This window comes from Mesoplodon densirostris, chromosome 5 (genome assembly GCF_025265405.1).
Source record: "Mesoplodon densirostris isolate mMesDen1 chromosome 5, mMesDen1 primary haplotype, whole genome shotgun sequence".
Classification (NCBI taxonomy): Eukaryota; Metazoa; Chordata; class Mammalia; order Artiodactyla; family Ziphiidae; genus Mesoplodon; species Mesoplodon densirostris.
Window position 1 is genome coordinate 150,354,721 of NC_082665.1, and position 576,716 is coordinate 150,931,436.

General features: G+C 41.0%; 2 protein-coding genes across 5 annotated transcripts; one reads left to right on the top strand and one right to left on the bottom strand.

Moving 5' to 3' along the window:
- Positions 1–5,841: 5,841 nt before the first annotated feature.
- On the top strand, positions 5,842–44,263 carry MSL2 (MSL complex subunit 2). 2 transcript variants are annotated; one of them, XM_060099642.1, is made up of 2 exons: positions 5,842–6,967; positions 41,066–44,263. In XM_060099642.1, exons 1-2 carry the CDS (start codon positions 6,826–6,828, stop codon positions 42,655–42,657), a joined length of 1,734 nt encoding a protein of 577 aa, XP_059955625.1. In that variant the 5' UTR covers positions 5,842–6,825; the 3' UTR covers positions 42,658–44,263. The 2 variants fall into 2 exon arrangements, with proteins under 2 accessions (XP_059955625.1, XP_059955627.1); XM_060099644.1 differs by lacking the exon at positions 5,842–6,967 and adding an exon at positions 19,602–19,665.
- A 1,622-nt stretch (positions 44,264–45,885) lies between these two features.
- PPP2R3A (protein phosphatase 2 regulatory subunit B''alpha) lies at positions 45,886–265,904 on the bottom strand. 3 transcript variants are annotated; one of them, XM_060099645.1, is made up of 15 exons: positions 234,347–234,414; positions 213,894–213,987; positions 206,639–209,095; positions 179,178–179,444; positions 171,153–171,256; positions 164,706–164,808; positions 132,215–132,289; positions 123,867–123,953; positions 120,082–120,238; positions 114,419–114,467; positions 113,870–113,959; positions 75,095–75,270; positions 73,674–73,792; positions 71,898–72,004; positions 45,886–48,503 (listed from the first exon to the last, which is right to left on the bottom strand). In XM_060099645.1, the coding sequence occupies exons 3-15, from the start codon at positions 208,658–208,660 to the stop codon at positions 48,377–48,379; spliced, it is 3,483 nt and encodes a 1,160-aa protein (XP_059955628.1). In that variant the 5' UTR covers positions 208,661–209,095; positions 213,894–213,987; positions 234,347–234,414; the 3' UTR covers positions 45,886–48,376. The 3 variants fall into 3 exon arrangements, with proteins under 3 accessions (XP_059955628.1, XP_059955630.1, XP_059955629.1); XM_060099647.1 differs by lacking the exons at positions 213,894–213,987; positions 234,347–234,414 and adding an exon at positions 265,820–265,904; XM_060099646.1 differs by lacking the exon at positions 213,894–213,987 and having other exon boundaries at positions 234,347–234,434.
- Positions 265,905–576,716: the final 310,812 nt, after the last annotated feature.

Consider the following 576,716-nt stretch of genomic DNA (forward strand, 5'->3'; position numbering starts at 1 on the left):
TCAAGAGTTCTTTGGCTCATTGGGGTCTTTTGTGGTTCAAAGACCATTTTTTAAGCCTTTATTGTCCAGGAGTGTCTACTAAGGTATCTTTACAGATCCTATTTTATCCAAGAGGTATACCCTTTTGGAAACCATTTTTGCAATCCCTTTTTCTGTCCCTAAGCAGTTCCTGCTCTCATTTCACATAGCAGTGATTCCAAACTCTCATCACTCTCTTGATGAACTTTTCTCACTACCTTCCCTAATAGTAAAATTTTGAACAGTCAAATTTAGGACTGAGACTCCTTTAGTCCTACCTTCTTTTTTTTTTTTTTTTTTTTTTTTTGCGGTACACGGGCTCCTCACTGTTGTGGCCTCCTCCGTTGCGGAGCACAGGCTCCGGACATGCAGGCTAAGTGGCCATGGCTCACGGGCCCAGCCGGTCCGCGGCACGTGGGATCTTCCCGGACTGGGGTACGAACCTGTGTCCCCTGCATCAGCAGGCGGACTCTCAACCACTGCGCCACCAGGGAAGCCCTAGTCCTACCTTCTTGACTCAACTTGCTTGACCAGAGAACTGTCTCACTCATGTAGTGCTGAACCCTGTAGAGTAAGTCGGTGGCCCTGAGACTAGCAAACTTCAGGTAGTACCATAGGCCATATGGAACAGGTGGGAATTGTAAAGAGATACAAATTGTCCTAAGACAAATAGGGATCTTAGATAACGGCCACATAGACAGCCCCCAGGGACAAACAGGCTGTGTTCCAAAAATTCAATTTTAAATTGACTGTTTGGAATGCAGAACACATTTCTCTTAGAAACAATGCTGTGAATAATTGCAGTTATTTTTCAGGAAAGTCTACACAAGCTTGTTTAACCCATAGTGTAACAGAAATATCTACTAAGATACTTTAGATTTGCATCAAGTGCATCCCTAAATCCTTACCACTCTGAATTATAAATTAGCTATTTACATAGCTGCCACTGCAACTAGACTGTGAACTCTTTGAGGGCTGGAAACTGTTGAATTATTCATTTTTGTATTCTGAATGCCTGGCATATAACTGGCAATAAATGTTGGTTGCATAAATGAATGGACAAATTTAATAGGCATTTGAATAGTGTTGAAAGTGTCTTAAGGAATGAAAACAGTAACATTTAGTAGGTACCTTAGTATGTGTCTGGCACTCTGCTAGGCGGATGACCAACAAAGCAGCTGCTTTATCTAGGCTGGAGTTAGGGATGAAAAAGCTGAAGGCAATTTTAATATTTGAGATATAAAATAAATAGGCACTAGACTTGCTAAATAAATGTTTTGGATGAAATGAATGGATATATGTATGGATTTAGAAAAGAATTCATTGAAAAAATATCAACAGGAATTGATAGGCAAAGGGATATGGCTCTTTTGAGGGGCACCTTTTGAGGAGGAGGTCGGAAAGAACAGGATTGGTTTGGATTAGACCCTCGTTTAAGTTCATCTGGTTTGCTGTTCCCCATAAAGAGGTATTTGCACTGGCCAGTCTTCAAAGATTTGTTGTAAGTTAGATTAAGCTATTATCACTCTCCATAGATTGAGGTTAATTGGGTTGATTTCTTTCCAGATGACAGTAGATTAAGCACTTGTTAAAATTTGGTAGGGATGATGTCTTAGTGAGCCTGGGCAACTATAACACAATACCATAAACTGAAACTGAGCCGCTTAGACAATAAATATTTATTTCTGCAATTCTGGATGCTGAAAGTGTGAGTCAAGGTGCCAGCATGATCACCTGGTGAGGGCCCTCTTTTGGGTTGAAGATGGCTGACTTCTTGTTGTATCCTCAGATAGCAGAGAGAGTGAGAGCTCTCTGGGGTCCTTTTTATAAGGGCACTAATCCCATTCTTAAGGGTTCCACCCGCATGACCTAATTATCTCCCAAAGCCCCACCTTGTAATACTATCATATTGGAGGTTAAGATTTCTATATACATATAGGGACTTCCCTGGAGGTCCAGTGGTTAAGACTGTACTTCCACTACAGGGGGCACAGGTTCAATCCCTGGTCGGGGAACTAAGATCCCATATGCCAAGGGGTGCGGACAAAAAAAAAAAGATTTCTACATATAAATTTGGGTTGGCAGGGACACAGACAACAGATGGTTATAATGGCAAAGGCACTGGAGTGGAGACCCTAGGCAGTGAGGGAGAATGCAACCTGGGAAGAGGGAACATTATTTCTAGGTAGATTTTGGTGTAGAAAGAAGAAGGAGGAGGCAGAGGAAGGAGGGTGAAAGAGGAAGAGAAAAGACGGCCAACAACTATTTCACAATTTTGTAAAGGGCTTAAACCCTCAGAAAATCCCTTTGAGTTGCTGCCAGCCTGACCTTTGTTCTTTGAAAGTATAACTACAACTACTTCTGCATTTATTTTATTATCCCCAAAGTGCTAGAGTACAATCAATAAATACTTGTTGATGGATTCTTCTGAGTGTTTCAAATCAATCCACACTTCTTGTTTTATTAAGGATCTTAGAATTGACGCTGATCTAGCTGAGGTAAGAACTGTCTTTAAATTTGTAAGACATTTTATGTCTTTCCCCAAGGAGAAGCCAACATGTGTCCATGCCTATTATTCATCACGCATTGTACTGGGGTGTTTACTTACATTATCGTGTTTCTAGTAATTCACCATTATTTTATTTTTTTAAATTTTTACTATTTTTTTAATCTTTTGGCCACGCCGTGGCATGTGGGATCTTAGGTCCCTGACCAGGGATCAAACCCGTGCCCCCTGCATTGGAAGCGCAGAGTCTTAACCACTGGACTGCCAGGGAAGCCCCTGTCATTATTTTAACAATTACCGAGTACCTGTTATATGTGAAACCCTGTGCTAGGCAATGACGATAAAAGGCAAAGAGGGAGAAGAGCAGAAAACTGCTCTTCAACAGTTATAGTGTAATAGGGAGAAGACAGGGCTAAACCAACAACTGCCACTTAGTGTGATAAGTGCAATGATAGAGGCAAGCACATGGAAATCTTGGAAGACAGAAAGGAAAGCTTTAATTCAAAATGGGTAGGAAAGACGATAATAAGAAGGAAACAAGTATTTGTTGTTTGTCTGAAATGAAAATTTAACTGAATGCCAAGAGGAGCCTAAGGAGCCATGACTAAATGTGATGTGCTATCCTGGATGGGATCCTGGATCAGGAAAAGGACATTAGGGAACAACTGAACAAATATGAATAAAATATGGATTTTAGTTAATAATAATGTATTACTATTGGTTCATTAATTGTGACAAATGTACCATACTAAGGTAAGATGTTACTAATAGGGGAAATTGGGTGTAGAATATACGAGAACTGTCTGCACTATCTGTGCAATAATTCTGTAATTTCAAACTGTTCTAAAATAAAAAGTTAAAAAAATTTTTTTAAACTGGCATTTCATATTTTTGTTAGATCTGGCAACTTTAACACTTTTACTTCTGAATAATAATTAAACACAAAATATGAAAAAAATTACCCTAGGTTGATAGTTTAAGGAATTTGAGTTATGTATGATTTCTCCTATTTGATCCAAGCACTTTTTAAATATAAACTGTTCTTTTGTTTTCTTTCTAGGCAAACCTCAAGCGAGCAAATAGTTACTAGACAGGGAGTATACTTCAGTGTGGAGAGGCTTTGCCTCTAAGTGCCATAGTCTATCACCAGTTGCAACCAATTTCAGAAGCTATAAAAGAACTGTCTCCTCTCTCTCTTTCACACACGAACCATCAATAGAATTAATCTTAATTTGATGTGCACATCTCAAGAGATTTTAAAAAATTAGTTTATGAGAAAATCAGCAAGGTTAAGGCCCTGCAAGTAATCACTTACCTAGGGTGACTGCTAATTTATACTGTCTGAATGGAAACAGTGCTGATTATTTTACTCTCCGTGTTGGTCCTCTGGGGAAGAACAACCTGTGTGTTGTAGAATTTAAGAGTCTGGAATAGAAATAGAACTGTATATTATAACAGTTTTATTTGAAAGTGAACTTAGAAAAGATCTCTTATTTAAAAAAAATGATGAGGCTTTTAAAAAAGAGTGAATTCTATAGACTGTCATTTTCTAGATAAAAGACGACCAAATATATTTTGCACAGCTTTGTTCGTTTTACAAAATTAGGAAAATAGATTATTTTTGCTTAATACTTACATACTGATAATATGCTAGGACTTGTAAAGAAAATAAACCTGTTCTCAAATGGTAACAGAAATTATATATCAGAGGTTACATGGGTTCCCTTATCTTAACTCTTCATTTCTACTCTAAGTGGCAAGCCTTTAAAACTAACAGGTATTTGTGCCGCTAAAGATTTACATACGTCATAAATCTTACTTTGCAAACATGTGTAGAGCATTTACAATGGGCAAAAAATTATGCTGAAGAGCTCTGGTGTATCCAGAGATAATGATTCCTACGCTGTTTCTATTTTTAAAGGAGGTTTTGTCCTTTTGGAGGGGAGGGGAATCAGACGTTAATTTAGGCTTTGTTTATTTGTATCTCAGTGTCCTTGGTCTCTTGCAAAAACACAAGGCCAAAACTTGTTTTAAAAAAAGATAATACTTTCAAGGATTTGGGTTCTAAAGCAGGACCATGGGTTCTTTAAGAGATCTGTTCACACAGAGGGGCTAGGTCTGTTAAAGGAGCTAAAAGAGAGGTTCGTTTTGTTTTTAAATTGTACTCTGTTCTCGTGGACAGCTCTGTGCGGTCCCGGCCGGTGACCCCGGAAGGCCGGGCTGCCCGCGTCAGTCGTACTCCAGGGACCAGAGGCCGCAGGAAGAGCCCGCTCGCAAGGGCAGGAGGGGCAGGGGGGTCCGGGCACCGCCGCTTCAGACGGCCTGCCCGGGCCTCAGAGGCCTCAGGCTGCCGTCGACGCGGGCCGCGGCCCCAATCAAGACCCTGAAGCTCGAACGCCCTCTGGGCGCACAGCCACGTCGCTCGTCGCCTCCCTTCCGGGCTGGGCGAGTGTCGGCGAGGAGCGGCAGCGCCCTTTCGGCGGCCGGGAAGCGCGGTTTCAGGAGAAAGGCCGCCAGGGCGGGGCTTGGGGCGGTGCGGGGCTTCCTCCTCACTTCGCAGTCAGCCAGGGCGAGGAGAGGCCGCGTTGCGCCAGCGCAGAGAGCCACATGGCGCGACCCAGCAGGGCCTCCGCGTTGGCGGACACCGAGGAAGCAGTGTAGTGCGAGAAGCCTACAGCCCACACTGGGGAAAGATGGGTCAACTAACGAATGTTTCACCACAACCCACACGCCAAAGAGGGAATTTGAGAGCGCATGGGGGAGGGGCGGAAAGAGCAGGCGGCTCGCCGGGAGCATGCTCTGTACAGAGAGCCGTAAGTGGAGAGCCAGGCATGCGCAATGAGCTCAGGGTGGGTTGGCAGCGGGGAGGGGCTGGCGTGAGCGGGCTGATGTGTTTATCCGGTTTTCTGGGTGGGCGGTCAAAGCGCACGCGTAAGGGCGAAAGGCGGTGGAGCTGGGTAGTGGAATGCGCATGCGCAGAGCGAGCCGGTAGCTCTGGGAGGGCGTGGAGGGGGCTCTTAGAGGAGAAGCAGGGGAAAAGGGAAGCGAAGGGAAAGCAAAGGGTGGGGGGGAGGGGTGAGAGTGTGGTCTGCGCATGCGTGCTAGCGCTAGCGACGACGGCGGCGGGGGAGTCTCGGGGATGACAGTGGCTTTGCCCGTTGGGGTAACGGTCGTCGCCGCCGGCAGGGTGTGAGGCGCCGCACAGCCCGCGGGATACATTAAGGCCGCAGCAGCCCGGGCGCTACCGAGCTAGAGTGGCGCGTGGAGTCGGGGTGAGGGCGGCGAGGCACGGGGGGAGGGGCCTGCGGCGGGGCCTTGCTGTGTGCGCTGGGCGGCGGCGGGGCCTGGCGGTGTGAGCGCTCGCCTCAGCCTCTGCCGCGGCCGGGTGGGCGCCGTGGGCGGCGGCGACCGTGGTGCTTGGCGGAGGAGGCGTCCGTGTGTGCCGCGCGGAGAAGATGGCCGGGCAGTGAGGGGGCGGCGCTTGCGCCTGGTGACCTCGGAGTAAGCGACTGAGGAGCGAGGGCCGCCGCCGCGGCCCGGCCGGGCCTGCTCCCCGCCCTCTCCCGCCGCCGCCGGCCCGCGCACTTCCTCTCCGGCCCTCCCCTCTTTGGCGGGGGCCTCTCCTGTCCGCTTCGCCACCTCAGGGAACTGCCGGGCTGTAATCGCCGGGGCGGAGAGCCAGGCGTGTCCGATATGGAGAGAGCGGCGGCGGCCTCCGCCAGCCGCAGCAGCCACGTTCGCCGCCGCCGCGGCTCGGTGCACTAGATCGAGGAATCCGACGACCGCACCGCCGTCCTTGCCGTCGCCGCTGCCTCCGCGCCGGGCGCTGTGATGGAGTAAGGGCCCTGCAGCCCGTGAGAAGCGTGCCCGCCCCTGGACCGGGCCGGGGCCTGCTCCCGCGACCGCCCAGCTCGACCACAGGAGGTGCCTTCGCGTCCCGAGATGCAGCTCGAACGCAGGCCGCCCGCCGAGCCGCGGGGCTAGACTGAGCGCCGAAGCCGCCGCGTTCTGCGCCCCGCGGCCGCTCGGGACAAACTCGAACGCTGGTTTCTCTCTCTCTCTCTTTTTTTTCCCCCTTGGTCTGCAATTCTCAGGGACGGAGGAGGGGCGCCAAGGCCCCATGTGTGGGAGGACTGCTGCAGCTCTACAAACTTGTACGGATTTTGGTGACAACTTGGGCCAGTGGTTCTCCCCCGATTTCCTCCGAATTGTTGCAAATTCGCCATTGTTCCCTGGCTGCTTACAAAGTTGGATCCGGAATTTCTCTTCAACCGAGAGCCAACGGTGTCGAAGTGTCTGCAATGAACCCCGTGAATGCTACTGCTCTCTACGTTTCCGCGAGCCGCCTAGTGCTCAACTACGACGCCGGAGACCCCAAGGCGTTTACCGAGATTAACAGGCTCTTGCCTTACTTCCGACAGTCCCTCTCGTGCTGCGTTTGCGGTGAGACGCTTTTCATTGTTCCCCTTTCAGTGCTGGTGTTAAAAAAACTCCGGGCGATGGTAGCAGGAACGGTTTGACGGCGGGGTAGTTTGTATTAAACTTTTATTATTTGTGCGGTCGTTGGCGGTCTTTAGTTTTGAAACTCGACAGGGAACTTTTTTCCGGCATTTCAGAAAGAACCCTTCCAAACCGCTCTGTACAGCGGCCTCAATGTTCAAAACTGTTAAATTCGCCTGGGTCATTTCTGGTGTTTTTTTTTTTTTTAAAGAGGTGAAAGATGCATCTATGTTGCTGTCCCCCTCTTTTTTTTTTTTTTTTTAAGCTTTTGATACCAGAGCTGACTTAATACCTACCTTGTTTAAACGTGGTTAAACCTGGTTACAACACCTACATGTGGCGTGTTTGCATTTCCCCAAACGTGTTGTGTGTGGGTGGTGGTATAGCCGGTGAAGTCGGTGCGGAACTTTTTCCCCCCCGGGTTCTTCTAATGCTTTGACAGTTTGACGATAAACAGTGAGCCAGGGCAGACTGATGGTTCAGTGCTTTTTAGCTGGTGGGATTTTTTACAGGATTACGTTTTTTTGTGGTTTTACTATATTGTGGCCTGGTAGAGGGTTATTTTGGGTGTTTTTGTTCAAGAGGTATTACTTTGTGCTGGGCAGGATATTTTCAAGTTATTTTTGAGAGATGAAGATATGCTAAATTGTCTAATAAATCCGTGTCTCAAAAGTGATAATAATTTGTGATTATTATCTCAGTGATTGTGTGCATATAATAATTTATTTTTGAAAAAACTTAGACTGAAAACGTTAACATAAAGGAAAGGGTAACTGGCAAAACCAAAACAGTAATACTCCACTTCATATTCTTACCTCGCCAAAACTTTTGAGGTTTTGTTGATACACTTGTTTAGTCAGAATTTGAGAAATTCAGGCATTTCAGCTTTATCTTAAGAGAAATTTTGCGACTGTAGTGGCTGAAGGGAGAAATGGTATTCATTTGAGATTCATTCAGCATTTTCCGTATAGCTCTGGGGCAAAGCCCTGAGGGGTACAGAAGAGGTGAAGAGTGTTCTTTTGCACATTGGGTTCTTAATCTAATAAACATTTAAGTAACGCTTACAAGCGATTAAGTGCTACTCTGACTGGTAACCGACACTTAACACCTTTATAGAGAAGCAGTTGCCCTGGTAAATCACTTAATTGCCCTGGGCCTCAGTTTCCTAACATGTAAAATGAGAGTTTGGGGCTAGATTCAAAGTTTCTTTTCCGCTTATATTTTACAAATATAAGAATTTGCTTAGTTTCAGCGTACTCCGCCCCCCCACTCTCACTTTTTTTTTTAATGGAGTGCTTTTTTTTTTTTTATGTCTTCATAGCTTTTGATAGTTTGTGGAATGAGGATATGGGGCTACTATAACTTCTTTCAACGCAAACCTTTCTTTTGGTGGGGGAATTGCTACTGTGGTGATGTAGAGGGCATAGACCAGCCCATCCTGGCCTGCTAGAACTGCAGTAGAGAGTGATGTCATTATCCAGGTAACACTTGAAGATCTGGTAGGTCTGCTTTTTACATGGTGGATGGGACTTAGCTCTCAAAGAGGGAAATGGTAGTTTTGCAGATGCTTGGAATTTTAAGTTCTTATCAGTAGCTTCAGGACAGTTGTGGTCTAACTGAACATTTTCCCAGAATCTAACCTGGATTTTAAAAACTGGTATTAAAGATAAAGCTACATTAGAAAGTCCAACTGTCGCTTTTTTTTGTTGTTTTTGCATAAAATTTCAGCAATGTGGATGTAGGTTCAGTTTTTTTCCCCTCATCTCTTTGGACATAAGTCTGTGGTTATGAAGAGATGGGGGAAAAAACCCAGTTATTTGAGTTCAGATCCAACAGTTTTCATCTTTGTGTCAGATTCTGTCCTGGACTCTTTTTCCTAGCTGGAAAGCATAAACTCCTTCCAGTTAATAGGGCATGTGAAGTCTTATTTCATTAGGATAATAGATATGTAAAAGTTAAGTTTTAATTCTATCTTGGCGCTGTAAATAGGGAGTTTGTTTCAGCAGGTCCTCCAGTGTCTGACCCAAACCTCCCCTTTCAGCTTTGTATTTAACTGCCCTCTTAATTTCTAATAACTTCTCAGCTTCAGCCAGTTGGATATTTTTGTCTTTTTGAACATACATGCCTTATGTCTTCTTTCTCTTTTCCCCACCTTTGCTCTGTGAAGTTCCTTCTGCCTAAAATATATTCTTTCTGTGTATGGTCTAACTCATCAGCTCCCCCCCCCCCCAGTGAAGTCTCTGTTCTGTCACAGGTGCTTTTAACTCTTTCAAGTTATTCTATCTTAGGGAAAATACTATTTTTTTGTACATTTCTGTGTTCCTTCTGCCTCATTCTCTCCTGTTCAATGAATAGCATGTAGGTGTTTATGACAGACTCAGAGAAAGAAAGTGAGAGGAGGTGAGGGAGGGAAAAAAGGTCTATGAACTTTGCAGTTAGGTACAAGTCTAAACTTTTCTACTTTCGGTCTAGGCAAGTTACTTTAACTTTTTGCCTGAATTTCTTGTATCTACAAAAGAGGATGATATCTTCTTTAAGTTTGTTTTTCCAAATTTGTGTTATATGTGAGTTTATTTTTAAGTGGGAAAAACCTTTTGAACCCATGAGAACAAGTCTGTGGACTTTGTGCCACCCTTGCTCAGAGGTGGAGAAAGGTAGGGGGAAGTGAGAGAAGAGATTGAACTGTCCGGTCAAATATAGTCAAACCTAGATTATTCACTGGAACTACAGGTTTTGTTACCATTGTTCTTTGAAATGTTAATTAGCTGATTATCACTGCTTGTTTTTCAGTTGCTTTGTATGTTTAAACTTTCTGAAGTTTCTGGTGAATGGGATAGCAATGCTCCAGAGAGTTATTGTACTTTCTAGGCCACAGAAACAGTGACCAAGACAGTATTACTGTGGGTACTATTTCTGTGTCAGTTCTTTCCCCTTGTTCTTAACGTTGGACTTGCCTTATCATTTATCACGAAGTATGTAGAATGAATTTTCTTTTGATGGCATGAAACTCAATAAATTCTGCCCTAGGGATTTTAAGTTTTTTATTAAGCTTTTATATTCTCAAAAGACATAACAAGTTTGATATGTAGAATCAAATACTGTTAGAACTGGAAGGACATGTTAAGTGGAAAAATAGTATTCTCTGAGATATTTGGAGTCCTGTAAATTAATCATGGTCAAATCTCAGGGACATGAATATTTCCCTGATTTTTTTTTTTTTTTGTGGTGCGCGGGCCTCTCACTGTTGTGGCCTCTCCTGTTGCGGAGCACAGGCTCCGGACACGCAGGCTCAGGGGCCATGGCTCATGGGCCCAGCCGCTCCGCGGCATGTGGGATCTTCCCGGACCGGGGCAGGAACTCGTGTCCCCTGCATTAGCAGGCGGACTCTCAACCACTGTGCCACCAGGGAAACCCCTCCCTGATGTTTTAAATTCTAGAAACAAAGTGGTTTTGGCTTTTACTGAAGAGTTGTGGAACTTTTGGATATCCAGTTTCTTATTTATAAAATAGGAAGGAGCTGGAGAATAGTGTTTCCCACTGACCTAAGCTGACTAAGTTTTTGTTTTGAATGTTAAGGACTTAAAAAAGCAAATCCTGTCATCTTTTCTTACTACTGCTACTCTCACATTCCACTACAAGGTACGTGGTTCCCTGAGGGTGAGAGTCTTGCTGGTCTTGTTCACTATTGTAGCCCTGCACGTGACAGTTCCTGGCTGAACAAGCATTGTTGAATGGATGAAACTGCCAATAAAAAGAACAAGGTTAAAAGTAGGAAGGATGTGCTCTCAGAATAAAGTATATACTTTAAAATTAAATAGATTTAGCTTTATGAAAGACTACTTTCATTTTCCTTATTTTTCTCATTTTGGCATTGTTTGTGGGCCCACTTTGGAATTAGTGCAGTAGATTATCTCAAGAATCTCTTCCAGTTCTGGAGTTCTGATTCTTTTAGCAGAAATACTTTGTTTTTGACTGAGCAAACAATTTATAAATAGCAAGAATCTTCTAAAATGAAGTTTGAACATTTAGCGTGATTTATTTTAAACCACATACCTTTTAGAGGCTAAATTAAAAGGCCATTTGTTAAATCGTACGTTAAGCATTATACTGTTTTATAATTTATTTTTCTCAAGTGTGAGTTCATTTGATACTTAAGATTTTATTTTTCTTGTACTTAAAATCACTAAATTTTTTATTGTAGTAAGGATATAATGTAAAATTTACCATCTTAATCATTTTTAAGTGTACAGTTCAATAGCGTTGAGTATATTTACATTATTGTGAAACAGGTTTCCAGAACTTTTTTTTTTTTTTTTTTTTGCGGTACGCGGGCTTCTCACTGTTGTGGTCTCTCCCGTTGCGGAGCACCGGCTCCAGACGCGCAGGCTCAGTGGCCATGGCTCACGGGCCCAGCTACTCCACGGCATGAGGGATCCTCCCGGACCGGGGCACGAACCCGTGTCCCCTGCATCGGCAGGTGGACTCTCAACCACTGCGCCACCAGGGAAGCCCCTCCAGAACTTTTTGATCTTGTAAATCTGAAACTGTGTACCCAACAAGCAACCACCATTTTGTTCCTTCCCCCCAACCCCTTGTAACCACCATTCTCTTTTCTGTCTCTCTGAATTTGACTACTATAGATTTCTCATATAAGTAGAATCATGCAATACTTGTCTTTGTTGACTGGCTTATTTCACTTAGCATAATGTCTTAAAGGTTCATCCCTGTTGTAGCATGAGACAGGATTTCTTTCCTATTTAAGGCTGAATAATATTCTATTGTATGTATACACTATGCTTAGTTTATTCATTCATCCAAGTTGGACATTTGAGTTGCTTCCACCTCTTGGCTGTTGTGAATAGTGTTAAGAACATGGGTGTGTAAACACTCTTTGAGACCCTGCTTTCAGTTCTTTTGAATATATACCCAAAAGTAGGGTTGCAACATTGTGTGGTATTTCTATTTTTATTGTTTGAGGAACTCCATACTATTTTCCATAGTGGTTGCACCGTTTTACAATCCTACCAGCAGAACAAGGTTTCCAGTTAGTTTTTCCATATCTTTGCCAACACTTGTGTTTCCTGTTTTGGTTTGTTATTGGTGTGTGAGTGTGTTCATTTGTTTTTTGGATAGTAGCCATCCTAATGGGTGTGAGATGATATCTCATTGTGGTTTTGATTTTCATTTCTCTAATGATTAGTGATGTTGGTGATCTTTGCATATGCTTCTTTTATTTTTTTCTTTTTACATCTTTATTGGAGTATAATTGCTTTACAATGTTGTGTTAGTTTCTGCTGTATAACAAAGTGAATTAGTTATACATATACATATGTTCCCATATGTCTTCCCTCTTGCGTCTCCCTCCCTCCCACCCTCCCTATCCCACCCATCTAGGTGGTCACAAAGCACCCAGCTGATCTCCCTGTGCTATGTGGATGCTTCCCACTAGCTATCTATTTTACGTTTGGTAGTGTATATATGTCCATGCCACTCTCACTTTGTCACAGCTTACCCTTCCCCCTCCCCATATCCTCAAGTCCATTCTCTAGTAGGTCTCTGTCTTTATTCCTACTTACCCCTAGGTTCTTAGTGACTTTTTTTTCCCTTAAATTCCATATATATGTGTTAGCATATGGTATTTGTCTTTCTCTCTCTGACTTCACTCTGTATGACAGACTCTAGGTCCATCCACCTCATTACAAATAGCTCAATTTCGTTTCTTTTTATGGCTGAGTAATATTCCATTGTATATATGTGCCACATCTTCTTTATCCATTCATCCGATGATGGACGCTTAGGTTGTTTCCATCTCCTGGCTATTGTAAATAGAGCTGCAGTGGACATTTTGGTACATGCCTCTTTTTGAATTATGGTTTTATCAGGGTATATGCCCAGTAGTGGGATTGCTGGGTCATATGGTAGTTCTATTTGTAGTTTTTTAAGGAACCTCCATACTGTTCTCCATAGTGGCTGTACCAATTTACATTCCCACCAACAGTGCAAGAGTGTTCCCTTTTCTCCACACCCTCTCCAGCATTTATTGTTTCTAGACTTTTTGATGATGGCCATTCCGACTGGTGTGAGATGATATCTCATTGTAGTTTTGATTTGCATTTCTCTAATGATTAATGATGTTGAGCATTCTTTCATGTATTTGTTGGCACTCTGTGTATCTTCTTAGGAGAAATGTCTAGGTCTTCTGCCCATTTTTGCGTTGGGATGTTTGTTTTTTTGTTATTGAGCTGCATGAGCTGGTTGTAAATTTTGGAGATTAATCCTTTGTCAGTTGCTTCATTTGCAAATATTTTCTCTCATTCTGAGGGTTGTCTTTTGGTCTTGTTTATGGTTTCCTTTGCTGGGCAAAAGCTTTGAAGTTTCATTAGGTCCCATTTGTTTATTTTTGTTTTTATTTCCATTTCTCTAGGAGGTGGGCCAAAAAGGATCTTGTTGTGATTTATGTCATAGAGTATTCTGCCTATTTTTTCCTCTAAGAGTTTGATAGTTTCAGGCGTTACGTTTAGGTCTTTAATCCATTTTGAGTTTATTTTTGTGTATGGTGTTAGGGAGTGATCTAATCTCATACTTTTACATGTAGCTGTCCAGTTTTCCCAGCACCACTTATTGAAGAGGCTGTCCTTTCTCCACTGTACCTTCCTGCCTCCTTTATCAAAGATAAGGTGACTATATGTGCGTGGGTTTATCTCTGGGCTTTCTATCCTGTTCCATTGATCTATCTTTCTGTTTTTGTGCCAGTACCATACTGTCTTGATTACTGTAGCTTTGTAGTATAGTCTGAAGTCAGGGAGCCTGATTGCTCCAGCTCTGTTTTTCGTTCTCAAGATTGCTTTGGCTATTTGGGGTCTTTTGTGTTTCCATACAAATTGTGAAAATTTTTGTTCTAGTTCTGTGAAAAATGCCACTGGTAGTTTGATAGGGATTGCATTGAATGTGTAGATTGCTTTGGGTAGTAGAGTCATTTTCACAACGTTGATTCTTCCAACCCAAGAACATGGTATATCTCTTCGTCTATTTGTATCATCCTTAATTTCTTTCATCAGTGTCTTATAATTTTTTGCATACAGGTCTTTTGTTTTCTTAGGTAGGTTTATTCCTAGATATTTTATTCTTTTTGTTCCAGTGGTAAATGTGAGTGTTTTCTTGATTTCACTTTCAGATTTTTCATCATTAGTGTATAGGAATGCCAGAGATTTCTGTGCATTAATTTTGTATCCTGCTACTTTACCAAATTCATTGATTAGCTCTAGTAGTTTTCTGGTAGCATCTTTAAGATTCTCTATGTATAGTATCATGTCATCTGCAAACAGTGACAGCTTTACTTCTTCTTTTCCGATTTGGATTCCTTTTGTTTCTTTTTCTTCTCTGATTGCTGTGGCTAAAACTTCCAAAACTATGTTGAATAAGAGTGGTGAGAGTGGGCAACTTTGTCTTGTTCCTGATCTTAGTGGAAATGCTTTCAGTTTTTCACCATTGAGGGCGATGTTGGCTGTGGGTTTGTCATATATGGCCTTTATTATGTTGAGAAAAGTTCCCTCTATGCCTAATTTCTGTGGGCTTTATATCATAAATGGGTGTTGAATTTTGTCGAAAGCTTTCTCTGCATCTATTGAGATGACCATATGGTTTTTCTCCTTCAATTTGTTAATATGGTGTATCACATTGTTTGATTTGCATATATTGAAGAATCCTTGCATTCCTGGAATAAACCCCACTTGATCATGGTGTATGATCCCTTTCATGTGCTGTTGGATTCTGTTTGTTAGTATTTTCTTGAGGATTTTTGCATCTATGTTCATCAGTGATATTGGCCTGTAGTTTTCTTTCTTTGTGATGTCTTTGTCTGGTTTTGGTATCAGGGTGATGGTGGCCTCATAGAATGAGTTTGGGAGTGTTCCTCTCTCTGCTATATTTTGGAAGAGTTTGAGAAGGATAGGTGTTAGCTCTTCTCTAAATGTTTGATAGAATTCGCCTGTGAAGCCATCTGGTCCTGGGCTTTTGTTTGTTGGAAGATTTTAAATCACAGTTTCAATTTCAGTGCTTGTGATTGGTCTGTTCCTATTTTCTATTTCTTCCTGATTCAGTCTTGGCAGGTTGTGCATTTCTAAGAATTTGTCCATTTCTTCCAGGTTGTCCATTTTATTGGCATAGAGTTGCTTGTAGTAATCTGTCATGATCTTTTGTATTTCTGCAGTGTCAGTTGTTACTTCTCCTTTTTCATTTCGAATTCTGTTGATTGAGTCTTCTCGAACCCTTTTTTCTTGATGAGTCTGGCTAATGGTTTATCAATTTTCTTTATCTTCTCAAAGAACCAGCTTCTAGTTTTATTGATCTTTGCTATCGTTTCCTTCATTTCTTTTTCATTTATTTCTGATCTGATCTTTATGATTTCTCTCCTTCTGCTAACTTTGGGGTTTTTTTGTTCTTCTTTCTCTAATTGCTTTAGGTGCAAGGTTAGGTTGTTTATTCGAGATGTTTCCTGTTTCTTAAGGTAGGATTGTATTGTTATAAACTTCCCTCCTACAACTGCTTTTGATGCATCCCATAGGTTTTGGGTCGTTGTGTCTCCATTGTCATTTGTTTCTAGGTATTTTTTGATTTCCTCTTTGATTTCTTCAGTGATCACTTCGTTATTAAGTAGTGTATTGTTTAGCCTCCATGTGTTTGTATTTTTTACAGATCTTTTCCTGTAATATCTAGTCTCATAGCGTTGTGGTCGGAAAAGATACTTGATACAATTTCAATTTTCTTAAATTTACCAAGGCTTGATTTGTGACCCAAGATATGATCTATCCTGGAGAATGTTCCATGAGCACTTGAGAAAAATGTGTATTCTATTGTTTTTGGATGGAATATCCTATAAATATCAATTAAGTCCATCTTGTTTAATGTATCATTTAAAGCTTGTGTTTCCTTTTTTATTTTCATTTTGGATGATATGTCCATTGGTGAAAGTGGGCTGTTAAAGTCCCCTACTATGAATGTGTTACTGTCGATTTCCCCTTTTATGGCTGTTAGTATTTGCCTTATGTATTGACGTGCTCCTATGTTGGGTGCATAAATATTTACCATTATATATATTTACCATTATATCCTCTTCCTGGATTGATCCCTTGATCATTATGTAGTGTCCTTCTTTGTCTCTTGTAATAGTCTTTAACTATTTTGTTTGATACGAGAATTGCTACTCAAGCTTTCTTTTGGTTTTCCTTTGTATGGAATATCTTTTTCCATCCCCTCACTTTCAGTCTGTATGTGTCTCTAGGTCTGAAGTGGGTCTCTTGTAGACAGCATATGTATGGGTCTTGTTTTTGTATCTATTCAGCCAGTCTGTGTCTTTTGGTGGAGCATTTAATAGATTTACATTTAAGGTAATTATAGATATGTATGTTCCTATTCCCATTTTCTTAATTGTTTTGGGTTTGTTATTGTAGGTCTTTCCCTTCTCTTGTGTTTCTTGCCTAGAGAAGATTCTTTAGCATTTGTTGTAAAGCTGGTTTGGTGCTGCTGAACTCTCTCAGCTTTTGCTTGTCTGTAAAGGTTTTAATTTCTCCATCAAATCTGAATGAGATCCTTGCTTGGTAGAGTAATCTTGGTTGTAGGTTTTTCTCCTTCATCACTTTAAATATGTCCTGCCACTCCCTTCTGGCTTGCAGAGTTTCTGCTGAAAGATCAGCTGTTAACCTTCTGGGGATTCCCTTGTGTGTTATTTGTTGTTTTTCCTTTGCTGCTTTTAATATGTTTTCTTTGTGTTTAATTTTTGACAGTTGAATTAATATGTGTCTTGGCGTGTTTCTCCTTGGGTTTATCTTGTATGGGACTGTCTGTGATTCCTGGACTTGATTAACTATTTCCTTTCCCATATTAGGGAAGTTTTCAACTATAATCTCTTCAAATATTTTCTCAGTCCCTTTCATTTTCTCTTCGTCTTCTGGAACCCCAATAATTCGAATGTTGGTGTGTTTAATGTTGTCCCAGAGGTCTCTGAGACTGTCTGGTGTGTTTAATGTTGTCCCAGAGGTCTCTGAGACTGTCCTCAGTTCTTTTCTTTCTTTTTTCTTTTTTCTGCTCTGCAGTAGTTACTTCCACTATTTTATCTTCCAGGACACTTATCTGTTCTTCTGCCTCAGTTATTCTGCTATTGATCCCTTGTAGAGTTTTTTTTTTTTTTTTTTTTTTTTTTTTTTTTTTTTTTTGCGGTACGCAGGCCTCTCACTGTTGTGGCCTCTCCCGTTGCGGAGCACAGGCTCTGGACGTGCAGGCTCAGTGGACATGGCTCATGGGCCCAGCCACTCTGTGGCATGTGGGATCTTCCCGGACCGGGGCACGAACCCGTGTCCCCTGCATCAGCAGGCGGACTCTCAACCACTGCACCACCAGGGAAGCCCCCTTCTAGAGTATTTTTAATTTCTTTTAATGTGTTATTTTTTTTTTTTTTTTTTTTTTTTTTGGTATGCGGGCCTCTCACTGTTGTGGCCTCCCCCGTTGCGGAGCACAGGCTCCGGACGCGCAGGCTCCGGACGCGCAGGCTCAGCGGCCATGGCTCACGGGCCCAGCCGCTCCGCGGCATATGGGATCCTCCCAGACCGGGGCACGAACCCGTATCCCCTGCATCGGCAGGCGGACTCTCAACCACTTGCGCCACCAGGGAGGCCCTAATGTGTTATTCATCGTTGCTTGTTTCATCTTTAGTTCTTCTAGGTCCTTGTTAAATGTTTCTTCCATTTTCTCTATTCTATTTCCAAGATTTTGGATCATCTTTACTATTTCTTTTTCAGGTAGACTGCCTATTTCCTCTTCATTTGTTAGGTCTGGTGGGTTTTTATTTTGCTCCTTCATCTGCTGTGTCTTTTTCTGTCTTCTCATTTTGCTTATCTTACTGTGTTTGGGGGTCTCCTGTTTCTTTTTTTGCGGTACGCGGGCCTCTCACTGTTGTGGCGTCTCTCGTTGCAGAGCACAGGCTCTGGACGCGCAGGCTCAGCGGCCATGGCTCACGGGCTCAGCCGGTCTGCGGCATGTGGGATGTTTCCGGACCAGGGCACGAACCCGTGTCTACTGCATCAGCAGGCGGACTCTCAACCACTGCGCCACCAGGGAAGCCCTTGGGTCTCCTTTTTGCAGGCTGCCGGTTCGTAGTTCCCGTTGTTTTTGGTGTCTGTCCCTAGTGGCTAAAGTTGGTTCAGTGGGTTTTTTAGGCTTCCTGGTGGAGGGGACTAGTGCCTGTGTTCTGCTGGATGAGGCTGGATCTTGTCTTTCTGGTGGGCAGGTCCACGTCTGGTGGTGTGTTTTGGGGTGTCTGTGGACTTACTATGATTTTAGCCAGCCTCTCTGCTAATGGGTGGGGCTGTGTTCCTGTCTTGCTAGTTGTTTGGCATAGGGAGTCCAGCACTGTAGCTTGCTGGTCGTTGAGTGAAGCCGGGTGTTGGTGTTGAGATGGAGATCTCTGGGAGATTTTCGTCGTTTGATATTACGTGGAGCTGGGAGGTCTCTTGTTGACCAGTGTCCTGACGTTGGCTCTCCCTCCTCAGAGACACAACACTGACTCCTGACTGCAGCACCAAGAGCCTTTCATCCACACGGCTCAGAATAAAGGGGAGAAAAAGTAGAAAGAAAGAAAGAAAGGATAAAACAAAATAAAATAATGTAAGGTAAAATACAATAATTAAAATAAAAAAATAATTTTTAAGAAAAAACAAAAAAACCCGGACGGATAGAATCCTAGGAATAATGGTGAAAGCAAAGCTATACAGACAAAATCTCACACAGAAGCATACACGTACACACTCACAAAAAGAGGAAAAGCGGAAAAAATCATAAATCTTGCTCTCAAAGTCCACCTCCTCAATTTGGGATGATTCGTTGTCTATTCAGGTATTCCACAGATGCAGGGTACATCAAGTTGATTGTGGAGATTTAATCTGCTGCTCCTGAGGCTGCTGGGAGAGATTTCCCTTTCTGTTCTTTGTTGGCACAGCTCCTGGGGTTCAGCTTTGGATTTGTCCCTGCCTCTGCGTGTAGGTCACCGGAGGGTGAGGGCGTCTGTTCTTCCTTCAGGCAGGACGGGGTTAAAGGAGCCACTGATTCCGGGGCTCTGGCTCACTCAGGCCGGGGGGAGGGAGGGGTATGGAGTGCGGACCGAGCCTGCACCGGCAGAGGCCAGCGTGATGTTGCACCAGCCTGAGGTGCGCCGTGCGTTCTCCCGGGGAAGTTGTCCCTGGATCCCGGGACCTTGGCAGTGGCGGGCTGCACAGGCTCCCCGGACGGGAGGTGTGGAGAGTGACCTGCACTCGCACACGGGCTTCTTGGTGGCGGCAGCAGCAGCCCCAGCGTCCCACGCCCGTCTCTGGGGTCCGCGCTGTCAGACGCGCCTCGCGCCCGTCTCTGGAGCTCCTTTAAGCAGCGCTCTTAATTCCCTCTCCTTGCGCACCAGGAAACAAAGAGGGAAGAAAAAGTCTCTTGCAGGTCCAGACTTTTCCGTGGACTCCCTCCCGGCTAGCCGTGGTGCACTAACCCCTTCAGGCTGTGTTCACGCATCCAGTCTTCTCCCTGCGCTCCAACCCGAAGCCGGAGCCTCAGCTCCCAGCCCTGCCCACCCCGGCGGCCGAGCAGAGAAGCCTCTCGGGCTGGTGAGTGCCGGTCGGCACCGATCTTCTGTGCGGGAATCTCTCCGCTTTGCCCTCTGCACCCCTGTTGCTGCGCTCTCCTCTGCGGTGCTAAGGCTCCCCGCCTCCGCCACCCGCAGTCTCCGCCCGCGAAGGGGCTCCTAGTGTGTGGAAACTTTTCCTCTTTCACGGCTCCCTCCCACTGGTGCAGGTCCCGTCCCTATTCTTTTGTCTCTGTTTTTTCTGTTTTCTTTTGCCCTACCCAGGTACGTGGGGAGTTTCTTGCCTTTTGGGAGGTCTGAGGTCTTCTGCCAGCGTTCAGTAGGTGTTCTGTAGGGGTGGTTCCACGTGTAGATGTATTTCTGATATATCTGTGGGGAGGAAGGTGATGTCCGCGTCTTACTCTTCCGCCATCTTCCCCCTCGCTCCTGCATATGCTTCTTGGCTGTTTGTATATCATCTTTGGAGAATCACTATCATTTTTTTATCTTGAAAAAAAAATTTTTTTTTTGCTCACAAAATCTTTATTAATCACCGTGATGTTCTCAGTGCTGGAATAAAAAGATGAATTAAGACACATGGCCCCTACCCATATGTTGCTCAGTGTTATGGGGAAGACATAAATAAACCAGCAATTATTGTGTGTTAGAGGCACTTAATGTTATTACCAATATTGATGTAGTATTAACTTACTCGTAAGTTAACTTTGTCACATGTGTAAAAATTTCAGAAATTAACAGTAAGTGAGATTTTCCCCCCACATAACTCTTTTTTGAATAACTGGGTCAAAGTTTGGGCAACCCTCACTGGGGTTAAAGCAGAGTTTGGTTTACCAGTTTTTTCTTGGTACTTAAGTTTACCTGTTCTCTCTGATCTGGGAAGAATTCTTTAGGGAACATGTATCTAGTAGGCTGGTTAAGGAAGAACAATATTTAGTACTGTGTTCTGGCAGATACTCTTTTTTTATGTCACATATATTAATTTAACTGCTGTTTTTTTTCCCTAAGAAAAATCTCCTTTTCACAATTTACCCTTTTAGTATTCCAAAATTAGTTCTAAAATATTAGTTCCTACTTGTCTATGTTTATGTACAGTGAAATCGCCTTAGGGAAAGGACTCTAAATGCATTGTTCTGGATACTGAGAGAGAAGAAAAGAGCTTTGATCCATCAGCCTTTGTTATATGATAAAACCAACTGAAAAGTTAATAATACCAGTTTAAATAATGATTTAGGGCAGACAGTATGGTACTGTAGAATAAGGCAGCAGAAATTGTTGCAGTCTAGTGAGAACTAGGAAGTATGGTGCTTGAGCTAGGCCAGGAGGAATGGTGAAAAGTGAACATTTTCAGCAAGGCTTGAGGGAGAGAACATTGGCTCGTTTATGCTGCAGAAAAAAAAGTTTATCTCTAAAACGAAGAGTCCTTGTAGGAGATTCCATCCATGCCCTATAGTGGTAACTCAGGGGCCTTTTTGCAGGGAACCTTGATGCCAGGCTAAGGAATTTGACATCTACCTCGTAGACCTGTTCTTTTTCAAAGTGTGCTCTATAGCCCACCTAAATCAAACCTAAAGGGATTGTTAAAATTCAGATTCCCAATTATCATATCAGGCTGATTGAATTGGAATCTCTGTGGGCAGGGCCTTGTAATGTGCATTTTATGCCCCCCCCCCCCGCTTCCCCCCCGTCTTGATATGGGTCGGGAAATTTGCAAATCCCTGTTGTGTTTGAGAAATATTTTAAGTAGGAGAGGGATGTTATATATAGATTTTGTTTTAAAAAAGGTTAGTTTCGGGATAGAATATAGGATTGATGATTGGAGTGTGGTGAAACCCAGTTAGGAAGGATATCAGATGTATCCATATTATAGAGGCCGGAATAGTGGTGGTAGTGAAAAGGAAACAACATAAGATAACGCAAAGGGACAATTTTGTTCTCTTTATGGTTATCATAACAGCTTAATTTTTTTGGTATACTGTGTTACAATTTGTCTATGGTTAGGCATAGTTCACTGTGAATAGATTAAGTATTTTCTATCCTTAAATTTATAAACATGTCTAGTACAGTGCTTTCACAGGGTATATACTTGACAGAAAGTACTGAATTGTATGGAAGATCCGATAAAACCTGGCTTATCAGGTGCTTGGGAGAGGATTCAGTTAAGATAGGAAATAGATGGGATCTAGTGTGGGCCTGAGGAGAATGAAGAGAAGGATGAGACAGTATTTAGTAATTTGATGGTGCCTGGAGTTGGGATTAGTGAGGAAATGTTATTGGAAATATGTTTAGGAAAGGCTAAAATCTTAAAACTTTAATTTTGTGCCCCTTCCTGGAAACCTTGATTTTAAAATCATAAGATATACTGTTTGATATAGTAAAACAAACAACATATTTTTTGAGTCTTGGGTTGTGGTTTTCATTCTTTCAAATTAATTTGAACATTTAGTCCTTTTCCTGTGTTTGCACTCCTTGTTTTCATTGCATTGATAGCATACTATCACTAATTGGTTAATGCCTTATTGTATTAGCTTCTCAGTTGACACCTTCCCTCAGAGTCCACCTGGCTACATTTTACTGTATGATTTAGTCTGTTTTTGTGAGGTCTGATTAAATTTTATCTTTTAATTTAAAAGGTGGTATTTCAGAATCTTTATTTTAATTTATATTTTTCTCTTTGTCCTTCACCTTTGACTTTTTTTCTTATCTGTTTAGTTTCTGTTATTGGCTTTCCTCTTTTAAAGATTTCTTTTTGTTGTTCCCATGTCAGGAAATTAATTCAGATTTTTTTTTCACCTTAATTAGTGTATGTCTGGCCATTTTCCTTATCTTTTCCTTGTTTTGACTCTGTAGTATTTTAACAGAATTATTCTAGTTCATTGCCTTTCTGTTCAGAAATCTTGAATCTTTGCAGATTTGGAATATCTGCCTATCTCAACCTGTTTTTAATCTAGTTTTATAGCCAGCATTTTTTTGTGTGTTTTGAATTTAGTTTGTCTTATCAATTAGCATTTGTCCATTTTTATTGTTACAATCCACAAAAAATGCACACTTAAAATGTTGTCTGGCGTCAAATTTGGAAATAACTTAGGTTTTCTGGCAAAGTCAAGTAGTTTTAAAATTCTTTTTGCAACAATTAAAGGCATACCTAGGGACTTCCCTGGTGGTCCAGTGGTTAAGACTCTCCATTGGTCCAGTGGTTAATGGACTCTCACTTCCGTTGCAGGGCATGTGGGTTTGATCCCTGGTTGGGGAACTAAGATCCTGCATGCCCCGCAGCCAAAAAAAAAAAGGCATACCTAAAGTGGAGGTGGGCGGTCCGGGGTATAGCTTTTGACCTCCTCTCAATCCTGCTAAATGCCATTCCCTTGAAGTTTAAAACTCTGTCTGCTGTTCTGAAATTTGGGACTCTGGCCACATATATTATGGGATTCTAGGGTTAGAAGGGAGCATTCCAATTCAGGTATCTTTGTGTTGGATTTCTGAATCCCCTCTACAGTTAATCAGTTGGTTGTCCAGCTTGTGAGTGAATTTATTCAGGATGTGACATAGGATGTGACTGGCATATTCTATCTACCAGAAGCTGTGAGCTGTTTCAGGGATCCTTTTATAGTGTCATTGAGCTTGCCAGCTCAATTTTTAACATATGTTTTACAAGGAAGGTATTACTAGGTTATTCTTCATGATGAGAATTTATAAAGCTTTAGACAGAAAGCACCATAAATCATACAGTCATTTCTTCACATCAAATAACTCTTTCTGTAATATTGAAAGTTCACCTAAGCCTTTTCCTGAATACTTCTGGGGTAGGGAGCTAAATTTTTCTCTGCAAAATAGCCCTATCTATTTTTAACTATAGAATTCTAATGTCGTTGGGATCTTGAATTATTTTGTGAAGCCTTACCTGGATAAGAATCAGCGTTGCTTTATCTTGTTTGCAGTCAGAATAGTTATTGGTTCACAGTGTTTATGGTTAAAACATTTTCATAAGTTGGTTGATGGTGTTGTTTAGATCTTCTGTGTCATTACTGATTTTCCATTGTCAATTTTTGAGAGATGTTGAAATCTCTAACTGTAATTATGGATTTATCAGTTTCTCTTTGGAATTTCTATCACTTTTTGCTTCATGTATTTTGAAGTTCTGTTTTTAGGTGCATAAAATAATTCTGAACATATGGAATATAGTGAGAATGTATATAATGTAATAGTCACATAGTTAATTTTTACTGTTCTGCTGTAATCCTCTAGAAGTTTTATTGCTCTTTGGTTTTTCTTCTCTGCATGGGTCGTATTTTCCTACTTTTTTGCATACCTAGTTAATTTTGATTGGATGCTAGATATTGTGAATTGTACCTTGTTGATAAAATTTTACCTTGGGGGTGGGTATTTTTGTACTATAAATATTCTTGAGCGTTGTTCTTGGAATTTGGTTAAGTTACTTGCAGATAGTTTGATCCTTGATCCTTTCAAGGCTTGTTTTTAAGCTTTTTTTTAGGTGGAACCAGAGCAGCCTTTAGGGGTTAATTTTTCTGCATTACTGGAGGCAAGAACCTTTTGACGACTCTATCTGATGCCTCGTGAATTACGAGGTTTCTCACACTAGGTGGTGGGAATAGGAATTGTTCTGCTGCCTCTGAGTTATAGGGATTGTTTTTTTTGTTCCTTTCTGGGGATTCTTTCTCCATCCTGGGGTAATTTCCTCATAAACGTGTGCTGATCATTCAGTACTCAGCTGAAGATTTGAAAAAGACCATCTATAAATACGGCGTTCTTTCTCTGTGCGGCTCTGTCATCTCTAGTACTCTGCCCTGAGAAGTCCAGCTGCCTTATCTTCGCGACTCTGTCTTCTCAACTCAGGGAGACGACTGGGCTTTGTCTTGGTTCTCCCTCCTTGTGCTGTGGCCTGAAGATTATCTCCAGACAGCAAGCTGGGGCAATTGTAGGGCTTAGCTCATTTGTTCCTCCATGCACGGATCACTCTTCTGTGGTGTCTGTTGCCCAGTATATCTGAAAACCATTGTTTTGTCCAGTTTTTGTTTCAGTTGGGAGAGTAAGTCTCCCAACTGAAACAAAAATGAAACAAAATGTAATTATTCCATTTTGTCTGGAAGCAGAATCAGATTATATTCTAAACCTACACTGTCCTATATAGCAGCCACTTAGCTGTTGTGACAGTTTAAAAAACAGTTCTTTAGTTATACTAAGCTACTTCTTAAGTGCTCAGTAGCCACATGTGGATAATAGCTACCTTACTGTAGATATAAAAGATTTCCATCATTGCATTAAAAAGTTCTACTGGACAGTGCTATAACAACTAAAGAACTTAGATTTGTTCCTGAAAGCTGTGGGAGCATAGAAAGATGACTTCAGTGTTTTCATCTGAGGTTTTGATTTTAAAACATTGAGCTGGATAGGGTTATGAACAGATCACTGGAGCTCACCACTGTAGACTTAAAAAACAACTCCCCCAAATCAGTGTTAGTGAATTGGGTTCAAGAAGGTGTTCCATAGTGTTCATGTAGTAAAAGGTTTCCGTTATTTAAAAAAGAGAAGATAATTTAACTATTTTTCTTCCTCTAAAGTGAGGCAATTTGAGATGTCAAATGACTACTGGACCAAATCACGTGCCATACCAGTTAATAATTCTGCCAAATCCTTTCTGCCATGAGGGTTTTAAATTGTTTTAATACTCAGTCACGTATTTTATTAATTCTTAGTCGTATTGTTTTAGTTCTCTCAATTCCTCATATATCCATTCAATGGATCATTGGTTGGGGACAAGGAACATTAAGAAAATTAGGTTGCTATTGAAATACTAGGTAATGAGGAACATAAAAATACTAATGATTCCAAATATCTGGTTCATGATTATTATTATCCTTCTCTGTAAATTGTCTTTGTTCTCTTAATATCCTCCATATCAACAGGATGTAGGTAATTATCCAAAAAGCAATGTTAGCAGGAGAATACATAGTGATATACAGTATGGCCTTTTATTTTTAGAGAATAAAGACTAACTACACTTGCTGTGTGTTATTTGAAGTGTTTGCAAATACCAGTCTAAAGCCACCCTTAGTTTATCATTTAGTAACAGAACGCTAAAAATTTTTTTTTGTAAAAGATACAAGAATTGCAAATAACCAAGTCACGTTTACACCTTTGTCCTTGCATAATATATTCAATTTTAGCCTATGTTTTTAACATTCATGAGTTTATAAACAAGAGAGGTCATTTAAAAGATATATTGCCAAACTGTGTTTATTACATTATTTAAATAGAGCAAGATGTAGCCTTTGTTAGTGGGAAGTCAAAATTTCTCTTTGTATGTTTTATTAAAATGAACTTTATAGTATAATCTTTGAGAATATGTTTATTTTTAAAATTTCTTGAAATCTTTTAATCACATTTCTTAACTGATTAGAAAAAAGTCCCAGTTTGGGCTTCCCTGGTGGCGCAGTGGTTGAGAGTCCGCCTGCCGATGCAGGGGACACGGGTTTGTGCCCTGGTCCGGGAAGATCCCACATGCCGTGGAGCGGCTGAGCCCGTGAGCCATGGGCGCTGAGCCTGCGCATCCGGAACCTGTGCTCCGCAACGGGAGAGGCCACAACAGTGAGAGGCCCGCGTACCGCAAAAAAAAAAGAGTCCCAGTTCATCAAGGCAAAAAAGGTTAAAGTATCTTTAATCCCGGTTGTGGATCAGAATTTGTCGGGAGGCTTTTTAAAAATACACATTCCTGGGCAGTGTCTGCAGTTATTGAGTCAGTCTGAATGAAGCAGGCCATCTAGGTGATTCTAATACTAATCCATGGATAAGAGTAGTGCTGTCTTTGAATACTACTTATGTGAGGTTTATAGTTGTCCAATGAAAATACATGTGCCAGTAAACTTAAGTAATGCTGTGTTAAGCAAGTTTCTTGACATTGGTAGTTTTCAGTCTTAAGACACTAATGTAAATTTGGGGATGACTGTCCAGGAGGGTATTAAAGCAAACCTGTTAATGCATTCTGGTACAGTGGAACACCAGTTTGGGAAATTTGGATCTAGCTTCATATCGATTTATTCAATTAACCTTTGTTCAGCCGTGAATCAATTTAATTGTGCCTAATAGACAGCCTGTTTTATCGTATTGGTAATAATTTAATGAGAGACCGTCATGGCTTTGCTAAAATATGAAAATAACAGAATATTACAGAAGTGCTGTGTAACCACAAAACACTCTACAAAATCTCCCCTGCATAATTATTAAGATAAATGGTGTTTGGCATTCTCTTTTAATTCTTACTAGAATGTGAAATGAGGCATGACTTGAGTTTATGAATGTGTTGTGGTTTATATATCATCCATTTAATAATGTACGGTCAGTGTTTGGTTTTTTAGTTATAATAGTACTTGACTGGTGGAGCTTACTTACTTTGTATAAACTGTTGATACATCCAAGCGTATCAGGAAGTATTTTTCATAGTTGTAGGTTGACCAAAGACATAAAAGTTAAAGAAACTCTGAAACTTAACCATTCAGATGTTCAGTTAACAGCTTAGCTTGAGTAATGTTCATACTTTTAAAATTGCGATATTTAACAGTCGATTTCCATTTTTCATTTTTCTGCAGACTGGTTGTAATCCTTTTCCCAAACTGGAAACACAGATTTTGTCTTTTTTTTCACCGCCCACTCCCCTGGTATACATGTTTAGCTATCACTGGTCTCTCAGTATAGTCGTGCTTAGTTATTTAAAGTGATGCAATGAACTTTAAAATAATTACTGGGTCACGTGGTCAAAATACCTCTCTCTGTGTCACCATTTTTAGTGACCAATGCATATATATTATAATATTCCCTTATTTTAAATTAAAATGCACATTTTCCTGTCATACTGTGAAATTATTTGTGCTAGATATTTTAAAGAAAAGTTTACAGGTTTGTGGAATCCAGATGATCAGGGGCTAATGGTGGTTTAGGACATAGCTGCTTGAATATTTAATTAGAGAACTAATAATTTCCTTGAAACTTTAGTTTGTTGTCTGGACCTGTTGATTTTTTGAGGCATGTATTTGCTTTTTGGTTTACTACTAAAATAAATTGTGTTAAAGTTTAAAGGAACATATTCTAAGTGCTGCTTATTCAGTAATTTAAAAAGAACGGACCTGGGTTAGGAAGCTCTGCCAAGAGAAAAAATGGTGCTGTCTTCTTAAGAGGGTTCTCTAATTTCAAATTCATTTCTCTTTGATTTGAGCTTATTCTTTTTTTTTGAATTTTTTATACAGCAATTTTTTATTAGTTATATATTTTATGCATATTAGTGTATATATGTCAAACCCAATGAGTAGCATTCATACTCATGAATTTCGCCTAATGAAAAGATTTTTAAGAAGTTTAGACTTCAACATATGTCTGCAAAAAAGTATATTGGGCACAGGTTTTGTAAAACTAAAAACAAGCTTTAAAAAGGACAGTTTAAATTGTCTAAAACAGTTAATTCATCTATGCTCATTTGCTAAGTGATACATAAGATCTTTTTATGGTATTGTCATTTCTGTTCTTAGCTGAATCCAGATTATTATTCCCATGTGTTTATGTATCTAGGAGATTTCTTACTATCGTTTCAAGACATACTTTACATCTTTAATTTTGGGGTGTAATTTTGGTGCTGTAATTCAGTGATGTAAAAAAGGTCCAAGTATCCTTTGTTAAATGCACAGTGCTTGGCATATAGCAGGGCCTCAGAAGTTACTCGCTGAAGTGATTGAGGAAAGAGGAATATTTTCTTAAATGAAGATAGCCTAAACAATTCTTCATTTGGAAAAGTTGGAGAATGGGGATATTTAGATCAGTGGATTGGATTATGGAAGGATTATTGTTCAGGCCCTACGTCAGACTTTTGACATCAGTAGAAGTATATTCTCCCAGTCTTTATATGTGCCTTGATAATGCTGTTGGAGATTGAATCTAAGCTGGATGGATATGACTTAGAGTCAGCATAGTTACCCTCACCACAGGAAGAATAAGGTGTATGTATATATTGGGGTTGATCAGCATCAGTTTAATGCTGCTACTATTAATAATGCTTTCTAAAGTGATATCACTTACGAAAACCAACTGTACATATTTTACTTATTTTATACTTAATATTATATATATAATACCCATTTAATATATACATATATATACACACACATATATATACATACAGTCTTTAGCTAAGATTTCTCATGCTGTAAATTCATAGACTGATATGCGGGCTGAGGTTTTTTTTTGTTAGGCTGTCTTTACAGAGGAGGTAGTACAATGCTTTATAGCATATATGTTCACTTAAAACATTTAAGATTAACTTTAAAATTGAGCTTGGTGTGTAGAGAATCCAGGCAGGACTCTTGTAGCTCCAGTTTCTATGCAGTAAAGATTTCCTGACCCTCACAAAACTCTTACTGGTCATCCATTCTCCCCTTCGTTTCACTCTTCCTGACCCACTCACTGTTTGTTACTGCCAGTACCTGTTCTTCTGTCTCCTTCCCCCAAAAGGTTTTACATCTTGTGGTTAATATGTTGATTTCTGTTATGGCCCAATTTCAGTGATCATTCTTTTTGGTAAGTAAAAAGAAGCTAAAATTGTCTCTGGATGCCATGGACTTAGTAGCGGAAGTAGGGATGCTGCTGGTTAAGTAGAAAGAATACTAGATTGGGAATCAATAGACTAAGCTTCTATTTCTCATTGCTAGTAACTAGCTATGTAATCTTATGAAAGGCCATCTTGGTTAAAATGAGGCCATGGGACAAGTTTATTTCCAAGGTCACTCCCAACTCTAGTGTGCTTTTTATGATTCATTCATTGTACATTTATTAGGCGCTGGCTTATGTGCCAACACTGGTTTAAAGATACGGAGATAAATAAGTTTTTGGCCTTGAATGAGACCCAGTGAATGGTGACAATTTAATGTGATAAGTGCTATAATAGGAGAATGTGCAAAGTGCTTTTTGAACAAACTGAGGGCTGGGAATTAAGGAAGGCTTCCTCTCCGAGGTCATATTTGAGTCAATTCTTAAAGAGTAAATAGTTTAGTGAATTCCCTGGTGGCACAGTGGTTAAGAATCTGCCTGCCAATGCAGGGGACATGGGTTCAAGCCCTGGTCCGGGAAGATCCCGCATACAGCGGAGCCACTAAGCCTGTGCACCACAACTACTGAGCCTGCGCTCTAGAGCCCAGGAGCCACAACTACTGAGCCTGTGTGCCACAACTACTGAAGCCTGCGAGCCTAGAGCCCGTGCTCCGCAACAAGAGAAGCCACTGCAGTGGGAAGCCCGCACACCACAATGAAGAGTAGCCCCCGTGCACTGCAACTAAAGCCCACATGCAGCAATGAAGACCCAACGCAGCAAAAAAAAAAAAAAAAAAAAAGAGTAAATAGTTTACCATGCAAGGAAGGAAGAAGGACATTCTAGGAAGAGCAAGTCACAGAGGAGTGAGTAAGCAAGCGTTGGTTGTTTTGGAATGGCCAGGTGAGAATGGAGTGTGGAGTTTGTGGAGAAAGCTCAATGTTACAAAATTTTGGGGGGAGGCTGGGTGTGGGCTAGATTCTGAAAGGCCACATATGTCATTCCAAAGACTTTGTGTTTTAGGGACTTCCTTGGTGGTCCAGCGGTTAATACTCTGTGCTCCCAGTGCAGGGGGCCTGGGTTCCATCCCTGGTCAGGGAACTAGATCCCGCATGCCACAACTTCAAAAAAAAAAAAAGATCCCACATGCTGCAGTGAAGATCCTGCACGCAGCAACTAAGACCTGGCGCAGCCAAATGAATAACTAAATAACTAAATAAATATTTAAAACAAAAAAACAAACGAAAGAATTTGAGTTCTAAAGGCTGCTTGAAGGTTGAAGGTATTTTTTGTTTTTTGGTTTGTTTGGACAGTTTTTAGTTGTACCTTTAGGAAGGGTTTTGAAAAGAAGAAAGATCATCAGACTTGAGAATATTTAAATATGTTAAGTCGGTAAGTTTGAAATTATGAAAATATACGGGGAAGTGGAAATATGCAAGCTTTCATTGGATTTTATTTTGAAACTTTTATAGAAAATTTCAATATACAAGATAGAACTCTAATATATTGATAATACCTACCACCTAAACAGTTAATGGTATTCAAATGCAAGACTTCTGATACACTGTAGATCTTGCCATAAAATCTTAGCATCATCAAATTTTAGAGCTAGAAAGAACTTAGATATTTAGTCACTTTATAGCTTTAAGGAATGGAGGGCTAGTCTTTTTTTTTTTTTTTGCGGTATGCGGGCCTCTCACTGTTGTGGCCTATCTCGTTGGGGAGCACAGGCTCCGGACGTGCAGGCTCAGCGGCCATGGCTCATGGGCCCAGCCGCTCCGCGGCACGTGGGATCTTCCTGGACCAGGGCACGAACCCATGTCCCCTGCATCGGCAGGTGGACTCTCAACCACTGCGCCACAAGGGAAGCCCAAGGGCTAGTCATTTAAAAAGGTACATCATCATTATTACATTTTTTTTTTTACTCATATTCATCAGATTTGGACAGTTAAAATTACTAATTGTAGTGGATGCTATGTATACACTACCCAAATCCCCATTTCAGAACTGAAGGACTTCATCTTCTTAGTTGGTGGGAGTGTTGCTGGGGTTGTCAGACTTCCCTGGGAATTGCTGTTGGCTGAAGAGAGCCACTCACCCAAGCTCACATCCCCTTCCTTGGAGTAGCCTGCATTCAAAGACTAGTCCGTTAAAGACCTGGCTCCCGTGTCCCACCATAGGACAACCTTGAAGAGCCGTCCCAGCTTCAGAGCTCCCTGTGGGGTCATCTGAGGCCTTCGTTGTGATACATCCCAGCCTAATTGGTTCGTCTGCCCCTTTCTTCCTCACCTGATAAACTTTCAGCACGCTGACCTCTCTCCCAAGAGTTTCACTGCCTAGGAACCTGACTTCCAACAATGATGAACTTTAAAACGTCTTTGATTTTTAACAGATTTGTAAAGTTTAAAGCAGCGGTCTCCAACCCTTTTGGCACCAGGGACTGGCTTCATGGAGGACAATTTTTCCACGGTTGGGGGCAGGGGGGAATGGTTCAGATGGTGATGTGAGTGATGGGGAGTGATGGGGAGCGGCAGATGAAGCTTCGCTCGCTCGCTGATCACCTCTTGCTGTGTGGCCAGGTTCCTAGCAGGCTGCGAACCCCTGCTTTAAAGGATTTAACATCTACCAGTTTTTCATGTTTATGAGAAATATTCAGGTAAATGTTGAAAGAATCACGTAATAATATAATGAAAGAAAATGATCAATTTGTATAGTGCCAAACATACAGAAAAAAATTCTTATTAGAACATGTTTTGGAATGGAACAAAAAGGAACCTTCTCAAACATGTTGAACAAAGATCTTGGCATTTAATTGACCTCTCCCCCCCAATCATTCATTACTAGTGTTTCTGCAGTCTCATTTTATCATTTTATTTTGTAAGTTAAAGGCCACCCCCTGCCCGCCCCCCTTTGAGATCAGGTTCACACGTTTTTATTGATTTTTTTGTTTGTTTTTTGGCCTTGCCATGTGGCATCTTAGTTTCCTGACCAGGAATTGAACCCATGCCCCCTGCAGTGGAAGCATGGAGTCTTAACCACTGGACCACCAGGGAAGTCCCTTTATTGACTTTTCTTGAGAAAATTTAAAATCTGGACAAAGATTTTTTTTCTTTTTTGGTCATACTGTAGAAAATGGAACCATATGAAGTATATTTGAAACAAATTGAGTCAGATTGAGTCAATAAAAAAAAAAGTCTTGCCCTTATGGTGCAGGAGAGATTTGCACAGCAGAAGAATCCAAGACTGCGTTTCTGAACAAAATATTTAAAGTTTTTATGTCTGCAACATTTGAGAGTGCCTTTCCAAGACCAAGTGTGCCACTTGTCATCATTCAGTGAAATGTTTTGTCATTGCTTAAGTTACTGTCCTCTCTTGGATTCATGAGTTTCACAGCAATGTGATTTGGCTGGCAACAAAATTCTTTTTGCTGCTAATAAAGCTTTTTTTTCCCCCCTCCCTCTTCTTTTTCTGTATTTCTTTCTGTCTGTGTGACTGTCTGTATTTAGGTGGTCAATACACTTATTTAGGCCATTTGGAAAGGAATGGCTGATGAAAAGTACGTTATCTTATTCAGTAGTGATTGCTGAGGAAATCGGCTTTAGAATCAGTAACATAAGTGAACCTAGAAACTTCTTATTTAAGAATTCTACTTTTTGAGTATTTTAAGATAAACAGTTAGTACTATTTTTTTTAAAGTTCCTTTAGTAATGATTTTAAGAAAATCTCATTGAGGGCTTCCCTGGTGGTGCAGTGGTTGAGAGTCCGCCTGCCGATGCAGGGGACACGGGTTCGTGCCCAGGTCCGGGAAGATCCCATATGCCGCGGAGCGGCTGGGCCCGTGAGCCATGGCTGCTGAGCCTGCGAGTCTAGAGCCTGTGCTCCGCAACGGGAGAGGCCACAACAGTGAGAGGCCCACGTACCGAAAAAAAAAAAAGAAAAAAAAGAAAATCTCATTGAATATAATTATTCTATTTTAGCAAGTGAAATTTTTCATTTTTATTCTTTTCCTCCTTTTGCCTTAGAGCTTTAATATAAGTATCTGGTAACCTTTAATTTTGCTAATCAGTTTTGATGTGGGTCCATTTGTTGGGAAGCAATTTTTTTTTTTTTTTTTTGCAGTACGCGGGCCTCTGACTGCTGCGGCCTCTCCCGTTGCGGAGCACAGGCTCCGGACGCGCAGGCTCAGCGGCCATGGCTCACGGGCCCAGCCGCTCCGCGGCATGTGGGATCCTCCCGGACCGGGGCACGAACCCGTGTCCCCTGCATCGGCAGGCGGACTCTCAACCACTGCGCCACCAGGGAAGCCCTGGGAAGCAAATTTAAGCTGTGATGGAAAGCATATTTTATTGAGTTAGTATGTAGAAATGTATCTTTTATGATATCCCTTCTGTTTCATGTTGCTTACATTATCAGTAAAAGCAGAAAACCGCTTTCTATCTTTTGTAGGATACCACGTATTTCACAGTTGTGGAGTTCTATACTGATTTTTTCCCCTCTTTCCAGATACTTTCCCACATATACCATATATCTAAGTATCATAAGATTTATTTCTTTTTGTGAATTCCTTGACTGTTTAATACTCTTGGTTTCCAAGAATGCTTCTTGGAGAAATGGTATGATGGTTTTAATTATTAACCGTGACCTGCCTGTGTGCATTTTTTGCTTTCTGATAGTGGCGTCAGGATTTGTTTATCTGAGACTTGGATAATTTTCCCTGATACTGAAGTGTCATCTCATCAACAACAAATAAGGCTTATATAAAATTACTCGCATTATCTGAGGTTTTTGATTAGGCATTCCTTGTTGCTGTAATAGAAGCATTACCAGGAGAAGGAATTCTGGACAAGGAGTGGTGGTAAATACAGAATGTTTTGATTCTGATAAGTGCTCTTTTTGTGCCTGTTAGAATTATATAATGCTTTTTTTGGTCAAATGACAAAATTAAGCCATTGAGATAGTTTAATTCCTTAAACCATTTTCCACCTTTTTCAGTTTCCATTTTACTGAAATTATATTTTCATTGGGATCATTTCTTTTCCATGTAAGCTTTAGAATGAGGAATTGATTTTGTAGTCTCTCTATTGTTGTTCACATCTAATTTTTCCCTGTCAGATTTTAACCTATTGTAGCTTTTGTAGGTTTTATTTTATGATCATTATTATTGCCAGGTCCAGTGTTCACAAGATCGTTTTTTAGTCATTCACTAAGTTTTGCTGAGCATTTTAGCCATTATTGGTTTTATTTTTTCTTGTGTCCTCTCTCCGCACTTCTTAAACTTAATTTCCCCCAGTCATCTGGTCAGGATATTAGTGGAGTTAAACACCATCACTGTAAAAAGGAGAATAAAAGATCTTGTTTCAGAAGCAGTTAAGGCATAATTTACTTGGTAGTCTGCATGTCAGCATAACATTTATAGTATGGTCCACTTTTACCAGTGGTATTCTGAAGTGAATGAATTACCAGTGGCTTTGTTCGAAGTTGGAATCAGTTATGTATTTATAAGAGTTTGCCAAGACTAATCATATCTTTGTTTGCTTATACTAAGGAGTTGTGCCTATCCCTTGTATGGCGAAAGGGGCAAGCTGATTTGAGACCTACTTATAGTTTGCTTATTTATTTTGGTGCTGCGGGTTTCTCTTTCAAACTTAGGCTGCTTTGTAATTCTTGATGCTGTCAGTGATTCTTCTCAGGGGTAAGGATAAAGTGCGTGGCAACCAGTCCAAATGCTACCTTTGGTCTATTAATACTGTAAAGTAGTGATTTGAATGTCTATGTTAAATCTGTTTAATAGAAGGAACGTTTTATGGCTAAAAAGTATGTTTACTGAGAAGAATATAACTTTTGAAATGTTTTTTTTGATGCCAGAATTAAAGCCCTTTTCTAGGGCTTTAAGATTTTTTCCCCTTAAGTTAAACCTAAATTTGGTTTAAAATTTATTTAAATAATTGATTTTGTTAGGTGTGATAATGGCATTGCGATTACATAAGAAAATGTACTTTGTAGTGATATATACTGTTGTACTTAGAGGTTTGCTGGGATTTGCTTTGAAATAGTTAAGAACAAAAGATGGATGGATGAAGCAGATGTGGCGTAATCTAGATAATTATTGAATCTGGTATACGTAGGTATATGAAGATTAATTATACTACTTTCTGACTTGGTGAAACTACTATAATAAAAAGTTTCACCAAGTTAAGAGCATTAAAAAAATCTGATATTAAATATTTTAGCAAATTTCTTGCCAATAGTTATGTATTCCCAGAAATTCCCAGAATGACTGTTGTGGTAATCTAAAACGAAATTTTAGTCTCAAATTATAATTGGGTGATTTGGGGATGGGAAAAGTGAAGGAGAGGGAGAATAAAAAAGGAATTAGTAACTTCTGTTAAAGTGAAGAGTAAAAATGAAATTTAGTCTTTAGTATTTTTAGGGTCAGTATAGCATCATTTAGTATTATTTAAACAGGGCACATAAGATCAAATTCATTTAGTTACAAGACAACTTGTATTAATATTATGTAAAGGAAGATAATTCCTGTGATATATTGCAGATTAAAGATTCAAGGCAGTAGAGTGGGAAAACTTTTTGTCATGAACTATAAAGTTTTAAGATCTGGAGATGTGTTTTGAGCAAGTCTTTTTGTACTTGAGTGTGAAACTATAGAGAACATGATGTAAGCTAAAGCAAATTAAACCTTTCCCCAAATACTACCCAGTTTTTGTAGTACAGTCTGCCAGTAAGTGATGCACTTCCACTTGACTAAGATTGCCCGTCCATTTTACTTTATAGTATAAGATGTATATTTACAATTTTAAAAGTGTTATCTGACATTTCTTAATTTTGCAGGGAGGAGTTTCCTTAGGGACATGTAGTAACTATATGGCTAACACGTTTACCCCAGCTCAAAGAAGCCTCTGAACTTTTTCTTTGTTCTGTATCACTGGAGCTGCCTTTGTCGTGAGGTGTAAAGAGAACCCTCTGGGAAGCTTTTGAGGGTTAGGATACTTAGCTGAGTGCATAAAACAAGTTTGCCTATAGGCATTTTTAATGATAGATTAAAATTTCAAATATTTGTGTTGAGGAATGGTTGGGCAATCCAGTAGGTAATATGAGGCCACATAGTGGAAGTTCTTAGGAACTCAGTGGTGGTGGAATTATGAATCAATAAGTGATAGTTTTTGTGTTTTCTAGCCTATTTTCAGTTCTTAGTATTAGGCATAATCTAAAATCTCATAGAAGAGTACAAATATGTGGAGGGTGTAAGTCCTTTAAAGGTGTTTGGTACCTCCCGGGAGGTTTTGATTGACATGACTGGTGAAAAGAACATCAGTGATGGAATGAAGGCCAGAAGAGGTAATCCTTACTTATCGCTTAGCTTGTACAGTTTGCAAATCATTAGGGCTTATAAAATGATGACATTCACATTATGTCATTCTTCATTTATTAGTTACATTATTCCCATAAAGAGAAACTTCTCATCTGTGATTTGGTTATTTGGGGGTTTACCTTATATATAGGTAAGGTAAATCAGAATAAACACTTGCTTCTTGCTCTTTATTTACCAGTTTTCAAACCAATGAGCTGGTTCACTAGCATCTGATTTTCTTTCCTTTTTTAAAATGAACTTTAGAGATTTGAACATTTTAGATGTGCTTTATATTACATTGCATTTATGCATGCTCAGATTTTCTCATCTTTGGTCACTGGAAACCTCTTAGGTTTGCTCCTGAGTCCCTTTAATGTTATCCGGATCTTTGATAGTTTCCTTGCTTTCCGGCATAAGAAGGTAATCAAAACTCATCTCGTCTAACTTATGCCACAGATCTAGAATCAGCCATTTGTCCAAGAACCTCTGATTCCTTTGAACAAGAAATTGTTTTTCAACATGGTCATCTGAGTTCATTGCCACTGGGGTTGGTCCCTGTTTCCACGCCTTTTCAGTGTATAGTGAGTGCTCGGAAATATGTACTTTTAAGATGAAAACATGAGTTCATACTGATAAATCCAATTGAAATTCAGGACTACAGGATTTTTTACTTTTCACATCTTATGACTTCCTTTCTCCTACTAAAAAAAAAAATCTAGATTCTCAAGGACATCAGCATTTACTTTATCCTACAATTAGACACTAACACTTTATAATAACTATCAACACTACCACCAAAAAATGTAATTTTTGAAAACAAAACAAGGATGTAAGGTTAGAGTTGATTTTCTGTTTTAAAGTCATTTGAAGTAGTTAACTGAATAGTTATACCATCAATTTGATAAGAAATTACAGTTTTGGTACATTTTACTTTTGATTTGTAGGAATTTCCTTTAAATTTTTTAGTTTTGTTGTATAATTATGTAAAATATTTACATGGTTTAAAAGTTAAATGCTACCAAACAGATTAAACCCAGAATAGTGTAGTGTTGTCCCTTTTCACTTTGTTCAGTCTCTCCTTCCCAGTAGATAACTTATTTCTTTTTAACCTTACGGTTTATCCTTTTAAGCATGTACGCATCTCTCTGTATGTATTAATATCCCCTACAGCCTTCCTTAGATTAAGTCAAGGGTACTTTAAGGGATTCCTGTATTGGGTAGAGAGAAGGTTGGGCTCTGTAACTACTGGGGCCTTGTCTGAAGGCGTTTTTATTTATTTATTTTTAGAGTTGTACAAGCATCACCACGATATGATGTTAGAACATTTTAATCACCCCCAAAAGTTCCATTGTGCCCATATACAATTAACCCCTGCTCCTGCCCCCAGACCTAGGCAATCACTATTTCTGCTTTTCTGTCATTTTTAGACATTTTATATAAATGGGATAATACAATAAGGTACTCTTGCATCTGGCTTTTAACTTAACACAGTGTTTCTGCACTTCATCATGATTTGGCATGTACCAATAGTTCTTTTAATTGCTGAGCAGTATTCTTTTGTATGAATATACTACGTTTTGTTTATTCACTAGTTGATGAACATTTGGATTGTTTTTGTCTGTTATGAATAATGCTGCTATGCATATTCATAAATATCTCTTTATATGGGTGTATATTTTCATTTGTCTTCGAGTAGGCTCCTAGGAGTACAGTTGCTGGTTTGCATGGTAAATATATGTTTAACTTTTTTTAAAGATACATTTATTTATTTTTGGCTGCACTGGGTCTTCGTTGCTGCGCACGGACTTTCTCTGGTTGTGGCGAGCGGGGGCTACTCTTCGTTGCGATGCATGGGCTTCTCATTGCGGTGGCTTCTCTTGTTGTGGAGCACGGGCTCTAGGCATGCAGGCTTCAGTAGTTGTGGCACCCAGGCTCAGTTGTGGCTTCAGTAGTTGTGGCTCACGGGCTTAGTTGCTCTGCGGCATGTGGTATCTTCCCGGACCAGGTCTCAAACCAGTGTCTCCTGCATTGGTAGGTGGATTCTGAACCACTGCGCCACCAGGGAAGCCCTGTTTAACTTTTAAAGAAACTACCAAACTGTTTCCCAGTGTGATTTTCCATTTTCTATTCTCACCAGTAATATAGAAGGGTTCTGATTTCTCCACATTTTTGCCAACTCTTGGTATTATCCCTCATTTTGAGTTTACCCGTACTAGTAGGTGTGTAGCAGTATGCCATAGTTTCACTTTCCTTAATAACTAATTATACTGGCATATTTTCATGTGCTTATTATATATTTTCTTCTGTGGAATGTTTATTCAAATCTTGTTCAATTTTTAAATTGAGGTGTCTTTTTATTGATTTGCATAAAGTGTTTTTAATGTATCATGTTGTAAGCCCTTTATCAGATATACAGTTTGCAAATATTTTTTCTCAGTCTATGGATTATCTTCTCATTTTCTTAATGGTGACTTTTGAAGCAGAAGTTTTTTATTTTGTGAATATCCATTTTACAATTTTCTTCCCCTTTTGTGCATTTGATGACGCATCTAATACTGCCCAGCCCAAAGTCATGGTTTTTTCCTGCATTTTGCTTTGCTTCTGAATTTTAGCTCTTAGATCTATGTGTGTATGATCTACTTTGAGTTAATATTTGTGTATATTGTATATGTTTATTTTTTGGCATTGGGATATCAAAGTGTCTCACACAGTGTGTTGAAAATACTCTCTTTTCCCCTATTGAATTATTTGGACATTCTTGTCAAATAGATCAGTTGACCATAAATGTAAATTTCTTTCTGGACTCTCTATTCTGTTCCATTGATTTATGTACCTGTTCTTTTGCCATTACCATACTGTCTTGATTACTATGGTTATGGAAGATTGTAAAGTTAGTAGTAAGTCCTCCAACTTCTTTGTTCTTTTTCAACATTGTTTTGGCTGTCCCCGGTCCTCTGTGATTCCATATGAATTTTGGAATCATTCTGTTAATTTCTTAAAAAAGAAAAAGCCACCTGGGATTCTCAAAGGGATTATATTGAATTTATAGATCAACTTAGGGGAAAATCGCCATCTTGTGTGAGGCCTCTCTGTCTAACCTGAGCTTGTGTAACCTTAGGGTAGTAAGAGCTGAGGTGTTTGTCCTCCCCAACTGGCCAGCTTCTGACAAGTCACTTGCAGTGATAATGCCTCCATGTTTATGCATTGTCTTCTGTACTAAATGGAATGAGTCCCCTTCCATCACAGCAGCTTCCGGTTCTCACAGGGTAACACTGACAGAGCTGGGTGGTAGGGGAGAACCTGGGGAGCCCCGGAGCAGAACGCCACAGATTCCCATTGTTCTTACCTGAAATCCAGCAGGTTTTCAAACATAAGTGCTTCTCAGATGGTTTTATGGCTTTGGTTGTGAAAATGACTCTCTTTGTCAAAAATTTTCAGGTTTATAGTTGCTTTTAAGGGAGAGGGTTTGCTGATTTCACTAGCTATACCAGAAGTACTTTCTGTCCCAGTCTTAAATTATGTAATGTATATGAGAAAACAGGTGCTGCTTTGAGTTAATTACTATTTGTCCTGAATTGGGAACTAATGAGCAGTTGCTTCTTTGGGGAGCTAGTTGTTTTCCCCTTTTTGATTCATATGTATAGATCATTTATAGTTCAGGAGTTATATCAAGTTGGGGGATCACTTTCACTTTTATATTATATTGCTATACTTTGGATACTCGTGGGTCATGACCACGGATATTGTGTATTCTGTCAGAAGAATTTGAGCCCACTATTATACTGTTTTTTTTTTAACTACATTTAAACATTTTTTTCATTGTCATTGTATTTTGATTTTCTATAAAAGAATTTAGTAATATTTCCTTTTTTAAATAAATGAATATAGTTCTTTTCCATCATAACTATATTTTGGGCTTCTCTTAGTTTATGATTGGTATATACAATGAAATGGTTTGAAATTGTACTTTTTTCTGTGAAGATGCCATTGTACTGAATGATTAATGCCCTCAAAGGATGTTTAATGGGGGCAGGGACTAACACTCTTTTGTTCTTTTTCCCATGTCTAACACAAAATAAACAGTATGATTGTGCTCAGTATGTTGTGGCATTACCAACAGTTGGGTTAGGTTGAGGTCCCAAGGGTTTTAAGCCTAGTTTGTACTTTTAGTGACTGATCACCACCTCTTTTTAGCCTTTGGAGAAGAGAATAAGAAAGTGGACCAGAACATACTGATTTGGGGGAGAAACGCAGACTGAGGAAGATTCTGTTTGAGATAAAGGAATGGGGAATATGGCATGGAAGTGAAGTGAGCTATTGAGTGTTTTTCTGTTTCCTGTAAGATACATGTTTTGTTATCTGGTCTGGTGAGTTTAATCCATCTTAACTTTAATAGATTAATCTCAACTTCAGTATATGAAATTATAAATTTATCTTACTAAAATCTTTGCTTTCCTCCTTTTTCCCTCTTAGGACATTTGCTACAAGATCCTATTGCACCCACCAACTCCACCTGCCAACACTATGTCTGCAAAAGTTGTAAAGGCAAGAAAATGATGATGAAGCCTTCATGTAGCTGGTGCAAAGACTATGAGCAGTTTGAGGAAAACAAGCAGTTAAGCATCCTAGTGAACTGCTACAAAAAACTCTGTGAATATATAACACAGACTACATTGGCACGGGATATAATAGAAGCAGTCGACTGTTCTTCTGATATTTTGGCTTTGCTTAATGATGGATCATTGTTTTGTGAGGAGACGGAAAAACCCTCAGATTCATCCTTTACTTTGTGTTTGACACATTCCCCTTTACCTTCGACCTCAGAATCCACAACTGATCCTCAAGCTAGTTTATCTCCAGTATCTGAAAGCACCCTCAGCATTGCTATTGGCAGTTCTGTTATCAATGGTTTGCCTACTTATAATGGGCTTTCAATAGATAGATTTGGTATAAATATTCCTTCACCTGAACATTCAAATACAATTGATGTATGTAACACTGTTGACATAAAAACTGAGGATCTGTCTGACAGTTTGCCACCTGTGTGTGACACGGTAGCCACTGACTTATGCTCCACAGGCATTGATATTTGCAGTTTCAGTGAAGATATAAAACCTGGTGACTCTCTGTTACTGAGTGTTGAGGAAGTACTCCGCAGCTTAGAAACTGTTTCAAACACAGAAGTCTGTTGCCCTAATTTGCAGCCCAACTTGGAAGCCACTGTATCCAATGGACCTTTCCTGCAGCTTTCTTCCCAGTCTCTTAGCCATAATGTTTTTATGTCCACCAGTCCTGCACTTCATGGGTTATCATGTACAGCAGCAACTCCGAAGGTAGCAAAATTGAATAGAAAACGATCCAGATCAGAAAGCGACAGTGAGAAAGTTCAGCCACTTCCAATTTCTACCATTATCCGAGGCCCAACACTGGGGGCATCTGCTCCTGTGACAGTGAAACGGGAGAGCAAAATTTCTCTTCAACCTATAGCAACTGTTCCCAATGGAGGCACAACACCCAAAATCAGCAAAACTGTACTTTTATCTGCTAAAAGCATGAAAAAGAGTCATGAACATGGATCCAAGAAATCTCACTCTAAAACCAAGCCAGGTATTCTTAAAAAAGACAAAACAGTAAAGGAAAAGATTCCTAGTCATCATTTTATGCCAGGAAGTCCTACCAAGACTGTGTATAAAAAACCCCAGGAAAAGAAAGGGTGTAAATGTGGGCGTGCTACTCAAAATCCAAGTGTTCTTACATGCCGCGGCCAACGCTGCCCTTGCTACTCTAACCGCAAAGCCTGCTTAGATTGTATATGTCGTGGCTGCCAAAACTCCTATATGGCCAATGGGGAGAAGAAGCTGGAGGCATTTGCTGTGCCAGAAAAGGCCTTGGAGCAGACCAGGCTCACTTTGGGCATTAACGTGACTAGCATTGCTGTGCGCAATGCTAGTACCAGCACCAGTGTAATTAATGTCACAGGGTCCCCAGTAACAACGTTTTTAGCTGCCAGTACACACGATGATAAAAGTTTGGATGAAGCTATAGACATGAGATTCGACTGTTAAATCAGTGGGTCTTTAAACCTACCTCTGGTAGGGAAATAGCTACAGTTTTACGGCAGCTATGGTTTTGTTGGTTTAACTTGCCGGAGCTCCTGCATATAGATCACTTGTATCAAGTGTTTTCATTGCTAAGTTATATGTGTTAGTGTCGGGGAAATAGTTTGCAGATAATGGAGGAGTAACCCTACAACTATATGTCCTTAGTTCTTACAGAACCTCATAGTTTAAGAACAAATGCTGATGCAACTGATTTATACAAAATGAACTTTGGCAAGGAAAATAACATTAACCTCACTGTTCATGGTCATGCTTTGTGCATAATCAAAGTTTATGATTAAATGTAAGGAAGTGGTATCTAGTCAGTCCATAAAGATTGTGCTCATATTTTGTGAAAAAGTAGCCATTAGTTTGTTCAGGAGACTCAGTGCTACCTTCAGATGCCATTGATGTTTCTCCTGTTGAAAAGCTGATGTGTCCAGCTCAACCTTTGTGCTGACATAATACCATTTCTGATCATGAAAATTGGCTACTGGTGTATGTAGCAGTTCTTAAATCAGCAGTATTATGAAAGAAAATTTGCCCCTCATTAGAATGTTGAAGAAATCTGTCTTTTAAAAGTGAAAAAACTGAAATTCTGTCAGGCTGCAGATGTTTAGCTGTTTATGCCACAAAACTCTTCTGAGTTGATCCCCATTTTTAGTTAAGTCTGACTCATTTCTAGGGAAAAAACCAAATCCTTCCTTCACTTTGAGCAGTGTTCTTCTAATCAGATAAATGAAGTGGAGAAGAACAGTTCTCTTCTGAAGGTAATTGAATTTAGACTATGATATGTGACAGAATTTTTAAAAAAATTATTTAAATGTTTTATTTAGAAATTGGGATTTATTTAAAATAATTTTGGAATAATGCTCCAAAAGTTACTCAGATTTATGCATTATACCTATTGCCATTGGCCACTTCAAAGTGATTTTCGTTTCCTCTGTTTGCCACAGACTTTATTTTGAATATGCTTTTTTTCTTTCTTTCCTTTTTTTTTTTTTTAGGGTGCTATTCGTTGTGGAGACTTCTTTATAGAGGCCTAATAAAAATGCCTTTTTATGAAGCCTGTGCATTTAGGTGGGTTTGAAGCTAGGAGGATATTCTTTAGAATACTCTTTTGCATGTAAAGCACAAACTATGTTTCAGTTTAAATGCACTTCTTCCCTGTAATTTTTATGGGGGAGGTAAGTGAGTCACAACATTCTGTTGAAGGGAAATCTAGTCAGTTGCTTGAAAGAGCACAGCCCAAATAAAACAAGGACTGACTAGGTTGTAAAGAAATGACCTTATGATTTAAAAGAAGAGTTGCTGCTTTGACAGTGCTTATTTAAGGAAAAATACTGCTGGAAAATTTTCAGTTTCTACTACGTTCACCATCTCTCCTGAGATCTGACATATGTTGAAGTTATGTTTTGATTTGGCACACAGCATGTTCAATGATGGTTACTCACCTAGTACAAGACATGGAGAAGAAACCTTTGGACACAGAGCAGATGACACCTTCTGTTTTGTAGTGTATCTTGGTGTCATTTTCTGTGAATGTGGTCAGGTAGAGTTGTTTTTGTTGTTGTTGGGTTTTTTTTTTTTTTTTTTTTTTTTTGTCTCTTTTGGTGGGTGGGGGTGGGCTAAAGCCATAGGAAGAAAAATGTGATGTATGTGTCCAGTATGTACTATTTTGTTTTTGTTTTGCGAGAAGAGTTGAACTATTTTTGATAACAAGAGTAAATGGTGGAAAATGCTTCTTAGTTGTCTTGTCTTTATTTGCTTTCCAAGTTTCGGAATTTTATTTAATTCCTCTAAGTGTTAGCAGTGTCTTATGAAACATGTATTTGCCTAAAGTTTGTAACAATTTTGTGTTGGACGCAGATGCCCTGCTATATAAACTTGTAAATCTGTTCTTTATTCACTAATGATCACTGCAAAAATGACTAGAAATGAGATTGTACACATGGATGATTAGGATAAATTTTGCAAATCTCCCAAATTTTCCTAATAATATGATTTTAAAGTTCCTTGAGTACTTTATTGCTTCCCAAGTTTGATAATCTTAGTTTTGTGTTTTTTGATGCATGGGAGGTTCTCAATATAGACAAAGCGAAAATCATTAATTAGTATGTGAGGGCCTTGATTGTTATGTAATATTGCCAATGATAAATTCAGGTTTTTTTTTAGCACAAGTTTCTCTTTTTTATGCTGGTATTATCACTGCCACACTTTTGGAAACCTGTATTACACCTTAAATCTATCAATAAATGTTAGTTTTCTAATTCTATGTTGTAGAATACTGAGGAGTTTGGGATAGCACGCTCTGAATGGCCTGTATTATATGCATTTGGGGAAGAGTATTAATTACAGTGCCTTGATTTTTGCGTTTTCTTTATACCGTGAGTAATTTTAGGAATGCTGACCAATGGCTAACAAGGGATGATTGAGAAATTATTACTGAAGTAACTGGATTTACTTCAACAGGATTTGAAACCACCAAAACAATAACAGCATTTAATATGACTCATCTTCACTTGTTCTTTTGAGTCCTTGTAATTACCATAAATGATCCAATGATCTTTCACCTTAGGTGACAGAAGTTTTAGAGCTGACAGTTTTAGAGCTAATCTTTTTGATTAGTTTCCATAGGTCTACATCTCTAAGCAAAGGTGTAATACAGTTCTAGGATAAAGAATTCCTTCACTGTGTTCTTAGTTTTTTTAAAATAACTCGGTGACCTTGCTGAAGAAAAGTAAAAGTTTAACAACCGATGAAAAGTAAAATTTCTTTTCCCATATCATAGGCAACAAATATAAAATGCTTTAGAAAATACTAAGTTCAGAGTATAGAATGGGAACCTAATGTGTGGATGGTATTTTAATTTTTCTCCCTCATTTAAAAAAAATTAAGTTTTAGGTATCCAAATAACAATTACACATTCTTTTAAAAGAATATACTATATATAAGGCTAAAGTCTCCTTTGATCCCTGTGAACTTCTCACTTCCAAACCCAAATTCCTATCCCCAGAGGAAATCACTTTTCATTATGAGGTGTTATCCTTCCAGATCTTTATAAAGTTTTCCCAGAGGTTCAAAGAGTTATTCTCTTTGAAACTCAAGTTTGTTTATAATGCTACTCTGTCAAACATAAAAATGAATTGCAAGTGTGATTAAAACCAAAAGTGTGTAGTGATTATCTTAGTTCATATTTGACAACTTTATTTAGTTTTGCAAAAAGGGAAAAACAAAAACAAAAGTTACATCATGCAGGCTTCTCCACCCAAACACACCGTAACATTTCCAAAAGTTGAGCAAATGACTTCTCTCATTTGATCAATCTAGAGTTTTATAAACACTTTGAACAGTACACAATGACATAGATAAGATGCAGGGAAAATATACAGAATTTCATTAGTTTGATTACCTTGGCAATTAATGCTATGCTATGAAACTCATTTTTCATTGACTAGCATTAAGATCACACCCTCAATTTAACTTTTATCAAGAGTCTTGGATATTGTAATAACTTGAAATTTCCAGTTGGGCAGTAGTGATTATATTCTGCATGATCTTTACCAGAAAGTCAAATATATACTATCTTAGTTCCTCAGAATTCACATTTCTTACATTCAATACTAAGAAAGGAGTACAGTGAAACACATTCTTACGTCTGAAAATGTGATACTTTGGGTAACCTAAATTAAAAGCACTATCTTGAGTGATATTGTTAGCTGTACTTTTATAATAACTGTAGACTTTTGAAACCAATTATTGACCAAAGTGAAAGCAAGAGGACTTCAGTAAGTAGAAACAAGGTCAAGTACAGCCATGTAGTAAAAAAAACCAAAATCAAATGTATATTGGAAAACTGAATTTTTGCTGAGTCTTAGAAATAGTTTAGATCATATGGCTAATAAAACCTTTAAACCATATCTGGCTTCTAAAAAAAATTACCTTTTTAGCATTTTTATCTGAAAATTTAAAGTAGCTTTTCTTCCCTGGTAAAGGTTGGATGGGATAGACGGTAAATTTCATGTACCACATAAACACTTTTAATCCTAATAATTTACCAGTGTGTTTAGATTATTTTATGTAGTGTTTCTGAAAAATTTAGTCACTTTTAAGATTTTATTCTTTGTGAACTGTTAGAAACTAAGTTTTAATACTTTCTGTAATAGTTAAGTGGAAGGTCAGTTCTGATCATGAAGGTAAAATAACAGGAAACTGGGAGGATACTGACAGGAAGGATTGCTAACTCTATTAATAACTATACTAGTTGATGGTGCATTTCCTAAATTCTCCTTTTCTCCACTTTTTGCCTACCACAGCCCAAGGTTTGATTATTTCAAAGTCTGGCTGTCACACCAGCAAGGGAACCAATGTGGGGTGGAAAGGAAGCTATTCTGACATTTAGGACTTGAGCTTAAAACAAAAATTCCAGGGGAAAACTTGATGACTTTGACAAAAGTGGATATTAAAAAGTTTCTTGGGGCTTTCTTTTATAGTGTCAGAAATTTCCATCCTTTTTAATAATTTTCAGTTTTATCTTCAACAGTATTGTGGGGCTTGGCTGCATTGTGGCTTGCTGAAAAATGTATTCTGTGATGACCACATCTACTACTATAGTAAACATGAAGTTGCTTTCCTTTATGGGTGGCATCACTGTTTTCTTCCATTTTTGTGATAAATACTGAAGTGGATGCAATATTTGAAATAGTTTCTTTTCAACATGAAGTTAAGGAATAATGTTTAGATTGAGGCCTTTACTGTTGGCCTCGTCTAATATTTAGTGATGAATATGTCTAGTAAGAATTTTCGTATATAATTATTTAAGTCTTCAAGTAGGTCTTCTGATATGAAGTATAGATGGGACATCAACTAATTTTTAGATTAATCACTCAATAATTCTCTACAAATGTTAGATGAGTTAAAAGGAAACTTCCCCCCCGCCAAGTATGAGTCATATTCTGTACTTGGCTTCAGTTAACAAGTTTTTCTTCAGATTTTATATAAGATCCACAGTCAGGATGGGGAGGGATTATTTAGAGCTTGCCAGCAAGGTTGGAAGGCCCAGTGGTTACAATACCTGAGGATGTAAAGTGACTAGCAGTTTGGCAGGTCATTGTGAAATTAGATTAAGTTCAAGATCTTTGAACTCCAGTACACATACAATTAAAAGAAGTCTCTGAGATGTTTTGGCAGTGCTTTTATTACCAGGGCTAATTCAGTTCTGGAGGCCCTGACTGCTTTTTCAAGTTCCAGAATTTTTTGACTCAAGTTTTCTGCAAGTGAAGGTTTCTTCTGGGCTCCATAGGAGCCCTGATGGGCCTCAGGGATGCTGGACAACAGAGGCAACTCCTGCTTTTGTGCAGAGAACTGTGCTTGGCACTGTCCCCAAGAGATCCTTGGTACATTCAGGGGTGAAGAGTGCTGATTCACAGACGTTGGAAGGTGACGTATATCTTACTTGCTTCTGAGGAAAAGCTCTGTAAGAGGTTTGAGGCACATTGGAGGAGTCTCCCAAACTGAGTATGTGTATCCAGAGCTATTGCTCAAAAACGTTAAAAAATTCCTAGTGCTGCAGATAATGCACTTGCAGAAATCAAAGCCTTTAAAAAGCAATATGCAAACTACAGCATCTCTTCACAAGAAAAAAACATTTAAAATCCATATCTCCCTTTCATGTAGACATTGGCAGCTATTCTTCATCCACTGACTGAAGCTTTCCACATTTCTCTGAAAGGCTCGAGGTCACTATTTTATTGCCTTTGTTTCCAATTTCAGAGGGAGAGGCAGGTTCCTCTGTTTCATAATCTTCAAAGGAGCTGAAAGAACAGCAAAAGTGAGTTACTGATTTTTTTAAAAGAAAGTTTTAATGTTTGGGTAGAAGTCAGTATAGCAAACTAGAGACAAGACCAGCTAGCAGAAATACCCCGAGTTGCTAAATGGTAGCTGTGAACAACTGAGCCACCCTGGAGGGGACAGTGCTGTGGAACAGAAAACACATTCTTGAAAACGGGCTGAATCAAGCTTTCCCTAGAGGCTTTGATGGGACTGAGAGCATTATGGATGAAGCTAGGTTAGGGAGGGTATGAGGTCTGGGAAGTATGAGTTTTACATGAATGCTTTCATTGAAGTGGCTTCCATGGAGAGTGGGGAGCTTTCTCTCAGATAGTTTTGTAGCTTCCATGGCTTCCAAGAAGTACGTTGAAGATGTATATCTATGTGTACATAGAGCAAACTAAAGTCCACTCGTGTTTCCCTCCATTTGCAGAACTCCACAGCATATTCCCTCTTTAGAGGTTACTTGTATTTCCTGAGTTCCATATCCTCCAGGCCACCCCTCCTGGTTATTCCAGGCAGGGATGACAAAATATTTTATCTCAGAATGATGGCTGCTTCATCTGTGCAGAAATTTCTGGATATATAGTCCTTTTATGAAAAAAGGTACCAAGACTGCCTAGTGATGAAAAATATGCTGAGGCAGGAATACCTAGTAGGTGGCACCTATTCAAAGAGAGTAGAGAATATTACATTTTTATTAAAAAGCTTATCTGATGTTTGGAAAACGTTGCCCTGAGTACCATTTATGATCCTGTCAGAAATTACTTAACAACTGTCATTTTGCAAAAATATTCCATACTTAATTTCTGTTTCCACTCCTCCCCCATCTCCTTGAGGCATCAATAGTTATACGCCAGTTATGGCGTATGTTGAATAAGGAGGCAAAAAGGAGAGTAAGTTTGCTTTAATGGAACTGAAGCAGGGTTGACGGTAGAGGCTCCATTTCTGGGCGGAAAAACTCTCAAAGAAAAGTTAATTCTAGAAATGCAGTGTCAGACACTGGCTGCTTATTTCCTGTCAGAATGGAAGGCATTTTCTTCCTCTTGGTAACCTAACTTGCTGTCTGTGAGCTCTCAATGCAGATCTGGGAATGAGTTACAGAGTTAAGTCTGAACTGAGACTCATTCACAGTAACTATTTGAGCTCCTGTTGTAAGCATGAGCCAAATGCTAGGGATACAATGGTGAAAAAGACCGACCAGCCCCTTCCTCACAAAGCCTGTAGCCTAATGGAGGCCATCTGGAATAGTGGCTAAGTGGTTTAGCCTTAGAGCATGGAGAGCACGGACTTTGGAAGTTGAGTTCTAATCTCAGGTCACTTAATATGACTTTGGACATGTAACTTAACCCCCCTGCATCAGCCTCCTCGACTAATAGCAGTTCCTACCCCTTATAAGGGTTGAAAAGAGATTAGGTGAGAGGGCCTACGCATCATAAACTCTTGGAAAATATCACATGTTATTCTCGTGATGGAGAAGTGCTGGGGCTTACTGAAGCAGGATGGTGACACCTCATCCTATACTGGGGGGCAGGGTCATAATTTTTTGTGTAATTTGTGAATAAAAAATCTTTTACAAAAGAGTATGTATTTTTCCCCACTGTAGCCTCATACAGAAATGGGATTTCCAGCAATGGATTTGATCCAATCTAGTACCTAAAAGTATTCCAATGCTTTGTGGGTTGGATGTAGTAGAATGTCATCTGCATTTCTTTTGTACTTTCAAGGCACCAAGAGCAGCAATATACACAGAGACTTCGGAGGAATCTTAAGTTTGAGGGAGCTCATTCAGAACCTCTTGTCAGTGTCCTTTTGTCAGTGTCCTGGTGAGTCCTTTTACCCTAACTCAGTAGTTCTCAGCTGGCGGTGCTTCCCCCCACTCCGGGGGACTTCTGGCCGTGTCTGGAGCCATATTTGATTGTCCCAACTGGGTAGGTCCTATTGGCATCTAGTGGATAGAGTCCAGGGGTGTTGCTAAACATCTTACAATGTGCCAGAAAGTGCCTCACAACAATTACCCAGCTTAAAATATCAGTGCTGTTGTTGAGAAACCCTGCTCTAACTCTGGCCCCATTAGGGTTAGTGCATCCCAGCGTTCTGGACTAAGCTCCTCTCATTTTGTACTTCCCTGAGCAATCAGTCTTTCTCATGGCTTTATCCACCACTTGTTCACCTGTGGTTTCTAAATGTACATGTCTAGCCTCAGCCTCTTTCTAAGTTGGAGACTGCCACGTATCCAACTGTCTATTATGTGGCTCTTCTCATATGGCAGCGTGTACAAACCTGGATTGGTCCTTCCCATACCCCTGGTTCTCCCTATTTTAGCAAATAGCACCATAATCTACCTACTCAAAGCCATAAACTTTGTTATTCCAAGCTCCTCTTCCCTCCTTTCCCCTTCCCTCTTCAAATCCAGCCACTTTCTCCTACCACTTTCAATACCACATGGATGCAGTCCTGCTGCTTCCTCTCCATTGCCGCTGATTTAGTTCAGGATGCTATACTTCCTTGCTTGGATTATTGCAATAGTTTTCTAACAGTTGGTCTTCCTGCCTTCACTCCTATCACATACCCTTTGCTTTTGCCATACCAGACTGTTGACAGTGTCAGAATAGGTCTTGGGACCTAATGCCACGGTGCAATACCTGTTTTTCAGTGGCCTGCAGTGCCCTTCCCCCTTTGGTTAACTTGTGCTCGTCTTTTAATCTGAGATGTCATTTAAAAGGTTCTTGATTCCCAGTGCCTGAGCTTCCACCGTCTCTTATTTAGATGTCTGTAATGGCTTATTTGTCTTCCTGCCTCTATTCTTGCCCCTCTACCAGTCTAGCAGAGTAATCTTCAAAAAACGCAAGTGGGGTTACATTACTACCTCGTTTAACTTTTTTCAGTATCTCCCCTAGGCCCTGCATGATCTGGCCCCTGCTCATCTTTCCAGCCACATTTCCCTCTGTTGCTCACCATACTCCAGCTACACTGGCCTTTTAAAATGTCCTCAACACAGTTTCCTGCCTCAGAGCCATTGCTTATGTTTCCCTCTGCCTAGAACATTTTTGCTCCCTGCTTTTTGCATAACTTTCCTTCTCAAATTTTAGGTTCTCATCACCTCCCTAGGAGATTCTTCTTCCCTCAGCATCCTAAGTTGCAAGCTTCTCTCCATTATCGGTTTACCCTGTTTCTTTCTTTCATAACTGTATAATTAAATAAATGTCATCCCTACTCAACTGTAAAGTGTCCATTTTATAACTCACTAATTTTCTTGGGCTATATAGTCTAGTGCCTGGTGCTAGGTGCTTAAAATGTACTGTTGAATGAAAAATGATGTCCTAGTGCTTTTGTGAAACTGTGTTGAGTTTTTGGGGAAGGCTGGAGTCAGTAAAATGGTGAGGGTGCAGAAGTCACCTTGAAGTCACTAAAGTCAGAACTGCAAGAGCCTTAATCTTTATCCTGCTTTCCAGGAATTCCTGAGGGAGAGAGAATGGTTACTGATTCCTTCTAAATGACCTCTTGCAGGTTTACTCGTAGGTCACTGGGATTCCTCTGGGCTCAAATGAAATTATTTTATGAGGTATTCTCTGTTAATTGGCCATTTTAAATGAGTAGAGTGGTCAGAGCATTAAAGCAGAACTCAGAGTTCACAAACAGTTCACTAAGAAGCCCTAGATATCAAATTGAGAACAAAGTCTTTAGCTTCGTAGTAACATAGTAGTAACTACTAGTAACTTCATAGTTAGCATAAGGGAAAATGATGGTTCATATACATTTGCAATTTGCAAAATATCAAATATATTTTTGCTAGCAGTATGATAGCCTTTAGAAACCTGTTTCCCTAAGTAAGTTTCCCCTTTCAGATGAGCAATTTCTGGGCAAAAGTATTAAGGCTAGTTCTGCAGATTCCTGGGATGGAAGTGTAATAGCTGGAATGAGCAGAAATAATGACTGGCACATATGTGGTCTGACAAAGAATTTGTATGCAGTTTCAGGGTGTTGTCTGGGAGTTGTGGTTTTATTCCACTTCTGGGATTCTGACTACAGGGGCAAAGGGATAGAATAGTTGATTCAGGGCTTGCCTGAGGAAATCTAAGATATATGCTGGCTATAGGTATAAAATAAACTGTTAAATAGTTCTCTAATTTGGAGTCCATAACACTTTAGAAATAGGAGTGGATGAATTTTACCTTTATACTTTTTTTTTTTTTTTTTTTTTTTTTGCGGTATGCGGGCCTCTCACTGTTGTGGCCTCCCCCGTTGCGGAGCACAGGCTCCGGACGCGCAGGCTCAGCGGCCATGGCTCACGGGCCCAGCCGCTCCGCGGCATATGGGATCCTCCCAGACCGGGGCACGAACCCGTATCCCCTGCATCGGCAGGCGGACTCTCAACCACCTGCGCCACCAGGGAGGCCCTACCTTTATACTTTTAAGAACAGATAACCTAAGCCATTTATATAAAATGGATTACCTGAAATATCAATACTTTAGAAGTTGGATATTTGGTTCAGAGAATTTCCTTATTGACCCATTCAGTAACTATTATAGAAAATATTTTGCTTCAACTTTTGTTAAAGTTTCCTAATATGTACCACCTCCTTTCCTGCCTCAGAAAGTTGATCCTACTTCATTTTTTCTTTCTTTATTTTTTTGGCTGCGTCAGGTCTTAGTTGCGGCACGTGGGGTCTTCGTGCGGGATCTTTCATTGAGGTGTGGGCTCTTCGTTGTGGCACCCGGGTTTTCTCTCTCTAGTTGTGGCATGTGGGCTCCAGGGCGCGTGGGCTCTGCAGTTTGTAGCACACGGGCTCTCTCGTTGAGGCGCATGAGCTCAGTAGTTGTGGCGCGTGGGATTAGTTGCCCCGCAGCATGTGGGATCTTAGTTCCCTGACCAGGGATCAAACCCGCGTCCCCTGCATTAGAAAGCGGATTCTTTACCACTGGACCACCAGGGAAGTCCTGATACTACTTCATTTTTGATGGCTGAGGATCTCTTGCAGTTCTAGGGTCATGAGTCATCAGTTATTAATTCTTATTTATTTTGGATGTAGATAGTATAAAAATTTTAGATTAAATTTTAGATTAAAATTTAAACTTAGATTAAAATTTTTTTTTGCTTTATAAATTTATTTATCTTTGGCTGCTTTGGTCTTTGTTGCTGTGCGTGGGCTTTCTCTAGTTGCAGCGAGTGGGGGCTACTCTTCGTTGCGATGCGCGGGCTTCTCATTGCCGTGGCTTCTCTTGTGCGGAGCATGGGCTCTGGGCACTCGGGCTTCAGTAGTTGTGGCTCGCGGGCTCTAGAGCGCAGGCTCAGTAGTTGTGGCACATGGGCTTAGTTGCTCTGCAGCATGTGGGATCTTCCTGGACCAGGGCTCGAACCCGTGTCCCCTGCATTGGCAGGAGGATTCTTAACCACTGCACCACCAGGGAAGTCCCTAGATTTAAAATTTAATATAAAATTTAGATTTAAAATTAAATTATAGTCTAATCATGAAGGGAGGGACAGGGTTTAATTCATTTTTTATTACCAGCTACAGTGCCTAGCATAAATTAGGTAGGTACCGCTGAATATCTATTCAAATAAATTAAAATTGGGCTTTGTTTTGCTGAATGCAGAAAAAAATGAACACATTAGCTTCAGGCTCATATAAAGGCTCTGTTTATTGAGCACTATTAAAATAATGACTCAGAACTATTGGACTTGTAAGATTATAACTCATGCCCCTATGTATACACACACGTACCCCACCTGCCACGTTCCCTGCTCTTCTGCTAAATTCTCCCACCTCACTCAGGACAGCCAGGCTCCATACAGCCCCTTACCCCAGACTTGACTCTCACTAGCTTACATTCCTGGAAGACTGCTCCAGTGGGTTTCTGACTGGCCTTCTTTGCCTACAGTGTCTTATTTTCCAGTGCTGAATGAAGTAAATGTAGATCTCATACAAGATGTAAGTCAGTACATGTTTATATTTAGTATAAAGGAGAAATCCACCTTTAAAAACATTCAGTAGAAAACAGTTCTTCTGAATTATCTAAATGTCCGATGATAGGGAAAATGGATGTGTTATTGCTTGAGAGAATACTCTGAAGCATTAAAAGTCATGTTTTTGAAAACACTAGTAACATTAAGCATCAAGAAAAAATATACCAAAGTATCAGTAATGGTTATCTCTGGATGACTGAACAGAGGATGATCTTAATCTCTTTATATTTTGCAATTTTTCTGCAGTAAGCCTATCTTTTTCTCCTAATCAGATAATGACTCTCAGAATGAAAAAGAAAATTGTGTTTAATCTAAGTTAATCAAATGTAAAGCTGTTGGTGAAACACCAGAATATCCTGTAAGAAAGTATTTTTGAGATAATGTAAAAGACTCTTAACTAAAAATCTGAAGTAATCAAGTATTTGTCAGATTGGCAGAGAATCTTGTTTCTAATTATTACAGGCTGCGGTTTCTTAAAATAGCAACATAGAGGACCCTTTAGCCTACTTTTCACAGTTTTTGTGGAGTTTTAAACTTTATTGCAGAAACCATAAGAATGTTAACTATAAATAAGTTTGGTGTCATAACCTGTTATCTTCATATAGGTGACACATAGTCATGGTCATTTAGTTGACTAGGTATATGTAACTGGTACCCTGTCTTTCTGGCTTCCCCTATGACCGTTCATTACTTTGATGCTAGATGGGATAATTCATAATGTTTGCAAACTCATACTTATGGAGACCCTTTACCCTCTTTCACCTCACTAAAATATGGAGTCATTACCAGATTACTTATTTTTTAATTACTAGGTTGCTTATTGAAGGCATTACCTAAGTACGAGCCTTGGATCAGGAGGGACAGGCACTTGGCCCAGAGGTGACCTATGATGTTAGATGGTAAAGTAGATGGAGAATTTCCAGTTGATTTTGGAGGGTCAAGTTGTCCGGGCTCCTGCGTTATCCTTGTAGTGAGGGTGGCTGCCCGATTACTGCTGCCTTCTGTGCCACTCAGGAAACATTTGCTGAGGACCTCCTACACCCCTAACAGTTTGCCAGGTGCTGGTGTTACAAGACAAATAAAACAAGATGCTCTGCCCTGAAGGAGCCCATGTTCCAGTGGAGACACAAAGAGGTCCATTTTTCCCAGGATTTATATGCCAGACACTGTTAGATATGTTATATACATTATCTTTAATTCTCAGTACAGTCCTGTTGTTCATGCAACAGATATTTAGTTGCCAACCGTGTGCCATGTTCTGTGCCCTGGGAATGAAGGGAATAAGGTAGGCAGTGGAATGCTAATGTAATACCTGACTAGATTATAATTCAGAGAGGTTATGTAATGTGGCCAAGATCACAGAAGTGGTAGCAATAATAGCCATTGTTTATTGATTACATAGGCACTATGCCTAAGGGATAATACATCATGTACATTGTCTTATTTAATCCGGAAACAGCTTGGTGTGGCAGGTGGTATCCTCATTGTACAGGGGATGCTGAGGCTTGTTCTAGTGATGGATAGAGCAAGGCTTTGAACTTAACTAAGTTTGTCTAAATCCAAATTCTGTGCAACTAAATTTGTCTATACCCAAATTTTGTGCTTTTAACCATGATGTTATATTGTATCTCTTCTCCTTCAGGGAGTAGTAATAGCTATTATGTGTCAGGTATCTACGATGTGCCAGGTGTTTCTATGTATTATCTTTGATTCTCATAACCACCTTGGAAGGTGGTTGCTGGTATCTTCTGAAACTTAGCCTCAGGAGTCAGATAACCTGCCCAGCTGGTGAGTGGGAGGTAGAACCAGATCTGTCTGGCTCCTAAGCTTATGCTCTTTCCATGGCACTACCATGCTTCCTCCCTTTCTAATATTTGATTCTGGTAATTTCTGTTTGGCAAACTCACCCTAATTTATTTGTAATTCCTCTTGAGATGAAGCCCTAGGTGATGTAGCCTTGGAATTCTGGGTCTGGCCTTGCTTTTGAACCATGTCAGTCAGTTACTAACAACTGTAATAAAGAGGCCTTTCTTTTCCTTTGTTGACATTCTAGTGCTCACCCTACAGGCCATGGCTGTTGTAAGGCTTCTCCTCTCCCCTTGAGATCTCATCACCCACATTGTGCTCTGTGTAGGCCTTATCTTATCTCCCACAACATGAGAAGATGGGTGTCCAGCAGAAGCCTCTCATATGCACTGGTCAAATTTCACTACAGCTGGTCTCCGCATCTCCTCTCGTGACCCCTCACCTGTATTTCTGTCCGTATCCCTTTGCTTCCCCTCTCTGCCCTCCACACACACTGGCACCTTCTTTGAGCACTACCACAATTTGGGAAAAACTTTTACTTGGGCCAGTTACCTATTCTCTTTAGTTGCCATCTATTTTCTCTCCTTTTCAGACTAATAAACTTCTAAGTGTTTAGACCTGCTATCTCTATTTTCTCCTTCCTCTAAAGCAGGTTACAAAACAATATGTAGTATAAAGTTCCATTTCTGTAAAACAAATTACTTATCTATTTGCAAAGAAATGTCTAGAAGGATATACTCCTAAATGATAAGTCAGGCTATCTCTGGGTGGTAGATTTTAGGTGAAGATTTTTATCTTCATTTCTAACTGTTCTGCAGTGAATATATATCACCTATATAAACAGATAAAGGAGAAAAATAACTTCTTCCTGTTTATGAAAGTAGTACATGTTCATTATACAAACATTATAAATTATAGAACAGTATAAAAAACCAAAGTACTTGCAATCCCACAGCCCAGAGTTAACCACTGTTAATATTTTGGAGCCTTATCATTTAGCTTGTTTATACAGATACACATTTTTAATATTGAGATTATATCACAATTTTGTAACCCTGATTTCTCCATGTTACATTTTTGTGCAACACATAATTTAAATGTCTGCAAAATATGACACATAGATACCATGACTTACTTAACTATTCTATTATCGTGCATTTGTGTTGCTTTGAATTTTTTAATTTTATAATTACCTGTGTCCAATGCCAACTGTTTGGATAAACAGTTCTATCTAAATTTCTGATTATTTACAATAGATACCCAGAATTAGAATCGGGAGTCAAAGGGTATGAATTCAGGCTTTTGCAGCATATTATCAAATTAATTTCCAGGGAGGTTGGGCCAATTTGCTTCTACCAGCAATATCTGTTACTACAATGTGCTGCTTCTATGAGAGAGCAGTTAAGAGGCTTTATTTTAACTGTACCTGCCTGTTTTTCCCTGCTAAGGCAGGGATCCTGTCTGTGTTCACCAATATCCAGTAATGCTTAGTACACAGCAGGAATGCAAACATGTACTGAATTCATACCATCTCTTAAAAAATTCCTGCCAATTTAATAAGCTAAACTTTTTTGGGCACTTGCTTTTTACAAATGTTTTATTTAAGTTTAATTTACATATCATAGAATTCACTGATCTTAACTGTTTAATGTGTTTTAGTAATTGTGCAATCATCACCACAATTCAATTGTAGAATACTTTCATCTCTCCATCTGCCTTTCCTCTCTCCCTGTGCTTGTCTGCATTCACTTTGTACTCTCAATCCTGGAACGAGGCAACCACTGATCTGTTTTCTGGCTCTATAATTTTGCCTTTTCTAGAAATTTCATATGAATGGAATCATATAATATGTAGTCTTTAGTGTCTGGCTTCTTTCATGTAGAATGGTAGTTTTTAGATTCATCTGTGTTGTTGCATGTATTAGTAGTTCTTTCCTTTTATTTATTGAGGTATATTTGACATAGAATAAATTGCTCATATCTAAAGTGTATAATTAATAAGTTTTGACTTTTGTATACACCTGTAAAAGCAACGCCTCAAGGTCATGTAAATATCCACCCCCCTGTCCCCCCAACGAAAGTTTCCTCATGCCCCTTTAGAATCACTTTTGCCCTCCCCAGCTAACCACTGATTTGGTTTCTGTCATTCTAGAATTTTTTAGAAAATTTTTAAAAACGGATATTTTCTTTTTTATTGAAATATAGTTGATTTGCAATACTGTGTACTTCAGGTGTACAGCAAAGCGATTCAGTTATACATATATATTCTTTTTCAGATTCTTGTCCACTATAGGTCACCAGAAGATAACTGAATGGAGTTCCCTATGCCACACAGTAAATCCTTGTTGGTCATCTACCCTACATACCGTAGTGTGTATCTGCTTATCCCAAACCCCCCAGTCCATCCTCCCTGCCCCTTTCCCCTTTGGCAAGCCTGCCTTTTTTTTTTTTTTTTTTTTTTTAAATTTTTGGCTGTGCTGTGTGGCATGCGGGATCTTAGTTCCCCAACCAGGGACTGAACCCGTGTCCCCTGCATTGGGAGCATGGAGTCTTAACCACTGGACTGCCAGGGAAGTCCCTAGGATGCATTTTCTAGAATTTTACATAAATGGAATCATACAAGATTGGAATATACTCTTTTTGTCTAGCTTCTTTCACTTGGCTTGAGATTCATCAATGTTGTGTTTGTCAATGGTTCATTCCTCTTTTTTTTATTGCTGAAGAGCATTCCATTACATGGATATACTATATTTTGTTTATCAATTCACCAGTTTAGTGGATATTTGGATTATTTTTAGTTTTGGGCTACTAAGAATAATGCTGCTGTAAACATTCATGTACAAGTCTTGGGTAAACATTTCTCTTGGGTAGATTCCTAGGAGTGGAACTGCTGATTCATACGATAAATGTATGTTTAACTTTTTAAGAAATTGCCAGACATTTCTAAAGAGGCTACATAATTTTACATCCACATCAGTCCAGTATATGAGGGTTCCAGCTTCTTCACATCATTGCTGACTGGTGATTTTAGATGTTCCAGTGGCTGTGTAGTGTATCTCATTGTGGTTTCAATTTACATTTTCCTAATGTCTAATGATGTAAAGCATCTTTTCATATATCTATCTGCTGTTTGTACCTCTTAATTTAGTTGAATATTTATTCAAATTTTTGTTCACTTAAAAAATTAGGTTGTCTTTTTATTATTGAGCTGTAAGTTCTTTATATATTCTGGAAAGAATCTTTTATCAGGATGTTTTAGAAATGTTTTCCCCCAGTGTGTCTTTTTCATTTTCTTAATGGTGTCTTTGAAGAGCAATAGTTTTTAATTTTGAAGGAAGTCCAATTTATCAATATTTTTATTGCTCTTGCCTAACCCAAGGTCACAAAGATTTTTCTCCTATGTTTTACTCTAGAAGCTTTAGGGTTTCAGCTCTTACATTTATTGAGATAATAATTAATTAATATTAATTAATAATTATAATAATAATTATAATAATAATTATAATAATAATTTTGGCACTCCATGAGGCTTGTGGGATCTCAGTTCCCTCACCAGGGATTGAACCCAGGCCATGGCAGTGAAAGCGCCAAATCCTAACCACTAGACCACCAGGGAACTCGAGATAATTACCTTTGTATATGGTGTGAGATGCGGATTGAGGTTCTTGTTTTTGCATATGGACATCCAATTATTTCAGCGTCATTTCTGAAAAGACTACCCTTTCTCCTTTGGTTGAAAATTAATTGGCTGTATATATGAGGGTCTATTTCTAGAGTGTTTCATTGATTGTGTATACTTACCAATTCTACAATGCCGTGATGGTTGTTTGCTTTGTAGTAAGTTTTGAAATCAGGTAGCCTAAGTCCTTCAACTTTGTTCTTTTAAAAAAGTGTTCAGGGCCTCCCTGGTGGCGCAGTGGTTGAGAGTCCGCCTGCCGATGCAGGGGATACGGGTTCGTGCCCCGGTCTGGGAGGATCCCATATGCCGCGGAGCGGCTGGGCCCGTGAGCCATGGCCGCTGGGCCTGCGCATCCGGAGCCTGTGCTCCGCAACGGGAGAGGCCACAGCAGTGAGAGGCCCGCATACCGCAAAAAAAAAAAAAGTGTTCAGCTATTCTAGGTATTTTGCATTTCTATATAAATTTTAGGATCAGTTTGCCAATTTCTATAAGAAAAGCCTGCAGGGATTTTGATAGGGAGTGGGTTAAATCTGTAGATCAATTTGGGGAGAACTGACATTTTAACAATACTGAGCTTTCTAATTCTATTTATTTGGGTCTTTAATTTCTCTCAGCACTGTTTTGCAGTTTTCAGCGTGCAAGTATTGTAGTTCTTTTGTTATATTTATTGTATTTTTTCTTTTTGATGCTGTTGTGAATAGAACTCTTTATTTGAATTTCACTATTTGATTGTTCATTGCTAGTACATGGAAATACAACTGATTTTTGTATACTGAGCTTGTATTCTGAGACCTTGCTAATTCATTTATTAGTTCTGGTAGCTTTTACACAGATTTCTTTGTATTTTCTACTTAAAGGATATATAATCTAGGAATAGATTTACTTTTTTCTTTCCAATCTGAACACTTCTAATGTTTTTTTTTTCTTGTCCTACTGCACAGGATAGGACCCTCAGTTACAGTGTTGAGTAGACATGGGGAGGGACAGAAACATCCTTGCCTTGTTCCTGATCTTACTGGAAAGGCATTCAGTTTTTCACTATACATATGATGTTAATTATAGATGCCTTTTATCAGGTTAAAGAAGTTCCTTTTTATCCTTACTGGGGTAAGAGTTACTGTGAATGGATGTTGGATTTTGTCAAATACTTTTTTTGTGTCTATGGAAATGATTATGTGGTTTTTGTCCTTTATTATATGAATATGGTGTATTACATTAATAGATTTTCAGATGTTAAGACAGCCTTCCATTCCTTGGGTAAACCCCACTTAGAGTGTATAATCTTTTTTATATGTTGCTGGATTTGATAAATATTTTGTGAGAAGTTTCATATTGATGTTCATGAGGGATATTGGTTTGTAGTTTTCATTTCTCATGATCTCTTTGTCTGGCTTTGGTATAAGGGTAATATTGGCTTTCTAAAATAAATTTAGAAGTGTTCCCTCCTACTATTATTTTCTGAAAGTACTAATGAAAGATTGGTATTATTTTTTCCCTTAAATATTTGACAGAACTTGCCATTGGAACCATCTGGACCTGGACTTTTCTTTTGGGGAAAACTTAATGACTTATTTAGTATCTTGATATAGTCTATCCTGATTTTCCATTTCTACTTGAGCCAGTTTTGAGTTTTTTGAGGATTTTGTCCCATGTCATCTAAGATGTCAAATTTATTGGGATAAAGTTGTTCATAATATTCCTTTATTTAAGTTCTATAGTGTCCATAGTGGTGCAACCTCTTTCATCCTGATTTTAATTTATTCCTTTCTCTCTCTCTCTTTTGTTTTTTCTAAAGCTTTATCTCTTTTAAAATCTTTCCAAAGAACCAACTTTTGGTTTCATCAGTTCTTTCATATTATTTTCCTATTTTCTATTTCATGGATTTCTACTCTGATCTTTGTTATTTCCTTCTTTCTACTTATTTTGGGTCTATTTGGCTCTTCCTTTTTCTAGCTTCTTAAGATGGAAGCTTATATTATTGATGTTCCACCTTTCTGGGCCATAAATATTCCTCTAAGCACTGCTTTAATTGCACCTCATACATTTTCATATGTTCTTTTATTTTCATTCATTTTAAGATAATATTAAATTTCCCTGCAGTGTCTTCTTTGATCCATGCATCTTTAGAAGTGTGTTATTTAATTTCCAAACATTTTGGGGTTCCCAGATTTCCTTCTGTTATTGATTTGTAATTTTATTCTATAATGGTCAGAAAACATACTTGATTTGAATTTACTGAATCTTGTTTTATTCACCTAACAGATGGTCTTTCCTGAAGAAGTTCCATGTGCATTTGAGAAAAATGTGTATTTTGCTACTGTTTTGTGGAGTGTATATATTGATTAGATCAAATACATTGACTGTGTTGTTCAAGTCTTCTGTATCCTTAGTGATTGTCTCTAGTTCTATCAGTTACTGTAAGAGGAGTGTTGAAATCTCCAGCTATAATTGTTGAATTGTCTGGCAATTTTTGTTTCATGTACTTTGGGGCTTTGTTGTTAGGTACAGATAACACTTAAAATTGTTATATCTGGCTACTACGTTTTAACTGTTGGTGACCAAGTGGGAATTTTCATTGTTATTTCCTGGGTGAAATTTCTATCTTTTGATGTTGTAGAATTGGTTAATATTCATGTTCTTAACTATTGATTTTGAAGAATCCAATTTATGAAAGAGTATTCAACCCTATGTGTTTGCCTTTTGATTGTGATATAGAATTTGTCACTTTTAAAATATACTCAAATCTATAAATAATTTCCCTATAAATTTCTCCCATCACTTTTTTGCTTTTAAGCTCTTTATTTGCATGCAGATATTAGCTTAATATGTACTTTTTTCACCCCACCACAGAGAGCCAACATTTTACTGACTAGACTTTTCTTGACACACTATCTTTATCATATACTGTATTGCTTTGCATAAATCTTCTGTTTTGGCATGGATTCTAAAATGAGTTTAATTACTATGGCTTTATAGTACACGTCCCCTGTGCCCCACCATACCTTTGTTTCTTTTCAGAACTCACTGTAATTCTTTTGTATTTATTGTTCAGTATGAGTTTTAGAATTAGCTGATCAAGTTCTACAACATATTTGGGGGGATTATATCAAATTAATAAATTAATTTTAACATGGGGAATGATCTTTATAACTTTTAGTGAAATTTTATATTTTCTTCACATATATTTTCGAGTCACTTTTTTTGTTGATATCACAAATAGGATTTTTTTCTATTATATTTTTAGCTGGTTGTTTCTGGGGCATGGGATTAATACCCTTTACCCATTAAGGAGGTGCTCTTAAGTTTGCTTAGTTTTATGATTTTTTTCCAAACCAGAAAATATATTTTATCACATGCCTTCAAAGAATCAGTTTATATTTTGTTTCCTTTTTACTCCTTTCATCTGTTAATGACAGATTTTGTAAAGTTGAACCCCTGTTGCAATCTTGGGATAAAACCCCCTTACTTATGATATATTCTTTTATATATGTTGGTAGATTTGACAAATTAATCTTCTGTAGTTCAGTTTTAATATCTGTAAACTAGGGATAACAGCACCTACAAAATAGAGGTTTTATGCATTAAAATATTTAGAATAGTGCTTGGCACAGAATATAGGCATGTAGGGATAAGTTAACAGATTTATTTTTGTTTGAAATACAGTTGTTGAACTTCTCCCTTTCATGTACTTTATTTGGGTCTATTTTGTCATCCTTTTTCATGCATCGCCTAATTCATTTATTTCTGTCTACAGGTTACAAATTTTCCCCTGTCCATATCCCACAGATTTTAATAAATATAATGCTTTCATTGCCTGATTCTAAAAGAAACTGTAATTGGTATTTTGATCTTCTCTTTAGCTTAACAATTATTTTAAGATATATTTAATTTTTAAAAATTTTATTTTTAACTCTCCAGATATGTGCATTTTTGTTGTTAATTTCAGGTTACATTTTAAGTAACAAATGTGGCCTATATGCTAGTAATTTAAAAAAATGTTGCATTTTCCTTCATGCCTTAATAAATAGGTACTTTATTGTGATGGTTCCATGTGTATTTGTTGGGTACCAAGTATACTTTTGAGTACCTCTATGAAAGTTTACTAATTCTATATTCTTTATGAATTTTTTAGCCTGTTTGATTTGTTGGTTTTTATATGACTATGGGATTGTCAATTTTTCCTTGTATTTCTATCACATTTGTTTTATGTATTGCATAAAGTTCGTAACTTATTTTCATGGCCAGCTGCTGAAATACTGGTAAGTTTCTTTTAAAGGTTTCAATTCTCTTTGTCTCATTAACATTGCTATATCTGATTTCCTCTTGTTTACTATTTATTTGACTGTTACCCCTGTGTTAGGTATGAATCTAAAAGAATAGTGTACAGTTGGATTTTTAATCCATTCTGAGTTTTGTGATTCATACTATATCTGGACTTACTTTGTCCATTTATTTTGTCTGTCTTTGTCTTTTTGTCACCTTTCTTACTGTAGTGGACATCTGTTGTTCCTTTACCAGTATAGCATTTCCTTTTTTGGGTCCATATTTTCAAAATTCCCAAATTTTCCTTGGGAATACACATGGTTTGGATGAAATTGACTCCTGTCCAAGCTAAGTTCTAGGCCTAACTCCTTCAGGAGCTGGTTCAGGGACTAGATCCAAACCAGGCCAATCAGAGCCAACACAAGTCCTGGGCTTTTGTTGGACTTTGTGGGAAAGGGATTTTCTCTTTTATTTGAAGTTGAAGGTATCATCTTGCCACCACATATAAAAAACTTGCTGAAGAGTGAAAGAATGAAAGGAAAGCATTATCTAAGAGATAAAAGAGATAAAGTCAAAGTCTCTAAAGTCAGTGCTATCCCTAGACTTCTCAGTTCTATAAGCCAATAATTTCCTTTTTGCTAATGCTTTCCCCCCCCTTATGCCAATTTGAGTTAAAGTCACTTCTCACCAAAAGAATACTGATAAACACATTGTCTTTTAGTAGATTGAGTTTTCTTCATACAACTATTTTTCCAGTTAATACTCTACTGTCTTTTTCTAAAAATGATTAGAAAGTTTTCCATTTAATATTTATTCTTTTTTTTTTTTTTTTTGTGGTACGCGGGCTTCTCACTGCTGTGGCCTCTCCCGTTGTGGAGCACAGGCTCCGGATGCGCAGGCTCAGCGGCCATGGCGCACGGACCCAGCCGCTCCGCGGCATATGGGATCCTCCCAAACCGGGGCACGAACCCGTGTCCCCTGCATCGGCAGGCGGACTCTCAACCACTGCGCCACCAGGGAAGCCCCAATATTTATTCTTTTAGTGATTTTCCTTAAACTTAAAAAAAAAAAAATTTTTGGCTGCATTGGGTCTTAGTTGCTGTGCGCTCTTTCTCTAGATGTGGTGAGTGGGGGCTACTCTTCATTGAAGTGCGTGGGCTTCTCGTTGCGGTGGCTTCTCTTGTTGTGGAGCATGGGCTCTAGGCACTCGGGCTTCAGTAGCTGTGGCTCGCGGGCTCTAAAACGCAGGCTCAGTAGTTGTGGTGCATGGGCTTAATTGCTCCGTGGCATGTGGGTTCTTCCTGGACCAGGGCTCGAACCCGTGTCCCCTGCATTGGCAGGCGGATTCTTAACCACTGCATCACCAGGGAAGCCGAACAGACATACTTTAACTCTGGTCATTGTTAAATATAAATTTATCAGTGTCTATATTCTTCACTCTAATAAAGATTCATAGCATATTACCCTGACCTTTTACTCTCTGTTAACAGTATCTATAATCAATACTTCCCTAATTCTAAGGATAACTTTTACTAATTTTGTTGTTTCTTGTATCCCACTATTCCTCTAGGATATATTTACCTTCTTGCTGAAGAATACCCTTTAATATTTCTTTCAGAGATCATCTGTGGGTGGCAACCATTTTGCATCTTTGAATGTCTAAAAATGTCTTTATCTGGCCCTCACATTTAAATAGGAACAGAATTCAAGGTTCAAAGTTTTTTTCTTTTCAGTATTTCAGTGAAATGCTCTCTCTTTTTCTTTATTTTTAAATTGGGGTATAGTTGTTTTACAATGTTGTGTTAGTTTCTACTGTATAGTGAAGCGAAGTGGAGTTCCCTGTGCTATATAGCAGGTTCTTGTTAGTTATCTATTTTATACATATTAGTTAGTGTATCTATTTCTTTTTGAGTTTAATTTGTGGGTAATCTTTTCTTTTCCCTCTCCGGTAGCTTTTCAGTTCTTTATCTTTTATGTTCTGAAATTTCACTCTACTACAGGGATTGGGAAACTACCATCAGTGGGCCAGATCTGTCTTACCACCTGTTTTGGTACAGCCCATGAGCTAAGAATGGTTTTACCTTTTTAAATTTGAAAACAGAATCAAAAGAAGAATATTTCGTGATGTGAAAATGATCTGAAGTTAATATCTCAGTGTCTATTATTAAACTTTTATTGGAACACAGCCACATTCACTTGCTTACATATTATGGCTACTTTCACACCACCGTGGCAGAGCTCAGTAATTGTGAGAGACCTGCAAAGCCTAAAATACTTACTACCTGGCCAGAAAAAATTTGCTGATTCCTGTTTCTGTGTATATTTTTATTTGTTTAAACAGCTAAAATTCTGGGAATTACTTGGCTGTTATTTCTACTGGTTTCTACAAGGATTTCTTACTCCTGTATCACAATCAATATTCCAAATCAAAAGCTTTTCAGATGTGTCCATTCTATTATTTAGCCCAATGATTGTGTTTTTTCATTAAGATTTTTTTTCTTTTCATTTCCAGATACTGGAAAGATACTGGCTGGTCTTGCTTGAAGAGTGTAATATTCTCTCTTATCTCTCTAAAGATAGTCAGACTTCCCTGGCGGTCCAGTGATTAAGACTCTGCGCTTCCACTGCAGGGGGCATGGGTTCGATCCCTGGTTGAGGAACTAAGATCCCACATGCTGTGCGGTGCAGGAAAAAAAAAAAGTAAATATACCCATTTTGATGTCTTGTTCTCATTGTTGTACTGAGTCTCCTTCCAGGGTTGAAAGTTCTTCCATTTGTTGAGTATTTTATTGGTTGATATTTGTCCACTTTACTATGTAGTAGAGAACAGACTGTTGCCTCTGCACTGGCTGCTTAGGAGAGAGCAATGTGGGCTTGCTAGTGTTTTAAATGGGAATAGGGGGATGGATGGGCCATGCTGCCCCAAGATCCCATACTCACTGCTTTTGTCTTTCCTTTATGGGTAGGATGGGATGTACAGGGTTCAACCTCCCTGGATGCTTCTTCTTCTGGTCTCCCTCTTGCTCTTGGTTTCAGTCACATTAAGGTATGAACCATCTGTACGTGCTGCTCCCTTTATCTGTGGCAATTCTCTTCCTCGTCTTCCTGCACAGAACCTAAGCTCTGGCTCCCTCTTCACTCTGATTCCACCTGCTTTCCTTCTTCTAGTCCACTGACAGTTTCTCCTGTTACTTCAGGGGGTGCTCTGTATGTCTTATTTGTACATGGTATGAGAGACTGAGAACTACAGGATGCTTTGTTTACCGCCTTGAAATGAGAAGCTAGTTTGTATTACTGTTACTTTTTAGAAGTCCACTGAAGTTTTGTTTGTGGCCTAATATGTAGTTTGTAAATGGTCTCTGGACAATAAACCACAAAGGTATCCATTTTCAGGGAATATTTTATGGCTGCAAATAACAGGTTTCAATTTCTCCTTTTTTTTCCTTTTGGTGTTTCTGCTTCAAGAATCTGATGTTATCAGGACAGCTTTTTGGGGGTGTTTAGTCTTTTTTTTTTTTTTTTTTTTTTGAGGTACTCAGGCCTCTCACTGTTGTGGCCTCTCCCGTTGCGGAGCACAGGCTCCGGACGTGCAGGCTCAGCGGCCATGGCTCACGGGCCCAGCCGCTCCGCGGCATGAGGGATCTTCCCGGAATGGGGCACGAACCCGTGTCCCCTGCATCAGCAGGCGGACTCTCAACCACTGCGCCACCAGGGAAGCCCTGTTTAGTCTTTTTTAATTCAACTTTTGTTGTCATTCTATAATTGAATACTTTTCTTTTAATAAGTGAGTTGTTCCATTTCTATTCACTGACTTAAAAGTATTTGTTTTAGTTCTGTAATCTTTATGCTGCGTGGTCTGTGTTTTTCTTTTGTGTGTGTACATGTTTTCTGATTGATTTAGAATGTTTAGAGTCTGGCTTTGGTTTTTCAAGTGTTTAATTAATAGCCTTAAACCCTCAACTTGACTTATCAGCTTTAGAGGGTAGCTGTTGAGGCCCTGCTAATGAAACTTACACATATATTTCTTCCTCCTCTCTACATCCCACTTTTAGTTATATTATTTTTTCTGGAATATTATGTTCTGCCTCTATCCTTTTATATTTAAATGGATTGAACACTCACTACTATTTCTTTTCCACCATGGCCACTCCATTTCTGGGCTATTTTGGTTCATCTCTTGGTTTTATGATTATGTCCTTTTTAAAGAAGAGCTCGGGCTTCCATGGTGGCGCAGTGGTAGAGAGTCTGCCTGCCAATGCAGGGGACACAGGTTCGTGCCCCGGTCCGGGAAGAACCCGCATGCCGCAGAGCGGCTGGGCCTGTGAGCCATAAAAAAAAAAAAAAGGATAAAGAAGAGCTCATGGGTGCTTTATTCCTTTCAGTTCTTGTATGTTTCAAAATATCCATTTGTGTTTTCATGTTTGAATGCCATCTTGGGTTAGTATAAAATTTTAGGATATAGAATTTCTTTCTCCGAGAAAGTTATAAATATTATTTTATGATCTTCTAGTATTCATTTTTACTGTGGAGGTACCTGAGGAAAGGCTGATTTTTTTTCCCCCTCTTGTCTGGTGACTTGCATTTTTTAAAAATGGAAAAAGCCCCCAAAGTAAACTTTTATTTATCTTTGAATTCTGTTAAATTCACCACACATCTATGGGGCCAGTCATCATCAGTATTTCCTGGATATGGTGTGACTTCTGACCTTTCAGATTCAGGTCTTCTTTTATTTCAAAAAAGCTTTTCTGTTATCTTTGAATATTTTTTTCTATTTCATTTGCTCCACTGTCTGATATGTTTATGTTAGATCGCTTTTGTTTTCCTTATATATACCTAATTTTCTGATAACTTTATTTTGTTCCTTTCTGTTCAGTTTTACTTGATCTTTCAAAGCCTTCTTTCACATCTCTATTTTTTCTTTGCTAGTTAAGAATTATACATCCACAAAATGATTTTTAATGGTTACATGGGATTGCACTGTGTATATGTAGGATAATTTTATTAATCTTCTTCTTATTAAATACTTAGATTGTCTCCAGTTTTCACTATGATAAACATCTACACATCTTCTTAACAGTAGTGATATTGCTTCATAAGATCAGTACACTTACCCCAGTTCCTACTAATGAAGCTCCCTGCCAAAAAACTAAATCATGCCTGTGAATCAACTTGCCTGTCTTTTCTGATGCCCTCAGACTTAAGATATAATCAATGAATGATGAATGATTTTAAGGGTTTCCTCTGGGTCTTTGACATAAAAATGAGGTCCCAGTTTTGTGGCTAAGCATATTAAGGAAATCTCTAGATTAAAGAAGGTGGTTTGGAAATGGCTTCTTCAGTACTCTCAAAAAAGATATTCGAGACAATGGTACAATCTCTATGGAGGACTGTTTGACATTATCTACTGAGCTGGGTATTTTCTGTTTATCCCTCTAGATCTACTCTTCCCCTAGCTCTGTGCCCGAGGAGGATGACCCAAATGGACCACACCATTAGGCTCTCTTGTCTTCTGGTTTCTGGTTGGAAGCTAAAGGGAAGTGCGTGCAGGATACTGAAGGATATGAGAATGAAACGGGATATTCTAGCAGCTATCCCTCAGCTGGGTTGCCACAGGTTGGCTAAATCCCATTACTGAAGGTCACAAGTTCTGTCAGGTGACCCTCTCCATATAGTTTTTCTCTTTGGGTTCTGATGATGGTTTCACCTCCTTGTCCTTTTAGGCCTAGGGATGAAATGCTCTCACCATAGCTAGTTCTGGGTGTGTGCATCATTTCTTGTTGGTTTCTCTAAAATCCTCCTATGTCTTTGCAAGTTTGCTATCTGTTTGCTACACACTAGAAATTTACCCCACATATGTATAAAATGACACATAAGATTATTCACTGCAACATTATATCTCTAATATTTCACTATTTTCACTATAATGTTTGTGAACGGAGGAATGTAAAATAATGGTATAACTATACAGTGGAATATTATGCAGTTAAAAAAAACTTAGCACATTCATTAAATATATTTATGGAATAATCTCTAATTTATTGATTAGTTTTTTCTCCAGCCTTCAGTTATTCTTTTATTAATATTTTCATACACCTCAGGGCCCCCCAAATATTTGTGATGCCTCATTTATACCTCAATGATCATAAAATACAAGTATCTGGTTCACCATGCTGCTCTCCCAGTCTCTGTTGTTATCATTTTTAGCTTTATTGAAGTTTGATACAAAAAACTGTACACATTTAGTGAATACATCTTTTTTTTTTTTTTTTTTACGCGTTATGCGGGCCCCTCACTGTTGTGGCCTCTCCCGTTGCGGAGCACAGGCTCCGGATGAGCAGGCTCAGCGGCCATGGCTCATGGGCCTAGCTGCTCCGTGGCATGTGGGATCTTCCCAGACCAGGGCACGAACCCATGTCCCCTGCTTCGGCAGGCAGACTCTCAACCACTGCCACCAGGGAAGCCCAGTGAATACATCTTGATGATTTTGGATATATGCTTATATCTGTGATACCATCACCACAACCAAGGCACTAAACATATCCATTACCTCCAAACATTTCCTTGTGTTTTTTTTTCTTTTATAGGAACACTTAACATGAGATCTATCTTCTTAACATATTTTGAAGTGCACAATACCATACTTTAACTATAGATACTATGTTGTACAGCAGATCTCCAGAACTTATTCATCTTGTATAACAGAAACTTTATAAAATTGTGGAAAAAGCAGGGAACTAAATAATGAGTACGGTACCATATGTGTAAGAGGAGGAAAGAAAGAAAAGAATGTATATGTGTATTTGCTTTTATACATATACACATATGTATGTATATATGTGTGTGTATGAGAGAGAGAGAGTGTGAGAACGTGTGGGAGGGAGTGGGGATGGAGTGTCTTTGGAAGGGTACACAGAAAATGATAACAGTGGTTGCTTCTGGGGACAGCTGGGCAGCAGGAAACTTACTATTTATTCTTTTATTTGAATATTAAATCAAATTAATATACTGCCTATTCAAAATGCATTACAATGCATTACATTAATAATAAGGATTAATTGAGAGGCTTAGAGAAACAATGACTAAGGAAGAATCATAGGAACTGCTAAAGGAATCGCTAGAAGATGAAAAGAGCCAGCAAATTATAGTTACTGAAATGTTCTAAGCAGTAAAAGTCTTGGATAATTTAATTTCTTACCACAGTCTGTTTATGGAATTATACCCTATTATAAATCCTTGTAGAAGTTACTTCCTGTTCAGGGTTGAAAGCACAAAACCATGTCTGATAAAGATTTGTTTTAAACACGATGATCTTTACTACTTAAAAGAGCATCAGTTCTTCTAGCCTCCTCTTGTATTTACAGGGTGTACTAACATCCCTAGCAAAGAAGTACGACTGCACAATGATCTCAGTTTTCAGTGAAAGGTACAACTCCATTAAAGGAAATGGCACATGAGAAGACTTCAGGAAATTAGTGAAGAAGGAAAGAGAAGACTGCTGGGAAAATATTCATTTAACTGAAGTTGGTTAAAATCACTCATTTTTATGATATTCAAAAATGGCAGAAACAGGAAAGGATTACTAGCTTGATTTTTTAAGGTGGTCCTAATGTGGTTATTACCCCTGTTAAACAAAGTTCTTCAAGACCAAGGGAGACTCACTCACCCTTCCTGGAACTGTGCTTGGGCAGACTCCTCTGCTACAAGGGTCTCATATTCCTCAGCAGCAAACCTGTCCCAGTCAGAGGGCTCAGGACTGTCATTCTCAACATCCTGATTGGGAAGAGGACAGCCACAGGAAACAAAATCAAAGACAAAGAATTGGAGATAGGTCATTACAAATGTTTTACATCACTGAAGAAAACCTATCTGAAAAATGTTTCATTTAAACATGTTAAAAGTGGTGCTAAAGTAACATTCCTAAAGTGATTTTCTACACCTTGAATTACAAAATTATAAGGCTGTTCAGCAGCTAGACTGTTTAGGTCTAGATTCTTCAGCCTTGTTATCAGAGGCTCTTCTCTAGCCCCTTCTCCTCTGGCACTTTGCATAGCAGCTATCTGGAGTGACTTGTGGTTTGCTTATGCCCACCTGAAATGTACCGTCCCTTCCTCTGACAAATTTTTATTGCTTCTTTCAAAGCCAGCTCAGATACCGTGTTATCTGTGTTATCTTTTAGAAACTGCCCTTTTCTCCCCAGTCACTTCCTTCGCTATCCTATGCTTGGTTGCCACCTTTTGCTCTTCTTTTTTCATCTCTGAATAACCATTCTTTATATACTGAGTCATCTCTATATAACCAGTGTCTTTTCAACACAGCGCTTGGAATTTACTGAGCACTTTCTGCACTTTCAGAATGTTGATAATTACCAACTCTCAGAAAAAAAAGGAAAATTTAAAGGTAAAAAATTTAAAGTAAAATTTATAACACAAATAAAAGAAATGAAGGGGGAAAAAGGGCATATATTTTCTTTTCCGTCTACAGTACAGGCAGCATCTTGGATTATACGTTCTAGGTAAAATGATGTTTTTCCATGATGAGATTGAGTTAGTATTGCCCTAGGGTGTAAGGTTAGTTATGCCTAAAAGAATGCAAGTACCTAAATACTGACTACACAATGTCTTTCTTACTATATTTAATCCACTTTAAGAACTTCACCCCACCCTTTTAACATCTCTGAAATTGGCATGCATCTCAGACTTACAATTGGCAATGATTTTTATTGCTTAAAGATATATAAAATAATGGGGCATCTTAAACTCAATGAGATATAATACTGACTTCAGGCTAGTGATAATGCATCTTGATATGCCCCAAGTTCCAGTGCAGAGTATTTGTTTTTAGAAGCTGATCTTTGTATTCTTACAAGTACAGTTATGCAACATATGGAAGACAAAGAAAAGACAGAAAGTTTCCTGTACTTGTACTCCTATAGGACTCAACTGAAACAGTTCTTTTCCATCAATATAATTTTTAATCTTTAAACAGGGGATTAGAAGAAGTGGTGATATTCTGCTTTTTGTTTGTTTCGTGTTTTTCTGGACATGGGTTTTCTTAGAGTCCACAGGTTTTTGTGTATGGGGAAGGCAGCTCACCCCTCTTAAGCTGTAGAATGTCTTCAAACTGATAGTCATGTACAGTAATCATTACCACTTGAAAAAGTGTTACATTATCTGAAGGTTGTCTTATTTTGGAGAGCATCTAGTTTTCATTACCTTGTCATCCCGAAATTGAATGGTACAGTTAAGCCCAATATACTTTCTAATACTATGGGAAGAGATGTGCTCTAGGTCCTTTATTCTCTCATTTCAGTATGTGATGAAATGTTTTAAATGTTACCTCTTTAAATACCAGACTTCCTGCAGACAGAGACCATTTTTATCTGTAGCACACAGCCCCTGATACTGCAGCCCTCAAATAGAAGTTAAAACTATACTGGTACCTTCTGGACCGCAAAGGGATCTCTCTGTTCATGGTCTAAGTATTTCTCCAGATTAAAGAAAGTGTCATAAAAAATGTGAGCCATTCTGCATCTCTTCAGATCTCGTAGAGTTATTTTGCCTGTGTAAGAACAAATCTGGTAAATTTCAAGAGCTGTTTTGGCAAGTGAAAAAAACTTTTACTGAAGTTTAAAAGTATATGCATATGCTTATTTGATTATAAAAATTGATTTCTTTTTTTTGAGGTGAAGTTCACATAAAATTCACCATTTTAACCATTTTAAAGGGTACAACTTAGTGGCTTTTCATACATTCACAATGTTGCAGAACCATCACCACTATCACATTCCATAGCATTTCCTTCACCCCCAAAGGAAACTGTACCCATCAAGCAGTCCAACTCCATCTCCCCTCCCAAATCCTCAGCCCCTGGCAATCACTAAATCTGCTTTGTTTCTATGGAAAAAGCCTATTTCTCTTTTTTTTCTTTAAACAATTTTTTAAATTTATATTTTTTAATATTTTAATTTTATTGAAGTATAGTTGATTTACAATGTTGTGTTAGTTTCAGGTGTACAGCAAAGTGATTCAGTTATACATACACACATATTCATTCTTTTTTAGATTCTCTTCTCATATAGCCTATCACAGAATATTAGGTAGAGTTCCCCGTGCTATACAGTAGGTCCCCGTTGGTCATCTAGCTTAAGTATATAGCGTGCATGTGTTCATCCCAAGCTCCTGATTCATCCCTCCCCACCTTCCCCTTTGGTAACCGTAAGTTTGTTTTTGATATCTATAAGTCTGCTTCTGTTTTATAAATAAGTTCATTTGTATCTTTTTTTAAAAATTAGATTCCACATATAAGTGATATCATATATTTGTCTTTCTCTGTCTGACTTACTTCACTTAGTATGATAATCTCTAGGTTCATCCATGTTGCTGCAAATGGCATTATTTCATTCTTTTTTATGGCTGAGTAATATTCCATTGTATACATGTACCACAACTTCTTTATTTATTCCTCTGTTGATGGGCATTTAGGATGCTTCCATGTCCTGGCTATTATAAATAGTGCTGCAATTAGTACTGGGGTGCCTGTATCCTTTCAACTTATGGTTTTCTCTGGATATATGCCCAGGAGTGGGATTGCTGGATCATATGGTAGTTCTATTTTAAGTTGAAAAAGCCTATTTCTTAAACAGAATTTGCCATCAATTGTTGGTTCTGTACTAACAATAAAGGAGAAACTTAAATACTTCTGTATTTGTAAAGCCTGTATGGAAGACTCTGGAAAGTTAAATAATTTAGGACCATCCAGGATTATATCCCACACTCTGTTACAGTGCACGGAGTGTGGGATATAGTACAGTATACAGTACACCTAGGTGTACAATGCAAATGGCTCTTTATTCAATCTTACCATCGTTGGCTGGCTTCACCAGGTCAAGCATCTGGCACAGCAAATCATGGAATGGCAAGGGCTCAATGCCCATGGCTTCCATCCGTTCACACTGCTCCTCGTAGAAGTATTCCAGCTCATACATGGAGAGCACACCATCCCCATCCACATCCATGCAGCGGAACCAGTACTCAATGCTAGGAGGTAAGGATACTCATTAGCAATGGCCCGTTAAAGGTCCTTTATTCACTCAGATTTATTATTGTCCATGTTTCTTTTAAAAGTTACATATGTGTATACTTTAGACTTAGACATAATTTTACAAAATTTATTAGAATAAATGGCAGACCTTTGTTTTCTCTTCCCCAGATCCAACCATTTTCAACACCTGATTATTTTGGTATTTATCTTTACATTTCAGTTAAGATGCCTATATTGCTCCTTTCTCATATTTGTTTTAAGGAGTGGATTAATTTTGCACTATGAAAGATGAGGTTTCAGCTCTTTTGCCACTCATTCCACCTTACCCACATGCCCTCCCCAGCCTCTTAATATATAGATAAATTACTCAACATTCAGAGTTTATAACTACATTTTCATTTTCTCTTTTATTTGCTTAGTTTTTGGGGTACAGTACATGTTACTAATTCAACCCCAAAACCTCTACCAGTTTTCTACATCCATAATCAGTCCCATTAGGTATTCTATCAATTGCATTTCCTTGAAGTCTTTCTTGGTTCCTTCTGACTTACTCTCATCTAGACTGGTTGATCTCTAGGCCTGGTTCACAGTTTCACCCTAGGGATTCCCTTCACCTTTCTCCTGTTTCTTATATATCACATTTTCCTCATTCTTGGTTTACTTCCTTGTTTGGTGTAACACATCCTTCAGTAGCTTCCTAAAAGCTACATTTTTAGATCTTGGATCACTGAAAATACCTTTTATCTACTCCCAATGTAGTTGGTATTTATAAAATTACAGCTTGGTGGTTCTTTTCCTTCAGAATTTTAAAGACACTTTAAAGGCACTGATCCATTGTCTTCCATTTATCCATTGTTGTTGAGAAGTCTAAAGCCACTGATCCTTTGACTGTAACCTGTTTTTTTTTTTTTTTTCCTTTGAAGCCTATAGAGGTTTCTGAGTCCCTGGTGTTTTGAAATAATATGATGAGGTGCCTTGGTCTGTATCTAATTCACTTATTTTGCTGGGCTCAGAGCCTGCTCAATTTGGAAACTAGTATTCTTTAGTTCTTGGACATTTTCTCAAATTATTTTATTTCCTCTCTGCCTCTGTTTCCCCTTATCCATTCTCTTTTTCTGGCATTCTTGTAATTCAAATCTGCATGGTCCAATATGGTAGCCACTAGCTATATGTGGCTAGTCCAATTTGAGATGTCTTTAAGTGCAAATACGCAACAGATTTTGAAGACTTAGGAAGAAAAAAAACAGTAAAACATCAATACTTTTATATTGATTACATATTGAAATAACATTTTAGATATATTGGGTTAAATAAGAGACATAATTAATTTAAATCTTATGCTTTTTACTTTTTTACTGTGCCTAATTTCATTAAAAATTTAAAAACATTTAAACTAAAAATTGTATGTATTTAAGATATATAACAAAATAATGTGATATACACAGTGAAACGATTACTACAGTAAAGCCACTTAACATATCATCTCCTCACAACGTTACCATTTTTTTGGTGGGGGTTAGGGATGAGAGGACCTGAACTCTACCCTCTTTAAGTAAATTTCCAGTATTTAACACAGTATTATATTAAATGTATAGTCATTACATTGTACATTAGATCTCTAGATTTACTCATTCTATAGAATTGCAACTTTGTACCCTTTGACCAGCATCACCCCATTTCCCTCACACCCCCAGCCCCTGGTAACCACCATTCTACTCTCTGCTTCCACAAGTTTGACTTGTTTTTGATTCCCATATAAGTGAGATCATGCACTATTTGTCTTTCTGTGCCTGGCTTATTCCAATTAGCATAATATCCTCCAGGTTCATCCATGTTGCAAATGATAGGATTTCCTTCTTTTTAAAGGCTGAGTAATATTCCACTGTGTGTGTATACATATACCACATTTTCTTTATCCATTTATTCTTTGAGGAACATTTAGGTTGATTCCATATTTTGGCTGTTGTGATAATGCTGTAATGAACAAGGGAGTACAGATATCTCTTCAAGAGACTGACTTCAGAGTTCTGGTTCAAGATGGTCAAGTAGAAAGATCCTGAACTCACCTCCTTCCAAGACACGCCAAATCTATAGCTACATATGGACCAGTTTCCTCTGAAAAAAACTAAAAACTAGCTGAGTGACTCCTACATATTGGGCAAATGAGAAAAAACGCACACCTAAGTGGGTAGGAGATGCTGAGACACAATCTTGCTGTAAACCCCAACCTGGCACAGTGACCCACAATCAGGCAGAAACTCAACATCCAGAGCTTCTCCCTGAGGAGCAGAGTTTGCACCCCATATCGGGCACCCAAACTTTTAAGACCTGCAACCGAGACAGCTCCCCCCAAGTCTAGCTTTTTTCCCCTCCTTTTTAAAAACTGAAGTATAGTTGACATGTATTATTATAGTAGTTTCAGGTGTACAACATAGTGATTTGACATTTATACATATTACGAATTGATCACCACAACAAATCTAGTAACCATCTGTCACCAAAGTTATTACCATATTATTGACTATATTCCCTATGCAATACAGTACATCCACATGCCTTATTTATTTTGTATCTGGAAGTTTGCACCTCTCAATTTCCCTTCATCTATTTCACCCAACCACCCCCTTACCCTCTGGTGACCACCACTGTGTTCTCCGTATTGGTGAGTATGTTTCTGTCTTATTTTGTTTGTTTGGTTTTTAAATTCCACATATAAATGAAATAATATGGTATTTGTCTTTCTCTGTCAGACATATTTTACTTAGCATAATACCCTTAAAGCCCATCCATGTTGTTTCAGATGGCAAGATTTCATTCCTTTTTTATGGCTGAGTAAAATTCCATTGTGTGTGTGTGTGTGTGTGTGTGTGTATCACAGCATCTTTAGCCACTTATCTATGGATGGACACTTAGGTTACTTCCATATGTTGCTTATTGTGAATAATGCTTCAGTGAACGTTGGAGTGCACATATCTTTTCAAATTAGTGTTTTTGTTTTCTTTGGGTAAATACCTGGAAGTAAAATTGCTGGATCATATAGCAGTTCTATTTTTAATTTTTTGACGGACTTCTACACTGTTTTCTGTAGTGGCTGCACCAATTTACATTCTCACTAACAGTGCATAAGGGCTCCCTTTTCTCCACATCCTCACCAACACTTGTTATTTGTTGTCTCTTTGATAACAGCCATTCTGAAAGATGTGAGGATCTCATTGTGGTTTAGGTTTGCATTCCCCTGATGATTAGTGATACTGAAGATCATTTCATGTGTCTGTTGGCCATCTGTATGCCTTTCTTGGAAAAATGTTTATTCATGCCCTCTGCTCATTTTTTAATCAGACTGTTTGGTTTTTTTGATATTGTGTGAGTTTTAAAATATATTTTAGATATTAACCCCTTATCAGATATATCATCTACAAGTATTTCTATTCAGTAAGTTCGCTTTATGTTTTGTTGATGGTTTCCTTTGCTGCACAAAACCGTTTTAGATTGATGTCTCATTTGTTTCTTTTTGTTTGTTGCACTTGCCTGAAGAGACAGATCAAAAACATATCTATTGCTAAGACCAATGTAAACGAGTGTACAGCCTATGTCTTCTTCTAGGAGTGTCATGGTTTCAGGTCTCACGTTTAAGTCTTCAATCCATTTTGAGTTTATATTTTGTCTATGGCATAGAAAGTGATCCAGTTTCATTCTTTGGCATGTAGCTGTCAAGTTTCCCAACATCATTTATTGAAGAGACTGTCCTTTCCCAATTGTATATTCTTGGCTCCACTGCTGTACATTAATTGACCATGTAATAGTGGGCTTCTTTCTGGGCTCTCTATTCTCTTCCATTGATCTATGTGTCTGTTTTTGTGCCAAGACCATACAGTTTTGATGGCTGTAGCTTTGTAGCACAGTTTGAAATCAGGGTGTATGATACCTCCAGCTTTGTTCTTTCTTAAAATTGCTTTGGTTTTCACAGTCTTTCGTGGTTCCAGTATACATTTTAGGATTATTTGTCCCAATTCCGTGAAAAATGCCATTGATACTCTGATAGGGATTGCACCGAATCTGTAGATTGCTTTGGATAGTATGGACATTTTAACAATATTAATTCTTATATCTTTCCATTCATTTATATTGTCTTCAATTTCTTTCATCAGTGTTTGATAGTTTTCAGAGTATAGGTCTTTCACCTTCTTGGCAAAATTTGTTCCTGGGCATTTTGTCCTTTTGGTTGCAATTGTAAATATAAGTGTTATGTTAATTTCTTTCGATAATTCATTATTCGTGTATAGAAATGCAGTAGATTTCTGTATATTGATTTTGTATCCTGAAGTTTTACTGAATTCATTTATTAGTTCCAATAGTGTTTCGGTGGAGTCTTTAAGGTTTTCTATATATATTATCATGTCATCTGCAAATAGTGACAGTCTTACTACTTCCTTTCCAATGTGGATACTTTTTATCTCTTTTTTTGTGTGATTGCTGTGGCTAGCACTTCCAACACTATGTTGAATAAAAGTGTCAATGGTGGACATCTTTTTCATGTTCCTGATGTTAGAGGAAAAGCGTTCAGCTTTTCACCGTTGAGTACTTTCTTAGCTGCTGGTTTGTCATATATGGCCTTTATTATGTTGATACATGTTCCCTCTGTATCCATTTTGTTGAGAGTTTTTATCGAAAATGGATACTGAATTTTGTCAAATGCTTTTTCTGCATCCAGTCACATGATCATGTGATTTTTATCCTTCACTTTGTTAATGTAGTATATCATGTTGATTGATTTGTGCATACAGAACCATCATTGCATCTGTGGAATACACTTGATAATAGTGTATGGTTCTTTTACTATATGATTGAAATCAATTTGCTAATATTTTGTTGAGGATTTTTGCATTTTATGTTCATCATATTGGCCTGTAATTTTTTTTGTAGTGTCTTTATCTGGTTTTGATATCAGTATAATGAATTTAGAATTGTTCCTTTTCAATTTTTTGAATAGTTTGAGAAGGATAGGTATTAACTCTTCCTTAAGTTTGTTTGAATTTACTGTTGTCTGGTCCTGGGCTTGTTTGTTGGGATTTTTTTTAAATTACTAATTCAGTTTCATTATTGGTAATGTGTCTGTTCAGATTTTCTGTTTCTTCTTGATTCACTCTTGGAAGGTTGCATGTTTCTGGGAATTTATCTGTTTCTTCTAGGCTGTTCAATTTGTTGGCGAATAACTGTAGTAATCTTTTTTGATCATTTGTATTTCTGTTGTGTCAGTTGTAACTTCTCTTTCATTTAGTTTTTTTCCACTGATCTTTCTTTTTTTCCCAAGTCTTTATTTCCATTCTGATCTCTATTATTTCCTTCTACTAACTTTGGGTGTTGTTTGTTCTTTTTCTAGTTTCTTTAGGTATAAGGTTAAATTGTTTATTTGAGGTTTTCCTTGTTTACTAAGGTAGGCCTGTAGTGCTATAAACTTCCCTCTTAGAACTGCTTTGCTGTGCTCCAGTTTTTGGAACATTGTGTTTCCATTTTCATTTGTCTCAAGGTATTTTTAAATTTCCTCTTTGATTTCTATATTGACTCACTGGTTGTTTAGAAGCATGTTGTTTAGCTTCTATGTGTCTGTGTTTTTCCCAGTTTTCTTCTTGTAATTGATTTCTACTTTCAGAAAAGGTGCTTGATATGATTTCAATCTTTCTAAATTTACTGAGACTTGTTTTGTGGCCTAACATGTGATCTACCCAAAGTATATTACATGTGCACTTGAAAAGAACGTGTATTATGCTATTTTTGGATGGAATGTTCTGTTAAGTGCACCTGTGTTATTTAAGGGCAATATTTCCGTATTGATTTTTCTGTCTGAATGATCTATCCATTGATGTAAGTGGGGTATTAAAGCCTCCTATTATTATTGTATTACTATCAGTTTCTCTCTTTATGTATGTTAATATTTGCTTTATTTATTTAGATGCTCCTATGTTGAGTGCAGAGATATTTGTAAGTGTCATATCCTCTTGTTTGATTGACCCCAAGGATCATTATGTAATGACCTTCTTTGTCTCTTGTTACAGTCTTTGCTTTCAAGTCTGTTTTGCCTGATATTAGTATTCTAATACTAATATCATTAATATTAGGTTTCCATTTCCATCTAATACTAATATCATTAGTATTCATTTCCATTTGCATGAAATATTTTTCTATCCCTTCACTTCCATTTAAAAAATTTATTTATTTATTTATTTATTTATTTATTTATTTATGGCTGTGTTGGGTCTTCATTGCTGCACGTGGGCTTTCTCTAGTTGCATCAAGCGGGGGTTACTCTTCATTACGGTGTGTGGGCTTCTCATTGCAGTGGCTTCTCTTGTTGCGGAGCATGGGCTCTAGGTGTGCGGGCTTCAGTAGTTGTGGCACGTGGGCCCGGTAGTTGTGGCTCATGGGCTTAGCTGCTCCGCAGCATGTGGGATCTTCCCAGGCCAGGGCTCGAACCTGTGTCCCCTACATTGGCAGGTGGATTCTTAACCACTGCGCCACCAGGGAAGTCCCTAGCCCTTTACTTTCATTCTGCGTGTGTGTCTTTAGATCTGAAGTGGTCTTGTGTGAACCATATAAATGGGTCTTGTTTTTTTAATCCATTCAGCCACGCTTTGTCTTTTGATTGGAGCATTTAGTCCATTTACATTTAATGTAATTATTTAAAAAATATTTATTCTATTATTAATTTTTGGCTGTGTTGGGTCTTCATTGCCACATGCAGGCTTTCTCTAGTTGTGGCAAGCGGGGGCTACTCTTTGTTGTGGTGTGCAGGCTTCTCATTGCAGTGGCTTCTCTTGTGGAGCATGGGCTGTAGGTGCGCGGGCTTCAGTAGTTGTGGCATGTGGGCTCAGTAGTTGTGGCTCGTAGGCTCAGTAGTTGTGGCTCGCGGGCTCTAGAGCGCAGTCTCAGTAGTTGTGGTGCACGGGCTTAATTGCTCCACAGAATGTGGGATCTTCCTGGACCAGGGCTCGAACCTGTGTCCCCTGTGGCAGCAGATTAACCACTGCACCACGAGGGAAGCCCCTAATGTAATTATTGACAGGTATGTACTTATGCCATTTCGTCGTTTTGTTGTTTTTGTAGTTCTTCTCTGTTCCTTTCTTCTTTCTTTTCTTGTTCTCTTTCTGATTTGATGACTTTCTTCCATGTTATGTGTGTATTCCTTTCTCTTTATTTTTTGTGTATCTGTTGTATGTTTTTGGTTTGTGGTTACCATGAGGTTCATATACAACAGTCTATGTATACAGCAGTCTATTTAAATTGATGGTCATTTAAGTTTTAGTGCATTCTAAAAGCACTACATTTGCTGCCCCCGATATTTTATGTTTCTGACGTATTTTGCATCTTTTTGTGTATTGCCTAACTAATTGTTTTATATATAGGTGCTTTTACTACTTTTGTCTTTTAACCTTCATACTAGCTTTGTAGGTGACTGCCCTTTACTATACATTTCCCTTTACCAATGAGATTTTTTTCTTACATGATCTTCTTGTTTCTAGTTATGGCCTTCACTTTTCTGTTTAAAGAAGTCACTTTAACATTTCTTAATAAGACTTATTTAGCGGTGATGAACTCCTTTAGCTTTTACTTGTCTGGGAAACCCTTTATCTCTACTTCAATTCTGAACAATAACCTTGCCAGGTAGAGTATTCTTGTTTGTAAGCTTTCTTTCTTTTAGTACTTTAATATCATGTCAGTCCCTTCTGGCCTGTAAAGTTTCTGCTGACAAATCAGCTGATAGTCTTATGTGGGAGTCCCTTGTTGCTTTTTTCTTATTGCCTTAAAGATTCTCTCTTTGTCTTTAACTTTTGAGATTTTAATTATAATGTATCTTGGTATGGGTGTCTTGGGTTCATCTTATATAGGACTCTCTATGCTTTCTGCACCTGTATTTTTGGGAGTTTTGTTAGCCCAGTTAGGAAAGTTTTCAGTCATTTTTCTTCAAAAAAGTTTTGAAAAAAACTTTTGCTCTCTCTTCTTCTGAGACCCTTGTGATGTGAATGTTAGTACACTTGATGTTGTCTCACAGGTCCCTTAAACTATCCTTATTTTTTTAAAATTAAATTAAATTAAATTAATTATTATTTTTTGGCCACACCACGTGGCATGGGGAACTTCCCCGACCAGTGATCAAACCCAGGCCCCCTGCAGTGAAAGTGTGGAGTCTTAACCACTGGACTACCAGGGAAATCCCAAACTATCCTCATTTTACAAATTATTATTATTATTTTTTGCTGTTTCGATTGGGTGACTTCCACTACCCTGTCTCAGATTGCTATCTATTCTTCTGCATCCTCTAGTCTGCTGATTCCCTCTGGTGTATTTTTCATTTCTGTTATTGTATTCTTCAGTTCTGATTGGTTCTTTTCTGTGTTTTCTATCTTGTTACTGTTTTCACTGAGTTCATCTATTCTTCTCCAGAGTCCAGTGAACAACTTTAAGACTACTGATTTGAACCCTTTTTCTGGTTAATTGCTTATCTCCATTTTGTTTAATTTTTTTCTTTTGGTTTTGTCTTATTTTCTCATTTGTCTCCTCATTTTGCCTGTCTGTGTTTGTTTCTACATAATATGTGTATCAGCTACATCTCCCAGTCTTGAAAGACTGGTCTTATGTAGGTGTCCCGTGGGGCCCAGTGGCAACATCACCCCTGGTCACCAGAACGAGGTGCTCCTGATTATCCCCTGTATGCACTGTGTATGTTCTCTTGTTGTGGTTGGGCTGCAAGCGCTGTGGGTGCACTGGTAGATGGAGCTGGTCCCTGGCCTGGCTAGCTGAGTGGCTTGGCCACAACTGCTGTTGACACCCTGGTGGGCAGGGCTAGTCCCCAGCCTGGCCATTCATGAGGCCTGGCTGCAACTGCTGTGGGCACATTAGTGTGCAAGGATGGTCCCCTCTAGCAGGAGCCACTTTTGAGGGGCACTGGTGCTGGTTGGGGCCACCTGCCAGGTGGGGCAGGGTGGGACTTGCTTTGGAGGGGATGGCTGAGTTTGGTGGGTTGGGTGGGGTGAGTTCTCAGAGGGATGCTGGGGATGGATGCCAGCTGTTAGGTAGGTTGATGGAGAATGACAGAAATGGTGCCTGCCAGAGCCAGGCCAGCTAGGTGGAAGGAGAGCAAAAACAAAAAGGGAGCCCACCAGCACTTCTATCCCTGGAGAAAGTTTCACCAGAAACCTGCCCCTCTGGCACATGCCCTAAAATTAGTCAATGAATCTCTCTCTTGTATGATTCAGATTCTTTCCAAGCTGCTATCTCTGTGCTGGGACTCAGAGTGAGTTTGTGCAAACTCTTCAAGAGTGGAGCCTTACTGGACAGCTGCATGTAAAAGAACGGAATTAGAACACTCCCTAACCCCCCCCCCCTCCCACACACACACGCCTTAATTACCCCCCAGCCTTTAGGCTCTCCTGGACATAAGCCCAGCTGATTTTCAAAGCCAGACATTGCAGGGGCCCATCTTCCCTCAGCAGGCCTGTGGGCTGTGAAGCCCGACGTGAGGCTGGGGCCCCTTGCTCCTCAGGGGAAACTTCCTTGGTTATGATATCCCTCCTGCTTGTGGGATTGCCACACCAGGGGTATGGGTTCTGCTGGACTGCATCTCTGCCTCTCCCACCTGCCTTGAGGTGGCCTTTTATTTATATCTATGGTTGTAGAAAATCTGTCCTGCTAGTCTTCAGGCTGTTCTCAGAGACAGTTGTTCCACATGAAGTAGTTTTAGTGGCTCTGTGGGAGGAGATAGGCTTAGATTTTCTTTCTCTGCCATCTTGGTCTGGACTCTCTCCGAAACACTTAGCTTTGAAAACCAATGAAGCTTGAGTCCATGAGATCTACAATGCTCTAGTGAAGTGAGAAAAGGCTCTTAAAGGGCTTGCATGCTTGGACTCACCTGCCCCAGGGCCCAGTACAGAAGCAGCCGCTATAGAGGTGCCCAGATTTTCTGTTAAGGAGGCTAATTTCCTTATCTTAAAGCCTCGGCCTAAGGGGAAAGCGTCTGATTTAACACACATCTGGGGGCCTGCTGGGCTACTGTCAAAGGACAGAGACTAGCAGGCACCGTCTTTACAGTCTCCCTCTGCGCCTCACTCCAGCCAGAGGGCACCAGTTTCCCCCTCCCTCTGCCTTACAGGGCACCGGTATTCCTCAGAGGGGAGCTTTCACACAAGTCGGGTGCTCCAGTGTTTGCTGCTGCCACCCACGGGATGCCATTTGATTGCCTGGCTCTGGAGGCCAGCAGGGCCTGTGTTTCTGGGTTTCACGGGACCATAGCAATTGGAGACAGTTCTTAGCAGGCCACCACATCAGGGCACAGCACACATAGCAGACTGAAACACACTCCTAGTCTCAGTGAGAGGCCTATTTGCTTATCCAGGAACTTGGGCCTGAGGGGCAGGCTGCTGGTGTGGCACACGTCTAGAGGCCTATGGAGGAGCTTTCCGGGAATGAAGGCTGATGCATGCAGTCTTTGAGCTTCCCCTCTGCCATACTCTAGCTGGCCAGTATCGCCCAGGAAGGAGCTTATAAACTTGTCTGACTCCTTGGTTATTGTGGCTGCCTCCAGGGACATCTCTAGATTGTCTGGCTCTGGTGGCCACCAGGGCTTATACTCACGGGTTCCACAGGACTGTAACCAATGGAGAAAGAATTCTTAAAGAGCTGCCAATCCCGGGGCACAGCAAGAGGCAACACACCCAGGAGCCCAGTCTCTCTGTTAAAGAAGCCTATTAGCTTACCATCAAAGCTGTAGTCAGAGAGGTAGAATTCTTAATTAAACACAGATCTAAGGGTAATCCCTTCCAGAGACTTCAAAGTCCCTTCATACTCTCCCTCTGCTGCACTCCAGCATGCCAGTATCTCCCAGAGGGGAGTTTTTATATATGTCTGGTGCCCTGGTTTTTTACATCTGGAGCCCTGGTTTTTGTGGCTGCCACCCAGGGGACACCTTCTGATCACTTGGCTCTGGTGGCCAGGGAGGCTTGCATTCCCAGGTACCACGAGACTGTAATGACTGGAGAGACAGTTCATAGTAAACTACCATGCTCAGAGCACTACACAAACAGCAGAGTGAAATATAACCCCACCCAGTCTTTCTGTGAAAGAGGCCTAGTTGTGTGTGCTGGGTCACCGGCCTTAGTCACAGGCCTCAGGTTTGGCTCACATCTAGGGTCCCATGGAGGTGCTTTCAGGGAACACAGGCTGATGGATGCCATCTTTGCACTCTTACTTTGCCTTGCTTCAGCCTGCTGGTATCTCCCGGAAAGGAGATGATATAGTCGTCTGGCACCCCTGATTTTTTTCGATTGCTGCCCAGGAATACCTTGCAATTACTTAGTTCTGATGGCCAGTGGGGCTTATACTTGTGGTTCCACAGGACTGTATATATTTGCATAATTTAAGAGCTGCTGATGAGAGTCTGGCTTGTAATCAGCCTGAATCTAGGTACTGACTGAGATTCTTCCTTTTGGGACACTGACCAGTCTTTGCATATCCTCAACTACAGGGAACCATCAAACTTAAAATAGGATGCTTGGATAAGTACAGAGGTTTGACAGACAACCACGAGCTAGGGCGGGGTTGAACCATGAGGTTCATTTCCTATGTGAGGCCACTACTTCAAGACTGGGAGAGGTGTTTGTTTTATCTAATGCAGAGAAACCAACACAGAGAGCCAAGCAAAATGAAGAAAGAGAGGAATATGTTCCAAACTAAAGAACAAGAAAAAAAAAATCTCAGAAAAAATCCTTAATGAAATGGAGATAATTGACTTGCCTGATAAAGAGTTCAAAATAAGGGTCATAAAAATGCTTACCAAACTCAGAAGAAAAAAGAATGAATATAGTGAGAACTTCAACGAAGACAGAAAATATAAGAAAGTACTAAATAGAAGTCACAGAACTGAAGAATACAATAACTGAACTGAAATACACTAGAGGGGTTCAACAGCAGACTAGATGAAGCAAAGAAAAGATCAGTGAACTCAGGGTAGTGGAACTCACAATCAGAGGAGCAAAAACAAAACAAAAATATTGAAAGAAAGTGGAGACTGCTTAAAAGACTTATGGGACAGCAAACAGACCAACATTCGCATCACAGGGGTCTGAAAAGGAGAAGAGAAAGGAGCAGAAAACTTAATTGAAGAAATAATGGCTGAAAATATCCCTAACATGAGGAGAGAAACAGACATCTGGATCCAGGGAGCCCAGAGAGTTCCAAAAGAGAGTAGCCCAAAGAGATCCACAGGAACACATATTATAGTTAAAGTGTCAAAAGTTAAAGACAAGGAGAGAATCTTAAAAGCAGCAAGAGGAAAACAACTAGTTACATACAAGGAAACCCTATAAGGCTATGAGTTGGTTTTTCGCAGCAAGAAGAAAACAACTAGTTACATACAAGGAAACCCCTGTAAGTTGATTTTTCAGCAGAAAAATTGTAGACTGGAAGGGAGCAGCATGGTATATTCAAAGTACTGAAAGAAAAAAACTTCTAGCCAGGAGTACTGTACCAGGCATCATTTTCATCAAGAATTATAGAAGAGATAAAGAGTTTTCCAGACAAGCAAAGCTAAGGGAGTTTATCACCACTAAACTTGCCTTACAAGAAATAAAAGAAAGGTACTTTTTTTTGAAGTGAAAAAAAGAAAACGGTGCTGGACTTCCCTGGTGGCACAGTGGATAAGAATCTGCCTGTCAATGCAGGTAACATGGGTTCTATCCCTGGTCCAGGAAGATCCCACATGCTGTGGAGCAACTAAGCCGTGCACCATAACTAATGAGCCTGCGCTCTAGAGCCCATGAGCCACAACTACTGAGCCCACATGCCACAACTACTGAAGCCCATGTGCCTAGAGCCCGTGCTCTGCAATGAGAGAAGCCACCGCAAGGAGAAGCCCGTGCACCAGAACGAAGAGTAGCCCCTGCTCACCACAACTAGAGAAAGCCCGTGCACAGCAACGAAGATCCAACACAGCCAAAAATTAAAAAAAATAAAATAACTTAAAAAATGGTGCTAATTAGTAACAAGAAAACATTTGAAAGTATAAATCTCACTGGTATTGGCAAATATATAGTAAAGATGGTGAATTAATCACTTATAAAGCTAGTATGAAAGCTAAAAGACAAAAGTGATAAAACTAACTATAATAATTAGTTAAGATATATACAAGATAAAAGATGTAAAATGTGACATCAAAAGCAAAACATGGCAGGAAACAGCAAAAATGTAGAGCTTTAGAATGCATTCAAGCTTAAGTTCTTATCAAGTTAAAATTGACTCAGTATAATTTGTTATATGTAAGCCTCATGGTACTCACAAAGCAATAACCCATAAAAGATAGACCAAAGACAAACAGAAAGGAATCTAAGCATATCATGAAAGAAAGTCATCACACCATAAAGAGAACATGAGAAGAAGAAACAGAGAACTACGGCAACAATCAGAAAACAGTTAACAAAATGGCAATAAGTACATACCTATCAACAATTTAAATGTAAATGGACTAAATTCTCCAATCAAAAGACACAAAGTGGCTAAGTGGATAAGAAGACAAGACATACCTATATGTTGCATATAAAAAACTCACTTACTATAAAGACACGCCCAGACTAAAAGTCAAAGGATGGAAAAAGATTTCATGCAAATGGAAACAAAAGGAAAGCTGGGTTAGTTATACTTGTGTCAGACAAAAGACTTTATAATAAAGACTGTAATAAGAGAGAAAGAAGGGCATTACAGAATGACATAGAGATCAATCCAACAGGAGGACATATCATTTGTAAATACTTATGCACATAAATATATAAAGCAAATATTACCAGACTTAAATGTACAAATAGGCAGCAATACAATAATAGTAAGATACTTAGGTAACACACTTTCATCAATGAATAGATCATCCAGACAGAAAATCATCAATAAGGAAACATCAGCCTTAAATGACATGTTAGATCAGATGAACTTAACAGATACATACAAAACATTCTATCCAAAAGCAACAAAATACACATTCTTCACAAGTGCATGCGAAACTTTCCCCAAGATAGATCATACATTAGGCTATAAAACAAGTCAATATACTTAAGAAAGTTGAAATCATATCAACCATCTCTTCTGAGCACAACTGTATGAAACTATAAATTGATTACAAGAAGAAAACTGGAAAATTCTCAAATATGTAGTGATTAAACAACATGCTACTGAACAACTAATGTGTCAAAGAAGAAATAAAGGGAAGTAAAAAAATACCTTGAGACAAACCAAAATGGAAATACAACATACCAAAACTTAGAGGATACAGTGAAAACTGTTATAAGGGGAAAATTCATAGCAATAAATGTCTATATCAAAATCCAAGAAAAACCTCAAATAGACAACCTAACTTTACTCCACCAGCAATGAGAGAAAGCAGAACAAATGAAACCCAAAAGTAGTAGAAGGAAGGAAATAACAAAGATCAGAGTGGAAATAAATGAAAAAGAGACTAAAAAGACAACGAAAAGTCAATGAAACTAAGAACTGGTTCTTTGAAAAGATGAACAAAATTGACAAACCTGTAGCTATACTCCCAAACAGGAGAGAGAGAGAGAGGGAGACAGAACTCAAATAAAATCAGAAGAGAAAGAAAAAACAGTAATAGTGATACTACAGAAACACAAGGGATTATAGGAGACTACTATGAACAATTATACACCAACAAACTTGACAACCTAGAAAAAAATGGATAAATTCCTAGAAACATACAACCTACCAAGACTTGAATTATGAAAAAAAGAAAATCTGAACAGTTTAATTACTAGTAAGGAGATTGAATCAGTAATGAAAAACCTCCCAACAAACAAAAGCTTAGGACCAGACAGGTTTACTGGTGAATTCTATCAAGCATCTGAAAAGAATTAATACTAATCCTTCTCAAACTCTTCTAAAAAATAGGAGAGGAAGACGCATCCAAACTAATTTTGAGGTCAGCATTACTCCCAAATAACAAAACCAGACAAGGATGCCACAAGAAAAGAAAATTACAGGCCAATATTCCTGATGACTATAGATGAAAAAATCCTCAACAAAATATTAGCAAACTGAATTCAACAATAAAGTGAAAGGATCACAAACCAAGATCAGGTGGGATTTATTCCAGGGATGCAAGAATGGTTCAACATCTGCAAATCAATCTACATGATACACCAAATTAACAAAAGGAAGGGTAAAAAACATATGATCATTTGAATAGATATGGAAAAATCATTTGACAAAATCCAACATCCATTTATTATAAAAACTCTCAACAAAGTGGGTATAGAGGAAACATACCTCAACATAATAAGGGCCATATATAACAAGTCTACAGCTAACATCATACTCAATAGTGAAAAGCTGAAAGCTTTTCCTCTAAGACCAAGAACAAGAAAAGGGTACCCACTCTTGCTACTTTTATTCAATGTAGCACTGGAAGTCCTAGCCAGAGCAATTAGGCAAGAGAAAGAAATAAAAGCCATGCAAATTTGAAATGAAGAAGTAAAACTGTCACTATGTGCAGATGATATAATATTATATATAGAAAACCCTAAAGAATCCACCAAAGAACTGTAAGAAAACTAATAAACTCAGTAAAAATGCAAGATACAAAATCAATATACAAAAATCTGTTGCATTTCTGTACAGTAACAATGAACTAACAGAGAGAGAAATTAACAACCCCATTTACAACTGCATCAAGAATGAAATAAAATACTTGAGAATAAATTTAAACAAAGAGGTGAAAGATCTGTGCACCGAAAACCACAGGACACTGATGAATGGAATTGAAGATACATATAAATGGAGGTATTTCGTTCTCATGGACTGGAATAATTAATGTTGTTAAAATGTCCATACTACCCAAAGCAATCTACAGATTAAATGAAATCCCTATCAAAATTCCAATGGCATTTTCCACATAAATAAAACAAATAATCCTAAAATTTGTATGGAATTATAAAAGATCCCAAATAGTCAAAGCAAACTTGGGCAAGAAGAACAAAACTGGAGCATCACACTACCTCATTTCAAAGTATACTACAAAACTATAGTAATCAAAACAGTATGATTGTCATAAAAACAGACACACAGATCAGTGGAACAGAATAGGGCCCAGAAATAAACCCACACATATATGGTCAATTGATTTATAACAAAGGAACCAAGAATATACAATGGGGAAAGGACAGTCTCTTCGATAAAGGGTGTTGTGAAGAATGGACAGCTTCATGCGAAAAAATGAAACTGGACCACTGTCTTACATCACACACAAAAACCAACTCAAAATGGGTTAAAGACTTGAATGTAAGACCTGCAACTGTAAAACTTCTAGCTTCTAGGCTGTGAGCTCCTTGACATTGGTCTTGGCAATGAATTTTTTTGGCTCTGACACCAAAAGCAAACCAACAAAATAAAATAAACAAGTAAGCTACATCAAACTAAAAAGTTTCTGCACAGCAAAGGAAACCATCAACAAAATAAAAAGGCAACCTATCGAATAAGAGAAAATATTTGCAAATTATATAGCTGATAAGGGGTTAATATTAAAAATATATAAAGAACTCATAAAACTCAACAGCAAGAAAACAAACAAAAAATGGCAGAGGATCTTAATAGACATTTTTCCAAGAAGACATATAAATGGCCAACAGGTACATGAAGAGATGCTAAACATCACTAATTATCAGGGAAATGAAAATCAAAACCACAGTGAGACACCTCACACCTGTCAGAGTGACTGTTATCAAAAAGACAAGAAATAACAAATGTTGGCAAGGATGTGAAGAAAAGGGAACCCTTGTGTGCTGTGAAATGTAAATTAGTGCAGCACTATGGAACACAGCAGGGAGTTCCTTAAAAATTTTCAAATAGAACTACCATATGATCTAGCAGTTCCACTTCTGGGTATTTATCAAAAGAAAAAGCAACATCTCAAAAAGATGTATGCACCCCCATGTTCACTGTGCATTAATTATAATAGCCAAGATATGGAAACAACCTAAATTTCCATCAATGGATGAACAGGTAAAGAAAATGTTGTATATATACACAATGGAATATTATACAGCTAAAAAAAGAATGAAACCTTGCCATTTGCGACAACATGGATGGACCCTGAGGGCATTATGTAGATGAGTAAGTCAGAGAAAGGCAAATCCTGTATGATCTCACTTACACATGGAATTTAAAAACTACCACCACCACCACCAAACCCCAAAACTGAGAGATCATGGATACAGAGAACGTATGGGTATTTGCCAGAGGAGGGTAGGGGGTGGGTGAAATGGGTTAAGGGGGTCAAATACTACAAACTTCCAATTATAAAATAAATAAGTCCTGGGGTGTAATGCATGGCATGGTAATTATAGTTTATAATACTGTACTGCATATTTGAAAGTTGCTAAGAGAGTAGATCTTAGTTCTCATCACAAGAAAAAAAGTGTAACCATATATGGTGACAGATGTTAAGCAGACTTCTTGTGGTGATCATTTTGCAACACATATGAACAGCAAATCACGAAGTACACCTGAAACTAATATAACGTTAGTGTAATGTTATATATCAGTTATATCTAAAAAAAAGGGGGGGGGGAGGGAAAAAAGAGGTAGAAAAGGAAAAAGAAAGAAAAGACACAAGTTGCAACTGTAGTAATTTGAGAAAAGGCCAGTCTTTTTTCTTCGGGGGAGATGGGCAAAGCGAGTATTTTATTTATTTATCTATCTATTTATTTAAATGGAAGTATAGTTGATTTACAATATTGCGTTAAAGTGATTCAGATATATACATTTTTTCAGATTATTTTCCTTTACACGTTATTACAAATAACCTGTGAGTCTGTTTCTATGTCTGTGAGTCTGTTTCTCTTTTGTATACAGATTCATTTGTATTATTTTTTAGGTTTCACATATACAATATTTGTGTTTTTCTGTCTGACTTATTTCACTTTTAGTATGATAATCTCGAGGTCCATCCATGTTGCTGCAAATGGCAATATTTCATTCTTTCTTTATGGCTAAATCATATACATATATATGTATGTCACATCTCCTTAAACTAATTGTTGATGGGCACTTGGGTTGTTTCCATGTCTTGGCTAGTATAAACAGTGCTGCTATGAATACTGAGGTGCATGTATCTTTTTGAATTAGAGTTTTCATCGTTTCTGGATATATGCCCAGGAGTGGGATTGCAGGATCATATCATACAGTAGCTCTATTTTCAGTTTTTTAAGGAACCTCCAGACTGTTCTCTGTAGTGGCTGTACCAATTTACATTCCCACCAACAGTGGGAGTGTAGGAGGGTTCCCTTTTCTCCACACCCTTTCCAGCATTTATTGTTTGCAGACTTTTTGATGATAGCCATTCTGACCAGAGTGATGTGATACCTCACTGGAATTTTGATTTGCATTTCTCTAATAATTATGATGTTTAGCATCTTTTCATGTGCTTGCTAGCCATCTGTATGTCTTCTTTGGAGAAATGTCTATTTAGGTCTGCCCATTTTTGATTGGGTTTATTTATTTTTTTAATATTGAGCTGTATGAGCTGTTTGTATATTTTGGAAATTAATCCCTTGTTGGTTGCATCATTTGCAAATATTTTATCCCATTCTGTAGGTTGTCTTTTTGTTTTGTTTATGGTTTCCTTTGCTGTGCAAAAGCTTGTAAGTTTAATTAGGTCCCATTTGTTTATTGTTGTTTTTATTTCCATGACTCTAGCAGATGGATCCAAAAAGATATTGCTGCTATTTCTGTCAAACAGAGTTCTGCCCATGTTTTCCTCTGAGTTTTATGGTATATGGTCTTACATTTAGGTCTTTAACCCATTTTGAGTTTATTTTTGTTTATGGTGTTAGAGAATGTTCTAATTTCATTCTTTTACATGTAGCTGTCTAGTTTTCCCAGCACCACTTATTGAAGAGACTGTCTTTTCTCCATTGTATATTTTTGCCTCCTTTATCATAGATTGATCATAGATGTGTGGGTTTATTTCTGGATCTACTCTTTTTTTCACTGGGTTGTTTGTTTTTTTGATTTTGAGTTGTATGAGCTGTTTGTAAAATATATTTTGGAAATTAACCCCATGTTAGTCCCATCTTTTCAAATATTTTCTCCCATTCCATAAGTTTTTTCCTTTTGCTAATGGTTTCTTTTGCTGTGCAAAAGCTTTTAAGTTTGATTAAGTCCCATTTGATTATTTTTGCTTTTCTTTCTTTTGCCTTGGGAGACTAAGAAAATATTGCTACGATTTATGTCAGAATATTTTGCTTAAGTTAAGGGGCAAGTCTTTGAAGCCTGTACTTTTAAGGGCTTGGAGTTAGAAACAAAAATTATCTTAATAATTTACTGTGGTTAAAAAGACCATTACATTTGCTTCTAAATCAGTCATCATTTGAGAAAGGGGAGTTTCTTTAGAGCCCAGAAAATGTCACATGCCACTAGCATATTTCCATTTTTGCCCAGAAATAAAACAGTATTCAGTAAATGAAAGAAAAAAGAAAGACACTGATTTCATTTTCTTTGGATACATACCTAGAAGTAGATTTGCTGGATCATAAGTTAGTTTTATTTTCAATTTTTTGAGGAACGCTCCATACTCTTTACTACAATGGCTGTACCAATTTACATTCCCATCAGCAGTGTACCAAGGATCCCTTTTCTCTACATCCTCATTTGTTACCTTTTGTCTTCTTGATAAAAGCCATTCTAACAGGTCTGAGGTGAAATCTTGTTGTGGTTCCGATTTGTATTTCCCTGATGATTAGCAATATTCAGCATCTTTTCATTTATCTGTTGGCCATTTGTATGTCTCCTTTTGAGAAATGTCTTCTCAGGTCTTGTGTCTGTTTTTATTATTTTGGCTGTGCTGGGTCTTAGTTGTGGCATGCAGGATCTTTAGTTGCAGCATGCAGACTTCTTAGTTGTGGCATGTGGACTTCTTAGTTGCATGTGTGGGCTTCTTAGTTGTGGCAGGCATGTGGGATCTAGTTCCCCAACCAGGGATTGAACCTGGACCCCCTTGGAATCTTACCCACTGGACCACCAGGGAAGTCCCCTCTTTGTCTTTTTTTTTTTTTTTTTGTGGTTCACGGGCCTCTCACTGTTGTGGCCTCTTCCATTGCAGAGCACAGGCTCTGGACGCACAGGCTCAGCGGCCATGGCTCATGGGCCTAGCCGCTCCGTGGTATGTGGGATCCTCCCGGACCGGGGCACGAACCCGTGTCCCCTGCATGGGCAGGCAGACTCTCAAAACTGCGCCACCAGGGAAGCCCCCTCTCTATTTTTAAAATTAGTTGTTTTCTTGGTATTGTGTTGTTAGAGTTCCTTATAATATTTTCAATATCAGATGTATGGTTTGCAAATACTTTCTCTCATTCTGTAGGTTCTCTCTTCACTCTGTTGATTGTTTCCTACTAGGAGCTTTTTAGTTTGATTCAATTCTATTTGTCTATTTTTGTTTTTGTTGCATGTGCTTTTGGGATATATTCCCCCACCCCCACAAATCAATGTCAAGAAGCTTGTTCCCTATGTTTCTTCTAGTAGTTTTATAGTTTCAGGTCTTACATTTAAGTCTTCAATCCATTTTGAGTTGATTTTTTATATGGAGTGAGATAATGGTCCCATTTCATTCTTCTGCATATGGATAACCAGTTTTTCCAACACCTTTTATTATTTTTTTCCAACACCCTTTATTGAAGAGACTGTCCTTTCCTCATGTGTGTTCTTGGCACCTTTGAAAAAGATCAATTGACCAGGGACTTCACTGGTGGCGCAGTGGTTAAGAATCTGCCTGCCAATGCAGCAGACATGGGTTAGAGCCCTGGTCTGGGAATATCCCACATGCTGCAGAGCAATGAAGCCCACGCGCCATAACTACTGAGCCTGTGCTCTAGAGCCTGCGTGCCACAACTACTGAAGCCCGCATGCCTAGAGCCTGTGTTCCACAACAAAAGAAGCCACCACAATGAGAAGCCTGCACACCACAATGAAGAGTAGCCCCTGCACGCAACAACAAAGACCCACACAGCCAAAAAAAAAAAAAAAAGATCAATTGACCATAAATGTATGGATTTATTTCTGGGTTTTCTACTCTGTTCCCTTAGTATATATGTCTGTTTTTATGCCAGTACTATGCTGTTTTATTATAGCTTTGTAGTATGTTTTGAAATCAGGTAGTGTGATGCCTCCAGCTTTGTTTTTGTTCATTAACATTGCTTCACATTCTTTTCTAGTACCATATGAATTTTAGAATTGTTCTTCTATTTTTGTAAAAATGTCATTGGAATTTTGATAGTTATTGCACTGACTCTGTAGATCACTTTGAGTAGCATGGATATTTTAACAGTATTCTTCCAACTCATGAAGATGGGATATCTTTCCATTTTCTTCTGTCCTCTTCATATTCTTTCATTAAGATTTTATGTATTTCAGTGTTGTTGTTTGTGTATAGGAATGCAACTAATTTTTGTAGGTTCATTTTGTATCCTGCAACTTTCTGAAATTCATTTATTTTTTTCTAACAGTTTTTTGTGGTCTTTAAGGGTTTTCTATATGTAATATTATGCCATTTGCAAAGAAAAAAATTTACTTCTTCCTTTCTGGTTTGGATACTTCTTCTTTACTTTTCTTGCCTAATTATTCTGGCTAAGACTTCCACTTGAATAAAAGTGGCAAGAGTCGGGCATCCTTGTCTTGTTCCTGATCTTAGAGGAAAAGCTTTCACCTTTTTACCATTGAGTATTATGTTAGCTGTGGACTTGTCATACATAGCCCTTATTATGTTGAGGTACATTCCTTCTACACCTAACTTGATAAGAGCTTTTTTTTTGAATCATGAAAGGCTGTTCAGTTTTGTCAAATGCTTTTCTGTATCTATTGAGTTGATCATATAACTTTTATCCTTTATTCTTTTAATGTGGTATATGACATTTATAGATTTGCATGTCAAACCATCCTTGCATCCTAGGCATAAACCCAACTTGATCATGGTGTATGATCATTTTAATGTGTTGTTGAATTCAGTTTGCCAGTATTTTGTTGAGGATTTCTGTATCTATGTTTATCAGAGATCTTGGCTTATAATTTTCTTCTCTTATAGTGTCCTTATCTGACTTTGGAACAAGAGTAATGCTGGTCTCATAAAATGAATTCGGGAGTATTCCCTCCTCTTCACTTTTTGGGAAGAGTTTGAGAATAATTTGAATTCATTCTTTTTTTTTTTTTTTTTTTTTTTTTCTTTTTGCGGTATGCGGGCCTCTCACCGCTGTGGCCTCTCCCGTTGTGGAGCACAGGCTCCGGACGCGCAGGCCCAGCGGCCATGGCCCACGGGCCCAGCCGCTCCGCGGCATATGGGATCCTCCCAGACCGGGGCACGAACCCATATCCCCTGCATCGGCAGGCGGACTCTCAACCACTGCGCCACCAGGGAGGCCCTGAATTCATTCTTTCACTGGTAGAATTCAACTGTGAAATCATTAGGTCTTGGACTTTTCTTTTTTGGGAGGTTTCTGATTACTGATTCTACCTCCTTACTTGTTATTGGTCTATTCAGGTTTCCTGTTCAGTCTTGGTAGGTTGTATGTTTCTAGGAATTTATCCATTCTTCTCGGTTATCCAGTTTGTTGGCATATAAATATTTACAGTAGTCTTACATGATCTTTTGTGCTTCTGTATCAGTTGTAATGCTTCCTCTTCAATTATAATTTTATTTGAGTCTTCTCTTTTTCTTAGTCCAGCTAAATGTTTGTCAATTTTGTTTATCTTTTCAAAAAAAAATCTTTTAGTTTCACTGATCTTTTCTAGTCTTATTTCATTTATTTCTGCTCTGATCTTTATCACTTCCTTCCTTCTGCTAACTTCAGGTTTAGTCTGCTTTTTTACTTTTTTGAGGTGTAAATTTAGGTTATTTGAGATCTTTCTTTTTTTCTTAATGTAGCCATTTATTGCTATAAACTTCCTTCTTAGAACTGATTTTCCTTCATTGTATAAGTTTTGGCATGTTTCCATTCTTATTTGTCTCAAGATACTTTCTGGTTTCCCTTTTGATTTCTTCTTTGACTAATTGGTTATTCAGGAGTATTTTTTACTTCCCACACATTTGTGAATTTTCCTTCTGTTATTGATTTCTAGTTTCACACCACTGTGGTCAGAAAAGATACTTGATATAACTCAATCTTTTAAAATTTAGTAAGACTTTTTTGTAGCCTAAAATATGATCTTAGGGAAAGTTCCATGTGCACTTGAAAATAATGTGTATCCTGTTGCTATTGGATGGAATGATCTGAATGATCTGTATAGGTCTGTTAGTTCCACTTGGTCTACATGTTTTGTAAGGCTGGTATTTCCTTTATTGACTTTCTGTCTGTATGATGTATGCATTGATGAAAGTGGGGTAGTAAAGAAACCTACTGTTATTGTAGTACTGTTTATTTCTCCATTTAAGTCTGATAATATTTGCTTTATATATTTAGGTGCTCTTACATGTTGGGGTGTATAAATACTTACAACTGTTATATCCTCTGTTGGATTGATCTCTGTATCATTCTGCAATGTCCTTCTTTCTCTTTTATTAGTTTTTATTTTAAAGTCTTTTGTCTGACATAAGGATAGCTAACCCAGCTTTCTTTTTGTTTCCATTTGCATGGAATATCTTTTTCCATCCCTTCACTTTTAGGCTATGTGTGTCCTTAAAGCTAAAACAAGTCTCCTGTAGGCAGCATACTGTACAATCTTGTTTGTAGTCATTTAGCCACTCTGTGTCTTTTGGTTGGTGATTTTGATCCATTTACATTTAAAGTAATTATTTATAGGTAAGGACATACTATTGCCATTTTGTTAATTTGTTTCTGACTGTTTTGTAGTTCTGTTGTCTCTTTCTTCCTTTCTTGCTGTCTTCCTTTTTCAGTGGATGATTTTTTTGTAGTGATGTACTTTGATTCCTTTCTCTTTCTCTTTTGTGTATCTACTACAGGTTTCTTATTTTTGGTTATCATGAGGCTTATATGAAACATCTTATAGTTATAAAAGTCTATTTGATGTTGACAACAGCTTAAATTTGACTGCATACAAAATCTGTTATGTTTTAACTTTTCCTCCTGTCACATTTTATGTTGTCACAATTTATAACTCATGGATTGTGTATTCACTATAAAATTATTGTAGTTAGTTAAATTCTTTTAACTTTTATAGCAGAGTTAAAAGTGATTTATGCATCATTCTTATAGTATTAAAATATTCTGAACTTGACTATATTCTTACTTTTACAGTGAGTTTTATAATTCCTATGTTTTTATGTTAGTTGGCATCCTTTAAGGAAAGGTTGAAGAACTCTCTTTAGCATTTCTTGTAAGGCAGGTCTAGTGATGATGAACTCCCACAGATTTTGTCTGGGAAAGTTTTTATCTCTCCTTTATTTCTGAACTATAGCCTTGCCAAGCATAGCATTTTTGGTTGACAGTTTTTTCTTTCAGCAGTTTGAATATATCATGCCACTTTTTCCTGGTCTGCAAAGTGTATGCTAAGAAATACAGTGCTGGTCTTGTAAGAGTTCCCTTGTATGTGATGAGTTGGTTTTCTCCTGCTGATTTCAAAATTGCCTTTGACTTGAGAATTTGATTGTAATGTGCTATGGTGAAGATCTCTTAATATTTTTATCTATTTGAGGTTCCTCGGGCTACATGGATCTGGATGTTCATTTCCTTCTCCAGATTAGGGAAGTTTTCTGTCATTATTTCTTTCAATAAGTTTTCTGCCCTTTTCTCTTTCTTTGTTCCCTCTGGGACTCCCATAATGCATATATTGTTTATTTTCATGGTCTTCTGTAAGTCCTGGAGGCTTTTCATTCTTTTTTTCTCTGATTGGGTAATTTCAATTGACCTGTTTTCATGGTCACTGATTCTTTCTTTTGTTTAATTGCTCTGTTGTTGAAGCTTTCTATAGAATTTTTCAGTGCAGTAATTTTGTTCTTTTGTTTTAGAATTTCTGTTTGGTTCATTTTTATGATTTCTCTTTGTTGAACTTCTCATTTTCTTCATGTATTGTTTCCCTGATTTTGCTTAGTTGTCTGTGCTCTTTTGTAGCTCACTGAGATCCTTTAAGATGATTATTTTGAATTCTTTGGCAGGCAATTTCACAGATCTCAATTTCTTTAGGGTAAGTTATTGGTGTTTTATTTTGTTCCTTTGACTGTGTCATGCTTCCCTGATTATTTGTGATTCTTGTCACATTGCATTGGTGTTTCTGCCTCTGAAGAAGTAAGCATTTATTTGTCTTTACAGATTGGCTTTGGAAGGGAAATCCTTTCAACAGTCTCCTTATTCAGAGATTTTGGACAGGTTGTATAGTGGGGGTCTGTGAGCAGGTTTACTGCTGGAGTACTTGGGTAGGCTGCTCAGGTACCTGGGTCAGCAGGTGAGTGAGGCCTGTGCCTGGGTCCATGGGCACTGATGGTAATACGTGGGTCTTGAGCCTGATTCTGTAGGGACTGGGCTAGTGCTGCGATGGGCCTGTGGTACCTAAAACCTGAATCTGCAAGGGTGAGTCTGGATCCTGGGTCTCTGGGGGTTGGCCAGTGTTGAGGTCTACTGGGGTTTGTTGGAACCTGGGTTTCCAGGGTTAGTTTGGCACTGGGATGAGTCTGAGGCCACAGGGGCTGGCTTGGTGCTGGGTGAGTCTGGAGGATGGGTCGGCAATATCCTACCTGGAGTCTGGGGTTGCAGGGGCTGGCCTGGTGCTGGGGTGAGCCTGGAACTCGAATACAGGGGTGAGTCTGGAGCCTGGGGACATGGGGGCTGAACTGGTGCTGAGGTGGGCCCAAAGGTTGGGTCTTCTGGTGCTGCCCTGGAATCCTTAGCTCTTGTGAAGGTATTTTTGTTCATGGATAGTTGTTCAATTGGTATTTCTGTTAGGGGATGAGCAATGGAAACTTATATCTCACCATCTTGCTGCCATCACTCTCTTATGGCTGAATTTTAAAATTACCATGTAAATCTTATATTTCTAGTTATGTTGGACTTTTTGGATGGGCTTTCTAATTTTCATATCTTGTCTCTATATTATATTACTTCAATTTTGGGGTTCTTTTTGGGAGGTCTACCTAGCTTTATCTTGTGAACATTATTTTTCCTGCTATCATAATTTTGATTTTCCAGAGCATGTTTCTTTTATAAAAAGTACCATTCTGTTCATGTTCTATGAATTTCATTTTTTCTCTTATCTCTGAGGCTACTAGTAACAGTTATTTGTTGTTTTTGCTGAAGGTTTCTTCTCCCTGAATTCTGTTTCATCCAAGTTACTTTCCCCCCACTTCTATCTGTTTGGTCTCTATCTTTTATGTAAGAAGTTTACTTAGGTATTTACTGATCCTTTGTTCTCTGTTCATATTTAAGAGTAGATGCTAAAAAGCTGACTGGAAGTTCCGGCTTATGGGCTTGCTGACTCTGAGCTTTCGTATAAAATGATCTGCCTGGGTTCTTTCCTTGGGGCTGAGCCAATGTCAGATTTTCAGGTCTTTATTCTTGGGCTGGCCAGATTCTCCAGAAAAGCATCTTTTTGTCTCCTGCCTAGAGGTTCAGGACAGGTTGCCAAGATTCTGAAAGTGGATTAAGGAATGAAGACTGGGCATCTTAGCTTCCAGTTAAGCATACACTCATTTCATCTGTTTTCAATATGGCAGCCCTACCTTCAATTGTACCCAGTGCTCCCCAGTCCAGAGGCCCTCTATTTTATACTCTTGAGGGAATAAAGCACCAGTCTCCTGCCTGGGTAGAGGAGATGATCTGGAGATCAGCTGTTTCCTTAAAGAAACTTTCTATAAACTCTCCTCATTTTTGGTTCTATCTTTATCCCACCCCTACTTCCAGTGTTCCTGGTACCCCAAAGTCCTGAATGTTTGGAGGTTTTTGCGATATATCCAGTTGCTTCTTTGTCTTTTCCTATGGTGGCTTAGGTTTCAGGTAGTGTGCTAAATTTATTTACTTTCTGGTTTCCAAATCCTTATTTTTTTCTCCTTTTTTCCTTCATTATTGTGGGTTTATTCCTTAAAAAAATCTCTGGGGCTTCTCTGGTGGCGCAGTGGTTGGGAGTCTGCCTGCTGAGGCAAGGGACACGGGTTCGTGCCCCGGACCAGGAAGATCCCACATGCCGTGGAGCGGCTAGACCCGTGAGCCATGGCTGCTGAGCCTGTGCGTCCGGAGCCTGTGCCCCGCAACAGGAGAGGCCACAACAGTGAGAGGCCTGCGTACCACACACACACACACACAAAACAACTCTGTACTGTCATTTTAGTGGAATTTCAAGAGGGACTAAAAGTACTATATGTGGGTAAGTTGCTATCTTCATTCAGAAGCTTACCCACAGTCTACTATGGCCACTGTCATTTAGCAATGTCACTTATAGTAGCAAGTATAGCCATGTTACTAATTCATCATAGAATATGAAGCTAATAGCATTAATTGGTAACAGGGAACAACATTTTTCTGTAAAGAGCCACTGATTCACAGTAATTTAAAACTTCTCAAGAGAAGGTTCTAAGAGACTCTTGGTTAAATTATCATTTGTAGGCCTTAAGCTATACTGAGAAACTCTATATACTTAATGGTTTTTAAAAAATCTCTTTTGAGGAGAAAAAGGTGAAAATAATTAAGTTATGATGATTAATTGTTTTCAAGTAAGTCACACTAAGATCTGTAATGCACCTGTATTCCAAAAGATAAAGTTTACATTACTGCAACAAATTAAACTGTAATACTTGCAAAATTCTTTTGAGACATCTATTTTTAACATTGTACCAGCTTGATGTTTAACATTACCATCAAAGAGCAGAGGAGACAGGCACTGGAGCCAGTGAACATGAGGTAATAGAGTTGGGCTGTCATGTCACGTCTACTCTCAGGGCTTTAGTACTGCTCCACTTTGAAACATGATTTCATGATCTGTGATTGTGAGAAGAACCTTGAGGAGACAGACCTGATTTCTTGATTGTGAGGAAAACCTTGAGGACACAGACTTCATGAGCAGAGGGCTACAATAAATGTGGTAATATGTGGCTCTTTTACCACTGTATCATTACTTTTTAAGTAATAATGTTTTGAATAGTACAAAAAGAAGCAGTAGACTGTCCTCTGGTCTTTAAGGCCTCTTGGTGTCTTGAAACTCTTTCTTACTTATCTTAGGATAATAGAAATTAGGACAATAGGAAGGAAGTACCTCTTGATTTTGGCAATTATCTAATAGGACTTTAGTGAAAGGCAACTTATTTTACTGAGAAATATAAACTAAAGTCAGTTGCATTTTCAGTTAAGAACTAAGATAAAGGAGTCTATAAAATAAATAAAGCTAAAGCATATACTTCAGTTCTTTGTAATAGCTCATAAAAGAGAATCAAAGCTAGAACACAGAGACAAATAAACTGCCTCAATATTTGCTGAAGTCACATAAGAGCTGCCTTTAAATATAATGTTTGAAAGAATATCGTGTGGTAGGTGAATCTGATGTAATTCTGTGAGTATAGCATAAAAAGGATCAATGCACAAAGCAGAGAAAATGTTTTAAGGCTCAGAGCTGGCAAAATAAAATAATATACCTCAGTAGATAGCTATTTGTCCCCGGAAGTTTAGAAGCAGGGGCTACTGGATGGTTAAATACTTATAGGACATGTTCAGATGAAACTTTCTTATTGAAAATAATAGATACTCTCTAAAGTTTTTCCAATGCAGATTTAATTTTTTTTCTTTCCTCTGTTCTCTTTAACAAAGGTAATATTTTCTTAGGTCTAGAAGTAATGACTATTCATTTCAAGAAAACTGGAAAACAGAAAAGCACACAAAAGGAGTAACTACCCAGAGAGAACCAGTGTTAAATTTTTGCTTATATTTGCCACCAATTTTTGGTTTTAAAGCATAATTATATTCATTAAAGATTGTATTTGTACAATTACAGACATAAACAAGATTACCTTTTGGGCTTGTTCTCAGGCTGAATGAAATTAACTTCTGGACCAGAAATGTCTTATCTCTGATATAAACTCCTATAAGCTATTGCAGAAACAAGTTATGGGGAACTTCGTTATTACTTAGGGATTAATTAAATGTACATTCCTTTGTATATTCAGTATACATGTTTTAGCACCTACTACCTTCAAGGGCACTGGCCTAGTGTCCTCAGACATAAAGGTGAATGAGATAGTTGCTGGAGAGGACACCTAGTCAGAAGACCAAGGCAGAAGCAGAAAGTGATAAACAGCCAGACCAGAGGGGTGGTTAAAGGACATACCAAAAGAGGGTTGGTTGCAAGAGCCTGTCCACAAAAAATAATCTATCCAGAGACACTTTCCATATCTAACCCTGACAGGACCAGGCATAGGAAAGACTCAAGATCACAATTTTTTATGTAGTATGTTACACAGCACTTATCACACTTCAGTGAGTATATTACTTCTTTCATGAAATACATTTTTTTCTACCCATGTCATTCATAAGCCACACATCTGATTTCTATTATGTTTTAAATAAGTGTTTGATTTTGATGTATAGATATTCATTACTTTACAACAGTGAGGTTTAACTCTCTTCTGATCACATTCTGCATTTGTAAGATAATGTGAAGCACTGAGAACAAATACTCTGGGTGCCTAGTAAGTGCCAGTAGAAGCCAAGGAGACAAATTAGGCCAATGCCTAATTTTGAGTCTCTTAAGCAATAAGGAATTTCAGGACACCAAGAGAATGCTCTTTTAGGGATTCCATAGCCTAGCTGGTAAGAAGACAGACATGCAAACATGCCGTCTCACATGATAGGCCATACCTTATAGTGATAAGCAGTCCAGAATTTGGAGTGATACAGACCTGGACTTGAATCCAAGCTAGGTCACTTTGTAGGTGTGCAATCTCTCAGAGCGTCTGTTTCCTCAACTGTAAAATGGGAACACTGACACCTAAACTCATAGTGATATGAAGATTAAACAAGCCATCACATATGAAACAGTTGTCACCTGGCAAAGAATAAGGCCTCAGCAACATGTTAGCTGTTAGGTAGGAGAAAGGCAACATGCAAGGCAGAAAAGGGGCACAAAAGAAAGCTTTTGACTTAAAAACCTCTTTTGGCAATATTTCTATAAGTAAAGATCCAGTTATGTATCTCGATATGAAAAGTTGATCTGAAGGGTTCTGCTTCTGGTAATGATGAACTAAGTGTTTTGGGTTAACCCTCCCACTGAGAAAATCTGCAGTAAAAATCCTTTTTGAAGGCACTGGACTATTAACAGGGCAGTGAAGAACTATGGTGTCCAGATGTAGAAGGAAATCCAGAAAGGAGGAGCCTAGCACTTGTGACCATCTTTCCCTTGGGGCATCTGCTGATTTTGGAAGAGGGGCCTGAGAGGTTGAGAAGTTGAGCTTTCACTTGCTAGTATTCTGTTAATGATTTTTGGGTCTATCTTCATGAGGGATGTTGATCTGTAGTTTTATTTTCTTGTATGTGTCTGTCTGGTTTTGGTATCAAGGTAATGCTGGTTTCATAAAATAAGCTGGAAATTGTTCCCTCCTTTTCTATTTTCTGGAAGAAGTAGTACAGAATTTGATATTTCTTCTTCAGATGTTTGGAAGAATACAGTAGTGAAATTATCTGGGCTGAGAGATTTCTTTTTCAGAAAGTTTTAAACTATGAATTCAATTTTCTTTAATAGATACAAGACTATTAAGGTTATGTATTTCTCCTTGGACAACTTTTGTTAACTTGTGACTTTAATGGAATTGGTCCATTTCATTTAAGTCACCACACTTACATGTGTGTGTATGTCATTCGTAGTATTCCTTTATCTTTTGAATATCTAATTTCTCTTGATAAATTCTTTTGGACCCAAGGATTATTTAGAATTGTGTTGTTTAATTTCCAGTCATCCTTCTCATTGATTTTTACATTAATTCCATTATGGTCAGAGAATATACTTTGTATTATCTCAACTCTTCTTTTTTTTTTTTTTTTTTTTTGCGGTACGTGGGCCTCTCACCGCCGTGGCCTCTCCCACCGTGGAGCACAGGCTCCGGACGTGCAGGCCCAGCGGCCATGGCTCACGGGCCCAGCCGCTCTGCGGCACGCAGGATCCTCCCGGACTGGGGCACGAACCCGCATCCCCTGCATCGGCAGGTGGACTCCCAACCACTGTGCCACCAGAGAAGCCCCTCAACTCTTCTTTTTAAACAGCTTTATTGAGATATATTTTGCATATCATACAATTCATCCATCTAAAATGTATAGTCAAATGCTTTTTAGTATATCCACAGAGTTGTATAACCATCACCACAATTAACTTTTATCGCATCCAAAAAAGAAACTCCATACCTAGTAGCACTTATACATCATTCCCTGCCCCACCCCTGCCTCTCCAGGTCCCTCATGGCCTAGGCAACTACTAACGTACCTTTGGTATCTATAGATTTACCTATTTTGGACAACTCATATAAATGTATTCATGCAATATGTAGTCTTTTGTGATTGATGTCTTTTAATCTGCATAATGTTTTCAAGATTCAACTATGTTATAGTATGTAGTACTTCATATTTTTTATTGCTGAATATTAGATTATATGGATATATCACATTTGTTTTTCCATTCATTAATTGGTAGACATTTGGGTGTTCCCATATTTTGGCTACTGAAAATAGTGCAGGTCCCGTCCCTATTTTGTCTCTATTTATTCTTTTCTCTTTTGCCCTACCCAGGTACGTGGGGAGTTTCTTGCCTTTTGGGAGGTCTGAGGTCTTCTGCCAGTGTTCAGTGGGTGTTCTGTAGGAGTTGTTCCACGTGTAGATGTATTCCTGTGTCTGTGGAGAGGAAGGTGATCTCCGCATCGTACTCTTCCGCCATCTTCCCGCTCTCTCTGAAAATAGTGATGCTATGAAACTTGTATGGGTGTACAAGTTTTTGTGTGGATATGTTTTCATTTCTCTTGGGTATATTCCTAGCAGTGGAATTTCTGGGTCATATGGTAACACTATAACCATTTGAGGAACTGTCAGTGTTTTCCATAGTGGCTGCTGCATTTTACATTCCCAATAGTAGTGTATGAGGGTTCCCATTTCTCCACATCTTTGCCAACAGTTGTTTATTATCTGACTTTTTATTCATAGCTATCCCAGTGGGTGTAAAGTGGTATCTCACTGTGGTTTTGATTTGCATTTCTTTGATGATAGTGATATCAAGAATCTTGTTAGGAGCTTATTGGCTGTATAGATATCTTCTTTGGAGAAATGTCTATTCAGATTCTTTGCTCATTTTAAAATTGAGTAATCTGTCTTTTTATTATTGAGTTGTGTTATTTATATATTCTAGATACAAGTTATGTATCAGATATATCATCTAAAAATATTTTCTCCCATGCTGTGTGTTATCCTTCATGTTCTTGATGTTGTTTTTTGAAGCATAAATTTTTAAAATTTTGATGAAGTCCAATTCATTCATTTTTTTCTTTTGTTGTTTGTGGTTTTGGTGTCATCTAAGAAACTGCATCTAACCAAGGTCGTGAAAATTTACTCCTATACTTTCTTCTGAAAGTTTTTATAGTTTTAGCTCTTACATTTAGGTCTGTGATCCATTTGAGCTAATTTTTTTATATAACATGAGGTAGGGGTCCAAATTCATTCTTTTGCATGTGGATATCCAGTGTCCAGCACCACTTGTTACAAGACATTTTTTCCCCCATTGAATTGTGTCTTAAGATCCTTGTTGAAAATCAATTACCATAAGTGTGAGGATTTACTTCTGGACTCCTAATTCAATTCCATTTATCTGTATGTCTGTCTTTATGCTAGTATTATATGGTCTTTACCCAAGCTTTGTATATTTTGAAATCAGAAAGTATGAGTCCTATAATCTTATTCTTTTTCAAGATTGTTTTGGTTACCCTGATCCTTTTGTTTTTTCATATGAATTCAAGATTAAGTTTTTCCATTATTGCAAAAACAACAACAAAAATGTGGCTGAGATTTTGTTAGGAATCGCTTTGAATCTGCAGATCAGTTTGGGGAGTATTGCCATGCTGACAATATTAAGCCTTCTGATCCATGAACATGGGATATCTTTGTTTCATTTAGATCTTCCTTAGTTTCTTTCAACAATATTTTATAGTTCTCATGGTATAAGTTTTATGCTTCTTTTGTTAAATTTATTCCTAGGTATTTTATTCATTTTGCTGCTATTATAAATGGAATTATTTTCTTAATTTCATTTTTGGATTTTTCATTGTTCATGCACAGAAACAATTGATTTTTGTAAACTGATATTATGTATTATATCAATATTGTAAACTGATTTTGTAAATTGAAATTAACCTTTATTAAGTTCTAACAGTTTCTTGGTTGATTTCTTAGGATTTCCTGTATATAATATCATATTTAAATTGATAGTTTTTGGGACTTCCCTGGTGGCACAGTGGTTAAGAATCCACCTGCCAACAGAGGGGACACAGGTTCAAGCCCTGGTCCAGGAAGATCCTACATACTGCGGAGCAACTAAGCCCATATGTCACAACTACTGCGTCTGCACTCTAGAGCCTGCAAACCACAACTACTAAGCCTGTGTGCCACAACTACTGAAGTTCACAAGCCTACAGCCCCTGCTCTGCAACGAGAAGTCCACGCACCACAACAAAGAGTAGCCCCTGCTCACCGCAACTAGAGAAAGCCTACACACAGCAATGAAGACCCAACACAGCCAAAAATAAATAAATTACTAAATTTAAAAAGTTGCATTAAAAAATAATTTTCCTTCTTCCTTTCCAGTTTGTATGTTTTTTATTTCATTTTCTTGCCTGATAATCCTGTCTAGGATCCAGTGTTGAATAGAGCAGACGTCCTTGTCTTTTTCCTGATCTTTGGAAAATAGCATTCAAACTTTCACCATTAACTAGTTGTTAGCTGTAGGTTTTTCATAGATATGCTTTATTTGGTCAAAGAAATTCCTGTCCATGTTTAATCTGTGTTTTTTTGTTTGTTTGTTTTTAAATAATGAAGCAATGTTGAACTTCTTCAAATGCTTTTGCTGAGAATACTGGGCTGATCATGTGGTTTTTATCCTTTGTTCCATTAATACGATGTGTTACATTTTTTGGTTTTTAGATGGTAAACTAACCTTGCATTTTTGGGATAAGTCTCACTTAGTCATGGTATATAATCTTTTTCATATTTTGCTAGATTAAGTTTCCTAATTTTGTTGAGTATTTTTGTATCTATATTCATAAAGGATAGTGGTTTACAGTTTTCTTGTAATGTTTTGTCTGGTTTTGGTATGTGGGTAATACTGGCCTTATAAAATGAATTTGGAAGTGTTCCTTCCTCTTTTATTTTTTCAAAGAGTTTGTAAAAAACTGTTATTTTTTAAAAGTGTTTGGCAGCATCCTTTAGTGAAGCCACCTCAGCCTGGGACTGTTTTTCTTATTCAGATTTTTTATTTCTTCTTGAACCAGTTCAGTAGTTTGGCTCTCTCTAGGAATTTGTTCATTTTGTCTGTTACCTAATTTGTTAGCATAAAGTTGTTATATATATAATATATATATACTATAATCCTTTTCATTCCTTTATGGTCAGTAGTCATGTTCCCTCTTAATTCTGACCTTAATAATTTGTATGTTCTCTTTTTTTTCTTCATCAGTATAGCTAAAGCCTTATCAACATTACTGATATTTTCAAAAGAACTGACTTTTGGCTCCATTGACTTTCTCTACTGTTTTCCTATTCTCTCACTTATCAATTTTAATCTTTATTTTTTTTTCTGTTTGCTATACTTCATTTGCTCTTGTTTCCCAGTGTCTAAAAGTGGAAGGTTAGGTTACTGATTTAAGACATTGCTTCTTTTTCAGTAGATGGATGTACAGCTTCATCCCGTAAGTCTATGTTTTCCTTTTTGTTCATCTTAAAGTTTTGGTATGTTGTTCCTTCATTTTCATTCATTTCAAATTATTTCCTTATTTCCTTTAGGTATGCTTCTTTGATCCATTGGTTGGTTAATTAAGCAGTGCATTGTTTCTGCATATTTGTGAATCCTCAAATTTCTTTCTGTTAATTTTATTCCATTGTGGTCAGAGAACATAATTTGTGTAATTTCAGTTTTTATATTTTTTGAGGCTATTATATGGCCTACCGCATACTCTATCCTGGAGAATGTTCCATGTGCACTTGAGAAGAATATATTGATATATTCGGCTGTTCTTAGATGGGGAGCTCTATAGATATGTGTTAGGTCCAGTTGATTTATAGTTTTGTTTATAGTGTTGTTCATGACTTTTATTTCCTTGTTATCTTCTTCCTGACTGTCCATCACTGAAAGTGGTGTACTGAAGTCTCCAAATATTGTTGAATTATTTACTTCTCCTTGCAATTCTGTCAGTTTTTGTTTCATGTATTTTTAGGGTTCTGTGTTGTTACATGCATATATGTTTATAATTGTAATGTCTTTCTGTTGGATTGACCCTTTTATGAAATAGAATGTCCTTGTCTCTAGTAACAATTTTTGTTTTGAAGTCTATGTCCTCTGATATTTATATAGCCACTCCAGGTTTCTTATGATTGTTGTTTGTATGGCATATCTTGATCCTTCCTTTTCCTTTTTTCCCCCCTTGTATCTTTAAATCTAATCTGTGTCTCATATAGATAGCACAGAATTGTATCCAGAAAACGTTTTTTTTTTGATCCAGTCTGAAAATCTCTGCGTTTTGATGAAACGGTTAATCCATTCACATTTATTGTTATTATTGTTATAGTCGGACTTATGTCTGCCATTTTACTTTTTGTTTTTTATGTGTCTTGGAGTTTTTCCTCTATTTTTCCTTTACTGCTTTCTTTTACATTTAAGTGAATATTTTCTAAGTGGGACACTTTAACTCTTTTAATGATTTTTTTTACTATGTATTTTTGAATTAATTTCCTGCTGGTTGCTCTAGGGCTTACATTTTAACTTCTTAGAATTACTTCAGATTTTATACTTAATGCCTGTGAGATACTGAAACGTTACTCCTATATAACTATTCCCTCATCCCTTTTTTATGCTATTGTTATTATATATATCACATCTCTATATACTACAAACCCAACAATACATTGTCCTAATTATTATAGTATATAATTTATGTTTTTTAAAGAAGCTGATAGAAGAAAGGTGAGCAAGTATATATTCATGTTTCTTATATAAAGCTTCTTTATTAGAATTCATATCATTTGTTCCTATGGGATAATAGGAGGAAAAGATGGGAAGTATTTGAGGAAAGCTTTTTCACAATTAACATGAAAGATAAAAGATTGAAATTGAGAGGGTTAACAGAACACCAAAAAGGCAAGAAACGGAAAAATGCACAGCCTTCAGACCTTCGGAAATTTAGGTAATTAAAACCATCTAAACATTCAAAATAATGGATTAATGGTAAATTATAAACAAGCATACTTACTGGCATAGAAATATACTCTTATGTAAAGAAGTGTATCACAAAACTGTACACTAAATGATACAATGATTTCTCACTTGGTGCAGAGAGAAAGAGAGAGGAGGAGGAGGAGTGAAAGGAGGGGATGGAGGGGAATGAGGAGGGAGGAGGAGGAGGAGGTAGGAGGACATATACCAAAATGTTAACTATGGGTCAAAGAATTATGAATGAATTTTATATTAAGGTTTCTGAATGTATATATTTAAAAATTTTAATACTTAATGTATATTTGTGATAAAATGATAAACTTAAAAAATTAATCCAGCAGAAATGAGCAAAAAACATGAAAAGGCAAGTCACTTAAGATGAAATAAAAATGGCCAAAAATGTATGAAAAAAATTCAGCTTCGGGACTTCCCTGGTGGCACAGTGGTTAAGAATCCTGCTGCTAATGCAGGGGACACGGGTTCAATCTCTGGTCTGGGAAAATCCCATGTTGCTTAGAGCAACTAAGCCTCTGTGTCACAACTACTGAGACTGTGCACCACAACTACTGAAGCCTGCATGCCCTAGAGCCTGCGTGCTGCAACTACTGAAGCCCACGTGCTCTAGGGCCCATGTGCCACAACTACTGAGCCAGTGTACTGCAACTACTGAAGCCCGCACACTCTAGGGCCCATGCGCCGCAACTACTGAAGCCTGCATGCTGCAACTACTGAGCCTGCATGCAGCAACTACTGAAGCCCACGCGCCTAGAGCCCATGCTCCACAACAAGAGAAGCTATCACAATGAGAAACCCACGCAGTGCAACAAAGAGTAGCCCCCACTCACCACAACTAGAGAAAGCCTGCATGCAGCAACGAAGACCCAAAGCAGCCAAAAAAAAATTCAGTATGTCTTAAAAAAAAATTTCAGCCTCACTAGCAATCAAAGAAATGCAAAAAACATAATACTGAATTCTTTACTTATCAAATTTGAAAATATTTTTAAGAGGAAGATACCTAGTGTGAATAAGGGTTATAGGAAATATGCTCAATACTTTGTTGATAAAGATATAAAATGATAGTTTTTCTGAAAATCAATTTAATAGTTTTTATAAATGCTCTTAAAAATGTCTACACCCTTTATCCTAGCAGTTCCTTTCCTGGGGAATTTATTTTAAGGAAAAATATAGTGGATGTTACAACTATTTAGCTAAAACTACTAGAGGATACTAGGAGATAACATTCCAAAGGATTAAATCTAATCCTATGGAATTAATTAACCTACATGTCCAAAGAGAATGTAAAAGTTTATATGAAAAAGACTGTACAACACATACCAATTTTTAAGTGTCTTTTTCTGAGTGTTAGAATTATCAGTATTAAAATTTATTTTCTTCTGCTTTAGCCATGTTTTCTAAGTTGTCTACATGAACAACAAATTACTATTTGAAATGGACAACATGCTGCCCATGAAATAAATTAGTTTTATTTCCATTTCAGTGATTTCCAAACCATATATCCAACATTTAGATAACTTTTTGAACTAACATGCAGACAGCTGAGTCAGTAATACCAGCAAGCAGCATCAGGGACTGCAGACTCTCCCTCCCTTGGTACTGAGCAGAAGCTATGTGCAGGACACTGTGTTACACAAGCTAGGAATAAAAAGAAGAGAGGGACACAAAAATCTATGTCCCTCTCTTCTTTTTATTCCTAGCTTGTGTAACACAGTGTTACAGAGGTGTAAGAAACAGATGGATAAACTCACAGCGACAAATCAAGGTATGCCAAGGAAAGGGAGAGATGATTCTAACCGGGAGAATGAGGGCGTGTTCTCATGTACTAGTCATCCACAGTTTGCTCTTCTTTCCTCTCCAATTTACTACTGAACAAGGAAGATCATGAAACAACTAAAATCCACAGTATCTATCCCCATATTCCATATAAATGCTTAATATCCTTCAGGGCCAGCTCACATGTCACTTCACCTTTGTTTCCAGGGGTAAGAGCACTTCTCTTGATACACTGTGGCTGTACATTCAGTCTGAGGGCAGAGACTAAGTCAAACCCATCTTGGCACCCCTAGCTGAGCTGGCACTCACTAGGTATACATCATGAAATTTTCAAGCTTTGCTCATGTGTTTAACATCTTGGCAAAGGAAACTCAGAAGTCATACCTGGTGGGGTTCCTTTTGTCTTCCTCAGAAATCAAAAACCAAACAAAATCTGCATAGCTCATTCTTCCCTCTTTCTGTACTGTTTTTCCCCTGAAGAAAACACATGGTTATAAAGTTTCCTGAGCAATTACTCAGATAAATTTAGTACTATGAGAGACTAAGAACTAAAGTAACATTTCTTTGGAAATTAAGTTAAAAAAAAATAGAATGCTGGAAACCTCACGAAGGGCAACCCTTTCCATGGCCTATCTTATTTTCAAATGCCTAGAGGATGAAATCAGAAAGCATTTGTAGATATGAAGAAAGAAATTTGGTTTCTAATTTGAATACAAATAATCAGCAGGTTAAATAATGTTACCTGTATTTAGATAGAGGACTAATGCCCATATATTAAAGAATTACCGCCGTCTTGTATGAAGCCACAACTGCATGTTTTATAGGGTATTATCTGACCTACAGCACTGACAAATTATGCAGGAAGCCTTGCTAAAATGACATTGTTAAAGTATTACTTGTAGTTCATTTTAAAACTCAGATGCTTTTTCTTACCTTGTTACTGCCCCAGAGAATATCCTTTCAATAATCCTGTTTGATGAAGCTAAATGTAAATAAAAAGTACAAAGCTAGTTAAAAACATGCTCCAAAAGGCAATATTTTTGGCAAATTTATTTTCAAGTAGCCACAAGCTAAAACTTAATAATCTTCCATGATGAGAATATGAGTAATTAAATTTTTACTTATGTATAACTGATACTTTTTGAAAGCAGGAATTTGAGATGGCTTGCTCTATCAATCAATCAATCATTTAAAAAAGAACAGGCAAATGGATGTGCCTAACAGCTGGGATGTATTAATATAGTTGAGCATCAAATTGGTTCTGAATATCCTGCCAACTAAGACAAAAATGTACAAAATTTGTATTGATCTTGTTATGTAATGAGACAAGACAACTTTTCCCCTAAAACAAGACAGATTTTATCCTAGCATTAAATTCAAGGGGGGGAACTGATTGTTGGGAAATTTGAGTAACACAATGGAGAACTGTTTTTCAGGTAGAATTTTACAAAAGCTACTAAAACATACCACAAATACTTTTCTTATATTCTCATCCTATAAAAATCCAGGATATAACATGATATAACATACATTTTGTGTGTGTGTGTGTGTGTGTCTGTGTGTGTGTGTGTGTGTGGTACGCAGGCCTCTCACCGCCGCGGCCTCTCCCGTTGCAGAGCATGGGCGCACAGGCTCAGCGGCCATGGCTCACGGGCCCAGCCGCTCTGCGGCATGCGGGATCCCCCCCGGACCGGGGCACGAACCCATGTCCCCTGCATCGTCAGGTGGACCCTCAACCACTGCGCCACCAGGGAAGCCCCAAACATACAATTTTTAAATAAATTCCATCAGTAAGTTTTATTCAGAAGGACGATTAATATCTTAAGATAGTATGTTGCTTTTGATGATAGATCCTAGGTAATCTATATCAGTGTACCTCACTGTGAGTTCAAAGTAACCAAAAGCATTAGTTAAAATCAAGGAGGTAACAGTGGATCTCAGACCTAGGGATGTAGTGAGGACAGGAACCTGTTCTTTTAACAAGTGCCCCAGGCAATGGCACGCACACTACAACTTCAGAACCAGTGATGCTGTCGTTAGAGTTAGCAGCTACCAGCTCTAACTCTTCTGCACAGTGTTGGGTACAGTCCGCGTAAAGGTTCATTAATGTGGTTGGAGAACGTTGAGAATATGACTGTCAGCACCGCCATTACTGGCCACGTACCAGATGTTGAATCAGGGCCCCCAGAGTTTGTTGAGCACTGGTTTATGGGGTTAATCATTTGGAAATAAGAGGACATACAACAGAAGAGGGCTATATAGGAAAGGCAATGGTATTTAATTCTGAAGCTAAACTTTTTTTGCAAGTCTTTCTTTAGAGTTAGAAGGTTTAAGCTCCTAAAACTTACGATCATGTGGTCCCATTAAGGACAGATGAGCGGGTGGGCAATGACACAGAGTTTCAGTGGCCCCTGCATTACGCAGGCCTAGATGCCTGCTTTTCTGGACTTCATTCCTTTAACATGCCTCTAATGAGTTACTCTATATGTATATACAATATTTTAGGGCTTAATGAGAACTATGGTTACGCCAGCCAGAGAAGGCGCTTTAGAGCCCACAGGGTTTTGTATGACCTCTGGAGAGTAGCTCACGTTATACAGATGATCTTGCCACTGGTAATTAGAAGGTGCATAGCTAACAAGGTTGGCCTGATAACCCTATAAATATCTCCATCTTTATGCTATTCTTGTAACAGGAAAGTGTGACTATAGGCATACCTCAGAGAGATTGTGGGTTCAGTTCCAGGCCACCTCAATAAAGTGAATATCACAATAAAGTGAGTCAAATGAATTTTTTGGTTTCCCACTGCATATGAGCTATGTTTATTCTATACTATAGTCTATTAAGTGTGCAACGGCATTATGTTTTAAAAAATCAATACATATAACTTAATTAAAAATACTTTATTGTTAAAAAATGCTAACCATCATCTGAGCCTTCAGCAAACTGTAATCTCTTTGCTGGCGGAGGGTCTTGCCTCAATGTCGATGGCTGCTGACTGATCAGGGTGCTGGCTGCCGAAGGCTGGGGTGACTGTGTCAATTTCTTTTTTTTTGCGTTAAGCGGGCCTCTCACTGTTGTGGCCTCTCCCGTTGCGGAGCACAGGCTCCAGACGCGCAGGCTCAGCGGCCATGGCTCACGGACCCAGCCGCTCCGCGGCATGTGGGATCTTCCTGGACCGGGGCACGAACCCGCGTCCCCTGCAACGGCAGGCGGACTCTCAACCACTGCGCCACCAGGGAAGCCCTGCAATTTCTTAAAATAAGACGATAGTGAAATCTGTCACACAGATCGACTCTTCTTTTCGCAAATGATTTCTCTGTTACATGCAGTGCTGTTTGATAGCATTTTACCCACAGCAGAAGTTCTTTCAAAATTGGAGACAATCCTCTCAAACCTTGCTGCTGCTTTATCAACTAAGTTTATATAACATTCTAAATCCTTTGTTGTCATTTCAACAACCTTTACAGCATCTTTACCAGGAGTAGATTTCATCCCAAGAAACCACTCTCTTTGCTCATCTATGAGAAGCAACTCCTTATTCATTAAAGTTTTATCATGAGATTGCAGCAAGTCAGTCACATCTTCAGGCTCCTCTTCTAATTCTAGGCCTCTTGCTATTTCCACCACATCTGCAGTTACTTCCTCCACTGAAGTCTTGAACCCCTCAAAGACATCCATGAGGATTGGAATCAGCTTCTTCCAAACTCCTGTTCATGTTGATATTTTGACCTCTTCCCATGAATCATGAATGTTCTTAACGGCATCTAGAATGGTGATCCTTTACAGTAGGTTTTCAATGGACTTTGCCCAGATCCATCAAAGGAATCATTACCTATGGTAGCTATAGTCTTATGAAACGTATTTCTTGAGTAAGACTTGAAAGTTGAAACTACTCTTTGATCCATGGGCTGCAGAATGGATGTTGTGTCAGCAGGCATGTAAACAACATTAATCTCATTGTACATCTCCATCAGAGCTCTTGGGTGACCAGATGCATTGTCAATCAGGGTCATATTTTGAAAGGAATCTTTTTTTCCTGAGCAGTAGGTCTCAACAGTGGGCTTAAAATATTTAGAAAACCATGTTGTAATCAGATGTGCTGTCATTCAGGGTTTGTTGTTCCATTTGTAAAGCGCAGGCAGAAGAGATTTAGCATCATTCTTAAGGGCTCTAGGATTTTTGGAATGGTAAATGAGCACTGGCTTCAACTTAAAGTCACCATCTGCACTGCATTAGCCCCTAACAAGAGAGTCAGCCTGTCCTTTGATGCTTTGAAGCCAGGCACTGACTTCTCCTCTCTAGCTATGAAAGGCCTAGATGGCTTTTTCTTCCAATAGAAGGCTGTTTCATCTACATTGAAAATCTGATGTTTAGCGTAGCCACCTTCATTATCTTAGCTAGATCTTCTGGATAACTTGCTGCTTCACTTTGTACTTTCATATTATAGAGACGGCTTCTTTCCTTAAACCTCATGACCAACCTTTGCTAGTTTCAAACTTTTCTCCTGAAGCTCCCTTATCTCTCTCAGCCTTCACAGAATTGAAGAGAGTTAGGGCCTTGCTCTGGATTAGGCTCTGGCTTAAGGGAATGTTGTAGCTGGTGTGGTCTTCTATCCAGACTACTAAAACTTTCTACATATCAGCAAACAAGGCTGTTTCACTTTTTTTTTTTCTTTCTTAACCACATCATGCAGCTTGTGGGATCTTAGTTCCCCAACCAGGGATTGAACCTGGGCAGTGAAAGCACCAAGTCCTAACCACTAGACAGCCAGGGAATTCCCCGTTTCACTTTCTTATTCATGTGTTCACTGGAATAGCACTTTTAATTTCCTTTGAGAACTTTTCCTTCACATTGATTCACTACTTGGCTAACTGTTGGCACAAGAGGCCTAGCTTTCAGCCTGTCCTGGCTTTCAACATGCCTTCCCCTCTAATCTTTCTAGCTTTTTTTTTTTTTGCGGTACGCGGGCCTCTCACTGTTGTGGCCTCTCCCGTTGCGGAGCACAGGCTCCGGACGCGCAGGCTCAGCGGCCATGGCTCACGGGCCTAGCCGCTCCGCGGCATGTGGGATCTTCCCAGACCGGGGCACGAACCCATGTCCCCTGCATCGGCAGGCGGATTCTCAACCACTGCGCCACCAGGGAAGCCCCAACTTTCTAGCTTTTGATTTAAAGTGAGAGATGTGCCACTCTCCCTTTCACTTGGACACTTAGAGGCCATTGTAGAGCTATTAATTTGCCTAATTTCAATATTGTTGTGTCTCAAGGAATATGGAGGCCCAAGGAGAGGGAGGGAGATGGGGAAACACTTGGTCGGTAGAGTACTTAGAACACAAACAACAGTTATCAATTAAGCTTGCTGTCATACAGGTGTGGTTCATGGTCCCCCCAAAACTATTACAATAGTAACATCAAAGATCACTGACCACAGATCACCATAAAAAATATAACAATAATGAAAACATTTTGAAATATTGTGAGAATTACCAAAATGTGACACAGAGACATGAAGTGAACAAATACTGCTGGAAAAACGGCACCGATAGACTTGCTCAATGCAAGCCTGCCCCAAACATTCAATTTGTAAAAAATGCTCTATCTGCAAAGTGCAATAAAGCAAAGTGTAATAAAACGAGGTACATCTGTACTTGAAGAAGGAAGGATGCAATACTAAAATGCTTGTTTATCAAATAAGTACAATTTAGTATTTCCTCTTGATGCCTGGCTGGCACCTGAGTTTTGTGAGCTAGAACTCTGTTTCTTAAAATGGAAAGTTCTATGAAAACTGACATATAGAATGAAACTTTTCTTAAGATGTATACTACTAGTCACAGATATACCAAATATCAGAGGCAAAATTCAAAGTATTTATTTAAGATTTGTACTTTGCTACATCTAAAAGGCTAAGGGCTTATTAAAAAAATCCACAGTATTTGAGAAGACATTTAAGAACAGAACAGGGACAATCTTATGAGAGAAGAATGAATCAATGTATCCTGGTGCTTGGTTAAGAATATTAAATCAGCAGGAAACAGGTTCTAAGTTTATTACTGATCAAAATGAAGTAAGAAGGGTAATATCATGTAATATGTAATTTTTTGTTTTCTGACAAAAGAAAGCACACAAAATTCACCTGCAGAGAAAATACCTTTCTAGAACTAAATTCCAGAAAAGGTTTTATGAATCCTTGAAAACACTGGCAAGTTAGAAACATCATTTTCATCCTTGGTTGTTTATAAATACTGTAAAATAAGAATTTATAAAGGTGTATATACATTCTCTTTCAAATAAACTTTACATAGATGTGGTTCTTATTCAGTTCATCATCAGAAGATAAGCATCACTATAAAGACACACCCATTCATCAAAACTAAGGTTCTAATTTCTTACTTACCTCCAAACCCCTTCTCCTAAACCTGGTTTCTAAATAAAAAATTAGTACCTTCACTCATTTCTACTTAAAAATTCTTGGCCCTTTCAAGAGGACTTGATTAGATACAGAATTTAAGAAATGGGAATTCCCCATAATGAGTGAGCACAATTTAACTCTTGCCTTCTTCAAAACAGTAAAGTCAACATCCATAGAAACACTCACCCTGGTCATTGTATCGAGACAGATCGGCCTGGCTGACGTAGAGGTCATGATCACTATCTAGTTCCCAGAATTTACAATAAATAACATAGAAGTGTTCATAGGAGAAATAATCTGTGATTTGGTTTATATCTTCTTCTTCTTCCAAAAGCGCTAGAGTCTGAAATGGTATGAATAGAAGGATTAATTTATTTTAAAAATATGAAGACCCAGCTTTGGCCATTATATAGATTCTAGTTAATTTTTACTCTAAACTGAATTAAAAATTTTGGTTTTGGTACCAAACCAGGAAATTTAGTAGGCAACCTCATCCTACCTTTTAATCAACTGATCAACCTATAAGCATTTACGTGCTCTGTAATCTTAGCAAAGACTTAGATGCTACGGAGGATTTAAAAGCAGGGAAAGGGAAGAGCTATCACCAAGGGGACTGCAGCCTATCAGAGGTCCCCAGACTAGCAAGCACAGAACGATCAGACAACAGACTTTTATTTACATGGCCATAAACTCACACTGCTTTTAACTTTTCCAAGTTATGAGGACTGATCTTCTATCTCTTCTATTATGAAGAGTGGGCATCCACATGCAGGGTTTGGTTTTGTAATGGCATCAAGTTTACCATAAAGGTGACTTACTTATACCATTGTGATAGTGTGGGGTAGCCTGGCAGACAAGGCATGGAGGGTAGAGCTGCAGGGCCCTAAGCTGGAAATAAGCCTGGGTCTCCCCTGAATCACTGTGTGCCCCTAGGGAAAACACCAGAAACTGATTTTTGAGCCCAGAATTCTTGTAATAAGCCAAATTATCATATAAGTAGGCAGATAAATGAAGATGTTTTTAGAAAGAGTCAGAAAAAAGATAAACCATAAGGAAACTTAGGAAATAGAAAAAACAAATTGAGACGACAGAAATAAGACCAGATATATCAACAGTCACAACAAAGGTAAATGAGTTAAATCTCCCTATTAAAAGATTTTCAGATTGAGAATAAAACCCAAACCCAAAAAGCAGATCTAGGTATATGCTGTCCATAAGAGAGAAGTCTGAAGTAAAATTTAAAAGGAAGGTCAAAACATGTACTAGCTAAATCTTAAAAAGAAAATAAAATGGAATTTTGGATTTCCAGTATTTACATTTTAGAAAATAATTTTTATCAAAGTAATACACTTGTATTATGAAATAGTCATCTTTCTTATAATGTTTTTCACCTTGAATTCCAAATTATGGTAAAAGCCACTCAATGAAAGATTTTGCAGCCAGTAAAAATTATAAAGTCTATATAGAAACAAAGGAAAATCATGACATGGTAAGTGCAAAATACAGGATATAAGACTGTGCACATTAAGAACTATATTAAATTCTAAAATCCAAATATGCATATGAATGAGACTAGATGAACACATACAAGAATATTAGTTTTATTAGGGTGGTAAAATATGCTTTTTCTTCTGTTTTCCAAACTTGTTTGTAATTTTTTTTTATAAAATGCTCTTTAATGTGTATAAAGCAGAACATGTACAATAAAACAAATATCTTGAGAAGCAGGGAGCTCTCATTTCCATCTACTGGACTGTCATAAAATGAAAAAAATGAATAACTTCTGCTGTTGGTTGAGTATGTAAATTTAAGTATGAACTAGTGCAGGCGTTTAGTAGGGTAACTTGGCAGGATCTATCAAATTAAAAATGCACATGCCATCTGATCCAGGATTTTCCCTCCAGTACTCTATTTTAGAGAAATTCTTACTCATATACACACAAGAGGAAAGTATAAGGATGTTCACTGCATTACTGTAATAGGGAGATAATGAAAGCGACTTGAACATCTTCAGTAGAGAAGTATGTAATTACAGTACAGCCGTGCCACAGATTATGCATTAAAAGAATGAGATAGATTTATATGAATGGAAATGAAAAAACATCAAGACATACTGTTAAAAAAAGTTAACAGAATAATAAGTATGGTCTCACATATTAAAAATAATTCAAAAAAGCAGCCACACAGAACAAAACTATATACTCCACACATACAATATATACTCCACACACACACACCACACACACACACACACACACACAGAGGAATAAAACCACAGATACTATGGGTTCCCTCTGGTAAAGGGAGTGAAATGGCAGGGTGAAGAGATAGTGACTTCTGCTTATTATTCTATATATGTTTATGTTATTTGAATATTTTATGAGCATACCTTCATGTACTAAGAGGAAGACTAAGGAGAGGGGTAGAGAAGAAAATAGAGGGAAGCGGAACACTTGAGTTCTATTTCCAGGACAGCCACTTATTTTGCTGTGTGATCTTATCCAAGTCATTCAACCATATGAATTTTATCATCAGTAAAAAAAATATGGATTATAATAATGATCTAGAAATACAAACTCTAATGTGCTTCAGGAATGTGAAGGATTATTATCATTTTTAAAAAATTAATTTATTTTTGGCTGCATTGGGTCTTTGTTGCTGCACGTGGGCTTTCTCTAGTTGTGGGTAGTGGGGGCTACTCTTTGTTGCAGTGTGTGGGCTTCTCTTGCTGTGGAGCACAGGCTCTAGGCGTGCGGGCTTCAGTAGTTGTGGCTCACGGGGCTCTAGAGAGCAGGCTCAGTAGTTGTGGCGCACGTGCTTAGTTGCTCTGCGGCATGTGGGATTCTCCCAGACCAGGGCTCGAACCCGTGTCCCCTGCAGTGACAGGCAGATTCTTAACCACTGCACCACCAGGGAAGCCCCTATCATTCTTAAGGTGTAAGGCCTTTTTAATGGAATTCTTGCCATCTCAACCCATACCACATTACCTCTTGAGAGCCCAGGCAGATACCAGGTGTTCAGTAAATATTAATAATGACCGTGATGATGACTTTTCATTTATTAGAATAAAAAGTGTTTGCATATTTATTATGGATTGCTAATTTTGCCAAGTCTTCATTACTTTGTCTGTCCCAGATGAGGATGGGAAAAACAGAGTGTAAATAAGGTTGTATTATTTGCTTAAGCTTCATTTAGTATGATTTACTTAAAATATTTCATTTCCTTTCAAGTGTGACCAATTGTACTTTCTTTAGGTTAACAGAAGAGCTTGAACAATCAGGCATGAAGATTGCCTTGGTTAAAGGCTCCCACTAGTGGTCAGTACTTTCTCATTTGGTAAAATAAATAAAATAATTGAATGAAATGCATTCTTTCTTAAAAGGAATTTTTAGTATTTTTCTCTAGCAGGAGATGGATAAAGAGTCACTGCTAAAAGGAACAAGTTGAAATTCCTCCATTTCTTTTGCAAGGCCCTTCCCATCTCATCCCTCAGGCCTCATCACTGGTCACTCTCCTTGGAGCCTGTGGCCACTTAAGACTGTTCTGCAGTTCCTGAACGGAACACTTGCATGCTTCTGGGCCTTTGTTTATGCTGCTTCCTCTATCTGGAATCCCCTTTTCTTTTGATTTCTTTATCTTGGTAAACTCCTGATATCTCTAAGGTCAAGATCACATGCCAGTCCTACTGTGAAGCCTTCACTGCATGTTTATGATACATTTCTGTGGAATTTTTCAAGTCAGGTGTGGCTCTCTGTGCCCTTTTCTCTTTTGTTCCACAGTGCATGCCCTGATGTGAAAATTTCTTGTTATTCATCTTTGTTCCCCCAACACATTCCAGGTATCTGATAACTGCTTAATGACTGAAAGTAGTGACAGGGCTTTACACATAATAAGCACTCAAATATTTGTTAAATGAAGTAAGATTATTATTTAAATTGCTCCTTATATATGAATTTCAATGAGAGGCATACTTGCAAAAAGTTGCTTTTTCTTATCTCTGTTGCAGTAATTTTTCCACTCCAAGATCTGTTGACTGTGTAGAATATTCTCTGAATAACCTGGTACGAAAAGGAAAACAAAACCAAATAAAAACATTAAAGATATCTATTACTTTATCAAAGGCCATCTTATGAACATTCTTTGAACCAAGCTAAGTTTTGGCCTTTTGATTATATCAAGTGTAATTTCTAGTAAAAATTAATACTATATTAAAAAAAGTCTACATCTATATAGTTTGCATCTGCCCTTATAATTCTAAGAATAAAAAAATTCTTTGCTCACAAGTCTGCATTTCCCAGGTGCCTACATGTCGCTTTCATTTTTACCTCTCATATAGGGATTCAAGTAGTGCTTATTAGGCTAGATGTTTCTGGAAGGCTTATGAGGTGGGAAATCTGCACTGGGGTGGCTTAACAATTACTGGGTCAGAAGAATGGCTGCCAACATGGTATGATTCAAGAGGGCATATTCTGGTTATTATAGCCTTATCCATTGGAGTTTTGAAGACTTCTGAACTCTCTCTGGAAACTCAGATACATCTGGGATAGTTTATATCCCGAGTCCTTATTTAGGCATGAACAGTTTTGTTACTAACTAGTGATTTAATAAGTTTAACAAAGGTGAAACTCTGGAGAAGACCCTGGACAAGATGGGAGAGAAGGAGGACGGGTAGCAAAGGTGTCTGAAATTGAGGATGTATGCGCTGTTGTGTAGGGGAGGACTGGAGAAGGAAGACAGGCTGCAAGCCTGGAGGTAGGAGGCCACAGTGCATTCTTAACAATTTTACCTCTGGTTGTTCCCACCCATTTAATTTGCACTTGACCTATTAGGGTTTTTTTCTTTTTTTCTTTTCTTCTTCGAAAGGAAGCAAGGGTGAGAAGAGCAATTAAGCAGCTTTTTTGGTACTTTGGCTTTAGTTTTGATTATCTAGTGATATGGAAATCCTGTACCCTTGGTGGTTTTTATCATAGAAGAGGTTAGATCCCCTTTTTAGGCTATTTTAGTGCAAGAAGAACAAAAAAGAGAAGACATTTGGACATCTATCCTAAGAGTAGGCCTAGTGAGGAACCAAACCACTATTGTTTCTGGATTCCTTATCAAAGAGAGTGATTCCCAAAAATAACAGGAAAAAAGTAGCCTCAGGATGAAGGTCCAGACTTGTGCTGCCCGGCACGCCTCACCCCATCTCGCTACCAGTGCTAAACTCATCCTGACCCTTCAGCATCTAGCTCAGTTACCAACTCCATAGGAAGCCCCAGCACAGGCACTTGCGTTGAGCTGTCTTCTGTGCTCCTGATGTCACCTGAGTCTCCTTCGGTCATCCTGTGGCTATATTCTAAACACAGGTACACCTGATTGTCATCAACTCCAAATTCTAAGGAACCTGATCTCTTTTCACTTGCATCCCAGTGCCTGATATGTTGCTCTGCCTATATCATCAGGTGGTCAATAACTGCATGATAATTTTAAAAACTGAGATATAATTAACATACATTATATTAGTTTTAGGTGTACAATATAATGATTTGATATTTGTATATATTGTGAAATAATCGCCACAAAAAATCTAGTGAACATCCACTTCCATGGTTACAGAATTTTTCCTTCTTGTGATGAGAACTTTTAAGATTTACTTTATTAGTAACTTTCAAATATTCAGTACAGTATTATGAACTACAGTCGCCATGCTGTGAATTACATCCCTGTGACTAATTTATTTATTTATTGTTTCTTTCTTTTTTTTTTTTTTTTGTGGTACGCAGGCCTCTCACCACTGTGGCCTCTCCCGTTGCGGAGCACAGGCTCCGGATGCGCAGGCTCAGCGGCCATGGCTCACAGGCCCAGCCACTCCGCGGCATGTGGGATCTTCCCAGACTGGGGCACGAACCCGTGTCCCCTGCATCGGCAGGCAGACTCTCAACCACTGCGCCACCAGGGAAGCCCGACTAATTTATTTTACAACTGGAAGTTTATACCTTTTGATTCCCGTCACCCATTTTGCCTTCTCCCCACCCCCTGCCTCTGGCAGCTCCCAATCTGTTCTCTGTGTTTGTGAGCATTCTTTTTTTTTTTTTTTTTTAAGATTTATATCATACAGTATTTGTCTTTCTCTGACTTATTTCACTTAGCATAATGCCCTCAAGGTCCATCCATGGTGTTGCGAATGGCAGGATTTCACTCTTTTTTATGGCTGAGCAATATTCCATTGTATTCCACATCTTCTTTATCTATTCATCTGTGGATGAACACTTAGGTTGTTTCCATTTATTGGCTATTGTAAATAATGACACAGTAACACAGGGGTGCATGTATCTTTTCAAGTTACTTTTTTTTTTTTTTTTTTTTTTTGCGGTACGTGGGCCTCTCACTGTTGTGGCCTCTCCCATTACGGAGCACAGGCTCCGGACGCGCAGGTTCAGCAGCCATGGCTCACGGGCCCAGCCGCTCGGCGGCATGTGGGATCCTCCCGGACGGGGGCACGAACCCGTGTCCCCTGCATCGGCAGGCGGACTCTCAACCACCGCGCCACCAGGGAAGCCCTTCAAGTTACTTTTCAAGTTACTTTGGATAAATACTCAGAAGCGGAATTGCTGGATCATACAGTAATTCTATTTTAATTTTTTGGGGGAACCTCCATTGGCTGCACCAATTTACATTCCCACCAAGAATGCACATCAGTTCCCTTTTTTCCACATCCTTGTTATTTCTTGTCTTTTTGATGATAGCCATTCTAAGAAGTGTGAGGTGATATCTCACTTTAGTTTTGATTTGAATTTCCCTGATTAGTAATGTTGAACATCTTTTCATGTACCTGTTGGCCATCTGTATATCTTCTTTGGAAAATTGCTTGATAAATTAATGAGATTGGAAAGCTGTGTAACAAAGACTTTCATGTTATATTTGTGATAGAGACATATGGGTTGGATTCATAGCTAATTGAATAACTCTATCCAGAGTTTTGAACAGCAGATGGATACTAACCTAGGAAAGTTCTCTAATAAATATTTTACATAAAATCAGTATTGTTGTCTATGATTTATAGATAGATGGCATATAAGATGTACAGAAAATATAAAACAGGGAACTGTATACAAAATTATTGTGAAAGATACTACTAATGTAGTTGTGTTTACTCTTGAGGAAAAAGTAAGACTACAGTATAGATGTGACCATGATCTGAATGGTTATAAGGTGGAAGAAGAAGTTGATTTGTTTTGTACTGCATCAGAGGGTAGAAATAAAACTGGAACTACTAGAGTTACTGGATAGAAATGCCCTTACTGGTTAGAAATGCTTCAATGTAAACAAGAGTTTCCTAACATTAGCCTTATGAAGCAATGGGTTGTATGAAGTAGTGAGGTTTCTTCTCACCACAATTATTTAGGCAGAAGCTCACAGGATTCCCGTGTTAGGTGGGAGCTGGGACTACCTGGTGTCTACAACTTCTCTACTGGCCCCAGTCACTCAGACTCTGAGTGAGGTGCTTCAGGGCAGAGAATGTGTTTTACTCAACACTGTATTTTTAGCACTAGCTTCACAAAAGTTCCTATAAAAAGATGGAGGATTTTAGGCCAGAAATTATATATATGAAAATAAAAATTAAGAATATCTTTTATCATAGTTCCATGTCTTCTCTCTCAAGTTAAAGTCAATTTCAGTACATATTATTACACCAAACTTCTGTTTGTTGCACATTATTAGATTTTTTCCTTATTTCTTGATTTTGAATGTAAATTTATCTTAAAGTCTAAGTTTCCTGTCTATCTAAATTTTGTATTTATATACCCCTCAAGTATTTTATATTACTTATGGAGGTACTATATAACACTTAAAATTATAAAACTTTAATCTGTATTTGTTTTTTTATTCTTCATCTTTTGTTCTTTTGAAAGAATTTTTAAAATTCATAAGCATTTTGAATGTTAAGTAATTTCCTATTTTTAGCCTCTGCTAACCTACTTGTCTCATACTGTAATAAAATGTACCTGTATTCCATTTTTCCATAGCCTAAATCTCCTTATTCAGTGGCCCCTTACATCAGCACATTTATTGGTTTCCACGCAACTGATTCAGCATTTTAGCTTATCGAGGTAGGGCCACCATCTAGTGGTGAGAGCATGTAACTGCTGGTTCTACATTAATTACAGTTGTTTTTTTTCCCCTAACTTTTTTGGTCTACCAGTTTTAGGTTTTTAAAAAGAAATTAATCAAAAAATTAAAAATATCAAACAAAATGTAAAAATTAATAATAGTAAGAATAACTGTTTACTATCAGTGAGAGAAATGAAATTTGATAATTTTTCACCAAGGGATCTCTAGTCAACTTGACAATTTGAATCGTTAAGTCAGTTTCCTTTCTTTTTCTTTATATCTATTGAAGTGGAAACCTCTAATTCACAATTAGAGGTCACCAGGAATAGAAGTATGTGTTTGGTGGTTCTGTCAGAGTTTTTGATAAGCAGATCAAATGCAGACACAGAAATTACAGAGAGATTGCTCTTTGTAGATGACTTTAATGCAGATGAACAACTCAATGCTGGAAGCCTGGCTCTTCTATTAGGCGGTGTGTGTGTGTGTGTGTGTCTGTGTGTGTTTGTGTGAATGGGTTCCTGATCCACTCTAGTTACTATAGCTCTGAAAAGTATTTCTTCATGGTCTCCTGCAGAACTTGGACTTAAACAAAACTATCTAATAAAAATGATTTCTTTCTCTGTCAAGAGGAAACGTTCTCAAGGGGAAAGAGTTAAGCTATTAGTGATGAGCAGTTTCCACCAGTTTAGCCATTTTAGGAAATATCACTACCTTGTCCTCAACAATGAAAATCCTGACATTTCAGCCTGGAGTGATAGATTCAGGACAATCAAGACACTGAATACACCACTAAGACACCATCTGAGCAAGCCACAGAAATATCTTTACTGCCAGCACCAATATCACAAAAACATATTTTCAATATTATCACTTATTTTAAAACCTCACATGAGTACCTCTTTCCTCAAAAGTCAGCATATGCCAGTAAGGATAAGCAGAGCCTTATTCACTGGCAATTTCTTTGCATGGTATGCAAACCGGCAAACTCAAGGGCTACAATTTGCTGGTATTTCCAATTCTCATTTTCATTTGATAGCAAGAGGCTTATTTCTCACTTGCCAACTCTTCTCTGGAAATAAAGGAGAATGTGGAGTGACTCTGGGTATAATCTCTTATTTAGGTAGTGATGTCCTTTTTTGCTATATGTAAAGTTGGTGTTCTGCCTTTCCATTCTAAAACAGCTGACAAAATAATTAACTAAACAAACAAATAAAAAGTCTTTTCCTGTAGCATAGGTTTTCAGTGATAAATAGAAAAGAAAAGTTGCCCAACTTTTCTTCATTGTATATGTGCCACACATAAGCTAATACTTGAGTCATACACTGTGTGAGCAGTTTCTTCCAACTGTAAAGTGAAATAACTGAATAACTCTACCATGCAAACAAAATATGTTAATTGTCCTATACTGTAAGCCACTGAGATTATATATTCAATAGGGTCATATGATAAATTAATTTTGCTTTTTTTGAGATATCTGTCATTAATTCTGAGGCTGATCTTTGTAAGTTTCTTGGAAATACTGTTATCTTTGCCATGAGCAGGGTAGAGAATGACACTTCGCTAATTTGGTTACTTCTATGCCATTAGCAACAAAACTAATTAATTTCATACTAGAAAGCTTATTTTGTAATTTTTTATAGAAAAATTCATTGTACTCTGAAATAACCTAAAACTTTCAATGACTTCATGTCATTATCTGACCAAATTTCATAATAGAAAAGGCACTGGGTAGAACAGATAATCAGTCCAATAAAATTGTTTCTAGGTATTCAGTGTGATGCTTTTTATTTGCATCTTTCTGTTTTGGAGGGTAGTATGAGATTATCACAACAGTAGGTACGCTTATCTCAGTACATACAGATTCACATTCTGTATTCTCAATTAGATCTTATTTACTACTTACGTTATGATGTTTTGAGTTGCCCCATTATCAATATTTCACAAGTATTTTACACTTTAATGACTACTACTGAGTAATGGATTCATTTTTAAAAAAAGTTTTATTGGAGTCTAGTTGATTTACAAAGTTGTATTAGTTTCTGCTGTACAACAAAGTGAATCAGTTATACTGGATTCATTTTTGTGAAGTGGGGATAAAGCAGCATAATACTAACAATAAAGCATAAATTTAAGAAATGTAAACAATAATATGCAAATGCCACGCAAATATGTCAGCAGCAATAATTAATTGGATCCTGTTAATTGACCTGTGTAGTTCTTTTTGTTTAACGATTAACATACTAGCATTTCTCAGAAAATGTGAATTATATGCGAACAAAATGGTTTCATGGCTTTTCATTCTTCCTAAAACTTCCTGGGGATCACTTGCTAGATGACTACAGACCATCATAGGTCCAGCGATCATACTTCAATAAATACCAAACTAGAAAGTGTATAGAAGGAAAATTTATCTCTTTTATAATTCTGTTCTTCAATATCTTTTCTAAGAACAAATTCCAATAAAAGGTTCCTCTGTAGACAGCATTTTCTGAATTGGCAGAAGGTTGGACTAGATTATCTTTAAGATCTTTTCTAATTCTTGAGATTATAATATACTATTAATACGTCCTGAGTTTATAGAACAGTCAGCAATCAGAACCCAATAATTCCTATTGGAATTGAAACCAGGGTTATGTATAGAATTCTTAAGCATGAATAACTTCACTTATTCACTCAATAAATACTTACTGTGTATCTATTATGTGCCAGGCACTATTCTAGGTATTGGAGATACAGCAACATCTAAATATAGACAAAGTCCCTCCTCTCATGGAGTTTATGTTATAGAGAAGGAGATGGACAATAAACAAAAAATTTACGTATCAGTGATATAGGCGCTAAGAAGGAAAATAAAGCAGAACAAGGAATAGAAGTGTAGAGGGAGGGGAGAGGGAGAAGAAGGGTGAAGAAGGCAGAGGGTGATCAGGGAAGGTCTCACTAAGAAGGGAATATCTGAGCACACATCTGGATGAAGTGAGGGAGGGAGTCATGTGGAAATCTGTAGGAAGAGCATTCCAGGCAGAGGAAAGAGTAAGAACAAAGCACCTGAGGCAGAACCAGGTTTGGTCTGTTCCAGGAGCAGAGAGGAGGCAGGCCGTTGTTGCTGAAGCAGAGTGATGAGATGGGGAAACACTGGAGGATCTGGGCAGAGGAGTGACATGGTCTGACATATTTTCAAAGGATAACTCTGCTTTGTGGAGACTAGACCGTAGGGCAATGAGGGTGTAAGTAGGGAGACCAATTAGAAGGAATCCATGTGAAACACAAGGATGAGTGGCTGGGCCAGGGTGACTGTCGTGGAGGTAGTTTAGTAGAGTGTTGTGGTTAACAGGCAAAAATAACTTCTGAGATAGTCTTGGATGACAGTGACACCTTATGGTTCAAATAAAGTCTTACAAAGTTTTATGACGGAAGAGAATCAATGTAAAAGCAAATAATGAAGTTCCTACAGTAGAAAAAGAATGGTAGCAATCTGTAACTCAACAGAAGCCAACAAAAAGTGCCCTAAGAATGAGAGGGCCTTCCTCAGAGGAGACTGTCCTATTTACCAGAGGCAGGGGTTGTCTCCCCTGGGTATGGCTGTGAATGTGAGGTGTGCCCTGAGGTTGGTTCAGCTGTGGAGTTCCTCCAAAGATAATCTGGAAGCTAGGGCAGAGAATGCCTGGTGTGGCTGCAGTGTGAGCTGTAGGCCTGTGTGCTCTCACTCATACTGCATGCCCTGCCTGTGACTGACCAAATGAGGCTGTGCATGAGAAATATGGAATGAGAACACCCCACAAAATAGGAGATTGTGATCATGTTATTTTAAATTCTTACATGACTTGTTTTCTGATTACACACAATCTATTTTTCATTATAATTTCAGTTCTAACTTTGAGGTACTATAGATACATCTTTTTTGGAAAAGGCTGTTGAAAATTCTTTTCAGTATTATTTACAAATGCTAAAGATCAACTGGGCGTCAATATTAATGATACAGCAAAAGGTATACCTCATAATACCAGACAGAATGAGCATATCACTTAAATTTTATATACAAGAGACCTCTTAAGCACTGGACACATATAAGAAGGCAAATAGATAGTAATAATTAATTTAATTTTACTTCCTTCCACTTAAAATAATCATTATAGCCCATTTTGCATACAGATCTGAAAGCCTGGATACTAGATCATGACAAAAATGAGACTTAGAGAGTTATATTAAGACAAAAAGGGACTCGGCCTACCGTGGTGATGTAGCGGGAGTGGAATTCTGGAGCATCTTTCAGGAACGTGAGGCCAGGATGTGTATCTACCACATCCTGAAAAAGAACAAAACCAAACTAAATTAACAAACATACCAAAAAAACACCCCCAAGACACCTACAGAATTTTTTTCCCTCTTGTAGAATACTTGCCAGTTGAGCAAACTCGCTGTTTCAGAATATTGAACAATGTACTTAAAATTTAACTAGTACTTTATTAAATTCAAATATTTCACAAGCATACTTACGTGTGTTTTTGCACAATATATGTCAATAAAAAGTTAAAATTTTAATTTAGCTATATTTGGAGATTTATGAATCAAATGTCTTACAGGTATGTACTGTAATTCTAACATGCATGTCCGGGAAATTCATCCCACAGATCTTGGTAGGGATTGCTATGTGAAACTTACACAGAAAGGATGATAGACACAAGCCCACTACAACGATTCTTTTTCAAACTACAGACATGGGAAACTTTGGGGAAAAAATATAGCCTTGTAGCCAAAGAGCTTTAAATCTATGTTAAGTTGTATGAACCAGCTAATGTTCATCAAAATAACTGTGTTGACAAATTTGTTTTCCAATTTAGGATTTTATTTATTTTAAAATCTGATATTTTGTTCTCAGGGAAGCTATTAGAATATTAAATCCTTGAAATACAGTTTTTATTTTCTAATTAGGTTTTAAAAGCACTTTGAATGAGCCTAGAGAACCTAATGGAGATAATTACTGTTAATTTAATAACCAGAGGCAACAGCAATGCTAACATAATCTATTAATTGGCTAGTCATGGATGGACAGACATCAGTTATATCTCTTTCCTTTGTTTCTTCAGAGCAGTCAGCTATTCATACGTACGAACACAGTCTAAAACCAGTGGACCTTACTATTTCTTTTTTTTTTTTTTTAATTTTTTTAAAAAATTTTTTATTTATTTATTTTTGCTGTGTTGGGTCTTCGTTTCTTGTACGAGGGCTTTCTCTAGTTGTGGCAAGTGGGGGCCACTCCTCATCGCGGTGCGTGGGCCTCTCACTATCGCAGCCTCCCTTATTGCGGAGCACAGGCTCCAGACGCACAGGCTCAGTAATTGTGGCTCACAGGGCCAGCTGCTCCCCGGCATGTGGGATCTTCCCAGACCAGGGCTCGAACCCGTGTGTCCTGCATTGGCAGGCGGATTCTCAACCACTGCGCCACCAGGGAAGCCCCGACCTTACTATTTCTTTAAATTTTATTTGGAAATAATTTTAGACTTACAGAAAATTGCAAAAATTTTATAGAGAGATTTCCTACGTCTTTCTCCCAGCTTCCCATAATGGTAACAACTTACAAACCATAGTACAATGATCAAAACTAGGAAATGAACATTGATGTAATACTAAACTACAGACCTTATTCAAAAATTTCCAGCTTTTCCCCTAATACGTTTTTTCTGTTCCAGGATCCTAACTGCATTAGTTCTTGTGTCTCATTGGTCTCTCCCAATCTGTGGCAGTTCTTCAGTCTTTCCTTTTATTTCATGATTCTGACACTTTATGAGTTCTGGTTAGTTATTCTGTAGAATGTCTCTCAATGTGGCACTGTCTGGTATTTCCTCATCATTAAAGTTACACACTTTTAATGGGTATACCACAAAAGTGATGTTGTGTCCTTTTCAGTCTTACAAGGAGTATGTGATGCTGATATGTCTTACAACTTGTGTTACTTTTTGAACACACTTGGTTAAAGTGGTATCTGCTGGGTTGCCACCATACATTTATTATTACCCCTTAATAACTGATAAATATCATGGGGGAGATACTTTAAGACACTGATAATATCCTGTTTCTCTGAAAACTTGTGCCCACAGATTTCAGCAGCCATTGATGGAAACTGACTGTGGCATTTATATAGTGGTGTTTACCTTATTTATTTATTTATTAAACATCTTTATTGGAGTATAATTGCTTTACAATGGTGTATTAGTTTCTGCTCTCTAACAAAGTGAATCAGCTATACATAAACATATATCCCCATACCACTTCCCTCTTGCATCTTCCTTCCACCCTCCCTATCCCACCCCTCTAGGTGGTCACCAAGCACTGAGATGATCTCCCTGTGCTATGTGGCTGCTTCCCACTAGCTATTTACTTTACATTTGGTAGTGTATATAAGTCCATGCCACTCTCTCACTTCGTCCTAGCTTACCCTTCCCCCTCCCCGTGTCCTCAAGTCCATTGTCTACATCTGCATCTTTATTCCTGTTCTGCCCCTAGGTTCTTCATAACCATTTTTTTAAAAAGATTCCATATATATGTGTTAGCATACGGTATTTGTTTTTCTCTTTCTGACTTACTTCAGCCTGTATGACAGACACTAGGTCCATCCACCTCACTACAAATAACTCAATTTTGTTACTTTTTATGGCTGAGTAATATTCCATTGTATATATGTTGCACATCACCTTTATCCATTCAGCTGTTGATGGACACATGGTTGCTTCCATGTCCTGGATATTGTAAATAGTGCTGCAATGAACACTGTGGTACATGACTCTTTTTGAATTATGGTATTCTCAGGGTACATGCCCAGTAGTGGGATTGCTGGGGTCGTATGGTAGTTAAATTTTTAGCTTTTTAAGGAACCTCCATACTGTTCTCCATAGTGGCTGTATCAATTTACATTCCCAACAACAGTGCAAGAGGGTTCCCTTTTTTCCACATCCTCTCCAGCATTTATTCTTTGTAGATTTTTTGATGATGGCCATTCTGACTGATGTGAGGTGATACCTCAGTGTAGTTTTGATTTGCATTTCTCTAATGATTAGTGATGTTGAGCATTCTTTCATGTGTTTGTTGGCAAGCTGTATATCTTCTTTGGAGAAATGTCTATTTAGGCCTTCTGCCCATTTTTTGGATTGGGTTGTTTGTTTTTTGATATTAAGCTGCATGAGCTGCTTGTAAATTTTGGAGATTAATCCTTTGTCAGTTGTCAGTTGCAAATATTTTCTCCCACTCTGAGGGTTGTCTTTTGGTCTCATCTATGGTATCCTTTGCTGTGTAAAATCTTTTAAGTTTCACTAGGTCCCATTTGTTTATTTTTGTTTTTATTTCCATTTCTCTAGGAGGTGGGTCAAAAAGGATCTTGCTGTGATTTATGTCATAGTGTTCTGCCTATGTTTTCCCCTAAGAGTTTTATAGTGTCTGGCCTTACATTTAGGTCTTTAATCCATTTTGAGTTTATTTTTGTGTATGGTGTTAGGGAGTGTTCTAATTTCATTCTTTTATATGTAGCTGTCCAGTTTTCCCAGGACCACTTACTGAAGAAGCTATCTTTTCTCCATTGTATATTCTTGCCTCCTTTATCAAAAATAAGGTGACAATACGTGCGTGGGTTTGCCTCTGGGTTTTCTATCCTGTTCCATTGACCTGTATTTCTGTTTTTGTGCCAGTATCATACTGTCTTGATTACTCTAGCTTTGTAGTATAGTCTGAAGTCAGGGAGCCTGATACCTCCAGCTCCGTTTTTCTTTCTAAGGATTGCTTTGGCTATTCGGGGTCTTTTGTGTTTCCATACAAATTGTAAAATTTTTTGTCTTAGTTCTGTGAAAAATGCCATTGGTAATTTGAAAGGGATTGCACTGAATCTGTAGATTGCTTTGGGTAGTACAGTCATTTTCACAATGTTGATTCTTCCAACCTAAGAACATGGTATACATCTCCATCTGTTTCTATCATCTTTAATTTCTTTCATCAGTGTCTTATAGTTTTCTACATATAGGTCTTTTGTCTCCTTAGGTAGGTTTATTCCTGGGTATTTTATTCTTTTTGTTGCAATGGTAAATGGGAGTGTTTCCTTAATTTCTCTTTCAAAATTTTCATCATTAGTATATAGGAATGCAAGAGATTTCTGTGCATTAATTTTGTATCCTGCTACTTTACCAAATTCATTGATTAGCTCTAGTAGTTTTCTGGTAGCATTCTCTATGTATAGTATCATGTCATCTGCAAACAGGGACAGCTTTACTTCTTATTTTCCTATTTGGATTCCTTTTATTTCTTTTTCTTCTCTGATTGCTGTGGCTAATACTTCCAAAACTATGTTGAATAGTGGTGAGAGTGGGCACCCTTGTCTTGTCCCTGATCTTAGATGAAATGCTTTCAGCCTTTCACCATTGAGGACGATGCTGGCTGTGGGTTTGTCATATATGGCCTTCATTATGTTGAGATAAGTTCCCTCTATGCCTACTTTCTGGAGGGTTTTTATCATAAATGGGTGTTGAAATCTGTCGAAAGCTTTTTCTGCCTCTATTGAGATGATCATATGGTTTTTATTCTTTAATTTGTTAATATGGTGTGTCACATTGATTGATGTAGGTATACTGAAGAATTCTTGCATTCCTGGGATAAACCCCACTTGACCATGGTGTATGATCCTTTTAATGTGCTGTTGGATTCTGTTTGGTAGTATTTTGTTGAGGATTTTTGCATCTGTGTTCGTCAGTGATATTGGCCTGTAGTTTTTTTTCTTTGTGACATCTCTGTCTGGTTTTGGTATCAGGGCGATGGTGGCCTCACAGAATGAGTTGGGGAGTGTTCCTCCCTCTGCTATATTTTGGAAGAGTTTGAGAATGGTAGGTGTTAGTTCATCTCTAAATGTCTGAAAGAATTCGCCTGTGAAGCCAATTGGTCCTTGGCTTTTGTTTGTTGGAAGATTTTTAATCACAGTTTCAATTTCAGTGCTTGTGATTGATCTGTTTATATTTTCTATTTCTTCCTGGTTCAGTCTTGGAAGGTTGTGCTTTTCTAAGAATTTGTCCATTTCTTCCAGGTTGTCCATTTTATTGGCATAGAGTTGCTTGTAGTAGCCTCTTATGAGGCTTTTTATTTCTGCAGTGTCCACTGTAACTTCTCCTGTTTCATTTCTAATTTTATTGATTTGAGTCCTCTCCCTCTTTCTTGATGAGTCTGGCTAATGGTTTATCAATTTTTTTTAATCTTCTCAAAGAACCAGCTTTTAGTTTTATTGATCTTTGCTATTGGTTTCTTTGTTTCTATTTCATATATTTCTCCTCTGAACTTTATGTTTTCTTTCCTTCTACTAATTTTGGGTTTTGTCTGTTCTTCTTTCTCTTGTTCCTTTAGGTGTAAGGTTAGTTTATTTTAGATTTTTATTGTTTCTTGAGGTAGGCTTGCATTGCTATAAACTTCCCTCTTAGAACTGCTTTTGCTGCATCCCATAGGTTTTGAATCATCATGTTTTTGTTGTCATTTGTCTCTAGGTTTTTTATTTCCTCTTTGATTTCTACAGTGATCTTTTGGTTATTTAGTAACATATTGTTTAGCCTCCATGTGTTTGTGATTTTTGCATTTGTTTTCCCTTTAACTGGTTTCTAATCTCATGGCATTGTGGTCGGAAAAGATGCTTGATATGATTTCAATTTTCTTAAATTTACTGAGGCTTGATTTGTGACCCAAGATATGATCTATCCTGGAGAATGTTCCGTGTGCACTTGAGAAGAAAGTGTAATCTGCTGTTTTCTGATGGAATGTACTATAAATATAAATTAAGTCAATCTTGCTTAATGTGTCATTTAAAGCTTGTGTTTCCTTATTAATTTTCTGTTTGGATTATCTCTCCATTGGTGTAAGTGAGGTGGTAATGTCCCCCACTATTATTGTGCTACTGTTGATTTTCTCTTTTATAGCTGTTAGCAGTTGCCTTATGTATCGAGGTGCTCCTTTGTTGGGTGCATATACATTTATAATAGTTATATCTTCTTCTTGGATTGATCCCTTGATCATTATGTAGTGTCCTTCCTTGTCTTTTGTAACATTCTTTATTTTAAAGTCTATTTTATCTGATATGAGTATTGCTAATCCAGCTTTCTTCTGATTTCCATTTGCATGGAATATCTTTTTCCATCCCCTCACTCTCAGTCTGTATGTGTCCCTAGGTCTGAAGTGAGTCTCTTGTAGACAGCATGTATACGGGTCTGGTTTTTGTATCCATTCAGCCAGTCTATGTGTTTTGGTGGGAGCATTTAATCCATTTACATTTAAGGTAACTATCAATATGTATGTTTCTATTACCATTTTCTTAACTGTTTTGGGTTTGTTATTGTAGGTCTTTTCCTTCTCGTGTTTCCTGCCTAGAGAAGTTCCTTTAGCATTTGTTGTAAAGCTGTTTGGTGCTGCTGAATTCTCTTAGCTTTTGCTTGTCTGTAAAGGTTTTAATTTCTCCATTGAATCTGAATGAGATCCTTGCTGGGTAGAGTAATCTTGCTTGTAGGTTTTTCTTCTTCATCACTTTAACTATGTCCTGCCACTCCTTTCTGGCTTGCAGCATTTCTGCTGAAAGATCAGCTGTTAACCTTATGGGGATTCCCTTATATGTTATTTGTTGTTTTTCCGTTGCTGCTTTTAATATTTTTTCTTTGTATTTAATTTTTGATAGTTTGATTAATATGTGTCTTGGCATGTTTCTCCTTGGATTTATCCTGTATGGGACTCTCTGCTTCCTGGACTTGATTAACTATTTCCTTTCCCATATTAGGGAAGTTTTCAACTATAATCTCTCCTAATATTTTCTCAGTCCCTTTCTCTTTTTCTTCTTCTTCTGGGACCCCTATAATTCGAATGTTGGTGCGTTTAATGTTGTCCCAGAGGTCTCTGAGACTGTCCTCAATTCTTTTCATTATTTTTTCTTTATTCTGCTCTGCAGTAGTTATTTCCACTATTTTATCTTCCAGGTCACGTATCCATTCTTCTGCCTCAGTTATTCTGCTATTGATCCCTTCTAGAGAATTTTTAATTTCAGTTATTGTGTTGTTCATTCCTGTTTGTTTGCTCTTTAGTTCTTCTATGTCCTTGTTAAATGTTTCTTGTACTTTTCCATTCTAGTTCCAAGATTTTGGATCTTGTTTACTATCATTACTCTGAATTCTTTTTCAGGTAGACAGCCTATTTCTTCTTCATTTGTTTCATCTGGTGGGTTTTTACCTTGCTCCTTCATCTGCTGTGTGTTTTTCTGTCTTCTCATTTTGCTTAACTCACTGTGTTCGGGGTCTCCTTTTTGCAGGCTGCAGGTTCGTAGTTCCTGTTGTTTTTGGTGTCTGCCCCCAGTGGCTAAGGGTGGTTCAGTGGGCTGTGTATGCTTCCTGGTGGAGGGTACTAGTGCCTGTGTTCTGCTGGATGAGGCTGGATCTTGTCTTTCTGGTGGGCAGGTCCGCATCCGGTGGTATGTTTTGGCGTGTCTGTAACCTTATTATGATTTTAGGCAGCCTCTCTGCTAATGGGTGGGGTTGTGTTCCTGTCTTGCTAGTTGTTTGGCATAGGGTGTCCAGCACTGTAGCTTGCTGGTCGTTGAGTGGAGCTGGGTCTTAGCGTTGAGATGGAGATCTGTGGGCGAGCTTTCGCCATTTGATATTATGTGGAGCTGGGAGGTCTCGGGTGGACCATGTCCTGAACTTGGCTCTCCCACCTCAGAGGCACAGGCCTGACACCTGGCCAGAGCACCAAGACCCCGTCAGACACACGGCTCAGATGAAAAGGGAGCAAAAAAGGAAAGTAAGAAAGAAAGAAAGAGAAAAAAAGAAATACAATAAAGTTATTAAAATAAAAAATTATTAAAAAAATAAAAAAAGAAAAAGGAATAGAAGAAGGAAGAGAGCAACCAAACCAAAACACAAATCCACCAATGATAACAAGTGCTAAAAACTATACTGAAAAAAAAAAAAAGAAACCGGACAGACAGAACCCTAGGACAAATGGTAAAAGCAAAGCTATACAGACAAAATCACACACAGACGAATACACATACACGCTCACAATAAGAGAAAACGGAAAAAAAAAATATATCATTGCTCCCAAAGTCCACCACCTCAAGTTTGGGATGATTCGTTGTCTATTCACGTATTCCACAGATGCAGGGTACATCAAGTTGATTGTCGAGATTTAATCCGCTCCTCCTGAGGCTGCTGGGAGAAACTTCCCTTTCTCTTCTTTGCTCACACAGCTCCTGGGGTTCAGCTTTGGATTTGCCCCACCTCTGTGTGTAGGTCGCCTGAGGGCATCTGTTCCTGCCCAGACAGGACAGGGTTAAAAGTAGCAGCTGACTAGGGGGCTCTGGCTCACTCAGGCCGGGGGGAGGGAGGGGTACGGAATGCAGGGTGAGTCTGCGGCAACAGAGGCCAGAATGACGTTGCAACAGCCTGAGGTGCGCTGTGTGTTCTCCCGGCGTAGTTGTCCCTCCATCATGGGACTGTAGCAGTGGCGGGCTGCACAGGCTCCCAGAAGGGGAGGGGTGGATAATGACCTGTGCTTGCACACAGGCTTCTTAGTGGCTGCAGCAGCAGCCCTAGCATCTCATGCCCGTCTCTGGTGTCCATGCTGATGGCTGCAGCTTGCGCCTGTCTCTGGCACTCGTCTGGGAGGTGCTCTGAATCCCATCTCCTCGTGCACCCCGAAACAATGGTCTCTTGCCTCTTAGGCAGTTCCAGACTTTTCCCCGGACCTCCTCCTGGCTAGCTGTGGTACACTAGCCCTCTCAGGCTGTGTTCATGCAGGCAACCCCAGTCCTCTCCCTGGGATCTGACCTCCAAAGCCGGAGCCTCAGTTCCCAGCCCCAACTCGTCCCAGCGGGTGAGCAGACAAGCCTCTCAAGCTGGTGAGTGCTGGTAGGCAGCAATCTTCTGTGCAGGAATCTCTCTGCTTTGCCCTCCACACCCCTGTTGCTGTGCTCTCCTCTGTGGCTCTGAAGCTTCCCCCCTACCCACCCCCCATCTCCATGAGTGAAGGGGCTTCCTAGTGTGTGGAAACTTTTCCTCCTTCACAGCTCCCTCCCACTGGTGCAGGTCCCGTTGCTATTCTTTCGTCTCTGTTTTTTCTTTTGCCCTACCCAGGTATGTGGGGAGTTTCTTGCCTTTTGGGAGGTGTGAGGTCTTCTGCCAGCATTCAGTAGGTGTTCCGTAGGAGTTGTTCCACATATAGATGTATTTCTGATGTATTTGTGGGGAGGAAAGTGATCTACACGTCTTACTCTTCTGCCATCTTGAAGGTCTCCCCCTACCTAAGTCTCCCCCTTCCTTCTATAAAGAAAAGCTGTCCTTTCTCTCCGGTGTACTTATTTGTTCAATTTATGAGCTAGCTTTGGTCACTGGGAACTCTTTTAAATTGGCTCCTGTGTCCTCTTGACATGCTCCATCCTTCTGTGAGCACTTCTGTATTTTTTGATATCACAAGATGGCCCAGTATCATCTTATATTTTCCATGCTCCAGACCTAGAATCAACCTTTTCTCCAAGCAGCCCTGATTCCTTTTACTGCAGAATGGTATTGAGAAACCAAATCTGGGGGCTGCTTGTTACTACTAGGGTGTCATTGCTAGTGGACCCTCTTGGCAGACAGAACTAGGAATATATATATGTATGTATATCAGTCCACACATACACATATATTTCTTTCTCTTTCTATCTGTGTATATTAAAAACTATGTAATCATACAGATAATTGATTTCAATTCAATACCGCAAGGTTCATTCTTGACTTCCCCCTTTCCTTTGTAACTTTAACAGACTTGCCAACACCTATCCCATTGAGAAAGTAATTTACTAACTAGACTACAGTATTTGTGTACAGTACCTTTTGTCTTTAGTCTTAAGAATATCTAGTTAAAATATTGTTTCCAAGGTTACTTAGGTTAGCTCTTTCCTTATCTTCCTTTATCCTCTTTAATGTAGTTGTGTTATCCATTTGTAATACAGTTCAGTTCATTTGTTACTGTTTATATTCTATTTTGGGTTTCTTGCCTACAGGTCTTGGTTGATTATAATTCATTATTTATTGCAGGGAGAGTATGCAAAACATTACTATGGTTCTAAGAGTCAAATCTAACGTAAAACTGATATCCTAATAAAATCAAGTCTTCCCATCCATAAAGAAGACAATCTCTCCATTTATATAACTCTTAATTTCTCTCAGCAATGTTCTACTGTTTTCAGTACACATGTCTTGCACATCTATTGTCAGACCCGCCTCTAAGTATTTGATATTTTTGGGTAGTATTATAAATGGCATTTAAAATATTTCGATTTCTAATTATTTGTTGCTAGTATATAGAAAGAAAATTGAGTTTTGTACATTGATAATGTAACTGTAACCTTGCTAAACTCACTTATTAAATACAGCTTTAAACTGACTGGCTCAACATGGAGGAGTAGAAGGATGTACACTCACTCCCTCTTGCAAGAGCGCCAGAATCACAACTAACTGCTGAACAATCATCAACAGGAAGACACTGGAACTCACCAAAAAAGATACCCCGCATGCAAAGACAAAGGAGAAGCCACAATGAGACAGTAGGAGGGGCACAATCACAAGAAAATCAAATCCCATAACTGCTGGGTGGGTGACTCACAAACTGGGGAACACTGATACCACAGAAGTCCACCCACTGGAGTGAAGGTTCTGAGCCCCTCGTCAGGCTTCCCAACTTGGGGTCCGGCAACGGGAGGAGGAATTCCCAGAGAATCAGACTTCTCAGCCTAGAGGGATTTGATTCCAGGACTTTGACAGGACTGGGGGAAACAGACTCCACTCTTGGAGGGCACACACAAAGTAGTGTGCACATCAGGACCCAGGGGGAAGGAGCAGTGACCCCATTGGAGACTGAATCAGACCTACCTGCTAGTGTTGGAGGGTCTCTTGCAGAGGCGGGGGGGTGGCTGTGGCTCACCACGGGGACAAGGACACTGGCAGCAGACGTTCTGGGGAGTACTCCTTGGCATGAGCCCTCCCGGAGTCCACCATTAGCCCCACCAAAGAGGCTGTAGCCTCCAGTGCTGGGTTTCCTCAGGCCAAACAACCAACAGGGAGGGAACTCAGCCCTACCCGTCAGCAGACAAGCAGATTAAAGTTTTACTGAGCTCTGCTCACCAGAGCAACACCCAGCTCTACCCACCACCAGTCCCTCTCATCAGGAAGCTTGCATAAGCCTCTTAGATAGCCTCATCCAACAGAAGGCACATGGCAGAAGCAAGAAGAACCACAATCCTGCAGCCTGTGGAACGAAAACCACATTCACAGAAAGATAGACAAAATGAAAAGGCAGAGGACTATGTACCAGAAGAAGGAACAAGATAAAACCCCAGAAAAACAACTAAAGGTAGTGGAGATAGGCAACCTTCCAGAAAAAGAATTCAGAATAATGATAGTGAAGATGATCCAGGACCTCAGAAAAAGAATGGAGGCAAAGATTGAGAAGATGCAAGAAATGTTTAACAAAGATCTAGAAGAATTAAAGAACAAACAGAGATGAACAATACAATAACTGAAATGAAAAATACACTAGAAGGAATCAATAGCAGAATAACTGAGGCAGAAGAACAGATAAGTGACCTGGAAGACAGAATGGTGGAATAACTGCTGCAGAACAGAATAAAGAAAAAAGAATGAAAAGAAATGAAGACAGCCTAAGAGACCTCTGGGACAACAATAAACGCAACAACATTTGCATTATAGGGGTCCCAGAAGGAGAAGAGAGAGAGAAAGGACCAGGGAATATATTTGAAGAGATTATAGTTGAAAACTTCCATAACATGGGAAAGGAAATAGCCACCCAAGTCCAGGGAGCACAGAGAGTCCCAGGAAGGATAAACCCAAGGAGAAACATGCCGAGACACACAGTAATCAAACTGACAAAAATTAAAGACAAACAAAAATTATTAAAAACAACAAGGGAAAAATAACATACAAGGGAACTCCCATAAGGTTAACAGCTGATTTCTCAGCAGAAACTCTACAAGCCAGAAGGGAGTGGCACCATATATTTAAAGCGAAAAAAGGGAAGAACCTACAACCAAGATTACTCTAGCTGGCAAGGATCTCATTCAGATTTGACAGAGGTATCAAAAGCTTTACAGACAAGCAAAAGTTAAGAGAATTCAGCACCACCAAACCAGCTCTACAACAAATGCTAAAGGAACTTCTCTAAGTGGGAAACACAAGAGAAGAAAAGGACCTACAAAAACAAACCAAAACAATTAAGAAAATGGTAACAGGAACATACATATTGATAATTACCTTAAACGTGAATGGATTAAATGCTCCAACTAAAAGACACAGGCTTGCTGAATGGATACAAAAACAAGATCCATATATATGCTGTCTACAAGAGACCCACTTCAGACCTAGGGACACATACAGACAGAAAGTGAAGGGATGGAAAAAGATATTCCATGCAAATGGAAATCAAAAGAAAGCTGGAGTAGCAATACTCATATCAGATAAAGTAGATTTTAAAATAAAGAATGTTACAAAAGACAAGGAAGGACACTACATAATGATCAAGGGATCAATCCAAGAAGAAGATATAACAATTACAAATATTTATGTACACAACAAAGGAGCACCTCAATACATACGGCAAATGCTAATAGCTATAAAAGAAGAAATCGACAGTAACACAATAATACTGGGAAACTTTAACACCTCACTTACACCAATGGACATATCATCCTGACAGAAAATTAATAAGGAAACACAAGTTTAAATGACAAAATAGACCAGATAGATTTAATTTATATTTATAGGACATTCCATCAGAAAACAGCAGATTACACTTTCTTCTCAAGTGCACATGGAACATTCTCCAGGATAGATCACATCTTGGGTCACAAATCAAGCCTCAATTAATTTAAGGAAACTGAAATCATATCAAGCATCTTTTCTGACCACAATGCTATGAGATAAGAAATAAATTACAGGTGAAAAAAAATGTAAAAAACACAAACACATGGAGGCCAAACGATACATCACTAAATAACCAAGAGATCACTGAAGAAATCAAAGAGGAAATCAAAAAACAACGTAGACAAATGATAACAAAAACACGATGATCCAAAACCTATGGGATGCAGCAAAAGCAGTTCTAAGAGGGAAGTTTATAGCAATACAAGCCTACCTCAAGAAACAAGGAAAATCTCAAACTAACCTTACACCTAAAGGAACTAGAGAAATAAGAACAAACAAAACCCAAAATTAGCAGAAGGAGAGAAATCATAAAGTTCAGAGCAGAAATAAATGAAATAAAAACAAAGAAAACAATAGCAAAGATCAATAAAACTAAAAGCTGGTTCTTTGAGAAGATAAAAAAAATGGATAAACCATTAGCCAGACTCATCAAGAAAAAGAGGGAGAGGACTCAAATCCATAAAATTAGAAATGAAATAGAAGTTACAATGGACACTGCAGAAATACAAAGCCTCATAAGAGACTACTACAAGCAACTCTATGCCAATAAAATGGACAACCTGGAAGAAATGGAAAAATTGTTAGAAAGGTATAACCTTCCCAGACTGAACCATGAAGAAATAGAAAATACGAACAGACTATTCACAAGCACTGAAATTGAAACTGTGGTTAAAAATCTTCCAACAAACAAAAATCCAGGACCAGATGGCTTCACAGGTGAATTCTACCAAACATTTAGAGAAGAGCTAACACCCATCCTACTCAAACTCTTCCAAAAAACTGCAGAGGAAACAACACTCCCAAACTCATTCTACGAGGCCACCATCACCCTGATACCAAAACCAGACAAAGATACTACAAAAAAAGAAAATTACAGACCAATATCACTGATGAATATAGATGCAAAAATCCTCAACAAAATACTAGCAAACAGAATCCAACAACACATTAAAGGTATCATACACCATGATCAAGTGGGATTTATCCCAGGGATGCAAGGATTCTTCAATATATGCCGGTCAATCAATGTGATACATCATATTAACAAATTGAAGAATAAAAACCACATGATCATCTCAACAGAGGCAGAAAAAGCTTTCAACAGAATTCAACACCCATTTATGATAAAATCTCTCCAGAAAGTGGGCATGAGAGGGAACCTACCTCAACATAATAAAGGCCATATATGACAAACTCACAGCAAACATCATTCTCAATGGTGAAAAACTGAAAGCATTTCCTCTAAGATCAGGAACAAGACAAGGATGTCCACTCTCACCACTATTATTCAACATAGTTTTGGAAGTCCTAGCCACGGCAATCAGAGAAGAAAAAGAAATAAAAGGAATACAAATTGGAAAAGAAAAAGTAAAACTGTCACTATTTTACATGATAGTAAAACTATCATGCCAATGATGTGATACTATACATAGATAATCTAAAGATGCCACCAGAAAACTACTAGAGCTAATCAATGAATTTGGTAAAGTTGCAGGATACAAAATGAATGCACAGAAACCTCTTGCATTCCTATACACTAACAATTAAAGATCAGAAAGAGAAATTAAGGAAACAATCCCATTCACTATTGCAACAAAAAGAATAAAATACCTAGGAATGAACCTCCCTAAGGAGGTAAAAAACCTGTACTCAGAAAACTATAAGACACTGATGAAAGAAATCAAAGATGACACAGATGGAGAGATATACCATGTTCCTGGATTGGAAGAATCAAAACTGTGAAAATGATTATACTACCCAAAGCGATCTACAGATTCAGTGCAATCCCTATCAAATTACCAATGACATTTTTACAGAACTAGAACAAAAAATCTTAAAATTTGAAAGGAGACACAAAAAACCTGAATAGCCAAAGCAATCTTGAGGGCAAAAAGCGGAGCTGGAGGAATCAGACTCCCTGGCTTCAGACTACACTACAAAGCTACAATAATCAAGACAATATGGTATACTGGCACAAGAACAGAAAAACAGATCAATGTAACAGCATAGAAAGCCCAGAGATAAACCCATGCACCTATGGTCAACTAATGTATGACAAAGGAGGCAAGGATACCTTGCCTTGGAGAAAAGACAGTCTCTTCAATAAGTGGTGCTGGGAAAACTGGACAGCTACATGTAAAAGAATGAAATTAGAACACTCCCTAACACCATACACAAAAAGAAACTCAAAATGGGTTAAAGACCTAAATGTAAGACTGGACACCATAAACCGCTTAGAGGATAACATAGGAAGAACACTCTGACATAAATCACAGCCAGATCTTTTTTGACCCACCTCATAGAGTAATAGAAATAAAAACAAAAATAAATAAATGGGACCTAATGAAACCTAAAAGCTTTTGAACAGCAAAGGAAACTGTAAACAAGATGAAAAGACAACCCTGAGAATGGAAGAAAATATTTGCAAATGAATCAAGAGATAAAGGATCAATCTCCAAAATATATAAACAGCTCATGCAGCTCAATATTAAAAAAACAAACAACCCAATTCAAAAATGGGCAGAAGACCTAAATAGACATGTCTCCAAAGAAGACATACAGATGGCCAAGAGGCACATGAAAAGCTGCTCAACATCACTAATTATTAGAGAAATGCAAATCAAAACTACACTGAGGTATCACCTCAGACCAGTTAGAATGGGCATCATCAGAAAATCTACAAACAACAAATGCTGGAGAGGGAGTGGAGAAAAGGGAACCCTCTTGCACTGCTGGTGGAATGTAAATTGATACAGCCACTGTGGAACACAGTATAGAGGTGCCTTAAAAAACTAAAAATAGAGCTACCATATGACCCAGCAATCCCACTACTGGGCATATACCCAGAGAAAACCATAATTCAAAAAGACACATGCACCCCAGTGTTCACTACAGCACTATTTACAATAGCCAGGTCATGGAAGCAACCCAAATGCCCATCGACAGACAAAAGGATAAAGAAGATGTGGTACATATATACAATGGAATATTATTCTGCCATAAAAAGGAATGAAATTGGGTCATTTGTAGAGATGTGGATGGACCTAGAGACTGTCATACAGAGTGAAATAAGAAAGAGAAAAACAAATATCGTATATTAACGCATATATGTGAAATCTAGAAAAATGGTACAGTTGAACTGGTGTGCAAGGCAGAAATAGAGACACAGATGTAGAGAACAGACATATGGACACCAAGGGGGGAAAGCATCGGGGTGGGTGAGTGGGATGAATTGGGAGATTGGGATTGACAATATACACAGTAATATGTATAAAATAGATAATAAGAACCTGCTGTATAAAAAAATTTTTAAATTAAAAAAATACAATAGGAAGTAAAAAAATAAATACAGCTTTAGCAGAATCCCATAAATTTTGATATGTTGCATTTTCATTTTCATTCATTTCGAAATACTTTCTAATTTTCCTTTTGATTTCTTCTTCTCTAAATAACCCATAGGTTTATTTATAAATTTTTCTTCTCTAAATAACCCGTAGGTTATTTAGTTATTAAATATTTAGGAATTTTTCACAGATCTTTTATTATTTCTAATTTAATTCCATTATGGTCAGAGAACATATTTTGTGAGCTGAATATTTAAAATTTGTTGAGATTTGTTCTATGGCCCAGAATATGGTCTATTTTGGTAAATATTCTGTGTACGTGTTAAAGGAATGTGTATACTGTATGACAGAGGTATGTGTGAACCCATACCTTCTTACTCAGATTCCTAATACCCTTTCTGGTTTTCAATATAAAGTAGAAAAGATAACATGTGGGGAAAAATATAATCAAATATATCAAGATTTCAGAGAAAAAAATAAAGGAATGTGTATTCTGCTGTTGTTGGGTGGAGTGTAATACAAATGTCAATTAGGTCAGGTTGGTTGATAGTCTTGTTTAAGTGTTCTATATCCTTATTGATTTTTCTCTCTACTTGTCCTATTCATTATTCAGAGCAGCATGTGGAAATCTATCACTATAATTGTGGATTTATCCTTGCAGTTCTATCGGATATTCATTCATGCATTTTGAAGGTCTGTTATTAGGTGTGTAAACATGTAGAATTGTTATATCCTCTTGATAAATTGATCCCTTTATCATTCCCTAGCAACATTATTTTCTCTAAAAACTACTTTGTCTGACATTAATATAGCCACCCTGCCTTTTCTTTTCTTTTTGTGGCAAAAAAATACATAAGATTCACCCTCCCAACAATTTCCAAGCATACAGTACAATATTGTCAACCACTTGCACATTGTTGGGCAACAGATCTCCAGATTCCCCCCACTCCCCACCCACTCAATCCCAGATGACTAAAACTCTACACTCATCACACAATGAATCCTTACCTCACCCTCCATCGGCCACTGGCACCCACCATTCTTCTTTCTATCTGTATGAATTTGACCACTTTAGATACCTCATATAAGTGGAGTCATGCAGTATACGTCTTTTTGTGACTGGCTTATTTCCCTTAGCATAATGTTCTCAATGTTTATCTATGTTGCTGCATGTGACAGAATTTCCCTTTTTAAAAAAGGTGAACAATATTCCATTCCACGTATATACCACATTTTCTTTATCCATTCATCCACTGATGGACATTTATGTTACTTCCACCTCTTGGCTATTGTGAATAATGCTGCTATCAATGTGGGTGTACAAATATCTCTTTGAGATTCTGTTTTCAATTCTTTTGGATGTACACCCAGGAGTAGTATTGCTGATCATATGGAACTTCCATATTACTTTCCATAGTGGCTGTACCATTTTACATTCCTACCAGTATTCCAATTTCTCCACATCCTTACCAACACTTAAAAAAAGAAAAAGTAACCATCCTAATGAGTGTGAGGTGGTATCTCATTGTGGTTTTGCTTTGCATTCCCCTGCTTATTTAATGATGTTGAACATCTTTTCATATGCTTATAGACGTTTTATTTTTTTATTTTTTTTGTGGTACACGGGCCTCTCACTGTTGTGGCCTCTCCCGTTGCGGAGCACAGGCTCTGGACACACAGGCTCAGCGGCCATGGCTCACGGGCCCAGCCGCTCCGCGGCATGTGGGATCTTCCCAGACCGGGGCACGAACCCGTGTCCCCTGCATCGGCAGGCGGACTCTCAACCACTGCGCCACCAGGAAAGCCCACGTTTTATCTTCTTTAGAGAAATATCTACTCAAGTCCTTTGCCCATTTTAAATTCAGGGTGTTTGCTGTTGTTGTTATTGAGTCACAGGAGTTCTTTATATAGTCTGGATAGTAACCTCATCAGATATGTTTGCAAATATTTTTCCATTCTGTAGGTTGCCTTTCACTGTGCTGTTTCTTTGCTGTGAAGGCTTAAAGTTTGATATAATCCCATTTGTCTATTTTTGCTTTTGTTGCCTGTGCTTTTGGTGTCATATCCATAAAATCATGGTCAAATCTAATATCGTGAAGTTTCCTCTATGTCTTCTTTGAGGAGTTTTATAGTTTCAGGACTTATGTTTAGGTCTTTAACCCATTTTGAGTTAATTTTTCTATATGGTGTAAGATACACTCTAACTTCTTTCCTTTGCATGTGGATATCCAGTTTTCCCAGCTCCATTTGTTGGGGACTATTGTTTCCCCATTATTATTCTTGGCAACCATGTTGAAGATCATTTGACCATATAAGAATTTATTTCTGGGTTCTCTATTCTGTTCCATTGGTCTGTATATCTGTGTTTATGCCAGTACCATCCTGTTTTGATTGTTGTGTCTTTGTAATATGTTTTGAGTCATAAAGTGTGAGGCTTCCAGCTTTGTTCTCCTTTCTCAGGATTGTTTTGGCTATTCCAAGTTCTAAAAATTCCATATGAATTTTAGAATTGTGTTTTCTATTTCTTCAAAAAATACCATTGGTATTTTTAGACGACTTTATTGAGGTATAACTGATATACAGAAACTGCACCTATTTAATATACACAATTTGATGAGTTTGGACACATGCATACACCTAGGAAACCATCAGTGCAATCAAGGTAATAGACATATACTTCATCTCCAACACTTTCCCTGTGCTGCTTTTTTTGTTTCTTTTGTTTGTTTTTTAGTAAGAATACTTAACATGAGACCTACCTTCTAACAAAATTTTAAGTGCACAATACAGTATTGTTAATGATAGGTGCTATGTTGTACAGCAGATCTCTAGGACTTATTTGTCTTGGCTAACTGAAACTTTATAACCAATGAACAACGTCTCCATGATTCCACTTATATGAGGTATCTAAAATAGTCAAACTCAAAGAAGCAGAGAACAGAAATAGTAGTTGCCAGGGAATGGGGGAATGGGACCATTGGGATTTTGATAGAGACTGCATCAATCTATAGATGGCTTTGGATAGTATGGGTATTTAAAAATAGTAAGTCTTTCAATCCATGAACATGGAATGTCTTTCCATTTATTTGTAAGAGTTTTTTTTTTTTAAACAGGAAAAATTAAACAAAAGTTAAATGTGTATACATGGGAGAGACCCAGGAAAACTGAGTAACTAGCCAAAATGGCCAAAGCCCTTACCTTAAATACCATCTTCAGCTAAAGACACAAGTGGATGTTGGGGGTAGTGGTTTGGGACTTCAAAGAGGAGGAAGGCAATTCACATGAAGGTGGAAAAGCAAATGTTTGATAAACAAATGTTCGCTGGGCTACACAGAGACAATAGGACACAGAGTGGACTCTGATTTCTAGGCCCTGCCCAGTTTCCCCCACCATACTTAGCCCATATTCTTTTCAGAGATCTCTGCTGACAGCTCTGTTCCAGGAACAGGTCCTCTATCTAAATTCTTTTAGGCAATTAGGGAGAAGGTCAAAGTTTTTTCCTGAGTCATTTGGGCTTTGTTTTCAGCCTGAAATAATCTAAATGCCAAAGAGACATTTTGGGGTGGCAAATTTTGCTCTCCTACGTGGGCTTCAGTGAGGAAGTCAAAATATGAATGGGCTGGGCTTCCCTTGTGGCGCAGTGGTTGAGGGTCCGCCTGCCGGTGCGGGGGACGTGGGTTCGTGCCCCGGTCCGGGAGGATCCCACGTGCCGCGGAGCGGCTGGGCCCCTGAGCCATGGCCTCTGGGCCTGCGCGTCCGGAGCCTGTGCTCTGCGATGGGAGAGGCTGCGGCGGTGGGAGGCCCGAGTACCACAAAAAAAAAAAAAAAAAAAAAAAAATGAATGGGCTATCTCACAAAAATAATTCTCACAGACTTGGAGGCAGGGGTCAAGGGCAGCTGAGATCTGGTGGCCTGCAGGAGAGCTAAGGGCTACCGCAATGAGGGAATTCCTGGGGACCTCATCCTTACTCCCCATCAGATAAAGCCTGGGACATTTGGTTATTAACAACATAAGGGAGTAATATTATGAAGAAGCTTGCTTTAGGGGTCTCTCTGGCCCCTCCTGTTTTCACGGCCCCTTCTGACTGAGTTCAGAGCCCTTGAAGTGCCTAAAAAATCCCCCAAACCCCACCCCCAGGAAAATCTCTGCTGGGGTCTGCTTTCTTCCTGGAGATCCACGAGGAGAGAGGTCTGGGTATATAGGTGAGATCCTCCAAACAGTGCATGTGGATGGAAAAGAGAAGGTGTTAAAGGGCTCAGCTGTGGGAGTTCCAACATTTAGAAGTCAGGAGGATGAGGAGGGACCTTTCTGCTTTTGCCAAATTGTTGCTTTCTTAAGTTCTTAGTGGTAACATTTCTGGCTAAAGGGTGGGAACAATATGGCTGTAAGAATGTATGAGTCAATTTCTGGGCAACTTCACCATCACTGGATATAAACATTCAACTTTTTTGGGGGGTTCTTTTAGAATGTGTAAATTGTCATCTTCAGACTGCTTTTGTTTACATTTCTTCGATATATAGTGAGAATTAACATTTTCCCACTGTCTACTAACTGTATGTCCATTATGGGATTAGTCCTGTATTTTACTTATTTATCATTTGGAATATAGATATTTATTTTACAAATTTGAATCAGTTATTTTTTTCATTTAATTTTTTATTGAAGTATAGTTGATTTACAATATTATGTTAGTTTCAAGTCTACAGCACAGTGATTCAGTATTTTTGCAGATTATACTACACTATAGGTTATTACAAGATAATGGCTATAATTCTCTGTGCTGTACAGTATATCCTTGCTACTTATTTTATACATATATACTTTTTCAGATTGTTTTCCATTATAGGTTATTAGAAGATACTGAATATAGTTCCCTGTGCTATACAGTAGGTCCTTGTTGTGTATCTATTTTATATAGAGTAGTGTACACCTGTTAACCCCAAGGTCCTAATTTATCCTCCCCCCCACCCCCACCTCCTTTCCCCCTTTGGTAACCATAAGTTTGTTTTCTATGTCCATGAGTCTGTTTCTGTTTTTTAAATAAGTTCAGTTGTATCATTTTTTTAGACTCCACATATAAGTGATAGCATATGATATTTGTCTTTGTCTGACCTACTACTTCATTTAGTGTGATAGTCTCTAGGTCCATCTATGTTGCTGCAAATGGCATTATTTCGTTCTTTTTTTATGGCTGAGTAATATTCCATTACATACATCTTTATCCATTCATCTATTGATGGACATTTAGGTTGCTTCCATGTCTTGGTCATTGTAAATAGTGCTGCTACGAACACTGGGGTGCATGTATCTTTTCAAGTTACAGTTTTCATCTTGTCTGGATATGTGCCCAAGAGTGGGATTGCTGGATCATATGGTAGCTCTATTTTTAGTTTTTTAAGGAACCTCTATACTGTGTTCCACAGTGGCTGCACCAATCTACATTCCCACCAACAGTGTAGGAGGGTTCCCTTTTCTCCACACCCTCTCCAGTGTTTGTTATTTGTAGACTTTTTGATAATAGCCATTCTGACTGGTGTGAGGTGATACCTCACTGTAGTTTTTTTTTTTTTTTTTTTGCGGTACGCGGGCCTCTCACTGTTGCGGCCTCTCCCGTTGCGGAGCACAGGCTCCGGACGCGCAGGCTCAGCGGCCATGGCTCACGGGCCCAGCCGTTCCGCGGCACGTGGGATCCCCCCAGACCGGGGCACGAACCCACGTCCCCTGCATTGGCAGGCGGACTCTCAACCACTGCGCCACCAGGGGAGCCCCTCACTGTAGTTTTGATTTGCATTTCTTTTTTTTTTTTTTTCCCCCGTACGCGGGCCTCTCACTGTTGTGGCCTCTCCCGTTGCGGAGCACAGGCTCCGGATGTGCAGGCTCAGCGGCCATGGCTCACGGGCCCAGCCGCTCCGCGGCATATGGGATCCTCCCAGACCGGGGCACGAACCTGTATCCCCTGCATCGGCAGGCGGACTCTCAACCACTGCGCCACCAGGGAGGCCCTGATTTGCATTTCTGTAAGAGCTTTCTTTTGATTAATATTAGCATGGTATATATATTTCCCTCCTTTTACTTTTAACCTATTTGTGTCTTTATATTTCTTTCAGGCAACGTACTATATTTGAGTCTTGGTTTTTGGTCTAATCTTCGCTTTTGGCGGTATTCACACCACTTATACATAATGTGACTACTGATATGGTTAGGTTTAAATCTATCATCTTGCTATTTGTCCCATCCATTCTTTGTTCCTTTTTTCTTCTTCCTTTTCTGCCTCCTTTTGTGTTAACTGAGTGTTCTTTATGATTTTTTCATTTTATTTCCTTTTTTGGCTTATTCGCTGTAACTCTTATTTTAGAGGTGCATCAGAGGTTACAGCATACGTCTTTAATTTACTACAATCTACTTTCAAGAGATGTTATACAACTTCATGGATTATACGCAAACCATAACGATATACTTCCATTTCTCTTCTCCCAGTCTTTATGTTATTGTTGTCAAATTGTACTTAAACATATGTTAGAAACACCATAATGCACTGTTGATAGTTTCATTTAAAGAGTTACTTTTCTTCTAAGGAGATGTGAATAATAAAAAATCACATACATGTAGTTACCACTTCTGGAGTTCATTCCTTTGTGTAGATTTGCATTTCCATCTGGTATTACTTTCTTCCTTGCCTAAACAACTTTTAAAACAAACAAACAAATAAAAAACAAACAAACAAAACATCTCTTGTAGTGCATTTCTGCTGGTGATGAATTCTTTGAGCTTTTCTATGTCCAAAAAAATCTTTAATTCACCTTCATTTTTGAACGGTATTTTCACTGTGTATAGTATTCAAGGTTGACAGTTCTTTTATTTCAGTACTTTAAAGATGTTGCTCCTCTGTCTTCTGGCTTGGACTTTTCCAACAGGAAATCCGCTGTCACCTTTATCTTTGTTCCACTCTAGGAAATGTGACTATCTTCTCTGGCTACTTTTCAAAGTTTCTTTTTATTACTGGTTTTGAGCCACTTTATTATGATGTGCCCTAGTATAGATTTGTGTTTCGTGTGCTTTGGGCTTATTGAGCATCTTAGTTTCATGGGTTTATAGTTTTTACCAAGTACAGAAAATTCTGGGCCATTATCTCTTCAAATAATTTTCTGTCGCCCTGGAATGCAATTTCAGCACTAACTATGCAGAGTTAGTGCAGATTTCACAGGTTAAGGGCACAGTCCCCCACAAGACTCCTCTCACTTCAGACACCAGCCATAACTCTGGGGTTCCCAGGCTACCCATACTTCCGACTAACTGGCCATGAATTTGGGGGTTTCCATTATTCCTTGAGGTTCAACAACTTGCCCAAATGACCCACAGAACTGGGGAGAGTAATATATTATGATTACTATTCTATTATAAAGGATACAAATGAGGACCAGACAAATAAGAGATGCACAGGGCAAGGTCTGGGAAGGTCTAAAATGTGGAGCTTCTGTGTCCTCAAGACATGTCACCCTCCTAGCACATTACTGTGTATCATTAACCAGGGGGAGCTCAATTGTGCTTCAGTGTCCAGACTTTTTAATTGGGTTTCATTATGTAGACATGATTGACTGAATCATTGGCCACACGACTGAATTCAATCTCCAGGCTCCCTGCCTCTTTGGAGGTCAGGCTGATATCACCTGGCTGAAAGTCTCAACCTCTAATCACATGGTCGGCCTTTCTGGCAAGGGAAGCCCTCATCCTGGAACTATATAGGGGCCCACGATGAGTCACCTCATTAGTATAAACTCAGGCATGGTCCCAGGAGCCCACCATGAAAAACAAAGACACTCATCATTCGGGAAATTCCGAGGCTTTAGAAGTTCTGTCCTAGGAACCTGCGACTAATACCTGACAAATTCTTTATTTAACAACATCCTCTCTTCCATTTATAAGTATGTTAAGTTGCTTGAAGTTAGGCCCCACAGCTCACTGATGCTCTTTTCATTTTTCTTTCCTTTTTTATGTCTCCATGTCTCATTTTGGATAGTTTCTATTCTATGTCTTCAAGTTCACTAGTCATTTCATTTGCAATGTTTAATCTGCTGTTAATCTAATCTGGTACATTTTTCACCCCAGACACCTTAGTTTTCATCTCTACGAGTTCAATTTGGGTCTTTAAAAAAGTATTCAGTTTTTGATATCTGTTTTAATATACTTGTCTGCTAATTTTAACATCTGTGTCAGTTCTGAGTCAGTTTCAATTGACCGATTTTTCTCCTAATCATCAATTGTAGTCTCGTTTCTTTGCATGCCTGATGTTGCCAGCCATTCTGAATTTTACCTTTTTGAGTGCTGCATATTTTTATATTCTTTTATTCTCAAGTTTGGAATAGAATAAATATTTTATGTTCTGGGATGTTGTTAAGTTACTTTGAAAAACCCTTTCATCCTTCTAGATGTTGCTTTTCAGATCTGTTAGACAGGACTGAGTGCTATCTAATTGAGGGCTAATTATTCCCCACTACTGAGGCAAGACTCCTATGACTACTCTACCTAAAGTGCCATGTATTATGACGTTGTCCAGTCTGGCTGGTAGAGACAGATATTCTTCTTGGCTGGCCCCATGTGACTTATGGGTACTGTTCCCTCTAATTTGGGGTAGCTCTTTCTTCAGCTTTGGTTGCTTTCCTCACATGTATCTGCTGACCAGTACCTCTGATGAACACTCAGGGAGGAGTTCTGAAGCTCTCCGGAGTTTTCTCTCTGTGCTGATCAGTACCTCTGATGAACACTCAGGGAGGAGTTCTGAAGCTCTCCGGAGTTTTCTCTCTGTGCTGACCAGTACCTCTGATGAACACTCAGGGAGGAGTTCTGAAGCTCTCCAGAGTTTTCTCTCTGTGCTGATCAGTACCTCTGATGAACACTCACGGAGGAGTTCTGAAGCTCTCCAGAGTTTTCTCTCTGTGCTGATCAGTACCTCTGATGGACACTCAGGGAGGAGTTCTGAAGCTCTCCGGAGTTTTCTCTCTGTGCTGATCAGTACCTCTGATGAACACTCAGGGAGGAGTTCTGAAGCTCTCTGGAGTTTTCTCTCTGTGCTGATCAGTACCTTTGATGAACACTCAGGGAGGAGTCCTGAAGCTCTCTGGAGTTTTCTCTCTGGCATTTCTTTCCTCTTTGGTGCTCCGTCCCAAGAATCCTAGCTACTTTGGTCCTTCTAGATTCTCACCTGTGTCTCCTAAACTCAGGGAGTTCGCTGAACTCTGCCTAGGGTCCCCATCAACACACCGTGGCTTGGAAACTCTCTCAAGGCAATCATAAGGATCACTTTGCTTGTTTACTGTTTCTCAGGAATCACTATCTTTTGTTGCCAGATGTCTGGCACTTTGAAAACCATTATTTTGTATTTCTTGCCTGACGTTTTTTGTTGTTTCGGGTGGGAAGGCAAATCCAGTCCCAGTTACTCCATTTTGGTCAGAAATGGAAGATCTGGTGATTGTATATGTTAATTTTATTTCCTACTATTTTACTGAATTATTTTATTGTTTTGAGTTTTATCACTGATTCTCTTGGGTTTCCAGGTTTACTGTCACGTCATCTACGAATACTTTACTTCTTCAACCATTCTTATGCCTCTAATTGTTTCCTCTTGTACAGTATAATTACTCTAGTACAATGCTGAACAATAATGGATATTGTGACATTCTTGCCCTGTCTCTGATCTTAATGGAAATGCCTCTAATGTTTTTTTCTATACTGGCTTTAGCACTAGGTATATATATTATAATCATGTTAAGAAAGTATCTCAAATACCTACTTTCTTGAGCATTTTTTAATGAATGGGTGTTAAATTCTGTCCAAAGTTATTTCAGCATCTATTGAGACGATCATAATTTTTTTCTTAGATACAACATGTGATATTAAAAAAGATCCTAATACTGAAGCAATCTTGACTTCCTGGAATAAATCCCACCAGGTTGTATGCATCTGGTTAATATTTTATTTATTACTTTTTATTATTAATCATGAATTATATTCATTCGCAATTTTCTTTTTTGTACTGTCTGTACCTGGTTTATGTATCAGTTGCTTCACAGAAGGAGCTATAGAGTTTTCCTTCCTTTTCAGTTCTCTGGAATAATTTATTAAGCATTAGGACTATTTGGTCTTTGAGGGTTTTGTAGAATTCCCTTGTGAAACTACCTGGGCCTGGTGCTTTTTGTGGGGTAGTTCCTTAATAAAGATCTCTACTTCTTCTAAGGAAATTACTTTGTTAAGCTTTCTAAATAAAATGGGGTCAGGCCTCCCTGGTGGTGCAGTGCTTGAGAGTCTGCCTGCTAATACAGGGGACATGGGTTCAAGCCCTGGTCCGGGAGGATCCTACATGCCGTGGAGCAGTTGGGCCTGTGCACCACGACTACTGAGCCTGCGCTCCACAGCCCATGAGCCACAACTGCTGAGCCAATGCACCACAACTACTGAAGCCCGTGCGCCTAGAGCCCGTGCTCCATGACAGGAGAGGCCACCGCAATGAGGAGCCCTAACGCTGCAGCAAGGAGTGGCCCCCACTCGCCGCCACTGGAGAAGGCCCGTGCACAGCAACGAGGACCCAACACAGCCAAAAATAAATAAATAAATAAATAAATAAATAAATAAATAAAATGGGGTCAATTTTGGTCAGATGTATTTTCCTAGGAAATTTTCCATTTCAGCTAGGTTTTCAAATTTATTTCCAAATAAATTTGAGGCCTGCAAAATAGTCTTTTATGATTTTTTAAAAAATTTTCTTCTGTTCCTCCTTGTCATTTCTTATTTTGTCTATTAGTTCTTTCTCCTTTTTCTTGATGAAATTAGTTAATTGGTGGTCTATTTTGTTAATGTTTTTCCCATACCAAGATTTCAACTTACTGAAGTGCTACTGTTTTTTTTTTTTTTTTTTTTTTTTGTGGTACGCAGGCCTCTCACTGTTGTGGCCTCTCCCATTGCGGAGAACAGGCTCCAGGCACGCAGGCTCAGCGGCCATGGCTCACAGGCCCAGCCGCTCCGCGGCATGTGGAATATTCCCAGACTGGGGCACGAACCCGTGTCCCCTGCATCAGCAGGTGGACTCTCAACCACTGCGCCACCAGGGAAGTCCAGTGCTACTGTTTTTTAAATTCTCTATCTCTTTGGTTTCTGATCATTATTGGGGGTGGGTATGGGTACATAGGGGTTCAGTAGATCACTCTGCCTGCATTTGTATTTGCTCAGAATTCTCCATAATAAAAATAAGAGAAATTACATATACACATGGTATAAAATCAAGGAGTATATAGGAACTTATGATGGAAGAACCATTCTATCAACCTACCCCATCCATGCACCTTTAGCCCCATTTCTTTTGAATCGTTTATATTTTTATTTCTTTTGCTGCTTACCTCTATAATTAAACATAAAATTTAATTATTTAAGTATAATTAAATACTATGTTACAATTACTTTTTTTTAATAGGCATCACTTTTTAAAATTAATTTATTTTTAAATATTTGTTTATTTTTGGCTGTGCTGGGTCTTCATTGCTGCACTCAGGCTTTCTCTAGTTGCGGAGAGCGGGGGTTACTCTTCACTGCAGTGTGCGGGCTTCTCATTGTGGTAGCTTCTCTTGTTGTGGAGCACAGGCTATAGGCGTGTGGGCTTCAGTGGTTGTGGCACGTGGGCTCAGTAGTTGTGGCTCATGGGCTCTAGAGCACAGGCTCAGTAGTTGTGGCACATGGGCTTAGGTGCTCCGCAGCATGTGGGATCTTCCCGGACCAGGGCTCAAGCCTGTGTCCCCTGTGTTGGCAGGTGGGTTCTCAACCACTGCACCACCAGTGAAGTCCCTACAATTACTTTTTTTTATAGCTCTATCAACTTTAGACAGTATCTATTATTCTTTGCTAGGGAAGATGAGGATTTAGCTCATTTATAAACTGTCCCACTTTACTCACCTTACCCAATATTTGAGGTTATGATTTTTAGTTCTTGTATTGGTTATCTTTGTAAACTGCAAATTATCTATTTATACATTTAATTTTCACCCCATTCATCTTAGTGCCTTAATTTCCTTTTACATAGAATGATGATTATAGCACCTCTACCCTTATTTTCTCTTCTTCCTCTTTTTCTCCTTCACATTTTGTTGGCAATATTTTGACTTTTACATTGTTCAGGTTGTTTAAATACTGTTCTGCAACCATAATAAAATTTTCTACAGTTAATCCATAAGGTGACTTTAGGTGTTATACATTAAAATATTTTACGACATTTTGACTATATAAATACTGTTGAATGCTAAGTTAAGCAGCATAAAAGGAATGCATTTCATTTCTTATTGGTCCAACATCATGTCCCTTGGGGGCAATCAAAGGAGAATATTCCAGGCATTGAGGTTAGATGAACTTCCTTTTCTTACCCTCCATCAGTTGTTTATAATCATGTCACATTTCAGTTTGCTTCATGTTTATACATGAGTGTCTTACACAGTTTTTTTATTTTTCAAGGAGTTTCTAATTGCTTTTCTTTAGCTTGTTGATACACAATGCTGCATCTTCATCATACTCTCCAGTTTCCCTTTCTCACATGTAACAACTATCCCCTTCTACCTCCCTTTCCAGAGAAATCCCCCACCTTCTCTATTCTGGACTGGCTGTTCTTCAGTTGCCAACCTGGGGCTTTATTTCACTGCTTCTCTGGATCGAATCTACTCTTTCCTGGATCTCATGCATTTCTCCTTTTTGGTTTACTTAATTTGCTGTAGAATATATTCCTGTAACTCTCTAAGAAAACAGGAGATTGGGCTTCCCTGGTGGCACAGTGCTTGGGAGTCCGCCTGCCGATGGAGGGGACGCGGGTTCTTGCCCCGGTCTGGGAGGATCCCACATGCCGTGGAGCGGCTGGGCCCGTGAGCCATGGCCGCTGAGCCTGCACGTCCGGAGCCTGTGCTCCGCAACGGGAGAGGCCACAGAGTGAGAGGCCAGTGTACAGCAAAAAAAACAAAACAAAACAAAACAAAACAGGAGATAAACTTTCTGAATTTTTAAATGACTTTATTCTAACCTCATATCCAATTGATATCTTGGCAGGATGTAGAAATCTGAATTCAAATCCATTTCCCCAGAGTTGCCAATGAGAATCTAATACCATCCTGATTCTTATTCTTATTAAGGTGACCTGGTTTTTCTCTCTGGGGGATTCCAGTGGTTTTCTAAAATTTCAAGAGGACTTGTTTATGTATATCTTTTTTTTATTCATTGTGTTTGGCACTCAGAGGCTCCTTTCAACCAGAAGATTTATATTCTGTATATTCTGTATATTCTGGTTCTGTGGGCAGTGACTGGAGGGAACATGAGAGGCTGGGATGGGAGGGTCACATTCTGTTTTTGATCAGATGATGGTTACACAGGCATGTTGTATTTCCCCAAGAAAGGAAACAGGAATCCCAAGGAATCCCACTGGGTTCCTGCTCTCTGAAGCCATCCTATAACTCCAGTCTTTCCAACTCTCTCCATCCTGTATTATTTCCTTGATGACTCTTATATTATTTCTTTGATGATTTCCCTCTCTCCGTTTTTTCCCTTCTTTCTTCCTCAGATTTCAGTTAGTTAGATGCTGAAATTCTTGAATTGGTCCTTTATGTCTTCTCTTCTGTCTCTCTCTTTCTCCCCCATCTGTGAGTTTGTGTGTGCCAGAGATATCCTTAACTTTAGTTTCCAGGCCTTATGTTGAAATTTAAAATTTTGGCACTTACATTTTAAAATTCAAACAGCTCTTTCTTGTGTCAGCATCTATTCTTGTTTTATATAATCTCCCTGAATACAGTAATTATTTTTTAAAAATGCCTTTTTAGAACAGTTTTAGCCTTACAGAAGAATTGAGAAGACAGTATAAAGTTCCCATATATCTGCACCCAGGTCCCTAATTATTAACATCTTACATTAGCATTTGCTATAATTAATAAGCCAATATTGATACATTATTATTACTATTATTCAAGGCCATACTTAATTCACATTTCCTTAGTTGTTACCTAAGGTATTTTTTTCTGTTCTAGGATCTCATATTACATTTAGCTGTCGTGCCTCCTTACGCTCCTTCCGGCTAAGACAGTTTTTCAGACCTCCCTTCTTTCTGACGATGTTGACAGTTTTGACGAGTACTGGCCAGACACTATCTAGGATGTTCCTCTACTGGAATATGTCTTAACATGCCCTATTGTTTGTTAATTTGTCAGGCTGCACTTTACATTTGGGAACCAGGTAAGGAGTCAACTGGTCGACTGCTCTGTGTAACAGCCTTCAATGATTCCCCATTTCTAATACTTCTCATCAGCTCTGCCAACTCCAAGTTTACAGCCTCTCTGGGATCCTAACGAGCAGAGTGGAACAGAGTAGCTCACTTCTCCACTGCAGCCCATACACAGCCCCTCGTTCCAGGCTGTGGTCTCCTTAGCCTGCTTCTGCTTTCTATCTTCAAGGAATACTACATATCTTGTGTACTGATTTTTTTCCTCCTCTGTTCCTCTATGCCATTCCATTAACTTTCATGGGTTTATTCCTTTTAAATATCTATATTTTAACTGGAGGAGTTTGGAAAAGAATGGGAGGAGAATGTATCAGAGACTCCATACATCCACTTCTTATATGAAAATAAAACTTCTCCTTACATTTAAGGGAAGGAAGGAAAAATGTCCACTAACTCATAATTTTGTTGTTTGTTCATAATTCTCTTGGTACAGCTTAATTTATATTCCTGTCAAAGCTTTTATTAAAGCTTCTGATAAAACTCAGTCAAGGTAGGTCCCCATAGGAAAAAGAATTCACCCATATGAACCTCTCAAGAAGCAATTATGTGTGGAGTCGTGGGGAGGTTAAGGGAACAAACAAGGGAGTGGAAGGCACCAGGGATGAGCAACAGAAAGATATTGTTACAATCCCTAGGGCCAAAGGGACAAGGGGAGGAACAGAGCTACAGGAGCCCAGTAGGCACTACAACTGTGGAGAAGCGGCCATCCAGCAGAAGCTGTATTATAGAGAAATACATTACTGTGCTGAAGCAAAGAGTTGGGAAGAAATGCTAACTTCTTTCTTTTCTGCCTTCCCACCTCCGGGCGGTGCTATCCATCTGCCAGACCCAACCAGAAGCTATTAGGGGAAGGGGGCCAAAAAGATGCAGTTTGTAGGAGACACAGCACGGCTGCGAATGGGTTGAGCTGGTGAGGGTGAGGGGTGGCTGGAGAACCTTCACAAAACATAAATAGGAACACATAATACTGGATATTATGTATGACGATCTTGAGTAAATGTAAGAAACTATTAACAATCCTCATTCCCATGAACACTTTTTAAAGGGGAACAGAAACATGTAGCAGATGAGTCTAAGGATAATCAAGGCTACCATGCAAATTAAGACAAGCTCAAAACCCTGCACACAAAATAAATTACAACCAAACTTCATTTTCTGAACATGTAAACTGTTCCAACAACTAGAAATCTATGTCGTACAGTGTTAGAAGTCAGGATAGTGGTTTCCCTAGGGCAGCAGTGACTGGGAGGGAGCATGAAGAACTTTGGGGGTACTGGTAATTTTTGGCTATTCATCTGGGTTCTAGTTACACAGATGTACTCACATTGTGAAAATTAATTGATGCACTGTGATTAGTGTATCTTTTTGTGTATGTATGTTGCAATTCAACAAAAAACTATTAAAAAATTGATGGCAGCCAGAATACAACTTAAAAAAACTTGCACTACATTAATGCATCTTTATGCCCTTCTTTAGGTATCCTAACTAACAGTAAACAAGGATTTACTAGAACAACTAAAAAAATGATGTGCATTCAACAGAAATGAAAGGCAGGTCTCAGCTTCAAGTAATCTGTGAACTACTTAGAAAAATGTAATATTTAAATATGAAATTAAGAATATTAACAAGCAATGTATCAGGCTATGAAGAATGCTATAATAAAAACAGATCCAGTATTGGCATGCAATTGATTCTCATCAGAAGGCCTGGGTATAAATATTCCCCAAGTGGGCTCTTTCTGTTGGAGATCTGTTTCTCTTTAACCTTAACAAAGGTCCACTCGACTAGGCCAATTGCCTGGTTTCAGAAGGTGCTCCTGTGACTGCTGTGGGTGGGCAAGAGGAGAGGCTGAGTAAGGCCTCTCTCTTCTGCTTCAGTGAGAGTAGCCCTGTTTTATCTGTTTCATACTATTATCTGTTTATACTATTATCAGTGTTAATTTTCTCTAAACAAAAGGATTTTGCTGCTAAAACAAGCTTGGAAACAACTCGTCTAGAAATCTGACCTCTAAATTTGTATATCTCAGTTGACATATCTCACAGTTGAAAAAATTTTAAAAGCCTCTGAAACTCTAAAAATAAAACCCATTTTTAAAAGGAAATGAAAATTACCTGAAGTAAAGGAATAAAATCATCCTGTTCTAGATAGCTGCAGCTGGGCTTTGCAAGAAGACAGATAAACTTAGAGGCATCATCATGATGGTTACTCAGCAACCTAGAAAAGAAACAATTGCTTAGGAAGACTGTCTACTATGAACAATGACTACAACATCAATAGTTGGTAATTTCAGTCTGATCTGAAGGCCGTTTAGATCAAGAATCAAGTGCTCTCTTTTCAGTGATTAAAAAAAGGAAAATTTTCCATGCTCTTGATTTTGTCAAAGGGCCATCTTAATAAAAGCTCAACAACAAGATGGTACATTATTTTTGTAGAATGCTTCTGAGACCACAGAGTCAACTGAACTAACGCATGTAAAAATACACCTGAAGGAGAATGTCTGTTCAGGTTAGCTCAGGGCATCTGGAACCAGAACTCCAGAGCTGCCCACTAGGAGGGAACACATCTGATGGACTACTACATACCACGTAAGACATGAACTTCTGCTTGTCCAGGTTGGCAGACATATTCAGGACTAACATGATAGGGGGCTTTTGAAATTAGACTTTGAAGCACCAGGCTTAAGAAGAAAATGAAGGCCCTATTAAATCTTCAAGTTCTAAGAATTCCTCACATCCAACCAATTGCTGGACATTTCCTTCTGGATGCTATACTCTGATAGTAAAGTCAAAATAGCGAAAACCAGATTTAAAATCTTCCTCTCAAAGTCATGGATGTCTATTTTTATTAATGGTGGTACCACTCCAAGTTATCTGGGCTTGAAAATTTGAAGTCATTTTAAACTTATTTCTCTTCCTTATTCTCCACATCCAATTAGTTTCCAACCTTTCTTGCTTTTCTTCCTTAATCATTTATTGAATGCTAATTGTGTGCCAGATACTGTGCCTGGCCTTGTGAATACTTGAAATACAAAGAAAATAAGACATAGTTTTGTGCCCTGTAAGGAACTTACAGTCTAGTGAGAGAGCTACACCAATGATTATCTGCCTGTATAATCTTACTACAGAAGTAATAAACTCAGGGTGTCATGGAAAGACACAGGAGGACCAGTGAAATTCCCTGAAGAGTTGTGAAGTAGGAAAGTGGACTGTTGCAGATCAAGGGGTTGCATGTACAAAGGTCTGGTGTGAGACTGCACAGATGATGTGAGCAGCTGCAAGCACTGGGGTGGTAAGGGAAGGGGACGTGAGCATGTAGGATTGGACCCTGGAGGCCCTTTTATGTTAGGTCAAGAAGCCTGGACTTTCGCCTACTCGCAGAAGAATTTTAACTTGGACTGTGACATGATCAGATGTGTTTTTCATAAATATCAAGCAGAAATCTTTCCAAGGGCCTGAGCATGGATATTGGCAGTGGGAGACAAACAGAAAGGGGCAAATATGGTTCAAGTGAAAGGAAATGGTAGTTGATAGGTGTGGAGGGGTAAAAGGGGGGAAGTCCATGATGACTCCCAGGTTTCTATCTTAGACCACTAGGTGCTTGGAATTTGGGATGGGAATACTAGAGTCCTGAGGAATATGTCCTCAAAACATTTTAGACAACCATTCCTTCCCTCCCATTTTTGTTTTATCATCAAGTCCAGGGTCTTATTACTTCATGCTGAGACTTTTTTTTTTTTTTATGTTATGCTCAATACACAGAAGCCCTGTTTCCAAGCACTTTCCCATTTTCTTTTTTTTTTTATTTTACAAATTTAATCAGTTATACATATACATATGTTCCCATATCCCCTCCCTTTTGCGTCTCCCTCCTTTTAGAAGGGAAGAGGGTCCTAAAAGGCTCCAGTGTCCATGCAACCTCACATCATGGACAATGCATCAGTCTAAAACATTCTTTGGTTATGTAATTCCCTTTTCCAAAAATGTTCAACAGTTTTCTACCACTTATATGAGTAAGTCTAGATGTCTAAGTTGGGCATTTAAGGCCCACTTTAATTAGGCGAGAGTCTGCCTATCTCACCACTTTGCTAAATGAAACATCCACTCTGGGCAGCTGGCCTGAACCACTCTTCTCTGAGCGTGCTGTGTGCATTCTTGCCTCGGTGCCATTTCTCATGCCGTTTTACTCTCCTAGAATACCACCTCTCCCAACTTTGCTATCTGAACGCTGGCTTTTTTTTTTTTTTTTTTTTTGCGGTACGCGGGCCTCTCACTGTTGTGGCCTCTCCCGTTGCGGAGCACAGGCTCCGGACGCGCAGGCTCAGCAGCCATGGCTCACGGGCCCAGCCACTCCGCGGCATGTGGGATCTTCCCGGACCGGGGCATGAACCTGCATCCCCTGCATCAGCAGGCGGACTCTCAACCACTGCGCCACCAGGGAAGCCCAACGCTGGCTATTCTTTAAGGTCCAGCTAATGTATTACCTCTTTCAAAAAACCTTCTCTGACAACTAAATTCCTTACTGATCTTTGTACTATTTAAGTTGTATGTATTACATACACCATTGTACCACGAACTTTCTTTTATTTCTCTGGCACCTAAAGGGCAGGCAAAGTTATAGCTCTTTTTTTCCCTTAACACTAGACATAGTGACTTTCACATTGCAGATTCTCAAAAAATGTTTGTGATCTAACAGATATACCCTTAACTGACTTCATTTGTGATGATTAAAGCCATAGAATGATCTTTATATTTGTTTTCCTTATCATTCTTCAGCATGCTCAGGACACCCAAAGTTAAATAAATATAGAGTTCAGAAAAAGATTACTGAAATAGGTGTTGATGGGAATCACCTCTTAGGATAAGAAAATGGGTGGGATGATCACAAGAAAAAGGCACTGAGGTATAGCACCACTAAGTACAAACTGTACAGACAGTGACAGATGAGAGATTCTCTAAGAGGGAAAAGTCAAATCAGGTATGGCCTTTTGCTATCAGAAGCATGAATCAGAGAGAAAAGGTGAATTCTGATTCTCAGCCAATGCTAGTGGATGGTGAACTCTATAAAGCAGGAGAGAAAGAGATTTTAAAAAGTCGTGAAAGCTGGAGAAAGAAGGTAAACATAGCTATTCTAAACTATCTTCCAGAGCTCTTAGGACGAAATATTGTTTTGTTAGTGGAAAAATGACACTTCGACATGAAAAGGTAAGAGGAAGTAAAGCATAAAAAAGCTGGGACAATATTACTGACTCTGTGTAAGAGGAGCTCTGTCACAAAGCTGGTAACCTGGGAACTCAAAAAGCAAAGCTGTGGAGCAATGCCTTTCCCCTGAAAATGTCTTGACCACAAGAGAAACAGATGTCAAAGTACAGATATGAAATGGGCAACAGAGCAGGGAAGGGGAGCAGTGGCAGGGGAACAAGAGCCTGTTAAGGTGCTCAAACCACTCAGAGGAGGGCTCAGAAGCCTCCACCCCATAAACACTGGGACAGGAGGCAAACTACTTCCCGTTTGGCTGTTAACTTTTGTATTTGACTTTCCCCCCAAGATTATATACAGCCTATTATTGGAGCAAGTCAGCATGTGTATGCATATGCCAGTGTTTTAATTCTGTGTCATTATCTGCCAGTTATTTTTTTTTTTAATTTTTAAAAATTTATTTTTTGGATGCACGTGGGCTTTCTCTAGTTGTGGTGAGCGGGGGCTACTCTTCGTTGTGGTGCGCAGGCTTCTCCTTGCGGTGGCTTTTCTTGTTGTGGAGTATGGGCTCTAGGCACGTGGGCCTCAGTAATTGTGTCACGCGGGCCCTAGAGCGCACGGGCTTCAGTAGTTGTGGCGTGCAGGCTGTAGGGCACACAGGCTTTCAGGAGTTGTGGTGCGTTGGCTCAGTAGTTGTGGCTCGTGGGCTCTAGAGCGCAGGCTCAGTAGTTGTGACGCACGAGCTTAGTTGCTCCGCGGCATGTGGGATTTTCTCGGGCCAGGGATCGAACCCGTGTCCCCTGCGCTGGAAGGTGGATTCTTAACCACTGCGCCACCAGGGAAGTCCTGCCAGTTATTTCTTTGTACTTGAAAGTTTTATATACTATACTTGGACCCAAGGCACTTTATGCAAAGGGTACAATTTGTAAAAAATTATAAAAATAAATACATGTCTTCTTTAAGGTCAGTGCGGTAATTCAAACCATCCTGCTTAGTTGCTTTGTCTCCCCAAATAGCCATACTCGAGTCTCCTTTAAAGCCTGCATTTTAAGTGCTGAGAAAGGAGCTCCCGCTAGAGGGCGCTCCAGTCCTTATAGTATCTGGCCAGAAAATAAAGCTTTGATACAGAGACATCACAGTTATCTGTTCACAGAATTTTTTTTTTAATTTTTTAATGAAAAAAGACAGGGACAGTTGCTCATGCTGTATAACTTCATAAGCAGTGTCCTGTAGTAACTGAAAATGAAGACTTGTGCTTCAAGTCTTTTTGCCTTTTGCCTTTGCAGAAACAATCTCTTTTCCTTGGAGATAAAATGAAAATGATTCATCTCAATAAAGGAATATAGCTGTTGCGGGTGCTACTGCTCCGTCCACCAACAGAAATGTCCACCCTATCCCGGTGACATGAAGTCTAAGACAAAAAACCTGGCTGTTACTTTCCTTAATATTATGCAGTTAACTGCCGATAAATAAGTTGATTACTAGTTTTTCTTTGGTAGTCAGCCTCAGGCTCACAAACATAGGGTCCTAGCATATTCAAAATAACTTAGAATGTAAGTAGTTATAGTTCTTCTCTCTGGCTCTAATTTTTTATAGAATGAACTACTCCCCCCCCCTTTTAATCTCCTAGCTTCTTCAACATTTTCTCTGAAATAACCATAACTCACTTCTTGCTCCTTTCCCAGATTGTCAGATGGCTTTTGCCAACAGTGCTGAACTCAATGGCTGAAGATACCCAGGACAAGAGCTGTGTAACATCCCTATTCTTTCTATCCCTTGTTCACACTCCACCTGAGGCATTTTTCAGGGCCTGGCACCTACCAGGGGGAGAGAAGCTAGCTGAATGAAAGCTAGAACGTCTACACATTTCAAGATCTTCAATTCTGCTACTGTTATACACTGATTTCTAATAACAACAATAATAATTAATAACAGACAAGCAGACCACCCCGCTGAAGTCCTGGCTTTACTGGTAGGGAATCCAAACTGACCCCCCTATTGTTCAGGCCCTTGGCTCTAGTTTCTTCCCTCAGGTTCTATGGTGCCAGAGACAGCCAGAATGACAAATGCCAATTCTTTTACTGGTTTACTCCTAATTAGTGCTTTTTTGCTAATTCTAGATTCCAAGGAATTCTTCTTTTACAACTGCACACAAAAAATTTTTTTTAAGATTTTTATCTAGCTGTTTCCTATTTGCTATAGGAGAGGTGGAATGGTGACCATGGTCCTGACTTTGGAGGGTCATCCTGCTGGTATATGAGGAGTAGTTCTAGTCCTTGGTATTTGAACAACTTAGAGCTATTCCCTGTAACAAAATGACTAAAATTCACCTGGAAAACATGAAGCATTTATAACTTTTAGCTTTGATGTCGTTCTTTAAAAGAAGTCCATCAACTGGTAGTCTTATATCCCCTGATCACTTTAGTTCTATTGTAATGCAAGAACAACTTGGTGAACTCAACTTGCTGCTAGATTTTTCAAAATAAGAATACAGTTATTAATCACCTATTATGTTCTCAAGCATTATACTACTAAGGGCTTTGAGGTGGCATGAAAGAATCAGAAGAATCTGTAAGCTGAATTTTGCTGCTATTATATGTTGATTTTAAATAATGATGATGATGATAGTGACATCAGGTGAACAGCATTTCCTGATAGTTCATCAGGAAGGGTATCTAGCCCAGAAAAGATGAGAAGAGCATATTTAAAGAAGGCTGATCAGTTAAAAGAGGTAGAAGGGGCATGCTATAACAGTCTCTTAAATTGATGAATATATCAAGAAATAACTTCTAAAGAAGAAAGAGGGAGAAAAAAATAAAAGAGAGAAGAAAGTTGGATTTGAATTCAAGAAAACTTGTCAGGATGTTAAAATCCAGGAGTATCTTGATAGATGTACTATTCCTTTGTTCCTTAACTGGAGCTTTCAAAAAGTAATAACTAAAACCTACTAGAATTCAGCTATTTTTAAGAAATCAACTACATACAATTCTAAATTTGATCACATGAGAATGGAAGCATGTGACATGTGTGGTTTGCTCCCCTTAAAGGAGCATTTATGTCACTGCTGCGAGAGTCAAATCCTAAGACTCAAACTGTTAACAAGTGAAACTAAGAAACTACCAAATAGTTATTAAAGAAGTATTTCTGAAGATCTGTTTTACCGATTAGAGACATGTAAGATAAAGGCTTAGGGAAAGAATTTGTGTGTGGGCATAAAAAGTTGTGAATCATTGAATTTTACTTGTTGAAACAAAGGATAAGGGGAAAATTAATAAATGAGTAAAATAAGTGACTTTTATAAAGCATGTCATGAGGGCCGGACAATTCCTTGCCCAGCCCCAGAGTAACTGCTCTCATACTTACTTTCTCCACATGACAATGAATGACTGGGCTGACACAAATCCTGTCCTCTCTCCCCCTGCAGCCCTGAACATGGGGGTTTTCCAATAAAGAGGACAGCCACAGACCTGCAAATAAAGCACAAATACAGCGTAAGCCAAGGGGCAGTGAAGAGATGACACGGCCAAAGAAAGGGCCTTTGTGGCTTTTACCCTTCGTGCCCCAGTGGACAGAAGGGCTCTTGGAGGAGCAAAACTGGGGCAGAGGCAGATGCATCAGCTGGGGTAGATTCAGCAAGACAGAGGGGAAACAAAAGAAGAAGATGACATATTTAATGAAGAAAATGAAAATCCATTTGCCTTTTCTTCAAGTGCATTTATAGTGATGTTTCTTTCCCCTAACCTGAAAAAGCAACCGGATCTCCCTCCCTTCCTACCACTCTTACATCATATATGTTCTACCTTCAGGAAAAAAAAGAAGTGACTGAACGCCATGGTTGTGTATGCCATTCCCTCCTATGGCAGGAAAATACAGCCACCTTTTTTGCTCACTCACTTGGTGTCAATACACTCTATCACCTCTCTCCCTCTCTCTCCTTTGCTTAGTGTGTTATTAAGCCCCAGGTGCAAAAAGAACCAGAAAAGCCTGGACTGTTCAAGAAAACAGCTATAAATCTATTTAAATTGATACAATTCAGGTGAAAGCTGAAAGGCAAAAATTAAAATGCTATTATTTATTTAGAAGATACCACAAACGACTACATATTAGAAAAGCCTTAGAAAGAACTAAAATACAATACCCTAAAAGATAATGATTTTTTTCTCCTCAATAAAAAAGCTCTTTGTTTCAATTAAGAAAAATTATTCTTATACTCTTATAAGAGACAGTCTGTCCCAAATTAACCTGCTTTTTTTCTAGAGGGAAACTTCTTCCAAGTAATAATAATATCTAAATATTAGTGGAGAAATAGTCTCTACATGATCCCAATTTTGTATATACACATAAAATGCATTCCCAACTCTGAAGCTCTTCAAAGAGTCACATCTTGTCATTGGATGAAGATATTCTTATTATTCATATTAGATATAGGATCTGTTGAGCCTTATTCTACAAAGGGAAGCTTCCCCTCTGACAGATGACTGGATGTGAACCCACATTAGGTTGAAGTGAAGCTGCTCCTGATGTGAGGCCACAGTGCATGGGGGATCCCCACAGAAGCCTGCCTGCATAGTACCTCATCTGAGATCAGTTATGCTGACAGAATGCCCAGGGCTGCTGGGTTCATGTCAGAGATGAGGATATGGATGGTGAGATTCAGGTCAAGGGAGGTAAGTACAGGGCAGAAATAAGAGATTGCTTCTGCCAGGGCCACTAAAGCATGTTCTGCAAGCAGGATGGAATTTAAGATATCTTAAGTCCAGAGGTCAAATACCTCCACTGAGGTCAAGAATGAGGGAAAGGTGTTGCTTAGCAAACAAATGGATTTTGTTTACTGTATAAATTATGACTGCCAAGGTACAAAGCTTACAATTAACATACTTTGGGTGGTAACTGTCAAATCCACTTTCCCCAATCCCAGTCCTTCCTTTCATGCAGAATGGTGGTTTGCCAAGAAAACGCTCTTAAATATGACAGGCTGTTGGTAGCTGCTGGGAAAGTTGAAAGAATAGCCTGTATTATGGAGGTGGGGGGTGCAGAGTGACAAAAAGGGAGAAAATACGTGGAGGGACTGGAACTGGCTTGCCAAGGTGCTTGAAGCTCCCACCACTAGAGCCACTACGGAGTTTTCAGAATTGGAAGGGATCAGGAATCTTCTAGTTCATCCTTGGGGAGTGATCACCAACTCAACGAAACACTTCCAGGGACTGTGCACTTACTATCTCCCGTGGGGCTACTTCCACTATTAAAAACTTTCATTTCCTTGGATTACGGTCTTTTATTCAGAAGACTCCGGTTCAAATGTGTACACATCAGCTCATAAAGAGTAGTAAATCACTGGGATTAACATTTACAAATTTTTTATGACCCAAAGGCAGAATCCTAAGAGAAGAGGTACAGAATAGATATGTTTTGAAGTAGATGGGAAAGGGCTGACTTGTTTTTCTTGTAGTGGGTCACCCTGAGCAGCCAAAGGTTGGGCAACATGAGGGTACTGGGCTCTTGGAGAAAATGCCAAAAGATAAAACTGGAAGGGCAGTGGATGGCAAGGGCTGCAGACATTACACTTTGAGCATTTAAAAAAAATGTATGGCTGGCCTGCATCGGCTTAAAAACAAAGGATTAAGATAAAGGGAGTGAGCGAATAGCCAAAGCAATCTTGAGAAAGACAAATGGAGCTTGAGGAATCAGACTCCCTGACTTCAGACTATACTATAAAGCTACAGTAATCAAGACAATATGGTACTGGCACAAAAACAGGAACATAGATCAGTGGAACAGGATAGAAAGCCCAGAGATAAACCCACACACATATGGTCACCTTATTTTTGATAAAGGAGGCAAGAATCTATAATGGAGAAAAGACAGCCTCTTCAATAAGTGGTGCTGGGAAAACTGGACAGCTACACGTAAAAGAATGAAATTAGAACACTCCCTAACACCATACACAAAAATAAACTCAAAATGGATTAAAGACCTAAATGTAAGGCCAGACACTATCAAACTCTTAGAGGAAAACATAGGCAGAACACTCTATGACATAAATCACAGCAAGATCCTTTTGGACCCACCTCCTAGAGAAATGGAAAGAAAAACAAAAATAAACAAATGGGACGTAATGAAACCTCAAAGCTTTTGCACAGCAAAGGAAACCATAAACAAGACCAAAAGACAACCCTCAGAATGGGAGAAAATAATTGCAAATGAAGCAACTGACAAAGAACTAATCTCCAAAATTTACAAGCAACTCATGCAGCTCAATATCAAAAAACAAACAACCCAATCCAAAAATGGGCAGAAGACCTAAACAGACATTTCTCCAAAGATATACAGATTGCCAAAAAACACATGAAAGGATGCTCAACATCACTAATCATTAGAGAAATGCAAATCAAAACTACAATGAGGTATCACCTCACACTAGTCAGAATGGCCATCATCAAAAAATCTACAAACTGTAAATGCTGGATAGGGTGTGGAGAAAAGGGAACCCTGTTGCACTGTTGGTGGGAATGTATACTGATACAGCCACTAGGGAGAACAGTATGGAGGTTCCTTAAAAAGCTAAAAATAGAACTACCATATGACCCAGCAATCCCACTACTGGGCATATACCCTGTGGAAACCATAATTCAAAAACAGTCATGTACCACGATGTTCACTGCAGCTCTACTTACAATAACCCGGACATGGAAGCCACCTAAGTGTCCATCAACGGATGAATGGATAAAGAAGATGTGGCACATATATACAATGGAATACTACTCAACTATAAAAAAAAATGAAATTGAGTTATTTGTAGTGAGGTGGATGGACCTAGAGTCTCTCATACAGAGTGAAGTAAGTCAGAAAGAGAAAAACAAATACCGTATGCTAACACATATATATGGAGTCTAAAAAAAAAGTGGTTCTGAAGAACCTAGGGACAGGACAGGAATAAAGATGCAGACATAGAGAATGGACTTGAGGACACGGGGAGGGGAAAGGGTAAGGTGGGACGAAGTGAGAGAGTGGCATTGACATATATACACCACCAAATGTAAAATAGATAGCTAGTGGGAAGCAGCCGTATAGCACAGGGAGATCAGCTCAGTGCTCTGTGACCACCTAGAGGGGTGCGACAGGGAGGGTGGGAGGGAGATGCAAGAGGGAGGGGATATGGGGATATATGTATACATATAGCTGATTCACTTCGTTATACAGCAGAAACTAACACACCATTGTAAAGCAATTATACTCCAATAAAGATGTTAAAAAAATTTTTTTTAATTAAGTGGGTTTCTTGCAGACAAAAACAAAAGATAAAGGGAGTCAGGAGATCAATAAGAACCGAAAAAAAAGGTAAATGATATCAATCTGAGAGCAACAGAATAGAAACTTTTATAACAAAGGAGAGAACAAGCTCATGTTAAGGCTTTTTACAAAGGAAAAGACTGGATGACAAGTGAGGAGGTACAGGGTGTGCTGAAAATGGGTTTAGGAAACTGAGGTTTAGAGGAGGAGGCAAGAGTCAGCGTTGCTGGAGCAAAGAAAGCTTGACTGACACCTATAATTAGATCTAAAAATGGCCCAACAACATAAAGAACTGAAAGCAAGGTTGTCTAATGATACATAGGAAGAGATGATCGCCCAATATTTGTAATGTTCTTTAACATTTTAAAATGTCTCACGCCCGTTATTTCATTTGGCCCTGACATGATCCCATACAGAAGAGGGCAGGTATTTTTATCCAGTTCTGCAGATGAAGAAAAAAAGAGGCTAGCTTACAGGCCACAGGCACGATGGGTCAAGATGGTACTGTATCAGCCAATGAGAGGAGCTGGAGGGCTTTGTACGGTTCAGAAGACTTTCATTGTTTTCCCTCAACTCTCTGTTAGAGGCTAAAACTCAGTGGTGACAAATACTTCCCTTGCTGTTCCTCAGTTTCTGTTCCTATGCTGCTTTTGTTCCTCTTAGATTCATTCTCTAGTCATTTCTTCTCCATCACTACTTAAAGCTGTGGAAAAAAGTACAAACTACACACTGAGAATTTAATCAGAAATGGACATTAATTTCTCCATGCTGTTTGAGGCTGAAGATGAATGAGCTAAACTTCAACAGATGCAGATTTCATAAACACAGGGTTTTCTTTGCACTTAAAAAACAAACCCCAGTCTCTACAGCTACACTTAAGCATCACGGAGAGTAGACTGTAAACTCAAGCTGGGCTTCCAAGTAGCTTTATAAGAGAGAGGTTTTTCTCTTTTCTTTTGATGTGGACCTTTTTTTTTTTGCGGTATGCAGGCCTCTCACTGCTGTGGCCTCTCCCGTTGTGGAGCACAGGCTCCGGACGCACAGGCTCAGCGGCCATGGCTCACGGGCCCAGCCGCTCTGTGGCATGTGGGATCTTCCCAGATCGGGGCACGAACCCATGTCCCCTGCATCGGCAGGCGGACTCTTAACCACTGGACCACCAGGGAAGGTCCTCCAAGTAGCTTTATAAACTATAAGAATCCATAAAAACGTTCATTTATTGCTCTGACCATCTCCTCCTTCGTTGTCCCCCAGGGGTTGTCTTCTCCTTTCCTATAGCCAACCTGTCGTGAGAACACAAGCACACGAGGGTGAGTGATGCAGGCACTGCCAAAGGATGAGGACGGTCTACGGAGCAAAGAATGGCGGAAAGTAAGCCTGATTTAGTGAGTGCCAACAGACTGGCCGTAGCCAAGGAAAAGCTGGATTCCATGAGCCTAGCTAACTGGAAGACATGAGTAAATGAATTTTTTAAAAATAAATGATTTTAAGAATAAAGAGGCAAACTCCAATAAAACGAGCTGATACAGTACTTCTGAGGTCATTATACACACATCCTCATCTTTACATGCAATGCTAGTTTTAACTTTTTAACAGTACGAGCAGCTCACTTTGCTATCTGAGCTGACAGTTAAGGTCTAAGAGCAGTGAACACGAACGTCTGGCACCCCTGAATGGAACTTAGGGCTATAAGCAAGCTCAGTTCAGACAAGTTAATCAGACATGTATGTGTATACTGGCTATTGTGCCACATGATAATTTGGTATAAACAGTAAATTGTCACATAAATGCCTGTTACTATGGCTACTAAACAAAAGAGTTTCCTATCTTTTTAAACTTCTTATGTTGTCAGCTTCAACACTGGCAGTTTTTCCTGATGCCACCTACAGACTGATCCTCACTGCCTGTAAATAGGAAAGTCCTCCCTCTGACTCCCCACATGTAAACCCCTTCCCTGACTTGACTGCGCTCTTTCCTACACTTCTCGTGACCATGTGGAGTCCTCAGGCTCTCCGTTCTCCTCTCACTGTGCGTTCACTGTGGAGTGCTGGCGGCCCCTGAGCCACAGGCAGGGCAAGGCTACCACCAGCCAGAGCAGGAGGGTGGAGGCAGCACAGCAGGAAGGCTCCTCAGTCAGGCGCTGGGAATACTTAGAGGAGGAAGGTCGACCCAGAGACCTTCAAGACAGAGCAGGCTACAGGTCTCCGGCAGTGAGCACTAGTCACTGATTGGCTCTCCAGATGTGGGGAGCCCAGCAGGCCACCGGGGAACTACCACATCCTGCAATCTGCAGTCTCTCCTGTTTGCCTGCCCAAAGTGGTCCGTGAAACCTCATGCCTCTCTCACACAAATTGTTACCATGTTAGACATACCCCGTTTGGCATTTATGCGATTAACGTGTGATCTCCAAATTAGACTTCATTCATCCTTGCTAAATTCTATCTTTTGGATTTAGAGTCATCATTCTAGCCCACTCAGATAATTTGCCACTTGATTCATAAAATAGCCATCTCTCAAAGCTTGGGTAAGAAAATGCCAATGTCCTGAAAGAACTTATAACTTATTTGGGTGGATATAGCTTGGAAGTCAGCTGATGGTATGTTAGCATACGTCCAGGGGAGATAGGGTAGAAACAGCACGATGCAGGAGTCAGAGGACATGTCTCCTGACATGGACAAGCTCTGTGACTACACGTACATACTTGTAGGACTTCAGTTTCCTCATATGTACAATAGAGGAGAAGCAGGTGAGCTTTTACTTCTGGAATGAAAGAGGTTGTTTTTCACTAGAAACATTCTAAGGGGTCAAAAAGCAAGTTCTAAGATTGGGGGGGTGACAAAAAAAGGAATAATAAAAGGATTCTTTTTCACTTCCCTTAAAATCACTCTACTTACAAATTATTTAACAGTGGTAACAAATGTTCTGAGGTTAGAGGTAGGAGAGAGGATGGGACATGACAGGGCAGGGGTTCAGGGATGTCTCTCAGGACACAATGGAACCTAGGTCTTAGAGGATGAGTGACGTGGGAGTGGCAGAATGGAAGCCCATTTTGGAGGGGAGAACTATGAGAGCCCAAAAGCAGAGGCAAGGCTGTGGGAGGGCAGGTGGGTCAGGCCCATGCAGGGAACAGTAGTTTGGGTTTTATCCTCAAAAGAAGTAGTTTTCAAACTTTTAAATATTATTCCTGAAAGCAGAGGAAGCATTCCCAGTGGAAGGGTGCATGGGGTCTTGGGAACTCCCACTTGGCGTCTAGTTGTCCACACGCAGCCCTTAGCCTACTAAAACCCCTCTGTCTCTTGAAGCACAGCTTGAGACCACTGCTAAATCCTGAGGTATGATCTGACTCTTCAGTATACATGCGTCATAAAAACAGAACCCAAACAAAACAAAGCACTCCTATAGATGGTAGGAATCCCTGAATATTGCTGAGCTGGGGAATGACATGATCAAATATAAACTGATGATTATACTCAGTATTAACTGTTCTAGGAGGAGGCTGGAGGTGTAGAATCCGTTACTAAAGATGTTACAGTAGTCTTAGCATTAGGGACTAAGACCTTAAATTAGAAGCAGTTGGATATATTGAAAAGTATCACAGACTTGCTTCCTAGTGGCAAATCCACTTATTTCTGAGAAGACTTACAGTGTTGAGCTGGCCTAATTGTTCCTTGTCTGGCTTCAGGGCAAGGAGTTATGACCAATGAATGAGAACAAAAAAGAGAGATTTGTATTCAACACAAGGGAAATTTTTCTAACAAGGAAGCCTATTTAATGATGGAACAGGCTGCTTGACAAGGTAGTGAGTTTCCTGTCACTAAAGGCATTCAAGCAGGTAATGAATTTATGTGTTGGTGATGCCATGGATGGAATTCCTATATTAAATGGGAGGATGGACTAGGAAACCACTAAGGCTTTTTTCAAACTTAAGAGTTCCAAAAAGTAGAACCATAGCTAATACATCAGTATCAAATATATTTTTTCAATATGGAAAAAAAGATCTATGTATGCTTACAAACAGAGAGCAAGGAGGCAATAAAGAGAGGGAGATTGGGATTGCTAGAGAAAGGGAGATTATACGTCATTTAGTAGTTATATTACCTTTGCAATTTTTCCCATTTCATAAATGTCTGCTTTCTGATCTTCAATATCCAGGAAAGCAGTTTCAATTCTGCTTAGAGTCTGTTCATGATTACTGCAGGCATCGGGGAGTCCTTCAGGGAAGTAGAACCGTGGAATGTTGATGGATAATGTTGCATTCACAACATTATTCACATGAGGAGCAGGGGAGAGAGGTCGGGGACTACTTGCAAAGGTGGCTGGAGGTGGAAGTGGTGTTCCAGGTTTCTTTTCTGGTTTATTTTGAATCTGGAAAGAAAATATGATTAGGAGACACAAATATTCTAAACAGTATATATTACTGGAAAGTCCTCACCAGTAATAGGAAGTTGGGTATAAACACAAGAAACCACAATTAGAAGCAGTACAGATGAAGAGCTCACTCAACTATAGACAGGGGTAAGCATGCTCTGAGGGAATGCTTATCTACACTGAATCAATCAGTACATTATTATCTGTCAATACTAGAGTCTACATAGATTTGTGCTTAAAAAATCCTACAGTACATTTTCCCACCAGTGATGAGCAAGACATTTAAGAGCAAGGTCAGTTGACATATTAAGGACCTTAAGGTGAATTCTCAGTCTGTTGGACCTGGATTAGTAAATTCTTCTTGAAGACTGTTCTTGGTGTTTCTATGCATTTCTACCTGTCCTTCAGTAGGCAAACAGAATGAGTTCTTTTTAAATATGTAGATTTAAAATGTACTGTGGGGGCTGTCCTTCTACCTTCTTCCCTAGTTTGACTTTATCTAGGTATAATCACGGTTAGTCCCTGATGCAAAGAAAGTCTTTGTTAAGAAAATTAAAGCATTTTAGTTTTAGAATGTCTTCTACCAGGATGACTGACTTGCCACCAGGGGCATGCTATTTTTTCCGAGATACACAGTTCTCTCGTTTTTAGTATACTCTAATAGACAAGAATCATGGTCATTAATTTCACCACAACCAAACTCTCTTTACAGTTTATTAATTCTTTAATAGTTTATATCATTCCTTTTTCCAAAAAGGATTTGATGTGGTGTACCATAAAGAGACATAGAAAGGACAGTATTAAAAGGTTGGGGGGCAACAGGGAGACTAAGTAACCATGATTTAGGGAAAGGGGAGGGGAGGTACACTAATATTCAGGTAGAAGTTTATTTTAGCAATGAAGACTACATTTAGTTCTGAGATTCCTAACAGAAAAAGCAAAAAAGATTCCATGAAGATTTTCAGAGTTTAATTTCTATTCTTAATTTTGACCAAATTATCTATCAAGGCTCATGAGCATGGCATTATTAAATGCTACGTAAGGTATGAAAGATGGACATGACTGTTGACTAGCTAAATTTATTTTAAATTCACTGTGAACACAGAATATTACTCGAGTGTTCTCCTTCCTTAAATTATATCCTAATGTCATTCCTAAAGTCTGAACAATGATTTATCAGTATGAAGTAGATCTGAATATCATATTCCCTTTTGACATGTGGACTTATAACATGATTTTTAAATTCAGGGTAAAAGTTTTAGCTACCTTTGAAAAGCATAAGTATTATAGGAAGACAGGCTTCATTCATATAAATATGAGATAAATATGATTTAATCTCCTACTTTTATTAAACATGGCCCATTTCTCATGTTAATATCTGACATTAATACAGAGTGGAATCTGCTCATATATTAATACTATTGGGGATACGAAGGCCAGTTGGTCACACCAAGCCTTTGCTGCAGTATCAGGATATCACTCATATAAAGCAATAGTCAAGGAAGACATGGCAGAGGGAAGTGATGCCAATGAAATATGAAAAACTTAACAAAAATCAGTGATGGCTTACTAGCTCTGTGACCTCAGGAAAGTTACTTAACCTTTTAGAATTTCAGTAATAAAACAGATTATAACCCCTTCTTCTTGGAAGGTTGTTGTGAGGATTAAAGGAAATTACAGGATGTAACATAGGGAAGAGGCTCAAAACTGTGCTGGGCAGAGAAATGTCTTATTTAAGAAAATGAGTCACAAGGCCAAAGGATGGGGTTCTCAAAAGATTAAACATAACTTGGGGGCTTCCCTGGTGGCGCAGTGGTTGAGAGTCCAGCTGCCGATGCAGGGGACATGGGTTCGTGCCCCGGTGTGGGAAGATCCCACATGCCGCGGAGCGGCTAGGCCTGTGAGTCATGGCCGCTGAGGCTGCGCGTCTGGAGCCTGTGCTCCGCAACGGGAGAGGCCACAACAGTGAGAGGCCCAAGTACCGCAAAAAAACCCCCATAACTTGGCATGGTCCTTCAGATTCAATAATAAATAAAATAATCATTTACACTTGTAAGGCAATTTAAAGTTTACAAACTACTTTTTTTTTTTTTTTTTTTTTTTTTTGCGGTACGCAGGTCTTTCACTGTTGTGGCTTCTCCCATTGTGGAGCACAGGCTCCGGACGCGCAGGCTCAGCGTCCATGGCTCACGGGCCCAGCCGCTCCGTGGCATGTGGGATCTTCCCAGACCGGGGCTTGAACGCGTGTCCCCTGCATCAACAGGCGGACTCTCAACCACTGCGCCACCAGGGAAGCCCTACAAACTACTTTTGATTTAACTACTTTTGATAATCTCTTTTAAGTAAACAATTGTCTCTGCCTTAGTGCTAAACCTGCAATTATTATTACATAGTCCTATGAGTCAATAACAGTAGAAACTGTTCTTAAATTTCTAAAATAAGGCATATAATTCTTCAGGGGCTTTACTTAGGTCACTTGTATTAGTGTCATTTCCTTTCTATTATTCTATGCTGAAAGAGATTTGTGAGACTACAAATATACAGTTACCAAAATTCTTTTTTGTTTCTCAAAAATGTTTCCCATGGTGTGACATCCAGGGTAGTTAAGGATAACTTCAGGGCAATTATAACCATAGGATTGAGACCACTGGTACCACTGGGAATGAAACTCAATATTCTAGTGAACACACAATACTGGAGAAGGTTTAGAGCAAGCCCTTCAGTGTTAACTCTATACTTTTGCTTTGACAGAAGTAAGTGACATTCAGAACAAACCCTGGCTATTTGTCAAAGTTTTAATTTGAATGGGAAAATATTCAATTATATAATAGTCTACTTTGCTTTCCTCAGTGTACTTAACACAGAGCAGTTCTACTAACAGGGAAGTATTTACTAATTCACTATTTAAGTCCATATTTAATAAAACTGATGTTAATACTTAAAGATAAAAAGAATGCATTTACTTTGAACTTTGAACTTTTCAGGTGTATTGATTTACTTTCCACTGGGTTCAATAGGAGACATATAATTTAAGTCTTAAAGCAGTTTAATAAAACTGACGCTTTATAACATTACAGAATAAAACAGTAATATAAAGTTCGTCAGATTTACCAAGTTTAGCATCTGCCCACTTTAAATAAAACTATTTCATTCAAATCTAGGAACAGCATTAAAACAGAATTAGCTGGGTAAAGGATCTCAATTCTCCATTACAGTCTTCCCCTACACAGTATCATTTAGATATTCACTCTGAACAGTACCCTTATGTTACTGTAGCATTTCCAATATTTGGCCATTTTGGACCTATTTTTAAAAACGCAATTTCATATCATTCACTCAAATAATTTGAAATTACTTTAGGTCAGAATAACTACAAAACTATGGTTTCTTGCTGGATTCTGGATGTCCACCATTGATATGGCCCTTGATCTGTATTGTGTTCAGTGCTAGGGAACTTGTTTGATGAGACACTGGTTCTACAGTTGTAAGTAAATAAGCACGATCTCTGCAAGCAGCCACTGCAGGCAGAAATGACTCAACCTCACAGCTGAGGGAAGACATTCTTTCACAACCCAGGAGTAACTGCCATCCTTTGCTCCCTACACACAGTATATCACAGACACACAACTGCCTATATGTATAAAAATAGTTCTTTCAAAAAAAAAAAGACTATCAGGATCAATATTCTTTTTTTAAAAAGATTCATTACAGATATATGTATGTTAATACAAATTTAGTCTACTGAATCAAAGTGCAAACAAGGATTTTAACATGGAAATTCTAACTTCTCAAAGATATGTCTATGAAAAATTCTAAATTGTAAAATATTTGTTAAGTTGTATTTAATTGTCTCTAAAACTGGATTCCCTCTCTACAAGAGAAAAATGTGAGTACTGTACTTCAGGTCCAGAAGGTCTATTTTTAAACCTGTTGGAATCTCTCTACAAATAGCTCTCTGGAAATAGCTGAATAGAGGACACAGATTAATTCCTTGATCTAATATCAAGTGAGCTGTAAAATTATTCGTAAGTTAGTTCACTGGGTGGTTTTATTAGTAATAAAAATATTTTAAAAGAAACACCCAAGTTTCAAACCTGTGTCTGCTGAAATGACTTCAGCCGCTTCTTAAACCGTGACGGGAGAACAAAATCACAGCCCCTTGCCAGGAAAGCTAACTCTCCCCTTAAATCCGGGTCCCTTCGTAGAGATGTTTCCTTGATCATCATCTTTGAAAAGTGGATGTTTACTTATCAAACTGTCCAGCACACTTCTGAAGATAGTCAGACTTAATAAGTTGTCAATCTCGTCAGGTAGAAAGGTATTTTTCTCTTCTTATCTCCCAAAGAAATTAAGTTCAATCATTGTGCTCTCCCAGCCTCCAGGGACCACAATCCATGCTTGTACTGACATGCAGCTGGTTCCCAAATACAGCCTGTGGCTCCCAAGACCTGCTCATAATTTTCAAGTAAGAAACACGGGCTGCAATGGGCCTGTTGCTCCTTGTAGGTAGCTTTATGTCAAACTGACCTGCCCATGTGGAGAATACAGAGCCTTCTGGGAAAGGAAGCACCCACTACTCTGAGCACCAAAGTTAGAAACATTACAGCTGGACCTAAAAATAGTGACTTCTCAGATAATGCTAACTTCTTAAACTCAGAGTACATGAGGTGTCAATCCACATAAAACAGTTTCTCTTCAAGCTAGGAGAGAACATGTAGAGCATTTTTGATTTTGCTATTTAATATTTTATGAAAAAAAGAACATGCTGCACTTCAAATTTGAAACTATCATTTAAAAAATAATTTTAAAAAATTTCTTATTTGAAGGGAAGCAAATGTCTAAAACCTTCTAGATATAACCAGTCAAAATATGGAGAAAAACACTATCATCCTCAAACAGGAATATACAAAGAGATTTGTTAGTCTCAGATTTTAAAATCAAATCTTTTTTTTTTGGTTAGTTTGCAGAAGACTATCGAGTGATCAAGCATACTTTTTTGAAGTGATTCTGAATCTGGATACATTTGAAAATTTATTGTCAAAGCACTGGTTAAGAAAGTGGAATGATGGAATGCCAAAAGAAAGCAGATTTAGATACACAGAAGTGAATGAAATTTGGTTATAATAAAGGTACAAAAAATGATCAAATAGCAATGACATAATACATCTTGAATTTGTGACTCGTTTTTCTTAAGCTTTCAAGAAATCTCAGATTTAAAAAAAATTCTATTATCATAAATTGAATAGCTGCCTCATAGTTATTTACAAGCGATTCTTCAAGTATTATCTCATGTTTAATATTTAGAATTAAATATTTATTTTCAGTCATCCATATTTTTCAATCCATACTGATTTTCTACTTCTAGAAAATATAAACCAAATATTACCAAATAAACCCCCAAACCAAAAACAGCTTACGATTCTCTTCTGCTGAAACTTTGTCTAATTTACTGGGAATTAAATTCTTTGGTTTTCCATTGTTTCCTACAACTTAAGTTTTTTTCTTGATTTTAAGACAGTCTGGTAACACTTTATAACATGTATATTGGGCTTATATGCCTAAACCTGTAGTTTTCAAATTTCTTTTTAAGCTGTAGAATTCTCCACTCATACAAAATCTTACCTGAAAGCTCTCAATATATACTATGATTGAAAGAGGATTACATTGAAACCACTGGTCTACTGCTTCAACCTGGGCCTCTCCTTTGTCTCCCCAATTTTCTCTCATTCAGGTTAACTCTTTGAGCTAGGTGGCTTTCCCTACACTCTTGCCTATAACGCTCTAATTCCTCCTTCATTATTTACCTCCAAATTAAAACATTAAAAAAGTCTGTGATGGATGCAACTGGGTTTTTAGACTTGTGACTTAATGCTTTTTCAATTTAGCCACACCTTAGTTGTATTCCTCCCCTTCCTACAACAACCCGTGGCTTCAGGGGTGTGACTTTTCATCCCCTTCCTGAGAATACTCCTTCTCCTCAAATTATACACACTTTAACCATCCTTTGAAATTCAACTCAAATTTTACCTATTTCATGAAGGATTATCTATTTAAGCCCCCTTATTGCAATTCTCTTAATAAAATATTGTAGAATCTTTCTTGAATGACTTCCACTTAACTTATTCTCTGGACGAACCAATGCTCTCCATTTTACCTATAAGAGAACCACCAATGCCCAGGACACACTGGTTCATGGCTAATAGTTTAGTTTCTGTTATGCTCTCGTGTTTCTTATCTCAGTAGTTGAGTTCTATGCTTACTAAGAGTTGGTTGTATTTGTCCCCATCTGTTTGTACTGGTTGTACTTTTTACAGTAATAATTCAATTCAATTACATAAACTAATGAAATATGAATGTGGGAAAAAAAGAGTTGATATTTCTAAAACTGGGGAGAAAAACCCTAAGTTGAATATTTTATAAAGACTCAGTAATGGCAAAAAACTACTAAAATTTTTCTGCTGTAAAATTAGTTATTGGTGAGAGAAAGGAGAAAAATCATTAAAATCTAGAAGGTAACTACATTCAAATTGCTTCACTACTGACTTAAGTTCCTGGGAATCAGTTAACAAATATACTGAGTGTGATTTACTAAAAAAAGATGTCATGAAACTTCAATTTCCAATTATGACACTCATTTCCAAAGAAAAGGCTTGGCTCTACATTAAAAGATCTGAATAATTAATGTTCCAAGTTAAAATAAAATGTCTAAGATACACATTTTACAGAATACATGGATAGAGTTTACAATTCCCTACTGAGTAACTATCCATCCCAATCATGTTCAGGTAAAAGGGCTTCTACTGCAATATTTTATAATCTGGCAATATTTTCCAATAGTGTCTAAACTTTTCAGGGTAAGGTCAATTGTAAAGTCATTCAATCACTCAACAAATATATTTCTGACACTTATTATGTGCAGTTACTTCGCTGGGTGCTGAAGGTATGAAGAAGATAAGAAGTCATCCCTTTTTTTCTTCATTGCACCTAGCACAACGTTGGTTTGGAGCAAAGGACAGCAAATACTTTCATTTCATTTACTTCTTATAAATCTCTGGAGTTTCAAAGTCAGAATAGTGGTTAAGAGGCTATCCTGCTACCCCTCTTAAGCAGGAAGAAAACATTTCTCTATGTCTTTTGATGGTGAAATAAGCTCTAAGTTTTTATTTATCCAACGGCTTTCCAAAAAATTCACAGGGAGAAAGGCCAGGTCCCCTAAAGGGGGTTAGGAAAGAACTGGTCTTTGGCAATGAGTTATTGATGGAGAAAGACTATTATGAAGTTTGTTTATTTGCTCTTTACATATTTACTTGTGTCTGCATGGAAGTATACCTGCTTGGCTCAAGAAGGAGTCTGAGAATGTGAGTTAGTTTCAAGAAGTATATGATAACTGAAACATAGCAGCAAAGAACATGGTTTTTAGAGTGACCTCTTCTTTACTGGAAAAAGATCAAACAAGGAATTTCACTATTGACGCAAACACGGCCTATGATATACTCTCTTCTCTCTTTACTTTAGTCACAGAGAAAGTGGTACAACCCTTGGGGCTGGGGGCTGGAAGGGAAAAGCTGTTTCTAGGTGAGAGGTTTTCCAGGGAGGAACTAAACAGAATGAGGAAGAATAGAAAACTATAAACATATAGTTTATAAATTCAATTTGCAAAGATGGAAAGTTTGTCAGTTATAATGGAAAGAGTCGATTGTAAGTGTCTTCCCAATGTCCTTCTGGAATAAACCATGCGATACTCTCTCCTGTCCTCTGCAGCATACATGAAGTCCATCCTAACAAGACAGCTAGCCAATAGTAAGTGTTTCCTGCACAGCAACCTGCATCTCTTTTTGGCCTGCAGATCATTCATGCATATACACTGCCTGCAGACAGAGGATGTCCTGTCTGGACCATGGGCCCAACCTGGTCTTCAGGGCAACTGTGTTAAGACAGCTTGAATAGAGGATGGAAAAGACTGGTGCTCTCTTGCTGTGGGAATGACTGGGATATATCAGTTGCTACCTTAAGATCCAGCTGCCTTGACTGGGGTTCCTTTCCTGTGTTACCATTCCGTATATGTTCCCCCAGAGCAAACATGCTTGAGCAAGGAGGATAACCTTTCTCAAAGAGAACCAGCTCAGCAGTGGATTCCTGGGTTACAAGGTTTTACAGGTTCCCTGGCAGGGGTACATACAAGAGAGACTGGCTTCTCTGAAATGACTAAAAACTATAGAACTGTTTTAAGGATAGCCTCCAATATATCAAGCAAGGAAAGATATTCCCTTATCATGTCCTGAAATGACCTACAGAACTGAGGCGTGAGTCCAGAAAGAGCCTGTACCCTAAAGGAAGGTGACAGTGGGAAGGAGATAGAAGGATAAAATTGTGTGTGACATCCAACATATTGTTTTTGTAGAATTCAGTCTCTGAAGTTTAGTTTGGGACTCAGAATGGATTTTCTAGAGCCTTCCAAATCCTCTCATAGCTCCCTGCCCTTCCCCCTCTGATAATGAAGACAGTGGTGATATACAATATTAATTCACTCTCTTCAGAAAGCATCAGCTCTATGGGATGTTTTACGGAAAAAATGGGTTGATTACACAGGATAGAGAAAATTTTGAACATTTGCTGAAGACATGAATCACTTATTTTGACTTGTATAAAACTGCTAAACAGTTAATGTTGTATCGATATATGCAATGTGTTGTCCTAAAATAAGTCTAGCCTTTATTTTATAAACAAACATGTAAAGTCATACCAGCCTCAGGTGACAATGACTTTGGAGACTGAGATAATAGCGCTGATCAAGACCACAGAGTTAAGAAGACCTGTTGGGATAAACAAAGCAGCAAAACTGCGAACATCTGAGTGAGTGACAGAAACACGTAGCATAGCAAGCCGGGGAAATCAGCTCAGCTGTGAGGACCTGTGTTGAGGTGAGAAGAATCAGGTCCAGAAAGACGTGAGAGTCACTCTGAAGCGACATCAAAAGATTTTGCTCATAAGATGCTACAGGGGAAAAAAAAGTTATGTATGAAAGAGGAAGTTCTGCTACATTAAGAGGGTACTTCTGATTTTAAAAAGGAAGCTGGCTGTTTTGAAAAAAAAAAAAAGCTAAATCAAAAGCCTTTTTCTGTCTACACAAAAATTTGTACATGAAGGTTCACAGCAGTGTTATTCACAGTAGCCAAAAAGTGGAAACAACTGAAATGTCCATCAGTTGATTAATGGATAAACAAAATGTGGTATATTCATACAGTGGGATATTATTTAACCATTAAAAGGAATGAAGTACTGATACATGCTACATGATAAATCTTTAAAGCATTATGCTAAGTGAAGGAATCCAGACACAAAAGACCACACATATCGTATGATTCTGTTTACATGAAATGTCCAGAACAGGCAAATCTATGGAGACAGAAAGACTAGTGATTGCCAGGGGTTGGAGGGAGGGGGGAATGGGGAGTGACTGTTAATGAATACAGATTTTTTTGTGGGATGATGAAAACGTCCTGGAATTGGTGCTGATGGTTACAAAATCTTGTTGAATATACTAAAACCTACTGAATTATGCACTTTTTGTGTGTGTGATAGTATTTTATTGATGTAGAAACATAAAGTGATACAATGAACACTATAGGGCATATAGTTTTTTTTAACTGAGGTACAGTTGATGTACAATATTATATAAGTAATGGGTATACAATATAGTGATTCTGAATTAGGCACTTTTAAAAGGGTGAATTTTATTCTATTATATCTCAACTTAAAAAAGCCTTTCTCATCTTGGCTCTAACTGGCAGACTTTGTTTAAAATATCATTGTAAATAAGCTTTAATAGAGGAAATTGATTATAAGCTAATTACTCTTAATACTAAATTTTTATATCCTCCTTTATGCTCCAACTTGGTGTTTTCTCATTGTCTTATTAATAGTTTGCTTTGTGTTACGAATGTTATTTTACTTTTAGTAATGCAACACTGGAGTGGGGGAAGGAGGCTGGTGGTTGTTGTTGGTGGTGATCCATGGTTTCTTTGCTCCTCTAGCCTTAACTTCACTGGTTGTAGCAAAATAGGAGGACATCTAATTAAGCATTTTTGTGTCTTGCTTCAACTCCTCCAAGTGACAGGAACACATTCCATAGGAAAAAGAACCCATAAATCTAATATTTTTACCTCTCAGTGTTCCGAATACTCAGGGGTAGATGCTCTTCTAGGATCTGGGGCAGGCAGAGATAATTAAGAACCTAAAATTATTACATATTATAATTCTTGGATCACTGGAATTTCTGGTTCATAGAGTTCTGTACTTCTTAGTCTGCCTTTCTTCTTCCTTCAGTAATTACTTCAAGTAGAGACTGCTCATTATAGACCATAAGAATTCAATTTTGGCCTATAAACATGTTAGACAACTCAAGTTAGAAGGAATACAGGGTTTCCAATCCACCGACACTGCCATGTTGAATATCAATGAATACATGGTGACACTACTATAAAATCAATTGCCCCAATGTCTTTGTTGGTGGTTTACATGTGTGTGATGTCTCAGGAATTTTGGGTGAGGGCTGCATTAAGAGATGTCAAAAAAGAAGGCTGGGCTTCCCTGGTGGCGCAGTGGTTGAGAGTTCGCCTGCCGATGCAGGGGACGCGGGTTCGTGCCCCGGTCTGGGAAGATCCCACATGCCGCGGAGCGGCTGGGCCCGTGAGCCATGGCTGCTGACCCTGTGCGTCCGGAGCCTGTGCTCCACAACGGGAGAGGCCACAACAGTGAGAGGCCTGTGTACCGCAAAAAAAAAAAAAAAAAAAAAAAAAAAAAAAGAAGGCTAACATATGACAAACCCACAGCCAACATCGCTGTCAATGGTGAAAAACGGAAACCATTTCCACTAAGATCAGGGACAAGACAAGGTTGCCCACTCTCACCACTATTATTCAATACAGTTTTGGAAGTATTAGCCACAGCAATCAGAGAAGAAAAAGAAATAAAAGGAATCCAAATTGGAAAAGAAGAGCAAACCTGTCACTGTTTGCAGATGACATGATATACATAGAGAATCCTAGAGATGATACCAGAAAACTACTAGAGCTAATCAATGAATTTTGTAAGTAGCAGGATACAAAATTAATGCACAGAAATCTCTTGCATTCTTATACACTAATGATGAAAAATCTGAAAGAGAAATTAAGGAAACACTCCCATTTACCACTGCAACAAAAAGAATAAAATACCTAGAAATAAACCTCCCTAAAGAGGTAAAAAACCTGTACTCAGAAAACTATAAGACACTGATGATAGAAATCAAAGATGACACAGACAGGTGAAGAGATATACCATGTTCCTGGATTGGAAGAATCAATACTGTGAAAATGACTATACTATCCAAAGCAATCTACAGATTCAGTGCAATCCCTATCAAACTACCAATGGCATTTTCCACAGAACTAGAACAAAACATTTCACAATTGGTATGGAAACACAAAAGACCCCGAATAGCCAAAGCAATCTTGAGAAAGAAAAATGGAGCTTGAGGAATCAGGCTCCCTGACTTCAGACTATACTACAAAGCTACAGTAATCAAGACAGTATGGTACTGGCACAAAAAAAGAAATATAGACCAATGGAACAGGATAGAAAGCTCAGAGGTAAACTGACGCACAAAAGGTCACCTTAATTTTGATAAAGGAGGCAAGAATATACAATGGAGAAAAGACAGCCTCTTCAGTAAGTGGTGTTGGGAAAACTGGACAGCTACACGTGAAAGAATGAAATTAGAACACTCCCTAACACCATACACAAAAATAAATTCAAAATGGATTAAAGACCTAAATGTAAGGTCAGACACTATAAAACTCTTAGAGGAAAACATAGGCAGAACATTCTATGACATAAATCACAGCAAGATCCTTCCTAACCCACCTTCTAGAGAAATGGAAATTAAAAAAATAAACAAATGGGACCTAATGAAACGTAAAAGCTTTTGCACAGCAAAGGAGATGGAAAGACAACCCTCAGAATGGGAGAAAGTATTTGCAAATGAAGCAACTGACAAAGGATTAATCTCCAAAATTTACAGGCAGCTCAGGCAGCTAAATATGAAAAAAACAAACAACCCAATCCAAAAATGGGCAGAAGACCTAAATAGACATTTTGCCAAAGAAGACATACAGATTGCCAACAGACACATGAAAGAATGCTCAACATCACTTATCGTTACAGAAATGCAAATGAAAACTACAATGAGGTATCACCTCACACCAGTCAGAGTAGCCATCATCAAAAAATCTACAAAAAATAAATGCTGGAGAGGGTGTAGAGAAAAGGGAACCCTCTTGCACTGTTGGTGGGAATGTAAATTGATACAGCCACTATCAAGAACAGTATGGAGGTTCCTTAAAAAACTAACAGTAGAACTACCATACAACCCAGCAATCCCACTACTGGGCATATACCCTGAGAAAACCATAATTCAAAAACAGTCATGTGAGAAGAAAGAAGAACTACAATCCTGCAGCCTGTGGAACAAAACCCACATTCACAGAAAGACAGACAAGATGAGAAGGCAGAGGGCTATGTACCAGATGAAGGAACAAGATAAAACCACAGAAAAACAACTGAATAAAGTTGAGATAGGCAACCTTCCAGAAAAAGAATTCAGAATAATGATAGTGAAGATGATACAGGACCTCAGAAAAAGAATGGAGGTAAAGATCGAGAGGATGCAAGAAATGTTTAACAAAGACCTAGAAGACTTAAAGAACAAACACCTAGAAGAATTAAAGAACAAACAAACAGAGATGAACAATACAATAACTGAAATGAAAACTACACTAGAAGGAATCAGTAGCAGAATGACTGAGGCAGAAGAACGGATAAGTGACCTGGAAGATAGAATGGTGGAATTCACTGCTGTGGAACAGAATAAAGAAAAAAGAATGAAAAGAAATGAAGACAGCCTAAGAGACCTTTGGGACAACATTAAACAAAACAACGTTCGTGTTATAGGGGTCCAGAAGGAGAAGAGAGAGAGAAAGGACCAGAGAAAATATTTGAAGAGATTATAGTCGAAAACTTCCCTAACATGGGAAAGGAAACAGCCACCCAAGTCCAGGGAGTGCAGAGAGTCCCAGGCAGGATAAACCCAAGGGGAAACATGCCAAGACACACAGTAATCAACCTGACAAAAATTAAAGACAAAGAAAAATTATTAAAAGCAACAAGGGAAAAATAACATACAAGGGAACTCCCATAAGGTTAACAGCTGATTTCTCAGCAGAAACTCTACAAGCCAGAAGGGAGTGGCATGATGTATTTAAAGTGATGAAAGGGAAGAACCTACAACGAAGATACTGTACCTGGCAAGGATCTCATTCAGATTTAATGGAGAAATCAAAAGCTTTAGACAAGGAAAAGCTAAGAGATTTCAGCACCACCAAACCAGCTCTACAACTAATGCTAAAGGAATTTCTCTAAGTGGGAAACACAAGAGAAGAAAAGGACCTACAAAAACAAACCCATAACAATTAAGAAAATGGTAATAGGAACATACATATCGATAATTATCTTAAACGGGAATGGATTAAATGCTCCGACCAAAAGACACAGGCTCGCTGAATGGATACAAAAACAAGATCCATATATATGCTGTCTACAAGAGAACCACTTCAGACTTAGGGACACATACAGACTGAAAGTGAGGGAATGGAAAAGATATCCCATGCAAATGGAAATCAAAAGAAAGCTGGAGTAGCAATACTCATATCAGATAAAATAGACTTTAAAACAAAGAATGTTACAAAAGACAAGGAAGGACACTACATAATGATCAAGGGATCAATCCAAGAAGAAGATATAACAATTATAAATATATATGCACCCAACAAAGGAGCACCTCGATACATAAGGCAACTGCTAACAGCTATAAAAGAGAAAATTGACAGTAACACAATAATAGTGGGGGACTTTAATACCTCACTTACACCAATGGACAGATCATCCAAACAGAAAATTAATAAGGAAACATAAGCTTTATATGACAAAATAGACCAGATAGATTTAATTGATATTTATAGGACATTCGATCCAAAAAATAGCATATAACCCATCCTTCTCAAACTCTTCCAAAAAATTGCAGAGGAAGGAACACTCTCAAACTCATTCTACAAGGCCACCATCACCCTGATACCAAAACCAGATGATACTACAAAAAAAGAAAATTACAGTCCAATATCACTGATGAATACAGATGCAAAAATCCTCATCAAAATACTTGCAAACAGAATCCAACAATGCATTAAAAGGATCATACACCATGATCAAGTGGGATTTACCCCAAGGATGCAAGGATTCTTCAATATATGCAAAATCAATGTGATACACCACATTAGCAAATTGAAGAAGAAAAACCGTAAGACCATCTCAATAGATGCAGAAAAAGCTTTTGACAAAATTCAACACCCACTTATGATAAAAACTCTCCAGAAAGTGGGCATAGAGAGAACCTACCTCAACATAATAAAGGCCATATATGACAAACCCACAGGAAACATCATTCTCAATGGTGAAAAACTGAAAGCATTTCTTCTAAAATCAGGAACAAGACAAGGATGTCCACTCTCGCCACTATTCTTCAACATAGTTTTGCAAGTCCTAGCCACGGCAATCAGAGAAGAAAAAGAAAAAAAAAGGAATACAAATTGGAAAAGAAGAAGTAAAACTGTCACTGTTTGCAGATGACATGATACTATACATAGAGAAGCCTAAAGATGCTACCAGAAAACTACTAGAGCTAATCAATGAATTTGGTAAAGTTGCAGGATACAAAATTAATGCATAGAAATCTCTTGCTTTCCTATACACTAATCATGAAAAATCTGAAAGAGAAATTACGGAAATACTCCCATTTACCATTGCAACAAAAAGAATAAAATACCTAGGAATAAACCTACCTAGGGAGACAAAAGACCTGTATGCAGAAAACTATAAGACACTGATGAAAGAAATTAAAGATGATACAAACAGATGGAGAGATATACCATGTTCTTGGATTGGAAGAATCAATATTGTGAAATGACTTTACTACCCAAAGCAATCTACAGATTCAATGCAATCCCTATCAAATTACCAATGTCATTTTTTACAGAACTAGAACAAAATCGTAAAATTTGTATGGAGACACAAAAGACCCCGAATAGCCAAAGCAGTCTTGAGGCAAAAAAAATGCAGCTGGAGGAATCAGACTCCCTGACTTCAGACTATACTACAAAGCTATAGTAATCAAGACAGTATGGTACTGGCACAAAAACAGAAATATAGATCAATGGAACAGGATAGAAAGCCCAGAGATAAACCCATGCACCTGTGGTCTACTTATCTATGACAAAGAAGGCAAGGATATACAATGGAGAAAAGACAGTCTCTTCTATAAGTGGTGCTGGGAAAACTGGAAAGCTACGTGTAAGAGAATGAAATTAGAACACTCCCTAACACCATACACAAAAATAAACTCAAAATGGATTAGAGACCTAAATGTAAGACTGGACAGTATAAAATTCTTAGAGGAAAACATAGGAAAAGAAAAAAAACAACAACAACAGAGTCATGTACCACAATGTTCACTGCAGCTCTATATACAATAACCCGGACATGGAAGCCACCTAAGTGTCCATCAACAGATGAATGGATAAAGATGATGTGCCACATATATACAATGGAATACTACTCAGCCATAAAAAGAAACAAAATTGAGTTATTTGTAGTGAGGTGGATGGACCTAGAGTGTGTCATATAGAGTGAAGTAAGTCAGAAAGAGAAAAACAAATACTGTATGCTGAGACATACATATGGAATCTAAAAAAAAAAAAAGGTTATGAAGAACCTAGGGGCAGGACAGGAATAAAGACACAGACATAGAGAATGGACTTGAGGACACGAGGAGGGGGAAGGGTAAGCTGGGACGAAGTGAGAGAGTGGCATGGACATATATACACTACCAAATGTAAAACAGCTAGCTAGTGGGAAGCAGCTGCATAGCAAAGGGAGATCAGCTCAGTGCTTTGTGACCACCTAGATGGGTGAGATAGAGAGGGTGGGAGGGAGACGCAAGAGGGAGGTGTTATGAGGATGTATGTATAGCTGATTCACTTTGTTATAAAGCAGAAACTAACACACCATTGTAAAGCAATTATACTCCAATAAAGATGTATAAAAAAGAGAGAAAAAAAAGAGAAGGCTAGAATTGATGGTCAAGGACCCTAGGGACGAGCATTACGTTGCAAATATAACAGCTGATGGAACTGTGTCTCTTGGATGTCAAAGTGCCTTTTGGATGCCTGGTTTTAAAGAGGGCAGAATTGTTGCATGTTTATCTGCTGACAGAATGATCAAAGGGAAAAAACTGATGACTGCAGGGGAGAAAAGGGTCAATCACTGGAGGAGTGTCCCTGGGTTGATGGGAGAGGAGGGGATCTAGAGCACAAGTATAGAGGATGGCCTTAAAAAGGTGCCCGGACTGTACATGCACAGCAACAGAAGGGAAGGGAAAGTATATAGGTACTGATATGGCTAGGTGGGTGGCTACAGGTCTCCTCACATTGCTTCAGTTTTCTCAGTAAAACAGGAACCAAGGTAATTCACTGAGGGCAAGGATGGAAGAGGAGATGTTAGAGGACAGAGAAGAAACTACGAGTCATTTGCAGAGCGGGAAAGTGAGGGAGTAGGGAAACGTAGTAGGACTGCCAGAGTGCTAAAGGCGCACTGTATGTTGGCAGTCATAAATTTAACGCGAGACCACTCAGTATGGTTGTGTGATATTCTCCAGCCAAGGTCAGCTGCACAAATAAAAGCCCAGAGTAGACAGAGAACACATTTAACATGAGTTGGAGTTTTCCCAGATGAGTACCACAAAATGAAGGCAAGGCATGGAAACAGAGTATATTCAGAGAGTGATTTTAATGATGAACTATGACAGTGGTTCTCAAACAAGATCATGTATGAGAATCACCTAAAGGGCTTGTTAAAGCACAGGTTGCTGGGCCTCACCCTCAGAGTTTTAATTTAGTAGGCCTGGGCTGGGGCCTGAGAATATGCATTTCTATCCAGCTCCCAGGTGATGCTAATGCTGTTAGTTGGGAACCATACTTTTAAAGCCACTGACATAAACACAGGACCAGAGAATGAGTAGCTAAAGAAGGGCAGAGGACAAGCCCACTGGAGGAGAGATCAAAGAGCTGAGAAGCCCATGTACTGAATGCCTCATCTACTGAAAACTCACAAGAATGTTAGCAAGTAGTATTGGAAAGTGTCATACAGCCAGGAGTTAAAATCTTCAAGAAATAAGGGAAGGGACCTGAGGGTGGTAGATGACTAAAATCAAGGAGGGGTAGTGGGTGGCAAGTCTGATGACATTAGCTCAAAGTTGGGGGAGGGTAGTTTCAGAGACGTGGGAAAAAGAATAGTATGGAAGCTGCAATGAAACGTAAGAACATTTACTGCTCCCTCTAGATCCAGTAAGACAGGGGGTGGAGTGGGAAAGAAAAGTGCCATCATTTCACATGGCTATAGTACTCTTAGGGAGAAATGGGTTTCAGTTAGAACAAGAAGGTAAAGGGAATGTTTAGAAAAGAGTTTGATGACCTAGGACATTTTGCTAGTGGATGATCAAGAGGGCATGGTGAAAGGAGTTCAGGGCTGGACTCAGAAAAGGGGATGTACGAGTGTAGGGTGAGGAGGAAAGTGATGATCTGGATTCCTAGATTTCTGTGGTGACTAATGTGAACAGGGATGAAGGGCATATCAGATTAGTCCTGATGGTCTTAAGGCAGAAATGGTGAGGGGAACCGAGGACTGCTTACCAGGAGCAATCTGAGCTCTGGGAGGTCCTTTTCGCTCCTGTTCTGGAGGCTGTAGGGGGGGCTATACTTAGCAGAAGTACCTGGATATCTGGGTCTCGCATTTTACTTCTAGAGGAATATGCATAATTGGGAGCATATTTACCCCCCCATTTTTTTGTGTACACACATATTAAAAACAAAAAGGGATCGCATTGGTACATCTGTTTTGCAATTTATATTTTTATCTATTTATCTTGACCATTTTTCTACATTAGTACATACATATCTACCATATTCTTTTGAATACAGGTGGGGACATATCTGAGATAAGTGATGTTGATTAATTAGAATGGATGGAGATGCAAAAGGACCTGATCTTAGAAGACATTAAAGGTGGAGGGGGAACACTGAACTCATTCTGCAAATTTATATTTGCCCCTGGCCAGATCCCTTTTTACTTTTATTAATCTACATGGTGGTTAATGAAGTAGAAGGGAGAATGGTTTCCTATTTGAGTGTTTTGATTTCTAGTCAAACATTCCCAGCACTGAACTCAAGAAACCATCAGCACCTATAAAGCTGGGGGAGAAGAAACATTTTCCCTCAATGACATGGCTGGTTCATCTTAATGAAGGCATGGATACAAACCTAGAAAGTAAAAAGAGAAATGCTCCAGAAGAAACTTTTAATAAGGTTCCAAGAGTGTGCTTTGATACTATTTTATTTATTTAAATAATTATTCTGCATTTAAATATATATATGAAATAATATAATATTTAAACTTTGAAAAAAAACGTTATGTTAGATCATTAACCTAGGAAGGCCCATTATTGCCCCTGGAATGGCATCTCAGACACATATTCCTGATCAGGGTCAGAAAAAACAAACTGAGTGCTAGTAATAAGTGTAAATCCTTCCCACCTTAAAAGATTTCTCTGACTCTCTTGGGCATCCAAAAACAAACAAACAGAAACAAACAATTGTACTGAAATTAAGTGTCCAGAAAAGTTCTTTTCCAACCTAAATCCATGGGGATGAAGATGGCACTTCTGAGAATGGGGAAAAGGAATTTTCAGGACTTAAACAAACAGCTTGTATATGGAGGTACTACAATAGGGCTTGAGGGTGCAATGGTTAATAAGGGAGAACCCTCTCCTCAAAATGCCTACGGTCTATAATCAAGAAATTTCCATCCTGCGATAAGGTAAAATGATCTACACTTTTAATGGGGTTCTCCCCTCTTGCCAGGGAAGGTGATGGGATTTTGCCCAGAACACCATAGGTTTTTAGGTGTCAAAAGCTAGAGGAATTAAGAGTCCGGAGGTCTGGGTGAGATATTTGAGTCTTGCTGAGGCATGACCCTCAAGTCCTAGAAGGGAACCTTATGTCAGGTCCTTTTGCAGGCACCCTTGAGAAGCCAAGGGCCGGGAAAGAGATGGCCTTCAGGCAAGAGGGCAGAGTTTCCATTTGAGAAGGGGGCAAAGCAGACAAGCAAAAATCCCTTCATTTGATTATTCATTCACTTTTTTGTTTATTCATTCAATAAATACTTATTTAATGCTACCATTTGCTAAATAAAGGCCAATAGAGGATAGTGGCCCAGGCAAAGCAACTTGAGAGGAATTCATAAATCTCTCTGCATGTTCTTATTTTAATATTTCATTTTTGATAGGGGTATGTTTGGGAGCTGGAGATTACAATTTTGGAGTCTGAAGTGTTGTAAAAGAGAAGATAAGGTACGAATTAGGTTGTGAGATAGAATGTCTGCTTAAAGTCTGACTTAAAAACTGCAGAAAAATGATGGGAGATGGGTCCCACCCATTTAACCCTTTACTTTATTAGTGTGAATTCTACTAACTTGGAATTTGAAATAATATAAGCATGGCAGCCTGATATTTCCCTTTATACTCTCTTGGAAGGGGAGTTCTGTTAAGCCCATTTCGTTTGCTCTTGATCATCAAGATTAGACTACCAGAGAGCCTGGGTTTGAGAGAAACAATGGATTTATGATCTATCCATCTAGCCTCCCTTACTGGATTCCCCTAGGACCAAAGGCTTATATTTGTAAGATAGATGGAGAAGATTAAGGTACATTTTGATGTCTTGGAACAGTATGGAAATGGTCTAAGCCAATGTGAGAAATAAACCTCTACCCTTAGTATCATTAGCACTGTAATAACATCAACATTTAGGACCTAAAGTAAATTAATTGGATAAGAGTAGGGTATCCATATCCAAATGCTATTTCCTCCAGAGAAACTTCCTTGAATTCCACAAGCTGGGATCTCTCTCTCCATCCTCTGAACTCTGCAGCACTTCACTTATCTCTCTCATGGAATCCATTCTTTCTACTTTGCATCACAGTAAATAGCTCATCTCTCCTACTAGACTGTGAGCTCCACAAAGCTTATGATGTCTGATTTATCTTTATCCCCAACTGTGTGCTGTACACAGTACATGCTTAAGCTATTTAGAAACAATCTTTTTAAAAGCACTTTAAAGCATTTTAGCAACCTCCGTTTTGCATACCAATAATGTATTAACTATGTTGAAATAAACTTCTAGGCTCAAGATGGAGCTCCTCCTGCCATGTCACCAAACCAAAACTTGGATAACTTATGTGTCCCTGTAAATGGTCCACTTGACCAAAAATGTTGTATATTCAGTCAGCTAATCCCCAAATGCCAAGCCAACTGTGGGCCTTCTCACCCCAAACAAGGTTGACTATGGGGCCCCGGCCAATCAGATATTTACCTCTTCCTTTTTCTTTATTCTTTATCCTATAAAAGCTTCTTGCCTTCCACTCCATTTTGCCGTTCTCCAAAAGGAGATTCTACTTCATGAAGTGTTAAATAAAGTCTGTTTGATCACCTAAATTGTCTTCTTTAATAATTTTTTAACAACTATGAATGATCTTTACCACATTATTAAGAGAGATCCAGCTAAAGTTCACACCGGGCAATACTCTGACAATAGTTTTACTCTTTAATTTTGAAATTAATAGTTTTTTTAAAAAAATTAAACATTAAAATTTTAATTTGTACTTTCTAGTAATTCAGACAAGTTTCCCCCTCAATTAGTGAAATTTGTAAGGTTTCACTAGACTTAAATATTACAGTATAGCTTTAAAAAAAATCTTCTTCTTTCATTGAAGAATTCTTCCCCCTGCCCTCCACTCTTTCGATTGAGACAAGCAGTAATGGAAATTTTCCCCTGGCTTTGTTTTTACTAAAATTAAGTAAAAGTAAATAATTTTCAGGGGAGGTTAGGGTGTATTATTTTAATATTTAATGCTTAATTAATAACAGCCAACAGGTTATTGCCCCATAAGGCTAAAAACAGATCAAAAATGACTGTAATACTATCTGCTGGAGGTAATAAAACATGGAATTAAAATATCATTTATTATGTGAACTTCCAAAGCAGTACAATTTTTCTCAGTGTTTAAAAATTTTTTTAATGTCCCATGTCAAAACATGTCCTAAGTAATTCACCCATTTGTTATTATGAAACCCTTTGAAACCTCAGCCACACCTCCTTTCTCTCCTCTACAAGCTGTTTTTTATTTTTAAATTGAAGTATAGTTGATTTACAATATTATATTAGTTTCAGTTGTACAACATAGTGATTTGGTATTTTTATAGATTATACTCCATTTAGTTATTATAAAATATTGGCTACATTCCCATAGCCAATATACAATATATCCTTGTAGCTTCTTTATTTTTTCCTTAGTAGTTTGTACCTCTTAACCCCCTTCCCCTATCTTGCTCTATCTCCCACCCCTCAACCCACTGGTAACCACTAGTTTGTTCTCTATATCTGTGAGTCTGTTTCTGTTTTGTTATATTCATTCGTTTTAATTTTTTAGATTCTACATATATGTGAAATATACTGTTCTCTTTTTTTTTTCTTTTTTTTTTGCGCGGGCGGGGTTTGTTTGTTTTTTTGAGATACGCGGGCCTCTCACTGTTGTGGCCTCTCCCATTGTAGAGCACAGGCTCCGGACACGCAGGCTCAGCAGCCATGGCTCACGGGCCCAGCCGCTCTGCAGCATGTGGGATCCTCCCGGACTGGGGCACGAACCTGTGTCCCCTGCATCGGCAGGTGGACTCTCAACCACTGCGCCACCAGGGAAGCCCGTGTTCTCTTTTGTTTAACTCATTTCAGACCCATCTGCATAACATTTCAGCTATTCTAGGACATACAGGATTGTTTCCTGTCACTTGAAGTCTTTGTGAAAAAAGTATGTACACAGGCAAACACTCATTTGTTGACCAATGATATAGATAACTTGACACAGTGAGAGAGTTCATGAGCAAAGAAAGGAAAAAAGAACAGGCAGTAAGACAGGGGATGAAAAGGAATCTGTTTTGCCACATAGCACAGGGAGTTCAACTCGGTGCTTTGTGACCACCTAGAGGGGTGTGATAGGGAGGGTGGGAGGCAGACTCAAGAGGGAGGGAATATGTGGATATATGTGTATGTATAGCTGATTCACTTTGTTATACAGCAGAAACTAACACACCATTGTAAAGCAACTATACTCCAATAAAGATGTTAAAAAAAAAAGGAATATATCTTAAGTGGAAAAGTCAGAGATAAGTAGTGACTGGAGAGGAAAGGGGAGAAAGCTGTGTAGATCAGAACCCATGATAAACGATTCTGAAACTCTGGGCTTACTTACTTTTCTGTTTCTACTGGTACATTGTTTTACTGCCATCCATCACTGGTAGTTTTTGCTCTTGATATTGAATGATGTTTCCAAGATTTCCAATGTCTTTAACAAAATATCACACTGAACCTTATCAAAAGTCTGTTTTGCTGATCTACTATGAAATAATATCTAGACTAAGAATTAGCAAACTTTTTCTGTAAATGGCCAGACTGTAAATATATTAGGCTTTAAGGTCTCTGTTGTAACTACTCAACTTAGTAGGCAGAGCACAAGCACAGTCATAGACCATATGTAAGTGAAGGACTGTAGCTGTGTTCCAATAAAACTATTTACAAACACAGGTGGCAGGTCCCATTTGGCCCATGGGCCACAGGTTGCTGACCCCTGATTTAGACCAATTATCCTCTTTATCAATCTCCCAACATCTTCCTAGTATTTTCTATTTGACTCCCTCTCCCAATATAGGTTTGAATTGTATTTCTGGACAACAAATACTGTTCCTTGTGAGAAATTATTTTGAAATACATATGTATTAAAATATTAATTATATATAATATTGTCAAGTCAATCTTTCTTCTCAGGGATAATCATCAATGTCATATAAAAGCAGTTCCTACATGCCCCTTATGTAAGTCTTTTACTTGAAATGTTTTGAACAACTGGAAAATTTTTGACTGTCCAAAATGTTGAAAAAATAAAATCCTTAATTTAAAATTTATTATTCTTTAAAAAATTATTATTCTTAAAAAACTGTACTTGTGGGACTCCTCTTCTTTAAAGTCTTCTTTAGCTCCCCACTCCCCTAGAACACTCTTTTTTAAAAACTTGAAGTATAGTTGCTGTACAATATTATGTAAGTTACAGGTGTATGATATAGTAATTCACAATTTTTAAAGGTTATGCTCCATTTAGTGTCAATATAAAATATAGTAATTCACAATTTTAAAGGTTATGCTCCATTTAGTATCAATATAAAATATTGGCTATATTCCCCGTGTTGCACAGTATATCCTTGTAGCTTATTTTATACCTAGTAGTTTATACCTCTTACTCCCCCAACCCTTATACTGCCCCTCCCTGCTTCCCTCTCCCCACTGGCAACCACTAGTTTGTTCTCTATATCTGTGAGTCTGCTTCTTTTTTGTAGAACAAACTTTTTAGCATAGCATACAAGGAAGGTCATTCATAAGCTGGCCCCAACCTACCTCTCTGATTTTATTTTCTGCTACTTTCTGTTCATTTTTTTTATACAAGAATAAAAACATGACCAACAATACTGTATAAAAACTTGCAGGATGGGACTTCCCTGGTGGCGCAGTGGTTAAGAATCCACCTGCCAATGCAGGGGACACAGGTTCGAGCCCCGGTCCAGGAAGATCCCACATGCCATGGAGCAACTAATCCTGTGTGCCACAACTACTGAGCCCATGCTCCACAATAAGAGAAGCTACCGCAATGAGAAGCCCGCGCACTGCAATGAAGAGTAGTCCCCGTTCACTGCAACTAGAGAAAGCCCGCGCGCAACAACGAAGACCCGATGCAGCCAAAAATAAATAAAAATAAATAAATAAAATTTAAAAAACATTAAAAAAAACTTGCAGGAGATAAATATTGACACTTCAGGAAGTGGTTACTTCTGGAAAGGGGAGAGAATACTGGGGAGGGGAGCCCTAGGGATTTCAACTATATCTGAGATGACCTTTTTTTAAATGATGATGATAATATTAATGAAAATATTAAGTAAAACAAAGATCTGAAACAAAGCTATGGCAAAACATTAAGATTTGACAAAGCTAAGTGGTGAGTAATAAGAATGCTTTTTCTACCATTCACAATACTTTTCTATTTGTTTAAAATAGGGGTTGAAAAACTACAGTCTGTGGGCCAAATCTGGCCCACTGCCCATTTTTTAAGACTTGGAGCTAAGAATGGTTTTACATTATTAAAAGGTTGTTTAAACAAACAAACAAAGAAAACTATGTGACAGAGAACTTGTGACCTGCAAAGCCTAAGATATTTACTATTTGGCCCTTTATAGAAAACGTTTGCCATCTCCTGATTTAAAATATTTCATAAGAAGAAAAGAAAGATAAAAAAAAATGAAAAGGTAGGAGGCAAGGGAGAATGGTTTTGTTTTCTTGCATTAAGTACTTTCCTGAATTAAACATTTTATATTACCTGTTTCTTTAAATTAGCTTTTCATGAATTACTTTTTCAACTTTCATTAAGAAGAAATCTCAATATCTCAATAAAGAAATAAAAATTGTAATGGTGATGGATGGTAATGAGACTTATTGTGGTGATTATTTCATAGTGTATACAAATATCAAGTCATTATGTTGTACACCTGAAACTAATATAATGTTATATGTCAATTATACCTCAATTAAAAAAAATTATGTACCTCGGGGTGGGGGGAAAGAAGAAATCTCATCAAATTTTATTCTATGATATTGGAACTTATTTAAAAGACCTACGGGAGAGTCTTTTAATATGATTTTGACTTCAGTCCATACTTGTCAAAAAACTGGGGAGCTCCTTAGAGGCCAGTGTGTCATTTTCAGGTAGCTGTACGTAGATTGAAGACCCACTTATGGGCTGTCAGCCAGGGACACAGGAGAGGTGCTGCACAGGACCTATTCTTGGCTTCAAGTTCACATTTTCTGCTTTCTGTAGCCCACCTCTCCTAGAAGAATTTTGTTTCCTTTTTTCACAGAAGATAATGGGGCAAGAGGGTTAAATAAAATTCAAAACACTATATTATAGTTTCTGGCTAGAGTGGTTGTGAGACATTGGAATCTGTCATCAGAGAAAGTAGACTTTTTTTTTTTTTTAATGGGGAAATAGATAATACATCTAAATATCTTGGCATGGCTCAGATCACAAAAACTGTTAGATCTTCTGTTATTACCATTTTGAGGTTGCTATATAGGCATTTTCTTTTCTTTATAAAATATTAAGCACATCAGTATTGCCTGTGTACATGAAAGGATTTTTTTCTTATTTTTATAATTAATTTCCATAGTTCCTCCCCCCAGCACTGACCCACGTTAACTGAAGATATTACCATCTGTGAATCAATGAATGAGGAGGCTCACACAGAGATTTCACAGAAATGCCCAGTGAACACTTGAGGATCTTTAGACCTAAATTATCTAATAACCTTAAGTAGGTATTGTTTTAAACTTTAGTGTCACTAGTAACTAAAAATGTGCACAGGAGAACAACAGCCACAAAACAAATACGAGGTAAAATTTATTCATCTGATCCCAATATGCATTTTTTCCTGTTCCAATGAAAACATTAATGCTAAAATAATAAGTAACTTGTTTTTTAACTTGGCCATATTTATGCCATCTCTAATATCCATTTGTTTTTAAATTTACTAAAGATATACAACATGGCATAAAATAATGACAAAATACTTATGATCCATCACCAGATTATGAAACAGAACATTACTAATTTTACTGAGGCCCTGGGCACCCTTCCTCAGTTCCATCTCTCTTCCTTCCTCTAGGGATTAATCATTGTTCTGAATACTGTATTTGATGTATCCATGTACTTATTCATACTTTTTGGACAAATGTAACTATCTCTAAATAATTCGTATCATTATTTTACAACTTGCTTTGTTGATTGGCTTCATGTCTGAATTCATATACGTTGGCATGTATGGTATATTCATATGGTAGAGACAGTGCTCACCAACTATTCTATGTGCTCCCCTATGATTCTTAGACTTCAGGCTGGAATCACTGGATTGTGCGCAGATGGCAAGTGTGTCATGTGTGGGACAAGGCAGTTAAAAGCTCCATCCCTTTCTTTGCCTTCCTCAGTGAACTCACAGGCCACATATTCCAGCTGGGGCAATGGGGCAGCTGTAGGAACATGGAGCACCCATCAGCCTGGGTCCCTGAGGGAGGTGGAGCAAAGCCTCTTACCAACTGCGCTGGACATGTCAAGTGAATAAAAATAATCCTGTTGTGCTAAGACACACACACATACCTACAAATGGGCAGATAACTCCCTTTCTGGGATTATTCAAAAACAACGCTATCAGTAGCAGGGTAGATTCAAAGCCTTCTGAAAACACTTCTACCCTATGACTGTAGATGGATATTTATTCTCACTTGCATGATGAAGGAAATCTCACATCCTCTCCTCTTTACCTTCTTTGAAGACCTACTGCGCTAACAGAACTTTCAGAGACATGCTTACACGTTCACATACTGTTTCTGGTATGTTAGCTTTGTTTCCCCAACTAGATTTTAAGTTCTACACTGGCTTGCACTCTACACAGCATTTAGTAATAAGTGGCCTACTGGTTGACTGAGGGTAAGAATATAAAATGCCTACTTTGTGTAAGGCACCTTGCTTGTGCTTCACGTAAGTTATCTTGATCATTATTATTTCCATTATATAGATGAGAATATTAAGGTTAAGTAACTTTCCTTTGGTCACAGAGCTAGGAAGATGATAAAGGATGTGGGGAAGGCAACTAAAACTAGTCTGATTGACTCTAAAGACTTTGCTTTTTGGCTTTCTCCACTGAACTTAGTGAGACCATGCCTAGTGCAGGGCAGGAGCTTTAGTAGAACATAAAATGAGTAATAAAAAGTTTTTGTTTATAAATTTTGCAAACATTAGAACATTTCTTTGGAGACATCTGAGAACTGAAGATTGTCGGGTCTTACCTTGATCACCTCTGGGGTCTGCTGAATCAAAACCACTGAGGTAGTGTCATTGGCTTTATCACCAACAGGACTTCTACAGACTGATAAACTGGCCTGCGAGGAAGTTGTCAAGGTTTCTTGTAGAATTTGCATCATCTCTTTTTCTTGTGATAGGTTCCCTCTGCCTGATTTGCATTCAACCAGTTCTTGAGCAAAGTCTTCAATGCTTTCTAGAATTCGCAGTAAGAGGGCTCGATCCTCTTCCTCTATTTTGTGTCCGTTGGTTTCAATAATCCTTGTTAGGCAGGAAGGTGAGACTTTTTCCGTGGGTGAAGAGACTTTAGATTTAGGCTCAAGATCTACAGGGAGGTGACCAGTCAACTGACTATGACTATTTAGAGAGACAGAGTTTTTACCTTTGGCAAGTGGCTCTCTTAGAGAGGTCTCCATTTTCTGTGAGAAAGATTCCAAATCCATTAACAATTTATCTATCTCTTCCTGACTGTTAGGATTCATAAAGTCTCTGTGGTTTCCCTCTTCAACTTTAGGAACTTTCGATTTAAGATCTTCCTCAGGTAGATTAAGAATTGGCTTCTCAAATATCTTACCAATTTCATTCTGCATTAAGTCAGGGCATTTTTTAAGATGAGGACCACGACCTGATAATTCTGCTCTATCTTCCTTTACCTTTAACAACTCCTGACTGGCTCCATTTTCTGTCCTCTGTCCTTTATCTAATGCTTTCTTTCCATCTGACTCTTCCTCAATATAAAGGGTTTCCACTAGATTACCAGAAGAAACATTTTCTAAAGCATTCATGGTTAATGACTGTGATTGAAGCTGGACATTTTTTAGAGGTCTGGGATCACTTATCTCTAAATTACACAAGGAATTTGTAGAGCTGTTTGGAATGGATTTTACAGTCTCTGTTTTCCTAGAACTGTGCTTGTCATCTTGCAGTTCTATAGTTTGAAAGTGTCCAGAGTCCGGGGCTGAGAGCTGGACAACATCCTCATACTTAGGGGGCTGTTCAGTGCCAAATACTGGGGAGAAGGGAGTCAGTTGTAAACTAGGCATATTACTGACCAGTTCTGTTAAATCTATAGCCTCATTATTCCCAGACTGCATGAATTCAAATGGTAGCTTTTTCAAATAGGATGCTAACCTGGTCATTACATTCATATAGACAGTTTCAGAGCTAGAAATTGCATCATTACCATTTCCTTCATTGATGCTACTCCCTGACTTTTTCTTTATACATTGTTTTATGATGTCTGTGCATTTTTTCAAATCCTCAGAGCATTTTAGCAAGATGTCTAAGCATATCTTTATGTCTGTTCCAGAAGAAAAATTATCTATTTTATGTTTTTCCAAAATCTGAGTAACCAGGTCTTCTTCAGAGAAGTTGTGAAGAAGCAATGAAGTCAGGTTCGTATCAAGTGAGTTTCTATGGAATAAAGATTTTTCCTCGACTGAGGAACTCCGGAGTAAACCAAAGGATGGGGAGTTCCCATCATGGTTATAATGGCCACAGAGCAAGTCAAAATCAACTGACCTCCTGTTAAATGAGTCAGACTTAACTTTCCTTCCCTTTCTGTAAGCTGTATGGTTAGAGTTTTTGAGTTTTTCAAGGGAAAATTCTTTTATTTTCCCACTAGCAAAACTGATTGCTTCTCCTGCAATGTCCTTTAAGTTACAGGTGTTCTGAAATGTAGATCCTTTCCTGACCCTGGGTATGCCTGTGAGGGCCTGATGGGGATAGTCACCTTCAGCTGAGGAAAACCCATTTTCATGGGGTAGAAACAGAGAGTCCAGATCTGCATCTCTGAACTGAGACACAGGGATGTGTAAGAGGTCTGCACAAACACTATGATGGACCACAATGCAGTCAACTCCATGTGTGAAGGTGTGGCAGGTTCCAGTGCAATAATGTACAGCTTGCTCAAAACGCCGGTCTATCACCACACTGCTGTAGTGGTTCACAGTACTAACCACAAGTCTGTAAGTTGCTGCCATAATATCAAATCCACTTTGGTGGGGCATGGAATTTTCTAGAACTTGTTTCAAGTAAATTCTCCTAAATGACACTCAGCTGAAAATATATTTGATGACAATGTTCAGTGGTTTCTCGCAAATATAATGACCTTTCCCACAAAGGGAAATCATCAAAATTTGAGGTTTGGTAACTGTCAGGATACAGTAGCCGTTGCACATGTGTGCTCTTATTAACAAGTCTAATAATTTAATAATTGTGCCTTCTAGTTTAATTTAGTAATATCATGATACTATAGGATTATTTTTAGGAATAAATTTTAAGAAGATTAAAGAATATTCTTAGTTCTTCAGCAGTTCTATGATGCAGACATTTATGGTCATAAATTTACTGTCATGAATCTCAGTTGGGAGTATAGAAGTATTGTGATAACTGAGTCCTCCAAAGGTTTAAATGATCCATTTTTCTATGAATGACAGGAAAACCTATAATGAAAAAAGAAAATAATTAAAAGGGAATATGATCTCTTAATACTGAGAGAACCTTTTATTTCCTCTCCCTTTGCATCCCATATGCAGTTAATCACCTCGTTCTTTGCCACATCACTGACAGCTTACCTTTGATTCATGACTTTGTTTCGTACACTCCTTACTAACCTAGAGTAGTCATACCCCAACTCTGCCTTGTTACAACTACCTCTCAATTGGTATTTCTTATCCTACCCTCCTTGCTATCTTACATGACACTAACTAGCTTGGATTTAGAGAGCTTCCACACCTCTCATAGTTCAAGAATTCACATTACTGATCTCTATCATGCATCATGGCAGGCCTAGCTCCTTTGACTCATTTTCAACACTTTTAACATCTATTCATCACCTATAGCCTTATTTTCTGCTACTGACCTGCATCAACATTTTGCTTCCATCAACCTAGTTTTCTTTTCTTTTTTTTCCTTTTAATTTTTATTGGAGTATAGTTGCTTTACAATGTTGTGTTAGTTTCTACTGTACAGCAAGGTGAATCAACTAGATGTATAATATATCCCCTCTTTTTTGGATTTCCTTCCCGTTTCAGTCACCACAGAGCACTGAGTAGAGTTCCCTGAGCTATATAGTAGGTTCTCATTAGTTATCTATTTTATACATAGTATCAATAGTGTATATATGTCAATCCCAATCTCCCAGTTCATCCCACTCCCCTCCTTTCCCCCTTGGTATCCATACATTGGTTCTCTATGTGTCTCTATTTCTGCTTTGCAAATAAGATCATTTATACCATTTTTCTAGATTCCACATATATGCGTTAATATACGATATTTGTTTTCCTCTGACTTACTTCACTCTGTATGACAGTCTCTAGGTCCATCCACGTCTCTACAAATAACCAAATTTTGTTCCTTTTTATGGCTGACTAATATTCTATTATATATACATTTACCACATCTTCTTTATCCATTCCTCTGCTGATGGACATTTAGGTTGCTTCCGTGTCTTGGCTATTGTAAATAGTGCTGCAATAAACACTGGGATGCATGTATCTTTTCGATTATAGTTTTCTCTGGATATATGCCCAGGAGTGGGATTGTAGGATCATATGGTAGCTCTATTTTTAGTTTTTTAAGGAACCTCCATACTGTTCTCCATAGTGGCTGTACCAATTTACATTCCCACCAACCGTGCAAGTGGGTTCCCTTTTCTCCACACCCTCTCCAGCCTTTATTGTTTGTAGATTTTTTGATGATGGCCATTCTGACTGGTGTGAGGTGACACCTCATTGCAGTTTTGATTTGCATTTCTCTAATAATTAGTGATGTTGAGCATTTCATCTGTTTGTTGGCTATCTGTATGTCTTCTTTGGTGAAATGTCTATTTACGTCTTGCACCCATTTTGTGATTGGGTTGTGTTTTTTTGATACTGAGCTGCATGAGCTGTTTGTATATTTTGGAGATTAATCCTTTGTCAGTTGCTTCGTTTCCAAATATTTTCTCCCATTCTGAGTGTTGCTTTTCGTCTTGTTTATGGTTTCCTTTGCTGTGCAAAAGCTTTGAAGTTTCATTCGGTCCCATTTGTTTATTTTTGGTTTTATTTTTATTACTCTAGGAGGTGGCTCAAAAAAGCTCTTGCTGCGATTTATGTCCTAGAGTGTTCTGCCTATGTTTTCCTCTAAGAGTTTTATAGTGTCTGGCCTTATGTTCAGGTCTTTGACCATTTTGAGTTTATTAAAGATGGCCAACACATAGTGCTTGTTCTTGATTGTACAACTTCCTCTATACTTGGAAATTATTACACTACCATCATCTCTTTTCTTACTCTCTAAGAGAGAGAGAGAAAAACAACCTTTATTACTGCTCTTGATCTCATCCTCTCAGACCCTGCTACATGCAGACCTCTCTCTCTCGTCATCAATGGATAGAATTTAACATTCTCTTACTTTAAAAAAATAAAGGCTTTTAAACCATGCTGTAAGTTGCTGTCCAAAAAGGTTCAATCAACTTCTGCCTAGTAGTTCTATCCATTATTGAAAGTGGGACTATTGAAGTCTCCAAATACTATTGTTGAGTTTTCTATTGCTCCCTTAATTTGTTTTGCTTTCTGTATTTTGATACTCTGTTGTTAGATGCGTATATGTTTCTAATTGTTATATCTGCCAGATGGAGGGACACAAACTATCATAAAATATGTGTAACTTACTCACTTTACTGTACAGCAGAGACTAACACAACATTGTAAATCAACTATACTCCAATAAAAAAATTAATTAAAAAAGAAAAAAAGAATAAAAGAAAAAAATTTAAAAAACAAAACAGAAAGGTTCAATCAATGTTCCTACTTAATCAATAAATACTGAGTGCCTACTATGTGCCAGGCACTTGCTAAGTGCTAGGGATACAGCAGTGAATAAAGTCCCTGTCCCTATTAAACTGATAATCTAGCTGGAAAAAGAAAAACAACACATAAGTAAACATATAACTTAGATGGTGATATGTGCAATAGAGAAAAATGAAGTGGAGCAAGGGTTTAGAAAGGATGAGAGGGTACTGTGTTACAAAGAGCAGTCAGGGAAGACCTCACTGACATCCGAACAGAGATCTGAAAGAAGAGAGGGAGCAGGTTGAGGAGGTATTTTGGGCTAAAACATCTCAGGCAGAATAACCATAAGTAAAAAGGCTCTGAGGTGTGAGTATGCTTGACTTACTACAAGAATGACAAGGAGGCTAACATGACCAGAGTAGAGAAAGCAAGGGGGGCAGTGTGGGAGACGAGGTCAGAAAGGAAAGGTAGGACACTAAACCATGCAGGGTCTGTAGACTATTATGATGAATTTGGCTTTACTCTGAGTGAGCTGGGATACAACTGATGTCTACTGAGCAGAGAAATGACATGATCAGATTTACATTTTTTTTTAGTTAGTTATGTAACATCTTTATTGGAGTATAATTGCTTTACAATGTTGTGTTAGTTTCTGCTGTATAACAAAGGGAATCAGCTATATGTATACGTATATCCCCATATCCCCTCCCTCTTGCATCTCCCTCCCACCCTCCCTATTCCACCCCTCTAGGTGGTCACAAAGCACCGAGCTGATCTCCCTGTGCTATGCAGCTGCTTCCCACTAGCTATTTTACATTCGGTAGTGTATATATGTTGATGCCATTCTCTCACTTCGTCCCAGCTTATCCTTCCCCATCCCCGTGTCCTCAAGTCCATTCTCTACATCTGTGTCTTTATTCCTGTCCTGCCCCTAGGTTCATCAGAACCATTTTTTTTTTTAGATTCCATATGTATATGTTAGCATACGGTATTTGTTTTTCTCTTTCTGACTTACTTCACTCTGTATGACAGACTCTAGGTCCATCCACCTCACTACAAATAACTCAATTTCAATTCTTTTTATGGCTGAGTAATATTCCATTGTATATATGTGCCACATCATCTTTACCCATTCATCTGTCGATGGACACTTAGGTTGCCTCCGTGTCCCGGCTATCGTAAATAGTGCTGCAATGAACACCGTGGTACGTGTCTCTTTTTGAATTATGGTTTTCTCAGGGTATATGCCCAGTAGTGGGACTGCTGGCAGACTTACATTTTAAATTGGTAATTTTGGCTTCTGTGTTCAGAGGAGATTGTAGAGGAGCAAGATAAGAAGAGACAAGTCAGGGGCTATAGCAATAAACCAGGCAAGAAGGCTGGGGGCTTGAACCAGGAGAGGAACACTGGAGACATTTAAACGCTGTATATATTTCAAAGGTAGAGCTGATACGATTTGTTGAACGACAGAATGTGCAATACTATTGCATCAAGAAAGGTGCAGTAAGGCCACGATAGGAAGGAGATGATGACAGCAGAGAAGGAGAGCATGAGTTTAACTGTACCATCAATCGCATCTGCATTTTAATGATAAAAACCTTTACCCATTTAATAATGAGAAACAGAACTTCATTGTTTTCATTTTTACTTCTTCAATCCTAGAAAATTCTGTTTATTTTCCTTATTTGTTATATTTCTTCTTTGGTAAATTTTCTATTCATATTCTTTATTTATGTATTAGAGACAGTGAAATCAGATACAATTTATACAATTAATTCAAGAAGAACCCTTTCTTTTGTTGAATTCTTATACTGTTTAGGGTATATTTCCTGGCTCTTTAGATTCAATGATTATTACTCTGTTTTTATGCCAAGCCTACACTATCATAATTACTGTTGTCTTATTAAGTTTTACTACCTGTTTTTTTTTCCCTCATATTTCTAATTATGATTCTTTTTTACGCTTCAAATATTCTTTGATGGTCTTCCAGATGAGTTTCTGCCTTGTCAAGTTTTAAGAAAAATCCTATAGGAATTTGATTATAATTGCAGTAAACTTATGAATTATTTTGAAGGAACACTGACATCATTTTAATATTCAGATCTTCCTTCCACAAATATATAAATCTTAATTCCAATATTCCTTTCCTTTTCTTTTTTTGTGGCTTTCTTCAGGTGAATTACCCCTATTCTTTTTTTTCCTTCAGTGTCTCAACTTTGTTGTTATGTGAATGGATCTTGAGTTGTTGTTTCATCCTCTACTGCCTTGCCTTCAAATCCCAGATGGTGGCTCATATAAAACTATAAAGCTAAGTATCCTGCAGGGTGGATGAAGCTCAAGTATAAAGTTCCATAGTAAAGTTCCACAATAAAGTGAGTACCCATTAATTTTTAAGTGAAAATACAAAGGTGCCAAAGAGGAATAAGTGTTATGGGACAAAAGACTAGAACATGGCAATTGAAGGAATTACCTTTTCAAAAGATGTACATCCAGAAGACAGGGAAGAAACAGCACCAAACACGAAAAACTATGCACCTTTTCAGAAATCCAAGATTTTGAAAAAGCTTTTGGGTAAGGATAAAAGAGAAGGAAAATACAATGGATACTGTCAAGAAAGTATATTAGAATAACTGTATGAGAGCTTTTTTTTTTTTAACCTTTTTTTTTTTGGCTGCGCCGTGCAGCATTCGGGATCTTAGTTCCCTGACCAGGGACCAAACCCATGCCCCCCGCAGTGGAAGCATGGAGTCCTAACCATTGGACTGCCAGGGAAGTCCCAGGACTATATCTTAATACAGGTGATAAAACTGGTCCAGAAGCAAAATGCAGAACTGTTAGAAAATTTAAATATCCAGATACCTATTAAAACCCATGTCAAATAAATTCCTAAATTGACATGAAATTTGAGAAAGTAAAGAGAAGTATTTCTCTAGGTTTGAAAATAAGCAAAACAACAATTTGATAAAGTAACATGACAGAAAATACAAGAAAGTATTCATGTGATATTAGAATCTGAAATAGTCAAGGAGGAGAGAACCCTGGCCAGAGTCAGACGTATGCTTTTAGACCAGTGCTGTCTAATAAGACTTTCTGCATTGATGGAAACATTCCATATCTGCACTGATATGGCTGCCATTAGCCACATGGGACTGCTGAGTACTTAAAACGTGGCTGGTGTAACTGAAGCACTGAATTGTAACTTTATTTAAAAAAATTTTAATTTGAAATTGTTGTAGACTCACATAGAAGTTACAAAAATAATATAGAGAGTTCCTGTGTACCCTTCCCCCAGTTTCCTTGAATGGTAACATCCTATATCACCACAGCACCGTGACCAAAACCAGGAAATTGACTATTAACAGAGCTTATTTGGATACCACCAGTTTTACATGAATCACTTCTTCCTTTTCTTTCCTTCTTCCCTTCCTTTTATAGTAAGTACCACCACAATTAGCATACAGAACTACCCCATCGTCCCTCAAAACCCCACATACTACCCTTTTGTAGTCATACAGTCAACAGACCACTGATCTGTTCTCCATCATTATGATTTTGTCATTTCAAGAATGTTTTACATGTGGCATCACACAGTGTGTAAGCTTTTGAGATTGGCTTCTCTCACTGAACACAATGATTTTGAGAGTCATTCACTTTACTGCATGTATCAACAGTTTATTCCTTTTTATTGCTGAGTTTATTGTATGGATATACCACAGCTTGTCTGCCCATTCACCTATTAAAGGATATTTATGTTGTTTGCAGTTTTGGTTATTACAAATAAAGCTGCTGTGAGTATTAGTGTGCAGGTTTTTGTGTGAACATGTTTTTCATTTCTCTATGGTAATTAACCACAGGTTATTTACAAGTCTGATTGTTGGGTTGAACATTAAGTGTATTTTTATAAGAAACTGCCAAACTGTTTACCAGAGTGGCTATACCATTTTACATTCCCACCAGTAATGTATGAGAGATATGGTTGATTCCACATCCTCTTCATCCTCTTCAACATCTGTGATTGTCAGTATTTTCTATTTTAGCCTTTCTAATAGTGTGTAGTGTTATCTCATCGGGGCTTTAACCTACATCTACATGGCTAATGATGTTGAACATCTTTTCCTGTGCTTACTGACCAGCCCCGTATCTCCCTGGAGAAGTGCTGTTTAAATCTTTTGCCTATTCAAATTAATTTTGATTAATTTTAACTTAGAAAGCCACATATGGCTAGTGGCCATCATATTATTCAGTACAGTTCCAGATAATAGGAATGCAGCTTTCAGAAATTCTGAGACTTTAAAAGAAAATATGAAGAAAAAAAGAGAAGATATGGTAAAAATGAAGATTGATAGGTTTTAAAAATAAAATTTGATGAACTTGTCATAAGTAATCTTACTGAGAAAGAGAAGTGGTGGGAAGAAGAGTTAAAGAGCCCTCACACAGAAATGAAGACCCAACACAGCCATAAAAAAAAAAAAAATTTAGGTCTTTAAGTTTTGAAGGGACATGAATAGCAGAGAGAGGGAACATATAAAAAAGTTAAATCCCAAGGGGTGATACCAATTTCAATGAGAAGTTTACAGTCTAAAATGATTTGAGTTTTTTTTTTTTAAAGGCCAAAGAAATGAAGATTACTTCCCTGGTATTTGGTTCACATCTGTGGGTGTCAAATTCTGCCTTTTTATTTAGACCACGATTCAACTGATGCCCAATTGTCTGGCTGGAATCCTAGACATGGAATCTAATCCAACTATTCTCAATCAGAGATACAATCTAACTCAGAACCACGATGCTATCTTGTGTCACTAGTAAAAACCAGTCTGCATGGGTTTGAATCCCAACCCTGCTGCTTACAGCAGTGTGGTCTTACAGAAGTTGGTTAACTTTTGTCAGCCTGTCACCTGCAAAACAGAGATAATAATAGTACCCATCTCATGAGCATGAGGTTAATATGTCAAATGCTTAGAACAATGCCCAAGACACAGGAAATGCTTAATAACTGTTAGCTGTTACTGGTATAACTGACTCATCCAGCATTTTCTACTCTGAGCCAGGTGCTGGTGGGATGATACTGAATAATTCATGGTGATAGCCCTCAGCACACTCACTGTTTAATGAGGGCAACAAGGGAGGCAAGCAAAGCAGGGTATCAGGAACACTAGGGTGGGGCTTCTGTTTTCCCCTGTTTTGCTCTCACAATTAAGACATGTTCTTCTCAGAAAAGTTAGAAAAACACTTTAATTACTCAAATTACCATTCAGAAATAACCACTTAATATTTTTATGAATGAACATCCTGAAATTTTTCTTGTGAAAATATGTTTTACCAAAAAAAGTTATTTTTAGGATATATTGCAAGGAGGAGAATGCTGAGTCAAAAGGGGTGTATGTGTATACATATACTTTTTAATGGTTCTTAGATAAATAGATATATACATCCATTTTCTGCCCTCCAGAAAAATGGCAAATTTATACTTCCAATGTCAGTGTAGGAGTGGGCCCATCTCCCCACGTTCTCCTTGAGTGATACCACTCTTTAAATCTTTGCCAATTTGATAGGTGAATAAATGAAGTACATTGTTTTAATCTGAGCCTGAACATCTTTTTATTTACCTAGTAGGCATTTTGTGTTGTTCATTCACAAAGCCTTTCTTCATGCCCTTTGTCCATTTTGAAAGAGAGTATTTAAATCAGATCTAAGAGTCAGGAAAGGCTTCCCCAAATAAGGGATGTATATACCTCATTTTGAGGGATTGATGAGAATTAGTTAGACAAAAAGGAAAGAAAGAATACTCTAGGCAGGGAGAGACAGACATGTGAAGGCTCAGAGGCCTAACATGGCACAGTGAGTTCAGAACTATGATAGTTCCAGCTGATTTCACTGGAGGGAGTGTACAGACATGCAAGAGGGGAGGAAACCAGAGAGCAGCAGCAGGAACTGGACCACAGATTGTCTCGTGTGCTAACCTAAGCAGTCTGAACTTTATTTGGAGAACTATGCAAAAAGAAACAAAGACATTTAGGCTGGGAAGTAACATGATGAGGTTTATGTTTGAGAAAGACCACTCTAGTAGCTGAGTGGAGGCATGGAAATCAATTTAATTCAATGTAATAATCCATGCAAGAAGTGGTGAGACCCGAAACGAGGAAGGTGGCAGTAATTAACAAAGAGAAGGGCACTGATAGTGAGAAAGAATTCACAGAAAAGGAGGAGAGAGTAAGAGGGAGGAATCTTGGGTTTCTCGCTTGGGTATTGGGGGACTAATGTTGTCACTTCCAACACAGATTTTTTGTTTTTGTTTTATGGGAGGTGGCCATAGAAAAGATGAAGAGTTTTATTCTGAATGTGTTGTTTGAAGAGGTACCTGTGGAACATCCAAGTGGTAATGACTGCATGAAATGTGAATATAAAAACCTGCAGGTCAGCAGCAAGATCTAGGTTGGAGAGGCAGCCCTGAGAGGTCACTCAGGGTGAGTGCATAAAGTGAGAAGGGCTCTGGGCTGAGGATCACTGACATTTCTGGGTTAAAGAGAAGAACAGAATTCTTAGAGGGATCCCAAGAAGCAATTTCAAGGATGCTGAAGGAGAAACTTTCAAAACGGAGGTCACTAGTATTGGATGCTGCTGAGAGGTCAAGGAAAAACAAAAATTACCCACTGGCTTTGCCAATGTGAAGGTCACTGGTAACCCTGGCAAGTGAGCTTTCAAAAAAAAAAATCCCAAAGACTATGTATGCACAAGAGTTATGTATAATTAAAAATATCTGTCTAAAAGATATCTGTGAAAAGAACTCTTCTAATAAGTAAAAAAGTTCTAAATGATAAGAAAGCATTGTATCAAAGTTTGAGTTTTTTCTTTCTTAATGGCACATGCAATGAGTGTTTTACAATCTTCAATTTGATGAAATATCGGTCTAAACATGTGTATCAGGGGTAGAAAGCAGAAAGGGAAACTAGAGTTTATATTGTGAATGTTTATGGGACTTCCCTGGTGGTCCAGTGGTAAGGAATCGCCTTCCAATGCAGGGGATGCGGGTTTGATCCCTGGTCAGGAACTAAGATCCCACGTGCCATTGGGCAACTAAGCCCACGCGCCACAACTACTGAGCCCACGTGCCCCAACTAGAGAGCCCACGTGCTGCAAACTACAGAGCCCACGTGATCCGGAGCCCACGTGCCACAACTAGAGAGAGAAAACCCACACGCCGCAACTAGAGAAAAGCCCATGCCACAATGAAAGATCCTGCATGCCTCAACGAAGATCCCACGTGCTGCAACTAAGACCTGATGCAGCCAATAAAATAAAATAAAATAAATATTGAATGTTTACATTTATTCCTCCTCCGGTCTTGTTGCACACTGCCTGCCCACCTCCCCCAAGGCTTTCATCTTCCCTGCTTCTTTCATCCCTGCAATGGGCCAGGGTCTGTTTTCCCAATTTCTATCTAAGTGGTTCATATGCAATTTCAGAGTTCATTCAACACTTCCTATCATTTTCACTTTAATCAGTGTATGATTACTCTAACAAGTACTTTCCAGTGGCTCCTGGTATTCCTCCAGAGTAAACTTCCTGATGAAGTGGATTTCTTGTGAAATAAAGGTACAGAGGCAGCCGACAAGAAAAGTTAGGAGGGAGAACTGGATTTTGAAAGATAAAAGCCTTAGCAGGTGGAGAAGAAATTCAACGGGACCTTATAAGCAAAAAGGAATTCTACAAAGGTACAGAGAGATGAAAAAACCTTGTGTGTTTGGAGACTTAGCAGGAGTTTCGTATTGCTGAAGTTGAAAATGTACAGTATGGATTTTACAGTTCTAAGGTCCTCCTCCAAACAGTAAGAACAAAAATAGGAATGTAAACTCTGTCTTCAAAGAACCTAAGTGACACCTGTAACCCCAAATCACTGTATAAGAAGATAGAAAACAGCCGCAGAATCGTCAATGACTTAGCAGAGTAGAGGGGGAAGGGATACTAATGGCAAACAAACCAATTCTCCCTGCACAATCCCCAAAGGCCCAGGTTAGGAGGTACCAAGTACCACAGAAAATGGGCTAGGGTAGAGGTCTGAACACAGGGGACTGCTTGAAAGTCTGCAAAGGAATAGTTAGACTTCTCCCCACCACTACTCCATAAACCCAGAAAATCATCCCTCCTTCATCCTGCTAAGACAGGAATCTTATTTGCTGGTGAAAAAAACTGAACCAGAAAAGCATCAACCCCAGGGCTGTATAGAAGGAGAGGGTGGTAAAGGACTTAAAGTTGAGTAAAAGTCTACTTTCTGATTAAGTCCACCAGCCCCCTTTCCCCTGCCCAAGTCCAGGTCAACAGAAACCAGGCTTATTACCTCCAGCTCCCAGCCCCCATTATGGATTAAAGAATCCTTTTCTGGAGATTGGATATCCACATGATCACCTTACATGAAGCCCACTAATTAACAAATCCTACTCTAAAACAGAGAGCTTCCTCTTAGCTCTTCAGCGCCTCACTTTTATTTTAAATCAGCTTTACTGATGTATAATTTACATACAGTAAAAATGTTCATATTGTGTAGTAGCCACTGTCCTAAAAAAGAAAGAACATTTACATCACCCTAAAACTATTCCTGTGCCCTTTCCCAATCAGTTCTCCTATGCTGCAATATCTGACAACTGCTGATCTGAGTCCTATCATGATACATTCATTCTGCCAGTTCTAGATCTTCACATGAATGTGATCACATGAGATGTATACTTTTTTGTCTGGCTTCTCTCACTTCGAACAATGGTTCTGAGATTCATCCATGTTATTGAATGCATAATTTGTTTATACCTTTTTACTGCTTAGTAGATATTCTATTGGTATATAATTAAATATACCCAAATTTGTCTTATCTATTCAGTTAATGGACATCTGGGTTGTTTCTAGTTTGGACTATTATGAATTAAAACTGCTGTGAACCTTCAAGTAAAAGTCTTTTTGTGAATACGCGTTCATTTCTTTTGGGTAATTAACAATGGAAATACTGAGTCATGAGAAGTGTACTTTAATTTTATAAAAACCTGTAAAATAGTTTTCCAAAGTGGTTCTACCATTTTACGCTCTCATCAGCAACACCTGAGAGCTCTAGTGGCTCTACAACCTTTTGGATACTTGTCAGTTTCCTTAATTTTACCCATTTTAGCAGGTGTGAAGTGGTATCCCACTGTGGTTTTAATTTGCATTTCCCTGACGACTAATGATATTGAGCATTTTTCGTATGCTTATTATTAGCAATTCATATGTATCATTTTTTGTGAAGTTTCTATTCAAATCTTTTGGGTTGTCTTTGACTACTGAGTTCTAAAAGTTCATTTACATATTTTAGATGTAGATATTATCTCTTGGTCTGTGGCTTCCCTTTCCATTTTCTTAGCAGTAGCTTTTGGTTTTAATTCTAATTTTATTAATCCAATTAATCCAATTCTCTTTTATAGTTAATACACTTGTATCCTGTCTTAAGATCTCTGCCTATCTTAAGGACATAGATGTTTTCTCTTAAGGTTTTTCTGGGGGTCTCAAGTTTTATGTTTAGGTCTACAATCTATTTTGAATTAATTTTTATGTATGGTATGAGCTGAATTTGAACATCACCCAGCACCACTTGTTCAAAAGACTATCCTGTCCCCACTGAATCATGTTGGAGCCTTTGCTGAAAAGCAAATTACCATATATATGGATTTATTTCTGGATTCTCTATTCTTTTGTCTTTATGAACACCAATGCCATTCTGTCATAATTATTGTAGCTTTATAGTAAGCCTTAAAATAATAATGTAAATCCTCCATTTTTTTCTTTTTGTTTTAGCTATTCTAGGTCCTCTGCATTTCCATATCAATACTGGAATCAGTGTGCCAATTTTCACAAAGAAAACCTACTGGGGTTTTGATTGGAATTTCATTGAATCTAAATCTCCATTTGGTAACAATGGAGACCTTAACAATATCAAGTCTCCAGTCATCACAATCCATGAACGTAGTGTACCTCTCCATTTATTTAGATGCTCTTTTATTTCTCTAAGCAATGTCTGTAGGCCTTTCATTAAATTTATTCCCAAGTATTTCATGTTTTTTAATGCTAATACAAATGGTACTGTTAGTTTAATTTCATTTTCCATTGTGTTTGTTGTTGGTATAGAGAAATACATTTGACTTATGTGTATTTATTTTGTCACTTGCCACCTGGCTAAATTCACTTACAGTATTTGAGGGATAAATTCCTTGGGATTTTCTATATAGAGAATCATATTGTCTGAGACTACAGAGTTATTAGTTTTTCCTTTCCAATATTTACTGCCTTACTGACTACTGCACTGGCTAGGACCTTCAGAACAATATTGAATAGAAGTGGTGAGTTCAGACAACCTTGCCTTGTACCTGATCTTAGGGAAAAGTCTTTCACCATTAAATATGATGATAGCTGCAGGGTTTTTGGTAGATACCCTTTATCAGATTGAGAAAGTTCTCTTCTATTTCTAGTTTGTTAAGTTTTAAAAAATCTCATAAGCTTTTTTTTTCTTTTAATATGTATCTTTACTGGAGTATAATTGCTTTACAATGTTGGGTTAGTTTCTGTTGTACAACAAAGTGAATCAACTATAAGTACACATATATCTCCATATCCCCTCCATCTTGAGCCTCCCTCCCATCCTCCCTATCCCACCCCTCTAGGTCACAAAGCATTGAGCTGATCTCCCTGTGCTATGCAGCAGCTGCCCACTAGCCATCCATTTTACATTTGGTAGTGTATATATGTCAACGCTACTCCCTCACTTCAGCCCAGCTTCCCCTCTCCACCGTGTCCTCAAGACCATTCTCTACGTCTGCATCTTTATTCCTGCCCTACCTGCCATTAGGTTCATCAGTACCATCCTTTTAGATTCCATATATGTGCATTAGCATATGGTATTTGTCTTTCTCTTTCTGACTTACTTCACTCTGTATGACAGAGTCTAGGTCCCTCCATGTCTCTACACATGACCCAATTTCATTCCTTTTTATGGCTGAGTAATATTCCATTGTACATATGTACATCTTCTTTACCCATTCCTCTGTTGATGGACATTTAGCTTCCTTCCACATCCTGGCTATTGTAAATAGTGCTGCAGTGAACATTGGGGTGCATGTATCTTTTTGAATTATGATTTTCTCAGGGTATATGCCCAGTAGTGGGACTGCTGGGTCATATGATAGTTCTATTTTTAGTTTTTTAAGGAAACTCCATACTCTTCTCCATAGTGGCTTATCAATTTACATTCCCACCAACAGTGCAAGTGGGTTCCCTTTTCTCCACAGCCTCTCCAGCATTTACTGTTCGTAGATTTTTTGATGATGGCCATTCTGACCAGTGTGAGGTGATACCTCATTGTGGTTTTGAGTTGCATTTCTCTAATGATTAGTGATGTTGAGCATCCTTTCATGTGTTTGTTGGCAATCTGTATGTCTTCTTTGGAGAAATGTCTATTTAGGTCTTCTGCCCATTTTTGGGTTGGGTTGTTTGTTTTTTTGATATTGAGCTGCATGAGCTGCTTGTGTATTTTGGAGATTAATCCTTTGTCAGTTGCTTCATTTGCAAATATTCTTTCCCATTCTGAGGTTGTCCTTTCATCTTGTTTATGGTTTCCTTTGCTGTGCAAGAGCTTTTAAGTTTCATTACATCCCATTTGTTTATTTTTGATTTTCTTTCCATTACTCTAGGAGGTGGGTCAAAAAAGATCTTGCTGTGATTTAAGTCAAAGGGTGTTCTGCCTATGTTTCCTCTAAGAGTTTTATGGTGTCTGGTCTTACATTTAGGTCTTTAATCCATTCATAAGGTGGTTTAATTCTGTTAAATATTTATTCTGCATCTGTTGAGATGCTCACATAATTTTTACCTTTTATTTTGTTAATGTGGTGGAACAGGGGTGAGAGAACTGAAATTCATATCAGGAAAGCAAGACATAAGGTTTAAAATTAATTAATGATGAAGTTGCAATATATATGCATTTATAAATATGAAGGTAAATAATGGAAGAAATAGCTAAGAAAAAATTGGCAGTCATTGTCTCTGAGGAGCAGGCCTAGTTGGGAGGAGAAACCGATACTTTCAAAAGGTCTTTTAAGGATTGACACCTTAAATATGAGAATACGTAATATTTGATAACAAATTTTTAAAAATGGGTTCTAGGGAGATGTAAAAATGAGGCTGAGGCTGATTATTGTGTGCTAAGGCTTGAGGGGCAAGGGTGTAGGGGAGACAGACTCAGCTGTAGGCATGTGTTATTTTGGTGGCATCCAGGAGACATATTTCCCATTCAGATGAATATACTGAATTCCCATTCAGTAGAGATAGGAGTTGAAAATAAAGACTTGGGAGTAAGCACCAGATAAAGGTTTTAAAGCCACCAGAGTGGACAAGACTGAACCTGCATAGGTGAGAAAAGAGTCAAGGACAAAACTCTGAGGAAAAATTAAAAAAAAAAAAGGGATCTAATTAAACTTAAAAGCTTTTACAAGCACAGCAAAGGAAATCAGAAACAAAACAAAAAGACAACCCTTAGAATGGGAGAAAGTACTTGCAAATGAAGCAACCGACAAGGGATTAATCTCCAAAATACAAAAACAGCTCATGCAGTTCAATATCAAAAAAAACAAATAACCCAATCAAAAAATGGGCAGAAGAGCTAGGAGAAGATGGCGGAAGAGTAGGATGCGGAGATCACCTTCCTCCCCACAGATACATCAGAAATACATCTACACGTGGAACTGCTCCTATAGAACACCCACTGAACGCTGGTAGAAGACCTCAGACCTCCCCAAAGGCAAGAAACTCCCCACATACCTGGGTAGGGCAAAAGAAAAAAGAAAAAACAGAGACAAAAGAATAGGGACGGGACCTGCACCAGTGGGAGGGAGCCGTGAAGGAGGAAAGGTTTCCACACACTAGGAGCCCCTTCGTGGGCGGAGACTGCGGGTGGCGGAGGGGGAAAGCTTCGGAGCCGCGGAGGAGACCGCAGCCACAGGGGTACGGAGGGCAAAGCAGAGAGATTCCCGCACAGAGGACCGGTGCCGACCGCCACCCACCAGCCCGAGAGGCTTGTCTCCTCACCCGCCGGGGCGGGCGGGGCTGGGAGCTGAGGCTCAGGCTTCGGAGCTTAGATCCCAGGGAGAGGACTGGGGCTGGCGGCGTGAATACAGCCTGAAGGGGTTAGTGCACCATGCCTAGCCGGGACAGAGTCCGGGAAAAGTTTGGAGCTGCCGAAGAGACAAGAGACTTTTTCTTGCCTCTGTTTCCTGGTGCATGAGGAGAGGGGATTAAGAGAACTGCTTAAAGGAGCTCCAGAGATTGCGCGAGGCGTGGCTAAAAGCACGGACCCCAGAGACAGGCATGAGACGCTAAGGCTGCTCCTGCAGCCACGAAGAAGCCTGTGTGCGAGCACAGGTCACTATCCCCACCTCCCTTCCTGGAAGCCTGTGCAGCTCACCACTGCCAGGGTCCCGTGATCTAGGGACAACTTCCCCGGGAGAACGCACGGCGCACCTCAGGCTGGTGCAACGTCACGCTGGCCTCTGCCTCCGCAGGCTCGCCCCGCATCCGCACCCCTCCCTCCCCCGTGGCCTGAGTGAGCCAGAGCCACCGAATCAGTGGCTCCTTTAACCCCATCCTGTCTGAGCGAAGAACAGGCGCCCTCAGGCGACCTACACGCAGAGGCGGAGCCAAATCCAAAGCTGAACCCCGGGAGCTGTGCGAACAAAGAAGAGAAAGGGGAATCTCTTCCAGCAGCCTCAGGAGCAGCGGATTAAAGCTCCACAATCAACTTGATGTACCCTGCACCTGTGTAATACCTCAAAAGACAACGAATCATCCCAAACTGAGGAGGTGGACTTGGGGAGCAAGATAGACTATTTCTTCCCCTTTTCCTCTTTTTGTGAGTATGTATGTGTATGCTTCTGTGTGAGATTTTGTCTGTATAGCTTTGCTTTCAACATTTGTCCTAGGGTTCTGTCCGACTGTTTTTTATTTTTTTTCACTTAAAATTTTTTTTCTCTTAATAATAGTTTTTTATTTTAAGAACTTTATTTTATCTTTATTTTATTTTATCCACTTTCTTTCTTTCTTTCTATTTTTTCTCCCTTTTATTCTGAGCCGTGTGGAGGACAGTCTCTTGGTGCTCCAGCCAGGCATCAGGGCTGTGCAACTGAGGTGGGAGACCCAACTTCAGGACACTGGTCCACAAGAGACCTCCCAGCTCCACGGAATATCAAACGGCGAAAATCTCCCAGAGATCTCCATCTCAACACCAACACCCAGCTTCACTCAATGGCCAGCAAGCTACACTGCTGGATACCCTATGCCAAACAACTAGCAAGACAGGAACACAACCCCATCCATTAGCAGAGAGGCTGCCTAAAATCATAATATGGCCACAGACACCCCAAAACACACCACCAGACGTGGACCTGCCCACCAGAAACACAAGATCCAGCCTCATCCACCAGAACACAGGCAGTAGTCCCCTCCACCAGGAAACCTACACAACCCACTGAACCAATCTTAGCCACTGGGGACAGATACCAAAAACAATGGGAACTACGAACCTGCAGCCCGCGAAAAGGGGACCCCAAACACAGTAACATAAGCAAAATGAAAAGACAGGAAAACACACAGCAGATGAAGGAGCAAGATAAAAACCCACCACACCTAACAAATGAAGAGGAAATAGGCAGTCTACCTGAAAAAGAATTCAGAATAATGATAGTAAAGATGATCCAAAATCTTGGAAATATAATAGAGAAAATTCAAGAAACATTTAACAAGGACCTAGAAGAACTAAAGAGGAAACAAGTAATGATGAACAACACAATAAATGAAATTAAAAACACTCTAGAAGGGATCAGTAGCAGAATAACTGAGGCAGAAGAACGGATAAGTGACCTGGAAGATAAAATAGTGGAAATAACTACTGCAGAGCAGAAGAAAGAGAAAAGAATGAAAAGAACTGAGGACAGTCTCAGAGACATCTGAGACAAATTAAACACAACAACATTCAAATTATAGGGGTCCCAGAAGAAGAAGAGAAAAAGAAAGGGACTGAGAAAATATTTGAAGAGATTATAGTTGAAAACTTCCCTAATATGGTAAAGGAAATAGTTTATCAAGTCCAGGAAGCAGAGAGTTCCATACAGGATAAATCCAAGGAGAAACACGCCAAGACACACATTAATCAAACTATCAAAAAATTAAATACAAAGAAAACATATTAAAAGCAGCAAGGGAAAAACAACAAATAACACACATGGTAATCCCCATAAAGTTAACAGCTGATCTTTCAGCAGAAACTCTGCAAGCCAGAAGGGAGTGGCAGGACATATTTAAAGTGATGAAGGAGAAAAACCTACAACCAAGATTACTCTACCAAGCAAGGATCTCATTCAGATTTGATGGAGAAATTAAAACCTTTACAGACAAGCAAAAGCTGAGAGAGTTCAGCACCACCAAACCAGCTTTACAACAAATGCTAAAGAATCTTCTCTAGGCAAGAAACACAAGAGAAGGGAAAGACCTACATTAACAAACGCAAAACAATTAAGAAAATGGGAATAGGAACATACATATCGATAATTACCTTAAATGTAAATGAATTAAATGCTCCCACCAAAAGACACAGACTGGCTGAATGGATACAAAAACAAGACCCATATATATGCTGTCTACAAGAGACCCACTTCAGACCTAGGGACACATCCAGACTGAAAGTGAGGGGATGGAAAAAGATATTCCATGCAAATGGAAATCAGAAGAAAGCTGGAGTAGCAATTCTCATATCAGACAAAATAGACTTTAAAATAAAGACTATTACAATAGACAAAGAAGGACACTACATAATGATCAAGGGATCGATCCAAGAAGAAGATATAGCAATTGTAAATATTTATGCACCCAACATAGGAGCACCTCAATACATAAGGCAAATACTAACAGCCATAAAAGGGGAAATTGACAGTAACACAATCATAGTAGGGGACTTTAACACCCCACGTTCACCAATGGACAGATCATACAAAATGAAAATAAATAAGGAAACGCAAGCTTTAAATGATACATTAAACAAGATGGACTTAATTGATATTTATAGGAAATTCCATCCAAAAACAACAGAATACACATTTTTCTCAAGTGCTCATGGAGCATTCTCCAGGATAGATCATATCTTGGGTCACAAATCTAGCCTTGGTAAACTTAAGAAAACTGAAATTGAATCAAGTATCTTTTCCGACCACAATGCTATGAGACTAGATATCAATTACAGGAAAAGATCTGTAAAAAATACAAACACATGGAGGTTAAACAATACACTACTTAATAACGAAGTGATCACTGAAGAAATCAAAGAGGAAATCAAAAAATACATAGAAACAAATGACAATGGAGACAGGACAACCCCAAATCTATGGGATGCAGCAAAAGCAGTTCTCAGAGGGAAGTTTATAGCAATACAATCCTACCTTAAGAAACAGGAAACACCTCAAATAAACAACCTAACCTTGCACCTAAAGTAATTAGAGAAAGAAGAACAAAAAAACCCCATAGTTAGCAGAAGGAAAGAAATCATAAAGATAAGATCAGAAAGAAATGAAAAAGAAATGAAGGAAATGATAGCAAAGATCAATAAAACTAAAAGCTGGTTCTTTGAGAAGATAAACAAAATTGATAAACCATTAGCCAGACTCATCAAGAAAAAAAGGGAGAAGACTCAAATCAACAGAATTAGAAATGAAAAAGGAAAAGTTAACAACTGACACTGCAGAAATACAAAGGATCATGAGAGATACCTACAAGCAACTCTATGCCAATAAAATGGACAACCTGGAAGAAACGGACAAATTGTTAGAAATGCACAACCTGCCGAGACTGAACAAGGAAGAAATAGAAAATATGAACAGACCAATCACAAGCACTGAAATTGAAACTGTGATTAAAAACCTTCTAACAGGGCTTCCCTGGTGGCGCAGTGGTTGGGAGTCCGCCTGCCGATGCAGGGGACGCGGGTTCGTGCCCCGATCCCGGAGGATCCCACATGCCGCGGAGCGGCTGGGCCCGCGAGCCATGGCCGCGGAGCCTGTGTGTCCGGAGCCTGTGCTCCGCAACGGGAGAGGCCGCGGCAGTGAGAGGCCCGCGTACAGAAAAAAAAAAAAACAAAAAAAAACCTTCTAACAAACAAAAGCCCAGGACCAGACGGCTTCACAGGCGAATTCTATCAAACATTTAGAGAAGAGCTAACACCCATCCTACTCAAACTCTTCCAAAATTTAGCAGAGAGAGGAATACTCCCAAACTCATTCTACGAGGCCACCATCACCCTGATACCAAAACCAGACAAAGATGTCACAAAGAAAGAAATCTACAGGTCAATATCACTGATGAACATAGATGCAAAAATCCTTAACAAAATACTAGGAAACAGAATCCAACATCACATTAAAAGGATCATACTCCATGATCATGTGGGGTTTATTCCAGGAATGCAAGGATTCTTCAATATATGCAAATTAATCAACGTGATACACCATATTAACAAATTGAAGGAGAAAAACCATATGATCATCTCAGTAGATGCAGAGAAAGATTTCGACAAAATTCAACACCCATTTATGATAAAAACCCTGCAGAAAGTAGGCATAGAGGGAACTTTCCTCAACATAATAAAGGCCATATATGACAAACCCACAGCCAACATCGTCCTAAATGGTGTAAAACTGAAACCATTCCCACTAAGATCAGGAACAAGACAAGGCTGCCCACTCTCACCACTCTTACTCAACACAGTTTTGGAAGTTTTAGCCAAAGCAATCAGAGAAGAAAAAGAAATAAAAGGAACCCAAATCGGAAAAGAAGAAGTAAAGCTGTCACTGCTTGCAGATGACATGATACTATACATAGAGAATCCTAAAGAGGCTACCAGAAAACTACTAGAGCTAATCAGTGAATTTGGTAAAGCAGCATGATACAAAATTAATGCACAGAAATCTCTGGCATTCTTATAAACTAGTGATGAAAAATCTGAAAGTGAAATTAAGAAAACACTCCCATTTACCATTGCAACAAAAAGAATAAAATATCTAGGAATAAACCTACCTAAGGAGACAAAAGACCTGTATGCAGAAAACTATAAGACACTGATGAAAGAAATTAAAGATGATACAAATAGATGGGAGAGATATACCATGATCTTTCACTGGAAGAATCAACATTGTGAAAATGACTCTACTACCCAAAGCAATCTACACATTCAATGCAATCCCTATCAAACTACCACTGGCATTTTTCACAGAACTAGAACAAAAAATTTCACAATTTGTATGGAAACACAGAAGACCCTGAATAGCCAAAGCAATCTTGAGAACAAAAAGGCAGCTGGAGGAATCAGACTCCCTGACTTCAGACTATACTACAAAGCTACAGTAATCAAGACAGTATGGTAGTGGTACAAAAACAGAAATATAGATCAATGGAACAGAATAGAAAGCCCAGAGATAAACACACACACATATGGTCACCTTATCTTTCATAAAGGAGGCAAGAACATACAGTGGAGAAAAGACAGTCTCTTCAATAAGTGGTGCTGGGAAAACTGGACAGGTACATTTAAAAGTATGAAATTAGAACACTCCCTAACGCCATACACAATAATGAACTCAAAATGGATTAAAGACCTAAATGTAAGGCCAGACACTATAAAACTCTTAGAGGAAAACATAGGGAGAACACTCTATGACATAAATCACAGCAAGATCCTTTTTGACCCACCTCCTAGAGAAATGGAAAGAAAAACAAAAATAAAATGGGACGTAAAGAAACTTCAAAGCTTTTGCACAGCAAAGGAAACCATAAACAAGACCAAAAGACCACCCTCAGAATGGGAGAAAATATTTGCAAATGAAGCAACTGACAAAGGATTCATCTCCAAAATTTATAAGCAGCTCATGCAGCTCAATAGCAAACAAACAAACAACCCAATCCAAAAATGGGCAGAAGGGCTAAATAGACATTTCTCCAAAGAAGATATACAGACTGCCAACAAACACATGGAAGAATGCTCAACATCATTAATCATTAGAGAAATGCAAATCAAAACTACAATGAGATATCATCTCACACCAGTCAGAATGGCCATCATCAAAAAATCTAGAAACAATAAATGCTGGAGAGGGTGTGGAGAAAAGGGAACACTCTTGCACTGTTGGTGGGAATGTAAATTGATACAGCCACTATGGAGAACAGTATGGAGGTTACTTAAAAAACTACAAATAGAACTACCATATGACCCAGCAATTCCACTACTGGGCATATACCCTGAGAAAACCATAATTCAAAAAGAGTCATGTACCAAAATGTTCATTGCAGCTCTATTTACAATAGCCAGGACATGGAAGCAACCTAAGTGTCCATCAACAGATGAATGGATAAAGAAGATGTGGCACATATATATAATGGAATATTACTCAGCCATAAAAAGAAACGAAATTGAGTTATTTGTAGTGAGGTGGATGGACCTAGAGTCTGTCATACAGAGTGAAGTAAGTCAAAAAGAGAAAAATAAATACCGTATTCGAACACATATATATGGAATCTAAGGAAAAAAAAAAAAGGTCATGAAGAACCTAGAGGTAGGACGGAAATAAAGACACAGACCTACTAGAGCATGTACCTGAGGATATGGGGAGGGGGAAGGGTTAAGTGTGACAAAGTGAGAGAGTGGCATGGACATATATACACTACCAAACATAAAGTAGATAGCTAGTGGGAAGTAGCCACATAGCACAGGGAGATCAGCTAGGTGGTTTGTGACCACCTAGAGGGGTGGGATAGGGAGGGTGGGAGGGAGGGAGACGCAAGAGGGAAGAGATATGGGAACATATGTATGTGTATAACTGATTCACTTTGTTATAAAGCAGAAACTAACACACCATTGTAAAGCAGTTATAGTCCAATAAAGTTGTTTAAAAAAAAAATGGGCAGAGGATCTAAAGACACTTCTCCAAAGAAGACATACAGATGGCCAAAAAAGCACAACATCACTAATTATTAGAGAAATGCAAATCAAAACTACAGTGAGGTATCACCTCACACTGGTCAGAATGGCCATCATCAAAAAAATCTACAAACAATAAATGCTGGAGAGGGTGTGGAGAAAAAGGAACCCTCATGCATTGTTGGTGCGAATGTAAATTGATACAGCCACTATGGAGAATAGTATGTAGATTCCTTAAAAAACTAAAAATAGAACTACCATCTGACCCAGCAATCCCACTACTGGGCATATACCCTGAGAAAACCATAATTCAAAAAAATACATGAACCCCAATGTTCACTGCAGCACTATTTACAATAGCCAGGACATGGAAGGAAGCTAAATGTCCATCAACAGAGGAATGGGCAATGAAGATGTCGTACATATATACAATGGAATATTACTCAGCCATAAAAAGGAATGAAATTGGGTCATGTGTAGAGACATGGAGGGACCTAGACTTTGTCATACAGAGTGAAGTAAGTCAGAAAGAGAAAAACAAATATCATATATTAACGTATATATGTGGAATCTGAAGAAATTGGCACAGATGATCTTATTTACAAAGCAGAAATAGAGACAGACATAGAGAACAAATGTACGGATACCAAGGTGGAGTGGCAGGGTGGGATGAATTGGGAGATTGGGATTGACATATATACACTACTGATGCTATGTATAAAATAGATAACTAATGAGAACCTACTGTATAGCACAGGGGACTCTACTCAGTGCTCTGTGGTGACCTAAATGAGAAGGAAATCCAAAAAAAGAGGGGATATATGTATATGTATAGCTGATTCACTTTGCTGTACAGTGTAAACTAACACAATATTGTAAAGCAGCTACACTCCAATAAAAAAAAATGTACAAACAATAAATGCTGGAGATGGTGTGGAGAAAAGGGAACCCTCCTATGCTGTTGGTGGGAATGTAAATTGGTACAGCCACTATGGAGAACAGTATGGAGGTTCCTTAAAAAACTAAAAGTAAAACTACCATATGACCCAGCATCCCACTCCTGGGCATATACCTTGAGAAAACCGTAATTCAAAAAGATACATGTGCCCCAGTGTTCACTGCAGCACTATTTACAATAGCCAGGGCATGGAAGCAACCTAAATGTCTATCAACAGAAGAACAGATAAAGAAGATGTGGTACATATATACAATGGAATATTACTCAGCCATAAAAAAGAACAAAATAATGCCATTTGCAGAACATGGATGGACCTAGAGATTGTCACACTGAGTGAAGTAAGTCAGACACAGAAAGACAAATATTATATGATATCGTTTATATGTAGAATCTAAAAAAAAAGGGTACAAGTGAACTTATTTACAAAACAGAAGTAGAGTCACAGATGTAGAAAGCAAACTTATAGTTACCAGGGGATGGGGGGTGGGAGGGATAAACTGGGAGATTGGGACTGACATATGCACACTACTATATATAAAACAGATAACTAATAAGAACCTGCTATATAGCACAGGGAACTCTACTCAGTAATGGCCTATACGGGAGAAAAATCTAAAAAAAAAAAAGAGCGGATATATGTATATGTATTATTGATTCACTGTGCTGTACACCTGAAACTAATACAATGCTGTAAATCGACTATACTCCAATAAAATTTTAAAAAGAAAAGAATATGAGAATAATGAGACAAAAACAAAAAACAAAAAACACTCTGAGGAAGGCTGGTATGTATAGGGTGAGGAGAAGGATTCAAGGAAGAAGACAGAGAATGAATTTCCAAAGGGAAGGAAGGAAGAGAACCAGCCAAATATGACATGGAAGTCAAGGGAGAAAAGTGCTACATTCTTCCAACACGCTGAATTCCAAAGATTTTGTGTACCAGCAAACATTAAAGCTATACTTTTCTTTTACAGGTGTTTCTCCCTAAATTCACGTAGAAATTTGGGAAGTTAATAAAACCTTAAACAACATAAATATAATGATGGAAAACAGAGAATGATGTTACACATATTTTTATGTTGCTATTTATGTGTTCTATTTCAGGAAACATCTGGAGCAGAGGGTATGAGGTAAAGAACTTCCTCTGCTTATCTCAAATGATGAAAGGGTTCAAGAAGAAAATGATCCACATAAATTGTAGATGCAAGGGAAACCTGGGTGAATAGCCATGTCATTTAAGTGGGACATTTTGAAGTCTGGAAGAAGAAAAATTGTAGAAAAGTGCCTAAAACTTTTTTTTTTTTTTTTCCGGTATGCGGGCCTCTCACTGTTGTGGCCTCCCCCGTCGCGGAGCACAGGCTCCGGACGCGCAGGCTCCGGATGCGCAGGCTCAGCGGCCATGGCTCACGGGCCCAGCCGCTCCGCGGCATATGGGATCCTCCCAGACCGGGGCACGAACCCGTATCCCCTGCATCGGCAGGCGGACCCTCAACCACTTGCGCCACCAGGGACCTAAAACTTTTTATTTAACAGAATACATAAGGTGTGATGATTCAGAAGGAATGAGTCATTTAGAAATAATAAAACAGTTTGCCTGGAAAACCCGGGTGCTCGGTGGTGGATGACTCAGTATGGAAACTGATCCCAAGAGTACAGTTTAGAGGAATGCAAAAACGTATACTATATGTATTTGCAGGATAAAAAAGGACACCTGGAATATTTTATTTGTTGTGTTCTCTTCAAAAATAGTTGAGAAAATAAATTAAGAAATCTCTTAGAAGGCAATATTTTTCTTGTGCTCAAAGAAATTATATATATGAACATGAAAGAACAATTAATGCTCTAGGTTTAGGGCTCATGTCTTAATGAGACTAAAAGTAAAATAAGAACATCTCAGCAGCAGGTCTAATTTGAGCATACAGGAATTAGGAAGTGCTTAAAAACTTACTTTTATCTTTACTCCAGTGGAGAAAGAGGAAATGTGCCTGAGGGGAAAAGCACCAGGTGGGCAGTCAGGGGCTTCTCCTCCCAGCTTCTGCTTCTGCACTGACCAGCTCAGTAAGATGGTCAAGTCACTTCCCTCACTGGGATTCGCCTTCTCTTCTGGAAAAATAGGACAAAAGATGGCTCTGGGGTCTAGGGAACAAGAGAAAAGCAAAAAATTCTTTCTTGTTTTGAATTACAAAAAAGCTATATATTTACCAGAAAACTATTTTGTATTCTTTGAAGTGGGAAGCACAATGAACTGGCTATTAATTTTTAATGCATGTAATTTGCAAAGCTACTGATTTCTTGGAGTACTGGCTCCAAAGGAAAATCAGGAGGTTAAACTTTGACCATTTTATAATTTAAAAAAAATTCTCCATAATATATTCCAAAAAATAGTCATCTCTGACTGCTGGTAGTATTTTAAGTTACTTTAATTCATATATTTTCCTTTTCTAAGCCTTTTTCCTATTTTGGAGGAGATTATACAAAAATGAAATCACATTCTGTAAATAAAAATCATTTGGATGGTTTAGAAGAACATATATACAGTACAGTTTAATAAACATTTGAATGCTGCCAGGTACTCTTCAAGACAAGGGAACTACAGATCCTATAATTTTGCCTCAAACAGCTTGCAGTGAGTGGGCAGAGAAACAGAATATCTTTTACATCAAGGAAGGCACCCCAGAGAGGAGGGCTGCCAAGCTCAGCCTGGAGTTAAGCAGAAGCAGTGGCTGCAGAAAGAAAGGGAAGATGCCTTGTGGACAAATGGAGCAAGGCAGGAGGTGGCCCCAGGAGGCCTGGGAGGTGTGAGGAGCTACTGGGAGTTTGGTGTTATTCCAGTGGCAAGTTTGAAGAGAGGCTTCTAGGTGCTACCGCTAAATGGTGGGGGTTGGGTGGGAGGCAATGTAGCATCAGAGAGTCCCTGAGAGATTTCAGTCGGGGGTGGTGGGGACCAGGTCAGATTTACACTGTGGGTGTATCACCGTGTAGCACTGCAGAGGACAGAGTTGGGGAAGCAAGACCAAAGCCAGGCAGACCAGGCAGAAGGCCTCTGCAGAGAGAGTCCAGAAGAGAATCAGTGAGGCTATAAATGAAGGAAGCTCAGAGGCCTATGTGACTACCCACGATCACAAGTCTATGAGTATGAGCTGAATGTAAGTTATCTTTAAATCCTGTCCTTTTCTGTATCCCTGTGCAAGCACAAATTCTGGTCAAAGTTGACAATAGATCCTACATTCACTTTTATTAGGTAAATTACGGATCTTTAAAAATAAAGGACTATTTATTCATGTATATTAAGTACCCAAAATGTTTAGGGCATTATAGAAAACAAGCAAAGCTCCTGATTATAGGAACTTATAAAATAAATGAGACAAAAAAGAACAGATCAATTCATTCAACAGGTATATACTGGGGCACTTCTGGGCCTTGATCACTTCCAGTGACAGTTCCTTTTAGAACACAATTTTTGCTTCCTCCTTTCCTTTCCTGACAAGTTTATTTGGGTACAAGTGAACAGAGAATCTCTCCAGAGCCAAGTGTGCAATTCTAGTAGAGGACCAGGAACCTGGAGTAAATAAATACGAGCCTGGGTCAGGGGAAAACTTGCTTGAATGGGACAATAAGAGAACAGGGAGAAATCCCAGCAGATGGCATGGATAGAGTAAGCAGAGGAGGAGCCTGGAATCGCCTTCAACGTAGCTTGGATTTGACAGATCAAAGTTATTATTGCTTATTTTTTTAAAAAACAGTTTTAATCTTTATAAAAGTAATGACTGTAGAAATAAGACATGACTGCTGGGAAAAAAAAAGAAATACAAAGAGGAAAATAAAGGTCACACCCAGAGATAATATCAATATGAACAGTTTTGCCTTTTTTGACTTTCAACACACATAAACATTCACAGAAATAGACATGGGGATTTTTGTGAATATTAATTTTTTTAACAAAAGTGAGACAATTATAGTTTATTATCTGCTTTTTCCACTTAATATAGGGAGACCTCTTTTCATGAAAATAAAAATCTATACCATACATCTTAGATACATTCTGTGGATATACCAAATTTACTCGTTCAATTCTTTACAAAGGCACATTAAGGCTGTACAATAAATAAGGTGCAGAAAGGAAGCAAGCAGCAAGGAAATGATAAAACTGGCTTCAGTTGTGGCAGCATTTTCAATATTCTAAAGGTGGAAAGAGGTAAGACATATGGAAGCTCATGAGATTTTAGTGTTCCAGACATAAGATGAATAATGTCTGATTCCGGAATTCTTTGTGGATGAAGAATTTCCAAAAGGGAAACAAAAAAAGTCTGCAGCCCAACACACACTAAAAATGAAGTAATTTCAAATCTTCACATCTGCAGAACAGATAGAATGTCAAAGACAGCACTCAGACAACTAAAAACAGTGGGTGGACTGCCAGGGAAAAACCAAGTGCCATTCTAGTGATCATCCATAACCACGGCTTTCCCAGAAAGTGACAGCTTCCCACACTGTGCTCTAACACAAAGTGCACTGAGCCTTTCTCATGAGATGCTAGGCCGCCTTAAGACTTCATGGATCCTCTTTGGGCCTCTGTTTCCTCCAGCACTTGGCTGGGCTCTGTGAATTACAAACTGCGCTCGTCACAGTTCCCTTGGAAGCTGCCAATACTAGCCATTTCCCACTGCAACTAGAATAGTTCTGCTGTTATCTGTTTTATATATTGGATGGATTTCTAAAAAATATTTTATTTGAAAAAACAAACATATAGCTAAAAAACATTCTTAAAAATCACATGATTAAAAAAATAACATTCACCTTTCAGATTGTTAATCACAAAGGTAAAAATATAAATTTATAATGGACAAATCTGAAAATTACCACCTTAACACCTTGGTTAAACTTATAATCACTAATGGTGGGATAATCAGATATGTACCTTCCAATCTGATGTAATATGAAGACTGAATATCATGTGTGGACTTTTCTTGCCAAGAATATTTAGCTTTAATCAAACTTTCAGATTTAATGTCCAATTATAGGAAATACAGGCAAGAGAGAAATAAGCTACACACCACCATGAGTAAACAGAGAAATTCATTATATGGCTCACTATAAGACAATTGGCCTGGTCTCTTCAATAAGTCAGTATCATGAGGGAAAAAGCACAGGTGTGGAGCTGCGTTGGGGGGGAAGTGGTGGAAAGAACACCAACTATAAAGGCTCTGAGGTGGGAGCATGTCTTGAATATTTTAGCAAGAGTGAGAATGCCAGTGTGACTAGACTTCAACTTTTTTTTGTGTGTGTGGTATGTGGGCCTCTCACTGGTGTGGCCTCTCCCGTTGCGGAGCACAGGCTCTGGACGCGCAGGCTCAATGGCCATGGCTCACGGGCCCAGCCGCTCCGCGGCACGTGGGATCTTCCTGGATCGGGGCACGAACCCATGTCCCCTGCATCGGCAGGCGGACTCTCAACCACTGCGCCACCAGGGAAGCCCTAGATTTTGACTTTTATTGAGTGAGATAGGAAGCTACTAAAGAATTCTGAGCAGAGAAATTCATGATCTGACTTACTTTTTAAACAAGACCATTCTAGTTGCTCTTATGAGAACGGACCACAGGGGACAAGAGTAGAAGCAGGGAGACCAAAAAGGGGGCCAAATTTGCCTGGAACAATCCAGGTAAAAGATGATGTTGGCTTGGACCAGGTGGTAGCAGGGGAAGGGTGAAAAGTCAGATTCTGGACATATTTTGAAACAAGAGCCAATGGGACAGATGTGTCGGTTTTGTGGAAAAGAGGGAGGTCAAGGATGAATCTAAGGGTTGATTTTTTTAAAACTGTTGTTTGTTTGCTTGAACAACTGGAAGAAGAGAACTGACTTAATTCATACTGGGAAGACTGCAGGAGGAACAGATTTGTTGGTGGGAGAGGGAGCAGCTGTGGCAAGAAGGTCAGGAGTTCAGTTTTGGCCATTATTTTTGAGGTGCCTACTAGGCATTCAGGTAATGGTGTGCAGAATGCTACTAAAGAATTAAATCTGGACTTCTGGGGGAGAGATTTAGGATTACACAAATTTGAGAGTCATATTTAAAGCCTTGAGACTAGATGAGATCACCAAGGGAGGGAATATAGAAAGAAAAGAGAAAGAAATATATATAAATATTTATTCCATAATAAATCTTATTCTACAAGATTCTATAGAAATCTCTATTTCTATATAGGAATAGAATACAGAAAGAAACATCCAAAGGCTGAGCTTAGGAGCACTCAAACATGCAGAGTAGTGCTGTCTAACAGAACTTTCTGAGATGATGAAATATTTATATATCTGTGCCATTCATGTGGCTATTGAGCACCTGTAATATGGCTAATGCAACTGAATAACTGAAAACTTAATTTAAATAGCTACATGAGCTAGTGGCTATAGTACTAGACAGCCCAGACCTAGAGTATGGGGAAGTGAAGGAGAGGAGAGAGAAAAGAAGTGGTCAGAGAGGGAGGAATTGTGAGACAGTTCTCCATGGGTCTCTCGTGTTTCTGTACACACTGCAAGCAAGGCACTGCCTGTCTTGATAGTGATATGATATTTTATATGATATGATAGTTCCGTATGATCTTTTTCAAGAATGTCTGTATAGCAAACAGCCTTGGAAAACTTGGTACTATCTCCCTCTGGAGCAAAGAGAAGGCACGCTTATTGACCATTATAAAATATTTGGGTTCTCTAAGATCAGGTTTCCTTTCTAATAACTCAACTCACCACGTGGGCAGGTGTAGTCTGGCCCCCTTCACATTGTCTCAGAGTAACTAGGGCTAAGGGAACCAATACAAAAAGACTCCTACTCTGGCTACTGCTATTGCTGTAAGTAATAAACTGTCTTTCGTCTCTGTTGTAGAAGTCTTGTGTCTTCTACCACCATTCATGAAACTGGCAAGCTAACTTGTTAGCTTACAAATAGGGTAAAATCTTAGTTCTGCATAGTTCTTGACAAGTCTTTTAAAATAAAGTGAAGAAGGTATTACAAGGAGGAGACAGTGGTTAACTCTGCTCCTGAATGTTAAGTCAGATAACTATAGAGAAATGTTTTGATGGAATTTGGGGAGCAGAAATACGACTGGCTTGAGTACAAAAAAAGAATGGGAGGACAAAAACTAGCAACAGACTACAGACAACTCTTCCAAGAAGCTTTGCTGTGAAGTTGAACTGAAACAAGGCAATAGTAAGAGGGGAAAGTGGAGTCAAGGAGGATTATTTTTAAGATGGGGGAAATACAAGCATATTTTCATGTATAAGACAATGATTCAGAGAGGGTGAAACTGATATAAGAGAAAGAATTACGAAGCACTTATTAGGTTAGTTCTTTCACAGTAACAGGAAAGAAAGCAGAGTATACGGATACTACTACAAGTAGTAGGTAGGTATGGTTGTGAAAGCCTGTGAAAGCTCTTTTTCTTCTATTTCTTTTCTGTAACTAGGAAGCAAGGTCATCAGTTGAAAGTGAAGACTACGGAGGAGATGGTGAACATGTAAGGAGATTGAAAACATGAGATAATCATCTAGGAGGAAATGAAACAGAAAATGACTGGAGAAATCTAGTATGATTGCCAGGCAGCATTATGGGCCCACTTAAGGTTATGATCATTAATTTAATGCAAGCTCAGCAGCATGATTTTACAGGCATGGAATAGGCAAAGAATTGGATTTAATCAGTGCTGTGGTTCAGCCAGGCAAGGCTGCTGAAGTGAGAGAGAGGCAAAGGAACTGAGGATGTATGCAAGGGAGAGATGATGATGATGATGATGATGATGATGAAGAGGAGGACGGGGGGGAACTCCAAGCCTCTATACCATCTCCAGAAATCCTAACCCTTCCACTGAGCCCTGTGGACTCATGGGTAGACAACAGCAAAATCCCCAGATCCTGGATCTCTTCTCTGAAGCTTTCTTCAACTTCCTTTACCTTCTTATTTAAACTGAAACTGTACTTTCCCCTGAGGATGCTGATTTCCCTGTAGCCCTCTTAGATGACAACTCTTTTTCTCTTCCACACCCTTCAAACATGAGGCCTGGTTGGTGCCATTCTGGTTCCTCATTGCTACTTTCACACCATTCTCCACCTGCCCTCTCCCCAAATCCCCTGCTCTGAGTCACATAACATTAGACTTTACCACCCACCACCCTTCCTTATTGCAGGATTGAAGCCTCCCCAAGGTCACTCCCTTTCATTCCTTGATTTTACCTTTTGGTTCACTGTCACTCCAACACTATTTCTAGTGTAATTCTTATTGATTTTGACATTCAAATAGATAGTCCGCCTGATATCCTGGCCTCTTGGGTTCTTGACCTGTTTTCCACAGTGTTAAATATGTTGATCTTCTTTTCTACCCTGTCTCAACCACTTTCTCCCATGATCCTACCCTACACCTTTAGAACATTTAAAAGTATATTTTAACAACCACACATCTCAAGGCTTATCACTTACCAAAAATTTATTGGTGAGTCAGAGTAAGAATACCCTCCCTAGGCCTCCACTGGCAGAGTCAAGAAAATGGTCATACATCCGGCATAAGACCATCCTCTGCAGGAATTCATGCCAGCATCATCAGCAGATAATGAGAGCGCAAGAAGGAAAACTAGACACGTTTCCTCTTTGAGGACTCTTATCTTGGGCTTGTATTCCTTAGATGCAGGGGAGAGGTGTGTGTGAAGGACTACGGGAGAGGCAGAGGCATGCTGCTATGCTGACTGATCCTTCTTATACTGGGCTTGCAGAGGGAAGATTAGCATTACTACACCGTCATTTTAAAAGTACTGATATGCTAGGTATTGTGCTGAGCACTTAAACACATTATCTACTTTAATTTTTATGCCAGCATTGAGCACAGTGTTATCTCCATTTCAAAGATGAGGAAACTGAGGCTAAAGGAAGTTAAAAAAAAAAACTTGCTCATATCACAGACTTAGAAAGTGGACAAACTGATTTGAGCACAATTTTCTCTAACATGGAAGCCCCTCTGTCCATATTAAAGCCAAAGGAGCTGGGATAGTCAGTACCTGAGTCCCTGCCATAATTCCATATTTCTCAACATATAGAGAAGGAATTGTCTCAAATCTCAGTAGGCACAAGAAACAGAAAGGAAGGATGGAAGGACAGAGGAAGGAAGGACGGATGGATATAAATCTACAGAACAGTGAAGTTCTTTGTAGTAACCTGGACAGAAAGAACAAAAAAGGTTTTTTTAACCCCAATTTTGTGTTTCAGAAACCTTGAAAACTTAATAAATTTATTAGTGAATGATTAAATTGCGACACATAAAATAGCCATATAAAATAAAATCATAACAGATAAGTTGAGTAAAATTTAGACCCTTAAAAACCAATGAATAATGTTAATGCTACTTATTTGAATGTCAGACTATAAGTATATTACCAAACTTTGTAAGCATAATGATGGCAATGAGCTTGTTCGATAATAAAACTGAGAAATAATTAAAAGCATATTCACAAATGGCATCATATCCAGAAACAGAACTATATACAAGACATGCCATAAAACCAAGCACAAAGCTTAACTTTTTTTTTTTTTAGAATAAGTGACCTATGAGATTAAATCAACAGGAGGGAAATAAAAAATGCAGAAGACTCTAAACATGGAAGAGCTGCAAACATCAGGGCAAGAAAAAAATTAATGTAAGTGTAAAATATGAGATTTGATTTGGAGGAAACAAATACAAAGATTTAGTGCAAAGAGTCTCTGAACAAAAGGAACTTAGAAATAATTTCCATTTATTCATGAGGTATTTATTAAGCATTTATAGCACTGCTACAGTTTCTCAGGAAGGGAAATGATGGGATTCAGGTGGCAGTGGGATGGATCAGGGAAGCAGAAGCAGAGGTGAGTCAGAATGCCACTGCAATTTACTCATCCTTATATCCCCAATGTGGAGCCAGTGCACAGCATAAGATAGGAATTCAGTGTTATTTTCTTAATGTATGAACTGTCAGATGTTGTAAAGCACCCCAAAATTCAATTGGGGTAGGGGAACAGGGCAAAAGCCCAATGGAAATATCTATAGGCAAGAAGGAAATGCAGACTACTTTGAGCTGACAATCTTCACAGTTTTCACATGTCCCTCAACAGAACGCACTGCTTCCCCATTTCTTTGTTTCTGCCCTGGATACAACTTTGGTATCTTACTTATTGAGCGAACTGATCTCTTCTATTTAATCAACCTTGACCTATCTTAGCTGAAGTTGTATCACAAATAAGATCATTGGTTCATTCACTTTTGCTCCAATTCAGTGAATCTCTGAGCTTGCCCAATGGAAGAGCATAGGAAGCACTTGTCTGTCTGTAAGACAATTTAAGGCAAAAGGTTGTGGTCCTGTGGGCTCAAGAGTAGTACCTAACTAAATAAAACAACCCTTGGGGCACAGGTCTGAGTCACCACCTCTAGTGGGGCTCTGTGGCCACAATTTCAGCAGAAAATTTTTCATTCAGTATCATAATAGGTGTGTTTGGGAGAGCAGGGAGCTGGAAAAAAGGATGCTGAGATCAGACAGGAAAGCAGAACTGAGAACAAGGTTCACAGGGTGACATGATGGGCATCCGAACCAAAAGGCTAGCAGCAGCCTTTTGTAAGGTTGTATGTGTATGGTTGAGCACAGAGTCAGAAATTTGAGAGCAGGATAGCTGAGAATAAACAGAGAGTTATCTGCTATAATAGAACAAGTGAGGTTGTTCATGACTTGCTTTGTATTTGCTGGTCATACATGTGGAATGTCAGACTGAGCTGACAGGTCCAAGTCTAGGGTCAGGGCAGCCACCAAGCCTGCCTCACCAACCTGTCATTCAGCCTCAAGTACCCTGAGGGATATGATGAGAACCCTGAGACACTCCCAAAGTTCTTCATTCAGTTGATATTCTGCATGTGGGACTAAGGGACCTCTGTGTTCCTGCAGATGAGGTCTAGCAAGGGTTTACTTGTTATTAATTACTTACTGTACAGACAGACAACCCAGTATAGCCTGGTAATACACACAACCAGAGCACCTTATGGGGGCAATAGATCTTTTTACAGATACCTTGGTAGGTGTTTGTAAGGCCCCCAAAGTGGAATGGCCATCTGACATATCTGTAGGTCATACCCAGGATATAAACTTACTAAGGGCTATCAACCCTATCTCCAAAATCTCTCTCAATTTTGACCACTTCTCATTAGAATACTGCTACAGTCTTGGCCCAAATTATCCAGCTCTCTCACCTGCACTACCATCATAGCCTTTTAACTGGTCTCTCTGCTTCCACTCTAGCCTCTCCATACTCCAGTCATTTTCCAAACAGCACAACTAGAGGAAAACAAACCAGAGTGAATCACTCTCCTATTTAAAATGCTCCAGTGCTTACCTACTCCATTTTGAACAAAATCTAAACTCCTCTACCATGGCCTAATATAGCTCCAGAATCTGCCTACCACTTTCCTCACCTCATCTTGTACTGCTCTTCCTTGGCCTTTGTTTTGGTTCCTCCAATAGACTCTTCTCCCTTGACCAAGGCCCTGTTTCATTACTCTCTACCCCATTACCCAGTTTACTGTCTGTATCAGCACTTATCAGTACCTGTAATTGTTTTATTTGTTTACACATTTACTGTATTTTCCCTGCAATAGAATGTAGGCTCCACAAAGGTAAGGATCTTGTTTGCTTGTTCATCACTGCATCCCAACACCAGTACAGTGCCTGGTATAAAGGAAGAACTTAATGAGGAAGGAAAGGGAAAAGGGAAGGAAGCAATTTGCTAATATACTACCATTTCTGATTCTTTAGACGAGACTAGACTAGGAAAAAAGTCACCTTTTAAAACTAGTTTCAGGACGGACTGACTGACACCATCTAGGATGAAGAGGCCCTCTTGGACATTTCTGATAACTGCTTAGCCTAACTTTCATTTTACTTAATGAGAAGGTTTAGCACATGTCTTGTACCTAAGACCAGCATCCCTGGCCCCTATCACAAATGCCCTAGCACTGAGAGCCAACATACAGAAGACGATCCACTACAACTGCAGGACTCCCTTCCAATACACACTGAGAAAGACTGCCTACCAAAGGAGGATTGATTGTTTGTGTACTATGGCTAGGAAAGTTCTTTTATAAAAGTCTACTCATCAGTATATCTCTGGTTCACCAGTAAGGGGGCTCTGTACTACCCTGATCTCCAAACTTAGCTGACACATGTCCAAATCCCTAGAGAATGTATTCCTGTATAGGCATTTGGTTACCAAAGCATCTGAGAACATTCTGTCAACCAGGTCTTAGTCCTTTAAGAAAAGTGACACATCCACACTGATAAATGGGGACCATTAAGAGCTTCTGCTGGTAGTACTGTCACTCAGTACATCTACCCCTAGTGGTGCTCCTCCTTATGAATGCCCTTGCTACTACTCACCTGTGCTACACATGAATGGCTCAAGACAAACCCAACCCCACAACTTTGGAGTGGGAGGACTAGGCCATTTGAATGTTGGTGGTTACCAAGCTAGGTGAGCTGGGTGGAACTTAATGGAGCTCCCCAGTCTGATTTGTCATCTGCCTAAACAGACTTTTATCATGACTGTAGCTGGGAAACAGACTGCAGACCAAGGTATCTATCTATACCTTGATAGACATTACAGTACAGGTCTTAGGAAAAATTTTGGTTAAATTCCTAAAGTTTTAATCATTTACTTTATCTCATCTTCTAGGGCCCTCATTCCTGTTGGTTGGGAATCAGCTGTTAAGATTATTGGGGCAACAAAGTTGCCTAAGGTTATAGAATGGACAGTGGGTGGTTCACTTTGTAAACTGACCTGATTTTCTTAATTGAAGTGTAGGTGATTTACAGTGTTGTATTAGTTTCAAGTGATTCAGTTATACATACATATATATATATATGTATATTCTTTTTCAGATTCTTTTCCCTTATAGGTTATTACAAAATGCTGAGTACAGTTCTCTGTGCTATACAGTAGGTGCTTCTTGGTTATCTATTTTATATATAGTAGTGTGTATATGTTAATTCCAAACTCCTAATTTATCCCTCCCCCCACCTTTCCCCTTTGGTAACAGTAAGTTTTTCTATGTCTGTGGGTCTATTTCTGTTTTGTATATAAGTTCATTTGTATCATTTGTTTTTATTTATTTTCTTTCTTTTAAAAAATTTTTAAAATTTAAGTATAGTTGATTTACAATGTTGCGTTAGTTTTAGGTGTACAGCAAAGTGATTCAGTTATATATATATATTCGTTTGTATCATTTTTCTTAGATTCCAGGTATAAGTGCTATCATAGGATACTTGTCTTTCTCTGTCTGGCTTACTTCACTTAGGATAATCTCTAGATCCATCCATGTTGCTGCAAATAGCATTATTTCATTCTTTTTTATGGCTGAGTAATATTCCATTGTATACATGTACATCTTCTTTACCCATTCCTCTGCTGAAGGACATTTAGGTTGCTTCCATGTCTTGGCTATTGTAAATAGTGCTGCAATGAACACTGGGGCACGTGTATCTTTTCGAATTATAGTTTTCTCTGGACACATGCCCAGGAGTGTGATTGTCGGATCATACGCTAGCTCTATTTTTAGTTTTTTAAACACCCTCCATACTATTCTCCATAGTGGCTGCACCAATTTACATTCCCACCAACAGTGCAGGAGGGTTCCTTTCTCTCCACACCCTCTCCAGCATTTATTATTTGTAGACTTTTTGATGATGGCCATTCTGACTGGTGTGAGGTGATACCTCGCAGTTTTGATTTGCATTTCTCTAATAATTAGCGATGTTGAGCATCTTTTCATGTGCCTTTTGGCCATCTGGATGTCTTCTTTGGAGAAACGTCTATTTAGATCTTCTGTCCATTTTTTGACTGGGTTGTTTGTTTTTTTGATATTGAGCTGTACAAGCTGTTTGTATATTTTGGAGATTAATCCCTTGTCAGTTGCATAGTTTGCAAATATTTCCTCCCATTCTGTAGGTTGTCTTTTTGTTTTGTTTATGGTTTCCTTTGTTATGCAAAAGCTTTTAAGTTTAATTAGGTCCCATTTGTTTTTTTGTTTGTTCATTTCGTTTTTATTCCCATTAATCCAGGAGATGGATCCAAAAAGATATTGTTGCGATTTATGTAAACTGACCTAATCTTCCTAGGAAGATCACATTTAGGAGACTATTACACTCTGTCTTTTTCTTTGTGGGGGTGTACATATTTTATAATTTCCTCTTTTTTTTCAGAGCTCAGGGCACCAATCCATTCCTTCTTAAACAAGTCTTCTCTCCTATGTACTGAACAAGAGATATCCCTACTTCTTAGGGACCTGCCTTGTTCACAGGCCAGGCAGGACAACTTTATTGAGTCACAACTGCCTTCCAATCCCTGGTCAAGTTTAGTTGAGACATTGACTCAAGGTAGGCCAATCATGTCTTCTCTCCTGAGAACTTGGAATTGAAGCACTGGAATACTGTCAATTAGCTGAGAGCTATGGGTCTTAAAGTCCTACAGAATTGATGGCTGAGACCACTGTTTTGGGGCATCCCACAATGAGCAACGTGGCAGGAGAAGCTGGTGTTAAGAAAACAGAACACATATAACACATAGAGAAAGAGAGAGAGGAGCATGTTCAGTTTCTAAAATTGCAGTGAACTGATGTGCTCCCTGTGTATTTTTCCTATAAATAAACTTTTTACAAATATATCTTTAAGTGGATATTTATCCTTACAACCAATCATTTTCTATGACATGAAAACATACACCTTCATTGATATTCTCTCTCCATTTTTCTTTCAGCTCTTGCTTTCATAATACTCTACTGCCTTCCCTCTCCTGGTCTTTCTTCATTTAATCTGTAACCAAAAAAACTTCACCATATGTAATGGATACGTAATGTGTTTTTTTTTTTTTTTTAGCAGCCTAGAGTCTTTTGGACATTCTAATCTTTGATTATAATGGGGCAGTTGAGCAATACATGTGTCCATCTGCCTACTTTTAAGACCAAAGCAACAACATATATTGAAAGGGGGAAATCATTACCCTTCTGAAAGTGAGTGGCAATGTTGTACTCTTCAGTTAAAGGGCCTCATCCCATGACACATCCTGTCCCTACATTCTGAGGATGGTACATCTTTTCCAGGCTGGCCATTCTGGATCCAGGCCCAATCTGACATCGATCAGTACAATTTCAGTGATCAGGCCTACAATGCAGATCAGTGTTTCCTAACCTTTCTTGAATAATGGATGTTTTTTTAAAAATAATACTGTGAACCTCCTTAGGAATTTAAAAAATTATTTTAAAAAATTTCTTATGACACAAGATAAAGGAGTTTTAAGTAAAAATATTTCATCTTAGTTCAGCATATTATTAAAGCTTTATTATAAAGCTCATGTGGCAAAGTCTTTAATTATACTGATAATATTTAAGGACAAATTTTGACTTCTATTCACAGTAGATGAACTGTTTTATCATGTAAAGAAAATCACATTGTCAAATAAAATTGTCAAAAAATTAAAAGATGGATTTACAACCAATATCCTGAGAAAACCACAGTTCGAAAAGGTACACGCACCCCAGTGTTCACTGCAGCACTATTTATAATAGTCAAGACATGGATGCAACCTAAATGTCCATCAACAGAGGAATGGATAAAGAAGATGTGGTACATATATACAATGGAATATTACTCCGCCATAAAAAAGAATGAAATGCCATTTGCAGCAACATGGATGGACCTAGATATTATCATACTAAGTAAAGTAAGTCAGACAGAGAAAGACAAATATCCTATGATATCACTTATATGTGGAATCTAAAAAAACATACAAATGAATTTATTTACAAAACAGAAACAGACTCACAGACTTCGAAAACAAACTTATGGTTACCAAAGGGGAAAGGTGCAGGGAGGGATAAACTAGGAGTTTGGGATTAACATATACACACTACTATATATAAAATAGATAATCACCAAGGACCTACTGTATAGCACAGAGAGCTCTACTCAATATTTTGTAATAACCTATATGGGAAAAGAATCTAAAAAAGAATGGATATATGTATATGTATAACAGAATCACTTTGCTGTACACCTGAAACTAAAAGAACATTGTAAATCAACTGTATTCTAATATAAAATAAAAATTAAATTTAAAAAATGGACTTGGCACCAAATGTATATTGAAATGTAGGCTGAAATTTAATCCACATTATAGCATCCAAAACAAACAAACGTTAAAAATCTGATACTTGGAATTCTTCCATTTTGAGCTTATAAAAATCAACTCTTATTTTGATAATTTGAAGGTTTAGTTTCTTTTTTGTTTGTTTGTTTGTTAAATATATTTATTTATTTTTGGCTGAGTTGGGTCTTTGTTGCTGAGTGCGGGCTTTCTCTAGTTGTGGCGAGCGGGGGCTACTCTATGTTGCGGTGCGCGGGCTTCTCATTGTGGTGGCTCCTCTTGTTGCGGAGCACGGGCTCTAGGCGTGCGGGCTTCAGTAGTTGTGGTTCATGGGCTCTAGAGCGCAGGCTCAGTAGTTGTGGTGCCCGGGCTTAGTTGCTCCATGGCATGTGGGATCTTCCCGGACCAGGGCTCAAACCCATGTCCCCTGCATTGGCAGGCAGATTCTTAACCACTGCACCATCAGGGAAGCCCTGGAGGTTTAGTTTAATCAAGGTAGAAGAAATGGTTTCATGCTGCTCTTTGAGAGACATTCTCAGCAAACATACACTTCAGATATTTATCACCAATAAACAAAAAAACAGTTGGACAGAATAACCCTGTATATTTTTTCTTTTTCATATTTTCAAGTATTTAAATCTTTCCTTTTGAGAATCTGAAGTACCTAAACAGAGTATGATCAATGATAATAAAATAAACATCCAGCTATCTATAACACTAGTTGTATAGTAAGTTGAAAATGAATTCTTTTTAGAGCAAACCTCTTCCTTATTTCATACCACATGGAGTCTCTCAATTGACAATTCATTTTAGAAATGAAATCATCTGAATTTGATTAGACCCCTCCTATGTTTCATGATATTCAATACAGTATCTTTACCTTGCTATTTGTATTTGGTTAACCAACCTGAAATTATTTTCTCTAGAGTAGCTTTAAGAATAGGAAATAGCAAATGCCAATTATATGCATGTATGAATACACATGACTTTAAACTAAGGCATGCCTGGCTAATGTTTTTATATTTAAAATGATTAAAAAACCTTTTTATTTTGAGTTAATTATAGATTTCCAGAAGAACTGCAAAGAGAATACAGAGAATTCCCTTATACCCTTCACCCAGCTTCCTTTAATCATGTAGTTTTTTAAGTATTAGAAACATCTTGATATTTCATAAAAATTTTGATCAGATGAATGCAAATTACGTATTTCATAAAGAGCATCTTGAAATAGTTTTGCAGAACTATCATTTTTCATGCTCCTCATTAGTCTATGATATCTTGACATGTGTTTCACACATGTTCCATCTTTAACCAACAGTCCATTATGAGTACAAATTAAACTATACTTAAAACTAAGAACACTTAAAAACAATATAATGGTCCTTCTTAAACTCTTCCAAACAGTAGAAGAGGAGGGAATACTTCCAAACTCATTTTATTTTATTATTAAAAACAATTTTTACTGGAATATAGTTGATTTACAATATAGTTGATTTACAATTTACTGAAACTAAGTTGTCTTAGTTTCAGGTGTACAGCAAAGTGAATTATTATAAATATACATATATCCACTCTTTTTTAGATTCTTTTCCCATATAGACCATTACAGATTACTGAGTAGAGTTCCCTGTGCTATAGAGTAGGTCGTTATTACTTATCTATTTTATATATGGTAGTGTGTATATGTCAATTCCAATCTCCCAATTTATCCCTCCCCACCTCCACTCCCTGGTAACCATAAGTTTGTTTTCTACATCTGTGACACTACTTCTGTTTTGTAAATAAGTTCATTTGTACCTTTTTTTTAGAGTCCACATACAAGTGGTATCATATGATATTTGTCTTTCTCTGTCTGACTTGCTTCACTCATTATGACAACTCTAGGTCCATCCATGTTGCTGCAAATGGCATTATTTTGTTCTTTTTTATGGCTGAGTAATATTCCATTGTATATATGTACCACATCTTCTTTACCCATTCCTCTGTTGATGGGAATTTAGGTTGCTTCCATGACCTGGCTATTGTAAACAGTGCTGCAATGAACACTGGGGTGGGGTGCATGTATCTTTTCGAATTATGGTTTTCTCCGGGTATACGCCCAGTAGTTGGATTGCTAGGTCATATGGTAGTTCTAATTTTAGTTTTATAAACAACCTCCATACTGTTCTCCAGAGTGGCTGTACCAATTTACATTCCCACCAACAGTGTAGGAGGGTTCTTTTCTCCACACCCTCTCCAGCATTTATTGTTTGTAGATTTTTTTGATGATGGCCATTCTGACTGGTGTGAGGTGATACCTCATTGTAGTTTTGATTTGCATTTCTCTAATAATTAGTGATGCTGAGTATCATTTCATGTGCTTTTAGGCCATCTGTATGTCTTTGGAGAAATGTCTATTTAGATCTTCCACCCATTTTTTGATTGGGTTATTTCCTTTTTTTGATATTGAGCTGCATGAGCTGTTTGTATGTTTTGGAGATTAATCCCTTGTCAGTTGCATTGTTTGCAAATATTTTCTCCCATTCTGAGGGTTGTCTTTTTGTTTTGTTTATGGTTTCCTTTGCTGTACAAAAGCTTTTAAGTTTATTTAGATCTCACTTGTTTAATTTTATTTTTATTTTCATTACTCTAGGAGGTGGATCAAAAAAGATCTTGCTGTGATTTATGTCAAAGAGTGTTCTGCCTATGTTTTCCTCTAAGAGTTTTATAGTGTCTGGCCTTATATTTAGGTCTTTAATCCATTTTGAGTTTATTTTTGTGTATAGTGATAGGGAGTGTTCTAATTTCATTATTTTATATGTAGCTGTCCAGTTTTCCCAGCACCAACTGTTAAAGAGACTGTCTTTTCTCCATTGTATATTCTTGCCTCCTTTGTCATAGATTAGGGGACAATAGGTACGTGGGTCAAACTCATTTTATGAGGCCAGCATTACCCTTAATTCAACCAGACAACACTATAAGAAAAGAAAATTACATGTCAATATCTTTGATGAACAAAGATGAGATGAAAATCCTTAACAAAATATTAGCAAATTGAGGGCCTCCCTGGTGGCGCAGTGGTTAAGAGTCTGCCTGCCGATGCAGGGGATACGGGTTCGTGCCCCGGTCTGGGAGGATCCCATATGCCGCGGAGCGGCTGGGCCCGTGAGCCATGGCCGCTGGGCCTGCGCATCCGGAGCCTGTGCTCCGCAACGGGAGAGGCCACAACAGTGAGAGGCCCACATACCGCAAAAAGAAAAAAAAAAAAAAAATTAGCAAATTGAAATCAACAATACAGTAAAAGAATCATATACCATGGTCAAGTGGAATCTATTCCAGGGATGCAAGGATGGTTCAACACCCACAAATCAATCAACATGACACACCGCATTAACAAAATGAAGGATAAAAATCATATGATCATCTCAATAAATGCAGAAAAAGCATTTGCCAAAAATCACAATCCATTCATGATAAAAACTCTGAAGAAACTGGGAATAGAGGAAATATACCTCAACATGAGAGGCCATATATGGCAAGCTCACAGTTAGCATGAGATTCAACAGTGAAAAGCTGAAAGCGTTTCCTCTAATATCAGGAACAAGACAAGGAGACCCACTCTTACCACATTTATTCAACATAGTATTTCAAGTCCTAGCCAGAGTAATTAGGAAGAAAAAGAAGTAAAGGAATCCAAATCAGAAAGGAAGAAATAGGGCTTCCCTGGTGGCGCAGTGGTTGAGAGTCCACCTGCCGATGCAGGGGACACGGGTTCGTGCCCCGGTCCGGGAAGATCCTACATGCCGTGGAGCGGCTAGGCCCATGAGCCATGGCCCCTGAGCCTGCGTGTCCAGAGCCTGTGCTCCGCAATGGGAGAGGCTACAACAGTGAGAGGCCCGTGTACCGAAAAAAAAAAAAAAAAAAGAAAGGAAGAAATAAAACTATATTTACAAACGACACGGTATCACATATAGAAAACTCTAAAAACTCTACTAAAAAACTGTCAGGACTAATAAACAAATTCAGTAAACTTGCAGCATACAAAATCAATATACAAAAATCAGCTGCACTTCTATATGCTAATAATGAGCCATCAGAGTGAGAAATTAAGAAAACAATAGCATTTACACTTGCATTAAAAAGAATAAAATACCTAGGAATAAAAGGTGCTCAACATGTCTCATCATCAGAGGAATATAAATCAAAACCACAATGAGTTATCACTTCACACCTGTTAGAATGGCTATTATCAGGAAGACGACAAGTAATAAGCATTGGCCAGGATGTGGAGAAAGGGGAACCCTTGTGCAAGGTAAAGTAAATTGGTGCAGCCCCTATGGAAAACAATATGGAGGTTCCTCAAAAGATTAAAAATAGAACTACCATATGATCCAGCAATTCCACTTCTGGGTATGTATCTGAAAGAAATGAAAACACTAACTTGAAAAGGTACCTGCACTCCCATGTTCACTGAAACTTTATAATGGCTAAGACATGGAAACAACCCAAGTTGCTTTTTTTTTCTTTTTTTGCGGTACGCGGGCCTCTCACTGTTGTGGCCTCTCCCGTTGCAGAGCACAGGCTCCGGATGCACAGGTTCAGCGGCCATGGCTCACGGGCCTAGCCGCTCTGTGGCATGTGAGGTCTTCCCAGACCGGGACAAGAACCTGTGTCCCCTGCATCGGCAGGCGGGCTCTCAACCACTGCGCCACTAGGGGAGCCCCCAAGTTGCTTTTTAAATGGGAAAAACACTTAAATAATTGGTTTATTAATTTCCAAAAAGCAATTACTGATACAGAAACTATTATTGCCTTCAATTATATGAATTGATTCTAAGATCAATTTATAAGCTAATTCTAAAATTTCACATGGAAGTGGAAATGTGAAAGAAGAGCCAAGAGAACCTTGGTGGGGGGGGAACAAAGACAAAGTAGTAGCAATATTTTTTCCTTAAACTGAGCTGTGGGTAACAAGTGTTCATTGTACTGCTATGCTTTATATCTTACATAAGTTTTATAAATATTGTGCTGTAGATGTTTAATATTTTTAAAAAGAACAAAGAAAGAAGACCTTGCCTACCAAAAATCACTATTTATTATCAAGCTATAGTAATTAAAAGTGTGTTAATGGCACAGAAGCATAGATCAATGGAACTAGAGTCCTAAAACCAACCTATACATATATGAGAATCTATTAACTGATAATTTGACATGCCACTTATTAGAAAAATTATTATTCAAATGGATAGCCAACTGAACAAGAGTCCTCCCTTACACTATTCACAAAAATAAATTCCAGATGAATTAAAGATTTAAATTTTATATAAAAGTATAAGAAAATGTAAGATACTATGTTTATATCTTAAGGCAGGAAAGACATCCATTAAAAAGTTAGTTAAAAAAAAAGTTAGTTAAAAAAAAAAAAAGTAAAGTCAAAAACCATGAAAGCAAAGACAGGTATATCTGACATCAAAATTAAAAACCATTACTAACAAAGGGAGAGGACTACAACAGATTGGAGGAAAATGCACCATTTTCATAAATAATGAGTATCTAAAAGCCAAAGAACTCCTATAAATAAATAAAAAGTATTTGCTATGCTGCATATAACAGGAAAAAACAAAAATAAGAGTGCTTAAACAAAACAGAAGTTAAATTTCTCTTATGCAAAAGAAGTTGAGGGCTGGTGCAGCAGTTTGACCAAATGCTCAGAGACCCAGACTTTCCGGCTCACTGAGCTACCACCATGGTCCTCATAGTCTAGGATGGCTGTTAGAGCTCCAGTCATTACATCTGTGTTCCAATATACAGAATGTGTGAAGGGATGAAGGAGTGCCTCCTCTCTTGAAGGAGCCTTCAGAAAGTCATATCAAACCCTTCTGCTTATGTATTGTTAGCTAAAAGTTACCTAGTTACGCTTAGCTCCAAGGAAGCCAAAGAATATAGTCTTCTGGACGGGCAGCAATGGACCTGGCTAAAAACTGGGGTTCCTATTACTAAAGATGAAGGAAGAATGGATCACAGGAGGTAACCAGCAGTCTTTGCTATGCAATCTAAATAGAAAAGAAAAAAAGAAATACAAATGGTCAAAAACTAGTAAAGATGCTCAACCACATGGAAATAAAAATTAAAACGAGAGAGGAGTTTAAAAAACTTTTGAGAGAGGCAAAAATTTGCAAGTTGGTGAAGTCATGAGGATTTTTGTCCTCCGTTAATTTTTTACTTTTAACAAAGAGAATGTATTCTATATTCCTAGTGTAACTAAAAGTAATAAAAATATTTTATTTATTAAAAAACATAAACACATTACTGCTTTTAATTATATTACATATTATATAGTTACATAATATTAGTATAGATACCTTGGGGACCAATTTGGCATTATCTATTAAAATTTTGATTATATGACTATATGACCCAGTAATTCCATCTTTCAGTTGTTTATACAATATAAACATTCACACATTTGCGTAAGTACAAGGATGTTCATTGCAGTAATGTTTAAAAGCGGAAAAACTGCAAACAACCCAAGTGTTCATCACCAGGGGAATAGCCCTACTTAATTTTCTTCATAGCACTATTACCACTATCTGAAATTACATTATTTATTTATCTACTTATTTGTCATCTAGGAAATTAGCTCATCTAGGAAAAGAGTAGAGGCAAGGAGAACATATTTATATAATACTTGTTTGGTTAAAAATTCATTAGAAATAATGCATTGTCTTTTAAAATAATGAATCAAAACAGACACCATTCCAGCCTTTAATAACATGATCCCGCCAGAAGGCCCTCATGAACGCTTGCAGTTTTACAGACAAGCTGAGAAACAATGACCCAGATGAAGCCTCTTAACCTGCTATCCAGAGAGACCGTCATTGGACATGATCTGTTGCCCTTTTCTTTAGAGTCTGAGGCATTTCACAGTAGAATCAACACATTCTCTTCATTATGTGGAACCCTTAACTGCCTTTAATACATGGATTCCAATACTGCTGCCAACACTGAGTGATCCTCCACTCACTGAGCAGGGCCTGCCATGGGAAAGAGGTACCAACTAGAGTACCAGGAGAATGCCAAGATTGCTAAGACATACCATGCTGAGGGAAGACAAAATGCTGACACCTGAGCCACAGTGCTTGGGGCTTGGCACTGGTAGGAGTGCTGTATTCATCAGTACTCATAGCAGGAGCATTCCAGGGCTCCCTCCTCAAGGCTGGGAAACAGGGACTATGCCTGTGATCACGAAATGGAAGGGCTCAGGGTGCCTTTGCTATGATTTCTAAGTCCTTAATGACATACCCATTCACAGGCACTAATCTCTGCTTTTTATTTCTAACCTCACAGACAAGCAGTTTTCAAACTGCTTATAACAAAACAGAACAAAACTGGAGGGACTCAGTTCAAAAGAAAGCTTAAAGATGAATAAACATATGGGGGCACGGGAGAGAAAGAGCCTCAGTGCTCAGTCTTGGGGGGATGGGAGGAACACCCAGATTATTGAGAGATCTGGGAAGAAGAGTTTGAAAGGGAAGGGAGTGCTGGGGAAAATGAACTTTAACAAAGACCTGAGAGAAGGAGCTTTGTAGATATTAGGGGAAAGCAAAGGTCCTGAGGCAGGGATGTAGCTGCTCTGTTGAAAGAAGAACAAGAACCATTTGTGAGTGGGACAAAGTAAGCACAGGGGAGAGTAGCTGGAGATGAGGTCAGGGAAGTAAAAGGGGGTTTAGATTATGTAGGGCCTTGTAGGTAAGTGTAAAGCCTCTGATCAGAGAACTTACTTTGAACAGGGTCCCTCTAGCTGCTAGGAGAGCAAGGACAGAAGCAGGGAAAAAGAGGCTATGACAGTAATCCAGGTGAGATACAATGGGTTTGGACAAGGTAGAAGCAGTAGAGACACTGGGATGTGACCAATTCTAGGTACATTCTGAATGTAGAGCCAAGAGGGTTTGCTGAGAGACTGAATGTGGCGTGAAAGAGAAAGAAGAGAGTCAAAGATGTTGCCGAGGTTTTTGGCCTGGGTTCCTGGAAGAATGGAGCGGCCATTTACCGAGATGGGACAGGCTGTGGGAAGAGTGGGTTTTAGAGGGGAAGAGGAGGAGTTCAGTTTTGAGATGTCTGTTAGATATCCAATTGGAGAGGTCAAGTAGGCACTTTGATATCAGAGTATGAGATTCAGAGAAGAGGTCTAACTTGGAGAAAAAACTGGTAGTCCTTGGTGGTAGGACTGGTGTATATTTAAGGTCATGAGACTGGGTGAAATGACAAGGAAATAGGGTTGATAAGGAAGAATAGAGGTTTGAGGAATAAACAGCTCTCCGATTTTCAGAGGTCAGGAAGATGATGAAAACAAAAAGACTGAGAAAGAATCACCAGTAAGGTAGGAGGAAATCCAGAGAATGTAGTACTCTGGAAGCTAAGTGAAGAAAGCATTTCAGAGAAAGGAATAATCAACTGTGCAAAATGCTGTTGAAAGGTCAAGTAAGAAAAAGACTGAAAACTTACTCACTGGAGTTAGCAATGTGGAGGGTAAAGGCCTGACTCAAGAGAGACTGGTGGAAAGGAACTGGACTGAGTGAGTTAGACAACAGAGAGGAACAGATTTGGAGGAGGATGCAGGGTCAAGAGAGAGTTTGGGCTTGTATCATAAGGCACTGTATCTCTAGTATATAGCAAAGTGCCAAGCACATAGTGGTAACTCAGTAAATATTTGTTGATTGAGGTGAATGAGATCACTAACCACTGAATCAGGAAATAGTCTTAGTTCTAGAAGTTTAAAGGCTGATACATTGAAATGTGAGAATTCTTGGTTCAATAAAAAGAACTGCCTTTATTCTCCTTCAAAGCCTGAAAACTCTTTAATTTTGAAAACTATGGCTCACACACCTAGAACAGCTATCCCTAAATTTGAGAAGAGGGACTTCCCTGGTGGTGTGGTGGTTAAGAATCCAAGCAATGGTCCGGGAAGATCCCACGTGCCGCAGAGACACTAAGCCCGTGTGCCACAACTACTGAGCCTGCGCTCTAGAGCCCGAGAGCCACAACTACTGAGTCCATGTGCCACAACTACTGAAGCCTGCGTGCCTAGAGCCCATGCTCCGCAACAAGAGAAGCCACCAAAATGAGAAGCCCGTGCGCCTAGAGCCCGTGTTCCGCAACAAGAGAAGCCACCACAATGAGAAGCCCGTGCACCACAACGAAGAGTAGCTCCCTCTAGCCGCAACTAGAGAAAGCCCGCATGCAGCAACAAAGACCCAACACAGCCAAATAATAATAATAATAAATAAATAAATTTATTTAAAAAATAAATAAGTTTGAGAGGAATAGCAACAGAATTTGACAAATGCATGCTCTACAAGAAAATATACCTTTAATTCTGAATGGGTACAACGTATCCAAATACCTTTTGTACCTGGGACTCTGTGACTGGCTGGATCCCAGCCCTCTAGTTATGTCATGACTCACTATGCACTAGAATGGAAGACTCTTGGTGGTTGCTGAACGATCAGACTCTTGGTGGTATCTGACAAGGGTCTAGTAATCAGAATATATAAAGAACTCTTAACTACTCAACAACAAAAAAGACAAACAGCCCAATTAAAAAACAGGCAAAGAACTTGAATAGACATCTCTCCAAAGAAGATATACAAATGGCCAACAAACACATTAAAAGATGCACAACATCATTAGTCATTAGAGAAATGCAAATCAAAATCATAGTGAGATATCACTTCACATCCATGAGATTGGCCATAACCAAAACCAAAACCAAAACAAACCCAGAAAAAAACAAGGACGTGGAGAAACTATAACTTTCAAATACTGATAGTGGAAATGTAAAATGGTGCAGTTGCTGTGGAAAACAGTTTGGTGGTTCCTCAGAAAGTTAAACATAGAATCACCATATGATCCAGCAATTCCACTCCTAGGTATATATACAAAAGAATTGAAACAGGTATTCAAGTAAAAACTTGCACACGAAAGCTCTTGGCAACACTATCTATAGTAGCCAGAAGGTGTAAACAACTGAAATGTCCATCAACTGATAAACGGATAAACAAAAGGTGGTATATCCTTTCAGTGGAATTATTGTTCAGTCAAAGACAGGAATGAATATTATTCAAAGAAAGGAACACATGCTACAACATGAATGAACCTTGTAAACATCATGCTAAATGAAAGAAGCCAGATACAGGAAGTCACATTTTGTGTGATTCCATTTATATGAAACGTCCAAAATAAACAACTCCATAGAGAAAGAAAGCAAACTGGTGGTTTCCAGGAAATAGGGGGCGAAAGGGATGGGGAGTAACTGCTTAATGGGTACACGGCCTCCTTCTGGGGTGATAAAGAATGTTCTGGAATTAGATAATGGTTATGGTTGCACAACACTGTGAATGTATTGAGATTCACTGATTGTACACTTTAAAATGATTAAAATGGTTAATTTTATGTTATGTGAATTTTAACTCAATAAAAACAAGTCACACAGCTCACACTTGACAGATCAAGGTCATGCAACCACGAACTGACTCTAAATCCTATTACCATGCAACCACTGTGGTCTCCTTTACAAACCAAAGGCGCTCTGGACAACCTTGGCAGTGAACTTTTCCCTCCATCTATCACCATCAGGCATAGTACCTACCTATATTTGTGATAAAAGAATTCCTACAATTGCCTAAGCACATACAAGTTTCTAAACAAAATATTTTCTTATCATAAACTCCCAGTATAAACCTTAAACCAAAGTCTGCGATTCATGTCACAAAGTCATCCTTCATTCAGAAGTTAACCATCATGCACCTGATGAACCAATGACAGCTGTGAAAGACAATCCCTTACAAGATGATACTCCTGTTTGCAAAAATAGTACAGCAATGGGGTTTATTCCTTCAACTAATAAATACCATTCTTCACTAATAATCCTTGGCATTTTCCAGCCCCTGTGGTTTCTGTTCTGCTGGTAGATCACAACTCTTAGAAACAGGAAGTGTAAAACTGACCTTTAAACTCTCCTGTGCCAGATTAAGGTTGCCAGTGAGGCAGAAATGGATAAATGACAGATTGGTAGTGAACATCTGCATTACAACCCACTCCAGAGAGTCATTCTAATCCAAAGTCTTCAAGGTAACAGCATTCATACAACCTTTTGGAAACCAAAGTTTGTTTGGTGTTCTCTTCTTCTCCTTCTCTCTGAGCTCAATGAGGGCCTACTTCTCCAACTTATATCCATACCCTTTAATCACCATCAATGGTAAAGATTTCAAAGTATGAGAAATGTTACATACACGCAACTGGAAAACCAAACTGCAATATCAAGTTAATTAGAAAAAAACACAGCCGCATAAACTATCCCTAGGAATGACAGCTAGATACATATTCCCTGACATAGCCAAGTATTCCATTTTCAACATGCCAACAATCTGGTCTTTGTTCATCAGTTCACTGGAAGGATGATGTCAGGGTCACTGGAGCCCTGCTGGTCCTTAGGAGTTCTATGGCTTTCCAGATAAGAAAGAGACTAAGGGCCTAATCACCAACATCTGAGTCTCAAGGGTCCTGGTAAAATATCTCCTCAGTGAAAAGCACAAAGTCTCCAAAACAAATATAAGCAAGACCCCTCTGAAAGGGGGTAGACGGGTAATCAGGCACGACTGAGATACCTCCCTGAAAAGTCAGGAGAAGCGTCTGGGTAACCAACACAGACTAAGCACCTACCATAGAGACATGTAAGACACCTCCCCCTGCCTCATCACTCCCCTTTTGGTTAAACATCTCAAAAGATTTTTCCAACATTCACCGTTTCCATTTCCTTACTTTCTATCCACTTCAATCTGGCTTCTGCCTTTTTCAATCTAAAACGGTTGTTGCTAAGGTCAAAGACTCCATTTGCTAAATTCAGTACATCATTTTAGGTCTACATCTTTACTTGATGACTCCTCTTTTTAAAATACTCTCTTCCCTTCCCTTTCATGGCACTTCTTAAACTGGATTAAATTTGAAAGTGAGCTTCTAAGACAAAAATCGAATATAGTTTAAATTACTCTCGAAAATTCTTTAAATGGCCTATTAAGTAAAGCCTAACTGATTTTTGTATGCATAACTCTACACAGTAATGAACAGCATATATGTATGCATGCAAAAAAAAAAAAAACAACAGTAAGTATACCTGCAAAATAGAACGCTTTCTTTCATCTAATTAGAAACACCTTCAAATATATTCGGTTAAGTTTGCATACCTTAAGGGCAAGCAAGGTGTCATTCCACTGTACCTCTGGCCACTTCTCATCCCTCTCCTGAGGTTACCCTCCTTGACCCAACTTTGGAATGCTGGGCCTGAGCCCTCTTCTCTTCTTAATCCCTATCGATGGTTCTCAATTTCCACTGCTCAGTGGAATCACCTGAGGACCTTTTAAAAATCCCAGGCTGCAATTCAGAGCAAGCCAACAGAAAGAGAAATTGAGGCGGGCCCCAGCATCAGTATTTTTTAACCATTCAATGTTTCCAATGTGTAGCCAAGATGAGAATCACTATTCTCTACTCTCCCTACAGCAGGCATCACACACTCATATGTCCATACAGTCAGAGGAGAAAATAAACAAAGCAGGCCAGGACTAAGTTTTAGGGAGTGGTAGGCTCTTTGGTGGACTAGAAAGCAGCTGGGATCAGCTGTGACAGAGCTCCAATCAACTGCTCTCATATGGGAAAGCCAGCTCCGTAGTGCTACATCTTCTCACTTTTAAAGAAAAGCTCCAAAATCTGGATTTTCACGGGAAATGTTCACATTTTAAATTACTGGCAACTAACTCAAAATTAAACAACAACAACAAAAACCACTGTATGTGAAAAACAACACACATCTGTAAACCAGATTCAGCTCTGGGCTGTGGGTGTACAACCTCTGCGTGGGGCAATTCCATCTACATCCTTCAATTGACACCTAAGTATTTATATCCCCAGTCCATCACACCCTTCTGGGCTCTGGATTTGAATGATCAAATGCTTATGTGACATCTCCACTTCTCACCAGTCCCAAAGTGAACTGTAATTCAAACCACCTCAACCATTTATCCTTCCAACGTTCTCTAGCTCAGGTAACGCCGTTCACCTGGCTGGGTAAGTGAGAACCCTGGGCTTTATCCTCTACACGTATTTCTCCCTCTCACTGCTTGTACCGTATCAATCAACAAATCCTATCAATTATGCCTCCTAAATATATCCCCTGCATCCATTTACTTCTCTCCATCTCCTCTGCTACCAACTTGGTCCCAGCTATCAGTTTTTCTCTACCTTTCCACAGTGTAGTTTTCCCTTTGTATCCATGGATGTAAACCTGCAGATATGGACGGCTGACTGTACCACGCCATCTTATATAAGGGACTTGAGCATCCGTGGATTTTGGTATCCAGGGGGGTCCTGGAACCAATCCCAAGCAGATAGTAAAGGCTGACTGTATTAGCCAGCTCAGGTAGCCATAATGAAATACCATAGACTGGGTGGCTTAAACAACAGAAATTAACATTCTTACAGTTCTGGAGGAAAGAAGTCCCAGATCAAGGTCCAACAAGGTTGGTTTCTGGTAAGGACTCTCTTCCTGGCTTGTAAATGGCTACATTCTCACTGTGTGCACATGGCCTTCCCTTCCTCCTCTTCTTATAAGGCCACCAATTTTATTGGATTAGGGCCCCAACCCTTACGACCTCATTTAACTTTAATTACCTCCTAAAGACTATTTTCAAATATAGTCACATTAGGGATTAGGGCTTCAAAAAGCAATTTTAGGGGGACACAATTCACTTTATAACACACTGTAATCTTAGTTAGAATCAGTTTTCTCCAACATCCACTCATTTCCTTCCAAGCCATTTGCTCCAATATGACCAGGGTAATCTTTTACAACCACAAATATTTACAAATGTGTGTGTGTATATATCTGACCCAACAATTCCACTTCTAGGAGTTTATCCTACAAATATATTCACACACATGTGAACTAGCATATGCATAGTATGATTTGCTATAGTAAATTACTGGAAACAATTTAAATGTCCCTCAACAGAGGAACACAGTTTAAATGTCCCTCAGTAGAGGATCCATTAAATAATCTGTGGTGTATCTATACAATGGAATACTATACAGTCATTCAAAAGGATAAGAAAACTATATATTGGAATGGAAAGATTTCCAGGACATTGTTAAGAGAAAAAAACAAGGAACAGAACAGTGTGTACCGTATGCTACCATTTGTGTAAACAACAGGAGGAAAGAATATGCATTTGCTTGAATGCCACAGAAAATGTCTAGAATGATACATAAAACTACTAACAGTGGTTATCCTGCTGGAGGGTATGAGGAAAGTGGCAGCTGGGGGAGGAAATAAGACCCACTGCAGACATTCTTATCTAATGGGCCTGGAGCATGGCCCAGGCACTAGTATTGTTTTAAGTTCCTCTAGTGATTCTGATAAACAGGCTGGACTGAGAACTGCTGCTCACCGTGCCTTCACCTACTTTCCCAGCTTCATTTTGCATCATCCGGCCCCTATCACTCTCCATCCTCCAGCCATACTGGCCTCTGAATTCCCAGAAAAGGTCCTGCTCCTTCTGCCTGGAATATAGTCCCCCTAAGCTTTACCTTGTAACTTCTATTTATTCTTCAGTCTACCTCCCCTTATAGGTTACTTCCCAAAGAAACCTTCCCTAGTTTCCAAACTAGGTCAGTACCCCTTTTTTATGTACTCAGAGCACCCTGTACTTCTTCCAGAATCTATCACAATTGTACCGAGGAACTGTATAATTATACATGTATGTGTCTGTCACTCTCTTTAGACTCTAAGGTCCAGGAGTGCAGAGACCACATCCGTGGCTTTTACCACTGTATTCCCAGACCTAAATTAAGGTCTGGCTGGCAAGGTAGGCTCTCTCTCAGATGTTTGTTAAATGAATGACTGCTCTTACCTTCAAACCCAGCAGGGTAGAAAAAATGACACAGAAGCAAATGAGGACAATGCAGTGTCATTAGTGTTAAGACAGCAGTCCCTTTAGAACAGTGGTTCTCAACTGGGGGTGATTTTGGCCCTCCCAGGGGACATCTGGCAATGTCTAGAGGCATTTTTGAGTGTGGGTGGTGTGGGTTGTGTGACTGTTTGACTGTCACAACTGTATGTGTATGCAGGCGGACTACTGGTAACTATTAACCAGAGGTCAGGAATGCTGCTCAACATCCTACAGTGCACAGGACAGCCTCCACGAGAAGAATGATCTGGTCCAAAATGTCAATGGTACCTCTAATTTAGAGGACGGTCATACTCAAAAGGGTGATCAATTCTATTCCAGGCAGTGGGGTTTTTTTGGGGGGGAGGTGGGGTGAGGAGGATGTCAAGAAAAACTTCAGAGAGGAAGTAAAGCTTTAAGCTGTATGTTGAAGGGTGGCATGGACCATATCAGTGTAGACTGTTTGCCAGAAGTAATACGAAGCCTCTGAAGCATTTAAAAGCAAAGTTATGGTTTGAACAGGTACCCCCCCTCAAGTAGCCCATACCCCAATATTACTCATCTCCTTTATTCCCTTCTTGCTGAAACAAACCTTTCATTCTCTTAGGGCAGTGGTTTCAGCTAAACATCAAGGCCAAATTAAGTCAGACTAAGAAAAAGTCGTATATCCCTTTCAATCTCCAAAATGTTAGCTGCATTTTAAAATATGCAAATATTTATGAATACAAATAAATCTTTAACTGCTTAAAGTTCAGATTATTCGTAGATAAAGCTATTTTTTGAACTCAACAGCCAGGTTGCTCCTGGTAAAGACTTCTCCAAAGCTTTCCATTTTTTAAAAAAAACTTCTTTCCTCTGTTCTCAATTTCTGAGCTCCCAGAGTTAGAAAAGATTCAAGTTTTCCCACAAGTATCTCATGCTGTAAGTTCTTCTGCCAGAGAGGACAGGGTGCAATAAGTGTGAATAAACTGTATGTATAAATTAGTCTATAGATTTTTTAAAAGGCTCTCACTAAAAGTCATGGATACTCCTGGAAGAAAGGAAATTGAGGTAATTTAAAATAGTATGACCAAGAAAGAAAACGGTGTTCTACTATAACACAAGCCTGCTGCCTACTGAGCTGGAAACACACGCTCTGCTCTAGTATGGCTATTCTTAGGGTCTCAGACTGGGTGCTCTCTCTATGAGAAACTGAGGCCCGAGACTAACGAAGAACAAAGAAAAATGCTCGGCACGGAAGGTTTGGGCGATGTTTTGTACATAAAAGATTTGAGGAGGAAGACTTCCTCAGATTTTGGAAGGCATACTAATCACTCTTTTTTTGCTTACGTGTTAAAATTTTTTATTTCGTGTTTCCAGACCACTTCCTAATAAGAAAATACCTTATAATTTACAAAGAGCAATTGATCCTCCCTTACATTTGCTGACCACTAAAACTGGATACAGTTTCCTTAAGCTTTACCAGAGTCAGAGGATTGGGAATAATGTGAGCATAGCAGAGTTCAGATGCAACATCAACTCCAAGGCCGGCCAGCTGGTTTCCATCGAGAGGTCCCCCAGGAGAAAGCCCCTCCGAGGCGGCGGCCGGGGTCGGCGCGGGAGCGAGACTCACTGGGGCGGCCCAGCGGCGGGCGCGGGGCAAGGCCGGGGTCAGCCCGACCCCTGTTTACCTTTGTTTCAGGTACTCCCTTTCCCAGCCGGCCCCGGGATCCCGCCCGAGGCCGCGAGCTGGTGACACATCCTTCTTTGGCCAAGTCGGGCCGAGGTTGGTCAGGGGGCGGGGAAGGAAAATAAAGGCTCAGCGCCTAACGACGTGACTCTCAGTTCTTCCAAAACGTTGGCATTTGTTTCTCTGCCAAGCTTTCCTATTAACAAGTTCCCGAGGGTTGTACGGGCGAACTGGCCCCCCAACCCCCCGAAAGTGGGAGGGACCAGGCCGTCCCCCGCCTTCCCTCCTCCGTGGGCGCCCCCGGGGCAGGCAGTTTCCACACCTCCCGGGCTGACAAGGCCCGGGACCGAGCCGGGCGTGCGGCGGCGCCCGCACCGCCTCGAACCCCGACTTGCGCGGCTCAGCCAGCAGGGGCAGCGCCGCGCTGCCCTGCCGACCCCGCTGGCCCCTGGGGCCAGGCCGGTCCCCGCCCTCAGGCCCCGGCCCCGCCCGCCCGGGCCTCCGCGCACCGCCCCCCGCCCTCGCCACAACCCGCGGGCCGAACGCGGGACGCGAGGGCCCCGGGCCGCGCGGCTGGCGGCCCCACGCTTACCTCAGCGCCCGCGGCTCCTCCTCTGGCTGCTGCCTCCGCTCGCGCACAGCGTTGGCCGCCAGGGCTCCCGGCGGCGCGGGATGTGGGCTGGGAAAGCCGCGCGTGAGGAGCTGAGGCCCAAGCGCGCCCCGCCCAGCCGCCCGTCCACCCCCTCCCATCCCTCAGCCCCACCCTCTGCTGCGGGCTCGGCGCCCCGCCCTCCCGCCAGGCTCCGCCCCTCCCAGAGGGCCCCGCCCACTCTGCCGGCCAGAGAGTGAAAGGGGGCACTTAGGGGCGCCGCAAGAGCCGCCAGGGCCGCTGTCCGTGCAGTCCCCTGTATGGCGGGCCTGCGGAGATGCGATTCGTAGTGCTTACTACGATTTGGCTGATGAGAGTTGCACTCTGATTTATTATCACTGTTATCGCTGTTGTTATCTTCATTAGTTGTTTTGCCCTCCTGTAGCCGACTGGATGGTTCCATTGAGGCCAGAGGCGGTGGACAGGTAGCCCTCACCGCTGACCAGACACTCCCTGTCACTCCGATCCAACCTGTGGCCAGCACCTGCGCCACATGTCATTATGATATAGTGAACAAGTTGTGTGAATTTTGAAAGAAGAGATATTTATTTTTAACAGTTATTGTTAAATATAACACAAATATAGAAAGCCGTATAAAACCAATGTACAACTTATAGATTATCCTGAGACATAACACCCTTATAACCACTCCTGAGATTTAACACCATGTGAAATGGTCTGGTTTAAAACATAAATCTCATCGCAAGCTGGGGGGACTCAGCTTGGGAAGGTCCTCCCAAAATTGCCTTCCTTGTAACTGACACAGGAACTCATAGGCCACCTGCCCACAATCATGTGCTAAGAGCACATATGAAAAATGTGAAAAAGTGAAATTCTTAATTAAAAAGATAAATCAAAAAATACATAAACATGTAAACAACTTAAAAAATAAGTCAATCAGGAGATTGAACAGCATGAGTAAGGAGCACCTAGGGGTGGGAGGTAGGTGGGTATGTGAAGACTTAAAAATAGCCAGGGATTAGGTGGCCTGTAAGGATAGGTCCTGGACACCTAGCTGTCCTCACTGTGTCACTAGCACCTAGCACAGCACCAGCCATATAGTAGGTGCTGTGTGTGTATTATAGTTCAAGGAAAGAAAAATATTATATATATATATATATACACACATATACATATATATATGTATATGTATGTGTATATATATATATATATATATATATATATATATATATATATATATATATATATACATATATATACAGTTGACCCTTGAACAAGGTTGGGCAGGTTAGGGCCGTCTATCACCCACCCACCTCCCTTGCAGTGGAAAGTCCTCTGTACTGCTATCTCTACCTCAAAAACAAAGGAATTGATAAATGACTCACCTAAGGGCAGGAAGCTGAAAAAGTGGATAGAATCAGGACTCAAAACCCTAGTTGTTTTCACTCCACATACTGCAATCTCTAATCAAACAAAACTTTTCCCCACATTTAAAGATTTGTAACATGAAAATCCAAGTACCATATTTATTGAAAATATCTGCATATAAATGGACCTGCAAAGTCCAAACCCTTGTTGTTCAAGGGTCAACTGTATAATCACCCCAAACATGCTTTGCCTACTGAACAATTTCATCCAGGGTCAGATCTTCCAATAGCTAAAAAGATGTGCTCTGAAAGATGCCTTCATGCCTTAGAAAAAGGTCATTATACTTTAAACCTTATACTGCTTTCCAGTTTAAAAAAAGCCCTTTCGTGTGCATTAGGTTATCTTACTTGAGACTTAGAGCAGTCATGTGAGAAAGGCAGGGCAGGACGGAAGGACTTTGCAAAGGTCACAGTGTAATGCATACCTGTAAGGAAGGGAAGTACACAATGAATTATACAACAATTTTAGTACTGCTGACCCTGCCAATCTCTGCTGGATTCCTGGTTTGCCTTGACAGTTTTATTACCTGAATTTTTAACATTAGAGCTTTTTGGGCTCCTTTGCCATACATTTATATGCAGTATGACTTGAATTTATAAAGGACACAACATCTAACTTGAAATTTGATTCAGTACGACAGAGTCGGCATCTCTGTCGTAAACACCTTGGCGAATTAGGGTGGAGAGCTGCCAATTCGCCATGGTTTATTGAGCATCCCAGCTCTGTGGTTTGGTGATGGAAATACAAAGAATAGAAAATGAGTAAGACATCATTTTTGCTCTCATAGGGTTTATGGCCGAATTAGGGAGAACGATTTGAAAATAAATGAGAGTTTAATTTATTTGGATGGTAGGGGAACATTCCTGAGCACAATTAATTCTATTAGGTGTAGGGAGACAGTATGGCAAACCTTTTCAGAGAAGAGAACATCTGATTTTTTTAATTATGGAAAAAGATCAAATATTGCAAAAGCAGAGAGAATAATATGTGAACTACTAATCTCTCATTACTCAGCTTTAACAGTTACCATCCCATGGCCAATTTCTTCCAGCTGTACCCTCACCTTCTCTTTCCCTCCCTGGATTATTTTCAAGCAAGTCACAGCAGCGTATTATTTCACCCATAAATATTTTACTATGTAGCTCTAAAAACTGAGGTCTATGTTTAAAAACAACAAAATCATTTATCTTTAAAAATTAATGATTTCTTAACATCTAGCCAGTATTCAAATTTCCCCAATTTTCTCATAACTGTTTTAAATAGTTTATTTCTTCAAATCAGGATTCAGACAAGGTCCTAATATCATATTTTTTAAAAAAATAATGCTTCTTTTTAATTTTTATTTGTTTATTTTAAAATTTTAATTTAATTTAATTTAATTTTTTGGCTGCACCAAGCAGCTTGTGGGATCTTAGTTCCCCAACCAGGGATCAAACCTGGGCCCTTGGCAGTAAAAGCAAGGAGTCCTAACCACTGCACCGCCAGGGAATTTCCATCACATTGTATTTAGTGAAAACTCTTAAACCTTTTTCTTTCTGTGCACTTTATATACTGAAGAAATCAACAGGTCCTGTGGATTTTTCCACATTCTGCACTTTACTGATTACACCCCTGAGGTGTTGTTTAACATGTTCTTCTACCCCTGTATTTCTCATAAACAGATAATAGAACTAGCGACTTGATTAGATTTAGGAAAATACAATCCATAATAAAGAGAAAAGTCAATCCATCAAAAACAAACCCAGGACTGTCATGGATGTTAGTATTAGCAGATAAAGACAATAAAACAGTTACCCTAATTGTGTTTTAAATGTTCAAAAAGTTAAGCAGAGACATGAGATGCATAGGAAGACTGAAATTCTACTTCTAGAGAGGAAGATGACAATGTCTGAATAAAAATACACTGGATAGATTAGTGACAAATTAGGTATTGCCAAAGAAAAGATTAGTGAACTTGAAGTCACACCAATAGAAATTTCCAAAATGAAGCATACATAGGAAAAAATTTGTTTGAAAACATAAAGAGAATCAGTGAATTGTGGGACAATTTTAAGTAGCCTAACATATGTAAGTGAAGTCTCCAAAGGAGAGAGATGGTGACAAAAAATATTTGGATAAATGATGGCCTAAAATTTTCAAAATTGATGAAAACTATATACTCACAGATCTAAGAATTTCAACACAACCAAACACAAAAAACCATAAAGAAACCCACGTGAAGGCATATCAAAATCAAATTACTCAAAATGAGTAATAAGGAGAAAAATCTTAAAAGTAGCAGGAGAAAAGAGACATGTTATATATAGAGGAACAGCAGATCTCCTGTTAGGAACAATGCAAGCAAGAAGAGAGTGAAATAACATCTTTAAAGTACTGAAAAGAACTATCAATCTAGAATTATATTCTCATCTCAAAAATGAAGACAAAATAAAGACTTTTGCAGATGTACAAAGTCTAAAAAAATTAATCATAGCAGACCTGTACTATAATAAATGCTAAAGGAACTCCTCCATGCATAAGGAAAAATGACACCAAATTGAATTATGGATCTACAAAAAGGAAGGAAGAGCAAAAAAATAGTAACTGCATTATAAATACATAAAATCTTAAAGTTATTATTAAATCTCTTTAAAAGATGCTTTATTATTTAAACAAAAAAAAATGTATTATGGGTATGATCGCCAGATAAAATATGGGGTGCCCAGTTAACTCTGAATTTCAAATAATTGTTACCTTTTTAGTATTTCAAAATATTGCATGGAACATACTTATTTAATGAAGTTATTTGTTATTTATCTGAAATTTAGATTTTACTTGGTGTCATTCATTTTTATTTGCTATATATGGCAACCCAATTTTGAGATGTATAATGTATGACAAAAACAGCAAAAAGGCTAAGAGAGGAAATAAAAGTACGCTGCTCTAAGTTTCTTATACAGTATGGATACATGAAGTGGTACGATTTCACTCGAATTTAAATTTTGATAAGCGAAGGATACATACTATAAACCCTAAAGCAACTACTAAAATAACCAGACAATAAGAGCTAACAAAGCAAAAAAGGAGTTAAAATGTAAACATAGAATTTTTAAATTAATCCAAAAGAACATACAAAAAGAGGAGAAAGCAACAAATAATCAATTGGAAATGTAGAAAGCAATTAACAAGATGATAGACTTTAACCAAACCATATCAATAATCACATTAATTTTTCACAGAACTAGAGCACAAAATTTCACAATTTGTATGGAAACACAAAAGACCCCGAATAGCCAAAGCAATCTTGAGAACGAAAAATGGAGCTGGAGGAATCAGCTGACTATACTACAAAGCTACAGTAATCAAGACAGTATGGTACTGGCACAAAACAGAAATATAGATCAATGGAACAGGATAGAAAGCCCAGAGATAAACCCACAGACATATGGTCACCTTATCTTTGATAAAGGAGGCAGGAATGTACAGTGGAGAAAGGACAGTCTCTTCAATAAGTGGTGCTGGGAAAACTGGATAGGAACATGTAAAAGTATGAGATTAGATCACTCCCTAACACCATACACAAAAATAAGCTCAAAATGGATTAAAGACCTAAATGTAAGGCCAGACACTATCAAACTCTTAGAGGAAAACATAGGCAGAACACTCTATGACATAAATCACAGCAAGATCCTTTTTGACCCACCTCCTAGAGAAATGGAAATAAAGACAAAAATAAACACATGGGACCTAATGAAACTTCAAAGCTTTTGCACAGCAAAGGAAACCATAAACAAGACCAAAAGACAACCCTCAGAATGGGAGAAAATATTTGTAAATGAAGCAACTGACAAAGGATTAATCTCCAAATTTTATAAGCAGCTCAGGCAGCTCAATAACAAAAAAACAAACAACCCAATCCAAAAATGGGCAGAAGACCTAAATAGACATTTCTCCACAGAAGATATACAGACTGCCAACAAACACATGAAAGGATGCTCAACATCTTTGCTCATTAGAGAAATGCAAATCAAAACTACAATGAGATATCATCTCACACCAGTCAGAATGGCCATCATCAAAAAATCTAGAAACAATAAATGCTGGAGAGGGTGTGGAAAAAAAGGAACACTCTTGCACTGTTGGTGGGAATGTGAATTGGTACAGCCACTATGGAGAACAGTATGGAGGTTCCTTAAAAAACTACAAATAGAACTACCATATGACCCAGCAATCCCACTACTGGGCATATACCCTGAGAAAACCATAATTCAAAAAGAGACATGTACCAAAATGTTCACAGCAGCCCTATTTACAATAGCCCGGAGATGGAAACAACCTAAGTGTCCATCATCGGATGAATGGATAAAGAAGATGTGGCACATATATACAATGGAATATTACTCAGCCATAAAAAGAAACGAAATTGAGCTATTTGTAATGAGGTGGATGGACCTAGAGTCTGTCATACAGAGTGAAGTAAGTCAGAAAGAGAAAGACAAATACTGTATGCTGACACATATATATGGAATTTAAGAAAAAAAATGTCATGAAGAACATAGGGGTAAGACAGGAATAAAGACACAGACCTACTAGAGAATGGACTTGAGGATATGGGGAGGGGGAAGGGTAAGCTGTGACAAAGTGAAAGAGCAGCATGGACATATATACACTACCAAACGTAAGGTAGATAGCTAGTGGGAAGCAGCCGCATAGCACAGGGAGATCAGCTCGGTTCTTTGTGACCGCCTGGAGGGGTGGGATAGGGAGGGTGGGAGGGAGACGCAAAAGGGAGGGGATATGGGAACATATGCATATGTATAACTGATTAAATTTGTTATAAAGCAAAAAATAAAAAAATAAAATTAAAAAAAAATAATAATCACATTAAATGTAAATGGATTGAACACCCCCAGTTAAAAGGAAGAGACTGGATTAAAAAGAAGACACAGCAGTATGCTGCTTACAATGAATGCACTTTAAATACATAGACACAAATAGGTTAAAAGTAAAAGTATGGAAAAAGATTTACTATGCAAACAAAAGAAAAATTAATCAGAAGAAAAGATTTCAGAGCAAAGAATATTACCAGAAGTAAAGAAGGTCATTTCATAATGATAAAGGGGTCAATTCATCAAGAGGACATAACAATTCTACTGTTTATATACTTAATATAATAGAGCTTTGAAATACATGAAGCAAACATAGAAATAGACAAATTCACAATCATAGTTGTAGATTTCAAACCCTTCTCCTAGTAATTGGTAGAACAAGTAGGCAGAAAATTGGCAAAGATATACAAGACTTGGATAACACTATGGAGCAGCTTCACCTAAGTGACATTTGTAGGACACTCCATCCAATAAAATAATTCACATACTTTCTAGATACACATGGAATACTTACCAAGATAGACCAGATTTTATACTGTAAAACAAAGCTCAATACATTTAAAAGTATTCCAGTCATACAAAGTATGTTCTCTCACCACAGTGGAATTATACCAGAAACCAGTAACATATCTAGAATTTAGGGTACTCCCTCCTCCTTCCCCTAACTCCCAGACCTGCTCTTGCCCCCATGTTTCTTGCTCATCTCCATCAAGATCCCATGATCCACTCAGTTACATAAGCCAGAATTTTTTTTTTTATCATAAGCCAGACATTCTTAATTCCTCCTGCTTCCTCATCGCCCTTGTGGAACAAATCTCCAAATTCTGCTGACTTTTCTTTCAAACTGTTTCTCAAATCTGTCTGCTCCTCTCTGCCTCTATTACTGCTGCTTCAGCCATCAGTGGTTCAGATCACATCCATCTCTCTTTGTGGGCCTGAACCAGCCCCCTAACTGGTCCCTCTACCTCCCACCTTGCCCTGCTTTAACTCACTTTCCACATGTGGCTGAGCATAGTGAACATTCTATCATATTCTTACAGTTTTTTAGCATCTGTGAATAGCTTTCCTTTGTTTGGGGAATCTCCACCTTTAGGAGTTCTGACTCCCAGGTTGAAACCAGAACTCACTTTCCCCACTTTCTTTGCAGCTATGGGAGGGTATGACCTAGGCTCAGTCAGATGTACCACACAAGATTTTAATTAGAAGAGCACAATATGGAGAAGAAGGACATCTACAACAGAATAAAGTCATTAGATATATGTGCAGAAGTTTCTTGAGACATTGTTTCCTTGAAGGGGGAATGTGATTACTTTGGGAAATCTAAAAAGTTTGAAGTTTGTGTTTGATTTTCTTTTTTGTTTTTCTTTTTGTTTTCTCCCTCCTTCCCACACTCCTTCCCTCTCTTCCTGTGACAATTTTATTGAGACATAATTCACAGACCATATAATTCACCTATTTAAAATGTGAAATTCAGCATTTTTTGTATACTCACAGAGCTGTGTAATCATCATTGAAATTAATTTTATTTTTTATTTATTTTAATATTATTTATTTATTTTGGCCACACCGGGTCTTAGTTGCAGCATGCGGGATCTTTTAGTTGCAGCATGTGGATTTCTTAGTTGCAGCATGCATGTGGGATCTAGTTCCCTGACCAGGGATCGAACCTGGGCCCTGCATTGGGAGCACAGAGTCTTACCCACTGGACCACCAGGGAAGTCCCCTGAGTTAATATTGTTACATACAATAAAATCTACCCCTTTGAGTGTATAATCCTATGAGTTTTGACAAATGTTTACAGTTGTGTAACCACCACTACAATGATCAAGGAATAGAATATTTCTATCAACCCTCCAAATGCCCTTGTGCCACTCCTTTATAGTCAATCCCTCTCCCACTGCCCACCCCGTCACTCAGCTCCAGCTCCTGGCAACCACTGACATCTGTGTAATTCTCTGGAGGGTCACACAAATTGCTGTGTATGTCATTACTTTGTTCCTTTTTCTTGCTGAGTAGTATACTCCAGTTTATTTGACCCTTTATTTGACCATTCACCTGTTGAATGACATCTGAGTTGTTTTCAGTTTGAGGTTATTATGCATAAAGCTACTAGGAACATCCCTGTATAGGTTTTTGTGTGAGCATGTGCTTTCATTTCTCTGTGTAGTGATATGTCTTTGTGATTTAAATTTGCATTTCCCTAATGGCTGATGACATTGAGCATCTTTTCATATGCTTACTTACCGTCTGTATATCCTTTTTGGTGAAATGTCTGTTCATGTCTTTTGCCCATTTTCTAATTAGATTGTTTATTTTTTCACTGTTGAGTTTGGAATTTTTTTGTATATTCTAAATAGTAGTCTTTTATTGGACATGAGGTTTGCAAATATTTTCTCCCAGTCTGTAGTGGTTTGTTTTTTCTTTCTCTTAATAGAATTTTGGCTTTTTTTAGAGCAAAAGTTTCTAATTTTGATGAGGTCTAATTTATCAGTTTTTCTTTTTTGGATCATACTTTTGGTTTTAAGTCTAAGAACTATTCACTTAGTCCTAGATCCTGAAGATTTTGTATTGTCTTTCAAAAGTTTTATGGTTTTATGTTTTACATTACATCTATGATTCATTTTTAGTTAATTTTTACACAGAATGTGAATTTTAGGTTAAGGTTATTCCTCCCTGCCCCCCCCCCCCCACCCCCATGTATGTCCAATTGCTACAGCACCATTTGTTGAAATGGTTATCCTTCCTACACTGACTACCTTTTACATGTTTGTAAAAAATCAGTTGGGCATTCCAGTAACAAGGAGTACACCTAGTGTCCAGAATGTGGTTTCTAATGTCACTCTCCAATAAAAGGAAAAGGGCTCCTTAGAGAAATTGTTGATTCTAAGGTTGTGGCAGGAAATATATAAGATGATACTGGAGAATCTTATAGTATCATAAAGTAAGGAAGTGATTAAAAAACAAAACAAAACATACTGATGGGGGTACGTCAAAAGTGCACAGGAACCAACTGGAAGAGTTCCCAGTGGCCAAAGTTGGAACAATTTGAGCAAGAAAATAAATAAAGTAGTATTGGATTAAAGCTCAAAGTACAAAATAAATACCCATGATTCCATACTGAGGTAAATGATTGAATAATAAATAAATAGGAGAGAATAGACAAATCTCCCATACAGAAGAATTCCAAATAATTGATGCAGATATTTTGACCTCAAGGAGGGGAACATAACTCCTCACTCTCTGGGTGTGATCTGTGCATGGTGACTTCCTTTCAAAGAGTACAGTCTGGAAATAGGAGGAAAGCAACTTTACAGTGGAGAAGTCTGACAAACACTAGCTCAGCCAGGTGATCAAACACAACATCAACCGTCATAAATCATGCTGATAATATGCACTTTTGATATGAAGTGATAAAAATAACACTTTACTTCTGTTATCTTCCTCCTAATAAACATTACCACAGTCTTATCAGGAGAAAAACATCAGACAAATTCCAATTTGGGGGCATCCTACAAAATATATGACCTGTACTCCTCAAAGCTGCCAGGGTTGTGAAAACAAGGAAAGTCTGCGAAACTGCCACAGCTAAGAACAGCCTAGGAAACATGACAACCAAAAACTAAGAAAATCTGAATACACTATGACCATTAATTAATAATAATGTGTCAATATTGGTTTCCTCATTGTAACAAATGAACCATCCTAACATAAGACATTAATTATAAGGGAAACTGGGTGCAGATTATATGGGAACTCTTTGGACTATCTGCTTAATTTTTTTGTAAATCGATGGAGAAGTGAAACTTGGCTGTAAAAGCTCCTATTCTATTTATTTCTACATTCGTTCCCAGAGTTGTAAGGACACCCAACTGAATTAACATCAGTTTCTTGGAGAAGATGTGGGTCTACCATATATTCCAGATTGGGGTTATCAGGACACAGGACACTAGATCTAGGGTCACCTAGGTTATTCCTCCTGAACCATATGTTTGTTTGTTTTTAACCAAGAGACTCTCTAAGTCCATGCCTTTAACCTGTTTCATACCCTAGTGAATTGCATAGTCCCTAGGCATAGCTAAAGTTATATCTTTACCCCCTCTTCCTTTTTTTCACCAGTCTTTTTCAAACGTTTTTGAATTTGGGTTGATGGGAAGGCACTGTACCCTCCAACTACTCTGCAACTGCCTTATGAAAGGATTCTGCACCTTTTTCCCCTTTGGCAGTTTATGAAGCCTATGGCTCTCTTCTGAGAATAGTGTTCTAAAATCTATTTCATAAAATACATAGGATCACAAAGGAAACCAAGTATTAAAATATAGTTATCCAAATATGAAAACAGATGTGCAGTATATTTCTATGCACTTCTTTATTAGCAGGTTAAATGTTAAGATCTAGTGACAAATTTACTCGCCATCACAATTTCAAAGTAACGTTGAACAAAAATGATATTTCAAGATACTGGCAACAGCCATAAAGCTAATTGAAGATATCTGTGAATTCTATTGGTGACAAAGTCATTGGTGGCGTGAAACTGCTCTGGTATATTGCCTCCATTCATTATTGAAGGAAATGCTAGATTTTCAGTTAGAGGTTGGTGAAAATAAAGATGCAATTTTTTTTCTTCCTCTGAGTTCATGGCTTAATGGAATCCCATTTCTGTTCTGTGAGATTCTTCACCCTTTTCACATTTTACTTTATTTGTCTCATCTACCAGCATTTTCTGTTCATTTTTATTAACCCCTCTGGGATGAGTTTCAGAGGGAGACTGAAGGGAGCAAGGGATATCAGTGAGTACAGATTTGCCTCCTGGAATGGATGCCTCCCCCACAGCCCCCCACCCCCAAGCCTAGCTGGCTGCTGCAAGCAACTCCTCAATCATAAATACCAGCCCTAGTCACAGAGGGCTTGGACTCTGCGTTGGCTTCCCTCTGTGCTTTGTTGACTTATCCACAAGACCTACCCACAGCAAGTTGTTCTCTCCTTACCCTCCCGAAACTTGTCCTGTTGGAAAAGTGTTTTGAATCAGACATCCTGAATCTGGGCAGGGCCTTTGAAATATGTGAGAATATGTTTTCCAGTTCCAGCCTCTATAGATCCTAGAAGGCAAAATAGAACCACACATTTAAATACCACCAATAAAGCAGAACACTGAAGAATGTGCTATGGAAAATGAGCCCTCAAGGATATAAGTAATATATTGCCAGTACTATGAAGTTAAACAATGAAGGCAATTATTCTGTTAAAGTGGGGACAACTGTTTAGCCTCTGCAACATTCTTCTCTCTTCAGTTCCAGTGCCTGGAGACCAGCAGTACAGTGGGACTCTCAATGGTGAGAATGAGATGTGTTTTCTGCCTTCGGTGACACTGCTGTTTTTACAGTGCTTTTCATGTTCTGGGACACTTGTTGATTTCTGCCCTAGAGGTCGAGGGCAGACATGTTCCAGCTCTTCTGACGAGTTCCCAGGGGACTGGTAGTGGACTGGATTCTGGCCATGGCCATTTATTCTTGAAGAAATTAGAAACCAGTGGGATATGGCTCTGCTTATTCAAAAGGAGTAAGAAATAAACTAGCGAGACTTCCGGGTAAGATGGCGGAAGAGTAAGACGCGGAGATCACCTTCCTCCCTACAGATACACCAGAAATACAGCTACACGTGGAACAACTCCTACAGAACACCTACTGAACGCTGGCAGAAGACCCCAGACCTCCCAAAAGGCAAGAAACTCCCCACATACCTGGGTAGGGCAAAGCGGAGAGATTCCGGCACAGAGGAGCGGTACCGAGCGGCACTCACCAGCCCGAGAGGCTCGTCTGCTCCCCCGCCGTGGAGGGCGGTGCTGGAGCTGAGGCTCGGGCTTCGGTCAGAGCGCAACGAGAGGACTGGGGCTGGCGGCGAGAACTCAGCCTGAAGGGGGCTAATGTGCCACAGCTAGCCGGGAGGGAGTCCGGGAAAACTCTGGAGCTGCCGAAGAGGCAGGAGACTTTTTCTTCCCTCTTGGTTTCCTGGTGCGCGAGGAGAGGGGATTAAGAGCGCCGCGTAAAGGAGCTCCAGAGACGGGCGCGGGTCGCGGCTGAAAGCGCCGAGCCCAGAGACGGGCGTGGGACGCTGGGGCTGCTGCTGCCGCCGCCAAGAAGCCTGTGTGCGAGCGCAGGTCACTGTCCACACCGCCCTTCCGGGAGCCTGTGCAGCCTGCCACTGCCGGGGTCCCGGGATCCAGGGGCAGCTTCCCTGAGAGAACGCACGGCGCGCCTCGGGCTGGTGCAACGTCACGCCGACCTCTGCCGCTGCAGGCTCGCCCCGCACTCCATGCCCCTCCCTCCCGCCCGGCCTGAGTGAGCCAGAGCCCCCGAAGAGGCTGCTCCTTTAACCCTGTCCTGTCTGAGCGAAGAACAGACGCCCTCCGGCGACCTACACGCAGAGGCGGGGCCAAATCCAAAGCTGAGACCCAGGAGCTGTGAGAACAAAGAAGAGAAAGGGAAACCTCTCCCAGCAGCCTCAGAAGCAGCGGATTAAAGCTCCACAATCAACTTGATGCACCCTGCATCTGTGGAATACATGAATAGACAACAAATCATCCCAAATTGAGGAGCCAGGAGTCAGTGCTGTGCCTCTGAGGTGGGAGAGCCAACTTCAGGACACGGGTCCACAAGAGACCTCCCAGCTCCACATAATATCAAACGGCGAAAATCTCCCACAGATCTCCATCTCAACACCAGCACCCAGCTTCACTCAACGACCAGCAAGCTACAGTGCTGGACACCCTATGCCAAACAACTAGCAAGACAGGAACACAACGCCACCCATTAGCAGAGAGGTGGCCTAAAATCATAAAAAGTCTGCAGACACCCCAAAACACACCACCAGACGTGGACCTGCCCACCAGAAAGACAAGATCCAGCCTCATCCACCAGAACACAGGCAGTAGTCCCCTCCACCAAGAAGCCTACACAACCCACTAAACCAACCTTAGCCACTGGGGACAGACACCAAAAACAACGGGAACTACAAACCTGCAGCCTGCAAAAAAGAGACCCCAAACACAGTAACATAAGCAAAATGAGAAGACAGAAAAACACACAGCAGGAGAAGGAGCAAGATAAAAACACACCAGACCTAACAAATGAAGAGGTAATAGGCAGTCTACCTGAAAAAGAATTCAGAATAATGATGGTAAAGATGATCCAAAATCTTGGAAATAGAATAGACAAAATGCAAGAAACAGTTAACAAGGACCTAGAAGAACTAAAGATGAATCAAGCATCGATTAAAAACACAATAAATGAAATAAAAAATACTCTAGATGGGATCAATAGCAGAATAACTGAGGCAGAAGAACGGATAAGTGAGGTGGAAGATAAAATAGTGGAAATAACTGCTGCAGAGCAAAATAAAGAAAAAAGAATGAAAAGAACAGAGGACAGTCTCAGAGACCTCTGGGACAACATTAAACGCACCAACATTCGAATTATAGGGGTTCCAGAAGAAGAAGAAAAAAAGAAAGGGACTGAGAAAATATTTGAAGAGATTATAGTTGAAAACTTCCCTAATATGGGAAAGGAAATAGCTAATCAAGTCCAGGAGGCACAGAGAGTCCCATACAGAATAAATCCAAGGAGAAATACACCAAGACACATATTAATCAAACTGTCAAAAATTAAACACAAAGAAATCATATTAAAAGCAGCAAGGCAAAAACAACAAATAACACACAAGGGAATCCCCATCAGGATAACAGCTGATCTCTCAGCAGAAACTCTACAAGCCAGAAGGGAGTGGCAGGACATAATTAAAGTGATGAAGGAGAAAAACCTGCAACCAAGATTACTCTACCCAGCAAGGATCTCATTCAGATTTGATGGAGAAATTAAAACGTTTACAGACAAGCAAAAGCTGAGAGAGTTCAGCACCACCAAACCAGCTTTACAACAAATGCTAAAGGAACTTCTCTAGGCAAGAAACACAACAGAAGGAATATACCTACAATAACGAACCCAAAGCAATTAAGGAAATGGGAATAGGAACATACATATCAATAATTACCTTAAATGTAAATGGACTAAATGCTCCCACCAAAAGACACAGACTGGCTGAATGGATACAAAAACAAGACCCATATATATGCTGTCTACAAGAGACCCACTTCAGACCTAGAGACACATACAGACTGAAAGTAAGGGGATGGAAAAAGATATTCCATGCAAATGGAAACCAAAAGAAAGCTGGAGTAGCAATTCTCATATCAGACAAAATAGACTTTAAAATAAAGACTACTAGAAGAGACAAAGAAGGACACTACATAATGATCAAGGGATCAATCCAAGAAGAAGATATAACAATTGTAAATATTTATGCACCAAACATAGGAGCACCCAAATACATAAGGGAAATATTAACAGCCATAAAAGGAGAAATCGACAGTAACACAATCATAGTAGGGGACTTTAACACCCCACTTTCACCAATGGACAGGTCATCCAAAATGAAAATAAATAAGGAAACACAAGCTTTAAATGATACATTAAACAAGATGGACTTAATTGATATTTATAGGACATTCCATCCAAAAACAACAGAATACACATTTTTCTCAAGTGCTCATGGAACATTCTCCAGGATAGATCATATCTTGGGTCACAAATCAAGCGTTGGTAAATTTAAGAAAATTGAAATTGTATCAAGTATCTTTTCCGACCACAATGCTATGAGACTAGATATCAATTACAGGAAAAGAGCTGTAAAACATAGAAAGACATGGAGGCTAAACAATACACTACTTAATAACGAAGTGATCACTGAAGAAATCAAAGAGGAAATTAAAAAATACCTAGAAACAAATGACAATGGAGACACGATGACCCAAAACCTATGGGATGCAGCAAAAGCAGTTCTAAGAGGGAAGTTTATGGCAATACAATCCCACCTTAAGAAACAGGAAACATCTCGAATAAACAACCTAACCTTGCACCTAAAGCAATTAGAGAAAGAAGAACAAAAACATCCCAAAGTTAGCAGAAGGAAAGAAATCATAAAAATCAGATCAGAAATAAATGAAAAAGAAATGAAGGAAATGATAGCAAAGATCAATAAAACTAAAAGCTGGTTCTTTGAGAAGATAAACAAAATTGATAAACCATTAGCCAGACTCATCAAGAAAAAAAGGGAGAAGACTCAAATCAATAGAATTAGAAATGAAAAAGGAGAAGTAACAACTGACACTGCAGAAATACAAAAGATCATGAGAGATTACTATAAGCAACTCTATGCCAATAAAATGGACAACCTGGAAGAAATGGACAAATTCTTAGAAATGCACAACCTGCCAAGACTGAATCAGGAAGAAATAGAAAATATGAACACACCAATCACAAGCACTGAAATTGAAACTGTGATAAAAAATCTTCCAACAAACAAAAGCCCAGGACCAGATGGCTTCACAGGCGAATTCTATCAAACATTTAGAGAAGAGATAACACCTATCCTTCTGAAACTCTTCCAAAATATAGCAGAGGGAGGAACACTCCCAAACTCATTCTATGAGGCTACCATCACCTTGATACCAAAACCAGACAAGGATGTCACAAAGAAAGAAAACTACAGGCCAATATCACTGATGAACATAGATGCAAAAATCCTCAACAAAATACTAGCAAACAGAATCCAACAGCACATTAAAAGGATCATACAGCATGATCAAGTGGGGTTTATTCCAGGAATGCAAGGATTCTTCAATATACGCAAATCAATCAACTTGATACACCATATTAACAAACTGAAGGAGAAAAACCATATGATCATCTCAATAGATGCAGAGAAAGCTTTTGACAAAATTCAACACCCATTTATGATAAAAACCCTGCAGAAAGTAGGCATAGAGGGAACTTTCCTCAACATAATAAAGGCCATATATGACAAACCCACAGCCAGCATCGTCCTCAATGGTGAAAAACTGAAACCATTTCCACTAAGATCAGGAATAAGACAAGGCTGCCCACTCTCACCACTCTTATTCAACCTAGTTTTGGAAGTTTTAGCCACAGCAATCAGAGAAGAAAAGGAAATAAAAGGAATCCAAATGGGAAAAGAAGAAGTAAAGCTGTCACTATTTGCAGATGACATGATACTATACATAGAGAATCCTAAAGATGCTACCAGAAAACTACTAGAGCTAATCAATGAATTTGGTAAAGTTGCAGGATACAAAATTAATGCACAGAAATCTCTGGCATTCCTATATACTAATGATGAAAAATCTGAAAGTGAAATCAAGGAAACACTCCCATTTACCATTGCAACAAAAAGAATAAAATATCTAGGAATAAACCTACCTAAGGAGACAAAAGACCTGTATGCAGAAAATTATAAGACACTGATGAAAGAAATTAAAGATGATACAAATAGATGGAGAGATGTACCATGTTCTTGGATTGGAAGAATCCACATTGTGAAAATGACTCTACTACCCAAAGCAATCTACAGTTTCAATGCAATCCCTATCAAACTACCAATGGCATTTTTCACAGAACTAGAACAAAAAATTTCACAATTTGTATGGAAACACAAAAGACCCCGAATAGCCAAAGCAATCTTGAGAACGAAAAATGGAGCTGGAGGAATCAGGCTCCCTGACTTCAGACTATACTACAAAGCTACAGTAATCAAGACAGTATGGTACTGGCACAAAAACAGAAATATAGATTAATGGAACAGGATAGAAAGCCCAGAGATAAACCCACGGACATATGGTCACCTTATCTTTGATAAAGGAGGCAGGAATGTACAGTGGAGAAAGGACAGTCTCTTCAATAAGTGGTGCTGGGAAAACTGGACAGGGACATGTAGAAGTATGAGATTAGATCACTCCCTAACACCATACACAAAAATTAGCTCAAAATGGATTAAAGACCTAAATGTAAGGCCAGACACTATCAAACTCCTAGAGGAAAACATAGGCAGAACACTCTATGACATAAATCACAGCAAGATCTTTTTTGACCCACCTCCTAGAGAAATGGAAATAAAGACAAAAATAAACACATGGGACCTAATGAAACTTCAAAGCTTTTGCACAGCAAAGGAAACCATAAACAAGACGAAAAGACAACCCTCAGAATGGGAGAAAATATTTGCAAATGAAGCAACTGACAAAGGATTAATCTCCAAAATTTATAAGCAGCTCATGCAGCTCAATAGCAAAAAAACAAACAACCCAATCCAAAAATGGGCAGAAGACCTAAATAGACATTTCTCCACAGAAGATATACAGACTGCCAACAAACACATGAAAGGATGCTCAACATCTTTGCTCATTAGAGAAATGCAAATCAAAACTACAATGAGATATCATCTCACACCAGTCAGAATGGCCATCATCAAAAAATCTAGAAACAATAAATGCTGGAGAGGGTGTGGAAAAAAGGGAACACTCTTGCACTGCTGGTGGGAATGTGAATTTGTACAGCCACTATGGAGAATGGTATGGAGGTTCCTTAAAAAACTACAAATAGAACTACCATATGACCCAGCAATCCCACTACTGGGCATATACCCTGAGAAAACCATAATTCAAAAAGAGACATGTACCAAAATGTTCATAGCAGCCCTATTTACAATAGCCCGGAGATGGAAACAACCTAAGTGTCCATCATCGGATGAATGGGTAAAGAAGATGTGGCACATATATACAATGGAATATTACTCAGCCATAAAAAGAAATGAAATTGAGCTATTTGTAATGAGGTGGATGGACCTAGAGTCTGTCATACAGAGTGAAGTAAGTCAGAAAGAGAAAGACAAATACTGTATGCTGACACATATATATGGAATTTAAGAAAAAAAATGTCATGAAGAACATAGGGGTAAGACAGGAATAAAGACACAGACCTACTAGAGAATGGACTTGAGGATATGGGGAGGGGGAAGGGTAAGCTGTGACAAAGTGAAAGAGCAGCATGGACATATATACACTACCAAACGTAAGGTAGATAGCTAGTGGGAAGCAGCCACATAGCACAGGGAGATCAGCTCGGTTCTTTGTGACCGCCTGGATGGGTGGGATAGGGAGGGTGGGAGGGAGACGCAAAAGGGAGGGGATATGGGAACATATGTATATGTATAACTGATTAAATTTGTAAAATAAAATTTTAAAAAAAAAGAAATAAACTAGCATGTGACAAGGGCAAGGAAGTTTACCTTCATCTAGACAAACTTTTATTTTTATAGGTCTATAGAGGTGATAAAAATGAAGACCAGGAGAGAAGATATGGCTGGTAGTAAAACAAGAGAGGAGGGGGAGAGAGAGAAAGGTAAGGCAAGTTTCTATCCAGTAAAGGTTGTTTTCATGTAGATTTAGTTTTCTTCCCCCTTATTCTCTCTCACAGTTCTTTTTTCTTAAATTAAGAAATTTTAGAATATATAAAGCATACAGAAGGGCAGAGTTCATTACATAATAAACATCCATGGAGTCACCACCCAGATGGGACAAGTGTTACAGATACCTGAAAGGAGAGGGAAACTCTGATGAACCAAGAAAGATGCCCAAAGAGAAAGAGTCACCCTTAACCATCTTCCTGTCTCAGAGAGTGTGAAGCCGCCCGGCCAGGTAAGAACTGTTCTATCCCCTTCCTCTCCTTGCTGCTAACCCCCTACCATATGGGAGGAGAACAAAACAGCAGGTGTTTAGTGGGTGAAGAAGAAATCCAGGGAGAGCAGAGAGCAGAAGACCCTATTCCCCTTTCCTACTGCAGGCTGCCAGCCCCCGGGTCTGGTGGAGGGGAGGAGGTTTACCACTAAGTGAAGTTGTGAGTTTTGATTATTTCAGGGGATTATGTATTCTGATTGCTGAACTGAGACGGTGTTTGTGACTTAAAATGATTGTGGGATTGCTCATTATTTAAGAGGGAACAGAAAAGCCATGGGACTCACAGAGTTTTTATTCAGGAACAGGGAAGGTGACTTCCACTGGATAAATGTATAAAGGAAACAGAGGGAAACAAAGCCAAGTTGAATTTCATTGCCAGGTGTCATGCTTATTCCACATACCACATGGAAAGCATTTTGCCAAATCTAAGATGCCATCGATACTAAGGCAAACTATAATTTTATATGCCACTGAGAATGAAAAAAAAATTGCTACACGTGATACATCAAAATTAAGGCAAAAATCAATGATGAACAAAATACCAAGCTTTAAATAGACAGGATCAGGAGTACTGATTTTTCCTTTTGCCTCAGGCTTCAATATGTCTTGGTATGGCATTGTCACTGACGTTTATCTAAAACTGTGCTATTTTGTTCATCCTTTTTTGGCATTAATTTTATTTTTGAAAATATTCATCAAAATATATTTATCTTGATTTGTTTTTTTTTTTTTTTTTTTTGGCCATGCCTCGCAGCTTGTGGGATCTTAGTTCCCCGACTAGGGATCAAACCTGCAACCCCTGCAGTAGAAGTGTGGAGTCTTAACCACTGGACTGCCAGGGAAGTCCCTATGTTGATTTTTGAGGGTTTTGGCACTCAGTTAAAATTTTCATCTGATGAATGGATAAAGAAGATGTGGCACATATATACAATGGAATATTACTCAGCCATAAAAAGGAATGAAATTGGGTCATTTGTAGAGATGTGGATGGATCTAGAGACTGTCATACAGAGTGAAGTAAGTCAGAAAGAGAAAAACAAATATCGTATATTAACGCATATATGTGGAACCTAGAAAAATGGTATAGATGAACCAGTTTGCAGGGCAGATATAGAGACACAGATGTAGAGAACATACGTATGGACACCAAGGGGGGAAAGTGGTGGTGGTGGTGTAATGAATTGGGAGATTGGGATTGACATATATACACTAATATGTATAAATTACTATATGTATATGTAATTAGTGTATTATGTATACACTAATATGATAACTAATAACCTGATGTATAAAAAATAAATAAAATAAAATTCAAAAAAAATTTTTCATCTGAGACAAGTGCCTCACTCATCTTACCTGCTTTGCTTGGTTCCTCTGGGGTAGAAAACAAAGAAGAAGGGAAGAAAGAAAGAAAAAAAAGAATGAAAGATGCTTTTGCTTATTTTCTTGCCCATGTAATTATAAATGGGAGACATAGTTTCACAAATTTCTCAAACAGACATCTCATTAAAATTCTGGCTGGAAAATATCAGAGATGGTCTAACTGATAGCCCCAGATAACACTGAGGAGAGAAGCTCTAATCTCTTTGAGAAGACTCCAATTTACTGCCTGGATGACAAAAGTCCACAATAACCCACTAAACTGGTGCTTTCACTGCTGCTGATATTAAAGTAGGAAGCAAAGTTCTTGTTGTGTTTATTTCCTCATTCCTGCTATTTAAGGAAATTCCCTCTAGTTCCAATGAAAGTGTAAAAAGAGATTTATGATACCTGTGTGTAATGATAATACCTGGTTTACAGGTCTCTACCATTTCCAACATCTCGCTTAATTCTCGTAATATTTCTTATTCAATTCTCAAAAACTACCACGGGGGTAGGCAGGGAAGGTATTGACTTATTTTATGGACAAGGTATCAGTCTCATTTTTCAGGTGAGGTTGACCTAAATCACATGATGAACTGCTACCGAATGGGAACCAGTACCCTGATCTTTCTACTTCAAGGACAGTCCCTTTCTTTCAGTGTCGTATGCCCCTGAAGACACACGGTGAGACACTCTTAAGTGGCCGTGTTTGAGGGATTGCAGTTATAATCTGAGCTGGTTAGCAGCTGATCTCCCTGAGGCTATCTCCAGTCTCCTAATGCTGTTTCATATTAAACAGGTTTGGGAGTGAGTCATTTGGCTGGCACAAAGCAGCAAAGTGATTGCTTCAGCCCTGCTTGGAAACTCCCTTTGCCTGGGGGAAGCAAACTCAATGCAAACCACAGCTATAATATTGCAGCTGCTCTGGGGCTGACTTTTGTGTTTCACTTACATAATTTCAGGCTTCGTTGAGCATTCACCCATTTTCTCCTTCCATGTTTATGTGATTTGGTACAGTGTTCTCTTATGCTAACACCCCGGTTTACACACGTTTTCCTTCGTTTAGGTGATATTGGAGTAGAAAGGAAGACACGCCCTATCCACACAGCTCATAGTCAGAAAAGGAAAGGAAGCCCTCAATTAGCCCAAGTGGGCTGCTGGCTGCCCAACACCCAGGTAAGCCTTAGAGGTGACAGAATTTTGATCAGTCCGAGGAGGGAATTTGGATATTCTGCTTCTTCTTGTCCAGGACTGAGGCATAGGTTGCTCTTGGTAATCAATTTGGGAGCTAGAAAATATCCCCTCCTAAGCTCCATTGACCTTACTGATGAGAGAGCACATGCCTTTCTTGAGCTAGAGGTAAACTAGGTGACCTCTTCCTCAGTTGCCACCCCCATGCCCTACAGAGAGGCGTGACACAGCACTCAGCAATTTTTTGTTGTGTTATTTTATGTTAAATGACTGTTTTCCCTATTGGACTATAAGCATCTGGAGAGGAGGGACCATGTCTTATACTGTAATCCCCTGAGAGCTGGGCCACCTTGCAGCCAGTTTTATCATTGTGTAGCATCCAAGAGTAAAACACGATTCCAACGGCAAAGAACTTCATAAAATCTCCAAGAGACCATGGGCAGAAATTACAATCTCACACACACACACACACCCTGTGCTATACTGGCCTTTGCAGGTCTGTCTCCCCAGGCCCATTCATTGACCCACCTGCTCCCAGTTTTCTCACCACCTCAACTCCAGCCTCATTCAGTTCCTTCTCTCTCTCTCTCTCTCCATCTCTCCTCTTACCCTTCCCTCTCCCTCCCCCGCTTCCTCAGCTCCTTTGGATCTCTGCTCTCCTCTCCTCTGATCATCTCTGGCTCAATTCTTTATTATATCATCTCCCCTCAATTCTTTCAATCTTCTTTCTCACCCATTCTCCTGATCAACCCAGCACAGCTCCAGAAGTGGAGTATGTGAACAGAAGCCGCCATAAAGGAGCTGGGAGTGCAGGGGAGGAGGAGGCTGTGAATACACATATGTTAATCTTTTTGTCCCTTTTTGTCATAGTTATCTTTGTTTCCTCAGCACTTGGCTCTGCATTTAGCACATACTAGGTTTTCAGTAAATGATCCATGAATGAATGAAGGATTATTAGCCTTTACCCCAATGTGCCACCCCTTTCAAGGAGAGACTGGGAGACCAGTAGTTTTTGTCCCATAAATCGGTGAGATTTGGTTATAACTTTTTGGCTGTTTTTAATCTTGCCGGCAGAGGTGCAGGCTCCCTGTAGCCATCCTCCATCAGGAGGGGGCTAATTCCTCCCAAGCCCTCTTGTGCTTGGGTGCCCAGGTCACTGGCTTCCCAGGTGGTGTGTGGTGGTAGAAAGCCTTGTCCTGGTGAGGGGATGAATTGGGAGATTGGGACTGACATGTATACACTAATATATATAAAATGGATGACTAATAAGAACCTGCTGTATAAAAAAGTAAATAAAATTCTAAAATTCAAAAAAAAAAGTTAAAAAAAAGAAGAGAAAAGAAAAAGAAATCCTTGTCCTGACATGTCTGCCAGGTATATGGGGCCTGCTTCACACTTTGATCCTGCCAGCCCTGTTTCCTAAGACTGGGCCCATGCTCCTATCTCCCCTGTGTCTCAGTGAACAGAATGCTTCAATGCACCTCTTCTACCCGGTGCCCCTCACTCTTTTAACTTTTTTTTTTGGCGGTACGCTGGCCTCTCACTGTTGTGGCCTCTCCCGTTGCGGAGCGCAGGCTCAGCGGCCATGGCTCACGGGTCCAGCCGCTCCGGGGCATGTGGGACCTTCCTGGACCGGGGCACGAACCTGTGTCCCCTGCATCGGCAGGTGGACTCTCAACCACTGTGCCACCAGGGAAGCCCCCCCTCAGTCTTTTGACCCCAGTTCTTTGAGTGGGTTCTTCCTGTGGCCCCTCAACCCCTGCCTGTACTTGGGCTGAGTCTGTTGCATTAAGCTCAGATTTCTGTCTTTTATTGTTGATCTCTGCCTGACCTACCTCTACATCCATCTCTGTTTTTTTTTGCCCTGCAATTTCTTTTCCTTTTTACAATCTCCTGGCAACCATTTTCCTAACCCTTTGCTAGATGCAAACGTTGACAGTCTTCTTATAAGATTGTGGGTCTCAACTCTAGAGAGCCATGGCTTGAAGTGGAGAAGGAAGAAGAAAACAGTGCCTGCTATCTGAACAGCAAGGCCCACCTGTTATGGCCAAGGCTTCCTGCAGAGACTTGATTTGAAGGTTAGTATTAATACATTTTGGCAAGAATATTGGATATAAGTGACTTTTCATAGTTTGACGTTAAGCAGTGTTTCTACATTATGATAGAGGAGAAACATGATATAAGATGGATGGAGAGTTAGGTTGAAATGGCAATAATTCCCTGAAGACATTATGACAATTCTTTAAAAGGACAAGGCACCAGGATAGTGCTGAGAGGGGAAACATTTGTTGGATAATAAAATTTTAATTTGTTCCTGGATAGACTCCTCTGAGTTCTACTGCTCCCACACTGCTCAAAATCCAACTGGGAGGTGAATTGGCTCTATTTAAATCCAAATAGAGCTTACCTATAGGCCTCTGACTTTTGTTCAGACTTACTAGTCATTAAATATTAGCCAGAGCCCTGTGGAAAAGTTTAAGATTACCTGGATAATGTCAATACTAGTAGAAGTGTTATTTTATTAATATTTATTTTACATAGAACACTGTTCATTGTTTTTAGTGTTTCATTTACAAATAAGCTTGCCGATTCTCAGGGGTTTCTATCTCTGAATGGACCGATAAAAGATATTGGTAAAATACTGGTTTAATGAACAGCACATAGGGCCCAAGTAGGTGAGACAGTGAACGCAGATGGGAGAGAGATTAGAATAAAGTAGAGGAACCCATGGGTTAGCATGCTAAAGGAGGTCAAAGAGAAGTTGTCTTAAAAGAGGGAACTGGAAAATGGACTGGTAATGGTTTTTGGTGGGATATTGGACTTTAAGTTGGCAGAATTGAAATAGCTCTGGCTAATGATTATGTTCAGGGTGAAGCCACAGGAGTGGCTGGTGAAGAGAGAGGAGGTGAAAGTCACCTGTAACCTTGGCAAGACTTGAGGAAGCGAGTTACACTGAAGTCTAGTGAATGTGGAGGGAGTGACCAAGAGAAGGATAGATGACAATGGTGGCCACAACAAAAGGTAAAGAGTTTTTCTAACTGAATGAAGAATAAGTGTTTGGATATGGTCATAGGGAGCCAGAAGATATAAATACGTTCCTTTTCCCAAATAGCCATGGGGTGTGTGAAGAATGGAAGAATAAAACATCCTCACTCCCAGGGGCCTGCGGGAAAGGCAGTATCCTTCAACAAGTGTTGTGTTTCAGTTCAGGAAGGAGGGAAAAGGAGCCCAAGGAAAGCCTTACATTGTAGAGAAGGGAGTTTGTCAATGAATGAGGGTTCCAGAGGGCCCGTGGAAAGGGTGGGGCTGTGGGGAGGGAAAAGTAAGAGGATGAGCCAAGGGAGGTTGGAGGTACTAGTAACAGAAAAAGACAGGCCATCAGAGGGGCTAGTGCTCAGGGTGGCAGCAAAGCCTGCCAGTAGTGGAGAGATAGGTAAAGCAGAATTAACTAGCCTGGAGCATCTGTTTGGGCCTCTGGCATAAGGGGTTTCTAAGCCCATGCAGAGAGGGTGCCAGGTGATGTCTGAGGCTAGGTGCTGCCCACCCTCTCGGTCTTGTCAGCAACAAGAGGCCTCTGCTCAGGGCACCAAAGGGTTGTAACATGGCTATACGGTTGTTTGTGTTTCTGCATGAACCAGCCTCAAATAAAGAGGGTAGAATTGTTAGACCTGAATCAGAGGAATAGAACTATACATGCTCCCAGGCCTTTGAAGCGCATCTAATCATGGGTCTTGACAAATTAGCTAAGCCTCTCCCCATGTTGGTGACACACCCTCAAGCCTGGTGTCCCCTCAGAAGCGTTGGGCCTCAGCCACAGAGTCTTCAGGTTTAGGAGAGAGAAGAAATCAGCACCTAAACTCCTTGGTCAACCCAACTTGACCAGGTGACCAGAAAATAAAGCTACTCCCAAGAGTTTTCATCATGATAACAGTGGGTCTCCCCAACACTGCTTCCCTTTGCTAGGGTGGCCACACCTCACCCAACCCTGTACTGGGTAGGGGGCCAGTTGCTGGGGATTTAGGTATGAAGCTGGGAATTTTGTCCAAGAGGGAAAAACTGTAAATTCAGGCTTTGGGAAAATTGATATTAAATTAAGACAGGAAAAGCAGCAAGATAAATGCAGTGCTGAATTGGTGAGTGGCTGATCTAACCTTTATGTAACTCAGACATCAGCTGTAGTCACCCTGCCCCTTAGTATCTGTTAGGATTGTCTCAAGCCCATCCTGGGGAAGTTCAGCGCCCTCCTCGGGTTTCTACACAGCCCCTCCTGCTGTGATTCTCAACTTTGGCTGAGTTCTCCACCTCCAAGTGGACCTAGTCACGGGATCTAGCTCCTTTTCCTTGGTTCCCTCCTAAAGCACTACTCATAGAAATTAGCAGCACGTTGGAGAGCTTCTGGTGGCCCTCCAGATCAGCACTAGACAGTGGGTGACATGGAGTTAACATCAGATAGGCCTGTCTGAAAAATCCCCTCCGCCTTTTCTCCCAACTCCCAGATTCCAGACTTCCTACCGCATTGCCTAAGCCTCTTTTTCCTCCCCTCTCTCTCCCATCTCCTTCCTCTTTCACTCTCTCCCACTCCAAGTCCCTTTTTTTTTTTTTAAGCAGAGATGTTTATCTGTTTCCTTGTTAACTCCTGCCAGCCCCTGTCCCAGGGCTCACCCTTTACCACCACCTGGCTTTTCAAGGTATTTTCCTAAACAAGGTAGTTGTTTCTCTAAGAGGAATTCTGCATAAAGCTGGCTAAAAGATTTTCCTTACTTCTCTATTTTTATTGCCCCTATTGAAAGACACCTGGCTCCCAGAGTCTGCAATGGGGCTTAACATACAGGTACATTTTAAGTGGTCCCTGATGTGATGGGCAGAGGAGGGGTTATTAGCGCTGGGCTGTTCCCATGACCTTCTCAACCAGGGCTTGGCTCTTACACGTCCTCAACTTTGTGGCCCCCTGAGCGACTTCTCTCATGGGAACTTCCAGACCACCTGTGTGCTTACTCTTGGAAAATGCATCAGCTTGTCTTTTATTCACTCTCTTTCAGGTGGCAGGCTGGTCCTCCCTCAGTTTTCTCTCTCTCTCTTTCTCTGAACTTCTAGCTCAATGATATCTTCCTCCTTTCTCTCCAGGAGGACAGACACAAAGCAGCTCTTTGTTTAAGGCTTGAAAACTCAGTGTCTCTTTTCATCTAATTGGACAGAAGTATTTTTCCGTTCACTTCATTTTCTCATTGGAAATTTTGCTAACTGGAGCTGAGGATCTTAGTTTGCACACTGAGTTGTTCATTAATTAACAGCCTCCAGGCCAGGTTGTCCTTATCAGTACTTAATATCTAACTCAGCACAGGCTAAACCAGAAAGAGTGCTGGAAATTGCTGGTAGCTCCTGCTATGCTGGGAAGGACCTCTAAGGTGGTAGCAACTCTCTTTTCTGGGCTGGAAGCTATTCTGAAGACTAAGACTCTCCAAGGACTGTAACCTGAAATGTTTGGGGATCCTTAACAGAGATCAGGGATGGCCACCACTTTGCCAGTTTCTTGTAATGATGAAGTAAGACAAATACCTCAAGATTCTAAGAGACAGAAAATAGTCAAAAGAGGTTTTTAAAAATTATTTTTTCCAACAAGTCCTTTCTATTTTCTACTCGAGAAAGCACTAAGTAATTGCCAGCTATTGCCTCACTGGTTTCTCCATCCTCTGCTGTCTGGTTGTGATAGGCAGAATTTTGGCCCCCAGATTTTTGCTCCCTGATATTACTCCTGTGGTTATGCTATATTAATTGGCCAAAGAGACTTTGCAGATGTAATTAAGGTTACTAATCAATTGACCTTAAAATAGGGATACTATCTGAGTAGTTTCAGTGTAATTATGGGAGCCCTTAAAAGCTGAAGGCAGAAGGGCAAGGCAGAGAGATTCCAAGCATGAGAAGGATTTAGTGTGCTGTCGCTGGCTCTGAGATAGAGGGGCCATGTGCAAGGACCAGGGAGAGGCCTTTCAGAGCTAAGGGTAGCTGACAGTCAGCAGAGAAGCCTTAGTCCTACAACAGGAAGAGACTGAATTTTGCCAACAACCTGAATGAGCTTGGAAGTAGATTCTTCCCCAGAGCCTCCAGAAAGAAATGCAGCCTGGCTGACACCTTAACTTAAGCCTTGTGAGACCCTAAGCAGAGAACTCAGTTGACTTATGCCATACACAGACTTCTGACCTACAGAAACTGTGAGACAAATATGTGTTGGCTTAACCTTCAAAGTTTGTGGAAATTTGTTGCAGAAATAGAAAATGATTACATGGGGTTTCTGTTTTTTTGTTCAAAAGTTGTGAGCAGTGGGGACTCTAATTTCTTAGGAGGAGCTGACTAAGCAAGGGTCTTCATGGCAAGGTTCTGTGGGCAGACTTGGTTACCATGCTCAAAGGGGTGTGGCGGCTTGGCCTCTTGTTTTATCATCTAGATCTGTGCAGTCCAATATGGCAGTCACTAGCCATAGATGGCTTAAACTGAAATTTAAATGAATTGAAACTAAATAAATTTAAAATTCAGTTCCTCAGTTGTATTAGCTGTGTTTTAAGTGTTTGATATCCCTATGTGGCTAATGGCTACTGAATTGGAAGGCACAAATACAGAACATTTCCTTTATTGTAGAAAGTTCTGTTGGACGGTTCTGGTCTAGATGACTAGCAGTGATGACATTCAACTGCAACTGTTCTTTTTCTCATTTGGGGCACTGAGAAGTAGGATTCCTCTCCTCTTTCGTAGAATTATCACAAAGTAGATGCATGCAAATTTCTCCCAACTGCAGCAAGAAGTGGATGAGGTTTGTGAAAACTTTCATGTCTCTACTTTCCTTATCACTTGCATAAATTATCTCCTGGAGATAAAAAGCCCTGGACTTTCAGTAGAACACTTTAAGTATACCAACGACAGGGTATTAGGCCTCACTTTCTTCTGGATGAAGGAGGGGTTACGGTGAGACAGACGGCCAGAAGGCCCCTGGCTCTGACTGCAGGATTTTCTAAGGGTCTCCTGTATAGTAAGACAAGGTAGTTGCTGGGGCAGGCCAATAAGGTACCCCCTGAAACAAATAAACCCCAAAAGGCTATAACTGTTAGACTGTCCTCCTTCTGTTGGTTTCCAATGCCCCCAAATGACACTAACCTAAAGGGGAAAAAGAGCCTTATTCTCTCAGGAGACTGGAGCATCTTCTGCCTCGGGCTCAAACAACAAAAGCTGAGCCATAAGACTTCATGGCCCAACTCCCTTGTAAATGGTGGTTGTGGACTAAAGCTTGCAGGTGATGCAGTTGTAGAGGTATGGTACAGGCCAAGGGAAAGGACCTAGCTTTGGGGTTAGAAGACCTGAGTCTGAATCCTGTATCCATATTGCTTGTTACCCTGAGCTAGTTAATGAACCTTTGTGAACCTCACTTTTTTCATCTGGGACGCAGATGAAACAATTGGAGGATAACAACTTCTGATTCTTGGGGTTGTTGTAGGGTTATTGTGAGGATTAAAGGAGAGAACTGCATAGATTGTATGGGACATGGGAGTTGCTCAGGGAATAGTAGCCAATGTGGTTACTCACACGTGTGTCAGCCCTAGGTTACATCAGGAAAGACTTTCATCCAATACCCTGGCCAGTTACATTGTGGTCTTGTCTCTGTTCCCACCTCAATCACTGCTCCTATGACCAGAGCCTCACATGAGGCAATTTGACAATTGTACTCCTCACCAAAAACCCTACAATTTCAAACACCCCACTCGCTTACCTCTACTCAATGCATTCCTCTGAACATCTGATTCCCTATGGTCCTCGCATATCACTAATACCTCCAGTCCATTATTTCACTGGAAAAATAGAAGCAGCCAGAAAAGAACTTCCACAAGCTCCTACCACAACATCTTCCCACCTTCTGGCATCTGTGCACATAGACCCTGCCTTTCCTCCTGTTGTGATGGGTGAACTGTGTGTGCTTCTATCTAAGTCAGCCTCACCACCTCTGCACTGGATCCAGCCCCTCTTCCCTACTCTAGAATTTCACTCTGCAATTATCGTTCTCTCCTATATCTTTATTTTTTTTTCTTTTTCACTGGATCATTTCCATTGCATCAAATATACCTTAATATTTCTTATATTAAAAAAATCCCTCCTAAGCAACCTAAATGTCCATCAACAGATGAATGGATAAAGAAGATGTGGTATATATACACAATGGAATATTACTGAGACATGAAAAAGAAGGAAATAATGTCATTTGCAGTGACATGGATGGACCTAGAGATTATCAGACTAAGTGAAGTCAGACAGAGAAAGACAAATATCATATGATATTGCTAACATGTGGAATCTGAAAAAAAAAGATATAAATGAGGTTATTTACGAAACAGAAATAGATCCACAGACATAGAAAACAAACTTATGGTTACCAAAAGGGAAAGGATGGGAGGGATAAGTTAGAAGGTTGGGATAACACATACACACCACTATACATAAAATACATAACCAACAAGGACCTACTATATAGCACAGGGATCTCTACTCAAAATTTTGTAATAAGCTATAAGGGAAAAGAATCTGAAGAATCTATCTATCTATCCATCCATCCATACTGAATCACTGTGCTGTATGCCTGAAACTAACACAACATTGTAAACCAACTATACTTCAAAAAAAAAAATCCTTCCGATCCCTATCCTTCTTCAGCTGTTACCTCTTTTCTCTGCTTGCTTTATAGTGTCCTTCACTGGTGTTTTCTCAACCCCCTGAATTCTAAATGTCAGTGTCGCAGTGTTTGGTCCTCGGAACTCCACTATTCTCTGCCTACACTCGTTCCCGGGGGATGGACACGGTTCCACGACTTTAAACACCTTCCATGTGCTGCCGGATTTGTATGTCCTGCCTGGACCTCTCCCCTGAACTGCAGACTCTTATATCTAACTGCCTTCTTAACATCTCTACTGGATACCCATTAGGCATCTTAAATTTAATATGTTCAAAAATGAACTGTGGATTTTCATCCCTCAACTCCCAAATCTACTCCTTCCATAGTTGTCCGTGACTCAATAAATGGAACTCCGTTCTTCCATTTGTGCATACTAAAAATCTCAGTTTCTCCTTGGTCCCTCTTTTTCTCTCTCATACCTCATCTAGTCCATTAGAAATCAAAGGGAGATTAAGAATCTGGAAAGGCTATTTCAACCAGGCCAGAGAAAAGTCCTGAGTCACCATAGAATACTCCCCTCCAGTGATTACAATTATTACATACATAACTTAGGTATATTCAGCCTTAATTCAGCAAATATATTTGGAACATTTACCACATTCCAGACAATGTTCTAGGTGATAGAGATTTAACAATGAACAAAAAATTTCATGGAGCTTAGCTTCTACTGCAGGAAGACAGAAAACTTGTCAGATGGTTAAAGAAAAATACTTCAGGGTAAGGGGACATGAAGAGAAGTCAGGGTGCTGTTTCAGGTAGGGTGGTCATCTATGACTTCTGCAATAAGATTCCAGTTCGGCATAGATATTTAGGCATTCAGCGTAGTGAGCCTGGCAGATATCTGGGAATAGATTATTCAAGCAGGAGGGGAACGTGCAGAGGTCCTTAGGCAAAAGCACTCTTCGGGTGTCCCAGGAGCAGGATGAAGGAATCTGTGGGGTGAGCGAGGAGAGCAGTGGTGGGACACGACAAGATCAGAGAGAGAGTGGGGGTGAGAGCACACAGGCGTAGCAGCCCAAGAAAGACACCTGGGCTTTTATTCTAACAGGTAGGAAGCCCATGGAGTGCTTTGAGTGGAAATACGTGATGATCCTTTACATTGAAAAGGATCAGCCTGACAGCCTGATCTGTGGCAGGGAGACAGTGGAAACCAGGAGGCCAATTAGGGGGCCTAGTCCATTAATCCAGGCGCAGGAAGATGGTACTTGCATGAAATGGTTATTGTGGAGGTAGAAGGAAGTACTGGATTTAAACTTCATGTGACGGTAGAGCTGACAGGGTTTGCTGAACACATGGTAGGTGCACCATTTATATCTGTTGAGTGACGGATACACACAGTGTATTCTGGGGTGAGGCAGGACTTTCCCCTGACCTGGATGAAATATCCTGGCCATTGACACCCACACCCTTTGCTCTCTCTCCATGATCATTGGCAGCCCTCTGATGACTACTTTGTTCCACATCCCCTGACTCTAGGGAGGGATGTCCTAAACATTGAACCCTGGGATATTGTCACTGGAAAATATCTACAGCTCTAACTTAGTAAACTGGGATTCTGCATATTTGTGATTCTCTTGCCAGTTTTCCTCAATTGGACCATCTCTCTTTATGCTGATAAAGCTGAGCTCCAAGTCTGAAAACGTGAAACCCAAACTCTGGAGCATGGTGGTCCCACATGGTCCTTTTACACTGTTGGCCCATTCTGACCCATTAATTGGAATCCTTGTTGAGAGGCTTCTCTCATTTTAGCAGTACATGCTTCTCATGACTCTTCGAACTCATATTGTTAAATTTCTAATATGTGGAATAATATTATTGGGTAGAAGCCCAGTTATCATGATCAGAGATTTATAGAGTTCTTCTTTACTTCCAAGCCCTTTTCTTCCGTTCCAAGGGCAGCAACAATGCCTACCGGGGCCAGGACAAGGGTGAGGTAAGTGCAGCATTTAAGGAAGTGCTCACGCTCAAGGCCACGTAAGTGCAGGTGGGCACATGGGAACAAGGGCCACCTGAGACGTTGTGATCTGGGCACCTCGATTGCCTCACTCCAGTCCTGGCCCTTCTGCCTACAGAGAAGCATTTTGGTTTATTAACCAGGCAGCTGTAGCATCAAGAGCAAAACCAGTTCCCCACTGTTTGGCCACGACTGTGCAACAGAAATCTGCTCTCAGAGAAAGCAAATGGCGTGGAGAGGAGCCATGTTCTGGGAAGCTCTGCCAATTTAGACATTAAAACCAGTGGGAAAATGGTGACAAACGTTATGGAGTTTTGCTTTGTAAACCACTCAACAAGCCACTGGCATTCCATTTGTTGAGGGCTACCTGGATCTAGTCATTCTATCTATGGCATTTCTATCTTGTTTGCACTTCCTCAGATACAGCATTTAAAAAACGTTTATTCTCCACTACCTCTGTGCCTTCTGTTTACTTGTTACAGAAATTAGCAGAACAAATAATGGCTGCAGTGTAAATGCTTTGGACAGTCAGGTAAGGGCTTTTTTTTAAGGTTGAGTTAACAACTTCCATTTTCAAAACAAGCCCAAACTGACTGAGTGATTCTAAATTAGCTCCATAGTTTTTACCCTTAGCCACTGATAATGCCACTATTAATTTCAGTTATTTAGAGGCAACATTAATATGTGTGAAACAAGAACAGCAATAAAGACAGAAAGGAATAAATTACTCACCGCAAGACAGAATGACATTTTGACTGGCACAGAGATTTTTTTCCTTCACACACTTTGTGCTTTGACATTTCACTTGGCACAAACATTTCACAAATTCTTGACCTAATCTGATGTACTGTTGTTTAGCAATTGCTGACATGACATGTTCTAACCTCAAGCTCACTGGATTCCAGATGTTACCTTTTCCTGTCAATCAGGGTGGGATGACCTCCAAAAAACAGTCCAGGCAAAAGTCTGTGTACCTAGGAGGTTAAGTGTATTTGCTCAGAATGGAGAAAGAGTAGCTTGAAGTAGGATTTGGGGGAAGGGCAGGAAAGGAGGTGTCATTCAGGCAATTGTGGGGTGAAAAGAGGCAAAAGACTGATCCTTAGGGAACCTTAACTGCTTGAGAGAGATGACAGCCCCAAACATAAAACACCTAGGAATAAACCTGACAAGAAATAAGTGGGGCACATACGACAAAAATATAAAACTTAAGGATAGAAGAGATTTAAATAATCGAGAGAAATACATTTTCTTCCAACAAAGGAAAACCGTATTGTAAAAAAATGTCACTTCTTCTCAGATTACATTTTAAGCATTACTTGACTGCCTCTAAGCCTCACTGCCTGTAGGTACTGGAAAGAGGTCACATTCTTATTATTACTGAGATTTGCTAGCCTTCTGTTGACATATTCTGCCTCCCAGGTCTTTACTGAAGAGTAAACCAACTTACAATGCTCTGCTTGATCTCCTTTTTCAAGGGCTCTATCATTTAGAAATGCTTTCAGTAGCAAGTAATAAAAAAACCCCACCAACGGTGGCTTAAATAATAAAAATTTTCATCATCTCCATCATTAGACCAGAGACAGGCAGTTCCAGGTGTGATGCATTGGCTTACTGAACAAAATCATCAAGGACCTAGGCTTTTTCTATGTTTCCACACTTGCCAACCTGCGAAAATTGCTTTTGTTGGAAGAACCACAGCTCCAAGCAAAATGCCCACACGTAACCATGTTCAAGGCAGGAAGAGGGTCAGGGGCCAAGGAATCGCCTTTCACAAGCCTGTGTCTTTTTATCAGACGTACAAAATTTTCTAAAACCACTCCCAGCAGACTTCCCCTTACATCTCATTGCCTAAAGCTGGGTCATGCTACCTGTCAGACTAGACCAATCACTGGCCAAGGTGGGCTGCAATTGCTGTGACGGGCTTTGACCAAACATGATTCATTCATGGCTGCCGGGAGCATGGCTGCCAGAACAAAACTGTGGTTCTGTGAGCTATGACGGGATGTGGCTGTTGGGTAGGCAGCCAACAGCATTTGCCCAAATAAGCAATACCCACAGGCATTTAGAGGGGCCCCTCACAAGAGCACTGCTCTGCTGGCTTCTCCAGACTCTTCTTGGATCTGCAAGGCATACTCTCCCAAGTGGTTGCTCCTGGTCGGAGTGTCCAGGCTGCATGGCTGCCTGAAGCAAGGAGGGGCAGGGTGGCCTTCTCAGCAGTGTGCAGTATGTTGTTTTGATCCCATGGCAACACTCCTGGGATCAGTCTTGCACATGTGCTCCCAGAACAGCTCCTGCCTCTAACTCCTCTTCTATGGTGACTTGGTGGGAGTCCCTGCAGGTGGGCTCCCTCCTTTCTCATCTTCCTTCTCCCACCTCCATTTTAGAGGCTGGAACCTAAACATCATTTTGTAGCCTTCTTTTCAGGGGAGCGTAGTCATGGGTGTGAGAGTTTTGGGTAATGCTATGGAAGCAGACATTTGCTGGGGGTTTCTGGAAAAATCTTTGCTTTCCTGATAAAGGCCCCAGCTTCACCTTGGATCGTAGGACTACTTAAGTGTAACATGACCTCAGTCAGCGTATTAATGGGATTTTTAATGTGTGGGGGGATGACAGCAAAATTATTCTAAAGTTTACCTGGAAGAAGGTACAAGTGAGAATAGCTGGAATATGAGCTTTATGAGGGCAGGGATTATACAAAAGTAATTTCCTTATTGTTTCTTCCAATGCTTTTATGATTTGAAGACTTCCTAATTCTGACAGCCATGAAATATTATTCTCATTTTTTTCTGGTTTCTTTCTTTTTTTTTTTTTTTTTTTTTTTTTGCGGTACGCGGGCCTCTCACGGTTGTGGCCTCTCCCATAGTGGAGCACAGGCTCCGGATGCGCAGGCTCAGCGGCCATGGCTCACGGGCCCAGCCACTCCGCAGCATGTGGGATCTTCCCGGACCGGGGCACGAACCCATGTCCCCTGCATTGGCAGGCGGACTCTCAACCACTGCACCACCAGGGAAGCCCTGCTTTCATTTTTTATATTAAAAAAATTATGCATCAAAAATCACTATAAGCAAATTTGTGAGACAATCGACAAACTGGGAAAGGTCTCCCTGACTCAGCATGGTGACACAGGAGCATGATATCAGGGGGTGGGGTGCAGGCTAGTGTTGCTGGGGTCTGGGGTCTCCTTTCTACCACAGGCTGGTGGTAGTATCATCCCCCAATACTATTGTTGTCATTTATCTCTATTTTGTCAACGAGGAAATTAAGAAGTTAGGTAATTTGCCCAAGATCAAGTGGGAGGGACTGAAATCCAAATCCAGGTGTTGTTAATGACAAAAAGCCAAAGTCTGTGCTGTCTCTGCTACACCTCACTGCCAAGGAATACTTAACTGAGAAAAGTTAACTCTCCACTGAATTAGAAATAATCAGAGGAGTGGGGCAGAAGAGGGCGATTTGAGAGATGTGGAGAACAGGAGGGATATATATTAACAGGGAAAGATGAAAATGAAAGTTATCTGCACACATAGTCCAAATTGGGTCTAGGATCATTGGGAACAGGCAAAGTAGGAAGGATGGACCCCAGATCCGTGTTGCTTGTGACCTGGGTTGAATTCTTGGTCAAACATAGCCAAGGTAGTGTATGATGGAAAGTCCAGAACTTTTATATCTAACAGATCTTTGTTGATCCCCTTTCATCACTTACTAACCACAGGTCAAAGTGAGGATAAAACTGAATCCTTAAGTAATCCAACTACAGCCTCCACCAGATTGCAATTTTCTCTACTCCAAGGATCCTGAGGTTGGGGCTCTTGCTCCCAGTGTTCTGATTCCTGCTAGCTTGTACTCCTAGACACCAGTGGTATATCTCAGAGCTACATTTAAAGCTGTAGGTATGGAAACTTTTGTTGCCAACAAGAACCCAATAAGCACAATTTAATTCTGGTTGCAAGTATCCATCAAAACGCCATGCATTTAATACTCCACACTGTTTTCCCTGGCTTGATATTGCATAAAGATTGCACAATTGCATCCACAGCCCTCCAGAGAATAGTATTTTTTATAAGTATATTATATTTAAACAGGAGTGGCCATTGTGTATTGACAAAGGTAACATGTAATTAAATAAAAACAATTACGCTCACCATGGATGATTTTTATCGGCCCTATTCATATAGGTGAGTAGTAAAATCCACGATGGGATAGTTCCATTTAAAACTAATGTTGCTCAATTGACGGCCAGCTTTTCAAAATTTCAACTTCAATCACTTTCTTACTCAACACAATTATAACCATACATAATTCAAATTGATTAAATTTGAAAATGAAAAATTCAATTTATGAAAGGTTAATAAAGCACAGTAAAATGAGGCAAATTTATAAGTACAGATCAGATAACACATGGAAATTAGCTTATATAGTTTGCAAAGAAATTCTTAATACAAATAGTATGATATAATACCAGCTTATCAAACTGATCAATAGACAGAACTGAAGATTATCACAATAATTTTTCATAAATAAAAGTGACTGATATGAGAATTTATATTATTTATCCTCTTCTTCTTCTTTTTTTAAAAATATTTATTTATTTATTTGGCTGCACCGGGTCTTTGTTGCCACACACGGGATCTTTGTTGCGGCATGCGGGATCTTTTTTTTTTTTTCAGTTGTGGCATGCGGGCTCTTAGTTGCTGCATGTGGGATCTAGTTCCCTGACCAGGGATTGAACCCGGGGCCACTGCATTGGGAGCGCAGATCCTTAGCCACTGAACCACCAGGGAAGTCCCTAACCTCTTCAACATGCAATTAAACATGGCCATACTCTTTTCCTAGTTTAGTGTATTTGCTTATTATTTTACAATCGCTGTGTTATTGCTTTGATGTCTATAAAAGCTTTAATTTTGCTACAAACCTTGAAATTAATTTAGAAACAATTTGATGTTCAATTTTTCAATAAACAAAGAAACAAGCTGGTAAAACTAATCACAGTGCATCAGTGTGAACATATTTAATGAGTGTGTATGGGTGGAAAAACATATTCTTGCTTCAGATGGTTCTTAAATATTTATAGTACCATATTTAAGTATGAGCACACATATTCTGGAACATAATAGGTACTTAGGAAATGTTTGCTGATAAGGGATTAATACACTTTATCAAGCAAATAAGTGCACATTATCATGTCATATCTATACTCTCTAAAAATCATGGAATTTTAAACATTAAAAAAGTATTCTAATGATGTATCACATATTTACTCAAGGGAGTAGGGCACAAAGTCCTCAGATAAATGTGATCTCACATCTGTTTTTTGCACAGCGTGTCAATTCTAACTACCTTTTCCAGACCCCCTCCCATTTCTGCACCTGTGAACTTAAACTCCAATATTATTAGAAAGGTTCCATCCTTCCCCTAGGGAAGCCACAGTTTTCACTTCTTATTTTAGAAAGAATCTCTGTTGGATTAGATGCACCTGTACAATTTTCTCTGGCTTTTCAAAACTTCTTATAAAACTTCTTCCATCATGGGTTCCCAGACCTGAAAAAACCCTCTAAACTCAATTATACTTTCATCTTCCAGTTTGTCCTACTGCTTCTTAGTGGGTCATAACTTTTTCGTTTCCTACTTTCATTTTAAGTCTCTCAAATCCATACAATTTTGACTCAGACTTCATTCCAAATGTTTAGTGACCATCCATCAATCCAACTGCATGTTGGTATTTTTAGAGTTAAAAAGGACTTCCTTTATTTAACGAGCACATTGGCCTAACATATGTTCGAGCTTGAGGACACAGAAAGCATCACTCCTGCAGGGCGTGTCACCAGGGCCCACTACGGACCCCGAGCCAAAAGGGCTCCTGGTGACTGGGGTAGGGATGGGGTACAACGAGCAGGGCTAGAGCATCTGAGGAGTCAGCCAGGAAGAGCTTACATCAATTTCTGAAATGTCAATAGAATTTACTCAAGATTCTTACTTTGTTGGGGGGAAGGAGGGTGGTCCTGGGACATGCCACATTATGGAGCACTTGGCTTCTGCCTCTCAGCTTCTCTCCTGAGGACCTTGGGGACACCCACGTAAGTGCCAGACAGTGTAGTTCTGTCCTACTCACAGCCTATGTACTAGATGCTGAATTGTCCATCTATTTCTCCCTTCCCCCTTCCCCACAGGCCCACTTTCATTTAGGCAACCATCTCTCCTTCCCCACTCGCCCCACAGCTCACTGCCTCAAGGAAGCTGACTGTCCTTCGGTTCCAGGGCTGCGCCTGATTGGCCCAGTGGGACTCTCATCCCCTTTGTCAGGAAGTGGGTAGTGAGCCAATGAGGTTTATTGTGACTTCTGGGGAAGGACTTCTTCGATTTCAGGAAGAGCTCCTAGCAACAGTTGGCTTTCTCTTCCTACAGCTGTTGTGACTCACAGTTGGGAGACCTCCAGCTTGAGGAGGAAGCCAAAGCGCAGAGGGGCACACTGATGGAGGGCAGAGGAGGTGAAGGCATCCCTGCTTTTTCATCCATAATTTGGGAAGGCAGTCTTTGTCCTTTTCCTACCTCCTTTCCTCCATGAAGAGTCACTTAAAAAATTACCGTAAAATATACACAATGTAATATTTTACCACGGTAACTATTTTTTTTTTTTAATTTTTATTTTATTTATTTATTTATTTATTTTCTAACTTTTTTTTTTTTTTTGCAATACACGGGCCTCTCACTGTTGTGGCCTCTCCCGTTGCAGAGCACAGGCTCCCGATGCGCAGGCTCAGTGGCCATGGCTCATGGGTCCAGCTGCTCCGTGGCATGTGGGATCCTCCCGGACCAGGGCACGAACCCATGTCCCCTGCATCGGCAGGCGGACTCCCAACCACTGCGCCACCAGGGAAGCCCTAACATCTTTATTAGAGTATAATTGCTTTACAATGGTGTGTCAGTTTCTGCTCTATAACAAAGTGAATCAGCTATACGTATACATATATCCCCATATCCCCTCCCTCTTACGTCTCCTTCCCACCCTCCCTATCCCACCCCTCTAGGTCGTCACAAAGCACTGAGCTGATCTCCCTGTGCTATGCTTCCCACTAGCTATCTATTTTACGTTTGGTAGTGTATATATGTCCATGGCGCTCTCTCACTTCGTCCCAGCTTACCCTACCTTTCCCCATCCCCGTATCCTCAAGTGCATTCGCTAGTAGGTCTGCATCTTTATTCCCGTCTTGCCCCTAGGTTCTTCTGACCATTTTCTTTCTTTTTTAGATTCCATATATATGTATTAGCATACGGTGTTTGTTTTTCTCTTTCTGACTTACTTCACTCTGTATGACAGTCTCTAGGTCCATCCACCTCACTACAAATAACTCAATTTTGTTCCTTTTTATGGCTGAGTAATATTCCATTGTATATGTGTGCTACATCTTCATTATCCCTTCATCTGTTGACGGACACTTAGGTTGCTTCCATGTCCTAGCTATTGTAAATAGAACTGCAATGAACATTGTGGTGCATGACTCTTTTTGAATTATGGTTTTCTCAGGGTATATGCCCAGTAGTGGGATTGCTGGGTCGTATGGTAGTTCTATTTTTAGTTTTTTAAGGAACCTCCATACTGTTCTCCATAGTGGCTGTATCAATTTACATTCCCACCAACAGTGCAAGAGGGTTCCCTTTTCTCCCATGGTAACTATTTTAAGTGTACAATTCAATGCCATAAAGATCATTTGCATGGTGGTGAAGCCATCACCACTACTCATCTCCAGAAATTTTTCATCATTCCAAACTGAAACTCTATTCCTATTAAACATGAAAAGGGACTTTTATATTGTATGTATTTATTTATTTTTATTGAAGTTTAGTTGATTTACAATATTGTGTTAGTTTCTGGTGTACAGCAAAATGATTCAGTTTTATATCTATCTATCTACCTCTATAGATAAATATATAGATATATATAGTCTTTCTCTTTTCCATTATGGTTTATTACAAGATATTGATATCTTGTTCCCTGTGCTATACAGTAGGACCTTGTTGTTTATCTATTTTATATATAGTAATGTGTATCTGCCAATCCCAAACTCCTAATTTACACCCCCTCCCCTTTTTCCCCTTTGGCAACTATAAGTTTGTTTTCTATGTCTGTGTCTGTTTTTGGATTGTAAATAAATTCATTTGTATAATATTTTAGATTCTACGTATACGTGATATCATATATTTCTCTTTCTTTGTCTGACTTCACTTAGTATGATAATCTCTAGGTCCATTCATGTTGCTGCAAATGGCATTATTTCATTTTGTTATGCCTGAGTAATATTCCATTGTATATATGTAACATATCATCTTTATCTATTCATCTGTCGATGGACATTTAGGTTGCTTCTGTGTCTTGGCTATTGTAAATAGTGCTGCTATGAATATTGGGGTGCATGTATCTTTTTGAATTAGAGTTTTCTCTGGATATATGCCCAGGAGTGGGATTGCTGGCTCATATAGTAATTCTATTTTTAGTTTTTTAAAGAATTTCCATACTGTTTTCCATAGTGGCTGCACCAATTTACATTCCCACCAACAGTGTAGGAGGGTTCCTGAAAAGGGACTTTTAATCCCACTGGATTCCAGGGTATAGACTGGGCTCTTGCTTCCTGGAGGAGGAGGTCACAGTGTGTTTGAATGTCATACACAAAGGGGTGTCTCTCTCTCTGGCTTTTCCTTCCACCCACGTAGCAAGAGGATGAGCTGAGTCAAGGCCCCGTCACTGGAGGAGGCCTGGGCATCTTGGTCCCTCCACTTCTACTTCTATGAGAAAGTACTGAGAGTCCGCCTGCCAGTGCAGGGGACACGTGTTTGTGCCCCGGTCTGGGAGGATCCCACATGCTGTGGAGCAGCTGGGCCCGTGAGCCATGGCCGCTGAGCCTGCGCGTCTAGAGCCTGTGCTCCGCAACGGGAGAGGCCACGACAGTGAGAGGCCCGCATACCGCAAAAAAAAAAAAAAAAAGAAAAAAAATCATTCATTGTTTACATGAAATTCCACTTTAACTGGGCATCCTATATTTTTATTAGCTAAATCTGGCATCCCTAGGTAAGGAGAATGCAACCAATTGATTGTGGTGAGTGGAGGCCTTGAAGGACCCCTGGCGGCAGGAGTGGACCCCAGTGCATGGCAATAAGGATTGAGCAAGAAGTTGGCTGTCTCGGCAGAGACCAGCACGGAGAGAGGATTGTGGGCCCAGCTGACCCTCTATATCCTCACTCTTGTTGTCAGGATGGGACATAAACTACACCTCACATCCCACCTGAACTTAGATTGTGGGGGGCGGGGATGGGGGAGGAGAACAGAGAGAGAATCCTTAACTGGTGGGTATTAACCCAAAAAGACCTGAGGGGGGAAAAACATGAAAGTGACTGAGTTATTCTGCATTGGCAAGATTGAATAGACATGAGAACTTAAGAAATAAGTTCATTTATAATGTAATCAAGTCACATTTTCACATCTAAGTCTGGGAGTGAAAATTTGTTCCTGCTACAGATTAAACAATGGGACTGATAAGAATGTCTCCAAGATCCCTTCTGCATTGACCATTCTATAGCTATAGAGATGAGACTTGAGGCCCTGAAAGGAAAAGTAAGACACGAGTTAGACAAGGGTGAGAATATTTCAAAACCCCTATTGAGTGCCTGGTTATAGGAGAGCCAGCAAATGAGCCTGGGTGGGAAGAGTCTTGAGGAAAATCATAACCATTGTGTGTTTAAGCTGTTCCTGTGTTTTGAGTTTGTTACTTCTTAAACATTTAAAGTTGAGAACTTGCTGGAGTTAATTATTATTAACAGTGAGAGGCAGCTGATTTATGCTGATTAAGCTGATTTAAGAGCTGTTTTCTTAAGAGAACTATGAACGGGCTTTCTAGGGAACCAACTGATGAACAAGAATGTTTTTACAGGGAGAGCCACATAGGACTCTTGACCCAGGAAGTCTGAAAGTCGAGGGAATTGCTGCAGAGTACACCATGTTCAGCTTCCTGCTTAAGCAAGCAGTATGTGTTGCAAGCACAGGGTGTTCCCTCTGCTTCCAGAGAAGGTGAAAGGCTTCATCTGGGGCTTCCTGATCCCTGCAGAGGAGAAAGTTTACCTAGACAGCGGGGAAGACACTTACCAGGCAGGAAGTCAGAAGGAAAACCTTCCTAAGAGAGGCAGGAGTTTAGCCAGTTTCAGGAGGCTTGATAGAAAAACAGTAATCAGGGACTTCCCTGGTGGTGCAGTGGTTGAGAATCTGCCTGTCAGTGCAGGGGACAGGGGTTCGATCCCTGGTCCAGGAAGATCCTACATGTTGCCGAGCAACTAAGCCTGTGCGCCACAACTACTGAACCTGTGCTCTAGAGCTCATGAGCCACAACTACTGAGCCCACACACCACAACTGCTGAAGCCTGCACACCCTAGAGCCTGCCTGCTGCAACTACTGAGCCCACATGTTGCAACTACTGAAGTCTGCATGTTCTAGAGCCTGCGTGCTGCAACTACTGAGCCCATGTGCTGCAACTACTGAAGTCCATGCACCTAGAGTCCGTGATCTGCAACAAGAGAAGCCACCACAATGAGAAGCCCGTGTGCTGAAACGAAGAGTAGGCCCCACTCGCCACAACTAGAGAAAGCCCACACACAGCAAAGAAGACCTAAAGCAGCCAAAAAAAAAAAAAAAAGAAAAACAGTAATCCAGTGGAGGGGCTGGTGGAGGAGAAACATCCCTACCTGGGGCCAAGGAGGCAGTTTTGTGCTCCTGCCCAGCAGTGCTCCACACTTATCTGCAGTCAGACGGCAGGCCATGCCCTGGCAGGAGCAGGAGTGAGCAAGGCTGTTCCTACCCAGTAAGGAAGAGCTGAGTCACAGATGTTGGTGAACAACTCCCTTTGGGGCAACCCTGTGGCCTGACACAGACAGCAGGGGTGAATTGTCATGCTGGAGCATGCAGGCAAGCAGGACGTGGCTGACATCCACCAGTATATATCAGTCCTACTGATCAATACTCATACCTACAGAGTTATATATAAAGGAGTGAGTGAGGCAGAAGAACCCTGCCATGCATATCTTTATTGGCTTTGAAGGCCCTTATAAAATCCATGGAAGGCTAAAGTAGAGGCAGGCAGAGATCATAATCATGTCACACTGCATTTTAAAGGTTGCCACTTGTGAGGAATAATAAGGAGTGAAAACTGAAGTATTGGCTACTCCTGGTATTAAGTAGCAGGCTTTAGTTTTCTAGATTGTGGTTTTTGATACCAGAACTTCTGGCAAAGATTTTGAGTGTTTGGCACTAAATCTGGGAAGACCTGTTTGACAGGAAACTCCTACTTAATTGAGAGATTCCACCCAAAATTGGAAAGAGTGGGGAGAAATTGGTCTAATAACACCATGGAACCAAGTATCATGGAAGATAACCACTATAGCACAAAGGGAATATGAAATCAGAGAAATTTTCAGGTGGAAGTATCCAGTAAATGCGTTAGAAGCAGTGTCCATAGGCCTTGAGGTCTAGTCCATCAGGTGAAGAATCAGGGAAACAAACAGAATGTAGTTAACATTTGTACACAGTGAGGTAAACATAATCCCATAGATATGAGGTGCAGTGGGAACCAATGGCTAGTCCAGGCCTGTTATACCCATGAGAAGAGTGTCAGGAAGGCTAAAGCCAAGAAGGAGCCAAAACTTGTTGGAAAAAAAGACTAAAGACAAGCAAAATATTTTCTTTAAAACGATGTTTGGAACAAGAAGTACATAGAGGGTATAGGCTTGCTGTTTGGGAAATTTAGTGCAATATTTGCAGATAAGAAAGACCAAGGGAAATATATAATAAAGGTAGTGGATCAATCACTTATAAAGCAAGCACGAAGGTTAAAAGATGAAAGTAGCAAAATTAACTAAAATTACAATAATTAGTTAAGGGATGCATGAAATAAAAAGATGTATAATATGTCATCTAAAGTATAAAATGTGGAGGGGGTAAAATGATGCAATGTGTTCCATCATATTTTGGAATGTGTTCAAATTTAAGTTGCTACCAGCTTAAAACAGATTTTTAAAACAGATTTACATAGAATGATATATGTGAACCACGCAGTAACCACAAGGAAAGAACTTATAGTAGGTACACACAAAAAATGAGAAAGGAATCTAAACATAATATTAAAGAAAATCACAAAAACACAAGGGAAGGGAAAAAGAGAAGAAGAAAGGAACAAAGAAGAACTACAAAGCAGCCAGAAAACAATTAACAAAATGGCAATAAGCACATATCTATCAATAATTACTTTAAATGTAAATGGACTAAATTCACCAATCAAAATACATAGAGTGGCTAAATGGGTAAGGAACAAGACCAATCTATATGCTGCCTCCAAGAGACTCACTTCAGAAGAAAAGACACACACAGTCTGAAAGTGAAGGTGTGGAAAAAGATATTCCATGCAAATGGAAAGGTGGAGTAGCTATACTCATATCAGACAAAATAGACATTAAAAAAAAGACTTAATGGGCTTCCCTGGTGGCGCAGTGGTTGAGAGTCTGCCTGCCAATGCAGGGGGCACGGGTTCGTGTCCTGGTCCGGGAAGAACCAACATGCCACGCAGCGGCTAGGCCCGTGAGCCATAGCTGCTGAGCCTGCACGTCCGGAGCCTGTGCTCCATAGCGGGAGAGGCCACAATAGTGAGAGGCCCTTGTACTGCCAAAAAAAAAAAAAAAGACTTAATGATAAAAGGTTTAATCCAGAAAGAAGATATAATATTTACAAATGTATATGCACCTAACAGAGGAGCACCAAGATATATAAAGCAAATATTAATGGATTTAAAGGGAGAAATTGAAAGCAATAAATAACAGTTGAGGACTTTAACATCCTACTTACACCAAATGGATAGATCATCCAGACAGAAAATCAATAATGAAACATGGAATTTAAATGACACATTAAATCAGATTGACTTTATACACATGCATGCACACACACATGCACACATACACACACACATGACATTCTATCCAAAAGCAGCAGAATGCACATTCTTCTCAACTGTACATGCAACATTCTCCAGGGTAAACCACGTGTTAGGTCACAAAATGAGTCTCAATAAATTCAAGAAGATTTAAATCATATCAAGTATTTTCTCTGACTACAGTGGTATTAAACTAGAAATCAGTCACAAGAAAAACCACAAAAATGTGGAGATCAAACAACATTTTACTGAATAACTAATGGGTCATTGAAGAAATCAAAGGAGAAATTAATCTCCTAAAAAACTTAGAGATAAATGAAAAAAATAGAGATATATGAAAAAAACGTAGAGATAAATGAAAATAGAAATATAGCATACCAAAATCTAAGCGATGCAGCAAAAGTGGTTCTAGGAGGGAAGTTCATAGCAATACAGGCCTACCTCAAGAAACAAGAAAAATCCCAAATAAACAATCTAACTTTATACCTAAGGGAACTAGAAAATGAAGAACAGATGAAGCCCCAAATTAGTAGAATTGACATATATACACCACCAAATGTAAACTAGATAGCTAGTGGGAAACAGCCACATAGAACAGGGAGATCAGCTCGATGCTTTGTGACCACCTAGAGGGGTGGGATAGGGAGGGTGGGAGGGAGACGTAAGAGGGAGGGGATATGGGGATATATGTATACATATAGCTGATTCACTTTGTTATACAGCAGCAACTAACACAACAATGTAAAGCAATTATACCTCAATAAAGATGTTAAAAAAATAAAAGATCAGAGTGGAAATAAGTGAAATAGAAACTAAGAAAACAAGAGAAGATAATCAGTGAAAGTAAGAGCTGGTCCTTTGAAAAGATAAACAAAATTTACAAACCTTTAGCTATATCAAGAGGGAGAGAGAGAAAAAAGAGAGAGAGAGAGAGACAGAGAGAGAGAGAGAGAGAGAGAGAGAGAGGGAAGGTAAGGGAAGAGAAAAGGCGAGAGAAGACTCAAATAAATAAAATCAGAAATTAAAAAGAAGATACAACCAATACCACAGAAATGCAAAGGATCATAAGAGAGTACTATGAATTATATGTCAACAAATTGTACAACCCAGAAGTAGATAAATTCCTAGAAACATACAATCTTCCAAGACTGAATCATGAAGAAATAAAAAATCTGAATATACTGATTACTAGTAAGGATGTTGAAACAGTAATCAAAAATCTCCCAACAAACAAAAGCCCAGGACCAGATGGATTTTTTGGGTTTTTTTTGTTTTGTAGAATTCTGGAGAATTCTACAGAACATTCAAATAACACTTAATCCTTTTCAAACACTTCAAAAAAATGTAAAAGGAGAGAAAGCTTGTGCACTGAAAACTACGACACTGATGAGAGAAACTGAAGAAGACACAAATAAATGGAAGGATAATCTGTGTTCATGGATTGGAAGAATTAATGTTGTTAAAATGTCCATACTACCCAAAGCAATCTACAGACTCAATGCAATCCCTATCAAAATTCCAATGGCATATTTAACAGAAATAGAACAAATAATTCTAAAATTTGTATGGAACCTCAAAAGATCCTGAATAGTCAAAACAATCTTGAGAAAGGAGAACAAAGCTGGAGGCATCACCCTCCTGATTTCAAACTATACAACAAAGCTGTAGTAATCAAAACAGTATGCTATTGGCACAAAACCAGACACACAGACCAACTGAGAGCCCAGAAATAAGCCTATGCACATATGGTCAATTAATTTACAAAAAAGGAGCAAAAGAAATACAATGGAGAGAGGATATTCTCTTCAATAAATGGAGTTGGGAACACTGTACAGCCACATGCAAAAGAATGAAAATAGACCATTATCTTTCATCACACACAAAAATTAACTCAAAATGGATTAAATACTTGAACGCAAACCCTGAAACCATTAAACTCCTAGAAGAAAACATAGGTGGTAACCTCATTTACAATGGTCATAGTGATGTTTTTGTGGATATGACTCCAAAGGCAAGGGAAACAAAAGCAAAAATAAACAAGTGGGACTACATCAAACTAAAAAGCTTCTGCACAGCAAAGGAAACCATCATCAAAGCAAAAGGGCAACCTACAGAATGGGAGAAAACAGTTGCAAACCATATAACCTATAAGGGATTAATATCCAAAATATAATGAACTCATACAACTCAGAACAACAAAAAGCCAATTAAAAAATGGGCAGAGGATTTGAATAGACATTTTTCCAAAGAAGACACACAGATGGCCAACAGACACATGAAGATGTTCAACATCACTAATTATTAGTGAAATGCTAGTCAAAACCCAGTGAGTTATCACCTCACACATATTAGAATGGTTATTATCAAAAAGACAAGAAATAACAAATGTTGGAGAGGATGTGAAGAAAAGAGAACCTTTGTACACTGTTGTGAGACTGTAAATTGTGCAGCCACGATGGGGAACAGTACAGAGATTCCTCAAAAACTTAAGAAAAAAAACTATCATATGACCCAGCTATTCTACTTTTGGGTATTCAAAGGACATGAAAACACTAATTTGAAAAGATATATGCACCCCTATGTTTATTGCAGCATTATTTACAATTGCCAAGATAGAGATACAACCTAAGTGTCTGTTAATAAATGAATGGGTAAAGAAGATGTGGTATATATATAATGGAATACTACTTAGCCATAAAAAGAATTAAATTCTGCCATTTGTGACAACGTGGATGGACTTAGAAGGTATTAGTGGTTACCAGAGTGGAAGGGGGTTGGGTGGGTGAAACAGGTGAAAGGGTCAACTGTAAGGTGACTGATGGTAAATAAATAAATAAATAAATAAATAAATAAATAAATAAATACACTTTAAAAATTGATCAGGCAAAGCAGAATGAGTTTAATGGTTCGATTTTAAAATACTGAAATAAACTCATTCTTAGTTTAAAAAAACGACCAAGGAAGAATACATTGTCTGAGTGTTGCTTCTGTGTCCTCCAACAAGAGAACACTTTTCAAGCTCCATAGAGCCGAACAATACACAGAGGAGAAGGAAAGATAAGAGAAATGATACAGGCTCCAAATACTTACCTGTCAGGGTTGTGCTTGCTGAAAAATTGTTGTTAATTAACTTGGTGCAAAAGATGAAGCATGGTGAGATGAAAGAGACCTTTACACAAAGGGATTTGAGTACTTATTTTAGAAGTTTCTCTTTATGTGGACTATCCTCTCCTAACACTCTGGGGAGTATCTGCCAAGCTTAATGGGTGTTCTTGCCCTCCCAACTGCAAACCCTCTTAATGCCAGATTACAGAGAAAGGGCATAACAGAGCTAAAACTGCACATTACGATCAAGGTCAAAAGTCCTGCCAACTTCCCATTCTCAAAGGTAGGAGCAGAAACAGTGGGAGAGCGATAGGAGGTCCTCTGGTTCTGGGGGCAGGGGAGGAGGCTACCATGGCATTCTCTGCTAAGCTGACACCTGTTCTCAGCAGGTGACTTAATCACTAATCCCTTAAAATAGCAGCGTGTTCCCTAAGCATTCTGGGTTCCCAGTAAAAAAAAAAAAGGCTCTTCAATGATTTGTTTTAAAGAGCCATACATAGTCATAGTATGAAATTTGGGAAAACATTTTGGAAAACACACAGAATTAAAAAACCAAATTTGACCTCATTTTCTAGAAATAGATTCTGTTAATACTTTCTTTTATAATGTTTATTATTTTTCTCTGATAATAGTGGGGCATACATAGGATTCAAATTTAGAATATAGAGAAAAGCTTACAGAATAAAATAAAATTGATTGTAATTCCACTACTACTGATATTTTGATCTTTTTCCTTCCAGTCTTTTTTCTTTACACACACACACGTAAATTTTAAATAAAATGTAAATCATATAGTATATGTAGTTTTGTATCCTATTTTTTGTACTTAATGTTATATCATGAACATTTTCTTTATCATTAAGTGCTATTCAAGAACATGATTATAATTGGTCATCTGCTATTTTACTGGATGAATTAGCCACAGTTCATCTAACCATTAGACTGCAGTGTTGGAATTTGGCTTCTTTCTACTTCTTTACCATTTGAAAATAATGCCATTATAAACATTCTTACGTGGAAATCTTCACTTAGGATCAGTTTCTAAAAGTTGAATTTCTAGCTCAAAGACCATGGACGCTTTTAAGGCTTTCAATACATATTGCAGCCTTGCCCTTCAGGAAGGCTGTGTCCTTTCACACTCCCCCAATGGGCAAGCCAGTGCCCATTTCTTGTCAACTGCTATTAGATTTGTAGTTCCTGTCTGAGAGGCCTCCCTGCTTTGTACAATCCCATCGCACCACTGCCATCTTGTGTTCTCCCTCTGTGGCTTTTCTAGGAGAGAGGAAACGTGTGGTCCCTGGACTATTTGAAACGTTCTCCCTATATTCCTCTGAAGATCTTCACTGCTCTGTAGTTATTTCTAAGTTTGCTTTGAGGTGATATGGGTCCCCCTTGTTTGACCAGCTGAATAACCCTGTCCTGCACTCAGCTCACACCTTGTCTCCTCAGCAAAGCTTTCTCTGACATTCCAGGCTGGTTTAAGAACCTCTCCTTGTTACTCCCCTCAGTCCTTTCCCTGTCAAAGTTCTTGTCACATTGTACTGTGTGCTCTGCTGTCTCTCCTCCAGATGTAAGCTCCCTGAGGGTATGGACGTGTGCCTTTTCCCACTGTAGCTTCAGTGCCTGATGCTGTACCTTGCAGATGTGGACATTCCATAGATGGTGAATACATGCTTACTTTATTTTAAAAATTCTTGAACGTTCACCTCTATTTCCATACTGTGTATTCTATCCTATTCCCCCTAAACATGTACTGAGAGTTTTTCTGATTACGTAAGCATCCTGTAGTTCTATTTATTTATTTAATCTTATTTTTCTAGCTTTATTGAGGCATAATTGACATGACATTGTGTAAGTTTAAGGTGTACAGCATGATGATTTGATACATTTATATATAGTAAAATGATTATCACAATAAGCTTAGTTAACACATCTAACACCTCACATAGATATTATGGTGGGTTTTTTTTTTTTTTGTGGTGAGAACTTTTAAGGTTTATTGGGTTGGCCAAAAAGTTCATTTGGTTTCCATAAGCTCTTACACAAAAACCCGAACGAACTTTTCGGCCAACCCAATAAAAAGTGAGATCATACAGTATTTGTCTTTCTCTGTCTGACTTATTTCACTTAGCACTATGCTCTAAGTTTTCATCCATGTTGTTGCAAATGGCAGCATTTGTTTCTTCCTTATGACAATAATATTCCATTATATACATACCTGTATATACATTTTTTTTATCCATCCATTCATCACTGGGCCTTTAGGTTGCTTCTTTGTCTTGGCTATTGTAAATAATGCTGCAATGAACATGGGAAAGTAGTTATCTCTTTGAAATAGTGATTTCATTTCCTTCTGATATACACCCAGAAGTGGAATTGCTGGATCATATGGTAGTTCTATTTGTAATTTTTTTGAGGAAACACCATACTCTTTTCCATAGTGGCTGCACCAATTTACATTCCCACCAACAGTGCACAAGAGTTTCCTTTTTGCCACATCTTTACCAAAACTTGTTATTGTCTCCTGGATAATAGCCATTCTGACAGGTGTAAGGTGTTATCTTATTGTGGTTTTGATTTGCATTTCCCTGATTATTAGTGATGGTGAGTACATTATAATGTGTCTGTTGACTATATATGTTCTTAGGAAAAATGTCTACTCAGGTCCTTTGCACATTTGAAAATTGGATTATGTGAGGGTTTTTTTTTGCTATCAAGTTGTATGTATTCCTTATATATTTTAGATATTAACCCCTTATCATACATATGATTTGCAAATGTTTGTTCCCATTCTGTAGATTACTTTTCATTTTGTCAATTGACCATTTCTTTTGCTGCCTGGAAGCTTTTAGTTTGATGTGGTCCCACTTGTTCATTTTTGCTTTTATTGCTTGTGCTTTAGATGTCATATCCAAAAAATCCTTGCCAAAACCAATGTCAAGGAGTTTTTTCCCTATGTTTTCTTCTAGGAGTTTTATGGTTTCAGGTCTTACATTCAAGTCTTTAATTCATTTTGAGTTAATTTTTGTGTATGGTGCAAGATAATGGTATAGTCTCATTCTTTTGCATGTGGCTGTCTAGTTTTCCCAACTCTATTTATTGAAGAGACTGTCCTTTCTCCACTCTATGTTCTTTGCTCATTTTTTGTAAATTAATTAATCATATATGCATGGGTTTATTTCTGGGCTCTCAATTCTGTTCCATTGTTCTGTGTGTCTTTTTTTGTACTAGTACTATACTGCTTTGATTGCTGTAGCTTTGTAGTATAGTTTGAAATCAGGAGATGTGATACCTCCAGCTTTGTTCTTCTTTCTCAAAGTTGCTTTGGCTATTTAGGGTCTTTTGTTGTTCTATAGTATTTTTAGGATTTTAGGATTGTTTTTTCTATTTCTGTAAAAGATGTCATTGGAATTTTGATAGAGATTGCATTGAATCTATAGGTGGGCTTGGGTATCTAGCAGTTCTTAATCATCTTTTGATAACCTAGAGTTGACCTTAGGACACCAAAAAAGGAAGAAGGGAAGGAAAAAGAATGAGGAAAAGAAAGAGGGAGAGGAGATATATAATAGAATATAAAGTTTTTTGTGAGTGAATTGACAGTGGAGTCTTTTTATTTATTATTTATTTTAATATTTATTTATTTATTTGGTTGCACCGGGTCTTAGTTGTGGCAGGTGGCCTCCTTAGTTGCAGCAGGCTGGCTGGCTCCTTAGTTGTGGCTCACTGGCTCCTTAGTTGCAGCACATGGGCTCCTTAGTTGTGGCATGTGAACTCTTAGTTGCAGCTTGCGTGTGGGATCTATTTTCCTGACCAAGGATTGAACCCGGGCCCCCTCCATTTGAGAGCATGGAGTCTTAACCCCTGCACCACCAGGAAAGTCCCAGAATATAAATTATTATACTTTACATTTCTGTATGATTTTACAGTTTACAGTGTTCTTTCATACGCTTGTGGAAATTCTAAGTCCCCTCCCAGAGTCCCCTCCTAGGACCTTCATGCTGGATGCTGTGATAGTACACTGTATCTTCCATAGCACCTCTTGCAATTGTTGGCATATCATTATTAGTGTTCACTGATGTATCCCCAATACCTACCAGAGTGTTTAATGCATTGTAGCTATTTACTAAATATGAACTCTGAGAAGAAGCATTATTATCTCCATTCAAAGACATATCATTAGAGAACTGACATTTCAGTCTAGGGAGTTGGATTCCAAGTTTGGTGTTCTTTCCATGTCAGCTAATGTAGTGGACATTTTTCACCCATGGGAAAAAATGGAAAGGGAGAATAATTGAGAGAAAGAAGAGAGGGAAGAGAGGAGGAGAAAATCATAGAGATGGAGAGAAGTGGTTTGAAGATGACACCTGATGATGAAGGGAGGATAAATGCAGAGCTTTGATGCACATAGGATGTAGCATTTGTGGCTCCATCAAGCTTAGTAAACCAAGATTCCACTCAGAACTGAAGTATTTTTAAAACAAGTCAAACATGAAAATTCAATAGTACTTTCCCCCATTACAGCTTTTTATACTCTCAGGCTAATCAGTGATTGAATTTCCACAGCTTTGAGACTGCACCAAGTGGTAGTGGGAGAAAGCGTTCTCCCAGTGATGTCCTCCAGATAATACATGGACAGGATCAAGCTGCTTCCTCCTGGCTTCATACACCTGAGTGTACAGGTTAGATGAAACTTTTCTGTAGACAAGGAGATGTGCCCTCTGGAGTGGTACAGATGAAGACCAACAAATGCTATGACATAGATGTCACTACTTTTCATCTGTTAACATTTTTGGAAGGCAGCAGAGCATAGCGGTTAAGAGCATGGGCTGTGGAGCCAGAGCTTGAGCTGGAATCTTGGTTCAACCACTTCCTTGTTGTGTAATCTCGGGCAAATCCCTCAACCTGTTTATGATCTATTGATAGTTTCCTCATTTGTAAAGTGGGAATAATAAAAGTACCTAATCCATTGGGATGCTGTGAAGATATAATGTGATAATGCATGTAAAGGATGTAGAACACAGCCTGGCCCATGGCCAGCAGTTAATAAATGTTGACTATCTTTTTAAAGATTGCCTTCCAATTGCAGACATGGAGGAAAATGTCTGCAGTTCTTTTCAGTAAGCAATGAACATTGGGCCATTTTCCATTGCCTGGGATCCTCTAAGAATTCCTAGGCACCTGAAAGCACACACAAGAACATACCTTATGGTATGTTCTAGGACTAGGGTAAGCTAGTCCTAGAAAATTCAGCAATTGGAGTTCAGTACTTTCTTAGACACACTAATTACAAATGATCTAAGCCAGAGCCAGTAAGTAGATTCTTTGGCCAGCATGTTATCCATTTGGTGGTATCTATCTATCTATCTATCTATCTATCTATCTATCTATCTATCTATCTAAATTTCAATACTTTTAGTCAGGGCATGTACTAAGCAATCTATTGACACATTTGTTACTTGCTGGAGCAGACAGATGCCCCTATTCTATATTCAACTCACCAACAATTTCACCTAATACTGGCATTTATTTGTCATTAGTAAATTTTTTTTGTTATGGTGGGCTACATGTTCCTCTGCAACTCTTCTCTTACCCTAGGTCCCCATTGAATACATAATACTGTCTGAGCTTCTCACCAGTGTTTACCAGGTCCTCCATGACCTGGCCCATGATCACACTTCCATATTCCTCTCTTGCCCCTGCCCACTCTTCCATCTATTCTAGCCTCAAAACTTTAAGTTCCAGCCATAGGAGCTAGGGTGGTTCATGGCACTCTTTATGCATATATTCACCTTCTTTGCTAATATTGTCTCTTCTCACATCACCTGCCTAATACCTCCTAGTATTTTGGGACTTAGTTCAGGCCTTACATCTTTTTGGAATCTTTTCTGATCCCCTTGTGCTCGATCAGATTCTCCCTTCAAATTATCAAATATCTATCCTTGTCCTTACATATTGTTTCATAATTTATGAATAATAATTTACATAATTAATTTATGTACTGTGTTTTCACCCTTATACCTCCTTGACAATAGAAATTATGTCTTATCCACTTTCCAATGCCCGCAGTAACTGATATATACTAGGCCTTCAATAAGTGTTGAATGAATTCCTGGATGATTATGACTAAAGATAAAAAACAAGCAACAAAAAACATGAGAAATTTATGAGACACTATTAAAAATGCATACAAAACCAAAAGGCAGAATTAAATATGCTTTCTAGAAATGACATTATAGTTATTAAAATAAAAAACCAAACAGATGGAATAAACAGCAAATCAGACAGAATCAAAGGGAAATTGATGAACTGAATTGCAGCACAGAGAAGCTAAGACATAGAAAACATGAAAGAGAGCTTAAGACACACACAGACATATATACACACACGTGTACACACAACAAGAAAGACTAAAATAAAATGAATTGTAGAAAAAGAGTATTTGAAGAGAATGGCTGACAATTTTCTAGTGTTGCTAAAAGACAGGAATTCTCTCATTCAGGAATCATGAGTCTTGACAAGATAAAGAAAAATAAAAATCCACACCTAGACATATGAAAATGAAAACCATTAGAGAGGCAAATGTCATAAATGCAGAAAGTAGACTTCACCTACAGAAAAATGATAATTAGAATGACAGCAGACTTCTCAACCATTACAATGGAAACTAGAACACAATGGTAGACTAACAGTTAACATGGAACAGGATTAAGTAAACAAGTACAGATCTGAGAGCCTGAGGCTATATTTAGAAGCAGAAAGTGATATGGTTATGGCTTCATACATAACTTAGAGGAAGTCCTTAACTGGGCTCACATTTGGGGGAAAGAAGCAGATTATCATATCCACATCCAAGGACTCCCTCTCTCACCTCAGAGGCAGCTTAGGGTATGAACTAGAAATTGCATCCATCTAATGTGCTGCTTATAAGGCAGAATGGGCCACCAGCAGGATGGTGGCAGTAATTTTGCCTCTCTCTCCTGGTGTTTCAGGGCCCCAGTATGGGTGAGATGGAACCGAATGTTTGGCTGTTAGGAGATGGCCTCACACTTGCTTCCTTTAAGGAAAACAGGGAAATCTTATGATTGCTTATCTCCAGGCATACTGTCCTCTCCATAGTCCAGAGCCAAGCCCCTCTGCTGGAGATCACCTTATGTTAATTCTGGTGTGACTCCAAATCCTCTCATTTTCCTCATGAACTATGATGTGCAAGAAGTTATGGAACATTACCCAAGCCAAGACTCTTAGGGAAGGAGGATTATATGAATATGAATATATCTCTGCCTGGAAAATTTCCCATTACCTAGTCCTAAGATTTATTAGAAGGGGCTGATAAATCCAGGCAAGTTCAGTTGGCGGCACCCCACAGGTACAAGAGAGTAATGGCTCTCAACTCTGTTAGACTGGTGACTCCTAACATCTAATGTGAAGTCTCTCCTGGCAGGCACATTAAGACAGTTTCCTGGAACCTTTCCCCAGAGATTGTAATTCAGTAGATTGGAGTGGGGCTCCCGGCTGATGCAGTGCTGCTGGTCTGAGGATCTGACTTGGAAATTACCATTAAAAAAGATGGGAAAAAAAGTGGGGTCCTGGGGGTGGTGGTGGAGGGAGGGAGATACTGAACTGCGAGAGTCCCTCCAACATGTATTTGTATATGAGAGAGCCTTTTCTTTTTTTGGGGGGGGGGAGTGTGTGAATCTGTGAAAATTCCCAACTTTTCCTCTCCCTTGCCACATAAAGATTGTTCTGGCTTTGCATCCTGCTTCTTGCTATCCCCTTCACAATGAGGGGACTAGTTCCTTAGAGTTTAGAGGGGCAGAAATTGGAGACCAGGGGATGAAGAGAGAGCTGGAGAGGGAAAGGGTGGAGAGACAGGAGGCTTAGGGCTCAGTGATGGAGGACGAGTTTTCTAGGCAGTTTTGAGGAGAGCTGTGGGGAATGAGGGAAGTGGATGAGAGAAGAAAGGAATTTCTTTGAGTTCCATAGTCCTCAGGGTGCCAGAGTGTGATCTGAGGCAGCCCACAGGTATTTGAGAAATGCAGGAAATAACTCAAGTTATTTTGAAGTTATTTTTTGACTGTTGGATGGCATGTCTTAGGGTGTGACACTGCTCTGAGTCTTTGGCTTCACTAGGGTTACGATAGCATGATAGTTCTGATGCATAACATTTGCGACACTGGGGGCCCCAGGTGGGACCACCCAGTCCCCCATCCTCATTAAGACCCTCCATGTTTCTCACTGGGCCAGCTGTTGCAATGCTTTCCTCTTGTTACCCCACCTTGAGGTCCTCTTCCCTCTTCCTCCACACACAGCCATTAGGCTAATCAGCCTAAACTGGAATTCTGATAACAATAGCTAGCATTCAGTGGCTTCCGCCATAGAGCCCTTGGTCCCCTGGAACCTCAGATTCCCTAGTGATATAGGCTCTCATGTTCCCTCCAAGCCTCTTTTAGTGGAAGGATTGTTAAATGTTCCATCAACTATAGATTTTAACCAAAATGTCTTGCAAGGCATTCAAGGCTTCATAGTCCTTGTTTCAACCTATGTTTCTAGTGTTCTTTGCAGCCACATCTAACTCACACTCCGTACCTCTGTTCCTTGGACATTTACTTACAGTTTCCCATCTCCATGCCTTTGTACATGCAGTTCCTGCCACCTGGAATGATCTCCTTACCGCTTCTGTCTAATAAGATCAACCCGTGTTTCAAGGCCAGCTCAAATGCTTCTCCTTTAGGAAACTTCTGTGGTCATCTCTACTCATCCCTCCCACTATGGAACTTTATTGTACTTCCCTGTGCTACAAACTCTACTGATACTGTAGTTGTCTTAGTCTTATCTGTCTTTCAAGACCTGTGCTGTCCAATATGGTAGCCACTAGCCACTTGTGGCTATTTAAATTAATTTAAATGAAATAAAATTTAAAATTTAGTTCCCCACATTTCAAGTGCCCGATAGCCCATGTAGCTAGTAACCACTGTATTGGGCAATATGGATAGAGGACATTTCCACTATTGCAGAAAGTTCTAGTGGGCAACACTGGGACCATATATCATTCACTCCCTCTTATATTTGTTTGTTTATTTATTTATTTATTATTAGATTTTTTTTGGATGTGGACCACCTTTAAAGTCTTTATTAAATTTGTTACAGTATTGCTCCTGTTTTATGTTTTTGGTTTTTTGGCCACGAGGCATATGGCACCTTAGTTTCTGGACCAGGGATCAAACCCGTACCCCCTGCATTGGAAGGTGAAGTCTTAACCGCAGGACCACCAGGGACGTCCCTCTCTTATACTTATTGAATAAAAGTCATTGAATCAACTGGAATTTTACTGGTTATTTTGTCTTGATTTCTCACCCAGAACTGGAGCTTTATATTTTCAGCTTCTAAAAAAGGCATGTGGTACTACCTGTTCCTTGCTGTCTTTTTTAAGGATGGTCTATATTCTCGCTTTTTTAAAAAAAATTATTTATTTATTTAATTTGGCTGCATTGGGTCTTCGTTGCTGTGCGCGGCCTTTCTCTAGTTGTGGTAAGCAGGGGCTACACTTCGTTGCGGTGCGCAGGCTTCTCATTGCGGTGACTTCTCATTGTGGTGGCTTCTCTTGTTGCAGAGCACAAGCTCTAGGCACACGGGCTTCAGTAGTTGTGGCATGCAGGCTCAGTAGCTGTGGCTCATGGGCTCTAGAGCGCAGGCTCAGTAGTTGTGACACACGGGCTTAGCTGCTCTGCGGCATGTGGGATCTTCCCAGACCAAGGCTCAAACCCATATCTCCTGAATTGGCAGGCTGATTCTCAACCACTGTGCCGCCAAGGAAGTCCCTATGTTCTCTTGAGATGAAGCCCTGTCTCCTCTTTCTGTGGGTTGACTTCATTACAAGGCCTTTCCGAGAGTTGTTTGGTGCGCCATCTTCCTCGAGGTGTGTCCCAGTTCACTTCCTGTGGCTTACCCGTTGAACCAGTATTCTTTAGTAATGAGGCCTCTGCCTTGGAAGAAAGAGCAGAGGCCTGTAACCCTCATTCTTACACTGCTACTCGAGAGAGTCTGCCTGTCCTTCTAGATAGACCCTCATGCCTGCAGGGGGCAAACGACACAGACACCAGGACACCTATGACAATTAGCAATGGCACTTGGCTTTCTCATTACCTTCTTGGCAAAATCAGTTGTCTGTAGAATAGGCTTCTGGGAAGAAGCCACAAGGCCAGAATGACCACAAGAGGGCACCAGTGCACCTTCAACAGCCTTTACCTCCAAAAACCCTGGGAAGGTTTCCCGGTGCAAGGGTAGGATAGAATGAATACACATTGGATTTGAAAGGAATAGAAAAAGAAAAAGGGAAAAAATTTCATCATATTGTTATGTCTAACTGGAAGGCCTGCTTACCAGGCTTTTACTTATGCATCCAGAACCTCCTTAAATGTAGGAATAACAGGAACATTATACAATAATAGACAGACAAGGGATTAGATTGAAAAATATTCTAAATAGGGATGTGAATAGGTCAGTAGACTTTAAAACAGAATAAACCTCACTTCGAAGCAAGGTAGCTATGGAAACATTACCAAAATCATTCTGTTACTTCATGGCTGCAGTGGTTCTGCAGCCAGGAAATGCTGTCAAGGGAGGGCAGAGAATTATTTTCTTATAAATAATACAACATAGGATCCTATATGGAAAGTTGCAGGAAATTAGATTTCAGACGTAGAGATGTTTCAACAAAAATACCCAACAGCTTTAATTTGGTTTCTGATAAATTGGCTCTGGGTTTGCAGTTGTTAAGTTCTTCTCTATTTCTGTTTTCTGTTGCAGAAAGAAAGGGAGCCTGTGAGAGGATATATTTCTAGGTCTCTGGATATATTATATACACACATATGCGTGCACATTTAGCATGGCTGATAGGGTCCCCTGTTCATCCCTGGTGTGACCCACGTGAGGGCAGGTGACCTATATTTAGCCCTTAGACAAGGGGCTTACTTTCTTGTAGGGCGTGGAGCCATGCTGTCTGAGGCCACAGGGTCCTGCTACTGATTCTCTGAGACCTTAGACCAACCGCCCATGCCCTTGAGCTTCCCAGCAAACCCCAATGAGCACATAAAGGCCATTATACACAGCTGTGCCCTGACCATGCTGATCATGTAGGTGGAGGTGTGGGTAAACAAAGTAGGTTGGTGTAAGAGGGGTAGATGTTTGGTAAGTTAAGTAAATGTGGTACTTGCCCTGGAGATATGGTAAATGTCATGCTGGTAGGTGCTCAGGACTAAGAGTGAAATTTTGATGCTATTATGAGGTCATGCCCCCATCCTGGCCTGACATGCACCCCTTATCTCCACAGAGTTTCAAGGGAGCTGTATTCGCAAAGAACAATAACAAATTGGGACTCAAATACCCAATGACGACAATGCAGCATGCTTTAGTAAGAGACCAAGTTGTTCATGTGCTTGAGGTCTCAAGACTAAGAAGTGGGCTCTCCTAGCTCCCCCTGAACCTAAATATTGGTTTGTTACTTATGGACACATAGAGAAAGGAATTCAGAGAGGTGGGGGTGGGTAACATCACACAGAGGAAGCCATGGCTTAACTGTATGTGTGGGGAGAGAAGAGAGCAAAAGAGCAGAGTAGCCCTGACTATTATTTAAAAAGAAAGTGTCCCATTCAATATCATGAGGGTGGAGGTGGGTAGGAATTCTGTACAGTCAAACTTTTCCCGGGACAAGAGATCTTAGGTTCCTCCTTTTCCAGAGAAGTTAGTTTAACACTTTAGTGAGCATCAAAATCACCTAGGGGGCAAACACATGTTGCTGGGCTCCACCTCAGTTTCTGATTCAGTATGGCTATAGTGAGGCCAAGGAATCTGCTGACAAATTACTGAGGATGCTGATGTCACTGGTTCAGGGACCAGGCTTTTTGAACCACTGCTCTAGAACACTGTAAGTGGTTTAGGTCAAGTATCAACAATGTAGGTGTGACACAGATTTAATTCTGTCCCTGAAACAGATAACTAGTTGAGGGCTCGTTACTTAAAGAAAAACTTATAATTCACACAACATACAATTCCTCCAATTGAACGTGTGTAACTTAATAGGTTTTGGTATATTCATAGAGTTATGTAACTTTCATCACCCCAAAAGGAACCCCATACCTATTAGCAATCATTACCCATTCCTCCCAACTCCTTGAGCCATAGGTCACCACTAAATACTTTCTTCTGGACACTTCATGTAAATGGAATCATACAATATGTTGTTTTTTGTGACTGGCATCTTTCACTTAGCGTAATGTTTTCAAAGTTCATCCATGTTGTAGTATGTACCAGTACTCCATTTCTTTATATTGCCTAATAATATTTAATTGTATGTGTGTATACCACATTTGATTTATCCATTCATTAGCTGATGGACATCTGGGTTGTTTCTACTTTTTGGCTATTATGATTAATGTTGCTATGAACATTCATGTACAAATTTTTGTGTGGATAAATAATTTTATCTTTCTTGGGTATATACTTAGGAATGGATTTGCTCGGTTATATGATAACCCTATATGTAGCATTTTGAGGAGTTGCCAAATTGTTTTCCAAAGTGGCTGAAATTTTACATTTTACATTCCCATCAGCTGTGAGGGTTCAGTTTCTCCACTTCCTCACCAACTCTTGTCTTTTGATTAAAGCCATTCTAGTGGGCCTTAAGTGGTAGCTTATGTTATTTTCATTTGTATTTCCATGATGGCTAATGATGTTGAGCATCTTTTCATGTGCTTATCAGCTATTTGTGTATCTTCTTTGGAGATATATCTATTCTGATCCTTTGACCATTTTAAATTAAGTTATTAGTCTTTTTATTGTTGAGTTGTAAGAGTTCTTTATATTCTATAATATATAAAATCCTTTATCAGAGACACGACTCAAAAACATTTCTCACCCTATGTGTGTGTTGCCTTTTCATTGTCCTAATGATGTCTTTTGAAGAAGAAGGGTTTTTAAAATTTTTACTGATGTCCAGTGTATCCGTTTTTTCTTTTATCACTCATGCTTTTGCTGTCATATCTAAGAAAGCATTCACAGCCTAATCCAATGTCATGAAAATTTATTTCTATGTTTTCTTCTAAGAGTTTTATAGTTTTAGCTCTTATATTTATGTCTATGATCAATTTGGAGTTAATTTTTGTGTATGGTGTAAGGAAGGAGTCCAACTTCATTCTTTTGCATGTGGGTATCCAGTTGTCACCCATTTAAAATATGGTAAATAAAAAAAAAACTAGAGCAACAAAAGAGCTCCTTTTTTTGCGGGAACTTTTGAATATTGATGTGGTTTGAACAGTATTTATTTTTGTGGCTTTGCTCATACCTGATCAAGTACATTTATTCCTCCAATAAATACTTTCAGAGCATCTACTTTTTGCCAAACATGTCTAAGTTCCTGGTGATACAGCAACAAATAAAGCAAAGATCTTGCCTACATGTAGCTTACATGCTAGTGAGGAAGATGAGCATAAGCAAAATAAATGAATTAATATATAGTATACTGCAGTAGTGATAAGCATTATGAAGAAAAAGCAGAGTGAAAGGATAGAAGTGATGTGAGGGTTGGGGAAAGAATGCTATTTTATATTGAGTAGGAAAGTCAGGGAATGCCTCTCCAAAGTGGCCACATTTTTTCAGTGACCTGAATTACATAAGGAGGCAAGACATGTAAATATCTGGAAGACATGTTCCAGGCAGGGGAAGAGAAAATGTAAATGTCATGGAGCGAGAGTGTGCTTGGATTCTTCTAGGAAGAGTAAGTAAGGCAGTGAGGCTAGAGTGTGAGGGGAAGACGCGTGGAAAATGATGTTGGAGAGGTAGTCATGGGAAAACCAGACTTCCCCAAATTTCTGATCTTTTGCCTGAGAATGCATTTTTCCCTACAATATTTGCATTGGCCTTGAACAAAAATCAATACCATTCTTCCTCCCCCAGTGAATCTAGTACCTGCCTCAAAACTTTTAGCAAAAAAATTAAGAATAGGGACTTCCCTGGTGGTGCAGCAGATTAGACTCTGCACTCCCAATGCAGGGGACCTGGGTTTGATCTCTGGTCAGGGAACTAAATCCCACATGCATGCCACAACTAAGAGTTTGCATGCTACAACTAAGGAGCCTGTGTGCTGCAACTAAGGAGTCTGCCTGCCGCACTAAGGAGCTGACAAGCTGAAACTAAGGAGCCCTGGAGCCGCAACTGAGGAGACTGTGACCTGCAACTAAGACCTGGTGCAAACAAACAAACAAACAAACAAACAATTTAAAAATTAAGAATAAAGAATACAAATAATTGTATGAACATAATTCTAAGGCATAGATTTCCTTGGAAATAAACACACAAACATCAAAATAATTCAAAAGAAAAAAGTAATTGAAATAAAGAAACTTTCAGAGTCCTTCTTTGTTTTCCAATGTGATTTCCATTAATCAAACCTTCCCCTTTTCTTTGCTTAGGGTCCGTGGCCAGGTCTGCAGGCTGCCCAAAAAATCTCTCCTCTACAACTGGGTAATAGGAAGCTGCCCAGACAGGGACTGCAATTCTCATACCCTCTTGCAGTAGTTTGGGCCGTGTGATCAGTTCTCAACAGTGGAATATGAGTGGAAGTGATGTGAACCAATTCTAAGCTGTGGCCTTTAAGAGGCAGGTGAAACTTCTCTAGGTTCTTTCCCTTTACACCAGCTGGATGCAGAGGTTGCAGAGAATGATGGGGCTCTAGAGGATGGTGTAGCCACAAACTGGAAGGAGCCTGGATTCCCTGAGTCATTATGTGATGAAGAGCTTCCTGCTGACTCAGAAATGCTTGCCTTGGATTGTTATGTGATTTGAGCTATTACATTTGTGAATACATTTGCTAAAGCAATTTAGCCTACCATAACTACAGTAAATACCCTACATACGAACCTTCAAGTTGCAGACTTTCAAAGACACAAATGTGCCTTTGCATGTCCAATCACAAGTTAGTTCACGTGTCTGGTGTACATTGTTACGTGCATGCATCCTCTACAAGTGGTTGTGCTTTTGTGTACTTTACTGTGCAGTACTGTATAGAGGTACAGTAGTATGGCATCTTTATTTCAAGCCCAGGGTGTCCGGAAGCAAGAGTAAAAGCAGCAGTGATGTAGCTGCTACTGCTAAGGAGCGCCAAGCGATAACGATGGAACTTGCTGTGCAACATGAGCTGCTTACTAATGAAGACCTGATGGAATTGGAGATGCAGAGAAAGATGAAGAGAGACAAGAGGAAGGAGTAACTGAAGAACTGATGAGATTCACGACGCAGGAAATGGCAAGGAGATTTTCTTTATTTGAGGAGGCACTGTTAGTTTTTGAGGCACAGGACCCAAACATAGAACGGTAAACAAAGGTTGCAGCAGCCGTGCAGAATGCAATCCAGTGCTACCGTGTCATCTACGATGAGAAAAAAAAGAGCTACTACCCAGACATCACTGGATCGTTTTTTCAAGAAGGTAGATAGAATTGAATCCAGCAAGGAATGAGAACATGTGCCATCAACGTCAGACGTGAGTGACATTGCAGCTTGCCCTCCGTCTCCTATGGCTGACGATCCTTCAGCTCTACCATCTCCCACCTCCTCTCCCTCCTCCAGTCAGAAACTCTTCCTGCCTGTTCACTCGATGCCAGCCCCTGGATGCCAGCTGTTGTACTGGACTACTGTACTTTTCAAGGTACTGTAATGTAAGATGAAAAATGTTTTATTTTTTGTGTTTGTTTTTTATGTATTATTTGTGTGAAAAGTGTTATAAACCTATTACAGTACAGTACTATATAGCTGATGGTGTTAGTTGGGCACCTAAGCTAACTTAGTTGGACTTGCGAACAAATTGGACTTACAAAAGCACTCTTGGAATGGAACTCGTTCATATGCAGGGGACTTACTCTAATATAAGTTCAACTTAGAAAGACAAAAAATAGACTACTTGGAAAGCCAGACTTAAGGGGACTAGGGTTGAGAACAATGTTAAATTGGGATCTGAGAAAGAGGCATCTGGACTGAGGAGGTCTGGGATTGAATGGTTCCCCTCTCTGGTCATATGCATTGGTATTGCATGGCTAAAGATCTTTCCATTTTTTCTGTGCCCTTGGCAGTAGAGGTGAAGCGGTAGGTGTGGGTGGTAGTGGGAGTGTGGCAGTGGTAACGGAGCAGGGGACGAGCCCTTGAATGTGTCTTTAGGAGCACCTGGACAAGTGGCTTGAGATGGGATCTGACCCAGCGAGGGTCACTAGGTCCTGAGTTTGTCCATCATCTCTGTTCTTCCAATGTGCTTAGGATTGCAGACCCCTCAGTAGACTGTAAATAGGAACTTATTGGTTCAATAGCACACTGACTTTTTTTTAAACTAAAAGAATAAAGATTTTTATTAGGCACGGTAAGCAGCATTAAATAATTTTCAAGTTCACCTCATCAAAATCAAACCACCATCAATTGAAAAGAACAGTAGTTCATTCTCACACAATTCACAAGTTAGGGCAAAACTCCCATCACCTTACATCAGGACGTTAAGATAATTATTTAGCTCTTGAGGGCAGGGAGAGAGGTGCTATACCTCACTTTTTTTTTTTTTTGCTGTACGCGGGCCTCTCACTGTTGTGGCCCAGGCTCCAGATGTGCAGGCTCAGAGGCCATGGCTTACGGGCCTAGCCACTCCGCGGCAGGTGGTATCTTCCCGGACCGGGGCATGAACCTGTGTCCCCTGCATCGGCAGGCGGACTCCCAACCACTGCGCCACCAGGGAAGTCCTATACCTCATTTTTTATCACATAAACCAACTGTTATGGAAAGAGTGGTCATTTGTATGAGGCAGAGAATTCTGGGCTGATGACACTGGCCACAAAGGTCAAATGGTCACTAGTGAATCTGGGCTCAGACTTAGCTGAGAAAAATAGATGAAGGCACGTTAACTTTGGGAAAGTCACATATGTTAGAGCTGAGGTGAATTTTGGTGAGTGTAGTAAATGATGACATCAAAATTTTGACAAGTGTTTCGTAATTTAAATATGAGAAATCTGCCTGTAACCTCACTTGTGTTTGTACTTGTGTTTTCTACTCTTTTTCTTTTTCCCTAGAATATTTTTAAAGACAAAAATTCAAAAAACATTTTCACTTTTGTCTCAGTTAGACCAAGATAAAAAAGATACTTATTCAACTCTAAGCTAAGATTGGTAGGAAGAGTAAACTGCCACCAGAACAGTTATGGTGACAGTGGTCATGTCTCCTAGAGGAGGGAGGGGGATGGGGTAAGTGAAGACAGTGGTCCTCCCTGGGAGAATGTTAAGGATGGAGATGGTTTGTCCTCTTTCTCTCCTTGAGTATTCCCTCACAAGATTTTCGTGTGTGTGTGTGGGGGGTTGTTAACTTTTTATTTGAAATAATTTAAAACTTACAGTAAAGTTGCAAGAATAAGGGGAGAACACAGAACACCCATATACTCTTTCCCCATATTCACGTATCTTAACATTTTGCTGGATTTGCTTTATCGCTTGTGAGCGCACATGTGCTCTCTAACACGTAAATACACATACATAATTTCTTTTCTGAACAATTTGAATGAAGGTGGTATACCTCAGTGTGTATTTCCTAAGACTAAGAATAGCCTCTTAACCACAATACAGTTATCAATTTCATGACATTTAACATTGATACAATACTTTGATCTAATCTACCTACTATATTTCAGTTTTTTCAGTTGACCCAGTAATGTCCCTTGTGGCATTTTCTCCCCACGGCTCTAGCATTCCAATTAGTTATTATGTTTTTAGTCTCTTTATCTGGAACATTTCTATAGCCTTTCTTTGTCTTTGAAGACATTGGCCTTTCTGAAGAATTTAGTCCTTTTTAATATATGTATACAGAATGTTCTTCATTTGTACTTTGTCTGATGGTCAGCTTCAGGTTTTAATACAGGCATAATCTTCAGATAGCATCACATCTGGAGGCACACAAAGTCCAGCTGCCTCTCATTGGTGATGCTAATTTTGTTCCCTATCCACCTCTCAGGAGACCCTTTAAGACCATGAAGACATTCTGTTCCTCATCAACAATTCCCTCCAGATTTAGCAACAATTGATGATTCTTGCTTGGACCAATCTTTGCTCTGGTGGTTGCAAGATGATGATTTCCCACCTCCAGCCCTTCATTTGCCAGTCAGCATTTGGCACACCCTGTGATTCTGATTCTGTTATAAGAGCGCCTTTCTTTATAGAACTCAGAAGGAATTGATTCTCATGATGTACAAATTTGAATTCTATTTTTGTATATAGGAATAGGATGTTTTACCTTTATACCTGACAACCTACTAAAATAAGATATTAAAGAAAAACATCTCCATCTTGGCTTTAAAATATTATATTCTGCTTAAATATGGTTTAGGTAGAACAAGGATCGTGAGGGAATTGGAGGTCTTTAGCCCTTATTAAACAAGCAAGTGAGAAAACGAACATTTGACTCTCACGGACAGAAGGGCTGGTTGAGGAAGGACTTCCTCTTTGTGTGAAATCATACCCTTCTCACGAGATTAAAAGAAAAACTACTCGTGTGTGTGTGTGTGTGTGTGTGTGTGTGTGTGTATGCTCCACACCATGGATGGTAGTATGTGGCATGAATCTAACCACTTTCTCTTTTTGGCTGTTGGCAAATGGTGTGGAATAGAAGATCAGTCTCTCACACAGAAGAGCAGAATGATTAGACAGCAAGACTGTTAATTAGGATGTTAGAACATAGCAGGGCACCACCTCATTGAGAAGCTGTATGAAGGCAGCAAAGATTGTGGAAAGCTGGAGAGAAACCATGTGAAATATTTATTGGTGCCCAAATCTCTAACGCCCTGAAGAAAAAAAAAAAAGCCAAGTACCGACTCTAAACAGGATTTAAACTCTCAGGAAAGACACAGGTGAATTCTGGATGAAGTTTTGGGCAAGTGCCAAGATTAGATTAAGCAGTGAATGATTGCTGTTAAAGGTAGCAATGAGGTCTATGTATTTCTTTAATCTTGCTCTAAATGCTATAATCAACTTTTATCTATAATAATTTGAGATGAATTGTCATGCTTTGTTAACATAATAAAGTATTCTATTTCTATAGAAAAAGCACAGAGGCATGGGAAAGCATGTTAACGTCTTTCTCCTGTGGGAAGCCTTTTGTTCCAACTTAGGGTCACAGTCCAAGGCTGGGTCGGCCCAGGAGCAGCCAGATCAGATTCTAGTCATGGTTATAAGAGGGAAGGGTCCATATGTGCAAACTCCAAAACCCAAACCTGCAAAAGAAGGTAGCAAACAAGTTCCTTGGAGGAATGAGAGATGATGACAGGGGCCATGAAGGGGCCAGGAGCCCATGGAGCCAGGAATCCTGCCCTGCACCGGATGGGTGTGTGGGGCTCTGAAGTCAGGGAGATGACTTTTGGCATAGAGATCAATTGAAAAGTTGGTGAGGCCTTGAATACACCAGCCTCTTCTTCTAGATATCTCTTATCTTCATATTGGGGCCAATCTGTGCCATTTTCCAAATCCCTTCCACCATGTTCCTGTCCTTGCACATGCCACGCAGTCTAAAACTACTAAGGACTGGGGCCCCATTAAGAAAGTATTTTCCCCTAAGTGTTAGAAAAAGGTAAAGGGACTTCCAGAAGAGATGCCTTAGAAACCGTTGATATACAGTGCAAAGGGTGGAGGCAAAAGCCCTTCTTTTTTTATATATATATATATATATATTTTATTTATTTAGTTTTGGCTGTGTTGGGTCTTTGTTGCTGTGCGTGGGCTTTCTCTAGTTGCGGTGAGCGGGACCACTCTTCGATGCGGTGCATGGGCTTCTCATTGTGGTGGCTTCTCTAGTTGCAGAGCATGGGCTCTAGGCATGCGGGCTCAGTAGTTGTAGCACTCGGGCTCAGTAGTTGTGGCTGGCGGGCTCTAGAGCACAGGCTCAGTAGTTGTGGCGCATGGGCTTTGTTGTTCCGTGGCATGTGGGAGCTTCCCGGACCAGGATCGAACCTGTGTCCCCTGCATTGGCAGGCAGATTCTTAACCACTGCGCCACCAGGGAAGTCCCAAAGGCCCTTTTTAATTAAAAAGAAAGCTGTTTAGAAGCCAGGCAGGGGGCAGGAAAGTATAAGGTGGAGGTACTGGCCACAACAGCCATATTGTTTGAATTGTAGCCCACCATGTCCAAGCTGCATGATCTTGGGTATTAGTTTCCTAAACTCTCCAGTCATTGCTTTTGCCATTCTCATCATAGAGTTAATAGCACTTACCTCTTGGTGCTGTGAGGAGTAAATTTAATAATTTATGTAAATCTCATAGTACAAAGCTTGAAACACAATAAGCATTAAATAAGTGGTGGCCAGTGTTAGGAGCTATTATTGTCATGCCTAAATTACAGTGCCTGGTATTGAAATGCCTGTGCAATCTGTCTCCAGCCTGCCTACTTATCTTGTTTCCTGCCATTCATCCATTTATTCCTGCTGTATTTGTTCATCATGAACTTGCACCTGGCTCTAGCTAGGCCTGTGCCCATTTCTTCTCCTTCGCACCTTCGTTCTTACTATGGCTTCCAGATGAAAAGCCCTTTCTCATGCTTTCATCTCACCCTCTGAGGCTCAGTGTAAGTCCCATTTCCTCCCTGAAGCCCTTTACAGTGAGCCCATTTCTGCTCACTGTAGGCTCTACTGTTCTCTAAATCACTGTTGTAATTACTTTATGTGTCACAGAGTTTGGTGCTGGATTATATAGAGAAAAACTTTCTGTGATGGTGGAAATATTCTATAGTTGAATTGTCCAAAAAGTAGCCACTAACCTTACGTGTCTACTGAGCATTTTAAATGCAGCTAGTGGTATTAAAGGAGTTAATTTTAAATTCTTTTTCATTTTAATTAATTCAAATTTACATTAAAAAAATTTTATTTATTAGAGTATAGTTGACTTACAATGCTGTGTTAGTTTCAGGTGTACAGCAAAATGAATCAGTTATACATACACATAGATTCACTCTTTTTTAGATTCTTTTCCCATATAGGTCATTACAGAGTACTGAGTTGAGTTCCCTGTGCTATACAGTAGGTTCTTATTAGTTATCTCTGTTATATATAGTGGTGTGTGTATGTCAATCCCAATCTCCCAGTTTATCCCTCCCTCTCTTCCCCCCTGGTAACCATAAGTTTGTTTTTTACATCTGTGACTCTATTTCTGTTTTGTAAATACATTCATTTGTGCCATTTTTTTATAGATTCCACATATAAGCGATATCATATGATATAATGCCATTTGCAGCAACATGGATGGACCTAGAGATTGTCATACTGAGTGAAGTAAGTCAACTTTACATTTGACTGGCACCTTGGCCCAATGTGTCCACCATCTACCCTGATAAAAACTCTTGTAAGAGGTACTACTCATGTGTTCCCACTGGCCTCCTGGGGCCAAACCTATTTTCTCTTCCCATGGTGTCCCTTTTGCCCATAGAGAAATCAGGGGTGGGTTTTGGAGAAAAAGGAAAACATGGGATAGAGGGGCAGTGTTCAATCAGAGGAGGTGGGTGTGAGCTAGACTGAAGCTGGGGTGAATGGGACGCAGTCTGATGCCTTCCATCTGTTTGTGAGTAATCCTGTAGAATTGTCTTCATTGTTCAGCGGGATTTACAGGAGCCCTGGTGACCTACTTGCCTTAGAGCCTCACATGTGAGTGAAGTCTCTTGTGGTGGCCACTGAGTCATTGTGTCCGACCCGTGGACCTGACCGTTTCAGGGATCCCTGGAGATGGTGCTACAGCATCCCATTTGGCCTGGACCAAGCCTCTGCTTGGCTCTTCCTTCCAAACTTGACCTTTCTTAGAGAATCCTCTGATCTGGCTCCGATTTCAGACTCTTCAGAGCTGCCTCAGTCTCCTCCCTGTCTATCTTGAGTCTATTCTTCTGTATATCCCAATAGCTCATGAACCTTTAGAGATCACAGACCTCTTTGAGAAGCTGATGAATGCTATGGACACTCTTCTTAGGAAAATGCACATGACCATATTCATTATGCAGTTTTGCTGACTGCTTTGGGAAGGTCACAGATCCCTTGAAGCCCAGGCCCAGGTCTGAGAACCTTGGTTAAGAACACGTTCTTTAATCTGACCTTAGAGGTTTTTATATGCTATTCCTTCCTCTCTCAGCACCAGCTCAGCTCTAACTAATTCTGTACTTGTTGGGCAATGTTTGTATGACTGGTTGAGGGCTCTAGTTACCTCATGACAGGAACAGTCACTCTGAATAGCTAGGGGGAGTATTTCAGTTTCTATAAATATCTATCCTCATTTGTAGGTTAATAGATGAGCATTATGGCTTCTAAATCCTTTCCCCACCTTACAAAAGAGTTTTTACAGCCTGGTGATATCTAGGTGAAATAACGAAATTCATAAAACAGCAGTGCTGAGCTGCAGTCTCGGAGCTGAGCGTGCCCTCTCCTCACCCACCCTCATCACCTCCAGTTAATCAGAGGTTTCCAGCCCTGTATCTCTCAAGTAGGATCATTCATATCCTCAGCTGAACTTTGAATGTGCACTTCTCTAACTTGGCTGGGCTTTCTTCTGATCTCGCCTGATCCTCTGTCTCACAGACCACAAAACTTTAGAGTTAGAGAACATGTTGAGACCAGTTCTTGCAGAGGCCCAGGGAGGGAAGGGGCTGGTCCAAGCTTCCACAGTTGGTGGTGACAAGGCAGGGCTAGAACCCAGCTGCCTTTTTTTTTTTTCTTTTAATTTTTTGGCCACGCAGCATGGCATGTGGGATCTTAATTCCCCGACCAGGGTTTGAACCTGCGCCACCTGCATTGGGAACATGGAGTCTTAACCACTGGTCTGCCAGGGAAGTCCCCAGCTTCCTTCTATAACAGCTCAGTCTCTCAATTTCTCTATGCTTTATGAATGATTTGTCCTTGAGTTTTGGCTAAAATGACTTAGGAAGTAGAGTCTATATCATATGTGTAGAGACACCTCATTGCATGCCTTGGATATATTCTTGCAAATTTGATAATAAAGTGAATTTCAGTAAATTATATATTCTATCATGTCTTTCAAAGATTAGAGATGTATTCCTTCTGTAAAAGCTTTCAGCCTTGGGTATACACATGGATATAATGGAAAAAACCCATGTGCTTAGAGGGAAAATAATTTTCTGATGAAATATTCAAATAATGTTCAGAATAAACCAACACATATTAACGCGTGAGATAACAATCTTTTTGTCTAGAGGAAGATGTAGCCTATTTCTTTAAATTGAATACACATTTTTCTCTATCCACAGGTAAATATTCCTTTTGAAAATCTTTCTGCTCTCTGAGGGGTTTATCTTGCATGATTACTTTTAATTGTTTATTTAACAGCCTGGATTAGCTTGCTGCAATGTTTGCTTAGTATCTTGTGTAAATTCTTTGTCATTAAAAGTCAATTTTCCTGATAGCATTATTAAGATTTATTATTTCTGTAAGTATGACTTTCTCTGCAGTGGGGTTTCTGTAAGTGGAATAGACAAAGAGGGAAGCAGTTATTTTGGTTTTTACTAGCCATGGGATAGTTATTTTACAATTTAATTAAAAAGAACTCTAAAAGTTTATATGAGATAACATAAAGTTTTGGATGCTTTAGAAAGTCTGATGTTGGTTCTCCCTCAGTTGCTTGCCATGATTATCTTTCCCGGGGCCAAAATGATCATAGTAACTTTCTAAGCCTGGTCCTGCAGCCAGTACATTTTGTACTATAGATGATTCCAGAGGAAGGAAGAGCTTTAACAAATGAGCTGCAGATACAATCTCAAACTTTATATTAATTAATCTTTTCAGCCTGCTCCTGCACTAAACTTTTAACTAGAGCAGCTAATAGGAAGCAAATGGATGGGTTTGAATTTCATCTCTTTTTGTTTTCCCTGCTCACTCTCTGGAAAAGGGGCTAATGAGCAGTGAAATGGCCAGGCATGAGCTGCAGAGGAGAGGACGCTCTGCCTGGGGAGGCTGTTGCTTTGTAATCAGCTCCTGAATTATCGCAAGGTGCCCCATGGTTTTATGAAGGTGTCTGAAATGGCCAGGATCCAGCTTTGAGGGGAGTCAGGAGAAGAAAAGATGGTGTTCCAAAGGGAATGGTGTCCACTCAGTCCATTGGATTGAAGCTGTACTCCCAAAGAAGGCTCCTTAGAGAAAAAACAGTGAAAGGGAAATATGGGTGTGCAAAGTTTGTGTTTACACTACAGATGCTGACACTGTTTAACCTAATAGCAAGCTGTTGCCTAAGCATCTTTCAGAGGGTAATTAAAAGGCTCCTACATGCACCTAAACCAATTATATTAAAATTTTATTTGTAGGGCGTGCTCAAGACTTAAGGTAAAAAAATCAGAATTCATAACCCAGTGGAAGATGTCTTCCTGCCACGGGCAACAGGGATGCTGCTGAGGAGATCCCAGTTAAAGACCAGGGCTTGGGGGCTTCCCTGGTGGTGCAGTGGTTGAGAGTCCGCCTGCCGATGCAGGGGACACGGGTTCGTGCCCCGGTCCGGAAGGATCCCACATGCCGCAGAGCGGCTAAGCCCGTGAGCCATGGCTGCTGAGGCTGCGCGTCCGGAGCCCGTGCTCCGCAACGGGAGAGACCACAACAGTGAGAGGCCCGCGTACCGCAAAAAAAACAAAACAAAACAAAACAAAAAAAAAAACCAGGGCTTGGTTACAAAGGCGGAGACCTCAAATCAGCTTTCCTCTGACCCAATCCAGGGCTACTTTAATGAGGGAAGGAAAAAGTTCACTACTGCAGCGTTATTAAGTAGAAACTGGAAGAAAGAACTTGTTATTCCTTTGGGAAAAAGACCAAAGAAATGATGTGGGCCTGCCTGAAGTTTCAGTGGCAGAAGGGTTTGGAAAATCTATGTTGAAAGGCTTCTAAGAAGATGCTTTTTTTCTGGAGAGCTGCATTCTTTGCACATAATAAATGGTTCATATTTGTTGTTTGTTCATTGTCAAAAAATCCAGCAGGTCCATCTGCATGCCCCAGCTGAATCCAGGAGAGATGCATCCTTATTTGGATGCTGAATAAGGAGATTCAGCTCCTTATTCTCAGACTGTCACTGACGGACTGTGTGATCTCAGAAAAGTCACTTTCCTGCTCTGAGCCTCAGTTTCCTAGGATCTGTAAAATGGAAGGAACACTTCCAGCTCTAAAAAGCCTCAATCCTGCTGTAATAATGCTCTGGATTCAGAAAATGTCTCCTCTTCTAACCCCTAAATAATTTGGAAAATGCTGTCAGCCTTTAAAACCCCTCTATAATTCACAGGTATTAGTTTTTTCTTATTGCAGTTGGAGTTATGGAGAGTCAGTGAAGTTAAGTGGCAGGCACAAGGTGACCTTGCCATCTTTCAGAGGAGGATAAAGAATTGTCCTCCTGACTTCAGCCCAGAGCTTAAGACATTCAGGCCCAAATTGCATGGAAAGTGATAAAGATTCTGATGGAATTTGATGTACGGTGTCTTCCTTAATTAACCACGTCACATCAGCTCAGTCATGTGGGTCTTTCCATTTCCTCATCAGGCCTCTCTGCCCTTTGTTCTTTGACCAGAGTCCATCAACAGTAGCTGTAGCTAAAGATACCAGGATGCGAGTGATGTCATCTTTTTATGTCATCTTCCGCTATATCTGTGGGGTGAGGAATGTGACGTGAGTGCCTGCGTATGTGGAGACAACTCATATATCACAAACTTCCTTCCCTGGAGGATGTTCTGACACCCTTTCTCCACATTCCCAACCCGGCTGTCTCCAAAGTCTGAGTGAAGAGACGTATTGGGCTGAAGACTTGGGGCCCTTTGCAAGGATGTATCTTTGGCTGGCAGCTCCCACCCACGTTTCTTTTTTTTCTCTCTCTTTTATTTTTTTTTTTTGCAGTACGCGGGCCTCTCACTGTTGTGGCCTCTCCCGTTGCGGAGCACAGGCTCCGGACGCACAGGCTCAGCGGCCATGGCTCACGGGTCCAGCCGCTCTGCGGCATGTGGGATCTTCCCGGACCGGGGCACGAACCTGTGTCCCCTGCATCGGCAGGCAGACTCTCAACCACTGCGCCACCAGGGGAGCCCCCACCCACGTTTCTTGTCCCCACCAGTCAGCATTCTCTGCTCCAGGTCCCTGCCACAAGTCCTGCCAATGGCTCTGGGAGCTCCTGGGGGAATCTCAGGTATGACTGGTACATGGGCATTTGATACTTTCACCACTTTCTCTCTCCAGCTCTGACTCATAGGATGCTGACTCTTGTCACTGCTGCTCTAGGTCTTGGTGTACGTCGCTGGGCCTGGAGCTGAGGATGACTGAGAGTGTCATCTCTGGTTGTAACCCATTACGTTTGAACCAAACTTCTGTACCTCCTTTCTCTCTTTTCTCAGGTAGGACTTACTTTATTTTATTTTTTATCATCCTTAATTATAGTTTACATTAATGTTTATATTGATCTTTAAAAAAATTTTATTGGAGTATAGTTGATTTACAGTGTTGCGTTAGTTTCAGGTATACAGAAAAGTGAATCAGTTATACACATACATATATCCACTCTTCTTTTTAGATTCTTTTCCCATATAGGCCATTACAGAGTACTGAGTAGAGTTCCCTGTGCTATACAGTAGGTTCTTATAGTTATCTATTTTATATATAGTAGGGTGTATATGTCAATCTCAATCTCCCAATTTATCCTTACCCCCTCTTACCCCCTGTTTGTTTTCTACATCTGTGACTCTACTTCTGTTTTGTAAATAAATTCATCTGTACCCCTTTTTTAGATTCCACATATAAGCAATAGCATCTGATATGTCTTTCTCTGTCTGACTTACTTCACTCAGTATGACAGTCGCTAGGATAGGACTTACTTTAGAGGGTCCTTAGTTCTCCACATGAAGAGACCCCTCATATCTGAGTCTTCAGGCTCAAGCCGAAGTCCTCACCTCCATGGATTCTAGATGTGGAGTCAAAGCTGCCCTCGAGCTCTTGATATCAGGGTCCATGACGCCCCAAAACAGTCAGGAGAACCCTCAGTTAGCTCCCTCTTCCCCCTGGTGGGACAGCCTGTCTCCCTGATGAGACAGGAGAGGAAGGTATTTGGTCCCCACTTCTGTGGCTTGCTGCCCTCCCAGAACACACCCCAGGCTCCCTTTGAAAGTGGAGAACTTGCCTCTGTAATGACCCTCTCATCTTTCTCTGCTTCTTCAATTCTTCAATGCCTGTTACTGGAAGTATGGTGTGTCCTTAAGCTCCACTTGCCTGCTAGGACTCTCCATCATGCTGCCTATCTTGGCCTGGCCGCCATAGACAGGGCCTTGTGCTGGGAGCCTCTCCTCTTCCTTTCCTCCCCATCTGTCCAGGGTGCCACTCCATCAAGAGCTGATCTTTCCTGGAAAATGATAAGCTGAGATGTTGGATAATGACCATGACTATACCCTACCTCTTTAGCTGGCTAGTCCTGATGGAATGTGATCAGACCCGAGAGGTGATACCTACCTTTTGGGTTTCTGGAGTGAAGACCAAGAGCCTTGCCATAAACATGAAGATGATAGCTCACCTGGGAATAGGTGGGGACCCTGCCTGTTGAGACAATCCACACAGGTGGCCCTTCACTTATCTCATTGCCATCCTCCAGGGATCGTTATAACTAAAACTTATGGTTGGATGATTATTTAATTAATTTGGCGGCACCAGGTCTTTGTTATGGCATGTGGGATCTTCACTGAAGCATTTGGGATCTAGTTCCCTGACCAGGGATTGAACCCTGGCCCCCTGCATTGGGATGGCAGAGTCTTACCCACTGGGCCACCAGGGAAGGCTCTGGATGACTGTTTAGACCCAGAGCATGCTGCCTCTCTGGGAAGGCACGTGTGCCTGATGATATTTAAGATAATTCATGTAATCTGTCTGCTATAGAGTAAGGAAAGCTGACAGAAGAGATCAAGTCTGGGGCTTCATTCAGTAGGCAACAGAGGAGTTGAAGGTGGATATAATAGAATTAAAATGGTGACTAGTGGAAGCCATGGAGGCAAGAGAAGTGGGTGAGGATACAAACAGACAGAAGAGGGTGTTGGAAACATTTGAGCCCAGTTATTTTAGGGAGATCTGGGTTATGGACACAGAGAGGTTTAAGGAGAAATAAGGCAAGTAGGTGGAGGGAAAGGTACTGAGTAGAGAAAGGTACTGAGTAGATTGGAATGAACGTTCTCCATGGAGTAATCAAGGTGAAGGTCATTGTTAGATTTAAGGACAAGGGCAAAGGGACTGCTCTGGAAGTTCCAGATACTCATGCTCCCAGCAGTCCTTGTTGAGCAGATGGGAGGAAGGATGACTGAAAGAATGAATGAACACTGCCAGGAGACTCTCTGAGCTTACGAAGACTTGTTGGGTGAGTCAGAGTTATTAATATAAATAGTTATGGTGGCAACAATATGTCCCAGTGACAGTCCTATTTTAAAAATTAAATTAAAAATCTATTTAAAAATGTTGTTCTAAATCCTATGTGCATTTTCTTTTGCATTCTTTTGAAGACTCGAGTCTGTTATTTACAGTGTTTATTACTTTTAAGCATATGGGAGTACATATGATGTCTGTCCACTTTTTTTTAGAGCTGGTAAACAGACTGGGATCAGGACCAATATAATCATATTCATTCTGCCACTGACCTTGCGCAGTGCTCTCCAAGGTCAGTAATGGTGGTTGGCTTTTTGTCAGAATTGACTTGTTTTCAGCAGGAGCTGGGTCTCCCGCTTACTAACATTTAATCTCTCCTTACTATCTAGACGGCTGTAAAATTACTAGTACAGTTCCCCAAGACAATGACTTTGTGATTTTCTACTTTTTTAGTGATCAATAAACAGCTTTAAACCAAAAAAACTCCACAGTGAGAATAGAAACTTATTTGGTACTTGTAACTACCTGCTTGGAGAAGAGAGAGGGATTGGAAAGATAAGAGCCTTAGGCTCCTGTTGCCTTTATTTTTAATAAATTTATTTATTTATTTATTTATTATTTACTTTTGGCTCTGTTGGGTCTTTGTTGCTGCGCGGGCTTTCTCTAGTTGCGGCGAGCGGGGGCTCCTCTTTGTTGCGGTGTGTGGGCTTCTCATTGCGGTGGCTTCTCTTGTTGTAAAACACAGGCTCTAGGTGCGTGGACTCAGTACTTGTGGCTCATGGGCTCCAGAGCACAGGCTCAGTAGCTGTGGCTCACGGGCTTAGTTGCTCCGCGGCATGTGGGACCTTCCTGGACCAGGACTTGAACCTGTGTTCCCTGCACTTGCAGGCAGATTCTTAACCACTGCGCCACCAGGGAAGTCCCTCCTGCTGCCTTCGTGATGGCAACACCAATAGATGAAAATAGAAAAATGCAGTCATAGGTTAACAAAACTACTGACTACACTATGCTAAATAACCGATTGCTTTGCATGAAATTAACCCATTGTTTCCTTGTCCCCTGGATATATGTATCACCCTCTGTAAACTTCAAGAAGGCAGGCTTTGGCTGTTTGCCTTGTGCCAAAAACAGTGCCTAGCCTAGAGTTAGTGTTAAGGAAAAAATAATAGAGCTATCAGGATTGACGATAAGAGGGTGAATTTATGTCTCTGTTATATTGAGACTTGTTTCTAGGAATTTCCTTGCATAACTTTGATCTCGCCAGCTACAGTTAAGGAGAGACCCCCGGTCCTGTGTGTTTTGTCTTTCCTACGGCAGCAAATTTATTTTACGACCATGGAAGTACCTCTAGGTAGTGATGACTGTGTTTCCAATGGTTATGGCTTCCCATCAACCTATTCATTTTCTTTTGGTTTTGTTTTTGAGTAAATAGAATTTTCTAAATAAGTTTAGAAAATAAGGCAATATTTTTTAGTAAAACCAAATCAATAACCAGCTAAGGATAACAGAAAATTTGTGATTTGAATAGAAAACTGTTCACATGGGTGCATTTTGAAGGATGGCAGAGGTTTCTTCTCACATTTGTTGATATTATTTGTTTTAACCAAGGAGCATTTGGAGGTAGGGTGAAGTGAAAGTGTGTGTGTGTGTGTGTGTGTGTGTGTGTGTGTGTTTTGAGCAATGCTGAGTCATTTGTTTTTCTGATAAGAAATGTTGAGAAACAGTGGACTTTTGGTTTTCCCCTTTTCCATGGGGACATCACTGACAAACACCTGTTGTCTGTGTAATGCTTAGAATTCAGAAATGGCAAATTCAGTGATGACACAGCAGGGTATCAAGGAAAAGGGAAGGATAGAAGAGCTAGTTTATAGTTCATCAAAGTAAGAATATTCTTATCTTCCTTGAATAAAACATGTGCTTTAACTCACCAAATATGGAATCACAGACATGGGGACCTGGAAGGGCCTTGGCAGCCTCTCTTTCAATCTGCTCATTTACACACAAGGAAACAGATCCACAGCAGCTCAGGACCGTTTGAAGTCACACAGTGAGCCAGTGACAGAGCCCTCCCACTCTGGACTCCAGCCACACGTTGTGAAGAGGGATAGCCACCCCCGATTGTCCTCTACCCGAACATCCGCAGGAAACAAATCTGTGTTCCAGTTACAGATGGGACTCAAGTGGCCTTTCCCTCCATGCCTTTGCTGGTCTGTTTTCTCCAAGTGGCTTCCTCAGGTTGCTGGGTACCTTGGGGGACCCCTTTCCAGGATATTGACAAGAAGCCTGGGGATAGAGCCTGGAGGGAGGTTAATTGCCAGGAGACACTCAACCCACTTCTCCACATTGAGAAGGTTGTCCAGTGCCCATGGGCTCTGTGTGTCACGGCTGCAGCCCAGAAGACCTAGTAGCAGTGAGGCATGAGGCCTTTCACTTAGCCAACTGATGAAAACTGTGTCCTTTTCAAAATGTCCCAGAAAGCTAAAATAGCTCATATTTCCCACGCGACGTTAGAGCAGATTTATGCCCCTTTAAGAACACATGTGGTGCAAAAAGATGAAGGGAGAGAGAGCCTAAAGTTTTACATATGGCACCAAGGTAATCCTAGCCGAGTTGGCTCCTCTCCGGAGAGCGCCTGCAGGGTATAATTAGAACAGAGATAGCCATCCCCACAGATCTACACTTGAGCAAATCGTGGCTATGACAAAATTGGAACCAAGGCTAAATTTCTCAATAATGGAGCTTAAAAAAAGAAGACAGGGCTTCCCTGGTGGCACAGTGGTTGAGAGTTCGCCTGCCGATGCAGGGGACACGGGTTCGTGCCCCGGTCTGGGAAGATCCCACATGCCGCGGAGCAGCTGGGCCCGTGAGCCATGGCCGCTGAGCCTGCGCGTCCGGAACCTGTGCTCCGGAGCGGGAGAGGCCACAACAGTGAGAGGCCCGCGTACCACAAAAAAAAAAAAAAAAAAGAAGACAAATGAAGTTGAAATTTCTCCTTGTTTATTTTAATGTGCAGAACATTTTCTAGCTGATTTATGCCCTGGCTTCAGTGTATTTTTCATTTTTTATTTATTTTGCAGTTAATTGGATTTCCAGCTTTTGCAGCCAGCCACTGCAATTGATCCCTGAAAAGATGGATTTATTGCTTAGGCAGGCAGAATTCTGACAATCTTCAGAGGCTGGAAACTAAAAGAAAACAGCACATACAGAGAGCACTGTGGGTCACCATTGGGTCAGGTCAGCAAGATAGGTTACAGCTGGCAGGTTTATGTTAGAGCTTCAGCACAAGTAACCTTCCTAAACGAGCAGCACCAGGATCCAGTGGAGTATTTTGTAGGATATTGTCCGTGATCCATGCTTAGGAGGAAATGTAGCTTAAGATGGAGACACCAAGGTAGATGTCAGATCCCAGATAGGTTGGACCCATGGTTGGAAAAGTATTGATAGCTAAACTTGAATGTCACACCTTTGGTGGCTCAATAAGGAATGGGACCTTATTTTCGCTGTTAGATGGCTTTGTTTGAATGGTGTAAAGGCTCAGGGGGCAGAACCAATATGGAACTCATGTCTTCAGCTACTCTTTGCAGAAGGTTCTGGAAATTTGTCAGCTGATAAGCAGCAGAACATTGCCCTCAGCTCTGCAAAGGTCAGACATCCATTCAACCATCCCCCTAGCCATGCATCCATGAATCCATGCATCCATCCATCCATGTAATAATTTTTTTTTATTGAGCCCCTACTATATGCTAAGCCCTTTGTTTGGTGCTGAGCATAGAAAATGAATAATAAAAAAATATAGTCCCTACCCTCATGGAGATTATAACCTATTGGGCAAGTACTAATTATACGTTTGCTGAGAATTAGGAAAGAGAAATTCAGGAAGCTGCAGTTACATATTACAGGTGGCCCTACCCTGATCTGGGGGTTGGGGAAGTGTTCCAGGAGGAAATGTTGTGAACTGAGACCCGAGAGACTGAATATCCAAATAGACAATTGTCAGATCCTATGTAAAATAGAACTCTGACCCATCATCTGCAGAAATCAGCCCAGGAAACCAGCCTATTATCTACAGTAACCAGCCTAGGTGGCCAGCCTGCTGTCTATGTCATACTTATAGGAAGTCAGACCACTCTCTCTAACAACAGTCCAGGAAGCCAAACAATAACTCATATAACAATTGGCCCCAAATGTCCAGGACTTGATTAACAACTGACAGCTTCCCTAATCTTTGTCCTTACTTCCAGCTTAGGATCAACCAGAGAAAGCCAGATCTGTGCTCCTAACCTGTCACATAGGATGCCCTACTTCGAGTTTTCTCACCTACAGCTTTCCCTTGCCAACAGCCTCCAATAAGGGCACACCTGAAACCTTCCCTTTTTCTGTTATAAAGCGTTCCTACTCCTCTGCCTGCCTTTGAGACTGTCAAAACTCAAGAGGTAGTGGCTGACTCTCTTGCTGTAGCAAGCTCTGGATACATAGTGTTTGCTTGTTCTCATTTGGTTGGGCTTTGTTTTTTTCCACAGACCTGAAGAATGAGCACGTGTGGGCCAGACGGTGGTGGGGAAAAGAGTATTCCAGGAGATGGAACAGCACATGCAAAGACTCTAAGATAAGAAGGACTAAGGCGGGCTTCCCTGATGGCACAGTGGTTAAGAATCTACCTGCCAATGCAAGGGTCACAGGTTCGATCCCTGGTCCAGGAAGATCCCACATGCCACAGAGCAACTAAGCCCGTGTGTCACAACTACTGAGCCTGTGCTCTAGAGCCCGCGAGCCACAGGTACTGAAGCCCGCGCACCTACATCCCGTGCTCCACAACAGGAGAAGCCACCTCAGTGTGAAGCCCATGCACCGCAACAAAGAGTAGTCCCTGCTCACTGCAACTGGAGGAAATACCACAGGCAGCAACAAAGACCCAACACAGCCAAAAATAAATAAAATAAGTAAATAAATTTATACATTAAAAAATGACTGAGGCACACTTTTCAAATTGACGAATAGAACATGACTGAAATGTGGAGGGTGTGGGAGAGACAGGCTTGAGATGTGGCTGGACATAGGGTTTTATGGGGGAGGGTTGGGATCCTGCAAGGCCTTGTGAGCTGTATTGATGATTTTGGTTTTTTTCCTAACCAGAGCATCATTTATGGCCGACCCTTGGGAGTTTTCTTCTTAACCAGTGCATTTTCATTGTGACTGGTCTCCAGCTCCTGTCTGCCCCTCTTTATGTGAGCTGCTTACATCCTATCTGTGGGCCTACCTGCTTTGAGAACTCCTCGTTTTCTGTCGCCATTGTTTTTGTGAGGCAAATGTGTCTTGCTGTGTGAGTCCTGCTCTATGCCAGGACCAGCTTCCCTGTCCTTCCAGAAAGTGATAAGGTGAGCCTTGGCTTGTCCAAGCTGCTCTCTGGGTCTGGGCCCAGCTGAGCCTAGGGGGAAAGGTCAGCGGAGCAGAGACTGGGACTTATCCCCATATCTGTTCTCACCTTCTTCTATGGTCATAGAACACACCATCAACTAGATTAGAGGTATTTCCCAGTCTCCTTTGCAGTTCAGTAATAGGCTTTTGTCCAAGGTCTGGCCAATGGAATTCGAAGGGAAGTGATACATACAACATCTGTTTCTTTTTTTTTTTTTTTGACGGTGCCATGTGGCATGCAGGATCTTAGTTCTCCGACCAGGGATCGAACCCGTGCCCCCTGCCTTGGTGGAGTGGAGTCTTAACCACTGGACCGCCAGGGAAGTCCCTACAGTATCTGGACATGCAGGTGAAAGAACAGGGAGTGCCCTCTCCTTCCTGCTGGCTGAAGTGTAGAGGTGGTACTGGGGAGTTGTTTTGGACCATGTGTACCAGGGATGGCAAAACAACCAGAAAGAGCATCATGACTGATGGGGACTGCTTACATCTGGAAAGTTAGGCAAGAGAGAAATATATTTTTATCTTATTCAAGTCACTGTTATTTTAGTCTCTGCAACAACAGATGACCTATATTGTATCTTAATTCAGTAGTTTTCAAAGTGTGGTTCCAGAACCCCTGGGGCAGGGGGTTGTGTCTCTGAGACTCTTTCATTAGACTCATCACAGTACTGACACTTTATTTTGCCTTTTTAATTCTCATTTTCTCATGAGTATATAGCTGAGTTTTCCAGAGGCTACATGATGAGTGATATCACAACAGACTGAATGCAGAAGCCGATACGTGAATACAGCTGTCTTCTATTAAGCCAGATATTAGAGCTTTGCAAAAGTAAAAAAAAAAAAAAAAGTCACTCTTCTCAATAAAATTTTTCTGAAAATATAAAAATATTTATGTTTACATCTTTATTATTGCTATTTTAAAACAAATGCATGAAGAAACAATTTTTCTCCATTTTAATTTCTAATGGTAAATATGGAGAGAAAAAAACCACATATATAAAAGCACTTTGGGATTCTTGATAACAAAAAGTCCAAAATGTTTGAGAACCACTGTCCTAACTAATCCAGACAGCTAGACCTTTGCTGTTCATCAACAGTTACCAGCCCCAGGTCCTGTGCACCTGTTGTTTTGGGATCAGCTGGGGTGGCCGCCGCTCCTTCGTCTTTCTGCACACTGCTTCTGCTCTCTTCTCTCCTGGTGTCCTTTGATTTTCCAGGAATTGACTTCAGTTGACACAGAATCCACTGAGTGTTTCTTCCCTCCTCCTTCATCCTTCATTGCTTCATCCATTCACTCAATAATGAAGCCCCTAATACAGGCTAGGGCTGTGCTAGGTGTGGAGGTCGAGGATGACCAGAACACGGTGGCTACTTTGGTTTGGCTCACAGTGGAGAGAGGCTGTGAATAAGCAGCGGCAGCCCAGACACTCAGCACAATAGTGCATTGTAGAGGGCATGGAAGTGATGCAGAGAAGGGGATGATCGGCTCTGCCCGGGGGGGTGGGACGTGGGTGGTGTGTCAGGAAAGCTTTAAGGCAGAGGTGACTGTGCAGGAACCTGAAAAATAAATATTAATTAGCAAATTTCTGGGCAAGGAGTGCAAGGAGGGGGAAGGGCACACAGGCAGAGGAAAGCACAGGGGGAAGGGCATGGTGACTTCATAGGGCAAGGTGGTTTTTGAAAAGTCTAAGTGGTTCATTATGGGCTGAGACGCTGGAAAGGTGCCAGGACCCATTGCGTAAGGATAAACAATTTGGCTTTTATTCGTAAGGCAGTTGGAAATCACAGAATAATTTTAAGTGAAGAGCGATGTGATCATATTTGATTTTAACAACGGTAGCGAAGGTTTTTTCACCTTGTTTAGGGGCTGTGTGCATTTGCTTCCAAGAGATGCTGCTGTATTTCAGCATGACTAGTGGGTGGGGCCTCTCTGGAGAGAACCCTTTATTCAACTCATAGCAGGCAATTAAGGTCCCTCCATTTTTGAGGGGAGGAGAAGGACAAATGATGCTGAGTATTGATGGCAAAGTATGTGTCCTTTTGATTCCCCCGTTTGCATAGACACCCAGGCGTTAGTGTCTAAACTCTAGGGAGGGAGGGGCTATACAATAATTAGAAAGAACTGTCTTTGTCTGTAATTATGACTACTTAGCAGTTAAAGCTAATTACGCCTTTATAAGTTTGTGATTAATTATAAACCTTTTCGAGCATTTTAATATGTCTAGGCACCTTTTATGCTACATGTATTAGTGCATGTAATCCTCACAGCAACCCTTTCAAGTAGGTCCTGTATTATCTACCTTTTTATGAATAGGCTATTGAGGCATAGAGAATTTATGGGATTAAACAAACATTGCAGCCTGGACCCTGAGGCTGCACTCTTGACTGCCACCCTGCACTGCCTTCTGGTCCAGAGCAGGGGACTCTATGCAGTAGGCTGGGGGATCTGCAGAGGCTGGAGGTCCTGCAGGGTAAGTTCATTACTGTCGTAATTTTTCTTTACTCACCAAGACCAGAGTGACTGGAGAACACATGGGTTAGAAGTCTGACCAGCAACTTCAACATCACCTGGGAACTTGTTAGAAAGGAAGATTCTGGGGCCCTGCCTTAGACCTATTGAATCAGACACGCTGGAGTTGGGGTCCAGAAAACTGTTTTTCACAATCTCCCTGGGTGATTCGGATGCATAGTAAAGTTTAGAATTATTGGATTTGAGATGCATCCCGGGGTGCAGGTGTGTGTGGAGGACGGGGTGGAGCACAGATCCGAGGGAAAGGCTGGAAGCCAGCAGCCCATTTCTGAGGTTGTTGCCATTACCAGCATGAGAACTCAGAGCCTGAAATCAGATTCGCAACATGAGCTGCACTTTAGAATTATCTGCAGAGCTTTTAAAACATACCGGCACACTGGTTTCACCCCAGACCTATTAGATCAGAATCTCTGTTAGGGGGATAGAACCCTGGCATCACTTTTTTTTTTTTTTTTTGTGGTACGCGGGCCTCGCACTCACTGCCGTGGCCTCTCCCGTTGCAGAGCACAGGCTCCGGATGCACAGGCCCAGCGGTGATGGCCCACGGGCCCAGCCGCTCTGTGGCACGTGGGATCCTCCCGGACCGGGGCACAAACCCGCGTCCCCTGCATCGGCAGGCGGACCCTCAACCACTGCACCACGAGGGAATCCCCCTGGCATCAGTTTTTTAAGAAAAATTTCCCCCGGTGATACTTATGTGCCACTAGGGTTAAGAATCAGTGGTTCTCAAACTTGAAGATGCATCAAAATCTCCTGGGGAGCTTGTTAAACGGACGCTATTGAGCCCCACTTCCAGAGTTTTTGATTCAGCAGGTCCGGGCTGGAGGCTGAAAATCTGTATCTCCAAGTTACCAGATGATGCTGAGGCTGCTGGTCCAGAGACCACACTTTGGGAATCACTGCCTTATATGTTCACCAATAGCCCTAGTAGGTTAAGCAGAGTGAAGGCTGTGGAGCCAAAGCTGGAGGGGAGCTGGAGGGCTCCTCCCTCTGCAGTTAACTGGGTCGAGCTGATATATCAATGTGCCTATGACATGATTTATCTTGCTGAAGATGTGAAAAATTGTAGTTAATTATCTAGATATTTTTACCTGCCAGACATGTTTATTACTTAAATTTTTAGACCTAAAATTTGCCTTTCCCTAGTACAGTGGCTGCTTGAGATTTGATAAAGAAAGCCTAATTTTCAGATATTTCTGTTTTGTCCCTTCAAGGATTTCTCCTACATATGAACGTGCAGCATGCAAGTATTCTGAGGGAAGTGCTAAGGTTTGCGTTATCATTTTAGATGTACAGTCAGAAATCAGGCGTTTAGAATGATCACAGTTATGGGGCTTTCAGTATAATACTCATTGCTCAAACAACTTATGAAAACAGTCCAAGGCAATTTAACTTTTATTTCCTCTATAGAGCTTGTCACCATTTATTAATCTTAATTCCCTTCAACATCACATATCAGATGAAAGAGCGATTCTTCTTCTTTGTTTCCATAGCATTAATATTTAACTGGCAGAGTATGATACTCATAAACAGCTACAGAGGAGAGGAATATTCCTAGGAAGGAAAACCTGGACTGAATGCCACCTCAAGTCTTCTTCCTTAAAAAATGCCCCAAACGAAGCCAAGAAAACATGCCCAGTACACCTCCCAGTACAGGATAGAAAGATGGAGAAGCATCATTTGTGAAAAGAATAACATTACGTGAAATGAATAACATTACGTAAAATGAATAACATTGTTTCAGAGTTTTTCCTTATAAGACTGAAGAAACATTTGGGGAGGTGGAGGTGGAAGGTGGTGCAGGTGGATATGCTGGCAGAAGTCCTTCTGTTTTGAACGAGAGTGCAGATCCCAGAAGAATCGAAAGCACGTTCCCTACTTGTTTTGTGGCTCCAGGAGGGAATTCAGTTTTATTACTTTAGATATCTATCTCGCATCACTCATATGCTAGGCTCTGGGCTACAGGTGGCAGGAACACCAAGATAGATGAGGCACAACCTCAGCTTTCAAGCAGCTGGTAGAGAGGATCAGATAAAAACCGAAGTCGGGAGGGACACACGCCAGGGAAAGATGTAGACAAAGTGGTGGGGCACATCATGGGGGCAGGGGGGAGACTGGGAAGGCATTGGAAGATAGGATACTTGCAAATTGAGATCAGAAATTTGGGTAAAGGGAGCAGAACGGATTCACTATATGTTTTCAAATCATTCATTGAGCCCTTACCTTATGAAAGGCACTACGCTGGGTTCTGGGGATATAAACATGAGTAAGACTTTTTCCTGCTTTCAAGGAGTGGGGAAAACAGGCAAGGTAAATTACAGTGCAGCAAAGGCTTCCTGGAGGAAGTCCTAAGCTGGGTCCTAAAGAATGAGTGGGGCTGGGCTTCCCTGGTGGCGCAGTGGTTGAGAGTCCACCTGCCGATGCAGGGGACACGGGTTCGTGCCCTGGTCTGGGAAGATCCCACATGCCATGGAGCAGCTGGGCCTGTGAGCCATGGCCACTGAGCCTGTGCGTCCGGAGCCTGTGCTCCGCAATGGGAGAGGCCACAACGGTGACAGGCCCGCATACCGCAAAAAAAAAAAAAAAAAAAAAACCCCAAAAACAAAAAGACAAAAAAAAAAAAAAGAATGAGTGGGGCTTATTCAGAAAAAGATAGAAGGAAGTGGGGAAGGGAAAGCACACTATTGAGAGAGGAAACAGCAGGTACAAAAACCTTGAAGAGAGAGAGAACCAGGTGATTGTGGAACTGCAAAAGGCCCAGGATGGCAGAGGGTAGAGTGTTAGGACAGGTAAAACAGGAGATGAGGCTGAGGTGTCGTGGCGGCCAGGTCAGAAGAGGCCTAGCTTTTAGACATTTGCCCATGCAAAGGGTTTAGGCTTTTTCTACAAATTATGGGGAACCACTAAGGGATTTTAACATGGGTATTGTGTGAGAATATTTAAAGTTTAGACAGACTATTCTGGTTACGGCCTGGAAGAGGGTTTGGTAGAAGGCAAGACTGGAATCAGGTAATGATTTAGGAACCTATGGCAGTAAGAGAGGTAAGAGAAGACGGGCCTTGGTAGAGTGGGTGGAAAGAAGGATTGGGGTAAAGTTATATCAATGAGTTAGAATCAGTAGGATTGATTGGCTGAGAGGGTGTGTGATCGGAGAGAGAGGCTCAAAAAGGACTCCACATTTTTTGGCTTGGGCCACATGATGGTGGTGTCATTTATAAAGTCAGAAAATAAAGGAGGAATGGGCATGAGTTGAGAGAGGAGACTAGATGATGAGTTTTGGATGTGCTGAGTATGTGGAGCATTCAGATCAAAAGGTCCAACAACCACAGGTGGATACATGAGTCAGGATAGAGATCTAGACAGTGATTGAAGCCGTGGAACTAGAAGAGATCACCGAGGATGAGTGTAGAATGAAAAGAAATAAGAAAAGCCTGCTTTCTACTACCACTTCTCTTTAACACTATATTGATGGTTCTAGGTGGTTCAGTAAGGTAAGAAAAAGTTATTAGAGGCATAGGGTTTGGAAAGGAGAAAACAAAAGTCTTTATTTGCAGATCATATAATAATTTACAAAGAAAACCCAAATTACCCTAGAGACAAGTTATTAGAAATAATAGGAGAGTTTAGTAACGTGGCTAGGTATAAGATTAATATAAAAATCAGTTACATTTCTCTATACCAGTAAAAAGTATAAAACAAAATTAAAGAGAAAACAAAATCTACAAAAATTATCATAGAATATCGAGTATCTAGGAATAATCTAACATAAGACATGAAAGACCTCTGCAGGGAAAATTATAAAAGCTTATTAAGAACAACTAAAAAATACCTAAATAAGAGAGGAAGATATTATATTATGAATAAGACAATATTATAAATATTTCAATTATTATCTACAGATTCAGTGTATTTCCAAACAAAATCCCAGGTTTTTTCATGGTACTTGATCAAATTATTTCAAAATTCACATGAAGGGATAGAAAGCCAAAATCAGTCAGGATATTTCTGAAAAAGCAAGAGTGGAGAGGAAGGATTGTGTGAACTGGTACAGGAATAGGCAAATAGACCAGAAGAATAGACTAGAGAAACCCAGATGAAACTTTGCTTTCATGTGAGAGAGGTGACATATCAGATCAGTAAGAAAGAAAGAGCAATCAATAAATGGAGTTGGGAAAAATTAGTCATCCATTATCCATGTGGAAAAACATAAAATTGGATCTTTGCCTCATGTTATATGAATTCCAAATGGATTAAAGATTTAAATATCCTTAAAGAAGCCAAAAGACAAGTTATAATCTTAGGTAAATATTCATATATACCGAACTACAAAGGATTAACATCAAAATATGTAAAAAAAACTCCTACATATCAGTAAGAAAAGCACAGACACACACACATCCCCTAGTAGAAAAAATGGGAAAAATACGCAAACAGAAAAATTACCACATGACCAATAAACTTGTGAAGAGTTGCTCAGCATCATTAGTGATCAAGGAAATGCAAATCACAACCACTATGAGGCATCATTTTACATTCATTTAATTAGGTAAAAATTAAAATGTTTGATAATGCCAAGTTGGAGTACAATAACTTTGGAAAAGAGTTTGACATTATCTTCTAAAGTGGAACATGTGATCAGTTCAGAAAAGAGTGTAGAATTCTCTTCTAAAGTTGAATATTCACAGTTCCTGTAGCCTCAGCAATTCAACTCATAAGTGTATACCCCAGAAAAACTCTTGTACATGTACAACAGGATACATGTAGAAGAATGATCATGGTGGCATTGTTTACAATAGGAAAAACCTGGAAACAACCTAAATGTCTAACATTAGGAGAGTGGGAGAACAAATGGTAATATATTCACACAACAGATTATTGTCTGTTATTATCCAAAAATAAATGAACCATAGTAACTTGCAACAATATGGATGAATCTAAATAACATCACCTTAAGGAGAAAAAGTAATTCTCCAAAGGTTATTTACAGTATGATTCCTCCTTAAAAAAGTAAAGTAAAAATACTGATATATATGTATATCTCTCTCTATATTATATGTGTATATATATGCACAATGTGTATGTATAGTATACATTTTACATATAATATCCGTTATATATGTACATATATAATAAATATAAATGCAGTAAAACTATATACAAAGGAAGGGAAGGGAACGAACCTGGGATTCAAAAGGTTGCTTATCTCAGGTGGGGAAAGGAAGCAGGAGGATGGAATGAGGGGGAGAGCTCATGGTTAGAAGTAGATCTTTGTCAAGGTTCTAGTTTTATTTTTTTGGATGGTGCATTCATGAATGTTTAATACATTATTAAAAATAACTAAATAAAAGTAGCTCAGGCCTGGACCAATGATGAGAGAATCATCAATCAAGGATTATGATGAATCCAATACTGTGCATCTGAGGTCCAATTAGAGAAAAATGATTTTCTTGAATGAATGAGTGAATAGAAAATCATCAGTGACAGTGATCAGAGAGAAACCTGATACAGGCAGATCTTTACCACACTACTGAATTCTATAATAGAATGTCCTTGTTACAGCATCTCTTTAGGGAATTATAAGTAAACTCAAGGAAATTTTGGAAAAACAAGTTATTAGGTAAGCTATGACTTGTCTGAAAATGTTCCTGGGTCATTCTTAAAAATGATGCCATTTGTCATCCCTGTATAGCTTTAGGGATACAGTCCTTTTACACTTCCTCCTGTGTTTTTTCCCTGAAATTAAAGTGAACCGCTAGTGGATGATTTGCAATTGAGTTATATGATCTAAGTCATGTGGACCAAAGGAGATATATTTAAAACATGATCTTTCTATTTCTGATTGTTTAAAATAGTGAAAGCATCCAGAGAATTAACAAAACCCCAAATTTCTAATATGGTGTTTTCAGAGTATTTTAAATTTTATACAAAACACTTTCCTTTACACCATAATTACCAACTAAAGTTTAAACCAACTTAGATTCTACCCCTAGTGTTTTATTAGACTGTTTCTTTCTCTCTCCTCCTGAATCTAGTCATGTTGCAGTTAGGCTGCTTCATTTGAAACCCCCGCTCTGGCCTGCCCACTTCATGTGACCAGCAGAGACCCCAGTGATGGGATTGTCTCAGCTCATGGAAGTACAGGCTAGCTATGGCTGACTGTTGACCCAACTTTATGAGAACGATTCAGAAATAGTTTTCTCATTACACAGTGATATCGGCCCTTTACTTGCCCTAATGAGTTGTTCAAAAGAATGAAGGACTAGAAAGGAAAACTCTTTAGAAGGAAACAGCCTTAAACATCCCTCCTGTCATTTGTCCCCACAGCTTCCTTTCAAGTAGGAACTTTTCTCCTTATAACTGAGATGCACTCTAATGAGTTTATTCACACACGTTTGCTCTCACCCTCCCATTTTGAGGCAGAAGTGTGCTGGGGGGTGGGGACCATGCTGTGTGTGTTGGGGGTCAGAACACCTTCCTGGGTCTGGACATTCTCATAGCCACACATTCATTGATTCTGAGTTTTCTTCCCATTGAAAAAAAAAAAAAAAGCCAGTCAATCACCAGCTGGTAGTTTCCATTTCTCCAGAACCGTGCCTGGGCATTTTGGGCTTGAGGTAGAATTATATCCTTTAGTTGCCTATTTAATTTCTACCTGTTCACTAGTTAGTAAAGTTTCTGGGTCAGCACCAAAAAGCAAAAGAATCCTAACTGTGTATGACCCAGGTGCCTGACCTCACTGTGGCAAATCTCCAAATGTCTTCAGTGAAATCCCTTTTAAATCTTAGATTTCATTTTAAATGTTCTCTTGTAAAGGATAAATGTTTTTTCAGATAATGACAAGGGAAATGCCATTTCCAAGGCAGATAAAATGCTCCACTAGACTGTAAGCCCCTGGAGGACAGGGTTATGCTTTGTATGACTGTCTCATTGGCACCTAGCCCCAGGCATGATATGTAGTAAATTTTAGAGACTGGAGGTGAGATGGTTGAGTAATGTGATGATTTCATAGTTTGGATACTCAAGTCATGCTCTGCCAGTCTTCCCTATCTTCCAAAGGTCTTCCTGGGGATGTTAATTGAAAGTACTATTCAGATAAGCAACCTAAGTCCCAATTTAGGACTCTGTGATAAAACTGGGAAGGAGAAAATGGGGCCTCTCATGTCCCCAGCGCCCCCTAACCTGAATTTTAGGACTGTAATGCTCAGGCATGCCCATGAAGAGATATAGACAAAGAGCAGAGAAAGGTGGCTTGTCCCAGTAGAGTCTCTGGGAATATTTCCCAGCCAGTTCTCAGAGTAGAAGAGAAAGACTAATAAGGATGGCTGGCCCACCTCTAGCACCAGGACCTACCTGGGTCTGAGGTGGAAAGGTAAGTAGTATGCCTGGAGGCTGACTTTTAGAGCAAAGTAAATCTGCCTGCTAGAAAAAAGTGGCCTCACGGAAATGTCCCCATCAATCAAGATTAGCAATTCCTCCTCTTTAAGGGGAGAGCTAATAAGAGTAGTTGAATGGGAACAAAGATAGTAGAGTCCCCACCGCCAGGGTGAGAACTCAGTAGTGTTTGTTAAAAGAACAAAGGAAGGGCTTCCCTGGTGGTGCAGTGCTTGAGAGTCCGCCTGCCAATGCAGGGGACATGGGCTCGTGCCCTGGTCCGGGAAGATCCCACATGCCACGGAGCGGCTGGGCCCGTGAGCCATGGTCGCTGAGCTTGCGCATCCGGAGCCTGCGCGTCCGGAGCCTGTGCTCCGCAACGGTTGAGGCCACAACAGTGAGAGGCCCACATACCACAAAAAAAAAAAAAAAAAAAAAAAGAGAACGAATGAAGTTAGGCAGTGTTGCTAGGGAGTTGTTACTATGAGAAATACAATTTGCATGCAAATTTTTCATTATTAGCAAATAAGAGCCTCTAGCAAGGAGCCTGATGGAAGGGCCGATATGTTGCTTTTCTGAATAAGACATGGATGGAGAGAAACACCACTGGTATTCTGCAGAGCCTGAAGGAGAAGCTTGGCTTTAGTTATGTTACATTTAAGACTATGATGTCACGTAGATAAGTTCTGGAGGCACTATAGAAACAGGAATGGATTTCATGTGAAAGTTCAGAATATTGGATTTCCAATTCTCTTCTCCAGTCTGGTCTCCTTTTCCCCACAAATGGAAGAAGGAAAAGCTAGGCCCTAGTTCCTATGAGATGACAAACTGAGCCAGAACTAGCTGTGATGTTTGGCTTATGCATTTTAAAAGCTAATGGAAACTGGAGACAAATTAGGATAAAATATGCAAATGATTAAAAGGTTCAGAAGTACTTGGAGTGGAAGTTATGCCATCCAAAGGAGATGGTGGGGACAGCTCTATTTATTTGGGGAAGTCTTTTTTTTTTTTGCGGTACACGGGCCTCTCACTGTTGTGGCCTCTCTCGTTGCGGAGCACAGGCTCCGGATGCGCAGGCTCAGCGGCCATGGCCCACGGGCCTAGCCACTCCGCGGCATGTGGGATCCTCCCGGACTGGGGCACGAACCCGTGTCCCCTGCATCAGCAGGCGGACTCTCAACCACTGCGCCACCAGGGAAGCCCTTGGGGAAGTCTTTATTTCAGCTAAAACACAGCAGAGGAAAAGGTCTGAAATTGCATCAAGATAAATTTAGGATTGGGGGTAAGGATTATTAAAAAATCAGGAAATCCACTTGCATATCCTCACCCCAGAGTGTGGTGCCTATGTGGTGATAAAAAATGTTTTTTGAGATCAGGTCATGGAATCATTCTTGAAAACTTTTACAACCAACACACATTGCTTTGCATTTTTGATGTTTAGCAATCATGAAAATTGACCAGATGATTTCTCGCATCCCTTCCAGCTCTTTTATTCTAAAAATGGCCCAGATTGGTTGATTATTTACTCTACACCCTATAGAGTATCTAGAGGCCACAAGTAATTTCATCTTTGCAGCACATATCCACACTCACACCCTGGTTTTCCACCAGAAACATTGAGACTTTTTCTCCATTGGTAAATTGCTGTCGCTGTTTCCTTTCTATAGTGCCATTATTTATTCTAATCACTGAGGCTGCGTTACTCAGGTCCCTCTGATACACATCAACGTGAGTTATACATGTGCTGTGAGGAGGGGAAAATGAACCTCTAAGCCGCAGTCATATTGGTTTCCTAAATGATGCTGCATGTTTTAACTGGAATTTCTGTAGTATTCTAGTGGAAAAAAGAAGGTGGGGGTGGAGGGAAGGGTTCCTTTGGTTTTCAGGCTGTTAACTGTAATTAGCCTGGTTTCTGAGATGTAATTATCTTGCAATCTCAAAGCAAACACCCTGGAGGAAACTGCACTGTTAAAGACAGCATGGCATTAGAAATAAATTATTACCCTAGTGCCTGCTATTGCTGCTTGTGCTTTGTGATTTGTGGGGGTTTCTGTTAGCACGTGCTTGTTTAGGGCTGGAGTTGTGCAGCCATGTTGCCACTGTTTGTACTAGAGAGGCGGCAGGCGTGGTTTGCTTCACTGTAATAATGGTGTGAAAACTTACGAAATTGAGTGATTTGTAGTGAGGTGGATGGACTAGAGTCTGTCATACAGAGTGAAGTAAGTCAGAAAGAGGAAAACAAATACCGTATGCTAACACATATATATGGAATCTAAGGGAAAAAAAAAAGGTCATGAAGAACCTAGGGGTAGGATGGGAATAAAGACACAGACCTACTAGAGGATGGACTTGAGGATATGGGGGGAGGGGGAAGGGTAAGCTGTGACAAAGTGAGAGAGTGGCATGGACATATATACACTACCAAACATAAAATAGATAGCTAGTGGGAAGCAGCCGCATAGCACAGGGAGATCAGCTCAGTGTTTTGTGACCACCTAGAGGGGTGGGATGGGGAGGGTAGGAGGGAGGGAGATGCAAGAGGGAAGAGATATGGGAACAGATGTATATGTATAACTGATTCACTTTGTTATAAAGCAGAAACGAACACACCATTATAAAGCAATTATACTCCAATAAAGATGTTAAAAAATAAAAAGCAAATAAACAAAACAAAAAAAACTTAGCATTATGGTGGCGAAGGCTGGCGTGGTACCATCTGTGCTTTCTTTACCAATTCCCAATCACCAAAAGACCCAGGGGTCAAGGACAGAGCGCACTGGGAGTCCTTTTTAGCAGCTGACATGAATGAATGAGTAGAGAGGAGCATCATAATCCAAAGCTCAGGCAATTCAAACTATCCACAAGGAAAAATTCAAGTTGTTTGGAAATGACTGAGTGGAAGCAAGAATCATCCACCTACTTTAGGGACCGACACTGAGGGATCATGAATCATCATCCCTGACCGATCACAGAGGCTGGAAAGACCAAACTGTGGGGGTTAGAATCAGAGACTTGTGGGTTTGAACATATGATTGTGCAGCTTGTACACTGCACAAATGGTCCCCACTGAGGGGCAAGTGGAGGATGACATACCACCAGTGCCCCAGACCAAGCTGTGTGTTCACGGGGCTGCATCCACTCAGGGGAAGGGTATTTTTTTTCCAACTTGTCTACCCCATGGGAATGATTTATAAAATTTATCTGCCCAGAATATTGTACAGAGATGCCATATATGTCACTATTTATGCTCTGTGTGACTTTGATCAAATTACTTACTCTCTCCGAAACACAGCTTTCCCATGTTAAACAAGATACTCCTCCTCCTCCTTCTCAGGACTATTTTGTGGACTCAACACTGAATCTGAAAAGCTTGTGCTCAATAGGTGGTAGCAGTTTTTAATTTTTTAATTTATTATTTATTTTTTTTTTGCGGTACACAGGTCTCTCACTGCTGTGGCCTCTCCCGTTGCGGAGCACAGGCTCCGGACGCGCAGGCTCAGCGGCCATGGCTCACGGGCCCAGCCGCTCCGCGGCATGTGGGATCTTCCCGGACCGGGGCACGAACCCGTGTCCCCTGCATCGGCAGGCGGACTCTCAACCACTGTGCCACCAGGGAAGCCCGGTGGCAGGAGTTTTGATGATAATAATGATTATGACCAAGATGAACATTAGCATCAATTATTCATCTAGCCTGGAGCTTGTACCAAGTCCTGGGTCAGGCACAGGGACCTACAAGAGGCATGAGAACTTGGCTTCCTTTCTCACAGAGCTGAGGGTCTGGTTGGAGGAACAGTACACAGACAGCAATAGGAAATTAATTGTGCCACACTTTTGCGTGGGTTCTGTAGGGTAAAATTCCACAGCCCCATGGCAATTTATCTTTGCTCTTAATTCAGTGCTGAGGCTAGCTTTTTTTTAACATATCAGAGGGGAAAAAAAGGGGGGGAACCCTATAGAATTTGGAGTTGAAGATATGATAGTGCAAAAAGGGAAGATATGGCTATAGTGAGGAATAGGAAGATGACAGGGGAATGTGGGAGCTATCGATAACTCAGAGAATGCTTTGACCAACTAGAATAGTTTTCTTTTCTTCCAGTGGGCCAGGTTGATATGTATTACAAATAATTTGAACAACTGAAATCCACATATTTTTATTATAAGAACTTCATTTGTGCTCACATCACTACTTTTCCCTTAAATTTTATTGGCACTTTTGATGTTTCACTAAATGAATTATGAAATAGAAGACAAATTAAGTCCACCCAGGTTTATATCTCACCATCAACAATATAAAGTTAAATTTGATCAGAGCTATTAATCATGCGTTATTAACAAAATATACAAAAAATCCTATCCTGGTTTTATGAGCTTTAATACTAGAATAGAATGTATGCTCAAAGATCATTTCCTATGTTGCTTTAACTCTGAGAGTGACTTCACTGCACTGGCCCAATAGACACCTTGTTTGATTATTAAAGAATAAAGGACAGGAGGAAAGTTCACAATTTCCCTTTCAAAGAAATCTGTCAGTATTAAATGTAGTTTGAAAAGAGCTTTTGGTGTCAAGACTAAAACACTTTTTGGTAGATTTTTAAAAAAGAGATATACTTTATGAATTAATAATGTCCTTACTCACTTATTTAACTAACACTAATTAATAAATAATGTTGATGCCCAATAATATGAGCAACAGTATAAATTACAATCCATTCCTCCCAGAAGTTAGAAGGAATATGCATGGGGATTTCCTTTTATGGCAGGATGGTGAACTAATTACCCTGAAAAGCCTCTTCTGACAATGACAACAACAAAACTAGAACAGTGAATAAAATGAAATGAAAATTCTTTTAAATGCATAGCAGAGCTTTCAGGAGGTTAGGAAAGAAAAGACTCAAGGACCAAAACATGAAAATAAAACTGAAAATCAGAGTGGCATGTAGGCACTCACTTCAGCTGCCCTAGGTTGTGTTGCTAGTCTAAATAAGCAGGTGGCTTCAGTTTAAAGACTACAAGGGGTTGAGGCCTTGGACATTCCTGTGACAGGATGTTTGAACTGAGACTCCTCTCCCCCATATAAAGACCTCAAAGGGCTATACTCTCAGTGAAATAGTGGTTGAAAATATCCCCCTACTGGCAAAAAAACAAAGCAAAGCAAAACAAAACAAAACCTTATAGGGATACTTGGTTCGCTTTGTCTAGGGAAAAAAATGTCCCATGAGAATTCATAAGGCCATCCTATTATCCTTACTTGCATGATCCAGGAAATTCAATCAAAAGCATTAACATGAGGTTGATCCCAGATTAGTAAAACCTATGGGGCACCACTCTGGAAGGACATCATTTAAATCCAAATTGCACAAGATTCCTACAGCTAAAGCCCTGCCAAACCTCAAGATCACGATTCAAAATTACAACATACACAAGGAACCAATGCACCACAAGTGGACAACACTCTACAAGGGACAAAAGAATTAAGTCCCTAAAGCTTCAGATAACAGAATTATTGGATACATTCTCTAAAAAATGAAGTTCTTTAAATTTGTTAAACACACAAAAGAAGAAATAAAAATATGATACATAAATAGTACCTATATAATTATCAGACAGTTTTGTAAAGAATAGAATAGGACTTCTAGAGGTTAAAACATAAAGCAATTGAAAATGAAAACTCAGAATACAGGGTAAGTGCAGTTTAGGCAGAGATGAAGAGTGAACAAGTGAATTGGAAGATCTTTGAAGAGAAGTAAAAATAAGGAAAACATGAAAGAAAGATTAAGAGACATGGAGAATAGAATGAGAAAGACTGAGATGCATAATATAGAATTTTTTGAGAATGTAATAGGAAGAATGAGGGAAAGGTAATACCAGAAGGGATAATGCCTTGAGAATTTTCCAAAATGTTGAAAGACATGAATTTTCAGACTCAGGAAATACAGTAAATTCCAAACATTTTTATTTTATAGTAACTAATTCCCTATTTAGATACATATTAAGAAATTTGAAAACCTCAAAGACAAAGAGAAAATTGTAAAAGCAACCATAAAGTAAATAAAGATTACCTACTAAGGAAGGAAATTAGACTGACTGAGACCTTACTATAGGGACTATAGAAACCAGAAGACAGTGGAATAATATATTCTATGCGTTAAAAGAAAGAAACTGCTTATCTAGAATTTTATGTTCAGCTTCATTACAATTTCATAATGAAGGCAAATATTTTTATAAACATTTTCAGACAAAAACATAGATGATTTACTGTTAAGAGAACTTTGCTGAAGAATTTTCTAAGATAAGTTGCCCAATCTGGTTGCATGTTAGCATCATCAGGAGAGACTTGCCTGTCTTATACCCACAGAGATTTATATGTAATTGTTCTGTGGTACAGACTGGGAATTGGGATTTTAAAACTACCCCTAGATGATTCTAGTGTGTATCGAGTTTGAGAACCACTGGTATAAAAAGGATGCACTTCATGAAAAGTGAAATTGAACCCAAGAAGTAATGATGAACAAGTATTTGTTAAGTATGTGGATAAATCCAAATGTTTATTAACTGAATAAAGAAATAATAATATTGGCTAGGAGAATATGAAATCATTGTCAAACTAGATTTCTGGACAGGAATAATATGTAAGAAGAGAGGGAGGTAATTGGAAGTTCAGGGCATGTAAGGTCTTTTTATTACTCAGGAGGAGGGTAGGTATATTGATTAACTTTAAGTAACCATGTTAAAAATGTAAGGGTAATACTAAATGAATAGGACTGTAATATGTAATTTGTAAATTGGAAGAGGCATTAATTTGACAGGATTATGAAAAGGGGATGCAGAATGTAGGGAGGTCTATAACAAATTTAATGACATGTATCAGGCCCTTGGTGGTAAGGGCAGTGGAAGTAGGAGGGGGCAGGGCAGTTGCAGGAGATGCTACAAGTTAGGAACTAATGTGATCTGGTGACTAATTTGCTGAGGGTATGTATTTGGAATAACAGAGGGAGGACAACTCCACTCCAAACATAGCACTACGAGGTACTTAGTCAGGCCAACAAGGAAAATGAGGGTGAGAAAGTTCACAGTCAAAGGGCTGGACAGACTTTATGAGTAGTTGATAAACTGGTTTCACACATTTGGAGATAGTGTTTAAGTAGTAATGTTTGGCAACCGACTGCTGAAAGTGGAAAGGAATCAGACCATCTACTAAGAAGAGGATAGAGAGAGCAGAAGAAAGAGCAGAGGACTGAATGTGGGTGTCCACGTTTGGGGAGCATGGGGAGGAAAGAGAGACTAACTTTGGGTCATATAGAGGGGATTGTTTGCATGGAGGCCATATTTAAAGTGAACCTTTAAGATGGAGAAGACAGAGAACTTCCTTTCAAAGACCTAGTTTACATCAATCACTGCTTGTCTTTTTATTGATGGATATAAATGCTTAATGTGTCATCACTTAGACTACTCTAACTTTATTTTCTAAATAAAAAAGGAGTTTTGAACTGTTATTAAAAAGAAAAAAAGGCTACCATTAACAAATACAGTATTTGTTTTTCTCTTTCTGACTTACTTCGCTCTGTATGACAGACCCTAGGTCCATCCACCTCACTACAAATAACTGAATTTTGTTTCTTTTTATGGCTGAGTCATATTCCATTGTATATATGTGCCACATCTTCTTTATCCATTCATCTGTCGATGGACACTTAGGTTGCTTCTATGTCCCGGCTATTGTAAATAGAGCTGCAATGAATATTGTGGTACATGACTCTTTTTGAGTTATTGTTTTCTCAGTGTATATGCCCAGTAGTAGGATTGCTGGGTTGTATGGTAGTTCTATCTTTAGGTTTTGCTCAATATCAAAAAAACAAACAACCCAACCAAAAATGGGCAGAAGACCTAAATAGACATTTCTCCAGAGAAAATATACAGACTGTCAACAAACACATGAAAGAACGCTCAACATCACTAATCATTAGAGAAATGCAAATCAAGGCTGCCAATTTTTTGATATTCGTCTCATTAAGAGATGAGGTCCATTTCCTTCCCCTTGAAGCTGGGCTTGTTTGTGACGACCTTGACCAATAGAGATGGGCATAAGAGACACTATGCCAGTTCTAGGTCTGGAGCTTAAGGAGACTGGCAGTTTCTGCCTTGTTCTCTTGGAGCCCTGATACACCATGCAAGATGTCCAACTATCTGGAGGTCACTACGCTGTGAGAAGTTAAAACCAGGTCCATGGAGAGGACATGAAGGATGAAACTCCATATAGAGAGAGATGCCAAGGAGCACAGAGGTGCCACTCATGTGAGTGAAGAAACTATCTTGTGATTCATTCTGTTCCAGGTGCCCCAGCTGAAAATAAGTGGACCAGAGGGGAATGGCCCAGCTTACTCTTCCTGTATTCCTCATCCACAATACTGAAAAAGAGGAGAATAAGATGATTGTTTTAGGCCCCTCAATTTTGGGGTAATTTTTTACCTAGCAATAGAGAATCAGAACACAACTGCTTCTTTCAAAGACTAATCACTACAGGGACCCCAGAGTCACTGTTAGGACCTCCCATCACCACTTAGCTTCCTTTGTCCTTTTTAGTATTTTAAAAATTCTCTCTCTCTTTATTCTTTACACTTTTACCCTTAGATTACAAACACAGATCAAAACATTTTCCCCATGGTTTTGCTTTTGCCTCAGTCTACTGAAATGTCTTTTATTCTTCTCATTGGAAGATTTACCTTTCTTATCACATCTTATTTACTAAGATCTTATTACATGACCATAGTGGAATGAATCAGAATTTGTGAAAAATAAATTATAGTTTCTTACTTATAATATAGACATTTTTAAAAGGATGCAGTTTTTACTTGCAGATAACAAAGCAATCCACACTAACGGCTAAGTGCTTTTAAGCTGACATTCGTTCAAGCCTGCTTTAATGAACAGATAACTCATTTATAATTAGCAGTGCCAATTAATTGGCATGCAAACAATTAAAATGATTAGAGTGCTAAAGTTCTTAAGAACAGTTTTCCTAAGTAGGTTGTAGACAAACCCTCCCTGACCCTGCATCTTGTTTACATAATTATATTGCTGAGGAAGGCTTTCTTTATAGATATCACATGAGGAAATTTAACTCAGCCTTGGTCAGATAGCCCTGATTTGGAATAAGTGAGCCCCATTTATGAAGAATTTATTATAATCTGATTTTCCAAATCAACACTTTAAAAAATTGTTTAAATTACATACGTTTGTCGTCCTCTTGCCGTTATCCCCCATCCCTGACTTCAGCCACCACCCAGGACCTGAGTAGATTTGAAAATGTCAAAATCCCATCCAGATCACTTTTCTTTTCTAGTTATCTATCTCACAGCCTATAAAACGGATAGAATGCTGTGGCTTTATTTTAAATGGCTGTGACTTGCTTCTAACCAATGAAATGTACCAGGAATGATGCTGTGTGGTTTCTGAGACTAAAACAAAAGAGACGTTGCAATTCCTGCCTTGTCCACTGGGACACCTGCTTTTGAGGCCCAGGGCTGCCTTATAAAACTGTCAGCCTGCTTGAGGCCGCCACGCTGTGCGGAAGCCCAGGTCGCATGGAGAGGCGAGTAGAGGTGCTCTGGTTGACAGCTCCAGCTGCGATCTCAGGTTGCAGCCAGCAACCACACCAGACATGAGTGAAAGTGCCCGAGGATGGTTCTAGACCCCAGGCACTGAGTCACATCCAGCCTTCAAGTCTTCCTGGAGGAGGGCCCAGACATGCTGTAGTGGAGACAAGCCATCTCTGCTGTGCCCTTTCCAGATTTCTGACCTGCAAGAGCTGTGAGCGTAATAGAATGGTGGCTGCTTTATTCCACTAAATTTGGTTTGGTTTATGATGTTTCCTCCTTGCCTTAAGGATCTATACAATATCCACCTCCTATTTTTTTCCCTTTTGTATGCTTTTTCAGTTTCTATTTTATACTTAAATGTCTTACCTTACACTCTTTGTGTTTACTGGTTTTTAATAAAATTTCGCTCAATCTCAGTTGAAAGTGGCTGGGATTCAAATCCTCTCTGGCAAGTTATTAACCCTGAGTCTCAGCTGCCTTGATAATGAGAGTTAAATCTACCTTACAGGGTTGTTAAGAGGATTAGAGGTACTGTAGGGAAAGTACCTGGCACACAGGAAGACTCTCCTAGATGAATGGTAATTAGTGTTAGAAGTCTTCAGATTCAAGTTATTTAACCCCAAACCTCAGTTTCCCATTTGTCCAAAGCCCATTGCTCTGAGAGTAGTGTAGTGTTCTTAGAGGGAGTTTGGTGTGTATGTGGGTGCACACATACTGTCTGTTCTCTGCTGGATAAATGACTACATGTCCTTATGGCCCATCCATCACTGCATGAGGTTGGAAAACAACAGCAACAACCAAATCAAAGAAAACCAACCAAAACCAAATCCAAATTAGGGGTTGAAATTAGAAGAGAAATGGGAGTGGATATAAAAGGGTACCGTGAGGGATCCTTTTGGTGATGGAATGTTAAGTACCTTAACTGTATCAATGTCAGTGTTCTACTTGTGTTATTTTTACTCTCATTTTGCAAGATGTGACCTTTGGGAAAACTGGGTAAGGGTAAAAGGGATTGCTCTGTATTATGTCTTGCTACTGTATTTAAAGAAATAATTATCTCAAAATTTACAAAAAATAAAAAAGATATACAGTTAACTTAAAACAAACAAACAAACAAACAAGAAACAAGTCCAACTCTCACCATGGTTATATTTGTCTAAGGAAATTTGCAAAGCATAGAGACCAGATATTAAACAGAGAGCCCACTGGGTGGGCTGGTTTGTGGCACAGCCTCAAGTCTGGAGAGAAATGTCCATCCCTTCCCTGGTTGGAGGTGTCTTTGTTTTTTGGAAGGGACATTATTTGTAGCAGAGACTCTGGGCATTTTGATGGAAACTTTTTTTTTTTTTTTTTTTTTTGCGGTATGCGGGCCTCTCACTGCTGTGGCCTCCCCCGTTGCGGAGCACAGGCTCCGGACGCGCAGGCTCCGGACGCGCAGGCTCAGCGGCCATGGCTCACGGGCCCAGCCGCTCCGCGGCATATGGGATCCTCCCAGACCGGGGCACGAACCCGTATCCCCTGCATCGGCAGGCGGACTCTCAACCACTTGCGCCACCAGGGAGGCCCTGATGGAAACTTTTAAAAGCAGTGGACCTCCTCTCCAGAAAAATGAACACACCCATTCTCCCACAACGCTTTGCATGCCATTTTAGAGTGTTCCTAGTTACTATAAACAATAGACATTGGAGTCTGTTAAGGAAGCCTGCGGGAATTCGAGTGCTTGGCTTTGTGACCCTGAGTTGATGACATTAGTTCTAACTAAAACAGGGAGCACTGCCCTGTGAGTGATGCTCAAGCCATTGTCTGTTGAGCATCTACTGTGGATCGGGGCTGCTCATTAGTTATCTAATCCTCAGGAGAGCCTGATAGGTGTTTTATCTCTACTTTATTATGAGACTGAGAGAAGTTAAGTGGCTTTTCCAATGTCCCACAGGTAATAAGTAGTGGGGTCCAGATTTGAGAGATGCCAACATCCAATGGTTTTCTGTTACTTTCTGTTTGTGTCTTGGGGTGCTGGCTGAGACCTGCTTCTCCAAACAGGTCATGATGGAGAACTTGCTAGCCCTGGGCTTGCTGTTTTACTTTCTACATCCCCTACACCCCCTCTCCCATCGCTGCCTACCTCTGGTCCCTTTAACTGCTAGAGTATAGTGTGGGCTGGCAGTGGAGTGTATACTTTGTTGCTGGCAAGACTTAAGAGAAGCAGTAAAAGTTAGTGATGTGAACCAGGGCCCCAGAGTCTGTGTGCTCGACCTGGAATCCATCGAGCTTCCCCAACATTTATTTAGCACATTTGTTTTACAAAGAGCTTTTTCATTTGATAATAACCTAGGCACGCAAGACATTTCTATGTCCATTTACAACTGTGGACACAGAATTTTTTCAAGGAAAATTGTCTTACCAGGTCTTCCAGTTCTGGTACCCAGTCTCTTTCTATTACCTTCTAGCTGCCTCTTTTGGGGAACAAGTTTAAGCAATGCCATTCTGGGAAACCGAAGCTATAAGAATGAAAATGTGACATCTTGGAGCAGTAAGCCATACGTCACTGTGAGTGGGAGATGGCTTTCCTTGCTCATGTTCTGGGAAGGAGCCATCACAAATGTAGCTAATGTAGAACAAGCAGTAATCTGGGAAATTGTAACATGAGATCACACAATGGCAGTGACTTTTGAAAGATAAGGAAACTGATAAGGAATATTGAGAAAGGAACACAGGAGACTAAGACTTTGAAAGATTTCCTCTAATGCTGCCCGAAGAGAGCATGACCTGACTTCAGATGACCTGTACTGCTTCTTCAGACTGAAATATCCCTCCAGTGGAGAAAGGCAATTCATCAAGCAACCAGAGCTGGAAAGCAATGCTCTGAAAGAACGTCCAGTTGCCCTGGCTCATGTTCTCTGCTCACCCAGCAGAGAACTTGCAATTTGGCGTCCTGAGTGCTGATGACCAGTGTGGGTTTTCTCGGTGAGAACCCTCCTTCTGGGAACTAATAAGGGATATTCGTCTATGAATCACTCTCTGGTGAGTTCAGCTCCCATGATTCAGTCTCTTGTTGTCTGATCCCCTCTGCTGGAACTGATAAGACCCTGAGTCTGCTCAGATACTGAGCAGATTTGGGGCTTTGACTCCCTTCTTTGGTGCAGCCATACTTGGGAGGCCCTCACCTGAAGAAAACTCATTATGTGGCCTTGGTAGCTTCTGGGGCCCATAATCTTGTTTTGTCCAGGCACTCAGCATGTCCATCTAGTCCTAAAGCTTCAAAGAATGTTTCGAAGAACATGGGTATGTGTTTGAACAAGCATCTTGCAGAAGCATTCCTAAACACAGCCTCCTGTGAGGGTCTCAAACTTACTCAGGTTTGTACCTCAGATAGAGATGGAGTAGCCTACTTACTACCAGGAGAGGTGCCTGAGAGGTCCCTTTGGGCCTATGGTGTCCTGAGGCTTTAAAGGAAGCAATTCACACAGGTAGCTTGAAGGGACGGAGCAGTGTCTCAGGAGGCAACATGGAATTATATCTTTTGGGCAACAGCTGGTCAGGGCCTGGGGCAGATGGAGAGGAGGCAGCGCAGGGGGAGGAGAAGGGAAATCTCTTGCTGGTCTGGAGGCTGTGAAGTTGGCTGGTGAGGATGCCAGTCAGATTTGGTTCTGGGTGCTCCTTGTAGACATTCTTCCCATGGTCTACTCACCTAGCCTTGGCAGGGCACCTCCCCACTCCCACCCACTGTGGGCAACGCCCTGAGATAGATTGGGTTGGGGGAGTAGATCCCTACTCAGTGGATGGAGCTCTCTGAGGTTCCATCATGAAGAGGTCACCAAGTGAGCCAGTGAGTAGACCCAGGATTCTGACTTGCTGGCACTTGGTAACCCAGACAGGTGGGGAAGGGTAGAAGCTGGATGGCCTGGCTTCTAAGGCAGTGCATTATATAGTGTCCTGTTGGCATGGCAGGGTTTGGTGGGCCCTGGTAGAGTGGAGGGAGGAAGCTTTTCACCTGGTGGCTGAAGTTGGGTTAAAGTATGTGACACCTAAGTCAGATGGTATCTGTGTCAGGGCTCCACACCATTTATCAGGAGCAAACAAGATAATATACAGTACAGCCTTTATACTCTGCCTGGTAAGTGCTTAACAGTGGCAACCGCTACCATCCTCCTCCTCCTCAACATCATCATCCTTGTCATCTTGCATAGTACTTTACACCTATGTTCACGTTGCTTTCAGAAAATCTGATTGTTGGCTATAGAAATTACAGTAACTTGTTCTATAATTGTACTCAGTCCACTGTTGGTCCATAGTAGAGGCTGGGCCATTAGTGGCTTCCCAGAGTTGGAATAGCCCATGAAGAACTGGGGGGCATATACTCAAGATCAGGGCTAGGCAGGTAGGGCTCAGGTGTTACTTAGGTTGGTGTAGAATAATAGGGAAGTCTGGGGACTGTGGGGCCCAGGGGCCATATGCCAGTTCTAAGGACAGTGGTTCCTCAACTCTAGTTTGTTGTTGCCAGGCATAGATGTGGGCCCAGGAATTCTAGCTCTTCTGATCATTTATGAAAGACAGAAGTCCAGATTTTAAGGTAAAATTTTATAGTTTCAAAAATACGATGAGCCAGTGACAATATTCTAATATAATTTCTTCTCTAATGTTCTATTAAAATGATTGATGTCAAATTAAACCTTTGGAATGGTGGCTGATTATGTGAAAGTGTGACGGTTGGCCAGTTTGCATTCTGACTGACTTAATGACAATCCCATACCATTCAGTATTATGTGTGTACCTTTACCTCAATTTGCATACCTAAAAATGTTCTTTAATACATAAACTGGCTTATGACAGCTAAAAAAAAAAATACAGTGAGCCAAACAAAATGTGTCTGTAGGCTGTATGGGATCTGTTCAGTGTCAGTCTGGGATGCTCTTCTCTGAAGCAAGAATGCTTTCTAGGGCCCTCCTGCCCCATGGTCAACCAGTGAAACCCCTGCAGGATGGCCTGATTGTCCTTTCTATGTCCTACCTGTATGGCAGTGTTACAAGTCTCTGAAGTTGCAAATCTGAAACAGGGCCAGGTCAACAGGTATGTAACTGTAGCCACCTGCTATTGCTTACCTGCTGATTCAACAATAACTGGATTGGACACAGATTCTTATCCTCTACCCAGCATCGCTACCCCAGGTTTGGACTCATGTTGGAGCAACTAGGGGGGTTAGTGTTCCTCTTGTTTACAACCTAGCTGCTGACACAAGCTGGGGCTTAACCTCTTAAAAGCTGTAGAAAACAGGAGTCAACTTGAAGAAGCAAACCCTGGGTGTTGCTAAAACGTAAATGTAGGACCGGCTGCCTGGTAACGTAACCTATGCATTTGCACAGGGCCATGAGCTAAGAAGGGCCCACACTTGGTTTAATGCTCTGCTCTTGTTGTCTTGAAATTCTTAACATTTTTTTGAACAATGGTCCTGTGTTTCCATTTTGCACAGGGCCCCGCAAATTATATAGCCATCCTGCATAAATGTGACCAGAGTTGGAACCAGACCACATAAGTGGAATTCTTTTTCTGTGGGGTGGGGGTAGGAGAGGTGGAGGGGTAGGTCAGAACCTGCTACAAATAGATAAGTTTGCACTTTTATGTGAGTTGAGGAAATACCCACGAAAATCAGGGAGCAGGAACATGCTTTCCTGACCATCATAAAAGATGAGGATGTTCTCCTCTGTTTTGTGTTGAGTAGAGAGGGTGGGGAAAGGGTCAATTTTCCACGATGTGTCCAATTCCCAAGGCATTTCTCTCTTGTCTCAGGTGCTGGATCAGCATTAGCTTTTAGGCAAAGGAGAAGCAGGTGGTCATGGCATTAACTGTGGGGACAGCTGCTGTGTTAGCATGAGAGGATTCTGGAGAATAGACAACATCCCATGGGTAGGAGAGCCATGGGACTCAAATGTTTCCTTGATCATTTTCAGGTCAGCAAACTCTGGAGTTGCTCAGGAGTTGGGTGTGCACTGGGCATCAGAACAGTTTTACAGATGCGTTTCATTTGGCACCACAAGATCAAAACAGAGGATGCTGCACAGCTACTAAAAGGACCTCACTGAACCTCTGCGAGAGATTCATTGGTGCTGGAACCATAATTAATTCCATTTCTATTGCTCCTTTATTCATTATAAATATGGTCTGCTGCAGAAGTCTCAACTGTGGGACTCTGGGTACAGTGGGAGAGTCCAATAGAGCAAGCTTTAAAAATTAGGGCTTTGTCTTTGCACTTTGGCTTTGGCCTTTTAGCAAAGGATTCAGAGACTGCAGCTATGGAACTTGCTTTTAGTGGGAGAGGAAGCAGAACTCAAGGGAATCTATTGTATTAATGTCCACTCTAAGTCACAGAGATTTGTAGATCAAGAAATTGCTCTGTAAACTCAGCAAACTAGATAGGATGGCCAACTAATGATTAGAACAACCCATCAATCTAGGACTCAAGCAACAAAAGCAAGTGTTTCCCCTGGATAATCACCCCTTCCCTCTGCAAACTCTAACACCCAAATCTTTGGGACAAGAATTGTATTAACTGTATAAATGAATTTTGGGGGGAATTGACATTTTTATTATAGCAAATTCTCCTACCCAGGAACACAGGATGCCTCTCAGCTGAATCAAATCTAATTTTTATATCCTTCAGTGAAAATTTATGGCCCTTTTTATCTTGTCCTGCATATTTCTTATTAACTTTGTCTCTGGATAGTTCATATTTTTCAATGCTATTTTGAATGTTATCTTTTTTACTATAATTTCCAACTAGTTAACTAGTTCTTACTGGTATATTAGAAAGCTAATTTTTAAAAATTGAATGATTCTTTAAATTCTGTAGTGCTTTACAATTTTCAAAAGTTTCCCATGATTTCATATATACTGATTTTGTATATTACCACTGAACTCTCTTATAGTTCTTATAGTTTTATATCTTTTTTGGTAACTAATTATGTAATGTGCAATATACATATACAAATATGTAATGTACATAAATGCTGTACGTACTTTCTCCAGGGTCAGTGTCAGAAATCATTAATTGGTCATCTGATCGAGGCTGGGTACAGTAAATCCTCAATCTGCATCTGTTGGGAGACAATTCTCTATGGCTTTGTCATGTGCCTGCACAGATTCTGAGTGAGGCACTCACTGCCCATTGTTCTGAACTATCTTTTCAAGGTTGTTTGTATAGCAAACAGCCTTGGAAGATAGAGATAGTGTCTCCCATATGAGCAAAGGGAAGATTTGCTAGGAAGGATAAAAGACAGATTCTTTAAGGTCAGAGTTCTTCTGTAACACATCTCATTGCATGTGCTGGTGTCCTCTGACTCTCTTCATATTACCTGGAAATTGGGATCCAGGAGCTGGTGTAAAAATGCTGATGCTCTGGCTACTGCTACTGATGTGAGTAATAAATGGTCTTTTATCACTGACGCAGGAGTCTCTTGTTTTCTACCAGCATCTATGAAACTGTGTTAAGCTAACTTGTTAGCTTATATGTAGGGTAAAATCTCAGACTCTCTTGTTTCTTGACTGTTTTGGTGATGAGGATGGGATGTTCCAGAAACATGGTTTTCTGGAAGAGGAAAGATGAGAGTCTTATAGGTTTAAGACTGGGATCTGAGGAAAGTCCATGGAATTGGTAGCAAACATGTTCACTTAAATCGTATGGTCAACTGGACAATAAATAGTCTTCCATTAGGAAAAATTGGGGCGGTGGTTGCAGACTAAGTACCAGGAAATAAGTTCAAAGATACCAGCCCGAATGGTGTCTGGTTGTTCCTAATTCTCCTCCAGGACTTTGTCACTAAACCAGTGGTCTGGCCTCACATCCACCTCACTTAACAGCTAAGGTTTGAGTGGGGAGAGGTTTCAAGTCTTTCAGAGAACAGTTATAGAGATGCACATCTACACTGAGCATTAAAGGGGGGAAATTTATGATCGCTATGGGCAGAAATCATTAAAATTTTGGCTGGCCACGTTGAAGAGGAGGGTTGGTGTGTATTAGGAAGAATGGCAATAGCGGAGACCCCTTTGGCTCAAGCTCTCCTGCTGGCTATGTGTCAAACAGATCCACTGGAGACAAGAGTGAAAGGTCTTAGAGGTTTTTGTTTGTTTGTTTGTTTGTTTTGTTTTTTTGTTTTTTTGCAGTGGGTTCTGGCTGCTATAAGGGAGCTTTCTCCCTCTTAGGTAGATTTCCCTGAGAAAGACAAATTGCTGTGGAAAACCATAGTTGAGACATTGACTAGTATTTCAGCTCTTACTGCCCTGATTTGGGTTTACAGTGCTAATAAAGATGACCCATTGGAGAATGAGAAACGGAACCAGAGAAATCTAGATAGATTCTTGTGACCAGCTCCAGCACCCTGGAAAAATCTCCCTAGTGCTTTTGTTGAAACTGGGCAGGATCTTCAGGGATGTTACCCTGGTAATGGTGTAGCACAGGGATCAGCAAACTGTTTCTGTAAAGGGCCAAATAGTAAATATTTTAGGCTTTGTGGGCGATACTGTCTCTGCTGCAACTACTCTACTCTTCCACTATAGCACAAAAGCAGCTACAGGCTATATGTAAACAATTGTATGTGACTTTGTTCCAATAAAACCTTATTTACAAAGCAGACAGCAGGCTGGATTTGATCCACAGTCGGTTGCTGACCCCTAGTATATCAGATGCCTTGGATAAAAGTGGTGTCTTCAAAGAGAGTTGTTTCTGTGCTAGCCAAGCCCGAGTCAGCAAGAGGTGCAAACCCTGTGACTCCAGCCAAAAAGCAACGTCAAAAAGGAACTTCTAGGGACTTCCCTGGTGGTGCAGTGGTTACGAATTTGCCTGCCAATGCAGGGGACACAGGTTCAAGCTCTGGTCCGGGAAGATCCCACATGATGTGGAGCAATTAAGCCCATGCGCCACAACTGGGTCTGTGCTCTAGAGCCCGAGAGCCACAGCTACTGAGCCCGCGTGCCACAACTACTGAAGCCCACATGCCTAGAGCCTGTGCTCCACAACAAGAGAAGCCACCGCAATGAGCAGCCCACGCCCCACAACGAAGAGTAGCCCCCGCTCACTGCAACTAGAGAAAGCCAGGGTGCAGCAATGAAGACCCAATGCAGCCAAAAATAAATAAATAAATGAATAAATGAATGAATGAATGAATAAATAAATAAATAAAAGAAGCTTCTCAGTGAGGAGGTTCCCAATACTGATATGGATGGTGTCAGCCATGAGGACCTGGCTGCCTGACACAGAGGTGTTATGTGGGCAGAAAACATTGGAAGTTCATTTGGTGGAGCCATGAGCTGCTGCCATGATGCACAAAACCAAAAGTAAGTAAGAAACCTTATTTAATGGCATAGAGCCATTCTATCCCTCCATTCTCCCTGACCTCCTCTCCCTATCACCCTTGACCTCAGCTCCTTTAAGGAGAAAGATGATTAAAGGTAGAGCTGAAATCTCTCTGTCTTCAAGAGGGATCAAAGGTCATACACACCCACCTGAGCAAGCCAGGGAATTTCAGGAAGAGGAAGGACTCAAGATTTTATGACTCTGTTGAAAGAGTGCACAAGTCACTTAGACCCGTGGGAGGAAAAGGCACCTAGATTCAGCTAGATTTGTATCTATTACACAGACTTGACACTTGGTATGTTATCTTGGATATTGTTAAAACTTTCTTTTTCATACCACTGATATCTGGGAATTAAGATCAAGTCCTATTACCATGTCTAGGTCCCCTTTTCCCCAGGTGTACCCTGTGCCATTTGCTACCAGAATTTAGTGAATGTACCTCTTCCCTTCCATAATCACAGCTTTCACTATTTGGATGATGTCCCATTGGTTGGTGCTATAGACTGAATTGTGTTCCCCTCAAATTCATATGTTTAGCTCTAACCTCCAAAGTGTCTGTATTTGGAGAGAGGGCCTTTAAACAGGTAATTAAAGGTAAATGAGGCATAAAGGTGTGACCCTGATCCAATAGGACTGGTGTCCTTATAAGAAGAGGAAGAGACCCCACAGGTCAATGTGTACAGAAAAAAAACACAAACACAAACAAAAAATCACATAAAGATGAGTAAAAAGGTGGCCATCTGCAAGCCAAGGAGAGACGACTCAGGAGAAAGCAAACCTGCCAACATCTTTTTTTTTTTTTTTTAAGTTTTTTTTTTTATTACAAATTTAATCAGTTATACATATACATATGTTCCCATATCCCCTCCCTTTTGCGTCTCCCTCCCACCCTCCCTATCCCACCCCTCCAGGCGGTCACAAAGAACCGAGCTGATCTCCCTGTGCTATGCGGCTGCTTCCCACTAGCTATCTACCTTACGTTTGGTAGTGTATATATGTCCATGCCGCTCTTTCACTTTGTCACAGCTTACCCTTCCCCCTCCCCATATCCTCAAGTCCATGCTCTAGTAGGTCTGTGTCTTTATTTCTGTCTTACCCCTATGTTCTTGATGACATTTTTTTCTTAAATTCCATATATATGTGTCAGCATACAGTATTTGTCTTTCTCTTTCTGACTTACTTCACTGTGTATGACAGACTCTAGGTCCATCCACCTCATTACAAATAGCTCAATTTCATTTCTTTTTATGGCTGAGTAATATTCCATTGTATATATGTGCCACATCTTCTTTATCCATTCATCCGATGATGGACACTTAGGTTGTTTCCATCTCCGGGCTATTGTAAATAGGGCTGCTATGAACATTTTGGTACATGTCTCTTTTTGAATTATGGTTTTCTCAGGGTATATGCCCAGTAGTGGGATTGCTGGGTCATATGGTAGTTCTATTTGTAGTTTTTTAAGGAACCTCCATACCGTTCTCCATAGTGGCTGTACCAATTCACATTCCCACCAGCAGTGCAAGAGTGTTCTCTTTTTTCCACACCCTCTCCAGCATTTATTGTTTCTAGATTTTTTGATGATGGCCATTCTGACTGGTGTGAGATGATATCTCATTGTAGTTTTGATTTGCATTTCTCTAATGAGTAAAGATGTTGAGCATCCTTTCATGTGTTTGTTGGCTGTCTGTATATCTTCTGTGGAGAAATGTCTATTTAGGTCTTCTGCCCATTTTTGGATTGGGTTGTTTGTTTTTTTGCTATTGAGCTGCATGAGCTGCTTATAAATTTTGGAGATTAATCCTTTGTCAGTTGCTTCATTTGCAAATATTTTCTCCCATTCTGAGGGTTGTCTTTTCGTCTTGTTTATGGTTTCCTTTGCTGTGCAAAAGCTTTGAAGTTTCATTAGGTCCCATGTGTTTATTTTTGTCTTTATTTCCATTTCTCTAGGAGGTGGGTCAAAAAGGATCTTGCTGTGATTTATGTCATAGAGTGTTCTGCCTATGTTTTCCTCTAGGAGTTTGATAGTGTCTGGCCTTACATTTAGGTCTTTAATCCATTTTGAGCTAATTTTTGTGTATGGTGTTAGGGAGTGATCTAATCTCATACTTTTACATGTCCCTGTCCAGTTTTCCCAGCACCACTTATTGAAGAGACTGTCCTTTCTCCACTGTACATTCCTGCCTCCTTTATCAAAGATAAGGTGACCATATGTCCGTGGGTTTATCTCTGGGCTTTCTATCCTGTTCCATTGATCTATCTTTCTGTTTTTGTGCCAGTACCATACTGTCTTGATTACTGTAGCTTTGTAGTATAGTCTGAAGTCAGGGAGCCTGATTCCTCCAGCTCCATTTTTCGTTCTCAAGATTGCTTTGGCTATTCGGGGTCTTTTGTGTTTCCATACAAATTGTGAAATTTTTTGTTCTAGTTCTGTGAAAAATGCCATTGGTAGTTTGATAGGTATTGCATTGAATCTGTAGAGTGCTTTGGGTAGTAGAGTCATTTTCACAATGTTGATTCTTCCAATCCAAGAACATGGTACATCTCTCCATCTATTTGTATCATCTTTAATTTCTTTCATCAGTGTCTTATAATTTTCTGCATACAGGTCTTTTGTCTCCTTAGGTAGGTTTATTCCTAGATATTTTATTCTTTTTGTTGCAATGGTAAATGGGAGTGTTTTCTTGATTTCACTTTCAGATATTTCATCATTAGTATATAGGAATGCCAGAGATTTCTGTGCATTAATTTTGTATCCTGCAACTTTACCAAATTCATTGATTAGCTCTAGTAGTTTTCTGGTAGCATCTTTAGGATTCTCTATGTATAGTATCATGTCATCTGCAAACAGTGATAGCTTTACTTCTTCTTTTCCCATTTGGATTCCTTTTATTTCCTTTTCTTCTCTGATTGCTGTGGCTAAAACTTCCAAAACTATGTTGAATAAGAGTGGTGAGAGTGGGCAACCTTGTCTTGTTCCTGATCTTAGTGGAAATGGTTTCAGTTTTTCACCATTGAGGACGATGCTGGCTGTGGGTTTGTCATATATGGCCTTTATTATGTTGAGGAAAGTTCCCTCTATGCCTACTTTCTGCAGGGTTTTTATCATAAATGGGTGTTGAATTTTGTCAAAAGCTTTCTCTGCATCTATTGAGATGATCATATGGTTTTTCTCCTTCAGTTTGTTAATATGGTGTATCACATTGATTGATTTGCGTATATTGAAGAATCCTTGCATTCCTGGAATAAACCCCACTTGATCATGGTGTATGATCCTTTTAATGTGCTGTTGAATTCTGTTTGCTAGTATTTTGTTGAGGATTTTTGCATCTATGTTCATCAGTGATATTGGCCTGTAGTTTTCTTTCTTTGTGACATCCTTGTCTGGTTTTGGTATCAAGGTGATGGTGGCCTCGTAGAATGAGTTTGGGAGTGTTCCTCCCTCTGCTATATTTTGGAAGAGTTTGAGAAGGATAGGTGTTAGCTCTTCTCTAAATGCTTGATAGAATTCGCCTGTGAAGCCATCTGGTCCTGGGCTTTTGTTTGTTGGAAGATTTTTAATCACAGTTTCAATTTCAGTGCTTGTGATTGGTCTGTTCATATTTTCTATTTCTTCCTGATTCAGTCTTGGCAGGTTGTGCATTTCTAAGAATTTGTCCATTTCTTCCAGGTTGTCCATTTTATTGGCATAGAGTTGCTTGTAGTAATCTCTCATGATCTTTTGTATTTCTGCAGTGTCAGTTGTTACTTCTCCTTTTTCATTTCTAATTCTGTTGATTTGAGTCTTCTCCCTTTTTTTCTTGATGAGTCTGGCTAATGGTTTATCAATTTTGTTTATCTTCTCAAAGAACCTTTTGTTTATCTTCTCAAAGAACCACCTGCCAACATCTTGTTCTTGGACTTCCAGCCTCCAGAACTGTAAGAAAATAAATTTCTGTGGTTTAAGCCACCCAGTTTGTGGTATTTTATGTCAGCCCAGTGGACGAGTACAGTTGGCAAGTCCGAGACCTCAGACCCAAAGGCCATGACTGTCACACCTCTATCAGCAGGAGTGGCTGATGAACCTTGAAAAAGTCAGGGGTGTCTCCAAAGTAAAGATTCTTGGGACTGTGTTGGTGGACTCACAGTGTTCAATCTCTCTGTCGAGGGGAACAGTAAAGGAAAGATGGCTGTCTCTTCTGCCTCCCATCATTAAAAGGAGGCCCAGCATCCTACTGGACTCAGAGACTTTCACCTTATGAGTGGTCATAAGAGACCTTCAAATGTTTAAGGAAATATCACCAGTAGATAATGGAGACGCCAGACAACTGCGTTGATTTCTCCACAGGAAAGCTAGCCTAGGTCACTAGGGGGAGCTTCCCAGAGGACAGCTGACTGGTTATTTCTGCACACACTGCAGGTAGTTATCCCTAGGATGGGAGTCACCAACAGACAATTGGGATAAAACCCATCCCTGATGTTAGCTCAAGTGATTAGTGACCCCACCTCGGCCCTGAAAGGCATTGGGGTTAGACTCAGCCTATTGGCCAGGGTTGTTGGTAGAATTGTTTTAGTCTTCCTCCTTGTAGGCCAAGATCGAGTCTGAACAATCACTCCCTTTCTATGGCTGGATCGATATCTTGACCTGAGTTGAAAGGTTAACACAAAAACTTAAGGAGAAAGCCACCTGATTCTCTAAGGTATACCCTGCTGGTTTATGGGATTTGCTCAGCTGGCTGGGTCTATTACTTGGAGTCCTATGGATACTGGCTTTAATTAATGCTGTATGAGACAAATGGAATGGATTTGGAATCAGCCTCATTTCGTCTGATTGATTGAAGTGGCCAACAGAGTGAGGAAGATCTCCAGAAGACAAGAAGCTGTGTAAATAAGGGATATTTTTCTGAGACAATCCTCTATGGGTCTCTTGTATTTCTGTATGTCACCTGAGAAAGACGCTCACTGTCCTTTGCTTTGGACTATCTTTTCAAGGATGCCTGTATAGTGATCAGCCTTGCAAGGTACAGTGTCTCCTTCCAAGCAAAGGACAGGTTTGCTACCTTCTTGGAAGATAGAGAAGATAGTGTCTCTCGGGACTTCCCTGGTGGTCCAGTGGTTAAGAGTCCGTGCTTCCACTGCAGGGGGCACGGGTTCGATCCCTGGTTGGGGAAAAAAAAAAAAAAGAGAAAATAGTGCCTCTCTCTAGAGCAAAAAGCAGGCATGTTTTAAATTCATTATAAAAGATTTGGGTTCCCTAAGCTCAGGTTCCTCTTTTGTAATGTAACCTATTATGTCTGTAGTGGTCACCTGGCCCTCTTCATGTCAGGCTGTGAAAATTGAGTCTTGGCGAACTGGTGCAAAATGCTGATACTTTGGCTACAATTGTTGTGAGTAATAAATGATCCTTCATCTCTGACCCAGGAGTGTCATGTTTTCTACTAAATCCCATAAAACTGTGGCAGACTAACTTACTAACTTGCAAGAAAGAGAAAATCTCAGACACTGTTCAATTCTTTTTTTTAAAATTAATTTTTAGTGGATATAGGCCATTGCTTTACAATGTTGTGTGAGTTTCTGCTGTACAGTAAAGTGAATCAGCTATACATATCCCCTCGTTTTTGGATTTCCTTCCCATTTAGGTCACCACAGAGCACTGAGTAGAGTTCCCCGTGCTATCCAGTAGGTTCTCATTAGTTATTTATTTTATACATAGTAGTGCATATATGTCAATCCCAATATCCCAATTCATCCCACACCCCTTCACCCCCTCTTTCCCCCTCTTGGTGTCCATACGTTTGTTCCCTACATCTGTGTTCAGACACTGTTCAATTGCTGACACACTCCAAGGAGCCACTACCAAGCTGGAGTTGGCACATAAGATGAAACTAATTTTCCATCCTTGGCCCAGAGAGTGTGAAGAAGGCTGTGGGCATGTGACAGATCAGAAAAGGACTGCGCTAGCAGGTCAAAACCGTGGGGAAGACCAGACGAGCACAGGGGCATGGCCATGCCAGATCACTCTGTCTCTAAGCGTCACAAGAAAGTTTTTCACTTAATATGAAACAGGACTTATCCCTGACTTCTTACCTTATTTAATAAAGTAGTTTTGGGCTTCCCTGGTGGTGCAGTGGTTGAGAGTCCGCCTGCTGATGCAGGGGACACGGGTTCGTGCCCCGGTCCGGGAAGATCCCACATGCCGCAGAGCGGCTGGGCCCGTGAGCCATGGCCGCTGAGCCTGCGTGTCCAGAGCCTGTGCTCCACAGAGAGGAGAGGCCACAACAGTGAGAGGCCTGCAAAAAAAAAAAAAAAAAAAAGTAGTTTTGCTTGACCTATCTTCAGTCTTGCTAGGGACAGGCCAGGCTGCCATGGGGGGGATTCAGGAAAACTTGTCATCTCCTTTCAAATCCTGTTTTTGTGTCTTTTTCTCCTTCCTAGATGCCCCCTTTCTATAATGAAAACCCATTTTCATGAAAGATCCCATCAATGGTGAGTTACTCCCTAGTGTTAATTTACATTATTGGAGTGTTTTATATCTCTCAGGGAACATTCTTTGAGCCCTAGTTGCATTTTGGAAAAAAATGACTCTTCCACATGGAAAACAATTACAGCATTTTAGAGCAGGCAGAGATATTTGGACATAGTTTCTGGCACTCTTGGCATTGTGCCATGTCACCAACACCACTTCTCCATCTATCCGACTGGAGGGGTGCTGATGGCTGCCTCCTTGGTGCCCTTCCCCAACTCTAAACAATCCATAGTCTCTTCAAATAAAGTTGTACTAACCTACAACTCTAAAGAAAATAAATCTATGTCACCTTTTAGAGTCTCTTGCAAATCTCCACCAGCTGGGAAACCTCAGACCTTCATTTTCATGCTAAGGTACTCTTTTCAGAAACATGTAGAACATCTGAAGGGGGAGAGAATTTTTAAGAGATCGTCATGCCAATTAACTTGGCCCATTTTTTTTTTTTTTTTTTTTTTTTTTTTTTTTTTTTTTTGCTGTACGTGGGCCTCTCACTGCTGTGGCCTCTCCCGTTGCGGAGCACAGGCTCCGGACACACAGGCTCCGCGGCCATGGCTCGCGGGCCCAGCCGCTCCGCGGCATGTGGGATCTTCCGGGATCGGGGCACGAACCCGTGTCCCCTGCATCGGCAGGCGGACTCTCAACCACTGCGCCACCAGGGAAGCCCAACTTGGCCCATTTTTAAGCAACGGGAATGATTATCTCAGAGATTAATTGAGATTGCTAAAGGTGATGGTGGACTAGAACCTAAGTGGTCCCATAAATTCTTCTGCCCTGGTTTAGAATGAACATGCCACGGGCAAAAGGGTAGAGGTTATTAAAGTGAATGAGGCCGTTGCCTTTTACACATCGATGGCACCCTTTCATTTTGCAGCAGCAGGTAAGAAAGGAGGAGAAATCTTCATTGCCTTCACATTCGGATTATATAGTGCATTTTCTAATGTAATATGAAATATCATCCTAATGAATTAGTCTTAAATACGATGCATATCAGAGTAATGAACAGAGTGTCTGGAAGTGCAGGATTGCTCCTGCCAGTGACATCAGAAACCATCCAGGGAAAGCAGTTATCATCCAATGCCTCATCTCCGAGGATTTAATGGCTCTGAAAGATGTGGGGAAGAATGGGTTCAGACCTTAATAAGAAATGCCTCTGAAACTACTGAATCTTTATTTTTGATTGTGAAGCAAAAAACATTGTGCGCTGGCCCTTAAAAACTCTCAGCCCTTTTAGCCTGTAGTAATGGATCCTGGAACAACCCAGGGACTGGGTCTTTCTAGCTGAACAAGACCCTCAGATCATACAGTAGCGGGGACAATGTCCTAGGGACAGGCTTGTGAGGAATCAGTCCCCACTCTGGTCTGCTGCCCTGAATGAACATTTCAGAAAGGGTTTTGCTCCTCTGCAGTGACTTTACAGAAGGAGCCATGCTCCAACGGGGTGAGCCATCTGGCCCTGGCTCTCTTCACATCCTTGGGTTGCTTGGGAGTGGTTCCACATGCATCCCTTGACCTATGACAGAACTGATTTTGTTTAGGTGTCCAGTTGTCACGCACTGGGCCTCATCTCAGCCCCAGGAGGTAAATCTCTATCAGTACAAATTGACCAGACATTCTGCTGACCACTGACAGAATTCTGGCCAATGAGTTAGAAGTGAATGAGGGTGGTGGTGCTTCTGGGAAAGTTTTCCTTACTCTTAAAAGCTGACACAAGGAAAGGATGTTCTCTCTAGGCCTTTAGACATTTTTGTGTGAGGACATGATGCTTGGAGCTGCTGCAGCCATTTTGCCACCATGAGAGTTCAAGCCTGAAGACAAAGGGCAACGAGTTGAGGATGTCAGAGCCAAAAGATAGGAAGAATCTGCATCCCCAGTGACATGATTGAGCCACTGAATTAAACTGAATTTTCCCCAGTTCCAAACTTCATGTTATGTGGTATAAACGCCCTTATTTGATTTGCTCTTATTTATTCAAAAGTCTTTTTGAGTTGTGTCTTCCATTACATGTGGCTGAAAGGATTCCAAACTTTGCCTCCCCCATCTTTGCCTACCCTTTCCTCATCTTACCCTCTTTTATGAAGACTTCTTTCTTTTATTTTAAATTTATTTTATTGAAGTATACTTAATTTAAAATGTATTAATTTGTGCTGTACAGCAAAGTGCTTCAGTTATACATATATATACATTCGTTTTCATATTCTTTTCCATTATGTTTTATCACAGGATATTGAATATAGTTCCCTGTGCTATATCCCAGGACCTTGTTGTTTATACCTTCTATATATAATAGTTTGCATCTGCTAATCCCAAACTCCTAATCCATCCCTCCCCCATGCCCCCTTGGCAACCACAAGTCTGTTCTATATGTCTGTGAGTCTGCTTCTGTTTCATACATAAGTTCATTTGTGTCATATTTTAGATTTCACATATAAGCGATATCATATGATATTTGTCTTTCTCAGTCTGACTTACTTCACTTAGTGTGATAATCTCTAGGTCCATCCATGTTGCTGTATATGACTTATTTCTTAATAGATAGTTGTGGCTTATAAGCTCAGGCATCCACATAGATTCCACAAAAGCTGGTCCCCTCTGAGTACCTGTATGGGACAGGGGTTCTCCAAACCTTCTTTGAAACCTCCTCAATGGCTTAGAAAGGAACACCGTTAAAGCAGCAACCTGATAAATGCCAGATCCATTCTTCCTTTAGGGTGGAGTGGACATTCATGAAACGTCATAAAAATGACAAGGACTTGGGCTCTTTGGCAGAGCTCTTCATGGTGGCCCATTTTCGCTTGTCTACCCATCTGGTCCTCTGAATGGGGACACATTGTCTCACACTGCAGTATTCTGCTTGCCTGGGAAAGGGGAGTTAGGTCACTGTAAGAATCAGACGACCTAAAGAATTTTTATTTCTTAGAACTTTTTGCTTTTACTTCCGCAAACTGAAAATAAACAGGAAAATAAATCCCCTGCATATTTCTGAATTTCTTTTCTTCCCCAGTCCTCACATCTCTAAATATATGGGTCATGATAAATTTTATGAGTAACCAAGTTATACATAATACATTTTATGTTCTTAAATGTATCAAGTGATTTTAGATCTGTACAGGATGCTAAAAATCAAGAACAGACAGTGCTCAATTTGTACAATTAATTTTGGGGTGTAACTTCTTTAAGTGGGTCGCTTGAACTCAGAATGTTTTTTCTTACAGAAACAATGGTGGCCGAGTTCCAAGCCTAGACTGCAAAAGCCCACACGCTTCATAATGTGCTGCAGACTTGTCATTTACTAACCGTACTAATACAATTAAACGCTCGCTGAGCCACTACTGTGTGGCTGCCTCTTTACTCCATCCTTATATAAGTTAGCTTGATCTAATTCTCACAACAACTCTGTGTCGAAGGGAACCAAAGCTCAGATAGCTTAAGTAACTTGCCCAAGGACACACAGCATGTATGTGGTTAAAAAAAGAGGAGCCTGTGGTCTCTCTGGCCCTAGAATTTGTTGTTTTCACACTCACTCTGCCCTCCTGATGGGTCTCAATCACCATCTGCATCCATGTTTCTATGAAAAAATGCATTCCAAATTCTAATGGCAATGCCAAGATCACATCTCTCAGCCCTGGCAGCTAAAGTCCCCCTTTGCCCTTCCAATTTCTCTAATTTTCTTTTCAATAGCAGAGAGAGAGAGAGAGAGAGAGAGAGAGAGAGGGAGAGAGAGGGAGAGAGAGAGATTGGTAGGCCAGCCTGGCATGAAAGCCTCATACTGTCATTTGCCAGACAGCCTTTCTCCATCTCTGGCCTTGAGCATCCACTGACTCCCCCATACCCATCAGGTAGCTGACCTGGAGATAGTGCACACGCTCCTCCTTATATTTCTGCTACTTTTACGAACTCTTTACTCTGACACAGGTTTGATAAAAGGGCTTGGTGATCATTCAAATCCCAGCTTGGACCAGAACTTAACTTTGAAAGCATTCAATAAAACATGGATTTAAAACAAACAGAGTGAGATTTCTGTCCCCAACATCTCCCATTGTTATCTCACCCAGTGAGGACCATCATCATCTTTTTTATGCCTCATCTCTATCTAGACCTGCCATCCCTCTTCCCACCAGGTTAATCTCTTCTTTCTCTACTGCTTCTGAAAGTGTTGGGAATCTTGTAAAATCAGTCAAGCTGTCTCAAGGCCTCCAGTGGGCCTGCATCTCATCCAATGTACTATCATCACTTTATTTCTTATATTAAAAAAAAAATCTCCAGGGCTTCCCTGGTGGCGCAGTGGTTGAGAGTCCGCCTACCAGTGCAGGGAACACGGGTTCGTGCCCCGGTCCGGGAAGATCCCACAAGCCGTGGAGCGGCTGGGCCCGTGAGCCATGGCCGCTGAGCCTGCGCGTCCAGAGCCTGTGCTCCGCAACGGGAGAGGCCACAACGGTGAGAGGCCCGTGTACCGCAAAAAAAAAAAAAAAAAAAAAAAAAAAAAAAAATCTCCCATTCAGGTTTTGTAGACTTCCTTGATAGCAAGTTCCATCTCACCCCTTTTCCTTAAAAGCAAGTCTCATTTCTCCTGTTACCCTGTAACTGTCTCCCTGTGTGCCCTTTACTGCTCTTAGGAAGACCTTAAACTATACTTCTTGCCTTTGGTTATTATTGATACTATATTGAGGATTCATAACTTAGTGTGTGGAGTGTTTTGGACCTGGCTCCCTGACTCTTTCCCTTGTGTTTCCTGCATTCCCCCTGTGATTTCCCTCCTCCTTGTTGATCCTACCTAAGGAGAAAGAGAAGCCCAGGAAGAGATGTAGCACAAAGCCTCGGCCAAGGGGAAGGTGTTGCCTCTGACTGGCTAAAATGAGGTGTTTCCATTCTCTGTGGAATCACATTCTTCTGTTTACACAGATAATTGGGAGTTGGCTATATAAAGTGGAATTGACAAGAATAACAAAATAGAAAGACATTATCCACATAATCGACATTGAAAATATGCAGTTCTTGGCTAAGAAATTAGCCAGGATTATTAGGAAATAAAGAATGATTAAAAATTATCACCAATATGAGTGAAAAGTGTTTCCTTTGGGAGCTGAGCCTCCATGGTCTCCCAAGACCGTTGCTGCCATTAGTTGATTAATTAATTCATTAACACCTAGTAGAGCACAGGATATTGACTCCATATGGCACTGAGCAGGCAGTTTGATTTCTTTAGAAAATTTCTCTTACACGAAAGCACAGAAATAGTAAATAATTAAGCTCTAAGCTGCCTCATTGTGATCTTTTATTGATCAAGGCAGAGATTTGAGAGGAGGAAGCCTTCAGGCACTCACTCCAACCAGACCATGTTTGCCCCATGATGACATGTTACCATGAGACACTTGTTCCTATTATAAAGACTTTAAGGAGCAAAACAAGCTCACAATGTGTCTATGGCTCACAGTACTTCTGTCTGAGGTTAATCACCCCAGTCTTGAAGATGGAAGCATTTTCTGGTGGACTCCCAAGAGGCCAGAGGAAGCAAGAGATGAGAGTGGGCTGCCTGCTGCCTTCCTAGTCTTCTCTTCATTAAGCTGGATTTTAATGATTTTTTTTTCTAATAAAGCTATTAGAAAAATGACTTATGATTGTGAGGCTCAGTGAGACCTCCAGGGAGCAAAGGTGGGGGCATGAGCAGAAGCTCTGAGCTTGGATCAATGACAGAGAAAGTGGTCTAAGCCATTCTGCCAGTGGGACTTTTGCTGCTCCTATCCCTACTCACCAGCCAGCCAACTGCTTCCCCCGCAAGGTCTCCAGGTGGACCCAGGTGGGAGGGAGAGCCATCAAGATGGGATGAGTAGCTGCCTCAGTGTCCCAAACTTTCCCCATCTCTCGTCCTGCCCCAGTCCCTTTCCCTGCCATGTGTTCCTTCAGGTACCACCCCCTTTCTCTCTGTCTCTTCTCCGCAGAGCTCCTTGGAGGAATCATCTACACCCACCATCTCTACCTCCCGTCCTATGTCCTGACACCTCCCAGTCCGGGCTTTCATGCTTCACTTGTAGCTGCTCCTTGGTGACAAAGCTCATCACACTACTCTGGGGGGTAAATCTCATCCACAGTCACGTGATACAACTTCCTGCCAGGAAGCTTTGGAAATTGTCCATAACTCCTTCTTTCATGTCGTCTCTTTTGGCTTTTGTGACAACTCTTTTTTAAAAAAATTTTATTTTATACTGGGGTACAGTTAATTTATAATGTTGTGTTAGTTTCAGGTGTACAGCAAAGTGATTCAGTTATACATATACATATATCCATTCTTTTCCAGATTCTTTTCCCATATAGGTTATTATAGAGTACTGAGTAGAGTTCCCTGTAGTTCCTTGTTGGTTATCTATTTTATATAGAGGAATGTGTGTATGTTAATCCCAACCTCCTAATTTATCCCTCCCCCTCAGTTTCCCTTTGGTCACTGTAAGTGTGTTTCCAGGTCTGTGAGTCTTCCTCTGTTTTGTAAGTAAGTTCATTAACTCCCTCCTTCATATCACCTCCTTTGGCTTTTGTGACAGCTCTTGATAGTTGCTTTCCCACTTACTCCTTGTGGCAGTTATGGAGATGCAACGCTCAGACCGCCCCTTTGAGAAAGGACTTCCTGCCTAATTGAGGATCCCTCAGGATTCCCCTCGTCTGTGGGTCAAGGTCTTCTTGGGCGGCCCCTGGCCAATGACTGAGCAGAGCCATGGAAGGGCCCGGCCGCTGGCCTGCAACCTGGGACCCTCTAACAGGAATCTTTGCCTCGCAGCTCCCAGCTGGGTGGTGGACTCAGGTCTGCACCGATCTGACCACTGCCCTGCCCAATCCTGCCTCTTCCCTTCCCCTTTCATAGGTGTTGCTCCCAGTAAACCTTTTGTTCTCTCACTCTGTCTCAGTGTCTGTTTCCTGGAGGACCCAAATGACACAATCCTTCTACTCTGCTGCATTCCTGTTTGCCAGCCTCTTAAATGATGATGTTTCAAAGGTGTTGGTATAGCCCCTCTTCCCTTCTCAATTTATCCACTATTCTTGGGTCACTGTCTTATTCTCCTCCCTGTTTTTTACTCTCTCTCTCACCCCCCAACTAGTGAAGAAATTCATATCTCTTTCTCAGATCATATTACTCTCTAGTCTTCAAGTCTGTGTATCTCTGCTTTGCCAATATCTCCATTTGGATGTCTTGTAGGCATCTCAAACTTAACATGTGCAAAAATCCCACATCAACCCCAAATCCTCCCCCCGCCCCAAAATGGTCCTCTTGTATTTTCTGTCTTAGGGCATAGTACTTAACTGTGGATTAAATCTCTGTGCCAGAAACCTTGGTTTTGTTCTTGATTCTTCTGTTGCCCTCTGTTGCTCTAGGACCCACAGCCAATCTCCAGTCCCATGTGACCACTGTCTCCATTCTTGCTGGAGCTGCCTTTGTTCTGGCCTGGGTCACTTCAGTCACCTCCTGACTGGTCTTTCTGCTCCTAATCCCACCACATTCCATCCACCCTTGAACCCGTTGTCAGGGTGATTCTGAAATACAAATCGGTATCATTCTCCTGACCAGCCCCTTTTAATAGCTTTCCCTCTACCCTTCAATCCAAACATCTCAGAATGGTTTGGGGAAGAAGAGTCCCTGGAACAGCAGCAGCAGCATCACCTGGGAACTTATTCGAAATGCAAATTCTCAGGCACCAGCCCAGACCTGAATCAGAAACTCTGGGGGTGGAGCTTAGCAATCTGCTTAACAAGGGTTCCAGGTGATGCGGGCTAAAATGTGAGTATCAGTGGCTTAGGAAGCCGTTCACATCTCTAGTTCCCTCGATTGGACTGAAAGCACATCTGCCTCCTGCCCTGCTCTGCTCGCCCTGGGCAACTTTTCTGGTCATTCCAGGACTCCCTCTGCTAACTCCTGAACCAGTGCATCGCCTCCTCCAGGAAGCCTTCCCTGACACTTCTCTAGCTGAGATAGGCACCCCTCCTCTGTGCTCTCAAGTCCCCTGTGCTTCACTCTATCACAGCTCTTATCTCGCTGTGTTGTAATTGCCTTTTTACCAGGCTGCATCTCCCGCTAGACTGTGAGCTTGTTCAAAAGACAGATTGCCTTTCATCTCTGACTGTCTGGGGCCTGGCTCACTGCCAGGCCTGGAGGAGGGGCGTAGTCATGACGTCCTGATGGGGGAGAACCAGCTCTGCCTTTGCTGGGGCTGCTGGGCTACAGTGACGGTGCGTCTGGAGCAGGTGCACGCTGCCTCGTCATGTGCATCTGGACATCTACTCTACAAGTAGTGGGACTGGGGTTTGATCTCGTCCTGCTTGTTTCCTTTCAGCCCTGGGGAGCTGGATGCTGGCATGTGCTAATTGGATGACGGCACTGGGTCTGACTGGCCTTGTACATGTGTGCACAGGCAGTGAGCAGAACACAGTTCAAACAGAATCATCTTGAAAATGCTTTGATTCCCCCAGCTAAGCAGTCTGACCCTGCACTCCTGGGAACTTGGCAGGACTCTGCCATGTCGCTCTTGGTGAGAGCCTGGTGGGGGGATCAGCTCTGCCGGGAGACTGTTGCATCCAGACTAGTCACGTGTTGTGCCGAGTGCTCCAGGTACAAGCCTTTCCCAGTGAGTGACGTCCAGGTGAGTCAGCGGTCCCGACTCGAAAGCACAGAGCATTAGCTATGCACCTGGAAACACATCAAAGCAGAGGGAGAGGCTGAGGGGCACCCTGGTCTTTAGGCCACTGGGGGCCCACTTGCACATGCTAAGAGAAAACAGAGCAAAGAAAGTGTACTGCATGACCTGAAAAGAGCTACACTTCTCCCCCTCCCTGCCTCCTGTAGTTGCAGCTCCTGCTCCGTCCAGGATGCATCAGGCAGGGGAGGTCCAGGAGACAGACAGGGTAAAGTTTGAGCTTCCTGGAGCAGTTGTGTGGACGTTGATCCCTTGTGAAGCCAGATCCCCACGTTGCACCTGTCGAAGGGTCCGCTTTCTCCCATCAGCCACCCCTCAGCCCAAATGCATCACTTTAAGGCAGTGGTCCTTCATCTATTTTGGGTGATCAGGGACCCTTTTGGGAATCCTAGAGAATGATAGTAATTCTCCCCAGAAAAAGGAACAGTTCCCACAGATGCATACTTTTTGGTCTCATTTCAGGTACTTTATGAAATCACCGAGGTATATCCGTTAACCCATAGGAGCCTGTGGACTGCTGAGAAGGAATCCCCACTTCTAGTTGCTCCTGGTCCTTCCTGCACCAAAGTCCTCTCCTGGATCAGCCTCATCCTGGAAGCCCTGGGAGGAATGGCTCCCTCCCCAGCGCTCACATGCACGGAGCCTGGCTGCACAGCAAAGCACGGCAGGTGACACAGCCTTAGTCTCCGGAGTCAGGGGTGCAGTTACTGCCCGGCTTCCTGTCCTTGTTTCCCCACTTACTTGCCATGTGACCTTGTGGACTGATGGATGAGCCATGCTGAGCCTCAGTTTCCTTGCTGATGAAGTGAGTGTGATCACAGGATCTGCCCCACAGGGTTGCTGCGAGACTTCAGTGAGAGCCTGCCCATCAGGCCCTACGTGGGGACTGGTACGCAGGGGAATGCAGGGACGGGGCCTTTTGTCCTCTGTGTCCTGGGTGCCTGGCACAGGGTTTGTGCACAGTAGGTATTCAATTGATGTTAGTGAAAGAGGAGGAGGAATCACTAGACTAAGATAGAGATAATTGCACCCATGGGAATTGGCTAAATGTGACCAGTAAAGGGGCAGTGGCCTTGCCTTTAGTGTCCCCATCCTGCTTAGGCTCATGGATTGCCTCCTCAAGTTGGAGAGCTGGGCACTCAACCTAGGACTTGGCAGATATAGATTAAATGAGATAATGTGAAAAGTGAAGCATGATGTAGAAGCTCTGGCTTTGCAGTCAGAACTGGGTTCAAAACTAGCCTCTGACACTCATCTGCCTTTGGGCAGACTTATCTCTCAGAGCCTGAGTTTCCTCAAATGACATGTGAAACTGTTGATGTCTATCTCATAAGATTCTTGTGCAGGGCTTCCCTGGTGGCGCAGTGGTTAAGAATCCACATGCCAATGCTGGGGACACGGGTTTGAGCCCTGGTCCGGGAAGTTCCCACATACCGCGGAGCAACTAAGCCCATGCACCACAGCTACTGAGCCTGAGCTCTAGAGCCCACGAGCCACAACTACTGAAGCCCGAGCACCTAGAGCTCACAACAAGAGAAGCTACCACAATGAGAAACACGCGCACTGCAGCAAAGAGTAGCCCCCGCTTGCTGCTACTAGAGAAAGCCTGCGCACGGCAACGAAGACCCAATGCAACCAAAAATAAATAAATAAAATAAATAAATTTATATAAAAAAAGTTTCTTGTGCAGATCAGATTATATCAAGTATATAAAATGTTGAGGACATAAAGATGCTGAAGAAGTTGAATCTGTGGTCTTATTGGAGACAGTGGAGGGCTGAACAGATGTGAGGTCTGAAGATGGGTGAGCCACTGTTCATTTTTGGATTAAGATCAGCCTAGCTCTAGACACAGAGACCTAGGAACATGCCTGATGCTGGGCTTTAAGCTAGGTGCTTGAAATCAAATCATGGCTTATCTCTTACTAGCTGGGTAGCATTGAGTAAGTCAACCTCTCTGAGCTCCAATTTCTTCATCCTGAAATGGAAATAATAATACTATCCACCACAAAGAGTGGCTTTTATTGTGATGCTCAAGTAAGAGAATGTATAATTGCACTTTGTGCAATGTCTGGCCCATAGCAAGCACTCAGTAAATGATAGCTTTATTACTACTATTATCTGAGAGAGGGCAAGAGGGGTGTCCCCACCCTAAACCCTACCCCGACCTGTAGAGCTCACCAGGTAGCAGGGGTCAGCCTGCTAACTTCTTGAGGAATTGTTTTGTTTTGTTTTTGCTTTATAGCTAAGTTTGGACAATGTAATGGCAGTCTGCAGGTCACCTGGCCTGGGCTGGGCCAGGAGAAAGACCAAGACCCCATAGATTCCAGGGGCCATGGAGACCCTGAATGGTCCCTGAATGCATGCTGCTTAGAGCTTACTCTGTTTGAGATGCTCTGTGCATGTTTCCCGGACAACTGGTTCCTCTCCTTCCTGGGCCCTGGGGCCCCTGTCAGCTGAGTTTTCCAGGAATACACCCACATTCTCCTAGGTAGAAGAAATTCATCTCAGGCCACCTGAAGCAGAGGCCCCATGGATCCAGTGCTCCCTGCAACCCAGCTCTTCCAGGAGAGGCCCCCAGGCCCAGGGAGGCTGCTGAGCTTCGTTCATATTCATCATCACTTGGAGCTGCACCTTTTCTCCAGGCTGTGTGGGGATGTGCATCACCATGGAAACGCTAGAGGTGAAATCACTCAAGTGTTGGCAAGCAGAGTTTCTCTCTGGAGCTTGGAAAAATGGAGATCAGGCTTACCGTGTCACAGAAAGGAAAGATGCCCTCAAAACAACTTGCACACTCTCAATTCTATTTGGGGATTTCTCTTTAAATAAAAACTGAACCATAAATGAAAGAGAAATGTTTTCAGTCTCTAGATTGGCTGCCCCAGAGAGTCCACTTGGAATGGACACTCCAATCCTTTCTGGCTTTCCTAATCTGCTACATCTTGTAGAGTGGATAACGCATTCTGTCTGAAAAGAAATGGGGTGACATCTCGGAGTTGATATTTCAGATCAATGAAGCTGGAGCCCAGAAGTGTGGACTCTTGTGCTTCTTGGCCACTTCTGGTCCTTTGCCTGATTTGTGTGCCCAGGACACATTTTCTAAATGAGGATCTGATAGGCTCCTGGTGGCTGGGTTCCTCAAGGATATATTTGCTCACCTGGGCAGGCTCCAAATCACTGTGTTCATACCTTCTCACAGGTCACCCTGCTCTCAGACAGGAGTAGACAGGGCTCTATGTCTGCTCCTGGGAGCTAATTTTGGCAGTGAGAGACCACACAGCTCTGCCTGCCTGGCTGGGGCAGGGGAGGAGAAGCAGGAAATGGAGAGAGTGCAGGTGGTGCTGGAGTGCAGCTGGGCACTAGGGTAGCTTACAGGAGACTTTGGCTAGTGGGGGGATCTGAGCACATCCATGGTTTGAAGGAGGCCATCAGTGTGGACCAATTGAATTCTAGTTAGTCTCAGAGTACAACAATCTTTCCTGTCTTCTTTTTCTCTATTGGGTAAAAAAAGCACTGATAATTCCTTTCCATCCATCAAGGGCAGGTTTCAACACATCCTGTAAAAGATTGGCTTCACTTGTTCACTCATTCATCAAAAAATATGTGTCAGGCACTTACTAAGAGCCCTGAGCATGTTCCCTGACATACAGTAGGCACCCAAATTTGTTGAATAAATGGCTATCCTAAGACTAAAAAAAAAAAAAAAATGTGTCAGGCACTGTCATAGGGCCTGAGGATACAGCCTTCTTGCAAATAGTTATGGACCAGGATGCCAGAATGAATATATGGTCACAGATAAAGTAAGTGTTTTCAGCAAATGACTGTATTGTAATAGTTATAACTTTTCTATTTTTATCAGGGACTTTGATTACTATGTCAAAGGCGGTTAAGACAGACAGACACCCATAGCAACTGGTCTTGAAACTAAGGTCAGTGTTTCACTTTCCCAGGTGAGAATAGACAGGTCAATTGAAATGCAGTCTAGTGGAGGGATAAATTAGGAGCTTAGAATTAACATACACACACTACTATATATAAAATAGATAACCAGCAAGGACCTACTGTATAGCACAGGGAGCTATACTCAATGTTCTATAATAACCTATATGGAAAAAGAATCTGAAAAAGAATATATGTACATGTATAACTGAATCACTCTGCTATACACCTGAAACTAACACAACATTGTAAATCAACTATACTCCAATAAAATAAAAAAAAGAGATACAATCTAATCTATTCCATTCCATGCTTCTAAGGTTGTGCCTTAGTTTCTCCATATTAAACTTCAGTCAGAACAATTAGAATATTCTATGTTTTTCAGAGGCCCTGATGTAGGAAGAGCTAAGGGTTGGAGATGTTGGCATGTGAGATTGGTGATTCCTCTCCTGGTATCTGACTTAGAGCTGCCCAGGGCACAACTCAGGGGGTGTCATTTACATAGATTACATTGTGGATGGTGCTTCTGAGCTGTGCAGTTAGACAGTGCAGGTGCAGGTGGCTTGAGGGTGGTGTTTGGAGGCAAGTGGGGACTAAATTCTAGGAGGTAGGCAGGAGGGGAAGAGATGCTCCGAGGGGTATAGGAGGTCCAGAATGAGTCAGGGCAGGGGGGTGGGTGGTGTGCTGTTGACATGGCAGAATGGCATTGCCAGACGTTAATGTGACAAGCAGGGTGATGGTGGACAGTAGCCAACAGGAGAATGAGCAAGAACTCATGGAGATAAAACAGACCAGTTCCTTTGGGAGGCTTCTAGAAAAGCACCAAAATAGAGACATCTGAAGTGCTACTATTTTGTAGGTGGAGGCCTATTGGTCTACCAATAGGGGACTTGGGGACAAACTTGTAAAATGACCATATGTATGATTCACTATTTAGTGGAGCCCTGGGTCATATGGGCTTCCTGTTTGGTACATAGCTCTCAGGAGGATTATTGTTTTCAGAAAAGGAACACTTGTTTCCTTCTTCAGGGCCTCGGGGAGAGAATTACAAAAGTGTGAGAGGACCGTAAATACTGTTGCAGCTGTACCTCGGCTGAGCACCTGGCTTCTCTCTCCTCCTAGCAGAGGCCAATTTCCTCTTCTTCCTGGGCACACGCCTAGACTACATCTCCCAGCCTCCCTTGTAGTTAGGTGTAACCATGTGACCAAGTTTCTGCCAACGGAATGTGAACTGAGATGATGTGTACCGTTTCCAGGCCTGGCATAAAACATCCCAAATACAGTGCTCCATGATCTTTCCCTTTCTGCTGGCTTGATATAGATCAGCATGGCGATCTTGGAAGCCACATGTTGAAGGTAGGGAAACACAAGATGGAAACAGCCTGGGTCCCTAAATCACCACTCAAAGCAGATCTGCTTGTCAATTAGGAACCTCCACTTGGGGCTTTATACAAGTAAGAATAAGTCTATATCATGTCTGAACCACCATACTTGTTCAGGTTTGTTTGTTGCAGCAGCAAGTATACCTTAACTGAAACACTGTTAGTCTTGAGTTTCTCCCCTAGTCAGGTCTGACTGTTCTGAATCAGGAGTCTACTTCTGGTCCAGACAGTGTGGTGATGGGGCTGCATAGAGCAAACCATGGTTATCTCTGAAGAAATAGCCTAACTCTCAGCAAGGCCTTCAGTGGGGAAACTTTTCTTGGAAGGGGACTGAGAGCATGGCAGTTACCATGACTTACTGTCTAATGCTGTTGGGAAAAAAAACAAAACAAACAAAATAAAACAAAAAAAACTCTATATAACTGAAATCTGCCTTCTAGTAACTTCCCTTCTTATTCCCCATTCTTCTCTTTGCAGCAATAGTTTAGTCTCTTCTCTGTTGTCATGTTTCTAGGGGTTCTCTTCTCCCAGCTCTTCCCCAGTTCTGACTTGATTCCTTTGATGGCCTAGTCCCTGAAGCACAGGCTTTGGAGTTACACGACATCAGCTCAAATTCAACCATCTCCACGTACTGGCCTTGTGATAATGAACACATTCTCTCTCTGAATCCCAACCTCTTCACCTGTCCAGTGGAGATGGAGGTGTTTCACAGGGCTGTTGTTGTGAGTAGTTAGTGAGATCCAGTGCCTGAAGCACCCAGCAATGTGCCTGGTAGAGCCGGGGTCTCCTCAGCTGTAGCTGTGATTTCTGTTGTGTTTGCTGTTGTGATTTCAGGCCTTTCACCAACCTGGTGAGTGGCTCTGAATATACTGAGGTTGGTTCAAATCCCGTGGAACTTGGATTGAACACAGTTCTGTAGCTGGTATCCAACTGACATCAGTGCATGGGACGTCTGCTTCTTGTGAAGTGGGTACTGTATTCATGCTCCTTTCCTCTGGTTAGCAGGCCTGTCAAGGAGCTTGTTCTCAGCTGGACCCTCAGACCATCAGGGCAGTAGCACTGTACCAACACACCTGGTCCACTTAAGACATCACTCTTTTTCCTAGGTCTTGACAACTCAGGGTACCTCCCATGGCACTGCCAGCTGGGAGGTGTTTTGGGGAGCCTGGCACATTCTAAAGGATCTTTGAAAGGATCTTATAGAAGAAGCATTCTTCACCTTTCTTGGATCTTGGGTCTTCTGGAGAATTTGATGGAAGTTCTGGATCTTCTTTCTACAAGATAACAAGACACCTACAGACACAGTGCTTTGCGTACTATTTGGAAGGCCTCAGAAGAGAATCAGCCCTTGGCTGGCAGGGTTGGGCTGGGAGCATGCCTGCTCTTCCTGGGGAGCTGTGGACTCTTCCTTGAGAGGATGCTCCAGGCAACCTCCGTGCCCGTGGCCTTAGCAAAGTGAGGACAATCCAAGCACTTTTCTCATCAAGCTCAAATCAGCTGTGTAAACCTCAGAGGAGACTTCTCTTTGGCCTCCTATTCATCTCTGTTCAGAAAGTTTATCAGTGTCATTGGGAGTCTGCCGATGTCATGTGGCACTTAATTCATTCTTTGGAGGAAAGTGAGTCACCACCTAGGAGGGTAGGCTGGGGGGCAGGAACGCACAGAGGGAAGGGAAAATGACACTGCACGTGGAAAAGATCAAGTGTGCCCTTACTGCTTCTCTGAGATTGCAACCCTGAGGAGCCCGCTTTTGCTGATGGGGCTTAAAGAGGTTTTCCAAAGCACTGAGACAAAGGACGCTGCCTCCTCCTCCCCCATCTTTGTTGCTCTCACTCCTTTTCCATGTGTGGAACCACAATCCAGTGCAGGGGGAAGGGGACAGGCCATCCACTTGACTGTCAGAGCTGATCACTGCTGACCTTATCAAAACACAGAATCAATACACTCTCCTCCCAGCAGCCCAGAAAAAATCACAAGGAGTTTGAACCGAAGCAATTTGAAGTGCAGAATCGTCTGAAGCAGAAGACAAGTCGGTAAACAGTTGGGTCTCGAATCCTCCCAGACTCAGAGTCAAGCGAGACCAGTAGCCTCATGAGAATATTTGTGCAGGATGGGCGCCTGATGAGGGGAGACATCCGAAGCAGCCTCTGTGGGCCGTTGCCCCCTCCTGGCTGGCCCTCTGGGATCAGAATGTCACCTGTACTGGGAAGGAGGCCTGTGGGCCTGGGGGGTAGAACCCAGGGCAGTGACCTTGGCCCTCCCCAGGACCTTTCAGCAGGCTCTTGGGAAGAGCCTCTCCTGGCCTGACCCTGGAGCACAGGCCTCTAGGCTCCACCGTACCCTTGGAAAAGCCAAGCTGTGTCACTGATTTCATGCCGCGGGGTCTTCACAATGCTGCCACCTCCCACCCACCCTTGTTTCTTTCTCCTCTTTCTCTTCTCTGCAGTCTTGCTTTCTAGTCCTTATCTCTTTCTACTTTGCCTCTTTTTTCAGGAGGAAGAAGACGAGAGGGAAGGAATGGAGTAGAAGCCGTCGTGGGTGGAAGGGAAGGGGAGTTAGACGAGGTTACCCAGTGGCCGCAGAAGTACCTGCCTTCCTGCATCAGCCGTATTCTGCAGGCCGCCCGCTGTGGCAGTCTTTGGGTTGGGGTGCAGACCCTCTGGAACACCAGAGGCTATTCCCTGGTGGCAGTGGGACCTGAGCTAGATGTGTTCCATCCCTTCTCTGGCCTTCTCAATCCTTCTAACAACAAACCAGTGTCTTGAGTATATTCCCTCAAGACATCAACTCCCTAACCGTGTCTCCATCTCCCATTTCTGGCCATTCCCGCCATCTCAGAGCTCATAGCAGCTGGTGCCCAGGGCCGACAGAACCATCAGGCTTTACTGTACTACATACTGTGTATGACAGTTGCCCACCCTGTCTCTCCATCACTCTGCACTCACTTCCTCGAGGTCAGCAACTGGTCTGATTCATCCTGGTGTCCCCAGAGCCTATCCCAGGAGACTGAACAGAGCAGAGCCCAGGGACTGGTCTTCCTGAGGAGCCCAGTGCTCAACAGGAAGGCAGACCTACCTTCACTGGGGTCCACATGGACCCCTGCATACAGGCATCAAGGTCAGCCCTTCTGTGGCTTCATAGCTTTGCTGTTGAGCAAGAACATGGACAGCAGAACTGGCCACCTCGCCAGCCCTCACGACACTAATGCATTTTCACTCCTTTGCACGTCCGGTGGCCTCTGCCTGGAATGCATCTTACCCAGGCAGAATTAATTGCTCTCTTTTCTGAGTTCCCAAAAGACGTTGTACTCAGGTTTTTATAGCGCTGATTACATTGTGCTTTACTGGCTGTTTGCATGACTGTCTCCTCCTATGTAGGCATTCATCCCACAAACACTCATTGAGCATCTTTGCCAGGTGTGGGAGAGCGTGAAGAAAGGCCGTCATGGAGCCAAGTGGGAGGATGAATGGCCTTGACAATGCCAGGCACAGAGTAGGCTCACAACAAGTGCTCATTGAGTGGAATTGAGGATGTGGTATTTGGAGAGGCTGGGCAGAGAAAGGGGCCAGGAACAGGAGATGGAGGCACATTTAGGGAGTTGATGTCTTATTGTTAACATCCAGTACTGGGAAGGGAGAGAAGTGAGCAGAAACAAGGAGGTCTTGTCGGCTGAGGTGGGCTGGAGCCAGGGTCCAACAGGATAGGCTGCTTCAAGGACAGCATTAACCAGGAGCCTGCACTCTGCAGGGCTCACCCGAGGGTGTGGCTGCAAGTGTCCTGCCAGCCCTTTATACCAGCCACCACTGTGCACAGACACAGGTGTCTGGATGCTGGGGGAGGGATAATGGTTATCAGGAGGGCACACACGGAGCAGCAGTGGCAAGTAGGCCCTGGTGCCGACTTTACTAATTGAGGGGAGTGTAATGCACTGGATTCTTTAATACCCCATTGGTAGATGGAGGGAAACCATCACTGAGCATACAATAAAACAGTAAGGATGAAGCATCACAGGTTTGCATCCTCCCCTCAAGGGAAGGAGAAAGTAAGGTGGGGGGCAGATGGGACTGGTACTCTGGGTCTCTCGGGTCCCTCTCATGCAGAGCCCTTGCCTGTAGCTTGTGCTGAGCGAGGCTTCCAGTTCCCTGTGCAGCTTAACATGCCCAGAAGAAGGTGAGGCCGCCAGCCAGCCAGCTGTCAGGATCTCCTGACAGAGCAGCCTGGAGTCCTTTGGAGCAGTGGAGCGCTGGTGCCTGAACTTTCTTCCCAGTGAATCCCTTCCCACACAACTGGGCATCCAGGGAAATTCCCCATGCCCCAGAAGCTCACCACCCTGCGGGCAGCGAGCAGAAATGAACACAGGAGCACCAGCCGCAGATGACCACAGCTTCTAAATTAACATTTCATTAGTTTGGAACCTGGGGAAAACATGGTTCAAGTTATATGGAAAAATAAATGAGTAAGGGGTGCCCGATTTTAAATCCTGCTGGTTATGTTCAGCATGTCCATAAAAGTAAGCAGAGCTCTCTTTTTAAAGGGGTCACTGTTGATTAGCTGAAGTGCCGTTTTGAGCACTTTGTGTAGTTACAGTGTGGTTATGCCGTGCTGGGGAGGAAGCATCCAGTTCCACGTAGCCTTTTTTTTTTTTTTAATATTTATTGGAGTATAATTGCTTTACAGTGGTGTGTTAGTTTCTGCTGTATAACAAAGTGAATCAGCTGTACGTATACATATATCCCCATATCCCCTCCCTCTTGCGTCTCCCTCCCACCCTCCCTATCCCACCCCTCTAGGTGGTCACAAAGCACTTAGCTGATCTCCCTGTGCTATGCGGCTGCTTCCCACTAGCTATCTATTTTATGTTTGGTAGTGTATATATGTCCATGCCACTCTCTCACTTCGTCCCAGCTTACCCTTCCCCTCCCCGTGCCCTCAAGTCCATTCTCTACGTCTGCGTCTTTATTCCTGTCCTGCTCCTTTATGCCTCCTCCTGTCAGGCTGAAGTTGGCTCCCTCACTCTGTGACTGTGCTTCCTGTCGGAGCTGAGTGGGCGGAGCGGTCTGGGTGTTTACACGTGCTGCCTGCCCCACGGCAGGCCGATTCTTCCTCATTCCACTATCTTGAGATTGGTACTCTATCCCCATCGGAGTGGACACCCGATTCCATTTCCACAAGCTGTGTGTTCTAGTTCTCTTCCTCTTTAGCCATTAAGCGAAGCCTGGGAGTGCTTTTTATGTCCTCCAACCGCTGACGGCTTGTTCTGATTCTTCATCCTCCGTGGGAATAGCAGGAGTCTGCTGCCCACTCCCCGGAGACCAGGAGTCTCGTCTCATTTCCTCTAGCAGACAGGCTTGTCCTGCCCAAGGAGGGTTTTTTTTTTAAATTAAAAAAAAATTTTCTTATTGGAGTATAGTTGATGTACAATATTGTGTCAGTTTCAGGTGTACAACAAAGTGAATCAGTAATACATATACGTATATCCACTCTTTTTTAGATTCTTTTTCCATATAGGCTATTACAGAGTACTGAGTTGAGTTCCCTGTGCTATACAGTAGGTTCTTATTAGTTATCTATTTTATATATAGTAGAGTGCATATGTCAATCCCAATCTTCCAATTTATCCCTTCCCCACCCACCCCCCTGGTAACCATAAGTTTGTTTTCTATGTCTGTGACTCTTTTTCTGTTTTGTAGATAAGTTCATTTGTACCCTTTTTTTAGATTCGACATATAAACGATATCACATATTTGTCTTTCTCTGTCTGACTTACTTCACTCAGTATGACAATCTCTAGGTCCATCCATGTTGCTGCAAGTGGCATTATTTTGTTCTTTTTTTATGGCTGAGTAATATTCCATTGTATATATGTACCACATCTTCTTCATGCATTCCTCTGTTGATGGACATTTCGGTTGCTTCCATGTCCTGGCGATTGTAAATAGTGCTGCAATGAACATTGGGGTGTATGCACATGTTCAAATTATGGTTTTCTCTGGATATATGCCCAGGAGTGGTATTGCTGGGTCATATGTTAGCCCAGGGAGGGGTTTAGACTGAGTTTCACAAAGCCTCCTGAATATGCCACTGTCATAAGACATTTTAGCAGGTGGCAGGGGAGGTGTGGGGCACTTGAGACCTGGGTTTGAGTCCCAAGCTGCACCAATGATAACCTTGCTGAACCCCAGTTCGCCATTTACAGAATGGGGACAAGAGGCTGTGCTGTGGGGAGGGATGACAGCTACAGAGCTCTAGGAACCTTCAAGCCTGCTTCTTTCAGTGTTCATGTGCTTGGGCTTATATTAGGTTTAAGACGATGTGACCTTACAAAAACCTTACAAAAAGCCAGAGAACCTCTTAGTTTTAAGCTGATCCTGGGTGCCAAGGGTCCTGGTTTCTGAGTAGGTCTGGTTGGTTAGGATATTCTGAGATGTTCTTAGAATGATCCCATGGATCCTCATTAGTATGATAGCTACTGCTTTTTGAGCACCTATTGGAGTAAACACTGATCTATTGCATTCTTTGTGTCCTGTAATTTTTTGTGTGTGTGTGTGTGTGTGTGTGTCCTGTAATTTTTATAGTGACAATATGATGCAGATATTCTTATTCCCATTTGATGGATAAGGAAACTGAGACTCAGGGAGGTTAATAATGAGTCCAAAATCTCACATTTGATAAAGGTGAGAGTTGAGTTTCAACTGGTCTTCTGACTTCCAATTCCATCTTTCCACCATGCATTGCTGTCCCTGCAGAAATCAAAGAATCCAAGTTAAGCGATTCCCTAGAGCAGTGCTGTCTATTAGAAAGTTTTCTATGATGATGGAAAATTCCTACTCTGCTCTGTCTAATACGATAACCGTTAGCCACTTGAAATGTGGCTAATGTGACAGAACTGAGTTTTACATTTTATTTCATTTTAATTTCTAAATTTAAATAGCTCATGTGGGTAGTGGTTGCCATATTAGACAGTGCAGTGTTAGAGCCTGCATTTTGCTCATGTAGGTCTTCATGAGACCCCAGGAGCTTGTAATCTATGGCCCCCACTCAAGTTCCTCCCAACTCACCACCACGTATACACACTGAGTGGTTGCCTTCTTATAGTTCTATAGTAAACTGTATGTCACCTTCTGCTCATAGTGATATGGCCAGGGCCCTGGGGTCTTTTGCTGGACTGGATGGTTCTCCATCTGGTAGTTTCTTTTCCTAGCTCCCCTTTAACTTTTGGTTTCTGATCTTCAATCTCAGTCTCCAGTTTGCCAGCTCAGTTCTATCTGTAGCTATGATTGGCAGTCCTATTAGCCTTCTAGAAGTCACTGGCACTTAGGTACACAACCTCTTTCACATTCTTGGCAATTTGAGCATCACATTTTTTTCTTTCTCTTTGAAATATCTTTTTTTTCTGATTATAGAAGTAGTGCATATTGATAATAGAAAATGTAGAAAATATGGAAAAAATAAGTAAAAACTGAGTGCAATGCCAGTATTCAGACATTATCACCTTTATAATTTGAGATGTTTTCTTCCAGATACATGTAGTTTTAACATAAGGAAGATACCATTTATAATCTCAACTTTTATTTACCAATGGGTCATGAATATCTTGTCATCAAATATACTTCAAAAACATAATTTTAAACAGGTATAAAGTAGTTTCTTGAGTGAATATATTAAAGCTTATTTAACCAATCTCTCAGCGGAACATTTAGGTTATTTCCAGTGTTTTGCTATTTTGTTCATTTTGTACCGAATGAACACCTGTACAGCTGATTCAGATAATTCCTTGTGTATACCTGTAATCAGTTCACTAGAGCAGAGTCCTAAATTGCAGTTGAGAGGTCAAAGGACATGTGTCTTTTAAAGCTCTCCCTGGGGCAATTGGGACTGACATATATACACTACTAAGTATAAAACAGATAATTAATGAGAACCTACTGTACAGCACAGGGAACTCTATTCAGTGCTCTGTGGTGACCTAAATGGGAAGGAAATCTAAAAAAGAGTGGGTATATGTATACGTATGACTGATTCATTTTGCTGTACAGCAAGAAACTAACACAACATTGTAAAGCAACTATACTCCAATAAAAATTAAAAAAATAGGACTTCCCTGGTGGCACAGTGGTTGAGAGTCTGCCTGCCGATGCAGGGGACGCGGGTTCGTGCCCCGGTCCGGGAGGATCCCACGTGCCGTGGAGCAACTGGGCCCTTGGACCATGGCCTCTGAGCCTGTGCGTCCGGAGCCTGTGCTCCGCAATGGGAGAGGCCACAGCAGTGATATTCCACTGTATATATGTGCCACATCTACTTTATCCATTCACATGTTGATGGACACTTAGGTTGCTTCCATGTCCTAGCTATTGTAAATAGAGTTGCAGTGAACATTGTGGTACATGACTCTTTTTGAATTATGGTTTTCTCAGGGTATATGCCCAGTAGGGGGATTGCTGGATCGGATGGTAGTTCTATTTCTAGTTTTTTTTTCTTTTTTTGCGCTACAGGGGCCTCTCACTGTTGTGGCGGCTCCCGTTGTGGAGCACAGGCTCTGGACGTGCAGGCTCAGCGGCCATGGCTCATGGGCCCAGCCGCTCCGTGGCATGTGGGATCTTCCCGGACCAGGGCACGAACCCGTGTCCCCTGCATCGGCAGGCGGACTCTCAACCACTGCGCCACCAGGGAAGCCCCAAAATTGACCACCTTAAAAAAAATAAAAAAACAAAGCTCTCTCTGGGTGTTGCCAAAATTGCTTCCGGGAAGTTCACCAACTTTTATTCCCATCCATGGAGTATAAGACTGCCTACCTGTGATGAGATCAAGCAACCCAAGCAAATGTCCACCTCTCATGTTCACCACCGTATTGTTTAAAAATTAGAATTAGAAGGTGTTTCACTTTGTAGCAACTTACTCCAAAACTTAGCAATCTAAAACTACCACTTAATTTTGTTCACAGTTTTGTGAGGCAGGAATTCAGGAAGGGCTTGGCTGGGCGTTTCTTCCACCGGGTCTTTGAAGTGATTACTGTCAGAAGCTGGCTGGGGCTGGAATCACCGAAGTCTTGATAAGGCTGGACGTTCAAAATGGCTCACTTACTTGGCTGTTCTTGGCGCTCGCTGCTGCCTAGGAGCTCAGCTGGGGCTGTCAACTGGAGTCCCACCTGGGATTACTCCAGTGTGGTGATCTCAGGGTAGTTGGGCTTCTTGTATGGCTTCCACCAGAGTGAGTATTCCAAGAGACCCAAGTCGAAGCTGTATTGCCTTTTCTGACCAAAACTGGGAGTCATACATCATCACTTGTACCATTCTCTACTGGTTGAAGCACTCATACATTTGTGCAGATTCACGTGGAGGGGACATAGACTCTACTTTTTAATGGGAGAAATGTCAAAAATTTGGGACCTTTTTTTGAAAACTGCCAAGAAGATATTTTACATGTGAGCATGGTCTGCATGATATTAGTGACAAATCACCATCAGTGATACTCAGGTGTTGAAGGGAAGCTGTGTCAGAGAAGGTGTCTAAAGACCCTGCTGGATAAACATGATGGCTGCTAAGGGCCTTGTGTTGGGTTGATGCATATGTGAATATGGGCGACCACAAGCAAGCTGGGGATTTATTAGTCAATGTGAACAACAGTCAAGGGTCCAGAGTCTGGGTTTGGCTGGTTGCTGAGCCCCAGACATCTCTGACATAAGGAGGGGGTTCAGAGAGCCCAGTCATGTAGGAGGATGGGACAGTGTGGATCAAAGAATCTTCTGTGGACCTTTCCAGAATACATATGGCCAGAGTGAGGAAGGGATTTTGGCTTGCCTATTTTGAAACAATTCTCTGACAATTACAATGCACGTTCCCCAAAGACCCCTGGTTTACAAGTGTTTTATTTTGCATCTGTCACTCAGTTGATTCTTGCAAAGGGCAAGGTAGGTGTTAGTACACTTGTTACACAGAGAAGGAATCCGAAGCACAGAGAGGTTAAGTAACTAGGCTGACAGAGTCACATCGAACCAGGAATTTCTGACTGCTCTGGAAATCATTAGGTAGGTTCCTTTCTGTGAAGATCTCATGGCCACTCCCTTCACTGTGGCATTCTTGAGGCTGTGACTGGCATATGTTTTGTTGGACTGTGTTGGTAGCTTTATGGTTCAGAGGGTCTGGGACAGGGAGATTCTAGGGCTTGGACCTTCTGTGTACATAGGGACATTGTCCTCTCTGAATAGCTTGTAAGTTTCAGCTGAATTTGGGTCGTGAAGGTGACACATCCTCTGGTGGGAATGCTGAGGCCATTAAGGATGCACAGCACATTTCCAAATGCAACAGCTAGGCTCCAATCCTCCAAAAGTAGGTCAGTGGTGAAAAAACAACAAAACAAACCTTCATTTTACATTTCAAAAGTGCTGCCCAGGGAGGAAGGCTGACCTGCTGCTTGGAAGTGAATCTGGCTGGAGCCAACTTTTAAAGCCCAGGATGTGTCTTTCTTCTTCTTTTTTTTTAAACAACTTTATTGGAGTATAATTGCTTTACAATGGTGTGTTAGTTTCTGCTTTATAACAAAGTGAATCAGCTATACATATACATATAAATATATCCCCATATCTCCTCCCTCTTGTATCTCCCTCCCACCCTCCCTATCCCATCCTCTAGGTGGTCACAAAACACTGAGCTGATCTCCCTGTGCTATGTGGCTGCTTCCCACTAGCTATCTTACATTTGGTAGTGTATATAAGTACATGTCGCTCTCTCACTTCGTCCCAGCTTATCCTTCCCCTTCCCCGTGTCCTCAAGTCCATTCTATACATCTGTGTCTTTATTCCTGTCCTGCCTGTAGGTTATTCATAACCTTTTTTTTTTTGGATTCCATATATATGTGTTAGCCTACTGTATTTGTTTTTCTCTTTCTGACTTACTTCACTCTGTATGACAGACTCTAGGTCCATCCACCTCACTACAAATAACTCAATTTCGTTTCTTTTTATGGCTGAGTAATATTCCACTGTATATATGTGCCACATCTACTTTATCCATTAACATGTTGATGGACACTTAGGTTGCTTCCATGTCCTCGCTATTGTAAATAGAGCTGCAGTGAACATTGTGGTACATGACTCTTTTTGAATTATGGTTTTCTCAGGGTATATGCCCAGTAGGGGGATTGCTGGATTGGATGGTAGTTCTATTTCTAGGTTTTTTTTTTTTTCTTTTTTTACACTACAGGGGCCTCTCACTGTTGTGGCCACCCCGTTGTGGAGCACAGGCTCTGGACGTGCAGGCTCAGCGGCCATGCTCATGGGCCCAGCCGCTCCATGGCATGTGGGATCTTCCCGGACTGGGGCACGATCCCGTGTCCCCTGCACTGGCAGGCGGACTCTCAACCACTGCACCACCAGGGAAGCCCTTATTTTTAGTTTTTTTAAGGAACCTCCATACTGTTCTCCATAGTGGCTGTATCAGTTTACATTTTTCAGTATATGCAAATCAGTCAATTTGATACACCCTATTAACAAATTGAAGGATAAAAAGCAAATGATCATCTCAATAGATGCAGAAAAAGCTTTCAACAAAATTCAACACCCATTTATGATATAAACCCACCAGAAAGTCGGCATAGAGGGAACTTACCTCAATATAATAAAGGCCATATATGACAAACCCACAGCCAACATCGCTCTCAATGGTGAAACACTGAAACCATTTCCACTGAGATCAGGAATAAGACAAGGCTGCTCACTCTCACCACTGTTATTCAACAGAGTTTTGGAAGTTTTAGCCACAGCAATCAGAGAAGAAAAAGAAATAAAAGGAATCCAAATAGGAAAAGAAGAAGTAAAGCTGTCACTGTTTGCCGATGACATGATACTATACGTAGAGGATCCTAATCCTAAAGATACTACAGAAAACTACTAGAGCTAATCAATAAATTTGGTAAAGTAGCAGGATACAAAATTAATGCACAGAAATCTCTGGCATTCCTATACACTAACGATGAAAAATCTGAAAGAGAAATTAAGGAAACAAACACTCCCATTTACCATTGCAACAAAAAGAATAAAATACCCAGGAATAAACCTACCTAAGGAGACAAAAGACCTATATGCAGAAAATTATAAGACACTGATGAAAGAAGTTAAAGATGATACAAACAGATGGAGAGATATACCATGTTCTTGGACTGGAAGAATCAACATTGTGAAAATGACTATACTACCCAAAGCAATCTACAGATTCAATGCAATCCCTATCAAACTACCAATGGCATTTTTCACAGAACTAGAATGAAAAATTTCAAAATTTGTATGGAAACACAAAAGACCCCGAATAGCCAAAGCAATTTTGAGAAAGAAAAATGGAGCTGGAGGAATCAGGCTCCCTGACTTCAGACTATACTACAAAGTGACAGTAATCAAGACAGTATGGTACTGTCACAAAAACAGAAAGATAGATCAATGGAACAGGATAGAAAGCCCAGAGATAAACCCACGCACATATGGTCACCTTATCTTTGATAAAGGGGGCAAGAATATACAATGAAGAAAAGACAGCCTCTTAAATAAGTGGTGGTTGGAAAACTGGACAGCTACAGGTAGAAGAATGAAATTAGAACACTCCCTAACACCATACACAAAAATAAACTCAAAATGGATTAAAGACCTAAATGTAAGGCCAGACACTATCAAACTCTTAGAGGAAACATAGGCAGAACACTCTATGACATAAATCACAGCAAGATCCTTTTTGACCCACCTCCTAGAGAAATGGAAATAAAACCAAAAATAAACAAATGGGACCTAATGAAACGTCAAAGCTTTTGCACAGCAAAGGAAACCATAAACAAGACGAAAAGACAACACTCAGAATGAGAGAAAATATTTGCAAATGAAGCAACTGACTGACAGAGGATTAATCTCCAAAATTTACAAGCAGCTCATGCAGCTCAATATCAATAAAACAAACAACCCAATCCAAAAATGGGCAGAAGATCTAAATAGACATTTCTCCACAGAAGATATACAGATTGCCAACAAACACATGAAAGAATGCTCAACATCACTAATCATTAGAGAAATGCAAATCAGAACTACAATGAGGTATCACCTCATACCAGTCAGAATGGCCATCATCAAAAAAATCTACAAACAATAAATGCTGGAGAGGTGTGGAGAACAGGATGTGTCTTTTTGTTTAATTAAAAAAATTTTTTTGATTTATTTTATTTTATTTATTTATTTTTTGGCTATGTTGGGTCTTCGTTGCTGAGCGCGGGCTTCCTCTATTTGCAGTGAGTGGGGGTTACTCTTCGTTGCGGTGCATGGGCTTCTCATTGTGGTGGCTTCTCTTGTTGCGGAGCATGGGCTCTAGGCACACGGGCTTCAGTGGTTGTGGCACTTGGGCTCAGTAGCTGTGGCTCGCAGGCCCTAGAGCACAGGCTCAGTAGTTGTGGCTCACGGGCTTAGTTGCTCCGCGGCATGTGGGATCTTCCCGGACCAGGGCTCGAACCCATGTCCCCTGCATTGGTAGGTGGATTCTTAACCACTGCACCACCAGGGAAGCCCAGGATGTGTCTTTTTGATAGAAAGGACAAGGGGATCTCTGGAGTGACATATTTCATCCTCAGCCAGCAGGAAAAGTGACTGCTAACGGAATATCCCCCAGTCCTGCAGCCCTTTGATGATAACTGACAGTATAAGCTCTTCACGTGGGAGGAGGCAAGTGAAGGTGAGAACACAACTTGTAAGAGCTAAGAGACCCCTCTGGTCCACCCCCATGACCTACAACATAAAAGCCAGGCTCTGAGGGAAGAGACTTGTCTGGCGTCACTCAGTGAATAAAAGGCAGCAATTGAATTAGAACCTAGGGCTCCTCCTGTTCAGTCTGGGCTTGTGCCATCATGCCACCTTGCAGCTCCCTGGAACATGGGACCCAGAATGCAAATAGAGGTTAGGCATTTTCTCACTTCTAATGTGACAAGTTTTCAATTTTAAACCTCTTTTTTAATCCCATCCCATCCTGCTTCCATTGGTGGGAGGATGAGCTGTTAGTTAAAATAGGATGCCTTACAATTGGGCTGGTGAGCTTTGAGTGCTTGGAGAAACACCCAAACCATTTTCCTGCCACATAGCTAAAATGACCTCTGTTTATAAAGTCCCAGTGTTCCCAGTTAGGATGTAAAGCAATAAGCTATATTGGCCATATATATTTCCAATGTTGTTTTCTTGATGAATTTGAATCAACAAGCAGATCTTCTGATAGGGATAGAGGATAGGTAAATTTGATGGCTGGAGGGGGATTGTGAAATATGTGAGGAGTGAATATTGCCTGGAGAAGACTTACTTACTTGGGAGTTTTATGGGCCATCAGAGGTAATATAAAGGCACCAAGAGCCTGAAGTGAGAAGGAGGAGGGAGAGAACCACCAAAAAATGGACACGGCAAGGAGTAGCAGCACAAGAGAACTTCACTGCCTAGTTCAAAATTTTTCTGGGGTTCATCCCTGCTGCCATGCTTGGCTAAATCCGTGGGGTGTCTCAGCAGGCATTATGGCCATTAGGCTTTTAGGTCAATGGTCAGAGAATCTGGTTCTCCTTTGGTCTAAGAGTGTGTCTGCCATGTCTGTGTCCTAAGGATCTGGTATCAGGCAGAGCCACTCTCTGGAATGACTCTCTGAGGTCATCTAGTCAAGTCTCTTCATTGGACAGGTGAGATTCTGAGAGACTCTGTGACCTGCTCCAGGCAGCCAATGGGTCACTGAACCTGAGACCCCATTGCCTTGACTTTTATCTCCCTCTTTCATAAAAAAAAACCCAAAATGTGCCACAAACTGCTGTCTGTGGTTAGTGATTGGAACTTGGGCCTCTGGTCTTGGCTTCTCACATCCCTGAATTGGACACTAGGTTTTGGGGCAAGGTAAAGATGTCTCACATCTTTCCTGGGTCAATGATCAGGTATGTTCTAAGGTAACTTCCCTCTGAATGAATATTTCTTGGACAAGTGTATTACCTGGTGAACCAAAGGAATAAGTGAGAAAAGGGAAGGAAGAAGTGACAAGTGGCTTAACTTAGCAAATTGGCTGAGGATAAGGATACTTTTTAGAGTTCCTGTTCCCAGAGGGAGTTCTCCATGAGTGGGATACCGTGCTCAGAGGGAGAGCCCAACCTGTCCACTCATCCTCATGCCTGGTCATCTGACACCTTGTTAGAGACCAACAGTAATAGTTCACATTTACTTAGCACGCGCTGCCAAGAAACTCAAAACATATTATAAATGTCGTGCTGTGACAGGCACTTTTATCCTATGGGAGATATTGCAACAAACCATTCAATAAGTAATTTACAAATACCAGAAAACCAGAGGGTACTGGATGAAAACCAGTGTGACTGTGGAAGGGACCAATCACATCAGACCAATTTAATTTCCTCCAATGTCAGAATGACAGGTCTGGAAGATAAGGCAAAAGCAATAGACGTAAAATATCCTGACTTCTGTCAGCCCTTTAGCTCTGTTCCATATGATGTCCTCATCAACACACTGTGAAAATATGGTATTGCCTCTGCTACTGTTATTTAGTCTTGATTTATCATGGCTCCCTTTCCCTAAAGAGTTTGAGTGGAGTGCTTGGCAGAAAACTGTCTGCCTCCCTGGAAAGCACTGGGAGGGCCTGGCTCAGGACCCAGGCCTGGAATGAGTCTGGCTCAGTAATATGATTACAGAGATAATTCATGGTGACATATGCACTTTAACACTTACAAAATGCTTAGAGTTGGATCTCAGACCCAAGTCTTTTGATTCCAGGCTCAGATCACTTCCTGCTCTCCCATAACTGCCTTTAAAGGAACTATTCATGCAGCCATCCCAGAGGAATTCTGGTTTCTTCCAAGACAGTGATGAGGAGGTCTTGGAATAGAAATACTTACAATGGAGGTTGGGAAAGCTGCTTTCCTGAGGATAGCCTCCAGCCCTGTGGCCTGCAGGCCCTTTCCATAGCGATTCCCTCTGTGGTCTAAAGGAGCGGTGGGTGGGCTTGCTGGTGAGACCAAGCAGGTGTGACAATGGGCATCTGGCTTAGGGGAGGGCAGAGTGACCGGGTAGAGAAGGCCCTCTATTGTCAGGGTGAAGACAGAAGATTTCACAAATCTCTGATAGGCCCAACTGCTAATAGGACCCGAGAGACCTGCAGAGAGGTACTTGTACTGGTTGCTAGATTTGTGTGGTCCTTGGAAATGTTGCCTGAGCCTGCTGAGCAGTGGTGCGGGGTAGGAGAGGACCCCCACTCTGTCCTGTAGGGGGAGACATGTGGGCAAGGCTGCTTCCTGCCCCCACTGCGGAGAGGGAGCTGATCATCCTTTGACAGCTCATTCACTGCCAGCCCACTAGGAGGCAAAAATCCACCATCTTTCTGATTCTAGAGACCCTCAACAGCTACAACTGTCTGAATGCCCAGGGAACATATAATCATGAGTAGAAAAAGAGAACTCATCTCCCACTTAGGGGAATTTAGTAAACAACTAGAACGGGTGGCTTTTACTGAGGTAGAACAAAAGGATGAGGCTTTAGTAGAATAGAAGCTTTAGCAGAATAGAAGTAGAGAGCTTTTGTAGACTAGAAGGAAGAACTCTCAAGGAAAACTAGGGAAAACATTGATTTTCTAAAACAACAAAAAGCAATTTCTGGATTTAAATAATTGATAGGCAAACTGTAAAAGAGACTGGTCACTGCTGGGAACCAAATTTGTGTTCTGGATGAATATGGGAGAAATGGATCACAAACAAAATAAAATGACAAAGATGTGGTGATCAGGAACAAAAAAGCTAAGGAATATAACCAAGTAATCTAATATGAATAAAACCCCAAACAAACCAGGGATTCTAGAAGGGTAGATGGAGGAGTGTGGAAGGGCTCACAGAAAGTTCCAGGATGGTTGCAAACAGACGTACCCTAAGACATAGTCAGGTGGCATCACTGTGTACTGAAGAAAAAGAGAAACTTTTACAGGCTGTTGATGGAAAAAGCGGGTCATTTCCACAGGAAAGGCCTTTAGACTCATTCACAAAACAGGAAGCCGGAATACCGTGGAACAACATTTACCAACATTGAAAGAAAAGGATTAGGATCTAAGAATTCTATTTCCAGTGAAAGTAATGATCACCTCTCAGTGCATTTTTGGACACACAAGATACCAGTGAGCATTCCACCCATATTCTACATGCAAGGTCAAAAACTGGAAGGGAACTTAGAGATGATTGTAGCCACTTCTCTCCCCCCGCCATCCATCGTATTTATTTTTCCTTGGTGTGTGTTCCTGGTGTGATAAAAGCAGGGATTGTAAGGGCAGGGAGTGGAGAGAAAGTCAGGAAGACTGTTAAAACCACTATATGGGATTTAATGCTTATTCACTTTTAGAAGTGTTTACTGAAGAATCAGGTCGGCCATAATAAACATAATCCCAGGTCTGTACAAGAGGCCCCAGGGAAACCAATCTGGTCACAGTGGAATTTCCCAGTGGGAGAAATGAGACGGCGCTGCGTGGCTGGAGGTCCCTGAGAAGTTCCCAGACTTCTACGGTTGCCAGACTTAGCAAATAGAAATACAAGATGCACTGTTAGATTTGAATTCATGTAAACAATGACTTTCTTTAGTATAAATATGTCCCCAGTGTTGCATGAACTCTCTATGTTTTACCTGGCAACTCTGTTCTCCCCTCCACGCTCAGCCTGGACCCATAGAGTGCTACAGATGCCAGGGAGCTTGGGACATGGGCTATAGATGGATGCTTAAGGCCAGAGTTTCAGTGGAAGGAAAAAACGGAAACCTTGAAGTGAAAGATGGGGTGAGTGCCAATGTGGGAGCCAGAGGAGTAGTTTCTGAAAGATAACTTGTCTCTCTAGAGATTTGAAATGTACTTGATCAGGTCCTTGCCTTTGTGGCATTTAGAATTTCATTATAAAGAGTGTGTGTGTGTGTGTGTGTGTGAACAAAGGTCAATTTTCACTGAGCTTTTCCTACACCAGGTACTGTGCTAAGCACTTTAGCTCCCTTATTTTTCAGAACAATAACCCCCATTCTACAGATGCGGAAAACGGTGCAGAGAGCTTAAGTTACTTGCTTAAGGTCATAGAGCCAGCAAGTGGCAGAGCCAGGACTCGAACCCAGGGTTGCCTGACTCTGGCAGCTGTGCTCCTGCCCTCTATGCCGTGCTACCTCACAGCAAGCAAACCCCCAAAATAAGCAAAGCAAAACTAAAAAAAGCTGACGCTGTGTGCAGGCGTTGAGACCCTGGAGGTGGCCGGGGAGGAGTCAGCGTTGGCCACATCAACCAGGAAAACTTCTTGGAAAAAGAAACTGAGAAACTGGGTTCTCCCTGGTGGGTTCGGACTTGAGATGGTGAAAGGAGTGAGTGGTGAGATCATCAGCCTGGGCTAGTGGGGGCAGGGAGCCTGGTGGGATGGGCAGTAGGGGTAGGGGTGGGGTAGGTTGTCAGCTGGTGCCCCAACAGGTCCGAAGAGACAGGAGAGTTGAGTTGGCCTATCAGGAGAGAGTGTTTGTGTCCAGTTTGGCCCACAGAGTCACCAAGACAGAGGTGCACCATAAGGCCAAAGACAAGGGCAGGGCCATATCACGGGTGAGAGGATGGATGAATTGTCATGATTTGACACTGCATGGGTCAGGGTGCATGGTTTATCGTCTTGTGCCAGCTTTTGGTCTTTGTCTTAAGGTCAACGGGAAGCCACGAAAGGGTTTGAGATGAGGAGTGAAGGGGCTGGGTTTGGAGGGGTGGGTTCTAGCCACGTTTAGAAGGTAACTAGACAGGACTCGGCGATGGAGACGGGTGTGGGGAGGGGATGATGGAAGCATGCCCAGCAGGGTCACGGGGCAGTGACCCCGAGTGGAGGGAACCCAGGAAGTGAACTGGAATGGGGACAAAAGGAGAAGCCTTGATGGCTTCGATGTTGGGGATGCTATTGCCCTCAGGAGAGGAGGGGACGGGGTGTCTCTCCCTGCGCAGGGCACAGAGAGGTGGCGGGTTAGACACAGGGCTCCATGCCAGCCTTGAGAGTGCACTCACAGAAGTGACAGGCAGTGACAGCATGGCTCTGGGTGCCTCAGGATCTCCAGACCAGCCCTGGAGCCTGTGAGCTGATCTCCCCAGAGGCTTCTCCCACTCCTGGGTGGTGCAGAAGCCATACCGAGACCTGACACGGGCCAGGCAGGTTCAGGGCCGGCTGCCTTTTAGGGCAACACATGTGACATTATGTCTCTCAGGCAGTGTCTGCCCCATGTCCTCGTTTTACATAAAACCCACACAGCCTTTCCAATCACCCACCACTGCGGACCGGGCACTGCCTTCAAGGCTGAGTATGGGCAAGCCAAGCCTTCGCCATGCGAGACGGCTGAAATAAAATGTGCAATTGTTCTCCAAGACACCTTAATTGTTTACTAATTACTCCATAAATCATAGTGACACCTGCATTTGTGCTCCTGTTAATCCACTCTCACAAGGTGGGGGATGGAAGCTCACAGCCAAAGAATAACTGGGCTCATAGCTGTGGGACAGAGGGACCTGAAATGGGACGGGGACACCAGAGCTCACGGTGCTTCTCCCTCGCCGTCCTCATCGGCCTCAGCCTAAGTCTCATCCTGAAAGGGGCTGCTGATTATGGGTACTCATAACACCCATTAAAGGAGTCTAGGTGGGGCAGGGGTGGGGCTAAGCACTTCGTCTCTTCCATCCAGAAGCCAGTGGAGAGAAGGGTTATTGTATTCATTTTACAAGTGGGAAACTGAGGCTTAGAGATTGTAGGTAAGTCCCAAGATCACACAGCTGGTTAAGTGGCCTCGCTGGAGGTTGAACCTGGGTTTGAATGACTCCCACAAGATGTAGCCTTTGTGGGAGAGTCAGAGAACAACAGCCTGGGGAGGAGGAGAGAGATTTCCTCTTAATTATCCCTGGCACCTCATATATGTCTTTCACATTTATTCAAGGAAAGGCAAGCTGTTTTCTAAATAATAATACCCCTAATGTTTCTTGAGGATCATATCTAAAATAGAAACAGAATTCATCCAGGGGTTTTGGCTGGGGTATTCTGGTACCCTGCTGCTCAGACTGGCCATGGCTGGCGTCCCCCTCTAACTGACCTCCGTCCCAGACAGTCACCCGCCCCTGTCCCTCGGAGCCCCTCTCTGCCTGCATCTGTCAGCAGCCATCGGTGACCCAGCGCTGGCCCTGGAGAGTGCACCATTGCTCCAGATGGCTAATAGAACTTTATTGCCACAATCATCCTTAATGTGACCATTCCAAAGCCCCTGTCTGGAAGCTCAGCTCCTGCGATGGGGCAACAGTCCCTGGATATGGGCACCAGGGCCACTGGCGTCTAGCCCTCCCTCCTGGGCCCGATAGCGCACTTCTGCGGGTGCCATGGACTGGCTCTTTAGAAGACAAGTAATGCCATAAAACCCACTTTGAAGGTGATCCTTTTCCCCTGGGTTGAGATCAGGACTTTGGGGGCAGTGGGGAGTGCTCCAGGCAGCGGCTGTAGGAGTTTGCCTGCTCTGGGTCCTGAGTGCCATGGAAGAAGGGAGCTTGCCGGGCCTGGGGAGGAAAGGTCAGTTGTCGGGGGAGAGGCCACCCCATCCTGTCCCCGTCAGCCCTGTTCCTCCCTTGGATCTCAGCTGCAAGAGATCTTCTCCGACCCTCCAGTCCTGTTACTCTCTCTCTCTCTCAACCCGTTATTTTCCTTCCCAGCACTTTTCTCCATTTGTGATGATAAACTTACTTATGGGTCTATTTGTTTAATGTCTCTCTCAGACCCGAGACTCACAGGGGTGATATTTGTTTTGTGTGGCAGTATTCCAGGCATCAGCACAGTGACTGGCACATAACAAATACCCAAAATACCTAATAGATATTTGTTGAGTGAACAAATGAATGAATATCATTATCAAGCGATGGTCACTCTCTCCTCAAGAGCAGTTCCCTCAGGCTCTGTTGAGAGGGTGTCTCATGATGGGCTTGCTAGCTGGTGATTTAAGGTTGGAAAGAGGGAGGAAGGACCCCAAAATGCTTTCAGAGGCCAACAGAATAGATTCTGGGCCCTGAAGCCGAGATGGCCAACTCCGTGCCGGGCACATGGTGGGCACTGAACACTTACATAATAAGTGAATGAGAAAAGGTTACAAAGGCTAGAATGTTTCTGTGGACAGCAAAGTAGGTGAGGCTGGGAGGAGAGCTGCCAGGGCCTGCCGAAAAGGGAGCGGGAGAGTTTGATCACTGCCCCCATGTTCACAAGGTCATTTCACCACCTCCGGAAGTGGAGCATTCAACTCCCTAGCCCGCCTTCTCCTTCCTGTGCTCTGGCCTGAGGCGACCAGCTAATGGCTCAGAACCTTCCAGAAGGAAGCAGCCAGGGTGTCTGGCCATCGCTCTGGGCTCCAGGTGTGGTGGGACTGGACAGCATTACAAGTCAGTACTGGGGTGTGGAGAGGGAAACTCTTGGAGGAGCCATTGGCAGAACTGCCTTCCCTCCAGAAAAGGAGCTTACAGGGAGTTTATGGGCAGGAAAGCCTCCTCCGTCCCCTGGACCATTCCTCCACTGGGGCCCACTGCACACATGGTCTCAGTGGGCAGGGCCTCAGTCGGAGAGAAGCCTACTGGGAGTCTAGGAAATATAGGTGTGGGTGGCAGAGAAACTGCCCAGGGGGATGTGTGGCCTACAAAGAAGGGCTTGGTGGAGTTTGCTGGGCTGGATCTGTTGTATTCCATCACCATGGCTGTTTTGGGTGTGGGGAAGCCCTCAAGAGGAGAGATGGGGCTTGATCTGGGCCCTGAGAGGATCCTGGAGGATCAGAGGGACAGGGGAGCTTGGAAGGGGAGAGCAGACTGCAAGGACGGGGTGGAGGAGGGGCCACAGGGGCTCAGGGGAAAGGAGACAGAGAGAAGATTCATTAAGAGGAGGTCTGTTGTAACTGAGGAAGGGCTGTGGAGATGGGCTGTGATTCCAGAGGCTTGGAACTGGGCAGCCCTCCCTGTGGGCTGGAGATGCAGGACCCTGAAGAGGAAGGTATGAAGCTGGCACTGAGGCCTGGGGGTTAAGGAGGTGGAGGGAGCCTGCAGCCGGGACAACTCCGCACGCCCTGCAGAGAGTGCGGGGAGATGTGAACTAAGGCCACAGACTCAGAAGCCAGGAAAAAATCCTACAATAAAGTATAAGACATTTGGTTTATTAAAACTTAGAAAAGGTGTTGTGATCATTTGAACTTATTATGGATTCACTGAGTTTTGTCAATTCACCTCATATTTTGGCCAGAGCTAGTCGGGCCATCTTCCAGATAGATCAGGAGGAATGAGATCCCGACGTGACCTTGTCTGGAGCAAGTCCAAGACCTTGCGTTCTCCTGTTAGATCTGTGGTTAAGATGATAAAATGTGTGCTGTATGTGATTGTATCATTGGGGGAACCATGACGGTTGAAGCAGGGGGTGGGGTCAAAGTCAAGGCGAGCCCGTCATCTAAATGGGTTCACTTTTGAAAGTGAAGGAGGACTTGAGTCAGCTGGTCCTCTGAGAAGCAGACACTGAGAAGGAGTTAGGAGGGCAAAGGGCTTATTCGGGAGGAACACCTGTGAAAGGAGGCAGGAGAAGGAAGTAGGATCGGATAGAGGGAGCTGGGAAACCATGATGCAGACCTGCCAGTCTGTCAGTCCAACGGGGAGACAATGTTGCCCATTAGAGGGGTCCTATGTTGGGTAGAGATGGCTGCACCCTTGTACCACCGCCTGCTTCAGGCATCAGCTGGGATGACTTGGGCTCAAAAGCTGAAGTGGTCCTGAGGACATAAGAGATGTAGGCTGTCAGGTAACCACAGTCCTCTCAGGGGGACAGCGTGTCCTTCCTTGAGCGGGCACTGAAGGAGCATGCCTCTGTGGCTGGCTCAGGGCACTGTTAATGATTATGCTGGGACCATAGGAGTAAACCAGGACCTTCCCCCCAAAACCAGGACATCGGCCATTGTATTTCCAGAGAACTTCTATAGGGTTCAGTCTTTGATTGTTATTCTATCCTGGTTCTTTCCTGTTAAGGTTTTTTTCTGTAACTAATTGCTTGTCTTGAATAAACTAGCTAACGTGCACTGAGCACTTGTTAACAGGCCAGCCATGAGCTGAGCACATTACATGAATCCATTCATTTACTTCTCCTAACAACCTCATGAGGTAGATACTACTATTGTAATTATAATATACTTTATGCTTATTATTTATTATAAAAAATACCTGTATATAGTATAGAACTATATAATATATACTTACATAGTATAATTATGTGCTTATAATTATAAAATACTGATATTATAATGTCACCCATTGTATAGGTGAGGGAACTGACCTGTACACAGGGGGTTATGTGGCGTGTTCAAGGTCATACATTACATAAGTGGCAGACCTGGGCTTTAAACCAAGAAGTTTGCTTCCAGGGCTAGAACTCTTAACTACTTCACTAGCTGTAGGATTTAGAGCTAGCAGGGACTATAGAGGTCATCTTATTGAGATCCAGAGAAGTAACAGAACTCTCCTACAGTCATGTCCAAAGTTAGGACTCATGTCTAGCTCCCTGACTCCTGATTCTGTGCTTTTTTCCCTGCTGCATATCTCAGACATGCTTATTGAATTTGTAGATAATAGAAAGTTGGAAAGGAAAATTCCACAATTGAAGATACAATAGTGGTTCGAAGTGATTTTGACAGGTTAGAATGCTGGTTGAAACCAATAAGATGAAAGTTAATAGAGATGTATGTATGCTTTTATATTTAGATTTGAAAGCATCAAATGCACAAGTGCCAGGTGGGGAAGACCTTGCCTGAATGCAGTTTATTGGTAATAAGATCAATCAGAGGTGACAGGAGGTGGGAACAAGGGGACACAATTTAGGCTGCATTGATAAGATGGCATTCAGATCACAGGAAGTGAGGATCCTCCCTATGGACCCATTTACCCTTAACTGGGAAGTAGAATATTGAGCTTTCTTCTGGTCACCATATTTTAACAGAGATGGAGACTGTAATGGGTTGAATTGTGTCCCCCAAAAGATAGGTCCAAGTCCTAACCTCTAGTGCCTATGAATGTGATGCTGCATGGAGATAGGATCATTGTGGATGTAATTAAGTTACGAATCTTAAGACAAGATCATCCTGGGTTTAGGGTCATCTCTAAATCCAATGACTGGTATCCTTATAAGAGAAAGGAAAGGCAGATTTGAGAGACAGACAAGGGAAGAAGGCCATGTGAAGAGGGAGGCAGGGATTGGAGTGAAGTCACCACATCCAAGAAAGGTCAGGAGCCACCAGATCTAGAAGAAGCAAGCAAAGATTCTCTACTAGAGCCTTCGGAGGGTATGTGGCCTGGCAGACACCTCGATTTCCAAAAGAGTGAGATAATAAATTTGTGTTGCTTTAAGCCACCCTGTTTGTGTACTTTGTTACAGCAACCCTAGGAAGCAAATACAGAGACTAAGTCAAGAACCCTAGAGAAGGGAGCCCCGAGGATGGACCTCTAACCATGTGTGTGAAGAGCAGTGAGAGGTCCTGGCTGGAACTAGGGCCAGTTAACTGACACTGCTGCTCGTTCAGAGTTGCCAGGGGCTGGGCTGGTGGGGTCACCTGCAGGCCACCCTCAGAAATCCCACAGAGCCAGGGAGTCTGAGCTCAGCGCTGGCTGTACCGTACCAGGAAGTATGATTAAGTTAAAGAAAGTTGTCATTGCCAACTTCCCCCAAAGTATCCTGGGACCCTTCCACTCTCCCATCCAATGACCTTTTGATTCATCATCACCCTGAGCCGTGACAGAGCCCCCCAAGGCTTGACAGAGCACACGCAAGGCCTCTCGTGGCAACCCCCCAAATAAAAGAGAGGGGGTCCTTTGCAGGAGGCTGGAGTTCCCAGGTAAGGGAATGGGGCGAGTGCCTGAGCATTTGGGCGGCCCTTTTTGGGTAATGTCTTCTTTTTTTTTGTGGTACGCGGGCCTCTCACCATTGTGGCCTCTCTCGCTGTGGAGCACAGGCTCCGGACGCACAGGCCCAGCGGCCATGGCTCACGGGCCCAGCCGCTCCGTGGCACGTGGGATCTTCCCGGACCGGGGCACGAACCCGTGTCCCCTGCATCGGCAGGTGGACTCTCAATCACTACGCCACCAGGGAAGCCCTGGGTAATGTCTTCTTAAAACTTTGTCCTACTTTGGCTTCAGGACATGGTCTTGCTTGGTTTGGATGACTCAACTGACTCACTGAGACATTGAACACAGAGGGTAGGTAGAACTTTGGGAGGGTGGACAGGACAAGGTCAGTTTGGGAAGTGTTGAGTCTGAGGCTTGGGTGGGGCCTTCAGCTAGAAATCTTTCTTTCAGGCTAGGAGCTCAAGATGGGGGTGTGGTATGGTGGTTAGATGTGGTGGGTGTTACTAACACACAGGTGGTAGTTGAAGCTGACCCTCCAAGGAGCCTGGGAATGTAGACCCTCCTTCCAGACCTCCAAGTGCGGTCTGTGGACCAGCAGCACTGACATCTCCTTATTAGAAAAGCAGAATCCTGGGCCCCAGCCAGGCTTGGGGCATCACAATCTGCATTTTAACAAGGCCCCAGGGGGGTCCTTTGCACATTAGAGCCACTGCTCGAGGCCAGATTTGTGCTCTTTAAAAGCCTCTGTCCCTGGGCTGTGAGTCAATTGGCCCGTGGTGTGACCCAGACTTTATTATTATTTTCCAAACAGCTTCCCAGGTGATTCTAATGTGCAGCCAGGGTTAGTAGGAATCAGTCCTCAAATGTGAATGAGCTCTAGAATCACCTGGTAAACACAGATGCCTGGGCACCACACTCAGAGTTTCTGATTCAGTAGGCCTGGGGTGGGACCTACAACTTTTACATTTCTAACAAGTTCCCAGCTGCTGTTGCTGGTCCCAGGCCCACACTTTGAGAACCACTAGCCAGGCTAGAATCCCAAGGAAAACCAACAGTTAGAGGTCAGCAGAGGGAGCCAGGAAAGGGAAGGAAAGGCTTCAGATGTGGGAGGCAAACCAGGAAAGTGGTATTGACCAAAAATTTAATCAGTAGTCAATCTAAGAAAGAAATGGAAGATGTTATTCACGCCAACCGGAGGATTATAACCTGGGAGGCAGTCTCACAGGGAGCTCTGAGGACTGTTCTTAACAGGAGTGGGGAGGCCAGGACATACGTGATTTTGGAGAAGGGACATGTGCAATCAAGCACGCATCTTGGTAGGTTACTCTGACCCACGAGGAACAGATATATTAGTTAACGGTTTTAGTGCTTTTCTGAGTATGGGAAGATGCAAGAAACTGGGCTAAAATTTTCTCCTGAATATGTCAGACTATCTGAGGGCCATTTCTATCAGTTTTCCCAGAGCACCAAGTGCCACACCCCGATCTCTGCCCTGGTGTGTTATAGGTCAGTGACTGCAGCGGCTGGTGACTTGATTCTTATAGGACTGGATGGTGGGCAACATCGTTTATTGTACAATCCCTTCCCATTTGGTCTTAATTTTGACCAAGGTTTGGGAGGCGTTTTGTGACTGATTTGTCCCATGGTGTTAGGAATGGTCATTCCCAGGTCGGGTGAGGATTTCACTGATAGGCCACTCAATGTGCTATTACTGGACTAGGCCCTGTTAACAGTAGCCCAAAGCCTCTGGACCACCTGTCTTACTAGTCTGTTTTGGTCCAGGAAATGGTTCCCTCTTGTTGCTTCTTCCCATATCTAGAGTTACACTATTACAATCATTGGTCTTATAGAACTATGTATTTGGTCAATCGTATCAAGTCGCCTAGTCATCATTAATTTTATCGGAGGCTCAGTCACACATTTGGTAATGCAGGAAACAATAATCTTGTAAAATAGACAAAATACAAGTAATAGAGCTAGGAACATTAATAAGGCCATAAGGAAGTATTTAAGCTAAGAACTTCCATTAGGTGCGGCCCCCTACCTCTCCAGGCTGACTCAGTTTGTTCTGCACCGATCTCTATCTTTAAAGGAAATGATATATTGACATTGTACATAAAGTTCACCAAAGATGTCTGCAGGTACAAGGTGAGTGGTGGGTCATCACGACCCCTTACAGGACTGAGAAAGAATGCTGTCTTCTATGGAGTTGCGTGGCTGGTGCCAGGAAAAAATAATTGATCTTTATGGTTGAGCAGGTATTTCTGCCATTGCGGAGGTCTGGTTAACATGTAATGCAGATACACAGTGCACGCTAGAGGGGAGGGAGGAGGCCCAAAGGGGCAGAGAAATTTTTATTTTTAAAGTTTTCTTGTCTTGCCTTAAAATACAAATTTTTAGTTCATCAGTGGGTTCTTCCTGGGGTCTTTCCCCCAGATTATTAACACCTGGAGGCTTTATCTCATCCTGTTCCTGTCTCCCTCTTTGGTGAAGAAATCAGCACCCCTGATTCTCAACAACCACTGCTTGGAAATTTCATATCTGATCATCCACATGCACCCTCCCCTACATTCAGGATGAAGCCCCCAAATGCCTTAGCTCAGCACACAAGGCCCTTCGGGGCAGAGCGGCTGGGCTCCTTCCCTCCTCTCTCCCGTGGGAACCTTTGCTCCAGGCATCACAGCCTGCTTGCGGATCCTCAGTTCATTTTGCTCTCTTGTACCTCCCTGCCTCTGCTAGGAGTCTGAGCCCTCCTCCTCTTCCTCATTTCACAGCTCCTACTCAGCAAGATTAGATTAGAATTCCCCCAGGGAAGGAGTCTCTTTTTATTTATTTTTTATCTCTGTCTGCTCCACCCTTTTCTACTTCTGGCTTTGTTCAAACCTTACCTCCCTCCCTAAGCCTCCCAAGCCCGTCCTGAATCCCTGAGGCTAGGGTAGCACTCCGCCCCCCTATCCCCCTCCCCTCCCAGGTTCCTACTTTCTGATCCCATCACTTCACAGTTGTTGATTGAATTATCTGCCTCCTTCACTACGTGTGGAGTTTCTTGGAATAGAGAACCAGGTCTTATTTGATTTTGTACTCCAAGCTCCTAGGACAATGCCAGCACAGAGCAGGCACCCGAGTAGATACTCGTTTGTTGAGTGAAAAGATACAGGAACCAGTGATTGATGGTCATGCATGCAGACACACTCGAGAACCAGGGCCCCTTGCTCTAGCCCAGGGTATCAGCCACACCCTTCCTGGAGGTGGTCTTCTCCTCCCCCAGAAGGGAGACAAAGGACTCCCCTCTGGTCACTGTCCCATGGGAGAGCACTGCTGGTCACTTCCTTAATACCCCCAACAGGTCATTGGGGTCTTCATCTCCCTGGCCAGCAACATGAGCCCCTCACTCCAGATAAAAGTCACAGGGAACACGCGCTCTCTTCAGGTGCACAATTCCTCCTTTCTTCATGGAGAGCTAGCAAGGAGAAGGGCCGAAGGCGGAAGTGTCTCCTTCCGGGTCCTGTGTGCTTTCCATGCTCCAAGGACCCACCCCGAAGAGGTTTTGAGAGGGAAGCTCAGCCTTCCAACTCCACCTGCTGGCCGGGAGTCAGCAGCTCCCTGGGCCCTCCCAGCTCACAGAGTGTGGTGGTTTGAGCCAGCTCCTGACCGGGCAGCCTCCTGACGGGGCCCCTCAATACAGCCACAGAGGAAAGTGCCTGGAGAGGGACAGGGTGAAGGAGCTGGGAGAGAGCCCGGAGGACGTCACAGTCCTGCCACACAGCTGTCCTCTCGCCCGTCCTCACCACTGCCACGGCAGCTCTGCTGTTGGACAAGAGCTTCCACACCTTTTCTTTCTTTCCTGGTAAGAAGCTCAGGAGGATGGAGGGTGGGAAGTGGTCAGATCATCCTGCCCACAGATGAGGGACCCCAAGGATCAGAGCATGGGTGTAACTTGCCCAGGTTCCCAGAGCGTGAGATGGTGTGGGTGGATTTGAACCCTCTTCACCCCCCGCAACACGCTGCCTCTAAAAGAATGTTAAAATACGTGTCAGTGATACAGGGTGCAAGTGCAAATTATTCCTTCTGTGGAAGTGCAGAATAGCCAAGTGGTGACAGGAGCTTGGCAGGATGGAGCGGGATGAGGCAGGGACGGCTTTGGGAGGTAGGAGAGCTGCTCTGTGGGGCTGAGAGAGGGAGCACAGCAGGCCGGGGAGCAGTGGGGGGAGCTGCAGGCCTCGGGGGGGGCACACCGTGCAGCGCCTGCAGTGGTGGCTGTGGCCAGGAGCAAGGAGACAGCCGGATGGAACTGGAGAGGGAGGCCTTGTCCTGCTTAGCTGTCTCCAGGGCCAGAGCTCTGTGTGTGTGTGTGTGTGTTTGGAGTATGGGTTTATGTGGTATATGTGTGTGTGTATGCGATGTATGTGTGTGAGTGTGTGTGTATATGTGGAGTCTGGGTGTGTATGTATATGGTGTGTGTGTGTGTATGTGGTGTATGTGCGTATGTGGGGTATGTGTGTATGGTGTGTGTGTGAGTGTGTGCGTACACGGGGGTCTGGGTGTGTATGTGTGTGGTGTGTGTGTGTATGTGGGATGAGGGTGTGTGTGGTATTTGTGGCTGAGGGAGTGTGTAATGTGTGATGTACGTGTGTACGTTCAGGTAGGGTACTAGGCCCATCAGAAAATTGCTAGTTGCAGGTTTATGATATTCTGTCTTTTCTTACCTGTGGAAAGGCACAGTCCACTCCCCCTCTCCCTCAATACACCCTGTCCCATGTTAACTCTTTTAGTCTTAGATATGTAGGCTCATGGATATATTTAACCAAGTTCAATAAAAACAGACATTTTAACAGGCACTTCTAACGCAGAACTCGGTATAGCTGCATTCGGGAACTCACACAGTGCTGGTGGGATGTTGCCCTTTTGGTCTTCCAGCTCTGTCATCGCGCTATTCGATCACATGCAGGCTCTGTCCGCGTGGTGGTGTGTGACGGTGTTTAGGAGGATATGCCCAGGTTTGTAACTTCCCAGCCTCAAGCCCAGTAGAAGGAGAACTTCTTTGTACCTATAGTTTCAACACAAAACCCAAAATGAATCTCACTGGCTGGGTTTGGGTCGTGTGTCTGTCTCTGAACCAACCCCTGTAACCTTGAGATAGAAAGCTTTGGTTAGCTGCCCAGGTCACATGCTCAGCTGCCAGCCAGGGGTGTGAGGTCCAGCGCCTCTGAGAGTGGACCATTCCCAAAGGACCTTTGGGGTGCTGGTGCCAGAGGGGCCAGTGGAGGGTGAGCAGACACAGCCAATGCCTCTTCCTCTTGACTGAGGGCTTCCATTGGTGTGAATGTGACCTTGACTCAGAGAGGGGATGAAGCTGTGCATGATTACTTTCTGTGTATGTCAGGTCCTGGGCCAAGGGCAGTCCTGAAATTATCTCCTTAATCTTCACAACCTACTTATGAGTTGGGTACCAACACACCTATCTTACAGATGAGGACTGAAAGGACTTACTGTATTTAGGTCACACAACTAGAAAGTGGCGCCAAACTGCATACCCCTTGGGCCCGCTGCTTCCTGTAAGGTGATGATAATGCCCTTGGGGCTGGGAGCAGCCTCAGTATTGTGGCAGTACCGTGAGCACTCGATTCAGACTTCATTTCCAGAACCAATTCTTTTACTCACCAGTTGAGTCCCAGCCTCCTCGTCTGCAAAATGAGGATGACGAATCCTTTCCTGCTGAGATCCCAGAGTTGTCCTGTCAGTCAAATGACATCAAGAAGGCATGGGCTTTGGAAGTGGTAGAGACCTGAAGATGTGCAAAATGTGATGGTCACCAGGGCTGGTTATTAAAATAGTGATGCTGTTTTTTCCATACTGGGTGGTAAATGGCTTCCACCTCTGCACACCTTACCACCTCTCTGGTTCCTCCCCACAGCCCTTGGGCCTGGAACTTCTGGGGCCTCCCCTCAATCCAGCGAGCAGAGGAGAAATGCCTGACCCTGGTCCCAGGAGAGAAGGTCACCTAGGGAAATGACTGCAGCTCCAGCTGACCCCATCCCCCACCTCTTCCTACGGGCCCAGAATGGCCCTCCTCTCCCCCATTACCTGTCTTCCCCCTCCCTAAATCCCAGTGTTCACTGGGAGGTGGCCTGCCCCGGGTGGGGGGAGGGGCAAAGGTAATATCTCCTGCTGCTCTTATTGGTGCCTCATGGGGTTGTTCACAGCCTCAGCCGCCCCCAGGCTCCCTGATCTCCTTTGGTTCACAGCTGAGGTGGGAAGGAGGGAGGAAGAATGGGTGACAGCCTCTGGGAAGGGAAACTGTTGAATTTTGTTTAAACGAGTGTTTCTAAGCTGTGACAGGTGGTATAGCCTGATGGATAGGAGCACAGGGTTGAGAGCCAGACTCCATGGAATAAACTGTGCTCCTTCATAGTGATCTTGGGCAAGTTACTAACACTACCTGCACTTTAGTTTTTTTTTTTTTTTTTTTTTTTTTTGTGGTACGCGGGCCTCTCACTGTTGTGGTCTCTCCCGTTGTGGAGCACAGGCTCCGGACGCGCAGCTCAGCGGCCATGGCTCATGGGCCCAGCCGCTCCGCGGCATGTGGGATCTTCCTGGACCAGGGCACGAACCCGCGTCCCCTGCATCGGCAGGCGGACTCTCAACCACTGCGCCACCAGGGAAGCCCTGCACTTTAGTTTTTTCTACTGTGAAATGGAATGTGAATGGGACTTACCTCATGGTTTGCTGAGAGGATTAAATGAAGGATGTTTGTGGATCACTTAAAATAGTGTCTGGCTTGTAGTTTGCAACTGTTAATTTTTCTGTTTTTTGATAATACCTATTTTCATTCTCTGGAATGAGTATTATGTAAATGCTACTTTTGGAAATGCTGATGTGGAGGAATCCTGAAAAGAGAAGGGAGTATAGGATGTGTTCAATATATACTTCCATAATTTCAAATAGTTCTCCTTGTGATTAGTGCATTCACCTTGGGTTTTGGCTCAGACATTTTGATTGTCATCCATTTAGGACATGAATAACTCTCAGTCTTCCTTCTAGGTGATTCTTCTCAAGCTATTCCTTCTCTCAAGAACCTGCTGTGGCTGTCTATTACCTTTTCTGGTGAGCCTCCCTCCTGCATTCAGTTCCCCCATCTGCCTCTTGCCAGGCTTGTGTCATCAAGATTCTTTTGTACCAGCACCAGTACAGACTCTCTGTTACATCCCAGAGTAGGGTCCAGGTCTTGTCTTTATCTGTCTCATTCCCATTTCCACCTGTGATGTCCTCCCACCTGTCCTCACCAAAGCCAGGTTCTCACCTTCAAAAGTAGACTCAGAGCTCCTCTGTAGAGCATCACCCAGGTGTTCTGGGAAGGACGCACCTTAGCCTTGTAGACACCACTTGGAATGTGTTCACAAGCAGCCAGGTGATATTGCAGCGTCTTCTGCAGATGTTCTTCTCTCATTTAGACAATAAGTCCTTTACGCCCCTCCTCCCCACCAGAGCAGGGTCCAGGTGTTCTGTTGCTTTTGCAGCTAGTTCAGCTCTTTGTACCCAGTAGGTACTCTCAGGACAGGTATGAGGGGCTGCTGCAGAGTTGAGGACGCAGGCCCAGAATCAGATGAGCTTTCCAAGGCCAGAACCCATCAGGCCTGTTGTCAGAAAGCCTATAAAGCAACCAGAAATTGCTTTTTTTTTTTTGTAAGATAAGCAGTGAGGCTGTTTAGAAAGCATCTCTTTTATCTTCTTGCTCTGTAGGAGCAGACAGTGAAGCCTAGAAGAATTGGCCCTGACATCACACAGTGGGAACTCAGGGACGGGGTTGACCCTGCACGTGGTGTCCCCTCCCTGACAGCGCGTCTGGCCACAACCCACCTGCTGCCTGAACTCTCGGCAGGGACCACAACTGCCTTCATGGACTGCCTCAGTGCACCCGTCCTTTCCTCAGTCTCTAGGAGCTGCCGCCGGGGGATTAGGGTGATGCGGCCGTGGTTTCTGGGGAAGGTTGTCTTTAGATCCTAGCTTTGTCATCCAGCTGTGTGGCCTCGGGCAGTTACTCAACCTCTTTAAACCTCAGTTCCGCATCCGGAAAAGAAAGGGAGCCGATGATAATGGTACCCACCTCATAAGGATGTTGAATTCAGTTGGATCATCTGTATGGAGGCCGGAGCACAGTGCCTGGCAGTAAGGGCTCATCACACGGGCCATTATTAGTTTACGTATGACTGGACTCAAGGCCATGGGTTCTGGTAAGATCTCAGCCTGGAAATCCTTCCTCTGTGAAGCCTCTCACACTTCTCTACGTACAGAAGCTTTCCTGTCCTCCTTGGGGCCTGTGCAGCATGTTATACTCACATGTATGGACATTTATCACCTGTCTGTGGGCCTGCTCCTCCATGGTCATGTCAGGGACTAGAGAGCGGGAATCTGTTCTTTCGCATTCAGTGAATGCTTGAAATAAGTATATTGAAAATGGCTTCTCCTGCGCTGCTCCTCTATTTTTAAATTTTAGTTTAATTTATTCATTTTTAAAACAGGCACTGCCTTCCTGTGGTTCAAACTCCACAGTAAATATACAGTAAAAATTCTCCCTTCTTTGCCTTTCTCTTCCCCAGAGGCAAACAATGTTATAATTTTTAAATCGTGTTTCCTTCCAGAACTATTATTCGTGTGTGAGTGTGCAAAGATATATAAATAGTCTGTCAATATTCTTTTTGCTCCTCCATTTTTGACGACTTGTCTGCGTTGTCGATATAGTTGTATAGCTCAGGTTCTGGAGCCAGATGGCCTGGGTGCAGGCCTTGGCTCGACCACTTATCACCTGTGTGATCTTGGGCAGGTTACTTAACTTCTCTGTGCCTTGTTTCCTCATTTGTAAAATGGGTATGTAGCAGTAACTGTCTGGTAGGATTGTCATGAGGAAATGTGTATAAAGCATTGAGAATGATGCTTGCATAGAGGAAGGGCACAGTGACGTCAGCTATTATTATAGGCTGCCATTCATCCAGTGCTAACGCTCATTATCTCCTCGATCACCCAATAATCCTGTAAAGCAAGGACGATCCCATTGCATATCAGATTTAGGGCTTGCCACTGGCATGTGGCCCCAGGTTCCTTGGCCAGTAAATGTCAGAGATGAGATTGAAGGCTGAACAGCCAGAGCCTATTCTGTCTCTTGAAGCTTCTTGTTTATACCTCTTTCCTGGGGCTATATTCTACACACAGTAGGTCCTCAGAAAAAGCTTGGATCTTTCCTTCTTCATGCCTTTGGTTTTTATTTTCAGGGTATCATTTTCAAGAAGGCTCTTTGAGTTTCTAGATATGTCCTGGTTTGACCCTCAGCACAGCTCAGGGCCTTATGTTTAGAATCTGCAGTTCCTGCCCTGGCACGTCTCTAAGGGAATCTGCCTCCCAATTAACTTTTTCTTTTTTTCTCATGTTTATATCAGCAGAAATGAAGGAGAGAAAAACCAGCCTTTAACTAGGATTTTATGACAGATTGACCTCAGCCATCTCCATCTATCTCTCCCAAACTCTGCCCATTAGTTGTCAGGGCAACATGGTGTAACTCCCGGCCTGCTGCAGTTGGCTGAGTTTAAGTCTCCCCTGCTGCCCTCACTGGCTGGGCATGGTCACCCTGAGTACTTGCTTCGGAAGCAATGTCGGACATGGCCCTGGAAAAGTAAGTCAGGAGAATGGGATGTGTTTGAGGGAAGAGATGGAAAACTGCCTAGCTCTTTATTCTCAGAGAGTAATTGCAGCTTCTAGTGTGGTTCATGGGTCATTGCTGGAAATCATGAGGTTGAACATGGTGCAGAAGCACACATGTGGGAAAGGCTGACTTTGAAGATGCTCAGTTGGGCCGAAGGTTTGCTCTATCCTATCTGGAACCCCTGTAGCTCCTCTGGATCTGATGTCCTGATTCCAGCCCCTCGCCTCTGTCTCCCTCTCCCTGTCTCTGACTTCCCTGGAAGAAGGGGGCACACGTTGTTTGCATTCACTCCCGCCTCACCTTGGCATATTTTTGTTTCCATGCCCAGATGAATTCTCACCACTCCCTTCCAGATTCCCATCTTGCCTCTTCCTACTCTCTCTCCTAACCTCTGAAGCACCTTGCTTCCTTTTTCCCCAAAGTTTGAGAATGTTTCCTAACATTTTCCTCCCCACTAGCAACTCCTCTGCCTTCAGATATGTACAGGCTCCCTCCACCTTCACTGGGCTCTGTTGCCACTAGAGCTACCTTCCTCATTCTACACATATTCCTGACACCTTCTGGGAGTCCAGCCCTAAGGAGACAAGGATGAAGCAGACTTAGTTTCCGTCCTTGAGGAGCTCACACTTGAGCACTGGGACAAAAAATGTGGCCAGTGGGTATGATGCACAGGGTATGTGCTGGGATAGCAGTAAACACGGACTCAGAGGGGCAGAGGTGAGGTTGGTGGAAGGACAGGTCATTTGAGAAAACCCAACGAGGACAAGTGGGCTTTGTCATTCAGGACATGGAGACTTTTGCAATGTGTCCTGACAAGGTAAGGCAACTTCTTATAGCTACCACCCTATATCCAGTTCTGCCCTCAGGACCTGGAGATGTGACACAGTTTACTCTGATTCTGTCCATATTTTCTCCACTCTGTTCAGTGACTTCATGTTGGTAGCTTGAAATTAGCCATCGTGGAAATATTTACATCAGGGAAATCAGCAAACACTACAAAACTGAGTTTTTTGTTTTGTTTTGTTTTGTTTTTTTGAAAGCCGGTTTACCAGCACACCTCTAGGGCATCACAGAGAAAATAACATTTTTCTTGGAACTTGAAAGATAGGCATCAGACTTCTAGGTAATGAAAGTAGGGAGAGGAAACTGTGGAGGACATTTGTTTGCTGGGGCTTTTTCAGTTGCAAGTGATATAAACTTAATTCAGACTAACTCAAGGAAAAAAAAGGATGGTATTAGTTCATGTCATAAGGAAGGGGGGCTGGTTTCAGGCATGGCTGGAACAAGGGGTTCAACTAATGTTATTGAGAATCTCTATCTTTCTTTTAAAAGTGCCTCTGACTCTATCTCCATCTTGATCATCTCTCTCTCTCTTCATCTCATCTCCTTCTCTGTCTTGGCTCTACTTCCAGTCTCACAAGGTGAGATGCACTCTTCCAGATTCAATCCATCTTCCAGTTGACTCTATATATCCATGTGCCCACCCCTGGACACCTACTCTGTCCAGTAGGATGGATGTGTGATAAGAAAAAAAGATTCAGTACTCAGAAGGGGAAAGGATTACTAAGCAGGGAAAGAACTTCATTTTCTCATAAGATTACAGGCAGTGGGAAGAGAGCGGGAAGTGAAAGGACCTGATGGGTTTAAGGACTGATGAGATGCTTCGTGTGTTTGGCATGCAGGAGTCTGCCATGCCTTGTCAAACTTCCAGGATGGATGACCCACACCTGTGGCCCCAATCCTCTTGTACTAAGCCCTCTGCATTCTAGAGTTCTTCTCACCACTCTGTTGAGACTGATCTCCTGAAAGGACACAAATAAACTCCTTGGTCCCAAAGCCAATTGTTTTCTCTACCCTCATTTTCTTGATCTGTGTTATTTGATACTGACCCACATATTGCTCAATTTTTTTTTCTTGAAACTCTTGCCTTTCTCTTTAGCTTTCACAATAACACAATCTGCATGCCTCCTACCTCCTTACAGCTTCTTCTTTGACCTCAGCTGTGGTTGGACGCCTTTATCCTTGACCCATTTCTCTTCTCTCCCTATTGTTTTTCCTCTGGGCCATCCCTTGTTCCCAGAGCTTAAACCACACTAGTAACTTTCATATCTAAACTTCTGGACCTCATCTCTGAGTCTCTAGTTGCATACCTTTAGCAGTCTGTTTACTTCCTTTCAGAGATTTCAAGCTTACTCAGACTCAACCTAACTCACATGGGAGTTATCTATTCTCAAACTCCTCATAATTTCCCCGCCTCTCTGGATAATGCCCTACTTATAGGTTTGCAGTCACTAGTCATCACAATGATCTCTGGTGAACATTTCCTTTTCAGCATTCCCACTCTAGCCCTTGACCTCAGGCCACACTATTTTTCTTGGCAGACATACTGAATAATGACACAAAGATTTCTAATTTAATTCCAGTATGTTCAGACAAGATACTTTGTATAAGTCTAATCTTTTAAAATGTTTTGAGGCCTGTCTGTGATCTATCTTGGTAATTTTTTGGTGTGCGCTCAAAAAGTATGTCCTCTGCTGTTGCTTGGAGAGTTTTATAAATGTCAATTAGGTCAAGTAGGTTGATAATGTTGTTCAAGTCTTGTATACCCTTACTGACTTTTTTGTCCACTGCTCTATCAACTATTGAAACAGAGCTGTTAAAATCTTTTACTCTAATTGTGGATTTATCTATTTCTCTTTGCTTTTCTATCATTTTTTGCTTTATATATTTTGAAGTTATGTCATCAGGTGCATAAATGTTTAGGCTTGTTAATTCTTCTTGATGAATCGACCCTTTTGTCATTATAAAATGATTGTATTCACCTCTGGTTATATTATTCCCTCTAAAATATGTTTTATGGATATAGTTACTCCAGCTTTTTTTTTATTAGTTTTAGTATAGTATATCCTTTTCCTTGAAAAAAAACTTTTTAAACCTATTTGTGTCTTTATATTTAAAGTGGATTTCTTGTAGGCAGTTACGTGTCAGTCTTGATATTTTTATCTGATCTGACAATCTTTGCCTTTTGTTTGGGATTTTCAGCCCATTTATATTTAATATGATTAGTGAAATAGGTTTTCTTTCTGGGTTTCGTTTTGGATCATTTCTATTTCAACATCTTCAAGTTAGCTAATATTTTCTCCTGCCACATCTAATCTGCCATGAGCCCATCCAGCATTATTATTTTTAAAAATCTCAGACACTGATGTTTTTATCTCTAGAAGTTTTATTTGGGTCTTTTAAAATATCTTCCATACTTAATCTTTTCTTTAGCTTTTTGAATATATGGAATACTGTTAAAACAACTGTTTTAATGACCCTCTAAGCTAATTCAGTTCTGTTTTAGTTCTAGGCCATTTCAATGAACTGTTTTTCCTCATTATTATAAGTCATATTTTCCTGCTTCTTTGCATTCATACTTATTTTTTATTGGATTTTAGACATTGTAAATTTTACCTTGTTAAGGTGTTGGCATTTTTATGCTTCTGTAAATATTCTTTTCTTTATCTGAGATGCAGTTAAATCACTTGGAAACAGTTTGATCATTCTCACTTTTAAGATTTGTCAGACAAAATCAGAGCATCGTTTAACCGAGGGCTAATCCCTCCCCACCTCCTCATCCCCACTGAGGCAAGAGATTTCTGAGTACTCTACCAAATATTTCAGGAACGATGAGGCTTTCCTGCCTGACTGGTGGGAACAGGCACTATTCCTGGCTCTGTGTGACCACCAAACACTGCCCCTTCTAATCTTTTTGAAAGGCTCTTTTCCTGGCCTCAGATAATTTTTTTTTCACATGCACTTGCTGATTAGTACTCTGGTGAACACTCACAGGGGAACTTCTGCATATCTCCAGTGTTTTCTTTTTTTGCTGCTCTTTCCTCTCTGATTCTGTAAGCTCTCACTGCCTTGGTCTCCTGAACTTTCAACTCTGTGTCCTCAACTTAAGTAGACTGGCCGACTCTGCCTGTATTCTCTTGCAATGTCCATAATTATCTTTCCCTGCTCCATCTACCCAACTTGGGCAACCTATAGACAATTTGAAGTAGTCATCTCCATAAGGTGATCTCTCCCTAGGTGGTGAAGGTCTTAAAGTCCTCCTCAAGCCCTGGCTACTGCATATCAGTTAGAGATACTCTTTGGTTTTATATGTTGAAAAGAAGAAGAGTGAAAAACTATAAATTAAACAATAGTTATATGAGGCATACTTGGCATGAAATACCATGCAGGAATTAGAAACCATCAATTTCTGCACTTTTGTCATGTTATCTCCTCAACTCACTGGCTCTCTATTTGGCCTTCAACTATGTTTGCCAACCTGAGTTAAATTCTTCTCCTGCCTGCCCCCAGCCTTAACACACACATTCAAAAGTCAGGAGTCTTCAAAAACTCTCCTCATGCATTTTCATCTTCTCTTTTGGCTCTTTAATTTGCCAGAAATGATGTATACTGGTTCAATGTCCTTTAAATACACTCTCTTCTTTGCCTAGCTGACCTCTCTGGGGAATTCTCCCATCTCATACAGAGGGAGAGGGAGCAAAACCTTTTCCTTCAGACATTTCTGAGGTTTGGCAACCCACCTACACACACACACACACACACACACGAAAAGAAAGTCAAATCTGGCAACTCTCCAGTCCTGTTGCTCTGTTGCAAAACCTCTCATTTAGTGAAAGTGGGGCTGAGTACAGGTGAATCTGCCTGACTCTGGGTTTGTCTCCAAATGCTGGGGCTACCCAGATGATGACAATCGAATTTCTTCTTCCTCTTTTCTGATGTTCATGGCCAAAGGAGAGAGCAGCACTTCTCAACAGCTCCACTTTCTGTACCAGGTGGGTTCTAGAAGGATGTTTCCATAGATGGGATGCTAATTCTTCCAGATCATGTATTTAAAAGCATATAGAAGAGATAACACATCATTAAAGCAAATTCATAGTGGGTTCCAAACAGTGACTCCTTCCAGCTATCTGAGCATTACAGAATAGACCTCTGGTTGAGTTTGAAACTTGTCATTTATTTTCTTGCCCAAGGATCATCTGCTCAGCTCCCAAGTAAGGCTGAATTTCTCTCTGGTGTTTAAAATCATTCCTTTAGTGTTCTTTTCATTCATTGGAAAATGGATTCTTTTCCCTCCAGATTTTGAAAGTAAATGCCTGGGTGGGACAGTGAAGCGAGGCTGTCAGTTGAGAGGCAATAAGAATTCCAGAGAGGAGCACGAGTTGGATTCAATCAGATATTGATTTTTCAGCCCAGTAAATTGTGGTTGCTTCATAGCAAGGGTAACAAGTACACTGTACTTTTCAGAAAGAGATGTGATCAGCTTTTAAACAATAAAGAGGAGCACTGTTGGGTAGAGTGATTCAATTTAAATCCACATGAAAGCCAGTTGTGAGTTTAAAGTAAAGCAACATTAAAAGCCACTGCCACACCCAGAACCCCATGTCAATAATAAAACAGATATGGGAATTTAAGCCATCCAAGATGAATTTTAAGGAAATCAAATTCCTGTGAGGATAACAAACTAGGTTTAGCTGAAATATTTCAGTGGCTATGCATTTAGTCATCCCTTTTCCAGGCATGTGGGAAGAATTCAGTACCCAAAAGGCCCTCTGATGGGCAGCCATGTGCCACTGTAGGCAGGAGGCCTCCTTCTCTTCTAGTAAGAGTGCTCTTAGGGACCAAAGAGGCATAAGGTTTTCTGGCTGAGGCTCCCTCCCTCCTGACCCTGTGCCTTGCCTCCTATATCCTAGCTGCTCCTCATCAGTACTCTCCTTTGGGGGGTTCTAATGCTGTGTGTTGCAGCTAAAACCTCACCCTTTCTGACCAGAGGAACTGAGTTCATACCCCTGAGATCTCTATGTGGCTATCTCTGCTGCTGGTAATGCTCTTGGGAGAACCTGACTGTGTGCTCCCAGCCCCAGGGGTCAGTGTTGTGTGTTTTGTGTTCTATCCATTGATGATGGAGAGCTCTGAGCCTCCCATTATTTGTGGGTCCGTGACTGCCTTAGGATCAGCCTGCTGAAATATACCTCTGGCCACTGCTGGACTGGGCAGGTAGAGGGGCAGATGGCACATACTCATTGTCTCTGAAGACCAAGGCTGACCTGTGGGGCAGTGCTTCTTTTTTCAAGCCCAGAAATGTGCTATTTGTGTGTACAGATAAGATTTTGAGGCTCTAATTTATGTTTTTTTTTCCTTCTTGTATTTTTCCCCTATCTCTTCTCTTTATTCATACTAGCTCTATGTTTATTGCCTCAAGGCAGGTTTAGGGCAGAGTAAAAGGCAGATGATGGCAAAACAACTCTTCTAGGACGTTGTTATAGAAACTAATTCTTAAAGGGAGAGAGTAGATTAAAAAGTCTCTTGAAAAAAACAAAAGGGGCAAAGCTCCTCGCCCCCAGTCTTAGTCTAGAACTTATTTCCTCAGTTTGGAGAGTAGGAGGGGAAAGAGGCTGATGGAACCCAGAAGGACAGAGCTGGGCCCAACTTCTTGGCCATACCTTGGTGAGATGTCTCAGTGAAAGCAGCCATGTGATACTTAGGGGATCATTGGCCACATTTAAGGAAGAGGCTCACGTATCACATGTGGAATAGAAATAGGGAGCTGTGAATCATGAAGGGGCCACACGGACAGGGCTAATAGCCATCTTGCTGCTGACCAATGTATACAGATGATCAATGGCCAATGCGAATCTCCCTTTTCAATATCTTGGCACAGGGTAAGAAATGAAATATAAATGTGTCACAATCTATGTTTGAAATAGTCCCAGGGCCTGAGGTGTGCTTAGTGTTTGAGAGCCTGAGTCCTCTCTCATTCCCTCCTAAGCACATAGGAAGACCACACTTCCTTCCACACTTGTGTTTAAGGCTGGACAAATGATTAGTTCTGATCAAAGAGTTGTGAGTGGAAGTGGAGTGAATCACTTCTGTGCGAAGGCTGTGGAAAGCCCCTATGTTACACCTTCTGGCTTCTTACTTCTCCCATCACGTGTTGAGATGACAAGGTCACGTGACATAGCTTTCCACAGCCTGGGTCCCCGAGTGACTGTGGAAAGCACACTCTCCAGCTGACCTGTGCTGGTCCTGTTAACATAAAGGAGAAATAAGTCAATGGTGGGTTGAATCACTGAGATTTCAGGCTTAACTTGTTCATTGCAGCAAAACCCAACCTGGAAAAGTTAGAAATTAAGTCACACTGCAGAAAATAGAGTATGATTTCCAATACCCCCAAATTTTTGGACTAGATTCATACCTGCCAGAAGGGTATTTGCTGTCTGTGCATCTTCTTTGGTCGTGCTGCAGGTTTTAAGCTTCTCTAGGTGTTTAAGCTTCTCTAGGCTGTAATGAAGCCATTGGTCACACGTCCCTTCACCCTGGCATGGAGCAAGACAAAGTGGGTGAAAGCATAAAGTAAGTACAGGTCTTGCCTATGGATGGACAACCAAAATGCCAGTTCTCCTTCCTCTTCTGAAACCTTCACCTTCCTCTGGTGTGCTGACTAGGGAAGCAGGTGGGAAGCAGGACATGCTCAAGAAAAAGCATCTCCTTCAAGTGCTGAGCACTGTATTGGGCCTGAGACTCAGAGAAGAACCAGGAGCTGACCTTGACCTTACGTCTAAGGGCCCCAAAGGGGAAACTGGTACTGTCACAACAGTAGTATGACACGCAAGCATAGAAGACCAAGAGTGCTGGAATGAACAGAGGAGGGAATTGGAGAAAGTGTGTCAGGGAAACGAAGTTGGAAAGGAAATGATCCGAGCTAATGTTTATGGATCATTCACAGTGGGTGCGATGCTTTGCACACAGTATCTCATTTAAACTTCACTATGATTCTATGAGACAAGTGCTAGTGACGCTGTGACATAATTCAAGGTCCTTTCCTCTCCAGAGTCCAGGTGCCTAGAGGGGATGGAAATGAGGCCACCTGAGAGTTGTTCTGAGCATTCAGCCCAGGAAGGCATGAGAAATTCAACTTGTAGCTGCCATATTGGGAGTCCCACCAACCTCCTCAATCCCTATATTCTCCGAAAGGTCTCAGCTCAGCTTCTGTGGCCAGTTTCTACTTGTCAACCCATAACCAGTGATGAGCCCTGAGATGAGGCACAGAAAAAGGTGTTCAGTCTCCAAAATGGGGAGGTCTGAGAAAGGACCAGACATGAATGGGGCACCTGTAATATATCAGGAATTATAGAAATAGTATCTCATTCCAATTTATAGGTGAGAAGCCTGAGGCTCAGAGAGGGGCAGTGACTTGACTAGGCTCAGAAACAGGGAATAAGAGGCTGCATCAGGATGAGAACTCAAGTCCTCTGACTGCCCCCTGGCCCCCAGCCTGTGTTCCCCAGTCATGAAGGCCTTGTTGGATTCATTGTGGTGTGAGCACCTCTGACCGTTGCTGCATCTGACCTCAGGAGCATCCCTACCAGGAGCAAGCAGATAAGGGTGTATGGATAAGAGATGGTGGCCAAATGGCTATTTCAATGACCCATTCACTCACTAGGCATTTGTTTAGGTTCCAGTAGGTGCCGGTCCCTAAGCCAAGGTCTGAGACTACTGCCAGGAATTGCCTGGGTCTTGCAGCTCCTGCTAGAGAGGTGACCATGGGCACATTGCAAGAAGGGCCTTGGAACTTGACAGGTGGATTCTAATGAAATGGCAGCCTCATGTCAGGGATCTTGCAGGAGCCTAACCAGGGGGAGGTGAGGCAGATGAGGCTGGGGGCTCTGCAGTGAGACAGCTGTTTTGAACCCATTCTCACTTCCAGGGCTGAAGATGCTGTTAATCTGTGACTCATTTCATGGAGCACTCAGGGTTCAAGGTCGCTTTCCCTTCATGCTCCAGGGAAGGCTGGTGTATGCTACTCCAGGCCTTCTACCACTACATTCTGACCTGGGTGAGACATCCCTATGGGATCAGTGTGCTTCGAAGGGCTGATATTTCTGAACACAATTAATTCTGCTGCCCAGCTGGTGCTGTGGGACCATTGGTAGCATCTGCAGTGGATTTTCTGGAGCCCCAGAGCTCACCAAAGAGGATAGCTCTTCTGGAATTGAGAATTCTCGAACTGTAAAACCTTCTCTCTGGTTTGCCTCCAACTTCCTGGAGGATCCTGGAGGGGATGAACAGACCCATCCCAAAGTGATGTGAGGCCCTGGCCTTAGGTGATGCCCTGTCCAGAACGCAGGCTGCTTCTCTCAGTTTCTTACAGATCCAGTGCAAATCCTGGGACAGATTTTTAAAGAGCCATGAGATTCAGCATCGACTCAGAAGGCTGCTGTCTGAAAGCATAAGGCTGGTACAAATTTGAAAGCTTAGAATGGCAGTGGGGGTCCTAGTCCTACAGTCTCAGGTTCCTGTTTGAATTCAGACACCAAAGAGATCCGTGAGACCCTGAATAGTGAGAAAGCCTGAAGGGCTTGGTCACCTAAGCCGTGTCAACAGCTCAGGTGTCTGGGTCCTTTCTGACCTGATAGGGCGGGGCCTGGGTAGGCTGAGAGAACCAGGTGGGGACCAAACCCAAGGCAGAGGACCTGGCTCTGTGACCCGAACAAGAGTTGGGTCAGTCTGGCCTCAGTTTCTCATCTCCAAGGTGTGAACTGAGACATTTGTTAAGCTATCACTGTTACCACTAAAACAATGTGATGTGACCTTGGGCAGCTTCTCTTAAGCAAACATGTTCACAAATTTTTATTAAGTTATGTCCTCATGTGTAAAGTAAGGAAGTGGGATGGACAGGCTCAAAGCTTCCTTCCACCTTGACATCCTAGGATTCTGGGTTGAACTGAAGCTTGAAACATTCTCTGTTACGGTTTCCACGCACAAGCTGCCACTGGCGCAGCCCCAGACAGAGCTTTGGCTGGAAGTCATAAATCTGGGTGGCTGAACCTGCTGGGGAAATAAACATAGTATCAACACTCCAATTTGCATACAATCATATCTGTTTGCATTGAGCCACCGCATTCATTTTCTTGCAGTGGGAAAAGACTTGTTTGAGAAGAGCAGTGCATCTCTAGACCTCATCTCCCCCACCTGCCCTTCTGTGGGGGTGGGTGTCCACTCCAGTGTGTGCTCCTCTGGGCCCTGCACTTATGCTATTGATTAGGTCAGGGGCAGAAGTGAGGAGGGCGTGACCAGTGGTGTGGCGCTAGTGGGGGTGGGGCGGGGTGAGGAGTGCCCAGATGCTGCTCAGAGGGGAAGCCCATCAGAACTGCACCAGTGAAATTCAGTGGAGGGGTAGCTCCAAGGGAGAGGCACTGTCTGCTAGGCAGAATGAAGTTTCTCCTCTGGTACAAAACATTTCCTTCCCTTGGTTATTTGTCATGGAGAGATCTCAGTGGGTCATTATCGTGTTACCACTTAGCCATCAATTAACAAAAGTCTACCCCTTTGGGTCGTTTCTCATAAATCAATCTCCCCGCTCCCCTCATTATTCGGTTGTTTTCTCTTAACAGCCTCTCCTGCACTGTAATTTATGGGACCCCATCGTCCAAAGGCAAGCACCAATCCTGCTCTGAATCCCAGGGAAGCCTTTTGTGGAATTTTAAAGGACCAGTGAAAGAAAATTGCACAAGTGAGGAATACTTTGTTAGATTAAACCTTTCTGCATTAGGGTTATATTCTTTTCCTCCACAGCTGCATCCACAAATGCAAGGGGCAAAGAGTTCTGGGGTGGGAGTGGGTGAGTCACTGAACTGGGCATGCGTTGCATTTTCTCACTTGAATCTCATTGTGTTGTTTCCTCTTCATATTTATTACCACTTAAGGTTCATTTACATTCCCTCTCTGTCCACAGTGATGGGAGCAACACCTCCCAAATTAGCATCATTTGCAAGTTTCATTAACGTGCTGTTTACACTACTTCTTTTAGATCATTAATAAAGGTGACCCCCTGTGTACCCTACCCATCCCCCCCCCAACTCCATACATTTCCATTTGCCATCACCCTTTTTTGCAGACTTGGAGCCGGTTTTAAATTTATGTGGCAGCACTCCTTACTAAGCCAATTTGAATTAATTTTGAGTGTAACACTTTATACCACTATATCAAATGCTTTTCTTATAGTTGCATGCATTTCATCAATAGTGTCCCACTACGTTTCTATTTGGTATTCAGGTTGAAATCTCTCAATTCTGCCTGGCATTTTAGTTCTTTAAAAGTCACTGTATCCTCTGTACTGACTAGGGACTTTCTCCTAATTTTTCGCTTATTTTGAAATGATTGATGTTATGAAAGAAAGAATTTGGAGAGCTATTTATGGCAATCGATAGCTTTCATCTTTCTCACATCTGCTATTGTGGTTGAGTAAGTAATTTTGGTGAAATTCCTTCACATTCCAGGATGCATGAGATCTGAACCTTCTATTTGGAAGGCTATGGGTTCCCCAAATATGTTTGAAACTATCTGAGTATTTTTTTTAACCTGTGCACACATTTTGAAGATATTTTAAATGCCTGGTATATCATGGGTTCTGAAGAAATTTTTTGTTATTGTTGTTGGTGAAATGAATACAACATATAAATCTATCAGTCATTCATGCTTTCCCCTAATCTGCACCATTGCTTCATTCTGTGAAGGAGTGAACAGGTAGAAAAAAAATCAAGGCTGCTAATGGAAGACACTATTATCATTCATTCATTTCTTCCAAATATATTTATTGAGACTTTACTTTGACCAGACACTGTTCTAGGCTCTGAGACTATTGAAATGAACAGAAAGAATATTTTTCTCTCTACACAGTTTGAACGACGGACAATGAGCAAATGTGCAGATATGAGATGGACAATGAGCAAATATACAGATGATGCCGATGTATCAGATTTTGATGAGTGTTATGAAGAAACATAAAGAGGAATAAATAAAGACGCTGAGATTTTGTAGTATTCAGAGCTTTTTTTGTTTTTTTAATGACTGATCTACTTTTCAGCTCTGAATGTCACATCTGGGAAGATGTAGAATTTCTAGAAGCTTCATGGGTAGAAATAATGACTACCACAGAACTTAGAGTTTCATTATAACAAGTGGTGAACCAGGTTCTATTTGAGACCTATTGTGTGTGCATCTGAAGATGTGTCCCTGCTGGGCCAGAAGTTTGACTCTTATAGCTCCTGGGACCCTCCCAGTTCAGGTGTCTTTGACAGGACTCAAGGAGTGTTATCTTTCTGAATTTTATGAAGATAGGCTAAGAATTGGTGGAGAACACTGAATTCACCCTATGGACAGCACCAGGAACAGATTACCAAGTGGTCAACTAGGAATGAAGATACATGCCGGAGACTACAGGATCCAGACCCAGCAAAGGATATCCAGGCATGAGTCTGCAGTGGATCTGCAGTGGCCATTGGGCTGAGGTTAGAAGTACTAGGAGGACCTCAGCTTCTTCCCCAGTCCAGAGTTATTCTTTGGGCCACTATTACCAGGGATCATTGTCCTTAAGTGAGGTCACTTGTGCAGTAGATTTCATGATGGCTGTTTATTATTCTTAGATTAATCTCTATTTCCGCTATTTATTTCATTTTATCTTCATAACATTCTTTGGTGGAGAAATGATTGTTCCAACATGCCAAAATGACTAAGTCACTTTCATATTGGGAACTCTAAGATGGTGCTCCTCTATCCACAGGATCAAGTACAAATGCTGAGCCCAGCTCTCACAGCCTCCTGGTCTGCTGCCTTCCTAGCTGTCGAGCCTTATGGCCTGCCCCGCTCTGCTCTGCCCTTGGGTTCTAAGAGGATCAAGTGACCTATGCTACTTTCTTGCACTAGATTATGTCTTACCTCTCTGTCCTCCTGATGTTCTTTCTGAGTGGGATGTCCTCCTCCCTTGTCTTCACCTTCCAACTTTTGTTTAGGCCTTAGACTTGTCTTAGGTGTTGCTTCCTCCAAGGCTCAGGCGGGGTGCCTTACTTCAGCACCCTGGACATCTCCCTAGCCTCCCTCTTACATATTCCTGGTGGGATTCCAGCGTGACAGGAACAATGTCTTACAGGGTTTCGTATCTATACCACCTAGTACAGTCCCAGGCACAGGGCAGGCATTCAGGAAATCTGTTAAACTAAACTGAATTGAAGATGAGGAGAAATGAGGCGTCATCAACCTCATTTTGCTGTTGAGGAGACCGAGGCAGGTAAGAGGAAGGCATGCTGGGGAGGGTGGGTGGCGTGACTAATGTTATCCGGGGAGAGCTGAGTGAGGCTGATATCAGAGTGCAAGCAAGGTACTGGGCACCTAATCCCCCTGATCTAGACTGATTTCAAAGCACTGTGAACTTTCAGTGCTCAGCCAGTCTCTCAGCCCACAGGCATCAATTTTGTTCAAAATACTTCTGATTTGCAGCTAATGATTTTTGCTGGTTATCACAGTTATCAGATGGCCTATTTTTGTTGGTGGAGTTTATTCTTTCTGTGAAAGTTCTTTTTTTGTGTGAAATTCTTATGTATGTATATATGTATTTATTTGGCTGCGTTGGGTCTTCATTGTGGTGCGTGGGCTTCTCACTGTGGTGGCTTCTCTTGTTGTGGAGCACAGGCTCTAGGCACGCAGGCTCAGTAGTTGTGGTACACAGGCTTATTTGCTCCGCAGCATGTGGGATCTTCCTGGAACATGGCTCGAACCTGTGTCCCTTGCACTGGCAGGCGGACTACCAAGCACTGTGCCACCAGGGAAGCTCTCTGTGAAAGTTCTCATTCGTTTTCAAGTTAAATAAGATCTGACTTTTATCCCCAAAAGAACTTATATTTCAAACCCCTGATTTGAGCAGGATTTTGGTTTGAGTTTAGGTTTGACTCATCTCTGATTAAAGGCTTATCTTCTAAATAACATGTCTTAATAGTTACTCTTTCCCTTTCTAGACCTTCTAAATTTAGATAAATGAGACCAATTATCACATCCAGAATGTTCAGTTTCTACTCTGGTCCTAGAATTTGGTCTCTAAGAGATGTTGATTTTCTTCTTGTGGGATCATTTAAATTCTTCAGTTTCCCAGTTGATGCCCTTACTCGAGGGGAGAAAGGCTATGGGCGGGGCCTGTTGGCTGCTGGTTCACCAGAAGCTGCAAAGGATGGCCATTTGGTCTCCTGGGAGCCTGGACATGACCCACAGGGACCTCGCTAGCTGTGGGCAGAGGGCTGTCCTGCGGCAAGTCGGCAGGTGCATGAGCAAGCCCACTAGAGCGTTGTGTCTGTGGACTCCCAGGTAAGGGAGAGGAGCCTTTGAAGATGTGCTGTGTTGACATGTAAGCTGCAAGGGGAGGAGAGGTTTTTTTCAATTCCTTTTCTTCTTTGTCACTTCCAGAGATGATCTTGAATCAATGACGGGGAGATATGGAACATCATTTATACATCACTTCAGTATATATTTAGTAAGTACCTGATGTGGACCAGGTACCAAGCCACACTTTGCAAATGGGGTGGGCAGGAAGATGTGCCCCTACCCTTTCCCTGCAGTTAGGGTGAGGAGGAGGATTTGCTGCTAGTCATCAGGGGTGAGGGGAAGAGACTGTTACACTCAACATTTTTAGATTACACTCAAAATTCTCTTTTGCTGCTAAGAGAATTTTCCCTGCAGGGTCTCAGAGCTTGGGAGATCAGCCTTGGAACTGACCACAATATTATAAGACCTAGAAGTGGGGAGAAGGAACTAAGGGGCTTCTTTCCTCAGATGCCCACCTGCCTCTCTCACAGAGTTCCAGCCCTGTCAACCCTGATTTCTTATTTCTTCTTACCCAGACCCTCCTCTGAAACTGTGAGCCTGGAACTCTGGATCCCCAGGGCTCCTGTAGAGAGAATCCATTTTGGGCAGACACAGTCAGCATAAGATAAGACCCCCTCCATCCAAGTCTTGTTGAATCTGAGATCGTTCAGATGTTGTAGGGCTGAAGGTTTCCTCAGCTTGATCCACGGACACCAGGCTCACAAGCACTAGTGTAAACAGCTTTACAAGAGCAGTAGCCCTTTACCTGCTTGAAAGTAACATCATCAGGGTGGCTCAGAAGTCTGCACTGACCTACAAACAAGGTAGGGTGATTACAGTGTAAGCACAGACTAGCTCTATTCAGAGAAGAAGGTTTTAACTGGGATCCTTGGGCTGATCCCAGCTTTAGAGGGTTTCTGAGTGCCATCCAATTGCACGTGAATTTTCTTTTTGTGAGTGTGAGCATATGTACATTTTTTTTTTTTTTTGGAGAAGAGGGTCTGTGGTTATCATCAGATTCCTGACAGGTGCATAGTCTGGGGTGCAGGGGACTTGATTCCATTCCTTGCTTCCTCTTTTTGTCAGCTGGGTTGGGGGAGACATTTGAGCTCTGTCTTCATCTATAATGGGCTGCTCTGAAGTCAAAATGAGAAATACAGGTAAACTATAAGGTTTGCAAACTACAGACTACTATGTGGGCCCGTCCTGTCCCGTTTCCCTTCCCCCCTCCTCTTACCTCCCTGTTTCCTGGCTGATTTCTAACTGTTCTTCAAGACGCCATTCCAGGAGCATTTCCAAAAAGTCTTCCCTGGCTGCCCAGCTTGCTACCTCTGGGTGAGGTGTCCCTCTCTGTGCTCCATCACTGACCTCTAATAAGACAAGTTTTGCTCTGTTGCCATAATTTACTTACTGTCCTGGGTACAGACCTTGTATCCAGATGGCACAATCCTTGAGGACAGGGACGGCGGCTTGGTTGTTTTCTCCACCTGGCACAGTATAGTTTTAAAGTAGCTGTGTTCAACTGATAAAATGTTAGTTAATTTGTTTCTAAATTGTGCCTTAATGAGCTAACTACGAATCATTTTTATCTATTCATCCAAGGCAAACTCAGTTCCTTTTACTATGTGTAAATGAAAGCTTTAAAATGGAATCCTTTAAGAGCATCTTAGTACTGTCTGTTGGGTTGGCCTTCTAGCAAATGAGTCTGAATTAATGAGGGTTCATCTCCCTCTCTTGAGGGAAGCAGGGTATAGGCAGTTGCCCGCTGCTGTGTCTGGCCAGGTGCTGTGCCTGCCACATTCACTGCTCTCCCCACTGGCAGAGCAGCACACGCCTCTCCAGCCTATCACCTGCGGCACACGCTGCCCATCAAGATGGAGAGGTCTGGGGTCAGGAGCTACACAGCGTGAGAATGTGCCCCAACTGGCCCCGCCGAGGCGGCACGTGACTGGGGCATCAGGCTGTCCCCAAGCCCGCCTTTTGGCCTCTGCAGGTACTGCCATCTCCCTAATGACCTTCCTCTCCTTTCCTTTGCTACTTGCTGGCAGGTTATTCCCAGGAGCCATGAAGTTCTGTCTTCTGAGGCTCTTCCTCCTGGCCTCTCTAGGGCCTTCCCCTATTTTATTTCCTGCTCCTGTCCTAGGAAGTGCCCACATATTCCATCCTGCCTACTTTTATTTCTATTACTGGAAGGGAAAAAGGCATTATGTGCTTCCCACTGGCTCCAGCTCTGCTGGTACTAGACATGGTGTAGACTGATGCAATGTTACCAAGGAGGAAATTATTAAAAGGACGAGGCTAATTTTCTAATTCACACCTGGAAAGCAAATCTGATGGCGCTGGCACCGATCTTTAATGAAATAACATTGTTTAAGAAGTTTCCAGAGAAATTCATCACTAATTGATTTTTGAACTGTGGAAAAAGATGACACAGAGAGATGAGAGATGAGCCTCCGTCTGGCCTGCCTCCGCCGCAAGGTTTTTATTTCCTTAGTTCTCTTTCCCATGGAAAAATCAATCCATAGCAGCTTCCTGAACTGGCGTTGCAGACAGTAGGGCTCACAGAAAGATCCACGTTCGAATGTGATGTTTTCTTTCTGCTTCAGTTTTCCTTTGTTTGGACCTTGCTGTGAGGTCTTAGTGAAAGCCATGGGCTTCCACGGTGGAGCTGGAAGATCCTTTGTGACTCAAGTAAAAGGCAGCAAGTGGGAGAGAAGGACTTGAGAACAGGTTGGGTGTCCTCAGAAGTGGCAGTTCTGTAGTGGGGACACAGGGGCATAGCCTTCCCTTTGTCCCCAGGGGCTTCCCAGACCTCTTCCATCCCTCAGTAGGCATCACTTATGTGTACATATGTATTCTCTGAGAGGCACTACTGATCTTATATTAATTACTAACAAAAGCAATTTTAAAATAAGATTTTGTTTACATAAATTGATCTGAAACATGTGATTCCATTAGAAACTGAATGCCAGCTATGCAAAGGTAGCTCCATGATAAGTGGCCCAGCCCCTCTTCACACAGGTTGCCTCACTCTCCTATCCATTCTCTATTTAGAACTTCAGAATTCTGCAACTGAGCTTTAGGCCCCTGGACCAACCAGAGAAGAGGGCTTCTGGTCTTCTCATCTTCCTACTGATGTGCTCCATGAGTTTGTCTTTGGATTTACAGGAATTATGAGGACAGTGGGGGTCCTAGATCTCAGGAGGAATAGCCTTGGCTTAAAGGGCCTTATTCCAAGTCTGGCTTGCGAATGTATTAAGGCAGATAGATTGGACTTGAGGTGTTCTCCATAAAGCAGTCAGTAGTCTTTGCCAGGCCCTCTGGTGCATGTTGGGGATGCAACAGGACCTAATTTTGCCCTCAAAGAGCTCACAGCTAGTGAGATGGAAGTACCATGATGAGGAGGCTCAGAATGTTATGAAATCCATGAAGGCAGGTACCTTCCCGGTGCCTACATTGGTGAGGGCAAATCTTCTTTACTCAGTCTACTGAATCAAATGCTAATCTCTTCCAGAAACACTTTCACAGACACACCCAGAAGTAATGTTTTACCAGTTATCTGGGCATCCCTTAGGCCAGTCAAGTTGACACATAAAATTATCTATCATACTCACTCTTCCTTCTTTGGTGATTTATGGAAACTCACTAGCATCCTCCCAGGAAGTGCATTTTATCAAGGCTATACCCACATTTTTAAACTTAGTTTGTGAAAATAATATTAGTGACTATGATGTCAATAACACTCTGAAATTATATGGGATTTTTCCAGTTCACAGTGTTTTTACACATTGATCACTCTGGTTGTCTACATCATGTCTATGAGGTGGCATATATCGAAACTTACTGTATGTACTTTAGATGTGTCACCCCACTTAACCCTCTCAATAATTCTATGACGCAAATACTATTATTATCTTAACATTTCAGATGAGGAATTTGAAGGTCAGAGAGGTAAAGTGTCTTGCCTGAGGTCACACGGCTAGCATAAGCCTTTGGGGGAGGATTCAGTCCCACAGCAGTAGTGTGCTCACTTGCATCTTCTTTGAGCCCTAAGCATGCCAGTGACCTCTGAGCTGGGCATGGACTACTGCTATGTGGTGACAAAGGGGTGGGTGGGCTGCTGAACTTTTAGCTCTGGACCCCTCATAATACTAGGTCACTGCAAAATTCCTTTGTGGTTTGAACACAGGACAGCATGCCTCACAGTGTTGGATGAGCCTGGGGAACATGGGATGCTGTTCACTGGAGCAGGTAGCTAAGGGTCTGAACTGGGGAGACAGCAAGAAGGGGAAAATGAGAACAGTTATGTAATCTAGGGGAGAACAATACAAGGAATGAAAATTTTAGAGCATTGGAGAGAGGTCTGAATATTTGAGAGGATGGCTTTAGAAACAACTAAAGCTCCAAGGAGTCATAAGGAAGAGGAAAGGAGAAAACAATTGTTGCTTCTTAACCAGCATAAGAGGAAATTGCAGGGGGACTCAAGGTCAGTGTTCAAACATTTGGAAGGTGGTGGCAAGCTCTTGTAGAATTCCACTGAAGACAGCATACAGAGGACTCTGGCTAACTTAGGGCTTTGCAGCAAGTGGGAGTTTTGTTAGCCTCTAGGAAGGATTTCTTTGATGCAAGGTGTTTCCAACACAGTAACAGATGTAGTCAAGCTACTTGTAGTCAATAGGATATCTGTCAAGCCACTTGATATCTTGATATCTGGGCACCCAGCACTCTTGGACACCTTTCCTATATTTGGAGAATGTCTCACCTCTGAGTCTGTGTCTCCCCAAGAAAGAAGCCAGAAATGGGCTTTCCCAGTTTCTCTTGAGCAGAGTGTAGGCTTAAGGTCCTTCCAACTAGATGAACCTCTGTCAGGATTCAGTTAAGAAGCCAGGGGTACTAGAAAGCAGGTGTCCAAAGGAGTCCACTGTGGCCAGGGAAAAAGCAGAGCCATTTAGTATCCAGAGGTGGCTGTGGCAGAGTCTGGTGGAAATACGTGGTATGAAGTGTTGCCGCTGGGACATGTGGTTTCTGTGCCGGGGTGGGGTGGGTGTGCTGGTGGAGACCCTGTGGGATCAATCTGGAGGGTGGTATGATTTGCCTATTGTTCCTGGCTTCAGGACTTCCCAGAGATGCTGAGACCTAGCAGTACTCTTTCATAAATTTCTTTTCCACTTAAATCAGCTAGGGAGGGTTCTTTGGTTCACAACTAAGAACCTTGACTGGTACAACAGGTTAGAGTGAGCTTATAAGTCTTCGAGACTTTTAGAAACAGGAAAAGCATTCAGTTGGCAGTTCAGCATGATCAGAATTTGTATCATTCAGGGTTCTTGGTTGTGAACAACAGAAACCAACTTTGGGTATTTTAAGCAGAAAAATAATTTATTGGAGGCTCAGAGATTCAATGGGAGGCTAGAGAACCAGCTTGCAATATGTGCAGCAATCAAGTGCTTGAGTCAAGAACCCTGCTAAAACAGGGCACAGTCTTTTCTCCTCCAGGATATCACTTGACCTGCCATTAGACACCAGGAATTAGACACCCCTGTGGCTGTCAGGAATAAACCTGACTTGTCCCAGGGTCATCATACCACTTCCCAGCGTCTGGATGGGAGAGTCCAACTGTCTGAACTTTCAGGGAGTCGAGCCAGGCAGAATCTACCCCCTGTGTGCTTCTGAAGTGAGAGGCTGGGCACTATACTCCATCAGCATTACACACAAAGCAGCATTACCTCAAAGAGAAGGGGCATTTGATAGAACAGTAATAGACGTCTGTATCAGGCACATATCCTTAGCTCCTGGTGCTATGAGGTGGTGAGCTGCAAGAGATAAATGGAGGACAAACACCTAGCAGATGAAGAGGTGTTCATGCTGCAAAAATCAATGAAGAGACAAAAACTCATTCTTTCCCACCACAATTTCATTGTTTATTTGCATATTCTATCCCTTTTATTACAGTGTATTTCTTTTTCCTAAATCTAAAGCTTTAAGATCTATCTATCCATCCATCCACCCATCCATCCTCTAGCAAACATTTACTAAGCACCTCTTCCGGGCATGCCCCAGACAGGTGCTGGTGATGCAGAAATGAACCAATAAGGCAGTTTCTACTTTAAGGAGCTCAGTCAGTGGGGGAGCTGCTATATAAGCAGGCAATTATAGTATAAGGTATGTTCGGTTTTTTGCTGCTGTGTAACAAATTACTCCAAATCTCATGGCATAAAGTTAGCTCACAATTTTGTAGTTCAGAAGTCCATCTGCTCAGTGTATCACAAGGCTGAAAGTTGTCGGCTGGACTGAGTTCTTGTCTGGAGGCTCTATGGAAAAATCCACTTCCAAGCTGATCCTCACAGGCAGAATTCAATTCCTTGAGGTTGTAGGACTAGAGTCCCTATTTCCATGTTGACTGTCAGCTGGAGACTGCTCTTAGCAACTAGAGCTGCTCCTTAGTCCTTGCCCTGGGCACCCCCCACTCCCACCCCCACCCCCACCCTCCATCTCAGCAATGGAGAACCTCCTTGGGTTGAATCCTCTCATGCTTTAATCTCTCTGACTTCCTGTTTTCTGGCCAGCTGAAGAACACTCTGCTTTTAAAGGGCTCTTGTAATCAGGTTAGGACTACCTGGTTAATCTCCCTATTTTAAGGTCGACCATATAGCATATACAATACAGCATTATGGGAGTAAAACCCATCATACTCACTGTCCCAGAGACTATGCAGGGTGTGTACAATGAGGGCTGGGGTCGGGTGGGAAACCTTATGGGATATCTTAGAACCCTGTCTACTGCACTAGGCGACATGTGCTAAGTATAGAGGTATACACAAGTAATGATGGGAGTACAAGGGAGGGATACTGATCCTAGTTTTGGAGGTAGGAGAAGTCAGGGAAATCTTTGTGCAGGGGTATCATCTGCACTATATTAAAGGTTGAGAAAGACTCAGTCCTGCAAAGTGAGGATCAGCCATAGGACCATTCTAGCTAGAACGAATGACTCCTGTGGGGCCGGGGTTATGACACAGCACGGTGTATTTGGAAATAGAAAGTTTGGGGTTGCTAGAGAGTAAATTCCAGGGGAGGGGGTGGTCAGACAAGGACATGGCAAGGCCCAGAGGGGTCAGGTCAAAGAGGACTTTACCATCCCCAACTGGAGGAATTAGATCTTTGGGCCGAGATTGGAATTTCTGATTTGGGGTGGGGCCCAAGAATTTGCATTTCTAACAAGTTCCCAGGTGATGCTGATACTGCTGGTCTGAGACCACACTTTGAGAACTGCTGCTCTGGGGAATGAATGGAGGAGAGCAAGACTGTGGACCCGAAGGGGGCCATGGTTCCAGTGTAACAGGAGTTATTGAGGCTCTGGCGAGGCTCAGAGTCAGGGTTGTGAGCATGGAGTGGATGAGATTTGGTAAAGACTTAGGAGGCACTGCTGGGGTGTAGGTGTATGAGTCAGGACAGCATTAGGGTGACCTGTCATGACAGAGTTGCGAGGGACCTTAACCATTATGTAGTCCAGACCTTTCATTCCTCTGATGGGCAGTGTGAGGCCAGAGAGAGCAAATGACCCCTTCAAAATCACACAGACTTGATGCTGGCACCAGAACATGGGACTCAGGTCCCCGGGTCTCCACGACACAGCATTTGTAAGTTAATTTGGAAAGAAGAAAACAAAATAAAAAGGAGGCAGCCCCGAGCCCTCCCAGAAACTGGTCAGTTTCATTCCTGCAGCTCCCAGCTTCCCCTGCCTGCTCCTCGGGCAAGCACACTTCCTGGAAAGGTCACTGCAGCCTGTGTACAAGAGCCACAGTATCCCCTCCCTGGACACCAACCTGTAAGCGTTCCTGAAAGAGAGGTCAACCTTATCAAAGGTGTTTTAAGTCCCCTAACTGATCTCCTTTCAGCTCCAGGCTCTTGGTTGCAGGAGAATTTTCATGGCTGAGAGGACCTGCTAGTGACAAATCTGCTGAAGTGTGGAAACAAGATTGGGAAATTACAGCACACTCTTGGATTTCCAAAGGGACAGATACTGAACGCGGACATTCCTTTTCACACACACACAGACGTCGGTGCATACATGCCTGCGATGGAGATCAATTCTAACCCCCAAAGGCCCCTTTGTCCCACTGAAGTGCTTATTAAATGAATCTGTGTTTCCACTGGCAGCTCAGAGTCATCTAGAATAGGAACACAATGTGATGTCAGTCAGTATTTGTGACTGTCAGAGCCTTCCTCACCATCCACCCCTCGTTTATTGTCTTTTTGGGGCCCGTTTTATCCACTTGCTGTGGGCAAAGTCATTAATCTTCCTCCTGGCTCGGGTGCTGTGCATCACTGACAGCCAGGGTCCCGGCTTCTTGGGCTGCTGGGTAGGGGCATCTCCTGGCCTCGCGGTGCCGGAGCTTTGATTAGAAAGAGTGAGGAGCGAGCGGAGCCATAAAAAGGACAGAGAGGGGAGGGGTGCAGACATCGGGGGTCCCAGGAGGCACTGGGGATCTGCGGAAAAGGTCACTCTGTTTCTGAATCATTTCCAGCGCACCCTGACACCAAAATACACTTAGTCCTATGCAGAGTCACTTGATAAAGAGGCTAATGAGGTGGAAAGATGTCAGCAGAGCTAAGTGGGCCAGGCTCTCGGGGATGCGCCATGATTCACCCTTCCGTTTCCATGGAAACCAGAGAGGCTTGGCTTCTTTCTTCCTCTCCTTCGTTTTGGAAGGTCTCTCCTTGGTAACCTTGACCCTTTCACATTGGCAGCCAGAGATAAGGAATTCCATTTTCCGTTATCTGGTCATGGTTGGCTGGTAGACACTGATGGGTCTGCGATGGGGGAGGGGTACTGGCCGGGGGCTCTGGCGTGCCTTAATTCAAATGCATGAAGTGGAGGGTGGGAGGCGATAGAAAAAGAACACAGTTAATTAAGGTTGATATTGCAGAGAAGGTTGTTTTCTGAATAATAAATTCTATGGGCTTCAAAAACAAGTGTAATTGAAGGAGTGCAGAAAGGAGAGACAGCTGAAGGGCAGAGGAGGACCACTTTGGTCAGAGCGTGTTTTGGGGGGGTTGGGGTGAGGGATAGAGGCTACATCTAAGAAGCCCTCACTATGCTAGGATCTTGATACACAGAACAAACACTGTGTTCAGTGATAGCTTGTGATATTACTATCCATACAAACACCCTTTGCCTTGAGCAGTGGGGTCATCTGTGGCTTCAGCTAATGGAGAACAGCTTTGAAATGGATCCAGATGGGAGACCTGCCTTTAGGTTGCTATCAAGGAGAAGGATTTTTCTTCAGTTTGGGCTCAGGGCTCAGAAATGTTGCTTCTGGGCAGATGCCTTCCCCAGACAGGCTGTGTATCACTTTTCAGTTCAAATGCCCACTATACTCTTATGTTCTGTCTTCTGGAGTAAATTATCCGAGTTAGATTTTTTCTTTTTTCCGGATATATACCCAGGAGTGGAATTGGTGGATCGTATGGTAGTTCTATTTTTAGTTTTTAATGGAACTTCCATACTGTTTTCCATAGTAGCTGCACCAATTTACATTCCCATCAATAGGGCAGGAGGGTTCCCTTTTCTCCACACTCTCTCCAGCATTTATTGTTTGTAGACTTTTTTTTAAAACATCTTTATTGAGGTATAATTGCTTTACAGTGTTGTGTTAGTTTCTGCTTTATAACAAAGTGAATCAGCTGTGCGTATACATATATCCCCATATCCCCTCGCTCTTGCGTCTCCCTCCCACCCTCCCTATCCCACCACTCTAGGTGGTCACAAAGCACGGAGCTGGTCTCCTAGTGCTATGTGGCTGCTTCCCACTAGCTATCTATTTTACATTTGGTGGTGTATATGTGTCCATGCCATTCTCTCACTTCGTTCCAGCTTACCCTTCCCCCTCCCAGTGTCCTCAAATCCACTCTCTACATCTGAGTCTTTATTCCTGTCCTGCCCCTAAGTTCTTCAGAACCATTTTTTTTCTTTTTTAGATTCCATATATGTGTGTTAACACACAGTATTTGTTTTCCTCTTTCTGACTTACCTCACTCTGTATGATGGACTCTAGGTCCATCCACTTCAATAAAAATAACTCAGTTTGGTCTCTTTTTATGTCTGAGTAATATTCCATTGTATAAATATGCCACATGGCTGTGAAATATTCCATTGTATATATGTGCCACATCTTCTTTATCCATTCATCTGTCAGTGGACACTTAGGCTGCTTCCATGTCCTGGCTATTGTAAATAGTGCTGCAATGAACATTGTGGTGCATGACTCTTTTTGAAATATGGTTTTCTCAGGGTATATGCTCAGTAATGGGATTGCTGGGTCATATGGTAATTCTATTTTTAGTTTTTTAAGGAACCTCCATACTGTTCTCCCTAGTGGCTGTATCAATTAACATTCCCACCAACAGTGCAAGAGGGTTTCCTTTTCTCCACACTCTCTCCAGGATTTATTGTTTGTAGATTATTTTGATGATGGCGATTCTGACTAGTGTGAGGTGATACCTCATTGTTGTTTTGATTTGCTTTTCTCTAATGATTAGTGATGTTGAGCATCCTTTCATGTGTTTGTTGGAAGTCTGTATATCTTCTTTGGAGAAATGTCTACTTAGGTCTTCTGCCCAGTTTTGGATTGGGTTGTTTGTTTTTTTGATACTGAGCTGCATGAGCTGCTTGTATATATTGGAGATTTGTCAGTTGCTTCATTTGCAAATATTTTCTCCCATTCTGAGGGTTGTCTTTTGGTCTTGTTTATGGTTTCCTTTGCTGTGCAAAAGCATTTAAGTTTCATTAGGTCCCATTTGTTTATTTTTGTTTTTATTTCCATTTCTCTAGGAGGTGGGACAAAAAGGATCTTGCTGTGATTTATGTCACAGACTGTTTTTCCTATGTTTTCCTCTAAGAGTTTTATAGTGTTTGGCCTTACATTTAGGTCTCTAATCCATTTTGAGTTTATTTTTGTGTATGGTGTTAGGGAGTGTTCTAATTTCATCCTTTTACATGTAGCTGTCTGGTTTTCCCAGCACCACTTATTGAAGAAGCTGTCTTTTCTCCTTTGAATATACTTGCCTCCTTTATTAAAAATAAGGTGACCATATGTGCATGGGTTTATCTCTGGGCTTTCTATCCTGTTCCATTGATCTATTATTTCTGTTTTTGTGCCAGTACCATACTGTCTTGATTACTGTCACTTTGTAGTATAGTCTAAAGCCAGGGAGCCTGATTCCTCCAGCTCTGTTTTCCATTCTCCATATTGCTTTGGCTATTCGGGGTCTTTTGTGTTTCCATACAAGTTGTGAAACTTTTTGTTCTAGTTCTGTGGAAAATGCCATTGGTAGTTTGATAGGGATTGCATTGAATCTGTAGATTGCTTTGGATAGTATAGTCATTTTCACAATGTTGATTCTTCCAAACCAAGAACATGGTATATCTCTCCATCTGTTTGTATCATCTTTAACTTCTTTCATCAGTGTCTTATAATTTTCTGCATAGAGGTCTTTTGTCTCCTTAGGTAGGTTTATTCCTGGGTATTTTATTCTTTTTGTTGCAATGGTAAATGGGAGTGTTTTCTTAATTTCATTTTCAGATTTTTCATCATTAGTTTATAGGAATGCCAGAGATTTCTGTGCATTAATTTTATATCCTGCTACTTTACCAAATTCATTGATTAGCTCTAGCAGTTTTCTGGTAGCATCTTTAGGATTCTCTATGTATAGTATCATGTCATCGGCAAACAGTGACAGCTTTACTTCTTCTTTTCCTATTTGGATTCCTTTTATTTCTTTTTCTTCTCTAATTGCTGTGGATAAAACTTCCAAAACTCTGTTGAGTAAGAGTGGTGAGAGTGGGCAACCTTGTCTTGTTCCTGATCTTAGAGGAAGTGGTTTCATTTTTTCACCATTGAGAATGATGTTGGCTGTGGGTTTGTCATATATGGCCTTTATTATGTTGAGGTAAGTTTCCTCTATGCCTACTTTCTGGAGGGTTTTTTATCATAAATGGATGTTGAATTTTATCAAAAGTTTTTCTGCATCTATTGAGATGATCATATGATTTTTATCCTTCAGTTTGTTAATATGGTGTATCAAATTGATTTATTTGTGTATATTGAAGAATCCTTGCATTCCTGGGATAAACCCCACTTGATCATGGTGTTTGATCCTTTTAATGTGTTGCTGGATTCTGTTTGCTAGTATTTTGTTGGGGATTTTTGCATCCATGTTCATCAGAGGTATTAGCCTGTAGTTTTCTTTTTTTGTGACATCTTTCTCTGGTTTTTATCAGGATGATGGTGGCCTTGTAGAATGAGTTTGGGAGTGTTCCTCCCTCTGCTGCGTTTTGGAAGAGTTTGAGAAGGATAGGTGTTAGCTCTTCTCTAAATGTTTGATAGAATTCGCCTGTGAAGCCATGTGGTCCTGGGCTTTTGTTTGTTGGAAGATTTTTAATCACAGTTTCAGTTTCAGTGTTCATGATTGGTCTGTGTATATTTTCTGTTTCTTCCTGGTTCAGTCTCAGAAGGTTATGCTTTCCTAAGAATTTGTCCATTTCTTCCAGGTTGCCCATTTTACTGGCATATAGTTGCTTATAGTAATCTCTCGTGATCCTTTGTATTTCTGCAGTGTCAGTTGTTACTTCTCCTTTTTCATTTCTAAGTTTATTGATTTGCGTCCTCTCCCTTTTTTTCTTGATGAGTCTGGCCAATGGTTTATCAGTTTTGTTTATCTTCTCAAAGAACCAGCTTTTAGTTTTATTGATGTTTGCTATTGTTTTCTTCATTTCTTTTTCATTTATTTCTGACCTGATCTTTATGATTTCTTTCCTTCTGCTAATTTTGGGTTTTTTTCTTTGTTGTTCTTTCTCTAATAGCTTTAGGTGTAAGGTTAGGTTGTTTATTTGAGATTTTTCTTGTTTCTTGAGGTAGGATTGTATTGCTATAAACTTCCCTCTTAGGACTGCTTTTGCTGCATCCCATAAGATTTTGGTAGTTGTGTTTTCATTGTCATTTGTTTCTAGGCATTTTTTGATTTCCTCTTTGATTCCTTCAGTGATCTCTTGGTTATTTAGTAGTGTATTGTTTAGCCTCCATGTGTTTGTATTTTTTACAGTTTTTTTTTCCTGTAATTGATATCTAGGCTCATAGCATAGTGGTCATAAAAGATACTTGATATGATTTCAATTTTCTTAAACTCACTGTGGCTTGATTTGTGACCCAAGATATAATCTATCCTGGAGAATGTTCCATGAGCACTTGAGAAGAAAGTGTATTTTGTTGTTTTTGGATGGAATGCCCTATAAATATTAATTTGTCCATCTTGTTTAATTGGTCATTTAAAACTTGTGTTTCCATATTTATTTTCATTTTGCTTGATCTGTCCATTGGTGAAAGTGGGGTGCTAAAGTCCCCAGTATTATTGTGTTACTGTCAATTTCCCCTTTTATGGCTGTTAGCATTTGCCTTATGTATTGAGGTGCTCCTCTGTTGGGTGCATAGTATTTACAATTGCTATATATTCTTCTTGGATTGATCCCTTGATCATTATGTAGTGTCCTTCTTTGTCTGTTGTAATAGTCTTTATTTTAAACTCTATTTTATCTGATATGAGAATTGTTACTCCAGCTTTCTCCTGATTTCCATTTGCATGGAGTATCTTTTTCCACACCCTCACTTTCAGTCTGTATGTGTCCCTAGGTATGAAGTGGGTCCCTTGTAGACAGCATATATACCAGTGTTGTTTTTGTATCCATTCAATCAGTCTATGTCTTTTGGTTGGAGCATTTAATCCATTTACGTTTAGGGTAATTATCAAAACGTATTCTCCTATTACCATTTACTTAATTGTTTTGTGTTTGTTATTGTAAGTCTTTTCCTTCTCTTGTGTTTCCTGTGTAGAGAAGTTCCCTTAGCATTTGTTGTAAAGCTGATTTGGTGGTGCTGGACTCTCTTAGCTTTTGCTTGTCTGTAAAGGTTTTAATTTCTCCGTCAAATCTGAATGAGATCCTTGCTGGGTAGAGTAATCTTGGTTGTAGGTTTTTCCCTTTCATCACTTTAAATATGTCCTGCCACTCCCTTCTGGCTTGCAGAATTTCTGCTGAAAGATCAGCTGTTAACTTTATGGCAATTCCCTTGTATGTTATTTGTTGCTTTTCCCTTGCTGCTTTTCTTTTTTTTTCCTGGTACGTGGGCCTCTCACTGTCATGGACTTGCCCATTGCGGAGCACAGGCTCTGGATGCACAGGCTCAGCGGCCATGGCTCACGGGCCTAGCCGCTCCGCGACATGTGGGTTCTTCCCGGACAGGGGCGTGAACCCGTGTCCCCTGCATCAGCAGGAGGACTCTCAACCACTGCACCACCAGTGAAGCCCCCCTTGCTGCTTTTAATATTTTTTCTTTGTAGTTAATTTTTGATAGTTTGATTAATATGTGTTGGTATGTTTCTCATTGGATTTATCCTGTATGGACTCTGCGCTTCCTGGACTTGATTGACTATTTCCTTTCCCATGTTAGGGAAGTTTTCAACTATAATCTCTTCCAATATTTTCTCAGACCCTTTCTTTTTCCCTTCTTCTTCTGGGACTCCTATAATTCAAATGTTGGTGTGTTTAATGTTCAGTGTTGCTCTCTGAGACTGTCATCAATTCTTTTCATTCTTTTTTCTTTCTTCTGGTCTGAGGTAGTTATTTCCACTATTTTATCTTCCAGGTCACTTATCCATTCTTCTGCCTCCGTTATTCTGCTATTGATTCCTTCTAGAGAATTTTTAATTTCATTTATTGTACTGTTCATCATTGTTTGTTTGCTCTTTAGTTCTTCTAGGTCCTTGTTAAAAGTTGTATTTTCTCCATTCTATTTCCAAGATTTTGGATCACCTTTACTATCATTACTCTGAATTCTTTTTCAGGTAGGCTGCCTATTTCCTCTTCATTTGTTTGGTCTGGTGGGTTTTTACCTTGCTCCTTCATTTGCTGTGTGTTTTTCTGTCTTCTCATTTTGCTTAACTTACTGTATTTGGGGTCTCCTTTTTGTAGGCTGCATGTTTGTAGTTCCCGTTGTTTTTGGTGTCTGCCCCCAGTGGGTTAGGTTTGTTCAGTGCGTTGTGTAGGCTTCCTGGTGGAGGGGACTGGTGCCTGTGTTCTGGTGGATGAGGCTGGATCTTGTCTTTCTGGTGGGCAGGATCGAGTCCAGTTGTGCATTTCAGGGTGTCTGTGAACTTAGTGTAATTTTAGGTAGCCTCTCTGCTAATGGGTGGGGTTGTGTCTTGCTAGTTGTTTGGCATGGGGTGTCCAGGACGGGAGTTTGCTGGCCGTTGAGTGGAGCTGGATCTTAGCGTTGAGATGGAGATCTCTGGGAGAGCTCTTGTCAGTTGATAGTGTGTGGGGCTGGGTGGTCTCTGGTGGACCAGTGTCCTGAACTCGGCCCTGCCACCTCAGAGGCTCTGGCGTAACACCCAGCCAGAGCACCAAGACCTTGTCAGCCACATGGTAATCTTCCAAAAGCCAGGCCACCTGCAGCAGCAAGTTTTTCCAGCCCTTCTTCCATAAAGTAACCTATTTGTAGACTTTTTGATGATAGCCATTCTGATCCATGTGAGGTGATACCTCATTGTGGTTTTGATTTGCATTTCTTTAATAATTATTGATGTTGAGCATCTTTTCATGTGCCCATTAGCCATGTTTATGTCTTCTTTGGAAAAGTGTCTATTTAGGTCTTCTGTCCTCTTTTTGACTGGGTTGTTTGTTTTTTCTGATGTTGAGTTGTATGAGCTGTTTGTATACTTTGGATATTAACTAAAAAGTACATACATGAGTGTCTATTAAGTTTAAGAAAAAGTGGTCAACATTATTAGTCATTAGGGAAGTATAAATTAGAAATACAATGTGATACCTGTACCAACCACTAGAATGGCTAAAATCGAGAAAGCAGGTTATATGAAGTGTTGGCCAGAATGTGAGGAAACTGGAACCCTCATACATTCCAGGTGGGAATGCAAAGTGGTACCACCACTTTGGAAAACACTTTTGCATTTTTAAAAAGTTAAACAAAAACTTACCCTATGACCCAGCATTTCCACTTCTAGCAGTCTACCCAAGAGAAATGAAACATATGTTCATACAAAGACCTATGTGAGAATGGTTATAGCAATCTTATTCATGGCCCCAAACTGGAAACAATCCAAATATCCATCAACTGGCTAGCAAGGAATGAATAAGTAAAATGTGGTATTATCCACACAATGGAATACTATTCATCCAAAAAAAAAAAGAAGTGACGCTACAACATAGATGAACCTCTGAAACATTAAGTGAAATAAACTGGTTGCCAAGGACTTTGTATTGTATGATTTCATTTATACAAAGTATCCAGTGAAGGCAAATTTATATAGGCAGAAAGCTGATCAGTGGTTATCTAGAGGTTGGTGTAGGGATGGGGACCGACTGCAAATGAACTTGAAGATATTTCTTTTGGGTGATGAAAATGTTCTAAAACTGGATTGTGGTGATGGTTGTATAACTCCATAGAAAGTTACCATATATTATTGAATTGTACACTTACAATGAGTGAATTATAAAGTATGCAAATTATTCCTCAATAAAACTGTTTTTAACAAATCCCTGTCAAAGAATAAATAAGGGTGGGGAATGAGATAGTGATATACAAAATGCCTTCTTGAGAACCTCTAACTCCGCTAGACCCAATGTGTCGGTTTCTACTAGTCAAAATGTGACAGAAGATCTATAAAATCAGTCATTCAGAAATGCAACTATTCCTGTTCTTGAATCCTGAGATAAATTAATTTTGTTGAATTAATTTTAATCATTTATTCATAGTACATCTGTTATGTGCCAAACACTGTGTTAGGTTCTGGTTACATAGGAATGAACAAAACAGTCCTGGTTCTTGCCCTCCTGGAGCTTTGGGTCTATGATTCTTCCTAGGTGTGGTTCCTATGTATTTTAAAAACATAATTGAGATATTACTGTATGTTTAATTCTGTATTTTGGTCTTTTACTTAATATTATGTTGTAGGCATCTAATCATATCATTAAAAGCTCTTCATGAACCTTATATTTATTTGCTGCAACCTTTACTGCAACATGCCTCTGTGTTGGACATTTAAATTATTTCCAGTTTATTGCTATTATACGTAATGCTCCAAACAGTTTCTTTGCAAATGAGTCTTTGTTTCCCTTTTTTATTCCCAACTAAAATTTCAGAAGAGATATTATTGAATCAAAGTTATAAATATAGATCATGATATATAAGATCATCATATATAAAGGCTTGATACCTGTTACCAAATTGTTCTCTGGAAAGGTGATATCAGTTTATGGTCCCACCAGTAGGGTAAAGAGCTTGTTATCTGCCAAGACATTGGATTGGATTGGAGGATGAACCTTAGCCCACAAAGTGGGCCATGCTCTCAGCTGTGAGGGTTGGGTCCTAGCCTCAGGCATTAATGTTTTCTCAAGGGAAATCTTGGAGCAAAGCTTCCTCAACAAGGGCTGAAGTAATTTCTGGCTGAGCTCTGTCCTCTCTTAGGCTACAGAAAAGTGGCTGGACCAACAATACCCAGGGGAAGGCAAACTGGCCCCAGGTAAGGAGGGAACAGTGTTATGGATTGAGCTGCTTACATTAAGCACAAGCAAGAGGAGATAGGCAAAAATACCACAGGAAAATCAATTAGTCAAAAAGTCAGGTGTGGGGCTTCCCTGGTGGTGCAGTGGTTGAGAGTCCGCCTGCTGATACAGGGGACACGGGTTCATGCCCCGGTCCGGGAAGATCCCACATGCCGCAGAGCGGCTGGTCCCGTGAGCCACGGCCACTGAGCCTGCGCATCCGAAGTCTGTGCTCCGCAATGGGAGAGGCCACAGCAGTGAGAGGCCCGCGTACCACAAAAAAAAAAAAAAAAAAAGGTCAGGTGTGGCCTTGGAAAAGTCAGGTGAAGAACCCAGCCTGGAAGAAACACTAATCAGGTGATAAGAAGTGGCTTCCCCACCAATGTTTTCCTTTAGAGAAAAATTAGTAGGATTATAAATGTGAAAGAACAAGAGCTGAAAGATGAGATGATAAAACAACAGAATGAGTTATAAAAGGAGATTGCAGACCTAAGGAAATGAATTGAATAAAGTAACACAAAATAACAAGGAACAGAGTAGTCATAGCTAAAAAATAAATTAATAGCATGAAGGGAAAGCTAGAGATAATCATATTGAATGCAGAGGAAGAAGAAAAAAAAGATTAAATAATTAGAAGGAAGAGGAAGTGAGACAAAGATGATTCAAAACAGGGTAATGGGTGTCCTGGTAACAGAGAATCCAACAAAGAGGAAGAATTCAGAGACTATTCCAACCCGCAAATCCGCATGTGGAAGGGTGTACCACACGCCAAGGAAAAGAGAAGGAGAATGACTGACAGCAAAGATTTTTCAAGGTTAAATGATTGAACTTAAAGAATAAAGAAGGAATTCCCCAGGCAACTATGCACAAAACAATTCCTGACAGTGGGAAAGAGTAGGCTACCCTCCTATACTCTGTGATAACTTCCTATGTTCCAAGATGATGGCACACTGTTTATAAAGTTCTGAGCTTTGGAAATTGAGACCTCAGAAAACTATATGCAGCCAAGGAGTTGCCCACATATGAAAGCAACAGACAAGAAGTCTTAAATATGATTTGCTTGCATAAACCCAGAGCTCTTTGGCAGATGAGATCAGGTTTGGTGAGGCTGTAAAAAAGGACTAGTGAGCAATGAATTCATTAGGATAAAAAACTATTTTTTTCCCATTAAAGTGTAGTTGCAGCATCGAATGCTACTGTTATAAACTCTGGCAAAGGGAACCAACCTAATCAGTAGACATTGGGCGGTGGGGGAGGGAATGTGAGAGGAAGTGTGAGAGTATTATCACCTCCATGCTGCTTGGAGCAGCGAGACAGCCAATACCATTTCAAATTCTTGTTAAATATGAGTACAAGCTCTTCAGGGTTTTTGTAACATTTAAAATTTTTCTTTAGCCTTAATTTTTAAGTTAATGAAGAAACATTTTATATACTATGAATCTTTCAATTTCCTTCAGCTTCTTTCTCTTCTGCTAAATTCAAGAAAAATATTAAATTTACAAATAACATTCATAGAATCTTCTCATTTTTAGAAACGTCTGTCTCTATCTCCCCATCTTTCTTTTTCTCTCTTTTTCCTGACCTGTGTAAATATCAGAGAGTGGCTGCAAAGATGATCACAAAATGATAACATTGATTATTTCTGATTGGTAAGATTTCCAGGGACTTGATTTCTTTTTTTTTTTTTTTCTTTTTGCGGTATGTGGGCCTCTCACTGTTGTGGCCTCTCCCGTTGCGGAGCACAGGCTCCGGACGCGCAGGCCCAGCGGCCATGGCTCACGGGCCCAGCCGCTCCGCAGCATATGGGATCCTCCCAGACCGGGGCACGAACCCGTATCCCCTGCATCGGCAGGCGGACTCTTAACCACTGCGCCACCAGGGAGGCCCGGGACTTGATTTCTTTTTTGTACTTTTCTACATGTCTTGCATTTAAAAATAAAGAGTATGAATCGTTATAAAACATTTGTTATTTTTCCAAAATGTTATACATGCTCTTTGCAGAAAATTTCAAACATACAGATAAAAAAGGAAAAAACCTGCCATATACATATATCTACCATGGTAGCCGGTTCTATTGGTGGCTCCCCATGGACAGAGCTTTTGGATTTTCATGCTCTGTGTAGTCCCCTCCCACATTGACTCTGGGCTTGGCCATGTGTGATAGTTAATTTTATGTGCCCTCTTGGCTAGGCTATGGTGCCCAGTTTTTTTTTTTTCTGAATACAAGTCTAGGTGTTACTGTGAAGACATTTTTTAAAGATGTGATTAATATTCAAATCAGTAAATTTTGAGAAATACAGATTACCCTTTATTTTGTGGGTGGGCCTCATCCAATCAGTTGCAGGACTTAAGAACAATGACTAAGGTTTTCTGAGGAAGAAGGAATTCTCCTCAAGATTGCAATATAGAAACCCTGCCTGAGTTTCCAGCCTGCTGTCCTATGGAATTCAGACTCAAGACTGCAACGTCAACTCTTACCTTAATTTCCAGTCTGTCAGCCTGCCCTATTCATTTCAGACTTGCCATCTTTGGCTAATGGGGAATTAGAAAATGTAACACAGCACAGACTTAATAAATACTTGCATATGAGAGGTTATTATTTTGGAACATTTCCTCTTGGAGCCTGGAACCACCATGCGAAGAGATCTGGTTGCCCTGCTGGAAGACCATGGTTGGGGGGGGGAGAGAGAGGTTCAGGCAGCCCCAAACTGTTCCAGTCATCCTGGCTGTGGGGCCAGACAGGTGAGTGAAGCCCTCTTGGATTTCTAGTCTCAGTCATGCCACCAGGTGATTGCAGCTGTGTAAGTGACCCCAGGAGAAACCAGGAGAAGAACTATTCAAACTGTAGAATCATAAACAAATAAATGGTTATTGTTTTAAGCCACTACTTTTGGGTGTGGTCTGTTACTTTGTAAGAGATAACTTATAGGGCTTCCCTGGTGGCGCAAATGGTTGAGAGTCCACCTGCCGATGCAGGGGATGCGGGTTCGTGCCCCAGTCTGGGAAGATCCCACATGCTGCGGAGCGGCTGGGCCCGTGAGCCATGGCCGCTGAGCCTGCGCGTCCAGAGCCTGTGCTCTGCAACGGGAGAGGCCACAGCAGTGAGAGGTCCACGTAGGGCAAAAAAAAAAAAAAAAAAAAAAAAAAGAGATAACTTATATAACTATTTTGGTATATACATTTTTTGTCTTTTTATATAATTTAAATATTTTAATGAAATTGGAATCATACTCTGTGATTTTACATCATGCATTTTGGGTGACATTATGATCAGTTTTGTATGTTACTGAAAGTTTTTCTTAAACCTTATTTTTAATAGATATATATTTTTTGTCCATTTCCTATTATTGCACACTTAGATTGTTTCTAATTTTTTCTGTTAAACAATACTATGATAAATGTTCTTGTGTATATTACCAGAACCACCCAGCTAAGCATCTTCTGTATTCCAGACTCATGGAAACTGTGTAAGATAATAACAAATATTTATTATTTTAAGCCACTAAGTAATGGGAAAATTTCTTATGCAGCAATTTGTAGCTAATACAGGACCCCTTGGGACTTTTGGGTTTTTCACCTTTAAAGTAGGAAAACCTACCACAAGTTTGATTCCTTGTAACCCAACTCTTAGCACTGACTAACTCTACCAGTGTTTATGGAGGGATAATTTGAACCGCATAGACACTTCTTGGTCCTTTCCCTTCACAGCAGGTCTTCATTAACCTCTATCTCCTGACAACTCATTAATATTCACTGGAGCTCTAGCCCTCGTTTCTTCCCTGCATAGGCATCTGGCGCATATTTCCAACTGCTCACCTCCTATTATCTCCTTTTTGATGTTACTTAGGGTGTCCAAAATGAAGTTCATCATCTCCTGTTACAATCTTTTCCTTCTTTCTTATTTGCCTTGATTCAGAGGTGGGGCTAGGCTGGGTGGGAAGTGCGCATGTGACACTGCACTTGTTATCTATTGCTGGGAAACCTGACTTACTGTGAAACTAGTGGCATAAAACAACAAACATTTGTTATTTTGCACAGCTTCTGCGATTCAGGAATGTGGGAGTAGATTATCTAGGTGGTTCTGGATCTGAGTCTCTTATGAGGTTACAGGCAAGATGTTGTCTAGGATTGCAGTATTCTGAAGACTTGCCTGGGGGTGAAGGGTCTGCTTCCAAGATGGCTCACTTAGATAGTTGTTGGCTGGATCTCAGGTTTTTGATGGCTGTTGGAAGAGGGCCTCCATTCTTCGCCATATGGACCTCACCAGAGAGCTGCTTGAGCAACCTACAATATGGCAGCTAGCTTTCTCTGGAGTGAGCAATCCAAGAGCAAGGCAGAAACTGCAATGTCTTTGATGACCTAGCCTTGAAAGTCATATGCCATCACTTCTCCCATATGCTTTTGGTCATGCAGATCAACCTTGAAACAAAGTGGACACAAAGCCTTGAAACATAGTCACACACAAAGCCATGACTATGGGGATGGAGGAAGGGTCATTTGGAGCCGTCTTGGAGACTGGTGACCACAGGTACCATTTTTGTGCCCCTGGTTTTAGAACTGAGACAATGGCTATAGGGAGTATGCTATGCAGCTTCCAGGTCAGTTGTGCCAGGATAAAGTGTTTGGAGACAGATCACTTAATTGAAAGAAGACAAAATCAGAGGGGGAAGCCAAGATGAGACCCCGAGTGGCTCAAGGGGCAGAGTAAGTTACTGTATGTTTAACCTGAACGTGTGTGTATGAGTATTCCTCGTGCAGAGGTGCAAACACAGAAAGAGCTTAAGAGGGGTCTGTAATCTTGGTTGTCACCACTGCAGGGACTAGCTCCTCCCTTACCCACCTCTGTGCTTTAACCTTACCCAGATAACTATTTACAGTGGTAACTGTCCTGCGTCTGGACCTTTCCCATATTGTTCTCTTTAACTGGAGCATTGTCTTAGTTTGAGACGGCCCAGCTGCAGCCCATGAGACAAGGCTTGTTAGTGCAAAAGCAGTTCATTTGGAAGGTGATCCCATGAGATTCTGGCAGGAGATGAGGGAAGTGCAGGTTAGTCCTATGGGCAACTAGCTTAATCCCTCTGGAGAACTCTGGGAGATAGAATAGAGCAGTGAAGAACTGGCCTCTGCGTTATCCTACCTGAGAGATGAGGTTCCTGGAGTACTTATCTACCAAATTCCATCTGTTGTTGGTCGAGGGCTCTGCCAGGAGCAGTTAATTCTCTGGCATGTTGGCTTGCCACTCAAGCAGGCAGAGCTTATACAGCAACTGGATGAAGTCCTCGGCCTCAGAGTTGCAGGTGCTAGCAGTTGAAGTTGGAAGTCGGAAGTTGGGCCTGCAGGGACGTGTTAAGTGCCAAGGAGATATGGGAGGGGCACCAATAGCCTTTTCTGGGAGTACCATTAGAATTCAAGTCAGGCATCATCTCCCATGAGAAGCTCTCCATGGCCCCTCATTTTCTCTCACCCTGTGGGTTGGGTGCCTCCCTGTCTTGCTCCCATCCCAGGTACCTTTCACTTTATTGTAACTGTCTGCATCTTTCCCACTAAACTTTGAGCAAACTGAAGATACAGACTGTCTTCCATCTCAGTATCCCTGTCGTGCCTAGAGAAAGTCCTGACCCAGAAACTGGCACAGGGTGGGTGCTCAATAAATCTTGAATGAATGAATGAATGAATGAATAAGGATTTCTCGTCATCATTCGGAGTAGCATGGGTAATGCTCTATGTGTTCCTGTGTCTAAAAGCTTTAACGTAAGTTATTACCATTTCTCACTTGTGGACTTATTTTATGGGAATAATTTCCTACAGAGGGTTCTTCCAGGTGCAGGAAGAGCACTAACATGTTTATGGTGTAGCAGCTGGCACATCAGGCCTTGGCTGATTCACTGCTGAACCTCCCCCTGGATTCTGGGAGATGAGCTGGGGAGGGGGCGTGAGTGGCTGCCATGAAACAGCTCTCGCCTAGAAAACCCTCACAAGCGGTGAGGCTGGGGGAGGAGGAATGGCAAGGTTCGTGTATAGACTGAGAACGGCCCCAGAAATCCCACCTAGTCCTATTTTAGGTAGTCATGATTTACTCATTGTCACAGTCACTGAGTGCTCCGGGAAGGATGCATTGTCTCTGAGTAGAGAGCAGTAGTGATGATTTGGTTGTTATTATGGATAATAATTGTGTTTGCTGTCTGTGCTGCCTGGGCTTCTTCGGGACCTTTGTTACCACTGCTGTAATTTTAAATATTTTAATTAGTGATACTTTGCTGTGCTCATGCCTTGAGGCTCCTTAAGCAAAATGAGCAATTAAACACACACACACACACACACACACACACACACACAAAGCAAACGAATGAAAATAAAAGAAAGGGCACTTAAAATCATTTTGTTTCTATGATGTTTCAGGCTTAAAAAATGTATTCAACTGCCTGCCGCAGGCAAGAGAAAATTCTCATTGCTTCTGCCTGTTATCTTTTGCCTCCATGGTCATCCATCTCCTGTAGCTGCTGAGTGACATGGAATATACATAAAGTATCATCGAAAAGAACAAGAGAGGAGGAAAAGGGTAAAACAGAGGCCTAAATGGTCCAGCAAACCTGGAGCCCATGCTTTTATTTATTTATTTATTTATTTATTTATTTATTTATTTATTTATTTATTTATTTATTTATGCAGTACACGGGCCTCTCACTGTTGTGGCCTCTCCCATTGCGGAGCACAGGCTCCAGATGCGCAGTCTCAGCGGCCATGGCTCACGGGCCCAGCCACTCCGCGGCATGTGGGATCTTCCTGGACTGGGGCACGAACTCGTGTCCCCTGCATTGGCAAGTGGACTCTCAACCACTGCGCCACCAGGGAAGCCCGAGCCCATGCTTTTATTTTTTTTTTATTTTTTTTATTTTTTTCTTTTTTTTTTTGCGGTATGCGGGCCTCTCACTGCCGTGGCCTCTCCCGTTGCGGAGCACAGGCTCCGGATGCGCAGGCCCAGCGGCCATGGCTCACGGGCCCAGCCGCTCCACGGCATATGGGATCCTCCCAGACCGGGGCACGAACCCGTATCCCCTGCATCGGCAGGCGGACTCTCAACCACTGCGCCACCAGGGAGGCCCTGAGCCCATGCTTTTAAAAGTATATCATCACCATCAACTGTTGCCATTAGTTATTTTCATACTTTCCAGATACTGGGATATCACTGAGAAGATACCAAAGAACTGGTCTCTATCTGAGCTCTTTCAATGTAATGACTGGAAATGTCCTGGCTGAGCAATCATAAGCCTCAGAATATTCTGTGAGGCTAATGGGGGAATGCACAAGAGAGAGGCTGGTAGGGTAGGTGACCTGAAATTTAGTGTTTTATTTTCATGATGTAGGAGATATGAAGATATGAAGGCCTAAAAGGCAAAATTTCCCTCCACACCTCACCACCACAAGAGTTCTCTGGCCCCGGCCAGGATTCTGAGCTCAGGGACTGATGGGCCTGCCCAACTTGAAAATGGAGACATCACACATGAAAATTTGACTTCCAGTCTCTTGAAAGTTCAGAAGTTCTGCCGAGCCCGGCCCACATGGCAACAATGGGCTGGGGCCAGCACTGGCCTTCCTGTGGGGTGCTGGCACGGGCCCCCACCAGCTCGGGAGGGGGCCTGTGTGCTTATCTTCTCAACTCTGTCCAGTGACTTCATGGTGGTAGCTTGAGATCATTGAGTTCAGCCATAGTGGGCGTATATATCTCCTGAAAACTGGCAAATGTTACAAGTTATTTCTTTTCCTTTCAGGGAGCCCATTGTTAAATATTTACCAGCACACCACTGTGGCCACCCCTGCAGATGGGTGTGCTGGGTGTGCATTTTCACAGCTGCAGCGCCCCATCAGCTCCCTACAATGAGGCTGAGTTGCCTGCCTTGTTCCCAGGGTTTAGATCCTGAGTTTAGGATATTCTTACATAACTTCTTTGTGTTCCGGGGGCCTCTATGAAGAAAACCCCTTACCCCAGACCTTCATTTGGAAGGATAGCCTCATCAAAATTGTCTCTGAAGGGGAGAAAGGGAAAGTCAGCTTTGTGCTAGGAGAAAGGATGACTGGATCTATGTGGGTGAAAGACTCCGGTGAGCCAGGGAGGGGAAGAGTTCATTCTGAGAGGTGGGAGATATGAATCCCTTGTGTGGCAGATACCCAACCCCTAGTTACACAGAGTCCTAGTTGTATGCCCATGGGGTGAACCCTGGGCACTGAAGCCTGGAGGCCTCAGGAAAGTTAGGCAAGGACATAGGGAAGTCACATACTACTGAGCAGACCACTTGTGTGCTGGGGATGGGAGCATGGGAGAAACACCCATGGGCAGGACTGACATCATGTGACCGGTGCATTGTACTTGGTTTAAGGCTCTGCTCACACTGTTTTGAAATTCTTAACAATTTTTTAACAAAGAGACATGCATTTTTATTTTGCACTGACTGGGCTATACCAGTGATGTAGCAGGTCCTGTCCACTGGGAACTGACAACCAGAGACCTGCCCCAATTGTTCTGGGCTGCATAACCTTTCACAGGGCTTCCTGTGCAATACCAAGGACTGGAGAGAAGGGTCCTTCAAAATTTCCCACCAAACTCTGTGGGTGGGTCTGACTCAGGGTCACATGGTCAGGAACACTAAGAAACCTGTTGTTTTTGGATCAGTGCAGAGCTGTCTTACGTACTGGACTAGGTTGATGGTGCTTTCCTTTATTAGCCCTTGGATGAACTGAGGGCACAGTGCCAGATTTTGGTAACATAGGACTGAATATGACAAGGCCTCTTCCCAGAGGAAGCTCAGAGTCTGGTGGGACCTGTGGAGGTAACCCACAGCTCTTACCCTACGTAGCACATTAGAACTGAAATCTGTAAAATGCACCATGGGGATGCAGAAGCAGGAGCTATTGGTTCTGTACAAACAGAATCAGGGGAATTTATGGCAAAGCCATAAGGTGAGTAGAGCTCTCTGGGTGGAGAGGGTGGGAAGGCGTAAGGCAGATGCTTGAGTAGAATCCTCTTGTTTAGGGGTCTGCTGTGTTTTGATGGTGCTGCAGCTTTGAGCAGTAGTGAGGTCCACCTAACAGTTTTGTACATGCTGGAATTACTGCCTTATGCTGTGGCCTATGACGGTGTAACAAGACCATTCTGGAGGCTGGTTCACATGACCATTTAGTAAGCAGGTCTTTCTTGATAATGTGTTGGGATAACATTTGGAAATACTAGTGGATGTGTTTTCCCTAGTACATCCCTTACCTGGTCATCCTCATCATATCTGGGCAGCTGGACCCTGGAGCATCCTTGCTTCAGGGGAGAGCAATGACAGCAGAAGCATTAGCTTCAGGTTCTGGCTATAAAAAGCTGAGACTGTGAGGGATCTCAGGGAATAGTGAAGTCAGGGGGAGTCACAGACAGGTTTTCTGAACCCTAGGATTGGATGGTGTTTTCCTGGACTGAGGGAAGGCAGAGCCAGAAAAACAGGAAGAGGAAAGAGATGAGGGTCGCAGTAACACAGTACTCTGTGGCCACCCTTTTTCAACTCATCCTGAGAAGACGGGAAGAGAGGTAGTTGAAGACAGTGATCCTCAATCCTATTAAAACTAATGACTGCTTTATGTAGTAAATATTCTGTGAAGTCTTCTTTACTATCCTGAAATAAAATGAAATTCATGGGTAATATAACTCCTGCTGTTGTGACAACCACTTAATATGTCCACAGATTTCCAAAGTACCCCATGGGGAATGGGACCAATTCCAGTTGAGAATCACTGGTTTAGGGGTTTTCTTTCCTGGTTAGGAACCGAGAAAGGGCAAGACCCCAGACCGGGAGTAGCTGTGGGATGGGTTGGGAAGGGCCTAGGGAAACCTGCAGAAAGAGTCCATTCATGAGGGTCCTCGGAACTGCCAAATGCAGAGTTGGGATGTAGCAAGGTCACACTGCCTATCCGGGACATGATCATGAAGTAGATGTGGCAGAGGGGCTGGAAGGTAGAAAAGAGAAGCCAGATCCCAAAGAGCCTCGTGTTGGGAGTGAAGAATGACCCATCAGTGACCTGCATGTCCTCACCACTCAAACCGGAAGGAGTGAGGCTCTCAGCAGATGCCGGCGTAGATATAGAGCTGCACCCCAACCCCACCCTTCTCAAAGCTCACTGATAGAAATGGAGTCATTTTTGCTTGCTGCAATGATGTTCAGAAGATTCCCTCACTTGCCTGAGTTTGGCCTCCCTCCCACCTCCCCTGATGTCTATGACTGATGACCCATTGCCTAAGCACAAATCCCTGCTGCTTATAATCCAGCTATGCCCATCTCTTGGACGATGAAGATTCTGGGGTTGTCTGAAGATAGTCTGTGCATTTTATGAAACAAAATCTTTGAGAAGATACCTCAATGTGTAGATCCCTGGGAGGTAAGGAGTAACTGTTCCTTTGGGGGACAATAATCATATAATTTTTTTTTTTTTACTTTTTGGCCACAGCATGTGAGAGCTTAGTTCCCTGACCAGGGATTGAACCCACACCCTGTGTATTGGAAGCACAGAGTCTTAACCACTGGACCACCAGGGAAGTCCCTAATCATATAGTCTTGCTTTCCATCTTTGCGGGGAATGAAGGTGGTGGTGGTGGATATATTTGCTCTAGTGACAACAGAATGGGATTTAGAGGGAGAGGACTTTTGATTTGTTTGTCAGGACATTTACTTATCTTCTTTGAAACTCATTTTTTTAAATCTGTAGAATGGGTGTGAGAATCAGATGGGATAATGTATAGAGAGCTCCTTGTCATCTGTTAAGTCATGGTTGTTAATTATTGTCATGAAAATCACATTAGGAGCAGCTAATCTGTGCCATCCAGTGACCAGATGTGGGTAAGTTGATTTCCTCTGAGCTCAATAGTTTCTGCCTCAGATAATTACTACTTAAGTGTTCTTTGATTGGCATTTGAAGCTGAAAAACTTTCTTTGAAAGCAATTTAATCACTCTGTGGTTAAACTGAAAGATGTATTTCATTATACAGATGAGTGAAAAGTAAACTACCAATTGCATATGGGCTATACCTGTAGGAGTTTAATTTTGATCACTAATGCTTTCACATTGGCCCTTGGTTAGTTTTTGGATTGGAGATGTATTTGTTAAACACTTGTTTGAAACCCATGAATCCATGCATCCACCCATCCAACCAGTAAAAGCATACTTGTTGACGTGTTTAATTTGTACTAGTGCCTGAGAGAGGTCCTGGGGGAATGCAGCCATGAATCAGGTATAGCACTATTTCAGAGGCTGAGGACCAACCTCCTGGACTCTTGACTGTTTGCTTTTTCTATTATAGATGTTACTTCTTGCATATTCATTAAAGATTGTATACTTTATTTAGTTCAATTGTTTTATTGGTAATTCCTAAGTGATTTTTTTTTGGGGGGGTGGTGATGGAAGGATCATTTGTTTGGGCTGAAAAAGACCAGGTTATGACAAAGTGATATCAAGAAGTCCTGTCTCACACAGTAAAGTAATTGATTATGTTAAGGTATATCCTATTTTTCCTTGTTACCAAAGTAAAATTAAGAATAAAAAAAAAAAACCCGAAATGTTAGAAGAGTATATACCCTTGGACCTTGAGGTGGGGAAGACTTTCTAAAATAAGCTGGGAAACCCATAATCCAAAGAAGAAAACATTGACATATTAGATGAGATAAATATTTAAAACTTCTATGTCAAATGATTTCATAAACAAAACATGGGGGAAAATACCCACAACCCATGTGGTAGAAAAAATGTTTGTATTTCAAGAGCTCTATAGAATGCTAAGAAAAAGGCATACAGCCATTAGAAGGAAGCACAAAGGCAGCTCATACCTAAGGAAACAAAAGTAAGTAAACATATGAAAAGATGTGCAGCCTCAAAGGAAGTTAGGAAATGAAAATTAAAAGAATGGAATAACATCTTTACTCAGTCATCAGCAAAACATGAAGAGGTTGAGGATTGCCAGAGCTTGGGTTGATGTGGGGAAACAGGCTCTTTCATCTGTTGTTTGCGGGAATGTGAGTAGCTATAACATTTTGGGAAAGTAATTTAAACATATTTTAAAAATAAAAGATGGACATACTCTTTGATGCAATAATCCCACTATTTCAGCAAATAAAGTGCTAATACATAAGGAGAAATGTATAAAGGTAACTATTGCAGCAGTGATTGTAAAAAAATAGAGGCTGAAGAGTAGGAAATGTGAATGTTCATCAATTTAGGGATAACTGAATAACTTACTATATATATATAATATGAAATATTATAAAGCCATTAAAAAGCATGACTTGGATTTATATTTATTGCCTTGAAAGTATCCACACTATAGCTGTTTGGCAAAATGTGTATACATTGTTAAGGCCTAGGAAAAGCTATGGAAACAAATACCTCAAACTATTTAGATTGATTATTTCAAAGGGGGTGAATTTGAGGATAGGAGACTAATAATTGTCATTGTTATACATTTCTATTTTGTTTGAAAGCATTACAAGCAATACCCTCATGATTAATGATTTCACTGAGTTGAAGTAAAGTTAAAAAAAACAAAAATGAAGGGAGGGAGAGAGAGAGAGAGAGAGAGAGAGAGAGAGAGAGAGAGAGAGAGAGAGAGAGAGGATGAGTAGCTGTTAGCATTACTGACGCCATCTTGGGCCCTTATAGTTTCCCCTGTCCTTCCCTTGACCCTACCCAGGACTGTACTGTTCAGTGAATCACTTCTCTGTCACCAAGGGCTTTGTAGTTAATAGATATTATTTAATAATCATTAGGACCGGGTAGCCTCTATGCCTTGTTGGTCCCCAAACAATGATGAAAACCTTCCCTGACGTATTCCTGGTACCCACAAGACTAGTTACCCATTCATAAATTTTGACTTAGGAATGTACATCCTGTTTCCAAGCACCTACGCCCATGCCCTAGGTTAACTATAAAATTGTCCCCATAGCCCCTTGGCGGTGCAGCGTGCAGCTGCGCATGTTTCCGGTCCATTGGCTGCCCAATCCCCCCCGTCCTACCCTGTGAGTAAGTACCCTATAATAAACTGATCCACTGATTTTATGGAGCTGCCTGCTCATTTTTCAGTTTCAATATGCCTTCTCAGTTTGGTGGGCACTTTTCATTCCTTTTGTCCTCCAACAGAGAGATAGAGAGAAAGAGAGAGGGAAAGGGGGAGAGGAAGAGAGAGAGGGGGGGAGAGAGAGAGAGAGAGAGAGAGAGAGAGAGAGAGAGAGAGAGAGAGAGTGGGGTAGAACATTAACATTATAGACTTCAGTCTTCACGGGGGAAAGAAGAAAATGATTTTTCCAACCACAGGAAAAAGCGGTCAAAAGTCAAAGGCAGGGCTTCCCTGGTGGTACAGTGGTTGAGAATCTGCCTGCCAATGCAGGGGACACGGGTTCAAGCCCTGGTCTGGGAAGATCCCACATGCCGCGGAGCAACTGGGCCTGTGAGCCACAACTACTGAGCCTGCGTGTCTGGAGCCTGTGCTCTGCAACAAGAGAGGCCGCGATAGTGAGAGGCCTGCACACCGTGATGAAGAGGGGCCCCTGTTCGCCGCAACTAGAGAAAGCCCTCGCACAGAAACGAAGACCCAACACAGCCAAAAATAAATAATAAATAAATAAATTAAGTAAAATAGGTGTTTGGATATACTGAATTTCATCAAAAAAAAAAAAAAAAAAAAAGTCAAAGGCAGTTAGAGCTAACAGAAACACCACTATAGAATATTGCCTGTTTAACCTGACATTGTTATTCTTATAAATTACAGATATGGACTATTTTGGGGTTAATGTTCAGTGTTACAATAGTGAGACTCTTTCTAGTCTCTCTTTTTTAAAAAATATTATTTATTTTTATTTATTTATTTTTGGCTGCATTGGGTCTTCGTTGCTGCACGTGGGCTTTCTCTAGTTGTGGAGAGCAGGGGCTACCCTTCATTGTGGTGCATGGACCTCTCATTGTGGTGGCTTCTCTTGTTGTGGAGCATGGGCTCTAGGTGCGTGGGCTTCAGTAGTTGTGGCTCACGGGCTTAGTTGCTCCGCTCTGTGGCATGTGAGATCTTCCAGGATCAGGGCTTGAGCCCATGTCCCCTGCATTGGCAGGCGGATTCTTAACCACTGTGCCACTAAGGAAGTCCCTGGTCTCTCTTTTACATTGAAGAATTTGTGCCCTGATTTTTGTTGCTGTTAACGTCTTAGTTTTGTTTGTTGAAGCTTATTTGAGATCTTGGTTGTTTAAAAAGAACAGAAAATCAGAAAAGATAAATAAGACTGAGAATGTGGGAAAGAAAAAAAATATTATCTGTGCCCCTCAGTAGTTTGAAGATTGCTGTAGTTCATCTTCAAATACAGAGAGTCATGAAAGATTTATTTACCCACATTTCTCTTAAGGTCGAAGGAGTTGAGATGATCACTCTCTCATCCAGGCTCCCTTTCTTCACCCACGTCCCTTATTTATTTCTCTCTGCTCCTGAGCCAAAATTTGAGCATCTGAGAGAGATTCTTAGTCAGTTCCCAATATTTGAAACCAGTTTCAACAATACCATCCATCTCATCCCCGTGCAAGCGGCATATCTCCACACCCTTGGAGATGAGCCTCCTCCTCACTCTTTTATCACTCTGAGCTGCACACGTTTGGTTACAAACACCCTGATACTGTTCTTGTTGGTATCTCACAAGTGAAATAACAGATAACCATTCTCCCAGTGATAACAATGCTGTCATCCCACACCTAGATAGCCAGTAGAGGAGGTATCCACTCCCATTTCATGCTGTGATTAAGATCTCACTGGCGAAGATACAAGTGAGATTGCCTTTATAAAATAATATCTGTGCTGATATCATTTTACTCAGCTCAGATAGCAGCTAACATCATTTCTTGGGGTCCTCCCCCGTACCAATCTACACTGGCTTTCAAACATGTATGCTACTACCTGCCCTACTGGTGAGATAAGAATAAAAGCATTAGATGACATATTAAATTGTGCAGCGTTTTTCATATTCCTCATACAAATGAGTTAACAGATGCAGGATAGTCTGTTTCATTCTTGGCAGAACTCCCAATCTTTGTGCTGCTGAAATAGGGCTAGCCTTGCATCTCAGCGGTGTGGGCTTCGGTCCGAGGGCACAATTCAGTGGGGCCAGAAGGCCACCCTCCCCTAAGACTACCTTCCCAACCTGCTTGATGTGAATTAATAAAGGGCAAATCCTTTCATTCCCAACCAGATTTAGATTTAATGTGAGGTTACTTAAAGGAAGTAATCCATAGAGTATTTCCCAAATTTCAGTTATCAAATTCAACTATTTTATGATTTTTGTTATACCAATATTATGAATTAATACTTTAAAAAAATGTAGTTTAATTTTTTTTAAAGAAATTTATTTTTTATTTGTTTTTTTTGGCTGCGTTTGGTCTTCGCTGTTGCACATGGCCTTTCTCTAGTTGTGGCGAGCAGGGCTACTCCCTGTTGTGGTGCACGGGCTTCTCATTGCAGTGGCTTCTCTTGTTGGGGAGCACAGGCTCTAGGTGCGTGGGCTTCAGTAGTTGTGATATGCGGGCTCAGTAGTTGTGGCTCGCGGGCTCTAGAGCACAGGCACAGTAGTTGTGGCTCATGGGCTTAGTTGCTCCGTGGCATGTAAGATCTTCCTGGGCCAGGGACCGAACCCGTGTCCCGTGCATTGGCAGGTGGATTCTTAAGCACTGCACCACCAAAGAAGTCCTTAATACTTTTCTTTAAATTATTTTAACTACCTATCTTAGCCTTATCTTAACTAATAAGAGTGATAAAATCACAAGTTTGTTATGCTTCTTTTATTTTATTATATCTACAGTAAGTCCCCTACATATAAAAGAGTTCCGTTCTGAGAGCGCGTTTGTAAGTCCAATTTGTTTGTTAAGTCCAACTAAGTTAGCCTAGGTACCCAACTAACACAAGTGGCTATATAGTGCTATATTGTAATAGGTTTATAATACTTTTCACACAAATAATACATAGAAAACAAACACAAAAAATAAATAAAATATTTTTAATCTTACAGTACAGTACCTTGAAAAGTACAGTACCATAGCTGGCATGCAGGGGCTGGCACCGAGTGAACAAGCAAGAAGAGTTACTGACTGGAGGAGGGAGAGGAGGTGGGAGATGGTAGAGCTGAAGGATCATCAGCCATAGGAGACGGAGGGCAAGCTGCAATTTCACTCATGCCTGGCGTTGATGGCACAGGTTCTGGTTCCTTGCTGGAATCAGATACACATTTGCATCTTGGAAAGTTCACAACTTGAAGATTCATATGTGGGGGACTTACCGTAGTTGAGATTTAAAAATATAACTATTAATGTTGTTTTCTGAGAACCATCTAAAATAATTTTGAGTGATACCTATGGATATTTAGGAAACATCCTGTTTGAAAAACACCATTAGAGTAGTTCTCACTGAAGTATACACTGCTAGCACACATCATTTCTTGGTGGCTGCTTTTGATGGACAATCCCATACCTGGAAAGGGTAGGGAGGAAAATCTATAAAAACGTTTAGAAAGGAGACGTTAGAGGGAGGTGAGGAGCAGTCCTGTCCAAGGCATCATCTCATCCTGGCCAGACTTAGATGAGTAAGATGCAGCCAGAGACATCTTGACCACCACCTTCCCGGGTGGGACCTAGGACTAGAGGAGCACCGGGACCCCTGTGAGACCCTGAACCATCGCATATGTTCAGAAACCTGTGGTTTTAGCCACTCATGACTACGGGATGAGGGTTCTTCTTGCCTCTTCTATGCTGGCTCACAGCATGGACCCCTCAGAGAGAACTAACCCTCATGGTGGGGGTATCCCAATAGACACCACACACAAGATTGTGTTCAACCCAATAGTGTCCATACTGGTCCGGAACACAAATCAACCAGCATCATGAAGAGGAGGCAAGGATGCCCCAAGATGGCAAGTGCCAAGTGTTGGAGAAATAAGCCTTCTGTCAAGACCATCTTATTCACCAAAGAAAAGTGACTCCATTATAAATCCACTTTATATGTGTTTACATATGTTGTTTTAAATGCAAAAACAAAACCCCACAACCAAAATCCGATGAACAAGACTGAGCGTTTAGGGCAGAAAAGCATTAATTTAGAGGTAGCAGAGGCCCCTGACAGCTGTCAGAGAAACTTCTGCTTTGAGCTTTTCTAGGTACATATAATCCCAGGCACCCAGAGCTCTGCCATAGTAACCCCTTCCATGTCAGTCTCTGGCTCTGTACTTCTGGTGATTATCCTGAACAGGGACTGCCAGACTTAAAGGTGATAATGTCTCCTGCTCTGGCCAGTCCCTGGGGTTCTACCATCTTATGACTAGGTGAAGACCTCTGGCCAACTATCCCAAACATAGCCCTGTTTACCATAGAAGAGCTACCTTGGACATGTGGCCTCTTCTCTTGCAGAGCTTTCAGGAAACCTGCGTGGATATGGAGCTGTATAGGACACACAGGTGATTGATAGGCAGATGGACAGGAAAGAGTTAATCTCCAAACTAACCACAGTTTAGCTGTGGGCCTGCCATGCATCCAGGCTGAGCTTATGGGAGCACCACAGGGGAGCGGTTAATCAGACATCAGTTTCCAGGTGTGCGAATGACCCTACTGATGACCAAAGATTGAACTAAGTGTCTGGGGACAGTTCACATGTACAAGCCTGAGACTCACAAGAGACAACAATCAATCCCCACTTCATCCTTTAAGCCACATTGGTTGCTAACAACAGTCCAGAAAAATTCAGTAGGGGCTTTTTTTTTTTACTTTGGTTAAATGAAGCAGGAAGGTATCCTTGGTGTTCTGTAAATAGTATTTTGCCCGGTCAGTCAGTGCTGATTAGCCCATGTTTTCTCCTCATTTTCCCAAATTAACTTTTGCCATCATCTTGCATACCCATGAAACTTGGTTTCCACAAAGTGGCTGATTGCTGCATTTCCCTGCAACTGCCTGATTGTACCTGTTGTACCCTCTGGCCACCTCCCCGAACAATCTTGCCTCTGGTCCTCTCACTGCCTGTTTCCCTCTTGGTTCCTTTCCCACCTTTGTTAATAGAAAAGGGAAGAAGACTTATTCAAAGAATTTAAACTTTTAGTAAAATAGAATATTCTTCTTTCTGATTTCTTAAAACTCCAATTGTTCCTCTTTGTCTCATGAAAGAAAGAAAAAAGGAAGAAAGGAAAGAAGGAGAGAAAGAAAGAAGTGAGTGAGGACAAAGGAACACATTTCTGCTCTTCACTAGGATTGAATCTTTTCCCAATTAAAAGAAAAATTGGACATTTATGTGTAATGTAGCTCATTATAAAGGTAATAGAACCACAGCACCACTTTTAAAATCTGGTTGCAATCCTATTGTATATAAAAATTTTCTCTCTCTCTCTTTTCTTTTTTTCACTTAACATTAAGCCACGAGTATTTTCCATGGTGGTATGTGGCCTTTAAAACCATAGTTTTTTTCATGACTGCATAATGTTTCCTCCAGTTAAAAAAATGTTAATTTAAATAACAATTCCTTGATTGTTTTGATATTTAGACTGTTTGTAATTGAAAAATTTCACTGTATCGTGGAAATGATACTGTTCAAAGCATATGTTCCCACCCACCCCTACTTTTGCATTATTTTATGAGGTTCTATTTGCAGAAGTCAGATGACCAGACAAAGCCTGTGGACATTTTAAGGTGCCTGATTCACAATTTGAACTAAACGCACCTGTGCCCATGGAGTCCTCATCACCCAGGCTGGAGGATCCACTGCACATCCTCACTGTGGTTCTCCCCCTCATTTTTTCTCCTCCCACAAAGGTAGAGAAGAGCCTCCCCTCACAGATTTCTTACCATTTGTCCCCAGCCTGAAGCCAAGAAAAGCCTCATTTATCTTGCAAATGGTCTCCATGCTGTAGCAGATGTCTTTAAAAGAGATGGACTTTGGCCCTTCACCACAGTTGAAGTTCAGCAGATGCTGAAGGCAGGAGGGCAATGATGAGAGAAAGGGTTGTGGGCCAACTAGGGTCCTAGGAGGGGGATTTGAAAAGTAGATCCCCACAACTGATATGTCTGAATGACTATAATAGATCCAAGAAAAATTTATTGAGTACTTATGTGTATTAGCCAACGTGATGGGTATGATGGGATATACAGAGGTAAACCCTACTATAAAAGGGCTTATAGGGCTTCCCTGGTGGCGCAGTGGTTGAGAGTCCGCCTGCCGATGCAGGGGACACGGGTTCGTGCCCCGATCCCGGAAGATCCCACATGCCGCGGAGCGGCTGGGCCCGCGAGCCATGGCCGCGGAGCCTGTGTGTCCGGAGCCTGTGCTCCGCAACGGGAGAGGCCACAGCAGTGAGAGGCCCGCGTACAGCAAAAAAAAAAAAAAAAAAGGGCTTATAGCTTGTTGGGAAATGACAGATCTTTGAATAAGTGTTACAAAGACAGAAGGAAGGGCAAAAAGGGATCACAATAAGCCAGCAGTCTAAACCCTTGCAGAAGAATCTCTGCATATCAGGCGCCATGCTTTCAAGCTTCATTTTGGTATGTACAAGGGGTTGGTGGAGGAGAGACTAGGAAGTCAATTGTGGCACCTTCACTGAAATAAGATTAATTCTGGTTTCAGGAGAAAGTAAGGTCCTGGGTGGAAGAATCTGAGTAAAGCATTTCCCTACACACTGACCATGCCCGAGAGAGTGTGCATATGTATTGATGGTGGGGTGGACGCGTGGAGCATAAGATGTTAGCTTTCACTCTGCAACATCCCTATGGTTCCAAAGACTGAAGAATCAAGAAGTGGCTGCCCTGGGAAATCTTCTGACCTAAGAGTGTGTTTACAATGTAGGGCTGAATATTGGATTAAGTAACAGATTATAGGAGTGGAATGTTAAGGGGAACTAGGTACTATGTATACCTAGGTATGCTTGGTTCTTTGGATCTTGCTACACAATGTATCTATTCTTTCACTTGTTGCTTATAAAGTGATTAATTAAAATTGTGGAGTTTTAAAATAGGAAGTGACCCTAGTCACTTCAGAGGACTCTTAGTAACATGACAGATTATGTTAATGGAATTGACCATTCTCCTTTAATTCAAATACATAAAAATGCTGGATTAAACAACAACAAAATTTTGGTGAAATTGCATTGCTAAACTTGAAAGCAATGCTAATCTCAGATGTAGGGAAGAAGAAAGGGAAATGAAAGCTACTGTGAGTGGGTGGATAAGGGGAAGCCCACGCCAAGGAGACTCATGGGGATTTGAGTTCCACATGAGACTTGGGCCTGAGCCTATAGTGTCTACATGAGGATCAGTTATGTGACTTCCAACCACAGGTAATGGAAGGAGGAGGAGTTCTGTATAAAGCCTGAAAAATCAAAGAGATTCCCTGTTCATAAAATGTGGACTGGAAAATTGTACCCATTGGCCAAGGAAAGCAACGTGGAAGCCTGTCATATATCCAGAGACTTAGGCAGATAGAAAAAAAAATCATTTGAGGAACCTAATTCCTAGGCCTGAACTACATAGAGGTATGTGATCCAAATTTACACTACCTGTCTGGTGTGGGACGCCCACGCTCAGAATTTATCATAAACCTGGTCAAGGACCATTGAAAACCTATAGACTACAGTAAAAGCAAATATAAAACTTCTCAGCAGCAATTCTTTCACAATCCAGGGCACACAGAATTCCATAGGCCCAACACCCCTGATGAAGAGGGGCTCATAATAAAAAACAGACAAACATCATGAATCAAACTACCACACATCAGGCTCAGGAGACACCACAAAGAGGGATTCCTGTCCACTACTGGCTGGAGTGTCGAATGGTAAAACTACACCAGAGCAAGACCCAGTACATTTGAAGATGGGTGCATGTTACACCCAGCAAGCTCCTGTATAAGTATATGTTCTAGAATAGCAGTTCCCAACCTTTTTGGCACGAGGGACTGGTTTCATGGAAGACAATTTTCCCACAGATGATGGGGGGGGGAATGGCTCAGGTGGTAATGCAAGCAATGTTTCAGGCAGTAATTCGAGCCTAGGAATTCGTTCCATGGGGAGCGATGAGGTGCGGCAGATGAAGCTTCACTGCTCCTGCCACTCACCTCCTACTGTGCAGCCCGGTTCCTAACAGACTGTGATCTGTTACTGGTCCACGGCCCAGGGGGTTGGGGACCACTGCTCTAGAAAATTCTCTTACACGTATATAAGATGTGCCCAAAGATGTTCACTGTCCCATTGTTTGTAAAAACAAATTATAATGATAATAGAAAAACTCCAAAAGGTCAGAGTGGGAATAAATAAATAAAGGGTGATTTATCTGTATGTTAGGATACTATCAAGTCATTAAAATGAATGAACATATCCAAATGTATAAATCTTAAAAACATGATGTCGAGTGAAAGCCAAGTTTCTCAAGGACAAGTATAGCATACTATTAATGTAAATTTAAAATAATCAATAAATACTATGTAAATACTATGTATTATTTATGAACATGTGCAATGGTAGTAAAAGTATAAAAACAGGGAAAAAACATATCAGTCGAAGAAAAGTAATTTCCTTTTTGTGGTAGGGAAGGTGAAAGACTTGATTCAAATCTAGGTCTGACTCTTAAACCAGTACAATACTAAAACTATACCATATGGACTCCCTGAAAACCAATATGTTCTGTTTTTTACTATGGAAACAAAAACCCTCCCCCAATTTTTTTTTCTGTAAATTTTTTAAAAAAGAAACAATGCATTATGGAATCCATTGAAGCTTCATTTATATATCAATCCTGTCCACCCTTCACTCCATTGTTTTTGTATGCTGTCTGTTGCCTCTTCAAATGCAAACCAAGGTCAAATCATACATTTAATCACTCCCAACATACCAGGAAGGAAGTGGTGAAGGCAAAAGAATATAGCCATAATAAGATATTTCTTTTTTGGAAAAAAATAGAGAATGAGGAAATAATGCTGTTGGCACTAGTGAATATCATGTACCATGCCTTCCTGGATGAACATTCCAAGGACACCCTGATGGAGGAGGGAGCTCCTTGCTGGGTCACAATGGCTGTCCTTGATCTGGTTTGAAAGCATTTCCCTTATCTATTGCTCTCCACAACCCCGTGTGAGCTGGGAAGTGGGATATATTTCTTTTCTAGGAGCTGTATTTATTGTCATAGTTCACTTCCTGTTATAGGGAGTCTAGGGCATTGGGGCTGACCTTAGGAACAGAGCAATCACGGGCCTTTATTTTCAGGACTTGTAGTTGGACCAATTAGCCCGTCAGTAGTTTTCCAGAACCTTCAAGGGATATTAACCAAAGCCATAGATCTTATGGAGTCATGGTCTATGAATTCTGACCCTGTTTTTACAGTGTCTGTCTCTTAGCAACAAGCTCAAGAGCTCTGTGCATGCTCCTAGCCCTGGGCTTAACTGCTTCCATCTTGTCCTCTCAAACAATGAATTGAAGCAAGGCTAATGTGACCCTCATTCTGGAGCTCTTTGCAATGGGGGTAATTGTATTTTTCAAGCAGCAAGTGAACCATTGGAGGTGTTGGAAGGGGCCTGGGACATTAGGCTCACTCCACATTCCTGGTTTCTTCTAGGTCTCAATCTTAATTGCCTCTGCATCTCCCATCTAATTACCTTGACTTACACTAACTTTAGCTTTAGGAAGACAGTATCTGACTCTTAGCCCTCTTATATTGCTGGCCACTGTCTCTTAGCAAGGTTCTCTAGCTTTCCCTTTCTGCTTGTAGATTGGCCAGCCTGCACTGAAACAGGAACTCACTCTAACATCATGATAATATTTTCTTCTAAGCTGAATCTCAAAGCATAACATGTGATGGTTTAACCACTTCTTTTGTAAGTCCATAAAAACGATTACCAACTTGAATATGTGGAAGGGGAATCCTCACTATATCTCAATCCACCTAAATTCAGCCACTTCCATGTAGGTCTGTAACTCATAGCATCCTACACCTAGTACTGATGTATTGGTTAGGACACTTGTAAGAGAAAGAAAAACAATTCAAACTAGTTTTAAAAAGCCCCAGGGAAGATACTGACCCATGTTTAGTAAGTAAAAGAAGTATAGGTGTGAAACCAAGCAGTACTCTGTGGGGCTCCTGGGCACAGAAACCTTTCCATGTCCCCCATTTCTTGTTTGTAGGGAACAGAATCCAGCCTCCATGACCTTCCCTGAGTTCCAAAGGGCATATTTGAACTGTTGTTAATCAGGGAAGAGAGGGGATGCAGAGACAAGGGAGGAGAAGCCAAGAAACAAGAGTGCAGCCTTGGGCCAGGGTCCTTGTTATGCCTCAAGGGATACACAGCACGATGTCTTTGAGCTCTTTACAGAAAAAAAAACCCCAACAAATGGAAGATGTTAGCATTCTTCATTCCAGAGAAAACCACTGGAGGTCAGATTAAAGGAACCAGAGAAGCTCATCAAGATATTACCTGAGACCAGATTAAAGGAGTGCAGGCCCTGCACATACTCTTATCTTATCAGCAACCCACCCTTGAACCATTGCTGTAAAACTCCTCACCAAATCCTCCTGGGTTGGGACACACACTTTTAAGGGTGCAAGCCTGCTGTGTCCCCCTTTTGCCTGGCAAAGCAATAAAGTTGTTCTTTTCTGCTTCACCCAAAACTCTGTCTCTGAGATTCGATTTGGCACTGGTGCACAGAAGCTGAGTTTTCAGCATCAGGTGGCCTTAGGTGATCCTGGATCCAGAAGTTCAAATAGCATCATTAGGAATCTGCATATTTTTCTCTTATCTCTTGACTTATTTGTCCTCAGTGTTGGCTTCATTCTCAAGCAGACTCTCCATGTGGTAGAAAGATGGTCATCTGTAGTTCTTGGCTTATGCTTGTGTAGTAGTTGGTATTACAGCAAATATAGAATACTTCTTTCTAACAATTCCATTAGAAGCCCTGGGAAAGGCTCTGACTGGCCTGGCTCAGCTTGGCCATATGCCCATTCCTGAATGAAACACTGTGGCCAAGGTCTGGGGTTCAGGTTCTCTGATTGACCAGGTTGGGGCCATGAGCCCAAACCTGAAATTTAGGGTGGTGTCAGCACCACTTGAACCACAAGTGCAATAAGTAAAGGATGGTTCCTCAAAGAATTCCTAGGCAAAAACAAGGGTCTTGCAACAGGAGTGTTCTGAATCATTTGCGTGATCTCTTTGTCATAGACTTAGGGTAATGAAAAAAATTTTATTTATTTATTTATTTAGGCTGTTCTGGATCTTAGTTGCGGCACATGGGATCTTCGTTGTGGCATGTGGGATCTTTTAGTTGTGGCATGTGGACTTCTTAGTTGTGACATACATGTGGGATCTAGTTCTCCAACCAAGGATTGAACCCGGGCCCCCTGCATTGGGAGCATGGAGTACAAGACACTGGACCACAAGAGAAGTCCCTGGGTAATTTTTAAAGTGAATTTTTAGTGGAAATACATTGGTAATTATGTTTAAAATCAAACTGTCACCAACTGGTCCCATTATGTGAAAGTGTTTTTTTTTTAATTTTTATTTTTTTTCGGTACGCGGGCCTCTCACTGTTGTGGCCTCTCCCATTGCAGAGCACAGGCTCCGGATGCACAGGCTCAGCGGCCATGGCTCACGGGCCCAGTTGCTCCGCGGCATGTGGGATCCTCCCGGACCGGGGCATGAACCCGTGTCCCCTCCATTGGTAGGCGGACTCTCAACCACTGCACCACCAGGGAAGCCAACTGTTTAGTTTTTAATGCAGTGGCTCTCAAACTAGATTTTAAGAGTATCCATAGATTTTGGGAGTACACATACCCTTTTGTTTATTTTAATGGAGATTAGATCATACATTATTCAGATTTGGAGGAGACTTCAGACCCTTTCAATGTTGTGTGGTATAGTGCCATATGGAAACATATGGTTCCCAATGTTTCCAAGTAAGAGCTCTCTTTGACAGCCCCACATTTTGTGATTTCCCACGAAATAGTAACTCTACTTGTAGTATCTTTAGAAAATTACTAATGACAGCAATGACTATGTAACCAGTATTTTATTAAATGCAATAGCATTAGTAACACTTGAAAAATAACATTATACATAAGAGCTGGACCTGTAATTTAATCAGGCTGCAGAAAATGCCTGGGCACTTGTGAATTTTTCTGGATTCCTCATGAGATGGTACTTATGAGAATTGGACCTATAGGTTAGAAACTAGTGTTGGAGTGATTAAGAATACGGTTCAATCCCAGCTTAACCACTTGTGAGCTATGTGCCTTTGGGTGAGTTATTTAACCTCTTTAAGTCTTCAGCTTCCTCAAATGGGAACTGGCAATAACACCACCTTAGCATCTCTAAGGTTGCTGTGAGGATTAGAGATAATACAGGTAAAGCACTTGGCAGAGTCCTTGACATACAATTAGCACTTAATATATGATGACAATTATTGTTACTACTTTATAATTATTGACTTATTGCACGTCTCCTTGAAGGTAGGCATTGTGCTTTATTCATCTTTATATTTTCAGACCCTAACAAGGTCTTGACTTAGGCAGGATATGTTTATTGAGTGAATAAATACATTATTAGAAAATTAAATGCAATCATATACCTAAAGTGTCTAACCCAGCGGCCACAGCATGGTGAGTACCCCTTAAATGTGTCTTGTTCCTTCTTTCAGTCTTGGGCATGGTCCTGCCTAGTAGTCCTCAAACTACAGTGTCCTTGAGAATCTCCTGTAGGGCTTGTTGAAACAGATTGGTAGCCCCACACCAAGTTTCTGATTCAGTAGGTCTGGGCAAGACCTGGACTGTAGCCTTGAGTATTATTTTAAAGCCCTCCTCCACCAAATCTCTCTAATATGAGGTGCAAATTACTGGCATTACCACTGGACTTACACAACCCAACCCAGGGCACCATTATCTTCTGGCTGTTCTCAGCTGGCAGCACTGTAGGAGCCATCTCTAATAGGATATAACCACATCAGTAATTCTGGTCTTGTATTTCTAAATTTATTGTGTAGATATCACACATGACTCAAATCCGTTAGTAAACTGACATTCTTCACAGGTATGGTATTATTTTTCCCAAGCCAGTGAGTATTTGAAAATCTCTTGTACAGCCCTTTTTGTTTTATTCACTCTGTGTGTGTGTGTGTGCCCCAAATGCAGTGACCTTATCTTGAGTTGTTTTCTATTAGTTATTTTATAATCAAGGGATTAACTCAATGGAATCATAGGGGTAGAAAGGGGAGAGCTGCTTTTTATTTTTAGAAGTCAACAACCTCTTCTCAGTTATACAATCCTTCCAAGACCTTAAATCTGCAGTCATGGGCTTTTTAAAAGCAAGTTACCATTACAAGCATGTTTGTCTGCTTCCCTCCCTCTTACTGCCTGTGTCTTGTGCTTTTTTTTTTTTTTCTTATGAACTTTAATACATGTTTAATGTGAATCTTAATGATTTGATTACAATGGCATAATTACATAATTTGAATGTATTGTGCATGCTGGCGGGAAGGAGTCTGGAAGGTGCTCAGTGAATGATGTTACATAAACAGAATAATAATGATAGTGCGATAGAGAATGAGACTAATGAGAAAATGATTAGAAAAACTTGGAAGAAATGAACACTTGTGGAAATGAGAGGGGAGCATTTCTTGTGCTTTAATGATTGGGATTTATTTCACCTCTGAGGATGAGGCTTCTGAGAAGCGATGCTATTAGAATGAGGTAGGTTCAGATGGTGGATTTTTGGAGGCCACTTTGGAGAGGTGTGGTGGGCCCAAGCTCTATTCGTCTGGGAATAAAACAAGTCAGACTCATCAACAAGCTCTGAGACACTGCTTCTTAAGATCCTTAAAGCAGGACAAGCTTAGGTCTCTTTCTCACCAATGTCCTTGCCTTGGAATGTTTTATGTGGCACATTTGCACATCATCAGAATGTTGAGAGCTCTGTTAATGTGGAATGGAACCACCTTCCCCTCCCTAGTACAATTCCACCATCTCTCAGTGCTGACATATTGCTACTGAAGAGGAATGGCCCTTAGCCCATCGTTTTGTGTTCTCAGTTAATGACCACCATTACTGTGTCATTTGGTCTAGAGAAACATGTCCACTGCCTAGAGCTCTTCTCACAGTAATTGGCCTGTGCAGTGTCACTCTTACTTGATGTTCACTGTGTGTTGCTATAATCACAATGATTATTTCCCCAACTTATTTTACTATAAACATAAATTGAATCTACTCACTGACTTAGCAAACACCTATATTTATTAAACACCCATCTAGGTGCTAGTTGTTATATGTGATGCAGAAAAATAGAAGACATAGCATTTATGGTTTAGAAATTGAAGCCTAGACAAGGCATTCATAAAAAGTTAAATACTGCATATATACACTAATATGCATAAAATGGATAACTAATAAGAACCTGCTGTATAAAAAAAGAAATAATATTAAATTTAAAAATTCAAAAAAAATAAATTTCACACAGAGAAACACCCAAATGTGACAGAACTAATGAAAAAAAAAAACTGCAAGTCTTTACAGGGTGGGTCAGAGAAATGATTCAGAATATTTTCAGTATAACCATGCACTCTTTCATCCATCAACTTAAAAATACTTACTGAGTGCCTACTGTGTGAACAGTTTAGGGCTAGAGGCAGAATGCTGAGATGTACTTAACCAAGATCCTGCTTTCAAGGAAATTTTGGAAGGCAATCTGGAAATATCTAGTAAGAAAAAAAGTGGACATACTCTGATCCAGAATTCTCATTTCTTGGTTTGTACCACAGATGGACATTCATTCATGTGCACAGAAAGGGCATATACAATTATGGTAATTGCAGTGATGTTCATAATATCATAATACTGCAAACAGCCAATACTGCAAATGCACAATAGGTGAGTATCTAAATAAACAGAGGTTAAAGCCATACAATGAAAATTATACAAAGGTTAAGAAGAAGGAGTTAGATCTATCAGTAGATCTTTAGGGTACACTTTTGAATTAAGTAAGTGGCAAGTAATTATGTATGTTGTCCTTTCTTTTATGAAAAATGTAAAGCAAAGGGAAAAAAAAGTATAACACAAAATAATTTCATACATCTTCTAGGGGACAAAGATATTTATGTAAAATACAAAACAATGAAAGACCAGAAGTTCCAAAGGCTACAAACGAAAGTTATAACAGTGGTTACCGCTGGGTAGGTTTGGAGGAGCTGGGATTGAGGATATTTGTGAAAGGAAATCTTAGCTTAACTTTGACATATTTTTTTAAGGAAATGTATTTATATTTAAAAAATTTTCTTGAGTGGTAAATACCACAGAAATGGGTAAATAAAATTCTATGGGACTCCCCAGTGCCTAGTACATTGTTTACTGAATTGCACTAAAGTAAAAACTTAAGAGAAAGGGGAGAGAGTTTGAGGCTGGAAGCATCAGGGCAGGCTTTAATGAGGCAGATATATTTGAGCTAGTCCTTAAAAAGGAGAGGTATTGGCAGTGTGGAGGAAAAGGGTGCCATGCAGGTTCTGTAGTGAGGACATGGGTGAAGAAATTCCTATGTAAATAATCATGTTATTTAGGAATAAAGATTTCCTTCCTTTCCAATCTGTAGGCCGTTTATTTTTTTTATCTTGCATTATTGCACTGGCCAGGACACCCAGTTTGATGTTAAAAGAAGTGAAAGCAGACACTCTTGCTTTCTTCCCAATCTTAGGGGAAAGGAATTTTTTTTTTGTGGGGGAAGGGTGTTGGTGGTGAGGGGTCTGTTTCTTTTCATTTATTTATATCTATATCTATATCTATCTATCTATCTATCTATCTATCTATCTATCTATCTACATCTTGCGGCATGTGGGATCTTAGTTCCCTGACCAGGGATTAAACCCATGCCCCCTGCAGTGGAAGCTCAAAGTCCTAACCACTAGAACGCCAGGGAATTCCCTGAATATTTTCAACTGATCTGTCTTTTAGATGACTAATTCTTCTCTTGTCAATGTAGAAGGCTGACACCAAACCTCTAAAAAGCCTAATCCCTGACTGCGTTGGCCCCTAGAATTTAGCCCTTCATGCATCTCAAGTGAGAGGAGCTTCCTCTGTGGAGGAATCCTGATGTTTAATCTCCCCTCCCCTCCCTGCCTGATGAGCCTGCCCAAAGCTCTGCTTACCTTCTGAGCCTCTTTGATGCTCCTTTCTGCCCAGTTTGCCTTCTTTAGGAATGAGCAAGGCCTTGAGTGGAAAAGTTGTACCTGATGTTGGGTTCACAGTCTGCATTTCTTTTCTTTTTTCTCTGTCTTTCTGGAACCATATGTCCTGCCTGTCTTGGTAGTCCTGAACTCCCATTGTGATCTCCCCATGCCCAGGACCCTGCCTAAAGTTCTATTCAGGTTCTCAGGTGCTTACCAGCTGCTTTCTGCTTGACTTGCTACATCACTCAAGAAGTGGCAAGTGCCTTGAAGGAAAAACTGGAGTAGAATATTAGAACTCATCTCAGTGAATTTCTCTTCTCTCCAGGATCATGAGCCTTTAAGTCCTAGGGCCTGATGGGTCTCTGGTATCTTAAAATGCATTTTTTCCCTATTATTTTTAGCTGCTCTTGGCAGGAAAGTTGGCGTGCTACAACAGAGCATATGTCTCTCCGTATCTATCTAATGCAGTTTTAAGATAAAGCCTGGAATTCTCAGTGAGGACCAGCGGAGGGACAGTCTCCTCGTAATATAAGACCCAGCTCTATGCCATGGTAGCCACAGCTGTGTTGTCAGCTAGTCGGCTCCCTTTCACAGTAAGCGTTTCTAGGCCTTTCTCACTGACCAGGACTTTGCTTAAGGCACTGAGGGAACTACTCTTCTGAGAAGAGAATGTGGTTCACATGTACTCATATCTGAGTCTTAGGGTCTGAATCCTCCTTTGGTCCAGCTTTCAGGGCAAAGCTCAGGTGCATCTTAGCAAAAAGCCTACATATTATATTGGGAGAATTCTCTTGTGTTTCAAGGTGTATCTCTCTAAGAGTAACAGCCAAGAATTAATTTATCAAGATTTAAAATTTATCAAGGTTTTATTCTCTTCTTTTCTCGAGTGTCAGATTTTAGCTGATATTATTTCCTAAATTATAGTCATTTAATTCAGTCCTTGGACTCTTACTTTCTGTTAATTCAGGCTCACTACGTTGGACCCTCAAAGAATCACAGCTATGTGGAGGGGAGTGTAAATGTGAACATGGTCAGAGGAGGGCCAGTACAGGTCACGGGGCTGCAAACCAGTTGGCTAAGAAGGTGATGCTTGGTTTACTCAATAGTGGAAGAGTGAAACCCCTTTTAGTATGTGGTGGTAGGAACTAATCGTGAGAGATGAGGGGGCATGTCTACACACTCTGTACAAGATGGGGAAATTCAGAAATACACCATAGAGTCACTTCATAACGTAGGACCTCCGGTTTTATTTTATTTTATTTTTATTTATTTATTTATTTATTTTTTGCCATACATGGGCCTCTCACTGTTGTGGCCTCTCCCGTCGTGGAGCACAGGCTCCGGATGCGCAGGCTCAGTGGCCATGGCTCACGGGCCTAGCTGCTACACGGCATGTGGGATCTTCCCGGACTAGGGCACGAACCCGTGTCCCCTGCATCGGCAGGCGGACTCTCAACCACTGTGCCACCAGGGAAGCCCAGGACTTCCGTTTTGAGAATGGTTTCCTCTAGAGTCGAGAGAGCAACCCTGGGCTTGGGTGTGTCTGAGGTCAGAGCTGCTGCAGGCTGAAGACATTTTCCATCCTTAGCTCCTGTACTTTCTTATCATCTTAAAAACCATCCTTGGATAACCTGCAGCCTACTCTCTAAGAAAGGTTCACTTCCCCCTAGTTGACATGCAAGATACATGTGAATCTGAGCATTTGACCTATTGAGACTGGATGTGAGAGATGATTAAAGAGCTTTAGTATTGAATGTCACAAGGCATTTAAAGCTCACAAAGAAGAAGGATCTCCCTCAGAAAAACATTTTCCTCTGGGGTTGGAGGTGGTGGTGATGACTCTGATCATTTCCCTGGGTGTGCTTCAAAGGGTCTAAATTGAAAGAGGACTAACAAATATCCTGAGGAAAGGGTATTTCTATTTCCTATGGAAGTCTTATCTGGAATATCTGTTTTGGGGCTCAGCTACACCCATCCAGTGTCCTGTCTACTATGTTAACCAGATGAACACCATGATAGCAATAAAACCTCCTACAGTTCTAGAAGCCAGACATGCTATTTCCTTTTAAAAATTTATTTCAGGATCTCAAGGACTATCACTCCTGAAAAGGGGGTGCTAGATTTAATAATAACTCAGGAAGGCAAGGCACCAACATTTATTTCATGCTGCCTATGTGCCAGGTGTGTATTAACCACTTTGTGTGAGTTGCCTTGTTAAACAAGATGAGGTCTTTGACATGTATGTTTTCATCTGTACCATCTTGCCTCACACTTATCTTAAACATTGGCCTGAAAGAGCTCTGTATTCTGTTCTTTTCAAAACTGTGTGTTTCAGGTACACGAGTCTGCAAAATTGTAAGCTGGCTTCTGCTGTCTTCCTGTCCCTCACTGAGCCTGCATGAACTGGGTACTCTGTGAGCCTCACATAAAGGCTTGATGAATGAATGGATCTCCATGGAAATGGGGCTGACAGTGACAGAGAACTCCATCTTTCTGCCTCTCAGCTCCCTGACCCTTCTGATCCCAATTAGGTTGTGTCTGCAAAGATAAGCATACCGGGGAGGATCTCAGCCAAGTTTTTCCCAGGCACATTCTACTTGCGTTGATACTTGGAGCCACCATGGAAAAGTTATCCCATTCATGTGAAAATCACAAACACTTAAACCAGGAAGAGAGTTAAATGTCAACAAAATTTGGACCTTGCCATTTAATGCTTCAGGGGCTTCCATTGTCTAAAGAAGGAATTCTCAAACATAGTCGTAAGATTAGGGGACAAAATGGGGCTTTTTAATAATATAAGTTTCTGGTTTAATCTGATTAATTGGGTCTTGGAGGGGGCCACACAATCTGTTTTCAAAAATGATGCCTAGGAGATTCTAGATGATTCTGATGATCAACCTGATTTGGGCCTCAGTGTAAAGTAAAGCTCCTTAGCATGGCAGGTAAGACCTTGCCCACCTCTGTAGACTCAGCTTCTGCTGTCTTTTGGCACACTTTTGCTTCTGTGTATTCCCCTGCCCTTCCACCAAAACACAAACACACACACACACATTCACACACACAGAAATATACACACATGTAGACCTACGTACACATAGACACACTCAGACACACATATCCCAACATGCATAGTTCTGTAGCTTCTCTCTGTGCCTTGGCACCCACTGTCCCTTTGCTTAGGACATACTTCCTTTCCTCCAACCCAACTGTGATGGTTAGTTTATGTGCCCAGGAAGTGGGACTCACAGGCTGCCCCTGTGCTCCCCTCCCCATTCAGGGTGGAGCCTGAGGTCCCCCCTACATCAGTCTCTCGGCCCAGCATTTTTCTATTCTCCATGACCTGTGCACTGGCCTTTGCAAGTTTGCCATCCTCACTACCCCAGCTTGGGGTGTTGGGGCATCACCCCATTTGTGCCCCAGCCTTATGACACGGATGCTACAAAGATGGCCAGAGCACACATTCTGGGTTTGACTTCTGGCTCTGAGACTTGATGGTGTGCAGTGTTGGGTGGGTTCCTCAGTCTTGCTGAGTCTTAGTTTCCACATCTGTAAAAACAGAGCTAATGTTTGCTTGCCCAGGATGTTAGGTTTAAATTAGATTAGTGCTGTGGTCCATCATGGGTCCCCCTCAGGCAGCAGAGAGAAGCACAGAGCCTGGGAAGGGGTATCAGAAAGGTCTTCCTGGAGGAAATTATACCTAAACAGAGTCTTAAAAATAGCAAATATAATTAGCCTGGCCCAAAATGGGCATGTGTGGGTGTGTGGGTGTGTGGTGGTCAGAAACGGGATGGTGCAACCTGACATGAGGATGGACTTGGGTGCAGAAAATATAATGACATTTAACACAAGAAAGCCATGCCTAGGTCTGTGGGCTAGAGGGGAAAAGTATAAGGTGAAGGATAATGAGGTATGGGATTGGAGAAGTAACCAGGGCTCTGAAAGACAAGGTTAAGTAGAGAGGCCGGGAAGACTCATGAGTTAAGTTTTTAGTTCTGATAAAAGTGAGTTTGCTACTTATTTAGAACCTTACATATCAGTGTTAGTGGGACCATAGAGATGACCTTATCCTACAAATGGAAACACTGAAGCCCACAGAGGTCCACATCTGAAAGTGACACCACTCATTAGGGGCAGGTCATGAACAGCAGCTTCTTGCCTCCTCTAGCCTGGTCTTGCCACGTCCACAGTCCCCATTCCCTTCCTTGCCCAGACACGGTCTCTACCACTTTCCCAGTCTCTGTTGTGTCTGTATAGTTTGTTAATAGCTCTGACATACAGCCCATATTCTGTACTCTTCTTTTCTTTTTGTTTCTCTTCTCATCTGTTTCATTAAAATGATACTTGGTCTTGGTTTTGAGAGTCAAATACTGCCATGATGCTTGTCATGAAATACAGCAGTGGAAGCTCCCCAAGGGCAGTCTTCCCTCAGCATAAATTGTCTGTTGGCCTAGTGACAGGAAAGAGATGCTTGAGAGGAAGTTTGTGAATGACACCTCAGATCTGAATGGAAGATCGCATTAGGGTACAGTCTCTGGGACCCGACTTCCTGGGTTAAATCCTGATCTGCCACTTCCTGGTCAGGTGACCTTGGGCAGGTTGCCATCGACCCATGCTCCCAGTGTTTGGTGTTCTCTGCACAGTGCAAGGTGCTGCAGAGGACCCAAAGGGGGTTCCAGAACAACCCTGGCTTCTCAAGGAGCTCTTAGGCCACAGGGGGAAGGAAGTAAGAAGCAGACGTAGAGGAAGTCCCTGACAAGTGGTGAGAATACTTGTAATTACGACCTGGAGTTAGTTGAACCAGGGTTCAGCTTCCAACGCCACCAAGTTCTAGCTGTGACACCTCAGGGAAGTTACCTCTCTGAGGCCTAGTTTTCCTTCTGAAAAAATAAGGTCGTCATGAATACCTCTTTCACGGAATTATTGTGAGAATTAAATAAGATAAATGGATGAAAGGAGGAGGAGGTAAAGGAATCCACCACGGCAAGAAAAGGATCTATCCTCAGACAGGTTTTGAAAAATTCTTGGAAGATAGAAAGCAGATGGGATCAGTCTGCAGAAATATAAGGGCAGAAAAAAAAGCCATAGCACACAGACAACAGAAAACTACCAGGGAAGTAATAGAAATTTCAGAAATATTTTAAACTCAGAGTCAACAAACAGAGAGACCAGGAGGGGCTTTGGGGTAACCATCAGGTTAATTAACAAAGCTCAGTATTCAGAACAGCTGAGCCCACCAGGCCCCTTTCCCTCCTCACACCTACTGAGCAGAGAGCAGGGGTGAAGTTTAGACCCAGGATAAAAGCTCCAGAAGGGGAGAAACAACCCAGAGAGGCAGAACAGAACTGGAACTAACCCCAGACATCCAAGAAAGAAAGAAAGAAGAAAGAAAGAAAGAAAAGAAAGAAGGAAAGAATGGAAAGAAAGAAAGAAAGGAAAGAAAGAAAGAAAGAAAGAAAGAAAGAAAGAAAGATACAGGGTGGCTGATTCATGCATTTGTCCCCAGAATAAACTCTGAGCATAGCTATCTGAGGCAGGAGGAGTCCTGATCCAGGAAACTCAGAAGGGCAGTTGGGCCACTGAAGGAGAGAAATGACTCCAGATGACTGACTTACACTCCTGGAGGGGTTAGCCCCCTGCTCAGAAAGCAAGCGAGCTACTACTTTGCAATTTCTGCCCTCCACCTCCATGCCCCTCACCCACCCAAGTCACTGAAGGAAGCTGGAACCAGCACTTATGTACTCAGGCAAACAGGAGTTTCAGATTCGAGGGCAAACAATAGTTAAGAATGTCCAAACATTTAAGAAAAGCAAACATCATTAAAAATAAGAACCAATGTCAACAAATAAAATAGCTAATGTCCATGAGAAGGGAGAAATAGCTAAAATAAGCGCAATTAATATTCAGATATGAGAGGTTGGTACACCATCAATTAAGAACAAGTGGTATGAAAAGGAATTAATTAGGATTCCATGATCACCAACTAGTTTTGAAAATTTAATAGATGTGCCAACTAGCAGCATGGGCACAGATAAAGACAGAATCCATGAATTAGAGAGTTAAAAAAAAAAAAAGAAACCAGAGAGCATGGAAAAGGGAAAATAAAGAAACAATATGAGAAAACTTAGAACTGAAAAAACTCTGCAGATTTTCAGATTGGAAAAGGTCACAGAGAGACATGCAAAATAAAGGACCCAAAACTCGCAACCGGATACATCCTCGTGAAATTGTAGAACATCAAGAACAAAAGAAAATACTAAAAGCTTCCACAGAGAAAAGTCACAGTTTGCCTATGAACGAACAGGTGGGCATTACATTTCTTTGTTAACCCTGGGAGCTCAAAGTCAGTGGTATCATATCTCTAGTTTCCAAGGGGAAATCATTTTCCTTTACATTGTGCAGGTGTCTGTGGCCACATCGTCCCTCTCCCCACCTCTGGTTTCCCCATGAGACTGCAGTGGAGATTTCTCATGAGCTCACTGACCTCCTGCTACCAGTCTCCCTCCTCAAGCTCAAGTTGTGAGTCTTCTTCCTGCCCCAGGGTCTTCTCCGATGGCCACCCTGAAGCTCAGCCTGGAGTGGGGTGAGTTACTGCCCCCGGGGGCAACTCTCCAACTCTCAACTGATTGGTAATGGGAGCTGGGGGACAACCACCCAGCCCAGTGTTCTTCAGGGGGACAATTCTGGAAGGGTATTTTACACACTTCTAGGGGGTCCTGGCAGTGTGGAGCCACCAACCTGCAGGAACTTCCTCCGCATCACACCCTTACACGGACTTCACTCCCTGCCCTGTCTGAGATCGCTCCACCCTCCATCCTGCTGCCTGGGATCACCTCACAAAGAAACTACCTCCACCCAGGTCCTTATCTCAGGATCAGCTGTGGGAGGAACCCAACACATATACATCCGATGCTTAGCTACATTCCAGTGTAAGGGCAATGTGAAGACATGCTCAGTGCAAAGACTGAGTTTTTTCACACCTGGTGAGTGGATCATCTCCTCTTCCCACACCCACAGGTTGACTAAGCCCTCCCTCTACAAACTGGCACCATTTTGGAGAAGAGAAGGAGAAGGGGAAAGAATGTTAAACTGGAGCATGTACTTCCCAAAAGAGACTGTGCAAGGCAGCATGGACGGTGGAAAACATGTAAGTTGGCAAATACTGAGTTTGGTTTCTCCTCCCCACAATCCCCCTGTCCTGCAGTGAAGAGAACTTTGTGGGAGATCAGGGAGCACTTCTTCAAGGGAGAGCTATCAGCCTTTTGGGCAAACTACCTCCCAGGTCTCATCTCTCATGAATAAAAATAACAATGATAATTTTAATAATTACTCAAATTATTTAGTTCAAATAATTAAAACCATCTAAATATTCAAATTATTAAAAGAATACTAATTTGAATAATAATTTAACAGCAATAGCTGGAGTACCTGAGGACAGCAGCCTCTCCTGAGGGAGGACCGGGAATCAGAGAATGAAGTGTGTTTGTGTTCGGGCTGTGCACACAGCAGTGGAAGAGGCTCAGGCCCTGAGTGCACGGCCAGACTGAGGGAGTTCCATCTGAGAGCAAGCTCTGCAGCTCTGCTTTACAAGGGCATACGTATGAGAAGGTGGGGGAGTGGGGGTGGGGTGATGCTAGTTATGAGTCTTTCCTTCACTCAAGGGAACAGGGAAAGTGGGGCAGGGGGTTTCTTGCCATGAAAGAGGCAGGCATTGTTGTCTCCAGCTAGTTCATTTCTTGTCTTCCAGATTGTAATAAACATTTAACCATGCAATCATTCAATAGATAATTTTGTTCTTACCTTGTGTAAATTATTGTGACATACTGCATTCCCGGCAGTGCTGGAAATTGAGGTGCACTGTGTAAGAAATTATCCCAGCTAACAGAAAGCTTAGTTCTGGGATACATTTAAAACAAGGTCACAAATATTTTGACCCTCTTCCTCTTGAAAGGTGCATTCTATATTCCCTCACTTTTAGTCTGGCTGCTTCAGAGTACAGTGACAGAGATCCTATGTGACTTCTGAGGCTAGATCAGAGAAGGCCATGCAGCTCCTGCCTTGTTCACCAGAGTCCTGAGCCACCACAGAAGCAGTCTTACGACTCTGGAGCCGCCATGCTGGAATAGCCATGTGTGGGCCCTCAGACCAATTGTCCCAGCTAAGCCCAGGTTTCCATTCATCCATAACAAGGTGCCAGGGCAGGCGAGTGAACTATCTTGGACCCTCCAGACCACACCCCAGCTGATACCACCAAGTGACCTATCAATACCTTGCACAGTGGAACGATCACCCAGCAAACCTTGCCCAAATCCCTACCCTTCAAAATCATTAGATATCATAACATGACACTTGTTTCAAGACACTAAGTTTTGGGATAATTTGTTATGCAGCAAGATGGTTGGAACAACTGTGGAAATAGTTAGGTTTTAGGTGTTCACCTAGAAACTCCTCTACATCACTTTTGACCTTTCCTTGTCTATGGTGGTCATGGAGGTGTGGCCCTTGGACCCCCTTCAAGAGAACCTGCTGCTGGGAGTGTGGATGAGTGGCAGGCTCAGCTGCTGCCCTGTGAGTGCAGAGTTAGCAGTCTGGATGGTGGGATGCCCTCCTCAGGACAAAACACACAATGTATTAAATCAGAGACCTCGATGTGGTGCTGTGTCCTCAGTGGGAAGGATACATGAGTCTAGGACCCAATGCCTGAAAGTATGGGTGGCTCCACTCAACATCACTCTCAATGACCCTGTGGGGATTTTGTGCTTCATGTGCTTGGAACTATGGGCACTGTGGGATAAAAGTCTTTATCCCCAGTGGAGATAGTAAGCTTTGTCAGTGGACAGAGTAAGAATCCCATTAAACTATAGGTTATACTGTAGTCAGAGCACTCTGGACTCCTGTACCCTGGGACTAGCAGGCAGGAAGAAGAGTCTGGGATAACTGGCTCTGATCAGCAGGAAGGCTGCTTTTACATGATGGGGGCAGGGGGGACTACTTGTGAAACCCAGTTGATTCAATCAGGTGCATCCTGGTACTTCCCATTGAATGGACCTGTGAAGCAACTCCAACTTGAAAAGGGTATGGCTACCAGTGGTTCGTTCAGGCCTCTCAGGAACAAAGGTTTGGGTCATATTACCAGGTAAGCCACCAAGGCTTGCTAAGGCAATGGTGAGGATAAGGAGACTTTAGAATGAATGGTGTAGAGGGGAGAGGGTGAGTACCAACTGTGGCCCCAAGATTAACCACAGTGTTAGGGACTATGGTTCATCTCACTAACCTCCCTCTTCTAAGTTTTCTCTTATAAAGAGAGACCCAAGGGGACCATGGAGTAGCTGTCCTTTGAACATGAGTGGAGGAATGAATCGGCGTGGTGTAAGTTATGAACGTGGTGGCCATGGGTCATGCCATTCAGATTTCCTTCATGTGCGCCTGCTCTAGGGGCATAGTTGACAGACAGCCTCCATCTGCTGCCCTATAAATACTAAGTCCGTGCTTCCCTGGCACCATTTCTAGCCAATGAATGAGCATGGCAGGCTCATTCTTATCCAATATGGAATTCTGGAACAGGAATTCTGGAATAGTGCCAGACCATTCCTGTCCAACAAGGAATTCCTCTGATGGGCAACTTCGCCTGGAAACTCCATTGGCCTGAAAGAGATCTTTTCAGAAATGTGCTTTAGTGTGGGACTCTTCCAACTCAATACTTCCATCCCTTTCTCCTTACACAGGGGTTAGATCTGTTTCATGGTCTAAAGCAGCGGTCCGCAGCCTTTTTGGCACCAGGTACTGGTTTCGTGGAAGACAATTTTTCCATGGACTGGGGTGGGGGGATTAGCCAAGTGCATTACATTTATTGTACACTTTATTTTTATTATTATTACATTGTAATATATAATAAAATAATCATACAACTCACCATAATGTAGAATCAGTGGGAGCCCTGAGCTTGTTTTCCTGCAACTAGATGGTCCCATCTGGGGGTGTTGGGAGACAGTGACACCTGGAGTGTGTTGCTATGTCCAGTCTCCTCCGTAATCTCGTTTTGGTTGCTGTCACTGCAGAAAACCCTGCTTCACAAAGATAGGATATTGGAAATGGAAGCAGGCTTTTCAGTACTTTTGTGGCAATCTCAGGATATTCTGCCTTGACTTTAATCCAGATTGTATGGAGACGTGAAGTTGTCTCAAACATACTTTACAGGCCATCGTCATTTGTGATCTCAAGCAGTTGATCCTTGTCTAGCACGGACAGAGCCGATTCACCTGGCTTATTCACAAATGGGTCACAGATCCATTTCTTCCCAGTACGGGAGTCTTTTGTGGTTGGGAAGTAATGCTCAAACTCTTTTGAAAGCTGATATAGGTGATCATGCATCACCTGGGAGAAAAGAAAGCCCTGGCTCAGCCTCTTTCAAAATCTCTGCTAATGTTTGAAACATGTCAAAAATCCCAATGTTCACTCGTCACCCTAGTAATTTCAGTTTGGCTTTGAATGAAGCCACTTTATCTACCGACTTGAACACAGTTGTTCTTCTCTCCTGAAGTGATAGATTGAGTTCGTTGAGCAGGTTGAATACGTCACACAAGTAAGCAAGTTTTGAGACCCATTCTGTATCACTGGAATGTGCTGCCAGTGGTGACTGCTTTTCTAAAAGAAATCTCTGGAGCAGCTCTCATAACTCAAAACCTCTGGCCAGTGATCTCCCTTTAGAAAGCCATCTCACTTCTGTGTTTAAGAGAAGACATGTGTGCTCTGCGTCCAACTCCTCACAGAGCTGCGTGAACAGACGTGCGTTAAGGGCATGTATTTTAATATGGTTGATAATTTTAATCACATCCTGCAAAACACTGTTAAGTTCAGGTGACATTTTCCGGCTAGCCAGCCTTTCTCTATGGATGACACAGTGTGTAGACTCACATTCAGAAGTGGCCTCTTTGACCCAAGTAACGAAACCAGGAAGCCGTCCAGTCATGGCAGCCACTCTGTGCATGCATATACCAACACAAAATGACCAATTCAATTTTCTTGATATGTAATCATTCACACATGAATAGTTCTGCAGCTGTAGTGTTGGCTGCAACAAAAGTGCACATAACATATCTGCATGCACATCCTCCTGAAAAATATATCGCACAAAAACAAGCATTGTTGCCTTGTTGTCAACATCGGTAGACTCGTCAACCTGGAGTCTGCATACCATGGTGACTCATTAATCCTCTCTAACAATTGTGCCTCAGTATCCTCTGCTATTTCATCAATTTTTCTACAGTGCTAGCCGAAAGAGGAACACGTGCCACCTTTTGAACTGCAGCCACTCCTAAAAGTTCACCACAGATGTCCTTAGCAGCAGGCAGGACCAACAATTCACCAATAGTAAAGTGCTTCTTAGCCTTAGCAGTGCGGTTAGCCACTAGAATGATGATGTGGTGAAGCAGTTTGGAAGGTTTCATGGATTTGTTGGGTAGCCAGTTGCCACATATTATACAAAGCAGGCTTGGAGATTGTGAATCACCTGTTGCAATGAACCTGTAATTTAAGTAGGAGTCTTGGTATTTTCTTTTAAACGCAGCTTCTTCTTGTTGGCAGTCTTAGAGTCTTCAACTGTCTCATCATTGGGTCTTTCCCCCTTTTCAAAGAAGCTCTCCAGTGACATTTTTTTTTTCCTCATTTTGGTTATGGTTGTGAGCTTACCAAAACTGTGACTGAGACAAGCACGCAGTGCGGGCAAGAGGTGAGGATGGAAGTGGTAAATAAAATAATGGACAAGTCCTGCACAGACTAAAATAAGTGTCAGATTCTGACTTAAAGACTGCTATCAGATGCAGCTGTACAATTGAAGTACATCAACTCACTTGCCACTTTAAAACCTGCCATCAGATGCAGCTTAATTGTCACTTGCCTCTCACTGATAGGATTTTGATATGTCTGCAAGCAATTGATTTATTATGGTCTCGGTGCAGTCACACCTCTCTGCTAGTGATAATCTGTATTTGCATCCACTCCCCAGCACTAGCCTCACTGCCTCAGCTGTACCTCAGATCATCAGGCGTTAGATTCTCATAAGGAGCACGCAAACTAGATCCCTCACAGGAGCAGTTCACAGTAGGGTTTGCACTCGAATAAGAATCTCATGCCGCTGCTGATCTGACAGGAGGCGGAGCTCAGGCAGTAATGCGAGCGATGGGGAGCGGCTCTAAATACAGATGAAGCTTCACTCTCTCACCTACTGCTTACTTCCTGCTGTGCAGCCCGGTTCCTCACGTGCCACGATCTGGTACCGGTCCGTGGCCCAGGGGTTGGGGACCCCTGGTCTAAACTTCTCTCTGCCTTCTTCCTTTTATCCTTCACAGGTATTTCTCCTAGTGAACCTTTTACATGTGTAATTCCATCTTGGTGTCTGCTTCATGGAGGAACTGAATTGACACAATGTGTTAATGAACAGTTTTTTATAAACATCATGTAAGCTTTTCTTGACGACTTAATGACATTGTTCTGAACATCAAACAAAGTAGCTAACCTCAAATAATGATTGCAATCGGGATCGGGAAGTACTTCTCCAGTTCTTCAGAACCTTCCCATATTTCTTTTCTTTTCTTTTCTTTTTTTTTTTTTTTGATGTAGAAAGAACTGTACGTATTTAATATATACAACCTGATGGCTTTGGAGATAAGTATACATCTGTGAACCCATCACCAGTCTATGGCAAAAATACATCCATCAGGTCCAAGTTTCCTCCACCCTCTCTATTATTGTGATAAGAACACTTAGTGGGAGATCTACCCTCTTAGCCAAGCTCTAAGTATATAACATGGCTTTATGAACCACAGGCACCTTGTCGTGAGGATCTCTAGAATTTACTCATCTCAGATACCTGACATTTTATACCCTTTGACCATCACCTCCCCATTTCCTCCCTCCTCAGCCCTGGGCAACCACCCTTCTACTCTTTTCTAAGGGTTATTTCTAATGTCTTAAACCTTCCTCACTCCAATCAATAAGATTTTCTATTTTAAGAGACTGGGAATCTGTTAGTGGTTGTATCTGGAATTGAAAGTTCATATTGTAAAAACGGCTGGAAAGGCCATTTGGGGACATGTTATGATGGGCAGAAAGAATTGCTTTGAATTAAAAAACAAAAAAAATGGAGCAGTAGGCAGTGATGAGACAGAGAGAGGATCTGAGACTGATGTTTAATTAGAGAAATCAGCTTCCTTTTATTAGTATGATATTTGCTCATTTTCTATCCTTTTAAAAACTTTCAACCTTCTTGTCCTTATGTTTTGTGTGCCAGTTGCAAAGGCACAGAGCTCACTAAAAAAATCTACTTTGGTAAATTTTGCCTTTTAACTGATACATTTAATCTGATTACATCTGTAGTCATTGCTGATATGTTTGGATTCATTTTTATATTCCATTTATCATGATATTTCTTGGCATCATTCCCCCACCTCCTTTTTTTTTTTTTTTGTGGTACACAGGCCTCTCACTGTTGTGGCCTCTCCCGTTGCGGAGCACAGGCTCTGGACACGCAGGCTCAGCGGCCATGGCTCACGGGCCCAGCCGCTCCGCAGCATGTGGGATCTTCCCGGACCGGGGCACGAACCTGTGTCCCCTGCATCGTCAGGCAGACTTTCAACCACTGCGCCACCAGGGAAGCCCTCCCCTTTCTTTCCTTATGAATTTTTTCATTCCCTCCCCCACCAAATTTATATGGCTTATTTCTATTTTTTTAGGAGTTACTCTTAAATTTTAACATGCATTCTTGCTTTAACAAAGCCTTATGGTTAATCAGAATTGCTACCTCTTCCTTAATGCAGGAGCCATAGAATGCCTGGCCTAATCTTTCCCCTCTCATCTTACATATGGTTCAGAATTGTGGTCCAACCTTATTTTTTAACGTCTCCTATCACTATTGTTAATATTGTTTCATACTGTTAATGTGAGGTTTGATTGACAGCCGTGATTACCAATTCCTTTGTTCACTATTCTTTCTCATATCCCATTCCTTCTGGGCTCAATGTCCTACTTCCTGAAGTTATACCCTTTAGAATTACCTTCAGTGAGGGATTGTGAGTGTCAAACTCACTAATTCATTCTTATTTATTTCATCCTCATTTATGAATAGACGTTAAGGATAGAAAAGGCAGCTCTCGACAGCTGGGACTGATCTAACGTCACAGTTAGGTCTCAATATTATTATCGACGAATCTGATGCTTACAGCTAAGCCGTGCTGTTCTCTTGTTGAACATAAACAGTCTCACAGATACTTCACTCAGACAAGGTCACTGTACAGCTCACAAAACCCCAAACATCTCCCTCTCTTGCTAAAAGAGTGACTGCAACTTTTAACCAATTACAGCTTATCCTCAATCTAGTCCTCCCTCCTGATAATTATTGAGATACACATAGAATTGCTCTCACTTGCTGATAACACCCACATCCACAAAGAGTCCTCTGATTCTTTAGACCCTCCCCAAGATTACCCAATCATAGCCCAGATGCTATAATAGATCATGTCTAGCACCCTCTTACTGAGATACACCATGGTCCCCCTCTTGCCACAACAAGTAATAAACCCAACTTATTCTACTACTCAAGGTATATTCTTTGAGTCTTTGGCTGAAGAGCATTAACAAACTTTAACATGGTCCAAAATTTTAGACTGACAGTTATTTTCCTCTAGAACTTTGAAAATACTATTCTACTGTCTCTGACTTCTGCTGCTGATAGTACAGTCAGTACATTTTTGCTTGCTTCTGGAGGTAACTTGTCTTCTCTCTCTTTTTGTTTTGGGATATTTTTTCCCCCTTTTTCTACAGTTTCCCTTTGATAAGTTGGCTTGTTGATTCATCTTTATTTATTTTGCTTGAAATAAATGATGCTTCCTGCATCTGAGTTTTAATGTCTTTCATATGCTTTCTGAATCTGAGGTTTAATGTCTTTCATCAGTTCTAGACGTTTTTAAGCCATTATCTTTTTGAATATTGCCTTCCCCCATTCTCTTTCTTCTCATGTATGATATCCTTGGAGCTATGTTAAATCTTCTCATTCTATCCCCCATTTCTCTTAACTTCACTTCTAATATTTTCACTTGTCAATTCCTCTGTGGAAGTTTCTGGGTAATTTCTTTAGATTTATCTTTCAGTTCTCTCATCCTCTCTATGTCTAATATGTTGTTTAACACATGCTTAAAATTTTAGATTAAGTGATATTTTTCATTTCCAAAATTTCCTTTTAACTCTTTAAAAAAATTAGTATTTTATAGTGTCTTGTTTTTTCATCTCTTCTTAAAAGTTTCAGCTTTTATTTCTTTATTTTATACATGCTTATTCTATAAGTCTATAGCCCATAGTTCTTAGTTATCTATATTAATAGCTTGTCTAATTATACTGCTTTTTATTTCTTATTATTTCAAATTGTGGTTTATTTCCTTGTGTGAACTCATATTTGGCAGCATTTTATATGTGGGACTCCAACATTGCTACCTGTATTAAAAATGTGTTCTTCCAGAGAGGTCTATACTTTGCTTTTGTAATCCAGGGTCATTTTTTTCCCCCACTGCTCACTCTTGTAGAAGAAATATCTTTTTTATTTCTTTTATGCAGATTTGATAACCATGATTATTCTTACTTTTGGTTTGTGCTAAAGCATTTTTTTACAACTTTATTGGAGTATAATTGCTTCACAATGGTGTATTAGTTTCTGCTTTATAACAAAGTGAATCAGTTATACATATACATCTGTTCCCATATCCCTTCCCTCTTGCGTCTCCCTCCCTCCCACCCTCCCTATCCCACCCATCCAGTCGGTCACAAAGCACCGAGCTGATCTCCCTGTGCTATGCGGCTACTTCCCACTAGCTATCTACCTTATGTTTGGTAGTGTATATATGTCCATGCTTCTCTCTCTAAAGCATTTTTTATATTAATTTTGTGGGGAAATTTTCTCAAGGTTTAGAATGCCAGGTTGGCCATTATTTATTCACTTAAAATTTTTTTTCCTGGTATAATTGGAAATTGAAAATCATTCGATTGTTCTTCTAGCTTTTATTATTTCTGTTACAAGATCAAATGTCCATCTTACTGTTACTCTTTTGAAGGTAATGTGCCTTTTCTTCAGGCCATTCTTTCTTTCTTTATTTTTGATTGTAGTATAATTGACTTACAATATTATATTAGGTTCAGGTGTACAACATAATGACTTGATATTTTTATACTTTATGAGATGATCACCATGATAAGTCTAGTTACCATTTGTCACCATGCAAATTTATTACAATATTATTGACTATATTCCCTATGCTGTACAGTTCATTCCCATGATTTATTTATTTTATAACTGGAAGTTTGTACTTCTTAACTCTCTTCACCTATTTCACCCATTCCCATCTCCCCTGATTCCCACTCCCGACCTCAGCGACCACCAGTTTGTTCTCTGTATCTATGAGTCTGTTTCTATTTTGTTAGCTTTGTTCATTTGTTTTGGGTTTAGATTCCATATATAAGTGAAATCTTATGATATTTGTCTTTCTCTGACTTATTTCATTTAGCATAATACTCTCTAGGTCCATCCATATCGTTGTGAATGGTAAGATTTCATTCTTTTTTTGTAGTTGAGTAATATTCCATTGAATATATATATATATATTATGTATATAATACATAATATAAATATCCGTTTTATTTTTTTATCTGTTTATCTATCAATGGACATTTAGGTTGCTTCCTAAGTAGATATTGTAAATAATGCTACCATGAACATTGGGGTGTATATATCTTTTCAAATTAGTGTTTTAATGTTCTTTGGATAAATACCCAAAAGAGGAATTGCTGGATCATATGATAGTTATATTTTTAATTTTTTGAAGAACCTCCATTCTGTTTCCCATAATGGCTGTACCAGTTTACATTCCCACCAACAGTGTAGGGGAGGTTTCCCTTTTCTTCACATCCTCACTAACACATGTTATTTATTTTCTTTTTGATAACAGTCATTCACCACTGTGGGTTTTTTTTTCCATTGTGGTTTTGAGTTGCATTTATCTGATGATTAATGATGTTGAGCATCTTTTCATGTACCCATTGGACATCCATATGTCTTCTTTGGAAAAATGTCTATTCAGGTCATCTGCCCATTTTTAAATAAGATTGGCTTTTTTATATTGAGTTGTGTGAGTTCTTTGTATATTTTGTATATTAACCTCTTATTGGGCATATCATTTGCAAATATCTTCTCCCATTCAGTAGGTTGCCTTTTTGTTCTGTTGGTGCTTTCCTTTGCTGTGCAAAAGCTTTTTAGTTTGATGTAGTCTCATTTGTTTATTTTTGCTTTTGTTTTTCTTGCCTGAGGAGCCTGATCCAAAAACATACTGTTAAGACTGATGTCCAAGAGCTCACTCCCTCTGCTTTCTTCTAGGAGCTTTATAGTTTCAGATCTTACATTTGTCTTTAATCCATTTGAGTTTATTTTTGTATATGGTATAAGAAAGTGGTCTAGTTTCATTTTTTTTGCATATAGCTGTCCAGTTTTCCCAACACTGTTTATTGAAGATACTGTCCTTTCCACATTGTATTTTCTTGTCCTATTTTTTTGTCATAGATTAATTGGCCATATAAGAATGGGTTTATTTCTAGGCTCTCTATTATCTTCCATTGATCTAGATGTCTGTTTCTGTGCCAGTACCATACTGCTTTGATTACTATAGGTTTGTAGCATAGTTTGAAATCAGGGAAGCTTGATGCCTCCACCTTTGTTCTTCTTTCTCAAAATTTCTTTGGCTATTTGGGGTCTTCTGTGGTTCCGTACAAATTTTAGAATTATTTGTACTAGTTCTGTGTAAAATGCCATTGACATTTTGATAAGGATTGCATTGAATCTATAGATTGCTTTGGGTAGTATGGACATTTTAACAAAGAGCCTGTGCTCTGAAAACAATAAGACACTGATGAAAGAGATTGAAGATAACACAAATAAATGGAAAGATATATCATGCTCATGGATCAGGCCATTCTTAAGATATTCTCTCTCTCTCTCTTTCTGCAGTCTTACTATGATGTGCCTATGTGTACTTTTCTTTGACGTTTTCCTGTTAAGAATTCGTAGAGTGTTTAGAATGTGTGAATTTGTCTTTCATTTACTCTGGAAACATTTTGGTCATTATTGCTTCTCAGATTGCTCTGCCCCTCCTCTCTCTTCTTTCCCCTCCATTTGCATGTATGTGGAACATTCTCACCATTTCTCTAATGATCTTTTCTGTATTTTCCTGATTTTTTCATTTATGTACTTACAGATTTTCTATTGATCTGTATTTCATTTTCTTAAGTCAGTTTCCTTTCTTTCTCTTCAAGTCTGAGTCTTATTTTCTACTACTTTATCGTCTAGTTCAGTAATACACTCTTCCACTGTGTTTAATCTTTGGTAAGTCCATCTAATGTGTTACTCATTTTGAGATATTATATATTCTGATTTTACAAGTAATTTCTATTTAATTTTCATTACTAGATTAGAATATTCTGATGAACGTATGTTGATGTTATAATTCTCCAGAGGATTTACCTTCTCTTCTGATAGGAGATAAAGCCAGGCACTGTAATGACTTGCAACCAAGTTGCATGTATTTTATATTAAAAGTAAACTTAAATAAGTATATTAATCACAAATTAGTCATTAAAATTTTTTAATTATTAAAGAAACTACCATTTTAAATAATATTAAAGAAATATACTGAATATTTAGGTATACACTGATATCTTTTCATCTAATTCTGAACATATTTATTGTCTGTATAACTTGAGGTTTTCTATCATGTTAAATTGTAATTAATTTATATTCCCTTAGAATATTTATTTATTCATTCATTCAATCAAGTGTATATTAAACTCTAGTGCCATACACTCCTCAAGACACTCAAAGTTTAGAGAAGAAGATAACACATACACAATTACATTTTAGAGTAAAATTCAATTAGTGCCAAGAAGCAGGGCTTTCAACTTCTCTCCTTTTATTTTCCCACCATTGGCATATTATCTGGGCATATATAAGGTAGACTATAGTATAAGGGTAATTCCATAGTAGCTGGCAGTCAGTCCACCGTTGCTCTTGTACTTAGGAGCATGTACTGGATCACAAATTTTGCAGATGCTGCTTATCTCTCAGCTTATCTCTGGGAATGGCTTGAAAATATAAAGAGGGGCCTCCAGGGGCCATGCCTGTGGTATGTGGCTCTAGATGTTCCCCTCTCTGCTCCCTGGATGAAGCCAGTCTGCAGTAAGAGAGAAGAAAACCAAAGAATTCATCATGCAAAGAGAAGCAGAGAGTCCTGGCATTGTTTGAGTCCCTACTTCTCACAGTTACACAAGATAGCTCAGTGTGGTGGTTTAAAAACATGACTACAAATTATTTTGATACTCTTCCTACTGAGAAGGAGGATATATTTCCTCTTCCCTTGAATCTGATTGTGCCTGTGACTTGCTTGTAACCAATAGAATACAGCAGATGCGACATAATGTGTCTTCTGACAGCAGGTCATAAAAGGTGATACATTTCAATGTTGTTAGCTGGAAAAATTGCACTGGAGACCTGCAACTTTGAGCCACCATGTAAGAAGCTCCATTTCCCTGAGACTGCCATGCTATGAGGCAGCTCAGGCCATATGGAGAGGCTGTGTGTAGAAGGTCAGGTTGATGGCCCCAGCTGAGGTCCCAGATGACAGCTAACATCAGCCACCCAAGCATGTGAGTGAAGAAAGCTCCAGATAATTCCAGCCCCCAACCATTGAGTCACTCCCAGCCATAGAGTCTTCCCAGCTGAAGCCCCAGACATCACGGAGCAGAGCCATCCTCACTGTTCCCTGTCCAAAGTGCTGATCCATACAAGTCATAAACATGATAAAATGGTTGTTTTAAGTCGCTAACTTTGGGGATAATGTGTTACACGGCAATAGTAACTGGAATATTCCGTAACCTTCCAACAAATCTCCCTTTCAACCTAAGCCAGTTTGTGTTAATTTTTGTCTTTTCCAATCAATAAGACCTGACTAATAGAGCAAAAGAGTGGAAGTGATATTATTGTGGAAATCACCTTGGTCTCCTTCAATTTATATTTAGAAAACTCACACACTTAGGTACTTTAATATTAGTAGCAAAATGCTTTCTACTTAACCTGATAACTGACAGTATCTATTGGCATTTGGTGACACAGGTCGAGAGCCACTGCCCCAAAGATAAGGCAAAGTGAGAAAGTTCTACGGGCCAGTGAGAATGGGAAGAGTGATAATATCCTGCGGGCCTGGTGGGGAGGGCTGTATATTTGTTGCCCAAGCAGTTAGAGCGCCAAGTCCTTGCCACATGCCAGCTTGGCTTTTTCTTCAGGCTCATACTTCTGCCTTGCCCTGCTGGTTCCTGCTCTACAAAGGACCCGGTCTCTGGGAAGCATGAACATCCTGCTTGTTTGCCCCAGCACAGGGAAGACCTTTGCCTCCTGATGCTGCTCTCATTACATTTCTAGGTTACCTGTTCCCTGCATGTAGCTCCTATTCCTCAGATGGTTTCTCTGATCCTTCCTTGTCCAGAAAAGAAGACTTGATGGAGAAAAAGATTATGCTGTATCTCTTTTCCGCACTGTGACAACTTGTCTCCAACCTGTCAATGACTTCCTTCAATCAGGATGGGATTCTTATGGGAGCGTGCAGTTAGTCACATTTGAGTCCACCAGCCATACATAAGAACTGCGTGTACCGCTTAGGATGACTTAATGAAATTAACCATAGCAGCTGTAGGTTTCCCTGAAGCTAGGGTCCTTTGCAGTGTTTTCTTTCTGATCTCAATGAAAACATTTTCAGTCCCCACAGTCGGCCTTTAAACCTGACAGCATGGCTGTTGGTGTCCAGCTTTCGGTGTGGCCCCAAGCTGTCCTGCAGGCAGGAAGACTGTGTTAGCCTGGCTTCCCTCATTGAAACTCCCAAACCCACTGTGCTGTTCTCATTGTGGTTTCTTTTCCATCTTTTGGTAAGCTGGATCTCCAGTTCTCACATCCACTGTTACTGTGATCCATCTGGTGTCCACCTATTTCTCCTCCACTTTATCCATTTGCCTTTTTATTTTTCATTTCTAAAACATTTTCTGGGTCCCTGTGTCTTCAGTTTGAAAATAACCTCAGTGGCCCTGGATGGATTTCATTGGTCAGAGTTGTAAAGGCCTGTGAAAGCAGTGCAGAGAAATAAATCTTCTACCTGGAGTTTCTCCGGGCTTGCAGGCTCTCTCAGGTTCTGAACTGTGGAAACAAATCACATGGTGGCACTGGCTCCCAGCTCCCCACAGACGTAAGTGGTGAGGGTAACACTGGGGACACACCAGAGAGCAGTACCCCAATTCTAAGGGCTAAAAGCCTCCAAAATGTGGGCACTGAGCTCACACAACTGGGACTCAAGAGGCAGGGCTGGTGGTTTGGTTAATTCTCGTTGAAGGCAGCTGAGAACAGCAGGACCGGTGAGGAATGGTGGGAGGGCTCTGACAGTGAGGAGTGCTCAGTAGGGGAGAGGGATTTTTGGAGGGTTTCAGCCACAGTGGACCAAGGATAAGGGAGTGGAGAGAAGGGATCAGGCCATGGTAGGGAGAGAGGAATGTGAGTCTGGAGTAGGAATCTGCCAAGGGCTGCTTAGTGGCTTTGCTCTGGACGTCAAGAGAATGGTTTTCTGGAATTCTGACTGCCCACAGAACTGTCCTGTCTTTCCCACCGAGGGCCTGCCTTGTGCCAGAGTGTTCTCCCCTCTCCTAACATAGGGCAAGGGCATAACCAGGCCAGGAGATAGCCAGGGCTCAAGTTCACATGTCATGGCACTTTGGATCATCACAAGGCCCTCTGAAAGGGAGGGGCAGGCAATTATCCCCAGCTCACAGGAGAGGAAGCAGAGGCCCGGGCAAGTGAGCAGGTGTGTCCCTGCTTATGCTATTATGGAAAAAAAAATTAGTGTAAGTCCCCCAGGTCCTTGATTCAGCTTTGATTAAAATTGTTACTGCCAGTGGACAGAATTTTTTAATAGGGACTTTGAGCGGTGATAAGTTCTTGATATGTGTTTTTGAAAAGGTAAATCAGTGGAAAGACTATGACTCTTCATTTAGAAAGGTCAGATGATTAGTGAATATTTATATACCAGTTACCAAGATTTTTAAGTTAATCTGTTCTTATTCTATATCTTATCATAAACTTGAGTTACTAAGTAAGTTTGTTTACTAAAAGAGGCAAAAACTAGCTTTCCTATCATACTAATAGGTTTGTTCAATTGTTCTAAGGGCTGCTGACTCGTACCTGATAACCTTGAAAAAATATATATTCATTTAGAATATTAGAGCACTTACTGTAAAACACTGAATTTGTTCTTGAGAGTTGTAATTTATGATTGCTATAGGAAGTTGATTTTTTCACCAACCTTGTGATAATTAACCTGTGGCCATGACCTTATTGATTAAATATAATGAACTCAACCATTATAAGAGTTTCTCTTAAGAATCAGGCATGAGCCTAAGGGCTTTTCTCTTTGGAAGCATCTTACAAGTAAAACAATAAGAATATCTGCTGGGTTAATGTTCGGACACACGCAGAATGTTGAGTTATCCATAAGGCCATGCAATGTCCCACCTCTGGGCCTGGGAGTGTTTGTTTTGCTACCCCTCGTCTGGCTCGTTCTTACAGGTCTTCAAGCTGAAGGGCTCCAGTTCCTCCAGGAGGTTGTCCCAGACCTCGGCTCAGGAGGCCTGGGGCCCTGCCTCTGTATCCCGAAGTGCCCTGTGCTCCCTCTATTATTTCCTTTATGAGCTCAGACCGAGACTGGCTGTTGACTTGAATATGTTCCCCACCTCACTTTGAGACCCCAGCAGACCGTGATAGTGTCCTCGCCCTCAGCTTTGTATCCTGCGCACATCCTACGGCCAAAATATTTGTGGAACTGCAGTGAGAGCAGAATTGCGACTTCCTGGGATGGTGCTCTTCCCATCCTTGCCCCAAGTTGTCTTTTGAGTTTACAGCCCCCGGGGGAGAAGCGTGTGTGTGTGTGTGTGTGTGTGTGTGTGTGTGTGTGTGTGTGACAGAGAGAGAGAGAGAGAGAGGCAGAGACAGACACAGAGGCACAGAGACAGAGAAGAGCTGAGGAGGGATGCAGTACAGAGACGAGTGGAAGCTAGCTCTGGATGCTCTGATCAGACAGGTGAGCTGGACTAGGTGTCAGGTGACCCTCCGAGCCTGGTGTGATGGGCTCCTCCGATCTTGCTACTCCCGTAACAGGGCTCAAGGCTGCTGCTACCCACCATGTATTAAGTACCTACTGTGTTCTAACCACACACTGGGTGACTTGCACATCTGTATGTTAACTCTAAAGCTCTCGCCTCTGCTAATTGGAGGACGAGATAACAGGTAGAGCCTGCAGTGAAATCTACCAGCGACTCCAGCTTCATTCGAGCCATTCATTTCCTCTCCCATCCAACCTACTCCCAGTGACTGATATGCCCTTCCTCTCCCCGCCCCAATTTGTCTTTTTGTGGAGCTGCTAATGAGCAGGGAGAGGCCATAGGAGGCTCTTGAGGAGGACTGGATGAGGAAGAGGGGGAAGTGGAGGGGGGTGGGGCAGGCAGCTAAGGGCGTGGGTACCTTACAAACTGGGTCATTTATCTTGCACATCCCTGAGTGGGTGTCCCAATTACTTAAGGTCTTTTAGGTTCAAAGCTCCGTCAAGACACCTTTTTCTAAAGGACCTGCCTTCTGCCCTATATCTGTCTTGTTTCTCGGCAGGAGATATTGATGTGTGGTGCATAAATCTTCGCAGAGTGCCAATTAATGCCTGGACTGCTTCTTTGAAGTGATGTGAGGACTGACTCCTCAGGCTGGGTTCTGTTTGGCAGCCAGGGGAGGGCCTGCTCCTTTGGCCAAGCAAGTTCCAATCAGCTGAGAGAGACGGGGCTGGAGAAACGCTGCTTTTTCAAGGTGACTGGTCTGCAAAGCAAACATGCCCAGTCGGTAGCAGGGGAAGCCATGTTGGGCTTTAGTTAGAGTCATGGGGAAGCACCCCATTAATCAAGAGCCTAATCAGCTGGCTCTGTGATATGACGGTGAGAGTGACCATATAATTTATTGTCCAATCTAGGACACTTTTGAGACTGAAAGCAGAATGCTATTAATAATGATGTCGGGAGAACAAGTGTAACTCGAGATTGTCCCAGGCAAACCAGGACATATGGTTACCCTTAGGTAATATATTAACTTTACCAATGAATTCTTAGAAGCCCATGGAATAGGCTCACTCCACATATCATTCTTCCTAGGAAAGCAGGTGCCAGTTGAGTGTCACTCCCTACGTGTTTCTGTTCTGTGTGTTGAACACATATACAGGATTTTTCAGGCTGATGCTTTGAAAGAACAAAGTGCAGATTCATGAACTACTGGAATACATCCATGGATCTTATGCACAAAACCCCAGCATTAGGTGATGTATACATTCCTCCAAATTTCAGTTTCTCTGATTCTCCTATAGAGAAAGGGTGGGAAGGATGGAGGAAGGGAGGGCTGGTGGTTGGCGGCTGGTTGGGAGTAGATCCACTTAATGGAAGCCAGCATCTGCGGCCAGAACCCCAAGTGCTTGGCCCTGGCAGCCACGCCACATCCACACGAGCTACTGGAATGTTAGAATGCAGACTGATGAGAGCAATAAACCATTTTCAGATTCTCTGGGCATGGGGTCTGCAGGTGTGCAGAGCAGGCAGCATTCCCTGCCAGTTTTGGAGGAAGAACGCCCCGGAGATGGGACATGTACCAGTGTGAGCTGCAGCTGAGCCAGTGGTGGGGAGACTGCCTGCCTCCAGTCAAAAATATCTGCTGCCTGCATCTGGGGGGCCCACGAGGTTCCGGCCTGGTTTGCACCTAGCAGCTGACACCGTGGGACTCCATGTGACCTTGCTTGGGCAAAGCTACTGGAGCGGGAGTAGGAAGACACGTAGGACACATAGAGGACCATAATCATCAGGGTTGTGTTCGTACAGGGCATGGAGGCTTGGTGGTTGAGCATGGGGGCCAGCAGTGAGGAAGACCCCTGGGAAGCAGAAAATTTCCCAGGCACGCTTCCTCAGGGGTGGAGCATGTCTTGCCGCTGGGATGTCCATCTTGCCCAAAAAGTCAGAGAAGGATGGGTCAAGTAAGAATGGAACCTCTGTTTCCCAACCTGTCCAATTGTCACCAGCCAGGCTGGGAAAACCTCACAAGACTGCACCCCAAGATGGCTTTCCTGGGGTAAGACTCTGACTCCTTTCTTTTCTCCTTCTAGAAATGTAGAAGGAGGGTGTGCTCCACCACCTTCCCATGCACTGACAGCCTCTCCCGGGGCAGTGGTGTGATGCTCTGCTGAGCAGATCTGCCTGGTTGGCCCAGAGGCATCCATCTCTCTAAAGAGCCAGGACCAGGTGTGACTGGAGCATGGGATGGGAGAGGAGTGCAGGGCCAGAGACCAGCGGGGGAAGCAGGGGTCAGTGTCAGACCATCTAGGGCAAACTCAGACATGGGGTCCCGAAGACAGGTACCGAGCCAGCCTACTACAGAAAGCCCTGCCAGTCTTGCCTTGGCATGACAAGGGCTTGGACAAGCCACTTCACATCTCTGAGCCTCAGTTTCCTCATATGTTATTACATGGGACTAATAACTTCTACTTGGTAGAGTAGTTGTCAGAATAGGACATGAATACACAGATGGTTCTTGACTTACGATGGCTCCACTTACGATTGTTTGACCTTCTGATGGTGGAAAAGCAACACGTGTTCAGTAGAAACCGTACTTTGAATTTTGAATGTTAATCTTTTCCAGGGCTGGTGATGTGCAGTCTGATCCTCTTGTGATGCTGGGGCAGCAGCCGCCACAGCTCCCAGTCATCCCTGCGGATCACGAGGATGAACAACTGATACACTTACAACCATTCTGTACCCAGACCACCACTCTGGTTTTCACTTTCAGTACAGTGTTCAGTAAATTACATGCGATATTCCACACTTTATTATAAAATAGGGCTTGTGTTAGATGATTTTGCCCAACTGTAGGCTAATGTAAGTGTTCTGAGGATTTTTTTTTTTTTTCGGTATGCGGGCCTCTCACTGTTGTGGCCTCTCCCATTGCGGAGCACAGGCTCCGGACGCGCAGGCTCAGCGGCCATGGCTCATGGGCCTAGCCGCTCTGCGGCATGTGGGATCTTCCCGGACCGGGGCACGAACCCGTGTCCCCTGCATCGGCAGGCGGACTCTCAACCACTGCGCCACCAGGGAAGCCCTCTGAGCACGTTTAAGGCAGGCTAGGCCAAGTTATGACATTCAGTAGGTTAAGTGTATTAAATGCATTTTCTACTTACAATATTTTCAACTTACGATGGGTTTATTGGGACATAACTGCATTGTTTGTCAAGGAAGATCTATAAATCATTTAACACATTCATGGTACAGAGAAACAGTTCTAATTAACAGTGGCTCATTATCACCATGCGCTGGCTACCAATCAAGGTCCTTGGACAGGTTAGGTGGGGTGTTTATGAAAATGAGTCAGATAAACTCTCAGTTCTCATTTTGCTCATAACTTCACAATTATCACGTAAGTCAGACTGTGATGAGTGCTGGAATAAATGAAACCACCGCAGTTGAATTCCTCCTGACCCCAGAGTTGCTCACTTGTGAAAAACCTCTCAAGTGACCAAAAACCTCCCAGACAAAGATATTATAGGATCATGCTTCCAATTAATGTCTCCTAACTTGGATTACACATGTGGGCTAGAATTTCTCAGGGTCGCTGCCAACTGTTTCTCAAGTAACTGGAACTGAAGTCTATGCACAATGACATTCTTTAAGGATGGTTTAAACACTATAAGGCTGTGTGTGGGAGGAACATTTTCTACGGTGAGCCATGGAGCCACAATGCGGAAGATTGAGGACCATGGAACTAAAGAGCAATTCGATTTTTTTTTTCTCCCAGAGAAATACAAAGCTCCCACTCATTCACTTTCATAATTAGAGCAGGTCCTTAAGTAAGTCTGACAAATGAGAAAAGAACACCCCTTTGTTTATATATAATCAGTTATTAATGGAAATAGATAAGGCAGGGAGAGGTAGGGAGAAACTGACCCGGGAAGGAGCAGAGATGGAAAAGTAAAGACTGACAGGGACACACGAGGACTGGGAGCTACAGAGAGAGACCCAGAGCAGAAGCAAAGATAAGTCATGGCCCAGAGCTGGGAGGATGAGAGAGAGAGTGTGTGTGTGTAAATTTGGTGGGAACAAGGGCAAGGGTGGTATTCTAAGCCATTCCCTCTAAACCAGGGTCAGCAAACTTTCTGTAAGGGACCAGGTAGTAAATATTTTAGGCTTTGTGGGCCATTTGGCTCCTGTCACAACTATTCAACTCTGCTGTTGAGGGCAAAAGCAGCCACAGACAATATCTTAAAGGTTGGGCAGACGGTGTTCCAATAAAACTTTATTTATAAAAGCAGGTGGCAGGCCAGATTTGGCCCAGTGGACATAGTTTGTGACCCCAGCTCTAAATAGTCAATAAACTGTGGTGTCTCTTCTGGATCTTCAAGGTACTGTACCTCTAAATAGCACTCTAAGTCCTACAAAGATCATGGCTGCTGGGAGGTCCTTTCCTCCAGATTACAAAAGCTGACACCACTTCTCCCAGAAAGAAGGAGGCACCAAGAAGACTGCTTCATCTTGGGTAGGCGATGGGGTGAGGTGGGTGGTGAATGCATGCAGGCCACCTAGACCCAGCTGGCCAGCAAGGTGCAGGGTGCAGCCACTGCCCGGAGCTTGCCAGGGCTTCCTGGGGAACACCTCACTCCAGGTGCAAGGCTTCCCCTCCAGCCCCTGTCCCTGTCTTTTGACCCAGCACATAATGACTCTGACCTCTGGCATCGCAAGAGTCTTCTGTAAAAAAATGTAGTACTCTAATCCATCTGTTGTTGAAATTCTGGAAAGAGAAATAAATAATTTGAGGCACATGGTGGATTCATCAAGGAAAGCCCGGGAGAGACGAGGCTGAAAGACAGCAGAAGTGGAGAAAGTAGGAATGCTTTCAAGGAGTTATTTATCTCTCTGCTCTTCTTCCTGAGAGTCTGGGGAGGGGTTGTGGGTAGCTGCACCCGGAGACTCGGAGACAGACCAGATGTGGGCTGACCTCATGGTGGTTTCGGGCTCCAGCTGTCCAGGCTGTTTAGCATTCCCGACATGTAGATTTATATGACGCTGTTCTCCTGCAGAGTTCAAGGCGTTTGGTGTGATATATTGGAAAACCGCTGCGTTAATTGTTGGGGGACCTGGGACTTCAGTCTAGTTCTGCTGGTTAATAGAGGTTGGGCTGGACCAGTGTTTCTGACTGTGCTCTGAGAATACTGGAAGGAGACTGCTATGTCCAGTGAGCTTGGGGAAAGCTGTGCTAAACCAAGTTAAATGAGTTCTTTCACGGCAGAACCTCTCACATCCTTTGCTATGTGAATGTGCTTTGTGCATGGCCAGGGGCCACAATCACAACAATACCTGTGATGGTTTCCCAGCCCATTCTTCTTGCACTGAAACCTCTTCCCAGGTGTCAGGAGCACAAGCGTGTCCTAGCTCCTCCGCTCTCGGACCATAGTTTGCACCTTCTTTTCCCCCCTCAGCTTCTATCTGTGGGGGTGACTAAGGGCCTGAAACAGGTCCTCGACTCTTTCTTGTGCGCCCTGTGTGTGCTCATCATTGTCAGGTTTAAACCAGGACTTCCACACAGCTTAGTTTAACATCTTTAGCCTTGCCTTCTTGCTGGGACCTAGATTTCCAGAGGCCTTTACCCTGTGGACATTCTTCTATCCTTTCAACAGTGAAATGCCCAAACCTGATACATCCTCTGGCCCTCTTCCTCTCCATCCTCTCTTAGGACTCAGTCCCAGGCTCCTGCTGCTTCCTGCCACACATGAGCCCCTCCCCGGATGAGCCCCATATTTGTGAATTTCTAGCACATAGCTGCTACACCCACGTGTGTTACAATCTCCTTCATCACATTTCTTCAAAACATGCCATGTCTTCCTGTGCCCATGGAACCAAATGCAGACTTCATGCGTGGACTCACATCACCTGAATCTCCACATGGCCTCCAGACTGAGAAAAGTCCCCTTAGTTTAGGGCTTGAAAGCCAGGTGTAAATCCCTCTCCCCTGAGGGTTTCATATGGAGGTTGCCCGTTCTCCCCCAGAGGTTAACACCACCCGACAGCTGGCCTGTCCACTGTCACCACAGTGCTCTCGGTCCCTAACTACCTAACTAGGGTATAAACTTTTGGGGGAAGGGCACCATACATTCCACAGATCTTTCATGTCCCTTATGGGATCTAGCGGGACAGGAATCTTTCAGGCATATATTACATATTTGGAGGTTGACTCATATTTTTGGAGTGGCTAATTATGTTTAAACAGTAGCAAGAGGTGCAAAATTGACAGCAGAAAATACCAGTAGCATTCTGGGTTCAAGAAATCACTGGGAAAATTTACTACCCTGTCCTTCTAGGAAGGGTACTATATTAGGGTTCTCCAGGGAAACAGTTTATCTATCTATTTATCATTTATCATCTCTCTCTCTCTCTCTCTATCTGTCTATCATCTATATCATCTATCTATTTATCTATCTATCTTTCTATTGAGTGAAAGCAAGATTTCCTTTAAGGAATTGGCTTATGTAATTGTTTGAACTGGCAACTCTGAAATCTATAGGACAGGCCTGCAGGCTAGAAATTCAGGGAAGAGCTGATGATGCAGTCTTGAGTTGGAATTCTGCAGAGCAGCAGGCTGGAAACTCAGGCAGGGTTCTGACATTGCAGTCTTAAAGAAAACACCTTCTTTTTTAGGAAACCTTAGTCTTTGCTCTTAAGGCCTTCAACTGATTGGATGAGACCCACCCACATCATGGAGGGTAATCTCCTTTATTCACAGTCTACCAATTTAAATACTAATCACATCTAAAAAATACTTTCATAGAAACACGTCGACTGGTTTTTGACCAAACAACTGCGACCATAGCCTAGCCAAAGTGACAGGTACAATTAACCCCTGCAGGAACTTTTGGGAGTCTGCAGGCGACTAGAAGGCACATCGTCTGGCTTCCTTGTGGTTTGGACAGGATTTCAGAACACCTTATCAGAGGGAGCATACTGGGGTTATACGCCTACTGCTTGTCACCCTGAAGACCAGGACCCTGGCCTGGACTGTATCCCTGATGAATGATGTGCCCCAATTTCTTTGTTCATAAAAGATGACAACTAAATTTCCTTTAGCTCTAAGGTTCTACCCTGAGCATCACATAGGCTCTGTATCTAGAAAACGAGAGTATTAAAAACTAACATGTAGCCAAAGTTGACTGTGTACCAGGTACTGTTGAATGTACTTTATGTGGAATAACCAACTTAATCCTCCCAACAATCCAATTAGATAGCAGTTGTTTCTGTTCCCATTTTACAGATGAGGAAACTGAGGTATAGAGAGATTAAATAACTTTGGCCAAAGTCACACAGCTAGTCAGTGGCAGAGCCAGGCTTTGAATCCATGCAACTTGGATCCAGAGTCTGAGCTTTAGCCACCACACAAGATGTTGTCTCTCAGCTTATCTCACAGTGTTGTGGTACAGGATGAATGGGGTAATGGACTTGCAAACATTCTGTGCACACTGAAGACCTATATGGCCCTGAGGTATCATTACTATTAATGGTTTGCCTTTCGGGTACTTCCATAAGCAACCCTTCTGGGATGGAGTCTCATAACTGAACTCCATCTGGCAGCCCCTAGCACACTGTCAAGTACACAGCAAGCTCAGTTCATGGCAATGAACACTGGGACAGTGGAATGAAGCACGGATGTGCAAACAAGCCACTGCTTGATGAGATCTCAGTCTTAAGTCCATTCCCTGGTGAGTGTGGATGGAAGGGGGTGGTCCTAGGCTACTCTTATCTTTGTGGAAAGAATCAGAAGAACATCTCCCAGCAGTTCCTATTTACGTGTTTATGCCCCTTTATCAAGTTCTTGAAAAATAAATCACTCCCTGTGTTTTCTTTTTTCCAGGCACAAACACTCAAGGTGGGTCAGGCCACAGACCTCCATAGTGACAGGAGTTCCAAGTGCTGTTTGAGCTGCTGTGCATGAGATTATGTGGCTGTCCAGTTGCCCTCACACCAAGAGAGGAGATGAGGGAATCTACTATCCTTGAGAGGGTCTCCTGCCATGGCCTTTACAACTCTAAGACCACCACGAGGAGCCCATTCCTGGACTGGCAGACACTCAGCTTCAGACCTTATTCTGACCCAATGGGTGCTTTGGGTGCAAATGTCTGAGGAGGCCAAGGGGAGGTCAGGGGACTTTGAAGGCCTTTGTTTAATGGTTCTCTCTGCTTTGGTTTCTCTGTCTGCTTTTCACTATCATTTCTATCTGCAAGGTGATGCCCTTCCAGGCCTGCAGTCCAGTCCCAAGGGCACTCTCTAGGGAAAGGGGAAGTTCCCGGAGACATGGGCTGTAGCTGTGACATTCCAGCTCAGTCAGGATCTTCACCATCTCTACATCTTCCCCAGCCCTGTGCACTGATACAGTTGGGTGGGAAGCAGTACGTCCAGGAAACAGTCAATATTTCTTGTGGCCAGGATAGACCTCTATGCCAGGTGCATGGATCCAGGCTTCCAGGTTGCAGGGCTCACCTCACAGCCTTGGTTTCTGCATCATTAACTCCTTGTTCCTAGTGGACAATGGCATTAGAAGCCTACCTGTGCCCTGACTGACATATTCCTTTGTTTTCCTTATTTCTCCTTTCACTTGGCATGTTCAGTGCCTGATGCGGCTAGTCATCTGGTCCACATCCATGCTCTTCTTTATTTTAAATTTAATGTTTATTTTATATTAGAGTATAGTTGATTTATAATGTGTTAGTTTCAGGTGTACAGCAAAGTAATTCAGTTATACATATACATATATCCATTCTTTTTCAGATTCTTTTCCCATAAAGGTTATTACAGAATACTGAGTAGAGTTCCCTGTGCTATGCAGTAGGTCCTTGTTGGTTATTTTAAATATAGCAGTGTGTACATGTCAATCCCAGACTCCCAATCTATTCCTCCTCCCCACTCTTCCCCCCTGGTAACCATAAGTTTGTTCTCTAAATCAGTGGATCTGTTTCTGTTTTGTAAATAAGTTCACTTGCATCTTTTTTTAGATTCCACATATGAGTGATATCATATGATGTTTGTCTTTCTCTGACTTACTTCACTTAATACGATAATCTCCAGGTCCATCCAGGTTGCTGCAAATGGCATAATTTCATCCTTTCTTATGGCTGAGTAATATTCCATTGTATGTATGTACCACATCTTCTTTATCCATTCCTCTGTCGACGGACATTTAGGTTGCTTCCAGTCTTGGCTATTGTGAATAGTTCCATGCTCTTCTTTTTTTACTTACTGACAGATCCTCAATTAGTGAAGGACAACAATGTGCCTAATTAGACATACCTCTTGAAGTAGGGGTGGCCATGGGACCCAGTTCGAGGTGATGGGATGTAAGCAGGGTCCACTGGCTGGGACTTTCAGGAAAGCTATTTTATTCCTACCAATGGGGCCAACAGTTGACCTTTCCCCTTTGCCCTTCCCCTTCTTTCTGTCCGGAACACAGGGGTCGCACTGCTCCTTGTGACTCTGAGGATGCAAATCAGAAGCTGAAACTGGAGGAGCAGGGAGCCAGAAGGAGCCTGAGTCCTTGAACATTTCCTTGAGCCATTGCAGCGGCACTGGATCGCCTGCTTTTGGACTCCTTGTTGCCTGCAAGGAGGGTTTCCACTGTATGCAGTCAAATGTAATCCAAACTGATGCAACCTCTTAAGAAGGAGAGTTTAAGAAACATTCTCATCTTTCTTGATTATAGTTATGGATTTTTCGCCTGTCTGCCCTTGACTGGCTCCGCTTCTTGCCAACACACTGTCTTCCCACCACCACTGACCAAGCCAAGTCAAGACATCCCTAAAGCTGCTGCAGGCAGGCTGCCCTTATTATCTTTTCTGGGCTTATATGTCTTGCTCTAATCTAGGAGGTGATTTGTGGTGGTTCAGTTATGTCAGGGATTACTACATTTTGTGAAGAGAAATAGCATCTCAGTCCCATGAATGCCAGGAACCTCTACATATTTTTTCTGGATACCTTACTTTACCTAGTAACGGAAAAGCAAACAGTCTTTTTTTTTTTTTTTTAATAAGCTAAACTTTGAATTTTGAAGACATCTTTTCCATGTCACTCTCCCATGGTTTGCATCCTGGATTTGATCATACATCTCTGGCTACTCTAGGACAGAAAAGGCAAATATCTTTTTTTTTTTGACAACATTCTGCATTCTACTACCTGCTGGAAATCATGACTTGATCACATTATTCTTTTGTCTGTTCATTTTGAGACCAAAGCATTTCAGAATCTTGTTAGAAATCTTGCTCAAGGAAGCCCTTCTTGTATCTCTGAGTTGGCTTGCAAAATGACACTTGAATGCAGGTTTCTGTGCTTTTCCTAAAAGGTCTCAGGGCTTCTTTAGGTCTGGAAGGCAAGGATGCTAAGCTTTTGGGCGCCTTTCTTTTGGGATAAGACCAAGTCAAAGTTGCTCAGGCAGACCAAAGGAAATGAGGGGATAATGACATTCTCTTTTCCAACTGCCCCTTTTAATCTTTGTATCTAATCCTCCTAAACTTCCAAATGAAAGTGTCTGTGCCCACTGTCCTGAGCCGAAGTAGGGAGATAAGTGGGACGCAGCAGAGGGGAAGCTCATCAGAGACAGCGCCTTCTGAGATCGGCAAAAAGAAGTGTGACAGCCAACTTCTTGGAAGGGGATGGCAAACCTGTAATTAAATTTTCTGATCTTGTTAGCCAATTTCTTCACTCACTGCCCCTGAACCAGAGAACAGGGAGGGAGGAAGGACACTGTTGCATCAGTGGCGGCAGGGAGGGAAATGAGCTTTTCATGGATTATTGGGTTAGTTCCACTTCTCCCACTTTTTAATTTATTTGTCTGCATGTTCTCCAGAGCTGAAAAGGCTCCAAGTCCTTTTCCATTTTCTTTTAATTAGATCTGATTTTGGAGTCTGAAAACTTGGAGGCGCTCAGGTTACAATAGCAGGATGACAACAGTTGGAAGGCCTTTTCCCTGCTAGATCTTTTTGAGCTCTTTTTTTTTTTTTCAGAATTTAAGATTCCTAGAGTTTAATTTCCTTTTTCTCTTTGCATTTCTTTCTTTCTTTTTTCTTTAACAGTTAACAATACTGTTTGCATTGTTTATCAACTTATCCCATTTTGCCATCTTCTGGTTAAAAATCATGAACTTTCTTCATGAATTTTGAAAGAAGAGTATGCATTTATTTTTACAGTCCTTTCCTTCCTATTCCTTTTTTGGATAATGGAAAACAGACCAGAAAAGTTGGTTGTGGTCCCCTGGGTGTTTAGGAGGTGTAATACTGACTCTCCATCCTGTCTTCTTCGAAGCACGAAGAAAGAAAGGAAAAAAAAAAAAAAAACTGGCCAGAAAAAAGAGCCAAATGGGGCTATGGTGGATAATATGGTTTATCACTTAAACCACTAGTGACTACATCCTGGGGTTAAGAGCATCTAAAGCCCCAGGTGAGAAAGCTAAACACAGAATACTTGATGGCTTGTGACGTAACAAGAACCCATCTCTTTGTTGCAGCCTGGATGTGCCGGATGGCAGCAGGCACCCTTTCAGGTGGACTGGTGCCAAGAGAGAACATATACCTGCTCTCCTTGGAGGCCTTCCTGGGCCCCCTGCACTGGAGGGCACTCATTTTACAATTCACCCAGGCAAGAGGCACTCTCTAAAGTTCTGCTTGGTGGCTCAAAATTTATGGTGTTGCAGGGCATGTTGGGGATGGTCTGACTTAACCTCGAGGCCACATGCAAAGAGCACTTTGGGAAGCCAGATTTGGGCCCTTCAAACTGATGGGCAGCGCCCGTCCAGAAAAGCTGAAATTGAGGTTCCAAAGAGGCCTGTATGACTGCTGACTGGGAGCGACAAGACATTTGTATTCAGCAATCATGCACCAAGGAAAATGATTCCAATAGGAGTCCACAGTGAAATCTACAAAGGCTAAAACTGAATTTGGGTTTTGTTTTGAAGTCAAGCTGCTTCGTACATGGACCACCCAATGGAGGCTGCTCCAGGATTAGAAGAGCATGGATTTATTTATTTATTTATTTAAAAATTTTACAGATACTTCATGGGAGCCCAGCTGGTATTCTTTGTCATGCAAATGGGAACGTGTCACATGTGAGGACAGCATGCAATTCAGCTCTGAATCCACCAACCCAGCACTGGGGTTGACACGTGTTGAAGGAAGAGCCATTCCAGGGAGTCTGGAGAGACACAGATGGCCTATGGAAGACGAAGCACTTGACTTGGACCTTGAGGGATGGACAACGTTGAAACTGGCGGATGTGGGGAAGGAGGAAGGACATTTTCATCAGAAGGAGCTCTGTAAGTCATGTCATGAAAAGAGATAAATATGATAGAGACATGAGGAATAGAGAGAAAGTTAGCTTGGGAAACAGAACGGTACGTGATGGGCTGTAGTTGGGGAAAGGCCTGGAAAGGTAGTTTGGAGCTGACTCACAGAGAGCCCCAAACGTGCTACTTGCAGCTGTGCTTCATTGCATCTGTATGAAATGTAGGCATGGGAGGCTGGTGAGCAGGGGAGGATGGGAGCAGTGCTTAAGGAAGAATAAACTCTCTGGGCCTCAGTTTCTTTGTAAACTGAGGGTGCTGGTCAAAATTTTCTCTCAGATTCTTTTCTCTAAGCCTCACCTCAGCTGCTACAGAAAGAGAGAGCAAATGGCTTACAAATTCTGGCCACCTCTGTTCTAGACAACTCCCTCTCCTCAGAATGATGAAGGGTGGGGGAGAGGGGAGACCATCAGAGAGAGAGAGAGAGAGGAAGGGAGAAAGATTGCAAAACAAAGGGGTTCTAGAACTCACAGATTCATAGACTCATAAAACACAAAAATCTTTAAAAACGTCTATGGACAACACATCCTTAATTATTATTATTGTTGTCATTATCATGTTCGTTGATAAAAGTGATGCTGCTGAAGCACTCTTGCTGAGAGAAAGCAAAAGGAATTCTGGCAATTTGAAGTAAACTTTTGGAGAGCTGTCAAAATTAGAAAACAGTTGGGAAAGAGATCTTCTGAAACTCCAATTCACAGAAACATCTGAGGCAATTTCGTTAAGATGCGCATAAAATAACATACCAGAGCACACACCAAGTGTCACACCCCACACTCTACTTACCTCACTATGGCTGCCCCTGCAGGTTCTCCTGGCTGTCTCTGCCCCAGCCTGTTCTCCATCTGCCTTCTCTTCCCTGAGAGAGAGAAAATGACAGAAAAACCTCTTCATCTCCCCTCGAATCACAGAATCATAGCATTTTAAGGCTAAGAGGAAACTTTGGAGAGCCTTCGGCTATTTTACAGACAACAAAATATTCCTATGAATTCATACTGGGCTGGGAAAACTGGGATAGTGAGACCCATATAGGTGGGTTATGTAACCAATGTGTGAGACAGGAATGATGTCCAGAAACTAATAATGATGGATAAATCTTCCCCAAAGTATTTTTCCGTGAGATGCTGACCCTAACCTCCTACAATCTCTGTGGGTATAAACGGGCTTTAGGACTTGGAAACTGAGTGGATCTGAGACTCTGACATGAGGTGAGGTGGGAAAAGTACCAGATGGGCTGGTGCACATTCGCTCAAATCTGTCCAGTTCCATGTGGTCACCCTTAGGCCTGGACTACTGTGAAGGCAATGAACTTGAAGGACAGCCTAGCCCTTCCTTTCTCAGAGCCTTCCCTCAGAGCGCTGAGCTCCTCAGGTGGCCTCATGGGCCTTAACCCCCATTGCCCAGCCCGCCCTAGACCACGGCTGCCCCTTCTGGACAATGATCAGGGAGGAAATGGCCACAGTTTCCCGCCTGATCAGACCTGGCAGTGGAGAGATGGCTGAACAGAGCCCCAGGGCTGCCTGCTTATGGCCACAGCCCTTCACAACACCAGCCCAAAAACAGTAGAGAATAACTCCTTGAAACCAATGTGTATATGTATTGCCAATTGTGGATATCAATCACCTACTCTGGACATTAAACTGAATGAAAGCACAAATAACAACAACAATGATTTTTGAACAAATATTAACCATGTAGCTTCTGATTCCAGATTGATATGTTAAAATAGCAGGGCTCAAACACCCCAGAGCTAATAAAGACATATTGGGCTTTCATGAGAGCAGATATTAGAATGAAAGTATACCTTCGACACATCTCTATACCGTGAAATATAGTGTGAGCAGTTCTTTCATTAGGGATGGGGAAATCAAGTTTTAAAACCAATGTCTACTTAGAAGTTTTTCTAGTTATCAATTCAGCATTCATTTCCAATATTAATAATTCAGCTAAGCACCTGGCAGGAGGCTTCTCTCTGCTGAGTTAATAAATTTTTCTGTAAGCCTAAATTTGATTGATTACCTTATTGTAAGGGTGACCACATGAGAAGTTGCCCTGGAAATATGATCCTCTGAAGCAACAGTTAAAGAACAAAGAATTACTGAGAATGAACAAGTTCTATTTAAAATTGTTTATGACAATTCTAAGAAAAATGAAGTCAAAATAGATATAGGAGAAGTGGGATTGTTGGCAGAGTTTAACCAAAAAAATGGAAGGTTTTTTTTTTTTTGCATATTACATATGCACTTCTGGGGAAATGTTTTGACCTTAAAAATTCCAATAGAGTATTCTTATCCAGCAGGAAACAGAATGATAATAAATAAATATAAGCATCAAAGTCAAAGGTAAGGTAACTAAACTTCTTTGTTCTCCACTCATGCCTATGGGTTTGATGCTGAAAATGAGTTCAGGGTTCAGGTTCACAAATGCTGGAGGTAGGGAGGTGGTGCTGAGCTGAGGACGTCCCCTGGAGGATGCCTGCATTTGTTTTTAGGAAACCAAAACAAATGGAACATCCCTGGAACATCTTGGAACGTTCCAAGATGTTGGAACATCTTGGAACATCCCTGTTGAGCAGAAACTTAGTATTAATTGCCCTCCCCCACTCCCTCCCCCAGACCTCCCTATGTTATACTATAAAGAGACCAGCTACATAATTTACAAGGCTCCCAGAATGAAACTGCAGGCAGGACCCCCTTATTCAAAATTATTAATAATTTCAAGAAGGCAACACAGAGCATTAAGCCAAGCATGGGGGCCTTCTGAATACAGGGCTCTGTGCTACTGCGCATGAAGCCAGGCCCGACTATAAAGGGGAAAGCAGGGACTACAGTGGCTCCAACCTGTCCTACACTAGGACCTCTTTACTCTTCTTACTGGTTACTACCAGCCCTGGGGCCCCCAAAATGTTGGGCACACGGGAAAGAAGAGGGAAAGCACGTGCAGAAATCATATCACGCCCTGCTTTGTCCTTTCTCAGTTACCCCTTAGTCAACTACACATGCAGGAGTCTCCTATGACCCCTGGATCCTTTACTTATTCATGTGATCTCAAACACTAAATGCATACAGTGCCAAGCACTGTGCCAGAGACTGGGAGCATGGAGATGAACAAGACAAGGTATTCATCCCTGAGAAGATAAGAGAACTTGACTTTTATCTGAGAAATTGCAGAGTTACATTTTATGCACGAAAGTAGGGGAATGTGAGTTGTCACTTTCAGATAGAACAAAATATCAGCTCAGTTGACATCTGTTTATCATTTTTCAGGGATGAAGGTCACACGAAAAGGCACAAGCCCTTTAGTAAAGGGTTTGAGTGGGTAGGGAAAAGTAAATTGATCTTAACACGTCAAGACTATAAGACCCTCAGAGGAAGGTGGGCTCTGCTGGGGAAGGGGCTCAGCAACTTCCTAGAATCTAACTCGTAGCAGTTGTGATGGTGCCATTTGTGAAACAATGGCTGCCAAGTGGCCTCCTTGGATTGGCCTCCACCTCAGGGCAATTGTCCTGGCAGGGTGGGGAGGAACATGGGGAGGGTGGTCTTCTGCACACAGGCCTGTGCAGAGACATGGCCCAGTAACTTGATTTTCTCACAATCTGTGTCTTATCAGACAAGTCCCAGAAGGGAAAATGAGTCCATTTAATACCTTTAACCATGGCCTCAGTTCCTTTCACCTAAAAAGAGCTTTCCTGAGGAGGGAATGTTTCTCTGAGTCCATGAAGAATGCACCTCATAGTTCCTGGCTTCTGAACAGTGGGTTTTTTTTTTTTTTTTTGCTTTGAATTTAATTGTGACAGACTTTTTCTTTCCCCTTCTGTGAATCTTAACTAGAACACAACAGATTTCTTTTAGGCATGGTTGAAAACATTCTGATTTTCATCTTTTCTGTAAATATTTTGAAGGTGGGTAAAGACAATTTTTAAAGGCTGCTCTTAGGAATATTTTTTCTCAAACTGTGTTTACAGCATATTAAACTAAATAAACATTCTAAGGACAAAGATGTTGGTTTTTCTATGTGAATAACGTCAAACAGACGGTCAACTTGCAGGTTGGACTATAGCGTATGTGGTTTGGTTGCCGCATGACCTGGATTCAGTGGGGATTCTAGCAGGAAACTCATACGTTCCTCCATGGTGCATTTCAATGTGACATGCAGGTTTGTTTTTCCTTCGCCTTAGGTGGAATTTTGGATAATTTGTACTCTTTTTTTTGTAGGTCACTCTCAGATGACAACATGTCCTCATGACCAGTTTTAGGCTCAAGGAAGTTTTCATTTCCATCATTACAACGTCCCATCCAGTGCCAAAAATCAAATAACTTCACACTCTGATCGAGTTGAAAGCATCTCCTCTCTGTGAATATTCCCAGCCTGCTTTGAGCTGGGGGCCTGATGTGGGGTTGGGGATGTCAACTGCTTCTTTTCTCTGTGGTTATTGGGTTGTTACTATGATCACTTGGATTGGCTTCTGATCACAGTTCTGCATTCCCTCCCTCTGCCATGTGTTCCTTCAGTGCATTAGAGTGGGCAGAGTATAGTTTGCTACCCTGTTGATCTTGGATTTGACAATGGATCAATAGTAGTTATGACACAAGCAGGGCTTCATAGGTGCCTGAATGGTTTGGCTTGGTCTCTTGCACTCTTGGGATGACAGGGGGAAGGCCATGCCCCGGTATCCACTGTCCCTGCAGCCAGAATACAGGCAGACCCTATTAATGATAACTTAGTATACCCTATTAAAAACCTTGGATCCTTGCATCCTTTTGAATGCAAGGATAACTTGTATTAAACGTTTTTCTTTTCCATCTTTGGGACCTCAGGATGAATTGAGACAAGCACAGTTCCATTTTTACATCCTGATGCATAATTATGTATTTTCCACTGTGAAACTGAGATGAGGCATAGAGGCACACTGTGCTATGATTTATGTGCCGTGCCCTGCCCTGTGCCTGGCACATGGTAAGCACTCAATACACAGAAACCTATTGTGGTTTTTTGTATTATTAGTCAACATTTTTTTTCTGCAGGAACTGAAGTAACCAAGCACTTCAAAATTACAGTTTTTGAGAAAAGAGAATAACTAGGAATTTCCTAGCTTTGAAAACTCTTCTGAGCAACTCAAATGCTGCTGATTGCATTTCCCATTAGATATTAATCCAGAGCTCAGGACTGGAGAGATGGAAGGTATGCAGTCTACCTGTGGTCAGTATTACTACTCTCAGTGTTTATGTGTTTTATCTGTGGGCTCTTCATTTATCCCCAGAACATGCATTAAGTGCCTGAGTTGGATCTCTTCACTTTGCCCCTTCAAATCCACTCTCCACCCTTTCCAGTCTTGCTTCTGGCCAGGGAGGTTTACCTGGATGGGCTGCATCAACTTTGCTTCCCTGTCATTTGGCTGTCAATTGGGTTCAGACAATGGGGATTACCAGTGGGGGATCAAGGCAGGAGGAGAGAGGGATCAGGGTGTTTCTTTCCCTGGCTTCCCCTACTGAACTGGAGTCTACCTCATTCCTCCACTAAAGACCACAGCTCCTGCCAAGCAGTTCTCTTCATGGAGCTACCCTCCTTTTGTTCCTGTAATCACTTCCTCCCCTTGCCCTTGCAGGCTAAATGCTCCCGGCTGTTGCTAGTCACAGGCTACTGCATTGTCTCTTATGATTTCTCTGAGCCAGTGCTTCTTAATCTTGGTTGCACATTAGAATCATCCAAGGAGTTTTTAAAATATTGCAGCCTGGTGCCCAGGCTGTGCTCTGGACCACTGCTGTCCATCAGAAAGAGAATCTGAGCTACATATGTAATCTTAGATTTTCTAGTAGCCACATTATTAAAAGTAAAAAATAAAACAGATACAATTAATTTCTGTAATATTTTCATTTCATCAAGAAATCATTCTAAAAATTATTAATGAGATATTTTGCATTCTTTTTTTTTTCTACAAAGCCTCCTAAATCTGGTGCATATCCTACACTTAAAATGCATTTCAATTTTGACAGTGCAGTTCTAGACAAATTGGATCAGATTCTCTGGGGATAGGACCTGGGCAGCAGTAATATTTAAGACTCTTCTTGACATTTTATGTGTGGCAAGGTTGAGAACCACTTTCCACACCTTTGTAAATAACCCTTTATTAATCTCTCTTCACATCACCTCATTGGAGAATGCCATCTAGTTGGTGCTTATGCCCAGCCCTGGCTGGGCCTATGAAGATGATTTAGGCAGAATGCCTGCCCAGTGGGAACTTCCAGCATTGAGCAGAAGATACCTAGGCCTGCTGAGGCCATTCCACTGTGAGGGGCAGGGCTGGATGACCCTGTGGGCAGATCCAGTGCACCTTTAGAACACCAGCAGATGTGCCATGACAAAGGGGGAGAAATGCAAATTTTATTGGAATTCCTTACATTTTAGTTTTTGGAATCATATATTGTGTGTGGATGTGTGCAGAGGAGGGTAGAGGGCTGGATACCATAATCATTTCAGTGCCTAAATTCTCTAACAGCTGCCAGCGCTCTGGAGGAGAGAAGCCTGTGGGAACTTGGAGGAAGGAGGGCACCTCATCTCCGTTTTCTGGTTCACATCAGTCATTGGTCAATTTGGGTCCATGAATTTCTTTCAGTCCCACTTGGCCTCTGCGTCCCAATTGTCTCCAACACAGAACCCCACCCCACCCCCACTCCCACCCTTCCCAGCAATCTTGCCGTGTACTTTCTATCAATTTCTTAAAAGGCACTCAGAGTTGTCCCAATCTCTTAGGTCAGTTATTTTCAATCTGGATTTCTGGATCGCCTCTGGACATAGATCTTGGTTGCGGAGCACCAGGTATGTCTAAGCTAAAGTAGATTGTTGGGGTGATCAGTTTATGCTGTTTTGCTGGGGACTTTCCTGGTTTCATCACTGAAACCAGATGCCATGTCCAGGGCATCTCATCAGTCCCAGGAGAACTGGGACAGTTGGTCACCCTATATGGTACCCACTTCCTGGCTGCTCTGTCCTGCTTCACCTGCTGAAGCCAGAAGGGCACAAGGTCTTGGGCGATTCCCCAGGGCAGTGAGCACGAAGCCCCCTTTTGTGGCAGGTCAGACTCTGATGAGGAAGTGTCCCAGGCTAAGAGCCACTGGGCCAGAAGTGTTGTAGACTCTGGTCCTCTGTCTGGGTCAGATGCCTCTCCCCACAGTGCTCCCACAATGCTAAGCCAGAGTGGGTGATGCTGCAATAGTCTATTTTTCTCTGTGCCCACAGCAACCAGAGTTCTGTGGGGGCACTGTGTAATATTTCTCTCTCTTAGTTTTAAAAGTAGGATCCAGGTCCAGGGAAGCTCCAGAGAATGTCCTGAGCCCTGGTTGCACATTTGAATCACCTGGGAAATTCAAACAAGTTCTTAAAAGTAGTGGGTGGAATAGAGACACAGATGTAGAGAATGGACATGAGGACATGGTGGGGAAGAGGAGGGTGAGACGAACTGGGAGATTGGGATTGACATATATACACTACCATGTATAATACAGATAGCTAGTGGGAACCTGCTGCATAGAACAGGGAGCTCAGCTCGGTGCTCTGTGATGACCTAGATGGGTGGGATGGGGGGACAGTGGAAGGGAGGCCCAAGAGGGAGGGGACATATATATACATATAGCTGATTCACATCATTGTACAGCAGAAACTAGAACAACATTGTAAAGCAATTCTACTCCAATAAAAAAACAAGTAGTGGGTGAAAGTTCGATAAGAAATAGGATATTAATATAATCCTTAAGTATCTCTCAACAAGATACCTAACAATATAAAGAGAAAAGTAGAAACATTACAGAGGAGAAGCCCGATGGACACGACCTTAATCAGGTGATCAAAGTTAATATCTTGAATGGGACAAGTTGATGTCATGAGCCTCCTAATATGACACCCTCAGCAAGACACACCATCACTTCTGTGGTATTTCTACCCAAAATGTGTAACCTGGATCTGATAATAAGGAACATCTGATAAACCTCAATTTGAGCGATATTCTGCAAAATACCTGGTGCATGATCCTCAAAAATCTCAATGTTATGATTGACAAAGACTAAGAAAGACTGAGGATTAAAGTGTCTCTGGCTTCTTCTATACAAGGAGGAGGTGAAAACATTTGATCCAACCATAGTCCGTCTGAAGGGCCAGGAAGGTATATCAGAATGTATGGACCAGAGAGTTTACATGTGAGAAGTGCCTCCATGGTTGACTCAGCTCAGGCCAGCTCAGTGTCTGCACCTCTTGGTAGGTCTGCCCTTAGAATCCAACAGAGGCCGCTGGCTGTCTTATCCAATGAGACCAGCCACTCCTGTCTCAGGGCCTTTGCACTGACTGTTCCTTTTTTGGAATGCCCTTCTCTAGGCATTTGCACACCTTGCCCAGCCCCATGTTCACTCCACGCTTCTCAGGGATGTCTTCTCTGGCCACCTCATGTAAAATTGGGCCCCTAGCCCAACATTCTCCACTCTCCATCTATATATTTTTCCCTGTAACCATATCACCATCTAACATACTGCAGTTCTTATTTATTGTCAGTCTCTCCACATTAGAATATAGAAGAGCACATTCTCCTCCCACAGGGATTGGTGTAGAGATGGGCATATGATCCAGTAAGAGTCACTAGGAAGAAACGAGATTTTGCTGGAATATTGAGAGATAAGCATATTCTATTTTTCAGTTGACCTTGAACCTATGAAGTTGTGAGCCTGGCTTTGCTGAGTATCCTAATGCAGCTTGAGATTGAAGTCCAGATAGCAGAAGCCAGAGCCAAAAGGTAGAGTGGCTGAGCAGGAAGGCATGATTTGAGCTCCTAGGTCAAGATGGACCTATAGCCAGACCTACACAAATGTACTGTGTGACCCATACTTCTCTCTTTGCTTCAGTCAGTTTGAGCTGGTTTTTCTATCAATGGCCCTACGTGATACATAGAGCAACTCTCTGATTCTCATTTGTGTTCCCATGTCTCTGCTTATAGGAAAAGAACACTGATCCAAATGTCTGGGCAGCTGCTTACATGTTCTATGTAAAGGAATTGATTGGTCTTTGGTTGGCAAGAATTGAGGCTTTTGTGAGTTGGTTGGGGTCAACCAGGCCTAAGACTACCTTTGCAGTGTTGAAAAAGTTGAGGTTCTGGTCTTAGTAACAATGCACAGGCTCTGGATTGTGAGAATTAATTAAGGCCCATGGATGCATGATACAATGGAAGGCCTTGAGTAGCTTTCCCTGTAGGCATTTTCTCTGTAGGCATTGATTGCCTGGAATACATGGACGGTGTGTAGATTGATGCCAGACTGCCTGCATTAGGCTCATTAGGGGAGATGTATAGCAGATTGATTGCAAAAATGTCCCCAGTTTTCATCCCTCCCAACACCCAAGCTTCTTGCAATGGAACTTTGAGCTCCCCCCATGAAGAGGTAACATCTATGCCCTTTCCGTGTGAATCTGGACTGGCCTTATGACTTGCTTTGGCCAATAGCATGAGGTGGAAGTGACAGTATACCTGTTCCAAGCTTAAGCCGCAAGAAGTCTTGCTTGCTTTAGCTCTCTCAGAGCCCTCTACAAGCCCAGGCTAGCCTACAGGAAGAGGAAAGACCATGGGGATGGGAATCAGTTGTCCCAGTCCAGCTCATCATACACCAGCCTTAGCCAGCCCAACACCCTCAAATGAGAGGGCCCATCCAAGTCAGTAAAACCACCAACCCAAAGTACAGATGACCACAGATGCACGGGTGAGTCAGGCTGAGGACTGCTCAGCTGACCTGTAGATTCATGAGAAATAATAAATGCTTACTGCTTTAAGCCACTGGGTTTTGGGGTGGTTTCAAAATAGTGAGCTATTTTGTAGTAATAGCTAACTAATATCACTTGTTAAAAACTCTCATTCCGGGGCTTCCCTGGTGGCGCAGTGGTTGAGAGTCCACCTGCCGATGCAGGGGACATGGGTTCGTGCCCCGGTCTGGGAGGATCCCACATGCCGCGGAGAGGCTAGGCCCGTGAGCCATGGCCGCTGAGCCTGTGCGTCCGGAGCCTGTGCTCCACAACGGGAGAGGCCACAACAGGGAGAGGCCTGCGTACCGCCAAAAAAAAAAAAAAAAAAAAAAAACAAAAACAAAAACAAAAACAAAACAAAAAAACCTCTCATTCCCATGCCCTATCATCTTGAGATTCTAATTCCATTAGCCTGGGATAGGACTTTTGAAACTGTATTTTTATTTTTATTTTTTTAAAAACAAGTTTATTTTCTATCTTTTAAAATTTTTATTTATTTGTTTTTGGCTGTGTTGGGTCTTCGTTTCTGTGCGAGGACTTTCTCTAGTTGCGGCGAGCGGGGGCCACTCTTCACTGCGGTGCGCGGACCTCTCACTGTCGTGGCCTCTCCTGTTGTGGAGCACAAGCTCCAGACGCGCAGGATCAGTAGTGTGGCTCAAGGGCCCAGTTGCTCCGCGGCATGTGGGACCCTCCCAGACCAGGGCTCGAACCTGTGTCCCCTGCATTGGCAGGCAGATTCTCAAGCACTGCGCCACCAGGGAAGCCCAAAACTTTATTTTGTGTGTGTGTGTGTGTGGTACGCGGGCCTCTCATTGTTGTGGCCGGTCCTGTTGCGGAGCACAGGCTCCGGATGCGCAGGCTCAGCGGCCATGGCTCACGAGCCTAGCCTCTCCGCGGCATGTAGGATCTTCCTGGACCAGGGCACGAACCCGTGTCCCTTGCATCGGCAGGCAGACTCTCAACCACTGCGCCACCAGGGAAGCCCCCAAAACTCTATTTTTTAAAAGTTTCAGTGTTGTTGCCCACCCAGGCTCTGGAAGCAATTATTAACACACTTCCCACCTGGAAGTTCTGCAAGTGTATTATATATATATATACAGACCCCTAATGTTTTCAGCCAGCCTTTCAGCAACTCATCTCGGGCCCTGTTTTTAAACAATTGGTAAGTTCTGGTAGTGTCAGCCTTCTGCATTTAGGAGGTCCTGAGATCTGGGCCGGAAGGGGAACGGGGAATCCCTACAGCTGCCGCAGAAGACATCAAGGAAATAAAAAAGCATCAAGGTTTCTGGACACTCAATTTGAACTCTATTAAGTGAAACACAGGCCCTTTGAGAGAGGTGTTTGTTCTGGATTCAGCTGTGCTCTGCTCAAAGAATGGCCTGTGGGGTTAGATCTGTCACAGGCAGGCAGGTGTCTGGTTTGAGACGGAGGACTCCCTCCAGCCTGTTTGTGACCAGACAATTTTGTGATTGAAGGTGAGCCTGATGTGAGCACTCTTGGGCTCTGCAGGGCACTCAGTCTGGCCTTTGCATGAGCTCATCACTGGTGGTGTGTCTGCCTTCCTGCCCACTGGCCGTGCTTGTTTCATTTTGGTCCCTTCCATTTGGCTCCATGGGGAGCCGTGGGATGATGTCAGGGTCTCCCATATCTGTGCAATGACAAACCAGCAACAAACTAAAGCTCTAGTTCACAGAGGCTCACTGCCTGTCTTTCCAAGTGGTTTAGTTCATCCCGAGACTATTCTGACCATGCAAAAGTTCCTTACACATTTAATGGGGGAACACTGCAGGGGAGATCCATGAGCGGTGCCGAGAAAAAGACCATCACTGTTATTTCAGTGTTGATCTAGAAGCATTGGCTAATGCAATTATAAGACAAAAGAAATAAGTATCAATATTAGAAAGGAGAAAAGAAAATTATCATTATATGCTGTTGATACTATCATATACAAACCAAAATAATTGGTGGGAAAAGTATTAGAAACAATAAAAGAATAATAAGGTGGCTTAGTTATAAAATCAATATATAAAAATCAATAGTCTTAATATCTTTTACTTTTTATTGTGAAATGTATCATATATACAAAAGTATGTGTGTGTATAAATATGATTTAAAATATATATATATAATTTAAAATTAAGGGAGTAACAAATAGAGTACTCCCTGATCATGTCCCGGGCTTCCCCCTAGAAATATCCATTGTTAATCATTGCCTTGCTTTGCTTATGGTGTTGCCACAATTATGTGTCCCTAATTAATATAGTTAGTTTTGCTATTTCTGATTAACTTCTTCCACTTATCATTATGTTTCTGAATCATCCATGATGATCGTGTAGCTACAGTTTATTCATTTTCTTTGCTCTATGCTATTTCATCATGTGAATGTATAACATCTTTTTTCTGAAATTTGTAAAGTAAAAAACTTGAACTGATGTTTATGGTATTTATTGATCCAATTTAGTGTGAACATTCATGTATTTGCTTCAGTAAATGTTATGTGTTTGAATCTGGGGTGTTGCATCATACAACTATCTATATATAAATGTATGTATACATAGGTACATATATGTATATGTACACATGTATATGTATGTACCTATGTATACACATGTATATGTATATATTTGTACATGTTTATATATGTGTATATATATGTATACACAATAGTCTACTGTCTTTCTGAAATTAAACAACACTCACTGTGTTTTGTATAAAAGATTATTAGCCTGTATCGTAATTTATTCACCCAATCCCATGTTGCCAGTTATCTGAGTTGTATGAAAGTTTCCTGTGCATATCTTTTGGTGCATGTGTGCAAGACTTTCTCTAAGGTATGGATCTAGGAGTGGAAATGCTGGGTCATGACATATGCACATGTTCAGCTTTGAAACCCCATTGTCAAAGATGGCGGAGCCAATTTTTACGTCTACTGACAGTATATGAGAGCTCCCTTTGCTCCACATCCTCACTGGCATTTAGCACTGTTAGACTTTAAAATTTCTTCAATCTGTTGAATGAATATTTGTATATCAATGTGGTTTAAATTTTTATTTCTCTGGTTACTAATGAGGGTGGGCATCTTTCTATGTGCTCATTGATTATTGAGATTTTGTCCTTTATGAAGTGACTAACACATCTTTTGTTCATTTCTCCATCAGGTTTTTCCCTTTTTCTTGTTTATTTGTAAAAGTACTTTATATACAGATTCCTTATTGGTTATATATATTACAACTATCTTCTTCCACTAATGGCTTATCTTTTTCTCTTTCTCAATGCTATCTTTTGATTAACAGAATTTATTTTAATTTAGTAGAATTTATTTAACTTTAAGTCTTGTTTTCTTTTGGCATCTTAATACATTCATTCCCAACCTGAAGTAATAAAGACATTTTTCTACTAAAGTTTTACAGTTTAACTTTTCTAGTTGGTATTTTAATTTACTTGGAAATAAATTTTGTATATACTATAAACTCTGTTTTCATTTCTTTCTTTCTTTTTCCAATAAGGATAACCCCTTTGTTCAGCCCTATTTATTGAAAAAAAATCTTTCCTTTCCCCACTGATATACAGCATCATCTCTGTCATAAAGCAAATATACACATACGAATGGGTCTATTTCTGGGTTTCTATACTGTTTCATTATCTTAATTTGTCTCTCCCTGCATCAAAACCATATTGTTATAATTATCATATTTCAAAATAAATCTTGATAGTTGATTCTTCTTTAAGTGTCTTAGATATTCTTGATTATTTGTACTTTTGTGTAAACTTTAGAGCCATTTGTCAATTTACACACACACACACACACACACACAAACATAATGGGGAGAACTGAAATCTTTATAACACTGAGTCTTCTAAAGTATGAGTAATATATGTCTCTTCATTAATTTAAATCTTATTTACTGTCTTTCCATAAAGTTTTATAATATTCAACATAGAGGTCTTAACACATTTCGTTAGGGACCTGATTTTTTTTTAATGCTATTGTAAGTGGTTAGTGTTGTTTAAAAATTTCAGTTTCTAACAGTTTATTGCTTGTGTACGGCAATGTAATTGATTTTGTAAATTGTTCTTTAAATAATACAATTAACAGATTTGACTTAATATAGATGTATTTAGAAACTTTTACCAATTACTTCTAGAATGCATATTTTTCTTAAGCATACACAGAGCATTTACAAATATCGATGCCATGTTTTAGGTTGCAAAATGACTCGGAAATACCAATGAATCTGTATCATGCACACCACCTTATGTGCCCACAATTTAAACTTAGGATAAAAACTTGTGTCTTTGGAAATATAAGACATTTCCAAATTGATCAGAGGAAGACCACAAGGGGAAACAGAAACAATATTACACTGTTTAAAGTGAAACAGTGTTGTCGTGAAAATACTGCATATAAAAGCTTATGAAAAACTAACACACCATTGGTAAAGCAATTATACTCCAATAAAGATGTTAAAAAAAAAGCTTATGAGATAGCTCAAACAATACTTAAAGAGAAGTTATATAAATATTTTAAAAGGCCTTATATTAGAAGAAAGGCTTAAGTTTAATGACCTAAGTGTCAAAGTTATACAAAGTTAAGGACTTAAGAAAAAAGAACAGAACAAATACAAAATAAAGAAGTAATGAGATAATAAAAAAAATAAAAGCAGAAACTAAAGAAGCAGAAAACAAATATATGAGAAAGAAGATCAACACAGCCAAAAGTTTGTTCTCTGAAATGAATCCAGAAAATAATAAAGTACACACACAAAAACAAATTTAGAATTGAAAAGGGGTACAATTTAAAGGTACAGCACATATGTAAAAAGGTAGCAAGAGAATAATATGGATGGCTTGAGCCCATCACATTACTTTCTTAAAACATCTAGAAAACATAATTAAACAAAACAGAATCAGTGACAACAGAAAATAATATTTCCACAAAATAAATAAGCAGACCCAGGCAGTTTTATAGGTGAATTCTTATAAATTTTAAAGTAACAGATTGATTTTATAAAATTTTCCAGATAATTGAAAACAATGAAACATTCCCTGCATGTTTCATGTGTTAGGATTTCCTTTTTTTTTTTATTATAGTTTCTAGTCCTCTTCTGAAATTCTCAATTTTACCTTTTATTTACTTGAGTGTAAGTACAGTTATTTCAAAGTCTGTATCTGATAACCCCAGTATTTGGATCCCCTATTATTCTGTCAGGGAAAAATCAGATGGAGAACAGGGCTAGCCTCCTGGGCCTCTGTTTTCCCCTAATACTTGGTAATTCTTCACTATTTTGTTAACTTTCTAATTCTTTTAATCAGTTTTTAAAAAAATGTTTGGTCCAATTCTTAGAGTATTTTAGGGGAGGATTAATCTGAATTACCTAGTCTATCATTTCAGCAAGTGAAAATCAGTAGATTCTTACTATTCTGTTTACTTTTTTACCATGTACATTTACTATTTATTTAAATTAATATTTTTTTGGAGTATAGTTGCTTTACAACGTTGTGTTAGTTTCTACTGTACTGTAGCAAAATGAATCAGCTATACATATACACATAGCCTCTCTTTTTTGGGTATCTTTCCCATTTAGGTCACCACAGAGCATTTACTATTTTTATTTATTTATTTATTTTTAATAAATTTATTTATTTATTTTTTAAATTTTTGGTTGTGTTGGGTCTTTGTTGCTGTGCACAGGCTTTCTATAGCTGCGGATAGCAGGGGTTACTCTTCATTGCAGTGTGTCGGCTTCTCATTGCTGTGGCTTCTCTTGCTGTGGAGCATGGGCTCTAGACACGTGGGCTTCAGTACTTGTGGCTCGTAGGCTCTAGAGCGCAGGCTCAGTAGTTGTGGTGCATGGGCTTAGTTGCTCCGCAGCACATGGGATCTTCCCAGACCAGGGATCGAACCCGTGTCCTCTGCATTGGCAGGCAGATAAACACATGCTGTGGAGCAACTAAGCCCATGCACCACAACTACTGAGCCCACACGCCACAACTACTGAAGATCGCGTGCCTAGAGCCCGTGCTCCGCAACAAGAGAAGCCACCGCAATGAGAAGTCTGTGCACCGCAACAAAGAGTAGCTCCCTCTCGCCACAACTAGAGAAAGCCTGTGTGCAGCAATGAAGACCCAACACAGCCAAAAATAAATAAATAAACAAATAAATAATAAATAAAATAAAAAACAAACAAACAAATAAATTAATTTTTTTTTAAGTAAGGAAGATCTATACACTGTGACATGGAAAGCTTTCTATGGCAAGAAATACAACATAAGCCACAGAATAACATGCATAAAATAATATTAATACCATCAACTAACATTTAGTGAATGTTTATGATGTAACAGGAACTGCTCTAAGGGCTTTAAATGTATTGGATAATTTACTTCCTGAAAGATCCCTAAGAGGTAGTTATCATGATTAGGCCCATTTTACATATGAGGAAGCTAAGAAGCTAATGAACCTGCTTCAGATCATGCATGTAGTATGCTACAGACTCAGGATTTGAATCCAGCCTATCTTCCTCCAGAGGCCATGCTGTAAACTACTGTATTCATTACATATGACATATAGCATACCTCCTCCCCCAAAATTGTCCTAAGAATACACCAAACCATTAATAATGGTTTCTTATGGGCTTTGAAGATGTATGTGATTTTATTTTTTATTCTGTATCTGTGCTGTCCAATATGGTAGCCACTAGCTACATATAAATATTTAAACTTAATTAAAATTAAATAAATATGAAAATCAGTTTCTCAGTCTCAGTAGTTCATTTCTAGTATGCTCAATAGCCACAGGTGGCTAATGGCTACTTTACTGAACAGAATAGGTATAGAACATTTCCATCATCACAGAAAGTTCTGTTGGACTTGTGCTCTGTAGGGTTCAATAGTGTTTGAATTTTTTATGATATGTGTGTATTCATGATTTACTTTTGTAATTAAATAAGAAGGATCAATGATATAAAAAGAAAACTGTTTATTCAAAGTGGAAATCATTTTTCACCCCCTGCTAATTGACCATAGTGTTTTTTCTTCTACCCTCTGTAGTCACTCAGAGTCTACTTCTCCTAACAACTGTCTTTTTGGTTTTTTTTAAAGCAACACAATGCATAAATCAGTGGAAGTCTCATTGGAATAAAACCATGATGGATTTCGGAAATGTAGTGGCATCTATGTAGGGCTACATTCATCTCTTGACTACTTGGAAGCATTTAAAATATGCATTGTTGGGCCTCCCTGGTGGCGCAAGTGGTTGAGAGTCCGCCTGCCGATGCAGGGGATGCGGGTTCGTGCCCCGGTCTGGGAGGATCCCATGTGCCGCGGAGCGGCTGGGCCCGTGAGCCATGGCTGCTGAGCCTGCGCGTCCGGAGCCTGCGCGTCCGGAGCCTGTGCTCCGCAACGGGGGAGGCCACAACAGTGAGAGGCCCGCATACCGCAAAAAAAAAAAAAAAAAAAAAAAAAAAAAAAAGCATTGTTTTCAAGACCTGTTTACCAAATCATGTGTATTTTAAAAAAACATGCTAGCAAAATACTGATAGTATATTTTACTAAGTGTCAAGCTCATTGATTGAATGTTTCTGTTAATTTTAAAGATGTAAAATGGTAAAATTTGTTTAAAAAGTACCATTTCCATTTGTGGAATATACAAAGAATTATGGTATCTTTGGACTACAAAGAATGTCTTTATTTGTCATAAAGAGTCAGAATAGGTTCTGTCTCATCTTCCAAGTCTTACAATAAAGTAAGAACTTGCAATGTTTAGCCTGGACTTGACTAAGCATTTAATAACTCAAGTTCAGTCTTGTGGAATACAGAGTGGATTGATCTGAATGGCTACAGGTGGTAGGACTAGAACCGTGGGGGAGAACCAACTGAAATATATTTTAACAATTTGAATTCCAACAGTGAAATGAATTGACACACAATCTAATGAGTTCCCTTCCCTGGCACCAAAGGAGTTCAGGTAGAATTTCAAAGACCCAGGGTGCTGGACAGAAGATTTCTGTGTTGGCAAGGAGGCTAATAGGATGACTTTCTGTTATATTCTCAAATCCTATGACTCTTCTTGCATTGTATACCATGGGATTGTCACCAGTTGTACTTATCATTCAGCTTAGGCTAACTTATTGGCCAATAATAAACAACCCTCAATCAGTGGTTTATAATAACAAAGACTAATTTCTCCATCCACTTGGAGGTCAGTTCCATTGCAAGTTAGCTACAGCTCTGTTCCACATTGTCTTCATTTTGGGATCCAGGAGGAAGCATCAGCTCTTATCTGGGACGTCACTGATTTTGTGGCAAAATAAATGGAAATATGCCTGAATCACACAATAGCTTTGAGTCTTCAGTTCTAAAATGTCACACATCCCTTCCACTCACATTTGAATGGGCAAGGCAAGTCACATGGCCAAATCTGTGGGGTGGGGTGGGAATTATAATCCTCCTATAAGGGTGGGCAGCATATACTTGAGAGCAATAATAAAATCTACCACACAAGTTAATGGAAAGAAGTCAAATGTTAGTGGAAAATGAGTTGTGATGAAGGCACAGGTCAAATGGAAGTGAATGCCAGGACTTACCCTTCTTGTTCTTTCTACCTTTCTCTTTCCCTCTTCATTTTTTGCATGCTTTCTCCTTCATTCTTTACTCCACAGAAGTGTATCCAATTCTAGACACTGAAACAAGCCTTGAGGAAACAGATGTAAATAATATGAATACTCATCCTGGATGAATTCATAGCCCAGTGCAGAAAAAACGTGTAAACATATATTTATAACAACCGTGTCAAAATTATAAAAAGGAACTATAAATTTATAGTTCTCTGAGTATACAAAGGAAAGACATCCAACCCAGAATTTTGGAGAGGGATGAGTGATTTATAGAAAGTCCAGAAAAGACCTTGATTTCAAAATGAGAGGGCAAAAAAGATCACATTACAGATGGAAGGAATGACATATGTAAGAGTTGTGGGAAAGGGCAGGGCTCTATCTGGAGACCTATCACTAGACATATATGACTAGTGGCTACCATATTGGACAACACAGAGACAAGTTCAGTGTGGATGGAACCTGGACTGGAGAAAGGAAGATTGAAGAAGGGAAAAGACAGATGAGGTTTTAAATGATGACTGTGTGGCCAAGACGGCAGAGTAGGAAGACCCTGAGCTCACCTCTTCCCATGGGCACACCAAAATTACAACTATTTACAGAACAACTATTGCTGAGAATGATCCAAAAACTAGCAGAAAAGATTTTCCACAATTAAAGGTCTACAGAAGGAAGAGAAAGGTAGGAGGAGTGTAGATGTGGTATAGTCAGGACCCACATCCCTGTGTAGGTGACCCACAAGTGGGAGGATAATAAAATTGTAGAGGAGGGAGTCCAAGCCCTACATCAGGCTCCCTATCCCAGGGGTCCTGAACCAGGAAGATGAGCCCCCAGAATATCTGGCTTTGAAAGCCAATGGGACTTATGTATGGGAGAGCTGGTGGTCTGCAGGAAACAGACTCCATTGTTAAAAGGCACAGGCAAAATCTCACATACTCCAAGTCCCAGTTCAGAGGCAGTAAATTGAAAGGAGCCTGGGTCATACAGAGACACTCCCAGAGAGGTAGGAGGCAAATGTCTGTGAATACCCCTGGAGACGTAGATGCTGGTGGCAGCAATTTTGGGGAGCTCATTCTGCCACAGGGACACTGGTACTAAGTCCTCCCTATAGTCTATTAGTCCTGAGGGCTTACCTGCCCACCAGCCAGTTGGCAGCAGTCCTGGGACCCTCCAGCCCCTGCAGCCAGCCACCTAGGGACCTGGGCCTGCCAAACAGTGGGCTGGCACCAGTCCAGGACACCCCCTGGGTCCCACTGCTAGATGCCCTGGGACCCATCCCTACCAACCCATGGGCTGGTACCAACCCTGAACCCTCTGGATCCCACATCCAGATGCTCCAGGACCTGACCCTGCCCATCAGTGGGCCAGCCCCAGCCCCAGGACACCCCTGGCTCTGCACACAGCCACCCAATGACCTGGCCCTGCCTGCCAGCAGCCTCTGCATGAGGCTACATGTATGAATACATACATGTAGCCTCATGCAGCCTCTGCATGAGGCTACAGGTATGAATACACTGTATGAATATGTGCTTTGTAGAACTGTTTGTTTCTTTAACCCATGTGTTTGTGTAACTTGTGTAAAAATAGCTAAATTTAAAAATTAAAATAATTAAAATTCACACACGGGCAGCAAACTGTAATCCACATTTGCTCAGGTGATAAAGAAAAATGAGGTCACCGAGGATAGCAGGAGGAGGGGACTTGAGATGCTGAAGCTCAGACAGAGTTTTAACCACCTCCAGCAGCCTCTCTCCACCCCCAGGGGTACACCCTGAGGCCTGTGGACAGGTGCACACTGGCAGTTGGAAAACATCTCCACCTGTTAACTTACTACAGTTGGGCTTATGCCAGCGGCATCCAGGTCTGTGACCTGTCTTGGTGCCAACGGTGATTGGCACAAAGCCCAATGCGGCTGTGACTTGTGGGTGGGGTGGGCATCTGTGGTGAGGCCCTCAGGAAAGTCTGCCTGGGGATGCTCTTCTGCCATCCCACACAGGTAGGCCAGGTGCACTGCGGGTTGGGGAGGTTCCCGCAGAGCAGAGTCGGTAGCCCAGGGGCAGGATGTGGGGAGACAGCTAAGCGTGGCTGGGTGATGGGAAGTGGCTGCTCCGCGTGGCTGGGTGTGAAGGACCACAGTGCAAGGTGATTGTGCTGGAGCCTCAGGCAGGAGCGACACAAACGCCGAGGAGATCTGTGGGTCTGAGTTACACTTGAGGCTCTAAATCAAAGCAGAGGGCTCACAGCAAATTAAGGAAGCTCATTTCTGACTGGAATCATCATTTGCGAATCATCGTGTCTGGGCTCATTAAATAAATTATCGGTGTCTTCCCTGGCATTATGGTTGCATCATAAATGAGGGCTCTTCATAAATAGTTTGTTTCTGCTTGTGTTTAAAGGGAGCTGGGACTGGGGAGAAGGAGGGGAGGACCAATGTGGAGAGGAGCCTGGAGGCTGTGGGAGGAGGTTGCTGAGGTTGGGGGGAGCAGGGGTGGGGGTTGGGTCTGAACAGAAGGCCGTCGGACTCTGCCATGGTCCCCAAGTGAGCAGCACCCACTCTTGTGCCCTGATGCCCCTGCCACTGAATTCAGTACACAGAGTACATTAGGTCCTCCAGATCTGTCACTTGTCACAAGTGGGCAAAGGCCCTCCTTGAGATCAGGCCTAAGACCCCACATACGCCCTTTCTGACCCCTCTCTCCCAGGCCTTTGCTTCAAGCCCACTGGCAGCTAGGACCTGTGAGGTGAGGATACCCAGGGACTGATTTGCTAATCTCAGGGGTCTTACAATGGCTGCAAAAAGACCAGAGGAAGTGCTGAGGGTAGATGATGAGGAGGGAATAAAAAGTGAGTCCAAGCAAGGCAGAGGGCGGAGGGGCCAGATAGGAGTAGGGGACTAAGTGGTACAAGCTATTATGTACAGAATAAGCTATAAGGATATATCAGATATATAGTATAGCACAGGGAATATAAGACAATATTTAATAATAACTATAAGTGGAGCATTACCTTTAAAAATTGTGAATCACTGTATTCTACACCTGTAACTTATATATCAATATCAACTATGCTTCAATTAAAAAAAAATGAAACATTAAATAAAAGCAAAGAGGGCCAGAGGATGTAGAAGCAGTTCCCCATATTGGTTCTGGTCATGAGTGAGAAAACCCTTTCAAGTAGGGGCCGTTACTACCAGATGTGCAGTGATGGGTGGGCCTCACGCCAGGGAGGCTCCCCAGGGGTGGAGAGCCAGGAGCTGGAACAGAACAGGATGATGCTTTCTTATTGTTTTGCAGGTCTCCTCTCCTGCAGCTTCCTTCTTCTCTCACTATTCTAGTGGACATTCTGAGAGATAGGGGGCAATCCTAAAGAGTGGGGGAGGGGAAGGGCTGGGCAGACACCTCCAAAGTATGAGACAAGAGCCTGAAATGGAGAAAGAGCCGAAAGAAGGAAAAGTGATTTGTCCACACTGGTAAAGACAACGGTAAATATGAAAGGAGATGACAGGAAGGATACATAATGGGGAGGAAGGGGGAGAAAGCCCCACAGCACTTCTGCCTCTGAGATGCACTGTTAGCAGGTATGGCAAGAGCACAGCAGCCCCATGATTTATCTTGTTAATGGATTTTTGTGAAGCCAGAGTCCTTGCTCCCATAAAAATAATGTGGTACGTGGAGGATGGCTTCCCAGGTCAGCCTACAAAAGACAAGAGGTCCCATCATGGCCCAGGTAGCTGGCTGGTCCTGGGATACAGCAAGGTGTTCCCAGGAGCCTAGACATGGGGGCACGGGGCTATCTTTGGAGAGGTGCCTGAGGTCCACAGGGGAGACCTGTGTAGGAAATAGCTGGCAAAGAAACTTCCTGACCTGGTGGCTTGATTGAACTTATTGAGCCTGTGTCTAGAAAATGACCCAGCAGATATGTGGGCTCCTGGTTACAGTGCAATCCCAGAGGGAGAGGGGTCACCCAGTGGGGCGCATCCCAGCGCTGAGCGGTGCGGCGGGGCCTGGGGCTCCGCCTCCTTGACCATCATCCCATCTGCCTGGCAGTCCTTCACACCTGCCTGCACGTGGGGTGCGTGTGTATGTGGAGGCTGGGCGTTGTGTCCATAAAGCCTTCTTTTCTTGGACTTCCCATGGAGCAAGCACACTTTCAGTAATGTGGCCCCTCACAGGAAGCTCTGCCCTGATCAGGTGCTCATGAGCATCTAACGGTTTAACAAATTGGTATCTGGCAACTTTATGAATCTCTAGAGGTGTGGTTGTCATCCTCAGTTCAGACTTACCCTAGGACCTGTCATTGGTGGGCTCCCCAAGCCCTCAGACCAGCTTGCCCTCATGGGCCTTCTGGAAACTTCTTCACACTTGGATACCCATAGTACCCAAAATAGGGGTGTGTCCAGGGAGGGAGTGGGGACAGGCCACAGAGTATGGGGAGCAGAATAAAAAAAAGTGAGAGGGCTTCTTTTCCTTTTCAGGGTGCAGGGCTGATCTTGGTGGTGGCGGTGTGTGGTGAAGAACTTTGCCATGTATTCACCTTCATTCACACTTGCAGTTGCCCCACAGTGTTTATTGAGCATTTACTCTGGGCCAGGTACCACTCTGGGTGCTGACACGAGCTGTTCTGATGGAGTTTACATCTAGTTTGTGTCTATGGATGAGTGGTGTGTGTGCGTGTGTGTGTGTGTGTGTGTGAGGTGTACAGAAAATAAATAAGCAAATAAGTAAGTTGGACAGATTCAAATCATGATGACTACAATGAAGAAAAGAAAGCAAATGATGGGATAGAATGATAGTTTGGGTCTGGTCAGCAGTGGCCTCTCTGAAAGGAAACGTTTAAGTGTAGACTGGGTGATGAGGAGCCAGCTGGTCGGGGAAGATCCAGGCCAGAGAGTTCCAGGCAAAAGGAACAGCAGGCACAGAGCTTGAAGGCAGAGGAAGCCTGGAGACAGGAGGCAGGTCAACGGGGCTGGGTTTGGGAGCACAAGAGTGGGATTCCGCCAGCCTGGGGGAGATTTTCCTGGGTCTTCTTTTCCATATCAGGGGTTCAGGTTTTATTCCAAATGCAGTGGGAAGGGAATTCCATGACCTGATCTGCATTTCTTAAAGCTCCTCTAGCTGCTAAGTGGAGACTAGACAGTAGGGGGTGAAGGAGGAAGTGAGAAGCAGGCTACAAGGTTATTGCAATGATCCTAGAGAGAGACTGGGCTCTCCCCACTTTCACTGTCTTTTCCAAATAAAACCTCTATTCTGTAAGCACTGTGCATCTCATGTCAGGTAAAGGTTCGAAGGGAAGAAAGCAATCTCCTTGAACAATTTCTCCTTAGGCCTGGGCCATTAACCTACTCAGAGATATTTTCCTTTTTAAAGGCTTGTTAACCACAAAGGATTTCTGAATGGTAGAATTTCACGTGGGGAAGGGAAAGCACTCTGGAGAACTGGAGGATATTTTGGTCACGGCTGACATGTATAGTGATGCTTCTCAAACTTTATTGTGTTCAAATGCAGATTCCTAGTCAGTCGGCCTGTGAAGGGGGCTGAGGTTTTGCTTTTCTAACATATTCCCAGGTGACATTAAAGCTGCTGGTCCACGGACCTCATTTTTTTTTTAACATCTTTATTAGAGTATAATTGTTTCACAGTGTTGTGTTACTTTCTGCTGTACAACAAAGCAAATCAGCCATATGCATATGTATATCCCCATATCCCCTCCCTCTTGCTTCTCCCTCCCACCCTCCCTAACCCACCCCTCTAGGTGGTCACAAAGCACTTAGCTGATCTCCCTGTGCTATGCAGCTGCTTCCCACTAGCTATCTATTTTATGTTTGGTAGTGTATATATGTCCATGCCACTCTCTCACATCGTCCCAGCTTACCCTTCCCCCTCCCTGTGTCCTCAAGTCCATTCTCTATGCCTGTGTCTTTATTCCTGTTCTGCCCCTAGGTTCATCAGAACCATTGTTTTTTTACTTTAATCTTTTTTTGGTTTTATTTTGTTCTTTTTTTGGTAACATCTTTATTGGAGTCTAATTGCTTTACAATGGTGTGTTAGTTTCTGCTTTATAACAAAGTGAATCAGTTATACATATACATATGTCCCCATATCTCTTCCCTCTTGCGTCTCCCTCCCTCCCACCCTCCCTATCCCACCCCTCTAGGTGGTCACAAAGCACCGAGCTGATCTCCCTGTGCTATGCGGCTGCTTCCCACTAGCTATTTTACATTTGGTAGTGTCTATATGTCCATGCCACTCTCTCACTTTGTCACAACTTACCCTTCCCTCTCCCCATATCCTCAAGTCCATTCTCTAGTAGGTCTGTGTCTTTATTCCCATCTTACCCCTAGGTTCTTCATGACCTTTTTTTTTTTTGCTTCTTCTTAGATTCCATATATATGTGTTAGCATACGGTATTTGTTTTTCTCTTTCTGACTTACTTCACTCTGTATGACAGACTCTAAGTCCATCCACCTCACTACAAATAACTCAAATTCGTTTCTTTTTATGGCTGAGTAATATTCCATTGTATATATGTGCCACATCTTCTTTATCCATTCATCTGTTGATGGACATTTAGGTTGCTTCCATGACCTGGCTATTGTAAATAGAGCTGCAATGAACATTTTGGTACAGGACTCTTTTTGAATTATGGTTTCTCAGGGTATATGCCCAGTAGTGGGATTGCTGGGTCATATAGTAGTTCTATTTGTAGTTTTTTAAGGAACCTCCATACTGTTCTCCATAGTGGCTGTATCAATTTACATTCCCACCAACAGTGCAAGAGGGTTCCTTTTTCTCCACACCCTCTCCAGCATTTATTGTTTCTAGATTTTTTGATGATGGCCATTCTGACTGGTGTGAGATGATATCTCATTGTAGTTTTGATTTGCATTTCTCTAATGATTAATGATGTTGAGCATTCTTTCATGTGTTTGTTGGCATTCTGTATATCTTCTTTGGAGAAATGTCTATTTCGGTCTTCTGCCCATTTTTGGATTGGGTTGTTTGGTTTTTTTTTAAAATTTTTTTTATTAGTTTCTGCTTTATAACAAAGTGAATCAGTCATACATATACATCCGTTCCCACATCCCTTCCCTCATGCATCTGCCTCTCTCCCACCCTCCCCATCCCACCCCTCCAGGCGGTCACAAAGCACCGAGCTGATCTCCCCATGCCCTGCGGCTGCTTCCCACTATCTATCTACCTCACGTTTGGTAGTGTATACATGTCCATGCCTCTCTTTCGCTTTGTCACAGCTTACACTTCCCCCTCCCCATATCTTCAAGTCAATTCTCAAGTAGGTCTGTGTCTTTATTCCCGTTTTACCCCTAGGTTCTTCATGAAATTTTTTTTTTAATTCCATATATATGTGTTAGCATACGGTATTTGTCTTTCTTTTTCTGACTTACTTCACTCTGTATGACAGACTCTAGGTCTATCCACCTCATTACAAATAGCTCAGTTTCGTTTCTTTTTATGGCTGAGTAATATTCCATTGTATATATGTGCCACATCTTCTTTATCCATTCATCCGATGATGGACATTTAGGTTGTTTCCAGCTCCGGGCTATTGTAAATAGAGCTGCAATGAACATCTTGGTACATGTCTCTTTTTGAATTATGGTTTTCTCAGGGTATATGCCTAGTAGTGGGATTGCTGGGTCATAAGGTAGTTCTATTTTTAGTTTTTTTAAGGAACCTCCATACTGTTCTCCATAGTGGCTGTACCAATTCACATTCCCACCAGCCGTGCAAGAGTGTTCCCTTTTCTCCACAACCTCTCCAGCATTTATTGTTTCTAGATTTCTTGATGCTGGCCATTCTGACTGGTGTGAGATGATATCTCATTGCAGTTTTGATTTGCATTTCTCTAATGATTAATGATGTTGAGCATTCTTTCATGTGTCTGTTGGCAGTGTGTATATCTTCTTTGGAGAAATGCCTATTTAAGTCTTCTGCCCATTTTTGGATTGGGTTGTTTGTTTTTTTGCTATTGAGCTGCATGAGCTGTTTTGGAGATTAATCCTTTGTCAGTTGCTTCATTTGCAAATATTTCCTCCCATTCTGAGGGTTCTCCTTTGGTCTTGTTTATGGTTTCCTTTGCTGTAAAAAAACTTTGAAGTTTCATTAGGTCCCATTTGTTTATTTTTGTTTTTATTTCCATTTCTCTAGGTGGTGGGTCAAAAAGGATCTTGCTGTGATTTATGTCATAGAGTGTTCTGCCTATGTTTCCTCTAAGAGTTTGATAGTGTCTGGCCTTACATTTAGGTCTTTAATCCATTTTGAGTTTATTTTTGTGTATGGTGTTAGGGAGTGTTCTAATTTCATTCTTCTACCTGTAGCTGTCCAGTTTTCCAACCACCACTTATTTAAGAGGCTGTCTTTTCTTCATTGTATATTCTTGCCCCCTTTATCAAAGATAAGGTGACCATATGTGCGTGGGTTTATCTCTGGGCTTTCTACCCTGTTCCATTGATCTATATTTCTCTTTTTGTGCCAATACCATCCTGTCTTGATTACTGTAACTTTGTAATATAGTCTGAAGTCCTCGAGTATGTTTCCTCCAGGTCCACTTTTCTTTCTCAAGATTGCTTTGGCTATTCAGGGTCTTTTGTGTTTCCATACAAAGTGTGAACTTTTTTGTTCAAGTTCTGTGAAAAATGCCATTGGTAGTTTGATAGGGATTGCATTGAATCTGGAGATTGTTTTGGGTAGTAGAGTCATTTTCACAATGTTGATTCTTCCAAACCAAGAACATGGTATATCTCTCCATCTGTTTGTATCATCTTTAAATTCTTTCATCAGTGTCTTATAGTTTTCTGCATACAGGTCTTTTGTCTCCTTAGGTTTATTCCTAGGTTTTTTTTTTTCTGCGGTGGTAAATGGGAGTGTTTCCTTAATTTCTCTTTCAGATTTTTCATCATTAGTGTATAGGAATGCAAGAGATTTCTGTGCATTAATTTTATATCTTGCTATGCTACCAAATTCATTGATTAGCTCTAGTAGTTTTCTGGTAACATCTGTAGGATTCTCTATGTATAGTATCATGTCATCTGCATACAGTGACAGTTTTATTTCTTTTTTTCCAACTTGGATTCCTTTATTTCTTTTTCTTCTCTGATTGCTGTGGCTAAAACTTACAAAACTCTGTTGAATAATAGTGGTGAGAGTGGGCAACTTTGTATTGTTCCTGATCTTAGAGGAAATGGTTGCAGTTTTCCACCACTGAGAATGATGTTGGTTATGGGTTTGTCATATATGGCCTTTATTATGTTGAGGAAAGTTCCCTCTATGCCTACTTTTGGAGGGTTTTTATCATAAATCGATGTTGAATTTTGTTGAAAGCTTTTTCTGCATCTATTGAGATGATCATATGCTTTTTATCCTTCAATTTGTTAATATAATGTATCACATTGATTGATTTGCATATATTGAAGAATCCTTGCATTCCTGGGATAAACCCCACTTGATCATGGTGTATGATCCTTTTAATGTGTGCTGGATTCTGGTTGCTAGTATTTTGTTGAGGATTTTTGCATCTATGTTAATCAGAGTTATTGGACTGTAGTTTTCTTTTTTTGTGACATCTTTGTCTGGTTTTGGTATTAGGATGATGGTGGCCTCGTAGAATGAGTTTGGGAGTGTTCCTCTCTCTGCTATAATCTGGAAGAGTTTGAGAAAGATAGGTGTTAGCTCTTCTCTAAATGTTTAATAGAATTTGCCTGTGCAGCCATCTGGCCCTGGGCTTTTGTTTGTTGGAAGATTTTTAATCACAGTTTCAATTTCAGTGCTTGTGATTGGTCTGTTATATTTTCTATTTCTTCCTGGTTCAGTCTCAGAAGTTGTGCTTTTCTAAGAATTTATCAATTACTTCCAGGTTGTCCATTTTATTGGCATATAGTTGCTTGTAGTAATCTCTTATGATCCTTTGTATTTCTGCAGTGTTAGTTGTTACTTCTCCTTTTTCATTTCTAATTCCATTGATTTGAGTCTTCTCCCTTTTTTTCTTGATGAGTCTGGCTAATGGCTTATCAATTTTGTTTATCTTCTCAGAGAACAAGCTTTTAGTTTTTTTGATGTTTGCTATTGTTTTCTTCATTTCTTTTTCATTTATTTCTGATCTGATCTTTATGATTTCTTTCCTTCTGCTAACTTTGGGGATTTTTTTGTTCTTCTTTCTCTAATTGTTTTAGGTGTAAGGTTAGGTTTTTTTTAAAATTTATTAATTTATTAATTTTTTTGTGGTACGCAGGCCTCTCACTGTTGTGGCCTCTCCAGTTGCAGAGCACAGGCTCCAGATGCACAGGCTCTGCGGCCACGGCACATGGGCCCAGCCGCTCCGTGGCATGTGGGATCTTCCCTGTCCGGGGCATGAACCCGTGTCCCCTGCATCGACAGGCAGATTCTCAACCACTGCGCCACCAGGGAAGCCCAGTTAGGTTGTTTATTTGAGAGTTTTTCTTGTTTCTTGATGTAGGATTGTATTGCTATAAACTTCCCTCTTAGAACTGCTTTGGTTGCATCCCATAGGTTTTGGGTCGTGGGGTTTTCATTGCCATTTGTTTCTAAGTACTTTTCGATTTCCTCTTTAATTTCTTTGGTGATCTTGGTTATTTAATAGAGTATTATTTAGCTTCCATGTGTTTGTATTTTTTTTCAGTTTTTTTCCTGTGATTGATATCTAGTCTCAGAGCATTGTGGTTGGAAAAGATACTTGATACAATTTCAATGTTCTTAAATTTTCCGTGGCTTGATTTGTTACCCAAGATATGGTCTATCCTGGAGAATGTTCCATGAGCACTTGAGAAGAAAGTGTATTCTGTTCTTTTTGGATAGAATGCCCTATAAATATCAGTTAAGTCCATCTTGTTTAATGTGTTATTTAAAACTTGTGTTTCTTTATTTATTTTCATTTTGGATGATCTGTCCATTGGTGAAAGTGGGGTGTTAACGTCCCCCACTATTATAGTGTTATTGTCGATTTCCCCTTTTATGGCTGTTAGCATTTACCTTATGTATTGAGGTGCTCCTACTTTGAGTGCATAAATATTTACAATTGTTATATCTTCTTCTTGGATCGATCCCTTGATCATTATGTAGTGTCCTTCTTTGTCTCTTTTAATAGCCTGTATTTTAAAGTCTATTTTGTCTGATATGAGAATTGCTACACCAGCTTTCTTCTGGTTTCCATTGGCATGGAATATCATTTTCCATGCCCTCACTTTCAGTCTGTATGTGTTCCTAGGTCTGAAGTGGGTCTCTTATAGACAGCATATGTACCAGTCTTGTTTTTATATCCATTCAGCCAGTCTATGTCTTTTGGTTGGAATATTTAATCCATTTACATTTAAGGTAATTATCAATATGTATATTGTTATTCCCATTTTCTTAATTGTTTTGGGTTTGTTATTGTAGGTCTTTTCCTTCTCTTGTGTTTCCTGTGTAGAGGAGTTCCTTTAGCATTTGTTGTAAAGCTGGTTTGGTGGTGCTGAATTCTCTTAACTTTTGCTTATCTGTAAAGGTTTTAATTTCTCCATCAAATCTGAATGAGATCTTTACTGGGTAGAGTAATCTTGGTTGTAGGTTTTTCCCTTTCATTACTTTAAATATGTCCTGCCACTCCCTTCTGGCTTGCAGAGTTTCTGCTGAAAAGTCAGCTGTTAACCTTATGTGGATTCCCTTGTAAGTTATTTGTTGCTTTTCCCTTGATGCTTTTAATATTTTTTCTTTGTATTTAATTTTTTTAAACATCTTTATTGGAGTATAATAGCTTTAGATTGGTGTATTAGTTTCTGCTTGTATTTAATTTTTGATAGTTTGATTAATATGTGTCTTGGTGTGTTTCTCTTTGGGTTTATGCTGTATGGTACTCTCTGTGCTTCCTGGACTTGTTTGACTATCTCCTTTCCCATGTTAGGGTAGTTTTTGACTATAGTTTCTTCAAATATTTTCTCAGACCCTTCCTTTTTCTCTTCTTCTTCTGGGACCCCTATAATTTGAAAGTTTGTGTGTTTAATGTTGTCCCAGAGGTCTCTGAAATTGTACTCAATTCTTTTCATTCTTTTTTCTTTATTCTGCTCCTTGGCAGTTATTTCCACCATTTTATCTTCCAGCTCACTTATCTGTTGTTCTGCCTCAGTTATTCTGCTATTGATTCCTTCTAGAGTATTTTTAATTTCAGTAATTTTGTTGTTCATCACTGTTTGTTTGCTCTTTCATTCTTCTAGATCCTTCTTAAATGTTCCTTGGTTTTCTCCATTCTGTTTCCAAGATTTTGGATCATCTTTGCTCTCATTACTCTAAATTGTTTTTCAGGTAGGTTGCCTATTTCATCTTCATTTATTTGGTCTTGTAGGTTTTTACCTTTCTCCTTCCTCTGTTACATAATTTTCTGTCATTTAATTTTTTTTTGATGGGTGGTGCTGTATTCCTGTCTCACTGGTTGTTTGGCCTGAGACCTCCAGCACTGGCATTTGTAGGCCGTTGGCTAGAGCTGGCTCTTGCTGCTGAGATGAGGACCTCTGGGAGGCCTCTCTCCAGTTGATATTCCCTGGGTATGAGGTTTTCTCTTAGTCCAGTGATTTGGATTTGGAGCTCTCACCACAGGAGCTCGGGCCCAACCTCCAGCCTGGGAACCAAGGTCCTGCAGGCCGGTCACTGGAGGTTCTTCCCATCCTCTTAGGTGTCCATGGTCCCCCACTGGCACCTGGTAGGTGCCCTATTTGTGAGGAGACATGAATTCTGCATCCTCCTCGTATGCTATCTTGACTCTGCCCTTCCATGGACCTCTTTGAGTTGGAAGGTTTTAAGGGATTTTGTTTCACATGTTAAAGAAGGGACTGAGAATTAAGAATTGCTTTCTTCACAACAGAAGTAAAAGACCTACAATAACGAACCCAAAACAATTAAGAAAATGGGAATAGGAACATAAATATCGATAATTACCTTAAACGTAAATGGACTAAATGCTCCCACCAAAAGATACAGATTGGCTGAATGGATACAAAAACAAGACCCATATATATGCTGTCTACAAGAGACCCACTTCAGACCTAGAGACACATACAGACTGAAAGTAAGGGGATGGAAAAAGATATTCCATGCAAATGGAAACCAAAAGAAAGCTGGAGTAGCAATTCTCATATCAGACAAAATAGACTTTAAAATAAAGACTACTAGAAGAGACAAAGAAGGACACTACATAATGATCAAGGGATCGATCCAAGAAGAAGATATAACAATTGTAAATATTTATGCACCCAACATAGGAGCACCTCAATACATAAGGCAAATACTAACATCCATAAAAGGAGAAATCGACAGTAACACACTCATAGTAGGGGACTTTAACACCCCACTTTCACCAATGGACAGATCATCCAAAATGAAAATAAATAAGGAAACACAAGCTTTAAATGATACATTAAACAAGATGGACTTAATTGATATTTATAGGACATTCCATCCGAAAACAACAGAATACACATTTTTCTCAAGTGCTCATGGAGCATTCTCCAGGATAGATCATATCTTGGGTCACAAATCAAGCCTTGGTAAATTTAAGAAAATTGAAATTGTATCAAGTATCATTTCCGACCACAATGCTCTGAGACTAGATATCAATTACAGGAAAACAGCTGTAAAACATACAAAGACATGGAGGCTAAACAATACACTACTTAATAACGAAGTGATCACTGAAGAAATCAAAGAGGAAATTAAAAAATACCTAGAAACAAATGACAATGGAGACACGATGACCCAAAACCTATGGGATGCAGCAAAAGCAGTTCTAAGAGGGAAGTTTATAGCAATACAATCCCACCTTAAGAAACAAGAAACATCTCGAATAAACAACCTAACCTTGCACCTAAAGCAATTAGAGAAAGAAGAACAAAAACACCCCAAACTTAGCAGAAGGAAAGAAATCATAAAAATCAGATCAGAAATAAATGAAAAAGAAATGAAGGAAATGATAGCAAAGATCAATAAAACTAAAAGCTGGTTCTTTGAGAAGATAAACAAAATTGATAAACCATTAGCCAGACTCATCAAGAAAACAAGGGAGAAGACTCAAATCAATAGAATTAGAAATGAAAAAGGAGAAGTAACAACTGACACTGCAGAAATACAAAAGATCATGAGAGATTACTATAAGCAACTCTATGCCAATAAAATGGACAACCTGGAAGAAATGGACCAATTCTTAGAAATGCACAACCTGCCAAGACTGAATCAGGAAGAAATAGAAAATATGAACAGACCAATCACAAGCACTGAAATTGAAACTGTGATAAAAAATCTTCCAACAAACAAAAGCCCAGGACCAGATGGCTTCACAGGCGAATTCTATCAAGCATTTAGAGAAGAGCTAACACCTATCCTTCTGAAACTCTTCCAAAATATAGCAGAGGGAGGAACACTCCCAAACTCATTCTACGAGGCCACCATCACCTTGATACCAAAACCAGACAAGGATGTCACAAAGAATGAAAACTACAGGCCAATATCACTGATGAACATAGATGCAAAAATCCTCAACAAAATACTAGCAAACAGAATCCAACAGCACATTAAAAGGATCATACACCATGATCAAGTAGGGTTTATTCCAGGAATGCAAGGATTCTTCAATATATGCAAATCAATCAATGTGATACACCATATTAAAAAATTGAAGGAGAAAAACCATATGATCATCTCAATAGATGCAGAGAAAGCTTTCGACAAAATTCAACACCCATTTATGATAAAAACCCTGCAGAAAGTAGGCATAGAGGGAACTTACCTCAACATAATAAAGGCCATATATGACAAACCCACAGCCAGCATCGTCCTCAATGGTGAAAAACTGAAACCATTTCCACTAAGATCAAGAACAAGACAAGGTTGCCCACTCTCACCACTCTTATTGAACCTAGTTTTGGAAGTTTTAGCCACAGCAATCAGAGAAGAAAAGGAAATAAAAGGAATCCAAATTGGAAAAGAAGAAGTAAAGCTGTCACTCTTTGCAGATGACATGATACTATACATAGAGAATCCTAAAGATGCTACCAGAAAACTACTAGAGTTAATCAATGAATTTGGTAAAGTAGCAGGATACAAAATTAATGCACAGAAATCTCTGGCATTCCGATATACTAATGATGAAAAATCTGAAAGTGAAATCAAGGAAACACTCCCATTTACCATTGCAACAAAAAGAATAAAATATCTAGGAATAAACCTACCTAAGGAGACAAAAGACCTGTATGCAGAAAATTATAAGACACTGATGAAAGAAATTAAAGATGATACAAATAGATGGAGAGATGTACCATGTTCTTGGATTGGAAGAATCAACATTGTGAAAATGACTCTACTACCCAAAGCAATCTACAGATTCAATGCAATCCCTATCAAACTACCACTGGCATTTTTCACAGAACTAGAGCAAAAAATTTCACAATTTGCATGGAAACACAAAAGACCCCGAATAGCCAAAGCAATCTTGAGAACGAAAAATGGAGCTGGAGGAATCAGGCTCCCTGACTTCAGACTATACTACAAAGCTACAGTAATCAAGACAGTATGGTACTGGCACAAAAACGGAAAGATAGATCAATGGAACAGGATAGAAAGCCCAGAGTTAAACCCACGGACATATGGTCACCTTATCTTTGATAAAGGAGGCAGGAATGTACAGTGGAGAAAGGACAGTCTCTTCAATAAGTGGTGCTGGGAAAACTGGATAGGGACATGTAAAAGTATGAGATTAGATCACTCCCTAACACCATACAGAAAAATAAGCTCAAAATGGATTAAAGACCTAAATGTAAGGCCAGACAGTATAAAACTCTTAGAGGAAAACATAGGCAGAACACTCTATGACATAAATCACAGCAAGATCCTTTTTGACCCACCTCTTAGAGAAATGGAAATAAAGACAAAAATAAACACATGGGACCTAATGAAACTTAAAAGCTTTTGCACAGCAAAGGAAACCATAAGCAAGCCCAAAAGACAACCCTCAGAATGGGAGAAAATAATTGCAAATGAAGCAACTGACAAAGGATTAATCTCCAAAATTTATAAGCAGCTCATGCAGCTCAATAACAAAAAAACAAACAACCCAATCCAAAAATGGGCAGAAGACCTAAATAGACATTTCTCCACAGAAGATATACAGACTGCCAACAAACACATGAAAGGATGCTCAACATCTTTACTCATTAGAGAAATGCAAATCAAAACTACAATGAGATATCATCTCACACCAGTCAGAATGGCCATCATCAAAAAATCTAGAAACAATAAATGCTGGAGAGGGTGTGGAAAAAAGGGAACACTCTTGCACGGCTGGTGGGAATGTGAATTGGTACAGCCGCTATGGAGAATGGTATGGAGGTTCCTTAAAAAACTACAAATAGAACTACCATATGACCCAGCAATCCCACTACTAGGCATATACCCTGAGAAAACCATAATTCAAAAAGAGACATGTACCAAAATGTTCATAGCAGTCCTATTTACAATAGCCCGGAGATGGAAACAACCTAAGTTTCCATCATTGGATGAATGGATAAAGAAGATGTGGCACATATATACAATGGAATATTACTCAGCCATAAAAAGAAATGAAATTGAGCTATTTGTAATGAGGTGGATAGACCTAGAGTCTGTCATACAGAGTGAAGTAAGTCAGAAAGAGAAAGACAAATACTGTATGCTAACACATATATATGGAATTTAAGAAAAAAAAATGTCATGAAGAACCTAGGTGTAAGACAGGAATAAAGACACAGACCTACTAGAGAATGGACTTGAGGATATGGGGAGGGGGAAGGGTAAGCTGTGACAAAGTGAAAGAGCGGCATGGACATATATACACTACCAAACGTAAGGTAGATAGCTAGTGGGAAGCAGCCGCATAGCACAGGGAGATCAGCTCGGTGTTTTGTGACCGCCTGGAGGGGTGGGATAGGGAGGGTGGGAGGGAGACGCAAAAGGGAGGGGATATGGAAACATATGTATATGTATAACTGATTAAATTTGTTATAAAGCAAAAAATTAAAAAAAGAATTGCTTTCTTGATATTCATTTCCTCATTTTTTTATTTGTTCTGAAGGATATCAGAATATATCATGCCAAACGATGTCACTTTGGCATAAGAATTAATTTGAGCTGGAGGCAATTGAGAAAAAGACACAGGAAGATTTCTCTGCCCTCCCTATATCTGTGTAAAAGCTGGCCATAAATTTTCCTTTGTGAAGGTGGCATAAATTCTGTACACTTACCCCTCCTTCCCCATTCCTGTACCAGAATGAGAGGGTGACTCTTATCACCAAAGACAGAGGGCCAGCACTGAGATGAGTCTGCATAAGCAAACCTTACTAAATAACCCTTATCTACTGTTAGTTTCCCCTATATATTGACTGCTTCTAGGTACTTTCACCATAAGCATCTTTGCCGTTAGACATCTTTGTTGCAAGCATTTTTGCCACAAACATTTTCACTGCATAATTAATTGGCTGCAAGGCAATTTTGCTGTAAAAGATAAAATGATGAAAAATAAATGAGGGACACTAAAAAGGGCATAATGAAACATGAATAACAAAATTAAAAAGACTTTATTGTGAAATACAAAATATTTGAATACGTTTAAAATGTGTGTAGATTCATGACCAATACTGCACAAATAACTGATTTTGTTTCATGGGCTGTACCTAAGCACTTGGCTTCTGAGTCTCTCATTCATAGTGTTATGGCTTTTTTTTTCTTGTTGATTTGTCTCCTAGTTTGGCATCACACTTTTTCTTTCTTGTTAAAGTTTCTTACTTCATTAAAAGGGGTATCAGTTTCCAAAAACTAAGATGCCTGTTTGTAACTGAGCTTTCTGTTGTGTTGGGAAAGCCTCCACACTGTTTGTCCTTGGTATATGTCTGTTGATAGATACTCCCAAGTTCTATAGGAAATGTGGGTTCAACTTTGTGACTTTGAAGCCCTTGGCCTCTTTCTTCTCCAATGTAGTGTGTTTCAAAATAAGAAACCAACTCTTGGGACAAATTATTGTTATCTGTCAGGTCAATAATGCTATCAATAACATCGCTAATTGGAGGAAATGCTAATGTTGAAACCAAGCTGTCAAACCGACCTGTCAATCAGTTATTTTATCTTTCACTGCAAAATTGCCTTACAGCCAATTAGTCATGTAATAGAAATGTTTGTGGCAAAAATGCCTGTGGCAAAGATGTTTACAGCAAAGAAGCTAATGTGAAAATACCAGACATGATATTTACCTTCCCACAATTTACCTACCCTAGAAGCCCCAAACCACTTTCCTTAGTCTAGTCTCTTCTCCACAATTTATCATCTTTCGTTAAAGTGGCAGTCTGGGTCCTTAAATGTTTCTTTGGGTTTTTCATTTCTTTTCTATGAAGCCCCTGTGCATATAAAAATATTAACATAAAATGAAGTTTGTATGCTTTTCTTCTGTTAGTTTGTCTTTTAGCAGTTTAATTTGCAGTCTCCAGTTTCAGAACCAAATAGGGTAGAAGAAAAGTTTTTCCTCCATTTCCTCCATTCATTCAAATATTTTTTGCTTACTAGGGACCATCATATTTAAGGATATGAAAGAGCTTTCTGAGGAGGTTGCCAAGACATGTTTTTATTGAGCCTTTGGAAAGCTGGACACTCCTGGATTCTGGTGTTCCTGATCCCCATCCAGTGGTGTGCTGGTAAATGTTTAAAAACTGTCACTCTGGAAAAAAAGTCTTGATTTACAGCATTTATTAATTTCTGTGATGTAAATCTTTCACGAAGGCTGTCTTCTAGCTACCGACACACCACTTCTTAATGTAAATATAGATAATAATGGATAAAATAGATAACATTAAGGGCATAGATAATACATAGTCAAATATAGTCAAACGATTGATAAGGAAGTGAAGCTTTTAGTATTTTATATTTTTGTTTTTAATATAATTTATTTCATTGTAAGCGTCGTAATTTAATTTTTAACAATGGCTGTATTTAACAACTGCCTCACAACATTCCTAAAAATTTTACAGTCTTGTTCTCAGCCCCTTCTTGGCCTCAGCTTCCAAATAAAATCCCTGTGCTGTAAACACTGCATCTTAGGTAATGGTTTCCAAGAGAAGGAAGGAATCTCCTTGAGCAAATTCTCCAACACTGCCTCAGGCCCCACTCATGCTCAGCCTGTCCTCCAGTTCTTGCTATGAGGTGAGTTTTTAGTCTCAGAATTCTGATCCTTTTCCAAATTTTTATGGCGGGTGCTGGCAAGTCATGGCAGAGATGATTGGTGATAGAGAAAATGAGGATGACAGTGATGAAGGTAAATAGGGTAGGGATAAGGAACTACCCGAGATGCTTCAGGCCTTGTGCCCTTTATCATCTTAACTACATTGTCTTCTGAAATTGATGAGCAACCTGAGGACCAGAGAGGGGATGGTATTTGCCTAAGGTCACACAGCTAAGAAGTTCTAGAATTTAGATACAAATCCAGTTGTCTCTGTCACCAAACTGGCCTGCTTAACAAAAATTTTATAGATATATCTGTAAGACTACTTATATATGTATAAGGCTACTTATATATGTATATATCTATAGCTACAGTTTAAAAAGAAAATAAATTCTACAAACATAGAATGAAAAAGAACAGTGCAGTGCCTCACCCCTTCCCACTCCATTGCTACTCCCTAGAGTCAAGCATTTTCAATGCCTTTTACTATTCCAGTATTTGCTTCAGTACATTGAAATAAAATGGTTATACCACGATTTCTTGATTTTACAGTTTTAATTATTATCTATTGATCTCTAAGTATGGAGGATTAGAATTTAACTTCCTTATACTCCAGTCTTTTCTGTCTCCCCTCTGACTGACATGCACACACACACACACACACACACACACACACACACTGTTTCTCCCCTAACTACCAATATACTTTATCACACTTTTGGTGTGCTCTTAATTGTGTATATTAGTACTATGTAAATATTAGTAACAGCTGAGTCATGTAATGTACTATAATTAACTTTACTTTCAGGAGCAAGTATTTATTTTTCCCAGAGTTAATAATCCTTTTGGTTTACTTGTTCACTTAGTTTTATAGTATTGATCACTAATTCATCCCACAAATCTTTTAACAATTTCTTATTTTCCTAGGGGATACCCACCCTGGAGTTCTCTAATATTTTGCTCACATCTGGGCTAATTTCTTGTGAACCTATTGTACAGCTCTGGTCCTGGGACCTCCTTTCACCATTTTCCTGGGAATGCCCTTCACCTTTTTCTTACGTTGAATTTCTTGTGTCTTGGATACCATATTTTCCTTTGGTTCATTCTCATTGTATTGGAGTACATTCCCCAGTATCTTCCTGAAAATAAGCACATGGGAGATACAATTTTTCAGACCTGGCATGTCTGAAAATATTTTCCTTCTACTTGTATGTATAACTGATATTTTGGCTGGACATAGAATTCCAGGTTGGAAATCATTTCCCTGGAGGATGCTGAAGACATTGCCCTCTGTTTTTCTAGCTTTGAGAAACTGGCTCCTCCCTCCCCACCGTTTTTTCCTTTGTGGACCTTCTTAGAGTATCCTTTTCCCCTCTATGATTATTTATTTTTATTTAAAATTTTTAATTCCTTGGTGATGTCCTGAATTTATAATCCAAATACTTTACTGAATATTTTTCATTTCTGCCATCATATTTATAATTCTCAAGAGCTCATTTTCTATTCTGTGGGTGTTTCTTATTAGGGCCTCCTACTCTTGTTTCATGGACCCAGTATCTTTTTACTCCCAGATTCTCAATTATTTCATTATCCCCTCTGAATTCTTTCTGTTTATTTCCGTTTGTTTCTTTTGGACAATGGAAGGCTTCTCAAATGCTTGATGATCTTTGGTTGTCAGTTGGTATTTAAGCATGGGCCACTGAAAAGTTGGCTTAAAGCTGTGTTTGCCTGGGCTGTATGTGTTGGTGGTGGGCTTCACTGTAGGGAGAACAGCCTTGGCCCTTTCACTGGGGACTCACTCTCAGTGTCTGTTGGGCTGGTTGCTTTTTCCTGTGAGACACCTGCCAACTTCTTGCCCAGGATGCTTAAACCAGGTTGCCTGCATTCTGGGAGGTGAGTATGGGAGTGGGGTCTGGGGGCTCATGGTTCAGTATATCAACTGTCACTTAGTTCTCCTGCTTTTGCTCGGGCACCTTGGCTCTCAACAATTCCAGCCCCTCAGTTCCGAAGCTCTCTTGTCAGACCTCAGTGGAGGGTAAACACTCAGGTTTCTGCTACAGTGGAGGTAGGGATATGAGTGTCAAAATGCTTCTTATAAAGATATTTAGCCCACTTACAGTTTTCTGTTCCACCTGTACCTCCACTTTCAGAAGTAGTTGATGTCTCCAATTCTTGAGACTTTCCATGATTCTCCAGGGAAATCAACTGCTCTTGAGTTTTCTTGGTCACTGGCATACATTTGCTTCTTCTCAATCACAACTCATCCATCTCTCCCCAGCTTTCCAGCTCTGAGAGGCAGCAAGTCCTGAAGACATCCTCTCTCCATTCCTACTCTTCCTGCAAAGCATCCTCATCTCTGGACTCCTGAGGCTTGGCTATTCTGGAGGTTCCCCAGGATCATCCATAAACTCATCTTTGTTTGTTTTTTGCTTAAGCTGGTTTAGAGTTGGGTTTCTATCACAACTTGAAAAGCCCTGATACACAGGGCTAGTAAAACCGACCAGTTGATTAAATAGATAATCTAACATCACTTTGATCTTTTCCCTTAGAGTAAATATTGCAAAACTGCATTAAAGGCTGTTCTCAGAACTGGGCATTGAGGGCTCTGAGTTGACCTCTGGCTTGGGGATCATCAGAGCGTGCCTGACAAGTTCAGCTTGAGCTCCCACCCCCACCCCACCCTGGGCTCATCTCTCAGCCTGCATCCTTCTTCTTCCCACTTACCTAGCATTTAGCTGACTTCACTATGCCAACCCATTGCCATGTTGCTTAACTCCTAATATGAGAATATCTTACCTCCTCAATTAATTCCTCCGTGGGTTCAGCAGAGTGATGCAAATGTATCTAGCCAGTTCTGGAAAAGGCAAGAATGAGGTGATTATTTTGTTTGTGGTTTTTCTACCCTGGATGTGAATGAGTTAATCTAACTTCTTGTTTTTAGTATATACTTTTAGCATTTAAGCCACATTTTAAAAAAATTAATTTTTTAATGGAAGTATAGTTGATTTACAATGTTTTGGGCATACAGCAAAGTGATTCAGTTTTATATATACATACTTCAGATTATTTTCCATTATAGGGTATTACAAGATACTGAATATAGTTCCCTGTGCTATACAGTAGATCCTTGTTTATCTGTTTTATACATAGTCAAGCCACTTCTATAGTAGAAAATAATAATGATTAAAAACTACTTATTGAGTGTTATTATATGTCAGATCCCTGATCTTTTAGGTAATATTTACAACAAAGCTCTGATATAGGCAATATGATCCCCATTTTATAGATGAAAAAAGGGAAGTTCAGAGAGGTTATCACATTTCAAAGTCATACTCTTAGTGAGCAGCAGAGCTGGGATTTGAACCTGAGCTGGTCAGACTCCAAAGCCCAGGCTTTGCATCTCTACTCTGTACTGTCTTTCAGGTTCCTAATTTACCTTCTGTCGGCTGCAGTTGAACCTTTGATTTCTGATCAGTTTTACCGCAAAGCAAAACTTTATTAGACTGTATATTTTTCAATCATACAGGCACTTAGCAAATTTCAAATATATCCATCAGCCCCTCTCCAAAATAAGAAAGGATTACAAACTACATGAAGACACAGCTGTTACAGAGAGGCACCTCATAGAGGGAAGGCAGCATGAGCTGCTGGAGACGTTTTGGATACTACAAGGAGAAGCTTATGAAATGGAGAAATTAGGATGGATCTTAGGTACACTTCCAAAGAATAAGATCCATTAGAACGGTCTCTCATGGGGATTCTGAGATGGAAAGCTCATTGCTGGAGTTATTTAAAAATGAACTATCATAACTCTTCAGGGACCAATCCCATGCTGATAAGGGGTGGACAAGATACCTTAATAGGTCGTTTTAGTCTCTGATTTCTGTAAAAACTACCGTTCTTAGGGTATATTGAGATTTTCGATGAATTTCAATTTCTGCCTAAGTGCCCAAGAATTTTCCCAGACTGAGCTGAAAGTGAACTGTGTGTCAGGCTCTGCGTAACTGGAGGAGACTTCTTGTGGCTGTGTTCCTCTGTCCGCCGTGTCAGGATTCGGTGGGCGGTCACCTCCAGGAGCCTGGGTCCCCACTGGGGTAGCTTCTGGGTGTGCAGTACTGTGAGAGCAGCCCCAGCCCCAGCTGACTTTGAATGCTGTCCCTTGAGTACGCAAGTCTGTCGTCCCCAGCCAAAGCCCCAAGGCAGCAAGGAACAGTGGCATATGCTAAATAGTCTGGTTCCTGAAGAGAGGGAGCGGGCCTGCTGAGAGGCCTATAAAATCCCTGCCTGCATTTCCCTCCCTCCAAATGCTCCGAGAGAGAGCTGTTTGTTCAGCTTAGGGCTGGTGGGTACAGAGGGAGTTCTGCTGATGGTATTGTTTGCTGAGTTAATTGTTCTGTTTGATCTGAGGCTCTTCGAGGCTGCAGAGGGAAATGAGGTGTTTGGTCAGGGTTTTCCTCAGGCAAAGTTTTCCTCACAACTTGGACAGGGGAAGAAAGGAGAAAAGAGTTGGCGAAAAGGGAAGAGAGAAAGTCCATGAGAACTTTACTAGGCTCTGCCTGGGGCCGAGGGCTCATATGTTATGAACAGATTAGCTGAGGCAATAGGGAAAGTCTGCGGCCAGGTTAAAGCAGAGGTCTCCTCTGCCTGGAGAATACCGGAAAAATATAGTGCCACATACTTCTGTTTATTTATAATGTTTACATTATTTATGTCCAAAGAAGATTTTTATAGCTTGTAACAAAAAGTACGTATCAAATAACACTATTAAAACAACAGATCAGACCCTACACTGAGGAGGGTGGAATACAATCACACCCAAACCCTAATTTGGCTACAAAAACCTAAGTGTTAAGTTAGCCCTGGATATTTGGAAATTAAGCTAAGGCATAAATGGAGCGACCTAGGAGATCTGATTTTCACTGACTAATAAAGGAGGCATATCCATTCAGGAGGAGAGTGAAATTAGTTCCTAATGCTAAATTCTGAGGAGATGTATTGAGAGGATAATTTTCCTATCATCCTCACCTTGTGGTGGTGTAAAATAAATAAGCTTTTTTTTTTTCAAGAGAAAGTATTGTCTAAAATATAACACAATGGTCACGTGTATGGTGATCTTGTTATTGTGGGTGACAGTTCCTTCCAAAGGGATTTGGGTTTTGGATTGACTTTCCCAGGTAAATGAGGCAGGCCAGGCATGCCTGGAGCATCCATACCACCCACTGAATTCCATCAGCATATCTAGTTTCATTTGTTTTCAAACTAAGTGGTTGCGGGTTGGGGCTTTTGTAGAGGCTAACATCAAAGAACGTGTTTCTGGAAGAATCACGCACAGAGGGAATTCCAAGAGGGTGGGAGGAAGTGAACACTGGGACAGGCAGCCCCTAACTCTAATAGCAATTGCCCCTACCCGATGGCTTCATTCATAACCTGTCAAACTCTCATCACTTTTCTCCTCATCCTTTGTCCAGAATAAATGGGAGCCAATGAGTCATTTACAAACTTTGCAAATAACATGTGTGCCTCGGTGCTCCTGCCAATTTTACTAAACCCTAGGCCAGGAGTTCTTGAGATAGACATACTGAATCGGAATTTTCAGAAGGTAGGGTCTGGTGTGTATGTGTTTATAAGCTCACCAGTGGTTCTGATGTACAGGTAGGTTGAGGATCTCTACCTTAGGCTCCACTCTTTGGATGTAATTTTAGGGTTAAGGAACAGGGATGTTAAATGGGAAGTTAGAGACTGGAATTGATGTATTGTAGCTCTGTGTTTTATGTCTCACTACATCCATATTCTTTTTTCAGGACTATAGGAGAACCCAAAGCCAGTGTAACTTGTTACCGTACTACCCTAAATTGTGAGCTTCTAACCATTGCCAGAACCACCACTTTGCATGAATTGTGTTCACAAAGTAAAGCTTGTTGAAGAAGGGAGATACTCTTGTCCTGGCCCTCACTGTGCCACCCAGTATCCCATTTCCTTCTTAGGAGCCACTGTCAGCTCCACTCTCCATCCATTTGCAGTAGGAGGAGTTGAGTCATCTCTCAGCTCCAGGAGTGAGTTTTGACCCATCCTGGGCACTCAAAGCATCGTATTTCCTGGTTCAGGTATGAACAAGTGATTCAATTGGAGCCAGTGATGCACAGCAGTTGAGACTGCTGGGGTAGACATATGCTTACTGCTGGTTACTCCAGGCAGAAAAGATAACATGAGCCTGGAGCTGTGGGGGTCATCTGTGAATGCCCCGGATGAAAGTCCTGAAGCCTCTATGGAAGGCAAAAGTGAGCAATAGAAAGAAACGAGATCCTCACAATGTTATTTGAGTCCCTGGATCAAGCCATTCCTGAAGCTAAACCTTCCCCCGGATTTTTCTATTTGGGGAATGTGAACCTTTCTGATCCCTGATTTCTTCATGTGTAAAATAGCATTGCTCATAATTACTTCATCAGGTTACTGAGAAGGCTGAATGAGAAAATCTAGTACATGGCCCAGGGGGAAAAGTGGATGCCCAGTAAGTGGTACCCTCCTCTCGTTTTCCTCCTACCTTACCAACTGATGGGAGCTGTAAACACTTCGTGATTTCATAGGTGTACACAGACCACTGCTGTTTAATTTGATTTAATCAAGCCAGCGTTCTCTGTGCTCAGCCATGAGGTACTTCCCTCCTTTGTGCTCCCCTGGCACCCTGACCACATCCCTATTAGAGCTTCTAATAATCATATGACCTCCCATTACTTTTCAGCTGATTGTCTCCCCTGCGGGACTGTGTCCCCAGGACATGGGTGGTACCCTCTTCAACTTTCTTCCCCTGAGCTCAGTACAGGGTCTGGCTCGGAGTTTCTTAAGCATCTACCGTGCGACAGAGAGACTGTGCTGGCATGCATGTGGGTCATTGCATTTTACTCTCTCAGTGATGCAGGGGTGCCTTGGTTTCTGCTGAGGAATGCTTGAGCTTTCAAACCTGAGCTTGTGCTCTTTCGTGGTGTAAAGGTCAGAACGCTTTCTGTGCAAGTGTCAGAAATGTTATCAACCTGCCTTAACCAAAGGGAGAATTTGCTGGCTCATGTAACTAAAAAGTTTAGAGGTAGAGTTGGTTTTAAACGTGGGTCGGCGCTGGTTTCCCCCCGCCCCAAGTCAGGAATTTGCATCTCTAACTCTTTTCACTCTGCTTTCCTCTCGGTTGGGCTCCTTGGATACAGTGGCACAAGCCACCAGCAGCTCCAGGCTGTCTCACTTTTCTCCCTAATTTCAGCAGAAAGAGCTTTCCCTGCTACTTCCTGCAAGAGTCAGGGTCTGCTGCTTATTGGCTTAGGATGGGCCACGTGCTTGTCGCTGCACCAATCACCATAGCCAGGGCTGTGCAACACCCTGGAGAGTCCTGAGCCGAGGGCCAGCTTATGAATGAAGGGCAGGATCACCCCAACTGCAGGTGGAGGTGAGACGATACTGCAACCCAAGGGGGAAAGGACGCTAGATTGCACACGGGACAGGGGCTCCCTTCTCTGGCCTGGCCTCCCCTCCCCTCCCCTCTATTCTGCCAGCCCAAGTCTTCCCCTGGACTCATGGCTGCCCAGTGGGCTCTACCGATGTCCACCTGCTACCTCAGTACCTCTGGCAGCTTCTGGGCCTGTCATTTAGTTTTTCCTGGTGCTGCTTTATTTCTCCGCCTCACAGGAGCTCTTTGAGGTGAGATTCATACAGTAACACCATGCAGAACACACAAGTGCCACATAAAACTCCTGATTGTCCATAGACGCACTGAGGCTTGAGCCAACCACTTACCCTTCTGGGGTCACTTCCCTCGTTTGTACATAAAGAAACCGGGGGTGGGGATACTCCTGGGCTGCGACTCCTCTTTCTTGTGCTCCTGTGCAGGTGGGATACCTCAGAATCCTTCTTTACTCAGGAATCCAGGGAGCCTCTACTACCAGTTAAAACACTGGGACTTAAGGAATCTTATCACATTTCTAAACCCTCCCCTAAGAACCTTCTACGGCTCAACATGATTTCTTTATTAAAGAATCTGCTGCCTGACACCATATATATGATGCTCCAGAAATCTCTAGTTTAGCATGAAAACCAGTTATTTCTTATTATTATAGTGCTTCAGTATCAAGAATCTCTTTGAAAAACTCCACTGAAGCAAGTTACTCTGAATCAAGGGATTTGAATACCCAGCAAATGAATCTGAATGCAAAGCTTGTTAGAGGTTCCACGGGGAAGGAGCCAGGGATACCAACCGTCTCCAGCAAGTCAAAGTACAAATCTTCCTCAACTTACCATGGGCTCACGTCCTGATAAACCCGTCATAAGCTGAAAATATCCTAAGTTGAATATACATTTACTACACCTAACCTACCATCATAGCTTAGCCTAGCCTACCTTAAACATACTCAGAACACTTACATTAACCTACAGTTGGGTAAAATCATCTAACGTGACCTATTTTATAAAAAAACCAGAACAGAACATTGAATATCTCATGTCATTCATTGACTGCTGTACTGAAAGTGAAAAGCAGAATGGTTCTAAGTGTATCAGTTGTTTACCCTCGTGATTATGTGGCTGATTGGGAGCTCTGGCTCCCGACGCTCGCAGCCCGGCACCACCAGAGAGGGTGGTCCTGCAGATCGCCAGCCCAGGGAAAGATCAAAATTCAAGATTTGAAGTATAATTCCTACTGAATGTATGTAGCTTTTGCACTATTGTAAAGTCAAAAAATCATAAGTCAAACCATCGTTAAGTCTGGACCATCTGTAATGTCATCTTTTGGGTCTATTCTAGCCCTTTCCCCAGGGATGCAAACCCAAAGGCGTGAAAATGGGACGGCACCCCCTCAGAAAGCTTAGGCAGGGTTACCCTGCACACATGGTTACTTGAGAGCTTTGACATAGGCTGCATCTGCCAAGGGGAAACGAGTGCCTTTGCTCTCTGCTCACTTACCATTGTTTACCTGTTCATTCCTAGTAGTGAAACCGGAAAATGTGAGTAATTATAAAGGACCGTAAGGCCAACCTGGGAACAAATCTTGTGCAGGTGACATATCCCACCCCCAGAGTGGTAGCAGTGGCCTGACCTTATACAGAGGGTAGGCAGAGTCCCCACTGTGTGTCAGCGTGGAGGGGTGGGGAATTCTAGGGCTCTCTTGGCTGTGCCTGCAGTTTCCATCGATTTTAGTGGCCCGAGGTTGTTCATAAAGCCTCTGATGGTATTTCTATGGTGCCCCGGCCCTCATCAAAGCCCGCCTCACATGTCCCGATGCCCACTGCTCGTCCTGCTGCTCCCGCCTGAGCCGATTCGGGGCCTGAGCCCACTGCGGATGTTGGAGAGAAGGCAGTCCCTCTTTGGATATGTGCCCTCTCCAGTCACAGAGGCACATGTGTGACCTGGGATCACAGGGGAGAATTACACCCCACACCTCTGCTTCCCGCTGTTCTCTGCCCTATCTGGGCCTTTATGAAAACTACGGTCCTTCCCGTGCAGGCATTTGGTGAGATGAGCATCTGCCAGTGTCTGAGCTTAGTGATGACAGAAGACAACACCAGGTCCTGGGGCCTTTCTCTCAACACGCTAGGGGTCCCTCGAGGGCTGGAGTGTGGGCTTCTGGAGAGTGAGGGCAAGGCGCGTACCAGCCATGCTGCTGCCCATGAGGAAGTCCAGGGCCCAGCCTCACACTCCGCAGGCTACAGGCTGTCCCCTGAGTTGGCACGGCAGGCTTGGACACTGAAGTGGGCCCTTTCTCCCTGACAGTTTACTTTCACTTGGCTGGTTTTGTTTCTGTATTTAAAAAAAAATGATTTTCCAGGTATCATTGCAATGTCCCATGGCCTTTCACACCATTGGCCATCATGTTCTCCTTAATAATCTTTTCCTGTGGCTCTGAGATTTTATTCTGTCTTTTCCTCCTGGTGGCTGGGCTGGGTAACTCCAGGATCTGTCCTCGGACCTAATCTCTTCCTTCTTAACAGTGCTTTTGTGATCCCTTCCTAGTGGCAGTGTCTTGAATCCTCAGACTAAACTCTGGATCCCGACAGCCTGTGGACCATCTCTATTCCCAGATGCAGGTGTCCAAAGCCAGACCCTCACCTCTCACCCTGGACCTGCCCCTGACTCCACAGTGCTCATTTTTCTGACTTGAGACCTGGGAGTCATGGCTGGTCTTGTCCTTTCCCTTCACAGCTCACTGCCACTCTGTCCTCTGAATCTGACCTCAGCAGTGTGGCTGGAATTCCCCTCCTGTCCCTCACTCTCGGCGTGACTGTCCTGCTTTGGGCTACACGTTCCCTGGCTGCAGGCTGCTGGTTGGTCTAAACCTTCACGCCTCATTCTCTGTCTTCATTCTCCTCCCTCTTCATGCCCTCCTTCACCTTGCTACCAGGTCCATTTTTGTAATACCCAGCTTTGAGCATTCTCACAGCCCGGTGCCAACAGGATGAGGTTGACAGTTCCGTGGAGTGAGATCCCCATGACCCAGCTGCATGGGCCTCATCTCTAGCTGTCTTTGTGCATCCTGTGTACTAACGCTGTGGTCCTCAAAGTGTGGTCCCTCACCAGCAACAGCAGCATCACCTGGGAACTTGTTGGAAACGTAAATTCTTGGTCCCCACCGAGACCTACTGAGTCAGAAATTCCGGGGGCAGGGCCCAGTGATGTGTGTTTTAACAAGAGTTCTGGGTGACGCTGATGCAGCTAAAGTTTGAGACCCACTGCTCTAGCCCGGAGGTCTTTATAC

Excerpts from the sequence above, each read along its gene's own strand:
- MSL2 (XM_060099642.1), top strand. The coding sequence starts at position 6,826 with ATGAACCCCGTGAATGCTACTGCTCTCTACGTTTCCGCGAGCCGCCTA. Across the intron at positions 6,968-41,065 it reads CCTCTCGTGCTGCGTTTGCG|GACATTTGCTACAAGATCCT; the intron begins GTGAGACGCTTT and ends TTTCCCTCTTAG.
- PPP2R3A (XM_060099647.1), bottom strand. The coding sequence starts at position 208,660 with ATGCCCCACCAAAGTGGATTTGATATTATGGCAGCAACTTACAGACTT. Across the intron at positions 132,290-164,705 it reads ATTTTATTCCTTTACTTCAG|GATGTGGTAGATACACATCC; the intron begins GTAATTTTCATT and ends GTTCTTTTTCAG. Across the intron at positions 120,239-123,866 it reads GAAAAAGCAACTTTTTGCAA|ACTCTAGCGCTTTTGGAAGA; the intron begins GTATGCCTCTCA and ends ATACCATTTCAG.